The 576,716-nt window shown below is 44.1% G+C and overlaps 1 protein-coding gene, 1 long non-coding RNA gene, 1 other non-coding gene and 1 pseudogene across 4 annotated transcripts; 2 read left to right on the forward strand and 2 right to left on the reverse strand.

Moving 5' to 3' along the window:
* Positions 1–42,667: 42,667 nt before the first annotated feature.
* LOC122473912 lies at positions 42,668–47,917 on the reverse strand. The gene is made up of 2 exons (XR_006294739.1): positions 47,546–47,917; positions 42,668–45,308 (listed from the first exon to the last, which is right to left on the reverse strand). It is a non-coding gene; the product is annotated as an uncharacterized LOC122473912 (long non-coding RNA).
* On the forward strand, positions 46,686–481,737 carry CAMK1D (calcium/calmodulin dependent protein kinase ID). Of its 2 annotated transcripts, none has more exons than XM_043564752.1 (11): positions 46,686–47,176; positions 208,178–208,309; positions 315,181–315,255; positions 417,368–417,506; positions 424,666–424,792; positions 441,341–441,416; positions 463,828–463,940; positions 465,222–465,300; positions 472,614–472,701; positions 473,850–473,967; positions 475,470–481,737. In XM_043564752.1, the coding sequence occupies exons 1-11, from the start codon at positions 47,085–47,087 to the stop codon at positions 475,586–475,588; spliced, it is 1,158 nt and encodes a 385-aa protein (XP_043420687.1). In that variant the 5' UTR covers positions 46,686–47,084; the 3' UTR covers positions 475,589–481,737. The 2 variants fall into 2 exon arrangements, with proteins under 2 accessions (XP_043420687.1, XP_043420688.1); XM_043564753.1 differs by having other exon boundaries at positions 46,700–47,176; positions 473,850–473,971.
* LOC122473911 lies at positions 79,798–91,582 on the reverse strand (annotated as a pseudogene).
* LOC122474180 lies at positions 127,280–127,409 on the forward strand. The gene has a single exon (XR_006294861.1). It is a non-coding gene; the product is annotated as a U6atac minor spliceosomal RNA (small nuclear RNA).
* Positions 481,738–576,716: the final 94,979 nt, after the last annotated feature.

The following is a 576,716-nucleotide window of genomic DNA, read 5'->3' on the forward strand; positions in this document are numbered from 1 at the left end:
CAGCTTTGCTTGTCTGTGAGGGTTGAAGAAGGCATTCCAGAGCATGGCCTGTCTCCTGCGGTTCCTACTTGTGCAGTGTGATTAGGGACAGAATCTGTAAGGGTGGGGACAACAGAGACACAGTTGATGTTGTCCGTTCATTCAGTTAGAAAGCTTGAAAAGATGGAGCCTTTCAGCTAGGATCCAGAGAAGCCACCCAAAAGGAGTACAACGAAGTCAACACGGAGAAGCGTCTATGCCCTTATGGCCCGGCTGACAGGAAACAAGCGAGGACAGAAACTGGTGGCCCGGACAGACTGCTCTCACCTCGCTTCATTTCTGAATCAAAAATCAGAACTTGTGGTCTGAGAGAGGGCGTTTCCTGCTTTTTGAATTTATTTTTATGTATGAAAATAATATTACAAGTATATAGGAAGATGCAAAAATCCATTCCAGGCTCCCTGCGGCCATATATAGTTTATTACACATAGATGAGTTATTACAAATATAATGCCAATATAATGTTTATAATTGGAACATTTTCCAATTTTTTCTCTACCTAATATATGCATTTTGCTAAATACTTTCAACTTTTGTTTTACATGTTTAGCTTCTTATGGCTAAGTGGTATTTTGTCAAGTAGAAAGTATAAGAATATCTAACGTGCACAATGTTTATTATAGTCAGCTTTCCATGTTTATCTCATTTACTTCTCACAGCTTTAGGATAGCAGCTTTTTTATTTATTTATTTATTTATTTATTTATTTATTTATTTATTTATTTTATTTCCGGATGAAGGACTGATAACACAGCCAAGGAGTGGCAGGACTGGGTCTGCCCAGGTCTGATTCCAGGCCCTGAGTTTTTAACCAGGGTGCTGATCATTTCCTTTCTATTTGGACATTTAAACTACTTCCTTTCTTTCTTTTGTGATTGCAATGAACCCTAAAAGGAACATCTTTATCCATAGGCCATCTGCAATGTAACGCTGTTTCTCTAAATAACAGAGTCAGAGTGTGAAAAATTTAATGACAGTTGATGCATTGTGCCAAAATGACTTTGAAAATTATGTCCATTTATGATATATAAATGATATCTAAATAAATATCACCTTCTTTGTACATCTATCATGAATTACATCCTGCCAGCATTAGTTATGCTAGTTTAAAATTTTGTTTTGCTAATTTAGTAGCAAAATGAAAATGTAGTATTTTAATATTTGTAATTAGAGCAGTTAAATATTATTTCCTATATTTGTCCACTGGCTATAGTTCTTTGGATTGTAGCTTTATGTCCTTTTCCCATCTATCCATTAGAGACATTTTACTTATTAAAAAAATTTTTTTTATATCTTTATTTATTTTTGAGAGAGAGAGAGCAAGAGGCAGAGTGTGAACAGGAGAGGAACAGAGAGAGAGGGAGACACAGAATCCGAAGCAGGCTCCAGGCTCCGAGCCCGATGCGGGGCTCAAACTCACGAATCGTGAGGTCATGACCTGAGCCAAAGTCAGACACTTAACCGCTTAACCCACTGAGCCATCCAGGTCCCCATCCATTGGAGACATTTTAAAAAGTCAATTGTGGGGTGCCTGGGTGGCGCAGTCGGTTAAGCATCCGACTTCAGCCAGGTCACGATCTCGCGGTCCGTGAGTTTGAGCCCCGCGTCGGGCTCTGGGCTGATGGCTCAGAGCCTGGAGCCTGTTTCCGATTCTGTGTCTCCCTCTCTCTCTGCCCCTCCCCCGTTCATGCTCTGTCTCTCTCTGTCCCAAAAATAAATAAACGTTGAAAAAAAAAATAAAAAAATAAAAAGTCAATTGTAAGGACTTTCTCTTAGTAATGACATTATTAACACTTTGTTAGAGTTGGTGCAAATATCTCTCCTGGTCTGTTTGCATTTCAGTTGTTTTTCTCATTTTGACATATTTTCAAAAGTTCATGTAGTCAGATACAGCCATTTTAAACTTTTGTTTAATTTACTGCTTGTAGACAAAATTATCTCTTCCAACTTCTCCAAATATTTCAAAAAGATCTTATTTTCCTATAGTCTATTTGGTTAAGCAAGACTATTTGGAATTTATATTGATTTTTGGTGTGATGGATATGACAGTTCAAGGCTGTTTCACAACAAACAAAAAAATCCTTAACCCCAACCTGCACGCACCCGGGTCCCTGCCCAGCTACCATTCTTTCCTCACTTCCTCCCCTCCCACTTACACCTCCACCCACTCCAGTTTGGATTCCATCTCAATCACACCAACAGCATCTCTCTCCTTCTCTCACCCAGCTCACCAGTTGACCTATGCTTTCATTTCTGTTGGGCCAATTGCTAGGAACTGAGCTGGCAGATCCTATGGTAGTTATATGTACAACCTGGTTAAAAAAACTGCTAAGCTCTTATCCAAAATAGTTGTGCCATTTTATTTTTATTACAAAAAAATTTTTAACGTTTTTTTATTTTTGAGACAGAGAGAGACAGAGCATGAACGGGGAGGGGCAGAGAGAGAGGGAGACACAGAATCGGAAGCAGGCTCCAGGCTCTGAGCCATCAGCCCAGAGCCTGACGCGGGGCTTGAACTCACGGACTGTGAGATCGTGACCTGAGCTGAAGTCGGACGCTTAACCGACTGAGCCACCCAGGCGCCCCTAAAAAAAATTTTTTTTAATGTTTACTTATTTGAGAGAGAGAGGAGAGAGTGCACATACAAATGGGGGAGGGGCAGAGAGAGAGAGAGTGGGAATCCCAAGCAGCCTCTGCAATGTTGGTGCAGAGCCGCATGCAGGGCTCAAACCCACAAACCTTGAGATCGAGACCTGAGCCGAAATCAGGAGTCAGGTGCTCAACCAACTAAGCCACCCAGGCACCCTAGTGGTTGTACTATTTTAAAGTCCTACTAACACTGTAAGAAAATTCCAGGTGCTTCGTCTCCTTGGCAGCACTTAACACTGTCAGTCTTTTAAATTTTAGCTGATAATGGGTGTAAAGTGGCCTGTCTCTCTGTAATTTGCCTTTTCATAACGACTAACGATTTTGAGCTCACTGGTGATTTGTGTATTGTCTTTTGTGAAATGTCTTTTGAAGTCTTTTGTCCATTTGAAAGTTGGGTTTGTCTTTTTATTTTTGACTAGTAGAAATCATTTACATATTCTGGGTGTAAGACCTCTGTCATATATGTATATATATCTAGATATCTATATCTATGTCTATGTCTATGTCTATATCTATATCTATATATGTATGGCATATTTCTCTCAGCTTGGGACTTGCCTTTTCAATTTTCTTAATGGTGTTCTTTGAACAGAATTGTTTTAAATTTGATTATTTCCAGTTTATCAATCTTTTATTTTATGGTTAATACTTTTTGTGTTCTAAGAAATTGTTGCCTATCCCAAGGTCATGAAGATATTCCCCTATGTTTTCTTGTAGGAGCCTTATAGTTTTAGCTTTTACTTTTAAGTCCAAGATCGAGCTTAAATAAATTTTTGTGTGTGGTGTGAGGCAGGGGTCAAAGTACATTGTTATTTCAATATGGATATTCAATAGTTCCAGCGTGATTTGTTGAAATGAATATCCCCTCTAAATCACCTGTGTATCTCTGTTGAAAATCAATTGATCACATTTTACACACACTCATACACACACACTTTCTGGACTCCCTATTCTATTCCATTGACCTTTTTATCTGTCTTTGCCCCAATATCAAACCATTTTGTAGTTTTATATTAAGTGTTAAAATCAGGTAGTGTACATCTTCCAATCTGGTACTCCTTTTTTCCAAGATTAATTTGTTTATTCTAAGTATCTATATCTTAGAATCACTCTGAAAATTTCTACAAAATATCTGTTGGGATTTTGATTGGGATCATGTTGAATCTATAGATCACTTTGAAGAGAACTAACATCTTAACAAATTAAGTCTTTCAACTCATGAATGAGTTGAATATGACATGAATATGACATGAATATGACATGTCTCTCTGTTTGTTTAGGCATTTAAAAAGTTCTTCTCAATACCTCTTTGCACTTTTTAATATAGAGCTCTTACACATATGTTATGTATTCCTAAGTATGTTATAATTTGATGCTATTATAATAGTATAATTTTAACATTTTATTTATTTATTTATTTATTTTTAAATTTTTTTTCAATGTTTATTTATTTTTGGGACAGATAGAGACAGAGCATGAACGGGGGAGGGGTAGAGAGAGAGGGAGACACAGAATCGGAAACACATTTTATTTATTTATTGACTTTTATTTTAATTCCAGTATAGTTAACATATAAGGTTATATTAGTTTCAGGTATACAATATAGTGATTTAAATTTTATTTATTGCTAATATATAGAAATATAATTGACTTCTGTTTATTTACCTTAAATTCTGTAATCTTACTAAACTCATTTATTAGTTCTTTTAGTGGTTTTTGTTGCAGTTTGTTTTTCCAGATTCCTTGGCTTTAATATTTTGACAGTAATGCCATCCGCAAATAATGACAGTTTTACCTCTCTGTTTTCATTCTCTATACCACTAATTAACTGATTGATGAATTAATTTTTGCCTTATGGCACAGACAGTGTTGAAATAGTAAAAGCAGACATCCTTGCCTCATTCTCAACCTTAAAATACATTCAATATTTCAACTTTAAGTATGGATGTTTTTTATCATGAATGGGTGATGAAATCTGTCAAATGCTTTTTCTGCATCCCCAGAGATAACCGTGAGTTTTCTTATTTATTCTGCTAATGTGGTGAAATATATTCATTGATTTTCAAGTGGTAAACCAACTTTGCATTCTTGTAATAAACTCCGCTAGGCTATGATATATTATTGCATATATTTCTTGCTTTGCTAGTATCTTGTCAATATTTGCATCTTGTTCCTGAGGGACATTGGCCTGTGTTTTTCTTTTACTTTGTAATGCTTGTCAGGCTACTTAAGGAGATTTGCTTTGGACTATTTGTTGCAGTCTACAGCTCAATGAGTCTTGGCTCCCCTGCTCCCAGTCTCCTCTTTCTTTATTGTTTAGTTTAGAATATTTCTGTTCATCTGTCTGGGTTCACTGTTTCTTTCTTCTGCAGTGAACAGTCTCCTATTAATCCCATGTGTTGAATTTTATTTCAGATATTTTTTCTCTTCTGGGATTTTCATTTAGCTCTTTTTTTTTTTTTTTTTTTTTTTTTTTTTTTTTTTAGTTTATTGCTTTTAAATTCATCATTTATTTCCCCCTTTTATCTATCTTTTCCTTCACAATTTTACCATATTTGCTTGCAACAACAAACAGATCACCTCTGAGTCTGCTTTTTTTTAGCTGTTTTTCATCCTTTTGCCTTTGGGTATACTTTTTCCCTGCATTGTTTCCTGTCTGGTAACTTTTCTAAGTTTCTTTTCTTTTCTTTTCTTTTCTTTTCTTTTCTTTTCTTTTCTTTTCTTTTCTTTTTTTTTAATGTTTATTTATTTTTTTAGAGAGAAAGACACAGAGTGCAAGTGGGTTAGGGGCTGAGAGAGAGGGAGACACAGAATCTGAAGCAGGCTCCAGGCTCTGAGCTGTCAGCAGAGAGCCCGATGTGGGGCTGGAACTCACGAACTGCGAGATCATGACCTGAGCTGAAGTCAGATGCTCAACTGACTGAGCCACCCAGGTGCCCCAACTTTCCTGAGTTTCTAATTGTTATTGGCACAAAGGTTAATTAACAGTAAGTTACTGGTAGCAGAACTCTTCCTTTCCTTTCGTTTTTATATTGAGTCAAAATGATTTTCAAAAGTTATAAAACTTAGGTTCTAATCCCATTCCTGCTACTTGTTATCTCTCAGATCTTGGGCAAGTTACCTAATTTTTCTGAACATCAAATTTCCTCATATTTAAAATGAGGGATGAAGCACCCGGTTGAGCATCCGACTCTTGGTTTTGGTTCAGGTCATGATCTCACAGTTTCATTACTTCGAGCCCTGCGTCAGGCTCTGCACTGACAGCTCAGAGTCTGCTTGGGATCGTCTCTCTCTCTCTCTGCCCCTCCCCTGTTCACACTTTCTCTGTCTCTCTCAAAATAAAGATAAATAAACTTAAACAAATATAAACAATAAAATGAGAAAATTAGAAGAGATGTCACCTAGCTCTAAGATTCTGCGATTTTATAGTGGGTGCTCCGACTCAAGCATAAGTGTGGGGACCAGATTTTTAACTCATTCACCTCAGAAGGTTCTGCTGATTGAATACCCCCTTTACCTCTGAGCAGTTCTGCCTGGGTGATTTCCTTTGCTAATACAGCCACCCAACTGCAACTACCCCACCCACAAGGTCGTCATTGTCGATGTCCCTTTTCCCCCCACATCGCTCTTCACGAGAAAGCTACCTTTGAACTGGAAGGAGCATCTGTGTGGATAAGTATGGATGGAGAGCATCATGCAACAGAGAAATTTGTTGTCACGAGAAAGTCATCACCAATGCCAAGTGTGGCTCCAGCCTGAATATACTGAATCAGAAGCTCTGGGGGTAGGCCCAGCACTGGGTGTTTAACACGCTCTCCAGGTCCAGGTGACTTAGAGTGCACACTCAAGGTTGAGAACCACTGGTACTGGGGACTATGGCAAAACAGAGCCGGAATCTGGAAGAGGGTCTTGGGGTGGGAGGGAGGGGTGGATACAACAGTAAATCACATAGATTTCTTTTCACTTCTACTCTTTAAAATAGAAACCACAGGCTGTTTTGGCCTTTGGAAAGTGATCACTCAAAAGAATGGGTGGCATTTCTTTGGGTGATATTTAGGCTGTTTTGAGAAGTCGACAATTGAGGCAGAAACCAGGTCACCTAGGAGCCTGGGTAGGATTTTCTCCAGGTTGTTTCACTGCAAACCAGCTTCTTTGGTCTTCTGAGGTCAGAAGCATCTGAGAGAGCCGGCCCTGCAACCACTCTGATTCTGGTGTAGACGGAGGTGTGGTGTTGCTTTTTCTTGTGGGGGATCTTGGGCTGTCCCTTAGCCTCTCACGGGGCCCACTGCCTTGGCTCCTTTGGTGGCTCGGACACGGTCACCCAGCCTTCAGGTGGGTCCAGCTTAGTAGTCCTAGGAGCAGGGTGGAGGGTTTGGCTGACCTGGCGAGCACACAGCATGTGTTATCCTGGGAACACACCAGAGCCTCTGGTTTTGTTTCCAAACAGGGAAAGATGGAGGGATTTCTCTAGCTGGAGGGATAAGGGAGCCAACTTCCGTGGAGAAACTGCAACTATATAAGTGGATTAAAAAAAGAGAACAAAGAGGGGTGCCTGGGTGGCACAGGCAATTAAGTGTCTGGACTTCGGCTCAGGTCATGATCTCACATTTCGTGAGTTCAAGCTCCGCATCGGGCTCACTACTCTCAGTGCAGAGCCCGCTTCAGATCCTCTGCCTCCCTCTCTCTGTCCCTCCCCCGCTCACTCGAGTGCTCGCTCACTCTCTCAAAAATAAATAAGCATTGGGGTGCCTGGGTGGCTCAGTCGGTTAAGCATCTGACTTGGTTTTGGTTCAGGTCCTGATCTCACAGTTTGTGAGTTCGAGCCTCACATTGGGCTCCCTGCTGACGTTGCAGAGCCTGCTTGGGATTCTCTCTACTCTCTCTCTGCCCCTCCCCCCCTCACTCTCTCTGTCTCTCTCTCAAAAATAAATAAATAAATAAACATTAAAAAAATAAAAATAAAATAAAAAACAAAGGGCTCCTGGCTGGTTCAGTCAGTGGAGTGTGCGGCTCTTGATGTCAGGGTTGTGGGTTCAAGCTCCGTGTTGGGTATAGAGATTACTTAAAAATAAAATCTTAAAAAAAAAAAAAAAAGAACAAGAAGGAAACTTGGTTAATGATTGGGGTAAGAAAGAGTCTTTGTTTTAGATGGTTTAAACTTACAATAGGTTTGCAAAAACAAGGAATGTAGGCTTATCCAAAAGAGGGAGAACATACTCTCATATGTTTGCTGGTTTTGTAGGGATTACCATACTTAAAATCTTGTTAAGAAATTTCTGCTGTCTGGTAGAGGATTGCTTCCTACACATTACCCTCTTGCTCAAGATCTCAACCCCTGCCTACCATGCAAAGGCAGCCTAATGCTACAGCCTCTGCCTTGGACTCTTTCCCAGACTTTCAGCCTCCACTAATTTGGCCCAATCTCACCTTTCTAACTTGGTCTCTGAATTCCTACCACTACCAACCGCTGCCTCCTTCCAGCAGTTTCTGGATGAATGTCTCCCTCTTGTTCACAGTACCTATTTTCATGCCGTCATGCCTTTCCTCAGTCTGTTTGCTTTCCCCAAGCCAACTCAGCATCTTTCATGACACAGCACCCCCTCCCTGATCATGAGAGCCCACATTAGACTCTGTTGCCCTAACTCTGACATTCGTAGGCTCAACCATCAATTTAATGCCTAAGTATACACTGTCTTGCCTTTTGAAACTGATTGGCCCTTTAGCCGGTCATTTATGGAAGAAAGAAGCTTGAAGTCAATCTCCTTTGGATTTTCCATAAGAGCTGACATAGAGTTGGGGACAGGGAAAATGAAAATACCTGATCATTGTTTGGTAGAGCAGAGATTTGGTATACTGGGTATTAATGAATGGAATCAAGGCATTCCCAGCTGTGTTCTAAGGACTGTGAGCTGGGTACAGTGATAATGGTTCTGTCCACATATAGAATGCCTCTTAACATCTTAGACTGGGAGCACCTCTCCCCAGTGGCAGCAGTGTCTTCATGTTACCCGTGTTATTCTAAGTTAAAGACAACGGGCTCAAGTTCAAAGAGGACGGATTAAAAACAAGGGCCAATTTCTTTCACTTGACCATTTCTGGTCCATTCGTTTGGCCCATAGCTGCTGCCCATAATTGTTCTGTGTATTTTGCTGATAGTCTGTGGGGGAGGTTTTCACTTTTATGAGAAGTGGCCCCAGGCATTTCCCCCTAAAAACACAGTGGCTGTAAAATTTTAGGAAAAAGTTCTTCCGATAACATTGCCTTAGATATTAATGAAATTGGAATGACTAGATCTCACCAATATAGAGGGCGTATGGGCAGATGGATGAGACACAAATAGAAACCAGACTCGGCCCAGCATTAAAAATCAGTGTATCCCCAGCAATCACTGCTCTTTCTCTACCAACTTTGCTGTCTGCACATCCACACACACACACATTTAAATTTCCTTTGTTCACTGCAGACAAAGCTGACAAACACAATCAGTCGTAAATGGAGACTAGGCCTGTCCCTCCTCTCTGTTGCACTGATGAAGTTCCTTTTCAAAACTGCATTACTTTTGGGGCGCATGTCTGGCTCAGTTGGGAGAGCATGTGACTCTTCACTTCGGGGTTGTGAGTTCAAGCCCCACATTGGCTGTGGAGATTACTTAAATTAAGAAAAAAAAACTTTTGGGGCGCCTGGGTGGCGCAGTCGGTTAAGCGTCCGACTTCAGCCAGGTCACGATCTCGCGGTCTGTGAGTTCGAGCCCCGCATCGGGCTCTGGGCTGATGGCTCAGAGCCTGGAGCCTGTTTCTGATTCTGTGACTCCCTCTCTCTCTGCCCCTCCCCCGTTCATGCTCTGTCTCTCTCTGTCCCAAAAATAAATAAACGTTGAAAAATAAAAAATAAAAAAAAAAATTACTTTAAAAAAAAAAAGAAAAAAAAGCTTTTAAAAAACTGTATTACTTTTGCTATGCAAATAATATGTGATAAATTCATGAATTTAGAAACATAGATAACAAAAAGAAAGCATTCACTTGAAATCACATTATCCAGACATAACCACTCCTACCATTTTCCCCAATGCATTCTGGTCTTTTTTCCCCATGAGTGTATATAAGAAGCATGTAAACTTTTTAAGAGTGGTGTCACAATAAACATATCGTTATAAGGTTTTTCACTCGTCAGTATATTTTAATCATATTTTCACATCATTAGTCACCCACATCATTTTTAATGTCTAGTAATTCCTCTGTACCATAATGTTTTAACTATTTTCCATTGGTCGATGTTTAGGACTTAAAAAATTTTTTTCTATAAATAAGACGTCAATGAACATGCTTCACATACATCTTTGGAGACTAGTCTGATGATATTAAGAGAAATCCTTACAAGTGGACTTACTAGGTCAGAGTATGCATTTCTTTTAAGACTCAGGCTCCAAATAGCCAAAATGTTCTCCGTAAGTGTCCATTCCTAAGATTCTTGCCAACAAGACACACTATTTTTTGTCTTTAATCAGATACATTCTACTGGTTTTGAAGTGAACTAGCGTTTTTGTAGTAGTAACGACGCTAGTACAACATGTACAGAGTAGCCCAGATCTGGTCTGCAGTCCCGAGAGAAGTGCTGTGGGCAGGCCCTGCCCTGGAGATGTTTGTGTAAAACTCTGCAGAGCTTTGTGCAAATCAGTGTCCAATTCCTGCTTTTGTGCCCTAAAGATAAGCTTCTCGATAGGACCTTCTCTGGACTTAATGAAGCCGTCAGCTACATTTTGTGCATATCCCAGCCACCCTGCTTGGCGGCTCTTTCACGCCCCGCTGTCTATTATTCTCACTTTCTTCAGGTTCAAAATGTTGCTGCTTTTCTATCCTTTCCCCTAACCTGTACTCAGGAAAGATCTGGTGTCAGTCATTCCCACCTGGGTATGAATTTAAATCAACGAGCTCATTTGTCTAGTTGTTTACACTTAGAATTTACCCCCAGTGGTACAAAAGAGCATAGTTCTTTTTTTTTAAGTTTTTAAATGTTTATTTTTGAGAGAGAGAGAGGAGGATAGAGAAAGAAAGTGAGTGGAGGAGGAGCAGAGAGCGAGAGGGAGACACAGAATCTGAAGCAGATGCCAGGCTCCTAGCTGTCAGCCCTGAGCCCAACGTGGGGCTCAAACCCACGAACCACGAGATCATGACCTGAGCTGAAGTCAGACGCTCAACCGACTGAGCCACCAGGAGCTCCTCAAAAGAGCATAGTTCTTAATGAAAAAAATGTATTAGCTAAAGGGTTTTTATTGTTGTTTGTTGTAGCAACCCTTCTATGTCAACTACCTGGAGCCTATCTAAATAGAATTAAGTGTAGCTGACTAGCTGGGGAATCACGATCTCCCACACAGATCATCACCCAAGTTAACACTGGGCACAGGATGAGAGAGAGTGTTCGTGTGGGAAGAAGAGGGAGTCTCTCTGTCATGGGATGCAGGAAGGTGACTGTTCCCCGCCTGTCAGATTTAGTCCTCAGTCCACACTAGTGGTGCCCTGCTGAACCAGCTCTCTGAGGGGAGAAATTGAGCCCTGATTTGTAGCATTTGCTGATTTCTGTGGTATAAATGCTCACATGTGGCAGATTTCAAGCTACTGATAGTTTACCAGCTGGCTCACTATATCCTTGACTATTAAACAGTACTCTCCTTTGTCAAGCGTACAATAGAATCTTCTTTTAAATCTGATGTTTAGGGACCACAGCTGTCTCACCTGATGGGTGCAGTGAAGGGATTGTTTGTCAATATTACATATATGTTAGGAACCACAAGATACCATTTGGTGATCACGGGAGTTGACTGCTAACACCTGTCTGAAATTTGAGGTGAACTTACCAGTTCTGTACTTGTGGTGCATGACATTGGGCTACATCTAGATGTTCACGAGAGGCTTTAGGTGGGGTTCTAGTCCTTGGTTGAGAAAAACTTGGGTCCTGGTGCTTTGGGAACAGTGGTCTTCCTTTCAGAAAGGGAATACATGTCAGACCTCTCAATCGTCACAACAGTCTATCAATTCCTGTAGATGGCATCGGGTAACTAAGGGACAGTGAGTGCTTTCTCTCCAGCAATGCAGACAATATGCATTAGGAAGAGAATGCTTAGGAGACCCTTGGGCTTTTATCAAAGGTCAACACAAGAACCAGCCACATGAAGTAAATGTACAATTTCATACTGGTTTAGATTTAATAATAAATTCCTTTTAATGTTTAATTCAGTGGGGAAAATGCCTTTTTCTTGTCTGAATAGGGAGCCATCACATTTTTTTTTAGCCCCCAAGATGCTCAGAATGAACTAAATTTAGTGTTCAATAACAATACCTGCCCACCCCTGGTTCCTGGTGTAATGACGGTACCTTCTTCTCCCTAGTTCCTGATGTCTCAGCTTTTATTTTAAGATGACTTAAATCCTCTTTGGAAGCATACAGTGTGTTTGGCTCTACTTTCCATAAAGCCATCAACAGTGCTATGGACTGAAAGTTCATTTGCCCCCAGATTCATATGTTGAAGCCCTAACTCCCAATGTGATGTTACTTGGAGATGAGGCCTTTGGGAGGTAAGTAGATTAGGTCATAAGAGTGGGTTAGATTAGGTCATGTAGGTGGGATCCTCATGAGAGGGAGAGGGAAGGTGCTCTGAGTACACACACTGAGGAAAGGTCATTGAAGTCATAGCAAGAAAGGGGCTGTCTGCCAACCAGCAACCTATTTGGCCCACACCTTGACCTTGGAGTCCCAGCCTCCAGAACTGTGAGAAATAAACCGAGCCACCCAGCCTGTGGTATTTCATCATGGCCACCTGAGCTGGCTAAGGCAAACAGCATTCATGGGTGCCTGCTTTGTACCTAGTACTCTGTTTTGGCTGATCCCTTTTGGAAAAGAGGAGAGACAGGGCAGATTTCTAAAATTGGACAAGTCTAACCTTTACATTCCCTTCCCTCAGACAGACTGTTCTCTGTGACTTTTTCTGATAAACACAACTTCCTGGTTATGCAACTGTCCCAGGAGGAAGTGTGACCCTTGAGCTCTGCCGGCCACCTCTGGGCTCTCTCATGGTGCTGGGAGAGCGCCTCTGGAGACCGCTAGCAGATTGACGGTGCTCAGCCAGGTGCTCTGCAGAGCGCTGCGTGCCTCAGTGGCCTGGCCACGGCTTGGCGCCATCACACAGGAAAGAGTTCTTTTCAACCTGGAGTCATCCAAGCTTCCTCCAATGATTGACCTTAAGACCCCTCCCTTTTCGTTTTCAGTAATGTCTATTAGATACCAGCAGATAGAGGGTTGTGCTCAAGACCTGGCTCCAATGAGTACCAACGGTTGCCCTCTCCTCTCTGAGGAGATGCCCGCACCAACGTTGGCTGCCCCCCAGGCTGCCCTGAGACAGGCTTCACCACTGAAGAAATGCTTGTTGTTGCTTTTTTTTTTTTTTAATTTTTTTTTCAACGTTTATTTATTTTTGGGACAGAGAGAGACAGAGCATGAACGGGGGAGGGGCAGAGAGAGAGGGAGACACAGAATCGGAAACAGGCTCCAGGCTCTGAGCGGTCAGCACAGAGCCTGACGTGGGGCTCGAACTCACAGACCGCGAGATCGTGACCTGGCTGAAGTCGGACGCTTAACCGACTGCGCCACCCAGGCGCCCTGTTGTTGCTTCTTTAAAGTCAAACAGAGATGATTCTAGAACTTATAAGGCAGTGGCAACAACACCAACTACAATATCTAAAAAAAGGCCGGGGCAGTCTACTAGTGGGAGATATTGTGAAGAACAAAATGGTAAAGATTTAAAAGTCTGTGAAAGAGGGGAGGGGAGAGAGGTAGTTGTTTAGTAGGTATAGAGTCTCAGTCTTGCAAGATGAAAAAGTTCTGGAGCTATGCTGCTCAATAATGCGAACACTACTGAAGACTACATTTAAAATGGTTAAGATGGTAAATTTCATGTTAGGTGTGTCTTCCCCCACCCCCATTACAAAAAACGAAGTCTGAGCTAAGGCAGGAAGGGTAGGGGAGGGGGAAACCTATCTGGAAAGTGAATGCTTAAAATAAACCTTGTAATAGAGACACCTAGACCTAGCATATAACTGGTAGCAAGAACATAGCTCTCTCTCTCTCATTTGATTTTTTTTTTTTTTTTGGTAGAACCTGCTGGAAGACTAGGCAAAACTAAGGTGGCCTGAGAGCAGGGAGGTCACAGGTCATTTTGGCCACTCCTTTCTCAGGAGACTGAGGACTGCTTCCTTTTTTTCCCCCTAATCCTCAAGATATTTAAAAGAGCTCAAGAATTCCTGATTTCTCCAATGCTAAGTCATTGCTTAGCAAGGTTAATGGATGGGGGAAAGAATTAATTCATTGATTAATATGTTGGGTCCAAGCCAGGCCTTTGTTTATGCTGAGTTGTGCTTTGGACTCAGAAGTTCTGCCAATAAATAAATAAATAAATAAATAAGTAAACAACCCTGTGACAATGCCATCCGATGTGAGATTGGGACCATTAACTGGAAATGAGAAACTTCTCTATAATGTTTCTGGACTCCAGCCATGAGCATGAGAATGTGTCTCTTCCTTCATAGGAGACTGAAAACACTGAGTACTAATGAGATTAACCATAGGCAATAATGGTTAATGGTCATAACTAACATTTTATATTAGGTTGACATTTTACAAGCCCCTTCTATCTGAATCCTTTCATGGGGTCCTGGCAAAAGACATTGGAGGTGAGTCCTAGCTCCCCACTACCCAGAAAGGATAGTTCAGATAGGATAGGAAAGTTCAGAAAGGAGAAGTACTTTCCCAGAAGCCTGTAGTTTGTAGACTGTCTAGAGCTACAGAAACAGGGATGGAGCTAGGATTTGAACAGGGTGCCTTCCACAGCCCAGCACAGGAGGTGGCTTCGTGGTCACAGAGGCTGGCAGCACATATTAGTAAAACCAAGGAACATTTTGCTTATGGAAGGGACCTGCATGGGAAACCCCCTTGAGTTCTGATTTCTTGTCTGACCCCACTGATCCATTATGCTCGACTGTTCTCAAGGCTCTAGGAGGCCTCCTGGGCTACTATCAACTCAGAGGTGAAGGTGGTTGAACTCCTAAGGACTTAAGGGTAATTTCTGTAATTCTGATAAGCATTTGGTCTTTTTCCCAGAATGAGGGCGAGCACAGGGGGAGTGGTTCTTTCAGGTCCCAGGCTGAAAATCTTGCAGCACATGCTGCCAGCTCTCCCCTGGGAGGGCCTTCTGGGTCCCAAGGCAGAAGTGGGTGATGTAGACAATGAGGGTGGGCTTTAACCTGTGAACTAGCTCAGCTGCGTAGGGTTCATGGTTGGGTTTCCAGGCCGTCCCGTGAGGTAGCCAGGATGTGTGTGAATAAGAACTTCCCAGAGGCAGTTATGCTCTCAGTCTGCTGAGCAAGGGGCAGGCTGAGGGGACAAGAGGCAATAATGTAGCTGATCACCAAAGACTTCGATCTTCTCCACCTCTGGGTCCTTACTCTTTCCTCCTTCCTGCCCTAGCAGGAAGGAGCAAGGTAGTTTTCTTCCCCAAATCATGTTCTTGTGAGCGTGACCTTAGGTGACAAATGTAGTGACTACAAACCTCAGTTTCCCTATTTGTAATAGACATGTAATCTTTCCTTAGCATGACACACGCAGAGTCTTTGACTGTGTCACCATCTCTGTTACCCTCATCTCTTACCACATCCCCTGATGCACATGACACATGGTCATAGTAAGCTACAGACTGAATGCGTTCCCCCCAAATTTATGTGCTGCAGCCTAACCCCCAGTGTGATGGTATTAGGAGGTAGGTCCTTTGGGAGAGGATTAGGTAGGCCGTGAGGGTGGAGGCCTCATGAATGGGACTAGTGCCCTTGTAAAAGAGACGCCAGAGAGCTCCCTCGCCCCACCCATCAGGTAATGACACAGGGAGAAGATAGCCACCTATGAACCAGGAAGTGGACCCCCACTAGACACTGAACCTGCTGGTTCTGTGATCTTGGACTTCTAGCCTCCAAAACCGTGTGAAGTTTCTCTGGTATTCTGTAACAACAGAATGAACTAAGACATGATAGATGTTTCAGGTTCCTCCTCTCCAGTATCATGCTTTTTCCCATTTTTGTTCTTTGCTCGTGATGTGCCCTCTGCCAGAAGTGTTGCAACCCCAACCCCCACCTACAGATTGTCACTTACCCTTTAAGACCCATTCAGAAGGTAACCACTCACTTCTTTGCCCTCCCATGGAACTCGGCATACACTCATATCACAGAACCTGTCAAAACGTCACCTGGTTGTTTCCCCTTTTGTTTCTCCCACTCCTAATTGGGGGCTCTGTATCTGTCAACCCCCTAATACACTTCCTGCATTCAGTGGGTGCTCACTACTATCAGCTTGCGAGGAATTGGTGATATGTAGCTTAGATCTTCGGATGAAAGCTCCAGTGGGAGAATGGTAACAGAGAGGCCTCTCAAGGGAGGTTCCGTAGTTTATCTGCACAGACTCCAAGCAGGAGCCATCTGTCACTGCTCTTGAAGGATAGCAAGGAACCAATTCACTTTTAGAAGAGAGGTCTCATAAATTCAATGTGCTCTAGAATGTTCCTGTGCTAACAGATTTTAATGACTAAGAGGGCCACAGCAGTGGACACCAGGAAGTAGAAACACCATCCTGAACCAAGGCAGACTACCATGTCGGTGGACTGCTCCTTCAGGATATTTCCACCCTCCCAAAGGATCTACATGAGTCTCCTCTGTGGAAGGCTCCAAACTTTAAAATCCTAAACTTGGTCTGCATCAGACTTCATTGACTGGCATTTGGCCTTCAAAGAGGGATTGTTGAGCAGAAACATCAGGAAGGAACTTGTAGCTTTTAAAAGTAAAAAGTAGGACCAGATCTTTTCAGTACAAAGAGGTTCAGTCAAAGTAACCCTGGGCAAAGCTGATAAGAAAGAAAAGAGGCTCATTTCTGTCTCATCTCAGACATTTGAGGTTCGCAGTTGACTCTAAGATGGGGAGAAGAGAGACTGTCCTAGCATTGTTCTGTTCACTCCCGTTACAAAGAAGGCTGGTAAACCCAGCCAGCAGAAGAAGCCATAAGATTATCTGTTCACTGCTAAATCTTCCACACTTGGTGTGGTGCCTGGCCCATCATAAACACTGAATGAATGTTGAGTAGATAAATGGATGAATTATCTACTCAACAATTCAATCAAACAAAATGCCTAGCTTGGGCAGTTGCTTGAAAGATCAAATCAAATATAATTTTAAGCCAAGTAAGCCTCCCATTTGTTTTATCAATAAGACTAATCCTAAAATGTATTTTTTTTAAGGTACGTATTATTTTACGGTATTCATTAGAATAGTTTGGGTTACAAATACAGAATCTAGATCCTTGAGTGCAAGGATTACACCTTATTTTTGACCCATCTTCACCAAAATGTTAGCCGATGCTGCTTTGTGGTGATTTGATAAAGCAACCTTGAGATGTCAAATATTTAAATACAATTTTCTTCAATAAAAGATTTTCTCAATTGGAGCATCTGGCTGGCTCAGTCAGTGGACCATGTGAGTCTTGATCTCGGGAATCGTGAGTTCGATTCCCATGTTGGGCATGGAGATTAGTTAAAAAAAAGAGGCAAGCATCAGAAAATATTTTCTCCATTAATTATATTACAATCAGAATAGAATATTTTGCCAATAGAAATGATCTGAAATGAACTGGGTACATATTTGAAATACTCTTTTTACTAGGGAAAAACAAAACAAAAACCATAACTTTTGTTAGTATCATACATGGGACTTTAGGTGCACTTATGCCTGCAAACCAGCTGTAGTTTTATAAAGTGCATCCAAGAACGAGAATTTCCTATTAAAGAAAAGAAACAGCCTACAAGACCTAGAGATTCATTGCCCAACATATGGTAATCTGTCTCAAGAAAATTCTCCAGTTTATAAGGGGGAGTTCTGACTGAGTGCCAGGGCACTTTCCTGACAAATGTTCTTATAATATTAAGAGGAAAAAGTTTCCTGACTTGACTTTAATTTGATTCACACGGATTTGAAATGTTTTCTTTGCAACCATGACAATGTACAAAACTGGAAACTATTAAAAGGCAAATGAAACCATGAGAAGAGTAATAATATATCTATTAGAAGCAAAATACTATATCCAATTATCAACATTTGAATCCCTTCACAGTCTGTAGTTTTGAGACTTCAACCCCCACAGCAGAGTCTTTGACTTTGGAGAAGCTTTGACTAGAGAGGACACCTCTCTGTCTCCAAGCAGAATTTGACTTTAAGTGAGATGAGTTGTTCTGTCCAGTGAAGAAGATTCTGTGTCTCCAGGATGAAGAATTTTGATGAATCACGATGTTTATGGACAATAAAAACACTCCAAGTGCTGGGTCAGTGGTAGATGTTCAACAAATATTTGCTAACTCAGGTAAACCAGATGTCCTGTGTGACACCAAAAGGCTAGGATTTTTTGCTTTCTTGAATTTTTAGGTTCCAACCAGCTATCGATGCATTTTAGTCCTCAGTGGATCTGCTACTTCTCTGTCTTTACCCTCTTTCTCATCTTTGATCAGTGAGGTTTTTGCTAACATTAAACTGTCAAGGGGAGGGCCATCTACTTTCCCTGTAGATGATGAGGTTTTCCTTCACATTCAGGTGATCTTCCCCATCTCAACACCCCAATTCTATTAAGCTTCTCTTGGCTGAACTTTCGAGTTTATGATTGCTAAAAAAATCATGATGAACACCCATAGGAGCCCCCTTGCTCCCATCTTCCCCCCAGCATTTAGCTGGTTTATTCCTTGTCTCTTAAAAAATTTTTTTTAACGTTTATTTATTATTGAGAGAGAGACACAGAGTGTGAGCAGGGGAGGGGGCAGAGAGAGGGGGAGACACAGAATCTGAAGCAGGCTCCAGGCTCTGAGCTGACAGCACAGAGCCCGACATGGAGCTCGAACTCACAAACTGTGAGATCATGACCTAAGCCGAAGTTGGACGCTTAACCAACTCAGCCGCCCAGGCACCCCTATTCCTTGTCTCTTAGTACAGGAATGATTGATGACCATTCCTCTGAAAATTCTTGAGCAATGAAAGTTTCTTCCTTTCTGAATTGTCATTGTAAGTTGAAGCAGACCCAATTTTCACAAACAACAGACATTTCAGTGCCAGTTTCCCATCCAACACCACAGAGGCTGCCCCACCTGTGCCCTTGGCGTAGTTCCCGCTGCTTTTGGTACTGGAAATGGATCCAGGAACTAACAAGATAGAGAGGCAGTATGCAAAGAATGTTCTAGTGAGGAAGAGGGCAAAATAGGCCCCTTCCCAGTGCATGTTGCCTGAATGCTTTAGGGAATAAACATTTCTTAGAAAGCAAGAGGGAATTATCACTGGGGGCTCATATTTTCAACCTTTTGCTTTTGTGGCGCATGAAGGTTTGCTGGTATTTTTCTTAACATGGAAGTTACTGAGCAACATTCTGTTTACAAAGGCAGCTCTTCATTTCTGGCCATAGACCTGAAGACAGGCAGCTGAAACTATTTCATGGAAGGGAAGACTGGAACTCAGTGGTAGATGAGTCTCTCTGCCTGTTAGGGCCCTAGTGTCCCCGTGAACAAATGAGGTGATAGCGATCGCTGTAAAAATTCCCTTAAAGCTTTGTTTGGAGGAGTAAGGGATGGTGCATGGGACACTGTCAACACTCTGCCCGGGATGCACCAAGTGCTTGATAGATAGATGCCTTGGGGGGCTGGATCCCCCAAGTCCTTCTCCTTGGCCACAGGGTTCTTGTGTAATTCCTCACTCTCCTTGGAGGCTGAAATTCCCTGCTGTGGTCCTCCTGAAGGTCCTACTGTGTGACCTCATTGACTTCACAAGAAATGTAATGACAACCAATATTTATCCAGTACCTACTGTGTGCTGGGCACTATCGAAATGCTTTCTATACGTTAACTCAATCCTTGCAAAAATGCAATGAGTTAGAAGTATTATTATTTCTAATTTATATATAAGGAAACTGAGGCACAGGGATGCTTTAATTTGCTGCCTAGCTGTTGCAATTAAGAAAGTCACTGGCCCCAGGGTTCAGGCTCAGGGCTACCCCTTCAGTGACACCTTTAACTGTGGAGTCTTTTGTGGACCTAACCATAAAAAAAAAAAAAAAAAAAAATCTAACAACTATTTGTAACACCTTTTGGAGGAAAGTGTGTTTTGAGTTCCAAAAGCCAGTGTATCTGGAACGGTGTTCCTTTGTCAAATCAAGGCTGATGGTAATGGGTGGGGAGTGGGGCTCCTAAGTGTATCTTTGGGCTGAAGCTGTGTTATAAACTGGTCACCCTCACACAGGGCTGGGACTCAGATGTTCATCTTCCACACATCTGGGGTGTCATTGTTGGGAGTCAGTGGGCCTGGCAGGCTTTCAGCAACTACTTTATGCTTTTGGACCCTCCACTTGGAGTGGCCTAGTTTTCAGTGGCTTCCTACACATAACCCTCCAGAGACAGCCGCACTGTTTCAAGTGCTGCCTGCCACGTGGGAGGTCTAATTTACAGAATGGGTCTTGGGGTTATCAAATATTTTAACTATTACTTGTCACTTTTATGAAAGCATTTTCCATGCTCTTTTCACATATTAGCAGCAGGGAGATGGAATAGCACTGTCATCTTTTCTTTCTTTTTTTTAAATGTTAATGTATTTTTGAGAGAGAGGGAGACAGCGTGAGTAGGGGAGGGGCAGAGAGAGAGGGAGACACAGAATCCGAAGCAGGCTCCAGGCTCTGAGCTATCAGCACAGAGCCTGACGCAGGGCTCGAACCCAAGAACTGCGAGATCATGACCTGAGCTGAAGTGGACGCATAACCGACTGAGCCACCCAGGCTCCCACAGTGTCATCTTTTCTGTCCCTTGTTAATGTAAGGGAGGTATTTAGTGACTGCTTGTAAGGAATTCTTTATTAATGATGATTAAATAGCTATTATTTCATGAGTCTTCTTTATATGCATTGTCACCAATTTCACAGATGAGGAAACTGAGGCTCAGAGGAGTTAAAACTATAGGTAGAGCTGAGGTTGAAACCCAGTTTAGGCAACAACCTCTTTGACCTCAGCCACAGCAACGTCTTACTCAACACATCTCTGAAGGCAAGGGAAACAAAAGCAAAAATGAACTACTGGGGCCTCATCAAGATAAGAAGCTTCTGCACAGCAGAGGAAACTAAACAAAACTAAAAGGCAACTGATGGAATGGGAGAAGATATTTGCAAATGACATATCAGATAAAGGGTTAGTATCCAAAATCTATGAAGAACTTACCAAACTCAACACCCAAAAAAACAAATAATCCAGTGAAGAAATGGGTAGAAGACATGAAAAGACATTTTTCCAAAGAAGACACCTAGATGGCCAACAGACACATGAAAAGATGCTCAACATCACTCCTCATCAGAGAAATACAAATCAAAGCCACACTGAGATACCACCTCACGCCGGTCAGAGTGGATAAAATTAACAACTCAGGAAACAACAGATGTTGGCAAGGATGTGGAGAAACAGGAACCCTCTTGCTCTGTTGGTAGGAATGCAAACTGGTGCAGCCGCTCTGGAAAACAGTGTGGAGGTTCTTCAAAAAATTAAAAATAGAGCTACCCTTATGACGCAGCAATTGTACTACTATTTATCCAAAGGATACAGGAGTGCTGATTCATAGGGGCACATGTACCCCAATGTTTATAGCAGTGCTATCAACAATAGCCAAATTATGGAAAGAGCCCAAATGTCCATCAACTGACAAATGCATAAAGAAGATGTGGTTTATATATGCAATGGAATACTTCTTGGCAATGAGAAAAAATGAAATCTTGCCATTTGCAACAATGTGGATGAAACTGGAAGGTATTATGTTACGTGAAATAAATCAGAGAAGACAGGTATCTATGTTTTCACTCATATGTGGAATTTGAGAAACTTAACAGAGGACCATGGGGAAGGGAAGGGGAAAAAATAGTTATAAACAGAGAGAGAGGCAAACCGTAAGAGATTCTTAAATACAGAGAACAAACTGAGGGTTGATGGCGGGGGGAGGGGGATGGGAAAATGGGCAATGGGCACTGAGGAGAGCACTTGTTGGGAGGAGTACTGGGTGTTGATGAATCATAGGAATCTACTCCTGAAGCCAAGAGCACACTGTATACACTGTATGTTAGCTAACTTGACAATAAATTATATTTAAAAAAAATGGGGCAGCTGGGTGGCTCAGTTGGTTAAGCATCTGACTTCGGCTCAGGTCACGATCTCACGGTTTGTGGGTTTGGGCCCCGCATCGGGCTCTGTGCTGACAGCGCGAAGCCTGGAGCCTGCTTTGGATTCTGTGTCTCCCTCTGTCTCTCTGCCCCTACCCTGCTCACGCCCTCTCTCTCCTACAAAAAAAAAAAAAAGAAACCCAGTTTGGTCTAGTTCCAAAGCCTGTTTTCCTAACCACCAGGCTGTCCTGCCTCTAGCTGCCTTGTAGTCCCCTATGAGGATAAAGGGGGTGCCTGTGAGGCTAATCCAAACAACAGGAAACTTGAAAATATTCCTGTTTGCTTCTGGAATCCATTATTTATGGGATTTACTTGTTTTATTTAGGCTAATATTGAAATTAATGTGCGTTTTGTGAGTTTACAGCAGCTCAGGGTTTGGGAAGATAAGACTGCAGCTGGAGAGCCTGGGAATCAAGGGTCAAAATCACGCTGAGGTTAGAAATTAGCCTCATAGAATCAACAATTGGTGGCTGTAGAAGTGGGTAACCAAGGGTGGGTTTTGTGCCCAGGTTTTACGGTATGTTATAAGATGACGAAATTCAATCTGTAATGCAGTTTCAGTAAATTCAGACACTTCTAATTTGGAATTCACAGCCGCTGAACAGCAGCTGAGTTGAAGCTTTCCTGTGTGTACTTAGCAAAACAATTCCTTTAAAGATCGAGGAAATGAATAAGGTAAACAAGAACTGGGGCTGTTAAAGGTAAACGGTTTGGGGTGAGTTTCAGCGCCTTAGGCACATTTCTTCCCAGATGACAGTAAATATTAGGTATGTGTCCTATTCCCAGATTATTAAAGTGGCCCCATCGATTCCCTCCACTAAAGAATGTGACCCTCTCCTTAGGCAGCCTCGTTAGCCAAGGGTGTCACACTTTTCTATACAATTCTGGGATCAAGATTGTTTCAGACTGCGAGCAGTCCTCCTTCTCATTTAATGAGGTGGCTTCTCCCTGAAAATTTGCATTTATGTCCCCACAATACTTTGGCGATGGTCAGTGTCTGGTAGGCAGTGCTGTCATATACACACTTATCACGCACAGAGCCGTGAGGAAACCGATGTGCACGAAGGAAAACCGAACTAATCCCAGGAGAAGGGCGTTGCTTCCACATTTTTTCTCGTGGCCATTTCTGCAAAAGACAAGCTGTCCCAGATTCATAGCATTTTAGGGCTAGACAGGAGCTTCGAGGTAGCCAACTCCATCATTTTCAGACATCCCTCAGGAACATCCATTTCCTTGAAAACACAACCCACAGACAATTCGAGGAAAATCAGACGCCTCATGGGTCTCCCTTCCTGGAGCAGGGTTTGTTTGTAATGGAGGCATCAGCATATCTGCTCCCATGCACAGGTCTCTCTCTCTCTCATCTGGTTCTTAATTACCTACCTACAGAAAAAAATGCAAGGCTGGCTCTCAAGCTCCAGGAAGATTACATTTGATGCTGTTCATCATACGTGCCTTTTTTGACATTCTTTTTGGGTTGCTCAAAATATGTGGATAAAAGAAATCACATACATATTCAGACCATGTAAAAACGTCCAGTTTGCTAAGATCATGAGTTTAACTCATAGTGACTACTGTTTAGCTCAAGTCCCTGGTAACAGACTATCTTTTGAATGTTGAATGTTTATTCACTCATTCATTCATCCGAGAAACATGCCATGGTTGTCAGATGCCTTCTAGCTATAGAAGAGTAATAAACAAAGCAGGGACCTCATCCTGTGGGAGCTCACAATCAGTAGGTAAGACAGGCTGACTTACCTACCTGAGGGGGTGGGCACCTTCATTCTTTTCTAGGGATGGCAGTGGGTTGTACTGACTCATAGCTTACCGAGAATTCGCTTGTGAACCAGGGCACTCGTTTCCCAAGGCTAGCTGAGCCGGGGGTGCAGGGAAGACTCCGAGTGTAGGGAGGCTTGGTGACCACAGCCCCACTCGCACCGTGTTCTGGTCAAGTAAGCTGGCAAGACTCAGCTGTGACGTGTCTCGTGATGATGGCAAAGGCTGCAAGTCAACTGATTTGCAAAGTTTTATGCCCAGATGAACCAGCTATCCCTAAATGCTCAGCCGTTGATCCTATACTGAGGGTGCTGTGTAGGGTGGAGACACCATCACTGTAGATCATTTTTAGAGAAGAATTTGAACTCTCCTAGAGAAAGTTCAATGTAAAGCCAGTGATTCATGCATCACTTCTAAAGAGCAGGACAAATTCATTCATTTCTACTTCTGTGGATTTCTCTGCTCCTCCCTGAAGGTTTCTGTGTAGGAAAGTAAAGATCAGAGGATTATAACTTTCCATCTTCAAGGCTTGGCTTTCTTTGTACAAGTTCAGGTTTCCCATTCTCCAAAACAAAACAAAACAAAACAAAACAAAAAAACAAAGCAAGCACAGGTTTAGATTTCATTCCTGTTTTGCTTTGATTTTTCCAATTCAGTAAATGTTCCATTTGAATAACAAGACAGTGCTTTTTATTTTATGGTTTTTTTTTTTTTTCACCAAAGAAGAGGCATAGAACTGCAAGACCCTTTCTTAGGTTAAGTCCAGACATCTGTATCTCAGAACGTTTGTCTTTTATGTGACTATTTGTCTTTTACATGAGTAATAATAAAGAATGAGAGGAGGGGTGCCTGGGTAGCTCAGTCAGGTAAGCATCCGACCTCGGCTCAGGTCACGATCTCACAGTTCATGGGTTCGAACCCTGTGTCGGGCTTTGTGCCGACAGCGCAGAGCCTGGAGCCTGCTTCCGATTCTGTGTCTTCCTCTCTCTCTGCCCCTCTCCGCTTCATGCTCTTTCTCTGTCTCTCAAAATAAATAAATGTTAAAAGAAACTAAAAAAAAAAAAGAAATGAGAGGAAAAGATTGTCTTTATTTTCAAACAGAATTATTTATGAAAGCACATGCATAAAAGATCTATGAAACTATGGAAAGTTCTATATGTGCATTGAAGATCACAGTAATTAAAGCAGTATGTTATTGGTGTAAAGAATAAAACACAGATAAACAGACAGCCGTGAAACCAATCCCAGAACACATAATAGAGAGTATATGACAAAAAAGCTTTACAAATCATGTGCTAAAGGGATGAATTTATTTAATGAATTATTCAATGAAAAATGTTGATGGGAAGACAGACTATCTGGGGATTGTCAGGTTATACTTACTTTTACCATTGGAGGTGAAGGCATATGCAAACGAATTCCAGATGGTTAAGAGTGAGATGTGAAGATGAAGCCATACAAAAAATGAGAAGAAAATATAAGTGGTCTCAGAGTAGAGAAGGACATTATAATAAAAAAAAAATCAGCAAAAGAAATTAAAAAGGGAAAGATCCACAGATTGATATAAAATATAAGCCAGTTTTCGGTCAAAATATCAAGCAAAATTAAAACACACATGACAACAAATGGCAATCAGATATGGGCAATCAGATATATGGAGGCTTTTTAAATGAATGATAAATGCTGGGGCGCCTCGGTGGCTCAGTTAGTTAAACGTCCTACTTTGGCTCAGGTCATGATCTCGCGGTTTGTGAGTATGAGTCCCGAGTCAGGCTCTGTGCTGACAGCTCAGAGCCTGGAGCCTGCTTCAGATTCTGTGTCTCTCTCTCCCTCTCTGCCCCTTCCCTGCTTGTGCACTGTCTCTCTCTGTCTCAAAAATAAGTAAACATTAAAAAAAAGTAAAATAAAATGATAAATGCTTTGTACCAGTAGAAAAATGAGTGAAAGTACAGATAATTTGCATAATACACGTGAATGAAAAATGGATGAAAAATACATGTAAAAAATGCAAATTCATGAGTGACAAAAATGATCATTCAGATGCAATTATGTGATTCCATTTTTAATTTATCAAATTAGCGAAGATTAGAAAAATATTACATAATTCTAGGGTACATCTGCAGGAAACAAGCCCTTTCATGTACTCTAGATGAATGTGTAAATTGGTAAAAACTTTTTTTGAAAACAATTTGAAAATCTATCTTAAGAGTCCTAAAAATACTTATGCCCTTTGCTCTAATAATTACATATCACAAAGCAATTGAAGAGGTGTGGATCAATATTTATGTACAGGAATGTTCAATGCAGTATGATTTATAATAAAATAAATGAAATTTTGGAAGCAATTTAAATGTTCAACAGTGAGTGATTAATAGCATTATGGTACATCAAAAAAAATGGAATTATTATGCAGCTAGTAAACATCTCGTTTTCAAAGAATATTCAGTGACATGGGGAAAGTCTTATAGTGTTTAGTGAAAACAGATCCGTTTACCCCATTTTTGAAAAAAAATTATCTTTGGAAATAAAACAGGAAGAAAATATGCCAAAATGTTAACAGTGGTGATTGCTAGTTGATAGAATTACAGTTTTGAAGTTTTGCCATTTTTCACATTTTCTACAAAAACATGTATAATGCAGAGCATAAGTAAAAATCAAATGGGAATAAGTCACAATGCTTATTTTCAGTAAACTGAAAATCACCACCCACATGCAGTTTTATTATACTTCTTGTACTTTGTCACTGAGTCACACGATCCAGAGACCTTTATCTTCAATTCAGATCTCTTCCTGATAGGTTCCCTATCTACTTTTCTTTTATTTCTTTGTTCCCAGCCCACCCTCTGGCTCTCCAGACCCAGACCTCCTGGTCCCCCGAACCCTTCTCACCATCTGGAATGTTCTCAGTGCCACTACCTGCATTTCCAAGGTTCCCGGCGTTCACCTCTGCTCTGGGATCATCTTCCCAGTCTGGGCTTTGGATTCCTACAAACTCTTATTGCATTTCCGTGTTATCCTAGTCTTTCTATGGGTGTCCTTTTCCTCAACTAGACTGCAGGTTCCCACTGGGAGCCACCATGTGCCTCCTGGTACACTTCTGCAGGTACAAGAGGTAGAGTTAGTACACAGTAGGCACTCGATAAATGCTGCTGATGGTCTCATGCCTGATGTGTCTGTGGCAGTGCAGTCCACCAACCATTTGGAAAACATTTTTTTGGCGCATTTCCCCTCCACCCGACTCCGAAACAAAGTCATTTAGAGGCGACAGACAATCTCAGTGAGCATCCCCCAGGGAATGGAAATCAGGCTATAGACCCATCAGACATTTAGGACCCTCCTTGCCTTTGTTGCAGTTCTTAGATCTCCATGCTGGAAGGAGTCCCTTTCTATGTTAATTCCGGGCAGACACTTGGTGGGTCCTCTCCTCCTAACCTCGCAAAGGAGAGGGAGGTATAAAGCATGAAAACTTCTTTTTATTGCCTTTTAAAATAAATGAAGTCATGCGTCCTTTAGTTACTGGAATTTTAGGGAAAGTGGGGCCTACTTTACAGGGCTGTGTTTATACTGGACATTGGGGCTGGAACGGAGTGGTGGCAGGGGCTGGTGAGCAGGATGTGGAGGATAAGCAAGGGGTCACCGTGGACTCTGACACCTACATGGGCAGCACGCAGGCCCTGGCTGGGGGTGAAAGGAGAGGCTGGGGGCTCATGGTGGTTAAGCTTTATGGCCCACCGCTTGCTCAGGCCCTTGGAGGGGCCCTAGCAATTTTCTAGTTAGAATTTTATTTTTCTTTTCTCTCTCTCTCTTTTTTTTTTTTTTTAAGTTTATTCATTTATTTTGAGACAGACACAGAGAGGGCACAAGCAGGGAAGAAACAGAGACAAAAGGAGAGAGAGAGAGAATCCCAAGCAGGCTCCACACTGTCCGTGCAAAGCCCAGCATGGAGCTCAAACCTACAAACCACAAGGTCACGACCTGACCTGAAACCAAGAGTTGGTCGTTTAACCAACTGAGCCACCCAGGCGCCCGTAGAATTTTATTTTTCTTAGAGAGGTCACCCCACCTTACATAAGCTTCAGGCCCCACAAAACCTGGCTCCAGTGTAGCTCTGGTGACTGGGGTACCCTGTCTAAACAAGTAGGATTATTCATCTCCCAAGTGCTGACAGCTGATCAGAAGCATTCTTAGAGCTTCTGATTTTTCTAGAGCAGCAAGGAGTCCAGATTTTTGTATGAAATCTCCTAGATTTTAAGTGTTGGCAACTTATACAAACAAAACCCCCCCAAAACCCAACCCTCTCTGGCCAAAGCAAGTCATATCTAGAGACTTGATTGGGCCCAGGGACTGCCAGACAGTGACTTCTGGTTATTTGAGCCCATAACAGTTACAGAATTGCCAAATACTAGGACGGCTGTGTCAGGGCCCGCTGCTCTCCTTGTCCTCTGCTCATTAAGAAGGTCTGGCCACACCTAAACCAGGGAGCTTTGCTCTTTACCAGGGCTTCAGCCAGCGGCCAGACATTTTCTAAGTGTAGAACGCTGGTCACAGGGCAGGGAGCTGACCGAGGGTGTGGATGGAAGAGTTGGCATAAATGTCCTCAAAACTGGCAAAGCCATCCAACAGAAGCACGTGTCCCCTGGAGAGTGATGTGGCAGCAAAGCCACCTTGTGAACATCTGAAGACCAACAAGGGTGACGATTATTCTTCCCCGGCACGAATTAGTCTTGGAGGTGGGCGAGGGTATGTGTTTTGTGTTCCTCGGTAGGGCTGCAACCAAGGATTTCAGGAAAGATTTATACGTGGAAAGCAAGCCACTTCTCTGTAACCCCCAGATCCTCCTGAAGCGAAGCCACCCAACATTTCATAACTACAGCCTTTCCACAGTATGGACACTCTTTAAAAGCCATAAAGGGCCCCCTAATGAATGACTTCTGGGTACCATTTCCTGTGCAGAATATGAGGTTTCTTACAAAGCTTCTGGGGTGACAGGGGACATTCACAGGCTGGAATTTGAGGCAGAACATGGCAGTAAGGGCTGTAGGAGAGACAGAGAGAGAGAGGGAGGGAGATAGAGAGGACAGTTGGGGACAAGGATGGCCAGTGACAACCCCGGGGGGGGGGTGTCCCTCCGCTGTCAGCTCAGATTGGCGATAAAGTTGCCTCCAGTGGTTGCATTTTGATTGCTGATTAGCTGGTTGGGGGATCTGCTTTGCCACAGAATGGCTTTGGGTGCTGCAATGTGGCTTCAGCTCATGTGTTGCGGTAACTTAGAGTGTCAGGCATGGGGCCAGAGCCAGAGGGGTCTGCTGTAGAAACCACCACTCCTGATTCTAACAGAGGTGGAAGCAGAAGGGGGGCCCAGGCAGAATGAGGAGGGCACACGGGACAAGTGCAGAGCATTCACTCCTACTCGGACATGAAGGAACCATCCTCTCGAACAGCGAGCAGTGGCCACTTCTGGGAGAGTGCCTGTTGGAGCTGCCTGGGGCCGTGGGGGACCTACACACTCACACTACCTAGGGATTTGGGCAGAACACACCCATCCCACCCCTCTTGCGCTCCCCCTACAGCCGTTCTGCCATAAGCTCTTGCCACTGAGACCCTGGGTCCCGGGTGTGCAAGTGATTTGCCCACAGTGCACAGGTGGCCTCATATCCCGACTTCTGGCCTAGTACCCTTTCAACTGTGTCCTACCCCACCCTGTGCAGGATGGTAGGACTTCTAGAGTTAGCTGGGGACAAGCGCCAGAGAGCCCCGTAAGGCGGTTTGGGGACAGTGTAGGATCAGCCAAAGCACTAGCACTACTTCAGGACCATGGCCCGACAGTGATGGTGCTTAGTACTTTTAAAAGGACTCAGTACACTGCAAAAGCATAGAAGTCCATTTTCACCCTAAATGTTAAAAATCTTTATATTTTTTGAGGGGCGCCTGGGTGGCTCAGTCGGTTAAGCGTCCGACTCTTGATTTCGGCTCAGGCCCTGATCTCACAGTTCATGAGATCGAGACCCATGTCAGGCTCTGCTTGGGATTCTCTCTCTCTCTCCCTCTACCTCTGCCCCTCGCCTGCATTTTCTCTTTCTTTCAAAATAAATAAAGTTTAAAAAAAATCTTTATATTTATTTATTTATTTATTTATTTAAATGTTTATTTTTGAGAGACAGAGACAGAGTGCGAGCAGGGGAGGAACAGAGAGAGAGGGAGACACAAAATCTGAGGCAGCCTCTGGTTACTGTCAGCTCAGAGCCCAATGTGAGGCTCGAACCCACAAACCGTGAGAACATGACCTGAGCCAAAGTCGGATGCTTAACCAACTGAGCCACCCAGGCACCCCCGAAAATTTCTTTATATTTTTAGAAAGTACAGCAGATAATGTATGATAGGAGAAGTTGACAGAAACCAGATGGAGAGCATTCATTTCTCTAGGGAGTTACAGTCTGTGTGTCTGAAACCTTCCTGAGATCCCCCCACCCCACCCCCACTGCCTTGAGCTCTACTTTATATTAGTGGCTATGGGGTCATTGGATCACATGGGTAACTGGGCACTGAGAAAGAGTGAAATGGTTTTATTGTGCTCATCCCATTTCCACCTGGCACCTGCTGATTCTTGTGCTTTTATGAGATATTAGAAATCCTTCTGGTGTGAGAGGGGACATCAGATGGGGCCATAGGCTGGAGTTTGAGGCAGAACATGGCAGTAAGGGCTGTAGGACAGATAGAGAAAGAGAAAAAGGGAGAGAGAGAGGACTGTTGGGAACAAGGATGGCCAGTCACAGCCCTGCGCGCGTCCCTCTGCTGCGAGCTCAGATTGGTGAGAAAGCTGCCCCCAGTAGTTGCATTCTGATCCCCTTCCGGGCCTGCTGGCTTACAAGCACGTTCCATTCTTCTGATTACTGCTCACTAGGTGCAGCAGTTAGAAATGTTCTAGAGACCAGTAGCGTTTCTGCTCATGTGAAAAGAGGGCCACTTAGAAACTGAAGTGGATTGCCACTTGCTCAGGGGGAGTGGGGCCAGTGGAAGAAAAGCAAGACCTCTGTGGGAAAGGGCCTTGATGGGATGGGAAGAAAGCTGAACTCGGCCTCAGGTGATCAGGTTCAAGACTGCTCCGGTTTGGGTTGTTTACGGTTTCTTTCGTTGCATCTAGGTGTGGATTAAAAAAAAAATCAGGTTGCTTGGGATTAGTTGGAATCTTGAAACTGTAAGTTGATGTCTGCCATCAGTTCTGGAAATGCTGCTTTTGTTCCAACATTTCCTTCCTTTCCACCTGCCAGTTCAATGTATGTTCCATGTTTTCAATGTCTCCTGCTTTTTTTTTTCCCATATTTTCCCTTTTGTTCCCCGCTCCCCCCCCCCCCCCTTTAGCTGAATTCTGGAAGTTATCTCTGACCTATATTCTGGCTCACTAATCCTCACTTTAGCTGTGATAATCTGCTGTTAACTCAGCCACTGGGGTTTTTGACTTTGGTGGTCGTTTGGGAGTTTCTCTGTTTAAGAGTGTCTGGTTCTTTTAAAAAAATCTTTTACATAATTTTCTAGTTTCCAGTTGCCTGTAAAAATGTTCAAGTGTGGCATTTATATTTCTGACTATAGTAGGTGGAGTTGTTTAGTGGTCCTTATCAAAGAATACCCATTTCTGAAGTCTTTGTGGGCCTGTTGGCATTCTGGGCGGTTTCTGCTGTTTTTACTCACAATGTCCTGACATTGAAACAAATACGTTAGGCATTGAAAAAAAATATGAATAATTGTGGAATCTTCTTCTGGAGAGGCTTTCCCTGTGTCTGCCAGGCACCGAGAGCACTTCCTGTCTGAAGCTACCTGAATCAAAGTGCAAAGCTGGAGATTCCCTTGACCCAATGATGCTGGGAACTTGTCTATGAGACTGAGGGCTGTAGCCTTCCCTTGCTCCCTCACCCTGGCAACCCAGCTTAAAATGGCAAGTGGTTGATGTGAACCCTCAGCTTTGGTAGTCTCTGGGCTTCAGCCTTGTGAGGCTATCAGAATAAGACCTCATTCTCAAAGTTGTTTGTTTGTTTGTTTGTTTTTTCCAGATTGACAAATGCCTTAGGATAAAAGCTTTGTGGGCCTGGCAAAGCTCTCTGGGTTTTGTCCTCTCTAGTTTTTGGCAGGTGTATCTTCACTACCTTATTATTGCGTTGTTGCTTTTAAGAAAATTAAGCAAATATTTCATCCAACTTTTTAAGTTGCCTTTGGTAGGAGGGTTGCTCTTAATTACTTAGTCCACCATTGCCAGAAGCGCAAGTACCAGATGATGTAGCTTTAAATCCCAGGTCTGACACTTACCAGCTAGCTGATGTTGGCCAGGTTTGCTCCCACGTTTAGCACATGTGTTCATGAAACCCTAGCTACTTGACGGTATGGCTGTAGAATTAAAATGTGACAGTTTTTTGTTAAGTGGTACAATAACGTGTTTGTTTATTACCTGTGTCCCACACTAGAATGGAAGAGCTGTAAGGATGGCAAATTTATTTTTCACTGTTGTTTCCCTAAAAATTCCTGATGCATAGTAGATACTCAGTAAACACTGACTAGGAGAAAGGGTTGCTGTGTGTATTTTAAAATGAAAACCTATTGGAAAAGTGTACTCTTGTGTGTGTGGGGGTTGGGGGGGTCAAGCTCAAATCTTCATAACAGCTTCTACTATTTAGAAGATCACATTCCTCTTGGGGCACCTGGGTGGGTCAGTGGGTTAAGTGTCCAACTTCGGCTCAGGTCATGATCTCACGGTTCATGGGTTCAAGCCCTGCATCAGGCTCTCTGTTGTCACACAAAGCCTGCTTCGGATTCTCTGTCCCCCCTCTCCCTACCTCTCCCCAGCTCTCAAGCTCTCTCTCAAAAATAAACATTAAAAAAAAAAAAGAAGGTCGTATTCCTCTTTGTGATTTTATAAACCTGGTTATTAAATCAATATAACCACTGTTACTTTGTTTTAGCTTCTTCACTTGATATTATTTTGACTAGACTCTCCACCTTCAGTGAAAGTATTCTATTCCATTGCTTTGTGAAAACAGGATCTCCACCTGTTGGTCACTTGGGCAGTTTCCAGTTTGGGCTATGATACATAATGCTGGCTTCTTTGCCGATGAAAGTGAAATGGATAAGGGGTGCCTGGATGGCTCAGTCAGTTAAGCATCTGACTTCATGTCAGGTCATGATCTTGTGGTCTGCGGCTTCAGGCCCCACATAGGGCTCTGTGCTGACAGCTCAGAGCCTGGAGCCTGCTTCAGATTCCAGGTCTCCCTCTCTCTTTGCCCCTCCCCTGCTGGTGCTCTGTCTCTGTCTCTCTTTCAAAAATGAATAAATGTTTAAAAAAATTTAAAAATAAAAAAATAAGAAAGTGAAATGGATAAAATGTGTCCATTGTCAAGACTTGTTCAGACTCATTTCAGAAGGAGAATGCTTTTTAGTGCTTGAGGTCTGGCATCTTCTATAGTATAAACAAAATCAACAAAAATTGATCTGTGACTCTCCCCAGAGGAAAGTTCAAGCTGCTTCCAAGACAGATCAAGGAAGGAGGCCGTGAAATATGGGATTCAGGGTCTCTGTTGAATCCTAATGACTAACTTGTGTGTTTCCTTGGACAAAAATTATTTTAATAAATGCTCTATCAATCATTGTTGCCACAGATACCTTTTTTTTTTTTTAAACCAAGGAGTGATTTAAAAACAATAATGCCATTTACTTGAAGCCAGAGAAGCTGGGGCACTTGACTCCCTCAATCATACTCTTCTGCAGCTTTTTAGATAAACGGTTAAAATAATTTTGCAACCAGAACAACTAAGTAACCCAAGTATGCTTTTACTTAATGATCAAATGATTGGGGGACAAGTTATGACAACAATAAGAACTTCCCTTTATTGACTACCTTTGTGGTAGAAGCTTTACAGTTACTCATCATTTAATTTGCTTGCAACCATCCAGCAAATTAGATATTACTGTTATTTCCATTTTCCAGGCAAGGAAATGCAGGCCGAGATTATGCAACGTGCCCAAGGCCACACAGCTACAGTCGTGGCTGAGGTGAACCCGTGGTACCAGTTAAGAGCCACACACTCTTTTCACTGCCCTCTGACTTCTCATTTCTTTGGAAAGGAAACAGGACATTTCCTGTTGGGGACAGCTCTTCATGTTGCCCTGTTTGAGCATCCTCAGCCCCATGAAATTTGGGTGTGCATTGAATTCATTAAGTGTTTCTTTAGGACTAGCCACATTTGCCCCCATGGGGAAGCTGACTTAAAAGGTGACGGGGGGCGGGGCACCTGGATGGCTCAGTCAGTTAAGCATCTGACTTCGGCTCAGGTCATGATCTCACAATTCATGAGTTCAAGCCCCACATCGGGTTCTGTGCTGACAGCTCAAAGCCTGGAGCCTGCTTTGGATTCTGTCTCCCTCTCTCTCTGCCCATCCTCCACTCACGCTCGCTCTCTCTCTCTCAAGAAAAAAAAAAGCATTAAAAAAAAAGTGGTAAGGGGGTATAAGGCATGGCATCTGCCTTTGGAGGCTCAATGGAGAGGGTAGGCATCTTTGCCCACAGAAAGAAGCAACAACCGGGGCCAGCGGGGTGGTACCATCAGTAATTATGATGGGTTTCCAGAGGCAGGAAGGGTGGGTGTGCTGCTGAGGAGGGGGAAGCCCTGACCAGCCATCTCTCAGAAGATCAGGAGACTAGGGTTTAAAGGCTCTAGTTCATAGATGCAAAAGCTGAGATAAAGCTTCCCCTGGTGCATGAGGATATTGATTTGAATTATCATCCAAAGCCAAATGTGAAGTATTTAGTCTTTTCCTGAGTACACAGGAATAGTATGAACCTGGGATTTGGGGTTAGAAAGGAACAGATGTGAAGCTCTTGGCTAGCACCTACTGGCCCCCTTCTCCCTTCCATTGGCCATTTGGCATTTTGGGGGAAGGCTGAGGTGGGATAGGACAAGGTAGCAGATGGAGGAAGAGGGGTCCGACACCCTCCTTCCTCCTGGTTCCCTTCTGAATGGAACTGGAGCTCAGGCCCTTTGTGAGCCTGTGAATATTCTGATTTCTGGTGAACAGGCAGCATGCAGAAGGTCAAATTAAAACTCTGGGCTCTGTGTAGGCACAGCAACAAAAAGTTCAAGTGTCTTGTCCAAGGATACATATCAACCCAGAAATAGAAGTCGGATCTCTGGCCTGCCAGTCTGGGGCTGCCTCTAATTTAACGTTCTGCGTGAGTCACAGATTCATCCAGTACCGGGAGGCAACCGAGGGACTCAGCATCTTTTCATAACTCTCAGTAGCTGCGTTGAGGGAAAGAGAGAAGTTTTTGTTCATGAGCTCATTCCAATCAGAATGTGTCCAGACGCCCAAATATTTGATTTGAGCCTGGTTGCTAAGAGACCTCCCACTGGGACCCAGCTGCCTGCGGGCAGGAGGGCGGTATTGGCATGGCTTCAGATTTCTGCCAATTTATTTTGAAACCAGAAAACCTGGAACCTCGGCCTCCTCAGGCAGCAACACGGAGAGGAGAGATCTGAGTCAGCCAAGCAACAGAGGAAAAACCCCCACTGACCTTCTGCCAGGGATCTGGAGGAGGGTTTAGGATGATAGAATTCTTACATTATGATTGTTTACTTGATGGGAAAGATGCTGGTATGGGAATGAAGAAGAAATCAAAGCTTGGTGCTTGGTCATGCAGGGGGCATCTCGGAGCAAAATTCACGGATTCCAGAGCAAGTGCCGGCTTTCTGAGTTGTAACTGGACATTGTGAAGGCTACCTTGATTCAAAATCAGAGCCACACGCCCAGCTTCTTGGGCTTTAATTACCCAGTGACTGGGGCAACTGGGTGGCTCAGTCGGTTAAGCGTTGGACACGATCTCGCGGTCCGTGAGTTCGAGTCCCGCGTCGGGCTCTGGGTTGATGGCTCAGAGCCTGGAGCCTGCTTCCGATTCTGTGTTTCCCTCTCTCTCTGCCCCTCCCCCGTTCATGCTCTGTCTCAAAAATAAATAAACGTTAAAATAAATAAATAAATTAATTAAAAAAAAATTACCCAGTGACTTACCCTCCCCACACCCCCCCCCCCTCCTGGAAATGCTTAGAGCAAAAGTGTCCTAGAGAGACCTGAGGGGTCAGTGCTCAAAGGAGTGCTGGGGAAACCCCGCTTTCTCAACACAAGGCGGACGGCTGAGCTAGCAGTGCCATTCTCATGACCAGGGAGTGATCTATATAGGCCTTAAACTTTTACCAGGGGTACAGGTATCCTCTGCTGTTTGAAAATTTGAGAAAAAGGTGGGAAACAAAAATGGGGCTCAGCATTTGTTTGCAGTCGGCCATCACAGAGCCAGCGTGCACCTCAGCGGGGGGGGGGGGGGGGCCCTGCCAAGCCCCTTCCTGGGGAACTACACTCTGTATTTCATCATCTATTGCCTCAGAGTTAGACCACGTTTAGGGGTGCCTGGGTGGCTCAGTTGGTTAAGCCTCGGACTTGACTCAGGTCATGATCTCACCATTTGTGGGGTCGGGCCCCCTCATTGGGCTCTGTGCTGACAGCTCAGAGCCTGGAGCCTGTTTTGGATTCTGTGTCTCCCTCTGTCTCGGCCCCTCCCCCACTCACATTCTGTATCTCTTACTCTCTCTCTCTCTCAAAAATAAACATTAAAAAAATTATTGAAAAAAATATACCATATCTGTGAGCACCTATACTTTATCTTGATTTATTTTGTGCATCTGTTCATTAAGATATGTCCTAGGGTATCAGAAAAGCCTAACAGAGGTTATTTTTTGGGTCTGGGAATGCTCAAAAATTTTCCACATAAATTAATGGTAATTGTTTCTTTGCTTTACATCATTTTGGCTTATGAAAGTTTTCATAGGAACGCTCTGCTTTTGCATAGCGTGGGGAAACCTGTCTTTTGTTTCTGAACTTGGCTTTAGTTCTTATTTATAAATAAATGTATTTATTTGAGAAACGTAGGTTTTGCCATAAGGATTTTTGCTTGAGAATTGGAATTCGAGATGTAAAGTTCACGCGTGGATGGTTACACTTGGCTTTCACCCAAAGCTGTCTTCTCCATTTATTTTCCTCTTGGAGGTGATATATCCTAGTGGGTTTTCTTTCAGTTAGAACTTCGCTGTAGGCCCCATTCCTTTCTGTGTAGATGTGTGACTTTGGGCAAGTTGATGGCTCAGTTTCCTCATCTGTCAAAAGAAGTCTTTGTTGAGTTTGAGAAGAGTGGGTCGTAGTGTGGTGTGTGGGGAAAATCAACTGGAAATAGGAAGGAGCTTGGAATTAGATATGGAAACGAGAGAGAGCAAAGGACTCCGTCTGGGCTCAGCATAGTGTTGGGCATGCGGTCACCAATTCCTAAGTCATTCTGGATTTGCTCTGAGAGGCTCCCATCAAATTTGCTGGATTGGAAAGGAAGGTGAGAAAGGAGATATATGCCTAGCGCCATGAACAGAGGACTCTGGAACCAAAAACGAATAGTTTGAATATAATGTAGGAGATAAGAAGTGCCTCGCACAACTGGGTCTCGTGGTTTGAGAAGGCATCAAATCAGTAGGTAATATAGTTTCCATCTTGCAGACCTCCTGAAGTGAAATATACCTGAATCCAGAGAGAAAAGCCAGTTATGTATGTGTGCTGAAGAAATCTGCAAGAGATTTCTAAACTTGCCTCCCCACTCCCCTTCAGTTAAATATACCACATCATCCCAGGTGCCAATAATTTGTTTCCAGGAAAGAAGCTATGACCTCACAAGGGCTGCATCTTGATATCATGGCAGGATCCCTTAGGTGCCTGACCAGGGAGACCGCCTCTTGAATACAAATATCCTTGCTAATGAGGCGCATTGGCAGGGAGAAGAAGGCCATTCCAAATAAGATAAATGCGGCAGAGGGAGGGCCAAATCCTGCCTGGAGATCTTGAATATTCTGTAGGATACTCAGCCAAAACCTGTCTCTTAGTTTTTCCGTAATGATAGATGACAAAGCCCGGGGTAAAAATAAACCCACTTCCAGTGTTGTTTCTGGCTGGTTCAGCGGGAAACAGCATTGTTAACCTTGAGGGGACTAAGATTTGGGAGGCCTGGCCTCTCCAGGGAGGAGAATGAGAGAAGAAGATGAGTTGCTTCTCAGACTCCCCTGGCCTAGGCTTCAGCAGCCCTCCCTGAGCTCCCATGTACATTTTATCCGCAGAAAGACTCTTCTCGAGGCCGGCCGTGTAAACCTCCTTCCTAAGTGCATCTGTTTAAGGCAGGTGGTTGCTCTCGGTAGAGTGCCTACATTTTGTTACGGGTGTAGTTAACACCCCAGCAATCCCACGGGCTGGTTTATGTCCACTGAAGGTGTAAATTCCATGGATGCCTCCTTCTGTGAGCCCTGGGAAAAAAGCATCTGGACCAGGAATGCTGAGAAGCCTTTAGCTGATTTTTTTTGACCTGTCACTTTTGGCTGGATATTTATTTCCCCTTCCCCTTTTCCTGTTTTCAGAAACACTTGGGGAAATAGCTCCATGGTGGCCGACAGGGACACTTTGTCAGCTTGAAGGAGCATATCTTTTTTTTTTTCTTTAAGCAGCAAGACATTTGCTTTTATACAAATATTTGTCTCCACTTGTAAGTTTAAATATAAAAACTGATATGTTTCCGGTTATAGATTCTTAAAGTCTTGGTTCCGAAGAGTTAATGCCACAGTGCCAAGACACTCTCAGGCAATAATGTATTGGCAGGATGTAGTTAATTGATAGATTTCCTTCAGCTAGAAACCCCCTGGGGGAAACAATAATCTTGTGACATTCCAAGATTATTTACATCTAATATAAAATGCAACAATAGTAGAAGTCTTGTGGGTAGATATATTTTTGGTGGGGATACGTTTTCTTTTTGGCCTTTCTTTCATTTATAACTGAGGCAAACAACAACAACAACAACAACAGCAGCAACAATAACAAAGAGCCAGATGTGACAGCTATTAAGAGAAAAAGATGCATACTATGAATACCTTATGTTTATCTAGTGCCTTTCTTCTGAGAAGTTCAAAGTGCTTTCCAGATGTTATCTCCTCCATCCCCATATGTTATCCTCATTTGAAGAAAGGACTGGAAAATGCCTGAAGTCAGGGAGTGTGTTAGACATCAGATGAGACTGGGTTCTTGCATCTTGCACCACACCTTGTTCTGGTTTGCACTCTGTATTCAGTGCACCAGGGTTGAAACACAAGCTAGCTGTCTTTAACCAGAGTCTTGTTTTAGACAGCCCCTCATTGCACCCCCTCGGCTCTCTCCCTATGGCCCCACGGCAAAAACACTGAACATGCAAAGGACTCTTGCCAGACCCATGGACACACCCAGTTGCTTCTTGGCTTGTTTCCTGCATCAGCTGTTTGCAAAGTCACTAGCATGGTGTATCAGTAACGTAATTCCAGGGCCACAGCTCTATTGGAGTTAAGATTCAGTGAATTGCTTCTGACTACCTGAGACTAACACCTGCAGAGATACCCGAATGGGAGATTGCATTTTAGAATCCTGGCTAATCAGTCCATCTTTGGCACATCCTAGCACTTCACCCAGACTTCAAGATTCCTTAATGACTAGAAATTGAAATTTATTATTAACATCAAAAGTAGGAATGCAGGAAGCAATATTGCAATTTTCTCTGGAGCTGTTGGCCCGAATTCCTTCAGAGGTGTACAGGGTTCTATTGTGGTTAAGGCTGTGGCTGGCCAGGATTAGAAAAGGCACCACAAGCCCGTGTTCTTTGTGTGGGTGACAGAGCCATTACTGAAATGCCGGGTGGGGTGTTGCTAGGTTTTCAACCCTGGTTGTCATACTCGTTGAAGCACTTAAAAAATTTATTTGGTGGCTCAAAGGAAGAGCAAGTTAGGGCTTTCACAAACAGGTCCTTAGATTTCCTCCAGCTTTGTCTGTGTTCCCCTCTCAGCTTGCTGCACTGTGTCCCCATATGCACAGAACCAGTTCCAGAATGCACAGCCTTTGTGGCAACCATGAGTGCTTTTGCCAAATCTCCTTTGGGCTTCTGGGTCCCTGACAAGATGGCACTTCCTGGCCCATTTTTGGTTGGGAGAGACTGTGTCAATAGTTCTGGCCAATACTTGGAGTGGAAGTGATGTGTATCAGTTCCAGGACAGGACAGTTAACTGCCAGTTCAAGACCTGGCTGGATTTCCTTCCATCATAGCAACTGGCAAAGCTTAAGATGGCGGATGCTCTGTCAGCCCCCAACCAATTTATGATGGATGTGAGAAACCAACTTGGTCATTATGAGTCACTACGATTCTGGGATGGACACCAGGCTTTTCAGATGGATACAACTTTCTTTGATTTTCATACCTTAAAATGTGCTGCTTCTTCTGCTTGAAATCTGCACTGTTCCTTCTCTGCTTGGCAGATTCTTCCAGATCCTTCCAGACCCAGTTCAAAAGTTCCTTTCTGTGAAGCTTCTTTTGACATCTTCAGGAAGGTGGATCCTCTCTATTCTGTGCTTCCGCACTAGTCACTGTGCAAACTTCCATGATGGCCTTAATCACATTTTATTCTTGCTATCTGTTTACATGTCTTAATAGATGCTGAACATCTTGTGGGTAGGAACTGTGCTTAATTTTTCTATCCAAAGTGTCTTATTTCAAAGTACAAGCTCAACAAACATCTCACCGAGAAAATAACACACTCCAAATAATTTATAGATGTAATTAAGGTCAACCCGCTATAAGGTGTTATAATTCATTGTCCCAATGCTCCCAGATATACGAGAACTGATAATTTACCAAGTATTAGAAGACATTTTTAAAGGTTGATTCCTTTCTTTTTTCAACACTATTTAAGTAACTGTTATATTTCAAACATGTTTGTCGTTCAAATAGCTAAAAGGAAGAAAATATTGTACAATCAGGCTCCCATCTTTTGACAATGATCTTTAGAGGAAACGATTTTTTAAAAGATAGGAGGTTTTGGAGAAAATCAACCCTTATGGGCAGTTTTTTGAAGCTGTTGTAGTTGGGTGTTTAGGTCTAGCTCTGCTTATATGAAACAGCGTATTTATTGACTCAATGCCCTCAGTTTTTGTAAACGCATTTATGTAAATGCATTTATGTACATCATCAAATGTACCTCCCTTAGTTGTGCGGAATTAGTTCCAATATAAACTGAGGAAGTTTTAATGTCTGCGGTAGATTCCATTCTGGGTAGAAAATCAGGGGAGGTGCCATTTTGTTTAGACGAGGAAGCATATTTACTGCTTGTAGTTTACTTAATTTTATAAATGCACCTGTGCATATTGCCAAATGCACTTCAGTGAGTTAAGAATAGACTCTTAATTCTAACATGAACTGACAAGATTGTGACTCAATGTCACTTGTAGAAGAGGCAAAATCCAGGTCCAGGAGAATGTCAGGCAAGGTCTCACCCTTGTCTCGGGTCTAAGGTAGAAAGATAAAGGTTATGTCCATACTAGGTAGTATCCAAGGTGTGTGTTTGTTTAAAAGTCCCTTAAAAGTTTGAAAAAAGTGAAAAAACAAAAATACTTTTGTGGATTCAGCAGCCATTTGATTCTGCTAGTTTGGTTTCAAACAACTATCAATTCTCTCTCTCTCTTTTTTACATTGTAGTGGACATCTCTCCTGTTTGCTTGCTCAACATCCATTCCTCCTTCTAGTTCGTCTGAGTCCATTATGTGATAATGCCATAGTTACAAGCAGGGTTCTGGAGCCAGGCTGCTTGGGTTTTATTCACTCGTGTGGTGTGATCTGGGGTGTGTTATTTAACCTTTCTAATCTTGGTCTGGTGCACTATGAAATGGGGAGAAGGATATTACCTGCGTCATAGAATTGATGTGAAGATTAATAAATAAATATGGTAAAGCATTTAGAACGGGGCTGATGCATAATATGAATGCAGTAAATGTTAGCTCATGAAATTCTTATGTGACAATTACTTTCCTTAGGAACTTTACTGTAAACATGTCTTCTATCACTGGCTGTGGCTATAGAAGTCTGTAACAGACTGATATGGTTTTTTTCTTCAATGTATGTCACTTGATTATTTTTTCTTTGAAAATTGTTAACTTGACAATAAACAAACAAATAAATAAATAAAATATTATTACTAAAAAAAATTTTTTTTAACGTTTATTTTTGAGACAGAGAGAGACAGAGCATGAATGGGGGAGGGTCAGAGAGAGAGGGAGACACCAAATCTGAAAGAGGCTCCAGGCTCTGAGCTGTCAGCACAGAGCCCGACGTGGGGCTCGAACTCATGGACCGTGAGATCAAGACCTGAGCCGAAGTCAGACGCTCAACCGACTAAGCCACCAAGGCGCCCCTATTTATTATTATTTTTAATGTTTATTTATTTTTGAGAGAGAGACAGACCAAGTGTGAGCAGGGGAGGGGCAGAGAGGGAGGAGACACAGAATCTGAAGCAGGCTCCAGGCTGAGCTGTCAGCACAGAGCCTGATGCGGGGCTCAAACTCACAAACTGTGAGATCATGGCCTGAGCTGAAGTCTGACGCTTAACCTGCTGAGCCACCCAGGTGCCCCAACAATAAATTATTTTCAAAAATCAAAACATTATTTCTTTAGAGGTAAATTTTACTAGGATACATCTTCATATCGATCATCCATACATTTTCTGGTACATGATGTGCTCCTTCAGTCTGTCAATTAAAGTCTTTCCTCATTTCTGAAAAGTTTTCTTGAATAACATCTTTAAATATTTTTTGTTTCATTATTTCAGTTTCTTCAGAAGGGATACCATTTATGGATATGTTGCTCTTCCTTTGTGTTTCATATAATTTTCTAGCTAATCTTTGTTCTATTTTATTTTCCCCACTAGTCTTGATTTGTCCTCTAGCTCCCTAAAAAGGGTTTTTAGCAATTTCCCTCGTGCTGTTTCTAAGATAGTCCTGCGTATCTATGGTGGTTTTACTGTTTCCTACTTCCTTCCTGAGCTCTCCAGCTCATGTTTTAATTTCTCCTGTTGACTTGCCCTATCTTTCCTGAGCAAATGCATCTTTCCTTGTTTTATAGTATTTTTTTTGTAAATTATGATATGTTTGATCACAGACTTTATCTTTTCTATAGCAATTTTTTTTCTGCTGTTGAGTCTTCACTGCCACTTGTTTTTCCTATTCTGCCCCCCCCCCCCAAATTTTTTTGTTTTAGGTTTTAGTTGGAGGAATTTTGTAATGATTTTGTGCTGGTTCCACCTTGACTTTTCATCATGTGAACAAGATGAGTTCCTCCATGAGCAGCTATTTGTAAGAGGTTCATGTTAAGGAGTGGGCCTTAGACATTTTGCAGGCTAGCTGGAATTTTCCTTGGATCACACTCAGTTTATGACCCAGGTCATAATATTGAGTCCTTCTTGACTATGCCTCTCTTCTTTTCGCAAAGGAAGCCCTTCTTTGTGATTCCTCAGTTATGCTTTTCCTAGATGTCATTGTCCTGTAAACTGTCCATGACTTAGGTTAATCATCAGTATATAAAACATACTCTAGTAACTCTTTTACCGATTTCTAAGAACTAAGTACACAATTTCAGACACTAAAACTTTTGCAGCATTTATGAGAAGAGGCTCTAACATCAAAGTGTTGTCAAATAATCCATTTGATGGAGAGGATAGCACCCACCTTTTAAGAAAGAAATGTTTTTCCCTGCAATATTTCTTGTTGAGATTTAAGTTTTTCCACGTAGAATGTATCTATAGGAGTTAATCTAATAAAATATTTTTGATCAATACATTTTTGGACCAAAGGTTCTTAAATTTTCAAAGATTAATGATATTCTTGATGAGCTTTTCATAAAATGAAGAAAAATCATTGATTTACAAGTCCTAAAAATTACCGAGTTTACATACTATTAAACCTGCTACAACATGTATTTTATATGTCCAGAGAGGCCAAGTGTTTTTACAGATTTTGTGACCTGGGACTTAAGTCTAGCTTTCTAGATTTCTAGTTCTTTATTTCCCTTACACCATCTGCCCAGGTCTGAACTTGGGCCACACAAATCTGAACTATTGGCAGGAGGGTTGGTGGGAGAAAAGTTTGATGGGAACAGTATTAGTAACTCTTTAATGATGTGATGTGTTATTAAAAGCACCTCTTCTTTGGGTCCTTTAATGAAAATTATAAGAGCTTTAAGAAAATATAAAGACTTAGGACCTAACTTTAGTAATCCAGAATATGTGGCAGGGCTTTCTAGAGTGGAATTGTTGGGGGGAACAGAGAGATTTTGAAGGATAGATAATAACTGATTAACCGTGGAAGTGGGATAGAATGATGAGCCTGGCAGCCATCACCTTTTCCTCTAGAAAAACACGGCAGGCTGAAGGAAATGGTCAGTTACTGGTAACAGTCCACGTGAGGGCCCTCGGGTGAACAGAATTAGGCCGTGTATAGTCTAAGGCATAACCATTCTTAGGAAATGATGGGTTTTGTTTTCTATGGCAATTTCCAGATCAAGATCTTTTATTTCACATGGAGTCCAGTAAGGGAGAAGTGACCATACTAAAGCCACGCAAGTTGTCTTTGGCATTTCTACCTCCTTTGGGATCCATTCCTCTGGGTCTGGCCTCCTCAGTTCCGCATTAAATGTCTGCATCTTTTCTCTGGGATCTGGTCCAGCTGACTATGACTTGATAATGCTGAATGAACATCATTACGAAGTTTGGAAGAGAAAGAAAATTCTCAATAGCCTTTCGACCAGTACAACAAATGTCAAATAGCTGTCCTAATTCGTTTTCTTTATCCACCCCAACACCCATTCATCCATCAGTTACTAGGTGTAAGTTACCATGCTAGGTGCTGGGCATACAGTGGTGCAAAAGGCAGCGTGTTCCTTGACCTCATAGACCTAACAGGCTGGTAGAGAAAGTCACGGCCACAGAGCCATGTGCCATACTCCCTGCTTTCTTTCCCTTCACTTTTGCTCCTTCTGGACAGCAGCCTCTTTTCCATAGGGAGAAAGAGAGAGAACATCAGCATTTCTTTAGTTTTGGGGACAAGAGCAGAGACTGAGAATGGTTTTCAAGAGCTCTGGAGGCTGATCCTTAGGCAAGGAGCAAGGGTGAAACAGAGAATAAAGAACTGAGTAAGAAGAAGGAGAGTGGAAGGGAAGGAGGGAAAGAAGAGAAAATGCTCACAGTAGAGCATGGGAAGGTAATGCCCGGGTCCAACTCTTCATATTACTGAACATTTGACGGAAATAAAAGATATTCTAGTTGCTCAAATCCAGTTCTTGTTGAAAGAGGTGCTGTTTGCCTTGCGTTTTGGTTATATGCCCCATCTTCTTGTTTCCTTGGAAGTCTGTCCCGGAAGTTGTGTTTGTCCCTTTAATCTGTGTTTCTAACAGTCAAGCGAGACCAAATTTGCTGTCCCCAGCCTGGAGAGCCTGGAGCTAACAGCCCCAGAAAGACAGGAAACCAGCATGGAGGTGTGGAGGGATGGGGAAAGCCAGGGTATCTTCTGACCTCCTCCGGGTCAGAGTAGGAGTGAAGGGCTGGCGGGGTCCTGATGGCTTCTGGGAGAGTCCTGGGCCTGCATCCACCCTGTCAGACCCAGGAAGAAGGTGCTGGATTAAGTTTCCTTTTCAGGGAGTACATCCCCCCCCTTAAAGTGAAATTGGAACAGTCCTGGGGAAATGGGGCAGGTGTCAACAATCAAGAGACAAGGCTGTTTACACAACTCAGCTGAGGGGCCCTACGGGAGCGATAACCTGGATTTTCTGGAAGAAGAGGTAGTCCCTTCAGGTCGGGGACGGGGATACGCACGTGGCTCCCCCGCTGACAGGTGGACATGGGAGAAGGGTGGGCAGTTAGAGAATCTCGGAGATGGGAGGCCAGAGGGAATTCTTGAGTTCATTTCTCAGCCAGTAGGAAAAGATGTTTCGAGGCACAAGCCCCACCTCAGGGTACCCTACTAAGCCCGCCGCAGGTAGGGCTAGGAGGGCAGCCCTCCGCTCCAGGAGGGTGTGGGGCAGACGTTCACTTTACACTAAGTCTCCGGGTTTCGGCGGGAGGAGAAAGGGAGAAGCCAGGAGGGGCCAAAGAGGAGCGCAGGCCAGCCAGGCCGGCCCAGACCCGCTGGCAGTTCCAGCCCGGGGGCCGGGGCAGCCCGCGGGGAGCACAGAGCCCGCGCCGGGCGGTCCCCGAATCCACCCGCAGCCCGGGCGCTGGGTAACTCCTGGAGTCTGGCTCTCTAAGGGAACACGAGGCGGCGCCTGGCGCGTCCTGCGCATCCCCGGCCCCGAGGCTCCCAGGCTTTCTCTTCGCCACGAGGCCCCCTCCCCCGGCCAGAATTTGACGCGAGCGCCGATTTTGGTGCAATGCGAATTAGCTCCAGTCGCCTAGTCGGGAGGGACCGGCAGGCTCCGGGAGCGCCAGAAGCGGGCCGGCGCTGCGGGCCGCGAGTCAACGCCCACCGCCACACGCATCCCCACCGCCGCCTCCCGTCGCCATAACAACCGGCCCCCGCCCGCCAGCCCCGCGCGGCCCGGGGACGCACCCGCCGCGGCCCCCGGCGCGCGGGGAAAGCGCCCCCGCCCTCGGCGCCGGGGATCCGGGCGGCCACGCACTCCCGCCCCCACCGCGCCGCTGCGGAGCGCTACGCAGAGGCGCCCCCTCCCGCCGCCAGGGAGGAAAGCCCTCGTGCCCCTGGGACTTGACTGCAGAATTAATAAAGCTCCCCAAGGGGCTGGAGTCCTCTCGCGCGCTCCCCGGCACCCTGCACCTGCCCGGGTCCCCTGCACCTGCCCTCTCCGGGGCTCCAGGGCGCGCGAGGCCGCCAGCCCACGGCGGTGCCCCGCGCCCGGGGCACGGCGCTCCCGGGGAGCAGGACATCCCCGAAGGCGGCAGCGCGCCGGAGGCGGGAGGCGGCCGGGGCGCGCGGGGAGGGCGGGGAGCCCGCGGGAGGAGGAGGAGGGGGAGGAGGAGGAGGGAGCAGGGCGGGCGGCGGGGAGGGAGGAGAAGGGAGGCAAGAAAGTAGCAGAAAGTGAGGCTGGCAGCCGGCTGCAAAGGAGCCCGGCGAGCGGCGGCGGCGGCAGGAAGTCTGTGCCCGAGACCAGCAGAAATAAGAGCCAGGGAGGGACCGCGGCGGCGGCGAGAGTGAAAGAGGAAACTGCAGAAGAGGAAGCTCTTGCCGCAGCACAAAGTCTCCGGCTCCCGCGCCGAGCATCCCCACGCGCGCGCCCCAGCCCTCCCGGACAGGCTCGCCGCCGCCCCCTGCGCCCCGGTCGCCGGGCGCCCCCTCCTCAGCGCGCCCACCCCGGCCCCACGCGCCCGGCCGAGCCGCCTCGCCGCCCTCCGCACACGCCGTCCTCGTCTGCCATGGCCCGGGAGAACGGCGAGAGCAGCTCCTCCTGGAAAAAGCAAGCTGAAGACATTAAGAAAATTTTCGAGTTCAAGGAGACCCTCGGGACGTAAGTGGGGCTCGGGGAGAAAAGGGTGGAGGTGCCAGCGGCCACGGGTGCACAGGCGGCTCCTGCCGCCACCGCCACTGCCACCGCGGCAGGAACAGGCTGGTGGCCGCGTCCTCATTGTCCGGTTCTCGGCTCCGCGGAGCCCCCCGCGTGTCCAACGCGTGGGTCTGCGTCCCCAGGGCGCGGGTGGGCACCGCTCCCGGGCGGGGGCGGGAGGAGCTCCGAGCTTTGGGGAGGACAGTCACCGGCAGGCGACTTTCCACTTCCCCTGACACCGCCGCCCTCTCGACTTCTTTCTCCCCACGCGTGACTGTGGGCTGAGCATGGTGGATATTAACGTTTACCTACCGGTCGTGTGCGTTTACTCACCGTGTGTGTGGGCGCACCGTGGAGAGGAGAGATGTGGTCACGAGAAAATGGGGCTTTGGCCATTCCCATTTCTGTCCTTCCATCATGTGTTCTTACGGAATCGACATCTGCACGTACTAGGTGTAGGCAAGACTTTGGATGCCACGCGATTATGGAAGGGAAGAATTTTGCAGTGTTCTGGGTCACGTGTGGGCAGAGCCTTACCTGAGCGTCTGTCCATTTCACAGAGACTCAACTGCACACGCTGGGGTGCGTGGCTCCAGGGAGGGTCTGTGAGTGTCTCCCTACAGGCGATTTCTCTCCAGGGCTGTTCTGTAGTCCAGTGCTGGTGGCTGTGGCTCAAGAAAGCAGAAATACTCTGAAGTCCATGGCGGGAATGCTCCAAGCATGTGCTGCTCAGTTCAGCTGCTGTTCCCTTTCTGCCCAGGAGTTGGTTTTTGTTTGTTTTGTTTTTGAAGCGCCTCAGAATAGGTAAGGAGGCTGATAGTGAAAGAGAATCAGGCACTGCTGGGGTGAGTCTGAAGTTCAAGTTATGTTCTCCCCTCATGTGATCAGTATCTGTTGATGATCAGTATCTGTCAGTATATATATTCTCTCACACACACATGTGCTATATGAACGGAACATTTTGCAGGGGTTCATGGAGGTGTTGATTAGGCTGGGAAGAGAAAGAGGAGGTGTTAGGTGAGATAAACCACTGTGTTCTTCCTTCTTTCCTTCCTCCCACCCCCCCTTTACTTGCTTTTGTGGTTGGTTTGCTTTCCAGAACCACATTTTTCAAACCCAGGTGGTCTCCTGCCCCCTCCTTAGGGTGCCCCACCGTTGCTCAGTCATTTGCCCTCGCCCTCACCTTTGCAGTGGGCCCCCCAGGTCGAAGTTGTGAAGGCAGCATTCCCAGCCTTGCTTCTGATTCCCAGGAAAGCACTCTGGCGAGGCCGAGAATAGGGTCTCCCAGCTGCTGTGCTGCACGTTAGGGAGGGCACCTGTGGGTACAGACGGTCTGTCTTTGTTGGGATGAAAACAGAAAGGACTTAGACTTTTTCGTAAGGAGGGGCTTGGGACTGCTTCTCTCAGCCTGGCCAGTTAAGGGGTGAATTTTGGTCAGAACTTTTGAAAATTGCTACTGAGGCTTATTGGGATTTGGAGTTTGGACACGGAGATGCTCAGGTTATGGAGAAACCAGAAGCATGCCCTTGCTTGTCATCCTGAGACCGGTTATGTGGCTGCGGATGAGGGGACGCCAGAGCGCGGAGTCTCATCATGTGGGAATGCCTTCCTTTGCATGGCGTATCCCCACCTGAACCCCTTGCTCTGGCCCCCCCTGCCCGCAGCCTCCACGGGGACAGAGGCATTTCCCCCTAACTGACTCCTGCTTTTCAGGAGAGCCCTGCAGCCGCACCTTTGCAGCAGCCTGGTGTTGGGGGGGGGGGGGGGGGCGCTGAAGCTCAGTGAGCTGTGGCTTTATTGAGTGGCTCCTGCTGTAGTAGGCGCTGTTTGGGGGGGTGACTGTGGGTGGTTTTTCCTCCGTGAAGGATGGGGGTTTGCCTTCTGGTGCCAGAGAGACCAGTGGAGCTGCTGTGGAACAGTCTCTTGGACTGTGGTCAGGTGCCCGGTGAACTTGGGCATGGGTTTCTATTGGGGTCCCAAAGCTTTGCCTCCTGCCTTGGAAATAATTCTTTGGAAAGAAGCTTCCCAGTGAGGCCTGTGGTGCAGGTGTGGGTTCTAGAAGAGTCTAACACAAATAAGAAAATGGTCAAGATGTTTTTGTTCAATGACATAATAGTAGTCATCGTAAGTGACTTTCTTAAATGAATACTGTGTATTAGGTATTATTCTAAGTGTCTTACATGTATTTTACCCTCATAATAACCTTATAAGGTAGGTATTTGGTATTATCCCCAATTGGCAGATGGGAAAACTGAGGCAACAGAACGATTAAGTGACTTGCCAAGCATGAGCTAGGTATTAAGTGTGGAACCTAGGCAGAATAACTCATTACAATCACTATGGCATTGAGTCACTTTGTGGGTTATGTAACAGCAAGTGTTTACTAATAATTTGATTTAACTTCAGTATTTGGAAAGCCAGCTTTAGTATTAATGCAAGGAAAACATAATTATGGGGTAACCTGTTATCTAAATACAGTAACATTTCAAAGCTCTTGGATAATCAGCATTATTTTGTCTCTTTGGACTTTCTAGCAGTCATGTGAAGTTTTAGGATGCCTGTTTCATGCTGGGCCAGCTCCAGTGACCTTGGCCTGAGTCTAAATAGGGAGGTTGCTTCCAGTCCTGTCTGTGTAGATGTTGAGTCTGGACCCCTCTCCTGTTTGTAATGAAACCTACTGTCAGTCGGAGGCATCACTGATCACGGTTGGGATTCATTTCCAAGGTATTCTACAGCTCCAGTCATTTTGTTTGTCGCACCTTCCCCATATGTCTTCAAGATCCTAAGGCAGGAAAGCCCTGGCAGGAGCCAGACTGTCATCTTAGAGTGTTAAAATGCTTTTAAAATAAAGCGATGTAAAGGCCAGAGGAACACACTTGGCCAAACTTTGTAATCCGATACCTGGCTGCCTGATTCAGGTAATTTTCTGTGCGGAGTAGAACACTTACTGTTGAAGCCAAAGGGTCAAGCCATTTAGTTCATGTGGTCAGAGGGGCCTTGATGGGGACTGGGGGCCAAATGGGAGTGAAGACTGTCTCAGGAGGGTGGGAAAGAGATTAGGGAAGCCAGGGACGGCCTGGGTGAAGGGCCCTGCCTTTGGGATTTGGGCCTGGGTTAGCTGATGTGCCTCTGAGTCAGGCCTCAGGAAAAACCTGCAACTCGTGGGCTGCCTGTAGCTTCCTTTGAAAGGAACTCCAGAACCTGAGATGGAAGACCTAAGCACTATTTATGAATCAGAGATGTGTTTTCAGGTCCTTGGCACACTGGGAGCAAATAAATGTTGTGTAACAGCAAATCAGGGATAGTGAGCATTTCTGTCAGTGCATTTGCTGAGACCCTCCAGACCATCTCTAGCGGAGATGTCCTTCAACGACTTCTGAAGTGAAAAAAATGATGCTGTGCCATTCGGAGAAGTATATGGATGGCAAGAAATCTTTGGTGTGGTGTCCAGGAAGTACCCCAGACTCATGGAAATCACTTCTGTAATTTTGATGCCATGGAAGCCATCTGGACAGAGAAGGTCTGAGTCCTTGGCATGACACAGAATGATTGTCCCAATTTCCTCCTTTCCTCTGGAGTATAGGAAATGGCCTGTCCTAGAAAATAGATCTTCATCTCTGCAGGGTGTGAATACATGCTTTTCTTATAGACTGAACATTTTACGGTGAAGTGATTGCTGTCTGTAGGGGGCTGGAACTGGCCATCATGGAGGATTGGAGCCTGGCTTTCAGGTATGGCTCAGCCACTAATAGGTTGTGTGGCTTGTGGGCTGCTTGGTCATTTGTCCACACCACTCTCTCCCTGTCTCAGCTTCCTTGTCTCTAAAGTCACAGGGGCAGGGAAGACAAGATGGTTTTCAAGTGCCCTTCCAACCCTGAGATTATATGGCTCACCTGAACCAGGAAGGTACTTGCGTGGTTCTTTACGAGCCTTCCTGCATGGCTAGTGCAACTCATTTCTGTTTGGAGCGACATTTTTATGCCCAGGCTCATAGCAAAGTGAAAACAGCTCAGGACAGGAAGCCTTATCCCACTTCATGTCAATAGCATAGCGTGTTCCCTTTTCCATCAAACGAGTGACTGCTGGGTGCTGCTTTAGGAAGAGTATAAATAGAAATTTCCGTGGGGCAACCACTGTCTTTTCCCACTAGTATCATACTTACATTCCTTATTCTGAAATTGCTCAGTAAATACACCTGTTGAGGACACAGGTGATTGACTTATCTGAAAGCCCCAGTGGGAACCACATTCAATGGTTCTTTTTTGGGATGTGTGTGTTGCGGGGGAGGGGTAGAAAGGCAAAGCGGCTTCAGGTGGTTTGTGTATTTGGCTGATTTTGTAGTATTTATTCTGGGATTACTCAGAATTTTAGAGTCTGGGAGAAGCATTTGGAAGAATATTAGCAAGAGGGAAACAGAGTTGGAAGTCCCTAGATTTCTCCCTGAGGGTGTCCCAGCTGCTGTGTTCACTAGGAGTTTGTATTTCTCAGCTCTGTTTTGTTGTGAGGAAGGATATACATTCAGCCGCTCATTTGCTTAAAGATCTCTGTTGAGCATCTGATCTAGTCTGGGCTCTGTGTGTGGGGGGTGGTGGCACATCGCTGCAAACAACAATAACGAAAAATGCCTGCCCTCTCAGAACTTACCTTCTGGTGAGGGGGCCTGGGAGTGAAAAAGATAAGTAAGTAAAATGTAGAGTGTGATGCGTAGTACACATGTGAGGGAAAAAAGCCAACCAAGGAAGGGTTTTATTTATTTATGTAGAACTTTAAATGCTTATTCATTTTTGATAGAGCACAAGTGGGGGAGGGGCAGAGAGAGAGGGAGACACAGAATCCGAAGCAGGTTCCAGGCTCTGAGCCATCAGCACAGAGCCCGATGCGGGCTGAACTCCCGGACCGTGAGATCATGACCTGAGCCGAAGTCGGACGCTTAACGTTTAACGGACTGAGCCACCCAGGTGCCTCAGGTGCCCCAGCAAGGAGCCATAATGATGGCTGAGTGAGGCTGAGTAGCCAGGGATGGCCTCACTAAGAAGCTAACGTGGGACGGCTGAAGGCAGAATGTTCCCATCAGAGGGAACAGCGAGGGCTGAGGGCTTGCCGGGGAGCTTGTCCAGTGTTCAGAGAGGTCCGTGTGGCTGGAAGTTGGTGGTTGGGGGAAGGAAGCGGGAGCTGAGGTAAGAGAGGCATGGAGGTGAGGAGATTGGATTCCTCAAAGGGCCTTTGCAGGCCATAGTAGAAACTTTGCTTTTGCTCTGAGAGAAATGGGGGACATTGGAGGGTTTTGAGCAGAGGAGCACCTTGAAGTGACTTAGATGTTTCCATCACAGAGTGATCTGTGTGCCGTGTTGAGGACCGTCTGGTGGTCTCGAGGGCAGAGATGGGGGGGACCAGCTTGGAGGCCATTGCAACGATCCAGGTGAGAGACAGAGGTGGTTTAGAAGGGGGAACCTTAGCTACACAGGCTCCACTTCTCGTCAGAAGTGGTTGGGTCCTCGATATTTTTGGAAGGGACAAGCAGAAAGGAATTGCTGTGGTTGGATATGAGATTCTCCAAGGATATGGGGTTGGAAAAATGGTGCCATTGGGTGGTTTGGGTCAGTTCATCCAAGGGTTTTCTGAGTGCCTGCTCTGGGAAGCTCACGTCCTTCGGGCTTCTGGGCCCTCCCCGTGAGGGACTCCTGCATCCCCAGATGAGTTTCCTTCCCTCTGAGTTTGTGTGGAAAGGGCTTTTGAAGGGCTTCCTCCTCAGTCACAGAGGGAAAATTGTGGCAAGCTGGACATTTTAGCAGCTGGGAGAACTGCTTAACTTTCTGGGAAAATGCTGAGTGTTGGCTGTAGAATTATCAGTAGGAAGAGCTAGCTCACCTGCACAGGTGGGCCTATGCACTATAACTCTCCCACTCGATTTGGCCATTTAAAGCCCAAACATTCCATGAAAAATAATAAACACAAGACTCTTTTCTACTCCTTTTTTTGGCAGGATGTTTTATATTTGGAGGGGAAAAGCCAGACATTTTTCTTGATTGGAAAAAAGGTAACAACGCTAGTGTCCTTATTGATTAGTGTAGTGGGATTTGGGAAATTGCTCCTTTGGGCAGAGAGCTCATTCCAGAGGGGCTCGTAAGGACTGTGTCTCAAGTAGAACTTTCTGGTTTGAACTTGGCCACTGAATGGACAATAATTAGGCTTGGTAGGTGGACATTTGTGTCCCCTCAGGGGAGGATTTTAGGGGTTAATTTGTTGAATTTTTCTTTGGCTGGGTCTCCATAAATCCCTTTAATCTTTCCTTTCCCCAAATAAATCTCCTTAATCCCTTTCAATCTCTTTCCTTCTCCTCCTCTCTCCTCTGGGATGGCTTAGGCATTGATCCAGTGGGGGATTGTCACATTTCTGATCAGCTTGCACTCACAGTGGCAGACCTCCACCCTCATGCCTCCCATTTCACAGGAATCGTCAGGGAGCCAGACCCCCCTGAGGACCCATATTTTTAATTGAAGAAGGAACTGCTTCTGGGTGACCAGCAGGAAGACTGGTATCCTGGTCAGTTGCCTTAAGTTTCTTTTCTGGCCCAAGATGGTCAGCGCAATGCATATGTAGCTAAAAGGGGAGGATCTGTGGGCTCTGGGAAAGATGCTGTCCTGATCTTTCTCAGTTCATGTTGCTTGTGTCCCTTTGACTTTCTCTGGTGCAGGAAACCACTTTTTCCCTGGGCTAGCTTTCATTAGATCCTGCTTGATTAAAAAGATGTTTATTATGCAGTATATGTATTATTCGGGCTCCATTCAGACCAAAGGTAACCTTCAAATGGATGGCACAGGCCAAGTTTGTGTGATGGCACACCAAGTTCCTTCCACATCTCCAGTGATCAGTTATGTGTCTTGTGCTATTTTTCCTAGTTATTTCAGAAGGATTCAGAAACCGAGGGATTCTGTCTTTTGGATAACACCAAATCTTGAGGATCAGCTTTTATTACTTACTTACTTACTTACTTACTTATTTATTTATTTATTTATTTTTAACGTTTATTTATTTTTGGGACAGAGAGAGACAGAGCATGAACGGGGGAGGGGCAGAGAGAGAGGGAGACACAGAATCGGAAACAGGCTCCAGGCTCCGAGCCATCAGCCCAGAGCCCGACGCGGGGCTCGAACTCGCGGACCGTGAGATCGTGACCTGGCTGAAGTCGGACGCTTAACCGACTGTGCCACCCAGGTGCCCCAATTTATTTATTTTTAAAAGTATTTATTTTTGAGATAGAGAAAGAGCATGAACGGGGGAGGGTCAGAGAGAGGGAGACACAGAATCTGAAGCAGGCTCCAGGCTCCGAGCTGTCAGTACAGAGCCCGACGCGGGGCCGAACTCATGGACTGTGAGATCATGATCTGAGCCACCCAGGCACCCCGAGGATCAGCTTTTAAAACAGCATCCTTGGTGAGGCCAGGTAGGGGAGGCAGGGGGAGGCCATGAGCCATAATGGAAGGGTGACTCCAGCCCAGCTGTTCCTAGCTGTACGCCTCTGGAGAGGTTCCTTAATCTTCCCGAGTTAACATGGAGTTGGACGTTGTTGCCTTGTGGGATACTTGTAAGGATTCAGTGATGTACATGAGGTGCCTGGCACATAATTGGGATTAAGTAAACGGTAGCTGTCATCAGCTCTGGTCGCCATCAGCAGCTGTGGTTGAGGGGGACTGCCAGTGGCAATTCTGGGTACCTTGGGGAGGGAACATGTCCGTTATCTGTTGGAAATTGATTTTTGGAAGCTCTTGTTGCGAATATGCACAATGGTGCATACTTGACCTACTCCTCTCCCCCGTCCCAAGTTGATTTAAGAAACTACCAACAAGTCTTCCATCAGTCAGGAAGAACAATTGCTGGTTGTTTTGCACAGCACAGTAGTGAGTAGCTAAGTAGGTAGGCTCTGAGGTCACTGGGCCACGAGTGCAGATCTTGGTCCTCTGCTTCCTAGCCATCTGGTTTTGGGCAAATTGTTTGGCCATTCTCAGACTCCTGTCCTCTCCCGTAAAATGGGATAAGACCAGCACATAGTCCCAGGGCTGTCGTGAGGATTACATGAAGGTGCATGAAAACCGCTTAGTGCAGGGCATGGCCTATGGATCTGTCTTGGTAAGTGCTCATTCCCTCTCATTAGCCCCTGGGGTGCCGGAACAGTGCTCCTCAGAGGCTGTGTGCACGAAGTTGGAGGGTCCATGCAGCCATTCAACATTTGCTTCCCAAAGGAGGGTGATGAGTTCATAGAGTGCTGGCATTAACCAAGAGACCCAGCCAGGAACGTCCTCCGGGCCAGCTCGGGTACTGGAGTGACCTAGTTTGCTGGATATCACAGGCTCTTTCCTTCCTCTGGTTATCTTATCAGCCTGGTCTCTGCACCTCTCCCTGCACCCTGAGCTGGGTCTCGTCTTGTGTTGTGTTTTAGCCTGTCCCTATCTGCATCAGCTTGTGCAACAGCTTTCCAGCGGCAGCTTCTGTCTTCTTCCCAAACAACACATAGGCTTCGGCGCGGCTGTGGCCCCGCTTTGGCTTAAATGTGTTTTTCCTTTCTGAGAACTGCTTCAGTGTGTGGGCTTTGTTTCTTACTGAAAACACGTTTTGATTTGAGGACTTAAGTAATTTATTTGCAGTATGACAACACATCACGGAGTTGAGTAGTTTAAAATCGATATGTAATAGGGTGCCTGGGTGGCTCAGTCGGTTAAGCATCTGACTCTTGGTTTGGGCTCAGGTCATGATATCACAGTTCGTGAGTTCAAGCCCCACGTTGGGCTCTGTGCTGGCAGTGTGGAGCCTGCTTGGGGTTCTCTCTCTTTCCCTCTCTCTGTGCCCCTCCTGCTCTCTCTCTCTCTCTCTCAAAACATTAAACTTAATAAAATCAATATGCACTGAGTTAATTTTGGTGGCAGAATATTTAAGAAATGGCAGCATATATGTGTATATACCACATGGACATGTGTAACAGCTTATTTAAAAATCTCTTTGGGGGGATTGTTGGATGGGGTGTGGGAGAAGGTCTCAAATGTTTAATTTCCCAGGTCTTAGGATGTCAGTGACAGTTGGGAAGCAGATGTCCAGATTGGGGGATATCCTCTGTCTTGACCTCTCCATTTGAGCCTTTTTGATGGCCAAAGTCTGGGGTGACAGCATACTGGGACCTCTGTAATGGGGTGAGCAGGGGGGTAAATGCCCTGACATGTCTACTTTTTGGGAGGACCTCTCTGTCTTTCATGACCACAGCACACATCACTGTAATTGCCTTCACACTGAATTGGATTTGGTGCTGTAACTGGAACCTTAAAGGTTTTTCCTCCCTTGCTTTTTAAGGCAGAATAATATTCCATTGTGTGTCTGTACCCCATTGTGTGTATTCATTCATCTGGCGGTAGACAGTTGGAGTTATTTCCACCTTTTGGCTCCCATCAGTAGTGCTGCATGCACGTGGGGGTACACATATCTCTTCAAGTCCCTGCTTTCAATTCTTTTGGGTGTGTACCCAGAAGTAACATTGCTGGATCGTGTGGTAACTCTGTGTTGAAGTTTTGGAAGTACCGCCATATTGTTTTTCACAGCTGTGTGGTGTTTTACAGTTGGCAAAATGTTTTTACCTGCGTGGTCCGTGGGCAGCAGTTACTGCCTTCATTTTACAGATAAGAAAATGGAGGTGCAGAGAGGTTTAATGACTCATGGGAAAAGGCTGCTGAATGGCAGGTGGTTATTTAAGTGTCTTCTGACTCCCAAGTTCAGTGCGCTTTCTCCTGTGTCACATGATTTACAGGTTGGTGGGGTTGATGGGAATAGAGAATATTAACAAACTAATAAATACCTCCCTTTCTGTGGATGCAGTATAGAATGGCAAGGAGATAGGCTCTGATTTGTGACAATTGCTGATTTCCATGGTGTAAATACTCCCACATGGAACAGTTTCAAGCTACCCATGGCTTAACAACCTACTGCAGAATTCTCCAATCAGGCTCTTACGAGTGGGTATGAGGTGACTCCAGCAAGCCACTGAAGGAACTAGGGGTCAGGAGATCAGAGTGAGTCCTAGCTCTGTCACTAGAGAACCGTGGAATCATGATATTATCCTCTCTACGTCTTGATTACCTTGTTTGTTAAATGGATAATTAAACCTGAATTACACCTGCTTACATTACAGATCTGTTGTTAAGTCCCAAATGAGATAAGGCATGTGTGGTAAGGCCTTATACAAATACAATGTATTATTATGTTATGAGGATTATAGCTTTAAAAATAGTCCTTTCTCATAAATGTTAGTATCACATACACTCTTTGAAACCTAGGTATCATCTTTTGGGCAGTGTTCCCGTAGAAGTTGGGCTGTATGTCAACCTTGACTCAGGAAACGTCAACAAAAACTGAAGTTTCATAGTATAGTTTAACTGGCTCTACTCAGGTGCATGTTGTTTTTATTCTTAGTGTTTGATTGGTACCTTAAAAACTTCAAAAAAAAGTATAAAAGCAACATGTCTTCCTAGTAGAGAATTTGAAGGGTCTGGAAGAGTGTCGTAAGGAAGGCCATAAGAATTGTCTGGATGGGCCTTGGGTAGTGGGTCCCTGGAGGGGGTGAGGAAATCTCAAGAGACGCCCCGGAGGTCAGCTGCGGGGGCTAGGGTCAGGCTGTGGTTATTTACTGATTGGTTGAAGATATTTCATTATTTTACCAGCTGGGCTGGTGGACCCACTGTGCACAGTTTGGGTATCTGCTCTGGATATAGGGGGTGGTGGTCTTTGTTGAGTGCTGTGGGTGTCTGATTATTTGCATTAGGTTGTCGTTGGTGCGGGGCGGGGTGGGGCGGGTGAAGGGCGTTCCTGGGGTTATGGTCCCGATCTCATCTCTGCCCTCATCCACACCTCTGAACGTGTACGCTGGCTGCAGGGGGTCAGGTGCTGGTGCTCACAGGAGACCTTGTTCAACAGACATCTGGTGGGCTGCTTATACACGTGGGAAGAAAGAGCTAAAACTATATCCAAGTGTGGCTGACGCTCCCTGGTTGGGGTAGGACACAAGAACCTTGGCTTCTCAGGTACTTCACGATATAAAATAAAAACTGTTTGCTATAGACTGGATGTTTTTGTCTCCTCCCCACCCAGTTTTATGTTGAAACCTAACCTTCCATGTGGTGGTACTAGGAGGTGGGGCCGTTGGGAAGGGATTAGGTCATGGGAGGAAGGCCCTCGTAGGGGATTAGGTCTCTTGTAAAAGAGACCTACCCTGGGGGGCTCTGTGGCCCTTCCAGCTCTCGAGGGCACAGCAGGAAGGCGGCCATCTGTGAAGCAGGAAGTGGACTCTCACCAGACCCCGAGAGTCTGCCCACGACCTTGTCATGGACTTCCAGTCTCCAGGACTGCGAGAAGTAAGTTTCTATTGTTTATAAGCCACCCAGCCTATGGCATTCTGTTACGATAGCTGAAAGGGACTAAGACCTTACACACACAGTCCTGCCTTCTGCCAAATGGCTCACACCAAAACCAAGCCAAGCCTCTCTTTAGAACATGTTCACAGTGTGCTCACAATGAACTCATTTTTTTTTTTTTTTAATAGAGAACAGGGGAGGGACAGGCGGAGGGCAGGAGGGAGAGAGAGAGAGAGAATGAGAGAATGAGAATCTTAAGCAGGCTCCACGCTCAGTGTAGAGCCTGACGCTGGGCTTGATTCCATGACCCTGGGATCATGACATGAATCGAAACCAAGAGTCAGCCAACTGAGCCATCCAGGCACCCCCACAGTCCACTCATTCTTGCAGTCAGAAGGTGAGGTCTTTCTAACTTGAAGGGATACCGGCCAGGCGGCTCTCATTGGTGGGCTCCTGAGGTCCCACAGTTGGTCTGGACCACATCTAGAGTGTGGATGTCATGTTATCCCTGCTGATGGTGACAGTGAACATGAGAGGCACCGTACCATCCCCATCAACGTGATGAAAGTAACCAGAGAAGAAACCGTCCGCGTTAGAGGTTTCTCACTTCAGCTGTTGTTTATGTTCCTGGAGCCTCAGCGATGCACTTTGTAGGTGTGCAAGGTGAGCTCCGGAGAGAATTCAGAGCTGGGAACACCGCTGCTGCCTCTGCCGGTTTTCCTCTGGCCATGCTGTGGCTCCCTGGCCGTGGGGGTCCCCAGGTGGGGGAGAGGGAGCCGCCTCTAGAGACCTGAGAGCAGAGCGGGGGCTCCTGTGTCCCTACAGGGGCTCGCTGGCAAAGCCCCACATCAGGAGCCTGTGTGGGGGCCACTGGCTCAGATGAGATGCCCCCCATTTCATCAGTGTTTGTTGAGTAAATGAATGGATACGTGGAGTAAATGGAGCCCTGGCTTTGATTCGATTAAGGAAGTGCAAATCCTAACTGCCATTTAGGAGTTATGAGACTTCAGCAAATTGTATAATCTTTCTGAGCTTCTGTTTTCTCATATTTAAGTGGGGATAACAGTACCTACCTTTCCAGATTGCTGTGGGGTCGTGTTGTAAAAAAAAACAGGAGCTACAAGGCATGTTGCATATTACAGGTGATAAGAAAAGGGGCACTGACTTGGTTTTTAAGTAAATACATGTGATTTTTTTCTTTTTTTTTAAAATTTAAATTAAATTTAAATTTATTTTAATGTTTATTTTTGAGACCGAGCACGCGTGGGGGAGGGGCAGAGAGAGAGGGAGACACAGAATCTGAAGCTTGCTCCAGGCTCTGAGCTGTCAGCATGGAGCCCGACGTGGGGCTCAAACTCACGGACTGTGAGATCATGACCTGAGCCAAAGTTGGAGGCTTAACCAACTGAGCCACCCAGGCACCACTGTCACGTACTGATTTAATAGACGGCTGTTAAGCTCTTACATGTGGCTGCTGCTGTACCAGCTGGGGCTTTGGCGGCAGATGTGAGATGCTGTCCCCCGTGTCCTAAATGTATGCAGCCGTATTCTAGTCTCTGTGCCCTGCTCCTGTGGTGTCTCCTGCTTCCCGTTGGTTCCGCAGGGTTCTGCTTCAGTCCAATCTCTTCCGTCGAGAGGCCCTGGACATAAGCAGCCCACTGGGGGCTTCTCTGTCCCTGTTCTTCAGTCTTGGGCTTAGACTGCGAAGGGTCCGTTGTTCCAAGGTTTTTCTTTGGCGAGAGTTTTCTCTGCTGGAACTGCCAGCTCTTTGAGAGCAGGGGACATCTCCCACATGTGACGTCCCTGAATCGCCCACAGTAACCTTGCACACTGAGCAATAGATGGAGGGTGTGTTTGGTTCAGTTTTAAAAATCCCGAGTCGTGAAGTTGTCTCAGTACTTGCTCAGGAAGCTGGCTTTCCTAAATGTTTTCATTACTGATAAGCTCTTCGGGATGTTCTGTCCCAATTTTGTCCCCCCTCTGGATTTCGTCTCTCTAGATGGTCACCACTTTTCTGCATGTGGATTACTCACTGGTGGATTAGCTGGGGTGAACTTTTAATCTGTGGGGCTTTTCCTGGCTTCCTCCCTTAGCCTGTTGGCAGGTTCTTTCTGTTGGCCGCCATCGGGACTGTGCTCCGGGAAAGGAAACGAGTTGTCAGGCTCCGAAACCAGAGTCTTCCTCAGTAGGATGGCCCCACGCTACATATCAGTAATGTTTGCATCATTATCCGCTCTGTTGGTTGGGCACCACAATTAGCTGTGTCCTGTGCTGTCCTTTTAAATACTATTTTCTGTTCCTTCTTGAGATATCTCACCTCAGACATGGCTTGTTGGTAGTCTTGAGATTACTCATGGAAGCAAGGCGTAGTTGGCTTTTTTCATCTTTCCCTTGCAAATCGGGCCTTTAAGGGCTTTATGACTTTTTTTCCTGCAGGCCAGTGTGTCTAAAATCCAAAGACGAACCCGTGGCTGTAGTAATCAACTGCATCATTTTTCTTCAGAAGCTGTGATGTCTGCAGAACTGAGGATAGGATGAGAACTTTCTGGGCATGCGCAGTAGTATTCCCCTGACGTTTCCCCCCTCAGAATCTATCAAACCCTTTGTCTCAATGTCGCAGATTTATTGACTCTTGAGGTAAAAGTTTTCTTTGTTCTCGGTACCTGGGCCAGACCTCCTGAGTGAAAAAAATGTGCGTTTTTTTTTTTTTCTTTTGCCAACACCTACTTTCTGAAAGTACTAGATTTTCTGAGGAGGTTGCCAAGGCTGGCATTCGTGCAAAGGTGTGGAGGTGGTTTGAAAAAGAATAATAATGGCTACAGTATTTCAGTATCTGCTAGGCAAGGGATACTTGGCTGGACACTTGACCATTTAATTTGTCACTAACCCTGTGTGTTACGTACTGTTTGACAGTTGAGGAGAGCTGACTGGCCCCAGGTCACGTGATTCATGAGTCACAGGACAGAGATTGAACTTCTTCTGGCTGAAGAAGCTTCTGGAAGCTTCACAAGTGCTCAGACTGAGGTGGAGCAGGCTTCTCCGGGGTGTGTCCTAGGAATCTGCACCACTTGGCATTGTCCCGGGGGCGCTGGCAGGGAGACTTGTGTGCCTTGTGTATCATGACCGTTGCCGTTGAGTCTCCAGAACTTCACCTCACTTCAGGGATGTGTTGGAGGCCGTGCCTTCGTGCTGGAGCTGGGAAGTCGTATTGTGTTCAGTGTGTGGGTGAGGAGCCAGGGACTTGGGGATCTGTGACCTGGCTCGTGCTCCTCAGGAACATCTGTACCGAGAGGATGGGGCCTAATAACTGATTTACAGGTTAAGGATCCGTTTTGTCATTGGGCTGCTATTTCTGTACTGGTTAAATGAAGAAAATAATTTTTTAAATGTTTTATTTATTTTTAATAATTATTAAAAAAAATTTTTTTTAACGTTTATTCATTTTTGAGACAGAGAGAGACAGAGCATGAATGGGGGAAGGTCAGAGAGAGAGGGAGACAGAATCTGAAACAGGCTCCAGGCTCTGAGCTGTCAGCACAGAGCCTGACGTGGGGCTCGAACTCACGGACTGTGAGATCATGACCTGAGCCAAAGTTGGATGTCCAACTGACTGAGCCACCCAGGCGCCCCAATGTTTTATTTATTTTTGAGAGAGAGAGAGAGAGGGAGGGGCAGAGAGAGAAGGGGACAGAGGATCTGAAGCGGGCCCCACACTGACAGCAGTAGGCCCAGGTGGGGCTCGAACTCACAAACTGCAAAGTCATGACCCAAGCCAAAGTCAGAAGCTCAGCTGAATGAGCCACCCAGGCACCCCGAAAATAACTTTTAACACACCCAGGAAACCCTGAGATTTCAAATTAGACTGTTTGCAAAAGAAAAAAATAGAGTGCTCACCCCAGGGCTCTGGCAAACAAAATGTAGTGTTCTCTGGAACTTACAAAATACACGTCATGTATAGCTTAGGTATCCATTAGCAAAAGGTCATGCAAAATTCAGGCAGATATCCCAAAATTCAGATCAAATCTGGTTTATTAATTGAAATGGCTAAGATGCGCACAGTATGATCTCTTTCCTTGTCCCTCCTACATGAGCTGGTGTTGAGCTGGTTACCTAGTGGCTGTCCAGCTAGTAGGGGACAGATATTGTTACATTGTTTACTCCCAACTCAGTGTCCTTTCCTCACTGAAATTTTTTAAAAATTGTTTTTGCTCAGATCCCACTAATGTTAACTATTTCCCCTTTCTTGTTACAAAGTATTCTAAGTGCTTTTCAAAAGTTTATTAGATGAGACTTAACTTTTTCTCAGGGCTTGGTAATTTTAAAGTCATTTCTCACTGTGCACTCAAGGCCTCATCATATATGACGTAACTCAGATGATTTCTTTATATTTTCACTACTTGGAAAATATCGGGAGGGAGCCAATATTTAATGGAAATATTAAAAGTTTTGAACACCTGCTGTATTAAGGAAGACATGCCAGTGTGCTATGCGATGTTACTCATTGTTTCTCTTCAGGATATGTTTTGAAATCTGTTTCTCTAATGATTTATATGCAGGATGACCTTTTCCCGCTGTTACAGGCAGCATCTCAGCCTAAAGAAGCAGCGAGGCTTTATCTTGTATTGAGTTCACATCCAGAGATAGCAGGAGCCAAGCTGTTTAACATTCCAGTCTGAGGTTCTGAGTTTGCATGCGTTTCCTTCTGGAGAAGGCATCTGACACATGCAGCTGAGCTCACAGGCCATTTCGCAGCCGAAGAGGCCTCATTCCTTTGGACTCCAGAGTGACCTCTGTGGTCCTGCGCACCGATGCCTTCTGGGGCCAGCTTCCGGGTGTGCGAGCTTCACAGTCACACAGTTACGTGGGCTTCTCCCTCTCTCTTGAAATTCTCAATATTCTTTGAACAAGGACTCCCCTCCCCCTTCCTCCTCATTTTCATTTTGCACTGGGTTCTGCGAGTTACATGGCTAGTCTGACCCCTTTTAATTATAAAATTTTCCCCTCCACCCTTTCAGCCTGATGTCAAAGGGGTTTTACTGATTGATTCAACTTTTCTTAGGGTTACTGGTTAAAAAAATTTACTGAATACCAAAGGTATCGGATACTTGGGGAAATGCTGTATTGTGATATCCTGAGTGGTAAACACTACTCAGGTACGGGCGTATATTTTTGGGTATATAAACAAATCTCAGGGCGCCTGGGTGGCTCAGTCAGGTTAAGCATCTGGCTCTTGATTTTGACTCAGGTCATGATCTCACAGTTCGAAGGATCGAACTCTGTGCAGAGAGTGTGAAACCTGCTTGGGGTTCTCTCGCTCCCTCTTCTTTGCCCCTCCCCTGCTCATGTTCTTTCTCTCTCTCTCTCTCTCTCAAAATAAATGAATAAACTTACAAAAAAATCTCTGAGGCACTACTTTGCAAAAATTTGAGGTGTTCCTAAAATGCTGTGGCCTGCAGGCTTTCTCAGCATTATAATGGATTTTTTTTTAACAGCTTAATTTACAGTGGAAAACTTAAACAGAAAATCTTGGGTTCTGAATCTGTGACACTTCCAAGGTCTCTTGCTCAAATGGGGCGGCAGCAGACAGGGAAGCAAACAGGGGGACAGTGCAGATTATCTTACTCAAGAGCGTCACCGAGAGCAAGGGAAGGCCTGAGCAGTTTCGTTCTGCACCTCATTTCCCTGCACTGTGAGGTCACCACGGGCAGCTTGGGCTTACTGTTAGGGCCTGTGGGAACATTCTCAATCTTTCGGACCACTAGCCTGCCAATGATGTTTCCAAACACCACCTGCTTCCCATCCAGCCAATCACAATTAGAGCAGGTGATGAAGACCTGGCAGCCATTTGTACTGGGACCGCTGTCTGCCGTGAAGGCAGGCCTGGAGCTGTGTCTAAGTTGAAAATTTCACCTGCAAATGGCCCCTGGTGAATACTGGCCACTCCAGGGTGCTCCGTTGGTTAAACATTGGACCCTTGATTGTGGCTCAGGTCATGATCTCACGGTCGTGAGCCTCTGCGCTGGATGTGGAGCCTGCTTAAGATCCTCTCCCTCTGCCCCGCCCTCACTTGTGTGTGCGCGTGCACACACGTGTGCTGTCTCCAAACAAACAACTGGTGACTCCAGTACCATCTCCATTAACAAAATCCCCACCCTGAATCATGAAATCCTTTATGATCCTGGGGAAGGTGCTCCCCTTGGTATCCCATCAGAACCCCATCTTTTCTATAACCCAAAAGAAAGAGATTTGGAATGAGGATAGGTAATCATAAGCCTCTCCAATTTACCGCATACTTGAGCCAAGGGACTCTCCCGAAGTTTCCAGTGCAGAGCTGCCTAAAATTCTTGGCCGTCTTAGGCACAACGTCTGCAAAGCGCTCAATCTTCATGTGGCCAGCTTCCTGGCCGCCAGTGCTGACATCACAACATAATGGATCTTATAAGTAGGTCATGGTCTGTGGATGGGGATCAGCCCTCCCTAGGCCTGATTCCTGGCTCTCCTACCCACCAGCCTTATGTGTGTGGAATGTGGAGTCTCTGTAATTCAGAGAATGGAGATAACAATGGCACACATTGTCTGAGATTGCTAAGAGGTTTTGGTGAGCTGAGGTATGTAAGTTGTTTTTCTTTTGTTTTTTGTTTTTTTGCATAATTCCTAGGGTATAGTAAGTGCTCAATAAATGTTAGCTGAAATCACTTCATTTTGGGCCCATTTTTGCCACTCAGATTCATGGCCAAGTATGACACCTTTCACTCCCAGTTTGATAGCTTTCAAAAATGTGTCCTAAAGTGAATGGGTCAGCATAAATCCTTTAGGAGAACTTTGAAAAAAGGCAAAAAGAAAAAAAAAAAGGGTGTTTTGAGATGTTGTCCTTGCCTATGAAGGGCAGGGATTGCTAGGTTTCCTGTTAATTGATGAATCAAAGTGTAGCCAGAAATAATATTTGGAGTGTCAAGCTGAAAAGAAGTAAGAATGTAGTTAAGTGTGCAACATGCACATGTACACACACACGTACACCCTAGGATATTATAGGCCATATGGATACAAAAATGAAAAGGTCACAACCGCTCCTTTCCTCAAGGAGGTCTTAGAAGGTACTCTTTCATGATATTTGCTACACAGCCCCGCAGAGCTAGAGAAAAACGGAGGCATGGGCTCATGTGGTTTCTTCTCTGATGTTACAGTTCACGGGCCATGCACCCGCAGTGTCTGTGGGCTGGCATTGCAAGGAATGCTGGGAGAGGGGTCCAAATGGGAACAAGTGAGTGTTTGGCCTGGGCAACTGTAAGTGGGGGTGGGTTGGGAGCAGGGTGGTGAGGAGGCAGGTCTCATTTCAGATCAGGTGAAACCCTTTTCTCCTCACCCCCGAAACCAGCAGAGCACGTATTGTAATGCTGTTCCAGCTGCCAATTAAGCCGATACCTGGTTTCAAGTGTGAGATCCGCGTTGTAATGCTGCGAAGCTTCAGTCACACTTGTGGCCCATTTTATGTCATAATTATTCAGTTTGACAACAGAAAGCCTGAAGAATCCTTCCTTTTATGAAGCACATAACATAATGGCACTTTGGCTTTTCATGCGATTATTGCTTTCATAAAATGGATTGATTTTTATCATGGTGCATCGAAATCAGCGCATTTTTAAAGAGCATTTCTTAGCTAAGGTAAGGCTCATGTATTTGGTAATGATATAATCAACCAGCTGGTCATTTGCCCATTTCTTTTGGTTTAAAATGAGCGGTTTGAGGTTCAGGTGAAAACAATTAAAGGTAAGTGCCTTGTGAAGTCACAGGTGCATTTTATATATTTCTTCCATTTTGATTTAATTGAAGGCCTTCTTCTTTTCTTTAGACTTTAGGGTAATAAAAAGGAGGGGGAAGTGAAAAGAACTAGCTGTACCTTCAAAACAGTTGTGCAAAGGAGGTCACTTTTGTACATACACGGAACACCAACAATGGGCCCAGCACCTCATGAAGCCACAGAATTAATGCTGCCCTCTCCCTGGTGTGCTTGGAGCCAGACTTGGACAAATGTGAGAAAATCCTGCATCTCTCTTTCTTTAAATTTTTAATGTTTATTTATTTATTTTGAGAGAGAGACAGAGCATGTGAGCGGTGGAGGGACAGAGAGACACAGAATCCGAAGCAGGCTCCAGGCTCTGAGCTGCCAGCACAGAGCCTGATGCGGGGCTTGAACCCACAAACTGTGAGATCATGACCTGAACCGCAGTTGGGTGCTAACTGACTGACTGAGTCACCCAGGTGCCCCAATCCTGCATCTTTCTAGGAGAAATCCTGGGTAGCATTTCTTAAATGGGTAGTAGGAAGAAGTGAAAAACATGCCGTGGTTGTGGTGTGGTTTTTTTTTTTTTTTTTGGTTTTGTTTTTGATGAAACATGTCATTTGTCAGGTTCCTCAGGTAACCAGGCTCAGCCTGAGTCTGTATCACACAGTCTTCACGTGGCCTTTGAGCAGATGTAGGGACGTTTTGGATTTTCAAGGTTCAGAATGTTGACTCTGGAGAGGGCCTTGTGAAGTACATCTTGTTCTTTGATCGGGTTGAGAAAACAGAGGCCCTGGATGGTTGGGGGCCTTCCCCAGGGCCACACGGCAAAAGGTGGCCGGATTCAGTGTAAACAGAGCTTTTGTGTGCAGAGGCCTCTTTTCATGATGGCTCTGGGATCACAGATGCTCAACCTTGGGGCACCTGGGTGGCTTAGTCAGTTAAGTGTCGGCTCAGGTCATGACGTCACAGCTCATGAGTTGGAGCCCCATGTGGGGCTCTGTGCTGGCAGCTCAGAGCCTGGAGCCTATTTCAGATTCGTGTCCTTCACCCCCCCCCCCCCCCCCCCCCCCGCTCGTGCTCTGTCTTTCTGAAAGATAAACATTGAAAAAAATTTAAAAAACCCCACAAAGGCTCAACGTCTTCAGGGACAGAAATGCATGTAGGCTCTCTTTCCAAATGAGTAAACATAACTGAGACCTTCCTTCTTCTTGTCCTACTTTTGATTGCTTATCAGGCTCTCAGGGAGGCCTAGGAGTGTGGTAGTCTGGAGACCCTGTCTCAGCTGTTGTGAGAACTGAGTGAACTGACAAGAGGTAAAGTTCTTAGTACAGCCCTCCCTCAGAGTAAGCGCTCAGTCACCGTGCGTGAGCCATTACTGTCCAGAGCTACAGGACACAGGGGAGCAGGCCTTATTACCACGTGGCCTGCGTCCCTCGGTGCCAGCAGCCTGGCTCTCCTGCCTCAGGGGGCTGCTTTCGTTTCAGGAGACCAAGTGTAGAAGCCCGTCTGCTAAATTTTTGTTGGATTGATTTCTGTCATCGCTCGATGAGCTTTCCAGACAGCCCTGTGAGCGTGTGCACGTTTTATGCATATAATAGATACTTGATACTGCTTAATTAAGTTTTGTGTTGCCTTCTGGAAAGCCAGTGGCTCAGCCAAGCCCAGCGCCTGGGCATGGGAGGCGTCCAGCCTCAGCTATGGGGGGAGCGCCTGCCGGTATCTGGGAGGAGCTCCCCTCCTCTGCTATGTAGCAGCTAGACCTCCTCTCCCTTGGGTTTCCCCTGCTTGCCAATGCGCTAACCTTTCCGAGACAGGAACTTGTGTCAGGTGGATCCAGTTTTCACAGTGAGGAAAATCTATTGTCTTGAGGCTCATTGTCCAGCTTTCAAAGAGGACGGAGCCGACCTCTCAGCGTTGATTAGAATCACAGTCCGATCGGAAGGCTGTGGTGTGGCGCACACGCAGAACCGGCCCGAGTTCACCTTCACGGTGTTGGGCAGTTTTCATCATCATGTGCATCGGACGATTTCAGATGTGCCAATTAGCCTGTGTCAGGAGCATGCTGAAATGGGAGGAGCGAGGAGTTTGGCCGTGCCATTGCTGACGAGTTTTTCAGAGCGCAGACGTGGCCTTTCCGGGGACTTGGGGATACCAGGTAAAGCTTGCCGTACATTGGCTTTTTTTCTTCCGCTACCCTTTAAAGGAAAACAGGCAAACAGCAGTTGCCTTAGCTCTTACTTGGAATTTATTAGCGAAAAGCATGTTTTAGAACATGCGCTGAGTCCCTCTTTGTGTGGTCAGCCCAAACTCCTGCACCGTCTGTCCCTGCGATACTGTGTCATCGTAACGCACATGAATCCTTATGGTGCGTGGCACACTTACTTATTCCAGATTATAAACTACTTGTGGATGAGCCTGACATGCCTTTCGGTACCTTACATGGGATCTCACCTATGAAATACCCAGAAGTGAAATGGAAGATGGAACTGTCTTATCATCATATAGATGCAAAAAATACAAATAGTGTTTTGAAGGATTTTCAGCCACCAAAGTTTGAAAACCAGAAATTGTAATGGATCGGACATCCCCATTTCCTGAACACTTGAGTTAAGAAATATTTCTGTTCTTAGTGGTAACAGCACCTACTGTGTTCTAGGTACTTTATGAATAGTGTGTTGTATAATCTTCACAACATCCTTGGAGCGTAGAAGTTTTCATCCTCTAAAAATTTTTAGCAGTTGGGCACCTGGGTGGCTCAGTCGGTTTAGCATCCCATTTTGGCTCAGGTCATGATCTCATGGTTTGTGGGTTCAGGCCCCGCATCAGGCTCTGTGCTGACAGCTCGGAGCCTGGAACCTGCTTCAAATTATGTGTCTCCTTCTCTCTCTGCCCCTCACCTTCTCGTGCTCTGTCTCTTTGTCTTTCTCTCTCTCTCTCTCAAAAATAAATACTAAAAAAACAATAAAAAAATAAAAATTTTTAGGAGTTGGCACAGAGAGGATAAGTAACTTGCCCAAAGATGCACAGCTAGGAATAGAAAGATCTGGAATTTGAAGTCATGTCTTTTCAAGTCCAGATTTCCCCCCCTATACTTCTGAATATGTATCCCAGCTATCCAAGATGTTGCTCTAATATAATTTGTTTAGGGGTCAAACTGGATAATCCAGGTTTCAGGGTGTAGTTTTTGATCTGAAGTATTTGGTGTGACTAAATAATCAAATTAAGTAACTGTCAAATCCCTTTTGTTCTAGGATTTACAGATTTAAATACAATTAGAATAGATTTTCCCAAATGTGTTTTTTTTTTAGGCGCTGTGAAGAGTGTTTGTGGCAGAACTAATTTTGGTGGGTAGGGCAATGAGAATTCAGGGAACATTCTAACAGGTAAACTGACACAGAATTTCAGGACGGGCTCAGAATGAAGTCTTCCTTTCTGCAGTGAATTGACTGACAACCCAGGGAAATGTCAAATTGCCTTTAACTTAACGCCCCCTGCTTGGGCTTTACATTAGCAGGTGTTTATTTCACCAGTCACAGGCTTTGGATTTCATTTAACCTGTCCCTTTCAAGTCTTCTTGAACTGCGGTCACCTGAGGTGTTCTTTAACACATCCCTGTCCCTTTACGACTTAGTATAAGTACAAAGAGTGTGGAAATTCACTTAGGGAAGTAAATATTGAGGAAACCGTGCATTGGGAAACAGGCATACTTAGGACTTTTATGAATGGTCAGAATGCTAAAGTAGCCTTTTTTACCTTCCCACAAAAATTACAGTTAGGAATTCTACTTCCAGAGCTAACATCCTACTGAATGTTGAAAGAATGCATGCTTTCTCCTCAGATCCCGACTAGGGCAAGATGTCTGCTCTCACTACTTCTGTTGAACATTGCACTGGAGGTGCTGGCCTGGACAGTTGGGCACAAAAAAAAAAAGGCCCCCAGATTTTAAGCAGTAAGAAGTAATATGTCTCTATTTGCAGATGATCTGATCTTATAGAGAGAAAATCCTAAACTCCACTAAAATCTCCAGTAAATATCTATTGGTCCTAATATGAGTTCGTCAAAGCTATAGGATACAGAATTAAATAAATGTTATGCAAAATCAATTGGGTATGTATTCATATATTCTGGCAATGAACCATCCGATAACAAAATTAACAAAACAATTCCACTTATAATAGCATCAAAAATAATAAAGGTGGAATAAATTTACCAGAGAAGTATGAGACTTCTTCAGTGTAAGTTACAAAATATCACTGGAAGAAATTAATGAAGTCCTAGATAGATGGAAAGACATCTTGGGGCGTCTGACCTGGGTGGCTCAGGTGGGTTAAGCGTCTGACTCTTGGTTTTGGCTCAGGTCATGATCTCACGATTGGTGAGTTCAAGCCCCACATTGGGCTTGGAGCTGTTGGGATTCTCTCTTCCCCTCTCTCTGCCCTTCCCTCCCCATCCCTCTCTCCCAAAATAAATAAACCTTAAAAAAAAAGTGTTAAAAAAAAAAAAGGCATCCTGTATTAATGGATTGGGAGACTTAATAGGGTCAAGATAGCAAAGCCCCTAAGTACATCTACAGAGTCAACATAGTAGCTGTCACAATCCCAGCTGCCCTTTTTGCAAACATTGACAAGCTGGTCTTAAAGTTCATATGGAAATGCAGAGGACCCCAAAATAGTCCTAAAAAAAGAACAGAGATGGAGAAATCACACTTCTTTTTATTTATTTTTTATATATTTTTTAATGTTTATTCATTCTTTGGGGAGAGAGAGACAGAGCATGAGTGGGGGAGGGGCAGAGAGAGAGGGAGACACAGAATCCGAAGCAGGCTCCAGGCTCCAGGCTCTGAGCTATCAGCACAGAGCCCGATGCGGGGCTCGAACCCACGAATTGTGAGATCATGACCTGAGCCAAAGACGGATGCTCACCTGACTGAGTCACCCAGGTGCCCCAGAGAAATCACACTTCTTGATTTCAAAACTTATTACAAGTCTACAGTAATCCAGACAGTGTGGTGCTGGCATAAAAGCAGACATATATAGATCAGTGAACTAGAATTGAGAGTCTAGAAAGAAACCCTTACATTTATGGTCTACTGACTTTTGACACGGATACTAAGACAGTGTAATGGGGGAAAGAATCGTCTTTTTGGTAAATGATGCTGGGACAACTGGATATCCAACATAATGAATTTGGGCTGTTAGCTCATATATGTCATATACAAAAATTAACTGAAGGTGGATCCATGACCTCTATACCAGAACTAAAAGTATAAAACACTTAAAAGAGAGGTGTAAATATTCATTATTTGGAGTAAGAAGTGTTTCCTAGATAGGACACCAAAAGCAGAAGCAACAACAACAAAAATAGGTAAATTAATACTTCATCAAAACCAAAAAGTTTCATGCTTCAAAGGATATCCATCAAGACAATGAAAAGACCATCCATAGAAGAGGAAATTTTTTTTTTTGTAGAGCTGATCAGGAACTAATCTCAAATATGTTTTAAAACACCACTCAGCAATTAAAATATAATCCAACTGAACATAGACAAGGACTCCGAATACACATTTCTCCAAAGAAGATAAACACGTGCCAGATAAGCACTCGAAAAGATGCTCATTTGTTGGCCAACGTGGAAATGCATATCAGAGCCACAGTGAGCTGTCACTTCGTGCCTGCTGGGACGGCTGTAATGCAAAGATGGGTAATCAGTGCTGGTGAAAGTGTGGAGAATTGGAGCCCTCACACACTACTGGTGGCAATGTAAAATGGTGCAGCTGCTTTGGGAAATAGGCTGGCAGTTCCTTAAAAGGTTAAAATGCAGTTACCATATGAGCGGGCAATTCTCCTCCTAGGTGTATACCCAGGAGAACTGCCAGTGTGTGTCCACACCTTGTACGTGGCTATTCAGGGCAGCCTTATTCATATTAGCCAAAAAGAGGAAAAGACCTAAACGTTCACCAACTGATGAGTGTATAAACAGAACGCAGGGTATCCAAACAGTGGTGTAATATGTAGCCATAAGAAGGAATGGAGTACTGATATGTGCCACAGTATGGTTGAACCTTGAAAACATTAGGATAAATTACCAAAAGCCAGGTAGTGTGTTATTGCCTTCCTGTCAAATTTCTACAACAGACACATCTGTGGAGACGGAAAGCAGATTAGTGGTTGCCTCTGGCAAGGGGGGAAGGGCTTGAGGGGAAGTGGAAAGTGGCTGCTAAAAGGGTACTGGGTTGTTTTGAGGGGTGGGGATGATGAAAATGTCCTAAAATTGATTATGGCGATTGTTGCATAGTTCTATGAATATACTAAAACCACCAAATGTACTTTATTATTTTTTATAGTTTATTTGGAGGGGGAGAGAGAGAGAGAGAGAGAGAGAGAGAGAGAGAGAGAGAGAGAGAAAGAGAAAGAAAAAAAGAAAGAGAAAATTCTAAGCAGGCTCCATGCAGGGCTCGATCTCATGAACTGTGAGATCATGACCTGAGCCAAAATCAAGAGTTAGATGCTTAACCGACTGAGCCATCCAGGCACCCCGAGTTGTACACTTTAAACCAGTGAATTGTGAATTATATCTCCATGAAGCTTTTATGAAGAAAATGAAATCTGTTTATCTCTCTATCCATCTACTAGTATTTACTGTAGTAATTGGCAGTTGGAAACAACTCAGTTAATAATATTTATAAAATATAGCACATCAGTAGAATGTGACACTCCGTAGTCTTTGACTCATGATGCAGGATATTATCTTAGGGCATGGATAAATGATAAACCATTTATTGTGAAAAATAAGTTATCAAATGACATGATCCCAATTTGGCGGAGGAACATTTGTAATTATATGCATAGGCAGAGGGCTGGAAGTATGTACATCAATTATAGTGAGAGTCGTCACCTCTTGGGTGTTGAAATGACAGATAACTTTAATTTTCTCCTTTTTGCCTTGCTGTATTTCCTAGACTTTTGTAATGCTGGTCATTTCTGATTAGTGATCAGAAAAAGAAGTTTTATGTACAGTTTACAATGGACTGGTTTAATACTTTAATAAAATAATAAGGAACTAAGAGGATAACCTGACCTTCACCTACTTTATTTCACAATTGTGACTATTCTCAGAATGATGACGTTCTTCTTTGCTTTGACACACACACGTATACGTAATATAAAATAGCGAACTTTCACTGAGAGCTTAAAAATATGTATGTTAAGACATTGTAAGCTGTTACTAAAAGTTATATGTATGTATCTTACCATGTCATAGTAATTGCTCAATTAATAGTAGCTGCATGCTTTAGAATGTTCTGAAAGATTTTATTCATTTCTAAAAATTGGGCCATAATACTTCTGTTTCCCTTGCCTCGCCCTCCCCCCACCCCTGCCTCCTGTAGCAAGTTGCTCTCATGAGTAAACAGCGAGGAAATGGAGCCTCTCGGGGCAGGGAAGAAACCTCAGATGTTTCTCTCCTGATACAGGCACCTGCCACTTAGCATCTCTTGTACAGCTAGTGTTCTGTGCGTGGCTTCAGGCGATACCTAGAGCGGTGATTCTCAGGAGATGTCCACTCTCCGGTGATGTCTGTATCCAGTGGCTCCTTCAGGGATATTTTGGGAGACTGTTTTGGGGCACTGGGTGGTTTTTCCCTCTGCTTTGGGAGGAAGAGACTTCTAAGCCTTTGTATCTGTAGAATTTTACCTGAGTTTAGCCTCGAACTCATGGTTTTCTTGCCTTCAGCTTTTCCCCTCAGACTCCAGCTTCTAAATCCTATGCGTGCAAGTAAATGGCGTCAAGTAAAACTGGTTAAAAGCAGGGAAGAAGCAAGCCCTGGAATGTGCTGGTGTGCCTGCTGTCCCCAGGACATGCTTTGGCGCTCTCAGTATTGGTGTCTCTGTTGTGTGCTGTTAAGAGACAGGTACAAGGAGAGCTTCCGATTGGCTAGGAGCACCTCTCCTCTAATGTGCCTCTTAAATTAACAAATTGTGAAAGATGCACAGTTGTGAGCCCCCCGAGGTATTCATAAACAGCTCTGTGATCGCCTGGGGCTAGAGGCTCCAACAGTTTTCCAGATAAACTGTGCCAACGTGGAGGTTTGTCTGCTCTGAAAAGAAAAGCATCACCACCCGAGGAAGTCGCGAGATATAGCATGAGTGTGAGTGTGGTACTAAGCTCCCCGAATCACATCACGTTGTTCTACAAGCTCTGTGTTTGGAGGAAAATGCTTTCTGAGCCTTGGAGAAAGGTAAGGCTTGCGATTCCAGATGTGAAGGATATTTTCCTTAAAGCTACATGATTTACATCCCAGGGAGCTGCCGGAGATGCACCTGTACCGCCCTGGAGAGGGTTTCACTCCACAGGACCTGGAAGACGCAGGCACGTCGGGTTAGACAAGGGGCTTGTTGTCCAGGTTCTGGGTGACTCCCTGCACCAGCTCCTGAGATAAGGACTGTGTGTGGTCTCGAGTGAGTTGAAGGGTTTGGGTGGACGGGAGGCTGTTGCAGTGCGTTGTGGGTGTGTATTTCATGCCGTTGCAAGCCCAGGATGTGTGCTAGACCACTGCTCTTGGGGCAGGCTCCTTCGGATGTCACGCGCTATGGAAACATCCCGGCCCTGCTCCCCATGGGGGGTGTGGCCAGAGGTGCCTCCCTCAGGCCTCTTGAGAGATGCTGGGCATGGGAGGGGGTGTGGGACCGGCCACCACCGAGATGCCCGCCTGCAGCAGGCAGGCCCGAGTGGGAACGTGACCTAGTTATGTGCCTCCCGGCACGTTGGCACAATATAACCAGCCCTTCCTTCCTCCTCTCCTCACAGCAAGAATAATTCTGCTGAGCCTCTTGGAGGCCGGAGGGCCAGTTTTAGTAACGTGCCCTTTCCTGGCTGGCTCTTGTCCAGTTATTTCGGGTGAGTGTTAATGTCCGTGAGTTTGAAAATTTTATTTATAAAGAAACGGTCTCTCTTGACCCTCGTGTCCTTGTCGCCTGTTATCGGTCTGAAGCCCCTTCCTTCTTGGGGAAGAGGCTGAGAACAAAGTGGTCACAAAATCTGTGGCTTTGGACTGTACCTATGGTCTTCTGATTTGTTTTTTGTTTTTTGGTTTTTTTTGGTGACTTCCATATGGATTTCAACCAAGGGAGTGGGGGTGAATTCAGTGTAAGTACCTTTAGTAGATCTCCCAGAGCCCCAGTGAAAAGGTCACTTTCCCTAGAGGTCATTTTTGTGCTGGCCATGGGATGCCCTCCCCCCACCCCCCTTCCTGGCCCCCACTGTGCAGGGTGACTAACTTTGGGAGGTGGCTGGTGGTCCTGGATGGAATTTCCTTTTGAGTCATGAGTGTGACCAATCCACTGCTCTGGCTGCTCTGAAGGAATGAATTTGTAATGTTTATCCTATACTTGACCTTTTGTAAAGCACTTGTTCTGTGTGGTCTGTTCATTTTCAAAGCTGATGCAGAATTTTTGTCGTCCTTTTGCCGGCGATTTGCACCAAGGGGCTGACACACTATAAAGTGGTTCAGTCTCTGATTTATTTACTCCCTAGGGGAAGAAATTCCTCTGATAGGTGGAATGCTAGAACTAGAAGGACTTGGATATATACAGATTATCCTCATGTTTTACAGAGACAAAAAAACCAACCAACCAAACAAAAAAACCTAGCAGAGAAGGGTTAAGCATGTTGCTCAGCCCCATATAACTAGTTAGGGACACATTGGGACCCAAGAGGCAAGAGCAAAATCCATATAAGAGAGCAAAGCCAGGTCACGGAATGGCCTCTGGGGGCGTTTCTGAAACTGTTTTCCTTCTCTCAGTTCTTTTATGCTGGTGTTACGGGAGCCGAGAGCTGGAGCATCGAGTCTGATGTGAAAATGACACATTGGGACCCAGAAGCCCAGAGGGTTGGAGGGACTTGCCCAAGGCCACACACTTAATGAGTTGCTGATCTTGGTCTAAGATACAGGTCCATTTATCCCCACAAGGGTATCCTTCTGGCCCACCACATTCAGATCCTTCTCCATTCCGATCTTTCTGGCCCACTATGTCAGGTCCATTGTGCATGAAGTACGGAATGCTGTCTGTACTTTATCTTGACTTTGTGAGTCACATTGATGGCCTTCAGTTTGGGGTCACTAATGTACTCAAAGTGTGCCACTGAATGGGGGTGTGTGGGGTTCAAGTTCAGTTTTGGCCAGCTCTAGAGCTGATGTGTCGAGCTCCCACTCTCTTCTGCTAAGAGAGAGGAGACCCTTTTCTCTGGTCGTGGTATATGTAGGAATAAGGGGGAATATTTACCTTCCGTTTTAAGTCAGATTTCTACCTGGATTCGTGTTGTTCTCCATACAAAGTTGAATACTTTAAATCCTGTTGGGGTGCCGGGGACAAGTTGCAGTGTGCTTTCTTTGGATTAAGTGGGAATCACTCTGTAAAGGAGCTTTCCAGAGTACTGTCTTTGGAAATTCCCAAAGCTGTCTTATGGTTGGTATTCCATATAATATGAAGGCAACTTCACCCCAGCTGGGATCGCCGGTTGCTTTTTACATTCTTAAAGCTTTTGCCAATTTTCCAGATGCTTTTGGAAATTCATGCTGACCGTTTTTTTTTTTTTTTCTTTTCATTCCATTTTGAGTACTGAATATTTTCCTGTCACTACTTAAACTGGCATGAATAAAATATTCCTTTTCAGGATGTTGATTTTCAAATTTTTTTTTTTTTGAAGAAAAACAAAACAACCCAGTTGGTTAAATTTATAAGGCCTGTTAAAATGTCCTTACAATGCCAGTGGGGAAATTTGGGAAGCGGACTTGTCTTTCTATAGGTCACATAGTGTTGAGTACAGTGTTTCCTGGTAGTAAGGTACATGAAGGGACCAGTAGAAAATAGATAAACTTGAGTGAGTGGAATTGAATCATTGAGGACTCAGAATACAGTTTTCCCCTCAGAACCATCAGGATACCTGTATGAAATTTGTGGGATAGTTACTGTCATTAACAATATAAGTGAAAATGAGGAATGATTAAAAATAATATAAAAAGTAAGTATAAAACATCCTGTCCTTCTCTTTCTTCATTTGATAAATTGTCAATTTAGCTCTTACTAAGTGTAAGGCCTTGTGCTAGGTTCTTTGAGAAACACAAAAACATGCACTTAAGGAATTTACAGTGTCATGAAGAAGAAAACTTACCAGCCTAATAACTCTAATAAAATTTAGAGAAGTAATAAATTCCATGAGAGAGGGCAGATAAAGAGAACTTGATCCAAGCCTTTTGCATATATTATCCCCATTTATCTGTATAACCACAGTGAGATAGGTTCAGAGATCTTAATTTTCTGACCCAGAGACATTCAGCCAGTGCATGGCAGAGCTGAGACTCCCTTTCCTGACCAGACAGTCCTCTGCCTTCCCTGGGCAGAGATGAATGTTCTTTGAGTTCAGAAGTAGAGATAGTAATTCTGCCTGGTTGGGGAGACATGGTGGAAATGTTAGAACATGAGCTCAACCTTGAAGCATGGGGGGATGTCCAACTTGGGAAGTGGTAACCACAGGCCAGATGAACACGCCAGGCCGAAGGCATCGCGGAGGGAGATGGCAGGGTGGATGTCAAGGGTGGGGTTCAGTTTGCTGGTCATGAAGGATACAAGAAGGAGCCAATAGGAAATAAGGTTACAGAGGTGGGTAAAGGAGGGGTGCCTGGGTGGCTCAGTTGGTTGGGCATCCGACTTTACCTCAGGTCATGACCTCACTGTGGGTTCGAGCCCTGCATGGGGCTCTCTGCTGTCAGCACAGAGCCCACTTTGGATCCTCTGTCTTTCTCTCTTTCTGCCCCTTCCCTGCTCACTCGCTCTCCCTCTCTCAAGAATAAATAAACATTAAAAAAAAAAAAACAACAAACCCTTAAAGGTAGGTAGAGGGTCAGATCATGATTAGTTTTTTTTTTTTTTTAAGGTTTATTTATTTTATTTTGAGAGAGAGAACAAGCACATGTAGGGGAGGAGCAGAGAGAGAGAATCCCAAGCAGGCTCTGCACCGTTAGTATGGAGCTGATGAGGGGCTCATTCCCATTAACTGTGAGATCATGACCTGAGCCGAAATCAAGAGTCAGTGGCTTAACCAACTGAACCACCCAGGTGCCCCAGATCATGATGAGTTTTGAAGGCCAGGAAAAATTGTTTTTAATTTTAGCTGATGATATAAGCTACTGGAGTGTAATCTAAAGTTAGAATATTAGAAGCCAACCTCAGTGTCTTGGGTGGGGGGATTGGGGAGAAGAGCTCTTGGGATGAGAGCTGGGAGGTTGGTGTGGTGGTCCTCATGGGAGGGCTGAGCTAGTGTGGTGGTGGGAGCAGAGCAGGGGGTGGGGTGGGGGAGCCTCGATGGCGCCTAGTGGCGGTCTCACCTGGGAGGTGGGAGAAGCGAGGCTTGTGTTGGCATTGCCTCGGGCAAGCTTCCCATTGGCTATAGCACAGTGCCCCTCCAGTCTGACTTGGGTGTAACTGGAGGTTACTTGTTGATGGTACATACAATGGTTATAGAGTTTTATTTAAACACAATGCTTTGTGTCACATTTGTGTTCTAACTGCTTTATAGCTCACATGTGTACTCTTCATGGCTACCCCATAAGGCAGGCTATGATGATTATTCCCATTTTACACATGAGACCATCAAGGCTGGCTCTAGGATCTGTTCTCTTAATCACTACTTTGGTGTTACTGGTACATTTGACAATTCAGATTTTAGTGTCTCTCCCTGAATCCTGACTCTCTTCCCTTCCTAAAATGGTTACGTTTCCATTGGATACGTAATCCACACATTAGAAGCATCTAGAATGAGATTTGTCATGAGGGCTTTTACACAAAATTGGATGGGAATTGCTGACCCAGGAGAAGGAGAACTTGTTCGAGAGAGGATGACGGAAGAGACTATCTGCTCATGAAATTTTGGCCCCGCCTCCTCAGCGCACACGTGGGGAGAAAGATTTGGGGAGGGCCAGTGGCTGGCACGGGCTGTCAGGACTGGGCTGGAGTCCAGGGCTCCGTGTCAGGTGCAGTCGGGAATGTTCTGTTGCATTTGGGGAGGGCTCACTAAAGAGCCCGCCTTCCAGGCTTCTTAGATGGAGGCCCCAGTGGACTTTGATCTACAGCCCCAGAGGATGCAGGAGGCCAGTACCACAGCCCCAGGGGATCTGCCTCTACAGGCGCTCCTCCTCCACTGCTGCTGTCCCCTCATTCTGACTCTGTCTTCATCGTCTTCCTCTGTTCCTCCTGTGGGTTTAAGAACTTTGGGAACTATTGCCCAAGTTATTATTTTTCTGGTGAGGGCTATGGAGGATTTTCCTTTTCCTTCCTTCCTTCCTTCCTTCCTTCCTTCCTTCCTTCCTTCCTTCCTTCAGCGAACCAATATTTCTTTCTAAAACTCTGCCGTATATTTCTAGCGGGTGCTGATGGTCACCTACCATCAGCTAGCACCAGGTTGTGCATGTAGCCAGCAAACAGCGTCGGGCCATCAGCAGACCAGGCCAGAGAGGTACACTGGGGTGGCTGTGCCTTGCTGCTGGTACTGATAACTTCCTGCTTCAGTTCATCTATAGTGATCTTGCCTTCCAAGTCCCAGATCTGGAGGCTGGGGCGTGTGGCAGCACAGAGCCAGTATCAGTTAGGGCACTGATGATGACCCCACCATCTAGTATACAAAGGTGCCTGCCTTTGTTGAGGTCCACAGCATGGCCTGGCCATCGTCCCCTCCAGAAGCACAGAAGGATCCATCTGGAGAGACAGTCACCGTGTTCAGGTAGCCCGTGTGGCTTGGTCTTCAGCTTGTAGTTTGCCAGGTTCCATACCTTGACCAACTTGTCCCAGCCATAGGAGACAGTGATGGGATTGCTGCTATCGGGTGACAAGAAGACACAATGGCTCTCATCCTGGACAGTGTAGGTGCATACACTCAGGGTCTTCCGCAGCTTGATGGTTTTATCTCAGGAGCCAGAGACAATGTGGTGGTTGTGGGAGGAGAAAGCCACACTCAGCACATCCTTGGTATGTCCTGTGGATCTGCGTGTGGTGGTACCCATTGTGAGATCCCAAAGACAGAGCGCTCTGTCCCAGGAGCCTGAGAGGGCAAACTGGCCACCTGAGGAGATGACCACATCACTGACAGAGCAGGAGTGACCCCGAAGAGCATGCTGTGGGGTGCCATCGTTGGACTTATCCCTGCCCACTTGATGATGGTCTTTTCTCAAGAGGTGGACAGTATCATGTCCAGGAACTGGGGAGTGGTGGCCATCTGAGTCACCCAGTCATGGTGGCCCTTGAGGGTGCCACAAAGTGTCATCTGCTCAGTCATGGTGGCAGCGAGCGCAGGTGCTGCCGTGGTGACGAGGATGGGGCTGGATAGCACAGAGAGCCCTGCAGAGGAAAAGACAGAGAAGGCCCCCGCCGGAACTGAGGAGTTTTCAGTGTCAAAGCTCACATCCAATGACAGGGTTTTCAAATCCTGGGTCCCCAAACCAGGATTTCTATAAGCATCTCCTGCTTTGTCTCCTTCTCTGCTGCCAGTGGGGGAAAAATAAGAGCAGCTCTCCATCGGAGAAAACCCCTTTTCTGAGAGGCTCCCTGTGGGGGAAGGCTATGTGGACGGCGTCTTCTCACGGTTTTGGTGGTTTCTAATCACCTCTGCTTCTCATCAAGGCCTGACTTGAGCAGATCCTTGACATTGTGTCAAACGAGCACTTGAAAACTTGCTCGAGTTCTGAGCAGCAGTTGTGTTCATGTTCCTTGCTCCCTTGGCTGGTCCCTCTGGGCTGGGCCTGGTCTTCTGCAGCTGTTGCTGACTTGACTCAGAAGTTCAAGGCCTCCTTAGGCTCCCCACAGGCCGGGCTGCTTGCTTGGCACATTGGAGTCCCGCTGCCTGCTGTTCCTGGGATTCGGGCTTTTAACTCTAGCGTCATCCCCAGGAATGGAATTACAGGGCCCGGGAAGAAGCAGGTTTTCCGTCACATCTCCGCGTTTGGCCTGCAGCTGTGTTTGTGTGATCTTAAGACAATTTCTCTCTCCTCTTAACCGTGCCCCATCGGCTGACCCAGCTCATCTGCCGCCATCGGTAATCTCAGTTTTAATTAATCTTTCAAAGAAACAGATTAAGTTGATTGCTGCGCAAGCCGAGTTTGGGTGTACGCACCTTTCAGCTGCCTTCCAGAAGTGATTAAGAGAAGAATTTTTATATGAGCTTTTATGCCCAGTTAAGATTATTTTTGGATCTTGTCTCAATGGTTTATTTCCATCATGTGCCTGTTTTTAAGAGAGGAACTGAAAATGAGGAGTGGGGCTGGTTTTTGTCTCCCTGTGGGTGTTCTTTGCAGTCAGACATCCTGCTCTGATGTGTGCTCCTATCTGCCTTGTTGGCCATCTTCCAAGGAGCCTTCCCCAGGTAGCCTTGCTTCAGTCACCGGCATGGTTATTCAGGATGCTGGTTATTCTTCAGGATGCATCTGGTCCTGCCTTGTCCTCCCCCACAAAGCTTTCCCAAACAAACCACACATTCCTGACCCACCAAAGCCAAGGTTCCATGGCCACAGCACCTCGGATTTAACTAGCACAGAATGTAACAGATGGGATTGCAAAATGTTATCTATCTATCATTCATCTTCCTTGAGGGCACTGTTGTGTTTCAGCCATCTCTGTGTCCCCAGGACCCAGGATAGTGTCTGGAACACCAGGAGGTGTTCAGTGAGTGTGTTTTTGAATGAGTGGCTCTCCTATCACCGTGTGGAAAAGTTGACAGAAGATGCTAGCGCTCAGAGTCAAGGTAGGAAAAAATGCGGCCTGTAGCTGTGTTTTGTTTGACCTGCACGCTGTTTAAAAAATTTCTGAACCAACATGTTTTAAAAAAGGTAAACTGTACATAGAAAAATCCAGATTTCCAGCTTCTCTTGCAAAATGTTAAGCCCCACCATATTGGGCTGGGACTCAAAGGTCAGCTTGCCTTGGAGGGGCCTGGCCTGTCTTCTGCCTTTGGCTCACCTCATCCCTAAAATAGTTTTGTAAAGCCATCTATCCCCTCACACACTCGGCGTTGATAGCTAACATTTTTCATCGTAATTTAAGAGCTGCAAAGGATGTTATTTCTAGCTTATTGTAAATATCGACATCTTTAAATAAAACTTTACATCATTCTTTTAAATATAACCAGTGGAATCTAAATCCCACAGATACTGGATACCCATCATCACCCATTTCAAAAGTACTTGAATTGACTCTTCTTTAACCATTGGAATTTCTACTTCATTCTCTTTTCTTTTTTCTGAATTTATATTCTGTCCTCATGGAACGTTATTCTTGGGTGTTATCTTTGTCCTTGCAAAAATACGTATATACATTTAAATTAAATTTCCTAGGCTGTAAGGGTCTAACCATGAAAAAGTTCTTGCATTTACTTACTGTGGGTGATTACTATTACACGTTTGAACAAATCATAAATCTGCTACAAATTTAGGTAAATACATTAATGGGAGAATACAAAATTTGCTTGGAAACACGCCTCCTAATGAAATGCATACAGCCCTTCATGTTTTTGTCATTGTTTTCTGTATCCATGGATGAATATTGCTTATTGCTGAGTAAGAAGTTCGACATTAGTTCATTCCTGTTTTTGTGGTTTAACAGATGTAAGCACAAAGAAACGATATAAAGCCAAGTAAGTATATGGGACCAGGACGTGTTAGAAGAGTTCTGCACTTTTGGGAACTGTTTCCGAGTTATATGTCACATTGGCATCCCGCTTGCATCCACGGGATGGCAAGTGGCTAGTATTATTTCCTTCCTTTTCGGAAGGCAGGGAGCATGCCTTTCTGCATGGTGTATTGGAATCGGCGTAGGGGTCAAGTGGGATGCTCTCCAACCATACATGTGTCTCTTCTAGGCTCACTGGCATGAAAGAGAGGGAGTTGTCTTCCAGTACATTCTGGAGGATAAGAGATGAAGGTCATTTCTAGCCTGTCTCTCCATAAGAAGAAGAACACACCATGGCTTAGTTCTGTGGGGTCCTCCCACAACACCCAACCTAGTCTGGGTCATGTTTTCAAAGTACATAAACTACAACCAGTTCTTGTGATTCCCAGATTTCTGTATTGTATTTTTTAAAAATTTTTTAAAAACATTTTTACTGTTTTTTTTTTTTTTTTTTTTTTTAAGAGACAGAGACAGAATGTGAGCACGGGAGGGGCAGAGAGTGAGAGGGAGACACAGAATCTGAAGCAGGTTCCAGGCAGGCTCTGAGCTGTCAGCACAGAACCCGACACGGGGCTTGGACCCACAAACCGTGAGATCCTAACCTGATCTGAAGTCGGACACTTAACCGACTGAGCCACCCAGGCGCTCCCCAGCTTCTGTATTTTCAAATTCACCTACTTAGTAAAATGTATTTGTTACCTCCCCAAAACAAGAGTTGAGATGCTCTTTGCGGTCATTCGGGGCCATGAGCAGAGCGGTGAAAAATTTGTGTCGCTGAATGCACATGTTCCCTGCTGAGGTTGAACAAGGCCACGTGCTGCCTTCTTGTTTCAGCTAATCCCACTGTAAACAAGTGTCCTTTTCATGGTCTCTTTAGTGCCGTATTTTTCACATTTTTGTGCTTTTTGTTAGTGATTTCACTGTTGGGAACGGCCCCCGAGCACACTGCTGAGGTGTCCTGCTGTCTTCCTGAACGACAGGAGCCTGGGATGTGCCTTCAGGAGCAAAGGCATGTGCTAGACAAGCTTGTTCAGACATGAGTTATGGTGCTGTTGATCATGTTTCGTGTTAATGAACCAGAAATATATATTAAATAGGGCATCTTTAAACAGAAACACACATAAAACAAGGTTGTGTATGGATTGGTTGACAAAAATGATGTGGCCAGAGGCCCAAAGGAGCCCAGTGCTGTTATTTCCCCTGGGAGCAATAGTTCAGTATTTGCAAACCCAGTGTGCGCTGTGATTTTATAGGACACGATTCCTGTGGATAATGAGAATCACCTGAAGGTACAGACTGTCCCTGACCCACAGTTTTTCAACTTGACAATGGTGCAAATGTGGTATGCATTCAGTAGAAACCGTAGTTGGAATTTTGAACTTGGATCTGGCCCTGGGCTAGTGACATGCGGTGGGTCCCCTCTCGGATGCGGGGCGGTGAGCCGCAGCTCACAGGCAGCTGGCGACATCCATTCTGCACCCCATCACCCACGTTGTTCTTCACTGTCAGGACAGTCCTCGATGCATTACACGTTGTGTTGACCTTGACAATAGTCAACACCTTATTATCAGATAGGCTTTGTGTGAGAGGATTTTGCCCACCTGGAGGCTGGTGTGAGTGTTGTGGGCATGTTGAAGGCTGGCCCAGGCTAAGCCATGATGATCAGTAGGTTAAGTGTATTAAATGCATTTTCAACTTAACCACATTTCCATCTGGGAATGGGTTTTTTGGGATGTAACCCCATCATCAGTCAGGAAAGATCTGTCATTTGCACATGGATATTATGGCTTTAGAAATTTAAGTACAGATTTCAGGGTAATGGATAGGTTGGCAGGTTTTTCATTCAGAATATGAAGTATTTTATTTTATTTTATTTTATTTTTACAAAGTAGTCTTTTAAAGTCTTTCCCTAACAGGATGGCATTCATTCGTGAGTCTTTAGGGTTCATCGAAAGGGGTAATGTTCCAATGCTGGTAGATGCCTTTGCTACTTAGACTTGACTGTGAACTTGTTTGCACAGTGAACTCGAAGTCTGAGAATCAGACAGAGGGCCAAGTGAGGAGAACAGCATCTGAGTTACTCTTTTATTATTCCACTGAAGCTTCTGTGACTGGAAGATAAAAGAGCTCAGAGAAGAAGCCTGGAGTTTGGAAGCCCCACCGACCTTCTAGTTTATATTCAGAGCCATCATTTATTCGCTGATTTCACATAAGCTTACACTATTTTTTTTTTAATAGCCGCTTGTCCCACAAGCACTAATCCCAACTAAATAGTACATAAGATGTAATTGTTGTGGTTTTGAGAAACTTATATTCTGAGGAACAGAGTGTATTTTAAGATGTGACTTCATCTTTCCGGAATCCCCACTTGAGGGCTTTGCGTTTTAGTGGACAGGGACTCACAGCCTTCACCCAGGGTATGACATAGGCATTCGGGAGGTATGTGTTCCTTATGTAATCTCTTGTGCTCCATCTGGGACAGATCTCCGGTCCAAGAATACCTTTCCTCTCCTCACCTCTCCCCTTAAGGGAATGTTTTATAAGCTCAAATCAGATTCCAAGACTGGTTCTCACCTCAAGAAATTATGAAGCCAGTGGTTTTCTTTCCTTCCCGCATAGGTTGTTTTATTCATGTTTAATTAATCAGTAGATATTGCAGAGCTCTTACTTTATGCCTGGGCCTGTGCTGCTCGGTCCTGGGGGTATAAAGACAGCCAGTCCTCAACCCAGGGAAAAGGAGCCCACTTTCTGCTGGTGAGAAGAATCCGTGTTGCAGTGTGGAAAGGCTGGCAGGGAACGTCCCTGAGATGAGCCTCAGAAGGGCATGGTTGAGGTGTCTCTGAGTTTGCCTGGGAGAGTCAGGGAAGGCTTCATGGAAGAGGCGGTGCATGGTCTGAGGCTTGAGGGATGGTGAGGAGTTTACCAGCTAAGCAAGGGTGGGAGGGCTTCCTAGTAGATGGCCCCACTCTGGTCCTACTATCCAGAGGATTAAAGAGCACAGGGTGTATGGGGGTTCAGGCAAGAATAGGGCAGTGGTGGGAGAAGATGCTGGAAAGAGAGTTGTGGTTTCCAGGACTTTTTATGCCACACTTCGTAGCTTGGAATTTATCTTCAAGGTGAGGGAATTGGAGAGGAAACATGATGAGCCTTTTTGTACATTTGAAAGCCCACCTTGGTGCTGTAGTTGGGAAGTTTAGGGCAGGTGTCAAGGAGGCCAGCTAGATTGCTCTTGGATTCATGGAGGGGATCTGGGGGAGAGGTGAGGGTATGGGAACTGGCAGGGGTATGGGAAGACGGGACAGACAGAAGGCGCGCTGAGGTAGGTCAGATCTGGTTCTTTGGGGTCATTCTAGATTTGGGACCATCCAAGAAAGAAGGGCTAAGAGGGCTCATGTTTGGACAGCTGGGTCAAAGATGGTGCCCTCTACTGGGAAAACCAACAGGAGCAGGTCTGTGGGAGAAAGGGAAGGGGTTCTGAACACACAGAATTGCCTTGTGACCTTAGAGTGGAGATAGCCAGTATACGGGTGAATGGGTTCATCATCATGGCATAAATACAGCTCCGGGGTTATATCCTTGAAACGGGTTTTTGTTTTATGTTATTTTATTTTTGTCTTATTTGCTTGTTTTTGCCTGCATTATCTACTTAAATAATTTATGTTTATCTGCGTTTTGGCGGAAAAAGAGTGTGGAACAAAATGTGTCAATGTACCCTGGACAGAAAGAAAAAATCTCTGATGATATGGTCCACACATACCAATGTGCGCACACGAAACCAGATACAGTGATAGGCGGTGGGCTGTTTTTCAAGTGACTTGGGACAGGCTGTCGTCTGCTTGCCCTCCTGTGTTCACACCTGCCCTGTGGAATCGCACAGCGGCTAAGCACACCAATTCCGGTTGCAGGTGGACCTCATTTATCCCATTACTGGCGAGTCTAGGCCTTGGGGAAGTATCTGCTCTGTGTCTAAACCTCTTTCTTGCACGGTGATAACAGAACCCACCTCATTTGTGAGGATTAAATGAGATAATTGATGCTCTTTCTTAGCCCAGTTCCTGGCATAGTGAGCCCTTGAAAAGATTGTATCTCAAAATAATTACATGAACAGATCTTATATAACGACTCCAAATTCACAACCAACCATAACACTGGAATTCAGGTTTGGTTTTCTAAGAGATTTCATTTCTCAGTTACGAAAGGATGCACAGTATAATTCCTATAGAAAACCTTACTATTAGTGCATTTTAAAATATTTGACCTGTGGGGCACTTGGGTGGCTCAGTTGGTTGAGCATCTGATTTCAGCCCAGGTCATGATCTTACGGTTTGTGAGTTCGAGCCCCGCATCGGGCTCTGTGGTGACAGCACAGAGCCCGCTTGAGATCCTCTTTTCCCCCCTCTCTCTGCCCCTCCCCCGTGCACTCTCTCTCAAAAATAAATAAACTTAAAAACAAATTTGACCTGCAAAAAAGCTCCGTATACTTTAAAGTCTTAGTCTGTTGTTAATAATAACAAAATTATTTATTTAGGAGTATTCATAAATGAATAATTGAAATGAGAATAAGCTATATTATGTAATGCATTGAACTTTGAAGTGTTGCCCATACATCATCTCAACTACTCGTCTGGCATAGGCCTCACAGTAGAGCTGGGTGTTACTGGTGATGATGCCAAGGCCAAGGGCATCACTCAGGAGATGGCATTGGAGCCACCTGAAAAACCTTTCTTGTGCTTTGGAAAGAAAAGGATCAAAAGAAAGAAGTGAATATTTAGTTCTTACACTTTTTGAAGAGGTAGAAGTTGAGGAAGAAGCTGCTAATTGAGCAAATCCAGACCATTTCTTATTACCTTTAGAGAATATACAGTGGCATCTAATTCTTTCTGGAAGTATGGCACCCCTTATAAATAAATATGCCTTTAATTAGTTGAAAAGCTATAAATAAGTCTAGGGAAGCCAAGAGAGAAAGCTATTTGTTACTGTTAATTATGTATTAAAGCTACACCAAGAATGGGTTATTCTTGGTATGAATAACTTCCTGTGAAACAATCATAGAACTTTAGAACAAACGGGACCTTGAGGATCACCTTTTAATCACTAGGAACAAGGAAACTGTGTTTTTGAAGCGCTAATTCATTTCCTTTATATTTTTATTAGTAAAGGACAGGCCTAGCTCCTCCATGAGCTGTCACCATGGCCACTGCCTGCTGAGTTGACATAATTCTAGTCCAAAGTGAACACGTTTTAGCCTGTGCCATCACACTGTGGGTACATGTGTGCTTTCTGTCAGACCTTTCCAAATACTGAGGTTAGCCCTGGTGCTCCCATTTTTCCCTTTGGGGACATCTGCAGCTGCCCACAGTCAAGCCTGCTTGTTTTGTAGACCTCGAGTTTAAATCCCTTGCCCAGGTTAGAAACACAGGGACTTTGTAAGGTAATACATTGTATCCAGTGCGGATAGAGCTCGAGGGAACTGTGGAGGCCACCCCTAATGTCTCTGTAAAAACCACGGCCAGAGAGCTGTAGGACACGCCACGTTCACGTTCAGGAGGAAGGCCGGCAATGAACGGGGATGCAGCAGCTCCCCTTTGCTTAGAGTGTCTGTGTATGGACTCTAAAGCGGGCTGTCCTGAGCAGCTATCTGAAACAAATTAGTCACAGTCTGTCACACAGAAACAGAACAATGAGCACCTGCAGTTGTCTTGCCCCAGAACCCCTGGCAGGTCAGAACCCCCAGTAAAACCTCATTCATCGACACCTCCATCCATTTGGAGTACCAAGTCACAACCAACAGCGGTAGGTAGGAGTTTGTTCAAGCCAGTATCTACGAAAAAGGAGTTTGCTAAGCAAATGGATTGTATCAACACAGACGCGATCATGTTGTTTAACCACTTAGCTTTAATATTTGCATGTGTAGTTAAGTGTTCATTATAAGTAATTCTTATCGGGACCAGCAAGACTCCTGCCATAGCCATACTTGGCTGCTTTTTAAAAGTTGTTGATGAATTGCAAAGCATTTAAATTGCATTTCTCTACAGATTAAAAAAATTTTTTTTAAGCTTTATTTTTGAGAGAGAGAGAGCGTGCACATGCGATCAGGGGGAGGGACAGGGAGAGAGGGAGACACAGAATCAGAAGCAGGCTCCAGACTCTGAGCTGTCAGCGCAGAGCCTGATGCGACTCGAACCCATGAACTACAAGATCATGACCTGAGCGGAAGTTGGACGCTTAACCGACTGAGCCACCCAGGTGCCCCATGGATGTTTTAAAAAAAATGTTTATTTATTCTGGGAAGAGTGCAGGTGGGGTAGGGGCAGAGTGAGGGGGACAGAGGATCGGAAGTAGGCTCTGTGCTGACAGGCCATCAGCAGTAGTGTCTGACTTGTTTTCAAAGTGCCACCAAGAGGACGTGGCACAGAGGGTCACTCAGTGCTTACTTGTCAGATGTATCACTGAATGTGTGACTCAGTACAGTGACCCTGGGATTGTGGGCTCACTGGGAAAAAGTAACACGCTGTGTTTCTCAGTGTGGGGCGTGCGCTGTTGGTACCGTGGCCGAGATGATTCTTCTTGCTGAGTGCAGCCTGGTGCATCTCCGGACATTGAGCATCCCTGACATCCATCCACCAAAGGCAGTAGCGCCCACCCCACTGAGACAGACCACCAAGCCCCACTTGCTTCCAGATACCCCCTGGGGGAGCAGGTGCCATCCCTAGTCACGGACCACCGCCTCCCCCCAGACATCAGAATATGTTCCAGATATCCGAAAGTTCAAGGTAAAAAAAGAAACGACAATGTAAGTAGAAGAAAATGTGTTGATACCTGACAAAAATATTTCAAACATTTAAACTGTTGGGTTCTCTGCAAAATCATGCTTTCTAATTCTAACCTGGGCCTCCCCCCGCTGTGTCATGTTTTTACCTCTAATTATCTGTTAGATTTTCTCAAGAGTTATTCCAGTCCTTTTTCATACTGCTTGTTCTCAAGTTTTCCTGCCTCTTTGCAGGGGACCAAGGCCACCCAGAGTGACTTGTTGCGACCTCACGTCTCCAAACCTGATAATCCCTCCTCCTTTGTTAGCAAGACTCCATCTGCTGGGGCCTCGCTGGCCTGGCTTGCTGCCCTTTGGCCATGCCGCGTCTCTAGCATTTTCTGTTTGTCTTCTCCACTCTTTCCATGCTGCCTGTCAACCTTCTCAGATGTCCCTAGTTCTAAAGTAAGTCTTTAACATCTATATTCATGCACCACCATCTACTAGCCTATCTCGGTCCTTAGGCTCATGTCTAAACCCCTCAATAAATTCTCCTTAGCGTGGTGGAAAAGGCATGGGTGCTGCAGGGAGGCAGCCCAGGGTGGGGGCCAGCCTGTTTGGCTTTCTCTGAGTCTGAGTTCCATGGGGATAGTAATGCCTACCATGGAAGGAAAGGTCACCTTGAGTGCTGGATCTAAAATGGACGCAGGGTCAGGTCAGTGCCCCAGCCTAGCACCCTTCAGGAGCGTGCCATTGCCAGTGGGCGAGAATCTCAGCAAATCATACAAGGCCTTGCTGCTTTTTGCACATTTTCTTTTCTCAGCATCCTTTCCCTCCAGCTTCCAATTTCAGTCCCACTGAATTGTTGATGGTACCATCTGCACCCCTGGGGGAAGAGCCCCCAGCCCTGTGTGCTTTGCTAGTGCTTGTCTGGGTCTTTTCTGACTGACTGGCTGCCTCCAGCCCTCCCCTTGCCCCCACAGTTGACTCCCGTTTATTATTTTGTAGTAAGCCCTTCTTCTGGAAGTTTGCTGGAGACCCCTCCCCCCTTATCACTGCACCTGTACATTGTATCACAGTGCGCCGGCGGTTAGGGGGTGGGGATCAGGCTCCTCCCAGTAGACTGTGAGTGGCCTCCTGAGCCAGGAGAAGGCTGCCTCAGGAGGTGACAAGGGGTTGGTGAAGAAATCGTTGGTTGAATGAATGTCCAGGCTGGGAGGAGATGTGACCCGTTGCTTCCAGCTGTGGTAGAAGTTGACAAAATCGTCCAAATAGGCGGTTTTCTTGAGCATTTTACAGCAGTCATGGTCTAAGTGCTTTTCCCCAAACAAATCTTCTGGGGAAAATAAAAACAGACTTCTTTCCCAGGGACATGGTTTGCTGACCCTCTAATTTTCTCATGCCCTGTCTGAAACCCCGTCACCACTGTTCCAGGTTTGCACGTGGCATAGTCGGCTTCCTTTACTTGTGAACACGTTTGAACCAAAGACAGGTGCCCTGTCAGGTCTTCTCCTGAGAATTGTTCATATCCAGGGCAGACTGGGGGCTCTGGGTCAGGTGGGTGTGGCATGTGGTGATGTGGGAAGACTTGGGTGACTCAGGAGCTTAGATGTGTGAAGAGCTTTTTCACACGTGTGAAAGCACATGTGTGCTTTTTTCACATTTATTTATTAAATTCAAGTTTGTTAACATACAGCGTAGTATTGGTTTCCGGACTAGGACCCAGTGATTCATCTCCTACATCTGGCACCCAGTGCTCATCCCAGCAAGTGCCTCCTTAATGCCTGTCACCCATTTAGCCCATCCCCCCCCCACCTCCCCTCCAGGAACCCTCGGTTTGTTATCTGGATTTAAGAGTCTCTTATGGTTTGCCTTCCTGTTTTTATCTTATTTTTCTTTCTTTCCCCTATGTTCATCTGTTTTGTTTCTTAAATTCCACACGTGAGTGAAGTCATACGATATTTGTCTTCCTCTGACTTATTTCACTTAGTATAATGCACTCCAGTTCCATCCACGTTGTTGCAAATGGCACGATTTCATTCTTTCTCATCGCCAAGGTGTATTCCATTGTGTGTGTGTATGTGTGTGTGTATACTTAATGGCCATTTGGGCTCTTTCCATACTTTGGCTATTGTCGATAGCGCTGCTATAAGCATGGGGATGCATGTGCCCCTTTGAAACAGCACACCCGTATCCCATGGATAAATGCCTAGTAGTGCAATTGCTGCGTCGTAGGGTAGTTCTATTTTTAATTTTTTGAGGAACCTCCAAACTGTTTTCCAGAGTGGCTGCACCAGTCTGTGTTCCCACCAACAGTGCAAAAGGGTTCCTCTTTCTCCGCATCCTCGCTAACGTCTGTTGTTTCCCGAGTTGTTCTTTTTAGCCATTCTGACAGGTGTGAGGTGGTATCTCATTGTGTTTTTGATTTGCATTTCCCCGATGATGAGTGATGTTGAGCATCTTTTCGTGTGTCTGTTAGCCATCTGTATGTCTTCTTTGTAAAAGTGTCTATTCGTGTCTTCTGAAGGGCTCTTTCTTGACTCACCTGTCACATACCGTACATGTTCCAATGATATACTCTACCACTGGTGTTCTGTGCTCATTCTTTTCAAGTAATAGAGGCCGTTTTTCTCTTTTATGATTTTTGTCCCTTTCTTGCCGTTTTCACTCCTGATTTACTTTGTTTACTCATTTATACATGAGTATTCAGCACCTTTCCTGGTCAGGCACAGGGTAGTCAAATGAATCAGACACCCATGGCCCTGCGTCTCTGTATTTGGTCTTTACATCCATGGGCAGGAGGGAAAATGGACTGTAGACTAGGAATGTGTACTCAAATAAAACAGTTTTGCTCCTGATGATGCCGTGATAGAGAATAAAGGGAAAGAAGAGGGAATGTTCAGGAAGTTTTCTTGTGACATTTGAGATCTTTTTTTTTTTTAAACAATCTTATTGAGGTACAAATACAATTCAGAGGCCATACAGTTCACCCATTTAAAGTCTACTATTCAGTGGTTTTTAGTATATTATTCTTCTTATGTTGTGGATGTGGATATAGACACAGATCTCACAGTTGGCCATTTTAACCATTTTTAAGTGTACAATTCAGTGGCATTAATTACATTCACAATGTCATGCAATCGTCACCATCCAGTTGCAAAACTTCTTCGTCATCCCAAGCAGAAACTCTGTAACCATTAAGCCATAATTCTCCAGAACCCCCTCCCCCAGCTCTTGGTAACCTCTAATCTACTTAATGTCTCTGTGAATTTGCCTATTCTATGTACCGCGTGTTAGTGGAATCATACAGTATTTGCCCTTCTGTGACTGACTTATTTCACTCAGCATAATGTCTTCACATTTCATCTGTGTAGTAACAGGTGTCAGAACTTTCCCTTTCTATGGCTGCATAATAGTCTGTTGTAAGTATATACCACATTTCTTTCGTCTATCCATGTCACTTGAAATTGTGACACATGCTTCGTATTTTCTTAGGGCTTCCCCATAATTCTCATCAGATTAACTCGCCCACCATATTGCTAGTAAATATTTCTCGATTGCGTTGACTAACATTTTCCAGCAAGGTAATGGTAGCAACAAGTCAGGAATGCCGTTTCCTGGTGTGGATGCGTGTAACTATGTGTCTTTCCTTGGGTGTGTATATTTCTGTGTCTCTCATAAGGGAGGTCATCCAGTTAATAAACATGTCTGGAGAAGATAACGTGTGGGGTCAGGGTAGAATCGCAAAAACTTGGAGCAAGTCTCCCTACTCTGTGCTCCAGAGGTATTTAAGAGAAAACCTAGTTCCTCTGAAGTTTAATATCATCCCAATTTACTCTTTCAGTCTGCTCAAAACAGATTTATATCTGTCTCCTTATAATAAATGTGTCTCGCGGGGCTGGAGAAACACATAGAAAAAAAATGTACTTCTCTGGCAGGCTGCTCCCCAGGGAAAATGAATTGATAAATCTTTTTTGTTGTTGGTTTCACAAATCAAAGGAGGACACATCGAGTACTATGAGGCAGTGGGGCAAATATATAATGTGTTTGATGACAGATAGTTCTCTCCAGCTGTAGTGACACATGTTTTAATAGGTGGCCTGAGGGAAAGCAATTTCAGATTAGGAATGGCCTTTGCTGAGTCTCAGTTTCTCCTTGGAAGATATTCTTTCCTCTGCCCTTTTGTATTGATTATTTTTAACCCATCTTTGCAGATATTCTCAGTGCCTTTGCTCTTCTTGGCTTTGTGATCATGACCAAAAGTGGCAGATCATAATGATTTGTTGTAGTGGCCAGCATGTGTGTGACATTTCTAGAATGCTCGTGGTGAACTTTGCTCGTTCCTTCCTCGTCTGTGAGGTATGTGCTAAAAAATCCAGTGTGTTCATTCATTACTAAGCTTTGAGCCTCTCTCATGGGCTCCTCTGACACCATCTCATTGAATGTTGACTCATCGAGTGTTTATTTGGGCCAGTCTGGGTGTGAGTAACCGCCTCTGGGACAAGATGACCTCGGCCAGCCCTCTGTGTCTTGTTTTCTTATTCCGTGGGTCCTCTAAGCCTTGACTTGTACACTGTGGGTCCATGAGTAGAAAAATATTGTAAATGCTTCCTAAATTGTAGGGATCATCCAACCTGGGTTCTTAGGCTTACTGTTGATGATAGCTATAATGCCAGGAACCAAAATCGTGCCTCCAAAATAAAGGCTAGAATGTCTGTTGATGTCTTTTGATTGGTCTTGTTTGAGGTGTGAGTCCATCAGAGCGGTTGGTATCTCTGGAGGCAGTGATGTTTGGTGAGAGAAACAAAGTACAAGACCGGAGTCCGCAGGGCTAATAGTGCAGATATATGTTCCTTCCCACCTGTTTACAACAAAAGGGGCATTTCTGGCATGATCCTCATCCCCTGGTATTTCCCGGGGCTCCGCCTGTGGGGTGAGTTTGTGGCATGGATGGCTCTGGATGGGAGGACCAAGAAGCTGTTCCCCCCAGCCAGCTCTGACGTGTTTCGCTGTTCCTCTTCCCAGCCACAAAAGAAAGAAAAGTCAAACTGGTGTCTATTAAGAATGAAACCACTTATAAGTTGTAGCAGACGCCTGGGTTGAGTGTCACAGAAACGGTCCAGGGTAAAGTGGGGGTGTTCAGTACTGAATTTTCCAGCCTCTTTTTTTTTTTTTTTTTTTTTTGTCTTTGCCTTAGATAAATCATTTGCTCATCTGTGTTTGCCCCTCCTGGGTTCTTTCTGTCCCTGGAAAGAGTTCCTGAACATCTTCTCACCATTCTTTTCTACTTGACTCATGATGGGTCCTTGCTCACTCTGGATTGTGTCACAGGGGTGGGTTCAGCCCGCACCGAGGTGGGGCGCAGTCCTTTTCACCGAATGTAGCAGTTTATATGGGGGTCAGGCCCCTCCTCCTCTCTGAGGGGCCTTGTGGTCTTTATGGTCCAGAGTAATGCCTGCATCTCTTGGCAGGTGGAAGGTTTATTGAAGTGCTGAGGAGAAATGGCCCGCCTGCTTTGGCAGAGGTGAGGGCTGGCCTTGCTGAGATACAGGGGGCGACCCAGAAAAATCGCAAGAAGCACGTGATGGTCCCTGGGGTTCCTCTGGGCAGGCTCACAGGGGACAGATGGCAGGTCCCTGGGGTGTGTCCAGGACCTGCTCTGGAGACCTTCTGGAGAATTACCAAGAACCTCTGTAACATTCTGTGTGTGCGGCATGTCATGACCACACTCTCAGCCCACTGGGGAAATAACAAATTGGGGGGATTATATCCTGGTAAGCAGTCTTCCTGGGCTGCATTCCAAGGGAAGGAATGGAGGTTCCCTCCCTTAAAAACAACAAAAAAACTGTCAATGCTCAAGGTGGCTAACTTACCTTGCAAAGCCTCGGGATCCACATCTGCCAAGTGGGATGATAGTATCTGTCCCTGTGCCAGCTTCACAGGGCTGCTGGGTTTGATCAAAATAAAAATGAAACCAAATTTGAATGTTACTTTATCGACATGTTACGTGGTGTAAGTGTTGTATGATGATGGTGATGGTGATGATGAGTCCGTCCAGAAGGTCCTGGCACTGTGTGTTTGAGGAAGTTGCTGGTCATTTGCTGGTGTTTACGGATCTTGAATCCCTGCATGTGGGTAGTTCTGATTTCGAATGTTCTGTTCCATTGTCATACCACGCGTTTCAGATCAAAATTGTGCCATTGTTTGGGAAAAATATACTGTTTTCACAGAGTTTGGAGATGAGAAACCTGGTTCCACCAGCTTTGAATCAGGCTTCTTGGTCTTCCTTCCCAGTCCTGAGATGCATATGATTTGGGTTCTACTCTGGTCTTTAAACTTTAGCTGATACCAGCATCCCATGGAGGGCTTGCTAAATTCTAGGCATTAGCCCCAGAGTTGCTTGGGGCTAGAGAGTTTGCATTTCTGACAAGTTCGCAGATGATGCCAGTGCTGCTGGTCTGAGGCCCCACGCTTTGCGAACCACTGCTCTGTACCGCGTGGACCACTCAGTCTTGATGCTGGTTCATGACAGAGTTTTCCCTGGTGTGCAGGATCAGGAGGGAGAAAAGATATGGGGTTTTTAGATATTTTAGGTTTTTAGAAATCCAAAGGTATCACATGGAAAAGATAACCCTCTTTTTCTTTGAAATCTTGTCTTTCCTATTTTCTGATGTTCCCTATCCTCCCTTTCATGAAACAATGGGTACTGTTTGGATGTATTGACCTTAGTGGAAAAGGTCACAGTTGGTGACTCTAAATCCCATTCCTTGAGTTTTGGGAAAATCCTACAGCTCTCTGAAAGCCGAAAGTCTGAGGATCATCCTCTAATAAATGTGTAGTTTAGTTCCTTAATTGAAAAATTGCTTTTCAACAGGAGGTGGGGGGAATGGAGTAAGAGACACTGTTTTTCAGTTCGGCTAAGTCTTAAGCTGTTTTATTGTCTGATGATAATGATTGTGATAAACTTTGTCTGTTTTGCAAGAACCCTGTGCCTAGAAGCAAACGCACTGTGCAAAGAAGACAGCAGCCTGTGCACAGTGATCTATATTAGTCGTGACGTGTTTTATCTGAAACCCTCTTTTTCCCTCTGTGATTTCAGAAATAACTGGGGAGAGTGACCAGCCACAAGGACCCTGGCTAGAGCTCTTTTATCCGGCATTTTTTATCTATTGTGCCTCAACGTCTCGTAGTTGGTGGGAGATATTAAATTTTGTACAAGCAGCTTGCGTTTTTTTAACGTTTTCTAGCTTTCTCAACCCTCACTATTGGAAAAAAAATCTAACACAGAGGCCCACTTGTAGGCTTCTTTCCGGACATGTTCTGATAAGCTCTCACCATTATTTTGGAGTATTTTAGGCAAAGTGTTGAAGACAATTTAGCAACTTTTCCCCATTAACTTGAATTTGGATAATTTCCTTGAAAAAAATCCTCTTTCTTGGTCACAGTTTCCCAGCGTTTTGTGTCAATTCGTTGGATGCTTGATTACCTTAATTCTGTACTTGGCTTTGCCTGTGTAGATGTGCTCTTAGTTGATGCTTTTCAGATCTTGCTTGATGGCCAAATTCATTTCATATTCGGGAAGTAAATTAGGGAGAATCAGTTTCTCCCTCTTTTTTGTGCTCAGAAGATTCCCTTTAATATTAATTTTTAATTTCTACTGGAAAAAGAAATCTAGTTGACCCTCTTTGATTTTCTCTTGTGAATGTCTTATTTCTCTGATCACGTTATCACCCCAATTTTTAAAAAAGTGTTTATTTGTTTTGAGAGAGAGAGCACCGAGCATGGGCATGAGTGGGGGAAGAGCAGAAGGAGAGGGGGAGAGAGAATCCCAAGCAGGCTTCAAGCTCAGTGCAGAGCCCCAACTTGGGGCTCAGTCTCATGACCGTGAGATCATGACCTGATCCGGAATCAAGAGTCATATGCTTAACCGACTGAGCCACCCAGGCCGCCCCCATTACCTCCCTGATTTTTGGATTTTCCCCTGCCATCCTCATCTGTCTCATTATAAGCTGAAGACCACCACCCTTAGCTTATTACCTTCCCCTTTGTTTTTTAAAACATTTTTTTAATGTTTATTTATTCTTGAGGGATAGAGCATGAGCAGGGGAAGGGCAGAGAGAGAGGGAGACACAGAATCCGAAGCAGGCTCCAGACTCTGAGCTGTCAGCACAGAGCCTGATGCGGGGCTCGAACCCACGAACCACAAGATCAGGACCTGAGCCGAAGTTGGACACCTAACTGACTGAGCCACCCAGGTGCCCCAACCTTCCCCTTTCTTAAAGAATGGTGCTGCATGCTTCCCAGGCTTTTCTAGTCTGTTCATATAATTTGACATATGTGTGATTTTTCCTTTCAAAAATAAAGTTACTTAGTAAGTCAGCTAACCATTTATTTTGGTATCTGGAGTGTATGTTGGTGAAACACATTTATCCTGTAACTATTTATATTTTCTAAAAACTATTTCTCCTAAGCGTTATATGTCCATGACTGTTTATCAAGGTCTGGTTGACTTTGCACGTTTTGCTTCATGATTCCAAACTCAGTGCTAAGAAATAACCTCCGTGTTTGAGCAGATTGAAATCCCGGTCTTCTTTGAAAGATCAGCATTTGCGGGGCAAGAGCATTTATTAATATACGATTGTGGCTGTTCTTGTGCCAAGACTCGTGCAGTAGAGCAGACAGCTTGACAATTCACGTTTAAAAATATTTCTTGGCTTTTTGTGTCTTCATGGTTTTCTCCTTAGGAAATACAGGATAGTAAAAAATCAGTATCAAACATATTAATGGAGAGGTCTCTGCAAATGTCATTTGAAAATGGAAACATTTAGTTTGGATTTAACTTTTTATGGAATTATTCATGTAATACCATTTGCATTTGCTGAGATTTTGTATTATTAATAGAATAGACAAATCAGCATTTTGCGGTGTATGTAAGACTTTGCTTGTTTTTCCTGTCTTGATTGCTGGTTGCACATAAAATTCAGAGAAGGAAAAATTATGTAGCACAGAGAGGAAGGGTGTTGGTGGAATGACTCAAGGCTGCCAAGTCCTGTTTCTCCTTGTGTTAACAGCCCTCTGGCTGGAGGGCTTCATTTTTAAACTGTCTGGATGGCCTGATAATCCCAGCCCAGGACACGGAGCCGCCGTGTGAGGAATCCCACAGACTGTGTGTTGGGGAGATAGTAAAGGTGCAAAGGCTTTGTGTGCAGGTGGGAGTGGCTCTGAGGCAGGGATTTCTCTGGGCACCAGAGGGAAGGTTTTGACTAGTACTTGGTAGTAGAAAGAGCTGGAAACCGTTGCCCCACTCAGTGTTGCGTTTTTTTCCAGGGTGAGCGGGGTTCTCTCTGCCTGTGCACTCTGCTGCCCTTGTGGCCCTGATCCTTACCTCTTTCCCCTCCTTATTCCTTCATCCACCCCTGCTCCAGCCTCCCAACCACGTTCTGCCAGGAATGAGCCCCATCATGTGTGTGTCCATGTGGTGTGTTGGTGGGTCCCCTAAAAGTCTTCCAGTGTGGGAGATGCTGAGCCCGTGGACTTCTGTGTTACTGCAACGTTGTTGGGGCTCCATAGCCACACTACTCGGGCGTGGGTCCTAGTTCAGTTGTGTGACATTGGACACGTACTTGAGCTCTTGAAGCCTCTGTTTTCTCATCTGTGAAGTGAGGATAGTACCAGCACTGCTCTCATAGAACAGTCCATGGAGAGAGCTTACTAGCACAGTGCAGGCATAGAGTAAGTTTTCAAAAAATAGTAGCTATTATTATTGCCCAAACAGGATGATGGATCGTAATCTTCTGAATTTTCTTCCATTCTGTGTGTGTGTGTGTGTGTGTGTTTGTGTGTGTGTGTGTGTGTGAGAGAGAGAGAGAGAGAGAGAGAGAGAGCGAGAGAGCGAGCGCACAACCGCTTTATGGACTGTGGGGGGCGTTTCAGTGTCACCTCTTTGAAGAGAGCCCGGAATATTTTGGGAATGCCATCGTGCCAGAGAAAATGGGTTCCAGAGAAAGCAAACCGAGGCGGGATCTCTTGCAGATCAGGAGGTAGCATTCAGCTAGGGGGGTTTCTCAGAAGGCAGTCCCGGGGCCCTGGCTGGGTGGAGGGAACATTCACCCTGGGGGTGGGGGCTGGCGAAGGGGGCTGGGGGGAGTTAGCCTGGGAGCCAGGGTTAAGCCACAGTGAACTGCAGACCTCTCCTGATGTTTTCTCTGCCTCATGGCTCCTGCAGAAACCAGACCTGGGCAGGCCCGCCCTGAGGAGTGTGAGAGGGAGTTGCCCAGAGATCTCTGACGTGGGGGCCCCACGCCAGCACTGCAATCACTGGGCAGTGAACTGCTATCACTGTTTTCTTTCAAAGAAGCGTCTTCCAGCCAACTGGGCACTGCATGCTCACTGACCCATAGCAAGTTGAGCAGGAATGAATAAGCATCCCCAGGATGTCAGAGTATATTGCTTGGTGTCCAAAGCAGTGTGTAGACCACAGCTCTCAGTTTAGTGGGTCAGGTGAGGCACAGATATGTCATCAGAAGAAACCTGTGGTTCCAATACCAGGACGCTCTATGGAGGAGGAAACATTGGCCAACTGTTGACAGGTTAGAGAAGCAAATGAACGCACTTTAGCACTAGACAGGGAATTGCTTTCTTATGGACTCCTTCTAAATGATTATTCTCACTGGCTAAATTGCATTTATCTAAGTGGGTATCACACTTATTATATAACTTTAAACCTAATTTTTTTTCTTCCAATATTATATATGGAGCAGTCTACCATGAATTATATAGTTGTTTGCAAATATACTTTTCAATGGCTTTTTATTATCTCCTTGTCTGGACATGTCTTATTTTATTTTTCCACTTTCCTGTTCACTATTTGGCTTATTTCCTTTTTTTTTTTTTTTTTTTTTACTATTATACAAAATATAACATGCAGGGACACCCTTATGTATACTTTTCACAATCCTGATTATTTTCTTTTTTTTATCTCCTGGTTTTGCTATAATGCTTTTTAGTGTTTGCTTTGCCAGCACATATAGTAGTATTGAGATATATTTTTTAGTTTTATTGATGACAGATAAAGTGGGTAGATATTTAAGGTGTATATGGTGGTGATAGGATGTTTGTACACATTGTGGAAAGCTTCCTTCTTCCAGTGAATTATCACATCTTTCACAGATTTATATATATTTTTTGGTGAGAACATTTAAGTTTTATTCTCTTGGAAAATGTCAATGATATAATACAGTGTTATCACCTATTATCATCATGTTATACATTAGATCCTCAGACTTTATAGCTGAAAGTTTGGACCCTTTTCTGAATCTCTCCCTCTTTCACTTATCCCCCAGGCCCTGGTAACCACCATTCTGTTTTCTGTTTCTATGAGTTCATTTTTTTTTTTTTTGAAAAAAGATTCCTCATAGAAGTAATACCATGCAGTATTTGTCTTTCTCTGTCTGACTTATTTCACATAGCATAACGTCCTGAAGTTCCATCCATGTTGTTGAAAACGGCAGGATGTCCCTCTTTTTCAGAGCTGAATAATATTCCATTTTACGTTTAAACCACATTTTCTTTATCCATTCTTCCATTGACAGACATTTAGGCTGTTTCCATGTCTTGGCTATTGCAAATAGTGCTGCAATGAACATCGGTCTTGTGATAGATTCTGAGAAGGGAAATGAAGTTAAAAGATGTATATTTGTCTTAAGGGGTTACATGATCCCATCATGGTTCTTAGAAAGATTTTTACTAATTACCACTCCTGCTACTACTAATGCACATGTCCATCGTATCACATCCTTGTGAGTAATTATCATTAATTTTTATTTTAATTTCTGCTAACTTGAAAGTCCAAAATGAAGCCTTCTAAGAAACTAACCGAGGTATTATAAGAAAACACTTGATGTTCAGTTGAGCAAAGACCCTAATTGTTGCATTTGCTGGGAGTTTCAGACCGCCAGTTGGGTAGAAGATGGGGAGTGTCAGTCCGTACCGAGAGGTGTCCACAGGTTTACTGTGGATGGAGGACTTGAACTGACGTTGGGTTGTGGTTAAGGCATTGCTCACGTGAAACTTTAGAATAATTGCCCGATTCCGTTTTGCTCAACTTTTGTGAGTGAATGAACTTCTCTGTCTCCTTATTTTTTATGTTTTAATTTTTTTGATGTTTATTTTTTTGAGGGACAGAGGGAAAGCATGAGTGGGGGAGGGACAGAGAGAGAGAGAAAGAGAGAGAGAAAGAGAGAGAGGGAGACACAGAATCCGAAGCAGGCTCCAGACTCCACGCTGTCAGCACTGAGCCTGACATGGGGTTCGAGCTCACAAACTGTGAGATCATGACATGAGCCGAAGTTGAATGCTGAACCACCTGAGCCATCCAGACGCCCCTCTCTGTCTCTTTTTGACATAACATTTAGAAAGGTCCCTGAGAATCATGCATGTCCATTTCACACCTCATCATCTCAAATAAATGGAAATCCATCCTGCTTTTTAAAACCCTGGGGACAGATTTCATAAGCATTATCAGTTTTCATATAAAGTATTTTCTTAAAATCTTGGCAGACATGATCTCATCAATATCTACCCTTCACACTCCTTCCACTTAAAACAAAAAAGGCAAAATTGAGAAAATTAAGCCCAGTGAGGTGAGGTTTGCTAGCCTGAAGCTTCTTACTGGAGGTTCTAAGAATAGAATTGGGTTATTCCAATACCCACTGGCTTTGGGCAGGAACATTTTCCAAGTTACTGTGAAAAATGGGAAAATCCGCTAGATACCCAGAGCCAAGTCCTGTTTCTTGACTTTTCCACAGGCTTTATGAACAACACACAGGGTACACATTAGAAATGAGTCAGACCCATGGTTTTCCGAGGGCATAAAGCACTGTGCACAAAGAGCTAGCTCCCCATTGGGCCTCAGTGGGTTCTGAATGAAGCCAGAAAGTGATTCAGCCTTAGATCAAAAGAGAAAACACACACACACACACACACACATACACACCAAAAAACAAAAAGAGTTACCATTATTTTGAGGTTGCAGAAAATATGAATATTGGGAACACCGATTTTTCAGCCACTTAGAATTTCATTTTATACATTGGGGTTTTATGTAAGATTTTCATCATAGCTATTCATCTGGAGCATGACTCCAGATGGAACCTACTTTCAAAATGACTTCAGTAAATTGAATTTTAAAAAGTTTTAATAAATGATGAAGAACTGGATATAATAGTTTTTTTTCAGGCTTTGTGAAACATCACAACTATGCAACTTTTCAAAACATGGTGATTTTGTGATAGTGGATTCGTGACATAATAGCCCTTTTAATATTTTACCTTGATGGACCACATCAAATGAACAGATGTGTATAATTATTTTTATTTATGAATTATATTTGTTTTTGTAACTCCAACGAGGCCTTATTGGCAATGGATTTTCTTGATTAGGTAAGATTTTGAGGTTCAAACTGAGGTTTGCTAATCTAATTAACCCTTTGTTTGGAACATTTTGGTGGAAATCTTAGTCAAATATATTTTTTTGAGTTTGGAAAAATGCAACATCCCAGACTGTTTGCATTTCTGGTTATTCAAAGAGCCTCTCCCTCGCAAAGCATCATCGTGTTATCTAGGAAGGCTGAAGATTTCAGGAGAAAACCGTGTGCGTTACAGTAGCACTGTTACAGCCAATGCCTGCCAGAGGTAATTCTACTTTAATAAAATAAAGAGGTGACATTTTTTCCATTCCTGTCATCTTTCCTCTGGGCTCATTCACCTTGGTATCTGGGACAACCGAGGAGTCCAGCACTCCGGTCATCAGACCAGAAAGAGGGTAGAGGGGTGCAGACGGGCTCCTTACTGCCTCACTGTGGTGTCTGCCCGTCTAAAAGAAATAAGCATATTGCTTTCCTTTATGCCTACAGAGGTCCCACTTGCCGGTTCGATCTGCCCACTCAGGGTCCTGGCAGACTTTATATTACAGTCTCCAGTCTTCTGCCTTGTAGGAGGCAGGAGGCCCTGAAAAGCGTCATGATTTCCAGTGAACCCAAGCCCACCCCAGCCCAGCCACCTGTCTCTGGCACTCCAAGGCTGGGCAGGTATAGGCTCCAGGTTGTGTGGGCCTGGTGTCCTTCCCACTTGCACATCCAAGTGTAGGAAGAACTTTCTCTCAAATGTGAATTGACCTGGGCTTTGCTCTCTCAGCTTAGCAAGACCGGTAAAATTCTATTTAATAAAACCCTTTGCTTGTATGACTGACACTGAGAGTCAGAGCTTGAAACCCAGGTGTCCCCCAGCCAAGAGTATAACCAAGTATAACCACTTCCTTTCACGTAACCAAGTATAACAGCCAAACCTTGCCACCATTTGCAGTTGATCTGTGCCTCATTTCACTGTCCGTTGTTAAGGCAGAGCCGTGTTGTCTGTGTTCTTTTTGATAGTCCCAATCATGCCTTTGTGTGCGTGTGTGTTTTTTTAATCCCTTTGAGGCCAGGCATTCAGGAAGCACTTTTACTCTTCCTATTTGGTATTTCCACCATAGGAACATTCTCTCTTTGGTCCAACCACTGATAGATATTGAGAGGCCAATAAATCTGTTGGTGAGGAATCTCTCAGGAAGGATTTTAGTTGTGTATAACAAGAGGGACAGAGAATGGAGTGTTTCCTTCCTCTGGTTACTCTTGATTTTCAGCGTCTGTTGGTAATGAGATAATTACACAACGATCAAAAAATAACTCAGCAGCTCTGACTAGCAAGTGCCCGTGTCCGTGAGAATTACCGCATAATGACAGGTATTAGGAGGGGACGCAGTTCCCTGGATGTGAACAGCTGCTGTATTTCAAGCTCCAGCATGCCATTGGAATGTCCAACCAAAATGGAAGGGAAGCTAGGAGATTAAAGAAAAAAGGACTTAACAGATAAATGGAAGCTAGTATTCTGGCTTCTGTTTTCCCAGTCTGAGCTTTCTTTAGGAAAGCATATATACGTACATGTATGTAATGATTTTGTTTGTAAAAACTTACACAGTCTTATCTGTTTCTTTCGAGGGGGATGTTGCTTATGTACATGGAGCTCTATGTATCTAGAAAGGAAGGGTGAGTTTATGGTTCAGAACAATGGAGGAAAGGGGGATTTATGTGCTTTCCTTGTACTTCTAGGCACTTGAGAATTTCCTCTTGTACTACCCATGCACCTCATCTAATATTATGTGCGACCACTTAATTGTATAAAAAAAAAAGCCCCCTGAAATTCTACCTGTGACAAACTCTGTTACATCTGGCCACTGAGCGAGATGTTCTGGCATGAATACCCAGGTGCACAGCACCCTGTTTGTCTGGAAGTGTCCGTGGCAGAATCTTAGTCTTCCTCTTGCCAATTAGATTGAAGCCAGCTCGAAATGGTAGCTTGCATGTCCCAGATTTGGATAGGAGACCTTTCCCTGCAGATTTGTTCAGACAGGCATGAATGTTTTATCCTGACTAATTCGGTTATTTTAGGGGTAGGTTTCGGTGGAGCCAAAATCAAGAAAAAGACCCTGAATGGTGCATATTTGAATTTAGAAAGGGCTTTGCTGTGACTTTATATGTCTGTTATGACATTTGTGTCTATTCACATATGTCTAGTACCTTCCTGTGCAAAGTCTTGATCTGTCTTGTTCAGTGTCCCCAGCCCCAGTTGGATGCCACCCTCCAAGGCCACATGTCTTGCCCGGTTTGCTTCTTCATCCCCTCACTTCTGTACTTGCTGCAGCCCGTATCCCTGTCCTCCATGGGGACTTCTCCAGGTCACTGCCACCTGCTCCAGGGCCATTTTCATTATCGCACGAATGCTGCTAACTAAGTCCCATGTCCTGGTTTCCAGCCCCGGTCTCCTTCCTGAGCCGTTTCCCCTATATCCAGCGGCTCCCTGGATGTTCCTAAATGATGGTATCTCAAGCACACTCTCCCTCCATCCCTCTGCCGTCCCACAGGGTTCCTTCATCTCTCATCTCCCCGGGGACAACATCCTCCTCTACCTGCCCCTGCCTGGCATCCAGTTAAAATTTGCACTCCTTCTTCTACCTCTCATCTCCCCTCCCAGCCCCAATTTCCAGTCACTTGTCCCTCATCATCAAGTTCAATTTCAGCCTCTTGAATTTATCTGTTAACAGTGACTCACCGCCACTTCCCATATGCAGGGAATCCTCAGCATCTCTTTCCTGAATTTCTCCAATAACATCTTCCCTACTCGCTGTCTCCTCTTTGGTTTTGGCTTCTCTCCGGCTTATCATCCACGAGGGGCTCGGAGTGATTTTCCCGAAGCACGGATCTGATGGTTACTCCTCTACTCCAGCCCCAACAGGGACATCCCACTGCCCACAAAGTGATGTGCGTGAACTGACTGTCTGCTCTGTCTTCTTTCCCAGTGCAGACATGTCTTTCTTCATGTCCCCCGTTTGGATGATAAACTGTATGGTCTCCCAACTTTATAAGGTCTTTTGAGAGGTGCCACCCACCCCCAGCCTCCTCGCCTCTGTCCTGGTCACATTCTCCCGTTAGCTGTGCTGAACTCCTAGAGCTATGCTGGGTGCTGTCTTCCACCTCTAGCCTTTACATATGTCGTTCCGTCTGCCTGGAGTCTGATCCCCTTCCCCCATCTCCCGGCTGGCCCCCGCACTTCCCCTTGGCCTCTGCTCAGATTTCATTTCTTCCAGGAACCCCCACCCCCTGTCCTGTCCTGCCCCCTACACAGGATGTCCCTTCCTTTGTGCTCCCCCAGCACCTGCACTCAGTCCTGTGCACAGCCTATCGCTTTGCCTTTAACTGTGCGTGCTTCCTCCTCCCCGCGGCTGGATTTTCATCTCCTTGAGGGCCAAGGGCTATATGTTGGTCCTTGCTCTCTCTTCAGGTTTGCCCAGCACCTGCCAGTATCAACAAACCTTGATAAATACTGTTTCACCACTGAAGAAAAAGGCAGGATTAAAGTAGGATTCCACCCAATTAAGAAACTGTGATGTCTCAGCCATCCGGACTCCTATGTGGTGAAAGGAAGCCTTTAAAACCCTGAACTGGGAACAGTTTTGATTGTGTCCCTGGAAACACTGGGGATACAGATCAGAAAATTCTCATCCTGCTGTTGAATAATTCAGGCTCACGGTGATGGTGCGGGAGAACAGGCCAGGCCAGGTATGTGTCGCCTCTTCAGCTAACTTTAGCTGGTCCTGGTATTATTTTACAATTTCCCTTGCAGCACACCGTTTGTGATAAGCTGTTATTTTGAGCACAACGATTCCTCTTTAATGAGACATTTGTGAGCTCAGGAATAGTTGCACCGGATATAGAGTCAGCCCCCTGTCACCAGAAAGGCATCCCCCATTGCTTGCTGTGCTTCTGTATTTTTGCCCTAGAGGGTTTTCAAGACAGCTGGACAGCCCCGGTGTTTTAGACGGGGTCCTGGCAGGACAGGGAACTCACTCCAGACGGTTCCAGTGATGAGAATTTACTAGAGGGGCTAATGACAGAAGTGCAGGCAGGGTGAAAGATATCAGCAATAGCCGTTTGGGCACCCAGGACTAGTGCCATCCCTGGGCACAAGAGAGAGGGGTCCAATGAGCCACGGGAAATGGTGCCAGAGTGAACTGTGGCTTGGGGACACAGCCATTGCTGGAACCCGAGACTGAAACATGGAGGGAACAGGGAGGAAATACCCTGATCTGTCTCTTGGCCTCTCTGCTCTTCTGATGGGGCCCCCACTGGCCAGCCCAAAGCCAGAGGGCCTGGGTGATTCCGTCAGCAGCTCGGCCTCTGGGACACAGAGCAGGACATAGGAGGGTGCAAGATGGATCTGAGAGGGCAGGGAATAACCAGCCCTGATGAGTCCTCCCCCTGGCCATCCTGGGGGCCAAAACTGTTCTCTTTCATTTGATTTCAGCCCTTTTACTCTGCGGGAAATGTCGTAGGACTGTAAATAATTTTCTAGCTTCGTGGAACTTACCTTTCCTTGACAAGAAAGTGCTGGATCGGGCCTGACCTGCTGCAGATACATACCTGTTGAAGATGCTTGCCTCACAGTCTCTTCTCACCAGGGTTTCTTTCCTTATCCCACCTTCAAAATCCTGCCTTGTGTCATCCCCCAAGGTGTCCACACCCCTGCATCTCCACACCGCCCTAGACCGAGGCACTGTCTCCCTCTCCTGCCAGATGCAGTGGCTTTCTAGTGGCTTCTTCCTTCTCATTTTGCTCCCTCTCAGTTCGACCTCTCCACAGGAGCCAGTGCAGTCCTGGGAAAGGGCAGGTGGATTTGGGCATCCTGTGCCCACATCACCTTCCTGCCATAGGCGGGGTATGCCTCAGCTCCCTTGCCTGGGCCGAGAGGCCAGATGTGGGGGCCTCTGTGTGCTTCTCACTTCCCTGCAGTCACACTGAGCTCCCCAGGACCACCTTGCCTTCTGCCCCTGCTTCCTCCTTTCTGCCTCTGCCTCCACGTCCCCACCTTCTTTCTTTGCTGGGCTGGCTTCTTCTCATCATTCAGCTAGCAGTTAACCTGTCACTGGTCAGGGACTTCTTTCCTGACTACCGAAGGTCAGGATGGCCCCTCGGCCCCTCCCCCGCCCCATTGTCTCTCCTGTAACCTCTGTGACCCTACACAGCTATGCCCACCCTTGGCACAGGGGCTGCGGAAGGTGCCTTTGTGCGGCCAGGGCAGAGAGAACGCCTGAAGCCATGCTCCTCCTGGGGCTCCGCTTCTGGGGAATCTCTGGGCTGTGCTTGTGTGCCGGTTCCTATTAATGTAATTTAATGTACTGGTTTAGTAGCCTGTGGGCCACAGGGCTGAGCAAATGTGGCTCTTAGAAGAACAGCCCCCCCACCCCCCATTGTGGGCATCCCTTACATAACTGCCGGTCAGCCGCTTCTTTTGTTTTGTCTCCCACATTCTATCCTCCTTGTTCTCTCCTCTTGTTTTTCCCAACCTCTGACTTTCTGGCCTCATTTTCGCTGCCATGCATAATGATGAAGACACACACTCTCTCTTGGGTAGAAGGCAGCAGCCAGGATAATCATCGAAAACCCTGATCACTTGGGATCCTGCTCTTGGGGAATTTGTGAGTGCGTGGATGGGATAAGCTGATGTTGACCTCTGTATTCCCGTGAAAGAGGCATGGCTCAGCAAAGCCCCGTGATAGATAAACACCAGAGGGGAGCCGTCCAGGGCTGTTGGAGAGAAGAAACCGCCTTAGGGCACTCACCCCTGCTGGCAGGTGGCTAATGCCAAGGACAGTGCCCTGCAGCGCGAACTTTTGCTTCTGACAAGGGTGAAAGAGATCAGTGCCCTCCAGCTTTCACTAAATCAAATGAGCTTTACCCTAGGCCATTGGAGTTAATTACACAACCTTCCCCTCATCCTGCATACGGGCCATGTGCTGTCGTCTGAGAATGAGGCCTTACGTCGTGGATTTTGCCAATGAAGAGACTCAGACCTGAGGCTTTTCCAGCCTGTGAGGACCCCGTGCTTCCTTAGGGACCAAGCTGGAGCTAGAATCTGTATGTCTTTTATGCAGAGGTGTGATTAGTATGTTTCAGTGTTTTTATTGTGTTTTGAATAACAAATTGGGAGATTTGCCTCATTTCCTTATGTTTTCCCCACCTTGCTCTTATTGCCTTATTGTTGGAGTAGAGAAAGGAAGAAGAAAATTAAAACAATAAACCAAAATGTTAAAGGCGGTTTGTGGCCAAGTTGATCAAACCCATGTGTCACCTGCGTATGGAGGCGGGAACTGTTTTCCACAGGAGTACTGTCATCTCTGCTTAGTGAGAGCGGGAGGGGAAACTGAGCCCCACTCTGAGCTCATCCACACCGATTACGAGGTGGTTCAGTTGCTAGAGGGACCTAGGGAGGCAGTTGGGTCTGGATGAATCCGAGGTTCTGATCACTCAGTAACTGGGGGAGAGCAGATAAATGGACACCAAGAGACTGAGTGGGTGCAGCACTGGTTCTCAGACACCTGCAAGAGAACCGAGTAACCACATACACTACCAAGTTGTAATAAATGACCCTCTCACTTCCCCAAGGAATGATTTGTTTAAAAGATTCTCTGATACTCCAGAAAGACTAGTGTGGTTGTTCAGAGCGCCAGCCTGACTAGTGTGAAGCGGCCAAGTGACCGCTGGTAGAATGAGTGTGCTCTCTCTTACTCCAGGGGAGGTTGGGGGGTGGGGGTGGGGACATGTCCATGCTTTACAGGACTCTCATCTTGCCTGTGTGGCCACGTCTGACTTTTCTCCTCCCCACCCCCCCCAAGTCCCTGAAGGATTACCTGGGAAAGTTACAAGTCATAGCTATTATCCATTTTTCTATATTACATTTTAAGACTTATAACCTCCTTGCTTCTGTTGAGGATTTGAAGACCTTTGCAATTTCTTACAGCCCGACTGTTTTTTTTTTTTTTCCTGAGAGTCTTGTACAAGGTCCACAGAATTAAAGTAAATACACATGTTCCACAGTGATTTAACAATCTCTGAACTATGTCACTAGTTAACTGAAAAGAACCACAGACCGTGCCCAGATGCATTCTGAGCCTGGGGACCGGTGTGGCATGAATTACATCATCTTACCAGGGAAAAACTGACAAACCACACACCAGGTGCTGGGTCAGATTTCATGTCTGCCAACCTCAGAATGACCCTGTTTATACTGTTTTTTTAGAGACTGAGGGAGGAAGGGCATGGAGATCCCCTAGTCTCTCAGCTGAAAACCTTCTCTTGTCTCAGCTACATTTATGCCTAAAACACTTTGCTGGAGATTCGCTGATTGTTCTCATCTCATTATTACCAAGTGCCCTTCTGCAGACCACAGGATTTAATTACTATATTTTTCTTTCTGCCCTCATTTCCCTCTCCAGGTGCATAGCATTTTTTATTTGCAGATCGAAAGGTTTGATTATTCATTATTTTATTTATGTATTTATGTTTTTTTCACTTTTTCTTTTATTTAGAAATTTTTAATTCCAGTGTAATAAACACAGTGTTATTATGTTGGTTTCAGGTGTACAATATGGTGATTCAACAATTCTATACATGACTCAGTGCTCGCCATGATAAGTGTACTCTTAATAATCCCCATCACCCACTTCTCCTCTAGTAACCATCAGTCTGTTCTCTGTGGTTAGAGTGTTTTTGGTTTGCCTCTCTCTCTTTTTTCCCTTTGCCCATTTTTTTTGTTTCTTAAATTCTGCATGTAAGTGATATTATATGGTATTTGTTTTTCTCTGACTTGTTTCACTTAGCATTGTACTCTGTAGTTCCATTCATGATGTTGCAGATGGCAAGATTTCACTCTTTTTTATGGCTGAGTAATATTTCATTGTGTGTGTGTGTGTGTGTGTGTGTGTGTGTGTGTGTGTATAAATCACATCTTTAAAAAAATTTTTTTTTAACGTTTATTTATTTTTGAGACAGAGAGAGACAGAGCATGAATGGGGGAGGGTCAGAGAGAGAGGGAGACACAGAAACCGAAACAGGCTCCAGGCTCTGAGCGGTCAGCACAGAACCCGACGTGGGGCTCGAACTCACGGACGATGAGATCATGACCTGAGCCGAAGTCGGACGCTTAACCGACTGAGCCACCCAGGCGCCCCAAATCACATCTTCTTTATCTATTTATCAGTCACTTAGGCTGCCTCCATGGATTGGCTATTGTAAATAGTGCTGCTGGAAACATAGGAGTACATATATTCTTTTGAATTAGTGCCTTTGGGTTCTTAGGAGTTTGATAATATTTGCTTTTTCAAACAAAATAGCCTAAGCTTTCTTATGGTCTTCTCCCCCAATTTTGCTTAGTGATTTAGTCATCAGAAGGATGAAATTGGGCCAAGAGAATGAGAATCTGATCATTCTAATGCATGGAATTTTAGAATGCTTTTCCAAGTTTCACCTGGGACATTCGGTATCGTCCCCAAATGCTGTGCATGTGGCTATCCAGAAAGTCAGAACTTAGTGCGTGTTAGCTGAATGGAAACCACGGAAAAGAAAGGAAAACAAGATCTCTCTTCAGAGAGTCTTAGCGGCAGTCATCTATTATGATAGGTGATTTTATGTGTCAGGTAGGTTGGGCTAAGGGATGCCCAGATAGCTGGTAAAACATTATTTCTGGGTGTGTCTGTGAGGGTGTCTCTGGAAGAAATTGGCACTTGAACTAGTAGACAGTAAACACAGACTGTCCTCCCCAGTGTGGATGGGCCTCTTTTAATCCTGCGAGCCCAAATGGAACAAGGCAGCAAAAGGTGAATTTGGCCTCTCTCTTCTTGAGCTGGGATGTCTGTCGTCTCCTGCCCTTGGACGTTGGAGCTCCTGGTTCTTGAGCTTTCGGACTCAGATTGAATCACACTATCGGCTTTCCTGGTCCCGCAGCTTGCAGACAGCAGACTCTGGGACTCCTCAGCCTCCGTACCTACAGCAGTGGGTTGTGACAATATGTGTGAAGTGGTGTCCACAGAGGAGCTTGTTAGAGACTCAGTGGCCAGAGTTTTTACTGGGGGCTGATCATGTGGGCACCCTCTGCCTGGCATTTATCAACATTCCAGAATCCCATAAGGGAAGTTGATGTTCAGCAAAACCCTTTTTTTTCCATTGTGAAAGCCTTTGTAGGCATAGTATAGTTTTTTTTTCCCCCTTCAACTTGAACAGAATGAGACACTTAGGTTGTCTGTCATGGGGTCAGTGGGGCCATGAATTTCAGTAACTTTACCTTAGGTCCTTGAGGGTCTGACCTGGCCCGGGGCCATTCTTCTTGGGGCCATTCTTCTTAGTATTTCCAACGGTCTAGAGTAATACTGGATATTTTTGTATCTGCCAACAGAGGAAAACTCTCTTTTCTCTTTTGGTTTCTTACCTTGAATAACTAGCCCTAAATTTTGTTCTCTTCCAAAGACTAAATGAAACCCCAAGTCTGTTGGGGTATTTCTCAAATCATAGCTGGATACAGGAAGATGGTATAGGTTGTGTGGGCTTTGGAATCAGACACACCACCGTGATTGGTGACTTCTGACTGGTTGCTTGGCTTTTCTGAGTCTGATCTGCAAAAATGGGAGAGTTTTAGGATTTGAGGTTTTGCAGTGATATGTGAGAAGGGTCTGGCACTGAGCCCAGATCATGGGTGCCCAGTAGATGGCCACTGTTGTCATTATCAGGGGCCAGGAGTAGGCCTGGATCCAGTCAAAGTTATGAAGTAGGCTGGGTGCTGGCTTACATTTTCCAGTCTGTTCTTCTCATCCATTGTGAGCCTTCAGTACTGGCCCGGAATTAGCTGGTGGCTTTAGGGATAATAGTCTCCAACAGGTGATTGCCTGAGGACTACAAAACAGATCCTAAATTAACAAATCTCCACCCATAATTGAAAAGTTGAACAATTCCTTGTGATATTCTCAAACCTATTAAGTAATAGTCTTGTGTCAGGATTTTCCAGAGAAACAGAACCAATAGGAGATGGGTGGGTGGGTGGATGGATGGATGGATGGTTGGATAGGGATTGGGGATAAAGAATTGGCTCATGTCATTATGGAGACCGAGAAGCCCCATAATCTGCCATTGGGAGGCCAGCGTAATTCCAATCTGAAGACCTGTGAGCCAGGAGAGCCGAAGCTGTGTGTCTCAGTCTGAGGAGAAGGCCAGTGTCCCAGCTTGCTCTCCCAGCAGAGTGAGTAAATTCTCCCTTTCTCTGCCTTTTTGTTCTACTTGGCCATGAACCATACTGATTGCATAAATAGGCACAGCGAGCCAGTCTTATCAGTTAAGCAGTGGGAATGCTTTCCGAATCCAAATTCTCAGATTCCCGCCAAGGGTAGGAGTCTGGTCCTTGCTGTGTGACCTCTTTCCCACACACCCCTCTCTGTGCCTGGCTTTTCGCAGAGCCATTCCAGGGGCCGTGGGTGTTGGCCCTTCGCTCTGAGCAATGCCCCTCATCCTCTTCTCTCTTGGACCACTGCTCTCGGATCTGCATGGGGAAAGAATCCTCGCTTTGAGCCACTCCTGGTGTCTTCTGTCTCCCTCTGGTGCCTCCTTCACGTTGGGTAAATGACCTGTTCGTCCTCTGCCCCGATGAAACTTTGTGTATGGCTGTTGTCCTGTCTGACCTGGAAGGACGAAAAGGTATAATTCCTGAACTGTTAATTCAGTTCCTTTCTTAAATGGCATGCTTTTCTAAGAAAAACCTGTGTTTTTTCCTCTAAGTTTATTTTTGAGAGAGAGAGAGCGCACGTGCACAAGCTGGGGAAGGACAGAGAGAGAGAGAGAGAGAGAGAGAGAGAGAGAATCCCAAGTAGGCTCTGTGCTGTCAGCGCAGAGCCCAGCATGGGGCTTGAACTCACAAACTGTGAGATCATGACCTGAGCTGTAGTTGGACACTCAACCCCCCTGAGCCACCAGACACCCCTGGAAAAGTTTGTTTTCTAAGCCAAAGTTATTCCCTGATGAGGGCATGTCTTTTCCTTATGGTCACATTCCTGTCTGCTGTGACCCCTTTTCTATTCACTTTACTTATCTGAGAGTTAAACATTTAAAAAAAATATTTATATATTTATTTTGAGAGAGAGAGAGAAGAGAGAGAGAGGGAGTGAGCATGAGTGGGGGAGGGGCGGAGAGAGAGGGAGACAGAGAATCCCCAAGCAGGCTCTGCACTGTCAGCACAAACTGTGAGATCGTGACCTGAGCCGAAATCAAGAGTTGGACACTCAACCGACTGAGCCACCTAGGCGCCCCTCAGAGTTAAACATTTTAATGAAATTGGCCTACAATTGCGGACCTCTCACCCAGGGTAGTGGGTCTACATTTTTGGCGTTATGCTAGGGATTATTAACCTTCAGATTTAAAATTCTCAACATTCCTTCTGAAGGTTGAGGCATTGTGGCAGAGATGTGATCGATTTGGTCTCCATAACATAGATGAAGCAGACCTCTTTCCTTCCTGCCTTGTCCCATTCTACCAGGTAGTGAATAGTTAACAGTTTTGACTTTAACAATGAGTAAAGAAAACTTGCCTTTGGACACCAAATACAAACCACACCCTTGGATAGCACTATATCGTTTGTGGGGTTTTTTTAGGCATAATACTTCTGTTTGATTTTGGCTTTCCACGGAATTTTCCCAAGATCTCAGCCTTCTGCTGCAGGATTCTTTCTTGTCTTTCCCTCCCAGTTACTATAACTGATCCATGCACTCTCCATGTGTGGGAGGCGGTAGTCTGGGCAGGACAGATGTCAGGCACTCTTGTCTGTGTCTACCAGGAGCTATTATCCCCGTCCCAGTGCCTGGCTGTCTGAGGACTATTGTTCTGTGTACCACAAGCTAAAGTGATTTTTCTTCTCCACAATTCATTTTTGAAGTTATTATGACAGGTGCTTTCTGCAGCTAAAAACGCTGTATGCATCGCAGAGATCAGAATGGTTGCTTGTTGTGGTTTAATATTTATTGAACATGTTTGTCTATGGTGCATGTGTTGACTGGAGCCCAGACAGTGAGAGCCACATGTTTGCAAAATTATTCTGTGAAATGTACATCCCTTTATGTTTGCAGGAAGCTTTCTCACCATTCAGTTGAGCTATGGAGATTGGATTGATAGGACAGAAACATTGTGCATTTTATTTGCCTGCATTTTAGGGCTTGGTTGTGATAACGGCTGTAGATGCTTGCTCTTCCGGTGCTTTCTCTCCACCCCCCCACCCCCCCATTCTATTAGCCTGGTCAGTGTGAGCATCTCAGAGCTGGACTTCTGAGCAGTTTGCACTGGAACCTGACGGTCCCAAAGCCCTGAGAGGGGCGAGGACTTACTTTGTTTATTCTGCTGTGTCTTTGTCACCAGAGAGGCTGATGAAATTTTATTAAAAAAAAAAAAAAGGACAGAATTTGGTGGCCTGATCTGTGTTGCTTTCTAGCACGTCTCTTTAAATCTGGTGGTAGGTTGCGGTGCCTGGGTGGCTCAGTCGATTAAACTCAGGTGAGGCCTGAGCCTGACTTCGGCTCAGGTCATGATCTCACGGTTTGTGAGTTTGAGCCCATGTCAGGCTCTGTGCTGACATCTCGGAGCCTGGAGCCTGCTTCGGATTCTGTGTCTCCCTCTCTCTCTGCCCCTCCCCCGCTCATGCTCTGTCTCTGTCTGAAAAATAAATAAACATTAAAAAGAAATTTAAATCTGGTGACACGTGGAGCTGGGGCTGCCCTGGCCTGGGATTCAATCTCTTGCTGCTCCTCAGAAGAGCTGCTCTTTGGTCATGTGGTACTTACAAACTAGTATATTGGTTGCTTGACGTTTTTCTCCCCACTCTTGTCATTCTTGTTATATTTCAACCCCCCCCCTTTCTTTCCGAGGGCACTTTTACTCTTTGCAGCTGAACATTTCCATATATTTGTAGCTTAGTGTAATAGCCCTTAGCACCAGGACTACCTACTTTGTATTGAATTTATTTTTTTCTATTTAAAAAAAATCTTACTTAAATCCAAGTTAGTTAACATATAGTAATAGTTTCAAGAGTAGATTTTAGTGATTCATCACTTACATACAATATCAGTGCTTATCCCAACAAGTGCCTTCCTAATGCCCATCCCCACCCCCCATCCAGCACCCCTCAGTTTGTTCTCTAGATTTAGGAGTCTCTCATGGTTTGCCTCCCTCTCTGTTTTTATCTTATTTTTCCTTCCCTTTCTTATGTGCATCTGTTGTGTTTCTTAATTTCCACATATGAGTGGAAATCATATGATATTTATCTTCTCTGACTTATTTCACTTAGCCTAATATACTCTACTTCCATCCACGTTGTTGCCAATGGCAAGATTTCATTCTTTTTGATTGCCAGGTAGTAATCCATTGTATATATAAACCACATCTTCTTTATTCATCAGTCGATGGGCATATGAGCTCTTTCCATAATTCGGCTATTGTTGATAGTTCTTTTTTAAAAATTTTTTAATATTTGTATTTATTTTTGAGACAGAGACAGAGCATGAACAGGGGAGAGGCAGAGAAAGAGAGGGAGACACAGAATCCGAAGCAGGCTCCAGGCTCCGAGCTGTCAGCACAGAGCCTGACGTGGGGCTCGAACTCATGGAGTGTGAGATCATGACCTGAGCCGAAGTTGGACGCTCAGCCGACTGAGCCACCCAGGCGCCCCCGTTGATAGTTCTTTTAGCCCTTTTGGATACATGTATGTATATGTTTTTTTAGTTGGTTTGTTTAATTTGTGTGACAAGAGCCAAAATCCTCCCCCAGCCCCAGTCTAAACTTTATATATCCTACTCAAAGACAGTAACTAAAACCCTCCCATCACCTGAGAAGCACTTGATAAAACTCTGTCTCAGTAAAGTCTCCAGAGCACAGAATGGATTGGAAATTGTATAAAATGAATTTTATTGCACACAAAGATAAAAAAAAATGGAAATCCCAAATTTATTTTTAAATTTATGAACAAGAATCTCTTTGAGGGGCTCCTGGGTGGCTTAGTTAAGCATCCGACTTTGGCTCCGGTCATGATCTCACACTCCATGAGTTTGAGCCCTGCATCAGGCTCTGTGCCGACAGCTTGGAGCCTGGAGCCTGCTTCAGATTCTGTGTCTCTCTTTCTCTCTGTCTCTGGCCCTTCCCCATTTGTGCTCTGTCTCTCTCAAAAATATAATAAAACATAAAAAAATTTAAAAAAGAATCTCTTTGATGAAATAAAATTGCAGCAGTAATAATTCTTCCGATCTTATAAATGAATTAGAATGGACCAAAACTCAATACCATTTAAACCATAGGCTCAAAGGGTTATTCTAGGAGTTCGCTTTCTTAAAACTTTGGTTCCCCTTAAACATTATACAAAAATGGAACTTCATTTTCCTAATGGCTTAATTCATTTGGACCTGCAAAGCCCTTCCGGTCATAGTCACCTTGTGTTTGCCCCACCAGAACTTGAATATTGACCATCAGGGTTTTCATTTGTGTAAAGTCTAATCATTCTGCTCTTTCATTTATTTATTTTTAAAGATTTTATTTTTAAGTAATCTATACATCCAATGTGGGGTTCAAACTCAGAACCTGGAGATCAAGAGTTGCTTGCTGCACTGACTGAGCCAGCCAGGCCCCACCGCACCGCGCACCCCGCGCCCCACCCCCCCCCATTCTGTTCTTTTAGATTGTGGAAGTTTATACGTGGAGTGTTTTTCTCTTCTTTTGTTTTCTTTTCTAACAAGGAAAAGAAAAAAAGGGGGCACCTGGGTGGCTCAGTTGGTTAAACATCTGACTTTGGCTTAGGTCATGAAGTCACATTCTGTGGGTTCAAGCTCTGCATCAGGCTATGTGCTGTCAGCACAGAGCCTGCTTCGGATCTTCTGTCCCCTCTGTCTCCGCCCTTCCCCGACTTGAGCTCACTTGTCTCTCTCAAAAATAAACATTAAAAAAAAAAAAAGCAAAAAAAAAAAAAAAAGATCAAAAAGGAACATTGAGCCATTGTTGAGCATTTTGGGAAAAGTGAAAATCTGTTCCCTGTATTTCATTTACAACGAGAAGCAAGTTAGAAGCAAGCACCCGTGATTCTGCTGGGAGAGGAGGTGGTGATGGCAGATTCTAGGCTGAGTTCTGAGGAAGGAGAGGTATTTCTTTGCCTCCTTTCCACCTTCCCTTTTTCTCTCAGTTCCTTTCTTAGTCTCCTCTTTCAGTATTTCTCTCCTTTCTCATCCTTCCCTTCAATTGTTAGCCATTTTCTTTTACTCCCTTTATATATTAGCTCACAGCAGTTGAGAAAAAGTGACACCCCTTTCAGAGAGATCTATTTTGTTAAGGACTCTGGACAACAGATCCAAAGAAATTAACCCTCAATAGTGAAACTTTGGCTTCGGTTGGAGGGGCACTTATGAACTGAAAGTCTTCTCAGGAATTGTCTGTTTATAAGATCTGTTCACTATTTATGGGACAGAGATGACGGATGCCCACTGTGGGCCAGGTGCTGCCGTTAAACACACAGATGGATAAATGTTGTTGCTCACGGTTTTGAGGGCTCTGCAATGGCAGGGGAGGGGGCAGACAAGCATGGAAATTAGTAGTCACCGTATAGTCTTGTAATTGCCTTCATGGAGGCAGGAACCACGCGTTGCGCCTGCGTGATTGGGTGTGAGAACAACCATGGAAGCATCCATTCCCTGGTCTCAGAGACTTTAAGGAGGGGAATTTTCGAAATAAGGTAATGTGAGTTCTGTAATGAAACCATCCTGGGGGTTTGAACTCTTTACGACTCCCGTTTGGTTAGGCCTAGTTTCGATTCTGCCATTTTTGTTTCAACTTCCTTTCTTCACCTTACTTTCGTCTGTTATCCCGCTGGCTCCTACGTCCGCTTTGCTGTCCCCAGTGTGAGACGCGGAGCTCAGAAACCTGGGCCAGAAAGGGGAAGATGGGCTTGGGCTGCAGGGTTGACAGCTTTTTCCTTTGGGTATTTAAAGTATCATCATCTTATAATGTCACACACATTTTTAGACAGGAGACTGTCCCAAGATCTTTTCTTTTCCTGGCTTGCTGTTTACAGTTGTCACATCTGCCCTGTCTGCAGTAATAACAAGAAGAAGAAAGACTCCCAGTCTTTTTAATGTAAAAGCCGTGAACTGTGCCTTTGACAACTGCAGAAAGTGTTCGCACCACTTTATTTTATTGTTGGTATAACTTTTAATTGCCTTCTTTGTCTTCGTGCCTTTCCTGTTGTTTTCTGGAACGAAGTGAACAACGTTTTCAAAGTCAGTTCAGAGGTGAACTAATGGTATAGCCATAAGAGCAGATATAGGCATGTTGGCAGTTGGCGAATGTCAAATCCTGATTTTAACGATAATAAATTTGGGGGAGGAACGAGAAGCTCTCAACTAGTCAAAGGAAGATCCTGTGTGGGAGAGGCTCCTGTCCTTCATACAGAGCAGTGTTCATTTCTGTTGCAGTAGGAAATATGGCTTCTTTGCCTCCATTGTTACCTTTATCATTCCGCCTGCTTGTCCCTGAGGAACCTCAGCTTTTACAAGTAGGGATAGGAGCCACGTTATAAATCCTTTCTCTTCTTGTAATCAAAGCCCTGTGTGGCAACCTCCATGCCAGGAATCACCGAACCCTTTGGATTTAGACCACTCAGTCCACACTGATCTGGTTTTTAGGCTTCCTTTCCTCCATGCCTTCAGGTGCTATGTATGCTGTATCTTCGTTTGACTTTGGCGTCTGTTGAGAATTCTGGCTTCTGCAATGAATGTATTCCTGTTGGGATAATTGGATGAATGGATGGGTTGGGGGGGCGGTTTAGAACAGAGCTGAGCACCACCCCAACAGGACGTTTCCCCACTTCATCCTAAGACACCTCCCTTTTTCTGGGATCAGTTGTTTGAATCTGAGTTGTTTTGGTCTTGTGCCTTATTTTAGCTTTGATGGCACAATATTAAAGAAGTTATCGTCTTATTCAACGTCGTTGTCAGTACCGACAGTAGTGAAGATACTGGAAGGTTGACTGCATTCTCCTTTATTTCCTGTGTGTGTGTGTGTGTGTGTGTGTGTGTGGACATTTCTGCAGAAGGTCACCCAGAGCCCTTAAAGGGAATGACTGGCAGCTTTCTGTCCTGTCATGAGGAGAGGCTGAGTGGGCAGCCTCAGGCCTCTGATGCCCCCTGGGCAGCCTCCAGATAGTTTTCTAGATGAGAAATTGCAGAACTACCTGGATTTCTTGCCCAGGTGTGTTTGGGGGAGAGAGTTAGACAGCATGTAGATGATTTGAATTTTGCACGAGGAGAACACAGTCAAAGATTTTTTTGACATCAGACTTTTTTTTTTTTTTTTTTTTGCCTCTGGGGCAGATGTTATTTTCTCTTTTACTTTTGGTTTTTATTCTTCTGTAGTATTTTTAAAGACAACCGTGAGAAGGAATTACCCCTGGACCTTTTCTCTCACTGAAAAACATTAGTTGTGACTCTGAGGAAATGGCATGTGGCCATAAGGACAGGGTATGGCAGAATCATCCAAAATGCTGACTGCCTCCCTCAGGGCTCTGTGGGCTTGGCAGTTTTCTTAAACTCTGTGCCCCACTCACTTCATCTACATGATGGAGACAATAATCTCTTTGGATGTTGTGATTAACTGAGGTCACTCTTGTCAAATGCTTAGAATAGTCCCTGGTGTGTGGTCTTTTTTTTTTTTTTTTTTTTTTTTTTTGAGAGAGTGTGTGTGCATGTAGGGGAGGGGCAGAGAGAGAGAATGAATCTTAAGCACTTAAGAATCTCCATACCTGACTTGGAGCTTGATCTCATGACAGTGAGATCATGACCTGAGTGAAATCAAGAGTCGGATGCTTAACCGACTGAGCCACCCAGGCGCTCCACAGTCCCTGGAACTTAGTAAGCAGTTCATGGTTATTATGTATGATTATACACTAATTCTGTTAGGTCATATTATTACATTATGAAAGAATCGAGTTTCTTGGTACAGTGATGTGGTCTTAGAAACTAGGAACAAATGTCCGCCCAGGCCAATGTTTAATGACTGTTTGGCCATGACTTGGTCATTTGGATCAGAGAAGGCCAGCGTAGCAACTTTTTTCATGAAAGTTCAGTTTGCCACACTCATCGGGAGTCTACGGAGCCCCTCGAAAGCTGAGTGGGCAGAGCCCGAGAGCCCTTGAGTAGCTCCTCTGGTGTAGAGGATATAAAACATGGCAAATGGTCTTTTGTGGAGCATTAGGGGACGGACACCTGACTATTAACCAGCCCCACCATTAACTAGCTGTGTGTGCTCAGGGTCAGACCAGCTGTTCATTCGTTCGTTTGTTCATTCATTTATTCATTCATTCAGTTCACTCCATTTGTAAATAGTGCTAAGATATTTTGAAGTAAATTAAAGACCTCTTATTGCAGAATTTCACAGTAACCAAGACATGGAAGTAATGTAAATGTCTGTCAACATGTGATTGGATATATAAGATGCGGTGTATATGCTCAGTGGAGTATTTATTATTCAGCCACGAGAAAGAAGGAAATCCTGCCGTTTGTAACAATGTGGACGGACCTCGAGGGCATTATGCTAAGTGAGATAAGTCAGACAGAGAAAGACAAGTAACGTAGGATATGACTTACACATGGAGTCTAAAAAAGCCGAACTTGTAGAAGCAGAGCGTAGTGTGGTGGTTCCCAGGGCCATGGGGTGAGAGGATTAGGGAGATGTTGGTCAAAGGACTCAAACTTTCACTTAGAAGATGAATAAGTTCTGGGGAATCTAACGCACAGCATGGTGATGAGAGTGAGTGCTCTATATTATGTACTTGAAAGTTGCTGAGAGACTAGGTCATAAATGTTCTCAGCACATAAAGCAGGGGTAATTATGTGACACAGTGAGGGTGTCAGCTGACAGGACGGTGGTGATCATATTGCAGCAACTAAGTGTACCAAATCAACACATTGTACACCGTAAACTTAGCGTCATAGGTCAGTTATATCTCAATTTAAAAAAAAAAGATATCTTGACATTCCACCCCTCCTAGAATAAGGCTTTCCATCCCTCCCAGACCCCCAGGAAAGAAAGGAAGGAAAAAAGGAAGAAAAGAAATTTCTCCATGTAACCAAAATAACATTGCCATTACTAATGTAATTAATAATACGTCTTTAATATTTGCTAACATCAGTTCACATTCAGGTTTCCCCAGGTATGGTCAGGTCATACACTGAATTTATGTTATCACAGTCGCTTCATATGGGGGGCGGGGGGTGAGGGGTGGTACTGACTAAATGGTCTCCAGGCTCAGTGTTCGTGTTTTAATACCTTTAACCAAGTGCTGCTCTGATTCGGTTCATTTCTCTCTTGTTCCTGGAGAAGGAGGATTCGCAATGTATAGACACCAGCTATGGCTCTCAGCATGACCAGGTGGAAATGTGGAAAGTATTTGGCCCATGGAATCAGTGGAGACGGTCAGGGGTGTGTCACACTGGGTTGGGCAGACCCAGCCCTCATGCTGGTTACATAGGGGAGACAGTTTTCGGCCCCAGACTGGCTTGCATTTGATGTGCTCCCTAAATGTTCATAATGCCGTTTACTGGTAAGAGGAAGACTTGTGCCGTCCTTCTGATTCCCTTTTGTTTTGTTACCTGAGACTCTCGTGTTTTATTCAGGGAGACTAAATGCTGATCTCTCAGATTACCTGTCTAGGGAAAGTCCCATTGTTCCAGAACAAAAGAGTGAAAAAGTCATGTAGTGAGAGCCTAGCTCCCATCTCAGATCTCAGGTGCTGCAGCGTCAGGGGTCACTGGCCTGTTGGCACATTCTCTGCATTGTGTGGGTGTCCCGGTGAAGCCACTTCTCAGCTTCTTAGTGCCCCCCCCCAAACTTCCCTGGGGCCACTGTGTTATGTGTGTGAGCTCTGAGAGCCGATGGTCTGAACCAGTTGAGAAGTAGGGTTGAGGGGTCAGGCAAGTAGAGGCCAGAATGAGAACTCTTGTGGATAAAAGAGGAATTGGCTGCAGTGTGTGCCGATAAAGAGCTTAATTCTGAACCTGCAAATCAGGCGGCAGTGCCCACTGCGGGCCTCCTCCCCAGGCCTAAGGGAGAGAAGCTGTAGGTGTGCTTCCAGAAGGCTCCCAGGGATGGAGGGAGAAGGGGCTGAGCATCCAACCCTTCTTCCTGCCCTGGGGAGGAGGGTGCGAGAGGGGACACAGGGAGCTACAGCCACAGACAAAGGGACACCCCTTACAGTTAGCTTCCTCTTGGGACCGACTGTCATGGGTGCCTTGTAGGCTCCTTCCCTCTGCCTTGGCTCTACAGACTAATTAATAGAGGAGAGAGAGAAATGAGACAAGTTCTGATAATAGTATTGTTCAATAAATACTTCCATTCATATGATATGCACTCCCTGAATAGATAAATCTTAAAAAAAATTCAACTTCAAAATTTCCCCCAAACTCTGGATATTTGTGGCATGAATGAATGCACCAATCACTTGTTCGCATTTGGGAGACTCAGGATGGCTGTGTGTGTGTGTGTGTGTGTGTGTGTGTGTGTGTGTGTGTGTGTGTGTGTTGGGAAGGAAGTAGAGAGGAAGTGGGTTGGAGAGCCAAGGCTTTCTGAAATATTTATTACCTACAGGAATTCCAAGCTTCTCTGAAGGGTGTCCTGAGTGTCCCAGAAGTCAGCTCCTCTGACTGACAGCCTTCTGCCCCTGTGTCCCAGGGCTGAGACGTTGGGGACTTGACCTAGCACTTGTTTTAGGAGCCCCCTCTTTCCCAAGTGACCAGCAGTCCCCTCATGGAGGGAGATGAGCCATCCAGGTCCCAAGAAGTTGGTATGATAGGCAAGGAGGAACCAGCGGCCGGTAGACCAGGTGGATTGGGTAGGCAGATGGATTGGGTAGGTACCTTATAAGGTACCTCTTACAAGGTATGGAAACCGTACTTTGTGGTCGGGTATGTTCCGAGAGCCAAGTATGGAGCAGGACAACAACCTTCGTTCAAATTAATGGAGCAGAAGAATGCATTACATTTTACGGACTTTAAAAATTTGTAATAAAACATATGTAACAAAACATTACTATTTTAGCCACTTAGGTGTGCAGTTCAGTGACATTAAATACATTCGCAGTGGGCCACCGCCGTCTATCTCCAGGACAATTTCATCTTTCCCAATTGGAACTGCATCCACTAACCACCCCGGGAAACCACCACTGTACTTTCTGTCTATGAATTAGACTACTCTAGGCACCTCACATAAGTGGAATCATGCAGTTCTTGTCTTTCTGTGACTGGCTTATTTCGCTCAGCATAATGTCTGCAAGGTTGATCCATGATGTGCCAGGCATCAGAATTTCTTTCCTTTTTTTTTAATTTTTTTTATTTTTTAATGTTTATTTTTGAGAGAGACAGAGACAGAGACAGAGTATGAGCAGGGGAGGGGCAGAGAGAGGAGACACAGAATCCGAAGCAGAGTCCAGGCTCCGAGCTGTCAGCACGGAGCCCCATGTGGGGCTTGAACCCACGAACTGTGAGATCATGACCTGAGCCGAAGTTGGACGCTTAACCTACTGAGCCACCCAGGCACCCCAGAATTTCTTTCCTTTTTAAGACTGAATAATATCCCATTGTGTGGATATGTCCCATTTTGTTTATCCATTCATTTGTTAATGGACGCTTGTGTTGTTTCCACCTTTTGGGTTTTGGGATTAATGCTGATATGAACATTGATGTACAGATATCTATTGGCATTACATCTTTTCAAAATAAACTTTTTTTTTTTAGAAATACAATATATACATTACGTTTTTGGTGACTACAAAATATATCTAACTCATTTGGAACCTGAATTTGTTATTCAATACCCCTAAAGTTTTAAATGTATGACTGTAGTGCATTTTATTATTGAGCCGTGCCTCTTTTGTCCTGAGTTGTTAGTTTTTGTGCACCCAGTTATGTATTTAATCTTGTTAGATCTAGTTCACCAACTTAGCCTGTCATGACCTTTTAGAATTCTGAGTCTTTCATCTAGTTTAATTTTGGGTCATTCACAAATCTGATCATATGTCCTCTATCTCTGTACAAGTCTTGGGTGCTGCTGGAAACCTCTCGCTGCCTCCCTTCTGGTTGGCTTTTCTCTGGGCATTGCTGTGCTGTCATATACCCATTTATCCAGCTTTCCTCACCGCTGGTTTGTAAGGAAACACGTCCCCCTCTGCCACGTATGTCTGCACATTTTCATGCCGTAACAGTCTCCAGACTTACTGAGAATGGGACTACACCAGACTGGTCAGTCATACTCTGGTGTTGTTTGGGAATGGTAGCCACCAGCATGTTGTAGGTGAGGGGGAATGAGCTGTTCTCTTACAACCTCACGAGCAGGTTATAATGAAAGCAAGTTTCAGAACCAATTCGACATTGGACCCTGAAACAAATGGGTATTAGCAATCAGGCAGAGTCTAGTCCGTATGTCCTGTTCTGTCACCTGAAGTCTCAGCTCTGTGTCCTGTTAGGTGCTCTGAACACCACTTGGGATGAAGGGTGGTGGGATGAAACCAGTGGCTGGACCATTTGGGATCAAGTCTAAGGATACAGGCTAAGGGCCTTGTCGGATGGAGCCTTATACCCTATCTATTCAAGGATAGAGACTGTCTAAACTATTTTACCCCGTTCTTGATGTGCATCACGCTAATTAACAAATCACCGATTTCATCAAGGAAAAAAAATCGTTCCTCACATTCATTCTTCTAGTTAGTAGAGGATTTGATCTTACTCAAATGTACGTAACAGAAGGGGTTCTAGTGGGGCACTTTTGGAGTGAGGACTGTTTGGTCTGGATGCTAGCTGATCCGCTCAGGATGCTGAGATATAATTTACCTATAGTAAAAATAACAAATCTCAGAATTTTTAAGCCCCTGTAAGGACCACCTAGATCAAGATGTAGAATGTTTCCAGAACCCTCCAAGGCTCCCTGGTATCCTTTTTCCCCAGTGAGAAGAATGCCCCTCCTTCTCCAAGGTAATCACTCTTCTGACTACTGTCACCATAAATTAGTTTTTCCTGATTTGAATTCCATATGCATGGAATCCTACTTAAGTTTTGTGAGATTCCTTCATGCTGTGTAAATTGTTCATTTTCTTTCACTGCTGTGTACTATTCCATTGTATGAAATGTAGATAGCCGTTCTACACCTGGTAGATGTTTGATCACTTCCAGCTTGGGGCTGTAGTGAATAAGGCAGCTAAAAACATTCTTGTGCATATCTTTGGTGGACGGAGTAGGAGTTATTGATTAAGGTAACTAACTGTCCCTAGAATTGGTTTATATTCACGCACACAGAGAGGATATCATATTTTCCATGACACATGGTTTTAGAGTATATTAAAGGGATCATACAAAACTACATATACAAACAAAGGAGCATAGTCTCGTAAAGTATGTGCTGGAACAAAAGCACATCATTGCTTTTTGTGTTCCTTGACTATAATAAATATTCTAAGCCACAGAGTCAATTTCCTGGGAGCCGAGATTCTCATGTGAAAGTATGCTGTTTCCTTGTGGCTTCTCTAGAAGGAGTGGGAAAAGGACCTTTTCATTAATTCTGCAAGTACGCATCATTCTCTAATTTTAGATTGTCATTGTGAAAAAAGCCATGGATTACTAAAAACTCTTGAGAATATCAACTACTTTTGGGGGGTCCCCTGCATTGGAATGAATAAGATTCTTAAATATTCATTTATGTTTTTCTTTCCATGTCATTTTGGGTATTGTGATGAAAATAAACTATTTGCTGCTGATTTAGAATCCCTGAATACTCTTATAAAAATTTAATTCCACCCATATTAACTAAGCTTTCAAGGCTTTTTCAGAGGGCCTGTTTTCCTCTAATAGATTACTAGAGGGAAAATCTTTTAGCCTAGAAAATTGATGGATGGAAGTAGAACATGGAAACTGAACTCCAGCCACCAATGGGGATGCTGCATTGATTTAAAATTGAAAAGGGTCTGTGTTTTATGAAAGTGAAGAATTAGGTTAGCAGTCCCCTTGACAAGAATGCAAAAAACTCTAATGGTCTGTAGCACATGCATACATTTAAGGTATCACCACCTCTTCATAGCACCTAAAAACATTTTTTTCAACAACCCTACGGTGTGTTAAACATTACAGATGTCCTGTTCCGGGAGTCTTTCCTACACACACACCGCTGCACGTGTACTGAGATGACACTTGTACAAGGTTAGCGTTGAAGCTTTGTGTGTAACACCAGAACACCAGAAGCCACCAGATGTACGTCCGTCTATAAGGGAGGGGCCGAAGGGTGGTGTATGTGTGCAGCGGATGCTGTGTGGTTGTTAGAAGAGAGCGATGACGTATGTCCTGATGTGGACTGATGTCCAGGTACATTGCCATGTGAAAGAAACAAGGTGGAGGCCAGCGTAAAGACTGTGCTACCTTTATGTAAGAAAGGTAGAGATATAGGGGAATTTACTTATATTTGCATAGAGAAAGACTGGAAAGATAAACAAGACATAAATAGAAATGGGATCTGTAGCAGTCAACGGGATACGTAAGGGTTGGGAGTAGGCATAGAAATGGCTCCTTCTGCATAGATCTGTTTATCTTGTGTTGACTTTTGGAATCATGCAGAAGACAACCAACTCACAAAAATGAATCTGATCAGGCACGCTCTTGACATTGAACTAGACCAAGAGCACGTGGCAGAAAGTGAAGCTGGTTGAATGCATCACGAAAGGGTGAGATCATACACTCCATTTCCTTTCTCAGATGCTCTCAAGTTCAGCCACTCAGTCACGGGTGCTTATTGAACCGGTCTGCCAGTCTGATGTGCCAGCCACTATCTTAGGTGGTGTCGGTGGGAGCCTTAAGGTCCAAGCTTTCCTGGAGCTGCCTGAAGGGGCAGACAACAAGGAGATGACCAGTGAGGGAGAGAAGACTCCCACTGGTAGGCCCGGGGAAGGAGGTGAGGGCAGCCTCTGTTGGGGTCACAAGGGAGGATAATTGCTGATCTATATTCCTGCATGTTCAAGGCTTGTTGGTGGGCAGTATTTTTGTACATAAGATAAGAAAGTGGGGTAAATTCTCATTTTTATTCTTGCACTACAGCAGTCAGGATGTCATTTTACCATAGTCTCATTACCTCTTTAGTTAAATTTCAAATAAAGAAATAAACACATTATAGCAGTCATGGGTCCCCCAGTGTACTACTGTGTGGGCAGGAGGCCAGAATTTAGGTGAATAAAGAAAAAGTTGATTTGACCATTATAGTTTTGTTTTCACAATGGTGGGGTTATGTTGGGGATCATGTTATCTCCATGATTTGTGACTATAACCATAGGTTATTGAACAGACAAGATATTACTCTGACTAGCCTGCTATTTATTTATTTTTCCATTCAGAAAGCAGTTAAGGGGCGCCTGGGTGGCTCAGTCGGTTAAGCGGCCGACTTTGGCTCAGGTCATGATCTTGTGGTCTGTGAGTTCGAGCCCCGTGTCGGGCTCTGTGCTGACAGCTCAGAGCCTGGAGCCTGTTTCAGATTCTGTGTCTCCCTCTCTCTGACCCTCCCCTGTTCATGCTCTGTCTCTCCCTGTCTCAAAAATAAATAAAACGTTAAAAAAATTTGAAAAGAAAGCAGTTAAATGTAAATTTTCCCTATACAGGGACATATGAGCTATAGAAAATTGAACCCTCCCCCACCACGGTCTTCATGTTCTAGTATCTTCATGACAATTATTTTCTGAAAATACTATGATGTTTCCACAGTAGATGAGGTAGATATTTGAAACATTTCTCTGCTGTTTATTATTTTTTTCTCATTCTGGTCTTTTACTGGCATATTTCTCTTTCAGAGTTTCTAAAGCAGATGAAATATTAATACGGTTATTTTTTAAAGTTTTTACAACGACGTGATTTTTTAAAGGGAGAGATTTTTTTTCTCTCTGTTTCTTTCTGTTCCATTACATTTTGGTGAAGCTTGAGAAACAGAGATCAAAGGCCATAGGAAAATGTCATGGTCAAAGTGCTTCTCACCTCGCAGTTCCCCAGTGACTTAAACCTTGCTCAGATTTGACAGAATAACAACACAGACTGGCAGCCAGAGTTGGGAGTGTGGAATTTTCCTGGCAGCCAAATTCGAAAATGCAGATCTATCTGAAGCCAGCATATTCACAAACAGTCGTAGGTTCGTGAGTTAGTTAGGAAAGCACCAGAAATCAGATTTAAGAGGTGAAAAAAAAAAAAAGGAGAGTAATGCAGATCCTTATTTTATGAGCACAGCCAAGTGCTATCTACAGAACCGTAAGGAGAAGCTCAGGGGTCCCTGGGGTCCACTGTCATCCTAGGGGATGCACAAAAAGCTGAAGTTGATGATGGGGGCTTGCCTGCGTGTTTCCCTGTTGCCTATTGCTTGAGAGACGTGGGCCATCTTGGAGGGCTGGCCGTTTTGAGACTTGGCCAGTTCTCCTCTCTCTGGGAATCTCAGGGCGAACTAGCTAGGATGTGGTCTCTGCTTCTCTGTAGGTAAAGAGGAGAAGGAGTGACCACGTGAGCTCTTCTGCTCTGTCACCTGTCCTGGCCTTACAGGGATGTGTGACGTCACCGGGCTTGGCTGTGGGAGTCCCCGGAGCTGCTCCCTGATGGTGTGACTATTCTCATAGTCCATCACCAGCATAGCAAGGCCGGGAGGTGCATTAGGCAGCTTTGCTCCAGGGTAATGCAAGGAATCTGGGAACAGTAGGGGTATGTATCCGGTGCTCACACTAGGTTGTGTTTTCTTTCTGAAATTCATTTCCGGAGAGGAAATAAACACGGCAGGGATGCAAAGGTGAGAAAGGATGACAGAGCCAATGCTCTGATGCCTTTTGCTGTTTGGGGAGATGTTTGTAGAGTAAGCATATCCAAATGCTGTGCAGCAGCCTGTGAAATTTCTCATAATCTTTGGGCGTTCTCCCTCCATGACTCTGGCCTCCCCAACCTTCTCTTTTATTTATTTATTTATTTATTTATTTATTTATTTATTTCAAAAAATTTTTTAACGTTTATTTATTTTGAGACAGAGAGAGACAGAGCATGAACGGGGAGGGTCAGAGAGAGGGAGACACAGAATCCGAAACAGGTTCCAGGCTCTGAGCTGTCTGCACAGAGCCCGACGCTGGGCTTGAACTCACAAACCACGAGATCATGACCTGAGCCGAAGTCGGCCGCTCAACCGACTGAGCCACCCAGGCGCCCCCCCAACCTTCTCTTAAAAAAAAAAAAATTTTTTTTCACGTTGTATTTATTTTTGAGAGACAGACACAGAGCAGGAGCAGAGGAGGAGCAGAGAGAGGGGAGACACAGAATCCAAAGCAGGCTCCGGTCTCTGAGCTGTCAGCACAGAGCCCAATGCTGGGCTCAAACTCACAAACCACGAGATCATGACCTGAGCTGAAGTCGGATGCTTAACCGACCGAGCCACCCAGGCGCCCCTCCCTGCAAGCTTCTAATAGAAGCCCAGCCACATTGAGTGGAGATTGTGTTGCTTTGTCACAGCAACTGCGGAGGACGAAGTTTGTTGCTCATCACAGAAACCAAAGAACAGCTTTTCTTGGAAGCAACTCCTTGTTTTCTAAGCACACAGTAAACTATTCTCTGGTGTCCACTCTGCCTGAATATTCTCAGCCAACACTGCTTACATCTTCTGCTCACAGCACGATCCTTGGCTCTTTGGTGAGTCAGCGAAAGAAGACGAGTGTATGTTACAACAGTTTTAGCATTCTGCCAAAGCCCACATTCTGTTGATTTCATGAAAAATAAATGGATTCTTTTTTATGGGCATATTTTACTGAATTGACAGTTTGTACATCTAGCCTGTCAAGAGTTTTTTTAACCGTATTTGTGGGAGTGTCAAGGCAGTCCGACAGAATGGGTGTAAAATAGGATAGTCACGAGGACCACAAACACGGAGAGCTCATGTCTGTATATTGCGTTGGAGCTCATGACATGCACTTTCTGTGTCACTTGTGTTAGTCAACAGGAGATGGATTGGAGGACAGACCTAACAGGCTCTACCAGCCAGCTGGAGTCAAAGAGCTTTTATGTCTAACCAGCGAAGGTAATGGGGTCCTTTCATGTTGGTGAAAATAACCCAGAGGCCAGCACTTAACACCAGTGTGGACAAGGCACATTCGGAATGGGGTGGGAAGAAGTGGTGAGCATTACACCGGAGAAGGTACATCTCTTGGCAAAATTCTATTGAGCAAATGGCGGCTGAAATTCAGGTCAGCAGCAAACTTATTTCCTGCCTGATTGGGTTAGGGAAAGAAAATAAACTCTAACAAAGTATTATTTTGTTAATACTTGTATGTGTTTATCATATATAAATATTAATATAAATACTATTTATTTATGAATATATTTATATATGAATTATTTATATATGTTATATATGTGAATTATTTGTATATATATATAAATGTATCGTGTTGGTGCTTATTAGTATTTATTAGTAAATTTGGTCATATGTTTATATTCAGAAGTTGCCCTTTTTAAGTAAATAAAATTCATGATCTGCCATCACTTTTGTATCTCTGTCAACCAATTTTCTCATGTCTGAGGTTGCTACTGGCATTTTTGCTACCAAGTTCCTGGTGTACTCTTTTTTTCTTTTTTTTCTCACCCATGACTTGAAGTATGTGATTCAGATGCCAAGCTGGGCTCTGAAAACCTAGTTAAAACATATCTCAAAACAATAATAAAAGTCACTGGCTGTTTCCTATCTTCTTCCCATGATTACTGAATGACTAAGTGAGGAATTAACCTGATTGCTGTGTAGATACCCATAGCACAGGCCTGGGCAGATGGTGTTCAGTAAATTGGTATTTTCCCTCACCCTCAATAGTGCTTGTCTTTTCTTTCTTTCTTTCTTTTTTTTTAAGTAGGCTCTGCACTCAACATGGGGCTTGAACTCATGACCCTGAGATCAAAAGTCACATGCTGTACCAACTGAGCCAGCCATGCCCTTCAGTAGTGCTTTTCAGCCTTTCCCTGAGTATCCTCAACTGCAGAGAGCAGTAGACACATGAGCTCAGGCCCCTCTGGATGTTTCCCAGACTCCCATTGAGGAACACCAATGTTCTAGGAAGATGTGCCCTTGTAACCTTGTGGCTTCACTACTCCCTGGCACACATACTATAACTTGAGAAGGTTAGTGTTCATGGCTAATGTTCAACCTGGCAGAAGGGAGTGGTCAATATATTCGCCCCAAATATATTTTGTCGTGTTTGATATGCTTTGCAATTTGGCCACTTACATATGGTTTATAAGATAATTCCCTTAAGCATGTTGGATTCGACAGCACACCTGTTCTCCAGCCGTCCTGGACAGTGGGCAGGGAATCATTGTTCCTAAATTCTGCATTTGCACGTTCAGTGAAAATGTAGAAATCTGATGAGGACACACTCTTGAAGTACGTAGCATTCTGTGGATTTTAGTTACATGCAGAGATTTAATGGTGGATTTCCAACTGAAAAATAAGATAATGGGGCAGCATTTCTTTACTAACTCAGATAAATGAAAATAAAAGAAACCCTCCTTATCGGGCATTTCTGTAGCAGAATTATAGAATCTACTAATTATAGATGATTCTCAATTGCCCATGAGTTCGGGGGTTCATTTCATTTCTTGTAGATCATTTCAATTCTTTGATAATTGAAAATTTTTACTTTGGTGGTTAGTTCTTGTTTCTATGGAACCAATCTTATTTTAAAGCCAAATTTTGACAGAAGAGGTAACATTTTGAGCAATGTGGGTGTTACCCCATTGTTACAGGTGAAGAGACAGAGGTTCAGGAAGGCTAATGCAAGACCACTGAGTCATGGAGCTGGGCTGTAACTTCACCTCTCTGACTCAAGACTCATTCTCCGTCTCTCAAACTACTGCCTATCCACTGGTAGAAATATGGTAAAATGTCCTGAAAGATAGGAGGAGGCCTAAGAAAGGCTGACATAATCGTGAATCATCAATTCCTGAGTAACCAAGAATTGACAAATATTTGAGAGAGTTAGCTTTGGTTTCTTCATGCAAAAGTATTAATAAGTCTTATAAGGAACAAAGGAGGTAATGGATTAAAAATACTTTGGTAAGGGGTGCCTGGGTGGCTCACTCGGTTCAGCGGTCCGACTTCAGCTCAGGTCACGATCTCGTGGTTCGTAGGTTTGAGTCCCGTGTCAGGCTCTGTGTTGACAGCTCAGAGCCTGGATCCTGCTTCAAAGTCTCTGTCTCCCCCTCTCTGCCCCTCCCCCACTTGCACTCTGTCTCAAAAATAAACATTAAAAGACATTTATAAATACTTTGGTAAGTACAACTAGCTCTAAATATACAAAGGAAGACTATCCATTAAACCTCTGCCCTTTGAGAAGAATCTGTACCTGGGACTATACCCTTGGCCCTCCTGAGTCACAGGACGGACGCCATGGTAGCTCTGAAGGGCTGTGTACTCTAGCTGAGACTTCTCTGTGGTCCGGACAAATAATTGCCAAACAAAGCAACGAATTGAACGAGGATTGTCATGACCAGGAGCACATTTTATGGTTGACAATCTCTGCAACTTTCCTACTAAAGGCACACAAAGTTTTGATAACTCATTTTAAGGCAAACCAAGTCCTGTGTTCTCTCTTCGCCCCTTGAGAAACTTGCACATAAATATGCGCAGAGTAGGAGTGGAAAGATGGCCACCATATTTAACCATGTAGTAGATAGTAAGAGTTGGTGGTTGGGGGTCCACCCTCATGTTTTCTTGACAGTTGGAACTCTGGTTGTTGATGAATTGTTCCTTGAGCAATGTCTTAACCTAAATAGTGCAGTTACTTAATGTGGTGCCTAAACATTTTTACCTGTGTTAAAACTAATGAATTTGTCAGTTACACAAGGGCTACCAGTGACTTTTCTCTCATCACTGTTCATTTTCTGAGAACATTGGTTGAGACCGACTTTGTAATGCCCAGTATAGTAACTGGCACACCGAGGGATGATATATATATATGTGTGTGTGTGTGTGTGTGTGTGTGTGCGCGTGTGTATTTGTTGAATATACGAACTACAGAAGCATCTACCAGAAGCCAGGCTCAGTTTGTAGGAGCATCTGTGAGTAGGATGACCTCTTAATTGGTCTTTATTCACTCAAAGTTTATAAAATATGTTCTTCGGGTTTTTTAATGGAAATTTGATAGAGGTAATTGTAGAGGTAAATGTAAATGAAGTTTTTTTTAAAGTTTATTTTGAAAGAGAGAAAGAGCGTGCAGGGGAGGGGCAGAGAGAGGGAGAGAGAATCCCAAGCAGGCTCTGCATTGCCTGCTCAGAGCTTGATGTGGGGCTCAAATGTATGAACTGTGAGATCATGACCTGAGCCGAGATCACAACTAGAGCCGAAATCAAGAGTTGGATGCTTAACTGATTGAGCCATCCAGGTACCCCACTTTACATGAATAATAAATATATATATTATAAGGAATAATACAGAGATCCTGTATCCTTTTTAGTCAGTTTCCCCTAAAGGCAACATTTTATAAAAATATAACACCATATCACAGCCAGGATGTTGATGTTGACACAGTCCACCCATATCATTCATATGATCTACTGATTTTGTTCAGATATCTTTCTGAAGTGATTTTAAATGATGGAGTATGATTGGGGAGCCAAAATAGCCAGGTTGTAGGCTCTTGTGGCAAAGGTGCAACCAGGACTTTGTGAACATCTGTTGGGGTGAGGCCGGTTTCCAGCCTCAGAGGAGAGCACTGTGGGATGCCTAGGGGGTACCCCAGGGAGGAGAGGTTTTCCAGGCTCCAGCCTTGGGGCCCAGCACAGTAAGAGTCTATTTGGCAGCCCAGAGGAAGGAGGGAGCCTTGTCCTGCATTTTCCAGGGCTGAGGTGGCCACTGGTGGGTGCCCTTCCCGCCTGTGGCTTCCCTGCTCCAGCCACGAGGCGGGAACACGTGCTGTGGTTTAGGCTTACAGGGGCCCTAAGTCTGGTCTACACCCAAATCCCAGACCACACCCGCCCCCTTCTGAACCAGAATTTCCAGAAGGTTTGAGAATTAGCCTCAGTCTTTGTCATTCTTTCCTTTCGAGTGGTTGTTTTTCTTACTGGATTCAGGCAAGCAAATAATGAGATATTGGAGGGCTGATGGTCCCTCTTTTGATTCATTATTTTGCAGTCTCTTAACCAAATCTCATCTGCCCTTGAAGCCCGCACAGCATCGCCCTGGAAAGGTGGATCGTTAATGCTGATGGGAATGAAGTCAGTTTCTCCCTAGGGAGACATTTCCAGGGAATGAAGACCTGTGACTCCCATGCTGGGGGGTGGGGGGCGGGGGAGGCAGGGGTGAAAAGAAGGTGGTGGTGCCCATTATATTTCTGGGACTGTGGCCTTGTTTCTATTTAGGGGGAGAAAAACTGCCTAGCGTTTTTACACTCCGGAAATGAATCCAGCCTTCTAGGTTCGAAGAGGTTTCTCCCACCTCCCCTTTTCAGGCTTAAAAGTAGCTGGGTTCAGCCTGTATAAGTAGCTAACTCACAGTTAACTCTTCCCTCTGAGCCAGGCCTTCCCTTGGTGGTGGGCAGGCTGCTAGCAATATCATTACTGCTTTTGCGGGGCCAGAGCCAAGAAAGGCAACATTTGCATAATATTCCTTTATTTGGTTTGCCACCTTCTGCCATAGATCTGGAAAATAAAAGACACACCTTTTGCAGGAATTGCTAGCTCTTAAACAAATAACTGCATAACAACTGCTTACCATGTGGGAACCCTGAGCACTTTTCCAGGAAAAGCCAATATAATAAAATGCTTTGGCAAACGTGCCTGTACTATAATATTATTTAATAAGGTTTTAAGAATCCGGTTTTTAAATTTGCAGCTTCTGGAGAAAATAATGTTATATTTTACTTGGAGAACAATTTCGTTGAAATGACCCTTTCAAGGGATTTGGAAAATGCACATGTTCAATGATTCTTTTAAGCCTTTTTATATAATGGGTTCTCATAGAACCTTGTTATTCCTGGTGGATTTTTTTTTTCTCTGCTCTCACTTTTTTTTGTTGTTGTTGTTTACCAAGTTATTCTTCTTTTTAAGTATTGAACATTTTCTTCAGGGCATATTCTGATATTTAAGTAAATGCATGAATACCAGGAAGAAAGGATGGTGAATTTCTGCTTGATTGCTTTGGATTTTTCTTTGGATCCAAATGTTCACATATTAGGAAACAGCCAGATAATGAGGTTTTTCAGATAATCGTTGAATGTCCATTATTATATAAACACAGCTAGCCTTGAAGGCTACATTTGCCGCCCAGATTTCGTGGTGACTTTCTCGAATGCTTTTGAAAACTTTGACTTTCTGTATAGTATATGTAGGCTTGCTTTTGTAAATTAAAGAAAGTGTGTTCCCTCGTCCCCAACCCTTATATTATAAAGATTTGAAGAAGGATATAAAAATTGGCTCTCATCTCCAGACATAACCACTGTTAAACTCTGAAAATGTATTTTCCAGGTTTTTTCTAGGCATGGAGTTAACGCAGTTACTTTCCTATCATATATTGTTCCTTCCATTTGTCATTAAAGGACCTATCCTGGGCATTTTCTCATATTTGTAAGTCTTTCCCTCGGATCCTGTGTATGCCGTTCGAATCCCACGTGTGTGCCACGGCCCAGTACAGCCACCACCTCCATACTGACCAGGGCCCCGGGGTATGTGTGAGGGAGGGGGTCCCACTTGCCTTCCGGAAGTCACGGAAGTGCCATAATAATCCTCTCCTCTCTCTCTGCTCCCTCTCCTCTTTTTCCCCATGTGTGTTTTCCTGTGTTTATTTTTAGTTCTTTCTCACTTGCCGGTATCGATCGGAGGCTGGGGGCTAAGTGGCTGCTCTGTGACCATGGGTCCTCTGCCCACGAGGATGTCCACTGCAGGCTGCGGGGAGCCCGCTGGCTCGTCCTGGGAGGGGGGAGACCCTGCATCAGTGTGTGGGGTACACACGGGGGCGGCTGCCTTTAGGATTCTCAGTCACGTTTCCTTCTGGGCCTGAGATCATGTGTCCTCCTTGTTGACTGCTTACTGGAAACTGCACCTCCTAGAAGGTGGAGAACCCATATTTCAGTGGCTGGTGTGGGGCTGGCTTGGCCTAGGTGGTGACCGTGGGAAACGTGCCCTGGCTCTTTGACCAGAGCTTAGCAACCCAAAACCCGAGGCTCCTCGGGTCAAGAGCTAACCTGGCTGCCAGGTGCTGGCCAAGGGCCCTTTAGCTTGTAGGTTCCTGAGAATCGGGCAAGGCGGGGCCTGGAGCACCGCTCCCAAGGGCCTGGGTGCTCCAGCCATCTCCCCACCTGCCACGCGGGTCTCTGACTTCTTCCTTTATTGCTAGTGTAAAATAAGGACAGACATGTTGAAAAGGTGCGATTCTGAGCTTGACTGCAAGTCCCCATTTAACGTGAGCCCTTCTTATCCCCTCCTTTGTCAGGACAGATATTTTGGGTATGTAACTCAATTCACTGAGGGGTGAGGGCATGTTGAGACACAGACGGCATGCGATCCATGCCGTTTCCCATCACTGGTCTCTCTGTGTCTAAATTTGTCACATGCATTGATGGCGTAGGCCCCGGTGAGACCCGTGAGCCCCAGTGGTCTGTACACAACATCCCTGATGGCTTGCTCTCCTGGGTTCTTTGATTCTTTCCTTCCTGTGATTAAAAATCTTGCTTCTCCTCTTCTCACCTGAGCACACTTGTCTTCCTCCACGGAGGCCTCATGCAACTCTGTTCCACCTGCCTCCTGTCTCCTTCCTGCCTCCCTTCATTCCTGGGCTCAGTCTTACACTTAAAAAAAATTTTTTTTAAATGTTTATTTACTTTTGAGAGAGAGAGTGAGACAGAGTGTGAGTGAGGGAGGGGCAGAGCGAGAGGGAGACACAGAATCGGAAGCAGGCTCCAGGCTCTGAGCTGTCAGCACAGAGCCCGACGCGGGGCGCGAACCCACTGACTGTAAGATCATGACCTGAGCCGAAGTCAGATACTTAGCCGACTGAGCCACCCAGGTGCCTCTCAGTCTTACACTTTTTATGTGCAGCGTCCGTTTGCTCGTTCATTCACTCATTCACTCATTCATTCATTCATTCATTCAGTTTCTGTTGTGCCAGGCCCATTGCTTGAAGCTCAGTGCACAGTGATGTGCAGCACATTCCTGCCTCCCAGGAGCCTGCTGCTCATCACCTGGGAAGTCAGGTAAGCTGCTGCGTATCCAAGGTGGGGATCACGAGGGTCGACAGAAACACAGGGAAGCGGACATAAGTCTGTGCGGGAGTCAGGAAAGCCATGAGTGGGAGGTGACACCCCTTAAAGCGTCTGCAAGGCCAGAGTGTGGGGCAGAGGGAGGAGGTCGTGCGAGTAGAAGGAACAGGACGTGCAGAGGCTGGAGGCGTTAACAGTTGGCCTGTGTGTGAAATCCCTCCATGCGGAAATCAAGGTCAGAAGGTGTACTGGGAGACAGTAGGCTGTGGCCCCACCCGGAACGCCCTTGCTTATCAGAATGAAACAACAGTTAACACGTACGTGGCCCATGTTATGTGCCAGCCACTGAGCATTTTATAATCATCAATTCATTTAATCCTCATACCGACTCGAAGAGGTAGGGACCATTATTCTCTCCATTTTACAGATGAAAATCTGAGGCCAGAGAGTTTGAGATTTAGAGAAGGTCTTCCAGACAGCAGGGTGGAGCTGGGCTTTGAGCTGGGGAATCTGCTGTGTGTGGCCAGATGGCCCAGAGCCAGCTCTCCTAATGGCCCAGTGGCCACCTCTCACACTCCAGAGCAGGACTTCATCATGCTGGCCTTAAGGAATGACAGAAAGGGGTTAACTGGTGGGGAAAAGGATCTGAAATTTGTACAGAGAGTTCTTTATCTTTAGAGACAGATGGAGATTCGATCCAGGAAGGCTGCGTAGAAGTCCCTGCAGTTTTTGTGTGGGAATTTGGTGCAACAGTCTCTTAGAATTGCTTTCTCAGAATTATATATACTGAAAAGGCAGTTCTGGGACCTATTTTTAACCGAATGTTAGTTTATAAGGAAACATGCCCTGTATGCTGATAGAATTTGATGTTCAAAGTAAGTAATCAATATGTTCATGTGATTTCAAGTATTTTGCTATAAGTAAAAGTAAGTTTTTTAAATTGGACACTTTTTGTAAGTCCCTTTGGACCTTCCTTCCACTTCTGGGTCTGATGGGAGGTAGGCACTTTCACTAACGGTACCTCTGGGGAAGTAGTTGGCTCCTCTATGATATGGTGTCCCTACTGGTACCTCTTCCATGAGTTTTTTTTTTTTTTAACCATTATTTAAACTGTAATAAAATACACATAACATAAACTTTACCATTTTAACTACTTTTAAGTGAACAGTTCAGTGGCATTAAGTGTATTCACAGTGTTGTGCAATTATTACCACCATCCATCTCCAGAACTCTCTTTATCTTCCGAAGCTAAAACTCTGGACCCAGTAAACAAAACTCCCCAGAGCCCCTCACCCTCCAGCCCCTAGAACCCACATTCCACTTTCTGTCTCTGTGAATTTGACTACTGTTCATATCTCATGTAAGTGGGATCCTATAGTAACTGACCTTTTGTGTCTGGCTCATTGCCCTTACAAAAATGTTCTCAGGGGCTCCTGTGGCTCAGTCAGTTAACTCTGACTCTTCATATCCGCTCAGCTCATGAGCTCATGAGCTCATGGTTTGTGAGATCGAGCCCTGTGTCAAGCTCTATGCTGACAGCATGGAGCCTGCTTGGGATTCTCGCTCTCCCTCTCTTCTCTGCTCCTCCCCACTTTAAAAATAAATAAACTTAAAGAAAAAAGATGATGTCCTCAAGGTTTATCCATGTTGTAGCAGGTGTCAGAATTTACTTGCTTTTTAAGACTGGATACTATTCCACTGTATGGATAGAGCACATTTTGTTTACCCGTTCAGCCCTCAGTGGGCACCTGAATTGTCCCCATCTTTTGGCTCTTGTGCGTAATGCTGCTATGAAAATGTATCAGTATCTGTTCAAGTCTCTGCTTTCGTGGTATTGCATGAAGTTTTACTCTCTCCTCGGTCAGACCTTGGGAACTATATATAACACAGTTGCATTCATGGGCATAGAAGCTGCCTTCTTTTCTCTCCCTTTTCTGTCATGTCAAATGAATCATATTAATATAGTAGTAGAGGTAGGTTTCAGGAGGGGGTTGTATTTTAGAATGGGTCCTCCTTCCCACTTTTATGGAACAGGAAGTATTTACTGACAAACTCCATGCAGGAGGTGACCACTCCCTGAGCTGTGGAAGCACCAGGAGAGATTCAGGGTGAGGGAGGGATGGGGCTGGGAGGGTAGTGCTACCTGGGGCCCAGTCTAGGGAGAAGAATTTAGGGCATTCGTTGCACTTCACGGGAGGGCATGAGGAAGAGAAGAATCTAGGGTGAATCCCAAATTTCTAGCTCAGTTGGCTAAATGGTCCCCAGAACTAGGATGACCGGCATGGGTGATGCTGGGGGATCACAGAGCCTGCACCTGTGTCAGACCCCTTGAAAATAGGGGGAGAACCTCCACGGGCCTGCCACGATCTGCAGGGTGAGGGTCATTACAGTGCAGCCGAATAGTGGGGCTGGAAAATGAAGTGACAGTACCCTATAATTAATGCGAATTTGTTTCTTCTTTCCGGCTTTATTGAAAACAATTGTCATATATCACTGTATAAGTTTGAGGCGTGCAGCATGATGGTTTGATTTTGATGTACAAGTATCATGAACAGATTACCACAGTAGGTTTAGCTAACATCTTTCTTCTCATGCAGTCACAGCAAAAACTTAAAAAAAAAAAAAAGAATAGAAAAAAGGCAACAGTTGTTTCCTTGTCATGAGAACTCTTAGAATTTGCTCTCTGAACAATTTCCCTGTATACCATCCTCCGTGTGATCCGTGTGAGTTACAGTCACCATGCTGTTCATTCCATCCCTAGTACTTACGTATTTTATAACTGGAGGTGTATACCTTTGATCACTGTCCTCTAACTCCCCCTTCCCACCTTCTGCTTCTGGTAGCCACCAGCCTAATTATTTTTTTTTCTGAGGTTTTTCTTTTTTTTAAATGTTTTTATTTAACTTTGAGAGAGACAGAGTGTGAGCAGGGGAGGGGTAGAGAGAGAGGGAGACTCAGAATCTGAAGCAGGCTCCAGGCTCTGAGCTGTCAGAACGGAGCCAGATGCGGGGCTCGAGCTCACAAACTGCGAGATCATGACCTGAGCCAAAGTTGGATACTTACCCGACTGAGCCACCCTGAGTTTTGAGTTTTTGTTTTTTTTTAAAGATTCCATATATAAGTGAGATGATACAGTATTTGTCTTTCTGTGTCTGACTTGCTTTGCTTAGCATAATGTCCTCAAGGTCCACTCATGTTGTTGGAGATGATAAGACTTCCTTGTGTTTTTATGGCTGAGTATTGTATACACATACACCACAACATCTTATTGAAAGATGGTTACATTTCTTTACAGAAACTTCTGTTGTCATGTCAGGATTTTTTGTTGGGGTATCTGTGGTGAAGGCCAATGTTTTCTTGGTTTGGTTCAAAGGTGACAGATGGAAGTAGGTAAGTAATTTGTTATTAAATGCTATTAGTATTTCCACCTGAATTTTTGTACTCTATTTTGAGCTTGAACTTGGGGTATGTCGCTACAACTTTTCCTTTACTAGCACCCTGTTGTCTGACCTTGTCAGCCCCTCCTCATTGACTTGCCAGCCCTGGTTCCTAGTGCACCCAGCCCTTCACTTCCTCTGTGATGTATCCTGTGCCTGTAGAATTGGAAGGAACCACACAGTAGAAGGAATGGATGGATGTAGGGTAAGGATAATGGGTTCACTTTCAGATGTCTTGATCTCAAGACCATCATGTAGGCATGTAGGCGGGTAGATGTCCAGTGCTCAGGATTGAGCTAAATGGGACACAGCTATGGAAGCCATCCCAGTGCCCAGGGGGAGGAGATTGCCTGAGGGAAAGAAGGCACAGAGGGAAAGACCATCCTCTTCTTCATCTACTCCTGTATCCATTTTGGGTGACAGAATGAACAGTAGGCCATGATTCAGAGGTGGCATCCAAACTGGTGCCGTGTGCCTTTCCTCTGTCTTCATGTGGGCAGACTCCAGAGAGGAAGAGGGGGGTTTCAGGAGACATGGTGGGCAGATGGGCTGAGGCGTGACAGCCACATGGGCTGGGGGAGAGGAGCCCCCAGAGGAAGCTGGGAAGAGGGTCAGGGGAATAATTGGTGAACCAGGGCAGGTGGTGTGCTGGAAGCCAAAGGAAGGAGGTTGAGGGAGGCAGGAGAGGCCAAGTATTCAATGCTGAGAGAGACCAGATATTTGACAAGTGTCCCCTGAATTTGGCTGTTGGGAGGCCCTCCTAATCCCTTCCCGAGTTGTTTCAGGTAATGATGGTTTCTAATCCAAGATGGTACCCTTGCAGTGTGCTCTCTCCTTAGCTCTTGAATTCCAGATGCTCTGTCAGTCAGCACATGATGCTTCTTATCACCCATTCCTTACCAAAAATACTCTTCAGCAGTCCAGAATGCATCCTAAACACTTCTGCTACACATTCTAAATACCAGCATTTGAACTCAGATGCATCTAATTCTCTCTGGAGGCATCTCCTCAAATTCATATCATCCTTATTTTAACAGTAGAATAGGGGACATTTTTATTCTCCGGATTCCCAACCCACAAGATGCTTGAGGAGCCAGAGATTGTAAGAATCTCCATGGATCACAGGTAAAATTGGTTGGTGACCCCGAGCCCCTGGGGGACCTTGGGTGAATGCGTCATAATATCTGCTGGCTTCCTTCAGCTTCTCTCTTCTGTCCTTTAAACCACGTGCCTGAGAATCAGGGCCGTCGTGGATTCCAAGCTTACTCTAGCCGTTTCCAAGTTCCTGCTGTTTGTGGAGCTGTTCCACTGACCAGTGAGAATAATAGTAATAATAGGTACAATGTATTGAGTGCTGACCATGTTTGGGGCAGTGTACCAAGTGCTTGACACGTATTATTTAATTGTTTAAAAAAATTCTTTTAAACGTTTATTTATTTTTGAAAGAGAGAGAGAGAGAGAGAGAGAGAGAGAGAGAGAGAGAGAGAGAGATGGTGTGAGTGGGGGAGGGGCAGAGAAAGAGAGAGACACAGAATCCAAAGCAGGCTCCAGGCTCTGAGATGTCAGCACAGAGCCTAATGCGGGGCTTGAACCCATGAACCATGAGATCATAACCTGAGAGGAAGTCAGATGCTTAACTGGCTGAGCCCCCCACGTGCCCCTATCTCGTTTAATTCTTAAACCATAGCCTGATGAGGTGAGTGTTGTTAACCCCCTTGACTGAATGAGAGAATTGGGACACAGGAAAATTGAAGACATCTTGCAGCCAGTGGTGGTTCTCAAACTTGAGTGGACATCAGAATCCCCTGGAAGGTTTGTGAAAGCACGGGCTGCTGGGCCCCACCCCTCAAGGTTCTGATCCAGGAGCTCTTGGGGTCAGGAACACACTGGGAACCACTGCTGTTAGCCACTCAGCTAAATGCAGGACAGGGGTTCCCAGCGGGGCCTGACTGCCCATGTGCTCTCTGCTTTGCGGGATGTGCACCCCAGGAACCTGAAGGAAGGAAGCCTGCTTGCCTCCTAGGTAGACTGCGGGCTTCCTAGTGGAGGGTTCAGGTGAGGGGTTCTCTTTCAGGTGAGCTCTGGGCAGGCATGGCAGGTGTACTGAGGCCCAGGGAACCGTTGGGGGCTGGAGCCGGTGGAGGGCGTCGCCCATATAGAACTTAGAACAGTAACATCGACTCCAAGTCTGTCTGCTTTGGTATCACTCTGAACCGGGACTTCTAAGCAGTGTCTGCGCTGCCCCCTCCCTTTGTATGCCACTGCCTGGCAGCCAAGGAGAAGAACACCCAAGCACCCTTCATTGCTGGGGCTCTGGGACGCTCAGGGACCCCATCTCCACCTCTGTTCTCCACGCGAGGAAGGGCTCAGCCCACATCCGATTGGTCAGTCCTTCCTCCTCCACCTCCGTGTTCATGCTCGTAATAACCTCCTTTAACATGCCTGAGGGAGAAATGAAAGACTGCAGAGCCTGCGTTGGACGGGTGGGTTTCACAGCAATGCCTCGTGTGGCCCTTGCCAGCGTTATCAGACAGGGACTCACCCCTGGGCCAAGACGGACCCTTTGAATTCTCACAGTGACCTTGTGAGGGGGGTTCTTTGGTCACCCCCCTGTGGCACAGGTGAGGACACGGAGGCGCACAGAGGTTAGTTAAGCCACTCGCCAAGGTCAGACAGCCAGTGAGCGGGCAGCCTAGCTCCAGAGCTGTGTGCTTCACCACGTGCCCCGTGCCCCTCAGGCAGACAGTCGGTGCTTCCTGAGTGCACGCGGGAGTAAGGCATATGCGATGCCAGTTGGGGTGGGATGCTGTGTGGCTCACCCCTTCTGCAAGGTGGCTACTCTGGGTCCACTCGGGGTGGTGGGAAATCCCCCCATGATGCCGCACATCTTTGTCACAGACACCACAGCGTTCACATCCGCTGCAATGAAATGTGCTTTCCCGGGAGGGGGTGGCTGTGGGTATTTATAGAGCGTCTTATAGCTGAAGAGCTCCAGCAGCAACAATTACCTCTTTAATCCTCTTAGCATCTCCGAAAAGAAGGAATGAACTGGTATGGCCTGCTCCTGTTCCCTCACCTTTGCCCTACCTCCAGAATGCTCAGCCTCAAGGTGGGAAGAAGAAGGGGGGTCGTTCGGAAGGAGGAAGTCCTTTCTCGGAGTCACATCAGAGCTGGGGGAGGAGGGGGCTCCCCGTGGAGGGCTCAGATCAGCTCCCCTGCATCCGACTTCCTTTGCACCACCCGGTAGCTTAATGGAGAAATAACCTTTTTTCCTGCTACAGAGAGCTCGCCAGCCCTTTTCACTTTTCTCCTTCCCCTCAGGGAAAGAAAGTTTGAATAATAGAATTCCCCCCCCCCCCCCTTCTCAAGCAGTGAATTCTTCTGTCTTGGCAGCTACAGTGTTCAAGACAAGCTATTCGGAGGAGTAGCAGAGAAAATGAAAGGGGATGAGGTCTGGGAAAGTTCTTTTCAGTGTGAGTGGGTTTTTTTCCATATGCGCATATATATTACACACATATTTGCATCCATGCCTGCTTGGTGCTGTAGCCTACTGGGAATGCATGCTGGTGACTGTCTTTTGTTACGTGGTTGTAATTGAATTCAGTGGCAGCACCTGAGGATATACTGAGGCGATAAGGGTTATTTTGATGATCTGACCTCACCAATGGGATGCCGTGGTGGTGATGGAGGAGTCCCTATTTATACCAGTATTTCCTGTTCCTAAGGGTAGAATCAAGCCTGATGAATAAGATCTGCTGTGGCTTGGCTTTGGGACATTTCCAGACATTACAGTCTCCTATTTTGGGGTTGTCAATAGTCATTCCCCTGGCCGGATCATGGGGCTAGCTAAGTGTGCAAAAGAGGCAATGCAGTTAGAGAAATACTCACCCTGAGCTTCCTGTTCCTTATCTCATGATCCTTCATTATAATGTCTGGCTGGATCAGCTTCTCCTACCTGCCATTAACCATCTCTTTCTGGTCACTTCCTGTGTGTGTGGGAGCCGGGTGAAGACCCCAGACTCCAGACTTGGGGAGACTCTGCTCTATCTGTCCTTCAGTCTTGTGCTTTGTTTTATAATTTTTTGTGTGGTGTTTTAATGAGGTGATTTCATACCTGGGAAATCGCGGTGGCTCCAAGTTCACTCGGGTGCACCCCGTCAATGTCCTGAGACCGGAAAAGGGCAGGGTGGAGTTGGCATTCTGAACGCTTCCCTCGGTGCTCAGCCATGCGTCTGTCACCCAGGAGCTTGGCCGTTGGAAAGAAATATTGCACCAGCTGCGTTCTGAGCTCTGGCTTGCCCCCCAAGACTCCCACCTCCTCCCCGGTCCGGCCCCAGCACCGCCGTCCCTCTCTCCTCCCCTGGCATGCCTGCTCTGCCAGCCGACAGTACCCAGTCACTGTTTCCCTCTGTGGTTCATCTCCAGTTAGAGGAAAATGTATTCAGTGTGTGTTAGGAGAAAGGAAGGCCAGTAAAGGAGACCCCGGGATAAAACAGGAAGAAGGATGCCTGAATGAAGGCCTTTGGAAATTGCTCGTACAATACTTCCACCTCCTTGCCTCCGGGAAGGCAAAGATCAGAGACCGAGAGCTGTCATTATCCCCCACGTAATTATAGGAGAGAGCCAAAGTTCTTGGAAACGCCAGGAAAGTCAGGGAGCTTTTCCAAGACAGCTGAGGGAAGCCAGCAGGAACATTGGCTCGGGGGAGGCTGAGCTCATACAAGGGGACCACTGTGCAGTGGAAAGAATGACTTCCCCGGGCCTCAGACGTGGAAAACAGCTTCCAGGGGCTGGCTTACTAACTCAAGCCGGGTTTGTGGCTTTCTTTCGATGTTCTCCAGGCTTCTGACTTGTGCTGTGTGGCTTCACTGGAGAAGCCACCCGCAGCTGCTTCTGGGGCAACAGGGACTCTGGGGGTCGAGGCTGCATGTGTGCCTGTGGAGGGCAGGTGTGCCAGGAAGGAGCTGCAGAGCTCCATTTGTGCCCAGCTGAGTCTCTTACTGGCTCCTTCCTTCCTCCCTCCTCCGAGGCAGCCTTTTTCCTTTCTATCACTAATTCCCGTCCTGTGACGAAAGTTTTCATACCCAGCTCCCATCCAGCTGGGGAAAGGTTTGCTTTTGGGGTTCCTGTGCCGAGCACGGCAGGGCAGAGGGGAACCTTCCTGAAGGAAAAGCTATAACATTCTGCATGTTATTGCTGCTACTGTGTGGGTATTTCTAAGAATGCAAACGGCCCCAAAATAGCATGTATTAGTAACTGTAACGGGGAAGCGAAGTGTATTTTTGGCAAATATGGCTAAAGCTGATGATTATGGTGAGTGAGAGATAGAGCTGGGGTGGGGGATGGTGGCTGCTTCTGGATGTCCTCCGGAACTAAGGACTGAGGACACCTGGGGTCCCGGGCGGTGGGGCTTCCTGGGGATGCTTTGCTGGCTCTAGACTCCCCTGTGCTCCTGCTTTTGCCTGTTGTGGGGACAGTAAGTAGAGACAGCAGTGTGACTGTGCTGGACCCCAGGGATGGAATCCAGAAGGGCCAGGGCCAGTAACCCACTAGGCTGGGGGGAGGCTCGCCCACCCACACATGGCTGCACCACCCACCTCTCTTGGTGGAGGACAGGGAAGGCCTGGTCACACAAAGCCGGGTAAGCTGGAGGATGTCAAGGCATTGGTTGGTGGGCTGTGGGCACTGCCTGAATCCTGGGAGGGAAGGTGGGGACTCAGATTATGAGGCCCACACTTCCCCAAACTCTCTGTAATTCACTGTTTCTATCTGCGAACAGAGAATGTTAATACTTTCTCAGGGAGTCGCGAGTCCAAACAAGGTCACAGAGAAGGGAAGGCTGGAACTTTAAGAAAATTGCTCGAAATGCCAACATGTAATATTATTTGTTTCCCTGCGGATTAGCTAGGGTTTAACACTGGAGAGCAGTATGCATCTGTGCCTCTTGCAAGGTCACTGCTCACAATAGGGCAAAGTTCAACCCCAAGCAGGTCCTCCTGGTATCTGCCTGATGCTAAAGCAGCTTCCTCCCCGACCCCAGGGAGTCCCGTGGCTGGGCTCCATCCCTTGCAGTCTGGTCTCTCTGTGTTGGCCAAGTTCACTCGGGGATCCTACACCTAACCCTGTATTCTCCCTTGCAGAAATTGGCCATCACCACCATAACGGTTAAGTTTATGTGTCAGCTTGACTGGGCCACAGGGTGCTCAGATATCTGGTCAAACATTATTCTGGGTGTTTCTCAGAGTGTGTTTGGGATCAGATTAACCTTTAAATCATCAGAATGAGTAAAGCAGATTGCCCTCCCTAATGTGGGTGGGCCTTTCCAATCAGTTGAAGGTCTGAATAGAACAAAAGGCCGACCCTTCCCCAAGTAGGAGGAGGGAATGCCTCCTGCCTGACAACCTTTTTACTGGGACATTGGCCTTTTCCTGCCTTTGGTTTTGAGTTGAAACATTGGCTCTTCCTGGGGCTCGAGCCTGCCAGCCTTCACAGTGAACTACACCATCGGCTGTCCAGGGTCTCTGGCTTGCTGACTCACCCTGTAGATCTTGGGACTTGTCTGCCTCCATAATCATGTACACCCATTATATGTATAATAAATCTCTTTATTTATTGGCTCTGTTTCTGGTTCTGTTGCTTCAGTTTCTCTGTAGAATCCTAACAAATACAACCATCTGCCAAATAAAGTCATTCTCTGTGGCCCTCCCAAAATGCCCTCTTTATGGCAAGATTTCACAAGAAGGCAGTGAGTGAGCAGAGCATTCGAACTCGAGGCCTGTCATTGTTTAGTCTGTATAGCAACCAGTGGATCAGAGACTCAGAGCCACAGGGGCCCTGCTTTTAGGAAACTCAATGCATAACAATTTAACTCTGTGCAAAAGGAGAAATTAGCTGATTTTCCACATTGAAACAGGATTCTTCCAAGGTCCCTTTAATGAACAAGTTGTATGTTTTACTTGGAAAATTCTGATTTGTGCACAGATTACCTCAAATGAACTACCCCTCTACTACCAGCATCTACTGCATAACATTGAGCAAACTTACTAATCAGTTCACAAGGTTTGTTTGGTGACTTATGTTGCGGCCTGTTCTCTAATGACTGACGTGGCCCTGGGAGTGGCTGTGTGGCAGGGACTGCACTGGTTGATTTGTACTTCTGTTGTTTATTTGGGTTTCATTTCACTGGGTTGACGCTAAGTCAATCCTTGAGTCCTTCTGTAAACATTCACCGGCCTGCCGTGGCCTCAGCTCAGCCTCATAATGACACGTATCCCACAAGAAAGGCACCAGGTAACTGCAGTCATTTCTGATGGGTTTTATAAGGGACTCCTGTCACCAGAAAGATGGTATCAGGCTCAAGAGTTCTGAAGAGTCACTGGGACTGAGATTTTTCTCTGTTCTGACAGCAGGACACTACGTTCTGCATAGACCCTTGGCAGTATTCGGCAAACATCGCGATCTGAGATGCAGAGTGTGAATTTGGGTCAGTGCATTGCCTGTGCCGTAAGAATATTTATTAATGTCTGCTCGTTAAATGCTAATCCGAGCGTGTTGGGTTCCTGGCGGCTCCATTCTTGTTTTAACAATCTGGGCATTTGGGGACCCCAGCAGGCTGACTTCTGATGAACGCAGGCATGGGACACACCCCTTCTCGTACCCATGTCCCCTCCCTTCACAGATATCCTCTGCTCTCATTCTTCCCTCATCATTTACTCTTAAAGTAGAAGTGACTGATAACAGCCTCGTATTAAGCTTCCTAGAGTGGCAAGTCTGAGGTAGGATGATTTTCAAGGTTAACTCTTGAAAGGGTGCAGAATTTTTTTTTTTCCCTGAGGATAGAAAGCTTCCAAAGCCCCCTGAAACCACAGAGGTGGGTGCCCGCATGATGTATGTGATCGTAGGGAAACACACTTGGTGATGCTTCCTGTGCCCTGGATACGCATCCTATGGGAAAATGAGTTTATCTTCAGAGAGTCCCCTGCTGAGCACCTAAGGGAGGGCCTGACTTGTCAGACCATCAGTAAACAGTAGTGACTGTGCGATGCGGGTCCCAGAGTCCATATTTCGATATAGACCATCCGCACGACCTGAATGAAAAGATGCTTTCCTACCGCCCTCTTCCAGAGTATCTGCCTCTGCCCTTGGTACCCGTCCGTGTGACCACCACCACTCTCCCTTCTGAGCTTCTGCCTTGGGTTGTCTTTGGTCGACCATCTGTACCAGTGGCTTTTTTACAAGACCAGCTCGGCCCAGAGCCGTGAGCGGCCAGGAGCTCGGCGCCCTTAGCTCGAGGGGAACGGGTTGTTGGACACCGTGTTCCCGTGCTCCAGACAGCGCCAGGGGCAGCCGTGGAGGGGGCAGCCACCCTTGCAGGAGGCTCCTGGCACTGATGGTGTCGGCGACACCTGGCCAGGGCACGGGAGGGCGCAGGCCAGTGCCGCGCTGGCGTGTCTCCAAGTTTCTCTGGGTGCCATCTCTAGTCGGCCCTGCGTGACAGCAGCACTCTCTGCACCACAGCCATTGCTGGGAAGCTGTAATTGGCCCGGGAAAGCGCTTGAGGGCTGTCCCCTCCCCGCCTGGTGTGCGGAGGCACAGGACTCGAGAGATGTTGTTTTGAAATTAATTACAGTTGTGATAAGTGTTGTGAAACAGCAATACTGCCCTTGGAACTGTCATCAAAGCCAGCTGCTCGCAGGGCGCCGGGACACTCTGACTTGCTACATTCTTCTACCTCCCGCGGCTGTTAGGCTCCTGCGGTGTGGAAAGGGCACTTGGGGACCCAGAAGATAGGGAAGTGGTGCCGGGAGAAGGGTTTATAGACCGAGGGAGGTGACAGGATGGTGTTGCAGAAAAATGTGCCCCCACCACCACCGCCCCTCCGTTGTGAGCGTTCTCAGCATACTGGAGTCGGGCCATGCGGACGTGCATCGCCCGCTATGTAATGACAAGGAAAATAATGCCATGTGCACCCTGGGGATTGATAAATGCATGCTGAGTTGGACACATCACATTTCCACGGCCCATTTCCTTGCTCTTCCAGGAATCCTCCTTCTCCATGCACGTTCGGTCATAACTCCGGGTCACTGGAGGGCATGAGCGTGCGTGTGCTATCTGCTATCCCCCGCCCCCTGCCCCCAAAAGTTGAATGTTGAATGCTAACCCCCCAGTGTGATGGTGTCTGCAGGTGGAGGTGAGTAGGTGAGTAGGTCACCCTCGTGATGGGGTCAGTGCCCTTAGGCACGAGACCCCCAAGAGCTTTCTCCCTGCTTCTGGCACGTGAGGACACGGTCTGTGAACCAGAAAGGGGGTGCTCAGCAGACCTTGCTCTTGGGCTTCCCACCCTTGAGGCCTGTGAGAAATGAATGCCTGTGGTTTAGAAGCCAGCCAGTCCATGGTATTTTGTTATAGCAGCCTGAACGGACTAAGTCTCAAGCTTTGAAAGAAGGTATCTGGGAATGTCTGGGCTGTGCTGTTCTGGTATGTGACCGACGGTGGTTAATTGAGCTCATCGGGCTGGACAGAGCAGTCGCCAAACTTGGGGGAGAGGCTAAATCAAGTGATACTGCTTTCGTCAGGAATGCTTATATTTGTCTTATTAACTTGTTTTTGTTATAAAATTCATCCAGCCTCATGGGGAAAGGCCACTTTAAATTAGTTTTTAATGTTTATTCTTGAGAGAGAGCGACAGAGCACAAGTGGGGGAGGGGCAGAGAGAGAGGGAGACACAGAATCCAAAGCAGGCTCCGGGCTCTGAGCTGCCAGCCCAGAGGCCGACATGGGGCCCTAACCCACGAACCGTGAGATCCTGACCTGAGCCAAAGTTGGAGGCCCAACTGATTGAGCCACCAGGTGCCCCAGGAAAGGTCAGTTTAAATTTACTTTTTGAGCTGATGCAAGGATAAGGAGGTGTATTTCCCCTCCTGTGTTTGCGGGGGTGGGGGGAGAGGGGGGTAGGAAATTCCTGTGTCTAAAAGAAAATTCCACCAGAATAAAAGATCCTCACATCCGCCACGGGAGACTGAGTAGTGGATAAAGTCCGACTGCAAAGTGAGGTGGTCCTGGCTGGATCCTTTCTTTGTCACTTACCAGTTCTGAGAACCAGGCAGGCCCTGCTTCATCCTCACCTGTGCAGTATGTCACAGGATTAAATGAGATAAGATACTGTGGATTTTGTGGCCACAGCCCCCAGGGCCCGTGCCCCCTGCTCCAAGGGGGGAGGTTCATGGCAGAGAGCCTAGGACTCCTTTACGGTGGAACCCATTCACTAGGAAGCTGGAGCAACACAAAAGCACACACAGCTGCCGTCATTGGCAGCTGTAAATGTTCGTGCAAGGGCCCTGTGGTGAGAGGCGAGACCTTCTGATCCAGGGAGCTGGCTGCCCTCCTCCTACAGTCGCCTGTGGGCCCCCAGCCTGCCCACCTGGTACGTGTGAGTGGCCCAGCAAGGTGGGGCTTGGGGCTCCCTGGGCTGGACATAAGGGCCCAGCTGCTCGTGGTTGACCCTAGGTTGTTCCTCTTCTGCAGCTGATTTTGTAGCCCCATTCCTGTCTCTGGCTGGGCACGGATTCTTAGCTCCCTTGGCTCCACCTCTGCACTTCATGGATATCCAGCTTTGGCAGGGTCAATGGGTCTAATCAATGTGTGAAGAAACCCTTGAACCCTTGCTCTATATATTCTTATTAATAACAGGGCACTGTAACACGGATTTGGTTTTTGTTTTGCCACGCCGGCAAATCTTTTTATGACACGATCTCTATGAACAATTTTTGCAGTCTCCAGGCTGTCCCTTGGGTTGTCCAGAAAACAGGATTTGCCTGTGTCTCCTGGAAGCAAGTGGCAGTGGGGCCAGCAGATTGATTCCGTGAGAATCGAGGAGCTCAGGCTGAAGCCTTGAGATGGGTGGATGCCTTTGGGGGTGCATGGTGGCCCTGGCAAAGGTGTGGCAAGCAACCATAGCCACCCCCCCCCCCCACACCTGCAAAGTGTTAGAGTGAGAAGGAACCTTCCAAGAACCCCTTGAGCAAATTCTTAACCTTTCTACACCGTTTCAGTATCTGCTGTGAGCTGTGTACCATCCCCTGGGAGAAATGCACATAGGCATACACCCCAGCAGTTTTCCAGACAATTGTAGGAGTTCACGGACTGCTGGAAATGTGTTCATGGAGCATAGAAAAGGGACAGCTGAGCCAGATACCTGGATCCCCCCCCATTCCTTTGTTCCCTGGTAAGATGATGTCTGGACTCATTTCCCACCACCTAGCTGGTTAGCAGCATAGTCAGGGCCCACAGCTCACAGACCCTGTCTAGACTCTCTGTGCAGTGCTCCTTCTATAACCCTATGATGCTTTCACCTTAACTTCCCTCCTTTGCCGACCTCAGTGACATTCGCATGAAAATGACTTGTCTTTTTGCATCTCTGTGCAGACTGTTGATTCCAGTTGTTTTCCCAGGGGGTAAGTGGAGAGCAGCCTCGATTGCCTCCTTACTCCCCCCTCACCCTCCCACCTGAGAATTTAGAGCTAGTTCTGGGAAGGAGAGTTTGTAACATCCTTGCTGGCCGCAGGGCCTTCCCTATCCCACTTTACCTGATGTTCTTCTTGGAACAAGCAGTATTTTGGGTACAGAGAACAAGGTCATTTTAGAAGACAAGGTGTACTGCCTTAAACAGGGTACCACCAGCCAGGTGCTTAAACAATAGAAATGTGTTATGTCAAAGTCCTGGAGGCTGCAAGTCCCAAATCAAGGTGCTGGCATCCTTCTTTCTGAGGGCTGTGAGGGAGGGATCTATTCCAGGCCTCTCTCTCTCTCTGACTTCAGGTGATTCTCTTCTCCCTGTGTCTTTGTTGTTGTTGTGTTTTTTTTTTTTCTAAAAATTCTTTTTCAATGTTTTTTATTTATTTTTGAGAGAGAGAAAGAGCCAGAATGTGAGCAGGGGAGGGCCAGAGAGAGAGGGAGATGCAGAATCTGAAGCAGGCTCCAGGCTCTGAGCTGTCAGCAGGACGCGGGGCTCGAACTCTTGAGCCGGGAGATCATGACCTGAGCCAAAGTCAGATGCTTAACCGACTGAGCCACCCAGGCGCCCCCTCCCTGTGTCTCTTGACATCATCTCCCCTCTATGTGTGTCTCTCCAAATTTCCCTATTTTTTGAAGGGATGCCAGTTATGCAGGATTAGGGCCCACCCTAGTGACCTCACTTTAACTTGATTAGCTCTGTAAAGACTTTGTCTCCAAATAAGGTTACGTTACAAAATCCTGGGGGTCGGGACTTCAGCGTATGAATTTTGAGGGGACACAGTTCAACTCATAACAGAAGGCATTTCCTTATTGGCCGGTCTTGGTAAGGCAGCTTGACCTGGTCCAATATGCTTTCCATAACACTGTGCTATCTGCTTTATTGGGACTCACTTAGACATGTTTCCTGTAAAGAGTGACCAGACAAATTTTTGAAATGTTGGGGAAAAATCTTGATCTTACTGAACCACTTGGCAAGTATGCTGAACATCCGCCCTGCGTCAGTAAAATTTGCTTGGGGGTGAGGGTGGAGGACAGTGAACACCTTCATAAGGCGATTATGATTTTCATGCTTGAGCCAATGGGATTGGGTTTGGAAGAATCTCCTATCTTGTTGTTTTATTGTTTAATTATTTTTATTTCTTTAATGTTTGTTTTTGAGAGACAATGCGAGCAAGGGAGGGGCAGAGAGAGAGGGAGACACAGAATGTGAAGCAGGCTCCAGGCTCCCAGCTGTCAGCCAGAGGCCGACACACGAGGCTCGAACTCATGAACTGTGAGATCATGACCCGAGCCGAAGTCAGACACGAAACCCAACTGAGCCACCCAGGTGCCCCTTATACCTTGTTGTTAAATGTCTAACTGCTCAGACCCAATCCCAGTTGTACTATGGTCATTGAGAGTGAACTGTCCTTTGGAATGGTATTTTTATAAATGGTGTCAATTAATTTTAGAAGGAATTTAGAAGGATAAATTCTCATGGAAGAAAGATTAATTATGTTTTGTAGTCTAGAACAGTGCCTATGACACCAACCTGTTTTTTTTTTTAATTTTTTTAGCGAGCGAGCGAGAGAGACAGAGAGAGAGAGGGAGAGAGGGGAGGGAAGGAGAAGGAGGGAGGGCAAGTGTGAGTGAGGGAGGGAGCACAGGGAGAGAGTCAGAGAATCTTAAGCAGGTTCCATGCTCAGCACGGAACCTGTCTGGGGGCTCGATCCCACAACACTGATCATGACCTGGGTCAAATTCAAGAGTTGGATGCTCAACCAACTGAGCCACTCAGGCGCCCCAACACCAAACTGTTTGTATACCTGTTTTAAATTACTTATTTTATGTGCGGTAAATTCAAGTGGATTAAAACTTAAGCTGCCACAGTGAGATTATATTTGTGTTTTTTTGTTTCTGTTTTTTTTTTTTCTGTTTTGTTTTGTTTTTGGTAGAAGCGCCCCTCCTCCCCTGAGCTTTTGAAGGAAAATACATGTTGTTTTAAAATATGGGGGTTGCAATTTGGGTATAGTGAGGAGAAATGCAGTGGTGAGAATAATTGAAGGGACGTTACAGGAGATTTATCCTTAGACTTGAGACCTGGGTTAGGGTAATAAACATTGGAGGGGGCAATACAAGCCTACTGGTGGGTTTCCAGGGGGAGCTATGAAGTGCCCAGGACGATGGGGGTATTTCAGGACTGTCAGGTGTCAAGTCAGTCCTGACAAGACAAATCTCAGCCATTTATAGTACAGTACATCCGATGAAGGTAAATACTAGAAGCAGCTTGCAGCTTAAATTCAGTTATAGAACCAGATGATCTAGGGTGGATTATCTATGGGGAATGTTGCATCCCAGGCCAGCTTCGCTCTGTATATTTTTGGCGTGCAGCTTATTTTTGAGCCATTTTTTCTTTCTTAGCTGGTTTGTGTTAGGGAATACATGCTAATTTTTCACATTAGAGTCTCTCTGTCACACGCACATACATCATATTGGAAAGTCACAGATAGTAAGGAAAATCTGCTGCCTCCTTTTCCCCACCCCCCCAACCCCCCACCCTGCTGCCCAGTCTGTGACAAAGCCGGAGATTTTTGTGGTCACTTTCGTATTCACTGTTGCCTTGGCTTTTCTTGTCCCTCTTCACTTTCATTGGTCTGCTTGGTTAAGACCTGACATTCTCATTGTTTTGAATTTGAGATCCGGCAATAAAATGGATTATAAACAAAAACTAGAAATCCATCAGGTAAGAGTAGCTTTGAGGTAGGTGGAATTTCTATTTCAGGTGAAAAATCTTATTTAGAACCAAAAACACCACTGTCAAAATCCTTCACTTAAAGCAAACTGTGAACTTCTGGGTTGGGAGTTTCAGATTCTGGTTACATTCAAGCACATTTTTTCACTCTCATGAATTTCATACCACAAAATTTGCTGGCCCAGCTACAGCCCGTGCTGTTTATGAGAGAGGAAAATGCCTTTGACTTATTTACTGCTGCAGAGTTCCCAGATGCGGACCAGTAGTCGTTTCTTTTGTGATGTGTGCATAAACTTTCCAATAATGCAGGACATAACAATAACATCAATTTTAGTGACTGTGTAGAATGAGCCAAATGTTATCAAGGAATATTTCTGGTTAGTTCAAACAATAATATACCTTTTGCAATTTCGAAGGTACTCTTTTCTTTTTTTAAAGTGTTATTTTTGGGGGTGTCTGGGTGGCTCAGTCAGTTGAGCATCCGACTTCAGCTCAGGTCATGACCTCACAGTCCGTGACTTGGAGCCCCACATCGTGCTCTGTGCTGCCAGCTCAGAGCCTGGAACCTGCTTCACATTCTGTGTCTCCTTCTCTCTCTCTCTCTCTCCCCCTCCCCCACTTGTGCTCTCTGTGTCTCAAAAATGAATAAACATTAAAAAAAATTTTTAGAGTGTTATTTTTTAATTTAATTAATTAATTAATTTTCTTTTTTTGAGAGAGAGCGTGCATGAGGGAGGAAGGGGCAGAGAGCAAGGATGAGAGAGAATCCCATGCAGGCTCTGTACTGTCAGCTCAGAGCCTGATGAGGGGCTCCATCCCGTGAACTGTGAGATTATGACCTGAGCTGAAATCCAGAGTCAGACACTTGACCGACTAAACCACCCAGGCACCCCCTACCCAAGGTACTTTTCTTATAATGAGTCCATTCTTTCCAAGTTTTAAAAGATTATTTGTCTTAATTTTAAAACTCAAAGACTTTTTTTTCCCATTAAGACAGCAAAATGTTTACCTCTCTAAGAAATGCAGAATACCAGAATGGTTCATTTGGGTATGTTGCTCATTCAAGTCTCGTTTTGTTTTTTGTTTCATTTGGAGAGAGAGAGAGAGAGAGAGAGAGAGAGAGAGAGAGAGAGAGAGAGAGAGGCAGAGGGGCAGAGGGAGAGAAAGAGACCATCTTGAACAGGCTCCACGCTCAACTCAGAGTCCGATGTGGGGCTTGATCTCAAGACTCAGAGATCATGACCTGAGCCAAAATCAAGAGCTGGACTCTTTAAAAAAAAAATTTTTTTTGGGGCGCCTGGGTGGCTCAGTCGGTTGGGCGGCCGACTTCGGCTCAGGTCACGATCTCACGGTCCGTGAGTTCGAGCCCCGCGTCGGGCTCTGGGCTGATGGCTCAGAGCCTGGAGCCTGCTTCCGATTCTGTGTCTCCCTCTCTCTCTGCCCCTCCCCCGTTCATGTTCTGTCTCTCTCTGTCTCAAAAATAAATAAAACATTAAAAAAAATTAAAAAAAAATTTTTTTTTTACATTTATTTATTTATTTTTTTATTAAAAAAAATTTTTTTTTTCAACGTTTATTTATTTTTGGGACAGAGAGAGACAGAGTATGAACGGGGGAGGGGCAGAGAGAGAGGGAGACACAGAATCGGAAACAGGCTCCAGGCTCTGAGCCATCAGCCCAGAACCCGACGCGGGGCTCGAACTCCCGGACCACGAGATTGTGACCTGGCTGAAGTCGGACGCTTAACCGACTGCACCACGCAGGCGCCCCACATTTATTTATTTTTGAGAGGCAGAGAGAGACAGAGCACAAGCAGGGGAGGGGCAGAGAGCAAGGGAGACACAGAATCCCAAGCAGGCGAGCCCGACCTGGGGCTCAAACCCACGAACCATGAGATCATGACCTGAGCCGAAGTCAGACACCCAACCCACTGAGCCACCCAGGCGCCCTGAGAGCTGGACTCTTAACTGACTTAGCCACCCAGGAGCCTTGAGCATTCAAGATTTTATGTCCTTGGGAAAGTTGAGGAATAAACATTTAAACAATTTTGAAAGGATGAAAACACTCCAATATGTTACAGTAGCAGAATACAGAAAGAATGCACAGGAGTGTTTATTGTATTATCTGTCAAGGTGTCATGGACCCAGGCTCCATCTAGCTTGTTGCTCTGCCTTGTGTGGCCTTAATCTCAGGGGACAGCCTTACTCTAGGCAGCAGAATGGAAGAAGGGACCAAAGAGGGGAAAAGGGCACATATGACCTGTCTGGAGCTTAGACAGCTGGGCATGCCTAACTGTAACGGAAGATGGGAGGTAAAGTTGCCATTGTGGGGTGTGTGGTCGAGCTGGAAATCGGGGGCGTTCTCCCCATAGAAGAATAGCATAGCCAGCGGTCTCTGCTGCGGTCACAGACTTCACCTACAGTGCGGTAAAAACAATCCATTAATGACACTTAAAAACAAGTTGAATTTCTTTTTATAGTTGTTCTGGCTTACATTCGATTAGCTTTAAGATTTGGTTTGCCCCCATATATCAAGACCTGAGGTAAACATTCTTTGTTTACGATGACAGAATGCACTTATTCACACTTCAATACATTTTATTTAAAACTTAAATTACCCGTACCCCAAATGACTGGGGCTGAGAAGTGCCTAATAGTTTACCAAAGCCTGGTTTATGAAAATGAACTAAAGCCTACATATTGGTAAGAAAGTACGCATTAGGTGATGAGAGTAGAAAGTACCAAGGCCAGGAGCAAGAGACGGAGGACGTGGCAGGAACCTAGTTGTTTGAGTGGGGGTGGGGAAGGGCCAGAAGCAGGAGAGAAAATGGCGTAAGAGGAGGCTGTGATGGGGGGGCGGAGGGGGGAGCCAGACAGAGCAAGGAGACTGGGTCATGACTGGGAACCCAGGCCTGAGCGCCAAGAAGGTCTGAAGGAACTGATTTGCCCTGTGGCCCAGATGTTAGAGTGTTGGCATCTGGTACCAACAGGACAGAAGAAGAAACAAAGAGTTATCCAGATAGGGAAGGCCTTCCGTAGTCCAAGATAGGTAGGTTTGGCTAACAGAGCTCTCCAGGAGCTTGTTGGCCGAGATATGGCTAAACTCCGTATCCACCGATGCACCCAATTTCCAACTGGTAGTCTGAGGCAAGGGACCACTTCCAAAGCATTGAGTTAATTCTCATCTCTGGCTGTCTCCAAGGGAGGCCGGGTGACGGAAAAGACATTCCAGCTTCCAGATTGGAGATGGGTGGTGAGGAACGAGGGGGAAAGATGACCTTTGAGATGGACAGGGGGTGAGAAACTGGCTGATCTTGACACTCCAAGCTGGTCTTGGGATTCTAAGAAAACATCAAAGTTGCTGAATGTATTTTTTCTTTTTTTTTAACGTTTATTTTTGAGAGAGCGAGAGTGAATGGGGGAGGGGCAGACACAGAATCCGAAGCAGGCTCCAGGCTTTAAGCTGTCAGCACAGAGCCCCACTCAGGGCTAGAACTCACAAACAGCAAGATCATGACCTGATCTGAAGTCAGACGCTCAATGTACTGAGCCACCCAGGCGCCCCCTGAACATACTTTTTCACACTACGGCTTATTAGGCCTTCAGTCCTCAGTAGTCCAGTGTTCAAGAAGTCATGAAGAGAAGCGATAATGGGGTTGCAGAGCTGTGCATGCAGAAGTCTTTTCTTCCGTGGAATGTCATCAAAGTTCAGAGTTTCTGCCGGCTCTCTGCATAGAATTTAGGTGGCAGGTATTGCCCCACACTTTGAGCAGTGGGTACATGATGCTGCTGATCGTGAATTATCTGCCTTGGGTCATACCTGTAGTCTACTTTCTCGGCCTCTGGACTAGTGCTGTTTTATTTTTTGGATCCATATCAAACTTAGGGCTTTAACACCATTTATATTATTGATTAATGGGCTAGATGCATGAGGGATGGAAAGGGGATCGGGTAATGAAAGTCTCCTGGGTGGGTTTTCCTTACATTGTCTTTTTACCAGTCTCAGTCCTTAGAGCTGCCCTGGTGAGGTCACGTAGGGCGATCAGCAGCCTTAGCTAAGGTGGGGGTGGATGATTCTGGGTCTTGTTTCACTGCCAGGAGACTACCTTTTTTCTCGTTTCTGATAAGAACGGCTCTGCTCTATCTTTGCTGCCCACAATCCATATCTGCATGCATATTTCATGATTTTCTTACCTTCCAGTGGCTTCTGAAAAAAATAAAAATGAAAAAAGAAAGACAAGGGAGGGCAAAAGCAGAAGTAAACACTTTCATGTAGCTGGCCCTGGGGCATTAGGATTGATTCCCCCCCCCCCCCCAAACCCCGAATCTGAATTTCTCACCAGGAGGCTGTCAGGGGGTTGGCATACATAGGGTTTTAAGATAGGGTTTGGCTGGATGGGCTTTAAATGGCAGGGGGGGTGGGGGTGGCGTGGGGATTTTCACTTTCAAGCAGACCAGGAAGAGCAGAGCACAGAATCAGTGGCAGGCTGTCTGCCCCTTAGCTGTGAGGTTTTGAGGAAGCTCTTTTATGGGATGTTGATGGGAGTTAGCGGCCTCATTACGTAGCAGGGTGTCTCCGCCAAGGCCTTGTGTACAGTTCCAGAACCCCTGACAGAGGCACCAGGTCAGACTGACACTGTCCACTGCCTATTTAGGGAGAAGGAGTCACAGGAAGAGGAACCCTCTGTGGGTCATTTAATGAGGCCGTGGCAGAGCCGCGATGCCCAGAGAGGGTGTGGTTTTCAGTAGCGTTCCATGATCCAGAAGGGGAAGAAAACTATGCACCTTCTTCCTTGCTCTCCTGGGGCAGAATCGTTCACCACATGCACCTGTCCCAGGCTGGACTCACCTGCTTTTAGACCTCACTGGGGACAGAGGTGGACGAGGCCCAGCGTCACCCCGTGTGAATCTACTCTGGAGGGGACAGGTGACCAGCAGCGGGAGCCTTTTTCTTGTAGGATTGGGGGAACTCTTGGTGTCACCACCACCGCTGGGGTGACCTGCCTTTCTACTGTTTGAGAATAAACTTAGTATGTAGCAGAGCTTTGAGGCCTGGCATCACCCTTTGCCTCATGACTTTGGGGAAATTATTTTACTTGTCTGGATCTCCATTTGGAGAAGATTATCTATCAAAAGTGGCTTTGATGTTCTGCCACTTTGTCATCTAATCGATGGTTCTTTTCTTTTTTTTTTTTAATGTTTATTTATTTTGAGAGAGCACGAGCAAGGGAGGGTCAGAGAGAGAGGGAGACAGAGAATCCCAAGCAGGCTCCACACTGTCTGCGCAGAGCCCTGTGTGGGGCTTGATCTCATGAACCATGAGGTCATGACCCGAGCTGAAATCAAGAGTGGGACGCTTAACAGACTGAGCCACCCAGGCGCCCCTAGATGTTTCTTTTCGAAGTCACCACAGTATGGATTCTTTGTGAGGGGGTCATCAGGGAAGCACAGCGCTATGTTCTGTACCAAACATCTGGTTGAGTAGAAATCGCGTTGTTGAAGTCTCTGGTTAGTACAAAGAAGACGAAGTTGTACTGTTGTTAAATGCCTCCTAGGTAAATATTTTCACATAGTTGCCTCAGTTAAACCTCACAGTGACCTTCTGTGGTTGGCATTACACCTTTTCTCTTACAGATGAGAAAGTGGAGCTCGCAGAGGCAGCTCACCAGCCGTGTCTGGGCTCATAATTGATGTGATCCAGGTCTGTGCCCACCTGCGTGCCAAGCCCTTTTCTGTATGTCACCATGGGTCCTCAGCTCAAAGCCATTCTGCTTATACAGCAATGAAGGGGAATGCAGGGAAAACGGAAAGAGGGTCGTCTCACCCTACCTGGGTAGTAGTAATTTCCTGTTTATTTTAGTTCATTTTTTTTCCCCTATAAATAGTGCTCTGGAGGAAAAAATTACTCATTCTTCCAACGTGAGCCCTGCTATATTCAAAGCACTATGTCCTGGCTGAAATTCTTCGAGGGATGCAGTGATTCAGAAAATCTGGTTCTTGGTCACAAGAGAGGAAAGGACATGAAAGGCCTCATGTATGTTCAGGCATTGGTCTCCTTGGGGACATAGGTTCCCCTGGACTGAATCCTTTTCTGTGCCGTGGTCTTGCTGTGTGCCTACTCATGTACTTATTTATTCCAGCAGGAATTTACAGCCCTATGCCTGGTGCTGGGGCGGAAGTAAAAATGAATAAATGACATGGACCCTGTTCTCCAGCAGGTCATGGTTTATTTGAAGAGCTAAGTGTATCCAGTCACTCTCAACTGAGGAAGGTTTTGCCCACCCCCACCCCCACCCCAGGGGACATTCAGCAACGCCTGGAGACATTTGGGGGTTGTGTGTGCTGCTCACGGTGTTCAGTGGGTAGAGACCAGGGATACCGCTAAGCATCCTATAATGCACAGGCCGGCCCCCACAACGAGGAATGATCCAACCACAATGTCAGTGGTGCTGAGAGCGAGAAACCCTGGGGTCCCCCAGGGGGCGTTCCCAAAAGCCATGCGGTGCTGCGGGGGGCAGCGTGTGATGGTTGCAGAGGTGAGCAATACCAATATGGTGGTCGTGGCCAAGAGCCCCCTGAGCTGAAGGCCCTGGGGAGGGCTCTGAGGAGGCTTCACTCGCTGGGAAGGGGGGCAGAATTTAGGCTGCTGGAAGAAGGAAGGGCAGCAGGGGCGGCCAGGGTTCAGGGGGAGGGGTGAGGGAGGAGCGGGAGACCAGCCTGCATGGGCAGCGGCTCAGTGTTGGGAGGAGTGGGGAGAAGGACTATAAAGTAAGGAGGTGCAGGTGGAGGGTGGGCCAGAGCACCGCCCTGGCAGACGAGGGAGGTTTCTCCGACGGTGGGTGAGCCTCGTGGGAGAAAGGCTGGTCTGCAGGACGGAGACTCCAAAAGGGAGAGAGGGGTCCGTTGCAGCAGATGGACACACAGATGGTAATCTGTTGTGAAAGCGGGAGGAGCACTGGCGGTCACGTGCCTGGTCCTCAGTTTACCCTAAGAGAACCGGGTGCAGGCAGATTAACGTCTGGTTAATCAACGGCTTAGCGGAGATGAGGCAGGGCGTGTGGCACCCAAGCCAACCTTTTCCCCGGGCAGGCCCTATCCTGGGCATTACTCGGGGTCCTCCGTGTACCCTCACGAGGCGGGGCGGTCCTGCAGCTGCATTGTACGGAGGGGAAGGGGACACTGAGAGGGTCCGCAGTGGCCCAACGCCTTCTCAGGGGAGTGGCAGAGCAGGCTTTAATCGGAGCGGGCTGACACCAGGACGCCTGAGCTGACGCAGCAGCTTTGGCCTCGCTCCCACGCGGTGGCAGCCTGTGCTCTGAGAGGCCACTCGGCCTGACCCCGGCGCTGGCGGTGGGAACGGAGCAGGGTGACTGAGAGGGCATCGTGCCGCAGGCGTGATGCAGGCCTGGCTGACGCTGGAGATGTGCGTGTGCCTGGGTCCCATGAGGGCTGTGCATTGCCTCCTCTTCTCCTTGGAGCCCATCTTTACTGCAGGAGGGAAGTGGCTTGGCTGGCCCTTTATTTGTTTCATAATGCGAGCATCTCCGCCTGCCTGCCCTTGGCGCTGGCTTCATTAGTCCTACACCGTCGCCCGTCTGGTGTGTTAATGCGTGCGTGTGTGCACGTGTGCACGCCTGTGCGTATGTGTTTGTGTATGAATGTGATGAATGTGTGTGGGTAAGCGTGCATGTGTGTGCGCATACATGTGTGCAGTGGTACATGTGGACGTGTGTGCACAGGTGTGTCGGTATGCATGCGTGTGCATGTGCATATGTGTGCACGTGTGCCCACATGTCTGCATGTGTGTATGTGCGCGCCTGTGCCCTGCTGGGATCACTGGAGAAGCTCCTCTCCCTGCCTGTGTAGCCAGGTGGCTGCATATAATATATTTAAATACATTCAATGAGATGCGTGAACCAAAAACAACTCCTGGGAGCCGGTTTACAGCAGAGTAGCAGGTCCCTCTCCGCGTGTGTCACAGCCGTCTGGCAGCCTGGGCTACTTTTAACAGTGGAGGAGAGGGCAGGCGAGGGAAGGCGGCTGGGCAGCAGGGAGAGGAGAGGAAGGGGCACGTGGGGGAGAGAAGGGATGTTGGCAACTGTGGGCTGATGGGGAGACGGGTGTGTGTGTGTGTGTGCACATATGAACACGTGTGTGCATGCACGTATGAACACGTATATGCATGTGTGTGGACACGTTTGCAAATGGATCTCTTGCTGTGGGACAGAAAATTCAAGGGGGCGCTTGGGTGGCCCAGTTGGTGAAGCGTCTGATGCTTGGTTTTGGCTCAGGTCATGATTTCACGGTTCATGAGTTTGAACCCCGTGTTGGGCTCTGCACTGACAGCACGGAGGCTGCTTGGGATTCTCTCTCTCTCTGCCCCTCCCCTGCTCACATGCACATGCTCTCTCTGTCTCTCTCAAAATAAATAAGTAAACTTAAAAAAGAAAGAAAGAAAAACTCAAGCAAAACCACCCTTCGCCAGGCTGGCTCTACCCTTTGTGAGCAGGTGCATTTATTTGATGGAGGCGTTAACCTAGAGAGATGTCTTACTCTGATTTTTTTGTTTTGTGCTTCCTAACCAGTCTCATCTCCTTTCCTCTCTTGTTGTGCCTGTCTTTCAGAGTTGGGTCTGGGGACCCCTGCGGGGTCGTCTGTAGGATGGAACCTCATATTGGAATATTTTCTCTTGGGGCCCTGCTCTGTAGTGATGGTAAAGTCACCATGTGTAAAAGCTGTGGTTCCTGAGGAGACTCAGTGTTTCTCCAGAAGACTTGGACTTGCTGTCTTAGGGCATCTGGCCGGCTCTGATAGGGAAAGATATCCCACAAGTGTCCCTGGCTTCCTGTGTTAGCTGAGCCATGGCTCTCTGGCAGAGACCTGGATTTTATCACCAGGAGTCAGAAAGGCTGGGTTTGCGCGGTCCTCTGGGAACATGTCTTGTCAAAGACCCTGATGGACACTCTGTCCCCTTCTCTTAGTCCCTCCTGGGAGGTGGCTGCTCTCCTGGATTTTTCTCCAACTCTGCTGTGCAAGCCTTGGGCTACCTCTGCCCCTGTCCTGAGGGGTGGGCCCTGTTTCTCGGAGGCAGGGTAGCGGCTCCACAGGGCAGGGCATTTCTGCCGAGAGCGGCAAAGCGGCCCGTGTAAGCCCAGGTTTTCACCTCCTCCTGCTTCTGATGGCCACCAGGGCAGCCATGGACCCTTGGTCTCTGGACAGATGTTTATTTTCGAGGGGTTTTAGAATCATGATTACTTCCATCATGTCCCGATTGGCACAAAAGCAGTGAGAATGTAGCAGGGGTGTCTTGGTGACAGCGGAGCTCTGGGGAAACCTCTTCTGAACCTCTTTTCTGTCAGGGGTGCTGGGGGAGACAGACATTCTTCTGCAAAACCCAGTGCGGATTGGGCCTGCAGAGATCATTAGGGCTGTTCTGTAATTTTAAAGGCAATAAAAGCGGGGTGTAGAAAGCTTCTCAAAGGTGGATCAAACGCTTCCAAATGTTGCAATGCCAGTGAAGACTAGTCTCTACCTCCTGGGGGGTGGCGACGGTGGGGGGGTGGGGGGGTACTTTCCTAACTGAGCGGTCCATCCTGCTGCCTCTTGTCCACAGAAGGAGCTGAAGTTGTGTTCTTTACAAGCCCTGTCCTTCCTTTATTGCTTATTCAGCACGATTGCACAACCCAGAATAAATAATAGTGAAAGCAAATGGGCCAGCACTAGTGTCTGTTTTACGAGAATTTAATTATGCTTCTCATGGCAAAGTTGGATCTTTGCTTTGCTTTGTAGCTTTATCGCTGTTTGGTCTTCATTAAGGCAAGCATTGCGTGCTCTGGCGTGTACCAAATACTGACAAAATGGGGCAGAGGAGGGCTGCTTGGACCAAACAAGCGGTTTCAGATGGGTGCCTTCCTCTTCCTTCTCCTCTGCCCCAGCCCCTGTCACATCCCATGTATATGAAAAAATCTGTCATTTCCCCCCCAAGCAGCGTCCTCCACCCAGAATTCATTCTTTAAAAAACATTTTTTTTAATGTTTATTTATTTTTGAGAGAGAGAGAGAAAGAGAGAAAGACAGAGTGTGAATGGGAGAGGGGCAGAGAGAGAGGGAGACACAGAATCCGAAGCAGGCTTCAGGCTCTGAGCCGTCAGCACAGAGCCCGACGTGGGGCTCGAACTCACGGACGATGAGATCATGACCTGAGCCAAAGTCAGACACTTAACCGACTGAGGCACCCAGGCGCCCCCAGAATTGATTCTTTTGTACGAGAATCATAGATTAGAAGAAACAGAGAATCCAGGTGGGTTCCAGGCTCTAGGCCACGCTAAATGTGTGAGGACTGATGAGTCACTTAACTCCCCGAGCCCTTATTTTCTCATCTCCTAATGGGTATAGTATGCCTGTCTGGCTTGCTTCTGGGGGCTTCTTTGAGCATCAGAAGAGATAATGTGTGAGTGAGTGTTGGGAAGCTTACAATTCTCTATATACTGTGAAGGAAGAATTGGAAGGACTCAGGTCCTTTCTCTCATGCTCATTCAGTGCTTGGTACCCCTGAGCACTAGGGTGGGGACCCGGTCTACCTCAGGTCACAATGCATCCTGAGTTCCTACCACAGTGCTCAAGAAATGTTTTTTTGAGCAAATGTTTGGCAAGGAAGTGGTCTTTTTAATATTCCTTATATAAACACAGAGCTGGGAACATTTTTCAAATGAACTACACTAATTAGTTGAGGAATTGATTTATTGGGTTGTTTGTTACAGTGCTGAGCGCCTCATTAAAAATTTTAAGGCTAACAAAAGAATTGAAACTGGGATCTCAAAGACCCAGCTACACCCCATGGTCACTGCAGTGGTGTTCACAATAGCCAAGATGTGGAAACAATCCAGATGTCCGTCAACAGATGAACGGATGGAGAAAATGTGGTCTATACATACTACGGACTATGATTCAGCCTTAATAAAGAAGGAAATCCTGCCATTTGTAACACCACGGATGAGCCTAAGGGACATTATGCTAAGCCAGTCACAGATGGACAAATCCTGCATGATTCCACTTACAAGAGATGTTCTAAATAGACTCACAGAATCACGGAATAGGATGGTCGCGGCCAGGAGCTGGGGGGAGGGGGAAGTCAGAATTGTTATTTTCAGTGGGTGTAGAGTTTTAGTTATGCAGACACAAAAGGACACACACTGTATGATTCCACTTCCATGAGGTGTCTAGAGTCATCAGATTCACAGACAGAGGTAGAAAGGCCGTGGCCAGGAACTTCAGGGAGGAGGGAAACAGGGAGCTGGTGTTCATGGGGACAGAGTTTCAGTTTGGGAGGATGACCGAGTTCTGGAGGGGGATGGTGGCGATGGCTGCCCAGCCCCGTGGATGTTCTCGGTGCCATGCAGCATACACTTAAAAATGGGCATGATGGTAACTTTTACGATATATATGTTTTGCCACAATGGGGAAAAAGCAAACACATCAAGTCCCCTTCTCTTCCCTCTTCCCTACTAAACTCGCATTTTGAGGTTCATATTTAGTTGCTACAACTCTACCAATTGACTTAATTTCCCCATTTGAGCCAAAGCAGGAAAACAGGAGCTTCCTCTGTTCTTAGACTCTCTTTAAGATTGTAAAGGAAAACGAGTTCATAAGCGACATCAACTCTTCTGGAAAACTGCCTCCCCCGACCTAGAGGATGGGGCCGGCAAGTCCTGATGATGTACGAAGTTATCTGTGAGAGGGGGGTATGGGGACACAGGCTGTGACCATCGCATCTTATTAAATTTTCTGAGAGGCAGGAAGGCATCTCAGAAGAGGAAGCAGCAGTGCCAGAATTCAGAGGCTGGAGAGAGAGCCTTCATTTGGATAATTGCAAGTCTTTCCTTTCAGCAGCTGCTAATGGGAAGGGCCCCAGGCCAGAGGCATCACCCGCCTTTAATGCGTGTGCCCTCACTACCCTGAGCAGGGCACACGACAGCCATTTCCCGACCTGGAACCCAGCTCTGGGAGGAATAATGATTTAGACACCAGTATTTGACCAAACCAGTGTTGTGTTATCATCGTGTGACCGAGCATGGATCCTCATCTTCCTTTAGACGTGAATTTGCACGTTTTGACCTGGGTGGGGTGATGGTTCTTTCAGAACTTTGAGGTTTTAGAATGTGACTTCTCAGTGATCTTTGTTTGAAAACAGGCTCCAGCAAAGCCCCGCCACTGTGCTCAGTACTCTTTAGTGTTTCCTGGGGTCCCATAGGGCTTTGTCAGTGACTGTGGTTCACAAATAGCCACACAGTAGCAGGTGAATTCCACCAAGGCCTGCGTTACACGGCCAATTTCTAGGATGCAGATTTCCATTTTGGGGGCTGGGATCGCTGAAAATAACATTCTGTGTTGGTGCCTGCTTTCATTACAGTAGGGAGGAAATGCTCTTAGACTTTCAAATAGATACCTCTTTGTGGGCAAATAAAAACTTGAATGTAAATTCAGACTCTAGCCACCCTGGGTCAGTGTGCCCTGGGGGCCTTAGCTCAAAGGTCTGAGCTACTCAGTTCTAGATGGTTTGGGAAGCTCTCTGCTTTTTGAAACCTTTTCCAAAGCTGTCTTAAGACCTTGTGTAGTGGTTTCCCATTTTCCACCCCAAAGTGCTCCTTCATAGTCAAGCATGTCTGAGAATCGAATGTTCTATCACTAAGGTGGCCACGGGGCTCCTGGATGGCTCAGTGTCTGACTTCAGCCTCAGGCCCTGGTCTCACAGTTTGTGAGTTCGAGCCCCATGTTGGGCTCTGTGCTGACAGCTCAGAGCCCAGAGCCTGCTTCGGATTCTGTGTCTCCCTCTCTCTCTGCCCCTCCCCCGCTTGCTCTCTCTCTCTCTTTCTCAAAAACAAACATTAAAAAACCCCAACAAACCAAGGTGGCCACACACACAAGTGACGCAGAATTACATCGTTTGCCAAGAGGACTGTGGTCCTGTTTCTGCCAGCTGCTGGTGCAGCCCCGGGAACACGCAGTAATTCAGTCCTTCCCTCAGAGTCACCAGTGACATGAAATTTCATTCTGGCCACCCCTGAATGAATCAGAGTGCCTTCTGCAGGATGCATTAGGGACACAAATCTACAAGCGTGGCATTTTCTAGATTTCTGTGCCTCCATTCTGCAGGGAAGACAGTGGAAATGAATGCAAATGAATGCAGGCCGGCGGCCCTGACGAGCCGCGAGAAGCCTTAATTCAGCAGCGTGTACACCATTGCTTTCTCATTCTTGAAGGCGGTCCCTGCGCTCTGATAAGAAATGGGGTGCAAAGGAAGGAAAGGATTTGGCGGTTAGGCTTTGCAAAGGAGCTGGCTTGGGAAGCAGGATGGTTTGACCTTCCCGATTCATTTCTCCGGCACTTACGCTGTGCCTGGTTTTACTGTGCAGTTGGTGATCTGCTTCGTCATAAATAGGCTCAAGTTCCTCTTCACTGGTATCTGCCCTGTCTCCCAACTTCAGTGTGTAGGTGGCAGTGAATCTCGGTTTTGGTATTGAATGTCTCCTTTGCTTGGCTCTTATGGATTATTGCTGCAATGCTATAGGTAGTTCAGATACTTATTACCCAGCAGGACCTAGTGGTTTTCATGTGTGGGTGCAAATTAGAATCTCCTGGGGGAACTTTTGCAAAATATGGATACCCGGGCCCTATTCCAATCCAGCTGGATCAGAATCTCTGGGTGGTGCTGAGACACCAGTATTTAAAAAAGTAATAATAATGTTTATTTATTTTTTGAGAGCTAGAGCGTGAGTTGGGAAGGGGCAGACAGACAGGGAGACACAGAATCCGAAGCAGCTCCAGGCCCTGAGCTGTCAGCACAGAGCCCAATTGGGGGCTCCCACTCACAAACCATGAGATCATGACCTGAGCCGAAGTCGGATGCTTAACTGGCTGAGCCACCTACGTGTCCCTGCATCGGTATTTTTAAAAAGCAACTTTTTTTTTTTTTGGCTGATTTCAAATGTGCAATGGAATCCAGAACCCCTACAGCCACACAGAAGGATCCTCACTCCTGGGTGGGCACAGAGACTTGATCTCACCACACAGATAATAGGAATGGACCGTCCGTAATTTCTCAGCAAGCCAGCAGCATCTCTGAGCAGTGGGGACAGCAAATACAACCTACCAGTGTGAAGATCCCTGAGTCTGTGCTATTAACAAGCTGCATGAGTTCACTGGAGGTGTGTGTGTTTTTCAGTTGCCTCATCTGTGAAATGGGGATAATGATTGCTACCCTGTGTTCCTCACTGGGCTGGTGGGAAAGGAGCTGATGAAATAATTCATGTCTGGGAAAGTACACTGAGAAATATAATAAAGCACTATACTAAAGGAAGCTATCATTATTCCCTGGCATATTTCAGTGTAATAAAAAGCCCAGTGCACTGTAACTCTGTCTAAAGCTTTAGCATATGGCTTGAGTGCAAGTATCAGTATGTGTCCACATACTGATCATCAAATGTTTATAACACCCTTTGTACAAGAGAGGCACACGGATGGAAAGAGCTAGACACTTTTGTGATACCGTTGGGATCTGTGAAGGCTCAAGAAGCTGGTGCTTTAACCTGCCTCTGATTTGAGACTGTTTTCACATTTCCACTGCCTGCTCCACCAAAAGCCCACTGATTTTTTTTTTTTCCACCTGCCCGTAGGGAGATCTGGGGCTCATTACTGGAGCTGTAATTAACCATGGCATGTCTTTATTTTGATAGCTCTGGCTTCATATTGTCTTCCAGGATTTAGACTCCTTGGTTGCCGCTGTGGTGGTTTCTTGTTTCCAGTTGCCCCTTTGAATATCTTTGAGTCTAGAAGTGGGTGTGATGCAGCAGACAGACCATGTCTGTGGTTTGTGAAACTCGGGAGAAAGGTTGTGTTTATAAAAGCTCACCAGAGCTCATATGGGCGTTTGCTTATTTCCGAGGGAAAAAATTTTCCTGGTTCAGGTGATTTTGGTGTGCTTGAAGAGCATGAGGGGAAAAACAAACAAGCCACATATGGCGAATGTTGACAATTCCCATAATAAAAGGACCAAGGCGGACACACTTTGTTTAACTGCTTTGACTCTTTTCTTTTCCTGAATAGAATCAATAGCACTGACCTCAAAGAATACAGTCAGGATTGTGTTATCCCACCATGAGTAGCAAAGGTTTGGATTTACTGCCCAGTCCAGCTCCAGACCAGAAGAGGAAATTCTGATGGGGACGCGTGATCATCTGTTCCCCAGTTGAGTGTTTCTGGCTGCAGCTGGGGGTTTTGCTGGCTTTATTGACTGGCCTTTATTTATTTATTTATTTATCTATCTATCTATCTATCTATCTGTCCGTCCGTCCATCCATCCATCCATCCATCCATCCATCCATCCCTCTCCAGGGTCTTTTTCCTGGCCTTTCTGAAGGCTGTCCACAAGAGGTGTTAGGACAGCGGGGTAGAATCACTGGACTCGGGGCGCCTTGGGGAGTCATTATGTCAGGCTCTTGAGTTCTTGGGATGGGGCACAAATCACGTGAGCCTCTGCAGAAGGAAGCAGCATTATTGTAAATGCGTGGGCCTTCTGGCTTTCAGCACCAAGCTGCTAGTTAATAAAGTCATAAAATGCACAGCAGGCCCACAAAGAAAGGCCTGTTGGGACTCTGTGAGCTTCTTGAAGGCAGGGCCCGTGACTTCTTCATAAACGATCATGCCTTATTCTCTATTTAAAGTGAAAACTTAAAGCAGTGAAAGCCCAAGTGATCGATGGGGTCGTATCTCCACGTTTGTCTCTGTTTAAATCAAACATGTGTTCATCTCTTGGTGTGCCCTGTTGTAGTGCTGGGCTGTGCTTGATTCTAATAGCATTATAAATTATGCTTTCTCCACGCAGGCATTTGTGCGTGTCCTGGAGAGAGCGGAGTTTCCCCGGGTGGTTACAGTGGGTAAGGACATAATGGATCCCAAGTGCTTTTTAGCTGGAGAGTGGTACAGAAATATTGAGGTTTCATTAATGCAAATACTCGCAGCAGTTATTTGATCACACTGTTCTCATCAGGAGGCAAGAGGGGGATTATGGGTTATTAGGGCAGGGGGGGTGGGTAAACCTATACACATGTATATTGCTTATATCAGCACACTATTCATGATTATGCAAATTTTGCACCAGTTTAGGTCCACCTTGACCACACCTGGAGCGTTTGCATCAATAAGTAGAGTTATGATAAAAATAATGACAGCTCTTCAGTTCTCGTCCGCCCATATGCTAGACACTGCGATGCAGAGTCCCGCTGTCTCATTTAATTCCTACACAGACACAGTGAGGTAGGGGTGTCGTTTGCTTTTTATAGATAAGAAAACTGACGTTACTTAGGTCATATAGGAAGTATGTGGGGCAACACACAGGTCCGCCTTGCTTCCAAGTCTGTACTATTTGTAATTATGATTTTTTGTTTTTTAAAAATGTTTATTTATTTTTGAGAGAAAGAGACCACAAACAGGAGAGGGACAGAGAGAAGGGACAGAAGATCGACGAATCCGAAGAGGGCTCTTTGCTAACAGCAGAGAGCCCGATGCGGGGCTTGAGCGTGAGATCACGACCTGCGCCACCCAGGCGTCCCTGTAGTTATGTTTTAGTAATTAGTTTGGTTGGTGCCCTAGCATGGGATTAACAAAGAGTACTAGCCCAAGCTGGGCTTCAGTCAAAGCAGAGTTGCAGGTTGGGGGGAAGAAGCTTCTTTAATTCATTTTCCCCCACTCAACAGGAGGTGCCTAATGCAGGACCTGGGACACAGCGGTGCTATGCATTCATCGGTGTGCATTTATACACTCTTTAAAAAAGGCTTTTTAATTTTTGTATAGTAAAAATCGCTGTTTTCGTGTGTAGTTCTGTGAGTTCTGACACACACATAGAATCATATACCTAGCACTACAGTCAAGATACAGACCATTTCCATAACCTCCAGATCCCCTTGTGTGCTGCCCCTTTGTAATCAGATACCCACCTCTGGCCCTCATCTTTGGCCTCCTGGTCCTCTTTCTCTCTAGATTTTCTTTGCGGGAGTGTAACAGACATGGGATCGCCGGGTAGGTAGCCTTTCTGAGTCTGGCTTCTTTAGCGCGGTGCGTTAGAATCATCCATGTTGTTCATGTGTCAGGAGTGTGCTCCTTTTTGTGTCTGAGTATCCTACTGCTTGCTGTGTGAGGTCCAACCAGCAGTTTGTGTGAACCATACAGCAGCTGACGGGCTTTTGGGTTGTTTCCAAGCTGGGCAATTATGAATATAGCTGTTATATGCATTTGCCTATAGGTTTTTGTGTAGATCCATGTTTTCGTTTATCTTGGTTAAATACCAGAGAGTGGATTGCTGGGTGATAAGGGTTTTTTTTTTTTAATTTTTTAAATGTTTATTTATTTTGAGAGAGAGACAGCATGCTAGCAGGAGAAGCGCAGAGGAAGAGGGAGATAGAGAATCCCAAGCAGACTGTGCACTGTCAGCACAGAGCCCGATATCGGGCTTGATCTCACAAACCTTGAGATCATGACCTGAGGTGAAATGCTCAATGACTGAGCCATCCAGGCTCCCCCTAGGTGATAAGGTTAAGAATGTTTTTAACTTTATCATAAACTGCAAAGCTGTTTTCCAAAGTGTCTGTACCATTTCATAGCCCTGTTAGCAGTGTATAATGGTTCTAATTGCTCTGTCTTCTTGGTATTTGCAGGTTAAAAAAAAAATTGTAGCCATAAGAATAGTCATGTAGAGTTAGCTCACTGTAGTTTTAATATACAGTTCCCTAATAACTAACGATTTTGAGCATCTTTTCATGTGCTCATCTGTTATCTGTGTGTCTCTGAGGGAGTGTGTGTAAATGTTTTACTCATGTAAAATTTTTTTTTAATTTAAAAATTAAAAATTTTATCATTGAGCGTAAGAATTCTTTATACCTTTTGAATACAATTCTTTTGTCAGACATTTTATTCTCTAATATTTTCTCTTGGTCTGTGGGTTTTCTTTTCACCCTCTTAAGAGTGTTTTTTGAAGAGCAGAAGTTTTTAATTTTGATGAAGTCTAATATTTCAATTTTTTCGTTCCTGGGATTGTGCTTCTCATGTCATAGTTCACAACTCTTGGATTAAACCAGGTCACAAAGATTTTCTTCTACAAGTTGTACAGCTGCGTGGCTTACCTCAATGCAGACGACCCATTTTGAATTAATTTTTATTAAGGTAGGAGTTGCACGTTGCCATTCTTCTTTGTGCGGAAAGATTGTCCTGGCAACATGGGTTTCGAAGATTATTCTTTCTGCTTTGCACCTTTGTCAAAAGTTGATTGACCATATTCATGTGGGTCTATTGATGGACTAAATATCCTGTGTCGCTAATTTACATGTTAATCCTTTTGCCAGTACCACACTGTCTTGATTATTGTAGTTTTATACTAAATCTTGAAGTCAGGTAGTGTGAGTCCCCCAGCTGTGTGCTTAGTTTTCAAAATGTTTTTAGCTGTTACATTTCCTTTACTTTTCTTTCTTGTTTTAATTTTTTAATGTTTATTTTTATATTTGAGAGAGAGAGAGAGAGAGAGAGAATGAGTCGGGGAGGGGCAGAGAAAGATGGAGATCGAATCCAAAGCAGGCTCCAGGCTCCGAGTTGTCAGCACAGAGCCTGATGTGGGGCTCAAACCCACAAGCTGCAAAATCATGACCTGAGTTGAAATCGGGCACTCAACTGACTGAGATATCCAGGTGCCCCGTCCTTTACTTTTCTATATGCATTTTAGAATTATTTTGTCAATTTCCACAAAAAAATCCTACTGGTATTTGGATTAAGATTGCATTGAATCTGTAGATTAATTTGGGAAAAACAAACTTCTAAGCAATGTTAATCTTCCAGTCCATGAACATGGTCTATCTCTGCATTTATTTAGATTCTCTTGATGTCTTTCATCAGTGTTTTATATTTTTCGGTATACAGATCCTGTATGTATTTTATTGTCTTTGCGCCTAAGTATTTCATTTTTTGGCAGTTTGTAAATGGTACTGTTTTTAAAGTTTTTATTGTCAAGTTTTCATTGTTGATATGCAGAAATATAGTTGCTTTGTTACATATTGAACTTGTGTCATGTAATCTTGCTAAATTCGCTTAGTATCCTGATACTTTTTTGTAATAGATTCTCTGGGATTTTCTACATAAACAATCATGTCATCTATAAATGGAGATATATATATTTCTTTCTTTTCCATCTGTGCCCCTTTCTTTTTTTTTGTCTTGCCTTATTGCACTTGGTTGGGTGTTCAGTATGATGTTTAATGGGAGATAGGAGTGGTGATATCTGACATCCTTGACTTGTTCCTGACCTTATGGGAAAAACATTTAGGCTTCCACCTTAAGTATGATATTAGCTGTAGGGTTTTAATAGATCTTCTTTATCAGATTAAGGGAGTTCTGTTTTAAGAACTGAAGTTGTTGTTTTTGATCATGAATGGATATTGAATTTTGCCAAATATTTTTTCTGCATCTGTTGGGATGATCGTGTAGTTTTCCTGCTTTAGTCTGTTAAAACGTGGATTACATTGGTTTTCAAATGTTGAAGCAGCTTTGCATTCTTGGAATATATACCACTTGGTCGTGGTATATTGTACTTATTATATATTGCTAGATTCAAATTGCTGATAGTTTGTTGAGGGTTTTTGTGTGTATGCTTATGAAGATTATTGTTATCATTTTATATTCCCACCAACAGTGTATAACTGGCTTTGGTACCAGAGAAATACTTGACTCAAAAAATGAGTTGGGAAGTATTTCCTTTTCTTCATCTTTCTGGAAAGGATTTTGTAGAATTGGTATTATTTCTTCCTTAGATATTTGGTAGAATTCATCAATGAAACTGTCTGGACCCTTAGTTTTAGTTTTTGGAAGCATATTAACTATGAATTCCAATTTTTTAATAGATTTAGGAGTGTGTTTAGGTTATCTGTTTGTTCTTGAGTGATAGCTTTTATTTAAAGGAACTGGTCAATTCCATCCAAGCCAGTCATCAGTAAAATAAGGCCCACAGACCAGCCATTTATTCTTTTTTTTTCATGTTTATTTATTTATTTTGAGAGATAGAGAAAGCAAGAGGGGAAGGGGCTGAGAGGGATGGAGAGGAAAAATCCCAAGCAGGCTCCATGCTGCCAGAGCAGAGCCCAATGTGCGGCTCAACCTCGCTATGAGATCATGACCTGAGCCAATATCAAGAGTTGGATGCTTAACCAAATGAGCCACCCAGGTGCCCCAGCCATTTATTCTTGTAAATAAAGTTCTATTAGAATAGAGCCCATTTACTTACCTAATGTTGTGCACTGTAATAGCAGAGTAGAGTAATTATGACAGAGACCATATGGCCAACAAGCTTTAAATATTTACTGTCTGTCCATTAACAAAAAAGTTTGCTCACACCTTGTCTGAGTTGTCAAATACACAGGGCTAGGTTGTTTATAGTATTCTTTTATTAGCCCTTTAATGTCTATAAAGTCTGTAGTGTTATCTCTTCAATTCACTCTTGATATTAGTAATTTGTATTCTCTCTTTTTTCCCCCTGGCCAGCCTGGCTAGAGATGTATCATTTTATAGATCTTTTTAAAGAACCAGCTTTTGGTTTGATTGATTTTTCTCTGTTGTTTTCTCTTTTCAATTTCATCAATTCCTGCTCTTATCCTTATATGTTCTTTCTTACACTAAATTTGGGCTTAATTTGTTTTTCTTTTTCTAGTTTCTTGACGTCAAGTATTAGATTATTGACTTGAAAATTTTCTTATTTCTCCTACAATCATTTAACACTATACATTAGTCTCTAATCTGTATGCCACAAATTTTTGATATGTTGTATATTTTTTTCAGTCAATTCAAGACATTTTCTAATTTGTCTCTTTTTGACTCCTGGTTATTTAGAAACATGTTGTTTACTTTCCAAATATTTGGAAATTTTCTAGAGAATCTGATATTGATTTCTGATTGAATTCTGTTATAGTCAGATAATATACTTTGTATGATTTCAGTTCTTTAAAAACTTTAAGGTTTGCTTCACGATCTACAATGTAGTGTATTTTGGTGAATATTCCATGTGCTTGAAAAGACTGTGTGTTCTGCTGTGGTGGGTACAGTGCTCTATAAATATCAGGTCAAAATATTTGATAGTATTATTCAGCACTTCTGTATCCTTGCTGTCTACTTGTTCTGTTGCTTGCTTAGAGAGGGTTGTTTGTGTACCTATCCTAGTATAATACTGAATTTGTTCTATTTTTTCTTTGTCTTTTTTTTTTCTTTATATGTTTTGAAGCTCTGTTTTAAGATATACACACAGTTAGGGTCGCCTGGATGGCTCAGTCGGTTTAAGCATCGACTTCAGCTCAGGTCATGATCTTGTGGCTTGTGACTTCGAGCCCTGCATTGGGCTCTGTGCTAACAGCTCAGAGCCTGGAGCCTGCTTCAGATTCTGTGTCTCCTCCTCTCTCTGCCCCTCCCATGCTCATGCTCTGTCTCTCAATAATAAATAAATGTTAAAATTTTAAAAAAAGATATACACACATTTATCTTTATGTAACAATCCTCTTTATTCCTTATTGTCCTTGTTCTGAAGTTTATTTTGTCTGATATTAATAAATAGCTTCCTTCATTTCATGTTTCTAGAGTATATCTTTTTCTGTCCCTTTAATTTCACCCTATGTATATCTGTATCTTTACCTTTACATTTTTAGGTGGTTCTTGTAGGCAGCATATACTTAGGCCCTGTTTTTTTGGTACAGTCTTACCATCTCTGTTTTTTAATTTGTTTGTTTGGATCATTTACATTTAATGTAGTCATTCATATAGTTGGATTTAGGTCTACCATTTTATTATTTGCTTTCTGTTTGTCTTTTCTTCTTTTTTTTTTTTTAATTTTTTTTTTCAACGTTTATTTATTTTTGGGACAGAGAGAGACAGAGCATGAACGGGGGAGGGGCAGAGAGAGAGGGAGACACAGAATCGGAAACAGGCTCCAGGCTCTGAGCCATCAGCCCAGAGCCCGACGCGGGGCTCGAACTCATGGACCGTGAGATCGTGACCTGGCTGAAGTCGGACGCTTAACCGACTGCGCCACCCAGGCGCCCCAGTCTTTTCTTCTTTTGATACCTCTCATTCTTTTGGATTACTTGATCTTTTGAAGAGTCCATTAAAATCTCTCATTTGGAATTTTGGTCATCTATCTTTTGTATGTGTGTATGAGTGTGTGTATTTGCTCTGGAGGTTACTTTATATATATATATATATATATACACACACACACACACACACACACACACACACACACACACACACATATATCCACACACATACCTTTTCATAATCTACTTTGACATAAAATTTTGTTAATTGAATAAAATTTAAAACCTCTTCAACCAAATAGACTTTTTTTTTTTACTGTGTCCTCTTTATAGTACAGTTGTCTCCATACATTAAAAACTCAATTTTTGCTGTCAATAGTCATCCTAATTATAAAGACCTTAAGCAGAGACAAATGATCTATCATATTTACCCAGATCTTTACCATTTCTTTAACTTTCCCTTTATTCTTAAAGTTCTAAGTGTCATTTTAATATTACTTCCCTTCAGCTTGAAGAGCTTAGTTTAGCATTTATTTTAGGCCACATCTTCGGGTGATGATTTTTCCCTTTTAAACTTTACTGATAATGTCTTTATCTCACCTTTATTCCTAAATGGTATTTTCTTGGAAATTGACTTTTGCTGTATATGGAATTTTAAAATCTTTAAAAAATTTTCCATTGTCTTCCAACTTCTATCATTTATTTCTTTAAAAAAATTTTTTTAACGTTTTATTTATTTTTGAGACAGAGACAGAGCTTGAACAGGGGACGGTCAGCGAGAGGGAGACACAGAATCTGAAACAGGCTCCAGGCTCTGAGCTGTCAGCACAGAGCCCGACGCAGGGCTCGAACTCACGGACCACGAGATCATGACCTGAGCCGAAGTAGGCCGCTTAACCGACTGAGCCACCCAGGCGCCCCCATTTATTTATTTTTAAATGCTAATTCTATTTATTTTTTTATATTTTAGTTAATATATAGTACAATGTTGGTTTAAGAAGTAGAATTCAGTGATTCATCACTCACATACAACACCCAGTGCTCATCATAAATGCCCTCCTTAATACTCATCACTTATGTAGCCCATCCCTCATCCACCTCTCTCCATCAACCCTCAGTTTGTTCTCTGTCATTTTAGAGTTTCTTGTGGTTTTTTTGTTTGTTTGCTTGTTTTGTCTCTCCCCTCCTTCCCATATTTTTATCTATTGTGTTTCTTAAATTCCACATATGAGTGAAATTGAATGATATGTGTCTTTCTCTGACTAACTGATTTCACTTAGCATAATACATTTTAGTTCTATCCATGTCATTGCAAATAACAAGATTTCATTTTTTGATGGCCGAGTAATATTTCATTGTATATATACCACATCTTTATCCATTTATCAGTTGGACATTTGTAGTTTGGCTTTTGTTGATAATGCTGCTATACACATTGGAGTGATTTACCCCTTTGAATCTGTGGTTTTGTTTCCTTTGGGTAAATACATACTCATGCAATTGCTGGGTGATAGGGTAGTTCTATTTTTAGTTTTTTGAGAACCTCCATACTGTTCTCCAGGGTGGCTGCACTAGTTTGCATTCCCACCAGCAGCGCAAGAGGGTTCCTCTTTCTCTGCATCCTCTCTGACACCTGTTGTTTCTTGTGTTGTTAACTGTAGCCATTCTGACAGGTGTGAAGTGATATCTCATTGTGGTTTTGGTTTGCATTTCCCTGATGATGAGTGACATTGAGCATCTTTTCATGTGTCTCTTAGCCATCTGCATGTCTTCTTTGGGAAAAGTGTCTATTCATGTCTTCTGCCCATTTCTTAACTGGGTTTGTTTTTTGGGTGTTGAGTTTGGTAAGTTCTTTATAGATTTTGGATACTAACCCTTTATCAGATGTGTCATTTGCAGATATCTTCTGCCATTCTGTAGGCTGCCTTTTAGTTTTGTTGATTGTTTCACTGTGCAGAAGCTTTTCATCTTGATGAAGTCCCAATAATTCATGTTTGCTTTTCTTTCCCTTGCCTTCGGTGACGTGTCTAGTAAGAAGTTGCTCCTGCTGAAGTCAAAGAGGTTGCTGCCTGTGTTCTGCCCTAGGAGTTTAATGGTTTCCTGTCTCACATTTATGTCTTTCATCCGTTTTGAGTTTATTCAAACTCAAATGTGTATGGTATGAGAATGTGGTCCAGTTTCATTCTTCTGCATGTTGCTGTCCAATTTTCCCAACACCATTTGTTGAAGATACTCTTCCAAAAGATAGAAATGGAAGGAATACTTCCAGACTCCTTCTATGAAGCCCATTACCTTGATCCTATAACCAGACAAAGATCCCACTAAAAAGGAGAATTAGCTTCCAGCATTTCTGAAGAGGTTGCTGATTTCTCTATATGTGATGTGCTGATTTTCTTTGGCTGCTTTCAAGATTTTTTCTTTACCTTTGGTTTTCACCAATTTGATCATTGAGTGTGTATTCTTTTCTTTGAATTTATTTTATTTAGGGTTTGATAAACTTTCTGAATCTGTAAATTTATGCCTTTTTACGATATTTAATACATTTTTAGCATTCTTTCTTCAAACATTTTTTTTCCTGCACCAATTGCTTTTTTCTCTCATTCTGGGACTGTAGTGACAAGAATATTCAACCTTTTGGTATTGTTTCACAAGTCCCTATGACTCTGATCATTTTTTTTTTTCAATTTGTTTTTCTCTACCCTTATGATTCAATAATTTTGATTGCTGTATTTTCAAGTTTCTGGACCCTTCCCTGAACCTGTTATTTCATGCATCTAGTGAATTGTCAAAAGAATTCAATTATTGTATTGTTCAAGTCTAAAATTTCCATCCATTTTTTTCTGTATTTTTAATTTTCCTCTGAAAACTTTTGTCTGTCCATTAATTTCAGCAGTATTCATACTTACTCCTAGAGCGTGGGTATAGTACATGCTTTAAAGCTTTTGTCTAATAATTCTAATATCTGGATCATCTTGGGGTTGGCATCTATTGATTGTATTTGTCCATTTTTGGGGGGGCATGTTGAATAATTTTAGATTGTATCCTAGGTATTTTGAATATTATGTTGTGAGACTCTGGCTTCTATTAAAATCTGCTGGAGAATGATGGTTTTGTTGTTGTTGTTTGTTTCCTAACTTCTCATCCCCTCCCCTTTCCTTTCCTCTCCTCTCCTCTCATTTCTCCTTCTCTTCCTTTCCTTTTGAGACTCAACCAGGTTAGGCTCAGATGACAAGTCTGTCTCATTTCTCATGGGTGGTGGTAACAAGGTCCACTCAGTTTTCATAGCCTTTGCTATGTTGTTTATATGTGCTGACCTGGAGTTAGTTTGGGATTTATGTGGTTCTTTATATTGTAATTTACTTCTTGCTTCTTGGGGTCTATTTCACATATGCATATCTCATGAGTAGTCTGGAACTTGTTTGATGCATACACAGTTTTTCAAGATTTCCTTCCCCAACTCTCCCCTCTCTGGAATTTTCTTCACAGTCTCTCTCAGGGGCCCATTTCCCCTGTTCTTGTCAAACAGGTGGACATATTTCAGAGTTTTATCCTCACACCACAAATACTTTTGTTCAGCTCTGTGGACTGGGAACACCCAGAAGGCAAAGCAGCGAGAGGAGAAAGAGAACAAAAATAATCAGCATCTCTTTTCACTCTTCAGACCACAGGATCCCCTTTTTCGAGTCCTTTTGGCCAGAGAGATGGGTTATCTCTTGGGGTCCTAGGTTCTCACATTGCCCAGCCTCAGTGCTGCCCCCTGACTGGGGCTGGCCTTACATTGGGGCAGAGAAAAAAGGAAAAAAAATACCAGGGGTGTCCTATCACACGCTTTGGTTTCTCAGGGCTCATTTTCCCTGTTTTCTGGGCAGAAAGGGGAGATTTTTCTCAGAGGTTTTGTTATCTTCTCCCACTGTACAGTTTTTGATTTGACTCCTCTTTGGATCAAAGCCAAGAATTCAAAGAGGAAAACTTAATCCAGGAAATTTAGCCATGTGTATTTCTTCAAGTTTCAACTTCCTCTGTCAATCTGTCTGGCATTGTTTGCTTTTCAGAGTCGTCAGGAAGCTGGGTTTTGTATTCTGTACAGACGCTTCACTTATAATCAGTGGGAGAGAGAGGCTTTGTGGATTTACTCCATGTTGACCAGTCCCACAAGCCTTACATCCTCCTCTTTAGAAATAAGCAGTAGCGTACTATTTGGTATATACCATTTAGCATACTGTTTAGCACTTGTTTCTTTTTCTTTTGCTTAAGACTGTATCTTGGAGATTACAATAATGCTATTAATAGTGACAATAAAACAGCAGTTCTTGAATGCTTTAAGTTCTAGGCACCGTTCTGAGCACTATACGTATATTAACTCATTAAATCCTTGCAGCAACCCTTTAGATAGCTAGATAGTATTATTACCATTTTACAGATGATGATACCTCATGAGAGAAATTAAGAAACTTGCCCAGTGTCACATAGGTAGTCAGTAGAGGAACTACCTAGGTTGTCTGGTTCAAATGTCCATATATATAATGAAAAATTATATGATAATAATGACAATGCTAATAATATCCAACACTTAACTATCCCATGCTAGCTAGAAAACTGGTGTAGAGATAGATGTACAAATCATCTTCAGAATGAAGTGTTTTTGTGAGCACATCACATTTATTCTCAGGTAGCAAGTATATCCGTTCTGCCTGTAGGAAATTTGAGAAAAGTCAGGTGACTGGCCGGAGAAGTGGTTGTAGGATTCTCTAGTATAGACAAGAGGTCTCTGCAGTGACTCTTGCTGTCCCCTGTGGATGGTACAGGACATTTCTAGCCAGTGTACTTTGGAATAATAGGATCATAGGTGGTTAGAGCTGGAAGAGACTCACAAGGTCTAGGTCCACCTCCAAGTTTGATAAATTGCATATCACGATGTGTCAGAACGCATCTCATACAAGGTAAAGAGGTATGTGACCGTTAGTTGCTGTAGATAAGGAAACAGTTCTCGAGAGCTAGAGTGATGAGGTCCTCATCTTCATCACCATCATCGGAGCTACATCTGTAGAACATGAAGGTCCCAGGCACTCTGTAGGAGACCTATCTGATGTTTAAAATAACCTTGCAAAATAGCTGTTATAATCCCCATGTATTTTGCATAAGGAAACGGATGCTCAGAGATGATTGGTAACTTGCCCAACCACAGTGACCCATTCACAGCTTCTTTACTGAGTACCCTGTACATATGCTAATTATGCATGTAATTACCATGTAACATTTTGTCCCAATCGAGATACTTTTCTGAGTGAAGGGCGGTGGGTACTGGTAGTTACTGTACTGGGACTGTCCTTGGCAAACGGAGATGATGGGTCACCTTGGCTATGTGCCTTGACTTCCAGATTGCACACTTTATATTTGCCTTAGTGTATCTGATTTAGATGATAGAGCATGTTTTAAAGGCCCAGTGTTCATGAGTATTTATTTTAATGGATCTGTTGGTCTGGTAGAGATGCACCACACAGCACTAGGTATACCTTAATGGGGTGGACAAAGGTCAGTTACAAATTTTGCTCATTGTTGCTGAGCGAGAAAGGACATCCTTTTAGCAAATACAATTTTAAAATATGAGTGTTGTGCAAAGTCATGAAGAAAGCCCTTAAACCAATATCTATTTTATAGATTTTCCTCTAGGGCTGAGTACTCGTGAACCTTTTGGGATGAGCATGGTTAAATATGGACAAGAATAGATGTGTTTTCCCCTCTGTTGCACTGAGATGACAGAAGATCTGTTGTCATGTACTTCACGGAGGTAAGGCTTTAGAAAGGGGAACAAGTTCAATGTGGATTTTCTCTTACATACTCATGAAAAAGATATCTAGCCAACTGGTCATGATTTGTCAAGCTGGGTGATGTATCTTAATATACATAAGCACATAACGCTGATCGCAATTCCAAGAAAGGGAATGGTATCCCTAGTTTATAAATGGCATTGGCTGTAGTTGTCACGTGCATTCTGCCACGAACTGTTTTTGCGTATTACTTTTGTGGACCCCTTCTGTCCTTTCTGCATTACCATTCCAAGCTTCCTTACTTCTCTTCCAGTGTTAGTCTGGAGGCCAATGGGATCAGAAGTCTAATTGTCCGGGATAAGACAATTAGAGCACAGGCTTTAAAGGACCCTAACTGTGAGGCTTCCCCCGTGGCAAATAAAATGTGTGGAAGCGACATGAAGTTTACATTAACATCAGCATTCTTGTTTGGACATTAGTGGGGAGACCATCACAATCTGATGATGAACTCCTGGTACCTGTATGTACCATCATGTAGTATGTGTTAGGGACCCGTTAAGGCAAAAAGCAGGGCTCCCCCCAGCAACCTGTCCAGGGTGCCTTCATTCTCTTTTCTGTCTTGTGCTGAAATGAGATAATGGCTACGGGGGACGTATGGAAATTACCAACATCAGAAGGATCCTGTGCCCTGGCCCTTCCTCATCTGTATGCATCACATTTGCTTAAACATATTGTCTGCAGGCAAAGTCCAATTATTTGGAACCAAGTTCCTAATGATAAACATAATGACTACAGTGTCTGTCATTGTGCACTCCATGGAGCAGGGGAGACTACAGGGACTCATCAGAATTGAAAAAAACAAAACAAAACGCATTTTGCACAGAATAGCATGGTTGGGGGGGGGGCACGCGTTCAAGATTCATCTTCCATGGTGAAATGATAAATTAGAGAATGCAGAGTAATTATAAATGAGAATCAAGCCTTGAAATTGCTGTCACCTGACACTGTGTTCCCTTTCTTTGTTTCCTAGCAATAATATTCTCATAATGTCCAAGCTAGCTCTGTCATAAACTAAAAAATGACTTTTGCTGTTTTCCCCATGGGGAGGTTGATGTGGCAAATAACTGTTAAACGATGAGTATGGGTATCATTACAGAGGCCAGAGGATTGCTAATAAAGGCAAGAGAGATTTTCTGTCTCTGGTTACAGAGATTTATAATCCAGGAATCTGCGAACTCTCTCTCAGTTCAATTCCAACAGGGACCTAATCCAGCTCTTCCCAATAAAGGATATTCCAGACACTACTCAGTGGAGACCTTTGGCCACGCTAGCTGACCACTTGACAGTGCTCCCCCTAGGAAGATTATTGAGCAATTAAATCATTCCTAGAATGGAAAAAAAATCTTCATGTTTCCCATTCCTAATCGGGTTTCCTTTTCTTAATTCGATAGAGCACCTTGCCTGTTTTCTTTTTTGTTTTTAAAAAATACGTGTTGTCTTCATCCATCCATCCATCCATCCATCCACTCAACAACTGAAGATTGATCACTCGGCCCAAAGCGTCATGTTTAATTCTCCTCATTTTATTTTCATGAGTGACCTGTCTGAATGCATCGCTGCTCGGAACCGTCTCCCTGTTGCGTTGTTTGTCTGGTTGTGAGATCATCTGAATGGAAGGAAGTGTCTCATGCACCACACCACATGCCATCTCCTGGTCATCATCTCATACTGGCATGCAATACTCCTTCATGACTGATTAGTCACGAATTTATCTTTTTAAAGCCTGATTTTCATGCCATAAATTTCCAATTATGTTTACTATATGGCCACTGTGTACTTTTTTTATGCTCTGCTTTCTGGATATAGTTTTCCATTGCTTATTCAGTCTGCATTGTCATTATTTTAATGGCTCTGTATCATCACCATGATCTGCCTTTCCTGCCCCTAACTCTTCAGTGTGACACAGAACCTCCACTCTAACTGGGTAGTTCCTACGGCCATTTTATTAGTAAGGAAGTGAATTTGGAGTTCCTATTAACATGGTGTGAACAGGTTATGCATTTATTATTTTCAGGTAAAAGAATTTTTAAAATAGGGAATCCAGGGCTAATACGGTGGCTCTATGAAGACACAGGGAGCCTAGGTTCTTTCTGTTTTTCTATTCCATTGCCACAAGCAAGGAACTTCTGTCCTCAAGGTCACAGGCTGACCACTCGAGATTTAGCCATCATCTCCTTATTCTAGAAGGAAAGAAACAGTAAGGGACCAAGGAATATGCGTCACAGCCAAATGAGTTCTCCTTTAAAAGAGTTGCTACATAAGCCTCACATGATGACTTTGGCTTCAATCTCACTGGCCACCTCTAGCTGACAGGGAAGTTCAGAAATGTAACTTTGCAGTTTGGTGTATGAGAATAATGTTAGCTGTTGTAACAAATAAGCCCCCAAATGTACTGGCTTCACACAATAGGCCTTTATTTTTTTCTCATAAAAATACAGTACAGATGTCCCTCCTTGCCAGTAGGCCTCTCCCATGGGGTCTGAGAGCGCCAGGCTCCGTGTATCTATGGCAATACCCTCTTCTAGGACCTGCGTCCTTGAACTGAGTGGACATATGGTGAGCAAGAATGGAGAGTCTCGTGTGGGAGGTGTTTCTGGGCCAACCGGGAAGGGCCCACATCATCCACTTAGGCTCCATTGGCCAGAGCTCAGTCACACGGCCACATGTACCTGAAAGGTGATAGCTAGCAGTTAGCTCTGTGCCTGCAATGAGGGGGTAATGGGTTTGGGAGTAGCCAACCACTGGCTGTTGGGATTCTGTTATAGGGAAAGACGTTCGAATGTACTGAGACGTGGAATGAGTCTTAGCTGCAGCTTCCGCTCATTTTTTCCCACGGACACTCTTCCTGTTCTGGTTCTCCCGGGTTGGGCCTCCTCCTTCCTGGGTCTGTGTGGTGATGCTAGTCTTTACCATGTTCCCCACTCTCCAGCTTCTTGTCCATGCTGCCACATTTCGCTCTAGATTCCACAGTGACTTGTTTCTATTTGTCCAATGTTTCTTGGGTCTTGGTTTTTGTTCTCTAACCGTGTGAAAGCGGGGACTTTATTCTCTTCTTCTGTCATCATTAGTGGGTCACTGTGCCCTACTAATATGATGTGTACATCTCATGAGAATGGCCAAGAAGTCCTCGATTAAATCAGCTCAAAGAAATAACGAGGCCAGGAGTTAAATAGTTAAAGTTGACACTATTTGGCCAACATGTGGAGGCCATTGGAAGGAGCACCAGGCTTCTGTGGTTGCATGCTAACCCTGTTGGTCATGTGCTCTGAACCTAGACGGGACCTTCTCTTTACTAGATCAAAGTTTACTCTAGAAAATTTCTGCTCCTAAAAGGGTACTCATATGCCCTTGCTTTGCAAAAGTCCAGTGCTCAGTTTTGGCCAGGCACGTTTGGTTCTTTTCTCTGTATTCTTATGATGTTCTGTGAACATTTTCATTGTAGGCCCTATCGCCTCATCAAAATAATTAGTATTTCCTGATCACCCTAAGGAGTGAGTGTACAATTTCCATCTTTCCATTTAACCCTTACAACAGCCCCATGAGGTATGTGGTCTCACTTCGCCCCATTGTACTGAGGAGGAGACAGGCTCATTGAGGTTCAGCGAATGTGCCTCACGAATGAACATCAGGTCTGTGAGTTACTGTGCTGTGTTGCCATGTGTAAACTGGGCCTGTCCCAAGGAAACTGGGCCCCAGGGCCTCCCTCCTTGCATGCCCCCAGCTCTGCAGTTTTGTGAAGGCACCGATGGCTATTCTGCCTCAGGTTAAAGTTTTTAAAAAATCATGAAATACTCATATTTCCCACAAAGTACAGAAAAATAAATGAACAGATTACTGGGTAACCCCCACCCAGATTAAGCAAATGTTGATAAACATTTTGCCTTATTTGCTTCTGATTTCTCCCTCAAAAATGTCTTGGGCACAGGATCCAGTTATGGAGACACACCCCATTCCCTTTCTTCCCAGGGTCAACCTGTTCCTGAAGCTGCTATCCATTTTCATTATGTGTCTTCAGACTTTTTAAAAACATTTTTAAGGTTTATTTATTTCTGAGAGAGAGTGCGCGAGGGAGGGGCAAAGAGAGAGGGAGACACAGAATCTGAAGCAGGCTCTAGGCTCTGAGCTGTCAGCCCAGAGCCCAATGCGTGGCTTGAACTCACAAACTGCGAGATCATGACCTGAACCAAAGTTGGATGCTTAACCAACTGAGCCAACTGAGCCATCCAGGCTCCCTGAGACTTTTTCTCCATATGTCCGTACTTTATGTTCCAGCAGTTGTAGGGCCTTATGATTATCGGTGTATATGTGTGTGCGTCTTGTAGAGGACCTAAATGGAATCTATACTGTCAGTATCTCTTAGTAACCTGTTTCTTCTCACCTGTTGTTATGTTAATACACGTAGATTTCATCATTTAATTTAACTGCTAGAGTATTCCACTGGATGACTGTAGCATAGTTTACTTTAGTCATTTGGGATATTTACATCCCTGTAGATTAATTGGGATATTGCACCCCTTTAGGTAAATACACGTAGCTCTAATTCTTCATTAGACGTATAATATTCCATGGCATGGATGCACTATTCCCCCATTACTGAGCATTCACAGTACTTTCGTTATTTTCCACTACTTACAGTGCTGCAGTAAACATTTTTACACATACATCCTTATGTAATGTTTTTATTTCTATAGGGTGGGTTTCTTAAGACGAAAGTTAACAGGTACAGCCGGGTTAGTTTCCAAGAATGTTTTGGCAATTGACAGGCAGCCCGTAAAGTGACCTTTTTCCAGCCTGATGGGAAGGAAGCTGTCCTGTTGAGGTTTTATTTCTCATTTCCAGGACTACTAGTAAGGTCGGGCAGCAGTTAATATGTTCATTGGCCATTCTGTGAACTGCGTGATTGTATCCTTGCCCACACTGAATTGCAGGACCAGAGCATCTCAACTGGGCATGGTTTCTGTGATCAGTGCTCCCTAGAGGTGGGGGGGGGGGCAGCCTCTGTGACAGCCCTTGGTGTCACTGGGATGTTAAGTTTTTGTCCTACAGGTCGCAATTATTCCTTCACCCCGGCCCTAGCCTGTTACTCTTTTTACTTTGCTTGTGCTAACTTTTACTATGCCTTGATTTCTTAATTGTAAGACTTGACCATTTTCTCTTTTCCAACATGATTTTTGGGTTTTGTGTCTTGCTCATGGACATTAACTGATGCATACCTTTTAATTCTTTTCTCCTAACATGTTTCCAACATTTTTACTGTAGCTTTTACTTAGAAATTTAAGCAGCGTCTTTAGAGAACCCAGATTTTCTAGGTATGTTATTACAGCATGGCGAAGGATTTACCATTTACTAAATATCATTGACTACATATTATTTGCCTGAGTATCCAATGCTCTGCTGAGGAACAAGGATGTGACATATATTCTCATCTTTTTCATTTAACGTTTATTTTTTGAGACAGAGACAGAGCATGAGTGGGGGAGGGGCAGAGAGACAGGAGACACAGAATTCAAAGCAGGCTCCAGGCTCCAAACTCCAAACTGTCAGCACAGAGCTGATATGGGGCTTAAACTCATAAACTGTGAGATCATGACCTGAGCTGAAGTCAGATGCTTAACCAACTGAGCCACGCAGGCACCCCTTATCTTTTCCATTTAAAAATTTATACTTTGATCTTTTCTGTTCAAGTACCGTGAAGCTCACAGAGTGAGAGAGAGGGATGGCCAGCTGGTAACCGTGCACACTTGGGAGACCTGGGCTGGTACATTTGTTTAAAAACCAAGTAAAGAAACAAAGTCATTGTAATTGTCCCTGGTGTTTACCCTAAGGAAAGATGCCAGGACTGGAGCACCCTGGAGACTGACAGAGGATCTCTTTAGCTCCTGCCATTTATGAGGGTTGAGATATAGTGATTTTTTTTTTTTTCCTTAGAGAAGAAAGGCAGGCAGCAGTGAGTAGAGAAAGGGGTTCATTTTGCTGCTGCTGGTGAGGTAGATCTGATCTAATGGTGAAAACAATTGGTGTTCCAGTTTCTATTTTTAAGCATACTTTTCAGAAGCATCAAAGTATTTGGCAAAAGAAAAAAAAAGTTAAATCGTTTTAGTGTTCTATTTGTGTGCGTGTGTGGTTTGGATATATTTCCATAGCCTCCTTTGTGGACGGGCATGTGAAATGGCTTTAGCCGTTATGAGGATGAAGTGCCCGTTCCAGAAAGGTACAGACCAGTTGTTAGGCGTCCAGCAGATTAGCGATTCCATGCGGAGTAGCATTGTTATTCTCCACGCGGCCAGCACAGTCCAGAAGACACACACCAGGAGCATGGGCGGCCAAGCCCCTGGGGTGTGAGCCTGTGCCCACAGGGGGTCAGAGGGCGGGCCCGGCGTGTACCTTAGCGGCCCTTACCTGAAGCAGAAGGTGGGGCACCATCTCCACCTTGCACGTGGCCAAACTGAGGCAAAACCAGGGTGAGTTTAAGCAGCTGTGTGACATCACTCAGGCTAGAACGAAGGGCCTTCTCGCCGTCTCGAGGAACTTTGACTAAATCATGATCAATTCTGCTTTTTTATTAGGGAGCATGAGAATATTGTTAAGTTAGCTAGAATGATAGCATCTGTGAAGCCAGTGCCCGCCTTGAGCCTTTGTGCTTTTTTTTTTTAAAGCTCTCACATGGAAGTAAGATGTGTCGCACCATCAGTGGAATGGAGATCTTTCAGGAACAGTACCCCAGACCCCACCCAACCCTTGGCGTGAACCACCGGTGCTAACGCTCTTTGTGGATCTCATGATCCTGCCTCGTCCCTCCTTCACACAGCTGTGGTCCCTTCATGCATGGTTCCCTGGCCTGGAAAAGTCTTCTAGATCTGCCCGTGATCTCTTCCCTGTGCCACTCAGTCCTCAGCAAAGTGCCTACCCCGGCCACCCCCTCCATCAATGCACACTCTGTCTCCCCTGCCCCCCACCCCCACCACTTTATCTTTGTTTCTGGCTCTTACCAACACCTGGCACATGTGTTTGTTTACGGTCTGGCCCCCTCTGGCTGGCGTGGGAGCTTCGTGGGGCAGAATGTGCCTTCCATTGGCCTCCATATCCCCAGGGCCTGGCGTATCACAGGGCTCACTAGTCCTTTGCAGACTGGGCAGCCCGTGCTGTTTACTCCCCTGCCAGCTCGCAGATGTGCGACCTGTTCGCCGAGGCAGCAGCAGCGGGGCCAGGGGACATTGCCACCGTGCCTCACCACCTGCGGGAAGCAGTGCAAGGTGACCGTGCCGCGTATAGCGGTCAGCTCCAGCTTGTAGTTCAGGTTTCTGTGATGGTGGGGTCCACCTTCCCAGGGCCAGAGCTAACTAATGACTGAAGTATGGGTCCTTAATCACTGTCGTCAGCACTTAACGCCGAGCAGGTACACATGTGGCTCCCAGGAAACACATTGGGCTTTAGCAGAGATGTCTGTAGATATGTCCCTGACCCAAAGAAGGGTCTCCAGCTCTTCAATGGGCCAATTTGGGGAGATGTTTCTGGGCAAGCAAGCCTTTTGGAACCCCTCAAATCACCTGCCCTGGGGAATCTCACACACCTCAGAGCAGCGCCCCCCTCAGTAGCGCACTTTCCAGGAAGCAGAGCCGTGGAGTTTGTAATGGGTGCCTTCTGCCTTGCACGGGGAAAGACATGGATGTGATGTGCCAACAGCATGTTTCTCTGCCTCGACGGAAGCAGCCAAGCAGCCTGGGGCCAGGGCTGATGGTGTCTGCAGGGATCAGAGCATTCAGGGCACCCTTCCTATCATCTGAGAATGGCCAGGGCTGGCAGAGGTAGAGCAGACCTTCCATTCATGTCCATCATCTCTGCGATGGGTCATCACTTCCATGGCTGAATCATTGAGAAAAGCTCAAAGGACAGTATCCTCGTGCTTCTGGCCTCCGTTTTGTGTGCAGTGGTATCTCAGGGGATGACCTTTGGGTTTTGTGGGTAGCCACTAGGCAGACTTATTCTCATTTTCATCCAGAAGTAACGTCGTCATCAGCACCTCCCCACAAATTGCTTGGTAGTTTGTGTTGTGTGTGATTGGTGAATAAAGCTGGGTACCAAGGCACAAATGCCTAGGGATGTATGAACTTTTCTTTCAGCTGGGACAGTGATAATGTGATCATGTTTTAGGAAATGGCAGAAATTGTCACTTGTGCTTGAAGATGAAGTTCACTCTATTAATCAGGAAATGGATAATGAGATGTGTGGGCAGTTTAGAAAGAGGAATTAGCAGGTGAGGAAATACAAGGGTCAATCTTGAGTCTATTGTGTTTTTGTACTTTTGAAAAGAATACAAATTATCATGTAGAATTTTGACATAGAAAGGCAATAAAGAGGGGGCCCAGTTTTAAAACACTGAAGAGTAGACTCAGAACACGAACAGAAAGTTCAAACTGAAAATTATTCCAGTGGCCTTTAACAGAGAGTGTGGGCACCTGGAAGTCGGAGGCAAGGGAACCTTCTGTCTTCAGTCCTTGGGATTGAAATGGGCAAACATTGTCAGAAACTTAGAAAGAAGCCAAAGTTATTAGCCAGAGGGTTGTCTGGCTAAGAAAATTTCAGTGAATTTTCCCATCAGAGCCCAGATTGCTGTTGATTTAGTGTGGGTGGGAATTTGGACATTCTTTTTTGGGGGCAAAATATAGCAAAAAAAATCTCTGCACCCTTTGCAATCTTGTTACCTTTTCTCAATTATGAATTAACTATACCTGAAGAGATGGCATTGGCTAAAAATGAAAAAGCATGATTCTGGCAACAGGCCAGGGTTAGAACATCACTTGTTACCTCATTCGTAAAATTTTTAACCTCTTTGAACTGAAGTTTTCTCAGCTATCAAGTAGGCATAATGTTATCATGCAGGATTATTGATAGAATTGGAAAATTATCGGCATATGCTTTTAGAAATAATCTAATAAGGCTTTAGTCTTGCATCTTGACCAAGTTCTCTTTACCACTTTGTTTATGGAACCATCTGTAAACAGTACAGCTCAGTTATGAAAAGATGTGCAAGGCATTTCATTGGTTAGTGTAGGGAGATTCAGCCAATTATGGACTTAATCACTAAGGTAAAAAGAAAGGGAAGGTAATTTTCAAGTTGCAAATGTAGAAAGCATCTGTAGCATAAGCATGAGTATGTTTGCCATAAATGGATTTCTTACATGGCCAAGCCATATCCCTTTGTCAGGGAGGACACTTCTCTGTTTCTGTTCAAACTGATGTAAAAGAACACAGTTGCCTATGACATGTTTGATCAGACCAAGAATACCATATTTTAGTCAGCTCTGTTCCTTTCCCTCTTTTGTTCAAAACCTCATGCCTTGTTACTGCCTGTGGCACTGACACTCTTCCCTCTGATCTCTGCAATGTCCATAGTGTGTCTCCAGCTACCGGTCCGGTGACAGCACTCCATCCAGCTTTCACACCTGGGCTTGAGTCCTCGTCTTTGAGATTTGGACAAGTTGTTGAACCTTGATGAGGTCAGTTTCCTCATCTGTAAAATAGAGATGAATACTATTAATATTGACTTGTATTTGTATTGGATTCTTACTGCTGCTGTAACAAATGGCCACAGATTTTGGTGGACTAAGACTTCATAGTTTTATCTTCCCGTTCCAGTCTGAAGTCCTCCAGTGGGCCTTAGAGGCAAAATAAAGATGTTGGCAGGACTCTGTCCCTTCTAGGACATCTAAGGAGAACCCATTCTTAGCTTTTTTGAAGCTTCTAGAAGTTGCTGGCATGCCTTAGCTCCCGTCCCCTTCTGCGACAACATCTCTCTGACCACTGTTTCCAGCACACCATCTCGTCCGATTCTGTCCTCCTGCCCGCCTCTTGTAAGGACCCTTGCCATTACACTGAGCCACCAGGGTTATCCAGCACAACAGCCCCATTTTGAGACCCTTAATCTAATCACAGCTGCCAAGTCCCTTTTGCCACATAAGCTAACATTCACAGACCCCAGGGATCAGGGTGTGGATAGCCCTAGGGGGCCGTTATTCTAGGTGCTGTGAGCATCAATGGTGCGTTTTGTAGTTTTACACACACATACATAAAGTTTGTTTTTTCACGATGTGCTCTGCACACATACACAAAATATTTCTCTCTCCCCACAATGCCCCCGTGTGTTTAGCATCTGCCCTGTTGAGGGCCTGGCTCTGGGCTATGTTCTGCTTCTGTTCTGTCAACCTGCCTTTCTTGCCTTCCTTTCTTCTCCCCTCATGTTTTTACCTGTTGAAACATACTCGTCCTTCAGAGCCCGTGTCAGCTTCCCCATTCCCTACAAGTGAGTTCCCTGATGTTATGTATCAGTGATCTCTATGAAGAAAAGTCCCTTGACCCCCCCCCCCCCTTTTTCTTGTGAAAAAGCTGTTGAATATCTTCATCGGTGAAGGTATCTGGGCTAATTGGGAACCAGGTACATGAGGCCGATTCGTACCAGGTGTTTTTCCCTATTTAGATATCCAGACATCACAAAGGGTTAAAACTTCACTGTCTAATGGGGTTGTTACTGACATTTCATAGTAGGTGTAGCTAGATGGATCTAGTTAGAGGCTTTCATTAGCTGGACAGTCATTTTGCATAGACGATTATCGATTGTTCTCACCGTCGCTTTTGAAAATTTTCTCTAGTTCATTAAATAACTCTTTACATTTTTTTTCTTTTTTCTTTTTTTTTCATTTTTTTTTCAACGTTTTTATTTATTTCTTTTGGGACAGAGAGAGACAGAGCATGAACGGGGGAGGGGCAGAGAGAGAGGGAGACACAGAATCGGAAACAGGCTCCAGGCTCTGAGCCATCAGCCCAGAGCCCGACGCGGGGCTCGAACTCACGGACCGCGAGATCGTGACCTGGCTGAAGTCTGACGCTTAACCGACTGCGCCACCCAGGCGCCCCTTTACATGTTTTTTTAATGTTTCATTTATTTTTGAGAGAGAGAGAGAGAGAGAGAGAGTACAAGCAGGGGAAGGGCAGAGAGAGAGGGAGACACAGAATCTGAAGCAGGCTCCAGGCTCTGAGCTGTTCAGCACAGAGCCCGACGTGGGGCTCAAATTCACCAACCTCGAGTTCATGACCTGAGCCAAAGTCAGATGCTTAACCAACTGAGCCACCCAGGCGCCCCCATTAAGTAACTTTTAATGGAAAAACAGTGCATGTACATAGTAAAATAGATAATAACTAACTCTCCTCATTCTTAGGCGTCTTGCTGGAGGCAACGGTGTAACTTGTTTCTTGCCTCTTTCCAGAGATTGTGTGTGTGTGTGTCTGTCTTTGTGTGTGTGTTATGCAAATGGGAACACAGTGGGCACTTTGTACCTTCTTTTTTTTTCACCTAACAGTATATCTTGGGGATAATTCTTTATCAGCACACATAAATTTACTTAATTATTTTAAATGGCTGTGTAGTACTCCAGTGTATTTTTAGATTCTAATTTACTTAACCAGTCCCCTATTATAGATAGATATTTTGAATATTTCCAATGTTTTGGTATTTCAAGCTTTTTTTTTTTTTTATAAGATTTTATTTTTAAGTAATCTCTACCAAACGTGGGGCTTGAACTCATGACCCTGAGATCAAATGTCACATGCTCCACTGACTGAACCAGTCAGGTACTCCTCAAGCTTTTGATTTTTTTTTAAATCAGGTTATTGATAGACTTTTTAATTAAAAAAATTATTTTTAATTTATTTTTGACAGAGAGACAGAGCGTGAGCAGGGATGGGGCAGAGAGAGATGGAAACAGAATCTGAAGCAGGCTCCAGGCTCTGAGGTGTCAGCACAGAGCCCGATGCAAGGCTTGAACTCATGAACCTCGAGATCAGGACCTGAGCCGAAGTCAGCCGCTTAACCGACTAAGCCACCCAGAGGCCCTGATAGACTTTTTTTTTTTTTCTTACATAGATATAGCCAAAAGTCCTTTTAATGTAGTAATTACTATACCAATAAGGACTCTTTTTTAATGCGGGATCTTGAAAAACTAATTAGAAAGGATATTGATATGTGAGTTTGGCTGGCATGGAACTTAAAAGACTGTTCCTTTGGGGCACTTGGGTGACTCAGTCGGTTGAGTATCTGATTCGGCTCAAGTCATGAGCTCATGGTTTGTGAGTTCGAGACCCAGGTCGGGCTCTGTGCTGACAGCTCAGAGCCTGGAGCCTGCTTCAGATTCTGTGTCTCCCTCTCTCTCTGCCCTTCCCCCCCCCCCCCCCCCCCCACTCATGCTCACGCGCTCTCTTTGTCTCTCTCTCAAAAATGAACATTTAAAAAAATTTAAAAAAAGGCTTTCCCTTAAGTTACCTGTGGATCCATCTGCCCTTAACCAGAATTAAAATAAGCATAAAATAGTACTTAAAATCAGAGCTTTCCAGAGGGCCCCAGGGAGTAGGAGTGGCCACGTGATGGTGGGCCAGCTGGGGTTATCATAAGCAGCCACCCCAGCTTCACTGTTAAGGTTTTGCCCACCTTTTGATGATGTTGTCCACTGGCCCCTATAAAAGCTATGTGTCTGCTGTTAGGAGGACATGGGATCTTTGTAGCAGTCACAGGAGAAGGAGGACTTGAGTGTCCTCTAGTTTTGGTTTCCTTACTGTAAGGGATGGGAGTGAGGACGAGGACCACCCTGAAGAGCCACTTCGGCATGGAGATGCTTTGTCCCACAGGAGACCTCTGCAGACCACGACGAGATGCACCGCCTGTGAGCACTGCACAGTTAACAGAGAGAGGTGGACAATACGCTGGGAGCGCCACTTTCCTCCAAATCATTACCTTATCGAGGAGCAAGAATTCCTGTCCCCTCAAAGGTCCTTCTCTCTGGACTAAGAATCAAATTTACCTGAGACAAAAGAACAAGGGAAAATAAAAATTCTTTGCACCAAGAAAATGCAATGTAATAGGCAAACATACAGGAAATCCACATACACCTGGGAAAATGAGGGAAAACACCTGGGAAAATGAGGTGTCTGTGTCTCTCTGAGCTAAGGACAAGGGGACAGGGGTCTGGACCTCAGAGGAAAAGAATGCACTTCTCTGGGCGACAAGAGGAGATGTTTGCTAATCCGTTGTTTGCCCTGCCATACAGATGGGTCACTCAGATAAAATTTGTCTCTGTTAGTAATCTTTATTCTGAGAAATGCCTCCAGTTTAGATTTTACCGTGTGGTTAAGGGAGGGACAGAAGTTTCTCTTGAGCCTGCAAGGTGTCAAGTGCCTGTAGCTCACAATAATCCACATGCCAAAGGAGCACATTTTGGGAGGGGTGGGGGCTGTCCAAAACCCCTTCAACCTTTATCATCCAAGTGAAATATACCCTTGCACCAAGTGCATATGCGGCCCGCACGGACACTTTCTGTGCCTTTCAGTGTTAGTAGTTTTTTGGCTGTGGCTATAGGCTTTGTGATTCCAGAAGAACTGAATCTTTTGTCCTGTCCCCGCCTCCCCAAAGCAGGCTTCCTTTAATGCTCCCTGTTGGTGAGCTAAGAAAAAATGACTGGCGTCGTCAGGCTCCACATCCACCTTTCACAAGCGTCTGGAAAAGGGCAGAGATAAAATGTGAGACCCTGTCAGAGAGGTAAAGGCGAAAAAGTTGTGTTCTTGAAGGAAGCAGGCAGCATGCATTCATTTGGAATGTATTTGTCTTCTGCATTGGGATCCGTGAAGCAATTAGCATGAAGATTTAGCTCCGCAGAAAGACCTCAAGGAACCAGAGCTGTGACACGCAGTGACTGTGCTGGCATTTTGATGCCTTCCCCTGTGACGAGCATTGTCACAACGCGAACTGCGCCCGTGGTTTTAGATGCAGGGATGTAGTCAGAATGAGAATTGATCTGGGCAAAAATCACGCCAGTGTTATGAATATTTAAGAACGTTTCGTCACGGTTCTCAAAGCTATTAGGGGAATTTGCTAGTCATTGTGGGATTTACCAAGTGGAAGAGGAAAATGGGATTTTTTTTTTGAGTGAAAAAGAAGGGCTATTTTTAGCAGGAGCCTCCCTATTTGTATGCATAATTTACTAAGGTTAAGGATATGCCTCTAATTTGAACTGGTTGGTGAGACACAGGTACCAATTCATAAGGGCCTAGTTTTTTAAGAAGTAGAATTTTGATACTTTTAGTTTAAGCATTCACATAAACATATGGTTTTCTTTTTTTTTTTTAATGTTTATTTTTGAGAGAGACAGAGCGCAAGTGGGGGAGGGGCAGAGAGAGAGGGAGGCACAGAATCCGAAGCAGGCTGACAGCACAGAGCCCCACGCGGGGCTTGAACTCATGCACCGTGAGATCATGACCCAGGCGGAAGTTGGACACTCAGGGGACTGAACCCCCCAGGTGCCCCAAACATCTGGCTTTCTATGTAATTGCTAAGTAGAGGTTTTAGAAGACACACTTTATTATTATTATTTAATTTTTTTATCTTAGAGAGAGAGAGAGAGAGCGTGAGTGGTGAGGGGGCCACAGGGGGAAAGAGAGAATCTTAAGCAGGCTCCACACTCAGTGTGAAGGCTGACTCGGGGCTCAATCCCTAGGATCATGACCTGAGCAGATACCAAGAATCAGGTGCTCAACTGACTGAGCCACCCAGGAGCTTAGAAGGCACACTTTAATGAGCAGATGTCCTATCTAAGTGGGATACCAATTTTCATACGCATATGTGTTCTTGAAGCCTGTGTGTGAAAACAAAATGTGTTTTTGCTTTGTTTGCTTGTCAGTGGACTGAATCAGCACTACAAAATGTCATCAGTGGTGTGTGAATTAGTGGAGATTGTAGATCAGAGATCAAACTGGAAAGAGTTTCTGCCACTTCTGAAATTGTCTCATTTCTGCCTGGAGAGTTGCTCACACCATCTGACTCCCACTACTGTTTTTATCTGTTTGGGTTCTCTGGGGTCAGTAAGATTATCGTGAGAGTTAGCAGACAGGTTTTCTTACTTTAAGAGTTGATTCTGGTCTGGACCAATAGGTCTAAAAGACATCTGTCTATTTCTTAGATGCTCTGAAGCCAAGGGTCACCACCTTCATTTTTCACTGTGTGGTTTCTTTTCCATTTTTTCCTCCCTTCAGCCTTTAATATTGTCCTGGCCTAACACTGGGGGAAATAGTATGCTTAGTGGAAAAGAACATTTTAATTTATGGCCCAAGGCCTGGGGGTAACGTCTGTCTGCCCAGTCACAGGGCACAGGAATGGTAATGGGCTAGCGGCAACGGTGTTAATACAGTTAATAACACAGTCAATCTGATTTGTATGTCGAATGACTAAAAAGAACAAGAAGGCAATGATCCAATAATAGCTGACTCTAAGCGAATAGGGCAGATCGTTTCAGTGCCATCTGATTATTTCTTGGTCTAATTTGGGATGGATATAATTTTACTGAGCGATTGGTTTAGTGAGCTATCGTGAACCAGAATGACAGCTCTGGAATTCCTGATTCTTATGGAAAATCAGAGGCATCTGTCATTTAATATTTAAAAATTCTTCAACATTTTTATTTATTATTTTTGAGAGACAGAGATAGACAGAGCTCGGGTGGGGGAGGGGCAGAGAGAGAGGGAGACACAGAATCCGAAGCAGGCTCCAGGCTCCGAGCTGTCAGCACAGAGCCCGATGTGGGGCTCGAACTCACGGACCGTGAGACCGTGACCTGAGTCGAAGTCGGATACTTAACCAACTGAGCCAGCCAGGTGCCCCAGGGGCATCTGTCTTTTTAAGGTATCACCAGTTCAGTTGGATGGACGTTGGTAGAACATCTACAGTGTGCAAGTTGCTGTAGGTTGTTGGAGGCTAAATATCTGTTTTGTGATTAAATTGCTGTTGTATGAGAAAATAATTTGTTTTTAAAATATATGCACTTAAAGCAGTCAGCACATGCACTACCCTTTCTAAATACTCTCTGATATTTGTTCTTAACAACTTCATGGTAAAGATCACAAGAAATTGGGAAAGCGGGTGGTGCCTGGGTGGCTCAGTTGGTTTAGTGTCCAGCTTGGGCTCAGGTCACGATCCTGCAGTTCATGAGTTCAAACCCCGGGTCGGGCTTTGTGCTCATGGCTCAGAGCCTGGAGCCTGCTTGGGATTCTGTGTGTGTCTCTCTCTCTGCCCCTCCCCCACTTGTGCTCTGTCTCTCTCTCTCTCTCTTTCAAAAATAAATAAACATTTTTTAACAATTTGGAAAGCAGAATTCATCGAATCTTATTTTTGCTTTTATGGTTAATAACTGGTAGTGAGTAGGTGGGTTAGCCAGCGTAGCTCTGGGCATGGCTGAGCTCTGAGTTCTGGTCCCCCTCATCTGTGCCCTGCCCCTGCCCCCCCCCTCAGTGGATGCCTGAAATTGCAGATAACACTGAACACTACATATAGTATGTTTTTTCTTATACATGCATGCTTACAATGAAGTGTAATTAATAACTCAGGCATGGTAAGAGATTGGTCAACAGTAACAATCAAATAGAGCAGTTTTAACAATATGCCGTAATAAGAGTTGCATGGGTATAGTTTCTCTCAAAATGTCCTCTTGTGCTGTACTCATCCTTCTTGTGAGGACGTGAGATGATTAAACGCCTATCTGATGAGACGAAGCGAGGTGAACACTGTGACAGAGCATGAGGCTACATATTGGCAGGAGGGGACTCATGTGCTTCCAGTACTTGACTGACTGTGGGTAAATGAAACTGCGGAGCTGAAACCAGGGCTAAGACGGTATATAGTAGCAGATCTGGAGGTAAGGTATGGCTTCCTGAGTGGCTCTAGGAATTTCTTTTTAACAACAGGCAGGTAGTTCACAAAACCATTAAATGCTGCATTTTCAGGCCACTCGGGAATGTAAGGAATTCCCAGAGCCCAGGGGAGGGGCGGGGAGGGCTTTATAGCAGACACAGTCTAAGTCCTGGATGGCCCACCCTTACCGCGCGGTGGAGTTCCTTCTCACAGCTGACTAGGTAAAGCAAAAAGAAACGGCCCTCTTCAAAGCCATCATTTATGAAGTTAAAAGCAAAAGTAGTTGTTTAGAATTCTTTAGTCAATATAGAAAATGTGACATTTCCTCAAGTCTTGGAAATTCAGCTAGCAAAACATTGTTTACTTCCTCCTGGGCGCCTGGCTTGCAATCAGAGCGAGCTGCCTCCAGGTGATGAGATTTGATTTTCTTTGAAATGTAGAAGAAAAAGGGGAAGGTTTCAACTTTTGTAATTTGTACAGCTTATCTTCAGGAGCTGAAAATATTTAGCGTTTCAAGAATAATTTTTTGTTTGACCTTTTCAGTAATTGGTCACAGAGATTTAATTTAGATGGAGACTTGGTATGTTTTTCAGAAATGGAATGTTAGCGTTCTTTAAAAATCAAATAAGTATGTTGGGACATCTTGAAAAATGCAGTTTTTAAAACACTGGGATTTTTATTTCTCCCATGAACATGCATTTTCTAAAGTCCTTTCAAACATCTAAAAAATCTGCCCTCTACTCTTTCCTCCCAAATTTGACTTATTTAACCAGGATGAAGGTTTATGGGGAGAAATATCATCTCACAATGTCACTGATTTTATATTTTTAACAGGACAGAGAGTGATCTTGGGATTCTGCAACCGTAGAATATTACTGAAGCACTCTGGCACACAAGTGTGCACTTTTTTTTAATATTAATTTATTCTCAAGTTATTTAGCCTACAGTAGTCTTGGCTTCAGGAGTAGAACCCAGTGGTTCATCCCTTACACATGACACCCAGGGCTCATCCCAACAAGTGCCCTCCTCAATGCCCCTCGCCCACTTAGCCCATCCCCCCACCTGCCTCCCCTCCAGCAACCCTCAGTTTGTTCTCTGGATTTAAGAGTCTCTCATGGTTTGCCTGCCTCTCTGTTTTTATCTTACTTTTCCTTCCCTTCCCTTGTGTTCATCTGTTGTGTTTTTTAAACTCCACATATGAGAGTGAAATCATATGGTATCTTGTCTGTCTCTGACTGACTTATGTCACTTAGCATAATACCCTCCAGTTCCATCCACATTGTTGCATATGATGAGATTTCATTCTTTTTCATCACCGAGTAATACTCCATTGTGTGTGTGTGTGTGTGTGTGTGTGTGTGTGTGTGTGTGTGTGTGTACCACATCTTCTTAATCCATTCATCAGTTGTTGGGCATTTGCACCCTTTCCATAATTTGGCTTATTGTTGATAGTGCTGCTTTATATAAACATTGGGGCTTTAAAATGTATCGGGAAAGTCTCAAAGAATTTTTATGCTTTGAGAGAAAGCTTTGAGGTTCTTTCTGCATAGACTTGCATACAAATGTGGAGGAATGCGTTATGAAGGAGGAAAGGGACTGTATTACTTCCCTCAACACGGAGAGGAAGGTCAGTAGAGTGTATCATTTATCTTGGGTGTCTATGGCACAGGGGAAATGTAGAAAGCTAGATGGGGACACAGACTAGAGCCTCAGATCGTCCAAACTGATGATCCAGTTTGGTGCTGGTATTGCTAGGGATGGAGACACAGGAAAGTGTGGCTTGGGACACCTGCTGTCACGTGGGAAAGTACATGAAGGCCCCAGTGGCATGTGTAAGTGGGATAATGCAGGTGTAAGCCAAATGTACAAGTCTCAGAATGAGGGCCTTCGGGTGGGGAGGCAACTGAGAAAGCCTCCAAAGAGAGGGAAATATACGAGCTGGGTCCTTTAAAACGTATGTGGAATTTCGCCAAGCAGAAAGAAAAAGGAATGATGTCCGAGGAAGTGGAGAAGTGGGCAGGACTTGAAGCAAGGTCAGTGGTCTGAAAGGGCATGGGAGTGTTTGGGAAGCTGCCAGTTGACTGATGTGGTGTGGGAGTAGGGGTGATGTGTGTATAGCGGGGCGTGTTTGTGTTGGCGAAGGTGGCTCTAGAGTAGATGAGCCCGCAAAGCTAGGGTCAAGTTGAGAAGAGCTTTGAGCGCCGTCGATAACTTGCAGAGGAGGTGAAACTTTACCTTCTAGACACAAAACCTCAGAGTTTTAGGTAGGGCAGCAACATAATCTTTGCTTTAGAAAAGTAATGCCAGTAGCAGGTTGGAGAAAGCAGCTGGGGGCAGAGGGGCCAGGAGAGGGTCCTGGAAGTAGTCCAGAGTGAAATAACCCGAACTTGAACCCGGGCAGTGGTGCAGGGATAGAAGAACAGACAGGGATCTTGAACGAGAGATGGACGAGTGAAACAGGTTTCTTGGCTGCATTGTTGAAATGCAGACATTCATTCATATCTCATTGGTAGAAATGAGAGACAGCACCCAGGAAGAAGTTTTGGGACGAAGATACTGTTCTGTAATTTTGGTGATGCTGCTCTCGAGAGGCTGGTTGGGAGATTGAGCTAGAAAGCTCTCGTAGACAGCTGGAAAGATGAGATTTGCACATGAGTGAGATTAAAATTTAGATAAAGGTTAGGGGGCCATGTGGAAACAGGTGGTGGAAACTGGAAATAACAGATTTTCCAAGGGGAAGGGATGGAGTAGGATGAAGGGAGATTGGAGATGCAGCCTGGGGGTGCACTAACCTTTGATAGGAGGAGGAGGAGGAAGAGGAGGAGGAGGGAAGAACTGTGTTGTAGAACCCAGAAGAAGTGAGTTTTAGGAAGGAGGCCACACAGGAAACTGCTAGGATGAACAGCAAGAGGAAGCATTGGACTGAGCTTTTGGGAGACCCCCTCCCTCCTCAGGGGGCCCAGACCACCTGATCCCAGGCAGGCGGTGGGGGTTGGGGGTTGGGGAGGCAGACTGCAGAGAGCATGGGGTCCTGGGTGCCAGGCAGGAGCAGGCCACCGCACAGACTGCCATTTCAAGACGCAGGTGCGCTCAGTCTGGCTGGAAGTCTCTACTGTTCAGTTAAAAAAAATTTTTTTTGAATGTTTATTTTTGAGAGAGAGAGGGAGACAGAGTATGAGTGGGGGGGAGGGGCAGAGAGAGAAGGAGACACAGAATCCGAAGCAGGCTCCAGGCTCCCAGCCATCAGCACAGAGTTGGATGCTGGGCTTGAACTCGTCGACCGCGAGATCATGACCTGAGCCGAAGTCGGAAGCTCAACCGACTGAGCCACCCAGGCACCCCAACCACCGTTCAGTTTTAAATGTGTTGTGCTTGTATTTCACAGCTGATGGAGTACAGCCTCCTCTGACCTCTCTGTATTTTTAAAACTCCGTAACTCTCTGTCCCTGCTTGTGTTCCTAGGAATTTATTTCATTGGGTTGCCTGAAGCCTTTATGGACTCAGATCATTTTTCTTGCTGACTTCCTTCCTGCCACGGGCCCCCTCCCAGCCTGCCTCCCTTTTCTCTCCTCGCCCCCCCCCCCCAACCCCCACCCCAGCCCAGACACACGCATTACTTTGTTATGTAATTACATTGCAAGTGCCCAGACTCTTCATTCATGTGTTTCTGCTTCTGGTGTTTTTAATTAGCTTTCCTGCAATGGGGTAAGTGTCTTCAAGTGATTTCTGTTTATTGCAGGAACAGTAACAATGTATGCTAATCATATATCCCCTAGGAAGACCAGAGAGCTTTGTCTGTGGAAGGAGGTAAACGCGCATTGTTGGGCTAAATGAGGAAGTGAGGTGGGGATTTGCACTCTCAGGGAAGGATGGCAGCTCATGCTGAGGCAGGGTGACCCTCCGTGGTGTCATCCTCCCTGCCTGAGAGGCAGGCTCCTTCTGCCAGCAGCACACAGTGGCCCAGCAGAGTGTATGGAAAAGCACCTCAGAGGGTTACAGGTAACTAACTCCCTGTACGCTTTTTGGGATGCTGTAAGAATTGGATTAGTTGACAGGCGCCAAAGCGCTTTGTGTCACATGGTACCCAACACCCGTAGTTACTCATTTCTTTTTCCTTGAGGAGGTAACGAGAGAAAAGATTTATCATGTTTTTTTCAGTGCATCCATCCCCAGGTAATGCCATTGAGTAGAACTGGGCAGACTTTTTATTTTTTTCTTGCGGTGAAACAGAACATGAAATGTATCACATTAGCCATTTTTAAGTGTGAGGTTCAGTGGCATTAAGACAATTCACATTGTTATGTAACCATCACCACCATCCATCTCCAGACATCTTTTGTCTTCCCAAATAGAAACTTTGTCCCCATTGAACACTGACTCCCCGTTCTCTGCTTCCCCAAATCTGGCAACCTCCGTTCCACTTTCTGGGTATGAATTTGACTAGCCTAGGTACTTTGTGTAAGTGGAATCATATGATGCTTGTCCTTTAGATTCTGGCCTATTTCGTTTAGTATAATGTCTTCAGGGTTCATCCATGTTGTAGCAGGTGTCAGAATTCCATTCTTTTTTTGTGGCTGAATAATAGTCCACTGCACGGACAGATCACATTTTGTTTATCCATTCATCCACTGATGCATATCTGGGTCATTTCCACCCTTCGGCTGTTGTGAATAATGTGGCAATGAACATGGGTGTACAAATATCTGAGTCCCTGCTATTGATTCTTTTGGTAGCATGCCCAGAAATGGGATTGCAGACTGCGTTTCAGCCTGAGAGAGTAGGACCGTAACCTTGCCTTTTGTGATTCTACTTGTTAACTGTTGATGGAGATGTCTGGAGTCTTGGGGGCATCCTTGGCCATCAGGGGCCTGCCTTGTCCCCTTTCACAGGTGACTTGTGGTCAAGCCCCAGCTGCTTAGCCTGTGAAGCCCCTTACATATCTATGTCCCACTGTCCTGCCCTCACTCAGGGTCACAGATAGTCCATCCCTCCTGAAGTCAGGGACGAAGGCAGAGAGCCCTCGATCCAGGAGTGCCAGTGCCTCACCTTGACCTCAGTGTCTTGCAGCAGCCCACCAGTACTGGCTCTGATGGAGGACCTAGTTCCCTCCCTCTTCTGTCATGGCCCCAGGGGTCAATTCACACAGAAACCTCACTTCTCACTCTGTTTTCCAGGCAGAGAACTGTCCATGGAATAAGGAGGTGCTTACTCTTCTGAGCGCTTGATAGCTACCCAAGCCGAATCCCTCCTCTGTGTTGGGCATAGTCTGTTACTCTTGGTGCAGATTCTGAAGAGGAGGGAGTGTGGTGGGTGCAGAGTGGGGCAGGGGGCAGCGGGGAAGTCTAACAGGTCTGGCAGTGGTCACTGCTGCTAAAGGGCTTCTCCCCCTTGTGGAAAATGGACCTGGTAAGTTCAACAAACTCAGGAGAGGAACCACTGTGGTGTCATCAGCATCAGGGACCTAAGTGGCAAATAGGGAAACTGAAAACAAATGCATGGACTCCCCAGTAGAAAGTCACCCATCGTGCCAGACTCCTCATCTTCCCTCACTGATTCTTCTTATCTGTAACATCGTCCTTGTTCCACCTCCTGGAGGATAGCAGAAGGGACCATATACGTGATTGTGCATGGTTCCTTCCACCTGAGAACACTTGTTGTGCGGTGAATCCGTGTCAGTCTGTCCCCGGGACAGAGGTGAGAAGAAGAGACAGCCGGGTTCGGGGGATCCCCTAAAGTTGCCAAGAATTGGTTTCCGTAGGCGGAATCCGTTGGCAGTGACCAAGCGCCGCTGGGAACGTCTGATTCCATTAATCACTCTGTGATCAATCTGTTGTGGGTTTTTTTGTGTTTCTATTTCATAATCGTAGTTCTAGTTGATTCTGGAAGGTTTCTGTCGATGCGAGGCATGTGGTGCTGTGAGGGAAAATCCTACTCGATGTGTGGATTTGGGCAGAAGATCTTGGTTCTGACATTTTTCCTTTGGTTCTTTGGTAGAACCCCCAGCCTCTCCCCCTTGGGTTTATAGAATTCTATAGATATATATTTATCTCAAGTTTATGTTCCAGAAGGAACACTGTCTGAAGACTCACAATTTACTGTGCTAAGTAGAGTGAATTCTTCTCCCCGGAAGGGACTTTAAAACTATATATTTGTATTTCCTTTGGTCTGTGGATGGATGTGTGTCCCTGTCAGATGGGTAAGCAGAGGGAGAGGAAAGTCTGAAATTCTTGCTTAAGCATCTTTTGATGTTGACTGAAGAACAGACCCTCAGGCTCTGGTATTGGGTTGATATTGGTCCTTCTAGTGGTTTCTTTTCATGTAGGAGCGTTTGTCTCTAATTATAACTGTGTAGAAGCCATGTGTAGTGTCCCTCTGAAGGAAAAAGAGTTGGTCCTTGACAAGTCTAGAGAGAGAGAGTGACTCAGTGGACAGTGGTTTCTCCATGGCCCGTGTGCACAGGGCCCAAGTTACTGAGTCCTCGAGTGGGTAATGGCCGAACCTATTCCTGTTTGAGCCCTTAGGGAAGTTCTGCCCCCCAGCCCGAGTATGGTACCTAGGGTGGGTGACATGGTGGCCACTGAGGTGCTGGCTCTGGGGCTCGATGACCACAGAGCCTCCTCGGAGAAATGAGCTCTCCAACCCCGAATGTCCTTTGCTGCTCTGCCTTTGCAGAGTTCAGTTTACATTTTCAGGCAGAAAAGTCTCCCCCACTCAGGGCATCGTGTGTGCTTTTGTTTGTTTGTTTAAAAAAAAAATAAGCCGCTTATTGAAAACTTGTGTGTTTTTGCCAATTAATTAACCCCATGTCAATACCACGCGTTGTACCAGCTCATACTTCAATGATATCCTTACCTGTCTCTAAGAATTAATTAATGTTTGCAGTGTGCTCTGAAATTTTCTTGGGATGGAAGGACCTGTGAGGAAGCTAGAAATTTTGGCACTACTTTGTCATTTACTTGGGTGTGGGGGCTGGCAAGGGGATGGGCATGCTCTTTCTCCACAGGAGCCATTCCGGGAGCGTCCCTGTTCACTCAAAGGCCACTGCTGCAGTGTTCTGTGGGGTGGCAGGTGGCACTGGGCGGTGGCCAAACCCACGTGGACATCCACATGTCCCATTGCACGAAGGTACTTGTTTGCATCAAGAAGTCCAGTAGGGAGCTATGTGCGCTAAAAAAAGTAACAGTAATGCGGACGATTGTTGTTATTATTCCTTAGACCTTGGTAGTGGGATCGGAGGAGCCACAACTTCCTGCGTCTAAGCCGCTTCCTTTTCTCCCTCTTTGTTCACAGCGGGGCGTTTTCTGAAGTGGTCTTAGCCGAAGAGAAGGCGAGTGGCAGGCTCTTTGCGGTGAAGTGCATCCCGAAGAAGGCGCTGAAAGGCAAGGAGAGCAGCATAGAGAACGAGATAGCAGTTCTGAGAAAGTAAGTGACCCGGGTGGGGGCACTGCCTCCTTCTCCAGACACCTTTGGGTTGTTGGGTCCCAATCCAGGGGAAGGAGCTGCAGCCAGGAGCTAGTTGCTCAGCCGCGGTCAAAGAGGGTGATCCGAGCGCTGGAGGGGGTGGGCTGTGTTAACGATGACTGATGTTCTTACGTTGCATTCAGAGCATTTTGCATATGCAGTAAAATCCTGATTTGCGAGTATAATTTGTTCCAGAAATATGCTTGCAACCCAAAGCCCTTGTATACCAAAGTGAATTTCAAGAACCATTGGCTCAGTCGTGATCATGTGACGTTCAGCGTCACATACGACTCATGTTGCAAGACATTGCTTGTTTATCAAGTTAAAATTTATTAGAAATGTTTGCTCGTCTTGCGGAACACTCACAGAACAAGCTACTCACAATCCAAGGCATTTCATATATATATATATAATATATATAATCTCACAGCTTTTGTGGCAGTCATTGGAGCTACTCTTTCCAAAGAACAGCAGTCAGGTGGACTTGGTTTTGAACACACCCTAGCTGGGCGACTGTGGGCTGGTCCCTGAACTCTGAGCCCTTCTCCATGAACTGGAATTAATGATCTCTCCCTCACAGGGGTCCTCGGGAGTAGGTGAGATGGTGCCTAACAAGTGTTTATAAAGTGCTTTCAACGGCACCTGCTACGTTGTGAGTGCTTAGCACAGGGTAGCCACCTGCTGCTCGTATTGTTATCATTTCTTTTCTTTTACAAGAAGGAGATGGAGCTCAGAGTAGAGTCACTTGTCCCACACCTTGTGGCTCCTCTGTGGCAGAGCCTGGAGAGCTAACTCCATTCACCAGGGTTATTCCACGCTCTTTAATGGGTCTTCTGCTTCCTGCCACACACACATGGTGCATGGCCCCCAGCCCATCCCACAGAGTGCACTGCTCAAGTGCTTCACCTCTTCATTGGGTTTTATTTTTGCTCCCATGTGTAATAGAACCAAAATCTTGCCTCTAGCATAGTAGCATACACAAAGCCAAAACACTGTGGCTGGATCCACCCAGATGCCTGTGTCTTTTGCTGCCCAGTCAGCTGCTCACATCACTGTGATCATGCTGCTGCCCTGAGTCTCACAGGTTTGGGGGAACAAACCCCTATATGGTACCTGCTTTTGCATGTTTGGAGTGTATCTGAGCATTACGCTATGAAGTTTTTAAGAGCTTCTATTAATGAAGGATGTTGGAAATATCCTTGAAATTTTTGGGGTTTGGAATCCACACACAGCAAGAATTCACGTACAGATAAGCAAAGGGGAATGGGAACACGCCTTATAGGGCATCAAAACAATATCTTACATACTCACATTCTTCCAGTGTAACCCACCTCTCCCACTTGTCTCCCTGGGACCAGTAGTGTCTGTTGAATGATGCTGTGTTGCCATCAGTGTGAACCCAGGGCCACCAAAGTGGTCAGGATGGTCTGTCCTGTTCCGCAGCATGTGTGATATGTGTTCCAGAACAAATAGGTCTCGACGGCTTTTCAGTGTAAGGGTTTTTGCTTATTTGTTTGGTTGTTTGGTTGGTTTCTAGGTTCTCTGGATTGTCTGTTAGGGACCCAAAGAGTTTCAGATTGTCCTGTGGAGGATTGCATGAAACGAGTCTATGGAAGAGAATTTGGGAAAACAAATTACTTTAAGTACATTAGCATCGAGCAGGAAAGCACTATGTTAATGAAACATTTATTTAAATTGCTTATCTTCCAATATGAAATCAGCACTTGGGGGAGAGGGTATTTGCAGCCACGTCGCGAATATATGACATGTTAGGTAGAATTCTGGGTGGGCCCAGAGCCTTCCAGAGCCTCCACCGGGGCCCAGGGGCTGCCACTGCTGAATTGAGAATGGCACCTTTATTTTCAGGTAACTCCCTCATAGGCTTAGAAGCCACACAACCAGGGAAGTCAGTTTTTATTCTCAGGGTTATTCTGCATCTACACGGGCAAGGGACCCACAGATACAGACATCACGAACCAGTCTTGGTTTACACCACGATCATTCTACTTTAATTAATGTCTCAACCCTGAGCCTGAGTCAGTAATCACTTCTAGAGAGAGGGCATTGAGAAGCAGGGAGGGCAGGGACTTGGAGGGATTCGTTTCGATCGTTTCTCACTCCCAGCTGTTGGGGGGCCTTGAAGTGTGATTCTTCTTTGAAGAACAAAGAACAGAGAAATGATTCCTCAGGGGATAAGAAGGTTCTGTATCTCCTGTACTGATGTAGTTTTGGTCTTCTGCAGATGATTTGCAAGTGAAATAAGAGGCAGTTCCATATCAGAAGCAGCCAGACTGCAAGTACGCGAGTGGTCAGGAAAATAGTTCTGGAGCCGTTAGAATGTGATCGTTGAAACATGCACACATTTAACCAATATTTATTAAAGTCCTACGCACCAGGTGGCACTGCTAGGCACCGAGGTTGAAGAGATAAGAGATAGTTTCTGCCTTCTTTGTGTTCCTGAGTAAGTGTGATCATGTTGTAGATACCGTGAGAGAAGACTGGCCAGAGGCTTAAGGCTAGGGCTGTCTGGTGCTTCCTTCGGGGTGGGGTGTGAGCAGACGTTTCCTGGAGGAGGTGGGTTCACACAATGAGTATATTCTGGGGTGTTGCAGAGAGGCAGGGGGATATTCTGACCAGGAGGAGCCACCCCATCAGACGGGAGGCAGGCTAGTGTGCTGGGAACGGCACGTAGCTCATCTGACCAGGGCAGAGGGTTCAAGGTGAGGCATGGGGACATGGGGTTGGAGAGGTTGGACTGTAGGGGATCACATTCCCTGCTTTGGACTTGGAACATCATTCCATAGTCGATGGAATAGCCACTGAAGGGTTTTAATGCAAGAACAACGTGATCAGGATTGTTTCATTAAGATTATTGTGGTGGAACATTGGATAGATTGGACGCGGGGGGGCCTCAATGCACCGGGGCAGTGTCATCAGAGGAGTCTGGGAAGCAACACATTGAAACAGGAGCTGTGAGCCAGGATGGAAGAGACAGAGATGCGGGTGTGCACAGAATGGAATCTCCAGGACATAGGGATTTGGAAGACGTGGAGAGAGGGTTGAGAGGAGATAGGGTTGTAGGATAACTACCACGTTTCTGATTGGATAGCTGGGGTGGATAGGAGCTCCTTAACTGAGATCAGAAATGCAAGCAGGTTGCCTGGGTAGCTTATTGAGTTAAGCATCGGACTTCAGCTCGGATCATGATCTCACGGCTGGTGGGTTTGAGTCCCATGTCAGGCTCTGTGCTGACAGCTGGGAACCTGGAGCCTGCTTCGGATTCTGTGTCTCCCTCTCTCTCTGCCCCTCCCCTGCTTGCACTCTGTCTCTCTTTCAAAAACAAAATAAACATTAAAAAAAAAATTTTTTTTTAAAAGAAAGAAATGCAAGCCCTGGAGGGCAGGTGGTGAGTTCTGATTTAGACTCACTGAGTTTGAGGGTCTTGGGATGGCCAGTTGACCAGCCAGTCTGGAACATGGTTGTGATCTGGGCTTGGTGGATGTTAAAGTTTTCTGAAATGACGTAGAACAAAAAATCTTTTGGTACTTTCTACAGCTATATCACTGTAGATGGGGTCCCAAGGAGACCTACTTTATGCCCACTTCTGCTCTGTACACTAGTCATTTGTGTGTTTCTGTGCCATTTTTGATCTAAGCAGGCCCATCTGAGAGATGGCTTGTGCTCTTATGGGCTGTGAGCTTATGCAGGGTGAGAGATTTATGTATTTCATTGAATCAAAGTAATGTAGCTAATTTATCCTTAAGGATGTCTTTATACTTGCTCTGAAAGTGGTTCTAAAATGAATTTTCTACTTGATAAATAGATATTAAAACAGGCTCAAAAGGAATAAAAAATGACTAACATCACAGTAGACAGTTGCCGTGTAGCAGAGAACTCCTGGTCGCATCTGGCATTTAAGAGGCAGAGTCTATATGATCCTGCATGAGTTTCTCCAGCAGAATGGTTGGTTTTATAGTCTCAGGAATGGAGTGTTTTATGCCTTATGGAATATCACGTTCTTAATGTTCCATCCCCTGATTGGATTATAGAGCTTATAGTTTTTATGGTGTTATTTACTTCGAGGGCAGGCATTACCCAAATCGAATTTCAAGAACCCCCTGTGCATTTTTGGAGAGGCAGAAAGGCATATATAGGAGTGTGCATTTAAATGCAAGATGAGGAGAGAAGGAGAAACATGAAGCTGGAAAATGGAGACAAGAGAAGCAAAACAAATGTATCTAGAAGATCCCTTTCCTAATAGGTGGGGGAACCGAGGCTCAGCCTGGTTTAGAGGCACCGTGTGAATGAGGCGTGGCACCAGAGTTCACCGTGCTGTTCCCAAGGATACTCTGCAGCTGCAGAGATCGTCTTGCTGAGGGGAGGGATCTGGGGAGGACCTGCTTTGAAATTGGATATTCTCCATCTGGGTGCATTGGAGAGTCCTAGCTGAGCGTCTCCATTGTTTTCTCCCTAAATCAGTGATCTTCTACCCTGGGTGCAGGTTAAAATCACCTGGGATGCTTTTCTGAACATCCTGATGCCCAGGCCCCATCCTAGACCGAGTGTGTTGGAGGTTATGGTGGGGTACCTCCCCTGCTCCCACCTCATGATTCAAACACACCAACTTCTCTGTGTTGAGAAGAGCTGTTTAGGGTCCTTGCCTCCTAGTCTCCCCGCCCAGGGGATGGGAACGCCCTTCTGTGTTCAGGAGTGTGGAAAGATGTGCACGCACAAACCTGCCAGGCAGTTTCCTTGAGGCGAGAGGTTTCACTTTAGGACGGCGCTCAACTGTGGTCCCTTTCAAAGAGCCGGGTTTCATTGTAAGCCAGGGGAATTGACATGAGCCTGCCATCCCATTAGTGGGGAGGCCAGCTATTGGCCACTGGCTGGGTGCAAGAGGTGAGCCTAGCTCTTTCAGGGTGGCAGAAGGAAGAGGGACAGTTACTGGCCATTCCTGCCCTGAAGAGGCTGGCGTAGGAGTTGGTCAGGTGGGCACAACTCAGCAACAGGTGTGTATGGGAAGGGGATGGGGGCTGCTAAAGGTGGCAGATGCCAAAACCTAGGAGCCCCTGTGGCCAAGGTCAGGGTGGATTGCCGGAAGCATGGCGGGGCTGGGCCTTCTGGAGAGAGAGTGAGTCAACACTTAACCGGCCACAGCAGGGCTCCAGAGGCTTGGATGCTCCTTGCCGTAGCTTGATTCTCTGGTTTTCTTAGACCAGACCCACTTCTCTTGGTGCAGACTAACTTGAAGGGAGGCGGCTTGAACACCAAAAGGTGAGGACAGCTGGTTTTGTATTAAGTAATAGCCTTCAGAGAAAGGCTTCCCCGTAGATTAACTCATTTAAATCTGGCTGGCTTCTGTTCCTGTGGCTTTGTTCTCATGGCCGGCTGGCCCTGTTCACTGTTTAAATCACTGCCAAGCGCCAGTTTATTGTGTGTGTTAGGGAAACATACGCTTCAATAGAAATTCATTGATTCAGGGTGAACAAAACCACTTTTGCAATGACTGAAAGTGGCTAAGCTGGTAAAGCTTGAGTTTCTTGGGCACCAGCACAGCTTTTTAAGGGTCTATCTGACCTGTCTAGAAGGTGGTATTCTAACACAGGGAGACCTTTCTTTGGGAAGGTAGTTTTGGAATTAAGGACACTGGCAGGAAGTATGAAAAGTCATGGCGAAAGGCTATGTGATAACAAATAGGGGGGTTTATCGTTTTTGATTCTAGAACCCTGACTACCCTAGAAAACCCTTACTGAAAGTTCCTGAATTTTGGACAAAAAAAAAAAAAAAAAAGTCATTCACTTAAAACAGAGGTTGAGGGATGCGGGTCCCTTATTTGGTCATTGTGTGATTAAGGTCTCAATCTTGCCGAGCTTGGAGCACGCGTGTGTGGGTGTGTCTGTCCAGTGACCCCAGGCCTCCTGGAATGTGGACACAGCCCATCCCGGACCTGTTGAAACCCGACTCTGGGGAAGCATCGAATGACAAGGAAGAGCTGACACTCTTCCCTATGGCCCTACCGGAGACCTGACCTCGATCTTGCCTGATTTGGTGTGCTTCCTCCCTTTTTTTCTCTATACCTACGCTTCTCTAGTTCTGGGGGCCCTGTGGGTCTGACTCCTGAGTGAGGACTCTTTTCCTGCCGGGTAGACAGTCAGCTCAGCTTTGTGTGGACCACCGTTTGTACCCACAGTTGATACCCACTGTTTATTTCATCTTCACGTTTTGTGTATATGTGAGAAATAAAAAATGGTCTGAAGCCAACACAGTTTTATAGCCAGAGAGGCTACGTTCGATGCTTTCTAGTGGCTTCACGTGGTACCCTGTCCACATAATCCAAGAACATTTTTTATTTGATTTGTGATCCAGAATCAGCAGATTTTTTAATTATTGTCAATTATATTTATTATCATCAGTGTATTTTATTTTATTATCAATTCCTTGGGCATTGCTTGCAGACCTCCAAGAATGCAAGGAAAATAGAATTGGTGGTATCCCTTAGTGCAAAACAGGGATGCTCAGACTGGCCTGAGCAGGCATGTTGGTTCATCCATGCAGTGACCGTGAACCTCTGGGACCTCTCCAGCCTACGGTTTCTGCTTCCCAAATACTGCCTTAAGTGTGGCTTTCCTGGATTGGCCAGTCTCCCTTCCATCAGTCCCTGCTCCCACAGCACTAGAAATAAGAGAAATAAGAGTTTATTTTATTTTATTTTTTAATTTTTAAAATTGTTTATTTATTTTTGAAAGAAAGAGAGAGAGGGAGACACAGAATCCGAAGCAGGCTCCAGGCTCTGAGCTGTCAGCACAGAGCTCGATGCGGAACTCGAACTCATAAACCGGGAGATCATGATCTGAGCTGAATTCGGACGCCCAACCGACTCAGCCACCCAGGCTCTCTGTGAAATAAGAGTTTAAATGCATGTCTGATGTTGATTCCACAAAGCCACCTGCATGATGGACTCCAAACTCACTTGTGAACAGGCGTCCCACTTTGTGATCTTTCCGTCTAGTGTGCACCTCCCTGCCCCCCCACACCCCGTGTTGTAGTTTAGATCTCCCCAAAAGGAACAGATGATTCCTGAACAGACGATTCAAGCCTCTGCCTCTCCCCACCTCTCCTACCTGCGTCAGCGGGCCATGCCTCAGATGAGATTCCCTTCCTTGAAGATCCTCCCATGATTGTCCTTGCCTGGGTAGCCCTGCCCTCTGAGACCCCATGGCACAGCATTTACCTCTGTCCCTCCTGCTTCTGCCTGTGATGTCTGCTTTCTGAACCCAGCCCTGAACTGAAGAGGTGATGGTGAGGGTGGAGGCCAGGGTTAGGTGGGGGACTCCAGGGATAAGAAGGAGGTTAGAAACATGAACTTGGGTACTGAGTAAGGGAAGAGGGACCAGGGTAAGGAAGGAATCTGTTCTGATTTACAGCCCTCTCTGGCCTTGGGACCTAGAGGATGGCAGGTATATCAGCCCATGCGGGCATTCTAGAAGAGAAGGGGAATGTGATTCTCCTATGGCCACGGAGCACACTTAAATCCAGTCTGGCTGTTCTATCCACCTTTTCTACTGTGTATGTGACAATGCAGGTATTTAGAGCCGTTGAAGAAACAACATGTTTCCTCACACGTTTAGAGGCAGTGTCCCTTATTTGCAGGCTTGTTTCCATCCTATCTAGAGTGCTACCTCCCTGCTCCCTGCCACCTAACCCCGTGGCTGGGGAGTGAGCCTCGTGTGGGCTGGTTGCTGGTCGAAGTTCCTCTAACAATATATCGTGGCAAATGCTTTCCTCCTTCTTCTGTGAACTTACTTAGCTCACGATTGATACAGATTTCACTTAAATGATTCTGATAGAAGTGTGCATATATTTTGTAACCTAATGCTTTAAAAAAGCCAGAATAGCTTGTATTAGAGGATCACACAGTAGGAAAAATGAAGTTCAGAAGTCCCGAGATAGACTAAGATGGCAAATCCAGACAAATAAATAAATGTACACCAAAGGTCTATTGTTGTTGTTGTTTTTTTTCTGTTAAACTTTGATGTTGTGACAGTTCTGTTCTCTGCATGGTTTGGACATTATTTATATGGTCAGAAAAATTATTTTAGTGAGGTTTTATTTATGATTGATCATTTAGTTTAAACTATGTGTCATTTGGAGAATCAATTTTACATATTTGAAGTCCAAGGTTATCATTGAGGTGGTTTAAACAGTCACTATTTTATTTCATTTTAGTTTTTTTAATGTTTATTTATTTTTGAGAGAGAGAGAGAGAGAGAGAGAGAGAGAGAGAGAGAGAGAGGGAAAGAAAGGTGGAGACAGAGAATCCTAAGCAGGCTCTGTGCTGTCAGCACAGAGCCCCCACACAGGGCTTGAACCCACAGACTGTGAGATGACCTGAGCCAAAATCAAGAGTTGGATCCTCAACAGACTGAGCCACCCACGTGCCCCTAAACAGGCACTATTTTAAAGCTGTATGATGGACCATCTTTTCTCAAAGTCAGTTTAAAATTGAGGCCAGAGTCTTAGGTGACTGTCTGAAGTTTTCAAGAAGTATGTAACAAAAGAAATCATTTCTAAAATAGTAGTTGCATGGAATTTGATAAATGGGGTTCAGTATCCAATTTTTAGCCATTTGCGTTTTTTTAATAAATATTTTTAAAATAGTGTTGACTGTATGATTCAGACATGTAGTAGGTATCACTGGGGACTCCAAACACACACAAGCGTATTTGTGAACAAGTACTGTGTTGTGATAGATCTGGTGTCAGAGCTGATGTGTTGGATACACGCATGTATACATGTGCCTGTGTGCATATATTCATGTACGTCTGTGTGGATATGTATATACACATATGCACATGTTCACACATGTACATATACACATATACACACATTAAAAAAATGTTTTTATAATGTTTATTTATTTTTTGAGATAGAGACAGAGTATGAGCAGGAGAGGGGTAGAGAAGGAGGGAAACACAGAATAGGAAGCAGGCTCCAGGCTCTGAGCTCTCAGCACAGAGCCTGACGTGGGGCTCAAACTCGTAAACTTTGAGATCATGACCCGAACCAAAGTTGGGAGCTTAACCGGCTGAGCCACCCAGGTGCCCCGATACACACACATTTTAAATACATTTCGGTATTTTTATATGTTTCTACTGCAGAGCAGAACATTCTTCTTGCTGAATTTGGTAAATATACCCTCAAGACTGTTAAAACTCTGCGTCTAGGTACCTAAGTAAGATAATAAAACATAAAAGCCTTCTGGAGCTTTGAAATGTTCACGTGTTAGGGATGATGCAATGTTAGGCATGACTACCCCCATTCTACTTTAGTAAGAGCTCGGAATATCTCTGTGGGAGAGGTGAGAGCAGAAACTGTTGTATCATTTCATGGAAGGAGAACCTGAGGTATAGAGTATAATTTGAGTGCATGATGGAGCTGGGGGGACAGCAGAGAGCTTTTCATTAGTGGGGCTGCCTTCCATGTTTTAGGGTGCCCAGCCCTCCCTTCTGCTAGGAAACCACCATGGGAACTTTGGATGCTCTAGAAACAACAGGTAGGAGTCTGAGTGCTTGTAGTAAGAAATAAATATCTATAGATTTCAATAGATGATTGACGTCAACACGTGTCAGTAGATTAATTGAAATAGATGTGAATTAATTCAAGTAAGATATTGACGGGGCCCCTGGGTGGCTCAGTCGGTTAAGGATCCGACTCTTGCTTTTGGCTCAGGTTGTGATCTTGTGGTTTGTGAGATCGAGGCCAGTGTCAGGCTCTGCACTGATAGCGTGGAGCCTGCTTGGGATCCTCTCTCTCTCTCTCTCTCAATCTCTCTCTCTCTCTCTCTCTCTCTCAACATAAATGAACATTAAAAAAAATTGATAACTCAAAAATCAGAATCTAGCTCTTGTCTCAACCTAGGTCACTGAAGTCTAGAGCAATTTATACCTATCCTTTGAGATTTTAAATATAGTTATTCTCAGTTTGCCATAATTTAGAAACTAGCTGGGACTTCTATGAGCACTGTTTTATGTAATCCTATGAAGTAGATATTATCCACATCGTACAGATGAGGAACTGGGACTTCCTATGAAATTTCCAGAGGCCATGTAAGTAATACCAGGCAGAGCTTTCCCATTATGATTTGATCCATCTGGTGTCAGCGTGTTGTCTCTTTAAATCAGTGCTATGTGTGTTTCAGATTCTGTGTCTCCCTCTCTTTCTGACCCTCCCCCGTTCATGCTCTGTCTCTCTCTGTCTCCAAAATAAATAAACGTTAAAAAAAATTTAAAAAAAAATTTTTTTTTTTTCAACGTTTTTATTTATTTTTGGGACAGAGAGAGACAGAGCATGAACGGGGGAGGGGCAGAGAGAGAGGGAGACACAGAATCGGAAACAGGCTCCAGGCTCCGAGCCATCAGCCCAGAGCCTGACGCGGGGCTTGAACTCACGAACTGTGAGATCGTGACCTGGCTGAAGTCGGACGCTTAACCGACTGCGCCACCCAGGCGCCCCCCCCCCTCAAAAATTTTTAAATCAGGGCTATGTGTTCTTTTTTTTTTTTTAAATGTTTATTCATTTTTTTGAGAGAGAGACAGAGTGCGAGGGAGGGAGGGGCAGAGAGAGGGAGACACAGAATCAGAAGCAGGCTCCAGGCTCTGAGCTGTCAGCACAGAGCCCGACGTGGGGCTTGAACTCATGAACCACAACATCATGACCTAAGCTGATGTCAGATGCTTAGCCACATATTCTTGATGTAGGCAACAACCCGCTGCATGTAGGGGGTGCTCATTAATGGTGAAAGAATGAGCCTCTAATTGTCTACTTTCTGCTGTCATTAGAGAGGCAGTATAAAATATTGGTGAAGACCTAGGAATGAGCCTACCTAAGTTTTCACCCAGTGACATCACTTAGAAGCTCTGTGACCTTGGGCAGATGATTTCAACTCTGTGCCTCCATTGTCAGGAAAATGGGGATGACATTAGTACTTGGCTCAGATAGTTGTTGGAGAGATTGAAGAATCAATGCGCATAAGGCACTTAGAAGAACACCTGGCATGTAGCATGGGCTCTCCAGATACTTGCTGTTGATATGATTATTACGTGTGCAGAGGACATCCTCCTAGATGATGGGAATAGTGGGAATAGGATGGTGGGAGAAGATGCCTTTCCAGAAGTTACATCACACAAGTTTGCATGCCCTGTAAGGTTGCCCTGTGGGAGCCCAAGGAAACCCTGCTGGCAGAAGGAACAGGGCCAGCAGCACGAGGTGGCCGGATCCCCAGTGTAGTTGCAGAATCACCGAGAATCTGTCAGCTTTGCTGGTTTTCTTGCTGAAAATAACTATGAAAGCCCATGCTCTCCTTGTCTGTCTTCCACTCTGCTTCCGCTAACATTAGTCACCGAGCCTTAGAACCGGAAAAGGAGCTTAGGGATCTTGGTCCAGCTCTCTGACGTTCAGGTGAAAGAGACAGGTCCAGCGAGGTTCGGTGACTGGCCCACGATCACAGAGCTAACATGAGCAGGTGTGGATCCAGAGTGGTGGTTTCTGACCTCCTAATTCAGAGCCCTTTCCACATACCCACCCTGGCTCCCTTGGAGGGCTTCCCTTAGGAGAATGAAAGACATAACTCTTCCTTGTCTTTAAAAGTCCCTTGGTATGTTCGGTGCCCACTGAGGACTCTGTCCCACTAGCTTGGCCAGGTTCCAGTACAGGATATTGAATCAGGTTTGGAAAATTCCCCCGTGGTTTCAATGAGATGTGCTGTTCTTTCTGCTCCCCCCTCTGTGGTGATGCGGGGCTGTTGTGGTTCTTGTGTTCTGACCCACACTGCCTCTGGTACTCTGGAATTCACTAGAAAGAGGCCCAGGGACCAGCCTCAGAGCCTGTGTTTCGGATGAAACACATAAGGCTTCGCTCCCATTTCAGGTGTGTTTGATGATGTTGGTCCTTTGTGCCCGTTTCTTGTCAAGAAAATGAAGATAGTGGGGCGCCTGGGTGGCGCAGTCGGTTAAGCGTCTGACTTCAGCCAGGTCACGATCTCGCGGTCCGTGAGTTCGAGCCCCTCGTCGGGCTCTGGGCTGATGGCTCGGAGCCTGCGGCCTGTTTCCGATTCTGTGTCTCCCTCTCTCTCTGCCCCTCCCCCGTTCATGCTCTGTCTCTCTCTGTCCCAAAAATAAATAAAAACGTGGAAAAAAAAATTAAAAAAAAAAAAAAAAAGAAAATGAAGATAGTACCTCCAGAAGTGCAGTGGGAGGAAGCCAGCTGCAGACAGGGGAATAATTTGGGAAATATGGGATGCTTCTCGGGGGTGCGGTTGTAATCCGGGAAACCTGCTCCGCTCTCCCCATCTAGCCTCAGGACAGGGAGGTGTGCTAAACACCTGTGCCCAGCTCCTAATCCTTCTTTGGCCTGCCCAATCCTTTGCCGTCTCTGTACCTTTCCAGGATGTTCTAGAAACAAGGGGAGAGCAGCCTTCTTACATGCTGCCCTGGACATCAGACTGGGTTTGAGGGACGTTGGGTCATCTCACAGAGGCCCAGGGTAGGTGAGGCAGAACAGGGGGAGCCGCTGAGCAGGGTCTCGATTCACAGGTGCTGTTTGTAGGATAAGTCCATCTGTTTAGGAAGCCACAGAACTTTCATTAATGGAACATTTTTATACATCCGTACGTAACTTTTTTTAGATCTAAAGGTCTTGCAGACCTTCTTTTAGGTCTTGCAGAAAGAAGTTTTCATTCAAGCATTGGCTATTCTTCAACGTTTATTTATTTTTGGGACAGAGAGAGACAGAGCATGAACGGGGGAGGGGCAGAGAGAGAGGGAGACACAGAATCGGAAACAGGCTCCAGGCTCTGAGCCATCAGCCCAGAGCCCGACGCGGGGCTCGAACTCACGGACCACGAGATCGTGACCTGGCTGAAGTCGGACGCTTAACCGACTGCGCCACCCAGGCGCCCCTGGCTATTCTTTTAATGAGTGTCCAGTCTGGAGAGAAAGGGATAATGCAGTTCTTCCTTCCTAACTTCCTTCCTTCCTTCCTTCCTTCCTTCCTTCCTTCCTTCCTTCCTTCCTTCCTTCCTCTTCCTTTCTTTCTTCCTCTCTTTTAAAACCTCAAGATTGTAGAAATAGGTGAGCAAGGGGACGCACCTTAACCTGACCCTCCAAGAGTATCCATGAATTAGTTGCTCATTGTTACTTATACCACAGTAACGCTGAAAAAAGAATAAGTTGCTTATTGGTGTAATTTCCTGGGGCATTATGGCCAGCAGTTTTTACTTTGCAGAACATAGTCACTTAGTGAAGTGACACAATATTTTTTTCTGCAGGCATGGATGCTTTAGCTCATTTAGGTAGTTTGGGGACAATTGTTAGTAAGTTATTGTAAGTAAGTTAGTAAGTCCATTGTTCTTAACATGCTGTCGGTGTGATTTTTCCAAAAAGATAGTATTCCTGCTTAAAAAATAATTTTGAATGAGTGGTTTTTCTTCTTTTACAAATACAATAATGTCAAGCAGTATAGTACAAAGTTCTGAATGGAAATTTTGTTCTGAAGAAACTACTTATGCAAGAAATATGCCTGATATTTCCACAATATTGTTGCCAAGTCAGACGAACAGACGGCAGTGAGGCTTTTCGGAACACGTACTCCACATCCTATAGTCTCTGAGCTCAGGAGTTCAGTTCGTGTGTGCAGTTTTGTCTGCTTTTACACTACTTACCTGCATCTACTTTTTGAACGAACTAACCCATAATGTCAATATGTCATTTAGATTTTTCTTTTCATTGTGTCTCTTTTCGAATAGTGTCCTGTGCTACATTTATTATACAGAGTCTTGTTCTTTTAGAATTTGGTTTCCCAGGATACAGATCTAGTTGAAATTTGTCCTTTCTCCTCAAAAGAAACCTACCTGGAAAAATGAAAGGTGGTACGGTCTTGAAGCCAGTGTGCTAGATGCCTGAGATTGCCTTTTCACTTAAAGAGATGTGGCAGTGACCCTGGGTGGCTGTAGGTTCAAGAGCCATCAAGTAAGTATTTGAAATAACGCAGGTCCCTTTAACAATTTTTTTTTAGTAGTTCAGACTTTTAGCTAATGTAGATGTGTCTTCTAATTACTCTGAATTGGATAGCTCTCACATCTACTTAAGAAGGCTGCATCCCACTTCCAAGACTGCAGAAATGTTCCTAGCCTTCAATTATTTCCTGCCTGCCTTCATTTACCTCTTTAAGATAGAGTCAAAAGGAATGGCTCCCTCTGTGGTCTCCCCTCCGGCAGAGCTGTTTTCACATCAACTCTTCTGCTTAAATGTATTTTCTCCTCAGCACCGGGCTGGGCTGGCCTTGGGTGGGGTCTGGTCTTCTGGTGCTTTGCTGGCCAGAGTGTGGTCTGGTGGAAAGCATCAGCACTTCCAGAGAGCTTGTTAGAAATGCAGACTCCCAGGCCCCGCCCCGGCGCCTCTGAATTAGAAGATGCCAGGTAGCCAGACCCTCAAGACATTTGTTGGCTCCTTTACCCTTGAGACGCTCTGATCTAGGAAACTTCCCTGCAGGAAGCCAGATGATTTAGCTGCCCCTTCTGTGACATCCAGCAGCATCTGGTACTTTTCTCCCTTGAACCACTCACCACAATAACGTAATTAACCATTTCCTTTGTCTTTCTTTTCCGCTGCACTGAAAGGTCCATGAGGACGGGGTGATAACTGAGATCCAAATGTATTTGTAGTACCTGGCAAGGTCCCTGGGACACAGCAGGCCCTTTGCATTGGAGTAAACCAATTTCCCACCAGGAAAGATTGAGAAAGGTGATATGTATTCCCTTCCCTCTAAAAAATTTCTATAAGCTTTATTTCTTTCAGTGAATAGAATCTTCAGGTACTTTGAAAACGTAACTAGTTGTATCTTAACAAAATGTTTGAGAGTGACAAATCTACATTCATTTCAAAGAGAGAAATTGACACTAAAAAGTAACAAAAAATAGTTTCAACATGATACATTAAACCCCCATCAGAACAAGCAGAGAATTCCCCCTTTGGTTGTCAGTTCTTCTCTGATGGGACACTTAATACTCTCTTTTAAAACGTAGACTGAGGGAAATGTGTGAATGGTGCCCCAAAGGCAGACCCCTATAGTTTTAAAACAAATCTGGTTCAGATTTGCCTCTCCTGTTTACAGCTTGCCCAGCATTTTAAATATGAAAAGGCCTCAATTAATGGCTCTAAAGTTCCAGTGAGAAAACTACCTTCTGGAAAGATATTGGCATTAATTCGAGCCGAATTCCTAGATCGATCTTTCTTTCTCTCTCTCTCTCTCTCTCTCTCTCTCTCTTCCTTCCTTCCTTCCTTCCTTCCTTCCTTCCTTCCTTCCTTTTTTAGTTTTATTTTTTGAGAGAGAGATAGAAAGCAAACGGGGCGGTGGGGAGGGGGCGGCAAAGAGAGAGGGAAACAGAAACCCAAGCAGGTTCCATGCCATCAGTGCAGAGCCTGATGTGGGGCTTGAACCCACAAACTGAGACCATGACTTGAGCCCAAGTCAAGAGTTGGAGGCTCAACCGACAGAGCCACCCAGGCGTCCCTGAATTCCTAGATTTCATTTCAGTTTTTAAATGTTTATTTTATTTTTGAGAGAGAGAGAGGCAGAGAGAGAGACACACACAAAGGATCCCTGGGCTCAAACTCAACGAACTGTGAAATCATGAGCTGAAGTTGGACGCTCAACCAACTGAGCCACCCAGGTACCCCCCCGCCCCCAGATTTCATTTCTTGAGCCTTAGTGATCCCAGTACACACGCTTTCAAAAGCAAGTCAAATGCAGTAGTCTTTGAGGAACTGAGATGGTGAGAGAGGAAGCTTTCCTGGAACATCCATCAAGTGTGTGTAAGGTGGCTGGGACACACTGCAGGAGGGGCACAGACGCCTGGCAGACGGGGTTGAGGAGAGGCACCGATCATAGCCACCTGGTGAGTCAGAAGAAAGCGGCATCGGAGAGACCTTGAAGGAAGGCAGACTTTTCTGGAAAGGCGGCAGGGGAGGGAGGTCTCAGGGGATGGAACAGCTGGAACACCTCTAGACAGAGAGAGACATCATGTGCGGTCTGAGTCTGGAAGAGGGGCTGGAATGATGGAGAAGGTTAATGTGAGCAGGCGTAGGGAGGCTAAAGGGTTTGTTACCTCCTCCAGGGGCAGGGTGGGTAGCCTCTGCAGCATTTTGCATAGGGGGGATGGTACTGGGGGGGATGTTGGGGAGATGAAGACGGCTCCCCGAGATGGTGTGCGAGATGAAGGTCCCCCAGAGCCGTGCAGGGGAGGTAGAGGCTGTGACCTCTATGTGTATGTGTATGATCAGGGGGAGACCTGGCCAGGACTGCGGCCCCACGGACTTCCCCTGGGACATAAGGAGGAAGGATCGGTATAGCTCTGGGTACATAGGGAGGTAAGCCTTGAGGGAAGCGGGCTTTGAAATCTGAGTATTTGGGGATGTGCTGGAGCAGGGCCAGAAGGAGAGAAGCCAAGCCAATGGCCAGACACAGGGCTGCATCTTTGGACGTTTTTCTCTCCTTCCAAGGGGAGGTCTGACAGAATTAATTCGCAAGACCCCGTAGGCCTGAGAGAAATGAGACAGGCTGAGAGAGCCATCAGCCCCAAACCCGTAGCCCTCCATGACATCACCGTGTTTGTTTCGGCTGTAGGGGGGTGATGTGGCCGGCGCGCGCTGTGCGGGGGAGGGGAGAGGGGGCGTGCTGGGGATGGATCGTTTTTCCCCATGTGCGGGACTGGCATGCCAGACACAGGTGGAGAGGTTGCACGTCGTGGTGTATTAAGGTTCGCACTGTCGAGATGCATTGTACTCGGGAGGGTGGACGTTCAGACCTGTGGAGCCGCGACTATAGCCTGGATTTGTAGGATGGGCCAAATGGAACCAACACTTACTGTTATTGGTGGTACATAGTGGGAGGATTCATCTTCTGAAGTTTTGACTTCAGGTCTGTGTTTGTCACCACTGATGACTTTAGGATGCCCCTTCTTTTCTCCTTCCTGCTTTTCTCTTTCCTTCCTTCCTTCCAACCTCCTTCCCTCCCTCCCTTCCTCCCTCCCTCCCTCCCTCTCTCCCTCCCTCCCTCTCTCCCCTCCCCTTCCCTCCCCTTCCTTCCTTCCAACCTCCCTCCTTTCCTCCCTCCCTCCCTTCTTTCCTTCCTTCCTTCCTTCCTTCCTTCCTTCCTTCCTTCCTTCCTTCCTTCCAACCTCCCTCCTTTCCTCCCTCCCTTCCTTCCTCCCTCCCTCCCTCCCTTCCTCCCTCCCTCCCTCCCTCCCTCCCTTCCTCCCTTCCTCCCTCCCTCCCTTCCTTCCAACCTCCCTTCCTTCCTTCCCTCCCTCCCTCCCTCCCTCCCTCCCTCCCTCCCTCCCTTCCTTCCTTCCTCCCTCCCTCCCTCCCTCCCTCCTTCCCTTCCTCCCTCCCTCCCTCCCTCCCTTCCTAACTTCCCTGGAAGATTGGAGACTGCTTGGGCTGGGTGATACGACTCTCTGTCCAAAGCCAGTGACTCTGAGTGTCGAACTGGCTAGAGCTTACCTCCTCTGAGACTCGGCTTCAGATGACAGTGAGAAATATATTTTGTATGCACAACCTTACTATTCAAACAGGGCTTGTTAACCAGCTCAAGTTCCACTTTGTACTTGAAAATTAGAACATAAATCATAACTAAATGACATATTATCGAAGCCACATTAGAAAGAGAGAGGAAAAAAAAAGCAAGAGTCATGGAATATTGTCTCCCAGTGTTCTGAAACCAGCCTAAGAATAGGCGAGCACTTCTGGAGGTTTCATAAGGAGCCACAAGAAGGGCCAAAGATGGGAAATCAGGTTCTGGGAGGAGAGCCAGAAGCAACTGGTCATGTTTAACCTGGAGAAGTGTGACAACTGGCATCAGTTAACATATATTTAGGATTGTATTTGAGTGGCCAGCATTTTGTGGGGGCACTATGCTTTTTTTTAAAAGTCCTTGGAGATTTAGAACCATGTAGACATGATAATTCATCTCTTCTTTTAGAGCGAGGAGAGCGCTACACCAATTAAATCAGTGCAGTTCACCATTTGTCGTGGGCAGGGTGAGGGTCAGAATGTGGGACCTGAGGACACAGAAATGTAGGGGCACACTTTTCCTTTACCCTCCTAAGGAGTCTTTTAGGCTGGCTGTGAGAATTGAATTGGCAGAAAACAGATCAGTAGGAGAAAAGCCTATAAAGGCAGTGAACATCAGTTTTACGGGGTACAGAAGCCTTCGTGAGGAATGAAGACACAGGGAAATAGGGAAGCCAACTTCTGTGTTAGATGAAGCAAAGAGAGGCTTGTGGATGGTGACTAAAGTCTGTGGGGGAGTTTAAAGGTAGATGGGAATTACTTTAATAAGGTCTGTGCAGAATTCTCTTGTTCTCAACTTCTCGACCTTGATGACAGGAGTGTTACTTTCCTTCTGGTAGAGAAAGGCCATCTTTCACGTGGGAATCTCATCTCCTGCTTTTGAGAAAAGGAAGGAAGGTCAGGAGTGTTTTTTGTATGTTTGCTGTTCTTAAAACATTCAGTATGTCGGCACGACAGATTTGGGGGTGGCATGTTTTGAACTCCTTCAGAAGACACAGCTGAAATTTAGGGTAGATGGAAACAATCCCCTGTGAGGGAAGATGATGTAACATTGGAATAAGGGAGACTAGAGGATTTTATCTGGAGAATTTAAAGAACGCAGTGTCTACAGGGACAGTTAGAGTTCTACGAGAGGAGGAAAGGGTGAGCTGATTTCCCAGTGTCTCTTGAGTGTGATGGCTCCAGTTATATGAGTTGGTTTTTCCTTGGTGTGTGTGTAAGAGAAATTATCTTGGCAAACATATAGTTTGGTATTTGCCACTGTTAAAATAGTATTTAAAAAAATTTAATGCCAATAGAGTTAACATACAGGTTATGTTTTAGGTGCACAGTATAGAGATTCAACAATTGTATACATTACTCAGTGCTCATCAAGGTAGTGTGCTCTAAATCCCCTTCACCTGTTTCATCCATCACCCCCCCAACCACTTCCACTCTGATAACCACCAGTTTGTTCTCTGTAGTTAAGAGTCTGCTTAAGAGTCTGTTTTTTGGTTTGTCTCTTGTTTTCTTTGTTCGTTTGCTAAGATAGCATTTTTTAAAGTTTATTTATTTATTTTGAGAGACAGAGCACACGAATGAGCAGGAGAGGGGCAGAGAGAGAGAGGCGGGGGGGGAGACCGCGAATCCCAAGCCGGCTCCACACCGTCGGCACACGCAGAGTCCGACGCGGGGCTTGAACTCACGAACTTTGAGATCATGGCCTGAGCCGAAATAAAGAGTCATATGCTTAACCAACTGAGCCACTCAGGGGCCTCAAGATAGCATTTTTAACATCCTATTTTCAGCCAGATATGTTTTAAGACAAACAGCAAGGGTGATGCTGTTTTCTAATAGGACCCTTAGTTTTTATCTGACGTTGCCCCCTGAGTCGGTTTGCACGTCTCCATATTCAAAATAATTCCGTGTTTGGGGCTTTCTCATTCAGGTGGCGTTTCCATTTTGAGTTCTTATCTTTTCAAGGGCTGCATGAGTGTGATTTTGTACTAAGCAGAGCTGGAGTAATCAGAACATTATGATGGCAAAGTGGCTGTCGGCGTGAGGGCACAGTATTCAGCGGAAACAATTTCCGCCCTCCTGGGAACACCTGTTTTTCTTTTTGCCTTTGCATGCTTGGAGAGCAGCTTCTGGGGAATGTGAGTAGAGATCCTTGAAATGATGTCTGAACCCTAAGACTTGTGGCAGTAAGTAAATAAAAAGCTGACAAGGTGCAGGGGCTTATACGGGTATATTGCTCTTACTTGGAAGAGTGGCAATACGTTTTAAGTGATAAGTAAGGAAAGTAGCATGTGATTTGCCAGGAAAAAACAAAAAAGTGGACTTCCTTCCCCAAAACCATACAGGCCACTAAGAAGGAGGCTGTACATATGATTAGGTGGAGAAGAGACGAGGAGGAGGAGGAGGCTGGTGGTGCTGCCGGTCACACCTCTGTTGTCCAACACATATATCCTGGTACTGTGTTATTTGTCTCCAGATTGTGTAACACCACCATAAGGCAGGTGTTGAGTCTCCATGTTACCCATGAGGGAGCTTGGGGAGGTCAGTAGCTTGTCCAAACAGAGGTTAAAACCTAGGTGTCTCTTGGGGTGCCTGGGGGGCTAGTTGGTTAATAGTCCGACTCTTGATTTCGGCTCAGGTCATGATCTCACAGTTTGTGAGTTTGAGCCCCACATTGGGCTCCATGCTGAAGGTACAGAGCCTGCTTGGGGTTCTCTCTCCCTGTCTTTGTGCCTGTCTCTCAACCATAAATAAATTAAAACAATCAAGGCGCCTCTCGGATCTAAGCCCTTGTATCTGTGTGTGTGTGTGTGTGTGTGTGTGTGTGTGTGTGTGTGTGTGTGTGTGAGAGAGAGAGAGAGAGAGAGAGAGAGAGAGAGAGAGAGAGATACTGCCTCCTAAAACAGACATATATTATAATTTGGGGATTTAAAAAAGCTAACCAGAAATAAGGGAAATCACACACAGCCTGGAAAGGCTACCGATCAGTTTTAGGGACAGCCCAATAGTAAGTAGGCTAGGAGCTCTATTCGGACCACATGGTCTGCCTTCCCTACAGAGAGGTAAAGTGTAGTAAAGAGGTAAAGTCCTTGCTGAGCTGTCTTTCACAGGTCAGCCAGTCTTTCTTTCTTTTTTTTTTTTAATGTTTATTTATTTTTGAGACAGAGTCAGAGCATGAACGGGGGAGGGTCAGAGAGAAGGAGACACAGAATCCAAAATAGGCTCCAGGCTCTGAGCTGTCGGCACAGAGCCCGACGCGGGGCTCGAACTTACGGATGATGAGATCACGACCTGAGCTGAAGTCAGACGCCCAACCGACTGAGCCACCCAGGCGCCCCTCAGCCAGTCTTTCTTGGAACTCACTGACGTTTAAGCTGGTGGTTCCCCCAATTTACGAGGTTATCAGAATCACCTGGAGGGACGGTGACACTACCGATTGCTGGGCCCAGCCCCAGATTCCAGCTCCAGGTGCTGCATTTTCGCGGGTCCAGAGACCACACTTTGCAAATCACAGACTCAGCCGTCACAGCCCAAGGTCTCCTGTCTGCTTCTACAGCTGTTTCTCCAACGCGGTGACCAAGTGCAAGAGCGTGTGAGGGCCTCGAGGGTCAGCCTGGACCGTTAGGGCTGGTCTTCAGTGACTTGCCATCTGGCTCCCTGAGGCCTCCTGGAGGCTTCCAGACAGCAACATCTGCCCTGCTCTAGAGAGCACTTCCCCTCAGTCAGTGGAGCACTCTGAAGCATGCCTGGCGTTAAGTTTTCACCGAGGGTCCTCTGTGGCGGGTAAGCCACTGACGCCACCAGCTTCTTTCAGCCTTGTGAAACTAGAGGTTTGCTAGGGACACTGCTCTGGGCCTATTGGATCCAGCACTTTGGAACTTGAGTGTTCTTGAGTATTCGTAGACCCCGACGCTGCGGAAGGCCCAGTGTGGATGAATAACACAGTGGCTTTCTCCCAGCAAACCTATATAAAGTCTTTCACAACACTTTGGAGAGCATCTTCAGTATATTTAAATTGTTTCTACTGTGTTTTTTAAGTATTATCAGCCTAACATAGACCTACAGGATTTTTGTATTAAAGAAAAAAACCAATGCCAGTTACCTTAAGTAAAAGATGTTTATTAGGAGAATGCTGGTTTATCTTAGCTAATCAAGGAGAAAAACAAGTAAGCAAGACCCTCAGGAGGGGCACTCAGGTCTGTTGCTGGAATATCATTTTGGGAATTCACAATCCTCTTTGTAGGGTGTAATCGGGGGTAAAACTCAACCTAATTCTCTCCCCTCCCTTCCTCCCCTCCCAGCCCCCACCCCCTCTCTACCTCTCTCCTTTTCCAAACTTAAGAATCCTGGGACAGCATAGACTTGTCTTGGCTTAAGAGTTATCCTTGGATTGGGGTACTTGGGTGGCTTAGTCGGTTCAGCTTCCGACTTCGGCTCAGGTCATGATCTCATGTTCATGGGTTTGAGCCCCGTGTCGGGCTCTGTGCGGACAGCTCGGAGCCTGGAGTCTGATTCAGATTCTGTGTCTCCCTCTCTCTCTGCCCCTCCCCTGCTTGCACTCTGTCTCTTAAAAATAAATAAAACATTAAAAAAAAAAAAAAGAGTTATCCTTGGATCAAGCAGATAGGGCCAGGTTCACACGGCATCACTGTGGCCCACGGTGGCTCCTCTCGGTGTTTTAAAGAGCTGTGCCCAGAAAAATAGGGGCCGTGGTGTGAACCCAGCACCCCACCAAGAGTTGTCCACGGTGTGCTCACACTTAAACGGGAATCAGGCAGTTAAAAACGCATAGATGTGGGGCGCCTGGGTGGCGCAGTCGGTTAAGCGTCCGACTTCAGCCAGGTCACGATCCCGCGGTCCGTGAGTTCGAGCCCCGCGTCGGGCTCTGGGCTGATGGCTGGGAGCCTGGAGCCTGTTTCCGATTCTGTGTCTCCCTCTCTCTCTGCCCCTCCCCCGTTCATGCTCTGTCTCTCTCTGTCCCAAAAATAAATAAATGTTGAAAAAAAAAAATTAAAAAAAAAAAAAAAAAAAACGCATAGATGTGTTCCTCTTCAGAGGAACGTCTCTGTTACCATCGCAGAGGTATGTCCCGCTTGCAGTCAAATTCCCTACCCACCACCACCCTTACAGGATGCCTTGTAAGGAGAGACGCAGAACATCCTGATGGTCGACTTTTAGCAAGAAAGATTTGCTTTCATTTCTGTTTTGAATCCTCCAAAAGCTCAGGTAGTTTCGGATCCAGCAGAGTTCAATACGCATGTAAACACGTGAGTCTCACGTCCTGGATGCTGGGGCACTGACATTTCCTCCTGAAGCCTGGTCCCACCGGAGTTACTTGGAGCCGTACATGGCAGCGGCTGAGAACATGGACTCAGGGCTCCAGGGGGTTCCCTTTCTGCCCTCACACAGAGCCCTCACTTCCCACCTGGCTCCTGACTCCCTAAGAGCCGTTCTCTGAGCCAGGGACCTCCTTGAGGCCAGAGGCTGACCTCGAGTTGAGGAAGCCATTGTGTAGGTCCTTCCTTTGCAAGGGAGGGAAACAGTGGGTCAGGGTAAGTGCCCCTGATCAGTGTCATCTTCTAGGACACCAACTGGTAGAGGAAAGAGCCCAAGATGATTAAAATAAGACCAACTATATGTCTGAAAAGTCAGCATGTTTATGTATGCTAGCAAATGGACCGAGTAACAAGGGAGGCAGCAGAGGCTCACTTCAGCGGTTGGGAAGGCTGACTTCCTTTTTTAAAAACAACACCTGCGCTTCACAGCAGGTTCTGAGGGAAGACCCCACCAGAGAGAGAGAGAGAGAGAGAGAGAGAGAGAGAGAGAGAGAACCTGACCCAGGCCCCACAAGTAACCTTCTGCTTGGTGTTTCATACCGGGGAACATGGTCACCCATTGTTTGCACACAGGCCCAGACACAGGCAAACAAGCTGTGTTCAGTCTCTCTTCCTTTGGGTCCCTCTGGCTTTTCTGAGGACACCCAGTGCTGGGGTATGATGACAAAGGCAAAATTAAACGTGGAGGCTCCCATAACTCAAGACCTTTCTTCAAGGGATGTATTTTGCTATCTGTAGCCCAAGGGTTCTGTCCGGTCCATGTATGTCTGTCTGGGAACCTGCCTTCCTAGTTCCCAGGTTGCTTCTACTCTCTCTCACCTGCCATCTGGAAGCAAAATGCTGAATTTATGGACCCCTTCACACCTTGGCCAAGAGAGAAGATCTGGTTTCCCCTCTGCCTTCTCTTGTTCCCTCCTATCACCTCCCTTTCCTGTCTCTCGAAGGCCCCATCCCATGCCCCAGGTGATAGACACCAAAAATCACCTCACTGTTTGGGCAAGATCTGACTGTTACCTCTGCCCTTTTCCTCCTGGCCTTCAACAGATGTGCCTGTATCAGAACATTAAAGAGATCGACACACAGAGTGGGAAAGGTGCCCTTCCCCTCACTCACCTTCACAATGGCCTTAGTTTGACTCATTGATCCGATACAACCGCTGAAATATATTGTGGATGAAGCCAAGGTATCTATCTTCTGTGAAGTACTAATCAATTTCTGGTTGCCAAAGGGCATTGTCTATGTTCTTGATGGTTAAAAAATGGACCCCGTGCCTCACACAGGACGCACATACTTCCCTGTACAAGAGCTTTCCATTCGGTTGTTCAGGAAATGTTTATTGAGCAACTGTTTTGTATCCACACATCCAAACCAACTGAATTACCATGAAAGTCATGTTACAGAAGAAATACACTTAACATGATGAAAAAATATAGGAAAGAGGGGATCTTGGCATAAAGAGCAACCTCTAAATGAAAAAATGAAAAGAAAAAAAAAACCCCACCTCCAAACCCTCCTTTTCCTGGACTGGTTTTCCCGATGCCGTGACTGACAGATCAGAACCTGTCTGGCACGGGTACTGAGAGCAGCTTTTGGGAACTGCTGTCTTAAGTCAGTGCTCTTGTTTTACTGCTGAGCAACGAGCCACAGGGAGGCCGCTAGCTAGCTACCTAGTGGCGGAGACTAGTCTTCAGCGTCATCTCCTACAAGAAGATTTGCACTGCCGTCGACTATTCTTGGTTTCCTCCCACCTGGGGCAACTTTCCTGTCGTAGTTCTCATTTGATTTTTTTTTTCTTGGCTTCAGTTTCCTGCTCTGTAAATTGTCTAGTCAGACACGATCCCTGAGTACCATGCTCTGATTTGATAGTCTCCTTTCCTTTTAAAGGAAAACAGGCTTTCCTGCAGCGTTGAGAGAGGGTGTGATGGTAAATAACCTGAAATTAACGAGCTACTCAAGAGTAGTTGTCCCCCGACCCCTGTCCTGAAACACTCAGACCTCCAACGTGAGTAGGCGCGAACAACGGTGTGTAGCCCCTCTAATCACATCCTGTGTACAAAATCCTGGGAGATCTGGAGCTAGCAGCATATTGGCTTTCTAGCTGTCTACATTTATTCAGGGTCAGGCAATGGATTGCAGTGATTTATCGGCTTTGATTACAGCCTGTGGTTCTGGACTCTGGCTGCATGTTAAAACCATCCATTCCACATCAATTAAATCAGAAGCTCCGGGACTGGGGTCAGGACATGTGTATTTTTTAAAAGACTCCCAGGGGGCTCCCACGTGGTGCCAGGGTTGAGAATCCACAGCAGGAAGGATGAAAGCAGGGAGGGTCTCACAGGAATGTGCAGGTGTAACCACTCTTGCAGGTTGCCACGGAATTCCTTTTCTTCTTGTAAGAAAACAATTCATCTTTCCATAGTTTAGAAAACTATTCTCACCCTCCTTTTCTTATTCAGTGCTCAAGAGAGAGTATTTGGTTTGCTTTTGCGTGTATGTACATTGCTTTGTAGATGTAGGAACCTGCCACCAGTAAGCCCAAGAGATAAGTGAGGAATGACTGGCTGGCTGTAAAAGGAGTTACTGAGTTATCAAAGATCTTGCCTTCAAGCTTTTTACAACAGTGATTTTCTTTGTTGTTGTTGTTGTTTTTAAGGATGTGTTTACATACAGCTTTGCAGGAAAGCCTCAATATTAAGTAGAGGAATTCATATCTATGTACCGTTGAAATGAGTTAGTTATAGCAAATCAGTATAAAATGAGTGAATATTCCAAAGGGGGCAAAAAAAAAAAATCTGGGTGGTGCAGTACTTAATGTAATTGGCAGGGCATTTGGGGACCTCAGCTGCTCTTGGTCCCTTGGTATCTCACATGGGTGACAGCTTGTAAGGCACAGAGCTCAGCCAGATGTGAATGCTAGTGACTGGGTGGGGGGAATCCCATAGCTGGTTTGGCCACAGAAAGAAGGCGAACTTGTTAAGAACAGTGATTATGCACCCTGACTGTGTAGTTAGCATCATCCCCAAGGGCTTTTAGTCACAGAATTTAAATAGACACACCCATGAGAGTTTGCAGGAAAACAAAGAGAAACCCTGCTCTCAAAAAGCACCTGCTAATTGTTTGGAGATTTGTGAAAATACGCAAATGTCAGGTGGGACCTCCAAATCCCTTGCGGGGTTTAGTAAATATTGAGTCAGTATTTGGGTGCTTGTTTTTTAGTAATTGAAAAACCAGGAGCCCTTGGTCTCAGAGAACTTCCTGTTTCCTGCATGCAGGTCTTTTCTACCCGCCACAGTGCACCTGCTGAACCTCATTCACCTTGGAAAGGAAGTAATAGAGAAAGAAAGCCTTTCCTTGGACTGGACATCCCCTCCCCCTTCCCAAACAGGACAATCAATTTGCCCTTCGCAAGGGCTGCTCAAGCAGTAACTTCTGCTCTGTGTTAAACAAGAGACAGTGGTATCAGTTTAAGATACCTCTTATGTATCCTTTTTGTCACGGGAGAGGGACTGTGTAAAATGTGACCCAGAATTGTTTGTTTTTTTAAGACGCTGTTAACTGTAGCTGGAGGCAGTCTGAAAAGCGTGCCTGCAGGTAGCGTCTGTGCTGCCTGAGCCGAGAGCACACTACCTACGTTTTGTGATTTGCATGTGTTTCTCTTAAATTGGAGAAAATGGAAGCATTTTGGGGTAGTTGCGGGAGAGCTGCAGACGTTAAAGATCAGGCTTCCGCAGGCAGGTGGGGGCAAGTGAAAAATCTCCCCTAACTCCTTTTGCCGGTGGAAATGGAAGGCATTCTAGTGTTATGAAGCTACATTAAAAAAAATCCACCCCTCCAGTACTTCAGAGAGGGGTGGAGGGCAGCAGGAAATGGCAATTTGCAACATTTACCACTTCTTAGGAACAGAGACTAAGGAAAATCAGCCGCATGGGAACATTTGTGCCCCTTCATTCCAGTTATTTAGTAATTTCTGAGACTTTTTTTTTTTTTTTTCTGGCCACAACGTCCTGTAAAATGTAGAGTGGCCAATATTCTGGCATAAACCGTCTTTTTAAATGCCCTTTACGGTAGAGATCTGCCAGTGTGACTCTGATATGCCAAACCCCAAGGCCAGGGGTGAGGGGAGGGTGGAGGGCTTGAGGGGGAGGATGGGAGCAAATAAAAATTCACTGCAAATTACAATAGGCTGCAAAACACAGTTACTAGCTGATTCTTCTTACCACCTTTAGGGAAGCCTCTCAGCTTGTACAGAGTATTTGTCATTTTCTGCAGCACTTTCTGTATCATTTTGGGGGCACTGAATACTTTGTTTCTTGTTTAGAGTTAATTACGTGCATATTTAACTTCTCAACTATAGTCCCTTTGGTGCTGGGTCTTTTCTCTTTGTTTCTCCCAAGGCACCAAGGAGAGTGCTTTATTCAGAGTTACTGTTCCATAATTATTGTTGAATGAATGCACTTTTACAAAACATGGGTGTGATTTGTTTTGTTTTTTTCACCTTCAGCTGCTAATGAATTAATATATCTAGCCAGGCAGACACAAAGCTGCCATTTGTAAAATAAAAGAACTCTCCAAGTGACGGGAATCATAGAACCATAAAATGTTGCAACCTTAAAGGACCTGAGCGATTTTCATTCAGCCTATTTATTTTACAGTTGAGCAACTGTGGCTGATAGAGACCCAGTGACTTGCCCAGGGTCATAGAACAAGCAGTCGGCGAATCAGCCACCTGCTTTACTCAGACACTGATATATAAACCGACATTACAGGGGATTGTTTTAGCTACTCTTGTAGTGCATTTAAATGTCATCAATCTTTACGCAACCCTGGTTTTCCTTAGGGAAGATATTTAATTGATTTTCAATTTTATCTCTTCTAAATTTGGGGCTAATGAATTGCTTGTTTTCTTTGCTGAGTAAACTGTCTTCATGCTACTCTCCAGGAAACCAGCCCCAGCAGTGTGTTCTCCCCACGTTAGATACAGGGCAGTGCTGGATTGCAGGTAGACAGTGGCCAGACCATAGGTAACACTAGGACTCTGACTTCTGATCGGCAGCAAACAGTCCAGGGAGTGAAACAGTAACTCCTCTGACAATTGGCCCTAAATGGCCAAGACTTGATTAGTTACTGGCACGTCCCTAACTTTTGTCTTTGTTTCCAGGGTAGGACCAGCCTGACACAGCCCAGTATACTCCCCTGACCAACCACTGAAGATGCCGTGTTTCTATTTAGCCTGACAATCAGGGCCTCCCTTTTGTCACTATAAAGCTCTCCCACTCCTCTGTCTGCCTTTGTGTCTCTGCCAGACACAAATGCTGGTGGCTGAGTCCCTTGCTCTGACAAGCTCTGAAGAAGTAACCTTTGCTTTTCTCATTTGGGGGGCTTCATGCACATGGAGAAAGACCAAGAAAAAGACCAGCCTACTTCATCGTTCTCTCTGGTTATGATTATGCGGCCAGTACATCTGCATAATAGGGTTTCTTTAAAGTCTGTTTGTCTCTTCCTTTATCAAAAGGATATATGGAAAAGTTAGCATGTGCTCTACCTGTGGTATTCTTCTGACCTGTCAACCTGGGGACTGTGCCAAGATAGGAAAGGAGGTTGGTGTGGCTTAGAGTTCGCACTGCAGTGTCTTCTGGATGCTCAGAAAATTTGCATTTAGTAATCTTTCTGGAATACTCAAGGAAGGTGATGTCAGACATCATTGATCCTTTTTTTTTTTCCTGGAATCTATCCTTTTTCTCTTATTTTGAAAATCAGGACTTTCTTATTCTCCTGTATTTCTCAGTATAGATTTAAGGTCTCTAATCACATTTCAGCTCAAGTCATGATCCCAGGATCATTAGCTCAAGCCCCATGTTGGGCTCTGTGCTGAACATGGAACCTGCTTTAGATTCTCTCTCTCCAAAAATAGATAGATAGGTAGGTAGGTAGATAGATAGATAGATAGATAGATGATAGATAGATAAAGTCTGAAGTTACAGGTAAGGTTCATAATTGTTTTGAAAGAAAGCATGTGCATGGGGGAGGGGCAGAGGGAGTGGGGGGGAAAGACTTCTAAGCAGGCTGCACACTCAACAAGGAGCCCAACACGGGTCTCGATCTCATGACCTTGAGATCATGACCTGAGCCGAAATCAAGAGTCGGACACCTAACTGACCGAGCCACCCAGGTGCCTCAATAAGGTTCATAATTTACCAGCTGGTGGCATCTTTGTTTTGAGTGTCAGTAATTGGGGCACCTGGGTGGCTCAGTCGGTTAAGCATTTGACTTCGGCTCAGGTCACGATCGCTCAGTTTGTGAGTTCAAGCCCCAAGTGGGAACCTGTGCTGACAGCTTGGAGCCTGGAGCCTGCTTTGGATTCTGTGTGTGTGTCTCTCTCTCTGCCCCTCCCCTCAAAATAAATAAACATTAAAAAAAATTGAATGTCAATGATAAAAGAGATAAAGTTATCTTGTTTTAAAGACCATCTTGTGGGTCATTTCCCTCTAAATAGTGACATTGGGAAGGTGGTACTTGACCAGGGTTGGGGGATAGGAATTGCTCCCCCCAGGTGTCTGTCAGCCCAGCCCTGCCCTCCAGTCGTCTGCTGTGACCAGGTGGCATTTTCTGCACATGGAGCAAAGTGCTGGGCACATGCAGTGGCCAGCCTCTCAGTTTTAAACATGTTGATGCCATGAGCCCCTATGACAGGGATAAAGAGTTCACGTGTGTAAGGTGCCTGGCACACGGGCTGGACTGTGGCAGTCACTCAGTGTCCTCTGGCTGCTGCTGTCACTTCTGCAGCCACTGCTGCTGGTCCTGCTGTCACATAGAAGTCCTGGGCTGCCACCATCTCTCAGTCCTGTTTGCTTTGCCCTTCACACTTCTTTAACGTGCTAAGCTCTTTTCTGCCCCTCGCCTTCACCCACACAGTTCCTCTGCTTGAGGCCTCACTCACTTTCTGGCTGGCTCATTCTTCCTCATCCCTTAGATGTCTCTGAAATGCCACTTCCTGGATCAGATGTCTCAGAAATGCCACTTCCTCCAGGAAGTCTTCCTAAACTCCAGTCTAAATTAGGGCCCTTTTTTTATTCTCTTAGACCAGGAGTCAGTAGATGTTTTCCGAAAAGGACCCAATAGTAAATGTTGAACTGTGCGGGCCATACAGGCAACCGCTCGACTCTGCTGTAGCACAGGGGCTATGTAGGCAATATGCAAATGAGTAGGTGGGCTGCGTTCCAATAAAACTTTATTTATAGAGACAAGTAGTAGGTGGCTGGCTGGAGTTTACCAGAACTTGTTTAAGGGCACGATATAATTTTTCTGCACAGTAGGATCACGTGATTATCTGCTTATTATCCCCCTCTCTGTGGACTGGAGCTGGTTAAATACAAGGACTGACTGATGTCCATTTCTGCATCTGTAGGACCAGCATAGTGCTGGGCACATGGCAGGCACTTCATAACATGTATTGAATGAATAAATGAATGAATGAATGAATGAATGAATGAATGAGGTAGGAGTGCATTAGGCATCGAGGTCTGCCTTCTGTTTCCTATCTGTCGACAATATAGCACTGTCTTCCATCTGTTTGCCAAACCATTTCTATATCTTCTAGCTCTGAATATTTCTTGAAACTAAAATCCTTCGTGGTCTTTGGGCTTTATTCCTCTCCCCCAAGCCTAGATCCTTCTGGACTTCTCTGTCTTCCCAAGCTGGCACCACTCCATTGGTAATTACCTCTGGTCAGGCAGTTGTAGGGCCAGATGGGAATCTCTGATCCCTTCTTCTCTAATTAAAACCTGAGAGTGAAGTTATGTGTGTGTCATTATGAGAGATGAGTTCATCTTAAGAGCCTGATGGCACCCACACTACGGGGAGGAACGCTTGGCTGAGTCAAATTGTCATTAATATGATTTGGGGGAAGGAAAAAAAAATAGCCACCACCTATCATACTCGATGCCAAGCATTTCAAGATGTCATGATTTCTTTTATACCAGACGAGTTTGTTTTGCTCAACTGTGCTTGAGTCTATAGGTGTGATCTTTATTTTTATAGGCAACTAATTTCAAAGTGACATTTTGGGATGTGCTGATCTTAGTCGTAATTTTCTTGCCTTATAAATGCCTTGTAGCTGAGGCCATCAACACTCCTCAGTGTCCACAGAGCCAAGAGTTGGGGGAGCATGGAATCACCCACCACCAGGGCCAATGATGATGGACTCTGCACTTTCTGCCCGTTTCTTTGCCTGCCCTTTGCAGGGAGTCCATGAGCTGGGGCATTTCTCCATGTCTCAGATGTAGAAATGTTCCCTATCTATGATCAGGAGATTAAAGGCTACTCTAGCTTACAAGCAGTTTGTCTACTTGGGAAATGCGTAGTTTTTCAGACCCTCGCCATCCTGGTCAAAAACAGTTTCCAGGAGGTTGATCCTGCGGTCCGCATCTGCACCAGCCTGCTCCGTGTTGGGGTCCCAGAGAGTGGTTGACCTGAACAGGCAGCCAGTCGTAGCCATACCCTGGGGCCCAGGGGCCCGGGAGGAGATGCTACCTGCCAGGGTTCCGCTGCAGAGAGCGCAAGCCCCTGGCTAAGCCCAGAGTGAGTAATACAGGGTGTCTGAGTCAGCTAGTGCTGCTGTGAGGAGATGCCACAGTCTGGGGGCGCTTACACAACACACATTTATTTCTCACAGTTGTGGGGGCTGGAAGTCCAAGATCAAAGTCAGCAGGGGCACCTGAGTGGCTCAATCAGTTGAGCATCCAACTTCAACTCAGGTCATGATCTTGAGGTTTGTGAGTGTGAGCCCCACATCGGGCTCTCTGCTGTCAGCACAGAGCCTGCTTTGGATCCTCTGTCCCCCACCCCTGCCCCTCCCCCGCTCGCACTATCTCCGCCCCCCCCCCCCCCCCGAAAATAAACGTTTAAGAGCAATTAAAAAAAAGATCAAGGTCAGCAGATTCAGTGTCTAGGAGAGCTTTCTGGCTTGTGGACCTTCTTGTGTCCTCACATGGTGGAGAGAGAGAGAGAGAGAGAGAGAGAGAGAGAGAGAGAGAGAGCGAGCAAGCGATATGGAGCGTGCATGAGTGGGAGAGCATCAGAGAGAGCTCTGGTCTCTTCCTCTTGTTGTAAGGGCCCGAATCCCATCACGAGGGCGCTACCCTGATGGCCTTCTCTCTACCTGCTCACCTCTCAAAGGCCCCGCCTCCAACACCATCACATCAGGTGTCAGGCTTCAGCAAGTGTATTTGGGGGGCCTGGTGAGCCCGTAACGGAGAGGCGCAGGTCTTGGCCTTGCTGGAAGTGTTCGGGAAGCAGAGCCGGCCAGGAGTGATCCTCGGGATGATTCCAGGGAGAGTCCCTGTTTGCCATGGCCAGGAGGCGGGGAGGGATCAACAGTACAGAGAGTGATCCATATCTGGGGAATTGCTAAGGTGCTGAGGCTGTGGGATCAGCCCCCCCCAACCCCACCCCCGCTTACAAACTAGGCTCTGCTTCCCAGGACTCTGCAACCACGGTGAGCAGTACATTCAGGACTGTCTTCAAATTCTGAAATCACTTCATCTTTGCAGTTGTGTTTTGCACGTTGAGTCGGATCAGCATGCTCTGGGGGCTTGGTTCCCCGGGCTCATGTGGGTCTCTGCCCTCTACCACCTGGTGGGTTCTGCCCCCTCCCGTCACCCTCTGGTGCTCCCCCTGCCCCCAGTGCTGGCACGGGCATGGGTGTGGGGAGGGTCAGGGCCTGCAGGAAGGGGAGGAGAAGGGGTCACTGGCCTTGCATCTTTGTGACATTAAGAAGCAAAGGACAGCTACTGTGGCAGATTGAGAAAGAGACTGGGGAGGAAGGAAAACATTCCCCCCTGCTGTTGGAACAAGAGGCCCTGCATGTTTATTTTGCAGCTGGCCCTGGATAAATCTGATACCTGCGTGACTGTGAGTAGCAGCCTCTGCCTCACGTCTACCTTCCTTGCTCTGTAGGACTCAGTACCTGTGGGGTAGAACCAGCTGTGGGGGAGTCTGGGAAATGTAGTCTGAGTAGGGCTCCTCCTTAGCCACCTGTGCAGGGCTGAGACGAGGGAGCAGGCAGTCTTAAAAAGGGAGATGACCCAGTCAGACCCCCGGCTTGGGGTGAGGGAAGGGGGTGGAGAGGGAGTGAGGAGGGTGTAGGGAAATTTGGGGGAGGGGTTGAAGCGATCCCCAAAGCTTCCTTCTGTGGTCTGAAGATTAGTGTTGCTCAAACTGACAAAGCAGTAGGGGAGTGTGTTTAAAAATGAAGGTGTACGGGGCACCTGGGTGGCTCAGTCGGTTGGGCATCCGTCTTTAGCCCTGGTCATGATCCCATGCTTCGTGGGTTTGAGCCCCATGTCGGGCTCTGCGCTGACAGCTCAGAGCCCGGAGCCTGCTTCGGATTCTGTGTCTCCTTCTCTCTCTGCCTCTCCCCCACTGTCTCTCTGTCTCCCAAAAATAAATAAACATTATAAAAAAGTTTAAAAAATGAAGGTGTATGAATCCTTAACCCCAAAGATTGTGATACTGAAATCCTGTGGTGCAGCTCAGAATTGAATCGGGGGGGGGGGAGGGGTTCTCTGGAGACCCTGAGATGTGGTTCAGACGGATCACCAGTACCCCATCTTCCAGGCCTCCAGGCCACCTGTCCCGTCCACATTGTTTCCAGACTCATATTTTCCTCATGGCTGTTTTATTTGTCTTTGTGAACTTCCTCATCGGTAAAGGAAAGCAGAGCGTATTGTTTCCTGTGAGTGCTCTAGCAAACTTAGTGTGTTAAAGATAAATGGAGATGAAGCATTGAAGCGGTCTGTGGAGTTGGGGGTTGAATTCATTCCACATTTATTAAGCCCCTACAAGGTCCCAATTAGTGGGGATGTTGAGTCATAAATATGCAGCTCTTAACTTTCTAGGAATTTGCAGCCTTGAAGGGAAGCTTAGCACTTATCCCCTTGCTTGGTTCAAGCAGCTGGGGTGGGGTGGGGGGACAGTATCTGTTTGGAGAAAAACAAAACCCTTTTGCAGCTCACACTTGGGTTCTGTGGTGACTGCCCTTAATTTCCTGAATGCAAGGGGTTGGGCTGAATCTGTAATAACGTCCCTCGATGGTTGATGGAACATCTGTCAATCCCTCCCCGCCGAGAACTGAACTCAGCTGTGACCGTCCAGCTGTTCCAGCTCAGGAGATTTCACTTTGAACTTCCAGGAATTGAGGCCAGGGGCATTCTCCCAGTTCACGGCCCCACTGACTCAAGGTCGTTGGCCTTCTGGGTTGAAAGTCTCCTCCCACAGATGCATTTACCATCTGGACTGAACAGGATTTCCCTTTCTGGGAGGTACTTCAGTAAATGAGGGGGTGGTTCTGAAGTAACGGCCACAGAAAAGGGTGGCTGTGACCTACACTCTGAATAGAGGCAGGTGTCCTTCTGGTGATGGAGAGGCATGTCGTGGCCCAGGTGTTCCCTAATTGATGGCGTGTGGAGAGAGCCAGCTCCTTGTAAATGGTGGCCATTCCAGCTTTAAATCCTGGCTTCAGTCACATCCTTGGCCAGTTCTGTATCCACTTTCCAGTTCTCCTGGACGGCCATCAGAGTGTGTCCACATCTATGGTCAGCTCTTGACTCTCTTTTCAAAGATGCAGGAAGCTAGATGTTTGCTGGTGCTAGCTGGGGTAGCTTTATTTGTGCGTAACCAGATCTCCAGGATCTGTACAGGCAGACCTTAAAGATATTGTGGGTTTGGTCCCAGAGCATGACAGTAAAGCAAATTTTGCAGTACAGTGAGTCAAAAGAATGTTTTGGTTTCCCAGAGCATAGAGCGGTGAAGCTTACATCGTACTGTAGTCTGTTAATTGTGCAACAGCATTATGTCTAAAATAACAATATTCATGCCTTAATTAAAAAACACTTTATTGCCAAAAAAGGTTAACCAGCATATCTGAGCTTTCAGCGAGTCGTATTGTCTGATCACGGATCCCCGTAACAAATATAATAACAATGAAAAGTGAAGCATTGTGAGAATTATTAAAATGTAACACAGAGACATGAAGTGAGTCAATGCTGTTGGAAAAATGATGCCGACAGACTTGCTCGATGCAAAGTTGCCACAAACCTTCAATATGCAAAAAAATAAAATGAAATGAAATGAAATGAAATGAAATGAAATAAAAAAAGCAACATCTGCAAAGCATTATAAAGAGAAGTGCAATAAAATGAGGTGTGCTGTATTCTGTCAAAACACCTGAGACGGTGACCTGGACAATAAAGTCGGTGCTGGGATCATTATCGAGCAACAGCAATAAACATTTGCCAGCCCCCGGTGCGTTTGTTACCACGCTGGATGCCATAAGGGAGAAACATACGCCCAGTCCAGTCGTTGAAGAGCTCACATCAAGGAAGACAGCACCATAGAGCACGTGGGTTTGTAAGTTACGCAAGGTCTTTCTGTGCAAGCCCTGCGGTCACATTTCCTGGGCAAAGGATGATCGCTTCTGAGCTCCAGAAAGACCTCTTTCCTGCCTTGATTTGCAGTGTTGCCACATGAAAGCAATAGCTGAACCGGGGTCCCTGCTGTGAAAATGAAAATACTCGAGGATATTTGATTGCTTTTCCATTATTCATGCGCATCCGTGGTGGACCATCATGGTAGCACATCTGGTCGGAGCACGTGATTATGTGTGGCTTCCTGCTTCAGCTGAGTTGGTTTCATTTCCTCCAGCTGTTCTCCAGCATGATAAAATGTGAATGATGCAGACATTCTGCCCCTAAAGTGCTCCCAAGATGCATCAATTTGGGCTCCATGCAAAGAGAGGACCCAAGAGAGGACGTAGAGAAACTGAGGAGTTTTAACTCATATTTGTTGAGTACCTACTATGTGCCAGGGAACATTTTACATGTCTGAGGGAGCAAACTTACTTTCAAAAGAAAATGGATTGGGGCCTCTGGGTCGCTCAGTCAGTTGAGCCTCCAGCTCTTGGTTTCAGCTCAGGTCACCGGTTCATGGTTCTTGAGATCAAGCTCTGCTTCAGGCACTGTGCTGACAGTGCAGAGCCTACTTGGGATTCTCTCCCTCTCTCTCTGCTCCTCCCCTGCTCGGCTCTCTCTGTCTCTCTCAAAATAAATAAACATTAACAAAAAAAGAAAATGGAGTATGTTTTGGGCTAGTCTACCTAGCCCAGATTTAGAACAGCCCACTGAGAAGTCAAATTCCTGAGCTTCTTTTTGAGGTTGCCAAAGTCCGAGAATTGCTTGTGTCATAGAGCAACACTGAGAGCAAATGATCTTTGGAACACTGGCTGTGTTGTAGGGATGAAGGAAAGATGGAAGGACTGAAGGGAGGAGAGAGGATCTATACTGACAGGTTCCTGAAACTTTCCTCGCTTTTGGTTGTCCGTTGAACCTCTGCAATCCAGGGACTGCCCCTGGACAGAAACAAAATTAAACCAAGGCAGATTAATGTTTGAATGAGGGGCCTGTAAATGACATACTATCTGCTGTATGTGCAGTGACTAGATACAGCAAATCTATTTTTATTAGGTCTACAAAGACCAAAATATCTCAATATGTGTGATGTGATGTAATCCCTGTATTTGGGGTGGGAGTTGAATAAGGAGAGTATAGACAAAACAACTACTTTGTTTTGTTTTTTTAAATTTTTTTAATGTTTATTTATTTTTGAGAGAGAGAGAGGGAGGGAGGGAAGGATGGGGCATGAGTTGGGGAGAGGCAGAGAGAGAGGGAGACACAGAATCCAAAACAGGCTCCAGGCTCTGAGCTGTCTGCACAGAGCCTGATGCAGGGCTTGAACCCACAAACCACAAGATCATGACCTGAGCTGAAGTCGGACACTTAACCAATTGAGCCACCCAGGCACCCCAAGACAACTACTTTGGAATCAGCAGAGGAATGTACAAATATTCATAGAATTGAGAAGGGGGATGCCAACTCCCCATAAATTAGAGAAGCAATAGATGTGTCTGGGGATTCTCTGGGTCCACATGGTCTTATGGCTGATAATAAATGTTTATCGTCATTATTTATTGAGCAATAGCGGTGACTTAGTATCTTTCTTGGATTAGTTGGACCAAACATTCCATTTTCTTGAGCTGCAAGATTATGGGTCAAATTTTGGGTTAGAGTGTTAGAAATAGAAGGGCTTTCCTGTCCTTGCCCTGTTTTTAAAATTCGAGTAGGGAAGATTTAGTCAATTCAGGCAAGGCTCTGCTGCCCTAGTTTCTTGTTCAATAACTGGTCTCCTAGAGCCCAGAGGGTGTGGTGTGGGGACAGAGAAGACACGAGCGTCTGGCTTACTGGATCCTAGGGGGATTTCATGACTTCATTGTACCCAACTGGCATCACAGGAGTAGGAGAAATCCTCTGACCAAAGCACATACAAAATGAGAAGGAAGCATATGCTCTGCAATGCTTCAGTGTTTCTTCCCTGCTGAGTCCCTTTCCTAACAAGCCCATTCCCTGGTAAAGACGGGGCCATTCCATGGTAGACGGGAACAAGAATAGAAGAGGTGAGGCAATCCTCCTGCTCTGGCTTTGTGTCTCCAATTAGAGATGTTCCTATTTAGTGAGCCCGTGTGAGCTCTTGCATTTGAGATATGGCGCCCTGCCCATAAGTATTAATAAAGCTTCCACATGGGCTCCAGGAGGAAGGCAGCAGAGTCCCTCCAGGGAGATCCCCAGTGTCAGTCTCTGGAGATGAGAAGAATGTCAACATTGTATAAATGCCTCATTATCAACCAGAAGAGGCTTGAACACACACATTAAGGTTAACAAGCCTGTTATCAACAAGTGGCCTTATTTTCTAAGAAAACAGAGAACAATAGAAGGTTGTAAAAACACTGACTCTGGAAAATAAAAAGAGAGAAATACTAAAGTAGATTTAATTCTAGTTTCCAGCTGCCTAATAAGTGGGAAGCTAGGAAGGTGCCCCCAAGTTTGGTTAAATGTTCCCTTTGGGACGAATTCAACTCCAGAGTGACATTACAAACCATGGATCCTACGCTTTAACTCAGCTGCTTTATGTCACTCAAGGCAAAACCTAGAAAGAGTGTCTACTCTGTAATCCATTCACATTTTGTTTTCAGTTTTTTTAAACAAAATATAGAGGGGTCAATGAACCTATGTTTTGATTCCAAGGAAATTATGACCGATCCTTATATGAAAACACATGGGAATGCACAGGCTTTAACACTCTCTGAGTCTCACACGGTCCCTGACCTGGCAGGTATGTGGAGGGCTTCTTACATGGGAGTCTCAATTCAGTCCTTGAAGATGCAGGATGTGAACACGACTTCATGTCTGTTGTTTTTGTTTTTGTTTAACATTTTAGTGAGAGTGTGAGTGTGGGAGGGACAGAGAGAGAGGGAGACAGAATCTGAAGCAAGCTCCAGGCTCTGAGCTGTCAGCACAGAGCCCGTCGCGGGGCTCAATCTCAGGAACCATGAGATCATGATCGGAGCTGAAGTTGGACACTCAACCGACAGTCACCCTGACGCCCCATGACTTCATGCGTTAGAAGGGCTTTCTTCTCACAACCTTTTGGCTCATTTCAGCTTACCTGGTGTGCATCAGGCATCTGTGGACTAGGAGCTCAGCTGTCAGGAGAGAACAGAAGTCCCTTCCTACCCATGAGCCCTGCCGGAAGAATGGGACCTCCCTTAGGAGGTTAGGACTTCGGAATCTTCCAGAAGTAGGGGAATGCCTACTCATGATTTGAAAAACATCCCCTGTGATTCCGTCTGCCTTCCCATACTTGCGTGAAACTCTTGTTTCATGTGACCGGTTCTTGATCCAAAACAAAGTCTGATTACAGTGAAATAATTGGAAAGCTCATTATGAGCTCACTTGTCATCTTTATTCACAGCCTCTTGTTTACTTCACTTTCAGAAGCAGTCCAAGGTAACAGGAATCTCTTCAGCCAATTACTTTTCCAAGCCAGAGAATGTGTGAAAACAGCCTCAGTGACAAGAAGATCCCCGGGTGACAGAAACTCTTTATATTAGGCAAGAGAGAGTGGCCTTTCGAACAGAGTGAGTTCATGGGTCCATGGGGACCCTCTGACTTAGATTAGATTAGAGCTTCACCCTCCTGGGTAGCAGGCCCATCTTACATGATGAATTCCCAGAACACCAGAAACACCTCTATTTAAATGTAAGTCAAGATAGAGGCACCTGGGAGGCTCAGTCGTTTAAGCGTCCGATTTTGGCCCAGGTCACGATCTCACAGTTAATGAGTTCGAGTCCCATGTTGGGCTCTGTGCTGATGGCTCGGAGCCTGGAGCCTGCTTCGGATTCTGTGTCTCCCTCTCTCTCTGCCCCTCCCCCATTCACACTCGGTCTCTATCAAAAAGAAATAAACATTAAAGAAATTAAAAAAAAATAAATGTAAGTGAAGATAAAGAGCGATACATAGTTTTTGAACACTTAGTAGGCACTTATTTGTGGGGCCCCTGTGTCGCCTGTCTCAGGCTCTGTGACCGATGGGCGGGCTCTGGGCCCGCAGAGGGGACTGTCCAATGTGCACACTCCGCTGGGTGGAAATTTCTAAGTTGAGGACATCTGAGTACAGGCTCGCGCTGCAGCTCCAGCCCGGATTTCGCCTGGAAACTGCACCTGTGCGTTTCTAACTGCTTGCTTGATATTCCCCTATAAATTTCCTGCAGTTGCCTGAAGCTTAACCTGTCCAGATTCCTTATCCCCCACCCAGACTGGCTTTTCCTGCCATGTCCGTGTCTCCTGCTGGTTACGGAGCTGTCAAAGCCAGAAAAACCCAGGAATCACATTTGATATTTCCAAGGGAAAAAGACACAGCACTGCCTCCCACCCAGCAGTGCCCCCATTTACTTGATCCTTTGGGCACCTCGCTTCAGCCTCTGAAATGTCTTAGGTTTGTCATGGGACTTTCCCCATTCAGTGCCCTCGTCCTCTCTTACTTGAACGATTGGGAGAGGTCCCCTAGCTGGCCTTGTGTCTCCCTTCCAATTCATCCTTCACGTCCTCACCCAAGTGGAACTTTCCCTGGGAGCCCAGCTGATGAGTGGGCTACACCTGTCTGAGCTCATTCTCATGTCTTTTCAACTTGATTCTTCTCAAACTCAGACCTGATCACACCAGTCCCTTCTATACCAGTCTTGGTGGGCTTCCCCTCCATCTCCAGGATAAAGATCAGGCTCCTTACTTTTGCATGCCAGACTGGTCATAACGTGGCCCAAACTACCTTTCCAGCCCTACTGTATACCCCTCCAGCCCACAAACACATTCTTGCCGTGACTTACCTGCACTTCCATTCCCGAAACGCTGTGCACCTGGGGGCCTCTGGGACTTTGCATTACTTTCTGGTGCCTAGAATGCTCTCACCTGCCTGCAGGGTCCCTTCCTGCCCCACAACCATCCTCGCCTTCTCAGGTTGGAGGGGCACCTCCCAGAGCCTGGGATTATTTCTCATATATTTTCAAATTCTTAGCACCCAACCAGGCCAGTGTCTGGTGCAGAAGCATTTCTCAGGGCGAACGAATGTAGCAGCGGAGGCAACGCGATGAGATGAATGTGTGCGAACAAGTCGGGCAAAAATCCCGAGGCTGGTGGAAATTGGGCACAGGAAGTAGTACAAGTGCCAGCATCTTTGATGGTGATGGACATTAATCAGTAATGAGATGAAACATACACAGTAAGTCTTTGACACGTTAGCAAAAGTGCTTATACAGCATTGGCAGACAGGATACTGGATTTCTGCCTCATCCAAGATGTAATCAGTGCGCTTGGCTTCTCTGGAGAACTTTCTGGAAGCTATTATTTGATGCGATTCAAAGGGTTTCTGGAATTTGAGGGTCAGTCTTAATGATCTCAGGTTGACTCATTCCTGAGATTAGTAATAATTTGTCACCTGTTACTTGCAAGTGATACGTGGAGCATTTCTAGGGATTGCTTCCAATGTTTCAGCTTCCACTGAAGTGTCAGAATGTGTACTGTTGGTCTCTTAGGTATCTAGAGGTACCGAAAAGGTGAAGCGTGTGAGCCCTAGGTGCAGTGTGAAGCCCCAAGAATGGGAGAGAAGTGTGCCTGTGGTGGTAGTGCCCAGTGTGTCCAGACTTATTGATGACAGAATCCCTCTTCCCGGACACTAGCGTACCGTAGAACCATGCTTTGGGAAGTCCTGACCTGGTGCGATGTTTTCGTTTTACAGAGAGAACAAGTGAGGCCTGGATAGATGAAGGCCATGAGACTAGGAAGTGAGAAAGCTGGGACCAGACCCACGACTCACAGCACCTAGTTCCGGGCACCTCCCTGTGAATCACATGGCTTCTAACATAGGGTTGGAGGATGGAAAGAGGTGTGTGTGTGTGTGTGTGTGTGTGTGTGTGTGTGTGTGTGTGGTCTTTGTGCTGGTGTCTGCTCACCGTGCCCACCTATCAGTGGCATTTTGCCCCCAGCTACCCACACTTCCAGCACCTTGGGACCACTTTGGGCCACTCAGGGGTCCACGGTGACCCCTGGTGGCTCTTCTCCATCCTCTTTTCTGTGGCCCAGCAGGACTTGTACAGTATAATTCCCGTTTGCTGCTTTCGGAGGAATGGTCCAGAGGAGGGGTGTTGTCAGGAGTCAGCTGGTGAAGGAGGCCACGAGGGAGTGGATGCCCTTGGGGCAGGTGTACTGTGGGCAGTTGGTCAGAGCCCACGGCCTGTGTGGCCTGCACTCCTGCCTCAGCCCTGGGCTGTGCCCTTGAACATGGCTGTTTGTGGCCAACTCCCTCCCTCTCTCGTTGGCAGGGAGCTCTTGGAAATGGGAGTTATTGGGAAACAAAAGTCAGCAGCCTAGCCTCCCCCCGAGGCCCCGGGACTGGGGGCGGGGGCTGTGCCAGCAGCCATGCCCAGACAGTCTGCAGGGCTCTGGGTCGATGCAGGGGCCGGGAGCCACAGGGCAGAGTCGGGCATTGCCAGGGTCACCCGTGTCCTGACTGCTGGGGACCAGTTGAGGTCAGAGAAAAAGGCGAACTCAGGTGCTCTTGCTCTGCTTGTTTCTCAGCCACGTGCCTTGGAGCCCAGAGCAACCAGAATAGCTCTTTGAGTGAAAACAGGAGCTCCGCCCCCATATCTACCTGAGCAGGGGGCTGGGACTGGCCAGCATCCTGTGGGTCCCTCTCCTGAGGGTCCGCTAAACCTCGGCCCCGGGACCCTCTGCCCCGCGTGCTGCCTCCTTTCTCCTCCACGCGCCTGCACAGACGTAGCCACATCCAGAGACAGAGTATCTAGGTCTCAGAGAGATGAGGACTCCGGCTAATTATGAGCGGGCCAGGATCTTCTCCACACTTCACATGCTCGGCTGAGCTTGCCCTGAGGTTCTAGAGGCCACAAACATCAGTAGATCAGGGCTTCACTCCGAGATCTACTGGGTAGTTGTGGGAACCGTGGGTGGTCCTCGCAGGGTGGGGCTCCTGATGGAAGGCAGGGGTTTTAACTCATGGCTTGCTGATGATTTCATTGTTGTTGCTGCTTTTTAAGTTTTTTAATTTATTTTGAGAGAGAAAGGGAGAGTTGAGTGAGCAGGGGAGGGGCAGAGAGAGAGGGAGAGAGAGAGAATCCCAAGTAGGCTCTGCACTGTCAGCAGACACTTGACTGACTGAGCCACACAGGCGCCCCTTTCCTGACGAGTTTGCTGGAAACACCCTCCCCTAGCAGATCTCTGCTCTACTCCTAGTCCTGAGCCAGTCCAGAGGACACACAGGTTGTGTTTCACGGCTGCAGTTTGTGTGGTAGCAGCTTCTGTTTACTGATTCCCTACAGCATGTCAAACACCGTGCCAAGCACTTTGTCTATATGAGCTTTTTGAACCACCATAAGGATGCTGGCAGTTACATATTATCATACTCAATTCATAGAAGAGGGACCCAAGGCTCATCTTGCCAGTGGTCCCCCAGCAAGGAAGTGGTGTCCCTGTAGCCCAGACTCAAACCTACCTCTCTGTAGAGCAAACGCCCTTCTACTCTTAGAATGGGCTAATTCTTTTTTTTAGCTTTCTGGAGGTGTAAGTGACATATAACATTGTAGAAGTTGAAGGTGTATCCTTGATGATTATATATATATATATATATATATATATATATATATACACATATATATATGTATATACACACATACATGCATACATACATAAAATGAGATGATGACCACAGTAAGACTTGTGAATACCTCTGTCACCTCCTGGAATTACCATAATGTGGTGGTGATGGTGGTGAGAACACTCAAGAACTACTCTTTCAAATATATAGTACTTGCTAACTATATTGTCACCATGCCTTACTCACCTTATAACTAGAAGCCGGTGTGCCCTGACCGACTCCTTTCCGTTTTTCCCTCTAGCCCCTGCCAACCCCCATGCTACTCTCTGTTTCTGTGAATTTGGCTCTTGGAGATTCCACATGTACGATCATCCAGTATTATTTTTCTCTGACTTAGGTCACTTAGCGTCATGGCCTTGAGTTCCATCTATGTTGTTGCAAATGGCAGCATTTCTATACCTTTTTCGTGGCCGAATAATATTCTACTATACACATACATCATAATTTCTTTTATCCATTCACCCACCGATGGACCCTTAGGTTGTCTCCATGTCTCGGCTACTGTGAACAAGGCCACAGTGAACTTGGGGGTGCAGATATTTCTTTAGGCTCCCAATCTCATTTTCTTTGGGTATATCTTCAGAAATAGGACTGCTGGATTACATGGGAATCTAGTTTTAATTCTTTGAGGAACCTCCATACTGTTCCTCCACAGGGCTGTCCCACCAACAGCGCATGAGGGCTCCCTTTTATCCACATTCTTGCCCACACTTGTCGTTTCTTGTGTTTTTGATTATAGCCCAGGCGAGAGGCAATATCTCATTGTGGTTTTGACTTGCATTTCCCTGATGATCAGTGATAGGAAGCACCATTTCGTGCACCTGTTGGCCAGGCCATTCTTGATTGTCCAGCTGACCACTGATGAAGAGGAGAAATGTCTGAGACTCAGCAATAAGCTGGAGCCTTGCTGTCCACTCCTCGACGAGGAGAAGTTAATTTATATTTGACTTGTTTTCCTTTCCTTGAAACAAAGCAGGGGAATTGGTTGAGGGAGGAAGTCGTCTTCCCGTTAAAGGCTAGTGTGGTGCCCATGTTTGGTGGTCAGGCGATGTAACTTGGGGGTCGCAGGGAGGGTCTGAGGTCTCACTGGGTGTACAAATTGAGTCATGAGGTTCGTTCTCATCTCTGTGCCTCAGTTTCTCCATCTGTACAAAGAGGCTGATGGCGGTGCTTATCTTGAAGGTTAGCGTGAAATTAAATGAATTAAATCCCATAAAATAGGAACAGTGCTTGACTTATATGTGCTCAATAAATGTTACCTACTTGTATTAGTTGGCATTTTTGGTGTATTATTCTTTTTTGTTTCTTTTCCATGTTTCTGTGCTCCAATACTTCTTTTGTTAAAAATATTTATTTATTTATTTATTTATTTATTTATTTATTTATTTATTTTGGGGGGCACAGGGGCTAAGATAGAGAGAGAGAGAGAGAGAGAGAGAGAGAGAGAGAGAATCTCACTCTGCACTGACAGAGTGCAGAGCTTGACATGGGGCTTGAACTCATGAACTGTTAAGGAGTGCGGAGATCATGACCCAAGCCGAAATCAAGAGTCGGATACCTAACTGACTGATCCACCCAGCAGTCCCCCTAGTACTCCTTTAAATAGTTCTAGAAAATCACTAGTTCTTCTGTTAACATCCTGTACCAGTGGAGCCAGCAGTGTGAAATATCATGAACAGATGTTCTTCGGGGAGAATGAGTTTAAAATGAGGAATCCGAAAGTTCTGTGCTGTGGTTGGACCTGTAGGAGTTCTTTCACTATTTTGTGGCCTAGACCACTCTAATCTCTGACCTCTGGGGCAGAAGATGTGCCTGGAGGTCATAGACAGCTATTTGCAATGGGTTCTAAGGTCAGAAGAATCATTTTGCAAATGAAATCTTCAATGGTATAATCAAGGTTCTTTTTCTCCCTTGGAGGATAGTGGATTACAGACATGAAGCTATTATCCTAGTGATGAGGTCTATGTGATTGATCACAAAATAGCGCTCTGTTTAGTCTCTCCCAACCACTGCCACGTGTGGCACTTGGGCCAAATCACTCACCTTCCAGGGCTCCCACTGTGCCTCTAGGGCAGGGCTGACAGCACAGGCTGGAGTGCCTGGCACATTTGGTATCAATCCCGCTGTCCTTCCTGCTTGGGTTGACCTTGGTCCATTGTCCCCACCTTGCTGAGCCTCACTTTCCTGTGCTCAGTACAGTGGAGATCTGGGCATCCTGCCTCAGAGATGCTGTGAAACTGACATGAGAACATGTGCTCAGAGTAAAACCTGCATTTCCTGGGCTTCAGACTTCCGGCAGCTCAGTCAGTAGAGGCTCCTCATTGGCCTCATTGGCCTCCTTCACACCCCTGCACAGTTCAAGGAGCAGCCACGCAGCAATGGAGAGCCTGGGAAACTGGTCTGAGTGCACAGCTTGGCCCCAGAGGGGCCTCTTGCTTCCTTGGCAAGTACATTCTGATCCTTCTGCAGCAGAGACCTGCAGCTGTCCTTTGGGGCCAAGGGTTGCAGATTGGGCTACGGAATCTGGGGATCAACCAGAAAAACTACTAGAACTGATAAATGACTTCATTAAGGTCACAGGATATAAAATCAAATTTGTTGCATTTCTATAGGCTAGTAATGAAGCAGCAGAGACGGAAATTACAAAAACGGTCTCATTTACAATTGTACCCAAGATAATATAATATCTAGGAGGAAACTTAACCAGGAGGGTAAAAGACTTGTAAAAATGCCTGTGCTATCCAAAGCAATCTACACATTTAATGCAATTGCATCAAAATACCACCAGCATTTTTTCACAGAACAAACAATCCTAAAATTTGTATGGCACCACAAAAGGCCCTTGAAAAAGAAAAGGAAAACTGGAGGTATCTAATTCTAGATTTCAAGTTGATACTATAAAAATATAGTAATCAAAACGGTATGGTACTGACACAAAAACAGACACAAAGATCAGTGGAACAGAATAGAAAACCCAGAAATAAACCCACATTTATATGGTCAGTTAATCTTTGACAAAGCGGGCAAGGATATGCAATGGAAAAAAAACCAGTCTCTTTAACAAATGGTGTCGGAAAAATGAGACAGCTACATGCAAAAGAATGAATGTGGACCACTTTCTTACACCATACGCAAAAAGAAACTCAAAATGGATTAAAGACATAAACGTGAGACTTGAAACCATAAAAATCCTAGAGGAGAACACAGGTAGTAATTTCTCCAACATTGGCCTTTGATACATTTTTCTAGATATGTCTCCAGAGGCAAGGGGAACAAAAGCAAAAATAAACTATTGGGACTATGTCAAAATAAAAAGCTTCTGCACAGCAAGGGAAACAATCACCAAAACTAACAGAAAATGGGATTACGTTGAAATAAAAAGCTTCTGCACAACAAAGCTGTGCAAAACAATCACCAAAACCAACAGAAAACCTACCAAATAGGAGAAGATATTTGCAAACAACATACCTGGTAAAGGGTTAGTACCCAAAATATATAAAGAACTTAGAAAACTCAACACCCCCAAACCCAATAATTCAATGAAAAAGTGGGCAGAAGACACAGAAAGACATTTCTCCAAAGAAGACACACAAATGGCCAACAGACACATGAAAAGGTGCTCATCATCACTCATCATCAGGGAAATGAAAATCAAAATCACAATGAGATACCACCTCACACCTGTCAGAAGGCTAAAGTCAACATTTTAGCATTTAGGTATTGATGAGGATGTGGAGAAAAAGGAACCCTTGTATACTGTTGGTGGGAATGCAAACTGGAATAGCCATTGTGGAAAACAGTATGGAGGTCCCCCCCCCAAATTAAAAATAGAAATGTCCTACAATCCAGTAATTACAGTAGTGGGTATTTACCCAAAGAATACAGCAACACTAATTCTGGAAGATACATGCACCCCAATGTTTATAGCAGCGTTATTTACAATAGTCGAATTATGGAAGCAGCCCAGGTGTTCATCAACAGATGAATGGATAAAAAGGATGTGGTATAATTATCAATGGAATATTATTCGTTCATGAAAAAGATTTAAATCTTGCCATTTACAACAACATAGATGGAGCTAGAGTATAATGCTAAGTGAAATAAGTCAGCCAGAGAAAGACACATACCATATGATTTTTACTCATGTGGAATTTAACAAATAAGATGAATGGACAAAGGAAAACAAAAAAGAGACAAACTAAGAAACAGACTCTTAACTATAGAGAACAAACTGCTGGTTTCCAGAGGGGAGGGGGTTGGGGGCTGGTGAAATAGGTAATGGGGATTAAGGAGTGCACTTGTGATGAGCGCTGGGTGATGTACGGAAGTGTTGAATCACGATATTGTACACCTGAAACTAACATAACATAGCAAACTAACATTAGTATGTCAGCTATATTGGAATTAAAAACAAAACAAAACAAATAAAAACAAAAAGTTCAGGGGTCAGTGAACACCAGCTCTCAGGAACAAAACTCACATTTTCACCTCCATCCTTGACGTATGTCTTCTCTGACTCAATTTTCTGTTGTTCTCTAAAACCCAGGAGTGCTCAGGGAGCGCCTGGCACACAGTGGTTAACACTCAGATAGCAGTGTTGATGGACACCTGAACTTGGAATCAGAGAATCTGGTTCTTAGAGGCGCCTTCCGTACAAAGCACATCCTCCATCATGTCACAGACATGGCCCCTGAGGCCCAGTATTTTCCATTTTGTCATTTATTTTGTCATTATCCCCGTGAGCTGGGTCTTCCTATTTAGATGGGGGAATAGACAAACTCCACCTCTCAGTGAACACTCAGCGAAGGAATTGACTTCAGCCCGTGAGTAGTATTGAGTGAGAAAATGTGTATGCACTCTCCTCTTAAGGAAATGGAGTCAAATCTCTTGTGAATTGCACTCTGGGGGTCATATCAGGGATTCCATTCTTGGGCTCCCAGCACCAGATTGGTGTGGGAACATCTTCAGACTGGACAGAACAGGTTTCCAACAAATGCCATTTCTTTCATTTCCCTCCCTCTCTCCCTCCCCTCCCCTCCCCTCCCCTCCCCTCCCCTCCCCTCCCCTCCCCCTCCTTCCTTCCTTCCTTCCTTCCTTCCTTCCTTCCTTCCTTCCTTCCTTCCTTCCTTCCTTTATTCCTTCTTCTCCTCCCCTCCTTTCCTTTCCCCCTCTTGTCTTTCTCTCTTCCCTCCCTCCCTCTCTCTTTTTCTTTCCTATGGGGCTTTGAAGCCAAATACAAATTTACCACCTGCGTGTCCCATTCCCTCATTAGTGAGGATACTCCAGTGCTGACTGTTCAAGAACCTTCTAATAAACTATCCCACAACATCACTGTGAATGGTAAACTGTTGTTGAGAATTGTGGATTTTGTAATGAGAGGAATTCAGAAAACCTCCTAGGCCACTTAGTGGCGTGTTAATTTCCCAGGAATGTCTCCCCTGCACTGTTCACGTTGACTGAGCATCCCTGAGCATGCACCGCCTCCACCACAGACACAAAAGCATAAACCTTCCAGCAGATTCCTGGCAGGCTCTAATTACCCTGAGGATCCGGAGCCAGACACAGCTTTGCAGACTTGCTCAGATGTATCACGGCACTTTCCTACCCAAACGCAAAGATACCTTTGCTTTTACAACCAGCAGGAGTTCAAACCCAGAGGACACTTTTTATTTTATTTGGGATGGGTGGGGGGAACCTGAGATTTCGTAACAGAATAAAACAGATCCCCCAGAGACAATATATAGATACCAATGAATCCATGGAACTAAGAGCAGATTTATGTCAAGTGTTTTGCTGTTTATGTGGAGAGACTGAAGATCGTCAGGCTTTAGGTAGCATTTTTTCGTGCTGCATTAATATTTTCATGAAACCGGTGATAAGAAGGAACCATAAGTTGTGTTTTACAACAAAAATCCAGCCCCACGAGCCTGAAAATTGGTACTTGTAAAGAACCAAGTAGATCACAGTTAAGAACCATTCCATTTTTTTCAACAATGTCATCAACAAGAGCTTGCATTGAGATTGCAGAACATTCACTTGGACAGGATGCCCCTGCCTCTCCATCCATCCCTCTGGTTTTTTCCCCTCAAACATAGGTGCAATCACGTTTTTGGGCTCCACCAACTGAAAAAGACATGGTGGGGCCATGACGGTTACATGTGTTGGCTTGGGGTGCCTGCCCTTTGGAGTTGCTACCAGTGTGTAATCTTGGGCAAGTTATTTCAGCTCTGAATGTGTCAAGTGACTCATGGGAGAACTCATGGGGTTGGTGTAAACAGCAAAATGGAATCATCCGTGCGAGACACTTGGGACAATGCCTGGTAGAGCGTAAGTGCCAGTAGCGGCTGTTGATCATTATTGTTTTTTTTCTTGTTTCTGTCATTCCATGTCCTGGTCTTCCAAGTCCTTGCCCTCTAGCAGAGGGGACACATGAGGAGACAGGCATTCATCTGTGGTGGAGGTGAGGTCAGGCGGTCTTCCTGGAGGAAGCAACCCAGCTGTGTCTTAAAGGCCGTATTGCGAGGATCAGGGCGAGAGCTGTGGGAAACACCCAACATTTCAGGGCCTTGTAGGAGAAGTGAATCTTGTAGCACCTGAGTAAACGTGCTTAGAAACAAAAGAAGAGTCAGCAGAGGGCCCCAGCAGCTAGGCAGGAAAGGAGGTTCAAGAGGGAGGAAATGATCACCCATCAGACGCTCTGGAGAGCTCGAGAAAAATACAAACCAAACAGTGCCAGTTGGATTGAGTGACAGTGAAGTCATTTGGCTCCATAAGGGCCATTTCAGTGAAGTGGTGAGGAAGCAGCCCTGTGGTGTGCTGGTAAATGTTTAACAATGGGCTCTCTTGTAGCTTTGGCCCACTTCCACGGGACAAAGACTCCCAACCTGGCTGATCTAAAGCTGAAGTTCACTGGATCAGGCCTGGAAAGAGATGCTCAAGATCTTGACCTCTGCATCACAGCAGGTGATACGGCAGAAATGGGCAGCAGATGGCTTTAAGTGTCACGTTCATAAGCTTTCTGTAGATGGATATGAACAGGGTGATAATCCATATGCTGCCTCGGTGCAGCTGCCTTCAGTGAATCGTACTGCTGACATGTGGCCTGACCCCTTCTCTTGGGGCACACCCCCCGATTCTAGGGTACATTCTCCCTGCGTTCTCAGACCCCATTCTGTCATCTGCCTCTCAGAAAAACCTCTTTGCCAATATGAAACATATCATTGAAAATGGAAGAGTTTGAGCATGAGTTGGTCCATTTGTCTCTAACACTTTTTGGGGCAGAGTATGTCCTGACCCACCGACACAAGTCTTCAGGTCCACTTGGCAGGGACGATCAGGAGTGGAAAGAGGACACTGTCCTTCTCTGTGTGGCAACCCAGAGGGATGATGATCTGACTCTGGGCTCAGAAAGCAATCTTTTGATCTTTATCTAGTTTCTCAAGTAGACTTCTCTTACTTGAGTGGAAAGAGACTGTCCAACTAACTGACCAGACTTTTTTCTATCTGCTCGGTGGTTGCAAGCCTCGATTTAGACTTTCCGTCTGGTGCATCGTTTCCTTTGAGTTTGGTTAATAGCATTCAAGACCTGAAAACAACAGGGGGGAAAGATAATAATAGCAAATGCTTATATAGAACTTAGTACATACAAGGCACTCTTATGAGTCCTTTTAAAAAAATTTTTTTTTTGGCATTTATTTTCAAGAGACAGAGACAGAGTGTGAGCAGGGGAGGGGCAGAGAGAGAGAGGGAGACACAGTATCTGAAGCAGGCTCCAGGCTCTGAGCTGTCAGCACAGAACCCAATGCAGGGCTCAAACCCACGAACCATGAGATCAGTTGAAGTTGGACGTTTAACAACTGAGCCACCAAGGTGCCCCATAAGTCCTTTTGTTTAAATCCAAACAAGAACCCTATGAGGACTCCATTTTACTGATGAGGAACCTAAGGCACAGAGATATTTAGTAATCTGTCCAGGGTCACACGAGTACTAGAACCAAGATTTGAATGTAAGTATTTGGTTCCCAGTGTTCTAACCACTACCATATGCTGGCTCCTAATGGTGAGTTCCAGAACAGAGGGAGACCCTGAACTGTGGGGCGCCATTCAGATGCAGAGAACCTGGAAGAAAGATTCCATTTACACTACAGAATGCAAGATCTCTGCTGTCCTTGGAAGGGGTGGAGCAGAGGCCATCCTAGGGCCCCTAGGAGCCTCTTTGCTTCATGGGAGCTCTACTGTTCCCACTCCTGCAGCTGCACTGCCCTCCCCTGGTTCCTTTGGTTTCTGGAGACTAATCTGCGATTATTCTGGCCCCAGATAATCTGCTTCCTGGTGAGGAGGCTCAACCTCGGCCCTGAGATCACATCTCTAGGTGCCTGCCCAACTAATGGGCCCTACCCTTCCTGTGCCCCTAATCCCCTGGATACTCCAAGAGAATGTCACTGGAGTTTCTCTTTGCCCCACGTTCTCCTGAGAATGCCTTGTTTCCGCACTTCCCTGGGCACTTTGTGTCTGAGGCTAGACCACTAAGAGGCTAATAGAAAGGGACCTGGGGTGCAGAAGCTAAAAAGTTACTCCTCTTAAGACTTTCTTGGGCTCTTCAGTACCTTAGGAGAAGGTGACAGGCTTGTGTCTTCCATCGTCCCTCCTCCTCGGGCCTCACACAGATGCCCCTGGGAGCTGTGCTTAGTGAGCTTCAAAACTCTGAGCTGGAAAAAAGATGACAAGGCCCCTTCAGGGGTTATGGAGAGGCCTCACTGAAGAACAGGGTGACTCTCGAGGCAGAGGGAAGGAATGCTGTCCCTTGGCATTTTCCTACGTCTGTGGACTCACGTCTAGTTTTAGTCCTGTGCGTTTGATGGTGTCCTGGCTGTAGCAGGAGGCTCTGGAGCAGGGACAAGGGACAGCCGGATTTCCCCCCAGTTGTTCTGGTGGGGGAAGACCTTGGCAGAGAGAGAAAGGGGGTGGTTCTCCTCATGGAGGTCACGTATTCCCTGGTGCAGTCTGGGTGAGTCACTGTCCTTTGTGCATTTAGTGTTGTCACCTATACAACGAAAGGCTGGAGCTCTTTGCTTCCGAAACACCGCTACACTTAGAATTTTCATGATTTTGTTGACAGGGGAAAATTCTTATAGAGACTTTTATTGTTAGCATTGTTGTACTTATAAAATTCAGATCAGTCTACTCAGGGCGCATGCCTGAATCCTATAAGGTAAATACATGACGATAATTCATTTTGGAGGTAATATCTTTAGGGGCTAAGATTACCAGATAGAATGAATGACCCCACTTCTGTCCCAAGACTTGACTAGATGGTGTGGTGTGGGTGCCTGTGTCCTTGATGGCAGGAATAAGGGTAGATAAAGCCGGAGGCTGAACACCCACTTTCCCCTATAGGTTCTACATAATTCATCCGAGCCTTCTCCAAGGGCTCAGATTTCAGCCTCCTTAATAAGCCCTTCCTCTAGCAACTTCAGGGCTTTGAGGAACTTTTAAAAAGCTCTTTCTGCAGACAGGGGTTTGGGAATCCATATGCAGTAAAGTCTCCCTTCCAAACTGGTCTCTAGGTGTGACAGGTGGCTCCTGAAACTGGGTGGCTGGTGCTCCTGACAGCACCCTACTTAGCGGGAACGTCACAGCCATAGCCGCAGAGAACACAGGGCAGTGTTGATCAGAATCCTCATGCCCATTTCCATCATCTAAAATGTGTGAAGTGTGGCCTTGGAAACTGTGAACTTTGTTTTGAAACTTTAGAATCTCCTTTAGCGCTTCTAACCATACGGTTGTGGAGGGTCAGAGGGATTTTTTTCTTGTTGGCAGTGACCACTTAGCTTTGTTAACTCCCTTTCTTCCAAATCGACTGGCTATGTCTTTTTTTTTTTTTAAAGAATAAAAAATAAAGTGAAAAACTGTTAGAAGAATGGTAAGATTTGAGGGTATTTACCTAAACCAAACTGAAGCTAAAGGCATAAATTTTACATATTTATGCCTCTGTTGATTCTATTTTTGGTTGGGATATGTAACCGTACTTGGGATGCTGTGGAATCATTGGTGCATAAAAATGTCAGGTGAGGCGTTCCTAGACCACCATCTGAGTAACACCCCCCAGTGTCAGGGTGTTAACTTGCCAAGTCGTGGACAGGACGGCCAGTGATGGAGAAGTTACTACCTTCTAAGGCAGCACCCTTTATTTTGGGACAGTTTAACTATCAGGAAATTCATTCTTAGGCTCGAATCCCTGGCTTCACAGACTTTTCCCATTGTTACCACGTCATAACGCTGACAGCGATGGGTGATTTTTTTGAGTCCTTACTGTGGGTCAAGTGCTCTGCGTGGGACTTAGTGTATCACCTCATTCCATCTTGGTAAGAATTTTTCTTTTTTTTTTTTTTTTTTATGAAATTTATTGACAAATTGGTTTCCATACAACACCCAGTGCTCATCCCAAAAGGTGCCCTCCTCAATACCCATCACCCACCCTCTCCTCCCTCCCACCCCCCATCAACCCTCAGTTTGTTCTCAGTTTTTAACAGTCTCTTATGCTTTGGCTCTCTCCCATTCTAACCTCTTTTTTTTTTTTTTTTCCTTCCCCTCCCCAAGGGGTTCCTGTTAAGTTTCTCAGGATCCACATAAGAGTGAAACCATGTGGTATCTGTCTTTCTCTGTATGGCTTATTTCACTTAGCATCACACTCTCCAGTTCCATCCACGTTGCTACAAAAGGCCATATTTCATTTTTTCTCATTGCCACGTAATATTCCATTGTGTATATAAACCACAATTTCTTTATCCATTCATCAGTTGATGGACATTTAGGCTCTTTCCATAATTTGGCTATTGTTGAGAGTGCTGCTATGAACATTGGGGTACAAGTGGCCCTATGCATCAGTGCTCCTGTATCCCTTGGGTAAATTCCTAGCAGTGCTATTGCTGGGTCATAGGGTAGGTCTATTTTTAATTTTCTGAGGAACCTCCACACTGCTTTCCAGAGCGGCTGCACCAATTTGCATTCCCACCAACAGTGCAAGAGGGTTCCCGTTTCTCCACATCCTCTCCAGCATCTATAGTCTCCTGATTTGTTCATTTTGGCCACTCTGACTGGCGTGAGGTGATACCTGAGTGTGGTTTTGATTTGTATTTCCCTGATAAGGAGCGACGCTGAACATCTTTTCATGTGCCTGTTGGCCATCCGGATGTCTTCTTTAGAGAAGTGTCTATTCATGTTTTCTGCCCATTTCTTCACTGGGTTATTTGTTTTTCGGGTGTGGAGTTTGGTGAGCTCTTTATAGATTTTGGATACTAGCCCTTTGTCCGATATGTCATTTGCGAATATCTTTTCCCATTCCGTTGGTTGCCTTTTAGTTTTGTTGGTTGTTTCCTTTGCTGTGCAGAAGCTTTTTATCTTCATAAGGTCCCAGTAATTCACTTTTGCTTTTAATCCCCTTGCCTTTGGGGATGTGTCGAGTAAGAGATTGCTACGGCTGAGGTCAGAGAGGTCTTTTCCTGCTTTCTCCTCTAAGGTTTTGATGGTTTCCTGTCTCACATTTAGGTCCTTTATCCATTTTGAGTTTATTTTTGTGAATGGTGTGAGAAAGTGGTCTAGTTTCAACCTTCTGCATGTTGCTGTCCAGTTCTCCCAGCACCATTTGTTAAAGAGGCTGTCTTTTTTCCATTGGATGTTCTTTCCTGCTTTGTCAAAGATGAGTTGGCCATACGTTTGTGGGTCTAGTTCTGGGGTTTCTATTCTATTCCATTGGTCTATGTGTCTGTTTTTGTGCCAAAGAATTTTTCAAAGTAAGCAATAATACCCCCATTTTACAGGGGAGAAAACCGAGTGGTGAAAAGGAAAATGTGTCCTGCCCAATGAGTGCGGGAGGCTGATTCCAGAATGTATGCTGGAACTCTGAGTTCTTCTGCTTCTTGGGGTTTCTCTCCCACATTTCATACCCCCTCCCCTTCGTCCCTTCCTTCCCCCATCAAGTATTATTTCCACACCCCCGCTCGTCTCCTCAGTATTTGGTTTAGAGATATCACTGGAGTTGACTCCCAGCACTTCAGATGTGAGCCGATCTTTCCAGTGAACGTACAATAGGACCTCTCCTTGCCATTTCTGGAGCAAGTGTTGAAGTGGTCCAAGAATCACGCTTTTTTGGCAGGCACGTCACATTTTTGCTCTACTTGCGTTTGTTTTCAACTGAAATCCCCAGGATCTCCATCACCACCACACGGTCTCCGTCAACGTACAGCCACTAAGGGAGGCAGTCAGCGTAGGGCGTGGCCAGGGAGCCAGACTGCCGGGTTCTCAGACCACATAGCAGCCGTGGCCCCTTGACCAGTTGTCTGACCCTCTCTATGTCTCAGTTTGCTCGTCTATAAAATGGCATCATAATAGTGCTTGTGACCTCACTGGGTGGTGACACTGGCATTCGTTAATACTTACAGGCACTTAGCACAGAACTTGGCATGGAGCAGGCGCTCAACGAATGTCATTTTTGTTTCGCCCAAACTTAGTTGCTCTTGCTCTGAGATCACTGATGAAAATACTAAACTGTGGATTTACATTATGTACACGTTCAACTAAAGCAAATTCAACCATATGCATCTCTCTTTCATGTGATTAAAAGTACTGTGAAGTTATTTTTTGCACGTAGCGTGTGCTCTCTATTATGCAATATCTGTAGTTTTCTATATTACTGAGTTCTAAATATGTATTAGTTTAATGGGCTGAATATAGAAAAATGTGTGCATCCTACTTTATGGGCAATGGAAAGAATTTTCGAGGGAAATTTTGACTATCATATACATAATTTTTGCCTTTCTGGCTGACTTGAGAGCCTGGCTGCTTTGTAAGTTGTAACTGAGCCTACGGAGAGGGGTCTGTGAGAGACCCCCGGGACACTCCATCCTGCCTTCCTGAAGGTGACTGATTCCGCATTTGTGTGCTCCTGCCCCACACAGCCCCTTGGCCGTGCAGAAACCCACGTGGAAGTGGTCTAAGGCTCCAGGCTGTCAAAAATACAAGAAGACAGCGGTATCTCTTGTCCTCTGCTTCTTGGAGTAGCAGCCAGACCACTATTGTGTTAAACACTGCTGACCGGGAAGAGTCAGCTGAAAGTCTCCAATCTTAAAAGAAAGCCTGTGCCCTAATAATTACGACACAATGTGGTGAGGGAAACTCATTTGGTGACTAATCATCAAGGCAACGGGTGTTCTCCGGGGACGTAGCGTTTGAGGTCAGTTTTAAGGGTTGGTAGAAGCAGCTGAGAGGGAGGATTGAGGAGTGGCACGTAGGAAGCCCGAGAGCCTAGAAGGGTATTTGGGATGAGCCAGGAGCCTGTGACTGGAGGGTGGGAAGGAAGAAGCAGAATGGGACCAGGCAAGATGCCCTCAGGTGACTCAGTGTCACTGATAGTTAAACTCAGAAGAAGCTCAAGTCACTGCTTTTGACTCTTGATAAGGTTTTTTGGGTTTTGTATTCCTTTTCAATCTAAATATAGAAATACATTTGAGTAATTAATCCATCAAGTGTAATTTCCAGGAGAGAATTATTCAAGTTCTTTCCCCCTCTTCGGAAATGGAACTGAGGGAAGGATTGTCTTTCTGCATGTGTGTTTGATATAGAATTAAAAATTGGGAAGGGAATGCAAAGAAATGAAATTAGTTCTCATGTTTGGGAAGTAGGATTATGGGCAAACAAATATTCCTTTGTTTTTAAATGTTTATTTGATTTTTTTAAATGTTTGTTTATTTTTGAGAGAGAGGGAGACAGAGCATGAGCAAGGGAGGGGCAGAGAGAGAGGGAGACACAGAATCTGACGCAGGCTCCAGCCTCTGAGCTGTCAGTACAGAGTCCTGCGTGGGGCTCGAACTCACGAACCGTGAGAAGATGGCTTGAGCCGAAGTCGGACACTTAACCCACTGAGCCACCCAGGCGCCCCTATGTTTCTTACATAATGTTTCGAAATTGAGTGAATAATGAAACTTAAATTATCTTGATAAGTTGTTATGGAAATTAACATTTAGTGATTTTCCCGTTCTCCAGACTGTTCTAAATCCTTTCTATGCATTAGCTCATTTAATTTTCAAATCAGCCTCTCAGGTAGGTACTGTTTTTTACCTACCCATCACAGTAAAACCCAAAGGACAGACCGGGCCAATATCTTGACTAAAGCTTTACAATGAGAGAGTGGAGACCCAGAGTGGGGACCCGGGAAAATGTGCCTCCCGAGTCCACACACTTCACCAGTAAGTCACATGACACCCACTTGGTGGTTTTTAAATCAATCACCTGTGTGTTTTGGGGGCAGGGCAGGGAGACTTGGTGGCCAGAGATTTACCTTGGGATTGCTTCTGGCTGTGTCCCGTCACAGGAGCTCAAGGCATCTTCTAATCATCCAAGCCCTTTACACCATGGGCATCTCATAAGCAGGGTGAGTAGTGGACTTTTTTCCCTCAGGACACACGTGGCCTAAGTAACTATTTAGAATAGTTATTGGTTGAAAATGCATTTATGTTTTGCAATATAGTTCTAGGGTGCCAAAGGAAACATGACTCTTTTAAGCCTTCTGACTGATAAACTGATGCTATTATTTCTTTTTGAAAAAAAATTTTCCCACAATGACCAAAGCAAGGCCATGTTTTGTAGGCGTGTTTCCAGTTAGGATAAGGGTATAGGGAGAAAGAGGAAAAACATTCAGAATCCCACATTCCAGAAATTCCCACTGTTCACATTGGCATCATTTATGGTAGGTATTACCAATCATCACGTTTTCCTCCTGGAATGTATTAATTAGCCTCAGCCTTTCCTTGGAGTGAGAGAATGAGCCACTGTGTTGATAGACAAATGTAAGTGTGCTGATGGCCAGCACTTGAGGAAACCATGGCCGGGCAACTTGTACCTCTTGCTTCTTGGAGAGCTGTATATTAACTTCGAGGAAAAAAGTAATTTTCTGTCCCACCTGCATCTGGGTTCTGACCCTGAAACCAAATGCAAAGGACCCTGAGTGGTGCACACACCCTTCCTTCAGCTTTTCCAGATGCTGAGACCCCTGGACATCATTTTCGCTCCTCCAGATTTCAGGTCTCTGATTCACCAGTGATGAAAATATTGGATGGTTGAGAAGAAAATACCAGTGTCCCTGAAATGCTGTATCCACAGGCAAAATTCTTGAAATCCTCATAGTGACTTTTCAAAGTTGGAAGAGGGAGCGATGTGCTTTTCAAACCACTGGTTTTGTTGCATAACATCAATAATTGGAACAGAGCAGTTTATATTTATTTGTTTCATATGGATTCATATTGTTTTGGACCCAAATATTGAGAGGTGGCTTAAGTATTTCATCCAGTCTCTAGCTTGTCGTTAGCAGCAGATTCTAGGCTCTTCTCTGTGTTAATGATTTTTAAAAATCTTCATCGTCTTTGATCTCTCTTCTTCCTACCCCCTGATAGCCACCATGATGGATTTAATGTATCTCTTTAAAACATGAGCATCCTCCTAAAATTTGTCATTTTGTGGTGTGTGTGTGAATGAATTTGTGTTTTCATTGTTTATTTTTTTTTTAAAGTTTATTCATTTTTTTAGTAGTCTCTGCATCTAACGTGGGGCTCAAACTCACGACCCCGAGATCAAGAGTCACACGCTTTTCCGATGGAACCAGCCCAGTGTGCCCCGAGTTTGTGTTTTTATTTTCATGAGTGGTATTCTCAAAGAAACTCCATTCTGTCTCTTACTATTTTTAATTCACACTGTTTCTAACATCTGGCCATGTGACTATATTTCCCTCTAGCTCATTGATTTTCAGCTGCTTTTGCTCCATTTTACTCTCCATCTTCCTAGTGGTGGATGTCTGGGTTGCCCTGGTGTCCTGCGTCCTTGAGGAATATCACAATGCTCAACCTTGTATAAGCCCCTTCGTGGGCTTGTGGGGGAACTTCCTTGGGTCTTATATTCGGGAGAAGGCATACGTATACTTAATTTCATTAAGGATTGCCAGTTTTGGGGCGCCTGGGTGGCGCAGTCGGCTAAGCGTCCGACTTCAGCCAGGTCACGATCTCGCGGTCTGTGAGTTCGAGCCCCGCGTCAGGCTCTGGGCTGATGGCTCGGAGCCTGGAGCCTGTTTCTGATTCTGTGTCTCCCTCTCTCTCTGCCCCTCCCCCGTTCATGCTCTGTCTCTCTCTGTCCCAAAAATAAATAAACGTTGAAAAAAAAATTTAAAAAAAAAAAAAAAGGATTGCCAGTTTTTAATTTCTAATAATGTATCATTTTATATTATTAATTAATAATAGTTATATATGAAATATATAATATAAAATATATTGTATTACATATTAAAATAATATATATTATTTTTAATAAGTTATGTTATTAATTGATAATTATATTACTACCACATATATTATTTTAACAATAATTTTCAATGTTTATTCTATTTTTTTAAATAAGTACTTATTGAGCACTTTATGTGTGTATCACATTATCCTAGGTGTCAGGAGGGATGCATGACAAAAAAACAGGGATATATTCTCAATCTTAAAGTGCATGCGAGAAGAAAGTAACAGTAAAGAGACTCTATGAGTCATCATGCAAATAGTTACCATTTATTGATGATTTGCAGTGTGGCAGGCATTTACATGCATCACGTCAGTCCTCATAACCTTATGAGTGTGTGTTATTCACTCCATTTTACTGTTAAGGAAAAAGCAGTTCAGCGTGGTTAAGTAAATTGCCCAAGGATGCACAAGAGTGATGATAGTGCTGGGGTTCTAAATCCAGGTCGCTTGCTTATGCCAAAGCCTATGCTTTCACTACTATGTAGCACTGCCTGTCAAGATGAGATGCCCATTTTTATTATTTTTAATTATTTTTTTAATGTTATTTATTTTTGAGAGAGAGAGAGAGAGAGAAAGAGACAGAGTGCAAGCAGGAGAGGGGCAGAAAGAGAGGGAGACACAGACTCCAAAGCAGGCTCCAGTTCCCGAGCTGTTAGCACAGAGCCCAGCACGGTTCTGGAACTCACAAACCATGAGATCATGAGCTGAGCCGAAGTTGGACACTTAACTGAGGTGCCCGAAGATCCCCATTTTTAAAGAAATTATTGAGTCTTGGCATATAGCAGGTAGTCAATAAATACTTGTGAATTATTGATTAAATGATAGTGTTTCGTATTTTTTGAGTAGTATCTGCTAAGCTCTGTTTAAATATTTAATGTCTAGGGAACTTTTACAAATCACAATAATTTCATGAGGCTGGTGTTATTTCTATTACCTCGGTTTTACTCCCGAGGAAAAAAAGCATAGAAAGGCCTAGAATAACTTGACCAAATGCACACAGCTAGATTTGTAAAAAAAATAAACCTCAAACATTTTATTTTGAGACGATTATAGATTCATATGCAATTGCAAAAAAATAACACGGAGCGATCCTATGAACTTTTTGTCCAGTTTCTGCCAGTGGTAACGTCTTGCAAAACTGTACTACAGTGTCACAACCAGGATATTGACATGGCTACAGACAAGATACAGAAGGTTCCAGCATCCCTTATGGTACCCTTTTGCAACATACCCACTTCTCTCTGTTTCCTCCACCTCCTTAACTCCTGGCAACCTGTAATCTGTTCTCCATTTTTATAGTTTTATTTTTTCAAGAATGTTATGAAATTATATGTGTAATTAACATGTATAGATGTACATAAATTAGCATCATAATGTTATGCACGCATATATAAACTTTTGGGATTTTCTTTGTCATTTAATCTTCTCTGGAGGTTCTTCCGGGTTGTCACACGTATCAGTAGTTTATTCCATGTTATTGCTGAAAAGTACTACACGGAGTAGGTGGGCCATAGTCTTTTATGCCACCCACCCACCTGAAGGACATCTGGGTTGTTTCCATTTTTTAGACTATTAAAAATAAAACTGCTTATAAACTTCAGTGTACAGGTTTTTGAGTGAACATAATTTTTTATTTCTCTGGGATAAATGCCCAGAAGTTCAACTGCTGGGTTATATAGTGGTTACATGTTTGGTTTTTAAGAAATTGCCAAACTGTTTTCCCAGTGTAGCTGTGCCATTTTGCATTCCCACTAGCAGTGAGCGAGGGATCCACCTCCTTTGGGTTACCAGCATCCGGTGATGGTACTATTTTTTATTTTAACCATCCTGATAGGTGTGCAGTAGTCTCTTATAGTAGTTTCAATTTGTATTTCTCTCATGACCACTACCGTTGAACATCTTGTCATGTGTATTTTTGCCATCTATTTATCTTCTTTGATGAGATGTTTCTTCGTGCCCATGTTCTATTTGGATTGGTTGCTTTTTTAGTGTCGAGTTTGAAAGGTCTTTATACACTCTGCATATATGACAGTATATAGCCTGAGTATATATACTGTATACATATAGTATATACTGTGTGTGTGTATATATATATACACACTGTATACAGTATATAGGACTGAGGGGGTGGACAGTCCTTTGTTGGATATGTGGTTCACAAATAGTCTTTCCGCTCTGTAGCTTGTCATTCTTCCTCCTAACAAGGTTTTTTTTACAAAGCAAAAGTTTTTAATTTTAATAAAGTCTAATATATATATATATAGTATATATATAATATATATATAGTAAATCTGTCATGCTTTTGGTGTCAAGTCTAAAAACTCCTTGCCTACACTTAAATCCTAAAAATTTTATTTTACCTTTTTTTTTTTCTACTAAAAGTTTTATAATTTTAACTTTTACATGTAACCTCATGATCCATTTTGGGTTCATTTTTGTATAAGACCTGAGACTTCGGTCACGGTTTTTGCTGTTCTTGCCTATTGCTTCCATTTTTTCTTCTTTTGCCTTTTCTCCAATTGCCCCAGCACTATGTGTTAAAAAGGCTTTCTTCATTGAATTGCTTTTGCACCTTTACCAAAAATCAACTGGGTATATATAGGTGGGTTTATTTCAGCGTTCTCTGTTCTGTTTCATTGGGCTGTGTGTCTACTGCCCTGTTAGTACCACACTGTTTTGATAGTGTAGCTAGATAGTAAGTTGTATTATTCCTCCCACTTCTCTTGAGAAATCCTCCTTTTTCAAAATTACTATTTAACTGTATCCTAGGTTGTTTTTTTTGGCTGTTTTACATGTAAATATTAGAATAATCTTGTTTACATTGACAGAAATCATGCTGTGATTTTGATAGGCGCTGTGTTAATTTGGTATATTGATCTGGGGAGAATTGACATCTTCGCCATGTTGAATTTGCCATTCCATGAACATGGTATGTCTCTCCATTTCTTTAGTCAGAACTGTGTCCTTTTCATTATACCAGTCCTCCACATGTTTAGTTGGATTTTTACCTCAGTATTTTTTTTTCTGAGGGGTTGTAGATGATACTGTATTTTCAACTGGTGTCCATGTGTTCACTGCTAGTACAATTGACTTTTGCAAGTTTTTCTTGCATCCTGAGATCTTGCTGAACTCACTTTTTAGTTCTAAAAGTTGTTTTTTTGGTGATTCCTGGACAGTTTTGTATTGTCTTATGAGGCTTTAGATATTATTAAAACCTTCTATTTTATTTTATTTTTTTTATTTAAAAAAAAATTTTTTTAACGTTTATTTATTTTTGAGACAGAGCATGAACGGGGGAGGGTCAGAGAGAGGGAGACACAGAATCTGAAACAGGCTCCAGGCTCTGAGCTGGCAGCATAGAGCCCGACGCGGGGCTCGAATTCACGGACCGCGAGATCATGACCTGAGCCGAAGTCGGCCGCTTAACCGACTGAGCCACCCAGGCACCCTTAAAACCTTCTATTTTAGATGGCTTTGCTGGCACTACTTTAGAAGGTGCAGGTGGTGGGTGCTACCTGATTACTGCCAGGTAGAGGTAGATAGAGGTCCCAGTTCACCACTAGGTTCCTTACTGGGAGGGTGGCTACCATTACTGCTGGGTAAGGGGGAAAGTTTAGCCTATCTGTGTGGTTTCCACTGACACTGCATGGAAGATGGGGGCAGGGGATGGGAGCAGCCCTTATTACTAGCCAGTGGGTGAGGCACCTTGGTATAGCCTCACAAGGTTAGAAGTCTAGGTTCCCTACTTGGTCTTTGCTGGTATGGGCGATGATGGGCCACATGTTTTTTCTGTGCTATTTAGCTGTTGTCAAGTGGTTATTGTCTAAAAGTTTTGTCTTGCTAGCTTACCGCCAGCCTAGTCCTTTGGCTAGAGAGAAAGCGGGCTTTGTTGGGCTTTTTCAGTCTGCACCCATTGATGTTTCTGGGTTGCCACTTTTCCCAGCTCTGAATCTGGGATATATGAAGCACAGAGAAAACCCGGGGAGGTCACCACCATGTTGTGCCTCAGATCCTGAGGTGACTAGCCAGTCTGCCTTTTTCCCTCCACCCAGCAGCATCTTTTTATGTTTGTTTCGTATCTAATGCCCAGGGTTTTCACTTGTACTTAGCAGAAGAATAGGAAAAATAGGTCTACTCCCTCCTCCTGCAAGGGTTGGGTGGGGGGGTGGACAGCTGGATTTCAAAACCTACCAGTTTGGCACCTGGGCCCTTGTGCCTCACCAGTTTGCTCTAGGGAAAGGGGAGAAGCATGGCTGCACTGGTCAGGGAGGTATTTGAGTTGGTTGGAAAACGGGTTTTGAGAAGTAAGGTCAAAGTCCATTTTTCTTCCTGAAATAGCCTGAGTAGTAGGGAGGAAGGAGTGAGTTGTGTTTGGAGAGTAGGAAAGAACCTGGCCCACAGCAGTGAGGGCTGTGTGGGGACATCAGGGTGCTCCCACTAGGCTGGAATGTTCCTTGCTTTAGAGATGACAAACTCAAGATGAGTAGTAGCCGGGGTGCCTGGGTGGCTCAGTGGGTTAAGCGTCTGACTTTGGCTCAGGTCATGATCTCGAGGTTCCTGAGTTTGAGCCCAACACTGGGCTCACTGCTGTCATTGCAGAGCCTGGAGCCTGCTTCGGATCATCTGTCCCCCTGTCTCTCTGCCCCTCCCTCCCTCACGCTCTCTCGCTCTCTCAAAAATAGATAAACATTAAAAAAAAAAAAAAAGATGGCAGTAACCAAAATGTGCTTCCCCCTTCTTCCCTTCCTTTTATACAGGAGGTCCTGTCTCACTTAGAGAAACAAATCTCTGGGTGCCTGGGTGGCTCAGTTGGTTAAGCATCTGACTTCGGCTCAGGTCATGATCTTGCAGTTCACGAGTTCGAGCCCCGCATTGGGCTCTGTGCTCATAGCTCAGAGCCTGGAGCCTGCTTCACATTCTGTCTCCCTCTCTTTCTGCCCCTCCCCTACGTGTTCTCTCCCTCTCTCTCTTTCTGTCTCTCAAAAGTAAGTAAAACATTAAAAAAAAAAAAAAAAAGAAAAGGGAAAACAAATCTCCTGGTCCAGGTAAGGCTAGTTCAGCTGGTCGTGAATTCTGCTGAGAGGTGAGAGTGACACGTGGTTTCTTCCCGTTTATCTGGAACCCCCTAAGCCTTAATTTCTTCATCATACTCCTTTGATGGTTGTTGCGAGAATTAAATGGCATATCAGGTAAAGTATCCAGGACTATGCCTCCATGGACGCATGACCTTGGTTGCCAGAACCTTCCTTCCCCTCACCCAGAACTCCCTGTGTGCCGACACACACGCTCTGCTTCAACTGTCTGACGCCTCCTGGAAATCTGTGACGGGCTAGCTTTCCAATTGCTCGGATTTGGTATGTCAGAGTATAGTAGAAGCCATCTGTGGATTCACTGGAGGCTTTAAACGATTTGCTAAGATTACACGTGGGCCTGTCTGGGATAAAAGTCCCATTACAGTAAGTCTGGACTTTTAGTAGAGATTAGGCTGGGGTCCCATATTTTTATCATATTACACCTGTATGACTCTTAGAGATCAGCCAGTTCAATCCTTTTTATTCAAGCTTTGCTGCTGCTGTTGAGTTTTTGATAGGAAAACTAACATACATTTATTATAACACATCGGGTAATGCAGAAGTGTATATGGAAAAAGTTAATAATCTACCACACTGCCTCTGTAATCTTTAATTTCTTCCCTCTGAGGTAGCTAATGTTAACATTTTGTTGTTCACCATTCTTTTCTTTATACGCCTAAATTCATCTACCTCTGTTGTTAGTTTTTGTTTTTAAGTGAAAGCTGTGTCATTCTCCTATTTACACCAAAATCCGCTTTCTGCATTTCACAGTATGTCACGAACATTCTTGTGGGCCTCTACGTTATTAAACATTTTTAAAAAATATTTATTTTATTTTTGAGAGAAAAAGAGTGTGAGTGAGCGAGGGGCAGAGAGAGAGAGAGAGAGAGAGGGAGACACGGGATCTGAAGCAGGCTCCAGGCTCTGAGGTGTCAGCACAGAGCCCAACGTGGGGCTCGAACTCGTGAACCTCGAGATCATGACCTGAGCCAAAGTCAGATGCTTAACTGACTGAAACACCCAGGCGCCCCTGCATTATTTTAAAATTTAACTTTACTTCTGTCAAAGCAAGACACTTGTACATAGTTTTGAAAATCGATAGTAACAATAGACTAAAAATGAGTAATAGCAACCCTTTGTCCCAGTGTCCCCTTCTCTTGGATTCTCTGTCCCCAGAGAAACACACTTTGAACTCTTTAAACTGTTTCTTCTGGTATTTATCCCCAAATTTCTAAGCAACATGTTTCTACTATTTTTCCTTGACTCATCCGTTTTAGAACAGGATTTAGCTTTTTTATCTAACCACACAAATACAGATATGCGCTCTCTCTGTCTCTCTCTCTCTCTCTCTCACACACACACACACACACACACACACACACGTCTTAAATGATTAAATCTAAGATTAGTGTTTACATTATGTGACTACATAAATAGTACAGCAAAATCATAGAGGTACATTAGGATTACATTTTCTTTCTTGTGGTTTGTTTTTTGTTTGTTTCCTGTGGACTTAATAATTACCTTGTTTATCTTTCTCATTTTAATGAACTCTATTGGAGTTTAATTTATGTACAATAAAATGCATCCATATAAAGCATATGGTTCTGTGAGCTTTTGACTATTGTATACATCAAGATAATCACCAGCCCCATCAAAATATAGAATATTTCCATAGCCTCAAAAAAAAAAAAGTGCTGTGTCCCTTCCCAGTTAATCCTTCTGTCTCAGGCACCCATTGATCTCAGGGGGTTTTTTGTCTTGATTTTGTTTTCACTATAAAGTATTATTATTTTTTTTAAGTAGGCTCTGTGCCCAGTACGGGGCTCGAACTCATGACCCCAAGATCACATGCTCTACCAGCTGAGTTAGCCAGGCACCCCCACTATAAATTATTTTTGCCTATTCTAGAACAGCGTGTGCTTTTTTTTGTTTGGTGTCTTTTCTTCAGTATAATGTTAATGATACTGAATTACATGCTACTGTATTTGTTCTTTTCTGCTGGCTAGTGTTCCACTGTATAAACATACCACAGGGTGTTTATCTGTTCACTTGTCAATGAACGTTTGGTTCTTTCCAGTTTGGGGCTTTTATGTTAAAGCTGTTATAGAACATTTGTATTCAAGTCTCTGTGTAGATGTGTTTTCACATCTCTGGGGCAAATCGTTCGGAGGGGCAAGACTGGGTAACTTGGTAGGTTGTGTGTTTGTTTTCCAAAGTGGTTGAACCATTTTCATTGCCTCCAGTAGCTAAGGGAAGTCTAGTTGTTCATCAATATTTGGTGCTGTCTGTATTTTTAATTTTAGCCCTTTTAGTGCATATGTAGTCATGACTCATTGTGAGTTAAAAAAAAATCCATAGACTATTTGTTTCAGCAGTTACTGGTTTTCAGAAAAAATGATGCAAAGTACAGAGTTTCGTAAACCCTCACCCTCGGTTTACTCTGTTTTTCTAAATGTTTATTTTGGAGACCGGGGACAGAGAGAGAGAGGGACAGAGGATCTGAAGTGGGCTCTACTGACAGCAGAGAGCCCAAAGCGGGGCTCCAACCGATGAACCCGTGAGATCATGACCTGAGCTAAAGTCAGACGCTTCACTGACTGAACCACCCAGCACCCCCCCATTCTTTTAAAATAAATTTTTATTTGAGTATAGTTGACACACAATGTTATATTAATTTCAGGTGACAGTATCTCTTATTTTTAACGTCGACACACAATGTTACATTAATTTCAGGTGACAGTATCTCTTATTTTTAACGTCTTGCATTAGTGTGATACGTTTGTTACAATTGATAAGTCAATATTGATACATTATTATTAGCTGAAGTCTATAGTTTACACTAGGGGTAATGCTTCCTGTTGTATTTTATGGATTTTTAATAAATGTGTAATGACTTGTATCCGCTATTACAATATCACAGAGAATAGTTTCACAGCCTTAAAAGTCCCCTGTCCTCCATCTAGTTCTCTCTTCCTCCCCCTTCCTCTCTTTCCCTACCCATCCCCTATCACTGATCTTTTTGTTGCCAGAATAGTTTTGCCTTTTCCCGAACATCATATAGTTGGAATCACACAGCATGCAGGCCTGCAGATTGCCTTCCTTCACTTAGCAATATGCAGTTAAGCCTTCTCCATGACTTTTCTGTGGTTTGATGGCTCATTTCTTGTTAGTGCTGAATGACGTTCTACTGTCTGGATGTACCACAGTTGGCTTATCCATTCATCTGCTCAAGGACACCTTCGTTGCTCTCTGGTTTGGGCAGTTATGAACGAAGCTGCTATACACATCCCGTGTCTTTCTTTGGCTGAGATGGAGGTTGGCTCCCAGCGTCTGGGGGCTGAGTGAGGCCGGGACTTTTATTCAGTCTCTTGTCTTCTCGGTATCCCCTCAGCCACATCTGAGTCTGCCTCGTCAGCCTCTCTGGAGAGCGAACCTTCGGCTTTACCTCCTGGGCTTGCTTGCTCAAGGGAGACAGTCCGAGGGTCTATATGGTCCTTCTGAAGACGGATCCATCCCCTTGGTTTTAAACCAACCTTTCGAGGCACCTGGCGCCTTCAATTCCTGAGCCTTCTGGGGTTCAGGGTTGCAAACCAGCCCCGATTGTGTTAATTTTCCACACCTCCCTCCCCGTCCCAGCCTTGGGCTTAGGTTTGGGTCTGCTGGTCCGTCAAATCAGTTGCAACTTGACCATCTGCTTCTGCTGCCTAGTTTTGTTGACCTGTCTCAATAGGTAATGTCTTCCTCTCCTCTGTCTTTTTGCTGCACCTAATGAAAGCCCCCAACTCATCCTCCTTAATAAGATCCGCATCGTGTACTGCAAATGAACATACCATCAGTTATTCAACCATTTCCTTGTGGATGGACTTTCAGGTTGGCTTCTGTATTTTTATTTTTGTTTTAGCCTCTCCACGTAACACTTGGATAAACATCCTCCTGCATTCTTACTCCTGTCCTTTCTTACTGGACTCTTTTATTTCCAGAAAGATTTTCCTGCATGGGATTATAGGATCCAAGGTGTGTATGTCTTGCATGTGAATAGACGTCGTCAGATTCATTTTCTAAAAGTTGGTTGCACTTTATACTCCCACCAGCACTGGAGACCCTTTCACTTTCCAAGTGAGAAAATTAGGGTCCCGGGAGGGTGGAGCATGCTGTATGATTTTAAGCAGTGTATTTGTGATTAGATGATTACTTTTTATTTTTTCAATAGTAAGTTTTGGTACATACTGCTGGATGATGATGACGATTATGATGATGATTAATTTTAGAGAGCAGGGGACAGGGGCAGAGAGAGAGGGTGGGAGAGAGAATCCCAAGTAGGCCTTAGCCTGTGGCGGGCGGAGGTGCAGGAGGGCTGAGCATCAGAACTGGGTTCTAGGTGCAGCACAGAGCTCTCTGGCATCCTGGCCACGGGGGGCCCAGCTTCCCCAGCGGTGAACAGGTCCTCCCCAGAGCAGTGAGGACAGCCTGTCTTCTGCAGCAGGTGGGAGGGAGGGTGCCAGGTGATGTCTGTGACAGTAAAGCCATGCGCTAGCTTGGGGCCCTGGACCATCCTCCCCACGACTCCTCCCCAGCTCAGTGATGCCCTTCCTGCTGTGCTCAGTGGGGAGACACAAGTGGTGAAGCCAGGCTGCCCTTGACTCACCACAGGGTCACTAGCACCTACAGCATTTCCTGATTGAGGGAGTTAGTAAATAACACAGGTAGCTAGCTCCGTCTCACCCTCTGTGACTTTTTTTTTAAGTTTATTTATTTTGAGAGAGAGAGAAAGCACAAATCGGTGAGGGGAAGAGAGAGAGGGAGAGAGGGAGAGAGAATCCTAAGCAGGCTTGGAGCTGTCAGCACAGAGCCCGACATGGGGCTCGACCCCATGAACTGTGAGATCATGACCTGAGCTGAAGTCAGACACTTAACCGACTGAGCCACTCAGGCGTCCCTCTCCTTCTGTGACTTTTTACTTTTTTTTTTCTTTAAGTGTATGTATTTATTTTGAGAGAGAGACAGAGAGAGTGCAAACTGGGAAGGGGCAGAGAGGGAGAGAAGAGGTCCCAAGCAGGCTCTGCGCTAACAGCCAAGTGCGACATGGGGCTGGAACTCACGAACTGGGAGATCATGACATGAGCAGAGATTGAGTAGGACGCTGAACTGACCGAACCACACCGGGCGCCTCTGTGACTTTTTAAAAACCACGGGAACACCTGGCTTCCATTATCAGTGTAACAAGGACCTCAGTTGACTGTTCACTCCTGGCCAGAAACCCCTCTGAGCACTTGACATTGCTGTGATATGGACAACAATATGTATTGTGTTATTATTATATAATTTTATTGTGTTACATAATCTTATATTGTATGGCTCATGCATTTGATCCTCCTGGCAGCATGGCGTGTCCTGAGAGTGCCCCCGTTTTGACGGTGGAGGGAAGCAGAACAGAGAGTGGTTAAGTAAAGCCCAGCGCCACCCCCCCCCCCCGCCCCCAGCTGGGATTCAAACCCAGGCCTCTGCAGCTGAGCTCTTCCCCTTCATACGCGACAGGTCCTTGTTCTCTCGGCCAGTGCCGCCATCACATCCTTTCCCTCCGTGTCACATCACAAGATCATCACCGCTCCCTGAGAGGCTTCTCCTGGATAGTGTAATCTGGATAACATGAGTTGATGTATCAATCGGTGGAACAAGCTGAATGCCATTAAACAGACTCAGCTTCCCCTGTGTTACTTTGTTCCAGATTCTTCACATATACAAGCTCAGTTGGTCATCAGAGCAGCCCGAGGGGGTAGGTGCTCCTATTATCCCCATGTTGTAGGTGGGAAGGCCAGGCACAGAGAGGGTGAGCCACTTGCCCGAGAGCCCACAGCTGGCATTTGTAGAGCTGGGATTCACTTCCGGGCAGCCTGGCTCCAGAGTCCGTGCCCCTCAGGACTGCTCTGCTGCTTGACATCAGCCTCTGTGCAGGCAAAACCCCTTGGTAGCTGCATGCTTGTTAATTGGGAGGTGTTCAGACCCTTTGCTCTGCCCTTCAGAGCCCTTCGGAATTAGTCTCCAGTGTACTTCATCCTGCCTCATGTCCAGGAAACAGCCTTAATCGCAGCCCTTGCTTGCCCCTCGTCTGTCCTGCAACATTTATCACCAGGGTTTGGGCTCCAATAGCTTGAGGCTCCTCTTGCGTTTTTGATTCAGGGCATGTGCAGCGGATTATTCAGGGCGTACTGAGGACTGGCCTCACCACCTGCTGTTACAGAATTAGTGGAGGCACAGCCCTGAGCCACTTGCGTTGGAAGAAATGAGCACAGTTTAACTAGTGTAGACTCTTCTAGACCCTTGTGGAAAGCCCCTTACTGTCCCAGTCCTCTGCCTTCTCTCCGAGAGTCTGGGCCCTTTCTTCTCCTTTGGAGTGAACCGATGGAGGCTTTCTGTTAAGATATGAGAGCTTCACATCCAAAAACCTATGCTGGTTTCTTTCCAGGAATACTAGGATGTTTCCATATTTTGCATTTTCTTCATAGAGCGCATTAAAGGCTAAAATTCACAGTTAGAAAATAACTTCTTTGTCTTGAGCAATACTTCTGAACTGTAGGTGTCACTGAGGAAAACCCGTGGGCCCCCCTTCAGAGATCCTGCCTCATTAAGCCTGGGGTGGGGTCCTGGAATTTGCATTAATAAAAGCTTTCTCTACTTGGTTCTGATGTATTCCCCCCATTTGAGCACCCTGGGGTTAGGATGTTGCTCTGAAATGTGCAGAACCTTGGAAGAGGTAAAATGTTCCACAACATATTCAAGGGTCCAGTAGACTTTCTTGGCCTCACAATAATTCATTTGTTCTGGATCTATAGAACAAAAATAAAACAACAGAGCGTTAGTGGTCTGCACTCAAAAGGGGATATTTTTATTAGATGCTGAGTTCTCATTTGTTAGTTAAAACAAAGAAAGCACACAACAAATACTGCCTTTCCACTTAATTTACCAGGGGATTTATTTTATTGCGATTTCAAAAACCGTAACTTTATGCAATAAACTTTGCACTCCACTTGATGTCGTGGAAACATCTTGTTCCAAGGCATTGAAAGCCCAAGATGACAATAAACATATTTATATATGAAGTAAAACCAGTAAAGAAACAGAGCTAAAGGCTTGTCCCTTCTTCTAGAACTCTTGTGTGCTGTTCCCACGTTGAGGCTGTCAGAACATCACACGGAGAGAAGTTAGAGGCCTTCTGTGTGGCTGTTAAGTAAAGAGCTCATTGTGTGGGAAGATCTTGATTATAGTCATTACAGATGGGGACATATTCTCTACCTCTGGTTTTGTTTCAACCTCCACAGTATCTTGCAGAAAAGTGCCAAACTGTGACTCTTAACGATATCTGAGGTGTTGTTTGGGGAAATATTCGGGTTCCTGATTTTGTTGTGATGTTCCGTTTCTCTGGGGCTCGTACCAGTGTTGGTTGGGAGTGTCATCTAAAGTGAGGGACCCCAGGTACAGGAGGTGGGTGCCCACGACCCTGTTAGGGGCTCCCTAGCTTGGATGGTTGGGGACACATCCCATCCCAGAGCAAGGGGACACAGAGGCAGGACTGTTTCACTGTGTACTGATTACCTGCTCCTTAGTGAGCTCGCAGGGACCCCAGGACAGCTCCCAAAAGTGGGCTTTTATCTTGCTTTTGGGTATCTTTCGGACAAATGATCTCTGAAGTCCTTTCCAACCCTAAGGATACAGGATTTGAACAACAAAGCCCAGATTCCTCACCTTGATATTTGGAGCCATTTATCCCCTGGCTTTCCGTTCCATCACTGTCACACCCCTTTTTCTTCCCCACATCTTTTCCTCACTGGCAAGCGTACCTCTGGACCTTCTGTCTTGCTTTTCCTCATGAACACCCCCCACCGTGACCATGGCTAGGACCCTGCTTCTCTTCTTTCCTTGTGTACGTTCTGCCCGGCGAGATCAACTTTCTTCGTCTTGCCGGTGAGCTTTCCCTCATGACCTAAGCTTCCTCCAAATCTCCCTTCTTTGAGACCCCGTTGCACCAACTTCCCGCATAGCACAGTCTATGGCACTTTGTAACTGCTGTCTTTAGGGTGAGAGTTGGTAGAGCCTTCCGAGTTTACACGTGAGGACGGGTGGATGAAGAAGCGAGGGGACCAAGAAGATGCACCACTGGGGATAAAGCAGCCCCCGCGGCATGTCTCGCCTTCAAGTGAACGTTCCTTAAGAGCTGAAACTATGCCTTGTACTCTTAGGATCCTTCTTGGTACTCGATGGTTCATTATCTTGTGACGCAAGAGGAACTGTTCTGAGGTTGCATTCAGGACTTTATTTTCAGGGGCGCCTGGGTGGCTCAGTCGGCCAAGCATCCGACTCTTGATTTCAGCTCAGGTCATGACCTTCTGGATCATGGGATTGAGCCCTGTGTCGGGGTCTGCTCTGGCAGTGCAGAGCTTACTTGGGATTCTCTGTCCCTCCTCTCTCTCTGCCCGTCCCCTGCTCATATTCTCTCAGTCTCTCTCTGTCTCTCTCTCTCTCAAAATAATAAACTTTAAAAAAGACTTTATTTTGAAAGCGTGTCATGATTTAAATCCAGAGGTCAGCACAGACCCCTTGAAGCTGTCTCTTGCTGATCTCACAGCAATTTTTACACGTGCAAAATATTTGTCAGTAAAGGAGTTTTGAGAGTCAGTATTTGAAGGGCGGTGGTGCATCTTAGTAAAAGGGGTTTTGTTCTATTGAATGTGGTAAAAAAAAAAATCAAGACATTGTCCATCATTGTTCACAACGGGGAACAGTTCAGATCATGGGGTAGGAAGGAGACAAACGGATATGATGGCATAGAGCTGCTTGAGGTTATGCATTTGCCACTCTCTGAGAGTTTTATCCAGTAGGATACAAGCGCCTTGAGAGCAGAAACTCTCCATCTCTATCCCCACATGCAGGAGGTTCTCAGGAAATATTTGTTGAACGAATGAGTAAATGAAAGAACCCTCAGAAGCACAACGCCAAGGTTGGTGGTCACCAGTGTGGTGCAACTGATCCGTCTCTGGCCTGAATGATGCCCCTGCCCCCTGGTTGATGGTTGAGGTCTCTGTTTGATTAAGGCCACACCAAACTCTGTTTCAGGCTTCTCTGAGATTTGCAGATGTTGTAGCTTAAGATTCACCTCCCTCCAGAAAGTACCTGGCCCCAGTCCCTTCCCCATTTCCCATGTGACTGTTTTGGGTAGGGGATCAGAGAACGTCATGTTTTTGAGCAGAATCGCTAAGTGTGAGAAGCCAGCTAAGCATGTGGGGATGCGGATTCAGGGGGAAATAGGAGTGTGAAAGCCTCACGTGGTGGGGGGGGGGGGCTGTATCCTTGGAGGTTAGTGGACAACAGGAAGAGCCCTGTCCATGGCTGATGCACAGTGAGGTTGAGTGGTCTGAAAGGCTCTTGGGACCGGGCTGGTTGGGCTTTGTGGGCCATCCCAGGGAGAATGGATCGTATCCTAATTGCGTGGGACACTACTGTAGGCTAGCACCCGATGTAAGGGTCTCCACGTGTATTTGAACCTCACAGCAACCTGAAATAAGTCCGTCAGAGGTAGTTATTCCCATTGTAGAGATGAAGGAAATTGGGGTCTGAGAAGTTCAGAGGCTGGAACCCAGACCTTCCGATGGCCCGTGAGACTTGTCGCTGTTTGCTGTCTCAAGCCTGGCCTAGAAGGGGGAGCATCGGTTTGTAGGCCCCATCGTGAGGCCCCACGAGGCTGACCTGCAGTGCGTGGGTCGTGAGCCGCACGTGTGTGCTAGGATCTGAGAAGCCACTTCTTTTTTCTTCTTTTGGTTCTCTCCCTAGAGTGGCATGTTCAATTCTGGGAGAGAAAGCGGGGGGTTGGGAGAGATGCCAGGGGGCAACAGGAAAGTAGACAACAGAGTGTATTGTTGGTCTTACGGGAAGAGGTGAATGGAATGGAAGAGTTTGTCATTTTTGCCCTGAGAAGCAAGAGTGGCAACAGTGATCTTCAAATAACTGAGGTTTCTGGCCAGTGACTTCCATCTCCACACAAGATTATATTGGAGAAGGTCAACTTCAAGTGTAACACTGTGGAGCAATCAGGCATAATGAGCTTCGTAGCAATGAGCATCGTTAAGCGGCCCACTCAAGGGCTGTTGTAGAAACTTGGTTCCACGGAAATCACCGAGCCATTCTTCTGGAAAGGGGAGGCCCAGTGACGCTCTGACCTTTTGCAATTGCTGGACTCTCTGAGGCTGTGATCCCGGTAAGTTTGATGTTCACACGGAAAGAAGAATTTTCAGGCTTGGCACCACCTGCCCTGGGACAGAGGATCCCGGACCTCCGGCCTCACAGGGGTGCCAGGACTATGGGCTGAGCCAGCCTCCTGCCGAGGGCCTTCGCTTGCGCTGTATCCGCTCAGAGGAGCTTTTTGTTTTGTTTCTTCGGGAATGACTTTCAACCTCATCATGGTTAAAAACCATTGTTTTCCGTGGGGCTCGACCAGTTCTTTGGCAGGTTCTCGTGGGTAAGCACCCACTCCTTTCTCCCAGGCACCTTGTTCTCATGCCGCACAGCGTAGAATGTGCAGTGATTCATTTGGAAAAGAAAAAAATAAGTAAAACATAACCGCAGAACCCACCATCTGCTTTGTCCGGAGACACCTCCAAACAGAGGCCTCCAAGGGTCCCTCTGGCAGCTGTGTTCAGCCATCAGATAGCCCCTACATGGCCAGCCTGTCGTCCCACCCATTGTCCTTCAGGCATGGTTCTACAGGGATAGACACGGGATGGAAGGTTTTGAGGCTCATCACGTAACTGAGTGGCATGAGGGACCAAGGAACTCTTGTCCCCTGTCCAGCTGGTACGGCACATCCTTTTCCTTCTGTGTTTCCTTCTGTGTACATTGTGATCAGGAGACACTCTGCCCGGGCCTCTGGGACTGCTTGAGCTGCCTTCCCCACTGAGTGTCAGCACAATTCTAGACTTTTCTGTGATGCCGATGTCCCACATGCTTGCACCTAGAGTCTGGTGCAGCTGTTCTCCCTACCAGTCCGTTCCCTGTCACCTTCCCTGCCACTGAGAGGCAATGTGTCAGGGTTCCCAGGGGAGGAAGGGGGCCTCATAGCATGAGCCAGGCATTTGGAGGTCATTTTGGTGGCCATGTTCAGTGGGGCGTGGGTGACAGCGTAAAGAGGAGATTAGGATTTGGTCTGGTCAGTCCTCCGTTCGTTCATTCATTCATTCATTCATTCATTCCACATGTGCCAGTACAGAGCTAAGGAGATAAGATACAACAGTAACTAAGACAGTCTTCATTTTGATGGGGGTCACATGGTGGGGGGAGTTAACAATATACCATATAATTTCAGAAGTTGATGTGTGCTGTGAAGGCTATGAGAGGATGCTGTGGGGGTCAGTGGCGGAGGATGAGGGCTTGGGGGCTGGGAGGCCCCTCTGTGGACCGTGCACCGAGAGCCCGATGTCCCAGCACCATCTGCTCGTGGGGACAGCCGCACGGACAAGTGCCATCTCCTGTGATGTCCAGCCCACAGATGCTTCCCCCCTTTCCCCCCTCTGTTGGTTTAATAAATATAATCACTGAAACATCTGAGTGCAAAACTGTTCAGACTTCACCATTTAGAGTAAATGTGACGTCTTCACTCACCAGTCGTTTCCCGAGCGCCCTCCGAGCCCATGGTGTCCCGCGGAGGGATGGGGAGGAGGTCCTGCCCTCAGGAGCTCCAGTCTGGGGGTGGGTGCAGGGGTAGACACCTCTCAAAGGCAGGAGGGCCCAGGGGACCTTCCTGGGGCCGGAAGAGGCCCATCTGCATTTCAGGTCAGTTGGTACCCGGCGCTGCAAATGTCCACAGTCCGTAGAAATGAGGCGGCAGCAACTGGTTTTATTTTTAAATGTTAAACTGAAGTTCAGAGCCAGAGCAAGGATCTGTTGAACTAAGGCTTTTATCTGATCACGATTAATTATTTTCTTCCTTCTTTCTTACAATGGGTGATTCCTGATAAAACCCAGCATTTTCATCTTATAGTTATGTGACGCTCCGTTGAGCACTTTATGAGTGCGGACACACTATTTAATTTTTTATTTTTATTTATTTATTTTTAGAACAGAAATTTATTTCTCACAGTTCTGGAGGCTGGAAGTCCATGATCAAGTTGCCAGCCGGTTCGGTTTCTGGCGAGGGCTCTCTTCTCAGCTTGCTGATGGCCTCCTTCTAGGGTCCACATGTGGCCAAGGCAGAGGGCTGTCTTGTGTGTCCTCTCATGATGGCAGTAATCCTACTGCATCCCAATTCACTATTTAAAATGCATATTTCACTAGTGATAAGTAGCCTACTAGGCTGGAAAGAAAACCAAGCTATTTAAAGTGGAAGAAATCTCTCCCTTGATCACTGTGAGTTTCTCCATCCAGACATTGTATTTCTTTGTTTATTTTATTATTTTTCAAATGTTTATTTTTGAGAGAGAGACACAGATAGAGTAGGGGAGGGGCAGGGAGAGGGAGACACACAATCCAAAGCAGGCTCCAGGCTCTGAGCTGTCAACGCAGAGCCTGATGTGGGGCTCGAGCCTACGAACTGTGATATCATGACCTGAGCTGAAGTTGGATGCTTAACCGACTGAGCCCCCCAGACACCCCTCCATCCAGACATTTTAAATACTTTCTGAATTGTCCTTGGAGGGTGTGTGTGTGTGTGTGTGTGTGTGTGTGTGTGTGTGGTAAAGTACACATAAAATTTACCATCTTAGCCATTTTTAAGTGTACAGCCCAGTGGCATGAAATACATCACATTGCTTCTCACTCATCACCTGCAAAGTCTTTCCATCTTGCTCAAGACCTTGGAGTATGTTTGTACAGCTTCCTTTGCTAGTAGGCATGTTTTGTTTAGCCTAGGTACCAGGTATTTTATATGTTGTCTACTTGTCACCATAATCCTTTAAGGGGACTTTTTTTTAATTAACATTTTTATTTATTTTTGAGAGACAGAGACAGAGCGCCGGCAGGGGAGGGGCAGAAAGAGAGGGAGACACAGAATTGGAAGCAGACTCCAGGCTTTGAGCTGTCAGCACAGAGCCCGATGCGGGGCTCGAACCCACGAACCGCGAGATCATGACCTGAGCCGAAGTCGGACGCTCAACCGACTGAGCCACCCAGGCACCCCTATAAGGGGACATTATACACACTATTTTTATGATGAGAAAAGAGGCTGAGAGGGGTTGCCCTGCTGAAGGGTACCCAGCCAGTAGAGGTTGGGATGGGAATTTGTACTCAGCTCCTCCAAAGACATGGCCTTCCCCGTCCCCGCCCCCCCCACTTGTTCCGTGGTGATTTTCAGCTTGCAGTTCTGATTCTGGCATCTTGCCTCCCCGCAGTCACTGTCTTCAGCACAGACAAGAGCACTGTTCACATTTTTCTCAGAATGCTCGGCATGTTTCCCTTGTGCTCAGATTTTCCTAATCGATAAACGTGAGCGCCAACACAACAGGCATCTGCAAAGACGGCTAAAAATTAAAACCATGCTTTCTTTTGGAAGACGATGTGGAACCGTATCCCTAAAATGTGACGACCATGTAGCTCTGCTGAGAATAATTCCCCCTCTAAAAAGTCACGCGGTGGTTTTTTTAAGTAACGCGAGGCAGCAAATATCTTCCCCGTTACATGTATCTTTCTGCCCGTTGACGATGGCATCTGTGTCTTTCTTTTGTGACAACACGTGGACGTATGACATAGGATTTCCTTCTTAGCCTCATCCTTGGCTGGGATGCGTGCGGTGGTAGGTGGTAGAAATGTTGATACTATGGAAGGTCCAGGGAAGATCCCCATGGTGCTGGTACCAGACTTGCTAATGTACAGGTGCCCTTGTTTTTTGGGGGTGGGGGGTCCAAGTCAGTTGCATAAAATCGTGCAAATGTTAGCCATCTTTTTTATTCTTGGAAGAAACAGTCTGTTAGAGAACATGGTTAGGAATTAGCAGTAAAGCATCCTCAGCTCCTTCCCCGTTATGAGGCTGTGGTGCTATATTAAGGCATATCACTCAGATGGTAACATCAAACATATGGTAGAAGAGGGAAAGAAACATGTGCTTTCTCTAGTTTGACATGCAAATAAGAGGGAAAACACTGCAAAGGCAGAAGCTGGCTTCTAATATTAGAGAGCAGGGGAAGGCCACCCAGCACCCCGACCGGGAGCCCCGTGACATCCCCTCCTCACCTCCCCACTACCACCCCTCCTGCTGGCCGGTGCCTCCAGTGACCACAGGCAGCAGAATGATGGGGGGAGGTGGGTGGGGTTCCCGAGATCCTTGTGGTGAGAAACCCTCAGGGAATGGAAGGGTCTGTCTCCAGCCCCCATCTCTGCCTCGCCTCCCCTTCTCCCTTCTCTGACACACACGGTAGGGCTTTCCTCATCCACTGACCCGAAGGTCAATGTGAAGGGCTGGGGATTGACAGAGGTCAAGGTCCCAGCTGATTTTTCAGTTTTTCCCATTTGCAGATCTGTAGTTTTCGTTCTATGACCCTCCTCAAGTTGACTTTTAATGGCTCTGCGTTGCCATCTGGATAAAGTCCAGCCTCCTGGCCTGGCTGTTCTCCATGCTCTAGCCCTCGTTCTTGGCTTCACCCCTGCGCCTCCACCATCCTTCCCCATCCCCACCCCCAGTGCTTTATAATCCAAGTCCTCCGTGCTGTTCATGACGTGCAGTGCTCTCTGCTCCCCCCACCCCGGCCCCCATTTTGCAAAGCCTCTTCTCGGCCTGGAGGACAGTGTCTGCCTTGTTCCCAGCCCAGCCCAGCCCAGCCCAGCTCACTTTGCCTGAGTAAAGCCTACTGGTCCTTCATCTGTCTCATTCATTTCCTTCAGGAAGTCTTTTCCAAGCCCCTGCAGCTGCTCAGGCTCCCCCCCCCCCCCCACCCCCGCTTGATCCCACAACCCCAAGTTGACATGCCACTCACAGCATAGCCTGTCCACTCCAGTCTCCGTGTCCTCTGAGACAACCTAGGGGGTTTGCTCATAGTTCTGTCCTCAGATTCAGTGAGTGTCTGCTGAAGGAATAGGCTTACCCCCTCTGGCACTGCCTGTGCAGACTTCCCTGCCCGTGCCTCATTTTCTATCATCAGATCCTCTTTTTTTTTTTTTTTAATGTTTATTTGCTTTTGAGAGACAGAGCACAGGTGGGAGAGGGGCAGAGAGAGAGGGAGACACAGAATCTGAAGCAGGCTCCAGGCTCCGAACTGTCAGCACAGAGCCCGACGCGGGGCTCAAACCCACAGACCATGAGATCATGACCCGAGCCGAAGTCGGACGCTCACCCGACTGAGCCCCCCAGGTGCCCCTGTATCATCAGATCCTTAAATGTGGTGGAAGTGTGGGAGGGGGAAGGTGAGACTGTACCTTCTCTCCACTGTGGTGGGGAAAGCCTCTCAGAGACACCTTCTCTGGCCACTGTTGTCTCCATCACTGTGTCTGTCTCCGCCAGTTGCCTCCCAGTGTTTAGTACAACAGGCGGTCTCACCTGTCTCGTTCACTTCTGGGGTGGGGGCCTCATCCCTCAGTTTTTTCCTGCGACACACAGGTGTTCAGTATCTCATGCCGAATGTGCACATTAATTCATCTGGTGGCAGTAAAGTACAGGACTCTCAGCGTCAGAAGGAAAAAAAACAGCTCTCCCTTTATTTGCCTTACAAATAGGGAGAAAAAGTTTTTCAAGAAGTAGGATCAAAATCAGAAAGGGCTTTGGGGGTTGGTCTATTCTGCTCACCCCGACTCCCAGGAAACCCCAGGAGAATGTGCTTCTCCATTTTTTCTAGGACACTCTCATGTGAAAACTTGCTTTAAAGAGATCTAATGTTTATTTACTTTTTAATTAACGTTTTGTTTTTCACTGTCCATCTGTTTATTATGTGTTTAGCTACATTGATTTGCATATTATTGCACTCATTACCAGATCCTTTAAGCCCTTAGGTGGTTCTCATTACAGTGCTCTGTGGGAAAGGATTATTATGTAACAATCCAATGACTCGTGGATATATATTCCCTAATTGGAGATTCTGTCTGCATCCCTGGTGTTCACCTGGAGACTTCCCTGCACCTGAAATTTTACATGAAAACTCCCTCGGTGGATGTGCCGGAATCATTGATGATTTCTGATAGCACTAGTCCCTCAAACTCTGTGACTTTAATGAGGGAAAAAAAACTGTATTGGATGATAGAAACCGACAGATGTCCTTATTATTATTCCACAGCCCAGCTCCTTCCTCTCACCAAGGAGAATCTGTGTTCCTAGACCCAGTAATTTCTGCTCCTAGAAAACTCTTCCCGTTCACTCTGCTTGGGAGTATGTTTTTCCTGATTTGGGATTTTGGTTGCTGTCAGCTTGCCTCCATCCGATTCAATTAGGCGAGGCTCTGTGTCAGTTACAGGTTTTGCCAGCAGGGGGCGGTAGAAAGTAAAAGGATTTTTTTTTTTTTTTAATTTTTTTTTTTCAACGTTTATTTATTTTTGGGACAGAGAGAGACAGAGCATGAACGGGGGAGGGGCAGAGAGAGGGACGGAGACACAGAATCGGAAACAGGCTCCAGGCTCTGAGCCATCAGCCCAGAGCCCGACGAGGGGCTCGAACTCCTGGACCGCGAGATCATGACCTGGCTGAAGTCGGACGCTTAACCGACTGCGCCACCCAGGCGCCCCGGTAAAAGGATTTTAGATCGGGCACACCTGGGAGCCTCTCCGTTCCCAGGCCCCCTCCCTGTAGAGATGGGCGTTGTGCTTTCTGTGTCACACGTGGCAACCCCACGTGCTAGCACAGAGCTTTCCACGTGTGAGTGCTTCGTGAAGATGTGTTGTATCAACGGCATCGAACCTGGCTTGGGGAGCTTATTCTTTGCAAACCTATTGGACAGACCAGCTACAACAGCTCAGGGCAGTTGGTACTTTATTTTCTCTGTGGAAAGCACGAGGATGTTAGTAATGGACGAACCTAAAGCATTTTTTTGTTGTTGTTGTTTCGTGAGATAAAATCGGGCTATTTGCATCTGTCTGCAATTCGGTAAAAAGAAGATTGAGCACACTTTTTACACATTCTCAGAGAATATTCCTGACCGAAGCTCTCCTGTGTTGCTCTGTATTGCTCCTGAGTTTGCTGGGCGTGGCCTAGCCCTGTTTTTACTGCAGTGCTCCACAAATGGGATCGTTTTCGGTGTGGTGACATGAAAAAGATTGGAATCTCTCTCTTAACTGTGTATTCTGGGTAAATTCTTTCTTTCAAGTTGATTAAAAAAAATTGTTTTTAATGTTCATTCGTTTTTTGAGGGACAGAGCGTGAGTGGGGGAGGGGCAGAGAGAGAGGTTGACACAATGCGAAGCAGGCTCCAGGCTCTGAACTGACAGCACAGAGCCTGACGAGTGGCTGGAACTCACAAACCATGAGATCATGACCCGAACTCACAAACCATGAGATCATGACCCCAGCCAAAGTCGAACTCTTAACTGACTGAGCCACCCAGACACCCCTCTTTCAAGTTGATTTTAAAGAATGCGTGCTGGGGCGCCTGGGTGGCGCAGTCGGTTAAGCGTCCGACTTCAGCCAGGTCACGATCTTGCGGTCCGTGGGTTCGAGCCCCGCGTCAGGCTCTGGGCTGATGGCTCGGAGCCTGGAGCCAGTTTCCGATTCTGTGTCTCCCGCTCTCTCTCTGCCCCTCCCCCGTTCATGCTCTGTCTCTCTCTGTCCCAAAAATAAATAAAAAACGTTGAAAAAAAAATTAAAAAAAAAAAAGAATGCGTGCTTTATCAGGGTTGCCTGGCTGGCTCAGTCAGTAGATCATGTGACTCTTGACCTCTGGGTCATGAGTTCAAGCCCCACATTGTGGGTGGAGCTTACTTAAAAATAAAATAAATAAACAGAAGATTAAAAAAATAAAGACTATGCTATCAGTTATCATTGATATCCTTTGGCTTAAAATACAGTTTTCGTAAATTATTTTGACTTAAAAATGAGTGAATATTTAAACGATAGAAACAGCTAAATCTATAGCTATAAAGTTGATTCTTTATAGACTGTGAAACTCGTCATGGAAGAGAGCTGTGTTGCGAGCACCTGAAAAAAAAGAAGCAGGAAAAACTTTGAGGCAGCAGTGAGTTTTCAGCAAAATTTTGACCTGGATGAAATTTCATGTGCCGGCAATGCCGTACCTGCCACCGCGTGTTGTAATTATTTATTGGCCTATCGATGGACCAGACTGTGATTTCCTTGAGGCATGGGCCAAGAGTCATTGAGTGCAGCCCTGACATGAGCTGGTGTGTAGTAAGTTTCAGTAGATGATTGTTGAATGAATTAGTGAATATCCTTGGAGGTGAGATAGGAATCTCTCTCTCTCTCTCTCTCTCTCTCTCTCTCTCTCTCTCTCACACACACACACACACACACACACACACACACACAATGTCACACTTAAATGGATGGATGTTTGGTTGAGCAGTCATGCCCAAACGCTGTTGATCAGTGGACAGCAGGAACCTGAAAGGAAATTTCTAGGGATTTTCCCCAGGGCTGCCTCAGAACATATTTTTTCCAATAGCATACTTATTAAATTTACATATGGCCAGAGGCTAGATTCAAAAATAATTCTACCAGTAATAGATGACACAATAAATTAAATTTACCCTAATACTGGTCTCTTTTCTTTTCATTTTTTTTTGCATGTTTTGTATGCTTTTAATTTGATTTTCCACCCACTCTCTTTATTTTAGGGTTTCTAGTTATGATTGGGTCTTGACAATACAGAAGGATATAGAATGCTCTGTAGTCGTTTCCAGTGAGTATAGGGGAGTGTTCTATGAAGAAAATTTCAGAGTTTTTCCTAGTATATTTGAGGTTAAAAAAAAATGAGTCAAAAGTAGTCTTGGAAGAGTGAGTTACGTAACTTTTCTTTCTTTCTCTTTTTCCCCCCAAATGACTGTAGAAACTAGGGTAACTTATTTATTCTCCTTGGCAAGCAACGCATTCTTTTCATGTGGTCTGTGCAAGCCAGCCTTCTTTGGGTGTAAAAGTCCCCTGTCCCCCAGGCCTCTCACCCATTGCCCCTTCCCCCAGAGCTGCCTGAGTAAAACAAACAGGACAGAGTTACCTCTTTGAATGTCTCAACAAAAATAAATGTCTCTTTTTTCCACTCGTGTGAGTCCAAAACATAAATGCAAGCCAGGCCCAAGGATTATGCCAAGGGACTAAACCTTTAACACCAAAATTCAATTCCTTTCATGTCTGTGACAGATCAGATAACCCAACATCTCACAACGCCATCAAATTCAATATTTCCTTACCTAAAGCTTTTGCCTCATCACTGGAAACCTCCATGACCTTTCTCCTCAGAAGCTGGCTCATCTTCATTCCTCTCCCGGGTTGTCGCTCCTGCCTCAGCATTTGGCTTGCCTTCACCTTTTCCTCAGAGCTCCTGGCGCTTCCCAGCCATCTGGGCTTTGGAACTTTCCCCGTAGAATCTCAGTAACCTCAGACGTGGAAGCTCTCCGCCGATTCTGAAGGAGCACCAGGCCTTTGTACTAAATTATTTATTTTCCCTACTGGTTGTGCAAGCTCTGATTCCTATCTTCTGTAACTCTGCAGAGAAATCACTTTCTACATTATTTTTTCATAAGCCATTACAAGTTCCTATGAATTTCACGTTAATATTCCAAAAGGCTGTGTTCAGTGGATCCTTTCTTTATCTGTGATGAAAGTGGAAATAGGTGTCAGGTTGCTCACATAGAAGTTTCATATGTTAGGATTTGACTTCTTTTTTTTTATGTTTAGTTTTGAGAGAGAGGGAGAGAGAGAGAGCGAGTCAGGGAGGGGCAGAGAGAGAGGAGACACAGAATGTGAAGCCGGCGCCAGGCTCCGAGCCCGATGTGTGGCTTAAACTCATGAACTGTGAGATCATGACCTGGGCCGAAGTCAGAGGCCCAACAGACTCAGCCACCCAGGCACCCAGGATTTGGTTTCTGATATGCAGAAATCTAAGTGGGATTGTTTGAAGGTTAGATAATTTCACAAATGGTTTAAATCCACTTCCTTCTTCTATAGAGCAGACTTTTAGCATCTCACCTTTATCATGTCTCTCAGATCTCATCTTCTGTCTTGTTATTTTCACAAGTCTCGGTGGCTGAACACTTCCTTGAAGGGTATGGGGAGCAGTTAACACTTTCCCCACACTTTCTATTGGACAGGAGCAACCATTTACCCCCTACTGTTTTTAGCCAGGATCCATAATAATGACATATTTGTCATTACACTAACCCTATGGTTTTCAACTGGATTTCTAAAGCTAGATATGAACTATACTTCTATTTTTGTTCAAACTTAGGGAACAACTCAGAATAATGCAAACTTCTTCAGTTATTGGACCGTCTGTGTCAATTGGGATGCCTTTGATTGTAACCAACAGAAAACAAAGCTGAAATTGACTCAAGCAACCAAGGAGGGAGATTGGTTGGTGTGTTTGACCCTCCAAAGACAGGATGGGTTACATTTGGTTTGATTCAGTAAAACAATACTTGAGATCAAGACCTTGGCTTCTGCCCTTTTTTTTTTTTTTTTTTTGCTCTGCGGTCCACAGCTTCATTCTAGAGTTTCTTCTTTGCTCACAAGATGGCTGCCAGCAGCTCCTAGAACAGTTGTGTCCTTGCTCCAGGCCTGAGCCAGATGCCTCACACAGTCTTACTGCCAGAGGTAGAGGTGATTTTCCCCAAAGCACAAGCTGTGAGTCAGCAATGTGGACCCAGTGAAAATCAAGAACTTCATGAAGGAAGAGCTTCATGGCCAATGAGAGGCAACCTAGTGCCTGCCACAACCATGTGAAAATAGCCTATGGACAGTTCATCTAAAATACTCCCTAAGGATATGTTACAGTTAATGTGTCCATTTTCATTATTTGGCTACCTGGCTTTATTTATATTATTTTCATACTGTTTGAAGAATTTCTGTAATTCATCACACATGCTTAGTTTTTTGTTTTTTGTTTTTTTTAAGTAATTGAAACGTCATAAATAGCTTCTGTTGAGGATCTTCCTCTAAAATAGAAAATAAATGTAAGAAGAATGACTTACTATTCCTTTCTCTTCTGTTAAGTATTTTTATCCAGAAACTAGGTAAAACCTTGAATCTTTGTATGAGAGGTGATTTCTGAAGTAAAACAGTCTTTCTTTAGATTTTTGTATTTAAAAATAATTTTTTTAATGTTTATTTTTGAGAGACAGAGAGAGCAGAGAGAGAGGGAGACACAGAATCTGAAGCAGGCTCCAGGCTCCGAGCTGTCAGCACAGAGCCCAATGTGGGGCTCGAACTCACAAACGGTGAGATCATGCCCTAAGCCAGAGTCAGACACTTAACTGACTGAGCCACCCAGGCACCCCTGAAGTAAAGCATTCTTGTAATTGATTTTAAAATAGTTTTTTCAAGGATGTTAAGATAGTAATTTCCTGAACTGTCAGTGAGACTTTTTAATATTCTTTCATTTTAATAGTTCATAGTTTCTCCCAGCTGACTTGTGTAGCTTTCAAGAACCCTCTCTGACCACAATTATAGATAGAGTAGAAAAGTGAAAAAAATCTGGTTATATAACCAATACTGTCATGCTATTACAGAAATAGTCAAAGTTCTCTTTCTCTGGAAAAATTAACTTTTCTCAAAGAAATACGGAGAGATACATCCATGCTTTTGTTTCAAAGGCAATTCCTGTGGTAGAAAGAAGTCCGTTTAGGAATGAGTCATGGGTTGGAATCCAGAATGTGCCACATAAGTAACCCGCGCTGATTGCTAAATCCCTTGAAATGTGTTTCTTTTCTTGTAGCGTAAGGATAATAGGCCCCTCCCCAAGCATTTCAGTTATTTTTTTTTTAATTTTTAACGTTTATTATTCATTTTTGAGAGACAGAGACAGAGTGTGAAGGGGAGAGGGGGACACGGAATCAGAAGCAGCCTCCAGACTCCGAGTTGTCAGCAACAGGGCCTGTTGTGGGGCTCGAACCCATGAACCATGAGATCATGACCTGAGCCAAAGTTGGATGCTTAACTGACTGAGCCACCCAGGCACCCTTCAGTTGTTCTAATAAGACATTGAAATGAGGGGTGATTAACCCACTGTCCTGCACATAGAAAGCTCTACGTACATGGTAGTGATTAAAAAAAATATGAGACTACCAACATCTAACTGAATTGCAGAAATTATTCTACTGCTTTAAAGCTTTACAAATTCTCTATCCTTTGTCATGTTGGATTCTTTTTCTTTAGAAACATAATAATTGCCTTCAAAATGTTCTGTATGCCAGGACTTAGTAGAGAAGCTGTCATTGTGAAGTTTATATACACAGTTCCATGTGTGAATGTATACGGAGAGGGGAAGAGGCTGGCTTTCATCTGGGGAAGGTTCTGTCCCGATCCCCGGCAAGAAGAACCCTGGCTCACGGGTCCCTTCCAGCCCCTGTGCCAGCCATGCCCTTCTCCTGGGTGAGGTGTCTGCAGGGAATGCAGGCCCAGGGAGATAATTCCCACCCAGTACATGTGCCCTCTGCTCTGCCCCCAGAGACCCTCCCCATTCCATCACCTTGAGAGGAATCGGAGAACCCCAAATTCAGACTGGGTAGGAGGTAGAATGTGTTTTACTTACTACCTTGTTGTCTTCATTTATCACTTCATTTCTACAACAACTGTTTATTCATAGAATATAAAGAAATGATATACCGGGACATATTGTCATAAGTAGCTGAGAGTTTATTGGACAGTCATCTCATTTTTCCATCTGTAAATGGAGGGCTGGCTACAACAAACTGGTTCCCAAATTTGACTAATCATCTGAATTGCCAGATACTTTATTTATTTATTTATTTATTTTTAAAAATTTTTAGCATTTATTTATTTTTGAGGGAGAGAGGGTGAGCTGGGGAGGGGCAGAGAGAGAGGGAGACACAGAGTCCGAAGCAGGTTCCAGGTTCTGAGCTGTCAGCACAGAGCCTGACACGGGGCTCAAACTCACAAACCATGAGATCATGACCTGAGCTGAAGTCAGATGCTTACCCAACTGAGCCACCCAGGCATCCCAGAATTGTCAGAGACTTTAAAAAATATACATGATTCCCAGGTCCCACCCAGGTCCCTGGCAATGGTGTTTTAGTAGAATCTGGTATGAGGTACAAATGTATGTTGTTGTTTTTTTCTCTGTTACTTGGGGGAGCTTGATGATCAGTTGATCTCTGCCACTGCACTAGACAGACTTTAGGGTTATTCTGTTTATTTATTCTCCACTTCAAAGATTATTTTCCAATATATGTGGAGATCAGGGGCCATGTGCTCATTGGGAGACACTTTATTTATTTGGTATCTCTTAAGATCTGTGCTGTGCCAAGTTTGAACACACAGTAATACAGAGAGGCAGCCGTGAGGTTCACTGCCTTGACTTTCAGTCTGTGTTTTTATTAGATACCAAGTTTGAAAGACAGTTAAGAAGAAAAAGAACAGATAGTCTCTGAAAGGAAAGAGGCCAAACTGGTAAATGGCCTGAGGCTGTTTGCTGGGAGCCCATGGAAGGTTAGGCGGGTTTCTGAATTACCAGAAATTCCATTAAGTAACTCAAATGTTCTCTATTCAAGGTGTTTGTGGTTGTCAAAGATAAAAAAGTCTTTCCAGGGGTGCCTGGGTGGCGCAGTCGGTTAAGCGTCTGACTTCAGCCAGGTCACGATCTCGCGGTCCGTGAGTTCGAGCCCCGCGTCGGGCTCTGGGCTGATGGCTCAGAGCCTGGAGCCTGTTTCCGATTCTGTGTCTCCCTCTCTCTCTGCCCCTCCCCCGTTCATGCTCTGTCTCTCTCTGTCCCAAAAATAAATAAAAAACGTTGAAAAAAAAAAAAGTCTTTCCAATATGTACAGTGTGTTTTCTGGAGACAACGGTCAATGACATTCCAATTCTGGAGATATAGGAAAACTGAAGAACAAAACCCCAGATAATGACAGATACGTTTTCTTTCTCACAACCTCCCTTTCCTTTAGAGAAAAAAAAAAAAACCAAACAAACCAAACAGCGGAAAGAATCATGAACTTGACATTTCACAAGACTCTAGTCTTCCCATCACTGCCTATTAAGAGTTCCTAGTTAGCCTCGATCCCCAAAGAAGTCTAGACATTTACACTGTCGTCAGATTGACGTTTTATACTTGCTCATGATGAAAGAGAAATGTACATATGAACTTTCCACTTGGGAAATTAAACATGGACTGGAGTAAAGTGAATTTCATGTTCAAAGTTACCCCGTCTGCAGGAGAGATAGGGTAGGTCTTCAAGCATGGTTTTTAAAGAGCTTTTTTACCCTGCTCAATTTAAAAATTTCTGCAACACAAAACACTCCATTTCCTTTCTTCAGAGCTGGGTCTTTTGCAAATTGCTTCTTCATTCCTTTAGCATAAAACCCCCACTGTTGAACTTGGCACCAAAGCCCCTCATGAGGTTCCCCAGTGTACCTTCATCGACTGGTCTCCCCTGACCCCTACCCACCCGAGCACTCTTCTGTCCCAATACAGCACACTACTCTTCTGTGTCTTTGCAAATGCTGTTCCCTGCCTCTGGTGGGCTCTTTTCCTTGTCTTCCTCTACGTGATAAACTTGCTGGCACCCAGAGCTCATGGAAGACATGGAACCTGGCTGTGTTTCACCGCCTCCCCCACCCCCCACCCTTGGCTGGCTTCCTGGCAGGACATGGGCCGTGATGTATCATGATGGTTATAAGCACATCTGTCTTCCCACGCTGTATTGGGCATTGCTTGGCTTTAGGGACTGTCTCATTAGTCTTTATTCCCCACTGCTTACTTAGCCCCATGTCTGGTTCTTGTAGGTACTCTCTCACTGTTTTATGAAGTCTAGGTCTGTGAGTTTTATGCATGCTATCTGCAAATAAGGGATGCAGTGAGCTTGGGACAGGACCGTGGTGACAGCAGAAGTCGCACTTCTGCCCTCCCTTCCCCTTCTCCCCGCACACACTTCACCCTGCAGCACAGTGGTGGCTGTCATACACAGTGCTCTGTCATGACATCGCATGGGTGTCTTGTCAAGCAGAACTTCTCTGCATTTATTCATCATCAAACCATATTAGATCTCCAAATGCTACCTCTACCGCCAGCCCCATTCCTCACCCCCCAAGAAAAAATGAGGGAGAGAAAAAAGGGAAAAGAGGAAAAGCTGCCAGATGGTTCTTCTAACTCCACCTCCTTACTGCAAGAGCCTAGAACTGTCTGTCTTCATTCCCGGAAGTAGAGCTCGCTTCCCCCTAAAGCTCCTGAAATCTACCAGCGCACGGCCACACGGGGCCTTCGGCTGCCTTCTGCTTTTGCATAGTGAGACTGGGAAATAATCCTGAGTCAGGATTGTGTGTGCTTTTCAGGAGGCACACGCTTTGCTCCTTCCTCCACACACGCCCTTTTTCTCTCTGTTTCTTTGCTCCTCAAATGTTCTTGGCACCCTTTCCCTAAGATAAATCATTCTGCTAGGTTCTCTGTGTACAGAGTGTATTACACGGTGCGGGCTGTTCCTGGCCTCTGGTGAAATAGCAGCTCCAAGGCTGTGGACCCAGCAGTGTGACTTGAGACTGGGCTTAAGGACAGTGGCCTCCAGACTGTATATATGTATGTATGTATGTGTATGTGTGTGCACGTGTCTGTGTGTGCATGCATGCACACGTGTGTGTATATGTGTCTGTGTTTTTATCTCCTCACCACCCTGCCTGTCCCTATTGTTACGTTGTTAGTTTCTTCCTGATTTTAACATAACTTAAAAAGACTCCAAAGAGGTCAAGGATTGAGGAAGAAGAAGTACATTAGCATCTTCGGGAATAACTTTCTGAGGGACAGCACTTCTTGTATCTGAAAATATACTAATAGTCCTCTTCTAGGGAAGAAACTTTATTCTTTACTTCTGAATTCTTGATTGTACTGGTTTCCTGTCTCCTTCCCTTTTCCCCCCACTCTGCTCTTTTGTTTTCCTTCCTTCTTCATTTTTTAGTAGCAGAACCCTTGTAAAAAATAAATTCTTATACAGAACCCCGAAACATAAGCAGGTAAGAAGTGTGGTATTTTACCAGAGTGAATGTGCAAGTTCAGTTTTATGACTTTATTACAGATCCTGGCAAGGAGGCTGCCGGTGAACATGTTGGGGGTCTCCACTGTGTGTTCACATCTGGTATCTCTTGCAGTTGGGTCTGTGCAGTTGTATTTCATTACAATTCCTAAAATATTTATTGAGAACCTGAGGGCTCTGGGGGAAACCGGATTGAGAAGCACTGGCCAAAAGTGACCTCAGTGGAGTCTAGCCAGTGGACAATATGCTCTGATGCTCAGAGAATAAACATCTCTAAACCTTGTTCTGCAAAAAGCAGAATCACCGAAGATGTACCCAGTGACCTGTGTCCGACCTCAGCCTGGGCCAGTCCCCTCTGTTCTTTGGCTTGGAGACCTTAGACACCACTGGGACACAGGAATTCGGCAACTGCCATCCTCCCCTTTCTGGCTACCTTTGTGTCATCGTCAGGGCTCCGACGGCTGGATCCACGTGGCTGGATTTCTCCTACCCCGTCGTCCCTCATGGCACAATTGCCTTCCTAATTCCCTTGCAAACTCAGGACTCGAGGGCTGGGTGATTAGCAACTGGTTTATTCACCGTAGTTAATTAGTATTATCATTCCTGAGAATTGCACATAGCCCTGGAGCTCACCCTGGCAAGTTTCTTGAGAACTGATTTCCCCATGGGTTATCATGATCTTTTATTAGCAGGACATAATAAAACTACAAACTCAGAACTGCCTCGGCGTTTAACATCCATCTCCCCTGAAACTGTAATTTGGAAAGATGATGTGTATATCACACACCTTTTAAAAAATCGTCAACAAAGAGAAACACACTGTTCTTTCTAATCATGACCCCAGTCAGTCGCAGTTATGAAGAGGTCGCTCTTTTCGAGAAAGAGTATAGAGTTGCCCTTATGATACACACTAACAGAGATGATCTCTGTGTTTTTGAAATGTATATATTATACACAACCAACCACAAGCACCCTTATGAATTCCCAACATGTGAGTGCTTGAAAAAAGTGATGTTTTCCATTTGAATGCCCCTGATGATATGAAGGCCTGGGTCTGACCTGAACAGACCGTGTGGCAGCATTAATTACTGATGTGCAAAAACTATCTCTGAACGTGGGTGCTTTCCTAGAACAGCAAGGAATGCTTTAGGGTGCACGTTCAACCCTCTGAAGTCTGAAATGGACTGATGCTAGATGGTTTTCCAAAGAAGACTTTGCTCCTTTTCTATTCTTCTTCTTACTCTTTTCCACTCCATCTTTTTTTTTTTTTTTTTTTAACATTTTGCTTCTCACTGTATAAATAAGTGGCACAGTATTCTAGCAGACTTAGGGAGATGCTCACCTGGCCCCAGATGCTTCATTATCTGGAGGGAGCATAGGCCACAGTCCCATGCCTCTTTGCCGGCACCCCTGGGTCTCTCTGTCAGTGTGAAGGCTGTGCCTGTGTCAGGATCGGGTGGCTGAACCTGTCAGTCGGAGCACCTATTGGCTCAGCATGGTCTTGGGTTCAAGTCGTGAAACCCAGGGTGCTCACTGTGGGGATCAGCGCAGGGAAAAGCATGGGGATTTTATGGTCAGAAAGAAGAAGGAAATGATGTCTTTCCCCAGGATTCCAATGCACTGTTTTGGTCCCCTTTCCTTTTTGCTCACATAAATCCAAGTGTTCAGAGCTAGAAGCATCTAAGATGCTTCTTGAATTCCAGCCCAGGATCTTCAGTCTGGGGTGCACATTGTGTCTAATGAAGCCACAGGATGCGGTGCAGGCAGGCGGAGCCTGCTTATATGTCAGCAGTATTTCATACGGGCATGGCCTCTAAGTTCGCACTGTAATTATCTGCAGTGAACCCGGAACACCTTTGGATGCTGTATTTTCATATCAGTGGAGCTAGTAAATCAAAGTTACAAGGCCTCATCTCTGTTCCGAGACAGGCGAGCCTCTCGATGTTCTCCAGGATTCCAGGCATCTCTTCTCATATTGAAACATCCAAAAAATATATATTACTTTGACCAAAGGTTACCAAAAAATCAGAAGAAAGAAAGGACAACATTCCCCTAAATGTCTTAGAGTTTCAAGGTCTGACTGAGAAATATTAGAAGCTGGTGTCGTAGTTGACCAGTTGACATCGGCTAATTTTTCATACTCTCTTCCTGAGGGGACTGAGTTGGCTACAGGTAGACTTGATCCTTTATCCTCAGGACACCTTACCTCTAAATCAGACCTGTTGTGAAGTAAGTGTATTCGGCCAAGACAGCTGCAAGTGGACACCTCAGCTGCGGCACTACCAACCTCCCAAGTATCTCGTGGGGAATTCTTGTGCCGTGTTCCAGGGTTTTTGTAGTGAACTCAGTAATTTACCACTGGATCTCAACCTTTGCATCTGAATCGATTGAGAGGCTTAAAAAATCCTCATGCCCAGGCCACATCCCATGCCGATTAAATCCTAATCTCCAGGGATGGACCTGGGAATCAGTATGCTTTCAAACTCCTCAGGTAATTCAAACATACAGCCGATTTTGAGACCCACTGTAATTTCTCCTGGGTGGTCATAGGAGTAGGAAAGAAGCATAAAGTTAAACCTTTTAGTGATTTTTTTGTTTTTGTGTGTGTGTGTGTGTGGTTTGTTTTGTTTTCCATTCAGGTATCCAGATTTTGATTATCTTTGGTCTGTAAGACTTTAGGAAGGCCAGAATTCGTTGTGCGTTCATTTATTCATTGTTTAGAACATTCAGTGAATGTTGGTATGTGTTGGTTTTTTCACACTGATTTGGACCCAGTTTCTTTCTCTTTCATACTAAAGACCACCAGGCATCAGCTGGGTCTCCTGGAGCTCTTCTAGACATGAGCAAATTAATTAGCCATTTCTCACTTGGTCTACTGCATTGCAGAGGCTGACTGTGGGAGGAGGGAAAAGGAGGTCTTTTCCATGTAAATGGCTTCCTACCTTAAGAAATTCTATTCCATGGCTAACTGATGAACTTACCCACACAGAAAAGCCTGTTGAAACAAGAGTTGTCATCCAGGCTTCTGTGCAGCAAGCACTATCCTAGAGAACCCTAAATATCAGTTTAGTCAAGCTTTGGGGGCTCCTATATACTTTGCTTCACTCTGCCTCATTATCATTTTAAACTCATTGATTACTAGAGAGGCCCTCAGAGAGGATCCTGTTTGACAAGTTAATTTCTAGATGAGAAAACTGAGACCCTGGGAAGTGACATCACCAGAATACAGTCCCATAGAGACAGAGCCAGTCAAGGTAGTGCCCCCGACCCCCACCCCAGGGTACCGTTACAGGCGCTAGCCTTGCCTCCCAAGGCGGTCAGGGAATGCTGGCCAGGCCCCCACCCTGTGTATTCTACATGGTGCGAAGGATGCCGGAGATGCCTTTTTTGAAAACGTGGTCAGCTGCACACAAGGATTTTAATTGTTGTTTGTTTGTTTTTAAGAATTCAAAGCAAAACTTATTTCACAATGAGAGAGTATCACATGTGGTACTTACTCCTTAAAAACAACAACAATAAAACTGCCTTGCATTCTTAAGATGTAGTTGATATACTTACCCATCTTTGCTCTTTAGTCTCCCATTGATTACAGCTCCATCTGCTGGTGGCAAAGAGATGATTTGAAGCTTTGGATTTTGAATTCTGGTCTTTCCTGTGGCCGCCCATATTCTCAACAGACAAGATCTCACCGTATATGTAATATGATACATACATGTGTATACATAGCATATTTTACCTCTACACATAGATATGTATGTGTAAACAGATAAAAAATGAGACCATATGTTTTAAATTTTTTTTAATGTTTATTTTTGAGAGAGAGGGAGACAGTGTGAGCAGGGCAGGGGCAGAGAGAGAGGGAGACACAGAATCTGAAGCAGCCTTCAGCCTCTGAGCTGTCAGCACAGAGCCCGACACAGGGCTCGAACTCACGAGCCATGAGATCGTGACCTGAGCTGAAGTCAGACACTGAACCGACTGGGCCACCCAGGCGCCCCGAGACCATATACTTTAATGTTCATTTAACAAATGAGGAAATCAAGACAGAAAGTATTTAATGGCTTGTCTGAAATCTTGCAGTTAGATGGGTCAGAGCTGAGATACAACCTAATCTCTTGGTTTCTTGAGCAGTTAGACTAATTAGTATGTATTTCTTTGTGTCCGGCATTTTGGATATATTTTGGTGAACCAGGTGTTAATGATTTTGATCAAGAACTTTTGAAAAAGCACCTCTTTGTGAAAGTCTGGCAGCGTAGCGGTCTGGGAGCGTTTTTCTACTTGTGTTCAGTGAGAGAATCAAGCTCAAATGCCCCAAGGCGTTCATGGTATGTTCTGAATTAACTTTCTCTCCTATGCAGCTAGAATGGTACCTTCCTCCGGAGAAGTGAGAAAATGGTCCCTCGAATCCTTTTTCTCTGTTCTTTGGTTCAGATGAAGAATCCTGGCACAGAAAAACTACAAGGTGAAAATGCCCTACCACCTTAGCACACTTTCTGAGGTTATTAGTAGCTGGTTGATGTCTATCCTTTTAGACATTTTTTCTGCACATAAAACCATTTAAATGTGGACACACATATACATACAGACAGATGGATGCAATGCAGTACAGCAACAAAGTGATCAAAGAACTGGGCTGGTCCAGAAGAGAGAGGATCCATCCTGCATGAGGTGAGGAATAGCAAAGGGTCCTCATTGGATGATGCAGAACGAATCCCATCTAGGAGGATGCATTGGTTGGTGAGAAGACACGAAAGGGAATGAGCCCACCTATGTGGCCAGAGAAGGTGTGCGTAGGTATGTGAGAGCTGCCCGAGGCCAGTAAAGTTTTGGTGCAATGGTGGAGATGGGAGGGCAGGTAACGACCAAGCAACATGGGACGTCGTAAGTTGTGTCTAGTCATTTGGACTTCATCCTGCGCTATGAGGAGCTATGGAAGGATTTCAAGCTGAGAGGTTTAATCACTTTTATTTTGTGGGCTGATGGTTCAGGAGACAGCCTGGAGGATGGTTAGCAAGAGCAAGGGAGGGAGAGAGAACAATTAAGTGGTTATAAACTGGGAGCGATCATCTGCAAAATAAGAAAAATAATGCCTACTTTGTGGAATTGTGAGAATGAGATGAAGTACCATCTGTGAATGTGCCTGGTAAGTTATAAAAAGGGAAGGTATTCTTTTTTAATGCCATCTGGCAAATATTTCAACTCTACCACTTTCCCTTGTGACTGACAGTATCCTGATTTTCTCAGCATTATTTCCTGTGCTGCTTATAACTGGAGGGGGTGGGGGTGAGGGTGGAGATAATCTGACCTAGGAAAGGAGGAAATGATTTTCTTTATTTCCTGAAAGCATTGTGTTTACTTAGACAAACCAGAGTGTTTTCCAAGACATCACAATATTCTCCAAATGTTTTTGAGGCAATTTGCCATGCCTGAGAACTATAGGATCTTTTTTGTGACTGGCATTTAAATTTTCCAGGTGGTTTAGAAAAAAGGGGGTGGTGGATAGTGAAAGACCTAGTCTTTTATGGTCTTTATCTGAAAAGAGGCGCTTGCTTTTCCCCCGGAGAAGGGACTTTTCCTGACTGGACAATTAACGCGTAAGTGTTTGAGACACGAGGACAGGAAGCCTGTCTCCACTCATTGACGTAACTTCCTCATCTTGAGTTCCCATGTGGAGATCTGTTCCTCACCATCCTCTGCTCTGTCTCAGTTAATAATCACCTCGTCTCCTGTCTCTTCTGTTCCAGTGACCCCTTTAACCAGAGTAGATGATTGACCATTTCCAGTGATCACACAATGGAAAGGTGTTTTTTTGCCTTTTCCTTCTTCTGATAATTATAGCAATACTCATAATTGCTGCCACCATTCCTCCCGCTCCAGATCAACGATCCATGATAGGATAAGGAAAGGAAAATATACGGAACTTTCCTTTCTCTCCTCTTCTCTGTTTTCCTAACATTCCTTGTTTTAACATGGAGTTCAAAATTTGTGAATCTTTGACCTGTGGAGAATTAACAGGAGGGAGAAATGGTGCGGCTGTTTTTTTTTTTTTTTTTTTTTTTTTTTTCAACGTTTATTTATTTTTGGGACAGAGAGAGACAGAGCATGAATGGGGGAGGGGCAGAGAGAGAGGGAGACACAGAATCGGAAACAGGCTCCAGGCTCTGAGCCATCAGCCCAGAGCCCGACGCGGGGCTCGAACTCACGGACTGCGAGATCGTGACCTGGCTGAAGTCGGACGCTTAACCGGCTGCGCCACCCAGGCGCCCCGGTGCGGCTGTTTCAAAGACGCATGCGCGTTCCATAGAGTGCCTGTTCTCTGGGTCCCGATGCTCCCTCCAGCTTGGGGGCTTTGGAACAGGGCCTACTTGTGCATTTGGTACAATTTTTTGCATGAATTAACTTTCAAATGTTTTCCTGGCTCTTTTTAGGGATTTCTTGCTTGGCTGTCGGTTACCACGTGTGCAGGCCTCTGCATCAATGCCCATGTATGCTGTGCTCCCAGTCAGTTTCTCTCTTTTTCACTCTCTCTCTCTCTCGCTCTCTCTCTGTGCCTGAGTCCACTTCCCTCTGTCCACCTCATCTGTCTTTCATTGGCAATTATGGAAACTTTAGCATAGATTGCCATGTAAAGCATTTACTTTCTGACCATGGATGTACCAGCTGATGTTTGCTTTGGGCCTGGTAGATGCCAAGTGATTAAAACTAAGTCAGGTTATCTTCACCTAAAGCTGCTTTTAGTGACACTGTTCCTTTGAAACATGAGCATTTTAGAAAGGTATGTTTTTTGGGGATGAATGTTCCTTATGTATGAAGGTCTGTTTGGCCTTTAGAAAGACAATGATGAACTATAGGATTTAGCTATATAAGCTATGCAAGGTTAGTGGCAACCTTGGTTTGCCATTTGCTTGTAGCTGACATCCCCAACTCTTTGTCCACTTTATTCTTTTTTTAAAAATTTATTTTCCATATACACACACACACACAGAGAATCCCAAGCAGGCTCTGCAGGGCTTGAACTCATGAACCATGAGATCATGACCCTAGCCAAGATCAAGAGTTGGACACTTAACCAACTGAGCCACCCAGGTGCCCCTGTTGTTCCTTTTGATGACACTAGCAGATGTGGACTGATGCAAGGCCCTTTCTAGTTTCAATTTCTAGACTCCTAACTATTCCTTCTGCTTCTGAATATCTCTTCTTTTGGTTCATTTTGACCCACTGGGATTTCATGTGTCAGGATGTTTCTAAGGATCTTGAGAGCTTCCATTAGATTTCAGGATAGTTCAAATCTCTGTACCCCCAGAAGTGGGTATTGTATCATTAGTTAGGAAATGTAATGTCCTGACTTTAGGTGTTATGATTTCATACAAATAACTGAGTTTATATGAGTTCTTCCATATTCTCATTATAACTTAGTTTACAGATAGTTATAGTATAAGTGCTTTAACATGGACTTGGGAATTAGACTCTTGGCATTTCCAGTTACCAGTTGTATGACCTTGGAATACTTACTTAATGTCTTGGTGTCTTAGTTTTCCTCTTTTAAAAATGGGGGGAATGATATATTGAACCAATTTTTCCCATTTTACTATCTCATATGTGGGAAAAAAAAACCCAGTTCTTCCCTATTGTGTGTTTCTTTCCTATGTATCTCCTTTACTACTTAACACAGAACACTGCAAAAGTTCACTTCTGATCACTAAATGTGTGGGTGTCCCCCACATCCAAGCAATTCTCTGGATACCAGCAGGGTGTCCTATAACTTAATTCTAACCCAGAGATAGTGTCACATCCCACAGGTTAAGGGCTCAGCCCAAGACTGCTCCCAGCCCCAGCACATCAGATGCCAGTCTCAAGCCCAAGTTGTCACCTGTGTTTCTGACCAACTGGCTCAAGAGTAGAGGTTCCAATGACCCCCTCTTTGGGTTCAATTAATTTGCTAGAGCAGCTCACAGAACTCCGGGAAACACTATGTTTACCAATTTATTAGAGGGTATGATGAAAAATACAGATGAATAGCCAGATGAAGAGATACGCAGGGCGAGGTCTGGGAGATTCCCGAGCATAGAGCCTTTTATCTTTGTGGATTGGGGGCATGTCACCCTCCTGGTATGGATGTGTTTGCCCACCTGGAAACTCTGAACCCTGTACTTTTGAGATATCGTGGAAGCTTCATCATGTAGGTAGGATGGATCATTAACTCTGTTTTAAGCCCCTCTTCCCTCCCCAGGGAAGTGGGGGACAGGGATGAAAATTCCAATGATGACTTGGTTTTTTTCAGTGACCAGCCCTCACCAAGGAGTCATCCAGGAACCCACTCAGATAGTTTCACTAGAACAAAAGACACTCCAGGGGTGCCTGGGTGGCTCAGTCGGTTAAGCATCCAACTCTTGATTTGGGCTCAGGTCGTGATCTCACAGTTCGCGACATTGAATCCCACCTTGGGCTCTGTGCTGACAGCATGGAACCTGCTTGAAGTTCTCTCTCTTCCTGTCTGCTCCCCCCCCGACTCATGTGCGCGCGCTCTCTCTCTCTCTCTCAAAAAATAAATAAACTTAACAAAAAGACACTCCTATCACCCAGAAATTTGTAAGTTTTAGAAGCCCTGTGTCAGGGATAGCATCAGAGGCCAAATATTAACATAAGAGATGCTCCTAGTTTTCTTACCACTCTGTGCCAGGAACCAGGGGCAGAGGCCAATATATATTTTCATTATCTCACAGTAGCGGCTTCGTAGGATTGGTGTATTAAATAAACTAATGAAAAATACTTAGTATGGTCTTGATACATATAGGCATACCTCATTTTATTTGCACTTTGCATTTATTGTGGGGTGTGTGTGTATGTGTGTTTTGGAGGGATTTTGTTTGGTTTTAACACATTGAAGGCTGTGGCAACCCTGTGTTGAGAAAGTCTGTTGGTGCCATTTTTTTCCAACAGCATTTACCTACTTCGTGCCTCTGTGTCACAGTTTGGTAATTCCTGCAACATTTCAAACTTTTTCATTATTATTATATTTGTTACGGTGACCTGTGACTAGTGATCTTTGATGTTACTATTGTAATTGTTTTGGGGCCCCACAAATCATGCCATGCAAGATGGCAGACTTCATTGATAACTGTTGTGTGTGTTCTGACTGGTCTGTTCTTGATTTGCCTTTCCTGCACCTCTCTCCTTTTCCACGGGCCTCCCTATTCCATGAGACACAACAGTATTGAAATTAGGTCACTTAATAACCACAGAATGGCTTCTAAGTGTTCAAAGTGAAAAGAAGAATCACACATCTCTCACTGTAAATCGAAAGCTAGACATGATTAAACTGAGTCAGGAAAGCATGCTGAAAGCCGAGATAGTCTGAAAGCTAGGTCTCTTGTGCCAAACAATTAGCCAAGTTGTAAATGAAAAGTAAAAGTTCTTGAAGGAAATTAAAAGTGCTACTCCAGTGAACACACAAATGCTAAGAAAGCAAAACAGCCTTATTGCTGATGTGGAGAAAGTTTGTGTGGTTTGGACAGAAGATCAAATCAGCCGCAACAGTCCCTTAAGCCAAGCCTCACCCAGAGCAAGATCCTTACTCTTTTCAATTCTGTGAAGGATGAGAGAGGTGAGGAACCCGCAGAAGAAAAGTGTGAAGCTAGTAGAGATAGCTTCATGATGTTTAAGGTAAGAAACCTCGCTTCTCGGCCTTTTGCCTAAGATCAAGTGTAAGGTAAGAAGCTGTCTCTATAACATCAGAGCATAAGGTGAAGCAGCAGGTGCTGACGTAGAAGCTGCAGCAAGTGATCCAGAAAGTCTAGCTGAGATAATTAAAGAAGGTGGCTACACTAAACAACTGATTTTCAATGTAGATGAAACAGCCTTCTATTGGAAGAAGGTGCATCTAGGACTGTCATAGCTACAGAGGAGAAATCAGTGCCTGGCTTCAAAGGACAGCCTGACTCTTTTGTTAGGGGCTCATGCTTTTGGTAACTTTAACATGAAGCTCCCTTACAATTCCGAAAATCTAGGGCCTTTAAGAATTACCCTAAGTCTACTCTGTGTTCTTTCGATGGAACAACAAAGCCTGGATGACAGCACATTTGTTTACAACATGGTTTATTGAATATTTTGATCCCACTGTTGAGACCTAAAAAATGGGTTTCCTTCAAACTATGACTGCTCATTGACAATGCATCTGATCACCCAAGAGCTTTAATAGAAATGTACGGTGAGGTTAATGGTGTTTTCATGCCTGTTAATACAACATCCATTCTGCAGCCCATGGATCAAGGAGCATTTTGACTTTCAAGTTTTATTACTTAAGAAAAACATTTTGTAAGACTAGAGCTTCCATAAAGAGTGATTCACCTGATGGATCTGGGCAAAGTAAATTGAAAAACCTGGAAAGGATTCACCATTGTAAATGCCATGAAGAACATTTGTGATTCTGGGAAGAGGTCAAAACATCAACATTCACAAGAGTTTGGCAAAAGTGATTTTAAGTGTCTCAAAGGGCTTTGAGGGGCTCAAGACTTCTGTGAAGGAAGTATCCGCAGATGTGGTGGAAAGAGCACGAGAACTAGAATTTGATGTGAAGCCCGAAGATGGGATTGAATCACCTCAATTTTGTGACAAAATGTTCATGGACGAGGAATTGCTTCTCCTGGACGAGCGAAGAAAATAGTTCCTTGAGATGGAATCTAGTCCCAGTGAAGATGCTGTGAAGACTGTTGAAACCACAACAGAGGATTTAGAAGACTGTACGAATGAACCCAGTTGAGAGAACAGCAGTGGCGTTTGAGCGAACTCCCGGTTGTGAAAGAAGTTCTACCGTGGGTACGATGCTATCCAACAGCATCACCTTCTACCAAGAGATCCTTCATGAAGGGAAAAGTCATTTGCAGCAAACTTCATTGTTTTATTTGAAGAAATTTCCATGGCCACCCCAACCTTCAGCAACCACCACCCTGATCAGTCAGCAGCCATTAACATTGAGGGGAGACCCTCCACCAGCAAAGAGATGATGACTCACTGAAAGCTGAGATGATGGTTGGTCAGCACTTTTTGGCAAGAAAGTACTTTTTGAAGTAAGCCCTATGCCCAATGTGGGGCTTGAACTCATGACCCCACTGTCAAAAGTTGCATGCAGTAGTGACTGAGCCAGCACCAGTGCGTGCCCCAGCAATAAGTTATTTTTTTCTACTAATGTATGCACATTGTTTTTTGGTGGGGTTTTTTTTTTTTTTTGGACATAATGCTATGACACATTTACTGGACTGCAGTATAGTGTAAACTTAACTTTTATATGTACTGGGAAACCAAAAAATTTATTTGATGCTCTCTGTTGTGAAATGCCCTTTATTGTGGTGGTCTGGAACCAATCCAGCAACCTGCCAAGGTGTGCCTGTAGTAAACACTCAGTAAATGGTCTATATCAAACAGCTGTGTAAGCAGGGCCTAATGAAAGTGATAATATTCATTCGTCCCCAGATTTAGATGTCTCACATCCCAGGAGACTGAGCAGATTCCACTATCACAAAAGAGTCACGGTTGAAATGCTCAAGAAAAGAATGTAAGAGGTGTTGGCAAGTTTTCCAAACATAAACCAGGTAGGCTATGAGATGTGTAGATTGGGAAGTCTGGCTTCAAGGCACAGCACAATTCGGGAACAGTAAATTAAGCAGATGGTTTGTGATCGTTTAGTAAAGACTGTAGTGGTTGCTAGGAGCCACCATGGGTTTACTAAGAACAAATCTTCCCAAACGTTCCATTTCCCTTTTAAATAGTATTACGTGGTGTGTAAAACTGAGGAATGTCATTTCAGCAAGGAATCTAATTGTTTCCTTATGGACAGGATGGTAAAACATAGGCTAGATGATAGCCCTGCTGGGCTTTTACAGCATGACAGCAGTCAAAGCCAGCTGATTCATGTCATGGGTTATCTTGATGAGGGTCTCTGGCGTGATATCAGAGCCCAGCTCTGACTTGTAACCTTCCCACTTAAGACTTTAGGAGTTTGGATCCAGACATATCGGGATGGATGTGTACCAAGCAAATATGTAGATCGCCCAAAGTTGAGAAGGGTAGTAAACATAATAGATGAGAGGATACAAATTCAGAATATTCTTGATCATTTGAAGCACTCCATTGAACCTCAAAAGATTGGATTTAATGAAGCTGAAGGTGAAAACTTTAAGCTCAAAAGCTCAAGATTGAGTAAGAAAGGAGATTTTGTTTGGTAGAAGTTCAGATAAAACTGATCTGGTCATTTAATTGACCCAACACTTAATATTTATTCATTCATTCATTGATTCATTCAACAAATACATATTGAAAATACTACCTGCTGTTTACTTTTCTTGGCATTAGGGAGATGGTAGTGAACAAAGCAGTTAAAAATCCCTACCCCTGTGGAGCGTATATTCTTTATATGCCAACAGTTGTGCAGCTGCTTTAAAAAAAAAAAAAAAACAGAACCCGGAGAGCCTGGGTGGCTCAGTGGGTGAAGCATCCCATTTTGGCTCAGGTCATAATCTCGCGGTCCGTGAGTTTGAACCCTGCATTGGGCTCTGTGCTGACAGCTTAGAGCCTGGAGCCTGCTTGGGATTCTATGTCTCCTTCTCTCTCTCTCTGTCTCTCCCTTGCTTGTGCTCTCTCTTTCTCTCTCAAAAGTAAGTAAATAAACATTAAAAAATTGTAATGAACCTAATATTAGGCTTTATTTGCAAAAGTATAACATCCACTCTCAATGGTTACTAGTTCACATCTCTTACTTAATACTGTGTTCTTGGTGCTAGAATTTACACTGGGATGACTGCTCTCAGGTCTGGAAAAGTGAGAGTGGCCATAGCATGATGATTGGAAAATAAACCATGTTGGAGGATGATTGGTCGGCCATAGGAAGAGAACAGTAGGCAGATGTTCTATCCCTCAGATATTTGTAGGAGTAGGAGACGAGGGTCTAAGCTTGTTCTCTGTTGCTCCCAGGAGTCCCTACTAATTACAAGGAGGCTGGTTTCTGGTAAATATAAGGAAGGTTGCCTGTGAAGTGTCCTTGCTGCAGCTGGAAGCCCGCCGGTGTGAGCTCCATGCAGGCTGACCTGGCATTCTTGGGACTCCTCATGCTGCACCTGGTCCCTGGTGGGTGCCCAGACATGTGTGCATGGATGTTCCTATGGCATTTGTGAAGGCCACCTAGTCCTAAAACAATGTTAAAATCTATTTATTTTATTTATTTATTTTGAGAGAGAGAGAGACAGAGAATGCACAAGTAGGGGAGGGGCAGAGAGAGAAAGAGAGAGAATCTCAAGGAGGCTCCATGCTGTCAGTGCAGAGCCCGACGTGGTACTCGAACCCACGAACTGTGAGATCATGACCTGAGCCAAAACCAAGAGTCAGATACTTAACTGACTGAGCCACCCAGGTGCCCCGGCCTTAAAATCTTGAGCTCAATTTTTGTAGATTTTAAGAGTCTGAGGGTGGCATAAAATACCTAAGCACAACTGTTGGGAGCCAGAATGTTTTCTTCTATCATGTCTTCATATCTACAAGTTAGTTAAACCACTTTCTTAAGAGACATTTAAGAGGCCATTCGAGGATTTCTTTGAAATTTCTGAAGTATGTTTATTCAAACATCATCCATCCAGCCCAGTGCCCGTCCATTCTGAGGCCTTCTCTGTAATTCTGGCCCCTCCAGGGCCTCGCTTTTTCTGAACCTAATGGTGATACTATACAGTTTGCCTCTTAATTTTTTTCTCACTGCTTTCGTGGGTGTCTCCAGCTAGGTGATAGGTTTTTGAGAGCAAAATCTCATTTTGTATTTTTCTTGCGTTCTTCCAGGAACATAGAAGCAACTCAGTAAATGACATTTGCTTGACTACTTGATTCATTAGTTGAGGGGGGATAGCCAGGACCCGTATCGTTCCAGCCACTGCAAGAGCTCATGTAAGACATGGCAGGTTAAGTACACTTTAATTTCTCCATCCCTTGCCTCCAAAGAAGGGATTATATTCTTAATTTATGAGAGTCTTCTATTCTGGCGGGGCAAGCACTTTGTGCATAGTTGATTCTTTGTATATAGTTGAATTTGTATCAATGGCTGTACTCCAGGACTCAAACAGCCTCCTTGGCTCAACCTCTGAGAGAGGGTAGAACGGCAGGTACAAATCTCTAAGCTCAGTTTAGAGGCTCATTGACTGTGATTCATGTAACTAGGGTGGCCAGACTTAGCACATGAAAATGGAGGGTGCCCGATCACATTTGAGTTTCAGATAAACAACAATGCGATATTCGGGACAGACTTTCACTAAAAAGGTGGTTGTTGTTTATCTAGAATTAGACATACAGGATACCCTGAATTTTGTCTGGCACCCTTTCACATGAACCCTATTATTTCATTTTCTCGTTGGTCTGAGCTCTTACTTAACCACCCCCCCCCCCAGTTAACTTCACTGAAAGACAATGTTTGTGCCCCTGTGAATGATTCTAACTGTGAATTTTTAAAAATTTAAAAATTGGGAAAAACTCATATGCTGTATACTTTTTTTGTGGTCATAATTCTTTCAGAAGACCCATTAATGATAATTCCACAAACATCTGGGATCTCAGCAGTCCTAACTTAATGTGTTGTGGTTTCCTTGGTAGCATAGTTTACTTGGTTCCTGTAATATACTGTGATCTTATTGTGCTCAGGTATCAAAGTAGCCACTGCTAAGAAATAAATAGCAGGCTGGAGCTCTATGCGCTGTATGCGGATGAAATGTGAATTTCGTGCATTGCCGTCTCGGCTTCTGCAAACGAGCAACTGCGTTGACTAAGCAGAGCTGTAGAAATCAAAGCAAAACATTGCCACCCTCAGTTAACTTTTTTGTTCTCTTTGTTCATCTGCTCAGAGGGAAGATCATATTCTGGTTTGTTCCACCTAATAAGCTTCTTTTTGAGGGAAAGGCATCTCACACTTAGGAAAATGGCCTCCATTTCCCCTAAGTTAATAATGATTCTGGCTGGTTAGTAGGGACAACCTTCACATCTTGGTCATTCATCCAGAAGACGTTTATTAAGCAGACGATGCTAGGTATGAGGGGGGAACAAAATAAGTGAGACGTGGTCCCTGCTTTCAGGGGCTCAGGGGAATCTGCACATGAAATACATGCTTTTAAATGGCTCGGCAGTCATTTAAGTGAAAGGCTTGTGGTAAGAGTTCATTAGCTCATAGAATAATGAAATGATTCTTCTCTCAAATGCTTTAAGTAAATAGCAAGCCTTATAGTCTGAGCAACAGCTACTCTTAATGGATATTTCCAGGGACTGGCCTTAGGCTGTTTCCTTCTCTCTTGGTTCTGTGGTTAGGACTTTGCTACCCGGACCAGGGACTTGTCAGAAATGCAGACCCACAGGCCCGCCCCGCACCCACCGAATCAGAATGTGCAGTGTAGCCAGAATCCCAGGTGATTCGCTGAAGCTCGAGAAGCACTGGTTGACTGCAGAATTTCTGCTTTGGGTATACAGATCATCTAAGGATCTTACTAAAAACACTTCCTGGCCTCTGCCCTCAGGGATTCTGAATCTGTTGGGACCAGGGTGAAGCCTGAGAATTTGCATTTCTAACAGACTTCCAGGAGATGCTGGTTGCCGTGCTTGGGAACAATATTTTGATTAGCACCAGTCTAGTTAGCTTGGGGTGCTGGGTTGACCTTTGGTGATGGCGGTGACTAGAACCCACCCCAAGGAGGGTTCAGTCTGGTGTTCCTTTGCCTGCACTGGAGTCATGAACTTGACAGTGGATCTGTTCCCCGGCACATCTAGCCTGTGAGGGGGATGGGTTTGGTTTGCACACAGTGACCTGTTGAGGCCGGTGTGTGAGGGCCACTGTGGGACTGTGGAAAAGGGAGCGGTTACACGACCCATGGGGGCTCAGCCGGATGAGGTGGGCCCTGAAAGGTAAGGGGATGTTTGCAGGTTTGGCCCATGGCTGGGATTCACATGAATGAATGCAGGGAGACTGGGATGTACATGCCGGAACAACCGTAAATCCGCAGTCACCAGCTTGTAAATAGCACCTCGGGGATGAAGGGGAGCAGAGAGCAGGAGAGCCATATCGGGAAATAGGTCTGGAAGGAAGCTTGGGGACAAGATTGTGAAGAGTCTCAAAAGTCACTTTGTGGAATTTGGATTCGGTCTTAGAAGTTTTTGCTCTAATGATGTCTGTTTTTTAAAGTTTTCATGTCTAATTATACTCACTCTTCTGTGTGTGTGTGTGTATGTGTGTGTGCTTTTTTCTCTTTCAGGATCAAGCATGAAAACATCGTTGCCCTGGAAGACATTTACGAAAGCCCAAATCACTTGTACTTGGTCATGCAGCTGTAAGTACCGTATCCGCCTGAGGAGCGCAGAAGGGGCTGGGAGTGGGGATCGCCAACTCAGATGTCCGAGGGGCCACGGGGTGGTGAAAGAAACGGAGGTGGCGGGCCAGCTGAGCCGTGGGAGTGGGAACAGGCACACGGGGGAGGTGTGTGACCCATCTAGACAGGGGTCTGCGGGCCTCACTGGGTCTTATCTGCGCCAGACCGACGACCTCTCGTCCTCACAGGGGAAGCCATACTCAGGATGTCTCTTTTGCTTTTTAACGTGCGGGGTCCAAATGTTGCTTCCTGGAAACACTCCAGTGGGCGCACCACGAAGTACACTCTGCTCCCGTCTCTAAGAGAAACTCCCACCTTGTCTTCATTTCGAGGGATGCTGGGGGAGGGCAGCAGATGGTAGCTGTGGGCTCCGTCCCTCCATCTACACTGCTGGCAGATAAATGCACATGTGACTGAACTGGCCTCCTGCCAGGCGTTAAGACAAGTACAGTGGGGTCAGACTGCAACGTTGTCACCCCCAGCAGATTATTTCTGCATTCCGGTAACGCTTGAGATTACCAGAAGAGGGAAGAAATCAGAAAGCCGAATATTCGGGCCGAAACTTGACTCGTGCATGTAAGCCCTGTGTAAAAGTTAACATGTAAACTGTTAAATGAAATTAGCCTCCCCACCAGTAGGCTTTTTTTTTTTTTTTTTGTATGAACATTTTTATAGGACATTGGAGGACATTTTTTGAAGTATCTGGACTGGAAGCATATGGATGATTTTTCTCTGTCCAGTGACCGTCCTGCATGGTTACCAGAAGTTTTACAGTCAGCCACGAGGCTGGCGGTTTAAGCAGCTCTGACTGCTGGTTCCTCATTAATTCCCAATTACCTAAATGCACTCTTTCCTGGTTCCTTGCTGTTCCGTTGGCTTTATAATTTGCCACATTCTGGTTCTTCCTTGAGAGCAATGGCTCTCCCCAGATTCGGGGTACTCCCTAGAAGCTCATGTGACTGTGTTTGGTAGAGTGTTCAAAAACAAAATTCACCTGAGCAAATTTGAAGATCTGGTTGGCTTTATCAAATGATTCGTGAGTTGGGCAGCGTCCCATCAAGCAAGTAAAGGGAAGCTCCGCTGAGCTAAACAGAAGGAAGGTTTTTGAAGGCAGAGGGAGGGCACTAAAAGAGAGCAAGAAAGAAATTTTTTAACAAGGAATGCATTGTATAGGCAAGGTTGCCCTCTTAAGGGGAGTAAAAGGGATCCATCAGTAAATTTCCTAGAATTGACCAGGAAATCCTATATTGACTAATTAAAAGTTACGCTTCTAGGAGGCTGAAACTGTGGTGAGTTTAGGTCTTAAGTCTTAGTTTGTTGACTTGGGGCTTTAACCTAAGTGGGCCCATTTTGGGGCTGTGGTTTTCTTTTTTTTTTTTTTAATTTTTTTTCAACGTTTATTTATTTTTGGGACAGAGAGAGACAGAGCATGAATGGGGGAGGGGCAGAGAGAGAGGGAGACACAGAATCGGAAACAGGCTCCAGGCTCTGAGCCATCAGCCCAGAGCCCGACGAGGGGCTTGAACTCATGGACTGCGAGATCGTGACCTGGCTGAAGTCGGACGCCTAACCGACTGCGCCACCCAGCCGCCCCTGTGGTTTTCTTTTTTTACCAATACAGGCTGTTTTTACAAAAGCAGGTGAACCACTTTTCCACCAAATATTGACTTCCTGGTAGAAAGAATATGACATTTTAGTGACAAGATTAAGGCCCACAAAATGTCAGTAGTATATTTCAATGTGTGCTTTTTTTATCAGTGATGCAAAAGAAGAAAAAGAAAAGGCATTAATACTTGAAACCAAAGCTGTATGTGTTCACTTGCTTTAAGTTCTCTATGGATCTGTCACTAAATAAATCGGTTGAAAGTGTCCCCCTTATGTAAATCTCAGTTCTGCCTCTTCCTAGCTGGGTGCATTTGGGCAAATACCTGGGCCTCTCTGAGTATCCATTTCCTTAGTGGGGAGAAATAGTAATATTTACATAATAACAACAATATTTACATTGGAAGGTTATAGCGAGTCCTGAATGAGAAAAATGTGTGGGAAATAAATAGTGCCATAAATAGCAGGGCCTCCATACAGACTCTTTCTTTGTGGACATCTGTATCATTTCATCTGTAGCTCTACAGATGGTCTTTCATTTTACGAGATGAAGTTCAAGTAGATTTAAGTTCTAACTTTCGAAGCAACTTGACTGTATGCTTACCAGCAGAAGTTTATGTAAAGATAGGTTGGCATGAGAGCATGAAAGTGTCTGCAAGGGGAATGAACCTTAGAACAAAGTTTGGAAGTCTTCCTGGGGACACAGCTGTCCCACCCCTTCACTGAGCTTTGCCATCAGGGATTTATCCTCTCTTTTGCAGTCGTCCTAAAACATCTTCGATATGGATCCCATTTGTTCAGAATTTGTAATTAGACAGAGAAGGTGGCCTAGACTTAACTGTTGGGGGTACCATATGAGGTTTGTCAGGCAAATTTGTTACAGAATCAGTGGGAAGGGATGTTTGAAGTGCCTAAGGAGAACACTGTTTGTGTGCACATGCACCACTGAGAGGTTTAGAGGCGCTATTTATACAAACATTGGATTTGCTGGTTGTGAGCTGTTTACTTGTCTATAAATTCTGTTCCCATTGGTTCTCATTACTTTTTGAAGGTCAACTTTGTTGAGACAGAACTTACACCTAATCAACTGCACCCATTTAAACTGAACAGTTCAGTGATGAGTGGTGAGAGTGAATCGTACTCCTGAAACCACCACCACCATCAAGAACGGAAAATTTCTGTTACCCCAGATATCCCTTTGATGGGCTCCCTTCCTTAGCCCCAACCCTAGAGGCAACCACTAACACTCATTAGAGATTATTTTGCATTTTCTAAAATATTATGTCAACGAAATTATACAGCAGTGCATCTTGTGTCTGGCTGATTTCACTCATCGTACCTCTTGACATTCATTCATATGGTAGCGTGGTCAGTACTTTGTTCCTTTTCACTGCTGAGTAGCATTCTGTCATCACAGATGTTCCACATTTTATCCATTTGTTATTGCTAGACACTTGGATTATTATGGACACAGCCTCGGTGTGGATACATGTTTGGGTGAGGACCTAGGAGCAGAATGAGTGGGCCATATAGTAGGTGTTAGATTGAACTTTTTTGAGAAACTGCCAGTTTTCTAAAGTGGGTTTACCTTTTTACATTTTTATCAACAGTGTATGTAAGTTCTTGTTACTCTACATTCTTATCAATATTTGCTACTTTGTTTTTTCAGTTTTATCCATTCTTATGGGTAGACACCCATGGGTGTGTGCATTTCCCTGCTGATGAATTATGATGATCATCTTTTTGTATCCTGATTGGCCGTTTGCTTATCTTCTTGAGTAAACTGCCTCTTCAAATCTTTTGCTCACTTTTTATTGGATTGTTTATCATGATATTATTGGGTTCTAAGTGTTCTTTATATATTCTGTCTTTTATCAGATATATGTCATACAAATTTTTCTCCCATTCTCTAGCTTGCTTTTTTTTTTTGTCGTTTTCTTAATGGTGCCTTTTTAAAAACTAGCTTTACTGAGATATAATTCACATACCGAACAATTCATGCATTTAAAGTATACAGTGGTTTTGTTTTAGTCACAAGGTTGTACAACCATCACACAATCTAATTTTAGAACATCTTATGTTCTAAAGGAGAACATGTAAGGGGTGCCTGGGTGGCTCAGTCAGTTAAACATCAGACTCTTGATTTCAGCTCACATCATGATCTCATGGTTCGTGTCGAGCCCTGCATCGGGCTCCATGCTGACAGTGAGGAACCTGCTTCGGATTCTCTCTCTCTCTCTTTCTCTGTCCCTGCCCTGCTCGTGCGCTCTCTCTCTCAAACTAAAGAAATAAATATTAAGGAGAACACCTAAAAGAGATCCATATCCATTAGTGGTTACTGTCAGGTCTTCCCTCCCCAACCTCTCACTTTCTGTTTCTTTAGAATTGCCTATTCTCGATATTTCATATCAATGGGATCGTACAATGTGTGGTCTTTTGTGACTAGCTTCTTTCATGTGGCTTAATGTTTTCAGGATTTATCCATGTTGTAGCATGTGTCGATAGTTCAATTCCTTTTTATGGCCAAATAATATTCCATTATATGGATATATCCCATTTTATTTATTCATCGGTTGATGGACATTTAGGTTGTTTATACTTTCAGCTATTATAAATAAAGACGCTAGACATTTCCACATACAAATTTTTGTGTGACCATATGTTTTCATTTCCCCTGGGTATATACCTAGGAGTGGGATGGCTGGGTCAAATGGTGACTCTGTGTTTACCATTTTGAGGAACTTCTGAACTGTGATCCAAAGTGACTGCCCCATTTTGCAATCCCATGAGTACTATGTCAGGATTCCAGCGTCTCCACATCCTCTCCTGTACTTGTTTATTATTTGTCTTTTTGTTGATAGCCGTCCTCGTGGGTGTGGAGTGATATCTCAGTGCAGTTTTGATCTACATTTCTCTGATGACTAGTGGTGTTGATCATCTTTTCGTGTACTTCTCGGACACTTGTATATCTCATTTAGAGAAACATCTGTTTAAATACCTCACACAGTTTAAAATTGGGTCATTTGGTTTTTGTTTTTGAGCTATACAACTTCCTTATATATTCTAATGTAAGTCCTTTATTAGACATATTATTTACAAATGTTTTCTCCTGTCCTAAGCGCTGTCCTTTTACTTTCTCGGTGCCATCACTCGTAGCACCAAAGTTTTTGATGTTGACACAGTTCAGCTTATTTTTTTCTTTTGTCATTTATGCGTTCTGTGTCATACCCAAACAAACCAACACCTAATTCTTCATGACACCTTTTGAACAGGAAACGTTTTAATGGTGATAAAGTTCAACTCATCAATTTATTTTCTCTTATGGTTTGTGCTTTTGGTGTCGTGTATGAGAAGTCTTTGCCTACCCTAAGTCTGCAAATGTTGCTTTCTTCTCTAAGTTGTATAGTTTTGGGTTTTCCACTTAGGTCTAATATAAGGTCACCTGCAGGTTAATTTTAATGTATGGTGCAAGGTAAGGATGATATTCTTTTATTTTTCCATTGGGATATACCATTTTCAGCATCATTTGCTAAAAAGACTTTCTTTTCTCGATTAATTGCCTGCGTATCTTTGTCAAAAATCAATTGACCTTTATACAGCTGACTTAATTTCTGGACTCATTCTATTCCATTACTTTATATGTCTGTCTTTTGCCCATACCACACCATCTTGCTTACTGTAGCTTTCTAGTAAGTCTTGAAATCAGGTATTAGAGTCCTCTAACTTTATTATTCTTTTCTCCAAATTGCTTTGGGTATTATAGATTGTTTGCATTTTCGTACGAATTTTAGAATCAGCATGTGTATTTATTTTGCAGAAAGTCTTGTGGGAATTGGTTTGGGATGGCATAGAATCTGTACATTAGTTTGGAAACAACTGATAACTTAAAAAACTCAAGTGTTTCAATCCATAAACATGACCAATTTCTCATTTATTTAGATCTTTCATTTCTCTTAGTGTTATATAGTTTTCCGTGTATAAATCTTCTATATCTTGAATTTATTCTGAAATATTTTCTTTTTTTTAACTGGTTTGATTTGATTTTGTTTCTAAACACTTGGGGAGTATCTAGAACACAACATTTGGGGGGACTTGTTTCATAATATTTGTGCTTGGGAGGTTTCTGGTGTCCTAGGAAACATCATCTTGGGCACTTATGCTCATATATAACGGGATGCTCAGCCCCCTTGTTTTTTTTTTAATATATGAAATTTATTGTCAAATTGGTTTCCATACAAAACCCAGTGCTCATCCCAAAAGATGCCCTCTTCAATACCCATCACCTACCCTCCCCTCTCTCCCACCGCCCCCCCCCCCCCCATCAACCCTCAGTTTGTTCTCAGTTTTTAAGAGTCTCTTATGCTTTGGCTCTCTTCCACTCTAACCTCTTTTTTTTTTTTTTTCCTTCCCCTCCCCCATGGGTTTCTGTTAAGTTTCTCAGGATCCACATAAGAGTGAAAACATATGGTATCTGTCTTCTTCTGTAGGACTTATTTCACTTAGCATCACACTCTCCAGTTCCATCCACGTTGCTACAAAGGGCCAGATTTCATTCTTTCTCATTGCCACGTAGTACTCCATTGTGTATATAAACCACAATTTCTTTATCCATTCGTCAGTTGATGGACATTTAGGCTCTTTCCACGATTTGGCTATTGTTGAGAGTGCTGCTGTAGACATTGGGGTACAAGTGCCCCTATGCATCAGTACTCCTGTATCCCTTGGGTAAATTCCTAGCAGTCAGCACCCTAGTTTTATTACTTAGCTAACTGCTAATATCTGAAATATCAGGTCTGAGTTCTGTAGCATATTTGCTCCTTTGCTGCTACAGCAGAAGAGACTTGATTTTTTATATTGGTCTATATGTAAAATTTTATTTGGGGTTTTTGAAGAATTATCTTTTTTTCAGAATGCTATTCTTTTAGACCATTCTTCTATAGATAGTATAAGGACAGGGACACTGAGATAAGTTACAGGTGAGAAGTCAGTTTGTTTAGAGTTAATTCCTCATCTGACTTTGGTTGTGGAATATCCGTCCATACGTTTGGAGATGATAAAGGACGCCCCCTCAACTCCTCCCCTTTGGTGCCTGTACCAGCGTGGGATGTAAACTGTATTTCAGGCTGATACAATTTAAAGGACATATCAGAATGACTTCTTTTCCCTAAAAAGATATTATATTCCCTAATGAATTATATTTTCAGTAGGACTTAAATTTCTATATATGGGTCACTCCTGAATTTATATGATCAGCCTGGACTCCTCCCCTGAAACCATGGATGTGTATCCAATTTTCTGCTTGAGAGTTCCACTTGGCTGTGTAATAAGCATCACTCACTTACCAGATCCAAAATAAACTCCTGAATTTTACACAAAATCTGCTTCTCCTGCTGTCTACCTCGTCTTAGCAAATGGCAACTCTGTTCTTCTAGTTATTCAGGCCAAAAGCCACAGTCATGCTTGACTCGTCTTTTGCTCTGACGCCCCACAGTCCTATCCATTGGCAAATCCTCTGGTCCCGACTTGGGACAGTTGACCATCCCACCACTTGCCCACCATCTCCACGGCCACCACCCTGATCGAAGTCTCCATCATATATAAAACTTGTCTTTCTTCCCCCAGCCTTCTCTACTTCACTGTTCTTTCTTAGCAGATCGGCCAGACTTCGGTTATACCTCTTTTGAAAACTCCCATTGGCTTTTCATCTCAGGATAAAAGACCAAGTCCTCAGAACCACCTTCGGGGCACTGTGTGTCCCCAGCCCCTGGTTACCTCCCTGATCTCATCTTTCACTTCTCCCTCATGATTTCATTCACCCGCAACCATACTGGCCTCCTTGCTGTTCCTCAAAGATGCCAAGCCTGCACCACTGGGGGCCTTTGTTCCTGTTGTTCTCTCTGCTTGGAACACTTTCCCGTAGATATCTTAATGCTATTGTAAAATGAAGTAAAAATTAGAAATGTTGCCAGGTAGCATCTTCTCACTGAGCCATTCCCCCAGATCTCCCGTATCAGATATCCTCTCCCCCAACCACCTCCTGCCACACTCACGTTTATCCCCTGCTCCCTTCCCCAACTTCGCTTTCCTCTATAGCACCTGTTGCCATCAGAAAATGTCTCCCTGCTTAGTTCTCTGCTAGAACAGTGCTTGCACAGTATGATAGGCATTTAATACATATTTGTCCAATTAATATAATTACATATAAAAAGACTAATGGCTAACATGTATTTATTCACTTATTTAACCCTTACAAAAACCAAAAAACTTAGGAACCACTTTAATCCCAATTTTACAGGAAGAAGCTGAGCAGAAACGTTGAATCATTTACCCAAGCCAGCGAGTGACCCAGTGAATGCCCTTAACCAGTGTGATGCAATACACTGATGATATTTTCTAGGAAAAAATCGTATAGGTAATACTAATGGTAAACAGTTTGGTTTACTTGGAAGAGATTACTGCTTATGATTCAATCAGTATTTTAAAAGCAGAGCTGACTAGGAAATGCCCTGTATTTTGTCATGGTTTGTGAGGAGAAAAAGTTTACAGATGCGTATCACGGGAAATCACTAAAGTAATCCCAACATACACAGCAAAGATCATGTTTCTTTCTTAAATAATTCTGTCAATTAATGAAGGAGTAGATGAGTGTGCTTTACTGATATGATGATATGTTGCACTACATGTATTTCATGTAAGATAACAAACATTTCTAGTATCTCTTTCATTTCATGGTAGCATTAAGATACGTACAAGTTATTTGCTGAACTTGAAACACTAATGATTACATGCACTTTCTTTAAAGAATAGTAGATTCCTGAGTGGCCTAAGACATGAAAATACATACAGCTTCCAGGAGAAAATATGGTTTATCTACTCCCTTGGCTTGTGCGTGAAGCTGTTTGAACTGTTCCGTTTTGGGGGGTTTGCCAGTGTTAGCTTCATGTGGATATTGTCCTCATAATTCATACAGTGTGTTCCCAGAAACAGTTTTAATTAGAACACAAATTACTACTCCCAACAGAAAGTCTTTTTAAGTAGCCAAGCATAATAATGAAGACGAAAGTGTTTCTGCCTATGACACCGTAATATATTTACATATAAATTTCCAAAATCTCACCTTTGTTCACAACAGACACTCATTGAGAACCTAGGGGTGGGTGACTTTTGTTGAGTGCTGGGTGGGTGGGAAGGGGTTGGGCACGTGGTTGGTCCCTCCAGTGGTTCTCTTTGTGGAAGAGCCATCATGACGCAAAACCACTGCATCTCTTAGCGATCATGCAGGGACTCTGGGTCACAGGGAAGGCTATATGGAGGAGATACCCTTGGGTGGAAGTGATTAGGACAAGCCAGATGGATGTGTTGGGTGTGGGTGGGGTGGGACCTGTGTTCCAAGCTGAAGGGCTGATATAAGAAGTTTTAAGGAGCCTGGGTGAGACATGAGGGGTTCAGTCTATGAGGGGGTCCATTCTATGAGGGGTTTCAGTCTGTGAGGGGGGTCAGTTTATAAGGGGTCTAGTCTATATGTAGGGGGCCCAGTCTATGAGGGTTTAGTCTGTGCGGTGAGAGTCCAGACTGTAAGAGGTTCAGTCTGGGAGGGGGGGATGGGTTCCAGTCTATGAGGGTTTAGTCTGTGGGCTGGGGATCCAGTCTGGGAGGGGGTTCAGTCTGTCGGGTCTCATCTGGGGTGAGTCTAATCTATAAAGATTCAATCTGTGGGTAGTCCAGTCTATGGGGGTCCAAACTGTAAGGGGTCCAGTCTGTTGGTGTCTGGTTCCGGTCTATGAGGGCTTAGTCCGTGTGTGTGGGGTCAGTCCAGTCTTTGGGAGCAGTCCAGCCTGTGGGGGGGGGGGCAGCGGGTTCAGTACTCTGGGCTCTGCTGCTGCTGCTGCGACTGCTAGTTTTTCATCCTCCAGGCTAGTAATTTAATATATGTTGTTATTTTTTTCCCTCCTGCCCCTGGAAAACCCACTGAGATGTACAGGGTTTAGATTGCTTAGAAGGTAAAGAAAACCAAGGTCCAATGTAATCATGAACCACCCAGGTTCAAGTCTATGAAATTTCGAATATACAATCATGTTTTCTGGGAACTTTCTTCTCTTTTAATGTAAGCATGTGTGACTATTAATTTTCCTCTTAGCACTGCTTTTGCTGCAGCCTCTAAGTTTTGCTATGCTATGTTTTCATTTTCATTTGTCCAAGATATTTTCTCATTTCCCTGTGATTTCTTCTTTGTCCCCATGGCTGTTTAAGAATGTGTTGCTTAGGGGCGCCTGGGTGGCGCAGTCGGTTAAGCGTCCGACTTCAGCCAGGTCACGATCTCGCGGTGTGTGAGTTCGAGCCCCGCGTCAGGCTCTGGGCTGATGGCTCAGAGCCTGGAGCCTATTTCCGATTCTGTGTCTCCCTCTCTCTCTGCCCCTCCCCCATTCATGCTCTGTCTCTCTCTGTCCCAAAAATAAATAAATGTTGAAAAAAAAATTAAAAAAAAAAAGTGTCTTGCTTAATTTCTACATTTTTATGAATATTATGGTGTTCTTTCTGCTGTTGATTTTCTAGTTTCCTTCCACTGTGGTTGGAAAAGATACTTTGTATGATTTCAGTCTTTTAAAATGTATTAAGCCTTGGTTTTTTTTGTTTTTTTTTGTTTTGTTTCCTAACATATGGTGGAGAATGTTCTGTGTGAACTTGAGAAAAATGTGTACTTTGCTGTTGTTGGTTGGCATTCTGTGTATGTCTGTCTGGTCTTTGGTGTTGTTCAAGTCCTCGGTTTCCTAACTGATGTTCCTCCTGGTTGTTCTGTTATGGAGAGTAGGGTGTGGAAGTCTTCTACTATTTTTATAGAGCTGTCCTTTTCTCCCTGCACTCCTGTCAATGTTTGCTTCGTGTATTTGGGAAATCTCATGTTCCGTGCATATTTGGTGCTTTTATCTTCTTGGTGAATTGACCCTCCCATCATTTTATGATGTCCTCCTTTGTCTCTGGTAACAGCTTTTACTTTTTATAACCATGCTTTTAATATAATCATTGACTTAAATATTTTTGCAGTACTTTTCTAAATATTGTCTTATCTGTTCTATCCAATTTGAATGAAATTTAACACTTTTCATTAAATTTCTTTTTTTTAAAATTTTTAGCGTTTATTATTTATTTTTGAGAGAGAGAGAGCGAGCGAGCACAAGTGGGGTAGTGTTAGAGAGAGAGAGGGAGACACAGAATCTGAAGCAGGCTCTAGGCTCTGAGCTGTCAGTACAGAGCCCAACATGGGGCTCGAACTCATGAACCATGAGATCATGACCTGAGCTGAAGTCAGACACTTAACTGACTGAGCCACCGAGGTGCCCCTCATTAAGTTTCCAATGAGTTCTTTAAAGTATGCACACTTTAAGTATCCCATACATTATAGAACTATCAAAAAATGTCGTTTTTAAAGTTTTATATTTTAATTCCAGTATAGTTACCATACAGTGATATATTAGTTCCAGGTGTACTATAAATATAGTGATTTAACAATTCTGTGCATTACTCATTGCTCATCATAAGTGTGCTCTTAATCCCCTTCACCTGTTTTACCCACCCCCCACTCTCCTACAGTTATAAAAATTTTGGTAAGTAACAACTGGTTATTAATACTCAAATTTGAGAACCGTAAAAGCGCATGGAAGAGTAGAGTCATGTTTAGAACATAAAACATCAATTTCAGAAATTATCCATTTATTAAGTTGTATGTTGTACACATATTTATTTGACTTAAGGAAACATCTCTAAAGTCAGCAATCTCAGGCTTGTAAAGTTAAAAATCTAGAAGGTATCGCCATGGACTTCATTGTTTCTGATATCCTTAGTTGATAAAAAACAGGGCTTGTGGGGCACCAGGGTGGCTTAGTTGGTTAAGTATCTGACTTTGGCTTGGGTCATGATCTCACAGTTTGTGAGTTCGAGCCCTGCTTTGGGCTCTATGCTGACAGCTTGGAGCCTGGAGCCTGCTTTGGATTCTGTGTCTGCCTCTCTCTCTGCACCCTCCCCCACTCATGCTTTCTCTCTCTCTCTCTAAAAAATAAATATTTTTTTAAAAAACAGGGCTTATAAAAAACATGCCTACGCAGTAATACATTTCTGACTATATCAGAATACACATTTTGGCCTGAGATGCTCCTGAATTACAGTTCTGATGACTTATGAAAACAAACAGGCTCCCTACTCCAGCAAAACCAATTTCCTCATGCCCTGCAAATAGGATGTGTACCTTCCAACCTCAGGTTTGCTCTCGTGTTTTTCCAAGTTCAATAATGCTCTTTTGACTCTTGTCAGGCCTCTAGATCCTTCCTTTCCTTTCACAGCATCAGAGTAAATCCCTCACCATCCCACCCAGGCTCCTCATAATGCCTGTCTTTGTACCAGCCCTTCATCCCAGAGTGCTGTCCGCACCCCACGCATGCCCAGCACACCCATCATTTAAGTCCTCTTCACTGTCCCCCTGAGGGTGTCTCCTCCACTGAGACCTTCCCTGTGACCCAGGGCAACCTGCATAAACCTCAAAGGATGCATTTGTGGGCTTTAATTGCTCCCCTCTAAAATGTATGCTGTGCTCTCTGTGATCCCAGGGGTACTTTCACTCTTTCCTGAAATTTTTTGTCTCTACTGATCATTATGCATCATGATAACCATTCATTCATTTACTCAACAAGTACTTATGGGGGAGCCCCTTCCATGTGTCTGTCATTGTTAGCCAGTGGGGATCCAGCCATGAAAAAAATGGACTCCCTTCCCCTCTAGGGGACTACTGGGTAAATACCCAGTAGTGCGATTGCTGGATCATAAGGTAGTTCTATTTTTAACTTTTTGAAGAACTTCCACACTGTTTTCCACAATGGCTATACCAGTTTGTATTCCTACCAATAATATATGACACCTGTTGTTTCTTGTGTTTTTGATTTTAGCCATTCTGACAGGTGTGAGGTGATATCTCATTGTAGTTTTGATTTGCATTTCCCTGATGATGAACGGTGATGAGCATCTTTTCCTGTGTGTTGGCCATCTGGCTGTCTTTGGAGAAGTGTCTGTTTGTGTCTTCTGTCCATTTCTAATTGGATTATTTGTTTTTTGGGTTTTGAGTTGTATAAGTTCTTGATATATTTTGGATAATGACCCTTTATCAGATATGTCATTTGCATATATTGTCTGCTATTCCATAGGCTGCCTTTTAGTTTTATTGATTGTTTTCTGTGCAGAAGCTTTTTGTTTTGATGTAATCAAGTAGTTTATTTTTGCTTTTGCTTCCCTTGTCTCAGGAGACATCTAGAAAGCAGTTGCGACAGCTGATATCAAAGAGGTTGCTGCCTGGGTTCTCTTCTAAGATTTTTATGGTTTTAGGTCTCACATTAAGTCTTTAATCCATTCTGAATTTATTTTTGTGTATGGTGTAAGAAAGTGGTCCTGTTTAATTCTTTTGCATGTGGCTGTCCAGTTTTCCCAATACCATTTGTTGTAGAGACTTTCTCTCATTGGATATTCTTTCCTACCTTGTCAAGATGAATTGACCATATAACTGTGGGCTTATTTCTGGGTTTTCTATTCTGATCTGTTGATCTATGTGTCTGTTTTTGTGCCAGTACCATCCTGTTTTGATTACTACAGCTTTGTACATAACTTGAAATCCAGAATTCTTTTTTTTTTAATGTTTATTTATTTATTGAGAGAGAGAGAGAGAGAGAGAATATGAGTGGGAGAGGGGCAGAGAGAGAGAGGGAGAGAGAGAATCCCAAGCAGGTTCCATGCTGTCAGCGCAGAGGCCGATGTGGGGCTCGATCCCAGTAGTGCGGGATCACGACCCGAGCCAAAAGCAAGAGCTGGACACTCAACCAAGCCACGCAGGTGCCCCAGAAATCCAGAATTCTGATGCCTCCAGTTTGCTTTTCTTTTTCAGGATTGCTTTGGCTATTCAGGGTCTTTCATGGTTCCATACAAACTTCAGGCTTATTTGTTCTAGTTCTCTGAAAAATGCTGTTGGCATTTTGATAGTGATTGTATTAAATGCGTACATTGTTTTGGGTAGTACAGACATTTAACAATATTTATTCTTCCAATCCATGAGCATGGAAATGATCTAATCCCACCCTAACTTCTGTCTTTTTTTTTTTAATTTTTTTTTTTCAACGTTTATTTATTTTTGGGACAGAGAGAGACAGAGCATGAACGGGGGAGGGGCAGAGAGAGAGGGAGACACAGAATCGGAAACAGGCTCCAGGCTCTGAGCCATCAGCCCAGAGCCTGATGCGGGGCCCGAACTCCCGGACCGCGAGATCGTGACCTGGCTGAAGTCGGACGCTTAACCGACTGCGCCACCCAGGCGCCCCTGTCCTTTTGAGGGAATCACTGCTCCTTGATTAGAATCATGGAAATTCAAATGGTTTTCAGATTGTTTCATGAGAAAATATGGGATTATTAGGGGTAAATCTCTCATGTTTCCATTTGGGAGATGTTGTCAGGCATCTGGAAGAGATCTGGGTGTGTGTGGGGGGGGGAGATGTCACAGGGATTATTTAAGAAATTTACTTAGGAACGCTGTGAAATGGGAAGAACATGGATTGGACTCAGAAGCTGTGGGTTCAGGCTCCCTTCTGCCCCTGACAGCTCAGCGTCTGGTCTTCTTGGTCTGTCTGTAACGTGGAGGAGTTCTTAGTGTTGTTTGTTCATTTGTTCAAGATGAGCCTAAGGCCTCTGGTCTAAAGTCCTGTGGTCTCGTGTGTCTTTTGCTGTCTCCATTTCCTCAGGGTAAATCCTCGTGGAATAATCACAGATGTTAGAAAGCCATTGGATTTTCTGCGTTTGCTAGCCAAGGTTCTCCATTTCCCATGATGATGTTTCTAAAAGCACGTCTTAGCTCTTTGAATCCATGGCTTTATACATAAGGCATGTTGGTGCTGAAGCTGGCTTCACAGCCCTGGTGAACGTATGCAATTTGATATTTCACATGATGGGAGGAGGGCCTCTCTGTAACGGCTGGGTTAAGCAGAGGGTCTCTGGTTCCTGTTCTGAAGCAGGCCTTCAGAATTCTGCTGGATCCCCCGTTGCCACATCTAGATGGTTAATTTTACATCTGGAAGTAAAACACCCTGCTTCCTTTGTAGCTCAGGCTCTCAAGCTGTGCTCCCACCAGCCTTCCTTGCTCTTCTCCTACCCTTGGCCGCCCTCTACAAAGGTGCTCCCAGAGCCGCCAAAGCTCTGTAGACATAACCTCCACCACTCTGTACCTGCCTTCAGCCCAGCTGACAACAGTCGCTCAATGTTTTCTTTCTTGCCGGTTCTTTGACGTTGCTGAGAACCCCCCAGTGCCTCCCTCCCTGGGCTCCCCTACCCAGCCTCACCCCTGGCATGGGCCAGGGCACTGGTCCTGCCAGGCCAGAATCCTTCCCTCTGCGCCTGCCACATCCACCCTGCAGGTGCAGAGCTGGACATGAGCGTAGCAGCGTGCATCTTCAGCTCCTACGCGGGGCTGCTGGGGACCGCTGGAGGACAGCACGTGGCCCGGTGGCTCAGAGCTGCTGCAAATTAAATGGTGCTCATCTCAGAAATGATGGCCCGTTTTATTACCTCTGCCATGACCACGTATTCTCAGTCCCCGGCACCGCTCAGCTCTCCTTTCCCGTGATTCTGGTTAGATTCCTTTCCCGTTCTCTTGTATTCTGTTTACTCCACACATTTATCGTTTGTCCTAAACTGCCAGCTCCATCGGTTGCCTATTAGAACCCGATGAGCCTTTGAGGGAGGAACTTTGTAAATCACTTTACGTGTACTAAAACAGCATCACACTTCTTTGTAAATAAATCCCCCGTAGTTTGGTGCATTGGTTAAAAGACAGTCGGAAATCTGTAGTCGAAGTATTCGATGAGTGAAGTGCAAACAACAGCCACTTTGAAGCTTTTCGCAAATTACAGTTATTGAAAACAAAACTTGCAACGTCTCCCTATGAGAGGAAGAAAGAAACGGAACCAATTTGGTGAGGAGAGCTTGATGGTGTATAAGAGTGTGTTTGGAAATTCTAGAATTGTGCTTTGGCATAACTCAATCTGTGGGAAGTGTCTTGGTGGAACCCCTATTTTGAATTGGGTAATTTTATGTCTATACTGCAGTGGAATGAGATTGGGAAGGCTGACTATTTCGCAGCCCCCAAATTTGGAGAAGCATTTAAAAATCCATTAATAGAGACATGTTCTTTGACAAGGTTTATCTTTTGAGATTTACTGACGAAAGGTATTATTTGTTGAAGGAAGGTAGCAAAATGACAGTGTTTTCCAAGTTTAAAACATCATGGCCACTCGAGAAGAATCCATTGAAGATGCTGACAGGTGCAAACGCAGTGATCATAAAATACAACTTTGAAGATGATTGTAAACAATCTGGTGAAAAAATACAAAATAATAAATCCACATTGGAAAAAAGTAAATTCTTCAGATACGCTAGAAATAAAAATTGATTATAATATGTGAATATGTGCCGAGAGTAATTAATGATGCTGAAATTATTTTCTGATATTCAGACAATGAACAGAAAGAAGTTAAATTTTTTCTTGTTTTCACATACATTGATAGAAAGTATTTTAATTTTTTGGAAATAATTTTATTTAAAAAAATAGTTGTTGTTTTTTTTAATTTTTTTTTTCAACATTTATTTATTTTTGGGACAGAGAGAGACAGAGCATGAACGGGGGAGGGGCAGAGAGAGACGGAGACACAGAATCGGAAACAGGCTCCAGGCTCCGAGCCATCAGCCCAGAGCCTGACGCGGGGCTCGAACTCGCGGACCGCGAGATCATGACCTGGCTGAAGTCGGACGCTTAACCGACTGCGCCACCCAGGCGCCCCCCAAAAAAATAGTTTTTAAACAGAATTCCTTTTGTGGGCCTACCAATGTGTTAAACCAGTTTGTCAGTCCATAAATGAAAATTTCAGACATTATGTGGTTCTGTTGACTCTCAAAATGGACTTGTTGGATACGAAATCATACAGCACTTCTCTTTGTGATGCTGTTTCTGACCTGCCTTCTCTCTTGGAATGAAGCCCATCCTTCCTGGCTGTTCCACCTGTTACCGTATATGATTTTATCGTGCTTTTTCTGCTTTATTTGCTCATACGTGTTCCTCTACCTAAGCTCTTTGAGAAGAAGATCATTGTCTTTTTTTCTTTTTCTTTTTTTGTTTTTGCATTTGCCAATGCCCAGAACATAATAAGTCTGTCATAAGATTATTAAGTAAATGAATTTACGGATCTAGGGTTGTTGTTGTTGTTTGTTTTTTTGTTTTTCGTTTTTGTTTTGTTTTATTTTTTGTATAGCTCCCTAATAAATTAAACTATCAGCAAGTATTTGTTTTCAGCACTATACCTCTGTTTTCATTATCCCTGCGATAACCATTTATTCAGACTCTTAGTGACTGAGCAAATGAGACTGAAATATTTCAAAGCAACTAAACCTGGTGTTTTCCCTCATAATGGATGCATAGGGCGTGCTGTCCTATGCATTGCATACAGATGGGGCATCTGATGCCTTTAAAACAAACAAAGCAAGCCATAGGGAAGACAGGACCTGAAGGGAGAGCAATTTCTTGTTCTGTGAAGGGAGTGATGTGCACAGACACCCTTAGTACACGTACCTCGGAGCCCAGGGGCCCGTTTGTGTGGCTCCCAGTACGGCAGAGAGCTCCTGTGTAGGGAGTCAGCTGCAGCAGGAAGTTTGCTACCATCTTGGTATTTTAAGAAGCCATCATGCCCCCTGGGAGAGTGGAGTACTTTGAGTTACTGGGCGTTTTCAAAGGATCAGTGACCTCCCACTGCGTCTCTGGAGGGTGTCAGATGGGATCGGGGTAGCAGAGAAAGTGTGTTGGGTCAGACATGAGGTGAGTGCATTAGAGAAGTGAGGATCTCAGAAACAGTCCTAGCCAGGGTATTTCCCACGGATTTATGCCAAGTTCTTTGGAAGAAAGGACTCCAGCCATGTTATGAGCCCTTGTTGTAAGAGTCCTTGAGGGAGATAACTGAATTTTTAAAAGACATCTCTGAGTATCCTAGATTATTGATGTATGTGTCTAAATACTAAAAAAAAAAAAAAAAAAAAAACAAATAATGGAGTTATTTTAAAATATTTTAAAATGACTGCTTATTTAAAAAATTGCATCACTGTATGGATTGAACAACTTCCTATAGCCACAGCATTTAAAGATAATGTGGTCTGTCGCCTTCTTGTGTAAATATATATTATATATCTCATTGGTAATCCGTATAATGAAAAATAACCTTAAGAGATTATATCCAGAAGATGTTGGGAGTTGGGCAAAATCCTTTTCTGTCACTGGGCTTTTTATTTATATTTTTGGTGTCGAGATCTCTAAACTCAGGAAATACAGCAAACCTGGAATAGGTTAGCTTTCACTGTGGGAAACAGAGAAACCTTTATGTAGAGTAGTTCATAGGAAATACTCCAGATGGAAATGGAAACAGAGTGACTACCTCCTGATATCCCAGCAGGGTCTGTAACTGAGGGATGTTTTCCAAGGGTTCCTGAAGGCTAAGCCTTGTCTTCTGAAGGTTACCTAAAAATAGTCATGTTTAACTCCACTGTACCGGAACTGTGATCTTGACTATAGACGTGTTAGAACTAAGAAACATGCCTGAGTTTTAGCATCTTTTACAGGGACTCAGTGCTGAGGGACTGTCCCTCCCATGTTGGAAGAGCCACCACAAGTCAGTAATAAGTACAGTATTCACTTTGCTCAAGCACCTGCCTTCTCACGAAGTGCAGCTTGTTTAACTGACGGCAACTTGACCGGGGCCCCTTATGAAAAGACTGAGTTGTTCATCATCTCCAGGAATAGTTCTTCAGCCACTGAATTATACATATTTTTATTCAGAAAAGTCACTCCAGGCCCCTCTGGACAGTGATTCACTCTCTCCCTGTTCTCAATTATCCTGGGCTTGATAGGGAAAGAGGGGATGGCAGTTTTGAGTGGCAGAAAGTCATGGGCGATTGAGCACAGGTGAGTGCCCGGGGATGGGTAGACTCGCACCTTGAGAACAGGTGAGTGGGCCGTAATGGGAATTTTAGACTCTTAAAGTTTTGCAGGAGACGATGAGGCTTAGGTAGGACCCTGCCTTGCCTGCCTCTGCCCGTCAAGTGTACCTTAAGCTGTTCCATCATTCCCCCAACTACACGTCTGGCCGGAGAGCTGAGAAAGAGACAGTGTTTCCCGGATTGGAGTAACGGTGTCAGCAGTGAGTCCCATCAAATGGCAGACGCGAGTTGGAACAGCAGGAGCTCCTGGGGACGGTTCGTTCCTAAGATTCATTGATTCTCCATTTAGCCTATTTACGTTAGGCTATTATTTACCCTTTGAAAGTTCCATATGCATGTGTGGAAATATTATGTCCCGAATGAGGTTACTTTATATGTACTGATATGGGATGGTGGCAAAGATGTGATATTAATGAAGAAGCACTAAACACTAGCATTGTGTAGTGTACTCTCTTATTTCTGTTTTCAAATACGGTTATGTAGACACATGTAGGCTTAGCTGTGCAGGAAGTGTCCGGAAGCATGTTTCGAAAATTGATAGGGGTTGATTCTTGGAGGAAAGATTGGGTGTTGAGAATACCAAGAAAACCTGTTTTGTACACTTTTGTACAAATAAAATTTCTTATTTTGCCGTACTACTTTTCCTTTAAAGAGCCCCCATCTGTCTTTATTCCCAGGGCTTTAAGACTGTATTGTGAAAATTGCTTACCAGATCTTTAAGAACCATGGGTTACTTAAGCAGACTGGAGCTCTCACTACCAATTTTGAATAGTAGTAATTTCACGGCTGCCAATAATTCTGACATGAGAATCAGTTGTCCACATGACAAACAATTTCATTTCGCTGGCACAATCAGAGCCCAAGTCTTCCTGTGTGGGGATGGGATTGAAAGAGGGAGGGAAGAGATTGATGGGTAATAACAGACTCTAAATGGGAAAAAGTCTGATGTGATGCATTTTCAGAACAGATTCATTTTTAATGTCAGCCTTTGTACTGAGCCCTTAATGATTTGGGTCTTTAATTATCTCACTGAGCAACTCCTGTTGATTTGAGACCAGACTTTCTTTCTGATTTATTGATTCTGTGCTCAGGGAAAAAAAAAATTTTTTTTCACAGTGTGTTTTGACAAAGAGCCTTTTAACACGTTGCCTCCTATGTTGTGCCCCAGCGACTGTGTGTCAGAAATCTTTATATCTGTTCTCTCCCTACTGGGTTTTACATTTGTAGTAGATTAAAGATGCTGTTTAATTTTTATTATGACTTTAATATATGATTGTGGAATCTTTGTGAGTTTATGAGCTTCGCATTTTGTGGTGATGTGCAGTGGTTGATGGATGATCGTGAATGGTGGCTATATGCTAACAAAACTACATTTTCTCACGATCAAATCACTCAACTAAACCAAAGGCCTCTGTGTGTACAGCGTAGGAGTGTCTGAACCAAAGGGCATAGGCACCAGGCTAGGACAGGAGGCAACATTTGCCACAGTGCAAGCAAGAGAGCCATTGACTGAAATAAAGGCCACTTCTTCCAACTCTGGGGATAAATAAAAAAGGGGAACGCCAAAGGGGACAGCTGCCAAGTGCTGCAGTAGCAGGGAAGCTTGGCTTCCCCGCCAAAGAGCTGTATGGCTGTAATAAGTTGTGTTTCCTTGCCAATTATCCCATGTTCTTCCCTCACGATTTCTCAGGAACATCGTGGCACGTAAGCTCAAAAACAATTGTGTTGCAGTGTTTGTGACCAACTGGCTTTGAGAATGGCCCTAAATTCGGCTGATGAATGACCTTCATACATGTGGGCCCTTCATCTGACTGTAAAAATTAGTTGAAAACAAAGAGTCCCTGCCCACCAGAAATGGACATGACGAAAAGCAGAAGGGGAATAAGGCACAGCTCATTTTCATCCAGGCTCTGCTTGGAAAGTATCCCCAAGTTCTCATTTAGTTTTCCAAGGTGAGAAAATACCATGGTGATCTGAGCCCTCTCATCTTCCACAATATCTCTTCAGGGCTGTTTGGTTCTTTCCAGGGCTGACATCTCTCTCGGCCACCAGGGGAACAAGTGGCTTATGGCGATGCCAAGCTCTGTTTGGCCATGGATGACTGAACCATAGTGTCATGGTGTCTGCTTTCATCTTAGAAAAATAAATAATTTATTTGTTTATTTATTTATTTTTTTAATGAAATTTATTGACAAATTGGTTTCCATACAACACCCAGTGCTCATCCCAAAAGGTGCCCTCCTCAATACCCATCACCCACCCTCTCCTCCCTCCCACCCCCCATCAACCCTCAGTTTGTTCTCAGTTTTTAACAGTCTCTTATGCTTTGGCTCTCTCCCATTCTAACCTCTTTTTTTTTTTTTTCCTTCCCCTCCCCCATGGGTTCCTGTTAAGTTTCTCAGGATCCACATAAGAGTGAAACCATATGGTATCTGTCTTTCTCTGTATGGCTTATTTCACTTAACATCACACTCTCCAGTTCCATCCACGTTGCTACAAAAGGCCATATTTCATTTTTTCTCATTGCCACGTAATATTCCATTGTGTATATAAACCACAATTTCTTTATCCATTCATCAGTTGATGGACATTTAGGCTCTTTCCATAATTTGGCTATTGTTGAGAGTGCTGCTATGAACATTGGGGTACAAGTGGCCCTATGCATCAGTACTCCCGTATCCCTTGGGTAAATTCCTAGCAGTGCTATTGCTGGGTCATAGGGTAGGTCTATTTTTAATTTTCTGAGGAACCTCCACACTGCTTTCCAGAGCGGCTGCACCAATTTGCATTCCCACCAACAGTGCAAGAGGGTTCCCGTTTCTCCACATCCTCTCCAGCATCTATAGTCTCCTGATTTGTTCATTTTGGCCACTCTGACTGGCGTGAGGTGATACCTGAGTGTGGTTTTGATTTGTATTTCCCTGATAAGGAGCGACGCTGAACATCTTTTCATGTGCCTGTTGGCCATCCGGATGTCTTCTTTAGAGAAGTGTCTATTCATGTTTTCTGCCCATTTCTTCACTAGGTTATTTGTTTTTCGGGTGTGGAGTTTGGTGAGCTCTTTATAGATTTTGGATACTAGCCCTTTGTCCGATATGTCATTTGCGAATATCTTTTCCCATTCCGTTGGTTGCCTTTTAGTTTTGTTGGTTGTTTCCTTTGCTGTGCAGAAGCTTTTTATCTTCATAAGATCCCAGTAATTCACTTTTGCTTTTAATTCCCTTGCCTTTGGGGACGTGTCGAGTAAGAGATTGCTACGGCTGAGGTCAGAGAGGTCTTTTCCTGCTTTCTCCTCTAAGGTTTTGATGGTTTCCTGTCTCACATTTAGGTCCTTTATCCATTTTGAGTTTATTTTTGTGAATGGTGTGAGAAAGTGGTCTAGTTTCAACCTTCTGCATGTTGCTGTCCAGTTCTCCCAGCACCATTTGTTAAAGAGGCTGTCTTTTTTCCATTGGATGTTCTTTCCTGCTTTGTCAAAGATGAGTTGGCCATACGTTTGTGGGTCTAGTTCTGGGGTTTCTATTCTATTCCATTGGTCTATGTGTCTGTTTTTGTGCCATAAATAATTTATTGAAATAAGAATGGTTGCAACCCTATCCCTAATGACTAACCTCTGTTCTCAAGGAGGAATAATGAGGAGAAGGATTTAAAGAAATACAAACCACTCAACAGAATTTGGTGCCTTAATGTTACAATTTTAGTATAATCTTGGCAGTTTTTCCCTGCCACGTGTGGGTAGAAAACTCATCCAGAAGCCGTTAGATCCAGAGGTCATTGAAATGGCGAGGATCCTTCACCACTTTCAGATTTCCAGAACGCTCACAGCTTCGGTTTGTCCTTTAAGGTGTTTTGGAAGGCTGTTTACACTTCTGAGAAACGGAGCAGGGAGTCCATTTCTCAGTGGTCCCATATGCACTCTGGAAGGGGGAGAGGGTCCTCCCCCTTGGACTTCCTCTTCCGTGCAACCTGGATTAAGCAACTGGAAGGGGGATATGACCACCCCAAGCTGTGACTGCATTTTTGCACTTAGAAGGGTTCCTTAGCAACTAGTTGAATAACTTATTCGTTTCTCTCCTCCCACCCTCTCCGCTTCCAAACACCTCGTAATCTCTATTAACTGGTTAAGTATACTCATTAGCTAAACAAAGTATACTCTCTAATACCCTACTTTTCCTTATGGCAGCTTGACGGCGGCTTCATGAAGAGATTTTGCTTCTCTTTCACTGCCCCTCATCTAAAATTTAAAATCCTTCTGAACAGAAAACCCACTTAAAGGCAGTGGGTAAAGAGGTTTTCTCACAAAAGCGTAGATACTAGGAATCGGTTTGAACTGAGCTGAGTCTGCAATTTATTACTTGAAAAGTTATATTTAAGTTTCTATTTATATGCAGTTTATCATTAAGTGGAAAACAAAATAAGGTTGACATTTGGTCATTTCATTTTTATGGTTCATTGTGATTCACAGTTTCATTGTAAAGTGTACAGAGTGAACAAGGCATTAACATACAGAGATCTCTTCAAAGTGCAGAGATCATGGATGTATTTTATGATTTGACAGGAGCCCCGCCCTCTAATCTGAGCACCACGCCATGTGTTGAGGACTGGTTGGTCCTCTGATCTCCATGTGGACCTGTGAGCTTCACTCAGGCTTTGACCATTTATGCCACGTGACCATAGATTTGCAGAGAGTCAGAGAGAACTGGCAAAAATATAGAAGAGTTACCATTTATTGAGCCCTTGCCGTGCCGGCCACTGTCCATGCACTGTTTGTGCCTTGACTCTTTTAATATTTCAGTGCCTACTGAAGTTAACTCAAGTCATATTTTCTACTGACAGTAGGCTGACCCCTTGCTTCGTAATGCACATGATCACACATGTCTGGCTGAACCAGGGTTCCCTGGGATAACAAAGAGGGTCTCTAGAGACTTCCTCTTCCTTGTCTGCAAATTCTTGAAGACTGTCTCTGAAGTGATGCTTGAAATAGAAGAAGAGCCAAGGTAGGCAGGGCCTTCTAGAGATTGGACTGATACATGGTTGTCAGAGTGTGAGAAGCAGAGAAGCTGAACAGATAGGACAGCAGTCTAGTGGCGGTGTGGGCTGGCACTTGAGCGTGGGGTTCGAGGATCTTGGGCAAAAGAGGGAGAACTGACATGTGCTCCGTTCCTCAGTATTGTAATATGCAACATATGTAGTGCGTCTGTTCTGTGAATAAAATGAAGAGGAGAGGGAGGCCTTGCATAACCAATCCAACATTTACACGGTGCCGCTGTAGATGTTGAAATTGCCAGCGACAAGGAGGGAGAGTGGCGCCAGTTACATTGTAGCTGCGGGACCACCTCTGGCAGGGAGCCTAGTTCACTTTGGCTCCTACAACTGACGGTTAGCGTCCCCTTTGATTCCAAAGGGAGATGATACAGACCTGGCACTTCTATCTTGCTATAAAAGGCAGAGTTAGCTAAACCACGTGAACTTTTTGCCTCTGTCACAAAGGGCTGTATTAACAAAGCACCTACTTTATTGCACACATTGTTAATTTTATTTCTCCTTCACAGGTATTTCTGGATTTTGATACAGCTTTTCAATTTAGCTGCAAGACTAGCCCCTTCAGTAATCTGATAATAGACTGTGGCCTGTTTCTTACTGATAGAGTAGAGCTCATTGGTACTGAGTGATTTCCCTAATATGTGATATTGGTGCAAGACAGATAAAGGGACAGAGGAGAGAGTTCAGAAAATAGACCCCCACAATTATACTCTCTCTCTCTCTCTCACTCTCTCTCTCTCTCTCTCTCTCTCTCTCTCACACACACACACACACACACACACACACACACACACGATTTATATGGTAAAGAAAATATTTCAGGCCAATGGGGAAGATAGATTATTTAATAAATCCTGCTAGTAATTTGGATCTCTACCTTAGTAACTCATACAAAATAAACTCTGGTTGTACCAAAGATAAAACTGTAAAATACTGAAATAATAAAATACTAAATGTCATACTGCTTTTTACTTATTTATTCATTTTTTTATTTTTAGGGAGAGAGTGTGCGGGTGGGGGAGAGTGGCAGAGGAAGACAGAGAGAGAATCATAAGCAGGTTCTACACTCAGTGCCGAGCATGATCTCATGACCCTGGGATCATGACCTGAGCCAAAATCAAGAGTTGCACGGTCAACCAACTGAGCCACCTTGGTGCCCCATACTGCTTTTTATCATGCTGAGTTGCAAAAAATTTCTGAGCTCGATATAAAACTAAGAAACCTTAATAAATAATGATATCTTTGACTACAGGAAAATAAAAATAAGGACTTCTTTACAGCTAAAAGCAATTTAAAAAGTGAAGGGAAAAGGAAAAATATTTGCAAAACATGTAACTGACCAAACCAAACTTAAATTTTTGTGTTAGTCAAAGTGCAAATCAACAGGAAAAGTCCAAGCCATTTAAATTTTAAAAATGGGCAAATAATATACATAAGTAATTCTGGGAAGAGATGGCCATTCATTCATTCAACACACATGGATGAGTGTTTTCTACTGCTGTAGGTTTTAGTAGGGCTGGGAATTAGCAGTTGACATGCAATGATCCTGCCCAAAGAGCTTATTTTCTTTTGTGTTTTTTTTTTAATTTTTAATGGTTATTTATTTTTGAGAGGGAGAGGGAGAGAGAGAGAGTGTTGGCAGGTGAGGGGTAGAGAGAAGGAGACACAGACTCTAAAGCAGGCTCCAGGCTCTGAGCTGTCAGCACAGAGACGGATGTGAGGCTCCAACTCACAAACCGTGAGCCAAAGTCGGATGCTTAATCAACTGAGCCACCCAAGCACCCCAAAAGGAGCTTACATTCTGGTGGAGCTAACAGCAAACAGTACATGAATACATTAGCAAAGAAGTAGCAAGTTGATAAAGTGTTGTGGGATAATATGACCGTGTATTAACCATGTGTTTCTGATGTTTTGACATCTTGGGGACTTGACAGCCTTCGAGAGACTGCCCCTTCCAGGTTAGCCACTTTCTAGAGAGAGTAAATGACTCACCTGTGATCACACATGCACACCAACCAGTCTAGAGGCCACAACCTAACTATCTCCTCCATTGGGCTCTTACACTCAGGAACGCTGTTCCTCCCATGCTTAACCCCCCAGGGCCAGGTACCAGACAATTTAGGGCAACCCTTGTATCCTAGAAATTATTCAGACTGAAATGATTAAAACTAGCTAATCGTAGGGCACCTGGGTGGCTCAGTCAGTTGTATCCAAATTCAGCTCACTCAGGTCGTGCTCTTGCGGTTCTTGAGTTCAAGACCCGCATCAGGCTCTGTGCTGACAGTGAGGAGTCTGCTGGAGATATTCTCTCTCTCTCTCTCTCTCTCTCTCCCTCTGTCCCCACCCCTGCCCTGCTTGTGCATGCACTCTCTCTCAAAATAAATACACTTAAAAAATGTACTTGAACACAGACTAGCCAATCATAAACCCCCTTGCCCTGCCTTGCCAGTTTCTTCCTGGAAACTACAATAAAGGCTCTTGTCCATATTTCCCCACTCTTTCTGCCTCCCAACTGTTCCGGGTGCTTTCCTCATGTGGCCCCCGAATGGTACCATGTGCCTCCTTCTCTCGGAAACCCTCAGTAGCAATCTGCCTTTTCAGTGCCAACCATCCCCTGGTCTGTTGGCCTCACTTTGCTAAATAAAATTAAAACCTACATTAAAAAAAATTTTTTTTTTTAATTTTTGAGAGACAGAGTGAGACAAAGTGAGAGTGGGGGAGGGGCAGAGAGAGAGGGAGACACAGGATTGGAAGCAGGCTCCAGGCTCTGAGCTGTCTGTACAGACTGTGAGATCATGACCTGAGCGGAAGTCGGACGCTCAACCGACTGAGCCACCCAGACACCCCTAAAACCTACATTTTAAAACACAAGAGTGGCTTGGAGTTTCCTTAGGCTTGTTGATCGGAGAAGGCTTCCCGGGAGAGATGACATTCACATAAAGATCTTGAAGACAAGGAGGGGCCTGCTGGGCCAAGAACTGGGGAAAGTGCATTCCAGGCAGAGGAAGGAACTTCTGCAAAGGTCCTGTGGGGGGTATGCTTGATGCAGATTCGGAGCTGGAAAGAATGTTAAGATATGAAGTTGGAGAGGCAGGCAGGGACCTGCAGATGAAATCAACAAAATGGCCTTAAAAAAAAAACAAACAATCACATGGTAAAGATGTTAAAGGTTGATAATACCCACGGAGCACAGAGTGTAGGGTAGGAAACATTCTTGTGCACTGGCAGTGAGATCAGACGTTTGTACAGTCTTTATGGAGGACAGTTTGGCCGTATCGCTCAGGGTTTTAAATACACATGCTCTATAATTTTTTTTTTTTTTTTTTTACTTGGTATAGCTAGCACACAATGGCTCATTAGTTTCAGGTGTACAATAAGGTTTCACCATCTCTTATGCTGTGCTCAGCGCAAGTATAGTTCCCATCTTTTACCTTACAGTGCTGTTCCAATACCATTGACTCTATTCCCTGCACTGTACCTTTTATTCCTGTGGCTTATTCATCCCATCACTGGAAGCCTGTGCCTCGCAGTCCCCTGCACGCCTTTTACCACCCCCCTCCCCTCCCTCCCTTCCCTATGGCAACCGTCAGTTTGTTTTCTGGGTTTATAGGTCTGATTCTGCATTTTGTTGGTTCACTTGTTTGCTTTTTAGATTCCACCCAGGAGTGAAACCATATGATATTTATCTTTCTTGGTCTTATTTTACTTATCATAATACCTACTAGGTCAATCCATGTTGTTGCAAATGGCAAGATCTTATCCTTTTATGACTGCTTTTATATAGATATAAAATATATAGTATATATAAATATATATATTAGTATACTATATATAATAGTATACTAAATATAGTATACTAAATATATTATATATATGTCATATAGCTGACACACTATTAGTTTCATATATATATGTGTTTCATATATATGTTTCATATATATGTTTCATATGTATACATATGTTTCATATATATATATGAATATATATGTTTCATATATATATACATATATATATATGTATATATATATATGAAATAAGAAGATGTGGCATATAGGGGCTCCTGGGTGGCTCTGTCGGTTAAGCATTTGACTCTTGGTTTCGGCTCAGGTCATGATCTCACAGTTTTTGAGTTCAAGCCGACAGCACAGCCTGCTTGGGATTTTCTCCCTCTCTCTCTGCCCCTCCCCTGCTCGCACTGCTCGCACTGTGTCTCTCCTAGAATAAATAAACTTTAAAAAGATGTGGCATATATAGATATATATAATATATATGTCAGTTACATCTTCTTTATCCATTCATTTATCGATGGACATTTAGGTCACTTCCATATCTTGGCTATTACAAATAATGTTGCAATAAACTTGGGGTGCATAAATCTTTTCAAATTAGTATTTTTGGGCTTGGGGGGGATAAATTATTGGGTCATTTGGTATTTCTATTTTTAATTTTTTGAGGAGCCTCCATACTCTTTTCCACAGTGGCTGCACCAGTCTGCATTCCCACCAACAGTGCACGACCGTTCTCTTTTCTGCACACCCTCCCCAACACTAGTTATTTCTTGTCTTTTTGATGCCACTTATTCTGACAGGTGTGAGGTGGCATCTCATTGTGGTTTTGATTTGCATTTCCCTGATGATGAGTGATGTTGAACATACTTTCATGTGCCTGCTGGCCATCTGTACATCCTCTTTGGAGAAATGTCTGTTCAGGTCCTCTGCCCATTTTTTAATTGGATTGTTTGGGGTTTTTGGTGTTGAGTTGTATCAGTTCTTTATATATAAATGCACATACTTCTCTTAACCCTAAAATTTCAAGTCTAGAAATTTGTCCAGCAAATCAATTTATTGCCTCATTTGTGATAAAAAAAAAAAAAACAGAACAAACAGAAGTGGAAATAAGCTATTAGAGATTAGTTGAATAAATTATGGAACTTGAATACGACACAGTAGTACGTGGATGGATATGTACCGATATGAAAAATTATAGGGGCGCCTGGGTGGCGCAGTCGGTTAAGTGTCCGACTTCAGCCGGGTCACGATCTCACGGTCCGTGAGTTCGAGCCCCGCGTCAGGCTCTGGGCTGAGCCTGGAGCCTGTTTCCGATTCTGTGTCTCCCTCTCTCTCTGCCCCTCCCCCGTTCATGCTCTGTCTCTCTCTGTTCCAAAAATAAATAAAAAACGTTAAAAATTATCTATTATTCTTATGTTATATTTGTTTACGTATGTATTTATTGATCATATGATATACATAGACTCACACATACATATACCCTTTTTAGGGAGAAGAGGGCAAATCTGTTGTTTAGGACGGACGTGCAGTAACTTTTAACTCCCATAAGAAACATCTTTGGCTGATGATAAGGAGTGGGATGGTGATGAGGGAAACCTCTGGACTAGTTGCAGCGAATAATATTAGGGGGAAATTGTGAGATACACAGGAGTGTGCTGTACCATCTTTGCAATTTTTCTGGAAATCTAAAACTTCTGAAATAAAAAGTTTATCTAAAAAGTGGATTTTTCCTGGGGTGCCAGGGTGGCTCAGTCAGCTGAACATCTGACTCTTGATTTTGGCTCAGGTCACGATCCCAGCGTCGTGGGATCAAGTCCCACATTGAGCTCTGCACTGAGCATGGAGCCTGCTTAAGACTCTCCCTTTCTCTCCCTCGGCCCCTCTCTCATACTCAAGCTCTTTCGCTCTAAAATAAATAAATAAACAAGCAAACAAATAAATAAATAGAAATAGATCTCCCCCCAGATTTTGGAAGTGTATATATTAAAGCATCAACAGAGGTTGTCTTATGTTAGTGGGATAATAAGTGATGTATTTTCTTCTATGTTTATAGTTTTATACAACTACCATGTATTATTTGTTTAACTTTTAAAGACTATTTGAGGAGATTTTTTAAACTGTTGGGCTGGCAGAACATGGCTAGTGTATTCTGGACTTTATTGTTCTCTCCTAACCTCCCTACTCCCCAAATTTATTTGCCTGCTTTAAAATGTCAGCAAGCGGGTGTTTTTATTTGAAGAAGAAAGAGAAGTTTCACAATGATGGTGTATGATTCAGGGCTCATTCAGTTACAGTGTTAGCAACCCAATTCACCTGGGCTTAAGCAAAAAGTATTGCTTCAAAATTGAAAGTCAGCGGGGGGAAAGCAAGCATTTGACACAGTTGGATTCCAGTCCAGATCTGTTTTCATCTTTTAGTTCCGCATCCTCTTCGGTTCTTTATTTTTAGGTAGTTTTTCCGGCTGACAGCCCCTCCACCCTGCACAAAGAACTCTCCTTTTGTTCCCAAAAGTTCCAGCAGAAACCAGGGCAGGTGAAGTCGCTGCCCATGGCCCCTCGGCCATGGTCTTGAATGTCCAGGCACTGGGACAGAGCACCTGCCATGGTTTCCATTTGTGCCTCCAGTAGAGGCACTGAGTTTGCTCCCGACTCTAAAATCAAACAGTTTTACAAGGTAATCCGTGTAACAGTGTAGTCAATTAAAAAAAATAAAGGAATATTTTATCTCTTTGGAAATCCTGCCATAGCTTTGCCTTATAAAAGAGACATGTGGAGCTGGAATGTTTTCCAGACTTTTTCAATAATTGTCCTGGGGTGAGAAAGCTTGAAAACTGCAGCTTTAAAATTATCCCAGGAATCTGAATGCCTGCAGAAATATCCATCTACTTAAGTTATACATTCATATTCATGTTCAACAGTAATTGTCTTAATAGACGAAAATGTCATTCTCTAAAAGCTGTCATTTACTGACTAAATTCTACTTATAATTCTTGATGATGTTCTTCATTATATTTGGGAATGTAAGAATTTTCTACTCAGTTGAACAAGTAGTTCTGGTAATAGATTTCAAATTCTTGCTTTCATAGGAAAATGAGACTTTCGAAGAAAACAGCTTATGAAGCTGTGTCAGTTTTCTATAAATACACAGTTTGGGGTTCGAAATGGCTCCATTTTGGCAGCCTCGTTTGATATTCTAGAATATTTATCTGCCTGGATCCTTTGAAAGTAGATCAGAGTTCCCAGCTAAGCAGTTTGCTGTCACAATGATGGTACTTTTCACTGAATTTAGGAAAAAAAGAAATAATACCGAATTCAATATAATTTGCAGTGAAAAAAAGTAGGCTACCTTAGAGGCAAGGGAAGATAAGCCCAAAGCAGGCTATAGGAATAATACTTGAATTCACCCAGAATTTAGAGGAAACAATGGATTCGGATTTGGGTTATGTTGTGCTAAAAACTCTCAAAATGGTTCTTAACTTTTCGTATGTCAGAGAACTAGAATTTGGGATTCTCTAGGCACCAGAAATTGTTTCTCTACTCTGACCTCCTGGCTTGCTGTTCTGTTGTTCAATGTAAAGCAGAGAAGATTAAGAATCTGGGCTCAACTTCTTCAGTGTTGCCAAATTTTTGGCGAATGCAATGTTGGTTTTCAAAATCACAAGGGAAAGACCCTTGACCTGGACATACTTCCTGTGTTTCTACTGATGTTACCGGGCCTCTGGCTCTGGTCTGGGTTTCGGCCAGGCATCGCTCAGGGTTTGGGATAGAGGCAGTGGGCTGTGTTCATTTTAGCAGCCATGTGGCATGAAGGGTCAGAGGGCTTTGTAGACAGTCCACAGGAAATGGCTCTGGTAGTTTCCAAAACTACTAAATCTCACAAAGTCTGTTCGGTTGACTTGGCAAGAATTGTTTGACAGGAAAGCTTGTATTGGCCTTGGAATGGCTGCTGTTTATTGAAATTGTGATACTCGTTTTCTCCAGATATTGACTCTGTAAGAACTACTCTATTGTCAGGCCTGGTACAGTTTTTTAAGTATGCCTAAATTGCGAACACGTTTGTGAAATGTTTAGCGTGATGTGTCATGCAAAATAGATGCTTCTGCCATTTACTCGCTGGAATTCTCAGGCATATAAAGTCACCTTGAACACCAAATTAGCAAATTCTGGCCATTGCTCCTAGGGGAAAACAGGGTTAGGTGCCTGCGAGCCTCTGGTCACACCTTTTTCATCAACCCATCAGGACATAACCTTATTTATTTGTGTTTCTGTTTAATATGTATTACTGATGCATTGCCATTGGACTCATGGCCAGTACAGCACTACAGTTCATGCCTCAACAAAGCTTCTCTAGCACATGTATTTTTGCCAGAAGACACATTCCATCTTTTTTGTAGTCAAGAACACTAGCCAGCATTTCAGTACGGAGCTTGGGAGCCATTTGAACAACACAGTCACCAGCAGAAAACACTGGCACTAAATTGATTTCAAAAAGAAACTCATTTGTAGTATGAGGGCCGAAACAATAAGGCAACATGTCACCTCGGTTGACCCACCCTGGCGTCCTGTGAGTCGGGACTCAAATTTTCTCCCCTCTGCCCATGTCCACCGATGACCACAAAAGGGCCACGAGGATTGATTTTGGTGTTACAAAGAAATTTCAGCAAGTGGTGGAATTTACAAATATGGAATCCACAAAGAATGAGGACGGACTGTACTCGCATTTTAATTTAGTTCACTACACATCTTTCTACAAATTTATAAAAATTAGGCATTTCCTGGGGCGCCTGGGTGGCGCAGTCGGTTAAGCGTCCGACTTCAGCCAGGTCACGATCTCACAGTCCGTGAGTTCGAGCCCCGCGTCAGGCTCTGGGCTGATGGCTCAGAGCCTGGAGCCTGTTTCCGATTCTGTGTCTCCCTCTCTCTCTGCCCCTCCCCGTTCATGCTCTGTCTCTCTCTGTCCCAAAAATAAATAAACGTTGAAAAAAAAAATTAAAAAATTAGGCATTTCCCCTTTCTGATACTGGCCAAAATCCAGACCAGAGCTGGAGGCCCTGTAACATCAGTGGAAATACAGGAAGTACATCCAGGTCAAGGGTCTTTCCCTTGTTCTTGATTTTGAAAACCACCATTGCATTCTCAGAAAACTTGGCAACACTGTGGAAGTTGAGCCCAGATTTCTACTCTCAATCTCCCCTGCTTTACATTTAGCAATAGAGTAGCAAGCAAGCTAGCAGATAAAAGTAGAGAAGCATTTTACAGTGCCTGGAGACTCCTAAAATCTAGTTCTGGTTCTCGAACACATGAAAGGAAGAATCGTTTTGAGAGTTTTTAGGACAGTTTAGCCCAAGTCTGATTTCACTGTTTTTCTAAAACTGGGTGAATCCGTGTATTATGGATTTCACCTTACACTGCTCCTAGGTTAGCTTTTTGCTTTTTTTAAACTATAAATTATATTAGGTTCAGTATGATTACCTCCTTGGGTAAATACACTGTCATTTAAAAGCTGACATTTCCACGTTGTAGTGACAATAGCTTTGTCTTTAGTGTCCAAAGGATTTTTACTTCCGATTTGCAAAAAGAAAAAGAAAACAAATTAAAACCCCACCAAAATAAAAATCCTGTGCAGGGATTTTAACTAATAAATGAATTGCAATTAATTATCATCATGTCCCTGTTTTTAAGTACGCCCTGAACCGGCTTTAGACTTCTTCCAGTAAGAGCTGAGCTGGGGATCAGGAGAGGAATGGAAGGCTATGCCAGATCTTTCTGGCTGGCTGCATGGCCTCTTCTGTGTCAGCTTAATTTTGTTTAGGATCGTGTGGCTTCTTAGGTGACATCTCTGTGATAAACCACCATGTGCTTTGCATTGTAAGATGTTTCTTAAGTGTCCATCTTCCCGCGAACCTTAGGTCATTCCCCAGTATTTACTGGGGAGCCCTGTATAAATGAAGGAAGCCCTGTATTTATTTACTGCAGGAGCCCTGTATAAATGAAGGAAGTTTTCTTTTTCTCCAAACACATGGTGCCTGTTCACCTGCTCCTAGAAAGGAAAACTAGGGTTCTTTTCTGCTCGAGTGGATAAATCCCGGATCTTAGAGGCCAAATAGGATAGAAGTGTATTTCTCATTCATGTAATACCCAATTGGGAGCCCAGCCAGGGGCCAGGGGTTCCCCTCCAGCTGTCATTCAGACCCCTGGGCAGGCAGAGACTAGTAGATATATATATCCAGCCAGTAGCAGGGAAAAGAAAATGAATAGGAAAGCAGGAAAGAGGTTTTTATGAGGCCCTACATAACACTAGAAAAATGTGTACCGTGCTTTACCGTGGGCCAGACCCTGTGCTGAGCACTTAACATCTGTTATCTCATTTAATCTCCAGATCACCATTACGAGGCAGCTTCTGTTAGTATGACCCCAATTTTACAGCAGAGGAAATCGTGTGGCACCAAGACATGTAACCTGCGCACAGCACATAGCCTGGGAATAGCAGAGCTAGGATTTGAACCCAGACCACTCATGGAGGGTGAGGGAGGCTGGATGAAGAAAATGAGCAGCGCTGGGAATGAACAAGAGTGAGGTATCACCCCTCTTTGGTACTTCCCGAGGGTTTCACACAGTGTGCACCCTAGTGACTGAAGGTCGTCGAACTGGGTGTTATTTTAGATTCCCTACCAGTGAGGTACCGTTGTTTCTTTCAGATCACAATGCCAGAGACTAGGCCCAATGGGGATGTTACAGTTACATAATCCCCACTTGACAGACAGAGAAACTGAGGTTCAGTAAGTAAATGCCTCGCCCACAGTTACATGATAGGTCAGAGCTGTCTCGTAAAAAGTTCATCTGATTTTTGGGGGTTCCTTCTAAGCAATAGCTTATCACCATCAAAAAAGATAACCAGTTGTAAAATAAACCTGAGATTTTCCTGAAGTTTAGCCATATTCACTTAAAAAATTTTTTTTGAGTAGTGTAATATTAGTTTCAGGTGTGCAGTATAGTGATTTAACAATTCCATACATCACCCAGTGCTCATCACAAGAAGTGCGATCCCCAAGGTTAGCCATTAAAAAAAATAATAAATCTATCATTTGGTAAATAGCTGTCCATATCACAAGCAATTTTAGTCAGTACCAATGCCTCAGTCTTTCCAGAGTTGGAATGGACACAAACACTAACCCTCTCGGACCTACGTGCTCAGCCCCAGAATCAGGCCAGGTAAGGGATGTGGTGCTGGGAGTTGGCGGGTCACATGCTGCAGGTGGCAGTGGCTCAAAGGGTCCCGCTGGTGGCGCTCGGGACAGCCTGTGTGGAAGACATCGGACCCGCGGGTGGTGGACGTGGGGTCCCCAGGTTGTCTTGTCTCCTGGTGACTTAAGTCAACTGCTAACACTGTAAGAAAGGTCCTTCCACAGCACCAACCTGGAAATGATCCATATTTAGCTGCTTTGTCAAACAGCAGCCTTTTTATACATTGCCCAGATCCCTTTTGAGCCGAGTTTGAGTTCAGTTAAGTGAAAAGCTGTCACAAAGTAAGTTCTTATATTTATTCAAAGGTATAAATTCCATAGATGAATCATCTAACGTTTGGCACTTGATTAACTCTTCTTGGTGAACCAGAAATTAAACCAGTACTGTTTTCTGAATGATTTTCTAGCTTTTTTGAAGTGTGCGTAAGCGTGTGTAGATGTGTGCAAAATAAGTAGTTTAACTGACCCTCCAATTCGTTGTATTAATGAGCTCCTCCTGCAGCTGTGTCCACTGCCGTACTCTATTCCTCCATTTTTAGTCTTTTAAATATAATTTTAAGAAGTAGCCTCATTAGGCAAAGTTAAAAAATAGACCCATTATTTATGTAAAACCCCTTGCTGGTATCATTATTTCATATAAATGTAGCTGATTACAGTCAGCAGCCTCCCACTATTGCTGGATTATAAACACGAGCTCATTATAACAAGTACACTATTATCTTAGTTTTGTATGAAACGCTGAGTAATAATGGCTCGGGACAAATGGAAATGTGGGCAGGGTGCAAGTCCGTAGACCCTGCATCTGGCCATTGGAGTTTTGAGTTAAGACCTCTGTCTGCCAGAGACAGTCCTCCCAGAAGATGTCACATTTTCAAGAATCTCTTATTTTGCTAACACTCAAAAAGAAGAGAGACTTCCCCGCGAATGAGTCACCAAGTATCGAAACTCAGGTGAAGGGAATATTCTGGATGATTGACAATTTCCAAGATGACAGTTGGGAATAAAATGGCTTCCGTCCAACTTTGTGAGTCGGTGGTGGGGCAGGACATGGTGATCATTAGATGTAAAGCACTGTTTGTGTAATTCCTTTACGTTGGATGGCGTTCATTCCATGCATCTCCCATCGTGTGTATTTATAACATGAGTTAAGTAGCACTTCTTTCTCTTCTTGGTCTAGTAAATTCCTGCCTTGCAGTGGTGGTGTCGGTAGTGATTTTGGTTTCAGAGGCATGGAATGAGACCTGGTAAAAGCTGTTGGACAGAACTGAAGTACAGAGGTAGTGGGTGTGCTGTTGCTCACAGCCATTTTTCCTGAGCAGTGTTGAGGGGAGGGGATCAGGCAGCTGACTGGTGCACAGCTCAATTGGTGGGTTTTGGATACAGTTTAGATTTCTTTATACTCTGGTCTTGATGCACCATTGGATACTAAAACCATCTTGATGGATTTCAACTGGCTTTGAAAAAAGAAAACAGAACAGAATAGACAATAACTGTATACTATATATAGTAAGGACAAGAAAAGATTCTTTTTTGCAACTTTTATTTCACTAACCTGCCCATGGGGGTGTGTAAAATGGATGCTGGTTTAGGAAGACTAGCCTGGTCTTTGCTTGTGAGTATGGCGGTCCGTGTCCATTTGGACCACTACGTCTCTTCGGCTCTGGTGCCCAGGATGGAGACATAGTATCCGTAAGGGTCACTGACGTATGGTGTGTGCTGCTCTAAGAACAGCCATCTCTCCCTTCCCTGGACTAACTGGAGGACAGGAATGCTTCCGTGAATTGAACAGTGGGATTAACTAAAGTGACATTAACTAGAAACTCGTGTTTTCATGATTCCAGCAGTGGTTGAGCATCTTTATGAGATGCATTATCATACTTCAGCCTCCTTATTTAGCATTTAATTGTACTAAAGTCATTTCGTCTTTACCGATTTGGTAAATTACACCATCGTCATTCTGAAATGAGGAACCTTGCTGTAGCAATGTAGCTGCGGAGATCAAAGGCAGAAAAGATTGCTTTTTCCTTCATTCCCTCATTTGTTCTTTTTTTAAAATTAATTAATTTATGTATTTATTTATTTTTCAATATATGAAGTTTATTGTCAAATTGGTTTCCATACAACACCCAGTGCTCATCCCAACAGGTGCCCTCCTCAATACCCATCACCCACCCTCCCCTCCCTCCCACCCCCCATCAACCCTCAGTTAGTTCTCAGTTTCATTTGTTCTTTAATACAAGCATTTTGGTAGAACAAAGATGATCACCTTGGCCCTTGGTCCAGAGGCAGAAGCATAGGTGTAGATCCACAGGGGCAATTCAGGATAGTAAGTGCTTGAGTAGAGACAGAAAGATGTGTAAAGTTACCTGGGATTTTATTAAAATATTTTTAATGCTTATTTATTTTTGAGGGAGAGACAGCACGAGTGGGGGAGGGGCAGAGAGAGAGGGAGACATAGAATCTGAAGCAGGCTCCAGGCTCTGAGCTGTCAGCTCAGAGCCCAACTCAAGGTTCGAACTCAATAACCACGAGATCATGACCTGAGCCGAAGTCGGACACTTAACCTACTGAGCCACCCAGGCACCCCAAGTTATCTGGGATTTTAAAGAAAGAAGGAGTAAGTGTGGGGTGTGGGAAGACATTACTTGTCACAAAATCATAGAAAGAAAACCCAACAGGCAAATAAGGGTTTTCTAGCTACAGAAAGATAGGTGTCAGAAAGGGGTGGGGCATGCCCTGACTCCAGAACACAGCCCAGAATTTGTTTTGCTTAGTTAGCACATGATGAACTTTGAGCATTGATTATCTTTCTCTTAAAAATTGAATTCAGAGGAAAGTAATTCTAGTTATTCAGAGTAGACGTTAGTGGAGGGCTGGCTACTTAAGGGTTCACTGTGAACGCAGGATTATAATAATGTGTTTCACTTTCATTGTTTCTAGAGGTATTTTTTATTGTTTTTGCTTGTTTGGGATGGGATAGAAATTGGTCTGTGCCATTTTGATTTTGAGTTCTCCCTTACAAATCCAATGTGTCATCCATATCCTGTCCCCAACGAGACTTTGTAGTGTTTATTGAAAAGGGAAGAGAGAGAGAGAAGGTGGACTGAAGTGTGGACAGCAGGGAAGGTGGCCAAATCCAGTGACGAAGCAGGGTATGTCTGCTGGGCATGATCAGAAAACAGACGACAGAGGTGAAGACCAGCAGGGGAATCCAGAACATAGAGGGCAAAGGTCAGTTCCATTGATTCAACATAGTTTCCTCCCTCTGGCCTCTCAGGGATGGATTCCCTTGTTCTTTGAGTGTGATGAGGGCTAGTAGAAAGAGCCTGGGTTCTAGAAGACCTGCTTTCAAAGCCCAGGACTAGAACCTCTCTGAGCCTACTTCCTTAGTTTAAAATCAGCCCTAAACCGACTCCCTTCAAGCCATTGCTCGGTGGAGATTCCTAAAGATTTGTATGTGTTTAGCACAAAGCCTGGGGCACTGGAGGTGCTCCTTAAATGGTTTTCCTCCTCCACCCCTCACCTCAACGTGTAATCCTGTTAGCCTCTCTAGGAATTATTAAGGTGACATTGTCACTGCAATGACCAGGGCACACGTTGTATTTAGTTTAGCTTTTTCTGTCTAAAATGCAGAATGTGTTTCTACAACAGAGTAAATTTCAGAGGTGCACACATAGTACCATGGTTTTAGCTTCAACCTTAATGGCCTACCCCATAGTTTTATGTGTACACAGTCAGCCTTCTGCCTCTTGTGACTCAGGCTCCAGTCAAGCTGGCGGTGCGCCCCCTGGGGGAAGCCTGGAGCTTCAGTTCCAGGGGTGTTTGGATGTGCTTACACACTGGTTGAAAGATAATGGACTTGGGGGTGTGTAGGGAGATATTTATTTAACTCCATATAGAGATTGAAAAACCATAGGAAGTATGGCCAATATGGCCTATATATTTACTTCCCTGCTTTTCTGTCTGATTCCTGATCCCAGTCAGATCTAAATATAGAATAACGGTGGTCAAGGCAGCATCGTTGCAAACTGGGTTTTTGTTAAACTCTGCGATATACTTTCGTTACTTGTTTCTACAAAATCTTTGGATGACCTCAGCAAAAGAATTGGGGCTCTTTTCCTTTGCCCGTAATTTGAAAACATTTTGCGTGTCTCTGTGCTCTTTAATAGCATGGATTTCCTCGAATCATTTTATATATATCCACTCCCAAGCCAGTGTAATCATAACAGCCTTGCATGATTATGGAGGCTGTTTACTTCTTTTCATTTTTGTTATATAGTGAGTCTACATGTAATTTTACTGATCTAGGATATTGTCGGGTATTAACTACGGGCCACTTGTTTGATGTGCTGGGGCGTGTTTTAAATGACCCCACTTAGATGTCAGGGTCCTGAAGCTGTCAGGTGCACAGTGAGAAGCTGAGCTGGAATCTACCTTCCCCTTCAGTGTTCGTTTTCTCAGGCCCTTCCCCGTTCCCATGGGTCTTTCTTAGGCGGCGTTAACCCCCAGATGTTTGATATTTGGAAATACACAACACAGACCGCTGTATTCTGTATACAACTACATACAGAGGCACATTCTTTTGCTTTGTAAAATTAAAGTGAATGGGGCCTTGATGTCGGGTTAAGATGCTGATTTGGAGGAAGGCTTAGTAATTGCAGGGGGAGAAGTGTAATAGATGTTCATGGCTCTAGGCTTCTGCGAGATACTTAAACCGAATTCCTCTCCTCATGAAGCGAACTGAACACTTACAGGCAGAAGGTGAGTAACAACTTGTATCACATAATTAGTTCAAAATACCATGGTCAAAAAAATCTCCAAAGGCTAGAGCTGCTCAGGCCTCCCCCCATGGCCTCACTGGGGCCACCTTGTGGCTGCACAAATTGCAGGCTTTGAGGGACTTGGGCTAATGGATGGCATTTCTTTTGTTGCCATTCAGGAGCCTGGTGAGCTAAGGAAGGGGGGGGGGTGATTAGTTTTGAAACTTAATTGCAATTTTGAAGCTGTTGTCAGAAACCCTAGATAGTATGAAAGTATATGGAGCTTGAGTGTTCCTGTGGGGGTGATGCTTAAGACATGGGAGATTTAAACTGATCCAGGATTTAAATACCAGGTCTTCTGTCATTAAGAGATTTGAAAGCCAGAAGCCACACAAGGGCCTTTAAGAGATGGTGGGGGAGGGTGGTGGGGGGAGTGAGGGGGCGCTGACCTTTGGGAAGAACCCGTGAGCTGGGGGTGGGGGTGTCGGGGAGGTGTCCCCTCTCAGCATCAGCCCACACATTGCCAAGGTTGCAGCCCTGACTCTCTGGGGGCTTGGATAGTGGTGGGGGAGGGAAGGGCTATATTGGGACGTGGTGGCAGCCCAGCACATTGTTAGACCTCCCTCCTGGGTGAGTCACCCTGTCTGGGGGCCGGGTGAGAACCTGATTGTGGAGGCTCGGGGGAAAGCCCACGTGAAGCCTGGAGCCTCCACAATGATATAAATGGAAAGTAAAAAGAGAGAGAAAAAAAAAAAAGACACTGAGGGTTTGTAACGATGGAATACATGTAGCTAAGAAAATTCTTGGCTGAGAAAATGTGGGGTGAGCGCTAGGGCCTTTGTTGGAGGGTTTTTGTTGTTGCTGGCCCAGAAAGGGGCCAGCTGGCCCCACCCCTTTGCCATTGTGGAAACAAACAGACAAACGGAAAAGAAGACTTTGCAATGCAATTAGGAGTCTGGGGAGGCAAAGTGAAAGAATGGGGAATATAAAGAATTGAATGCATTCCTACATTTTAGGGGGATAAAAATATCTAGAACGGAGGCTAAGAGTCTGCTAACTCCGAAACAGCAAGAAGCATGTTATTGTTCAGTTGCTGCAGGATTGGGTCATTCCCTGTCCTCTCTACACAGCATCCAAGAGAATGTTTCACCCACTGCCTTGGGAGGACATTAGAAGAATGTACGATTCAGTGGGTTTTAAAATATTTCTGTAGAGGGGTGCCTGGGTGGCTCAGTCGGTTAAGCGGCCGACTTCAGCCAGGTCACGATCTCACGGTCCGTGAGTTCAAGCCCCACGTCGGGCTCTGGGCTGATGGCTCAGAGCCTGGAGCCTGCTTCCGGTTCTGTGTCTCCCTCTCTCTCTGCCCCTCCCCCGTTCATGCTCTGTCTCTCTCTGTCTCAAAAATAAATAAATGTTAAAAAAAATAAAATAAAATAAAATATTTCTGTAGAGTTTTCTCACTTTAATTTTGAATTTTTTAGTAGCTGGTGGACTTTAGGCATATTTAACAGGTGGGACATTTCGAAGGAAAGGTTATTTTGATAGGAAGCCAATAGGAAATGAATTAAACACAGTGGATTAGCTGCCCAGAATTTCTTGCTTTAAGTACTGTTGACCATAATTAAAAAAAAATTTTTTTTTGAATTTGTTTTTGTTCGTAAGCTTGTCATACCTGGAGACCACTTAGGGCACTTCCAAAAAATAAAACAAAAGCACTGATAGTCTGTTGAGTAGAATTAAGGGGAGCACCTCCAAATGACTCGGGCGTAAGGTAAGATCTGGTTGGGACCGTGTGGTCTCTATTTAGAGTCCACTCATTGATTAATCATTTTGGATACACAGATGATTTTGCATTACCTGATGGAAAAAAAAATGCTATATGATGGGTACTGCTTGCGTGGCGGTTGAGATTTTCATTATTTTCTAGAGCTGTTTACTTGATCCTGTGTGATGCCGGCCAAACTGTGTTATAAACCTGTTTTGCTCCCCCCGCCCCTGCCCCCGCCATGAAACCATCTGCCCCTATTACAGGGTCCTCAGTGGTTCTGATGCAGGCAGGCCAGGTCCGAGGACCCAGAGGAGGTCCCGCAGGACCAGCGAAGAGAGTGGGGTAGAAATCAAACATGAGCCAGCAGGAGGTGAAAGCAGAGTTCACTGAAGGCATAGGGAGAGTGCAGGCGTGGACAGGGTGTCTGGGAGACACGGGAAAGGAGGGAGTTTCCTCTTTGCTCAGGGCCTGGAGTTTTTACTGAGGCTGCTGGTCTGGTGCATGTGTCCCCTAAGGCGTCCAGGAACCGGTTAGAACAAAGACCAGGGTCCAGGCGTTCTTCCTTGGTCCAGGCGTTCTTCCTTGGAGCCAGGGGGGTCTTGGCGTTGAGACATCTGTTGTGGGTGGTCCGGGATACGCGTGTGATGGCTTCATCAGGGCATTCTCACCTGGTCCTACCTTCGATGTTACCTCTTCTAGAGAAATCATTTACTCCTTGTCCCTTACAAGGAAGACAGACACTGTTTGCATTCTGAGGCATGTGTAGAGTGGGGGTGCAGGTCCTAGCAAGAACAGAAACAGAAAAAGGGGCAAAAAGCAGATTTTTGTGCAGTCCTTCAGTTTCCTGATCTTGGTTTTCGTTATTTGCGAGGTCTCATCCCCAGTGCAAAAGCACACTCCTTTGTTACTTGGTTTAATAAAACCTGGAACGTGCAGGTGATAATTCACTTTGAAACTTGAAAATGAAAATGTAATGGATGTGGTCTTCAAAAATCTGAATTTGCATCAGCCACACTTTGCATCTACGGAGACCTTGTATCTTCTCCCAGCAGCTGACCCTTCTGTTGTCCCACAGCCTGCTCACGGCCCCTCCCCTGCCTGCCTGCCCTCCCCCCGCCCCCCACCACCATCTGCGAGAAAGACCAGGAAGTATCATTTTCATTTCAAAATGCTGACAGTGAGGCCCAGAAGAGATGTGCATTATTCCATCCAAATTGTAACTCATCAGCTATTTAGCAAAGAAGATAAATTCCCATTCCAGATCTCCTGATTCCTAACCAGGGATTTAGGCCATTAAACCAGGCCTAGGGAACCGACTGTCTGCAGGGCTTGGACTCACTTTCATTTTATCTGTGGGTCAAGGGCAAAGGGATGTCTCCTCATCTGATTACAGTATCTTCTTTTGAAAATCTAACACGGCTTTAAGAGTATTTCAGATGTGAGGGGCCCGGGTGGCTCAGTCGGTTAAGCATCTAACTCTCAATTTCGGCTCAAGTCACGATCTCATGGTTCATGGGATCAAGCTCCATGGCAGGTTCTGTGCTCACATTGTGGAGCCTGCTTGGGATTCTCTCTCTCTGTTCTCTCTCTGTCTCTCTGCCCCGCCCCCACTTGCATACACACGTATGTGCTCGGGCTCTCTCTTTCGAAATAAATTAAACTTAAAAAAAAGAGAGTATTTTAGATTGTATCACAGTGGTCTCCTCTCTCCCTCCCTTGTTTGTAAATTCATTCATTAGTTCCTTCCTTCCACAGCTATTTGTTAAATCTGTGAAATTATATATATATATATAATGTATATATATACACACAAATGTATGTTTGTTAAATGTGTGAAATTATATATATATAATATATAATTATGTATACATATATATATAATTTCACGGTGGTTGGCAGAGGTATTTCACAAATAGCTGTGGGAGGACGGAACTAATGAATGAATTTATAATCATGATATAAATATGAATGAAATATAATCATGATAGCATCATTGTCCTTCTTATAATATGAAAGAGGGGAGAAAACCAAATCAGTGCAATGTTGTTCTATCTTCTGGAATTAGAATTATGTGTATTGTCTGAAAGGTAAATCCGTAAGGTAGCTAACTCATCAGAAAGGCTTATGAGGGATTGAAATGCCCTGGTTGAATATCTTTGCTGCCTTATATTACCAGTCACTCTGTGTTCAGTTTTAGACAGGAACTAATTTGGGGTCCTACTTGCTTAGTTGATTTGGTCAGTTAGAAAGCAGTGGGGGCAGGGGCCAAAATAGAATCCTCATCTCAGGACTGCTGCTGGAGGTGGTGTGATACCCTCCGTTGTCTGCAGTGGCACATCGGTTAGCACCGGGTGGTCTCCAGGCTGGTGGAGGCTTGTGAGCTCTCTGAGCCTAAGCCCCTGAAAGACTCCAGCATTGCAATAGAAAGATGATCTGATGACAGGAACAGACAGGGATCCATCCATCATTTTTCATTCAAGAGCATTTATCCTTAGAAAACGGGCACCTGAGCATCACATAGTGTCTATTAATTAGAAAAGCACAGCTGTAGAAGGTAGTTGTGGAAATACTGACTCCCGAGACAATAGCCCAGAATTATTTTTCAGTCTGTCTGTAGCTCCAGACTGTAGCTGATGGGGCTTCTGAGCAGAAGTTTTCAGACTTGACACCCCAGAGTCCTAAGGTATGCAGGGAGTGGGGTCCAGAGAGGAACCATGGGAGGAGCCCAGTGCGTCGCTCCCATCCCCCAATCTCCCATCCCCCAGAACGGGTTCACCTTTTTTGTGATTTCTGACACCATCAGCACTTTTGCGTCTGCCATCTGTCACTTGTGGGGGCACTTGCGTCAGGGGATGGAATGAAATACTGGCTGTGGTTGTGTTCCCTGCGGTGACTGCTGAGGGCAGCCTCCTGGAGCTGGAGCAGCCATGACCGAGAGGTAGTGGAAGGAGATCAGCCCTGGTCCCCTTGTGCGGAAGAAGACACATTAGCAACCGAGAAGCTCCAGGTTCTCCCTTTGTTTTATTTTGTATAACCTCTCACAGACTACACACAACCTGTTTGGAGAGCGTGGCGAAAACCAACCTTGAAGTCCTAATGTAAAATAAAGAACCTGGAAGTTCCAATGTCATGGTTCTCTCCCTGAAAAAAAAAAAAAAAGTGATGTACTGTAATAATGCAGGGGTTTGAAATTCTCTTATTGATTGCATCTTCTGTTAATTCTAAGATTAGCCTGTGTGGCAGAAGCTGGCTAGCTATTTATCAAACCCATTTCCTTTCCTTCCTGGGCACAGCATTGCATTTTTCCAGTTAATCCTGCAGCTAGATTCAGCCCCAGGAGTGTGTTCTGCCCAGTGGTATGTGAGTGGAAGTGATGTGCGCCACCTCTTGGCCCCGCCCATCGAGCCCACCGTTTCAGAATTCCTTGTGTCCTTTCTCCTTCTGCTGGGTTGATGGAGAGGCGCACCCTTTGTGCTGAATATGGATCAATCTGAAGGAGGGATCTTGGGTCCTAGAGTCACTCTTGGGATGAGAGCAATAATCAAGGACATATGAGCTGCGTGCACGAGAAGTAAATTTCTACTGCATTGGAGCCATTGTACATTTTGGGGTTTGTTTCTCCCAACAGAGCTTGCCATCAGAATTTCGTTAATTTCATTCATCCTGATGAGCAAACAGGATCTCCAAGAAGCACTTGAAAGTTCCAAGAACAACAGAAATCCTGAACCCAAGTGCTAGAAACCTCCCTTAGTGGATGGTGATGAATGTGTCAGAGAACATGGTTGACCATCTACTGATAGGGTTGAGTAAGGTCAGATTTGCAAAGAACTTCCTCCCCCAGGCCCCCACCTCGCTGCGAGAAGCTACTGGTATTAGTGTGGGTGCTGCTTAAGACTTTCCATTAATGGAACTGGAGATACCCACACAGTACGGGGAGGCAGGACACATAGTGATTCAGAGAAACAGCTCTCAAGTCAGACTGCACGGGTTTGCACCCTGACTCAGCAATTTACTGTGTGATTTAAGCAAATCACTCAATTTCTCCATTCCTTAGTTTCCTCTCTTTAATATTTTTCTTTTTTTATGTTTATTTATATTTGAGAGAGATAGACAGTGCAAGCAGGGGAGGGGCAGAGAGAGAGGGAGACACAGAATCTGAAGCAGGCTCCAGGCTCTGAGATATCAGCACAGAGCCCGACACGGGGCTCGAACCCATGAACCATGAGATCATGACCTGAACCGAAGTTGGACGCTTAACCAACTGAGCCACCCAGGTGCCCCTCCCCTCTTTAAAATATGATAATAATACCTTATTTCACAGATTGTCGTGCGCACTAAACAAGATAGTATGTAAGTGCTTAAACAGTGTCACATAATTTTTCAAAGAAATACCAACTAGTATCACTTGTAGCTAACTGATTCAAAGACACTCAGATTGTTCCTTAGTTTTCTCACTTAGAACTCGAGGTATATTTCTGCCAACTGGTGCAGTAGCTGGGTCCAGATGGAATGTCACTGGTTTATAAATAAGTGCTATGCCACCTTCACCAGAACACTTGAGCCATTCCACACATGTTTCCTGAGCACCTATTCTGTACTAGGAACAACAGCAGCTATGGAAGATACCCAGAAGGAAAATAAAGAGCTTGCAGACTAGTGGGAGAGACAGAGAAGCAACCAAATCCTTCTTGATACCCAGCTTTTGATTTTGTATATAACAGTTGTTAGCACTCTGGACAATGATTGGGAAGACCAGGGCAGTAGGCTTCTTTAGGGCTCAGATCCTGCAGATTGTGGGGTGACGTGTGGCCAGCAGTGCTTGGATTAATCTACCTGCTGCAGCCCAGAACACTCTCCAACCTCAGCCAGTGAAAATGCAGTACTTTAAGAGACAGGCCCCAGGCAGAGGGAGATTTTGTAAAGAACAGACTACATCCCATTAAGAGCAAATAACAATCACACATCATACTTCCAGGACAACAGAGAAAACCGGGATGATCCGAACCCTATCACAGACAATGTCCCCCCAAGCGTACATTGAGGCATCCCTGAGCACACTCAGCAGGCAAAAAGTTACACCAATCCCTGTCGTGTTTTGGTCAATCGTAGTTGGGATTTTCATCAGCTTGTTCAGACTGTAACACAGATTTCTGTTTGGCAGAATATGCTTTTGTATGTTTAGCTTCTCTGATTCATCAGGAAGTCAAAATCCATCCCCCACATACACCTGTCATATAGAATTCCCAGTCATGGATGCCTGTTCTTTTTCTTCTTCGCGGCCCCTTTGTATTAATTTCCGCTTAATAAGGTCTAATGGCCCTGTGATTCCCAGAACAGTTGGTTTCTGGCTAAAAGCAAAACAGAAAACCGCCTGTTTTAGTTACATAAGGTGATGTGGCCAAGTACTTGCTTCTGAGGAATCAAGATCTATTTATAGCTGGGCGGTTTGAACGCACTGGAGCAGGGGCGCCACCTGCAGGGCTAGGGGAGAAAAACACCATGTGGGAAAAAAAACCCAAACAAAAAAAAAACGAATCCAAACCTTGCTTTACAGGAAAGGCAGGAAACATAAAAAGAATGGCAAAGAAGCCAAAGAAAGCAAAGAACTCAGCAGGATCACTTGCCGATAAATATGTGTGACGACACATCCTTGCAAGAGTTCTGCCAAATCCCCTTCGCTCCTGTATTTTCTTTCCTTTTGTTTTTCTTTTTCAGCGTGGGGAGAAACTAAAATTTTCCTTCATAGAACTTGCTGCTTCATGCTGCTGCTGGCTGATGTTTTAACAAAAAGCAAAGCATTCTTTGTTTTGATAAGATAAAGTGAATGTTATCGCAAACTCTGTTAGTATGCGTTAGGGAAGGACACTGGCCCTCAACCCACTGCCCCCACACTGTTTTGGTATCTCTCCTTTCCAGAGCCCTAACTATCTTGTCCCCCTGCACCCACCCACCTATTCCACAGAAACAACAGCACTAGTTGAGAATGAAGGGAACATTGGTAATGAAGATTGTCAAACATTAGTTTTTCTGTATGCCATGGAAAACAACCTGGTCCAAGACAAGTTTCCACCAGAATTCTTCTGTTTAAATGCATGCTTCCATAAAGGTAGCGCATTTTTCTTGGACAGACCTAATTTCAAATATCTATGTGCCATGCGATCTGATCATGTTCCCGGTACGCTCAGCCACGAATCAGCTGTTTAGTTTTGTTTATTTCGAGGGGCCAAGTGGGGTTGATTCGCAGATTTAGACATTTTGTCAGTATCTGTGAAGCCTCTGCTGTTGTGCCCGGGACAGGGGACACAGCAGGTGCAGAAGGTACTTTTAAGAGTTTCACCACGAAGCTCAGGAGTCAGAGTTTAGGTGCCTCCGATGGAAAACCCACTCTTCTCCACGTGAAGCTCTTCGAACCGTAGATGGCAACAACAGTCGCTAAGGGGCGACACTTAATGAAGCGTCACATTGTAGCGGTCATTGTGGAGAATTCAGAGGTGTTAAGATGCAGCCCTTACTTCCAGAGTGCTTAGAATCCAGTGCAGGAGAGGGGCTGGGATAGTCATGCATCTAACCGTCACTGACAGCCAGGCTCACCAAGGGCCATGGATTGAGGTACGCAAGGCAAAGGAGGGGAAGATTCAGCCGTGGGGTTATTCGAATCTAAGATCCCTTTGTCCCTGCCCAGCGCACAAACACACCTTTAGTGACAAGAGGACTAAAGTGCAGAGGGCACAGAGCTTAACGGCAGCCGGCCACCTTGTCAGTCTGACACTTTGAGGAGCTTCAAAGACCACTCTCTGTGAAAGGAACAAAGCCTCATCACGTGGAAAAATACATTTCTGTGCAGAAAAGGTCCTTTTAAGATTCCTGGAGGCATCAGACCTATTTCAGATCTTTTTAGGGCTTCTGCTAAGTGGGTGCCAAGTGGGTGCCTCCTGCAAGAAATCAAACCACAGGGGACTTGTGGGAGCCACCTCAGGTATACTGTGGGTCTCATTTGGGCGTTGGGGTTTCCATGAATTGCCCTTTATCCAGAGGTTGGTTGAAGGGTGGCTCTCAAGAATTCCCAGGGTGCTAAGTGCTAATGAGTTTTTTTGCAGCGGTGACATTAACACCTGGATGTGCTGTGTTGGCACAGCAGATACTCACTTATCTGCTGCTTCTTGGTGAAAAAATAAAACCAAGGAGAGACTTAGTTTTATAAAACCCAAATGCAGACTGTGATCGCGTTTGTAGAATCCAGAATAGAAAGAGAGGAAGAGAGGATGGTCCGGCCATCCCCAAGCCTGAAATTCATTCAGCTGCAGGGGGATTATTAGGATTGTGGAAGACCTGGGAAGGTCAACTGCACACATAGGCAGCCCCCAAGGTGTGGCCTTTACTTGGATCAGTTAATTCCCCACAGTCCAAGGTCTTGGCCTCAGCTGATATGTTGACATACCAAGATCGGGTTTTTTGGTCAGAGCAGGATCCCATTAGTCAACAGTGAGCAGCAAGTCAAAACTGATTAGAGGACAGGTCACCATTGTCACTCACCCTCACCCCAGCTTTGGGACTCTCTTATTGGAGTAAGGAGAGCAGAGGACAGGGAGAGTGGAGTAGCAGCGATCTCCACCCCCTTTCAGACACCAGATGCCATAAACAGTGCTTCTGACCACAGAAGTTACCAGGGTATATATCCACTGGGACTACACTGATAATTTCTCACGTTAAGTGTATTGGTTAACATTTTTTAAAAAATGCCAATCACAAAAATAGACAGATTGGTCACTGGAACAGAATAGAGAGCCCCAAAATAACCCATGATTATGTGGTCAATTAATCTATGACAAAGGAGGCAAGAATATACAATGGGGAAAATACCATCTCTTCAACAAATGATGCCAGGAAAACTGGACAGTCACACGCAAAAGAATGAAACTGGGCCACTTTCTTACACAATACACAAAAATAAACTCAAAACAGATTAAAGACCTAAATGTGAGACCTGAAACCATAAAAGTCCTAGAGAAAAAAAAAAGCAGTAATTTCTTTGACATTGGCTGTAGAAACATTTCTCTAGATATGTCTCCTAAGGCAAGGGAAACCAAAGCAAAATTAAACTATTGGGATGACACCAACATAAAAAGCTTTTGCGCAGGAAAGGGAGTCATCAACAAAACAACAAGGCAACCTACTGAATGGGAGAAGATATCTACAAATGATATATTCAGTAAGGGGTTAATAGCCAAAATATATAAAGAATTCATACAACTCAACATCATAAAAACAAATAATCCAATGGGTAGGGGACCTGAATAGACATTTTCCCCAAGAAGACATACAGATGCCCAACGGACACATGAAAAGTGCTCAACATCATTCATCATCAGGGAAATGAAAATCATAACCACGAGATGTTACCTCACACCTGTCAGAAAGTCCAGAATAAAAAACACAAGGAATAACAGGTGTGGGTGAGGATGTGGAGAAAAAGGAACCCTCATGCACTGTTGGTGGGGATTTGAATTGGTTCAGCCACTATGGAAAACAGTATAGAATTTCCTCAAAAAAATTAAAAATAGAATTACCATATGATCCAGTCATTTCACTAATGGGTATTTACCCAAATAAAATTAAAACACTAATTTGAAAGGCTACAAGCACACTTATGTTTATTGCAGCATTTTTTATAATAGAAAAGGTATAGAAGCACCCAAGTGTCCATCCATAGATGAATGGATAAAGAAGACATCCACTCCATCCAAAGAAGATATGTGTGTATATATATATATATATATATATATATATATATACACACACACACATATATATACACACATAAATATACAGACACACACACATATACATATATATATACATATATATATATATACATATATATATATATATATACACACAAACACACACAATTGAATATTTCTCAGCCATGAAAAAAAAATAAAATCTTGACATCTGCAATGACATGGAGACACCTAGAGGGTATTATGCTAAATGAAATAAGTCAGAGAAAGACAAACGCCATGCGATTTCACTCCTATGCGGAATTTAAGAAATAAAACAAATAGAAACAAACCAAAAAAACCCCAGACTCTTAAATACAAAGAACAAGCTCATGGTTGCCAGAGGGGAGTTGGAGGGTGGGGGATGGGTGAAACAGATAAAGGAGATAAGGAGTATGCTTATTGTGAACACTGAATAATGTATATAGAATTATTGGATCATTAGGTTGTGCCCCCACACTAACACAACACTGTATGTTAACTAACTATACTTCAATTAAAAAAAAATACACATTATAAAAACCCATTGGGGGTTAGGCAGTTGGACTTGGCTTGAGGGTCTGGGCAGTGGATGGCAGGGAAGACACAGCAGAGCCACCAAGGATGCCCAGTGTTGCTGGGACAGGGCCAGGAGAGACCTCAAAGGGCAGCAGAGGAGCTGACTCCAAAGAAGAGAGAGAGAGAGAGGCAGACACACGAAGGGAGAACCCATATGACAGCACAGGAGTTACACAGCTGCAAGTCAGGAAGCTTCAAGGATTGACAGCCACCACCAGCAGCTGAAAGAAAGGCATGGAACAGATCCTGCCCTCCAGCCTTCAGACCGACCGTGGCCTTGCTGACATCTTGATTTCAGACTTCTGGCCACCAAGACTGGCAGAGAATACCCTGGGTGTTTTAAGCCACCCAGTTTGGGGCAGTTTGTTAAGCAGCCCTAGGAATCTAATACACAAACCTTCAAAAGTGGTGTTGGGACAATTGACTTTTCTGTTTGGAAAAAAACCAAACAAACATGAAGGTAGATCACTAGTGTCTACTATCAAAAAACCACATTCATGCTATATTAAATTCCCAAACACGAAAAGCAAACCTTCAGCGTTTTGGAAGAAAATGTAGAAAATTTTTGTAGCCTCAAGGTAGAAAAGAATTTCTTAAAATGCAAAAAGCAAAATGACCCAAGAAGAGGTCAGTACATTTGCATCAAAATTGAAAACTCCCGTAAGACACCATAGATTAAAAGATAAACCACAGACTAGGAGAGAGTATTCGTAACCTAATGTAGTCCACCAATAATCAATACACAGGTTATATGAGGAAATGAAACTGTCCTAGAAATGAAAGGACAGGTGGCCTAATAAAAATGTAGGCAACAAAAAAAAGCAGGCACATCACAGAAGTGAAAACAAATGGCCAGTGGAGAAAATGGGTTAAACATATCCATTCAGAGAAGGAAACTCTATACAAAATAAAAATAAATCCGTTCTGTATATATCAAAATATGCAGATTTGAAGATGTCGAATGAAAAATGCAAGCTGCCGTATAAGAGAGCACTTGTCCATAAAAGACAAAGCAGTACCACATATTTATGTGTGGATACATATGTGTAGTAGAAAATTAAAAACAGGAACTGAAAAGCTAACCGCATCCATCATAATGTTTGTTTCTAGGGAAGAGGGAGAACAAGACTGAGCCTGCGAACAGGATTGAAGAGGGGGACAAGGGAACTTGAGTTTCCTCTGTTGTGTTCTATCTATTTCATTGGAAGGAAATCTGAAGGAGAATGTTAAATTTGTTCAGTCAGTGGTGGATCCTAGAATGCCTGTTACAGTGCTCTCTGTACATTTTTTAGATCTTTTGAACTTCTGAAAATTCAAGTAACAGTGAAGCTTTTTGAGCATGTTTTGGAAAACATTTTCAAAGTAAGGAATTTAATCAGAGAAGAGAAGGAGTGTGTTTAACACGGAAACAAAACCATGCCTTCCGTTCTATAATACATCAAGTGTATTTCTGAGACAGCATGATGCGAAAGCATGCAAACAAACAGCTTATGGGGGAAAATGGTATTAGACACACAACACTCAGTAAATTCATCAGTGACGTTAAAATGGGAAGGTAGGAACCTAATGAAAGCAGCACAATTTTATGCATGTTAAATGATGAAAAAATGAACCATTCCCCTAAAACCTACCGGAGATCTGTGGGAGTGGGCGTAAAGAGGGGTGGGGCTTGCCAGTTACCCTGAAGGGGTGGAAGTCAGGTTACCTGAAATGAAATAAGTTGTGATCGAGGACGTGGCTGGGCGGGGCTCACGGCACAGGGTAATGCGGGGAGGCTGGTAGACGCTGGAAAGGTTGGTGTGCGTGTACGTGGGTATGTGCGTGTATGTGTGCGTGTGAGTGCTTGCGTGCGTGCGCGCGCGCTCATGTGTGTTGTAGATTCCCGCTCAGCTCGGTCGTCTGTGTCCACCTAGGGCAACGTCTCGCACCCTTTTCACTGCTGAGATTTTGTACCACATAATTTCATGTTGTGGGGTCTGTCTTGGACATTGTATGTTTATTATCATCCTTGGCCTCTGCCCACTAGATGCTGGTAGCAAACCCCTCAGTCATAGCACGGATGCCTCTCGACATTGCCAGATGACCTCTGAAGGGGCAAAAACACCCAGATTTGGAGTTGATCTAGCATTTCTGACAAACAAAATGGCATATAGGCAAATGTGAAATTTTGTGGTATATTATTCCCTATAATATATCAATCACATTGGAACAAGTTCACAATTTCTTTCTTAAAATTTTTGTTAATGTTTATTTTTGAGAGAGAGAGAGAAAGAGCAAGCAGGAGATGGGCAGAGAGAGGGGGACAGAGGATTCGAAGCAGTCTCCCTCCTGACAGTAGCTTCAGCACGGCAACTCCATGTAGGGCTCTTAGTCACAAACTGCAAGATCATGACCTGAGCGGAAGTCAGTCTCTCAACCTACTGAGCCACCCAGGTGCTCCCAAGTTCACATTTTCAAAACAGGTGCTATAGCAAAAATGGCTGGATTTCATTAAACTTAAAATAATGAACTTGTGATTTAAATATGAAGGAATCATTTGAGTTTTAAAAACTGAATTATACGTTTCCTATTGAATACAACACAAAGATGAATATAAACTAAAAATAAAAGTTGAAACAAGTTATACTTTAATACCCATAGGAAATAAACATATATGGCAATAACAGAGTTAAAACTGATTTAAAGAAAACAATGCAATAAAAGGTAGAACATACAGGGGCGCCTGGGTGGCTCAGTCAGTTAAGCATCCAACTTCAGCTCAGGTCATGATCTCATGGTCTGTAAGTTCGAGCCCCACGTCGGGCTCTGTGTTGACAGTTCAGAGCCTGGAGCCTGCTTTGGATTCTGTGTCTCCCTCTCTGTCTGCCCTTCCCCTACTCATACTCTGTCTCTCGCTCTCTCTCAAAAATAAATACTAAAAAAAATTTTTTTAAGGTGGAACATACAATTAAAGTAATTAGAGTGTGTGAAACTAACAGATACATGATTTACATACTTCTAGTCATGAACTTCATGTTTAGTTTATCCAAGACAACCACAAAAATAAATAAACAAAAATGTTAAGCAACTGGAAAAGAACCCAGAATGCCATCAATTTTGGAATAGTCCAGTGACAATGTACATTTCATAGTACATTTCACGGTTTTAATATTATATGTGGTTTAAAATATAGTTTAGGAGACATATCTCTTTTTTAAAGTGATCTTTGTATTGGTTTTGTAGGTCATTTTGAAAATTACATTTTGATTTTTAACATTTACACTGATTTTCAAGCACATTTTTATAGCCAATTTATACTTTAACAATGAGGTATAAAGGCAATAATAGGAACCCTTAACTGCTTGTTCTTCATGGTTGCCAGTAAAATTGATATAATTAGGCTTTCATGTTAGGAACTGGGTTTTGCTCATGCAAAAAAAAAAAAAAATCACTTCCAGTAACTTACTTGGGACTGGGCAGGTTGGAGTGATGGAAGCTTTAGAAGAAAAGTTTATCAAGTATATTGTTATAGAAGAACCATCTCTTATTCAAGGCAATTATCTGAAATTTGAAGTGATCTTGCCTCCATAATAAAAATGATACATAGACATTTTTCAACATGAAAAAAATATAGAGCAAGAGTATTTGATGAAACAGATACTGACTTGAAACCACTAACAATTTCAGTGTGATATTATAGACCTGAAAGAAAGTATGCATTAAATAATAAGGTATTTTTAATTACAGTGCTCAGAATCTGAATTAAAAAAATGTTTCTGAGTAGGAACTACATCTCCTCCCGCCCCCACTCAACTGCTTCTCTTACAAAGTAGGAGCAAGATATAAAGATACAAAGCTAAGTAAACCTATGCATCATTTCACTGAGCCATTGATTGATGTTTTTTGGTTTGATTTCTACTTTTGTCTCTGTATTCGATGTGAAAAATGCTATCTTGAAATAGAGTTAAAACACAATTTTTGTTATTCATAACCATTATTTGGTTTCTTTTTCAGAGCAGGTAGGGACAATAATATCAGAATTACTCTTAATCATATTCAGCTTTAATTTTGGTTTGATTGTTTCTTTTTTTTATTAACTTTTTTTTATGTTTTATGTTAGAGAGAGAGAGAGAGAGAGAGAACGAGCGGGGGAGGGGCAGAGAGACAGAGACAGAATCCAAAACAGGCTCCAGGCTTCGAGCTGTCAGCACAGCCCGATGATGATGTGGGGCTGGAACTCCAGAGCAGTGAGATCATGACCTGAGCCAAAGTCAGACACTTAACCGACCTAGCCACCCAGGTGCCCCATGGTTTGATTGTTTCTAAATTGGTTTTCATTGACCATCAAAATGCTTTTTGTCAACTCTCTTTTGTCTTGTGCCATTTGCTTATGCCAATGACAGTGCTCCCAGGACAGCAATCTTGTGCCCAAGAGAAGAGTGTTAGTTAGTAGGCACACAAGCCACCAGATGGCTCCCTCAGGTTTTTGAATCTCCATTTGGATAAATAAGTTGGCTTTCTCTGAAAAAATTACTTGGATAAATTTTGAATAATGCCCTAAAGTGGTAATGTGAGCAGATCTTCAAAACTGAAGATAAATCAAACTGCTCTTCAAACTGAATTTATGGGTTTAGAGCTGGCAGGGGGTTACTATACAAGGTCACCAAGATGTTTCTACTTCCTGCATCATTCAGTAGATCTAGTTGGGAAAGGGGGTATACATTGGCATTTCAAATGGGCTCCCAGGTGATGCTGAGGGTCCAGGGACTAGCCTCCAGGCAGAAAGACCTGTGAACATAGGCTTTTCATTCTCAGTTTTTGTCACCTGCAGGGAGGAGTGCCTTTGTAGGTAAACAACAGGTGCAGCCACATCAAACCATTTGCAGTCTGAACCACACATGATTTTATGTGACTTGGGACTCATGATTTCATTAGGGTGTAAAGAAGCCTAATTTGGTCCATCTCCAGAATTTCTAGCAAAGAGCACTTTTGGGATAGAGAAAGGACATCGGAACCTCCTAGAGAATGTTCCTTCTTGGTTTTATGTCTTCAGTTACATCTAGAAGGAGATGACTGAGATACATCTCAAGGCATCATCCCACGAATAACACAGAAGACTTGATGCCTGTTGCTGAACGTGAGGAGACATGACGAGTGATGAGAAACGTGCCAAGTCTGTGACCAGCCTCCTCCAACAAGTCACTGCAGGGCATTCTTACCGATCTTTCAACCCAAACACTGCTTCCGGGCAATGAAACCCAAAGGTGACATCTTAGATAAGATGACTGCTGACAGATTCTCTAATCTCAAGTCAAGTAAACAGAGATCCATTGTCCCAAGCCAGTGGCTGGTACAAAGCCCTGATTCTCTTAACAGAATTTTGATATGAAATAGCCTTTCAAACCTTTTTTGAGAATGAAACCGCATCCCTGGAGAAAAAAAGTTTTTCTCTTCAATGACCCTGCAGAATCAATAAGGATTCATATCTAAGGCTTTTCAAATCCATGGAAAGGAGGCTGCTCTTGGCAGGTTATGCTGAGGAACCTATTGTGTGTGCTATCATCCCTGAGCCCTTTCAGCCTTAGAATTAATTGCAGCCCAAAGACATACATCGAACCAAGCATGTGAGTAGTTCTCAGAAGCCAACAATAGGGTGCCTAGCTTCTGGAGTTTACCGATTCACTCAACAGACACCTTTGGCAAAGACTCTGTGTGAGATGATATAAACACAGGCCCTGGCCCGTGGACTTGTTGCCTTTGGGTGAGGTATAGATGTATATACGTGAATAACTATAGATGGGTTAATTTACACCACATGAGTAGCAGACATTGAGCTATCCCCAGGATGCTTGGGAAGCATCAGGGATGGAAGGACTGGTATGGAGAGGTGCAGGCGGGTATAGCCTTGAGGAAGGAGGCTTTCCCAGGCAGAACCAGGATCTTGAAGGCCAAGGGATTGGGAGTCTGGAAAAGCATGGACACATGAACATATGAAATGGGGACAGGGACCATGTTGCAACTCATGTAGTCTCATTGGCCACCCCCAGCTTCTGGGATATTTCAGTCCCTCAATAAGTATTTTGAGACTGATTGCAATACATGTTCTTACAGAGTAGACAGCCTTAATGAGAGTTAGCAGCGTCTCTGCTTCTGGCTCCCTCCACGTTCAGCTTATGAAAACACCTTGTAGAACTCCATATAAAAACAAGGAAATTTCTCTAGAAGAGATGTGTTAGGGAGATCATTTATCACTCCATTTTGCACTGTTCGTGGCACATCCAAATCTGGGATTCTGGTGTTACATAGCTCAGGGCTTCAAAATTCAATGTTGCTTTCTCTGGACAAATTCATGTATTTGTTCATTCATTCAAAAAATATTGGGGGGGCGCCTGGGTGGCGCAGTCGGTTAAGCGTCCGAATTCAGCCAGGTCACGATCTCGCGGTCCGTGAGTTCGAGCCCCGCGTCAGGCTCTGGGCTGATGGCTCAGAGCCTGGAGCCTGTTTCCGATTCTGTGTCTCCCTCTCTCTCTGCCCCTCCCCCGTTCATGCTCTGTCTCTCTCTGTCCCAAAAATAAATAAACGTTGAAAAACAAATTTAAAAAAAAATATTTATTCAACATCTGCTAAGTGATAGGCCCTTTCTAGGCAAGAGGGATATAGCAGTGAACAAAACAGTCAAGGACCCTGCGCTCACAGAGCCCATTGCCTAGTAGAGGGAAACTCATAGTAGTAGGTAAACACATAAATGATCAAGGTACTTCCAGGTGAGGTAACGCCTTGAAGATCTGATGGAAGATCACTGGTGGGAAATAGTAGGTTTGGGTTGAGTGGGAAATAAGTGGTGGGAGAAAGTTTTGGTTGGTTTCTGTCCTGCAGACCACTACCAGCTATGGACACAGTGCTACTCTCTAGAGGCCAAAACTGCCGGCAATATTCGGTAACAGAAGTTTGGGAGGAGCTATTTAAACCCCTTGCTGGTTTGGTTCCTAAGAGCAGTGGGCTCTGTAACCCGGGCAGCCCCTATTTTACTGATCACAGAGGCGCATGAGGGAGCGTGAGTAGAGAAGGGGTCTCAGGGCAGAGTGAGTTGCTCTGTACGTGGAAGGAGTGAGAAATGGAAGCGATTCGGGGGAGAGAACCCTGAATCTGGGCAGGCCAAGGGCAGGCAGAGCTGGGGGAAAACTAAAGCCTCTGCTGAGAGCTTGGGCGAGGAAGGGCTCTGGAGCCAGAACGGAGCTATCTTGTGAGACCGTGTGTCTCCATTGTTGTCTGTGCAGAGCGAGAGGTGACCTCCATCCTCCAGGTACCCTCAGACGTCAGCAGGGTATGCGTTGCTTGTTAATGCTATTCAGTGGCTGGATCATTTTTGGTGAATTCAAAGCAGGGCTGAGTTGTGGGTCTGGGCTGGCGTCAGGGATGACAAATTCCAATCGGGGGGACACGGGCACTGGAAGATCGGCAGGCTACACTTTAAAACCATTCCAGAGAGGTCCGGAATGAGTACAAATCATACGTCATCCCCTGGAGGTACTAGAAACATGTCCTTCAGTATCCTCCTATAGACGGTGGAGAAAATTATTCTCTGTGGAGGTGTTGTGAAGAATATGTCCCCAAGTGCTTGGCACACTGTAGCTGTTATGGACTAAATGTGTGCACCCTAAATTCATATTGGAATCCTAGCCTCTAATGTGATGGTATTAGAAGGTGTGTCTTGGGGCGCCTGGGTGGCACAGTCGGTTAAGCGTCCGACTTCAGCCAGGTCACGATCTCGCGGTCTGTGAGTTCGAGCCCCGAGTCAGGCTCTGGGCTGATGGCTCAGAGCCTGGAGCCTGCTTCCGATTCTGTGTCTCCTTCTCTCTCTGCCCCTCCCCCATTCATGCTCTGTCTCTCTCTGTCTCAAAAATAAATAAATGTTAAAAAAAAAAAAAGGTGTGTCTTTTGGGGGATAGTTAGGTCACGGGAGTGGAGCCTCATGATGGAATCCGTGCCCTTGTAAGAACAGGCATCTGAGGACTTCCTTCATCTCTGTCTGCTCTCACCACGTGAGGGCACAACCATGAAAACCGGGAAACTGTCTCTTACCAGACCCAGAACTGCCAGCACTGTGAACTTGGACTTCAGGAACTGTGGGAAATAAGTTTGTTGTTAAAGCCACCCAGTCTGTGGTAATTTGTTATGGCAGCCTGAGCTAAGATGGTACCATCCCATTCAACAAATGTTACCTCCTCTCCCACAGCCTACTGGGGCATTTGGATCAGGTCCCTCTAAGGGCCTTACCATTTAAATTTGAAGAAACCATACAGTACCTCTCCTATAAAAATCTCTGTCCTCGCTGAGTTTCCAGTCTTACGGCAGGAGCAAAAGAAACATAATCACTGAAACGAATGCCGTCTAATTAGGACCACTTGAAACAAGAGTGAAAAATGAGGAAACAAAGTAAACCCTTCACAGACACTATCTAATAAATAAGTGACAGGATGCTGAAAGTGTTAATTAGCCCACCTCGCACGGCAGTAAGTAGCATGGGAAGATGTGTGGACTGGAGCTACGGTAGAGTGGAGATTGGGGCAAAAGGTAGAAGGGTGATCTAGAGTCCATAGCGGGAGGAAAACAACGTAGGCACAGGTATGAAGGCAAGAATAAGTGAGCATATGCAGAGACCAAAGCCTCCATGACACTGCATTGTTGTGGGTGCCCATGTGTGAGCCCACACGTCAATCAGGCAAAATCCCATTGAGTCATACTTAACTTAGAGTTACCATTTACCATTTTAACCTACGATTATTTGGAAGGAGACAGTCCACCGTTTGGGAGGATGGAGATCTCTTCACTTTTTGAACACCCTCAGCAGGAGAATTGGAGAATTTCAGCTCCAAAAGGAAAAGGTGAGGTGTCCGCACCTCAGAGAGGTTAAGTAGCTTTCCTAACCTAACACAGCTGGTCAACGAAAGACCCAGAATTAAAGCAAGCCTATCCTTCCTGGCATCATGTTCAGGGCATCTCATCTTAGCTCAGAAAGAAGGGGAGGGTTCTCTACTTAAGGAAACAAATTATTAAAAATACCCTGGGCGTATCAGTTACACAAAAGCATGCCGAATTGCAGCCTGACACAGGTGGACGTGCATCTTCTGTCGCTTTGAGCTCCTCGCTCAAATGGTAGCAGGACCTCCAGGAGGCAGCACATTTTTTTCTGTAAACCCAGCGTAATTTTTCTTTTTCGATTCAGATACACAAATTATCATGGTCGTGTTCTTGCAGTAGTTTTAATATGCATGAGCAGGTTTTTAAGATGTATTTCTGGATCTGGATCTTTTTATCTTTGGTTGTCTGTTATCTTAAAAGTGTAAGGAAAATGGCATCGGTACAAAGAGAGAAGGTCTGATGTTTGTACTCAGGGACTTTTATTCCCCTGAGAGTGTCCCGTAGTAACTAAGGGTAGGAGTCCTCTCACTGCCGGTGCTTGTCACTGCCTCAGATTTCTTATGGTTGTAACTCTGTATCTTCTGGTGGTTGTTAGACAAAACCAAAATTTTGTAAATTGGCTTTGAAGAACACAGTTGTGGGGTGCCTGGGTGGCTCAGTCAGTTTAGGGTCCGACTTCGGCTCAAGTCATGATCTCACAGTTCGTGGTTTTGAGCCCCACGTCGGGCTCTGTGCTGACAGCTCGGAGCTTGGCTCCTGCTTTGGATTCTGTGTCTCTGTCTGTCTCTGCCCCTCCCCTGCTTGCTCTCTCTCTCTCTCTCTCTCTCTCTCTCAAAAATAAATAAACATTAAAAAATTTTTAATAAAAAATAAATAAATAAAAGGCTCTTTGTGGAAGTGTTCATATTTTAGAGCTTGATCCCAGGCAGGGATCTAATTGGAAGGAGATGTTCCTTCTGTGTTGGAATAAAGCCCTGCCCAGTCATACTTCTCTGGACCTTCCCTCGGGTCTAACCAGGTGACATAATATGCTTTCTTGTCCAGATTTCTGCCACCAGAGATGTTTGATGTAACTGTGGAAGTATTAAAGGCGCATTTCCTTCCACCCAACTGGTTCAAAAACTTAAATGTCTCAGATAATAACTAAGCATGTCTGTCTAGTAGTCTGCAACAGAAGAGAGTCCCGGCTGCGTTCCTCTTTAGCTACATGGTTTTGGGGGAACCTGGGGAGCACCCCCAGAGCCATGATCCACTGTCTCTGAAATCAGCTTGCAGACCCCTGTCCTGGGTCCCCAGCAGATCAGCTGAAGAAAATGCACGTGAAAGCACTGGGTGGTCACAACTTTGGAAATTGTCACCAACGTGAGCCGTTAGTATATTTCTATGTGTGAATGGATTGCAAAGCTCCTTGACATCTAAACTTGAAAATAGGGTGTTTTTTTCCTCAACAAAAAGAACGTGAAAATAGTCCTTTTAAAGAGAAAGTAAAATGTAACCTCCTCTCAGAAATATTAATCCAAACAGGATTTTTAAAAATTCTTTCAGAGAGTGCATATTCAGCCGGAATTGTGACTAAGCATATAGCTGCTAACAGCTCCCTTAAAAAGTGCTAAGTAGCCACAGGAAATGTCAAGTGATGCTTTATTTTCTCAACGTCCATCTCTCATCTTGGAATCTGGCAGGTGAGATTAATAGCATAAGGCACGTCTACACCTGTTCCTGAAAAGGAAAGAATGTCAAGGATTCCAAAATGGGTCACGTTTTCCTGGGAGATTAGACACTACTGAATGGTATGGTGTGCATTTATTTGTATAGATGATTTCTCTTTTTAGCGAATATTTCTAATTCATACATGCTGCAGGTCAAAACAAGTCTTTTCTTTTTCTTTATTTACTTGAGGTGAAAGCCATTTTAACGTGCTCCTGAGTTCTTTAAGTGTCAGACGTATACCCAAAATAACATTTGCTGTGGAAGATTTCCAGTTTTGTTCTACCATCAATGACCATCACAGAATGAAATTTTGATATTCGATACTGCATATATTTTAAATCGATGTTGGGGCGCCTGGGTGGCTCAGTTATTAAATGTCTGACTCTTGATTTCAGCTCAGGTCATGATCTCACGGTTTGTGGGGTTGAGCTCCACGTCAGGCTCTGTGCTGAATGTGGAACCTGCCTGGGATTCTCTGTCTCCTCCTCTCTTTGCTCCTCCCCCACTCGCACATGTGCTTTCTCTCTTCTCTCAAAAATAAATAAATAAACATTAAAAAAATTAAAATGGATGTGCTCACCCCCCCCCAGAATGGTTTATCATTTGTTTTTCTTTAAGTCCCATTGTTTACATAATGGATTTACAGGCAGCACTTAAATTTCTCAAAATAAAATGAATACTAATTACTCTCCCCACACATAACAAACACATTGGAAAAGAATTCTGTGGCTGAACTTCCCAGTATTTCACCACTATGCACACGCCAAATTCTTTTTCTAGCTATTGCATACTTCATCAGGATTCGTACCTAGCTTATAAAATAGAATTGGTGACATTTAATATTATGAAGAGAATACTGAAGTCAAATAAAAAACAGACTCATCAACAGCATCTCATCAACTTTAATTAGATCCTTCTCTGCCACAGCATGAAGAGAGCCATGTTCCAGAAAATGTTCTATGGCAGCTACAATCAGAACATGTTGCTGTTGGGGAACCTGGGTGGCTCAGTCGGTTAAGCGTCCGACTTCGGCTCAGGTCATGATGTCATGGTTCCTGGGTTTGAACCTCGCATTGAACTCTGTGCTGACAGCTTGGAGCCTGGAGCCTGCTTCAAGGATTCTGTGGCTCCCTCTCTCTCTGCCCCTTCCCCATTCATGCTCTGTCTGTCTCTCTCTCTCTCAAAAATAAACATTAAAAAAAAATTTAAAGAACATGTTACTGTTGGTATTAGTAATTTTAGACCTCCAGTCCATAGAGTAAACCATGCTGAACACTCGGTATTGTTTACTAAGTACTCACACCCTCTCTGTGCTGGTTGAGGTGCAGAGAGTTGGAGAAAGAAGGGACTTGCCTAAGTGACACAGCTTGGATTTGTTGTCCCGTCTCCCAGTTCCCAAGCTGTACCTGTGACGACTGTGGTTTCCAAACAGATGGCAGGATGTTGAGTCCCTACCTTTGTTTCCACCAGAATATCCCTCCGTTGCTCTTGGGCTTTTTCTCTCAAACTCTTTGCGTTTCTTTGTGCATCTGGCTAAGCGGTCATTGGTTCCAAGTTTCCTCTGAGCTGCACACCCAGGCCCGGTAGTAAAGGCCTGTGCGGCTGGTGGCTGAGCCTGTGACCACATGCAGACCCACCTGCATAGTCCCCAGCTGTTCGGCCCAGGCGCCTGGCAGGTGCATGGGGCTTGTGGGCGGCGGGACCAAAGAGCCGGTGGCCAAGGCTTTGCCGCTGTGTGAAAACTCATTACCCAGGTGAGGGAAGCAAAAATAAGGCTCGTTTTGATTAGAGTAGGCTACAACATAAAGCCCTCTGCAGACTTTAAACAATCCCTTTCAAGTCCAGAAATATGAGAGAGGTTGTGACTCAAAACCATCAAGCCAGGGTGATTTGTGAGCCGAGGTTAAATAATCAGGGGGCTGTGCTTATTCGCAATGTTTCTTGATGTCTTGCTTCAGGCAGCATTTTTACTGACAGAGTGTGTGAATGCCTAAGCAATTTGTGTCCTGGGATTATGTATACTGTATTGGGATGATACATCATTCAGAGGTGTAGGGTACATACACTGCGATGAGGGTGTCTTTGGGCACTCTTCCATACCAGGCAGTGACCCCTGGCATACGGTCTTAAATGCAACTCCCAACATCAAAGAAATTTTTAAAAAATGGTTATTCTCAAGGTCAGATTCTGGTGCATCTCGGTATATCATAGTGTACATCTAAAAGCCACAGACTTTGTCAAACATAGTGCATTTCCGAGTAGATCATAACCATTTAACCCCAAAAATGTGCTCCAATGCCTCCCTGTGAACCAAGCAGAGAGGCCACCTCCATAGGGCTGAGTTACGTTTCCAGACTTGCGCGGTGCATCGGAGGGCTGACAGAGTCGTGGTGTTGCATTTCTTAATAGATGCGGCAGGTTGACAATTTTTAAAATTAAAGATCTAAGGAAATACTGCCTGCTTTTCTAGCAACCATTTTGTGCCAGCATCTCGCAGGGACAGCCCTGTCTGCTTCATGATCCCAGTTGGCTGCTGGTATGGATCCTTGGGCTGGATGGCTTTGCAGCTTGGGCTGCAAGCATTTGAGAGGTGTGACAATCTTAGTCCATTAGCTGGGCTCCTGTCTGAGGCTAATAGCCATTGCAGGGCTGAGATAGTGTGTGACAGTGAACTGGCATCAGAGCAGCGATAAGTGGCTTAACACAACCCGCTTTCTAAGAACTGTAGGCTAGGAGTTACGGTCTTTTGGAAGAAGTGCTCCAGTGTCGCCTTGCTGGTGTGGTAACAAGACCAAGCAGAATACTTTGCTTGTACAATCACTATAAAAGAGATGCTATCTCTGTGCTCTTGATGGTTGCAGGAGATGGGGCACCCTGGGTTTTCCACCTGCCCTCTAACTCTCCCTTCTTCCCCTCACTGACCTGTGCTACAGAGGTGCAGACCTTGGCTGCCAAAGTCAATGATTCCATAGAGGTCCCTACTGTTGTTTGGCTTTTGGTATATGTGTTTGTGTTTCTGCCTTCGCTCACTCTTTGGTCAGGTGCCTGCTTATAGAAAAGTCTAGAAGAGATGACAGTCCTGGAGATGATCATTTGCAGCAGCTTTTCTGAAAAGAAGTCATTGTAACTACTACAAATTCTGTGACAAGGGAAAAAAAAGTAAAAGGTACTCCAACACATAAAAAAACTAAAAAGTAACTGAAATCATTCTTTCTTCCTAAGGTTCGGTATTTTGACTGATGCCGTCCTTCATGCTGTCATGTCACTGCAGTTGGGTATAAAAGAATTCCCAGCATAATGGAGCTTTGGAACCTGGGACAGGGCAGTTCTGGGTGTATTTTTCATTCAACAAATTGTGTATATTGTGTATGCAGTGAGGGCCAGGGATGGTTATAGGTTTCAAAACAGACAAAATCTCTGCCTCTTTAGAGAAGGGGAGATGGGCAGTACCAATAAAAATAATCAGCAAATACAGTCTGTAGTATGGTGGAAGGTGGTAAGTACTCTAGAGAAAATTAAGTTGTGTGGATTGATGAGGGTTCCAGGAGGAGATGGGTGGTCAGGTATGAACCTCATTGAACAGGTGACATCTGAGCAGAGACTTCAGGAGCTGAGGAAGAAAATAGAGTGGATATTGAAGACAAGAGCATTGAAGGCAGAAGGGAAAGTAAAAAAAGGTCTGAGGCAGGAATATGCCTAGTGTGGCCAAGGGACAGTGGAGAGGCTAATGTGGCTGGGGCAGGGCAAGGGAAGGGAAAGATGGACAAACATAAGGCTCCAGCTGCAACAGTAGGACCACTTCTATAGGACCTTGTAGCCCTATGTGGACTATAGGACTTTGGGTTGAGGCTGAGGAGAATGCAGGGCTATTGGAAGATTTTTAGCTGAGGCGAATTGTGATGTTTCTTTATAAAAGAATCTCTGGCTGCCCTGCTATGTTGAGAATAGACTGTAGGGGGCAGTGGTGGACACCAGGAGACCATTACAAGGCTACTGTAGTGATCCGCTTAGGATGTGTTTTGGACCAAGGTGGTTGCAAGGGAGATAGGCAGATGTGATAGGAATCTGGATATATTTGGAGGGTCAGTAATATTCTCTGGCAGGTTGGCTGTGGACCAGTAAGGGAAAGAGAGGACTCAAGAGTGATGCCAGGATTTCTGACCTGAGCAACGGGAAAGGATGGATTTGCCATCAACTGATATCGGGCAGAGGGGGGTTAGAGTAGATGTGAGGGAAAGATCAGAAATTCACTCTTAGAGATGCTGAGTCTGAAATGCCTGAGACCTATCCAAGTGGAGAGTTTGAGTAAGCAGTTCTGTGCATTCAGGCTAGAGGTCTGGGCTGTAGATAGAACTGGCATTGCCAGCTAAATTTTTATCTATAACCCAGGATGAGCTCACCGAAGTAGTGAAGATAGATACAGAGGAGGATGGAGGACTGAGCCCTGGGACTCCCCAACATGGAGGGGCTGGGAGAAGAGGAAGAGTCATAAATGAGATTGAGAAGGAGTGACTGGTGAGGGAGTCAGGAAATGAGATCCATATCTTGGAGGGTAAGTCAAGAAAAATTTTTCCGGAGGGAAGGTATGGCCATTGATACATGATGCTGCTGGTGGGCCAGGTAGGTTGAGGGCCAAGTCTTGGCTGCTATATTGGTGACTATATTCCACCCTGGTGGAATCCTTCCAGTGAAGTGTTAGGGCAAAAGACTGACAGGAGGCGAAGGTTTTAGAGAGAATTGTGGGGAAAAGATTTCAATGTAATCATAGAATGTGTGTTTGAGCTGCTTTGCTGCCAAGGAGAATAGAGAAATAGGGGAGTAGCTGGAGGGGAAGTGAGGTCAAGTTGGGGGGTTTGTGTGTTTGTCTTAATGGAAAAAGGACTGTATATTCATGTTCCAATGACAATGATTCAGCAGAGACAGGGGAAGGCTGGTACTATGAGGGAAAATAAGGAGAATCATTCAAATGGGTCTCTTGCATGGTGGAGAGGGCATGAGGTGTGGTGCAAAGGCAAAAGGGCTGGTATTAGAAAGATAGATGTAGTTGTCCATGAAAGGGGAAGAAGACAGAATAACTTGGTGCAGATGCTTTATTTAGGTGGTGAGAGTCTATGGACATTCTTCTCTGATTTTCTTAGGGAAGAAGGAAACCAGGTCCTTGTCTGAGAGTCATGGAAACTAGAGATTGGGAGAGGAGAAAAGTTGTGAAATGACTGTCTGCAGAAGGACTCAGAAAGTAAATGGACTAGGGGCATAGAATATGACTGCCAGGCATCGTCAAAGGTCAGCATGGTCAGGAATTTGAAGTGGACCCATCAATGGACTTGGGTGTCTTTCTGCCTCTGTGTTCAGCTGCACAGGTGCAGACACAGAGTACGTAGAGGGTTGGCTCTAACCAGGGTCATGACTCTTCTGGGTAAATGAGACAAGGAGAGGAGCAAGGGCATATAGAAGGGGTGATTTTAATGAGTGGCTGTGGAATTTAAGCTACTTAAAGAAGCAAGAGAGAGCATGGAATTGGTTAAGGACAGTGAAAAGATGGCAGATTGAAAAGATGGCTAGGAAGCCCAATGGGTTGAAGGATTACTGGAGTCTGGGTACTGGAAAGAATGGGCTGGAAAGATTGAAGGTGGAGATGAAAAAGGAGGCTGGACGCCTGGTGTTGAGATTATGGAAGGGGTTAGTGTTATTGGTGATGCCAGGCAAGGTCTCAGTTACAACCGGGAGCATGAATGGATGATGAGGCGGGTGGAGACCTAAATCCTTGGATGCTCTGAGAGGACCTCCATTCAAGACCCAAGAGTCCCATGTATGGGCAGTGTAATTTCCATGCGTATTGAAATGACTAAGTACTAATGATTTTGAAGTGCGTGAGCATGAACGAGGAGCTCAAATCATTGACAAATGAGAGAAAGTGATCTGGAGTCAAGAGTCAACGACAGCAATGAGGGGCAGTGGTGCTAGCTCATGGGGGTGGGATCATCTATGTCATATGATTGACAGGCATTGGCATTGGCGCCACAGTGGACCTCATCTCAGGTCTTTGTTCCACCACTACTGCCAGGCGAGTACTAACCCCTCTCATTCCTGATTTCTTCATCTGCTCAGTGGACACAATAATAGTACATACCCCAACGACTGGGCAATTCATGACAGTTAAATAAGACAATGTATATAAAATGTTAATACGTACAGTGCCTGGTATATAGTAATTACTGAAGATATCACTGTGATGTCCCTCTCCTGCTTTGAATCTTCATGTGAGACCCTGTGCCTCCGGTTTCGAGCATAGTGACAGTTTATCTTTCTATTTTTATGTAGCAGCAGCTGTTTGCTAAATATGGTTCCTTTGCCTTTGTTTCATAGTTTCTGTTCCATAATGGTGTATGGAGGGCAGATTTGAGAAGGATCTGCCAGCAAGAAAAGGAATGCACTAGAATGCTATCTAATAGCTGAGAGAGGTGAAGAAGCCATCTTCCTTAGCAGGAGAGACAATGAAGACGAGAGGAGAGATTAGAAATATATTAAGACCAAAAGTAGGCACAATTTGAAACCTGAATTAATAATGGATGGAGAGTCAGAGATGGTCTCCCAGGTTTCTGGCTCTGGTGACCATGCAGATGAGAAGAAAAGCTTGGAAGGGAGCTTCTAACACTTCCTGGCACATAGCTGCTTCATTGACTGAGCGAGTTTCCATCAGCTTTGGTGATAATCAGGGCATGGACCCATTTCTGCAATCCTCAGCACATTGGGAATTAACTTCCTCACTGTAGACAGCCACAGAAGAATTATACACAGGGTAGTGTTTTAGAAGCATCACAATTAAAATGCTAACCAGTGTCTCTTTACTCAGTACATTTCCTTATGTTCTGCCCCAGACCCAGTCCGATTGGTTTGTAATGATCATATATGCTAGTATTCTTTGAGCCATATGGCCCAAATGGTTTCATGGTTCTGGAATTGAACTTGTTTCTTTAGCCAATGAGTTCAAAACAGACGTTCATTTTATTGTGACTTGTAAAACCATACGTATCTATTATAAATGTACTCATTGTACGTATGCTCACTTTCTAAATTATTTTAAAGGGGCTCCTGGGTGGCTCAGTCAGTTAAGCGTCTGACTCTTGGGCTCTGCACTGACAGTGTGAAGCCTGCTTGCGATTCTGTCTCCCTCTCTCTCTGCCCTCCTCCCTCTTGGATTCTCTCTCTCTCTCTCAAAAATAAATAAATGAACATTTAAAAAATAAATTATTTTAAAGTTTTTGAAAAGCCAGAGGTTCAAAAGTGAGAAAATCAAACCTTGAGCCTTGCCAAGACTGCGTGTGATTAAGTCTCCTGCAGTGGCTTCCATTCAGATCCTCATGTCTCGTGATTCCCATGAGCAATTGATTTGTGGTCAATTATAGGCACACACCTCTTGGACTTGGCTGTAGGAAAATGTTACAGCCACATTGTGACCTGCTTCCACCAGGTATGGAGAACATCACGGGTCTGTGCGCTCACCTCTCCCTCACCCCGTCTTAGCTGTATTCTGTTCCTTAACTTTGTTTGTCTTATATTACATATGCTTTTGTTTTTTGAATTGCTGGCATTCTTCCCAGCCTGCTCTTTGGGACAGGGTTGGGCATAAAAAGTAGTTCCTTTTGATGGATTTGGGCCTTTGGACTGGTCCCTCCCCACTCCTAGCAGAGTGCTGTCACAAAACATGTACTCAGTGAACATTTGCTAGATCAGTGAAGGTTTACTGGATCCCATCTGTGTGATGGAGATGTGATCTCAAGTGTTTGCCTAGCATGAAGTGCCTTAGAAGGAGAAGGAGAAGGAGGAGGGGGAGGAGGGGGAGGAGGAAGAGGAGGAGGAGGAGGAGGAGGAGGAGGAGGAGGAGGAGAAGGACAATGGCTGGTATTTACAGAGTGCTCTCTCTGTGTCTAATTGTTTTTCAGAGTACCTTCATCCTAATGGTCCTGTGAGACCAGCACAATTATTATGCCCATTTTATAGATGTGAGTTCCAGAGTGGAAAGTATCTTATCCAAATTCAGGGAGCTAGAAGTAGGGGAGCAAGGATTGAGCCTCCGGCACCCAGAATCCTACCACCACCCTGCAATACACCATCCACACAATAAACTGGCTGAAGCATGTTTCCCTAGGTGGAACTTTGTAACACTATGGTTTATAATAGAAGGCAGGAAATAGATATTTGCCTTCTGTCCCATGGCACAGAGCTGCTAAAACCATTGGAATTTTCTAAGTGACAAGAGCAGCCACAAATGTGTTTTTGTTACGGTAATGAGGCAACTTTTGGAAAGCTGGGGGGAGGGGGAGCCAACCAGGCAGTGAGAGCTTTGCAGCCTTCAGTTAGTTCTACCTGCCAGACTTTCCGGGAAGGGAAGAGGGTCCGAGACTTTCAGTCATTTTCAGTCACCAGCGGCCAATGATTTTATCACTCATGCCTGTGTGATGATGCCTCCAAAAACCCCAAAAGGATGAGGCTCAGTAGCTTCCAGATTGGTGAACACGGGGAGATTTGGGGTGAGTGGCGCGAGAAAGCTCCACGCCCTTGTCCCTGTACCTTGCCCTATGCGTCTCTTCCATCTGGCCATTTCTGAGTCATATCCATTTATAATAAACCAGTGATCTAGTGACGAACATCAAACCCAAGGAGGGGGTCGTGGGACTCTCTGATTTTGAGTCATTTGGTCAGAAGGACGAGTGACAATCTGAACTTGGAATTGGCATCTCGAGTGGGGGAGGACACGGTCTTGTAGGACAGGGCCGTTAACCTGGGAGATATGACACGGTCTGCAGGTAGACAGTGTCAAAATTAAGTTAAATTGTAGGATATCCGGTCTGAGGATTGCTCGGTGGTGTGGGAGAAGCACGTCATAGAGCTGGACGCTCACCGGTCTGTGGGACCAGCCCTCAATGTGGTCTTTGGTTCAGGTCACCAAACCCCACGTGGATCACCCTGCCTGAGCCAAGAACAGCAGTCTGACACGTGGGGCTGCTGGCCCAGCAAGTGCTAATCCCAGCAGAGTCACGGGATGGCAGAGTCAATCAGTGGTTTTTTAGTTTCATTTTTTCAAAGAAACAAAGAAATGATGGGGCCCTGGGTGGATTAGTTGGTTAAGTGTCTGACTTCGGTTCCGGTCATGATCTTGCCGTTCATGAGTTCACGCCTCCCATCAGGCTCTGTGCTGACAGCTCAGAGCCCGGAGCTGCTTCAGTTTCTGTGTCTCCCTCTCTCTCTCTCTCTGCCCCTCCCCTGCTCACGCTCGGTCTGTCTGTCTCTGAAAGTAAAGAAACGTTAAAAAAAAATTTGTTTAAAGAATCAAAGAAATGAGAAAGCTGCATTTACCATGAAAAGACATGGCGAAACTTAAATACGTATTAGTAAGTGAAGGAAGTCAATCTGAAAACGCGACATACCATATCTTTCCAGCTCTATGACCTTCCGGAAAAGGCAAAACTCTGAAGACAATGAAAGGAATGGTGGTTGGCAGGGGTTACTGAGGAGGGAGGGGTGAATAGGTGGAGCCCAGAGAGGATTTTTAGGGCGGTGAAGGTACTCTGCATGATGCCAACATGGTGGTTGCCCATGTCATTGTACATTTTTCCAAACCCATGGAACATACACCACCAAGACTGACCCCAGTGTAAACTGTGGGCTTTGAAAGAGAAGGCTGTGTCCGTGAAGGCTCACCAAGTGTAACAAATGTCCCGCCGTGGTGGGGGGGTGTTGATGAGGAGAGTGCTCTACATGTGCGGGGGCAGGCTAGGGGTGTATGGGAAATCTCTGTCCCTTCCTCTCAATGTTGCTGTGAACCTAAAACTGCTCTTTAAAAAAGTGTGTTTGGAAAAAAGCTGTACTCCTGTACCTCTGACCCCCATCCTCCGCTGCTGTAGGTGGCTGGCAGGTGCTGAGATCACAAGGGAAAAAGAAGGATAAGCTGATTTTGATTGAAATTCCACTGAAGGCACCTTGAGGCATTTTCAAGAATCTCTGAGCCAGTGAATGCTGTGGGATCCTTTTGTTTAGCTCTGGCACTGGTTAGAAGGCAGTGCTGGCAGAGGGGCCTAATGTGGAGGACAGCCGGACCTGCAGCAAGTCCCAAAATGTGCCATTTTTCATCTAGAGATCATGGTGCCAGAAGCCAAAACTTCCGCAGAGCCTCTATTGCTTCAAGCAGCCTCCAAGTTTCTTCCTTGATGGAGAGAAGAGAGGCCATGCTGTCTCCTTCCTCCTCTCCTCCTTCCCTCTCACCTTCGCTTCTCCTCCCTTAAAGCCCCAGCCCCGCCCCGCCCCTGAGCCCTTTCTCCTGCCACTACCCTCCCCTCTGTGTCCCCATGGAGGGTACAAGATGAGCACGTGTGCGAGTGGCCTCGACCCAAGAGACCCGGGTCTCTAACGTTTGAGTAGAGAACCACGTGTTAGACCGGGTAGTTTTGTTCATGTAACTTCCAAAACTCAACGACTATATGACAGTGAATAATGAGAAAGCCAAGTCCATACGCTTATGTATAAGAGCGGCTGTATGTGGCTACTTGGATCTATCCATATGCTCTAATTTCAGACTTCCTTTTCCCTTCTAGTCCTTTTTTTCCACCTCGCAAATTGCTTCTCTAGATGCATGGCCCCATCGTCTGCCTGGTTGCTCATGCCAGAAGCCGGCATGACATTTGTGTTTAGTTAGACTCCTTTGCTCGCCATTGACAGGAACCTCAAGCAGAACTGAGCTCCAGAATGGCGCCTCTTTAGCCACCGTTGATTCTCTCGGGTTCATTCATTCTCTCTCCTGGCCGCTCTCGTTATCTCTGCTCTCCCAGTCTCTCGGGATGTCGGTTCACTGTCGCTGCCATGGAGGAGCTTTGCCCCCGCAGTGGGGCCCGTGGCTGCAGGTTGGACTCCTTCTGGGTTACCAACCCAAGACAGCAGCGAGCATCCTTGAACAACTTCAGGAGATGCAGCTTCCAGCAAGACATGCCCTGGCTTAGTCTAAGTCACAGGACACTCACAAAGCCTAAAGCTGCGTTTTGTAAATTTTGAGTTTGAACATTTTAAATGCTTATTAGCTGTTTCTAAGTGACCTATGTGATTCTTTGTATTTCTTGCTCACGAATTACATGAGGTTACAGTGTTATCTTATTGGTGGAAAGGCTGCTAGACACACACCCCACTCTCTCAAACCTTCTCCCCGGCTCCCATCCTTCCGTCCCCCCAACATCCAATTGAGCACCGACAGTCCTCTTTCCCAGCGAGCTCTCAGACTCCTTTCTTCCCTCCGCTCCCTGTTGCCCCTTTAGACATCTTCCCTCATCCTTCTGACTTGTTGCAGTAGCCTTTTGATGGTTTCTGGCAAGTCTCAGCACTAGAATGCTCATCCCAGAACATAGGCCTAGACATGAGATCTCTGTGCTTAGCACACTGTCTCTAACACCAGTAGAATAAAGTCCCAAGGCCTTCTCTCTGTGATTTAGTTGGCCACGCCACTAAGATCTATGATGATGGATAACATTTCTATCATCAGCGCTTTATATTGTGAATGTTTATTTATATAGTCCTGAGTATGGAGTACAATTTATTGAAAATTATCAATAATTGTCACTTATTACCACATCCTAGATTCTATAGCTTTCTGCTCACTTGTAGGGTATATGAGCTATGAGATCAGCACAAATAATTAAGACATAAAGAATGGGTGTTATAGTACCTAAAATAAACAAAAATACTCCTCCTTTAGATTTATTGACCTCATGTGCCAGTTATATAACACAAGACTGAGATACCACACCAAAACAAACTCTAGATGGAATAAATCGTATAGAACATCAAATCAAATCACAAAAATCTCTGGGAAGAATTATTTGTGACCTCTCTGAAAGAGGGAAGATCTTTCGTCCGTGAAAGAAATAGAGAATATGTGGACAGATTGAACAACCTAATCAAATTGAAAGCACCTGTAGGAGACAAGGCATGAGGACAAAATTAAAAGTCAAAGGGTAAACTGTAAAGAATACTTCAAAAGTTGACAGACCCTAGGGTTAAGATCCTTGCCATACTAAGAGTTCACACTAATTTCTACCACAAGATGCTCAACCTTATGAAATGACTAAACAAAAATATAGTCACATAGATGCGTGAGGCATGGCTAATAAACATGTAAAATGTTCCAACTCACTAGCAATTAAAGACATACAAATTACAGCAGCATGTGTGAGTATGTGTGTGACCTATAAAATGAAAAAAAATTAATTTTGACAAGGACTCAGGCATTCAATAGGAGACTGTTGGTATGAGTGAAAATGAACACTTTCTTTCCTCCTAGCGTCTTGTCCAAGAGCTTTGGTTCTTTCTAGGAATGGAACCCAAAGGCATCATCAAAAATGTAAACAAAGATATTTATACCAAGATATTCTCATTTTTATAACCAAAATATCCCCAAGGAGTATATTGTTAAAATATTTTTAATCACACTTGGTTTTGTGAAAACCTCCAAAATATTTTATGAAATATCTTTATTGAACATTTGTTATATATTATTTGAAAAGGTCAATAAAACGTGTGTGTGTGTGTGTGTGTGAGAGAGAGAGATCTCAGTATAACTTAAATAACAGATTGAGAGGTTAAAGGCAAAGTGTTTATTGTGGCTGCCCCACGGTGTTGTTTTGGGTGATATTTTAAAGTATTGTATGTTTTCTGTGCATTCCATATTGTCTCTAATGAGCATGTATTATTTGCAATCAGAAAATTTGAAAGGCCTCTAACTGTATGATACTCTCTGACTTTGTGTTCATTTCAGCTTACCTACTAACCCACCGAATCATTTATCCCTTCTGTAACCTAGGGACTTCATCCTTAAAACAACACCGGTAATAGCTGGCCTGGTGAGAAGCAAATGAAATTTATGTTTGCACAAATTCTTTTTTCCCCAGCTTTTGAAATATAATGGACACATGATATTGTATAAATCCAAGGTGTACAATGTGACTTGATACATGAAAATGTATTGTGAAATGATTAGAATGAGGTTAGTTAACACATTCTTCACCTCACATAATTATCATTTATTTTTGTGTGGTAAGAACACTTAAGATCTACTCTCTTAGAAGCTTTCAAGTATATAATACAATATTGTTAACTGTAATCACCACACTGTACATTAAATCCCCAGAACTTATTTATCTTACCAGTGGAAATTTGTACCCTTTGACCAACATTTGCCCATTTCCCTCACACCTCAGCACCTGAAAACCACGATTCCACTCTCTTATTTCTGTGATTTTGGCTTTTGTAGATTACATGAGTGGGAACATACAGTATTCTCTTTCTCTGTCTCACTTATTTCACTTAGCCTAATGCCTTCAAGGGTGATCCATATTGTCACAAATGGGAGAATTTCCTTCTTCTTCATGGTTCAATAATATCCCATTTTATGTATAGATACCACATTTTCTTCATCCACTCATCTCTCCATGGACACGTAGGTTGTTTCTATCTCTTGGCTGTTGTGAATAATGCTGCAGTGAATATGGGGGTGCCAATATCACTTTGAGAAAGTGATTTCTTTTCTTCCAGATAGATATATCCAGAAGTGGGATTCCTGGATCATAGGGTATTTCTATTTTTAATTTTTCGAGGCACCCTCCATATTATTTTCCATAGTGGCCACACCAATTTAATTTCTAACAGCAGTGTTCTAGGGTCCCCTTCTCTCACATCCTCACCAATACTTATTATCGCTTATCTTTTTGTTGACAGCCATTCTAAAAGATGTGAGGTAATATCTTCTTAGTGTTTTGATTTCCATTTTCCTGATGATTAGTGATGTTGAACATCTTTTAATGTACCTGTTGGCCATTTGTATGTCTACTTTGGAAAAGAGGGTTTATTCAGGTCCTCTACCCATCTGTTAATCGAATCATTTAGGGTTTTGTGCTATTGCGTTGCATATGTTCCTTATACATTTTGGATATTGACCCCTTCTCATATATACGATTTGCAGATATTTCCCCCCATTTTGTGGGTTGCATTTTCATTTCACTATTTCTGTTGCTGGCCAGAAGCTTTTTAGTTTGAAGTCCCACTTGTTTATTATTGCTTTTGTTGCCTGTGCTTTTGGTGTTACATCCAGAAATTGATTGCTAAAGCCAGTGTCTCATAGTTTTTCCCCAGCATTTTCTTCTAGAGTTTTGTAGCTTCAGGTCTTTGATTTAAGTCTTTAATCCATATTCAGTTAAGTTTTGTGAGCAATGTAAGACAAAGGTCCCGTTTCATTCTTTAGCATTGCACGTTCAGTTTTCCAAGCACCATATATTGAAGAGACTGTCATTTTCCCATTGAGAATTCCTGGTTCTCTTGTCAAACTTTAGTTGGCCATACATTCATAGGTTTACTTCTGGGCCCTCGATGCTGTTCTATTGGTCTATGTATCTGTTTTTATGCTGGTGCCATTCTGTTTGGATTACTGTAGCTTTGCAGTATGGTTCAAAGTGCGGAGTGTGATGCCTTCAGCTTTGTTTTTCCTTCCCAGCATTACTTTTGTTGTATGGGATCTTTTGTGGTTTCATATAAGTTTTAAGATTGCTTTTTCTATTCCTATGAAAATATCAGTGGGAATTTTGAAGGGAATTGTACTTAAAATTTTTTTAAATGTTTATTTATTTTTGAGAGAGAGAGACAGACAGAGCATGAGTAGTGGAGGGGAAGAGAGAATGACACAGAATCTGAAGCAGGCTCCAGGCTCTGAGCTGTCAGCACAGACCCCAACTTGGGGCTCAAACCTACGAACTGCAAGATGATGACCTGAGCTAAAGTCAGATGCTTAACCTATTGAGCCACCCAGGTACTCCTTGGTTGGAATTGTATTGAATCTATTCAATTGCTTTAGGTAGTATAGATATTTTAATGACATTAATTCTTCTGCTTCATGAACATGGGATATCTTTCCATTTATTTGTGTCATCTCCAATTCCTTTTATCAATTTCTTATAGTTTTAGTGTACAGATCTTTTGCCTTCTAGGTTAAATATGTTTCTAAATATTTTATTTCATTTTTTTGGATATTTTAAATGGGAATATTTTAATTTCCTTTTGGATAGCTCATTGTTAGTGTATTGAACTACAACAGACTTTTGTATTTGTATTTGCAACTTTACTGCATTCTTTTATTAGTTGTAACAGTTTTCTGGTGAAGTCTTTAGGGTTTTATTTACATAAGATCATATTATCTGTAAACAGAGAAAAATTTACTTCTTCCTTACCTATTTGAATGCCTTTTATTTCTTTTTCTTGCCTAACAGCTCTTGCTAGGGCTCCCAGGACTAGGATGAAGGCAAGTGTTAGGAGTGAGCACCTTTATCTTGATCCTTATCTTAAAGGGAAAGCTTTTTGAATATGTGATTTCTGTAGGCTTGTCAAATATGACTTTTATAATGTTCAGGTATATTCCTTCTATTGCCAGTTTATTGAAAGTTTTTATCATGAAAACATGCTGAAATTGTCAAATGATTTTTTTCCCCATCTATTGAGAAGATCATATGATTTTTATCTACCATTTTGTTAATGTAGCGTGTCACATTGGTGTATATTGAACCATCCTTGCATGCCATGGATAAATTCTATTTGATCATGGTGTATGATCATTTTAATGTGCTTTTGAATTCAGTTTGCTAGTATTTTGTTGAGGATTTTTGCATCTATGTTGATCAGGTTGGCTTGTAGTTATCTTATTGTGTTCTTTTTTGGCTTTGGTATCAGGGTAAGACTGACCACATAAAATGAACTTGGTAGTGTTCTCTCCTCTTCAGTTATTTTGGAAGAGTTTGAGAAGGTGAGAAGGCTTGACATTAATCCTTCTTTAAATGTTTTTTAAAATATTTTTTTAATGCTTATTTATTTTTGAGAGAGAGAGAGCGAGGGAGGAACAGAGAAAGAGGGAGACATAGAATCTGAAGCAGGCTCCAGGCTCTGAGCTGTCAGCACAAAGCCCGACTCAGGGCTCAAGCCCACAGTCCGTGAGATCATGACCTGAGCTGAAGTCAGACACTTAACCGACCGAACCACCCAGGCGGCCCCTTCTTTAAATGTTTGATAGAAATCACCAGGGAAACTATCTGCTATGAGCTTCTCTTTGTTAGGATGTTTTTAGCCACTAATTTAATACTTGTTATTTGTTCCACTTGTTATTTGTTCAGATTTTCCATTTCCTCTTGAATTAGTCTTGGTAGGTTGTGTGTGTCAAGGAATTTATCTATTTCTTTTAGATTATCCAATCAGTTGGTGTATATTGGTTCATAGTAGTCTCTTATGATCCTTTTCATTTCTGTGGTAACAGTTGTAATGTCTGCTCTTTTTATTTCTGATTTTGTTTGATTTTTTTCCTTTATTATAGTTAGCGTAACTAAAGGTTTATCAATTTCATTTATCTTTTCAAATAACAGCTTAGGTTTTCATTGAATTTTTCTATTGTTTTCCTGAGCTCTATTTCAGTTATTTCTGCTATCATCTTTATTTCCTTCCTTCTGTTAAATTTTGTAGTTTTTCTCTTGTTCCTTGAAGTGTGAAGTTAGCTTGTTTATTTAAGATATGTCTTTTTTATTTCTTTTATTTTAAGTTTTATTTAAATTCCAGTTAATTTGCATATAGTGTAATATTAGTTTCAGTAGTAGAATTTTGTGATTCATCACTTATATACAACACCCACTGCTCATCACGAGTGCTCTCCTCAATGCCCGTCACCCATCCCCTGCCCACCATCCTCCATCAACCCTCAAAACTCAATTTGTTCTCTGTAGTTAGAAGGTTGTTTTATGGTTTGCCTGTCCCGTTGTTTCCCTATGTTCATCTGTTTTGTTTCTTAAATTCCACATATGAGTAAAATCATATGGTATCTGTCTTTCTCTGACTGACTTATTTCCCTTAGCAGTATGCTGTCTAGGTCCATCCACATTGTTGCAAATAGCAAGATTTCATTCTGTTTTATGGCTGAGTAATATTCCATTGTATGTATGTATGCATGTATATGTATATATATACACACATACCACAACTTCTTTATCCATTCATCAGTTCATGGATATTTGAACTCTTTCCATAATTTGGCTATTGTTGATAATTCCATGATAAATATTGGGGTGTGTGTGCCCCTTCAAATCAGTATTTTTGTATCATTTGGGTAAATACCTAGTAGTCCAATTGCAAGGGCATAGGTAGTTATATTTTTAACTTTTTCCTAAAAAATGTGTTTATGTATTTTGAGAGACAGAGACAGAGAGAAAGAAAGAGAGAGAGAGAGAGAAAATGCTAATGGAGGAGGGGCAGAGAAAGGAGAGAGAATCCCAAGCTCAGTGTGGAGCCCAATGTGGGCTCAATCTCATGACCATGAGATCATGACCTGAGCTGAAATCAAAGGTTGGTCGCTTAACCAACTGAGCCACTCAGGTGCCCCTATTTTTAATTTTCTGAGGAAATTCCATACTGTTTTCCAGAATGGCTGCACCAGTTTGCATCCTCACCAACAGTACCAGAAGGTTCCCCTTTCTCCACATCCTTGCCAACATCTTTTGTTTCCTGTATTGTCCTTTCTTTTTTTCTTAATTATGCATTTATTTCTATATTTCTAAAACTTCCCTTCAGAACTGTTTTTACTGTGTTCCAGAACTTTTGGTATATTGTATTTCCACTTTTCATTTGTTTCAAAAATTTTTTTAAATTTCTGTTTTGGCTTTACTTTGACCCATTGGTTGTTCAGGAATGTTTTGTTTAATGTCCAGTAATTTGTGAATATTCCAGTTTTCCTTCTGTTTTTCTAATTTCACACCACTGTAATTGGAAAAGGTATTTGGTATGATGATATGATTTCAGTCTTCTTAAATCTGCTAAGACTTGCTTTGTGACCTAATATATGATCTATCCTGGAGAATATTTTATATGCTCTTGAGAAAAATGTGTATTCTGCTGTAGGATGGAATGTCTGTGTATGTCTGTTAGGTCCATTTGGTCTAAAGTATAGTTTAAGTCTAATGTTTCTGTATTGATTTTCTTTCTAGAAGAATGTATTGAATCTATCACTCTCTCCTGGCCTGTAAAGTCTCTGAAGAGAAACCTCCTGATAGCCATATGGAAGTTTGCTTCTATGAGAGGATTTTGTTTTGTTTTTGCTACTTTAAAATTCTCTTTGTCTTTGATTTTAAATAGTTTTATTAGAACATATCTTGGAGGGGCGCCTGGGTGGCGTAGTCGGTTAAGCGTCCGACTTCAGCCAGGTCACGATCTCGCGGTCCGGGAGTTCGAGCCCCGCGGCAGGCTCTGGGCTGATGGCTCGGAGCCTGGAGCCTGTTTCCGATTCTGTGTCTCCCTCTCTCTCTGCCCCTCCCCCGTTCATGCTCTGTCTCTCTCTGTCCCAAAAATAAATAAACGTTGAAAAAAAATTAAAAAAAAAAAAAGAACATATCTTGGAGAATATCACTTTGGGTTGAAATTTTGGGAAGACTTAAAAGCATCATGAACTTGGATATCTAAATGTCTCTCCAGATTTAGGAAGTTCTCCATCACTGTTCCTTCAAATAAGCTTTCTGCCCCTTTCTCCCTCACTTCTTTTTGTGGCTCTCTGATAATACATATATATTATGTCTCTTAATGCCATTCAATAGTTCACAAAGACTTTCTTCACTGTTTTTCTTTTTTTTTCCTTTGTTGTCCTCTGACTGGATCATTTAAAATGGCCTGTCTTCTACTTCACAGATTCTTTCTTCTACTTGATCTAGTCTGATGTTGATACTTTCTATTGCATTTTTTAATTTCATTCACTGTATTCCTTGGCTCTAGAATTTGTTTCTTTTTTATGATGATTTCTGGCTGTTAAACTTCTCATTGTGTTTGCATATTGTCTTCCTAATTTTGTTGAATTGTCCTTCTATGTTTCCTTGTAGCTCACTGAGCTTCCTTAAAACAACTATTTTGAGTTCTTCATCAGGCAAATCATAGATCTTCATTTCTTAGGGGTTAGTTGCTGGAGAATTATTGTTTTTCTTATGAGGGTATGATGTTTCCTTTATTTTTCATATTTCTTAAAGTCTTGCTTTGCTGTCTTCACATTTGAAGTGAAGTTACCTCATCCAGTGTTTAGTGGCTGGCTTCAGAGAGAAAAACATTCCACTGGTCCTGCTAGAGCTTCTGAGGCTTTTCCAGACCTTTTCTCTGGATCCTTTTGCTCCCCATTTCTGTTCCTTTTTGTGAAGGAATTCTTAAGATTGTATGCCTTCTCTCAATTCTGCAAAGTCATGCCAGGTGCTGACAGCCTCCCGTTTGTTTGTTTCCCCCTCAGGCAGTGGTGAAAATGCTCAAGTTTATGGTCTCTATCTCAGTTTCATAGAGTTGGCCCAGCTTTTCACATGTGCCCACTAGCCATCTGCAAAGGCTTACTCTTGTTACCGTTCGGGATGTGCATAGGGAACTGGCCACAAGTTGGAGGGCTCAGGTACATGGAGCATTAGGGGTGCCCCTTGACCACTTGGCAGGATCTGCAGGAAAGGCATCCCCAAAGGCTCATGGTGGACTTCTGATAGAGTTGGTGAAGCAGTTAATAGGATCTGTGTCCCTTGGAGGGCATCAAAGAACCCTGACTACTTGTCTGCTAGCATCTTCTTGCCTTCCAGCCATACAGCATACCACAGTTTTCTGGTAGGGTAAAAAAGAAATTGGTCTCTTTGGTGGTATCGTGCACATCTAGGGAAGCCAGATGCTTGCTCATATGTTCTCATTTCCCCGAATGGGAGAAATCATGGGCCAAAAGGTCTCCCTTGGCCCTGAGATGTGCCACCTTGGGAGAGGGCTGACACTGGTAAAGCTAAACTATTCCTCTTCAATGGGTCCAATACCCTATTCAATGGGTCCCATCTCAGATTTTTTTTAAGCTCCAGTTGTATGCTGGAACATCTTCTCTGTACTTGTAGACTTCCACAAAGGCATTCTCACTGTGGGTGATTATCAAAATATGTGTTCATTGGAGGAAGATAATAGAAAACTCCTATTTTGCCATTTTTATCTCACAGATATTTTCAAAAAGTAAAAGACAACAGTTATGAGTTGAAACATGGTACTATTTGTGCCAAATGTTTCCTAACTTGTAAGAATATTATATAATAGGTAACATGGTCAGAGAAAGACAGATACCATATGATCTCTCTTATATGTAAAATCTAAAAATAACTAATTAAAAAAAAAAGCTCATAAGTGTGGGGAATAGATCGGTGGTTGCCAGAGGCAGGAGCAGGGGGTTGGGAGGTGGAAAAAATGAGTGAAGGGGGTCAAAACGTAAAAGTAAAATAAAATAAGACAAACATAAACAATTTTAAAAATAGCATATGGTAAAGGAGTAGTGATGTTTGCTATTTCTTCTCATTATCTGGGGTTTAATTTTCCTGATTTCTCACTGTGTACTTCCCTGCCTGTGCCCAAGAAATCCTCTGTTCTCCACTTGGGCAGTGTTCCCTGAAGCTGGTTTGGGGTTTTGGCAAGACATACACAGATAGCAGCCTATGGGGGAAATTTACAAGTAGGAGAGGACTTTGTGATATGAGTAAGTGATTCATTGATGGAGATGCCACATCAAGGGAGAAAGACAAGGTGGGAAGGAGGAGATGGATTCAGAAAGGTAAGCAGGACAGATGGATAAACATAGGTGGGCTTACAACTGGAGAAACTAGGAGACTGAGCAAGGCAGAAAAAGGTAGACTGTGGCAGTTCTGCGGCAATTTGTAAGAACTTGGAAGGCAATGCCTCCGCTGGGGAGATCTGTTTTCACATAGGACAACACATTCCATAGTGCTGGGTACTGAGTTGGACCTAACATAACAAAATCAATAATTTATATCTGTTTGGTTGAAGACACTTGGTAGAGTACCAGCATTCATGAAATGGGGCAGTAGGAGTTAGTGACAATAAGATAACCAGAGGCTTCTAATAAGATTTGCAATTTTTTTTTTCTTTTAAGCAAGGCAATTTCAGATAATTGGTTCCTGGGCTCCCTAAGGAAAGGGGATTTTCCAGATGATCCTTTTGATGTAACAGACAGAATATGTGGAGTGTTCTGTAAAATGTTAGACTATCGGTGACTTTAAATAATTTAACCACTGAAATCTTATTATCCTCCTGCCTGTGGGCTCTCTAGCAGAGAATGCAATTATATTAAATGTAGGAAATAAATGTAGGACTCTAAATTCAAGTGTGGGTACAGACTTACTTGGCATCTCATTGCCTTTCCGAGAGTCTTATTACTCTCAGATTCCTTGTTTTCCTTTCTTCATGCTTGGCAGAGATTGCATAGTCTTAAAAACGATTGCAGACAGTTAGGGCAAGACCTTCTGAATTCAACAACCCTGTCTACCCAGATGGGTAAATGCAATTCAGTCCTTAAGAAAGAGCAAGGAAAGTGCTGGTAAAGATGAGCCAGCGTTCTGATGTAGGATGCATCGAACGATAAATTTAGTATTGGCTACACAGTCTTTGAAACATCAAATCTAGTGTTCCTGGAGTTTGTGGTATTTTCGTTTGGGGAATATCAGGGTTTATTTTACTCCTTATTATAAAATTTTTTGAATGTTTGCATACATAGAAAGAATATATAATGAGCCTCAGTCTTATATCGGGTTCCCTGGAAACAGACTCTGAAGCACCCGTTTGGGTGTGGGTGGTTTTCTGGGGAAAGCTGCTGTGATTAGCATCTGCAGGGAGTAAGGGAAGCAGGACAGGGTGGAGGGAGATGCTGAACCGCAAGGCGGTCTCAGCAAAAGCCTCAGCCAACTCTGGGGCCTCTGGATGGGCATGGCCCTTAAAGGATCTCTCCTTCCTTGAAGCAAGGGTCTGGTCTTTGCATGTGGTCTCGGCTCAGAGAGGGAGCACAGCCTTGGACAAGCAACACTCTTCTGCTAAGGGAAATGCCTTTACAGCAACCCAGCCAAGAGCCACCAGTCCCTCATCTAGGGTGGCCTGAAGGGGAGCACAGAGCATCACATGACAGTATCCACTCCATTCACCCATCACTCAGCTTCCATGATTGTCAGCTGCCATGATTGTTAGCCTGGAGCCCATCTTGGTTTTTGTCTTCACCCACTTGTGCCCCTTTCAGCCCCATGGTTTCTTTATTTTTTGTGTTTTTTTTTTGACAATTTATTAATGTGTAACTTATATACCATAAAATTCACTCATCTTAAGTGTACAACTCAATGATTTTCAGTAAATTCACCAAGTTATGTAACCCTACCCGCAATCCAGTTTTAGAATCTCTTTATCACTGTACCAGCACACTCCCTTTTTAAAATTATTCCTGGTATAGTTTGAAGCAAATCATTTTAGTGAGGTTTTAATGCAATTAAGTTCTTAACTGAAGGCATCTGTTGATAGGAAAAAGAAAAGACTCACATTTATATGAGTGAGGTGCCATTTAACAGTTATTTGAGGTCACAGCATGTAAGACCTTGGGAGATGTCACGAAGGCTTTTTCCAGAGAGAATGACTCTCACTCCCTTTAAGTGAGTTATTCCCAGAGGTCATCTGAGAATATCACATCTGACAGATGGCTCTGTGCATATAGTTCTACTGCGTTCCTGGAGAGAACTTGTGTCAGAGACCGGGAGCTGTTCAAGTTAAGTGTGTACGAGACAGCAGGCAGTGAGAGAGGGCTTTCTAAAAAAAGGAAATAGTGGTTCCAATGAGAGACCACCTTTGTATAGCATCAGAAAGAAGGGATGGATATGGAGAAGACAGAAATGATAAACCACGACAAAGGGGGAAAATTCCATTTGTTGAGTGGCCAAGGTAGAAAACAAGGCATTTTCTAGAGTTTGTATAAAATCCTTTGCACATTTGTCATCCTGTTGATAAAATAAGGGGTCTAGAAAAACAAAAGAGAAGATTTTTTAAAGATAAAATATAATTCGCTACCATAAAGCCACCTTTTGAAGGTATAACATCCAGTGGTTTTAGTTTATTCACTAGATTGTGGAAACATCACCACTATATAATTCCAGAAACTTTTCATCACTCCCCAAATAAACTCTGTCCTCATCAGTATTTACCCACTCTTCCATCGCCACCCCACCCCCCAGCCTTTGGCAACCACAAATCTCTATAGATTTGCCTATTCTGCATATTTCGTATAAATGGAATCATGCAACATGTACCCTATGTCTCATTTCTTTCCCTTAGTATAATGTTTTCAATATGTTGCAGTGTTGTAGTATGTACCAATACTGAATTCCTTTTTATGGCTGAATAATATTCCTTGTATGAATTATATGGATATACCACATATTGTTAATCCATCCATCAATTGGCGGCCATTTAGGTTGTTTCCACTTTTTGGCTAATATGAGTAATTTTGGTATGTACTTCACATACTAGTTTTTATAGACAATTTTGTTTACTGCACCTAGCAATGCAATTGCAGGGTCTAGTGTAACCCTATGTTTAAATTTTCAGGAACTGCCATACTGTTTTCCCCAGAGGGGCTGCGCCATTTTACATTCCGCCACCCACCCCCCCTCCCCGCCAGCAATGTGTGGATTCCAGTATGACCACATTCCCACCAACACTTGTCATTCTGGTTGTTTTGTTTTGCTTTGTTTTTAAGTTTTAGCCATCCTCTGTTTCTCTCTCTCTTTCAAAAATAAATGAACACTAAAAAAAAAGTTAAGTGACCAACTTTGCCTCAGGTCATGATCTCCTGGTTCGTGGGTTCAGCCCCTCGTCAGGTTCCGTGTTGACAGCTCAGAGCCTGGAGCCTGGTTCAGAGTCTGTGTCTCCCTCTCTCTCTGCCCCTCCCCCTCTTGCGGCCTGTCTCTCTCTCAAAAATAAGTAAACATTAAAAACTATTTAAATTATAGTCATCCTAGCTTGCATGAAGTGGAAAGGCACATTTCAAAAGACTCTGGCAGAAAAAAAAATGGTGAATGCTAGAAACATAAGCTCTATGCTTGGGGCTCTCAATTCTGTGACCATAAAGCTTCATTCTTTGTACTCAGTGAGTAGGTTTGGTGGCCATTTGTGCTGAGAGCCCTGTCACTTGCAGGACTGTGAGGATGTCCCTTCCAGCCTCACTCGTTAAACAGAGGCTGCTCTCTTATAACACCCAGAATGATCAGAGCTCACGGTTATTTTCAAATAAATGTCTTTGTCAACACTCACCCGTAACTAAAACACTAGAAACAGAATGTGCTGAAGAGAATAGGAAAGGTAAATACTTTCGGTCCCACTAAAGAAAGTGTATCGCTGCCTACGATGATTTTTGTGGGTTTTTAAGGTATTTCTATATATGGATTTTTTTTTAATTTTTTTTTCAACGTTTATTCATTTTTGGGACAGAGAGAGACAGAGCATGAACGGGGGAGGGGCAGAGAGAGAGGGAGACACAGAATCGGAAACAGGCTCCAGGCTCTGAGCCATCAGCCCAGAGCCCAACGCGGGGCTCGAACTCACGGACCGCGAGATCGTGACCTGGCTGAAGTCGGACGCTTAACGACTGCGCCACCCAGGCGCCCCTATATATGGATTTTTTATTTGTCTTTTTGCTTTTCCAAATACAAGGGAGGACAGTCTGAGAACCTCCTTCTAGAAAACTGTGAGTCAAGGACAGTGGCTTTGCTGAAAGTGTGTCCTGAGCCCCTTTTGCATTTGGACGGCCTGTTAGACTGTAGTTGTCCTTGAAGGGTTTTTGTCATCAAAGGTACATTTAATATTTGGCTTGATGTCTACAATTAACCTGTAGAACACAAGTTATGGAGTCTTAGAGACATCTGCTTGGGGCTCCAGTACCTTAGAAGAGCTTACCAGAAATTGTGGGGATATTATTTATAAATGTGAATTTTCCAGGGTGTATACTCCCGTTCTGTTCTGGAGAACATTTCGGGGGTCTCTGAGCAGAGAGACAGCTCCTGAAAACACTTCCTCTTTTTGTGTTCCTTGCTGCCTCTTCTGTTCCACTCTTACTGCTTTCCTCTTCCTTTGCCACATTGTTTTTTTTTTTTTTTCTGCTGTCTGGTTTCTCTTCTAGAATCATGACTAGAGTTGCAGAGAAAAGCATCTCCCAGAAGGCAACATGAGGCAATGCCCTGCCATGGAGAACTGTGTGACCATAGATAAGTCACACTGTAGCCCAGGGCACCACTTTCCTCGTCAACAGAACGAGGAGCTCAACCAGAGGGCCTTGAAGGTGCCTATGTTTTGGAGGCCAGACATTTATTTTTCTAAATACCACAGATGATGCCATTAATTGGGGTTGAGCCAAGGAGTTCTAGAAGCTTCAGAAACCGGGAAGCTGAAAGTCCCTGTCTGAGTCATGCATTCGTCAGGGTTCTCCAGAGAAACAGAGCCAACAGGATATGTGTACACATGATATTTTATATGTTTTATATAAATATATACATCTATAAAATATATATAAAGAGATTTATTGTAAGGAATTGGCTCACACTTTTGGGGAGCCTCACAAGTCCTAAGATCTGCTGGGTGAGTCAGCAAGCTGGAGACACAGGACTGCTGATGGCATAGTCCTCATTGAAAGACCAGTCGGCTCAAGACCCAGAAAGAGCTGATGTTTTGGTTCAAGTTCAAAAGGCAAGAAAAAACAGATGTCTCAGCTTTGAGGCACTCAGGCAGGAAGAGTTCCCTCTTTCTCAGATTTTTTGTTCTGTCCAGGCCTTCACCTGATTGGATGGGGCCCACCCGCATTAGGGAAGACATCTGCTTTACTCTTTGTATCTGGTCATATGTTAATCTTGCCAAAACAGATACCACCCTCACAGACACACCCAGAATAATGTTTGACCAAGTATCTGAGTATCATGTGTTCCAGTCAAGTTGAAACACAAAATGAACTGTCACAGCGCCAGTTGGAGATGCAGCAAAGAGAAGCTAAGGAACTATCCCAGTGTCTAGTTTGCTGGGACTCCCCTACTCTTCACCCTCAGCCCCCAGCAGCTCATGGTATTTAAACTTTTCCAGTTGTTATTTGTTAAAATCTATGTATTTAAAAAATGGTTCAAAAGCAAGCATGCTTTATGTATGTTTCAGAAAAATCTTGAGTAAGAAATATTTCCTTCAAAGTCCTCGTGTGAAACTGGAGTAGTGAAGAACCATACAGTGCTTAGAACATGGGGAGGAGGGGCGCCTGGGTGGCTCAGTTGCTTGAGCCTCTGACTATTGATTTCCACTCGGGTCATGATCAAGGATCGTAGGATCAAGCCCCGAGTTGGGCTGTTTGCTGAGTGTGGAGCCTGCTTAAGATTCTCTCTTCTCTCTCTCTCTCTCTCCTCCTCCTCCTCCTCCTCCTCCTCCTCCTCCTCTCCCCTGCTCACATGCTCTCTCTCTCTCTAAAAATAAATTAAAAATTAAAAAAGAAATAGAACATTGGGAAGAAGGAATGGAGTAAGGATGCATGGAACCCATGTGAGCCCCGGACCTTGGGTGCTGGAGGGAATGCTCGGTGTTGGAAGAGGGACCAGGTGGGCAGGGCTCAGAGTTCTCCGTTAGGACAATTTTAGAACTTGAGGAAAAGAAAAGCACTTCTGGCAAGAGCTTTCTTTTTGGAATCTGAAAAGCCACTGAAAGTTGCTCTGAGCTTCTGGTCTGGGGCTCATCTGCAGACCAGAGTGACTCTTCTGTCTTTAAGGACAGCAGCTACTTACACGGTCTGTCAGAAGGGGCTCTTTACTGTGCTGTGTCCCAAAACTCCTGCTGGCAGTGGGCGTGGCCAGGTGAGGCCCACAATGTTCCTCAGCAGTGATTGATAATGAGCTAAGTGTGGGCTACAGAGGTTCAGATTCTTTCCAGGTCTTCTGTTTCTCTATTAAATTTGATGGTCACTAAGGAGGTTTTACACTCTTATTTTAACAATTTGGGGTTTTTTATGTTTATTTACTTTTGAAAGAGACAGAGACAGAACGTTTTTACAGAGAGACAGTTTCAGTTGTGAAAGTGTGAACTTGAGGTCTTACCAGCGATTCATGCCTTGACCAACAGTCTTTGCCCAAAGGCTGCTTCTAAGTTTCGGGCATGCCTCTTGGAATATAGTAATTCTAAATTATCACCCCAATCTCAAGATGGTAATTTTCACAAGGTTGCTGTCCACTCTTTGGGGTTAGTGATGTCCATTCTTAATGGATCTTCTCAACTTTGAAGAAACCTTTCTATGTCACTTTTTTTATGCTGAATGCAAACATAATATGGCTTTCTAGGTTGTTAAATGTTGTCCTTGAACATGTCGCAGTGAATACCTTCAATGTCCTACTGCTTCTTATTTCCCTCTGTGCTAAGTGTGGAAGGTCAGTGTGCAGATGCTAGAAAGAAAAAAAAAAGAAGAAATCCACCAGCAAGCATTATTTTTGCCCACTATGGGGGAGTAGGACTCATAGGAAATACTATGTTCTAGAAGCCGCTGGCATCGTAGCCAAGAGTGAAGGTTTTGTTATATCCTTGAGCTTAGAGCACTTTGAGCGGAATGAAAGAGCAAGTGCAGTGGCTGGCTTACCTGGGATGTCTGGCACCTGCCTCATTTTATTACCTTCCTCCTAAAAGAGCACATTAATCGAAGAAGACATTTCGGTGCATATATAATGCGTGTTTGTGCAATTACAAGGGAATGCTTTCAGATATTTATCCATCAAAATATATAAATGACAGCAAGCTCCCATGGCTTAACTGCTTTTGTCTGCAGCCTGTTTTGGTCTATTTTGATCTGCCCTGTCCAGTCCACGTGCACAGATGGGGCTGTGTCATTGCCAGCCAGTCACTCACACCCTGGGGATCACACTGTCCCCATGCACTGCTTTATATCACTCACTAACTTACCCTTTAGCAGATCATCTGAAATAGGTTTGGGACATAATTTTATGTTTGTTTTTGCATTTTTAAAAATTTTAATTCCAGTTAGCATACAGTGTTGTATTAGTTTCTGGTGTACAATACAGCGATTCAACACTTCCCTACTCCACCCGGTACTCATCATGGCAAGTGCACTCCTTAATCCCCATCACCTATTTCACCCGTTCCCCCTCTACCCCACCTCCCCTCTGGTAACCATCAGTATACTCTCTGTAACTAAGGGTCTTTTTTTGGCTTATCTCTTTCCCCCCACACACAACACACACTCTGTTTGTTTTGTTTCTTAAATTCCGCATAGGAGTGAAATCGTATGGTATTTGTCTTTCTCTGACTGACTTATTTCACTTAGCATCATACCCTCTAGATCCACCCATGCTGCTGCAAATGACAAGATTTCATTCTTTTTTTATGGTTGAGCACTATTCCATTATATAAATTTATATACATACACCATTTTCTTTATCCATTCATCTATTGATGGCCACTTGGGCTGATTCCATAATTTGGCTATGGTAAATAATGATGCAATAAACATAGGGGTGCATGTATCCTTTCGAATTAGTGTTTTTTATTCTTTGGGGAAACATCTGGTACTGAACACTAGATCATAGGACAGTTCTATTTTAATTGTTCAAGGAATCTCCATACTGTCTTCCACAGTGGCTCCACCAGTTTGCATTCAGCCCAACTGTGCATGAGGCTTCGTTTTTCTCCACATCCTCGCCAATGCTTGTTGTTTCTTGTGTTTTTCATTTTAGCCATTCTGATAGGTCTGAGGTGATATCTCACTGTGGTTTTGATTTGCATTTCCCTGAGGATTAGTGATGTTGAACATCTTTTCACGTGTCTGTTGTTGGCATAATTTTTTAAATGAGTGATTATACAACTATGATGAAGGGTTCTCTTATTTAGACACTTGTAGGTATGACCTTCTATTGAGGGGAAGTCACAAGGTCTTGTCTGCTCAGGGTCCCTGGGCAAAGCTAGGACATTCTTCAGAGTGTGGGTGCCTACTCCAAGCAAAAAGTCAAGACCCGGAGCAGAGGACGCCCCAGTAAGATAAGATGGGTGAGGCAAAGCTCTAAGCATGCAAACCAGCAGCAAGTTTAGGTGGCTGAGAGAGCCAGGAAGAAGTGAATGAATAAGGGAAGGGAATGGGTGAGATGGAGAGAAAATCGGTTCAGCCGCCGGCCTGCTGAATGGAGGAGGCTCCAGAGCCCTTCCGTGGGGCACTCTGCGGCACACGCTTTGAGGATTTGCATGATTGCTTAAGGATGCCATGCGCAGCAAGATCCAGACCCCACTTGCTGTGCATTTCTTGTACAGAATCTTTTCTTTATTCAGCAAATATTTAGTTAGCTTTTCATCTGTGGGGGGTACCATTCAAGGGCCTGGATAGAGGCAGCAAAGAGGCTAATGCTGCCTCTGCCCACATGGAGTTCACCGTCTGGGGTAGGTGGGGGCAGGGTAGGAGGACAAAGCGTTACACAGAAGAATATACCAATAATTAACTCTACCAGGTGAGTGTCGTGTCAAAATACAGGGTCTAAGAGACAATGTAATGGGAGGGGGCCTAATCTGGTCTGGGGGTCAGGAAAGGCTTTTCTGAAGTAATGACATTCAAGCTAGGACCCAAACAATGAGTAGGAATTAGATTTAAAAAATATGCGCGGGTTCAACAGATACAGAGGTGGCCTGGAGCCAAGCACACTGCAGTGGGCAGCTGTGACCATGACCTTTGTCAGTGCTCTTGATAGAAAGGAAACTTGGGAACTCCACAGAGCTCCTCAACAAAGGCATGGAAGATATTGCTGGTCTGAACAATGGGCAATTTTTAATTTGTTTTTGCTTTTTGAAGGCATTGTTAGACCTTTCTCACATTCCCTGAACCCATGTGCTCTTCCGCACATCTGCTATAAGCTTTTCAGTAGAGATCCTCATTGGCTGAGAAACACTAGAGCTAATATAAATATATATAATGAACTTCATGAGAAGTGGAAAAACAAAAAAAAGAATTTAAGATACCATCTTTAGGGGCACCTGGATGGCCCAGTCAGTTAAGCATCGGACTCTTGACTTCAGTTCAGGTCATGATCTCATGGTTGGTGGATTCAAGCCCTGCATGGAGCTCTGCACTGGCAGTGCAGAGGCCTGCTTGGGATTCTCTCTCTCCCTCTTTCTGTCCCTCCCTGCCTCTCTCTCTCTCTCTCTAAATGAATGAATGAAATGCACTTAGGCTTGTCATAAAATCAGGGTCTTACCCAGTTGCCTTCAGATTCTGAATCTCTGAGCATGTATGAAAGTACATAGTTGCTCTCCATCGGCTTTGAACATAGTCCCTTATCCAAGATAGACAAAGATGTGCCTACAGCCCAGTGGCCACTCCCTACACGGGACTTAGCAATTTATGGACTATCTGTAACCAAGCTGTGTTCCTAGACCTATTCCAGAGCCATCATCTGCCTCTTTCAGACTTTACTGCTCCAGGAACGCAAAGCTATTTTAATACTAGAAAAATTATAACAGAAAAATGCATTGCCAAGTAAAATCTTCCTAATTGGAGCTAATTCTGGAAAGCCAGTGTGTAATAGTCAAACAATTCATGGCAGAATTTTTCTAAAAAACTGTAATTAAAACATTCAAGAATATCTGTTAATACAAAGCTCGTGCTGCGTGTGCGTGTTCTACCAGAAGGTCACTATGTGGGGCTACCGTGTGTCAGTTACTGCTCGACTAACCTTGAACGTCTCAGGAATTGTGCCGTGCTAGGTTGGTAGCATTCTGACCGTCCCCTTGAGGATCCTCTTTATATAAGGTTAGAGGAAGATAACTAATGCAGAAGGAGCCACAATACTAAACTGTGAGATTATGTAATCAGGCTTAAATTTTCACAGGTTTCCGTCCTAATCAAGGTCATGGGTATTTCCCCAAATCCCCCACGCATCTGTGGGGAGCAAGTGTTCTTCTGTCCAGAGAACCAAGGGCCCTGTGCCACCTTCCTCTGGTGGCAGCTCTGCTCCTGGCAGCTGCCACATGTGGATGGCATTGGCAGCCACTGGCTTGCACCTGCCCGAGGTCCTCAGTGGGAGGGGAGAAGGCAGTGACATTTACAAGACAGTGAAGCATGCCAAGAGTCTCCCTTGGGATTTCCTTGCATTGTCTCACTTCTCAAAGCAAACTTAATTCCCCCTTTTATGAAGGAGAAAAATGAGGCTCATAGAGCTCAATCCTGGGTACCTTCTCTTCTCCGTGTCCTCCGACATCTCCAGTCCCATAGTCTGGAGGCTGCCTCATATGCCCATGACCCTCGGCTCTCTGCCTCCTTCCCTGGACTTCATCTTGCGTAGTGCAACGAGTATTTCTATGTCTTCATGGTGCTTGATCTCTCAGACCCTCCTCTTTGATTTCCATGGTACCACACTGTCCTCCTTTGCTTCCTACCTCTCTGTCTGGTCCTTTGCTGACTCTGCTTTATCTGGATGTCTGTATTCCCAGTGCTCAGACATCCTTCTCTTATCCAACTGCAGTCTCTCCGGGGTTGGTCACATCTAGCCTCTTGGCTTTGGGGACCATCTCCGTGCTGATGACTTGTTAATCTTAAACTCTAGCCTTGATCTTTTCCCCCGAACTTCAGATGTGTATCCACGGCTACCTGCTTGACATCTTCCTCCAAAAGGCACCTCAGATTTGTACTCAAGGCGTCACATGTTGTACTCAAGGCTCTAGGTCCGAGCTATCCAATGTGGTAGGGCCATGTGGCTATTTACATTAACTAAAGTTAAATGTAAAAGGCAGTTCTTCAAGTGTGCTAGCAATATTTCAAATGCACAATAGCCTCCTGAAACTAGTGGCTACCATATTGGATATTGCAGGGAAAGAGCCTTCCATCATTGTGGGAAGATCTAGTGGTCATTGCTGCCCTAGTTGTTCTTACCCTTCCAAACCTTTTCTTTCACCAGGGTCCCCCATTTCAAATAATGGCAGTACCATCTAGATGTTCCTCAAGTCAAAAATCTAGGAGGCATTCTTTTTTTTTTAAATTTTTTAAACATTTATTTGTTTTTGAGAGAGACAGACGAGTGCGAGCTAGGGAGGGGCAGAGAGAGGGGGAGATACAGATCCGAAGTAGGCTCCAGGCTCTGAGCTGTCAGCAAAGGGCCTGATGTTGGGACTTGAACTCACAAACTGTGAGATCAAGACCTGAGCCAAAGTCGGCTGCTTAACCAGTTGAGCCACCCAGGCACCCCTAGGAGGCATTCTTGATCCATCTCCTTCCTGCATGCCCCACGTCAACCTCATCAGTGAGTCTTGTCTACTGTGTTTCCAGAACATACCCCACGTGTGTCCACTTCTGTCCATTTCCAATGTTCCCCAGGCTGAGCCACCGTCCTCTCTCATCTGGACGCTTGCAGCAGCTCCTCAGTGATCTGCCAGCTCTACTCTTACCTCTACAACCCATTGTCCACATAGCAGCTGGAGTGATCATTAAAAAATATAGGTTCACCTCTCCCTCAACGGAAAAGCTTCTAATGATTTCTTACTAAACCTAGAATAAACACACCCCATTTGAACATTAGTTTGAATGGTGCCTTAGTCCATTTGGGCTGCCATTACAAAGTACCATAGACAGGTGGCTTATAAATAACAGAAACTTATGTCTCACCATTTGTGAGCCTGGAAGACCCAGATCGGAGAGCCAGCATGGTCCGGTGCTAGTGAGAACCCTATTCCAGATTGTAGACTGCCAGCTTCTTGTTGGATCCTCACATGGCAGAGATAGGGCAAGCTACCTCTCTGGGGCTCCCTTATAAGGGCACCAATCCCATTTGTGTGGGCTCCACCCTCATAGCCTAATTATCTCCCACAGGCCCCACCCCCCAAATACCATCACATTGGGTATTGGATTTCAACATGTGAATTGAGGAGAGGAGGGGCACCAGCATTCAATCCATAACACATGGCCCCACATGATCTGGGCCTTCCTCTATCTCAATCATTCTACCCATTGCCCACCAGATTCTGGTCTCTGCTGCACTGCTGACCTCCATTTTGGTCCCCAAATATTGTAAGACCTTTCCTGTCCTAGGATCTTAGGACTGGCTCAGAAGCTCTTTGCTCTTTGCCCAGAAGCTCTTCCCCTACATGGTCACTTGGCCGGCTGTTTCCTGCTGTCCATGCTGGAGCCCACTCACAAGTGTCTACACCGCTCATCTCAGGCTGCTTTCAGTTCTCTGCACACCATTATGGACTCTGTGAATGGTTAATATTTGTTTAGTTGTTGATTTATTTATTTTTCTTTCTCTTCTTCCCCCGCTGGAATATAACAGTCCAAGATACTGGGGACTCAAGTGGAATGAGACATGCTTTGCCCTCTCAGAATACAAAAAACTAAAAATGATTTGTAATTATCTTTTATCTTTTTTGAAATGTGAGCAGGTGCTTTGAGTTAAAACAGATGAATTATTTTCTCTTGAAAACTTGAACATGCTAATAATTTCTTAAGAAATCCTTTTGTCCTTTTCTCATGAGTAATGCAAAAGTAGAATTTCTTTATCAGGGTCTCAGCAAATGAGTTTCCCATACAAAATTAAAATGCCTCCAATTGTTTCTTATCTATGGTTTTGGCTATTACTACACTTTCCCTGGCCTGCCTTGAGGGGGAGCCAGCTGGGAACCAAAGGGGCTAGTTGGAAACAGAGGAAGATGATTCCAAGGAATCCCTGAGGCCCCTTGGAAAACAATGGAAGTTGTTGCCTGGGTGGGTGGGAAATCAGTGCACACTGCAGAACCGGGCCAACATGGACTTCGAGGATGGGTTTGCTCTTGTGAGCACAGCACAACATGGATTTGGAGGATGGTGGCAGGAAGCCTGCTGGACTGAGAATCTAGAAGCAGATCTTCGTTGGAAGACAGTATGCACGCCTTAGGAAGGACCCTTGTCCCAAGATGCCCCTCACCCCACACCCACATCCACAGATGGTAACTCCCTCAGTAGCATCCCTTTCAGAAGTGGGTTACCTTAGATCCCAGGCAGCTAAGAATTTGCTGTCTTCCCGTGCAGCCCTTCCAGGTCCACTGCTTGGTTTTCAGAATCCTTTATGGTTTGACTTCATCCTCACCAGTTGCATTTTCTAGATAAGTGAGGCTTCTTCACGGACATGGTTCCTTCCTGCCTCTACCCTTTTCTTCCGCCTGCCAGGCCCTTGCTCTTGACTCCGGGTCTCTCCTGTCTGCCCTGCCTCCAGGAATCCTTTTTTCTGCAGTGCAGACAACATTGTGCTGGCCTCAGGAGGCAGAAGGGAAGTTAGGACCTGTTCTGCAGGCCACCTCCTGTGATCACGGATCTCTCCCCTCCGCAATGTCCTGTGGTCATCCAGCCAGGGTCGGGGCTTGGCAAGTCCTTGCTCGCTAGTGGTCTGACTTGTCAACCTGGGCTTCTGTAGCTGCCCAGATACAGACTAACACTGCTGCCAAGTGCTGGGCTTATCGGAGGTGCTCAGTCAACACTTCTTTCACTGACTGTATTCCCTGGAAGATACTTAGTTCACCAAAGACTCCTTTCATGATAATTCAAGTTACTGGGCTCTTCCTGCCCCCTGGGCTTTTCTCCACTGGACTAAATATCACCCCTTCTTTAAGACAGCTCAGATTCTCCTCTTTCTGCCCTGCCCCTGGGCCCTTCTACATGTCTTTCTGTGGTTTTCCAAAGCACCTTCATTGCCCCCTACCCCACAACGTCGGAAATGTCTACACTGTGCTTTACTTGTCTGTGTACCTTAGTCCCCACCCCACCCCGGGCCACACTGCCCTCTGTGCCCCTTGGAAACAGGGGCAACATATCATCTGGTTTGATGCAAGATTATGTGATGATTTGGTGAATAAACAAAGCATAGAATGCAAATACAGTAGAAGAAACTGTCCCCCCACCCCCGCCCATTAATTTTGAAAACAATTTGAAGGGAATCTAATTCAGAGATCCCCCACATGGTTATGGGATACCCTTTATATTCCCCAGTCTTTAGTTTGCTAGGGATGCTATAACAAAAATGCCACAGACTAGGGGGCTTAAACAGCAAAAACCAATTTTCTTACACTTTTGGAGGCTGGGAGCCTGAGATCAGGGTCTTGGCAGCTTCGGTTTTTCCAGAGGCCTCTCTCCTTGGCTTACAGCCACCTTCTTACCATGTGTCCTCATGGTCTTGTCACTGTGTGCTCATATTCTGTGCTCTCTCTCTCTCATAAGGACACCAGTCATATTGGAACCATATGACCTTATTTAACTTTTATCTCTTTAAAGACCCCATCTCCAAGTACAGTCACCTCTGAGATATATACTGGGGATTAGGACTTGCACATCTGAAGTTGGGCTGTGGAATACAAGCCAGTCCATAACACCCTGACATTGAGAAGGCAAAACGGCCAGAATCAAAGGCTAATGGCACCTAAGGAGTTACACTGATCCGGTCCGTGAAGGTGGAGAGGCATGTGTTTGTGTTTTGGAATTTTCTGAACAGACTGAGCCAGGAAGATATTGGGAAACTGAATTCTATGAAAAAAAAGATGTTTTTATTATTAGAGTAGGATTTGTCGAAAGAGGAAATACAGAGAAAAGAGGTTGCATGAAATAAACCCTTAATCTTCCCAGAGTGGCTGGGAGACTGCCCCCAGGAGCAGGATGTGTGGGTACCAAAGCCAAGGGAAGCGGTGAGGATTAAGAGCGCAGGCCCAGGAGCCGGACGGCTGCCCTGTGTGGGAGGAGGGAAATCCCAGGCACCGCCAAGCCGGGACTTAATTGAGGAAAGGGCCGGGAAGATAGGCCTTTCTTTCTCCAGGCTGGGTGAAAAAACACACACATCTGCCATCTGGACCTTGGGGTCTCACAGTCGAAAAATGCTTCACTTCTGGCCTCACCCAATTACAGCCTGCTTGTTTCAAGACTGTCTTCTCCTTAGGACTAAATGTGAATGGGGGAGATGGTTCTGGAGAAACACATTTATAACCAGCCTTGCTCTGGGGCACACAAAGGCCATCTTGCTTTGTAACCATGGCCCTGGCTCTTTTCCACGGTCACTGCCTAGTTATGTGACAGTCTTTGGGAATTTCAAGGCATATTAGCTATAACACTGCTTTTTAATGATCCTAGCATTACTGTGAAGATTTCTCGGACCCCTCGTTAAAATTAACAGCACAGCCCTATACTGTTTGGCTTTTGAGAGGGAGAAAAGTTTTCCTTGACCCTGGTAGGGTCCCTGGCCAGCTCTGTAGATGAACCTGACAAAGACAGATGAGCGGGAGGAAAGCCAACACCCATTAATGAACTTTTGCAGGTACTTGACATCCTTCACCCGGGGGAGTGATCAGAGCCTGAAGCCTTTGTAACCTTTTACACAAACAGTATTTGTGAAGATTTGACAAGAACAAAGGAGTTTGGGCCGGGGGCAGTAAATGGTAGAGAGACTTGGGAGAAGTTGAATGAGGATTGTTGCCATATTCCTCTGGTGCAGTCTGTGGGCTGATAGAGTATGTCTCCAGTAAAAGGAGAACTTATTTCTTGCCTTTAGACCAAAAAGGGGGAACTTTTTCCTACATCTCCTGCTTAATTGCTCTCAGCTCAGAATATATTTTATGGCAAGGAGGCATGTTTTGGGGTGACATATTCTGGTTTCCTTCAGCCTTCTTCATATTTTATTATACCTAACTTGTAGAGGAATAGGTTTTTGGAGCCCATGTGTCAGCATTAGCACAAGTGCCGTCTTTTAACAAACGTGTAGATATTGTTATAAGATAAGAAAACATTTTAAATTATAATTAGCAGTGAATTTTAAAACAACGGGATAACATCTGTGGAAACGACATGGAGAAGTTCAAGTGCATGGAAAGAACAGCGCAGTCTACCCGGTACTAACAATAGAGCATGATACGCTGACCAGGTCCCGTTGCTGTATGGGTGTGTGCACCACAGTGGAATCAGAACTTGCAGTGTACTTGATCCAGCGACTTTGAAATTGTTTCTTGACAATGAATTTTTAATGTGAGGAGATTCGCATTACTTAAAATTTTGCAAATAACCTGAATTTTGTTGAGGCTGTGACATCAAAATATTTCGTATTTGCGTATTTAAAATTCACATGCAGTGATAGCCATACAATGTGATAAGCGAGGAAGATCAGAGACTGAGCAAACCCAAGTTCCACGCAAAGGCAGGTTGCTGTAAATTAATGTCAAAATTTATGGGGTGCCTGGGTGGCTCAGTCGGTTCAGTGTAAGACTCTTGATTTCAGCTCAGGTTGTGATCTCACGGTTCATGAAATCAAGAAATCGAGACCCACGTCAGGCTCCATGCTGACAGCATGGAACCTGCTTGGGGTTCTCTGTCTCTCTGTGTCTCCTCTCTGCCTCTCTCTCTCTCTCTCAAAATAAATAAATAAACCTTAAAATACTAAAAATTAATTAATGTCAAAGTTTAAATTGAGAAGAGTAGAGATTTTTTAATGATCTCTGTCCTCTCCCTTAATCTTGAATAGCCAGTCTCTTTCTACATGGACATCCCCCAGTGAACCTCTCTCCCAGAGCCACCATTAATTAATTTTACTTGTGGATCTGTCATGATGGTTCTCCTCCCTTTCCCCAGTCACCTGACTGCTCCCCTTCTAACTCCATTCTGATGCCTGGCAGGCTGTCATTGGCGAACTCCATTTCTAACATGGAGCTTTAACCCTTGCACTTGGGAAACTTGCCGGAGAAGGGTTTTGATTCAAGAAAGCAGCCTGTCAGCTCAGCAGCCCGTCAACCCACCTCCTCATGATCCGGGGGCCTGAAAATGAGACACCCCCCCTTGCCACTCTTCCAAACTTATTTCCCCATCAGCAAGTCTGGGATTCTGGTTGTTCACAAATGGCTTTCGAAATAAGCAGGTGTCTTAGCTCAGGCTGCCATAACAAAATACTGGAAACAGGGCAGCGTAAATGACAGACATGTATTTCTCACAGTTCTGGAGTCTGACATATCCAAGCTCAAGGTGCCAACTGATGTGGTTCCTTTTAAGGACTCTCTTCCTGACTTGCAGATGGCCTTCTCCTTGCTGTGTCCTCACATGGCAGAGAGAGGGGGGGTGGGAGAACAGAGGAGGGAGAGAGGGAGAGAGGGATAAGAGGGGAGAGAACTGGACTGGGCTTTCTGATTTCTCTTCTCATAACAACGCTGATCCCTTCATGGGGACCCCACTCTCGTGACCTCATCTAAACTAAATACCTGCCGGGGTGCCTGGGTGGCTCAGTCAGTTAAGCGTCCGACTTTGGCTCAGGTCATGATCTCGTGGTTCGTGAGTTTGAGCCCTGCATCAGGCTCTGTGCTGACAGCTCAGAGCCTGGAGCCTGCTTCGGATTCTGTGTCTCCCTCTCTGTCTGCCCCTCCCATACTCATTCTCTGTCTCTCTCTGTCTCAAAAATAAATAAACATTAAAAAACATTTAAACTAAATACCTGCCAAAGGCCCCCGTCTTCAAATACCATCACACTGGGGGGTAGGGCTTTGACATATGAATATGGGGGGTGGGGTGGGCATAAACATTCAGTCTGTAACAGTAGCCATTCGAAGTGTATGCTTAAGGAGATTTTTGAAGAGTATAAAGCGATTTGCAAGTTTTAAGGCATTTTTATGAGTATTGTTATGTTTTGGCAAGTGTTTAGACTTCTCTCCTGTGCCTTGGTTTCTAAGGAAACCAAATACTTTCTGAGCAGTGTTCAGAGCGATGAAACCCTGGTGCCGTTTGAACTTTCAGAAGTGAAATAGCAAATGTGCGGAGCATTGAGGCTGTGACAGTACATGCTATAGCTAGACCTTACCCTTCAACTCTGATGCTTCCATTCTTACTGCATGGCTGCCCTATCAGGGTACAAGTATTTGATTCAATAGCCTCTGTTAATACCTTACTTATCACATTGGAGAAAAGAGGACTTTGAGAGAATGGGAAGCAGGAAAGATCAGTTTTGAAGGAGGGAATCTGGTAAAGGTGGGTCATAGGGTAACAAGGGCGGGAGGCAGGGGTAGAGGAAGGGGTGTGCATTCTTGCCTGAGGTCTTCTGGTAGCCTGCAGAGCAGAGGGTGTGAGCAGAACCAGTGGTAAGAAAGCACTGGAACACTCAGAAGGGGAGCCATTATTGGAAGGTGGGCCAATGGTGGAGAATGAGGAGGGGCACGATCAAAACAGACCTTTCCTTCTTCACAGCTGCTGCTGCCTTGATTGGCACCTGTGGTTCATGGTAGGTGGCACATAGTGGGCACCCAGTAAATCTTAAATGAATGCTCGAACAGATCATCACCTGAAGTGAATGCCTCCAGGTGAATGTGCACAGGTTCCCCCTTGCCCTGGCAGCTGGGCGTCTTCCAGAGTACATCCTCAAGGTCTCCAGAGTTCTTCCACTGAAACTCATTGCATGAAGGGTCTAGAAACACGAAGACTGGGGAGAGCTTGATGTATAGCTGCTAAGATGGGATGTCTTGGGATTTTGGTTTCCTTAAGGATGGACCATTTGGACAACCCGGTCATCAAAAGGTAGTTTCTCCCCTGATGTTTCCATTTCTTTTCACTCTTTGAATTGCTTCTTATTTCTCCTGAGCATCTTTCCTTTTCTTATTTCAATTGCTGTTTGCTTTGGAAACGAGACATTATCCAAGCACAACATCGCTTAGAATGACTCTAGGTAATGGGAGAGACTCGAACACCTAGGCCTTTTATAGCCACAATTGGTTTTCTTTGTTGGCTTTTTAAAAGGAAGGTTTTGATGGATCAGATATTGCACATTAATTGTCATGAATTGCAGAAAATGAGTCCTAGCTTCATGTGTTTGTGTATGTGTGGGTGTGTTACTGCTAGGGCATGGCTTATACTACATCTCTTAAAGCTGAAAGAGTGGTTTGTGAAACTGTTTTATGAGTTTAATATTTCAAATAAGTCTTCATTTTGTTTTTGGAAATTCTGTTTCTTTTTATAAAAGAGAATAGTATTAATATATCTCTTGAAGCTAATATTCAAGATGGCTTAATTATCTGAAAGAAGCACTGTTTTTCTTAGAGAAGTATATGTTCTAAGAATTTGAAGGCTGAAGTGTTCAATTGTTCCTATTCAGAATTGTACGATTCTGTCACTTTGTTAAACCCAGAGCAGCATTAACTATCAGAGCTGAAGGGGGCTATAAGGGTCGCCCTCCAGGGCATTTTGACTTTTGACAACCTAGGCAATAAATAATAAACACGAAGAAAACGTTAAGTGCAATGTGAAACTCAAAGCAAATTAGAATTAAATATTGTCACCAAAAAAACCAGTGCAGATGATGTAATGGGGTGTCATTCTTCTTTCTTTTTTTTTTGTAAATGACAATTAGCTTTCAGGTTCTGAAAGCCAGTGTTGGATATGGTTGACTAAGTTAACCCCCTTATTTTACAGATAAAAAGACTGAGGTCCAAAGATTCAAGGAATGCCCATGCCTTCAGCATATTAGGGGCGGAACTTGGTCATCCTGTTGGCTGTTTACTGCTTTGCCCACAACACTGCCCCCCATACCCCCATCCTTCCAGACCTTTAAGGATATTCTCTTATGCAAAGGAGGCATCCTATCCATCATCCCCCTACATCTGATGATGCCAATATTCTGGAAGGTTATTCTGACTTTACATTGTCATAGCAGGATGGATGCAAAGACCAGAAGACTTCTCAGGCCGGGCTAGTCCATGGGTCCTGGTTTATTTTTATTCTCTTTATTTCATTCTGGATGCTTATACCATCATGAAATAGAAACACTCCCCTGGTATAGCTTCTGGGGCATAGATGGGGCAAAACCTAAATCTGAAAATGAATATTTTTGGAAGCCAATTTGGTTCTTCTGTCATATTGACATCTCTTAATGATGGCTTTCCCTGAACAATTCAACAGGTCCTCTCAAACTTCTTATTTCTTTTCTTTTTTTTTTTTTTTAAAACAACAACAGCGTATCCGGTGGAGAGCTGTTTGATCGGATAGTGGAGAAAGGATTTTACACAGAGAAAGATGCCAGCACCCTCATCCGCCAGGTCTTGGATGCCGTCTACTATCTCCATAGAATGGGCATTGTCCACAGGGACCTCAAGGTAAGGCGGTCGCCTAGCAACATCCTCCAGCAGCTCTTCTACCCACAGTACACCTGTCCAAGGGGATTGGCTCCAGAAGATGGCTGAGGTTGCCTTGATGGAGATATGGGTGGAATGAATGGGAGGCATTTGTGTTGTTAGTTGTCAGGGCCATTGGGAGCCAGAGGTAGCTTGAAAGATGATGAGGGGCTGGCCACCATTTGGGAGATTTTATAACTGCTATGCAGCCAAAGGGCCACAGGGAGTTAGGTTGTGTATTGCTTCAAGCCCACCTGAAAGGTAATTTTGTTCAAGACACAGAGGCCATGATAACCCTTCTCCCAATACAGTTTTTCACAGTGTTCTCCCAGTTCTGGCCCCATTTCAGCACAGTACACTGTGTGAAAGAAAGGGAGCAAGTAAGTGGAGGGCATAACACGAGAAAGGAAATGGAAGGTTATTGGGAAAGATGGGTTAAACGACCTACAATCACAGCCATCCCCCAGCGTCCTGTAGGTCACAGGCTTACCTGTTCTTTTTTTTTTTTTTTTTGTATAAAAGATTATTTTAACGTTTATTTATTTTAGAGAGAGATAGAACAGAGGAGGGGCAGAGAGTGGGGAGGGAACAGAGGATCTGAAGTGGCCTCTATGCTGATAGCAGAGAGCCCGATGCAGGCCTCAAACTCACAAACTGGGAGATCATGACCTTAGCCAAAGTTGGATGCTTAACCCACCGAGCCACCCAGGCGCCCCAGTCTTACTTGTCCTTGAGGTGTTGGCATACTGACCCTTCACCCAATAGCACTGAAGGACCTGGGCCTTACTTGGGCATCTTGGCATCACATCCCTCCCTGGATCAGTATAGATACCAAAGGGCAGATATCCAACATATGCTATCAAGAGTAGATATCGAACACATTGATTTGAGGAACAGCAAAAGGCAACATTGTTCACCAAGGCTGTAATGTGGCTTCATTTGACAGCAGACACAGGTCCAGGCCCCAGGGCTCCCTGCACCTGTCAAGATAGAAACTCCACCCCAGCCCACATACCTGCTGCTCATATCAAAAACACAGGGATTATAATGTACTGAAACCATGCTATGCGTGACTATGTGAAATCTAAATCAATTCAAAGAACAAACCATAAACATTTGTTAAAACAGAATTTCGGCATCTGCCCGTTATCTAGAACTGGGTGTGAAGGTATAACATGGTGTAGCTTTTCTCTTCATAAGGTCTCACTGTAAAGTTTTCTCTTCTCTATATTATTTTCCAGCAACCAGAATAGTGGCTCCCAAATGTTAGCCTGCATCAGAATTGCCTGGAGGGCCATTGCTTGCCCCACCCCAGAGGTTCCGATTCTATAGGTCTGCAGTGGGCCTGGGAATGTGCATTTCTAAGGGATTTCTAGGTGATCCTGATGTTGCCCTGGGATTACTCGTGGAGAACTTCTGGACAAGGGTGTTTGTGAATGTCAATGGGGTCCTTATAGACTTTGCCCTTTGCAGGCTTCTTGATGGCTGAAATGGCTGTGGGCACAAATTAGCTAATCTTCAGGACCCAGAGGTCCTTTCCCGGGCTAAGTAAGGGCTCACTAAGCCCACTTGACGCCTCTGTGCCTGCTCTGCTCTCTTGTGCCCTCACCAAATGCCGATTCTCTGCTTCCAGAACACAGGAGGCAGGTCTCTGAACAAGTTAGTGCGATGACCACAGAGGTGTGATGCGATGCGCTGGCTGTGTGTACTTGATAGAAATAATTCTCACGCAGATGACATTCCTAGAGGGGCCATGTTATGCATGACTGTGTTTATTCCCCTTCGAAAGGCAGATGGGCTGTGCAGGAGTTATAGCTGTCTACGCCCACATGGCGCTTTCAGAGAAGTGCTTGTAGCTCCCAGCTGGTGCAGCTGTGAGAACGCCAGGCTTGTCCCCGCAGAGAGAACATTGCCATGTTAGGACTGTTCGTCATTGCTTTTCAGAGGCACAAGGGAGTTTGACCTACGTGGCAGGAGTTGGGGTTGAGATAGTAAATTTTCACAAATATCTTAGAAAATGAAAACAAACTGAATGATCCAGGTCAGAGCAATAGAGAACATGATCAGATTAATATAAGATTAGGTCGAGTCTGAGATACCGCCATGCTCCTGCGAATACACCTCCACCTCCCTCCAGCAAGGCACTCTTGTGTCATCTTGCCCCAGGAAGCTACTAGAGATAATGAGAGACAGACAGGAAGTGCCCACTAACTGACCCCTCAGATTAGGACAGGGCTTCTCAGCTCCTGCAGTGTGTCCTTTGCCGCGGAGGGCTGTTCTATGCATTGTTGGATGTGTAGCCACATCCCTGACTGCTACCCACTAGATGCCCATAGACTCCTGCAGGTGTGACAACCAAAGACATTGCCAAATGTCCCCCTGGGATGCCAAATTGCCCCCAGTTGAGAATCACTGGATTAGGAGGGTGACTATGTATAATATAAACTTTATAGGAAGTGTTGATTCAGATCTTTTAAAAGCCTGTTGGGGCACCTGGGTGGCTCAGTTGGTTAAGCGTCCAACTTCAGCTTAGGTCATGATCTCACAGTTCTGGAGATTGAGCCCCACCCATGTCAGGCTCTGTGCTGACAGCTCAGAAGCTGGAGCCTGGTTCAGATTCTGTGTTCCTCTCTCTCTCTGCTCCTTCCCCGCTTGCACTCTGTCTCTCTGTCTCTCTCAAAAATGAATAAACATTAAAAAAAATTTTTTTAATTAAAGATAGTTATGTGAACTTTTTTAAAAGTTTATTTATTTTGAGAGAGAGAGAGCACAGCAAGGGAGGGTCAGAGAGAGGGGAAGGGAGAGAGAGAATCCCAAGCAGGCTCTGCACCGTCAGCATGGAGTCTGATGTGGAGCTTGAATTTATGAACCTTGAGATCATGACCTGAGCCAAAACCAAGAGTCAGATACTTAACCAACTGAGTCGCCCAGGTGCCCCTCTTATTATGCGAACTGTTAATGGGTTGGTGTTGACCTTCCAATTCCAGTATTGTCCATCAGTTGTCTTGCAACGATGTCACAAAATAAAGAATAATATTTTTTCAGGTGAGTCCTGGGCCTCTTGGGACCTCAGGCAGAATTGTGAGATGCCCTCTGTGCCTCCCTCCTGACCAAGCATTCCTACTGCCAGCTGGGGGCCTCCATCTGGATTGCCCTTGAGCCTGTCTTCTCTCCCACTTTCCTGTTGCCTGACTCCCCTCAAGAAAAGCCCTGCTGCCTTGACTGAGCCTTGAGATGGTTGTAGACAAGTATCTATCTAAGTTGTGAATGACCAGCCGATTTAACCCTCCTTGGTAATTGACCCAAAGGAGGGGTATTTGATTCCATGCAGTCTCTTGCCTAGATGCAACCTCGTTTAAGAGCATGAGATCATTGGGACAGGAAGATTAAAAGTCAGAAACTTAAGGAGCGTCTGGGTGGCCCAGTTAGCTAAGCATCCGATTCTTGATTTGGGTTCGGGTCATGATCTCATGGTTCATGAGAGGAGTCCCATGCTGACATTGTGGAGGCTGCTTGGGTTCTCTCTCTCCCTTTCTCTCTACCCCACCTCCCACTCACATGCACATGCACACACGTGTGTGTGCTCTTCCTCTCTCAAAATAAATAAACTTGAAAAAAAAAATCAGAAACTTAAGAAAAGTCCTCTCTGCCCGCATGATCAGATCCTTACTGTTCATCAAAGGATGATCTCAACATTCAGACAAATCATGAACCACAGGCACCTTTTGATTAGATTATTTTGGCCTGCTTTTTAAGCATTATTCTTATTTTGATTATTGATTGGGCCATTTTATTCTCTTTTCAAACTCATTGAAAGCACCTTCAGGTGTGCATTTGATTTTCTTCTAATCTCATGTTTCATCCACAGGATCGACGTCACTGTGAATGTAAAGTGTCATTCCTTTTTGTGTTATGATTTTAGGAGAAGGGTAGTATTTTTTTTTTCTTTTGGGTTCTGTTAAAGTTATTTTGACACTTGTTAAGGCAAGACTTTATTTAAGACTACTGCAAGAAGGGTATCACAATAGGGGAGAGAATTGGGTTCAACTCCAAAATCATCAAGGGCATGTGAGGACTTCTAGCCATTGACCAGAATGAGGGTTGTGGATAGAAACCTACTAAGAGGGGATATCAAGGATGGAGGGATCCTTCCTAAAGCCTGGCCAAGAACTTAGACATTGGCACTCTCTCTCCATTGACCAGGTTCTCTTCCTTCTGACCTGGTTCCATCCCTGGGCTCTGTCCTTAGTGCACTGGCTCTGCCCATGTAGTCCAGGCTGACCAAGAATCCTACTGAGCCAGGGCACCTGGGTGGCTCAGTGGGTTGAGCATCTGACTTCAGCTCAGGTCATGATCTCTCAGTTAGTGAGTTCAAGCCCCATATTGGGCTAACTGCTGTCAGCACAGAGCCCACTTCACATCTTCTGTCTCTGCTCTCTGCCTGTCCCCGCTTGCACTTTCTCAAAAATAAATATTAAAAAAAAAAAAAGAATCCCACTGAGCCACTTTGGTGAACATCCCCCACCCTTGATATCTGATCAAATTCTTTATCTTCCACCTTTCATATCTGCCCACCCTGGCCTGCCTTCAGCAAGGATCCTCTGAAATTGGCATAGCCAGGATCCCCCCACCCTTGACATTCCCTCTTAGTAATTTTCTTTTTTTTTTTTAATTTTTGTAAAATGTTTATTTTATTTTTAAGAGAGACCGAGTATGAGTGGGAGAGGGGCAGAGAGAGAGACAGAGACACAGGATCTGAAGCAGGCTCCAGACTCTGAGCTGTCAGCACAGGGCTTGAACTCCCAAACCGTGAGATCATGACCTGAGCTGAAGTTGGCGCTTAACCCACTGAGCCACCCAGGCGCCCCACCTCTTAGTAATTTTCTGTTCACTGACCCTCACCCTGATCCTGGGCTATAAATCTCCACGTTTCCTTGTTGTATTAGGTCTTGAGTCCACTCTTCCTCTCCTACTGCAGAATCCCATTCAGTGGTCCCCCCCACCGAATAAAGTCTTCCTTACTATCTTTACCAAGTGTGTGAATACATTTTCTTTAACAACATCCAAGGTGGAAGGTAAAGAGCTTGGCCAGATATCAAGAGTGAGGGGTTCTCTCTATTCTGACTTACAGGTTTCTTGCTAAGACTGGACTTTGCAGCCCCAGCAAGACAGGAGGGACACAGAAGGCCAAAATCGAGGCCTAGAAGAGGGCTCAGGGGAGCCCGACTATAGTTAGGTCAAGGTGGGGCAGGGGGATGGGTCTTGAACACTTCTCAGAATGTCCTCACAGAAATGGCTACAGCTCAGAATTGCCCCGTGAATTCTAAAATCCAGAAGTTCCAGGCCCATCTCAAATCTAAATAGCCCTCGCCACCAGATGAGAGAATGAGAGAAGAGTTGGTAAAATTCAATAACTCAGAAACCAAAGATCCACCGCAAACCACTGACAAGAGACACTCTTGCTTCAGTCACTCTTGGGGATGGGAGGAGGGCCAGACAGGAAACTGTGGGGAAGTGGCTTGCCCAGTTCAGATTCCTCCTGGTGTGGTATGTGTGTGTATGTGTGTATTTATTTATTTATTTTGGGGGACAGAGAGAGAGAGAGAGAGAGAGAGTGGGGAAGGGGCAGAGAGAGACAGAGATAGAATCCCAAACAGACCCCACTGTCAGCACAGAGCCCCATGCAGGACTCCATCCCACTGACCCTGAGATCATGACCTGAGCCGAAGTCAAGAGTTAGATGCTTAACCAACTGAGCCACCCCCCAGGTGCCCCCTGTTGTGTTTCTTTTAAGGTTGAACGTAAATCAGAGAAGTGATTGCTTCTTCACTGGGCAAATCTTTGGAATTTCCTGAGTCGAGGGAAAGGAGTGGTGTCCGTGCTCAACATTGTGTCTCTCAGGGACAGCATCATTAATTGAGGCAGTCTTTCTGTGGTCAGGCTCTGCCTGGGCAGGACAGGTGCAGCCCTGAGGCTGGGACATCTCCCTTGGTCTCCACGAGCTCCACCCCCCCTTTTTTTTTCTAAGAATGATACCTTGACTTTTCATAAAATACTATGCAAATAAAGCTTCATTGTCTCCCCGCTCCACCCGTCTGCCTCCCCTTACCCCTCCTGTATAGCTGCCATGGAGGTGCCCCTGCTGTGCAGAACTGTAGCAGAGACAGGAGCTGTGGTCAGGCCTCAGCCATGTGTCCTGAGTTACTACCATCTGGGCTCCAGCATTCCCCATTCCATCCAGCTCCAGCTTCCCCATTCAGGGAAGCAAACGAGGAACCACCATGACCCATGTTTTCCCGAAAAGGCAACCAGAAGCTCAGGGCACTTAAGGACACGTGGCTACAAAGTGCTGGATCTCTGGACACGATTCATCCATGATGACATCCCTCTGTTTCCCAGGGAGCCCAGCGAGCAGGGGTCAGCTGGCTCAGTAAAGGGGAAGACGCAATGCATCTGCCAGAGCCGCAGGACATGGGCCGTTACGGAGGGCAGGGAGAGAGACCCTGGGTTTGAGAAAGGCTGCTAAAGGGGTCAGGAAAAAGGAACGGGGCAGGGGTGGGGGACGCCTGGGTGGCTCAGTCGGTGAAGCGTCCAACTTCTGCTCAGGTCATGATCTCAGGGTTCGTGAGTTCAAGCCCCGCATTGGACTCTGTGCTGACAGCTTGGAGCCTGGAGCCTACTTCAGATTCTGTGTCTCCCTCTCTCTCTGTCCCTCCCCCACTGGCGCTCTGTCTCTGTCTCTGTCTCTCTCAGAAATAAACATTAAAAAAAGAAAGAAAGAACAAGGAAATGGAAGAGCACCTACAGAAGTGACTTCATTTCTGGGAACTCCCTTTCCCCTGACCCAGGAAATAAATTGACAAGTCTTAGGGGCTCTCTAGGCGGCCCCAATTTATGGTTCACTTTTTGAAAGTAGACAAAGGGACTCACTTTTCTTGAAAACCTCTAAGCGCCCCAAACTGTGCAGTGTCCCCTTCATCACTCCTATTAACACGGCTTTTCTTACTGCATTCGCTGTGTCCCGAGTCAAGCGTATCCTTAAATTGTGGTTAGGCTTTGTGGCTTCGTGAGTCTCCCACAATTAACCCATATTTAAACACACTTTGTCAGTGGTTTTTTTTTTTTCTGTTTTTCTTTCTAGCCTGAAAACCTCTTGTACTACAGTCAAGACGAGGAATCGAAAATAATGATCAGTGACTTTGGACTGTCAAAAATGGAGGGCAAAGGAGATGTGATGTCCACAGCCTGTGGCACCCCGGGCTATGTTGGTAAGCACAGCGTGGGTGTCGTATCAGCTTCTTTGGTCTTAAGCACTTCAGCCCTGGCACATGATCGCAGCTGCCTTCATTCCCCTTAAGGGGAGAATAAAAAGGCAAGAGACATTGGAATGAGTTAGAAGAGAGGCGATTTCCCCTGAAACTTTTTAATAGTCGGGCAGAAATCCTGTCTCATTGGGGTGTGGGCCTGGGTGGAAGCCAGGAGTTGATTGGATGAATTCCCACGTTCTGATGCCAGAAATAGTGCCTCCATATCTGTGTTTTCAAATGATTTACAGTGAGACACTGAGATAACCATGAAGTGCAGACACAAACAGAACATGTAAAATGTTGAGATAGAAGTGGCCAGAAAGAGAATATCGATAGGAGGAATCTGGTTCATGCCTTGTCGAAGTCACTCTCTTGAAGTAGCCAGTCCTGATCTGTACTGGAGAAGCCAAGAATTAAAGTCTTTCCTAAAATCAGAACCCCAGGGCCCTCGTACCAAACATACAGAGAGCAGAAAGGGCTACAAGAACTGAACACTCGCATACTGAGAATCATCTTGTGTATTCTGGGGACCTGGAGAAAGGCCATCGGTGCCGTTTGTGTTTTCGAGACGTTGACTTACATGAATGTATTCATTCACTCAGCAAATGTGTACTGAAGCGCATGCTAGGGACCAGCTGCTGTTGTGGGCACTGGGGTGAAGGCTGTGCATGAGTCAGACAGCAGGCCTGCCCTCATGAAGCTTATGTTGTAGTCGGGAGTCACAGCAACAGACAAAGAACAGGGTTGTTTCAGGCCGCGGTAAGTGCTATGGAGAAACTCAAATGAGGACATGCCACAGAGCAGCAAGGTGATGGCGGTGGGGGGGGGGGGGGCGGGGGGACTAGGACGGTTAAGGGCACAGGAATGAGACCTGGGTATTGGCTTGAATGTGGAGAAGCAGACAGCCTTGGGAATGTTAGGGGACAGAGTGTTCCAGGCAGAAGCATCCATTTGTGCTAAAGCTCTCAAGTGGGAAAATCCTGGGAAAAGGGTATAAACCGGGAATGTCTGAGGACAGGAAAAAAATGGGGTTGGAAAAGACTTCTGGAAAACAGAGACCGAGGCTGAATTCTCAATGTACAAACCATGATGGCTTTTCCTAATGAGAACAGGAAGCTCGCCCTGAAAGAGGAGAGGGAATGTTCTGTGACTGGCATCATTCCTGTTTGATATTAGGTGCAACCGCGTGATCCCCCAGGCAGGCTGAGGAAAGCAGTCCTCCCACCTGATGAGCCTGGGCCCCAGAGCATTGTGGGAAACTCCAAACGCCCTTTGGGGCCCTTCCTGGCCCTTCAGGTGCTGGCATAACACGGGTGTTATGTCGCAGCCGGTTCATTTGCAAAGGTGCTCAAAGGAGAGGGGAGAAGAGCAGGCTGAGGGGAACGGAGAATAATAGGAAGGGAAGCCATGGACTCGGGGGCGGGGGCCGGGGGAGGAGGTGGCCATGGTGTGACCGGCACAGGCGGGGATCATGTCCCTGGCGGGTGTGTGTGCTGGGCAGAGCCGGGGAGGTTCTTCTGATGGCAGAGGAGCTGGTGTGGCACAGGCCTTGATGAGATTAGCGGTACCCTGAGTGCTCTCGGCTCTGGGCCAGCGGAGTGGACCCCGTCGGGGGGACTCGGAATCACGGCCGTGGTGGGAGATGCACGCGAGAGCTCACGTGTGTGCCCCAGGGGCGTGGGGGTGTGACGGGAGCAGGAGCATGTGCGGCAGGTATGTGGACTCTCTCCGGGTCAGTCCCGGCCTCCAGGCGGGCGGCAGATAAAAGTGAAGATGTGCTTCTTCTCGTTTGTCCTCAAAGATGGGGAGGGAGAAGGCCCGTTCCAACAGTGGCAATTCCCAGACCCCAGAAAATGAAAAGGCCTGTGAGGACGCGCTGTCCACGCTCCTTGCCGGGATGGCTTTGCCACCTTCTGTGCGGTCCGCCGCCCTGGCCACCGCGGCCGAGAAGCTGAGGGCTCTGTGGCCGCCCCGCTTCCCCCCTGCAGGAGGCCGACTCTCGGGCCGCGGTTCAAATGTTCCGGCAGAAGTGTCCGTATTTACAGACGCATCGCACTGTTCTCATATTTGTCTCTGATGTTGGAAAGCTCCAGCACTTTCTAAATGGATTTTTGCTTCTTTGCGTCTTGGCAGAACCCAGGAATGGCACTTTCTCTGGGTTTCTAAGTGGCTGTCATTCGAGTGGTCTGGTTCTTCTTAGATGTCAGACACTGACGAGTCTGGGAACTGGGAAGCATTTAGATGTGGCCCTTGCTCTTTCTACCCTACATGGTGGCCAGTGGGGCCATCAGGTAACGCTGTTGTCAGATACGGAGTTTTCTCTGAGTGAGGAGGGGTGCGAATGTAGTGGTTCTGCTCATTCATGTGTGTTGAGCACTGAGCTGCCTAGGAAGGCCTCTTAGAGCAAGGAAGGGGCGACACTGGGGGAGCTTATAACCTGTAGGCGTACCTCGGGCAGTGAGCAACAGAGATCGGGCTGTTTCCTCCCCTGCCCCCTCAGTCTGCATGGCCAACTCCTGACACTCAGCCATCAAAGCCCAACTTACACGTTGCCCCCTTTTGGTTGCTTTCCCAGCACCCATTCTCTCTTTTGTCATCCTTTTCCTGACCCTTTTTACATCATTGCATCGGGGTCCATATGCACCGGTGTCCCTTTCCCACCGCACCACACGTTTTTTCTCGGGCAGGGACTATCTTGCTCATCTTTGCACAAATGCTCGTTAAACTGGTAAAAACCCAAGGTTCGCAGAAATTAGCATTTCTCTCTGTCTCCTCTTTTCCCATTCATTCAGCATGGATTTATTAAGTTTATGTGCTGTGCTCAGTGGTTTGGTGTTAAGAATATGAATGTGTAGGGCCAGAGTTTCAGACTTTAAAATGCTCACAGTGTTGTGAGAAAAAGAGGGAAAACCAGTAAATTGAATAATGTCTGGTAAGTGCTACGTTATTCATCATTCAAGGATTATGTATTTAGTGCCTACCTGCTGTTCTAGAGACTGGGGATGCATCAGTAGAAAGGAAAAGAAAAACAGGGGGCACCTGGGTGGCCTGGTCAGTTGAGCTTCTGACTTCAGGTCGGGTCGTGATCTTGTGGTCCATGAGTTCGAGCCCCACATTGGGCACAGAGCCCACTTCGGATCCTCTGTCTCCCTCTCTCTGCCACTCCCCTGCTCATGCTCTTTCTCCCTCAAAAATAAATAAAACATTAAAAAAACAAAAGAAAAACAGATAAAAGTCCCTGCCCTCAATCAAGGTACTTATATTTGAGCGAGAAGGAGACAGACTGTATGCAAACAGCTAAGTCTGTTAATATCTTAGGTTGACAAGTGCTATGAAGAAAAATAAAGCAGGAAAGAGAATAGTTGTGTGTGTTTGTGTGTGTGTGTGTGTGTGTGTGTGTGTGTGTGTGTGTGTAGGGGGTGGCAATTTTAAATGTAGTAATCAAGGCAGCCCTCACTGAGAGGGTGACAGTGGGGTCAAGGTTTGATAGAAGTGAAGGAGCTGGCCGTGTTATTATTTGGAGGAAGAGCGTTCCAAGGATGGTGCAAAGGCCCTGAGGCAGGGGTATGTGGGAGAACAACAGGAGTGGGGTGAACAAAGAGAAGAGCAATAGAAGATGAAGTCGGAGAACTAATAGGCAGAGCATGTGCAGACCAGGACTTAGAAGTCATTGTCAAGACCCTGACTTTTACTCAGGGTGGTGGGGAGCCATTGGAGGGTTCTGAGACAAGGCATGGCATGATCTGACCTGTACCAGGATCCCTCTAGGAGACAGGTGGGGATTAGGAGAGATGCCAGGGTGCAGGGCCAGGGTGGAAGAAGGGAGACCAGTTAGAAGGCTCTGGAATTATTCAAGTGAGAAATGGTGGGAGCTGGGCTACGTTGGCAGAGTGGAAGTGGTAAAAAAGTATCAGATTCCAGAAAAAAATTTGAAGGTAATTTCATGAAGATTTTCTGAAAAATTAAAAGTAGGGCTTGAGAGGAGAAGCCAATGATAGTTCTAAGTTATTTTTTGGCCTGAGCCTCTGAAAGGAGGCTGTTACCTTTACTTTAGATGTCCAAGTCTGTGGAAAGAGCAGGCTACAGAAGTATCACCAGGGGTTCGGATTTTAATTTGTTAAAGTTTGCAAGGTCCAGAAGGCGGTTGGACTGTAAGTCTGGAGTTCTCTCAAGAGGTCCTGTCTGCAACAAGATATAGTTGATTCTCATCACACGTAGTAGTTATGCTCTGTAACGTCACCACCAGCGCTGAACTAGTAAATACTGACCTACTGTTACCCGGGAAATAGAGGTTTAGGGTCCTTGTGAGTCTCTGGTCACAGCATTGTCATCTACTGATGGATACATGACCTTGTTTTATACGTATTTCTACTTAACGACATCTTATTTAACATATATTATTTTTTTAATGTTGATTTTATTTTTGAGAGAGAGACCGAGCATGAGCAGGGGAGGGGCAGAGAGAGAGGGAGACACAGCATCCAAAGCAGGCTCCAGGCTCCGAGCCATCAGCACAGAGCCCGATGCAGGGCTTAAACTCACGAACTGCGAGATCATGACCTGAGCTGGAGTCAGATGCTTAAGTGACTGAGCCACCCAGGCGCCCCTAATATATATTCTTGATTCGTGAACGATGAACTCATGGCTAACAGCACCATAACTTATACCTAAGTGAAGCTGGTCTAGCCACACATGTTCTCTGTAGGCACATTTCCACTTTCTTGTGCCAGGAACACTAGACGGCACTTCATCGCTGCACTTGGGGGCTGTTTTAAACCATGAATCTACAAAATGCACAAAAATGTAAAAAACATGACAGCAGCTAGACCATGAAAATGATACTTGTTTGTAGTGTGAGAGGCGAAACAGGAGGGCAGAGTGTCACCTTGTCTGACCTCTAAGCAGGGAACGTGAACTTTGGAAACTCAGTTTGAGCCTCTCTGCTCATGTCCACATGTGACCACAAAAGCACAGCAAGGATTGATTTGGGGGCTACAAATAAATTTTAGTGAGTAGGCGAATTAAAAGTGCAGAATCCGTGAATAATGAGGATGGACCATATTTGGAGGCTGATGTATTTTTTTTAATGTTTATTTATTTATTTTTAGGGAGAGAGAGAGAGAGCAAGGGAGGGGCAGAGAGAGAGGGAGAGAGAGAATCCAAGCAGGCTACACATTGTTAGCACAGAGCCTGACACGGGGCTCAACCTCACAAACCATGAGATCATGATCTGAGCTAAAATCGGAAGTCCGACACTCAACTGATTGAGCCACCCAGGCGCCCCAAGAGGCTGAGGTATTTCGAAGCTGTGAACCTGGATGAAGTGGCTAAGGGGGAGGCAGGGAAAGATGGAGGAGAAGAAAGGTCCCAGGGCTGAGTCCTGGAGCCCCAGGGACTCTGAAGAGGCAGCATGTGAAACAGGAAGGGAGCCAGAGTGGTGTGGTATCCTGGGAAGCGCTTTGAGTTGGAGAAAGTACCTTGTGTCAGTTGCTATTAAGTCAAGTAAGATGATGACTGGGTGTTGATCGTTGGCTTTGGGGGCCTTGAATTATGGATTAATTGAACCATTAATTAATTAAGCCAGTGGGAGCCCGACAGCCAGCGTAATGCTGTGAAGTGGCTTTTTGTAAGAGGACCCCAGCGTGCTGTCAACCCTGGGGTTGGACACCCCCCCCACACCCGTCCCCCAACACTGGCTTATCTCTGCAAGATCAGGACGCTGTTGGGATCTTGGACAAAGAAACCACGGCCTCATCCCTACTGGCCAGTCTCAACCTAAACAGGGCAGAGCCCAGTCCCAGTCAGCACTCCTCTGATTCTGGGGGCCATGCTGTCCAGGAGCCCCAGCCAGGTGCAGAGTGTTGCTGTCTGCTTTTAGCCATAGTTCAGACTTCAGACCCCTTCTCGGTAGAAGTATTGATTTCAATTTACGGGCACTGTTGTTTTGTTTTTGTTGTTCTTACAGCTGTTGCCTAAATGACTGTTCAGCTAAATAGTGAACTTTGGCAATGTCAAAATGACTTCAGTTTTTTTTTTTTAGTTTATTTATTTATCTATTTATTTTGAGAGAGAGAGAATATATGCAAGCGGGGAGGGTCAGAGAAAGGGAGACAGAGAATCCCAAGCAGGCCTTGGGCTGTCAGCACAGAGTCCAACGTGGAGCTTGATTCCACTAACTGTGAGATCATGACCTACGTCGGATGCTTAACCGACTGAGCCACCCAGGCACCCCAAGATTACTTCAATTTAACTGAGCTCTCTAGCTATGAATAAATAGTGAAAAAAGGGCTGTTTATCCCACGTATCCCAGCACACACACAGGTGCCTGAAAAGGCAAAGGGATCTGATCACCCTTGAATTCATCCTTTACCCTGAACAGCTGCCCTGATGTTACACGTCCTTTAAAAGAACAAGGGCCCTTGCAGAACATCACATCACTGGTGGCAGGAGAATGTGGGCCTCGCTCCATCCCTGTGTATGGGGGTACCACTGCAGGCATCTCTTAGAGCCGCTCCAACACCGAGGGCCCCTCCAATGGTGTATGACCACTGGTGATACAGACCCATATTTGGTAGCATGTGTGCAGTATGAAGTAACCGACGTATTTCAGAAGCAATATTACAAATACAGGTGAGAGAGGAATCAGCAAGGCCTGGAACGACCAGGGAAAAACTCTTGGAGGAGGCGTGATTTGCAGGAAGAGTAGAATTCCAGGCCAAGACAAGGAGAGTAATGGATGTGGGCAAGCAGGAGAACAAAGGCTCAGAGTCCCCAGCTGCTTCTTATCGAGTGTGGAAGAAATATGCAGACTCGTTTGGCTTGGAGAGGGGGCTTGCCCAAACAAGGACTCGGACCAAGAGTCAGATGCTCAACTGATTGAGCCACCCAGGGGCCTCCACCCTTCTGCAATTTCTGAACGGCTCCTCTCTAAATACTGGATACTGTGATGGAGTATCATGGTTTCTAAACTTCACTGTGGTGTCGAGGAGGGAAAGAAACCTTGCAGCATTTTGGAACTTACTCTTTTTTTTTTTTTTTTTTTTGCTTTTAATGACTAAAACCCAAAACACCGGAATGCCTGTAAAGGTCCTCTTAATCTTGAAGTGAAGCTTGTCAGCCTTCAGGAGGAGCGAAGTAGCCATCCCACTGTGGTCACAAACCCATGAGGGCAGAGGCTGGATCTCAGGACGACCTTTGAGGGCGACATCACAGGGTTATTTCTTGCCACGTTGCCCTGAATTGCCTTAACTCCGAACATTTCCTTTCCTCCCTCCCACTGAATTCCAGGTCTCTCCCACATTTTAGAACACCAGCTGCCCTCCCATTTTCCACTCCCTTCCCATTCCTTAGCCTCACCCCTCCACCCACTGGCCACATTCTGGCTTTGGTAGCATTTGAATAGTACTCCAGCTCAGATCGGAACGGTAATTATAAACCAGGACGGCGCTTTCGTGGGGACTTTTCATGCCTGTGGTAAAATTCAAGAGGCTACTAGGAAAATCAGAGCAAGCCACTGTTTTGCGATGCATTTTTAGTAAATTACAACTCTGAGGGAAGGATGAGAAAGCTTTCCAAGGGAACTTGTCCGGCCGAGGACAGAGCTAGCCAAAGAGAGCCCTACTCCTCTTAACTTCCGTGACTTTGGGTTGAAGGCAAACCACAGGCAAAGAATGAGTCTGTGTTTCAGCTGAATTTTTAATTGCCGGCAATCCAGGCTATAGTTCTCCAAACCTTGGTGAAGCCACACGGTTTATGGAGAGGCTTGTAGTAAAGCCCCTCATTAACTGTTTTTTTCTTGTCTAACCCCACCTGCTGCAGAGTCCGCTTACAGAAAGAGTTGTGACTAAGCATGGTTGCTCATACTGCCTGTTGTAATCAGTTCTTCCTGAAGCCAAACTCCACCCTGAAATGGATGCCCGAATTTTCTTTTCCTTGATGTGTAGAATTTTATTTATCATCTCCGAACAGGCAGCCGCTGGGCAGAAATGTCGTTTTTCTCTCCCAGTGTTTCAAAGAAAGCCTTCTCGGGGTGCGTGGGTGACTCAGTCAGTTAAGCTTTTGACTTCGGCTCAGGTCATAATCTTGCGGTTCGTGAGTTTGAGCCCTGCGTCGGGCTCTGTGCTGACAGTTCAGAGCCTGGAGCCTGCTTTGGATTCCGTCTCCCTCTCTCTCTACCCCTCCCCTGCTCATCCTCTGTCTCTCTCCCCAAGATAAATAAACATTAAGAAAAATATTAAAAGAAAGCCTTCTCACCCCTTCTCCAACATGCAACTTCTCCAACTCGTTGCAACTGGATTACAGTTCAATTTAAGGCCTTCTGTACTAATCCACCACATGAATTGGTGCTGCACGGATTCCTTCTCCCCACCTGTGGAAATTCCCGAAAATGCAGAGTCCCATGCAGCTCTTCACTTGAGCTCATATTCTTTTCCACGAAGGCGTAACTTCAGGACAAAATAGCAGGTGACCTTCAGGACAAGAGACTGAGGCATAGAAAGATAACACATCTGGAGCACCTGAGTGGCTCCGTTGGTTGAGCGTTTGACTCTTGATTTCGGCTTGGGTCATGAGCTCATGGTTGGTGAGTTCAAGCCCCAAGTTGGGCTCTACACTGGCAGCGTGGAGCCTGCTTGGGATTCTCTCTCTCCCTCTCTCTGCCCCTCCTCTCTCTCTCTCTCTCTCTCTCTCTCTCTCTCTCTCTCTCTCTCTCAAAATAACAATAAACTTTAAAAGAAAAAAAGAAAGATAACAAATTCTCCGAGATACATTGGCTCAGGGCTCAGCCTGTAATTCTGTCCTCTAACTCACTGCTGGATATGAGATGGCAGAGATGTGGCACCACTCTGTGTGTGCAATCTAATGATTTTAAAAGCCCTCTGCTAGAAGATCACTCTTCTCACTACTTCTCTGTTAAGCTCCTCCCTGTAAAGACCCTATCACATTGCCTAACCTGACTAGCACAGCCGAACTTGAATCCAGGCCCTCCCCTCTCCTTCCATGAGCCACTTGGGGGAAAGCCATGATAGTAAAAGAAGTCTCCACTACCTCTGACCACGACTGACTCCCATCTCTTAGGGCCTTTTCGTCGTGACACACACGAAGTTCAAGTCGAGGGCCTTTCTCCTTGACCTCCACAGACAGGTGAGGTCAGCCAGCAAGAGGCACAAAGGAACCTTGGACTAGGTCACAGGATGGCAAGCAGCCTGTCTGCCAGCCTCTTCTTGCTGATGTCACAGGCAGGTTGGACATTTCCGACACATTTCCAAAGACAGAAGCACATTCGAGGAAAGGTAGAGTGCCGCTAATCTTAGTGTCCCATCGGCTCTGTCTCTGCAGGTAGGGGGAAGGCAGGAGTTTCATACACTGCAAACAATTAGGGAAAAAATTAGGATATGCCCATTTTTATAAGTAGTCTTCTGGAACACATTTTTCTAACTTCCCTTTAAAAAAGAATTATAATTGGGGCCAATGGAAAGAATTGGTTGGATCTGGGCAGTGCCCCCTTGCTGCTGGTTAAAAGATTGGAAAGAGCTTAGGGTGATGGGGAAGGTAATCTTGATACACCTGGCCTGGAGGTAGGAGAGGGTGGGATGCTGTGGGGGAAGGCAGAGGGCCAGGGAGAGAGAATGTAGGAGTACAGTCACTCTCTTCTCTCCGTAAATGCAGAACCATGAAGGTACCACGGCCAGCCAGTGTTCCTCAGCCATCGTGGGAATCTTTGATATTATGGTGGACTGTTCCCATGCCTGGGCACCGTCAGTAATGATCAACAGGCAGTTCCTGGGTTGTGGTGTCTAGAACGGTGCCTGGACCTAGAGGGGATGTATGAGTGTGTTGGTGAATAAGCGAATAAAAGGATCCACAACTCGGTGAACAAAGGGACCCAAGTGCGCAGGAGGTTGGTATGGGGGTTGTAAGTCTCTTTCCAGCTCCAAGATTCAAGTACTCAGACATGCCCTCCCATCACTTGTGGGCCCAGTTCAATTCTGATTTCCGAAGGCTCTGATCAAAAGGGTGGAAATCTCCATTTACGAATCATTTCCATTATGTAAAGCAAGAATGAAGGGAAAGTACCAAGTGATGTCAAGGAACTGTCCATCCTTCACTCTAACAAATAATAAAACCTCCATTCTGTTTTTATCCTATGGTTCTCTCAACCCTTCATCCTTACATAATAACAACTACTGCTAGCTCTGACTATACCTTATTATATGTTTATTGTTTCCATTAAGCCTCATTACAGTCCTGAAGGTTGGGCTCTGTTAATGTTCCCATTTTACAGATGAACAAAATGGAGGCTTAACAAGATTAAATGACTGGCCCAAGTCCACAGGTGTAGTAAGCGGGAGATCCTAGATTTCTTTCACTGCAAAGCCAGTGTGCATGGCTATTTAAAACTTCTTAAATCCGGGGCACCTGGGTGGCTCAGTGAAGTGTCCGACTTTGGCTCAGGTCACGATCTCACAGTTCATGAGTTCAAGCCCTGCGTTGGGCTCTGTGCTGACAACTCAGAGCCTGGAGCCTGCTTCAGATTCTCTCTCTCAAAAATAAAATAAAATAGCATTAAAAGAAAAAAAACCCTAAAAAATAAATAAAACTTCTTAAATCCAGGGGCACCTGGGTGGCTCAGTCAGTTGAGTGTCTGACTCTTGCTGCCGGCTCAGGTTGTGATCATCATGATCTCATGGTTCGTGCGATTGAGCCCTGCATAGGGCTCTGTACTGACAACAAGGAGCCTGCTTCAGATCCTCTCTCTCTGCCCCTCCCCTAAGCACATGCACTCTCTCCAGCTCTCTCAAAATAAATAAATACACTTAAAAAAAATTCTTAACTCGAGACAACTAAAGTTGTTTCAAGTTACAACCACCTAAATCCATTTCACATTTAAAGGAAACCATTTCACATCTTTACCTCCCATTTAATGACAAAACAGTCCTTCTTACCTTTCCCACTCTTTCGTCTTTAAACCTGTTAATTTCTTCTTAGAACACAACACAAGGGCATATGCTCAAAACTTACTAACCACAGCCTTTTTTCCCCACCCCGTGTCTTTCCTGTTCTCTAGTCTTTTTATTTGCACCTTCTTCACTGTTTGACTGTTGGAGGTAATATATCCTTTCCTGGATACTTGGGGTTTTATTTAGAGTAGGTTCAGTATTTTCAGGGCTGTATTCAGGGTTAAAGATCAACACCTGTGCCATCTTGCCACACTCTTGTCTGGCTTAGTCTGATCGTCTCCTTAAGAAGGCAGCCGTGGCTGGCGTTACTTCTGCAGCTGTGTCCACACGTGGCACCCAGGAGAACAGGTGCTCCGTGGCATAGGGCCCGCGTCTGCTTCCCTCACACCACGAAGCCAGTGCCTGAAATGGAACCCAAGCTGTTAAATAACTGAGGAACGCAAGAAACACTGCCTGGGTCCCATGGTTCTGGGTCCCGGGCCTCCACTTTCTGGCATGGAGGGCTGCTCCCCACCCCAGGCCACCCCTCCTGCGTGTCCTCTGCTTCACCCACTGGAGGTGGTCAGTACCGTGGTACTTAGACTTCCATAGAGGAGAACAGACGGCCTTGACCGTGAACCTGGTAACAGGGGGAGATATTCTCAATCTCCTCCTCTCCCTCTGTAGAAACTGCTCTTCAGCACTCCCTTGAGAGCACAGGGAAAGGGAAAATTCTTTTTCTGTTTTCTGTGAGCCTGGGGGTTGAGTGCCGCCCCTGCTTCAACAGAGCCCCTCTTCCTGCTTCCAGTTAGACTTGGTTAAGCCTTTTGCTCCTCTCTCTTTCAGGAAGGAAAATGGGCAGTTTAATTGTTTCAAAAACAAGATGAAAGGTTTCTGAATTTTTTTTTTTTTCCTCTTGGAATCTCTGAATTCCTTTACCAGGAACCGTTGCTTTCAACCAATATAAAACAGCTTGGCCTGGAGGATGCTTCCCACCAAGTGGAATTTTCCACAGTGGGTTGGTCGTGAGTCTCACAGCAGTAAATTCAATTATTTCAAATTTTGAACCAACTGTTTCGCTGAACAGCATGAGACGAGCGTGGGGCTCAGAAGGAGGGCCCCGTCTGTCCACACAGATCTCCAGCAGCTCGGGCTGCCCTGCTGAGACCGCGTGGTTCACGTGATTGACTTCTATTCGCTGGAGTAAACGGACCCGGCCAATGGAACGCTCTTTCTACCAGGGAGAGCTAAGAAAACGGAATCGTTAGCCCCCAAGGTCTGGCCGAGAAGGAGGTTCTGAGAGATCACTTCCCCGAAGGTCTTTCCTGCCCATTAGCCCTAGAAGTAGTGATTCCGAAATCCCTTTGAGAAAAGGTTTTAAAAGGAGAGTGGCATGAACTACACAGTCAGCCACAGACAGAGGCATAGGGCTAATTCTGCCCATTTCCTCCCCTCACTTCGTGTCAGGAGTAACCATTGGTTAACCAAACAGAATGTGCTAAGCCCTGAAGATCCAGACCAGAGATACGTCCCCGCTGTCCAGCGGTACCAAGTGAGGTGGTCGGCAGTGTGATTCACACGGTAGGGAGGAGATACAGAGGGGAGGGGAGGAGGCCCAGGAGGCTGGCGTGTCACGGGAGTTTGGTGATGAAACCTGGGAAACCAACACGTGTCACCCAGGTAGAGCTGTTCCCACTCGGCTGCTACCTATCTTGTGTGTGTCCCTTTTGGCGCCTCCGGGTCAGTCTGTTGCCGCTCACGGCCCCCCAGGACTGTGCCTTGAGATGCACTAGAGGAACGTCTGTGTCCCCCGGCCTGGAGTCTTGTCCTTCTCTCTCCGCTGTACCAGGAGACTGAGCCCTTTCCCGCTCTGCCTGGGCGCTGATGGCATCTCGAACGAGCCACAGTGCCCGTTAATGACGGCTCTCTTTGTCAAGTGTCAGTAGCACCAATTAAGTTATTTCCGTGCAAAGCCTCCCTCTGTGAGGAGGTGTGGGGGTGGCGAGAGTCACTGTCACCCTCCCACTGCACGTGAGTTGTGCTGGGTACAGTCAGGAGAGAAAATTGTTTCTCCTTCATTAGGAAGTTCTTCAGCATCTGACTGGTGTTGGGGGAGAGATGGATTTGTGGTGGGTGTGACTGAGAGCCCTTCCCACTCTCTCTCCGAGGCCCCGTGGGGACTGTGTGCATTTGTTGTCTGAGAGTTTGTACCTTGGAGGCTGTGACATTTTAGAATTACAGCCGAGGGGCGCCTGGGTGGCTCAGTCGGTTAAGCATCCAACTTTGGCTCAGGTCATGATCTCACAGTTCGTGAGTTCAAGCCCCACGTCGGGCTCTGTGCCGACAGCTCGGGGCCTGGAGCCTGCTTCGGATTCTGTGTCTCCCCCTCTCTCTGCCCCTCCCCCACTTGTGCTTGCTCTCTCTCTCTCTCTCTCAAATAAATAAACATTAACAAAAAAGAAATACAACCAAATTCTTGCCAGTGGTATAAGATTAATAACGTAATACAAGGGAGTGTGGCCAGTTCTCAAAGTGAAACCTGGCCTCTCCCAAGATCAGAGCGAGAGTGGACTCTTGCAGAACTACAGGCTGCAGGCCCCAGGCTGAAAGGATCGGGGAAAGGGTAGGAGGTGAGGAGAATTCAACAGGTTGGCCAAACAAGGGGAGCCCACTGTAGGACCCAGAGGAGAGCAGGAGAGAAAATATCCCAGCAGATCCCAGAGGTTCGTCACGATGTGGGTGGCCGTTTCAAATTGTCAGGAGGGTTTTGAATATTGCCTGAGAATCGGTGTTTTCCAAGAATCACTACGAGATGAAAAGTAGCTATTTATAGGGATGTAGGCAGGCTTGTTCAAACAATGTCCTGAGAACATTTGGTTTCACGAATCAAATCAAAAGAGCAGTTGGAATCAACACACATTAGTGTGGTTTGCCATTGCATAGTTCTTTAATTATTTTAGGTTGGTGAGAATATCATTTCCAAATCAATCTACTTTCTCTTGTTTATTGTTACATTACACATCCAAGGACTTTCACTCTCTGTGTGTTTCAAGTGCAGTTCAGAACTTCACCCCAAGGCAAGTGATTTACCTGCCAACAATTGGTTAAACAATGTTTATTGTGTTGTTGATAGGACCTAGGGAAGACACAGCACCAGAAAGAACAAGAAATGTTTGGCACAGGTATACAGACCTCCACCCCCAGTATCGCTACCTTGATATTTGCTTATTAATCATTGAGAACTTTCCCCCCCACACCCATGCTACCGATCCTGGCCTCTCTCCGTCAGTGGCTTCCTTTTGTCCGTTGCGAGAATAGAAGCATCTGAGAAAGATCCAGACACCGTTTCTTTATCTTTTTTTTAAACCCTATGTTTGATGGTATAAACTTTACCATTTAAACAAAATCTCTGGTTTGGAAAATTGTGTATATGTCATCTGTGGCTTCAAGAATCTAAACATCGGAAGGAACATCCCAGTTCCAAGCTGCCTAAAAATCAGCCACTTGCTTTTCAAGTGCGTGCCGTGTCTCGCACGGTTCTCCAAAACGTAGGTCTGTTTGCCGGGCTGAAGGTAGATCTGCTGAATGTGCAGGTGCCTTCGGATGTACAGATTCCTGGAGGGCCATCGTGTTCTTTATTCTTTTGTTTTCTGAGTAATGGATGGTGACCAGAATTTCTTTCTTTCTAACAGTCAGGGAAGGAGCGGGGGGGTGGGGGAGGGTGGTGGGAAGAGAGGAAGGAGGAGGAAGGAGGAGAAGGAGGGAGGAGGGGGTGCTCTAAGGAGTCCTCCCTCCCACACCCACAGCGCTAGAGAACTGAGGATGGGGTGTGCAAAAGAACACAGACAGTATCAGCTCTTCCCAGGAGTGAAGCCTGCTTTGCAGGTGCTGTGACGCTTACCCTCCACACACCGTGGCTCAGGGGATCATCTCAATCTTTGCTTATAAACTGTGGAATCAGCTGTTGGAGGTGCCTTCGCACCTTCTCAGGGCTCCTTCCGCAGGTCTGTCGCCATGTCATACCTGGTGTGACACGAGAGCTTGTGCCCCCAATCCTGCCCTGAGCTCTAGCTGCCCCTGCATCACTGTTTGACATCTGGTGCCATGGAGTGGCTGGGCCGGGCTGGCTTGCCGTCTTCCTAAAGAGCCCTGCGGACCCTGTGACGTGGAAGCCAGGGCTCCTGCCTGCCAGCCTGGCTGTGGGCTCAGGATATTCTGCCGTCTGTTCTGCTGGGGGGATGACACTGGGTCAGGCGTCACCAGTGAGCCTTCTCTGCCTCCTTTGAACTTTCCACCAGCCCATGTGGATGGCCCTGGAGGCTTAGAAATAAGCTCCTTGCAGATGTTTCCATCTGTTGCCTTGTAGCCACTCATACCAGAACATCAGCTCATGGAGCACATGCCTCCTAAATCAGCGAGACACTTACTGTGGTAAACGGCTCCCTTTCGTCAGTTGCCGTAATAGAAGCATCTGAGAAATCTGCTCTTAGTAGGCACGGGGACAAGGAAGTGGGGACAAGTGGGGACAAGGAAGATGCAGCCAGCTCCCAAGTATCCAGGGACCGCTTCTCCAGTTTGTGAGCTGCCCAGCGTTACAGTTCTGGGTCTCCTTCTGCTACCATGTTGAGGCTGAATGTAGCCAATAAAGGACATACCGACCTATTTATTTTGCTCTTGGGGGAAAAAGGAAAAAAATAAAGTCTCATCAGAAGTTTGGAGGAATTGGGGCCGAAACCTACAAGCAGATTTGGGGATTGTCTGTGGTTGCTATGTCTTACCGTCGTAACCAGAAATATCCAACAATAGTTTGTATGCGTTCCTAGTCCTGCTTAGGAAAGCACGCAAGGCCTGGAATAGCAAGTGTGAGGATAGGGACAGAATAAGCTGAGACCCCTGGGCTGGAGGACCCTCGGGTTAGAAGCGAGGAGTTGAGATTAAGGAGCGTTTTTGCTGTTTGACAGGGGAGAGGCTGAACTGTCTGTATTGACAGGAGACCCACCCCAAACCTTAGAGAATGAGCTGAGAGCGGGCCTGGGCCAGGCCCCCCAGGGGCCAGATTTCAGGTCTTCACTGCCCTGGATTGTGAGCTCTGTGAAGGCATTAGGAAGAGGCTTCCTGTTCATGCCCCACGGCACCCAGGGAGGCCCTGTGCTGGGCCCAGAGAGGCTTCCCTGAGTTAATTTTAGGTGGAGTCACACCCCAGACTCCCGTGAAGTGTACCAGTCCCCGACTCAGTCTCAGCTGAGCTGTAGTACTTAACACAGCACTGACATGAGAGAGCTACCTATTCCTATTTGTTGATTGACTGATTGAATTTGACTGATAATCTCCAGTTACACACACACACACACACACACACACACACACACGCACGCACGCACAAATGCTCTCACTTTTTTCTGGTTAAGAAAGCCAACACCCAAAATAGGTCCTCTATCTCTACTCAGTTTTTAGAATGACAGAAAGTTCATCCTGAGGCGCAAAGAGAAAAAGAAAAGAAAAATCTAAGAAATGTTTTATGTCTTCAGCTTTTGAGTTGTCAGGCTTGTGTCTCTCCTTTGTCATTTCACAGCTCCTGAGGTCCTGGCCCAGAAACCGTACAGCAAAGCTGTGGACTGCTGGTCCATCGGGGTGATTGCCTATATCTTGTGAGTATTGCTTGCTACCTTGGCTTCTTTTTTCTTTCTTTCTTTTTTATTGTCGCGAAATACACATAACACAGGATTTACCATTTTAACCCTTTTTAAACGCACAGGTCAGTGGCGTCCAGTTCATTCACCCTGTCATGCAGTCACCGCCACCCATCTCCAGAATGTTTTCATCTTCCCCAAACTGAAACTCTGTCCCCATTAAACTCTGACTCCTGTTGTCCCCTCCCTGTAGTCCCAGATACACTCCATTCTTCCTTCTATCTCTGTGAAGTCGGCCATTCTAGGTTCCTCACGTAAGTGGAATCATATGGCATTTGTGCTTTCGTGACTGGCTTTCTTGTTTATAATGTCCCAGTGTTCATCCATGTGGGAGCAGGTGCCGAATTTCATTCTTTTTAAGGCTGACGAACAGTCCGTTATATGCATATGACACATTTTGTTTATCCATTCATCCCTCGGTGGACACCTGGCGGTTTCTACCTTGTGGCCATTATGCATAATGTTGCTATGAACATGGGTGTTCAGATGTCCGCCTTTGGGTGTCTACCCGGATGTGGGATGGCTGGATCATACGGTAATTCTACGTTTTAACGTTTGGAGGAAGCTCCACGCTGTTTTCCATAGCAGCGCCCCCACTTTACGTTCCCAACAGCAATGCACAAACGTTCCAGTCTCACCACATCCTTCCTGACTTTTCATAACAGCCGTCCTAATCGGTATGAAGTGCTTTCGTCGTGCGTGTGATTTGCGTTTCTCTTTCTTAAAATGTATTTCTAATGTTTTTGAGTGCAGTTGACACATAATGTTACATTTGATTCAGGCATACAACATAGTGATTTCATAACTCTATACGTTAGGTTCTGCTCACAACAAGTGTAGCTCACCCTCTGTTACCATACGACGCTATTCCAATACTGTCGGCTCTTTTCCCCATGCTATACCTTTTACTCCTGTGACATATTCATTCCATCACTGGAGGCCTGTACCTCCCACTCCTCTTCACCCATTTTACCCCTCCACCCTCCCTTCTGGCAAACCATCAATCTGTTCTCTGTATTTATAGGTCCAGTTCTGCTTTTTGTTTATTTATTCATTTGTTTTTTTAGATTCCACATACGAGTGAGATCATATAGTATTTGTCTTTCTAGGTCTGATTTATTTCACATTGCATAATACCCTCTAAGTCCATCCCTGTTGTTGCAAATGACAACATCCCATCCTTTGTATAGCTGAGTAATATTCCAGTGTGTGTGTATGTGTGTGCATGCGTGTGTGCATGTGTGTATCACCTCTTCTTTATCAATGGACACTTGGATTGTTTTCATATCTTGGCTGTTATGAATAATGCCTCAGTGCATTTATCTTATGGCTAATGATGTTGAGCATCTCTTCATGTGCCACCTTGGCTTTCCTGGGGATACAGATGACCATGAAAATATTAGGACATCTTCAAAAGAAATCAAAATGAGAAAAATATGATGAAAACCAAAATTTAGCCTTTAGATACCTCATTTCTTCTCAGGTGCCTCATCTCCACAACCCAGGAAGGGCTGTCATAGGCATAGGGTTGTTGCAGTTGTTTTCACAGTGATCAGTTTTGGTTATTATTATTATTTTTTGTTTTGCTTCAGTCCACTGTAAAGTTGTTTTTTAATTACAATTTCTTTTGGCAGTGATACTTTCAAACACCTACAATGGAGCACACTGCTAGGCTGGGCTTAGGCCAACTGGTGTCTGTAATTGATAGGAAATGAATTTCTTCCCAAGGAAGGGAAGGCTTTCTAGCAGACAGAGTCTGCTACACACAATGAAAGACCGTGGGGGATTGTGATCAGAGAAAGGTCTGACAGTATGTGGCATCCTCAGGGACTGCTGGAAACATCCCCCCTGTATTGGCGTTGTCTCATTATCTGGAAAACAAGCGGTCTTTCTACAGCATACATTCAACCGAGCAGCTTTTGTAATTTAATGTGGATTTAGTTGACAGCTCCTGTAGATTCCTGCCATTATCACAGGATTTATCCATTCTGATATCCTTGGCCCGTAGGACTCCCACTTATGAAAATAGGTAAAGGGCAGATTCATCTGAGCTATAAAGCTAACATCGCATTTACATAGTGCTTTTACTTTTAAAGCATCTTGACCATCTTCTATAGTAGTTTCATCCTTTTTAGTGTGTGTGTCGGGGGGAGTTACAGACCCTTTTGAGAATCTGGTGAAATCTCTGGACCCTGTCCCCTAATAAATTCACACACACACACACATCCCACACTTTAGCATACCTCATTAGGGGGCTTCCTGCGTAGGTAGATATCAGACACAGGCCGTGTGTTATTTACTCTGGCCCCCTAAACTCTCAGCTGAAATTCATATCAGTGGTCGTGCCTTGACAAACTTGACATGAAAGATGAGAAGAAATGAATGATGGGCCACTGTTCTTCCTGCAGAGGACCAAAGCTGGCGTCATCTCGAGAAATCTGGGGCTAGGCACAAGTGTCCCTTCATCTGGGCTTCTGCTTGTTTGTGCCTTCACACTTCTTCTGAATCTTGACCCAACAGTGTGGTCTACACTAATGTCTATAGGATCCCTTTGTATGTATAATGGTTTCCCTCAAGTCTTGGCATTGGGGTAGGATATCTGCACAGCTAGAAGGAGATACATACAGCTTTACTGGGATGGGCATTGGTGTCTTAGACAGCTCTGGCTGCTATAACAAAACACTATGGACTGGGTGACTTAATAGGCAGACATTCATTTCTCACAGTTTAGAAGGCTGGGAAGTCTAAGATCTAGGTGCCTGCTGATTCAGTTCCTGGTGAGGACCTTCTTTCTGCCTAGGTTGCCACCTTCCTATTGTGTCCTCACAAGGCAGAAGGGGAATGTTCAAGCTCTCTCGTGTCTCCTGTCTCTTCTCATAAAGGCACTAATCCCATTATGGAGGCCCCATCCTCATGACCTCATCCCAACCTAATTGCCTCTCAAAGGCCCCATTTTCAAACACCATCACAGTGGGGGTTAGGGCTTCAACATACGAATTTGAGGGGGATGCTATTCAGTCCATAGTAAATGATTTGGTTGTGTTGTGCTTGATAAAATTCTTATAGCAGAATCTCCTCAAAACATGGACATTTCAGGATGGACATAGTACCTACTTTATAATATCAATGATGTATATATTATAAATACATATATATCTATATTATGTATACACATATATATTACATATGTATTATATATAATATAATACATATATATAATATCAAACATCTGTGTAACAGTGCAAGGATATAAATATTCTCACAGGTTTTATCTCCCTTCACCTCCCTGCAGTCCTACAAGATAGGTGTAGTTATTATTAAACCCACTGAAAGAAGATGAAACTTCAGTTCAAGGACACTAAATAGTATAACTTGGTGTCAGAATTGACATTTGAACCCAAGCCCAGCTCTGACTTGCAGTCCAGCTCTTTCTGCTACGCCACATGCCCTCCACATGCAGACGTGGCCATGTCAGTGAGAGAAGACAGGATGTTTCTTTCCCTGTGACATCCAGCTTGTGTTTATTTCTTTCTTTCTGCAAATGTTTACTGAGTACGTACCATGCACCTGTCACTATGCTAGATCCTGGGAATGAGCGTTAAACAAAACATACACAGTCCCTGGGTTTGTGAAGCTGGCTCTCAGTCTCATGGAAGAGACAGGCATTCAGAGAAACCTCATAAATGAACATTTAAACATGAGCAACATGTGCAACACATTTAAAAACGTGCAGGGTGCCTTAAAGGAAGAGCATGAGGTGCCCTAGTAAAGTGGAACAGAGGTTGCCTCGTTTCCACTGGGGTAAATGGCTGAGGAGGACTTCTTTGAAAAAGGGGCCTTAAAACAAAAGCTAAATGATGTGTGAGTGTTCAGCAGATAGAGTGAGGAAAAAGTGTTCCAGGCAGAGTGAATAGCATGCACAGAGGAGGCTTTCAGCTGCAAGTAACAGAAAATTCTGGCTTAAGCATTTAAAACAAGAAAACAAGTCATACCTCACATAATAACAAGTGTGGATCTAGGGGAGCCACAAGACTGCCTAGGTCAGAATGTCACTCCCAGATGGTATCCATCTGGGATGGTACTGCTCTTCACCATCCTCAGTACGTTAATCTTTCCTTGCGACCGCCCCCCCCCCCCGCCCCCCACAACCAAACAAGATGGCCACCGCAGCGTCGGGCATCTTGGACAGACACAGCATTGACTGGTGGAAGAAGAGGTGATGTTTATCCCCACGTTCTCTGGGGAAGAGCTAGAATATCTTCCCCAGAGGCCCCTCAGGCAACTTTCCCTCATGTCTGATTGGCCAGAAATGCCTCCCATGCTCGTTTCTAAAGGAGTCCCTGGCAGAGAAGATGGGATTATTGCTGGTTGGCCAAATGAAGCAGGTGACCTCTGCTGGTGAAGAGGAAAGCAGGAAATGGATTTGCAGTAGGTAAAGAACACGTCTGCCATGGCCCAATAGGTAGGAGAACACCAGGAAGGACAGCAAGGGGGCACCCAGGTGGCTCAGTTGGTTAAATGTATGACTTGGGTTAGGTCATGATCTCACGGTTCATGGGATCGAACCCTGCACCGGGCGCGGTGCTGACAGCCCAAAGCCTGGAGCCTGCTTCGGATTCTGTGTCTCCCTCTCTCTCTGCCTCTTCCCCGCTCACCCTTTGTCTGTCTGTCTGTCTCTCTCTCTCTCAAAAATAAATAAATGCTAAAAAAAAATCTTTTTAAGTGCAACATGGTTAGAGTATGATATTAAGACAGGATATCAGAAAGTTATATGCAAGAGCCTGGGGAAGGAGAGACGTGGCAGAAAGTTTAGGTTTAACAAATGTAGTGGGAAGCCAAAGAAGGATTTTGGCCAAAGATATGAACTGATCTGATTTTCACTCAAGTATTATTCCAGCTACTCTGTGAACGGGGGTTAGACAAAGCAGGAGTGGAGGGTGGTGACTGTTGGGAGGCTTTGTCAGATGAGCAGTGACAGTTGCTTCCACCAGGGAGGCAGTGATGGTGATCAAGTGGCAGGTGTATTTTGGATATGGGGTTAAAGGAGAGAGAAGTTTCAGGTGTAAACCCAAGTTTTTGGCATAAGCATTCATGTAGATGGCTAAGAAAAAAGAATAGAGGGTGACGAATGAGCAAGTCTAGGGGGATCAGTGAGATCAAGAATTTCATTTGGGGCATGTTAAACTTGAGATAAACTTTGAGATATCTATGCAATTGTGTATGCACATGTGGAGGTCAGAAGTCTGGGATAGAGATGCTTGGCATATATATCTGGGTATGGTTTGAATGTAGTATATCCAAAGCCTTATAATTACAGTATACAATACAATACTTGTCTGGGTTAAAATATAGTATTAAGTAAAGCAGTACTATATTTCTTTATTTCTTCTTTAAGTATAAATTGATAAGCTCAAACTTGGTGGTCACCTGGTCACCACTAGTTTTGCTGCAGGGATTAGTCTCCGGTTGATTTATCAGCTGTGTCATATTTCAAAATGGCAGCTAGGGTGCCTGTTTTCCTTGGTGCCTTCCAGAGCTCTGAGGGTCTCAAGCAGAGAAAAAATGGAGACTGTGAGACTCTCTCTTATACCTTCCAAGATGTTCAGATCTTTATGGCTGATAGGCCACATTCTAGATAAAATTTTTCTACATAATATGGCTATGCTTGGAGAACCACTCACTTCAAATTTATCATTATTAGTGCCAACAACTAGCATTTCTTGAGTACCTTTTCTATTCCAGGCACTGTTAGGTGCTAAAGATGCCAAGATGACAAAAGCATGTTGCCTCCCATGAGAATATTAACAGTGTATATGGTGGGACAAGAAGATTCATAAAGTAGATTAGGTGACATGCAGAGGGGCTTGTGTGCAGCTGTAGGAATTCCTGGGCTGAAGCCACCAATGGGGACAGGGGTGTTCGGGAAGGAGGAGGCACCATGCCAGGTATGTCTAGGAGGCTGGATAAGACTAGCATTTCAGAGAGGGGAGAGGGATGCTTGCAGGCACAGGATCAAGGTTGCCTGAGGCACATTCGAGCGCTGATGAAAATACTCAGTAAAAGGCCCCTGGCCTTGGTTGGGGTTCCTGGTGCAAGGCTGGCTCCAGGTTGAACGAGGGTTAGAAGTTAGAACTCCTGGATCTCAGTCTCAGACTCTTGCTACTTCCTGCTGACCGGCTGGAGGGTTAGGGTGGGTCTGCCGTAGGTGGGGAGGGCCCCTACCCATGTTGGGACTTTTGACCTTCCTACTGCACCCCGACTCCCTGCTTTCATCTTTCGTCTGGAGACCAGTGAGCAAGGCTGTTGAGCGGGTCGTGACGCACAGGCAGCACACAGGGGAAGGCAGCTGTCCCGCGGGGGTCTGTGCTGAACCCCTGTTCTTCATATCACCTGTAATGGAAAAAAGGTTAGCCTCTGCAGTTTTTTGAAGTGCAGCGTTATTTTCATTTGCTAAACCTGTCACACTGAGAAATCAGATCACAGCAAAAGCGGCTGTGACCGGCCATGTACCAAACGTCTGCTCTGCATGCAGACATTCTGTATTTTGTCAGTGCAGATACTTGATGTATTCCTTCTCTTTTGATCTCTGCACTCATTTCTATGTTATCCATCATGTTGGAAGGAGAAATATTTTTTTCTATGAGGGATACTCATTTTTAAAAACACATTAGTGGGTCCTTATCAGGAGTCCCTCTAGGGATCTGGACTTAGGAAAAACATCTTTGCCTGCATCACTTAAGCTACTGAGAAGAATGAGGAGAATGTGAGGCACACGCTGCTGGGCATGTCCAGGCTCCAGCCTGGAGGTGTGGTCAGCCAAGATCCCGCAAGTTCCAAGGAAATAAATGTGCCCACTGGAGATGAGAATCCGCATTTCATTGACAAGACTGAATTTTGCCATCATGTGCACACTGCCTTTCTTTCTCGAAATTTCAAGGAGATGAGTTAATGATGGCTTGCCTCACTTATGCTCAGGGATACAGCATGCTCTGTGCTATGGAGAAACACAGTGGATGTGTGTCAGTCTAAGAATCGAGCAAGGCCTTACGGAGTTTGGGCATGAGAGCGTTTGGGAAGGCCAGAAGGTTAGGGTGGGTCTGCTATGGGTGGGGAGGGCCCCTACCCTTGTTGTGGCCTTTGACCTCTCTGCCTAGCAGAAACTCCAGGCAAAATACTTACAGTAATCCCCTTACTTTTTGACTGGCCTCCTACATGGTTCAGTCATTAAAACGAGGTCACATAAATATCTATCGGCCAGCTGGTACCCAGTGTAATTGGCTTTGTAAAGAGTGGTGATAAGAGTGCCTAATCTGTATGGTAGGTCCATTTTTGGAGACAAAGAATGTTCCTTGTCAAGGTAGTCATCATCATTTTAAACCATTGACAGATGCGGCTTTGTGGATACACATGTCCCAGGGAGAGAGCCGGAACCCAAGCTCCAGTAGGAGAGAATGTGGTGTAATTACTCAGCCCCAGGGAAAGAGCCAAGCATGGGGCATTATGGTGGTGGTTACTACCATTAGTATGAAAAGTGTTAGCACTAATAAGAATAATTAACTGGCATTGCCAGCAGGCAGCAATCATCTTGTTATATTCATAAACTTTGTGGGAGGGGACTCATTGCCTTGTTTAGGCTGCCTTGGGCCCATGGGCTGCACTTTGGCTTTCGAAGTTCAGGAACTAAATTAATCTATTTATTCATCTTGCTCAGACAGTCCCAGTGAATTGGTTCACACTAGCCAGACTCAAAAGAGATTAAAAAAAAAAAAAACAACCTGGAGTGTCAGTTTACTAAATCATGAGATCCGTGCCCTGCAGGGTAATTGGATACACATGTCATCAAACTAGCATGTTCTCCCCACAAGAGGAAATGCTCCATGAGAAAGCAGATTAAAAGCAGAAGTTGCCTTTACAAACAAGGAATCAGAGCCTAAAGCTGGATGGCCTTACGTGTTTTCACAAAGCCTAGAGTCCTCTCCAGGGTTCTTCTCTATCCGAGGGTATTTCTGTCCCTCTGTGACACAGCTGTCCCTGGTGGCTGGTCAGAGTGGCCACAGACTGGCCAGGGCTTATGCCTCCCTCTCCTTCCTCCTGCCCTAAAGATCAGCCTCCAGCCTTCTCTATCTTCTAGCATTCAGGCATTATCAGTGTTTGAGCAGGCTTTGGTTGTCATAATTCTCAGGCTTACTGACTTTATTTCACTGACTGCATTTCAGTATGGTGCTTTCCAAGGATTTCCAGAAAGGTGCTTCATCTCCCCTCCATAGTCTACACTGAGTGGATCCTGTATGTGCCTAAATGCCTTTTGGTTACCTTTAGTCTCAGACACAAGTACTGCTTGACCATATTCCTGCTTTGTTGTGGGCCTGTGACCCTCTCCCTGCTGCTTCTGGGGAAAGACTTTATTGGTTGTCTGTTGATGGTTGGTTCACTTCTCAACCCTTAGGAAATAGTCAAACAAATATTGTCTGGTTTCAGAAAGTGGGTGGAGGGGTATGCACGGAGGTGATGGAGGAAATTTTACAAGCAGCGCAATCGAGGTCAAGAAATTCTGCACTTTAGTTGGGGGAGGGGGAGCAACTTCCTGCCAGTCATTTCAGGGAAGGTGGAATCCACTAATGTCTTTGTCTCGCAAAGGCCCTGGGGTAGAAAGGACACCTCAGGGAGAAGCTCGTAGGGAATGTCTCACCTATATCACCTTTACACTCAATGGCAGGGCTTCAGGCCAGATGGAAAAACATTTCACTTCCTCTGCTCTCTTCTGTTCACGTCAGCATCATCAGTATCCTCTCCTGGAAACTGTCATTTAACGCTTCAGGATATTTCTCCTGGAGAACAGAAGGCAGAGGATTGACATGCATTCACTTAACTAACATTTATTGAGCCGAATATGTGTCAGGCAATACGACGGGGTTGCAGACATGGATTCGTTACCAACTCGGACTTGGGGGTGCTCACTGTCTGCTGGAGGGGACAGACAGTAAACAGATCAGTTAAAATCCAGTCTTGGTGGCTGTCACTGAAATGAGAGGCAAGAGCTCCCAGGGCAGAGCTGTAAACCCTGTCCTGGCCTTGAGGAAGTCTCCACAAGGGGATGGTGATCTGGCTTTGGACAGACTGTCTTCAAATATTGGCAGGGCCGTCACGCAGGGAGATTGATGGTTTATCCTTCACGACCAATTATCTGAAGGTAACGATGTGCTTACTGTGTTGGAGAGAAGATGTACTATTCAGTCTGAAACATAATTTTTGAAATAGAACTTGAAAGATGTGATCCAGCTTTGACCTTCCGATGTCTCAAACTTGATGATGGGGAAAATATAATCTTTGAATTATCAGGATTTTTTCCAAGTTTATTTATTTTGAGAGAGAGAAAGAGAGTGAGTGTACAAGTGGGGGAGGGGCACAGAGAGAGAGAGGGAGAGAGAGAATCCCAAGCAGGCTCTACACTGTCAGCACAGAGCCCGGTGGGGGGCTCAAACTCAGGAACCATGAGATCATGACCTGAGCCAAAACCACGAGTTGGATGTTTAACCGAGTGAGCCACCCAGGCGCCCCTGAATCAGGATTTTTAACTCACCTATCACCATACTGAGCAAACGGAAGACTCAAAAGAGGCCCTTATTATGTTTTACCATGTTTACCATCTGGAACGTAGCACAGGAGCCCAGAGGCAGGAAGGAGGCGGCACACAGCTAGCGTAAAGCTACAGAAAGTGCATGGGGGGTGTAGGAGCAAGTCATGAGTTTGGACCACTTACTCTGAGCTGGGTTTGTGACCAGGAGGTGCAGATGATGGAAGTGAGAAGGGGAGAGTCCCTGATTTCCACGAGCAAGTGAGGAAACGCTCGTGGAGGTGGTAAGGGGACCCACGGAAGGACACGCCAAAGCCCGTGACTCTGCACCGAACACTGCACACTATGCGTTGGCGAGACAGCACCCGGGGACCGTCTTCAGCCCTCTAATCCCCTTGCTGTGCTCCGAGGGCTTGCCGGCTAGGCATTCTCAGCAGCGCTTCGTACGCGAGTAAGCAGAAGCCAGGGGACAAGTGGACAGCCCATGGCGTGGCTGTACCGACACACTTCCCAGGGGCAGCAGCTGGTCTGCTTTTCACCTGCAGAATCGTAACTGCGTGCCCATCAGAACGGGAGAGAGAAAAGGAAGGAAACAAGCCGAGAGGGAGGAAGCAAGAGCCCTGCAACCAAAAAAAAAAAAAAAAAAGTCAAGATGCTAAAGTCGAATTGGAAATCCCCCCGGGTTCAGAATCATCAGTTAGCGCTGGTGTTAATCACCTCCAGACTGGATGTCTGCACCCCTCAGAGCTTCGGGATGAAATCCATTACTCGTGAGAACTAATTTTAGCTGCTGGAAGTTTCGCTGGGTTTTTCCTAACACAACAGTCCTGGCTGTTTGAAGCTCTCCCTGCTCATCTTCCTCCCCGCCTGCCCTCCCTTCCGTGGTCAGCGTGAGCGGAGTGCAAAGTGGCTTTGTCTGGGCTTCCTTTGGTTGTGTTTCCCCTGCAGCAGGGGGCTCAGTGCCTCTGTGTCCGTCCCCCAGACAGCCTCAAGGTGCTGTCCATGTGGCTAACGCAAGAATCAAAAAGTGATACACTTGGAAGCGGCACTGTGGATCACGATCCAACAGCTGTGGATGCTGCATTGTCTGGTCCGCTCCTTTACAAACTCTTTTACTCCAAATGGAGTATGCTACTCTCTTCTCACGCTTGGAGAAGTGCTGAATCTCCTTCCCCCCGACCCTTCCCGGCGGTTCCCAGTCTTCAGCCCCAGTTGCATATAAACTGTCCAAGAAATGTGTTTCCTTTCTCCCCTAGATCTTTCCCTGATCTGCTTACACATTCTCAGCTTTCAAGGCCTTATCCAAATCTCCGGGGATGACATGGGACACTTGTCTGTTACATTTTCATCAACAGTGTTTTGCTGAAGTCAGCCTGCACATGGTTTTAATACGTGAAACCATTCCTGCTTTCTCCAGCCTGATCTCTTCCAAGTTTGTGAGGAGAAAGTTCTGGAGTGTGCATGGTCAAACATATGGTCGCTGAAATCATTGGATTACATCTCTGTAATGATTCAGGCCTCATTGGTCATTCTGTTTTGTAAATCCGCATGATACGCTGAAACCTGTTTTGTTCACTAAGTGGGCCTTGCAGCTAAGTACAAGAGGTTTATCAGCTTAAAAAGCTTTGCTTTATTTTATGAAAGTTATATTACCCAGAGTAAGATGAATAAAACTCAGATTCCTTAGCACCGGACCCAGACATTCATAAATACACACCAAGTGCCGAGACAAAAAGGCAAACGGGGGCTTACCAGAGTTATTGCACATCAGACAGACCCTGGTTTCCAATGGAGGATACCCAGATTTGATTGGTTTTGTGAATGTTTTCCAGAGACTCTTTGGGCCTGGGTTGACCTTATGTGGCTTACCTAGTTTGCAATAATATACATAGGGGTTTGTTGTTTTCGCCATTTCCATGGCGCCTTGGCCTAACTCCATCAAAATATTCTTCTTCACAAATAATGCCTTTGCGTAAATGTTCTCTGGAAATCTTGAGCTCTTCCTGGAATTGAGGGCTCCCGGGCTAAATGCTTGGAAATAGTGGGATACAAAGAGCAGAGTGAAAACCTGATCTCTGGTACACTCTACCCTTATCTTCACCACACAGGGCACAAAGTTATGACCAGAATTCGATCATGGCTCTTCCTCCTTTTCTGTAGCAAGCTCTATAGTTTAGGTCAGGAGGGATGGGCCTTCGTGGATGAATCTGAGACTTTGCACAAAGTTTAAAGGTATGTCGCTTCATTTTCACGTTGAGGCCACTGGACTGAGTCCCTCGGGGCGCGTCTGCTCCTCTGCCCCCAGCCCTCCTCCCCCCGCCCCATTGTTCTTCCTGGTGGTGAGCAGCGATCCACGTCAGTGCTTCAGCTGAGGGAGCCTGAAAGGGATTACAGAGCATTGGTGGGATGGAAAAGACAAGACAGGATAAAGGAGAGGGAGCCTACATTTAGTGATCACTGTGTGACAGCACTTTCCGGTGGTATACCTGTTACCTTCATGTCTCTGCATCCATCTGTCTCTCCATCTTTGTGTGTGTTTGTATATAATGCATATTATTATATAGTATGTGCTATACATGTCATATCTCTCTGTAAGGTGGGTGTTATTATTCTCATTTCACAGAAGAAACTGAGCCTCAGAGAGGATATGTCATTTTCCCAAGGTCACTCGACCAGTACTTGTTGGAGCCAAGGTTGGATTTTGTGTCCTTTTTTTTTTTTTAATGTTTTTTTTTTAATTTATTTTTGAGAGAGAGAGACAGACCGAGTGCAAAGAAGGGGAGGGATGGAGAGAGAGGGAGACACAGAATCAGAAGCAGGCTCCAGGCTCTGAGCTGTCAGCACAGAGCCCGACACAGGGCCGGAACCCACAAACCACGAGATCATGACCTGAGCTGAAGTCGGACGCTTAACCGACTGAGGCACCCAGGTGCCCCTGAAATCTGTGTCTTTGTTTCTCTAAATCCCAGGCTGAGGAAACTACACCATGAGACCTCTCTGAAAACAAAGCGAATGGTGGTTGGCTCTCAGAGGACAATACCAACCTTTCCTTGAAAAGTCACTTCTCCATTCTCCTTCAGAGCCCTTTTATCCAGTTAAACTAAACAGCAAATTCTGGGTTGCTATTTTCTGGTGACAATTCGATTGTCAGTATGGGCTGTTGCACCCCAAATGCTTTTTGCATAAAATATTGAAAATAAGTTTTGGCACTTAAGCCCATTTCAAGTGCTTAGAAAATTCACTTATGTATGTTATTTGATTTCCCACCTGCTCTGGGTCAGTGAGGGATGCCTGAACTCTTTCCCAGTCCTGCCGGGCTCCATGATGTCTTGACAGAAGGGTTTCTAAACTTTACTTCCTTTCTAGGCTCCATGTGGGAGCAAAGCACTCAACGAGGCTACTGGACATGATCATATTGGAATCCGGTTCAATATAGACTCAGGTTCATTTTTCTCCAATCCCTGTCTCCCATGGACAGGCCATAATAGTCCCAGCTGTTCCCCTCCTTCTGTCTTTCCAGAAAGCAGGCTGGGTAGAAGGGTAGGTGTTGATTTTCTGAGTGCAAGGACTCGGAGCTGTTCTTTATCTCTTCGGCAGGTCATATAGCCTTGTTTCTGGCTCTGTTTCATCATGTACAAAAACACAGCACCCTGACTTCAGAGACAGGTTTAGGAAGAGGACGTGTGTGGCATTTCCTCGTCTTTGCCTTGACCTATCCAGCTGCAGGGCTCCTATTAAAGGTTAAGATGACTTGGCTCTGGAATTGGATGAGTAAAGTTAAAATTCTGTTCTGCCCCTTAGGTGTGAGAAAGTTGCCTAATCTCACATGCATTTCCTCACCTGGAAATGGAAGATGAACACGCTTACGTCCTAAGTACACATGGCTCATAAATGAGACAGAACGTGTAAATTGCATAGCCTAGTGTCTGATACACAGTAAATACTCAACACATAGTGGCCATTGATTTTAAGTTTACAGGACACACACAACGAAGTCCCTCTTCTATAGAAGAGTCAGGGCCCTACTTGTCTCACTCACATATGGCCGGACTCTGAACTCTGAGGAACAGGAACAGGGCTGGTCTTCACGACCATGTGATCAGCTTTTGGCTCAAACATTGGTGCTCCATAAATCTCTGTAGAATTGGACTGAAGTTGCTTTTGTTTCTCTAAACAAGAGCCCTGGGCAGATAGATGCCCGGGCCTGCCACTTGCTGTGGTTGAGACCACCTCTCCCTCTGGGGCCCACTTTCCCAGGCTCCTAACTGAGGCGCTAGGCCAGGCGATGACTGCTGGGCCCCAGAATAAAATTTGATTCTGTGCCAATCCCCCTACTATGTAAAGTCCTTCTCCAGGCATACATTTCAGCTTCTGGTTTGAGGATTCATACTGGGAATAAGCAGGGGGTATAGTCTATGGGTTATGTCCTCTTATGGGCATTTCCTGGTTGGAGGGCAGACAGACCTGGGAGACATTACATGGAGGAAACCTTCAGGGCACAGGATAAATGTGAGCTAAATGGTTGTTGATGATTAGTTGTGCTTATTCCAGTCTGCTTTGAAGATGCTACTGGGCATTAGGAGGTTTCACTGCAAAAATGACTGAAAAATTGTAACACATGAGAAAGTTTAGTTGAATTATTTTCTCCGGAAACTATTCATCCATTTCAGGATGATCAACACTACTTTGTAAGTCAACTGGAGTGTGTGCCACTGTGCACACAAACATGCACAAGCATTTTTCATGTAAATATTTCCCACTTATCAAAGAATAATCAGCCAACAAATATGTATTGATTGTTACTGAATGCTAATGAAACATACAAAGGAAATACAATATATGACAAAGTCTTCTCTCCTCTAAGAACTCACAATCAAGGTGGTAAGACACATGCAATAGCCACGAAGAGATCCTTTCGAAATTCTTTGAGAGGACCCAAGAAAGAGACGGGATTGGAGTAGAGTAGGAAGAATGGCGAGTGTTCAGAGAGGGGTTGAGTGCATGGGGTGGTAGTCCCAGAAACATCGGGAGGTGTTGACGGGCTCATTCATCTGGCAGATTTTTGTGGAACACATACTGAGCTGGGTACTGGGATCACAAAAGTGAATGAGGCACTGTCACCTCCCTCAGGGAGCTCAGAGTCTAACGGAGGAGATGGTGGGACACAGATATCAACCCGTACGTGCACCATGATGACTGTATCTTAGAGGCTGGGGAGCTCAGAGGAAGGGTTCTGCCTGGCCAGGGTGGGGGTCAGGAGAGATATCATGGAATAAGGCCATACACACAGAGCTCTGGGAGAAAGGAGGAGCCACAACAGTGCACACAGGAAGAAGGGCATTCCTGGCGCAGGGAACAGTGTATGACAAGGAATACTTGCAAACCTTCCCATTATCTTTCCTGTCTATTTTTATACATCCTGTTTCTTTTTAAAATTTCCTGTTTATTTGGAAGCTTAGGGTTGAGTGTCTCTTTCCCCCATCCCCCAAATAGAATGTAAACATCATGAGAGTAGGACTCACCGTCTCCTTGTACACTATATCCCCAGGCCTAGGACACGGCCGATGCCCAGTCAGTATTTGGGGACAGTCAGAGGAGGACCTGATGGGTGGTTTTTTATCCGCTGTCCTAGGTGGGGGACCTGAGTGGGGTACTCAGGGAAGGCAGCCCCACCTACTGAGCTGGTCCTTCCCTCCAGCATCTCTGCTTCTCTCTCCACATCTACACCGTCAGCCTCCCTCTTGCTAGCCTCTTAGTCTTCATCCCAAACGGAGGTGAGACCCGGGGTGCACTGGTGTCGGGCTGCCTCCCGGGCCTGGTCCCCTCCCTTGCACTCTTTGCCACCGTCACGGTCCACACAGCAGCTCCAGGCATCCTGTTGCAGGGCTGGGCATCATGCTGGCCTGCACGGGCCACGGTCCCAGACTCCAGATCCCCCAATCCTCTCTCTCAACTCGTTTTGGAATCTACCTGCCCCACTGATCGAACTCCACTGCCCGCGCCCTCCTGCTTTTCCTTTGCCTAAATACCAACTTGTCTTCCTGCCTCAAATCCACCCCACTCCAGCTGCAAAGCCACTTGCCCTTGTGGCTCCTGTGGCTGGGCCTTTTGGGGGGACTTCCCATAGCCTACCTGCCTTAGTGGGGGAGCCCAGCAGCATGGGGTCTGGCCACTGTGCATTCTGCCAGCTTCATCTCCCACTGCCCGTGGGCTTCCATTTCACACTGCAGCAGCAGCAAACTGCTCCGAGGCTTTGGAACACACGATTGTTTTCTGTCCCCACGTCTTTATTCCCAGTTAGCCACCCCCACCAGTAGCCCCTGTGTCTCCTGTAAAACTCCTGCTCATCCTCTGAGATAAAGCGTAGACATCTGCTGCTTCTGCCTCCCCAGAAGAGTTTGGAGACGATGTCCGTGTTCTTATGTATCATCCTGTCTCCAGTATCAAACCCAGGACCTGGTATGCAGTAGGTCCAAAATCAGTATTTGATGAATGCATGAGTGCTCGGTATACGTAAGACGCTAAGTGAGTGTGTGTATGTTGGCTGATTAAAACTGACAGTGAATTACGATAACGTCCACATGGAAATACTTTGTGGAAGTCGCTGCCTGATGATAGCCACCCTGACAGGTGTGAGGTGATATCTCATTGTGGTTTTGATTTGCATTTCCCTGATGATTAGAAACGGTGAGTACCTGTCAGCCATGTGTGTCTCTTCTTTGGAGGAAAAAACAAAAGAAAAAAACAAAAAACAAGAGAAAGTGTTGGTGGGACTGTGGAGAAAAGGGAACCCTCATGTACTGTTGGTGGGAATGCAAAATGGCGCAGCCACCGTGGAAAACAGTGGAAAAAAATGGAGGTTCCTCAGAAAGTTAGCAATCCCACTTCTGGGTGTATATCCAAAAGAATTGAAATTAGGATCTCAAAGAGTTATTAGCTCTCTCATGTTCACTGCAGCATAATTCACAGGAGTCAAGACATGGCGACAGTGTAAATGTCCATCAATAGATGACTGGATAAAGAAAATGTAGGGGCGCCTGGGTGGCTCAGTTGGTGAAGCGTCTGACTTCGGCCCAGGTCATGATCTCACCGTTAATGAGTTCAAGCCCCGCATTGGGCTCTATGATGACAGCTTGGAGCCTGGAGGCTGCTTCGGATTCTGTGGCTCCCTCGCTCTCTGCCCCTCCCCCACTTGCACTCTGTCTCTCTCTCAAAAATAAATAAACATTAAAAAAAATTTTAAAGCAATGTAGAATATGTAGAAATGGAATATTATTCAGCCTTTTGAAAGATGGGAATTCTGCAATATGCGACAACACAGATAAACCTTTAGGACATCACACGAAGTGAAATTAAGTCAGTCACAGCAAGAGAAATACTGCGTGATTCTACTCACATGAAGTGTCTAAAATAGTCAAATTCATAGAATCAAAGAGTGGAATGGTGACTGACAGGGGCTGGAAGGAGGGAGAAATGGGGAAGCAATGGATGTAACGTTTCGGTTACATAAAACGAGTAAACTCGGGAGATCTGTGCGACATCGGGCCTGTCGTCAACAGTACTTGACTCTACACTTACAGCTTGTTAAAAGAGTACATCTCATGTTAAGTTTTCTTTTAAGCTTCAAGAAGTGACCTTTTTCAAAGTCACTGCCTTATGTTAAACGTGGCTGATCCTTTCTCTTTTTTCAGTAGAAATTGTATATATTTAAGGTATGAAACACGATGATTTACTATACGTAATGAAATGATTGCTAGTCAAGCTAGTTAACATATATTCTGACATGTTACCATGTTTTCTTGTGATGAGAGTACCTGAGATCTACTCTCTTAACCAATGTCCAGTATTCAGTGCTGTGTTAACTATTGCTTTCACACTGTACCTTAATCTCTAACTTACTTGCCCTACAGATCTGTGATTTTGACCTTTGACCACCATCTCCCCATTTCCCTCACCACTCCCCCCTGACCCGTGGCAGCCACCATTCTGTGCTTCTGCGTATTTGACTTTTTTAGATTCCCTGTATAAGTGGGGTCATGCAGGTTTTTAAAATTTCTGTGCCTGGCTTATTTCACCTAGCATCATGTCCTCCAATTTCATTCATGTTGTTGCAAATGACAGGATCACCTTATTTTTTGGCTTGAAAATATATCATTTTATACATGTGCCACAATGTCTTTATCCATTATCTGTCAGTGGGCACTGGGGTCATTTCCATGTCTTGACTCTTGTGAGTAATGCTGCAGTGAACATGAGAACGTATATCACTCTTCAAGGTACTGACTTCATTTCCTTTGGGAATATATCCAGGAGACATGTTGCTAGATAATATGGTTGTCCCATTTTTAATTTTTTGAGGAACCTCCATACTGTTTCCCCCCAATATGTTGAGGTGAATTTTGGAAATAAAATTACACAAAAGGGTAAAGAGGTAGCAACTGATTATTGCATGGGAATCCTTTTAAGCAAGCACCCATTTGCAGAAGGACACAGATACATGGCCAAGGGCAGACAATCAAGAGGACCATATATGTAACATGATTACCCCATTAAACCCACAGGGCCTCTTAGCAGGAGCTCTCAAGCTATTACAGGATTTCGGTTTCCAAGAAAAATTGTGCACTGCCGAATCAGCCATGGTTGGGCATCGCCGATTTTCACATTCGTTTATGCTAAAAGCCTTCTCCTTCATGGAAAATCTTCTCCCCGATGAGCTGTGTCCATGCCCAACAGGGGCATTTTAGGTCAACCAACACACATTGCATTCTCTCTACAAAGACAGTCCAGGTTGCTCCCAACACCGGGCCTTGTACACTGAGTTCTTCTGGAATGATGCAGAGCATACTGCCTCCTGCAGGGGAAGGTAAAGGAGACAGGAGTCAGGGTAGGTGGGATCTTCGAGGACTCTCTGGGCTGGGGGCGTGGGGGGCTGTACTACATCTTAGATCCTTATCTCTGTTTCAAAGCCCAACCAGGGGGCTCAACAGCCAACGGTGCAGCCTCTTCTTCCAGAGCACATTTGTTCATCCAAGCATTTACTCGGCATCTGCTATGAGTGGACTCGGGGCTGGCCACTGGGAATCCAAAGACAAGAGTGAGACCTAAGACATGGTCCTACCTTCAGGACAGGTCAGGGCAGTGTGCAGTGTAGGAAGTGTCACTGGGGGTGTTGCCCACTGTCACTGGGGCACAGAGCAGAGCACCTACCCCACCTGGCAGAAAGGGGCTAGGTCTTCCTAGTAATAGCTCCACTGGTCTTCAAGGGTGTACGAGAGGCAAGTGAAGGGGGAGGGTAGCCCAGGTAAAGTAAATGCCTTTACCTTGGTCCAGAAATAAAAAATTCCCAGTGGGGAACCAACTCTGAACACCTTAGCACACAAGACCCAGAGCATAGGAAAGGGGGTTGGAAAGGTAGGGTCCAATCACTGGGTTCTACTTGCAGATAAAGGGGCAGGTGGGCAAACTAAATGACCTACAGAGAGGATTCAAAGTCAAGGCTGCAGCATAAGGTTCAATTCTCAGTTCTCTTCCCTTGAGTGAAAAAGCAAAATATTTAAGAACACAAAGCTGGAATCAGATGGATAGGCCTCGAGTCCTGACTTTGCTGCATATTAGCTTCTTTGCCTTTAAAATGACAATTGTGCAAGGGACTGTGACCCCAGGCTTCTTAGTGACTGAGACGTAAACACCCCTAGATCCAAGGTGGCGAAGGGAGATGGGGAACAGTTTCCAGAATCCGAGGCAGAGTGCCTGGTAGAGTCTGCTCCCTGAGAGGGAGCAGTGGCCCTCAGTCAGCAGGTGTAGCCAGCCTGAGTGTTGGATGAGAGCAGCCAGGCCAACACATATCCCATCCCTGACCCCCCCCCCTTGCTTCACCATTTCCCCTGGAGGCCCCATTGGCCACCTCCTATCAGATGTCAGAGTTCACCCCTCGTTCAAGTATCCATACAGGTCAGCCTCCCAGGGCACAAAGCAGAGTGGAAAGTGGCTCTAAAGGGTGAACAGAGGTGTTGGGGACCCACACCTCCTGGGGGAGTTGAAGTTTGAATGAGATCATACAGCAAAGCTCTTAGAGGCATTTTTTACCTAAAACAAGTGCTCAGTCAAGACTAAAGTAGAATCTAGCAGTACATTTGCATGAATGTGCCACAGGTAGACAAGACGGCATAGTAAGAAAGACTGAAGATACAAGGGTTCCCCTTGGATGACCGTCCTGAGGCTGGGATGGAGGAAATCGATAAGCCCCGGAAATGTGTGTTGCCTATAATTGGGCATGACCATCAATCGTTGGGTTGGTAAGTTTAGATGTCATTCCCATTTTTTTTCTTTTTTCAGTTTATTTATTTTTTTTTATTTTGAGAGAGAGAGAGGGAGAGAGAGAGGGCATGAGTGAGCAGGAAAGGGCCAGAAAGAGAGGGAGGGAGAGAGAAAATCCCAAGCAGTCTCTGTGCTGTCTGTGTAGAACCCAATGTGGGGCTCGATCCCAGGAGCCATGAGATCATGACCTGAGCTGAAACCAAGAGTTGGACTCTTAATGGACTGAACCACCCAGGCGTCCCAGATGTTCATTCTGAACGACAGACTTTTAGGTCTAGAACATTGGGAATGGCTTTATCGTCTTTGACTATGCATGGTGAGATAACTTGTACATTATTTCAATGGTATGATATATAAAATAAGAACACAAAGATTCCACTTGCCAGTAGGTCTAGACTGCAGAAGTCAGTGTTCTTGTATATGGAGATAAACCACTCAGAGTTGTTTGTTCTCCTATTTGGACCCTCCACACAAACCTACTAATGAAATAGCCTGGCCAGGGAGCTCTGTGAAATTTCTAGATCTGAGGAAGATTCGACAACTTCTATTTGTCCTTCTCTTCCTTTACAATCCTTATTTTAAAACCCTCTTTCTTAATGTTAACTTCATCTCCAAGCTAGATCTGCGTCCTTTCCTTACATCCTCAGTATACCCACATAAGCGGTATTCTATCCCCCGCCCAAAAAGAGCTTAAAAACCAGAAGAAATACAAGAAATTGGGATATACATTAACAAAATTGGCATAAGAAGAATAAATCTTTCCTGGAATTTTCTTAAAGGTTTTTTTTTTTCCCCCTTGGAAAGAAAGCCAAACTGTAAAGTAAAACACACTCAGCTGTTAATAAACAAAAACCTATCATATCTAAAATTCAGTTATTTTCCAAGACGAACTAACATTTTGCTCTGTTTTTCCTACTATGCACATTTCATTTAGCCCAAATCCTCATTATGGGAAACATTTACATATCCATCTCGCGGCTCCAGCATTTCCTGGGCAGTGAAATATGTGCTCCGTGGTTTCAGAACCCTGGTTCTTACTCATTTTGCCAAAAGCAGCAAATCTTTAAAAATGAAATTTTCCAGGCACTTAGCCCCTAAATCAACCTTGTGGGGATAGATGAGTTTGAAACTTACCGGCCCACAAAACATCTCACAGCCTTTAAAAATGTCATCAGCCTTCCCCCTGGGTAGCGTGACCGGTGACACCCCGTGTCACAGCCCGAGCAGCTGAAAATGAATGTACCAACCCAGCATTTTGACCCTTTATTAAGTTTCTTCTTTGCCGACAGCCTAATCCCTCACAGGCCTGTTGATTCCTGTTCATTTGTTCTCATTAAATGGATCTCTATGCTGGAGCCGTGTTTTGAACAAAGTTCAGCTATGTGGGGAGGTTCAGGGCTCGTCTGGGGGCAGAACTCCCATTGCAGCTGTCACCCGCCAGGCTGACGTGGGCCCAGAACCAGCCATGCGGCTCTGTGTCCGGGACTTCTAGAATCCAGCCCTGCCTCCTGCTCTGCCCATCCCTTGCCGCTCCAGACTCTGTCTTACCCCTTCCTGGATGTCCAGTCCTGACCAGAGCCTACCCCTGCCCCATGTGGGTCTCAAGCATGTACTGGATCCTTCCCTAGGTGTCCTAGCCATGCAAACAAGTTGAAATGGGGGGATCATAGAGCCACAGCATCTTAAAGCCAGGAAGAACATTAGGAATTTCTAGTCTGGCCTCCTCATGTTCAAATGAGGAAATCTTGGTCCACAAAATGCATCATGGCCTGGTAATGCACATCAGAGCAGAAAGCAGGACTGCCTGAGAACCCATGGTCTTATGGGATGAATTGTATTTGGGGCATCTAAGAAACATTTTCACTCCTGTTAGGTTGGTCAGCTGACTGTTGGTACCTCCAGAACTGTATGTGGCTTGCACCAACACCCTAATATAATCTTGTAAAGATCAATTTTGAAAGGGTTCGGAGGAAGAGGGGTGATAGCATTATGATTTGTGCCCACTTCTGCTTTTATATTTGTTGTATATTAATGGCCCAAACTGTGACCTTCCAAATACCCAGTTTGGGCATGGTAGGTTGGTAATGTGCATTTTAGGGGAACTTGTGGCAAATTGGTTACCAACCCATCATCTGCTGGGGATAGTATTACAGACAATAAGATGAGAAGCACTTGCACACAGAAGGTTTGGGGGTTGGTTTGGGAGTATACGGGGCTCTGGTTAATAACATGGAAAGGTGGTCTTACGTGCGTGTTTACTTTAGATCATCACCTCTTTGCCACTTATCAAATCAGTTTTAGCTCTGTGCCGCCTCTGCCCATAGAATGTGTGATTTCTTTGCTCACATGTACTTGTGAGCATACACACAGCAGGTTTTCTCAGTTTGGGTGGAAATGGCTCTTCCTTCCGTGCAGAATGTCCAGCCGCCGCCGTGGACGTGCAGCCACTACAGACCCTTACACTGTCTTGTCTTCCAGGCTCTGCGGCTACCCTCCCTTTTACGATGAAAATGACTCCAAGCTCTTTGAGCAGATCCTCAAGGCGGAATATGAGTTTGACTCGCCCTATTGGGATGACATCTCTGACTCTGGTAGGTATCTCTGCTCCCCATGGGTGGCCCCTGGGACCCTACGTCCAGACCACCTGACTGTGACAGGCCTGGGGGGTTCGGAGCGGTCCTGAGGCTCCCAAGGACGTTTCCTTAGCTTCGTACTTGGACTTGACTTGCCACGTGGAAGATAGGCTGGGGACATCTGACCTGAGCCAGATTGAGGGACGGGACTGACTCCTCCACCACTCTTAGCCATGCCCTGATCGGGGCGCTCCAGGACTGAACCAGTATCAGCTAACATTTATTGAGTGCTTATTGTGCCCATGTGCTAGCTTACTTGGTCCTCAGGACAACCTATCCCATAGGTGTTACTATTATCCCCACTTGACAGGTGAATTAACTGAGGCCCCAGAAGGTGAAATGCCTTGACTGAAACCACACAGCTAGTAAGTGGCAGATCTGGGATTTGAACCCAAGCCCTCATGCCAGAGCCCACATCTCAGCTCCTGTGCCACACTGAAACGTTCCCAGAGCCGTTCACCATTTCCTCCTCAGGGATAAAGATCAAAACCAAGGCTCACGTAAACTGACGAATCTCTCGAGCCTCAGTGTCTTCCTGAGGAGGTCAGGATGATAATAATACTCCTCCCTACCAAAGTGGGTGGTGCAAGGATTAAATGAAATAATAAATAGGGCAGAGCCCTGCACTTACCGGTGAGCTGTTCAGATATCGCATTTTATTATTTGAGTTATTTCCTCCTAACTGGAAACACCTGCTTTATTCCTCAGCAAAATTGCATGTTCATCGTGATCGGCTAAGTGGGCCGCGAGGGGGCTCCTTGAGGGCTGTGTATCCGCAGGGCCTGCCCAGGAGCTGGTGGCCTTGGTAGAGGCCTTGGGGATTTTGTTGAATCAGTGATGTCTGAAACACAGAGAGGACGTCAACAAAGCAGCTCTCTTGGCAGCAATGAGCTCAGGGAGGGCATATGATAACAAAGACGTTTGATCTCTGAACCAAAGATGTCACCAGCTGCCAAAGAGAAGGGCTTTGACTTGGGAAGGCTGGGTCCGACGCCTGGCTTGGCTGCCTCCTCGTTCACAGTGTCACCCCTTAAGAGTGCCAAGTCTTGGCTTCCCTTTCCCCCAAACACTGATTCCCGCCTGCCTCCCATGTCCAGGTACCCAAGAGGGTTGGGGGGCATGGGAGGGGCTGGTCTGTTTTTCATGTGCCACACAATGTTCCTGAAGGCCTGGTGGCATCAGATCGTCACATCACAAGCCACAGACTGATTCCACCCCTTGTGCTTTCTTTTTGAACAGCAAAAGATTTCATTCGGAATCTGATGGAGAAAGATCCAAATAAAAGATACACTTGTGAGCAAGCCGCTCGGCACCCATGGTAAGAAAAATGACCCAGTAGAAGGACCTAATGCCATCTGATGCCTTCCCAGAGTAAAGTCCCTCTTAGCCGCTCTTAATTGCGGAATGATTTCATCTCCAACCAGTGGCTTTCACCCCGTCCCCCAGGCGACACTCGAGCTACTCTGTTCCCTCAGGACACAGTCTTCTGAATGCATGGAGGACAAGCGAAGCATACAAAAAGTAGCTGTAGGGTTTTCATTTTACATCAGGTATTTTAGGATCATTTTTATTGAAGGTCATTCTTCAAGGAGTCATTCAGATTGGGGTTTGATTCCTTGAGCTTACCGTTCAATAGGGAAGTGAATTGATGTTATTCTTCTCCTCGTAAGATGCTTTTCATCTTCGTGTGCCTTCTACCCCAGAGGCATTTATCCATAGTGCGTGGTGTTGTGTATGACTACATTTCTCCGCAGTGCCCTTGAAGCCACTTACCAGGTTTGAACCCAGCTTCACGATCCCCTAGGTGTTACTCTGCATTTATACTTTACTTCTCTGAGCCTCCATTTTCTTTACCTTACAGTGAGAACAGCGATACCCAGTTTACGGGGCTGATGTAAGAAATAATTGAGATTGTGCCTGTGAAGGGTTTAACACAATGTCTCGCACATAGTAAATGTTTCATTAAGGTATTTTCATTAAACTGCCAGGAGCAGCCATCTGAAAACAAAGACCAGGAATGGCAGAATATATGGTCTGATGAAAACAAACAGACAGACTTCGACTTCAGGAGAAATTCCCCTAAAAAGCGTTCGAGAAAACTGCCCCCTTGTCTATTCTACCCTGTAGCATTTCCTCCAGAGTCTCACACGCTGGTTAGTCTTCCAAAGGGGACCTGCTCAGGGGAGCTTCATGACCTGGTTTCACAGACGGTCCCCAACCCGATGATTTTTTTGACTTTACGACGGTGTGAAAGAGATACACATTCAGTAGAAGCTGTACTATAAGCTAAAGTGAGTGGTCTGAGTACGGTTAGGGTAGGCTGGGCTGAGCTCTGATGTTTGGTAGGTGAGGTGTCTTAAAATGCACATTCAATACATGGTATTTTCAACATCTGATGGATTTATTGGGACTTGGCCCCACTGTAAGTCAAGGAAGATCTGTAACTTAATGTATAACAACAGTTGTCATTTATGGAGCATGAGTTCTGGTTCAGGTACTGTTCTCATTGCGTTAACGTATCATCTCATGTTTTTCTTTATAATGGCTCCGTAAGGTAGGTTTTATCTCCATTTCGGAGATAAGAGAATCAATTTAGAGAGACAAGGTAACTAACTTATCCTTAGCCAAGACTGCGCAAACACTACCTAGTGGTGAAGCCAGAATGGTTTCCAGCCAGAACTGACTTCAAAATAAGTGCTCTTCACCACCACCCTGTAAAGACCAGTAAAAGGAAGACAGGAAGGGCCGCAGGGAAGGAGAAGATGTTTCTGAATAAGGAGGTAGATTTGATTGTACATATTTTAATCAGCTTATATAAATGATAGTTTTTAATAAGTTACATTGGACAGCAGGTTGAAGTATGAGGCAATAAAGTTAGTAAAGCTTTTTCTTACTTTATCAACAGTTGGAGGAAATGCTTGGGATGAGAGTAGGGGGCAGGGCAGTTTTCTTGCGTGCTGTTAAGGGGAATTTCTCCTGAAGTCATACGGCCTTTAAAGCTGTATGAAACTCCGTTTTCTCCCAGTTTTGTTGAGATATAGTTGACGGACACTGTATAAGTTTAAGGAAGGTGTCTATCATATAGCGTAAGGATTTGGCATTTCTATGTATTGTCAAGTGATTACCACAATAAGTTTAATTAACATCCATCCGCTTACATAGGTACCCTCCCCCCCCCCCCCCCCCAGTTTCTTTTCCCTGTGATGAGACCTTTTAGGAGTTACTCTCTTAGAACCATAGCCATCGTGTTGTACATGACACCCCAGCGCGTGCTTATTTTGTACGTACAAGACGTTGGAGATGATCTGACAGAAGAGGAAAGAGAACCTCTAAAGACGGGAAGCAATTTCCTTCCTAGGACTTGTCCACTAATCCGGCCTCGCTGTGTGGAAGACAGGAAGGATCCCCGCTGAGACCTGGTCTCTCCTTCACCAGATGTGTTTGAGGTCTGGCAGAGGCCTTCCAGAGGGGCCGAGTCTCCCTGATAGAAGGCCTTCCCAGACTGTCCAGGGAGGGGAGGTGTTCCAGGCGGGGCAAGCGGCCTGGGCCTCGCTCAGGAGCCTAAACCCACCTCTGTCCTGGAGCCCCCACTCTCAGGTTCCTGGAGGGGGCGTGGGCACAGGAGCGAGGCGGGAGGGCACGAGAAGGAAGACATGGCCGGCAGAGTTCTCTGGGGTAGCCTGCTCGAGGGCAGGTCCCAGCTACCCCCCCTCCCAAAGACCAGGAGTGGTAGAATATGTGTTACTGCATCTGCGGGCTCCTGAGCTCTGTGGGCCCCTGCGTCGGACTGAAATCATAAATGACGGCAGTGTATATCCTGCAGGGCTTTTCAAGGGATTCGTGGCATACAAATAATACAAATAAGAAGAGGACCTAGCACCTAACAGATCTCTGATCTATAGGAGTTGCCCTTAATTTACGACCGACCGTAGGAAGTAATTTGTATTTTCCCTTTGGGCGGTGGGGGTCCCTGACAGGTTTTAAGCCAGGTGATGAGATTTGTGTCTCAGAAAGCTCAACCGGTTGCAGAAGAGAGGCCGAATTGCTGGCCACGGGGCAAGGGAGGCTGGCGGGGAGGTGCAGACTGGAGGCGGAGTGGGGGATGGCCCAGAGAAGGGTGGAGAGGGCCTGTCCGGAGCCACAGGGAGGAAGCAGGATGGAGAACACACTGAGGGGTGGGGAGCCGCAGCTTGGGGCAGAGCGCTGCTGGGACAGAGGGGTCTGAAGTCCTTCCCGAGGTGCCAGGGGGAGGGCCTGGGCGGGTGAGATGCCTCCACTGTGAGGAGCAGGAGGGAGGGCCCAGGAGCCCTCTGTCCCGGTGCTGAAGGTGGGGGCCCTTTGCCAAGTGAGTCTGGAGCCCAGGAAGGGGGTCAGGCTAGAGACAGAGACTTCACAGTTATCTGCCTGGGTCACGGTACGATGTATCCGTGTATCCACGTGTGAGCTGCACAAATTAATGCCTTTGTACTATAGAGCTGGGTTTTTGCCAACGCTTTACAATTTTTTTTACATGCATTTCAAAAATCCCAGGAAGTCAAACATTAGAAAATGGTACCAATGAGTGCACTTGACTCAGACATCATTGAAATGCCCCACTGCCTGCATTTATGATATGCCTGTTTCTTTTATGTAAAATTGCTCGGGCTGAGAGCACCTGATTCAACAGAGAGCTGGCAGAAAGTGGGGTAATTATTCCAGGGAGCACAGCTTTATCAACGCTACCATTCTAGAAGCTGTGCTCTTGGCACATCAATTATATCCAGAGAACATGATTTCTTATTCTGCACTCGCTCTTCTGGCTGAACCAAGGCTACCAAGAGCCAGGAGGGGCTCTGGAAGTCCCAGACCCCTTTCCTCAGACTCAAAACACACCGTGCCAGACAGGACAGGGTTCCTTTCAGAGCTGTCTGTGTGTAGGGTGGTTGGCCCACCTTGCAGGTCTTTCCTGTGCCCCCCTGATCTTTTAAAAATTTTAAATGTTTGTTCGTTTTTGAGAGAGGGAGACATCAGCTTTTGTGAGTGGGGGAGGGGCAGAGAGAGAGAGGGAGACACAGAATCCGAAGCAGACTCCAGGCTCTGAGCTGTCAGCACAGAGCCTGACATGTGGCTGGAACTCATGAGCCAGGAGATTATGACCTGAGCTGAAATTGGACGCTTAACCGACTGAGCCACCCAGGTGCCCCTCCCAAGCCCCTGCCATGAGAGGCTACAGCTTTCTCGTGGCGGCACATGGTGAGGAACCAGCAGCCTGCAGCTGCTGGCCGAAGGTAGGAAGTGGCAAGTGGCAGGATGGGAGCCATTCCTTCTTACAGGGAGGCATCTTGATGGGGTTTGTTCATCTGGTTCGGAGAGTTCTGAACCTCTGTGTCTAGTTGCGTTGACAAGGAAACCAAAGTGGTGACTCTTGGGCATCCATGCCCCAGGCAACACTTGGCAATGTGTCCACCTGGGAGGGGACATCCTGTGTTGGCCAGGCCAGGGTGGCATCTGCAGCCCTCTCCTCAGTGTTCCTGGGTCCCCTCCCCTCTTCTGGGCTCCAGCCAGCCGAGCTCTGGTTGACCGTAGGAATTGGGAAGCAGCCCAGGAGTCTGGGAAACTGGTCTCTGGGGGTACACAGCAGCATCACCAAGCCTGTCCTGAGAAAGTGGCTAGAAAAATGCAAAATCAGACCTATGGAGGTACAGCAGACCACGTACAGAACACAGAAACACCAGAAGGCAAGGAGAGAGGAGTTTGATGAGTTGGGTGTGGAGAAAGAGAGCAAGAGAGACCTCACAAAGTGCGATTTATACGAATGCCATCTGCATTGTTAGCATGAGGTTAAAACTGGAAAGCAAGATGGGGTGCCTGGCCGGCTCAGTCGGTAGAGCACGCAACTCTCGATCTTGGGTGTGTGAGTTCAAGCCCCACGCTGTGTGTAGAGATTACTTAAAAATCAAATATTTAAAAAAGTAGAAACAAGGGAGATAGGAATGGAATGTGGGCGCCATAGCTTTGTGTGTGTGTGTGTGTGTGTGTGTGTGTGTGTGTGTGCGCGCGTGCGCGCGCACAGGTTCAGAAGGAGATTCCTCTGTGTCGGAGGCATCATTCAATTCCTAGGACCATCAAAGTACTAGAGTCCCTTCCAATTCTAAATTCTAGGATTCTGTGCCTCTGGTGTTGCTGATGAATCATGCTAAAGCCAGGAGCACTGAGCCTTGTGAGTGTCATATGTTGTCATTGTAATGTCGCTGGCTTGTGAGCAGCAGTAACCATTTCCATGGCGGTGCCCATCTGAGGAAGATCGTGTGCGGTCATGGGCCAAGGTGGCCTCGCTTCCCCAAGGAGAGTGCCCCAACGGGGGCCTCTGGGCCACGTCTGCCCTGCCTGGTCTTACTCAACTACAGCACACCCCGGGACTGTGGGAAGCGAGCATGGAACATTCCTAAAATAACTGGAAGTTTGCATTTTCCTTACATCTCAGCCCATGCTAGCCCACAGAGAAGGGAGTTTCCCTGACCCCCTCACAGGTCTGTTTGGTTTGGAGCGTTGCTCTGCCCTGCGGTGGTGCTCAGCCCAAGGAACCCCGTATTCCTACCACTTCTGACTGCTCGTTTCCAAGAAAACACTGGCCACCAATGAGTTGGAATTGGCCTTCTTTTCTGAGGATGTAGCATTTAAAAACGGTGCAGGAGGAAACACTCACATGAATTGTCTAGCAGGAAGAGCTTAATAAAGACGTCTGCAGTCCGCTAACCTTGTTCCTTGGATTTGCCCGCTAGTCTGTTTCTGTGTCATTGATGTGTGTCTGGGGACAGGGGGCGATTGGCAATCGTTGGAATTGGAAACCTGCTTCTCTTGAGTTAGTTTCTGAGTGTCCCCTTGACTAAGGATTTGCAGCCCCGCTGGGAAAAAGACAGAGTCTATGGTTGGAGGAGCGGGAATATCAGACCGCACTCCAAAGTTGGGCCCTGCCTGGCACAGACTAAACATCACATCCATCAACCATGTTTTCGATTTTAAAGTGAAAGACTGGGTGGGTGGGGACAGATTTTTCCTCGGGGGTAATCTGTCTGAAGAAGTCCTAAGCTTATTATTTTCATGTCCCCAAAACAGTTGGACATAATACTGTGGCATCTAGGCTGTTTGGGGTTCAGGGCCATCTGGGTCTGGGAGATGACAGGTTTCCTCACTTCCTCACTAACCAGTCACCTTCCAGCCAGAAAGGATGGTCAGTGTTCCTGGCATCTCTCTCTCTGCCCCTTAACTTTTCAGATGCAAAAAATGATTTCATAGGTAACAGATACCAGCCTAGAATTTAAGAGTTTGGTGTTAAATGAAAGGGAAGATGGGGCGCCTGGGTGGCTCAGTGGGTTAAGCGTCCGACTTCGGCTCAGGTCATGATCTCACGCTTCGTGAGTTCAAGCCTTGCGTCGGGCTCTGTGCTGACAGCTCAGAGCCTGGAGCCTATTTTGGATTCTGTGTCTCCCTCTCTCTTTCTTCCCCTTCCCCACTCATGCTCTGTCTCTCTCTCCTCCAAAAATAAACATTAAAAACTTTTTAAAAAATGAAAGGGAAGATACGGAAGGTTCTAAGTGCAAAAAAGAATGAGAACAAAACACAGCTTCCTCTGAAACTAGGGGAGAAGGCCAGGTGATTAAATGTAGAGCAGGGGTGGTGTCAAGGTTGAGGGGAGTGTGTGGGAGAAGAATGAGTTGCAAGTGACCTCCAGGTGACCAAATGAGCCTGGAGATTGTAAGCCGAGAGAGAGAGGAGGGAGGAGGAAGGGAGGGAAGGAGAGGTGGTAAAGCAGGAGGAGGAAGTCACAGAACAGGAGCATGATTCCTAGGTAGTTTCTAAGGACAGAGGTGAAGAGCAGACCCACCCTCTTCCCTGCTGGTGGAAGGCTATGGAACAAGCAAGAACTAATGCCCAGTAACATCAGGGACCCAGCTGAATGCAGAGTGGATCCAGTCCTGGCAGTTCAGAGAATTCTTATGGGAAATGCAAGGGAAGATTTGGCAAGCAGGGCTGAGCTGAGGCTGGGCACCCTCTCCCTGAGCATGGAGGAAGCATAGGCGAGAACATGGCAGAGCTTAACTCTGCTGGAAAGGACCAGAAGGATGCTCTGGGCCCGGGACGTGAGCAGGTCCGTGATGCAGAGGGCCTGGAAAGGGCAGAAGGAAGGGGCCTCTAGCAGGAGAAAGCTGGGAAGACGGCCCTGGGCAGGGATCTGGTGGTCAGATCAGGCAGGAAACACATGTGGGACCTCAGAACTGCAGGTGGAGAGCTGGTGGAGACGGAGACGGAGGGAAAGGAGGGAAAACTGGGTTCAAGTTGCCTTGTGACTTCTGATGTCGCAGGAATTGGGGCCGAAAGGGAAGAAGTGGGAACCAGGCAGAGAGGTCAACGAATCTCTGGGAGGGTGCTGAGTATAGACGGGGGACAGGACTTGGCGGTGGTGGCAGATGGTGTGCATGTAAGACAAGAGCCACACAGCCTGGAAGGGCAGCGGGAAGCCACCCTCTCAGTGAACCTCAGGACAGGGACGGGGTTGGGGCTTCCCTGGGAAAGCAGCGTGCGACCCGGTGTCAGAGCACCCCGCCCCCCTCAAGAAACCCTTTTGAAGAAGCATCTTTGCCTCTGTTTCAGGATCGCTGGTGACACAGCCCTCAACAAAAACATCCACGAGTCTGTCAGTGCCCAGATCCGGAAGAACTTCGCAAAAAGCAAATGGAGAGTAAGTCTTGGGCTCATTACATTTACAATGAAGGGCACCTGGGTGGCTCAGTCAGTTAAGCGTCCAACTCTTGAGTTCAGCTTAGGTCATGATCCCAAGGTCATAGGATCGAACCCTGCGTCGGGCTCTGAGCTGACAGCACTGGAGACTGCTTAGGATTCTCTCTCTCGCTCTCTCACTCTGTGTGTGTCTCTCTCTCTTCCCCCTCTGCCCTTCCCCCACCTCAAAAAAAATTTTTTTGCGATGAATTGAACCACCCCCATGAAACTTGCCCTACAGTTGGAGCATTTATTATTTCTCAAGGTTACTATCACCCGAGTTTGATGAAAGTCCCCAGAGCCTCACCCAAATAATCTTGCTAATTTTAACTGATAACCATTAAGACTCAAAGGGGATGTCATGGTGTGGGAGGGATGAAGTATGGCTTTAATATTTCCCCTCTGTGACTCAAAAATAGCAATAGTGTCAGCCCTTACTCATTTGCTGTTTCTTAAGAACATAATTCCTGTTGTCTTCCTTTCTGCTGCTGGAACTTTGACTAGCTGACTTTTATGAAAGTGATAGGAAAGCGGGGTGGGGAAAGACAGGGAATCTGAGTTGAACTCATCGATATTTTCGGCTAAAAATGTGATGGAGTTATACCACTGAGCTTTCCTGGTCATCGACTGGTTACCTAAACCCTATGTTCTAATCAGTGCGGGGAAACAAAATTAATTCCACTGACCCGCTTTATTCGGAGGAAATGCTATTAGTTAGGACACAAGCACTCATAATAGGAAAATTAAAACTACCTTAAAGCATCACCTTTTAAGAGACCGTCTTACTAGAATACACGTTTTATTCTAAAAGTCACTTCCCTTAAATGACGGAGAGTATTGGTTTACATTTATCCTCTACGTTTACTATGTCTAAAGAGGAGTATTTGTTTAAATCTCCAAAAAACATTTCGGCGGGGGCGAGGGGTGCAAAACATTAGCATCGTTTTGGAAGAAGGGGCAAGACAAGCTTCCTTTCTAAAGTATCATGAGAACGTTTTAAGAAGCTGGAAATGGTTGGGGTAAGTAAGAAGAAACAACCAGACACAGTCTGAGTCTTTTCTAATTAGCTGGACTATTGTGTCTGCCTTTTTCCCCTTTCTTAAATTTCAGCAAGCATTTAATGCCACGGCCGTTGTGAGACATATGAGGAAACTCCATCTCGGCAGCAGCCTGGACAGTTCAAATGCAAGCGTTTCAAGCAGCCTCAGTTTGGCCAGCCAAAAAGATTGTGCGTATGTAGCAAAGACAGAACCTTCCAACTGGCGTGTCAGACAGATCTGGGGTGGGGAGGCGAGCACGGTCCTTTGTGAGCTCCTGCTGTCAGGCACTTCTGATTTAATTCCTCTCGTTGCATGTCCCCCAGCAACCCTGGGAAGTTATTTAATTTTAAAGACTGTTTTCGAAACGTTTAATTATTCGATACACACACAACCGTAGGTATGATGAGTTCCATTTTTAGATGGGAAATCTGTGGCTCACGCGCTGCACAGCCATACCTGTCTGGACAAGAGCCCAGACACTTTCGGATCCGTCTCCTTCCCCCGAGGCTCGCTTGTCGCTGCGTGTCATTCTCAGGGGTTGAGGAAAGGGTGGCAGAGACTCGTGACAGCCTGATCTCATTGGCTTTTAATACCTACTTTTTGATGAGGAGGATGATGCTTGGAGCTGAATTATATGATGTGCACTGGCTTTGCAGTCAGAGTAATAGTAAGAATATTTCACTTTTATCTTTGTGTTAGGCTGTTACATCACTGAGGGCATGTAACATACTCTATTTCTCTCCCCTACTCCCCACTGCTCCCTGGTCTATTTATCTTAATCCCATAGTAGGCCATCTCAGGGGCTTCTGTCCCCCTCAGGGCAGTTGCCTTGATGGTCCCTGTTGGCCCTCATCTCCCTGATCACCGAAACCCTTCAGCTTGGTCCCCCTCTGGGCATCACATTCCATCCCATGACCCTCAGAAAAGGGTTCCTTCCCTCTCTAAATAGTCATCCCATCTCATTTGGGAATGTGAGCCCGTCCGTTTTGCCTGGAAATCTCCATGCGCGTCCCCTGACCAAACCGCACGCTGTGGTAGACCCACATTTAATGGATCTCCCCGCGTCGGAGCCTGTAAAGGTCACCGGGAACTATGCTACCGGAGCTGAGCTCCAGGACACTCGTCCCACATCAGGGTTTTCTGATGCCACCGCATACTCTCAGGGAGCATAGTAGGGCGGTGTGTGAGCAATTTTTCTAGGCCGGGGCTGCTGGAATTGGAGGAAGAGGCAAACGGCCCCATTTCGATGTGCTCTGTGTCACAGCTGGTCCTTAGCCAGGAGTACAGACCACACACGAAATGGGTCGGCAGGGGGATCACATTCTGTCTTCACTCCTCAAACCTCTACTCATGGGGCTGTTATAAACAACAGCATGTAGTCAACACCCAGCCTGCAGCCTAGTACATAGTGAGTGCTCGGTGCGTGGTACCTACCCTGTTACGGATGCCAAACCATGTCATGTTCAAATACAAAGCAGTCAGCAGCGTCCGAGCCAGAACAGGAGGGAAGAGTTGTGTCTAGGAAGAAAGCATTTCAAGGACACATTGCAAAGGTTTTCCTACAGGTAGGTGAACATTTAGAGACAGGAGTGTAAGAGTTCGCCGTCCCCCCAAACCCTGGAGTGGGAAAGCGGAGCGAATACTTTATTCTGAAGCTTCGACCCCCTTGTGTCCACTGTCCCCCTTGCAGGTCTGGCACCCTCCACGCTCTGTAGTTTCATTTCTTCTTCATCCGGGGTCTCAGGAGTGGGGGCGGAGCGGAGACCGAGGCCCGCCACTGTGACCACAGTGCACTCCGGGAGCAAGTGACTGGCTCTGGAGGTGGGGCCCAAGGGCGGGGCCGGGGAAGGGGGCCCCCACCGCCCCCGCGGGGCCGCCAGCGCCACCAGCCGCTCCAGAGTGATCCCACCTTGCATGGTGCGCCTTCCTGCACAGGACTGGAAGACAGAAGTTTTTTATGGCCATATTTTATACTGCAATTCTGAAGTGTTCGTTTCTCACAAACTGTACTGACTCAAGGGAGCTGACGTGATAGGATCTGGTGCTGTACATACGAATCTTGCAAAGCTCTGATAGAACGGACCTCCCTCGTCCTCTTTCCCAACCGTCGTCACTTCTGCTCTTCTAGGTGTGGGGAACCGTCTATGTTGTATTTTTTCATTAATGACAAAAAAGGTTTCAACTGGATTATTTAAGTCTTGGTAAATATTGCGCATTAGGGTTTTTATTTTTTACCCTTTAAGAAATATGCCCTTCTGATCTTTACTTCTTAGTCACATGACCTGTATCTTTTGCTTATCAGTAGTTGAGTTTTATGTTAACCTTTAAGAGAGGTGTTTTGTTTTCTTTTTTTTCCCTCCAAGGGGAATGTAAAGGTATTTTTAAAAATTCTAATAAGAGGATCGAGAATCTGTCTCCAAGGCGAAGAGTGCACTTTACTTCTATTTTTTCCTCCTTCTCTCCCCTTCCCTGGAGAGGCAGCTCTTTAAGAAAACAACTCAGCAGTCCAGTGAGGCTGCCTTGTCTCCAGGGCCACCTGGGGAGGGAACCTGCAGAAGACCTTTTCCGACACCCCCTCCAGCATGCCCCTGGCCAACCAGAGACCCTAGGGGCCTTCACCGCCAGTGGTCAGAAATAAAGAAGCCTGCTCCCCCAAGACTAAGGCTAAACTTCAGAGGCTTCACTTGCTGTGAAGGAGATGCCCACCCAGCAAAGATATAAGAGCCTCCCTTCCAGAAGGAACCAGACGCCATTTTGGTTAAAGGGAATGTCTCACACAGCTTATATTTCTCACGAGGGTAACACAGAAAAGTCTGCTCTCAGCTATGCAGTTTTAAAGTTAATCTCTCTCGCGCTGTCTCTCTCTCTGTTTTTTAAAAATGCATTTCTAATCTTACACTTAAAATGGCCTCCAACTCACACAAGTTGTTTCTGCAGATTTTTACCCTGTTCTTCTATGAATGTTACCCAGGCGAGGAGAGGGAAGTGGCCTTGGAAAAGAGTCCATTTATCTGGGGTGGTAAGGAGAGGTGACCTGCCAGGCAAGCAGGACACTGGCCAGCGCGGTGATGGCCATCCAGCACTCGCAGCCCTCCCTCTGACCGGGGCAGTCTGAAAACCAAAGACCCGTAGTGGTGGTGTCACCAAAGGTGCCAGTTGCCTGGGATTTAAGAATTTCTTGGGAAGTAGAACTTTCATTGCTAAAACTGGCAATGTCCCAGGCAAAGCGGGCAGCGTTGTTTACCCATGTGATGCATAGGTGTTGCAGGGTAGAGCACGGAGCGAAACCCAGGGCAAACCACTTCCCAAGGGGGCTTTGAGGAGGCTCTCTTGCAGAGGCTTGCAGGTGGCTCCAAATTCTAGGTTTGCAAAAGCCCTCCCTTGACCCCCTGCCCACCATAATACCATGAGTCTGCATTTCACACCGTCAGCCTCAAGCCTGCCATGAGTCCCTGTAGGTCTGCCTGATGGCCCAACAACTCTACTGGCTGTGGTCCTCCTGCCCTTCTCCTATAACTAGCCACATTCAGCAGGTCCTGTTGGTCAAGCCGTCTTGTGGTCAAGCCACACCTATGCCTGTGTCCAGGCCAAATGTTTAGTGATAGCCACGCCCCCCCCCCATACACACCATGTTTCTAGGCTCAGCAGCTCCATTCTGCCTCCATTAGTATGGCAGTGCAGGTACATATAAGAGCAGACAGGAAGACAGACAGCTGGTCTACCCTGTTCCCAACATGCATCATATGCACCCAGCCCCTTGGCAGGAATCCCACTTGGCATCTGCCACACATGCATCCAGAGCGAAAATCAGGCTGTCGCTCTCCACGATTAATAAAAAAACCTAAGAAAGTCTATAAAATGACCACAGACCGAGTTGAGAAGCAGGTATTGTGTGAGTTGGATAAGTGTCAATGCCATGCCCGCAGAAGGAAAATGGCATGAATATTACAGAGTATCAGAAAACTGTGGTCTCTCTCCAGGGGCTTTATTAGGGTGTTGCTTACGAACAAGTGTAATGGAACATTCTTGTTTCTACAGTACAAGAAAACAAGGAATTAGATGTTAACGGGGTGATAATGTGCCCAAATCTGGTACCTGTGATGTGTGCCTGACTGGCTATCAGTTCTTTGCACCTTGTACTAGGTGCAGTCAGTTGCATTTGGAGGGCAACTTCTGAAGCCAAATTCTCTCATGGGTGATTAGATTATTTCCTAGAGCTGATATTTGGGGTGTACCTCCTATTCAATTAGTTTGAAGGTATGTCTCACCAAGAAGTGCAGAACAGGCAGGAGATGAGGCCCTGTGGCCAGCGTCCTCTTTGTGGTTCAGATGAGCCTGTGGCTGCACTTGGCCTGGAATGTGTCAACAACGCAGTGTGATGTGTAGGGACTGGTTTCAGCTCAAAAGCCAACTCTGTTGAACTTGACATCAGGCAAATCCATTCTGTCTCAGTGCCACTGGACTTAGGTTATTTCCTATCGTTTTAGGAAGAGAGGAAAATAAACCCAGAATGTGCCTTTTGTTAAGACCTGCCGAGCGGGGTGGCTAAATCCCAGGACCCTCGCTGATGTCAGATCCCACCAGTCGTAGCTGAGCCTTTCATACGTGCCCACAGCTTCCACTCGCTGTGGAAGCCAGCATGTGGCCAAGGCTAACAGATGGCCACCAGCTCCATCACAGGCTTCCTTTCAACCCCAGACCCTCCCCCAACCATTGGTCTCCTCAGCTTCTCAGAGCTAGTGGATTATTTTTTTTCATTTGAGTATGACATTTTGAACTATCCTTGAGTGGTCTTTCTCTCAGCTGCCCTGTCTGTCCCTCCTCCTCTTCCCCGCTTTTCATCTCATCAGTGAGGCAATAGGCAAAGCCATCACTGGTCTGAAATGAGCAGTGAGTGGTCGCCCACACGGTGCCCCCACATGACCAGCTGCTTTTTGCTCTTAAGCAGGGTACCCTGGGGTCTGGACTGCTCACTGCTTTCCCTCGGCGAGTACACTGCGGCCTGGGGTATTGGGTTGGGATGGGGTAAAGGCAGCTGGATCTGAGAGGGCAGGGAATGCCTACGGGGAGCACACAGGGCCACAGAAAGCCCTTGGGAAAAGAAGAAGGTGCCCATATAGATTGACAACTAGTCCAGGACAGCGCATGGCCATTGTGGCAGCAGGGCTTACCATCTCCTACTGCCTCTGACCCCATAAGAGAACAGCAGGATAATGTTCCCCTTCATGTCTCCTTTTTAAAGAAAAGAGCCATGTAGAAAGCATACCAAAAAACGAATGAACAAACAAACAAACAAACAAAAAACCAAAAAGCATGTGTGGCTTAGTGTTGTTGACTATGGCAGTGATTCTGGTCACTTCTAAAATCCCACCTCACAAGCAGGGAGCAGTTTCATATCCCCACACAAGAGCTTATCTCCTTTGAGAGGGTCCCACTCTCCAACTAGCTGTCAGCACAATGTCCAAGGAACTCAGTAGTCCATCGTGGGGCAAAGCAAGATGGCTTTGGCTCAATGGGCAAGACTCTGGCACTTAGGAAGCATTGGCCGTCTGATGGCAGGGACTTGGCATATGACCCTCAGACTCATTTACCTGCCCGGCACTGACCTCATCCTGTTCATTTACCTACCTTGGTGTCCAGCCTATCCTGGATGGGTTGTGGGTGGGAGAGGGGAACTCCCCTTTAGAACAAAGGTCAAGAACACCAGGGACAAAGGGGAGGGAGCCCAAATGACCCCTCCTGAAAGGGGGTTGACCCTCTCTCTCTCGAGGAGTGACAGCTTCATCTGATTTACCCATTGGGATTTGACATTCTATGAGTAATTTTCAACAGAAAGAAAAGGCCATATCCAGTGGGGATGACTCAGCATGTTAAGGCTCTGGCCCCCAGGGCTCTGCGGCCCACCCAGAGCTTTAGGTAGGGTTGCTTCCTTGCACTGGAGAAGCCAGGCAGGAACCATGGCCCCAGGGCTGGAGACAGGAGAGCTAGGGTGACTGCCTCTGTGTTACAGCCAGTAACACCCCCTCCTCTGTGTGACTCCCAGGGTTTCCTTTGGCTGTGCAAAAGGAAAGAAGGGCCAGCAAAGGGCAGGTCCTCCCATTTCATAAGCAGAACTAAGATGTACTCTTTCCCAGGGTCACACGCTCACTTCTGGCAAATGAAACGAAGGCCCTCTGATTCAACCGATGCACGAAACCTTTGCATGTTCTTCTGAACCAGTACTATTCCGCGTTCTGTCCCCTCTCCCTCGGCAGAGTTTGCCTTTTCCTTAAACACATTCCAGACCAAACACTGTTCAGTTTGTTTCAAAAAAAAAAAAGAAAAAGTGTATATCTGTATGGAACCCACCATTTTTTGTGGGGAGGGGGCACCCGGCTGCAAACGTACCTGACATTTGCACACAAGGGTTCCAACCCTTTGGTTTTCAGAGTTGAAAATGTTGAGATAGCAAAGGTGAATTGGACAAAGTCCGAAAAGGGGGAGGGGGCTTATTTCCTGAAGACCCCAAGAAAGGCAGCCTGCAGATGAGCTAGCCTGAAGAGCTTTCCTGTGGGCGGCGGGCAGGGAGGAGAAGGAGGAAGACAGAAGCCCAGGCCCCCTTCCGCCCCTACCGTCCTTGTGGCCCCAAGTGCATCACGGTCCGCAGCCTGGGCCAGGGCGCAAGAGCCCGGCCCCACTGTGAAGTCGGCCCTGCATGCCGGCCAAGGCCCGGCCCGCCGCCTGCTCCGTGCTGACCCCGACCCGAAGGAGCAGCAGCCCTTCCAGGCCGGCCTTCCCCACCACCTGCGGCTGCGGCTGCAGCGACTCGGCTTTTGGCTCCGGGGTGGGGGGGTGGGGGGCTCCGCTTCTGCAAACCCAAAGGCTGTGCATTCAGCAGCCAAGCCCGCTGCATGTGGCTTCCAGGTCTGGTTTCGTGGACAAAGTGTGGAATGGCTTCTCGGTGTCTGTATCTTTCTACACCAAAGGGACAAACTGTTCCGTTCACCCTTTGTACTAATGCTGCTTCTGCATTTGCCAGATCTACTTTTAACCTTTTGGTCCCCAGGGAACTTCTCATACAGTGATTATGTCTTCTGATTATTTACTGAATTATTTTACTTAGAGGTGATTTTATTTTCTTATGGACAGGAAAAAAAAGAGGAGTGTGTGAGGCTTCGGTCATAGAGATGAGTCACCACCAGGGACCCCAAAGCCCCAAACACTATAAATTACTCCTCAAAGGGAAACCTTCATCTGGACAGACTGAGATTGTCAGGCCGTCCTGCCAGCCTTGCACTTGACAGGCAGGGGACGGGGCAGGGCGGGCAGCCGGGCTTTGCAGAGAGAGAAGGAAGGAACTGGAGCGCATCGCTTGTTTGGACATTGGTCATACACACAGAGGCCTGTCCCCCTCCTTCCGGGGCCCTGGCATCAGAGTCATGACATGCCATCCAATGACAGCAGAGAGACTACAGCATCTTTGTTTCAAAAGACGGGTGGCTTGTTTCAGAGAACATTTAGCTGAGTGCCACATTCAAGTTGGACAACATAAAAGACACGTTCCGTCCAGAATAAAATTTGGAACAATTTCTAAATTGGCTGTAGTCAACTACACATAATGTCACTGCCCTTCTCGGAGCCCTCCCACCAGCGAGCGAGCATGTTTTCCAAAAGCTTACAGCGACGAATCCAGGAATGTCCCTGCGTCTATTATTATGAGGCTTGTGATTGGTTCAATTTTTCCATAAAAAACACGTTCGTCCCAAAGAAGGGAAACTGTGCATTTATTCCATGCATGTAACACTCTGCAAGAAGTTTAACCCACCTAGGTTTGCGGCACTGCAAAATTGTTCATGGGCCTATGTAGCAAATGATTCTCTGCCTTGACAATCATGTACACATATCAAGATTTCTATCATAATGATAACGAGATTGATGACTTCTTGTTTTCCTCCAATAAAGACAATTAATCACCTTCAGATGTATGTGGTTTGTTTCCTTCATAAAGAGCAGGAGGGGGTTGTGCTAACAGCTCTCTTCTCCTCTTTGCAGAGTTTGGATTGGAGGGAAGGGAGTTTGAACCCCTGGAAACACATAGGGTTCCCTAAATATTTTATGTCACCTGCCCAATGAGCCCGAAGTGCCAGGGACAGGAAGGGGCGGGCAGATCTTGGCTTCAGGACCCAGGGAGGGTGCCCCACTTTACAAAGCTCTCCTTTTCATTGCTGCTGCAGAAAATGGCTGGTGTGCGCCCATTAACTCAAATTGCACTAGCTGGATATTGAGTTGCTTAGAGGAAAAGCCGATTTCTGGGAACCCCTCTCTGAGTAAGGGGGTAAGCAGGCACATGCCTATACCTGTATTTTTGCTCAGCACAGCTTTGGAGTTCTCCATGCCCCCAAAAAGATTCATTCTGAGAAGAAGGCTGCCTGCTATCTTTCTTGGGGGTGTGGGGGGTGAGGCTGCATTTCATAGGTCACCAAACATATGGTGGGGACTAGCTCTGATGACCAGACAATTCCTCCTATCTAAATGGTAAGTGGCTATTTGCAGGGGGAAATGAACCGGATGTGTGTTAGAGAAATGTAGAATTAACGCTGTCCCAGCAGCCATATCAGATGAGACGGCATGGGCCATTGTGGATCTAAGTGAGCCCCAAAGAAATATGGTGCGCACCATCGGACATCTAGTCTTTTCTGATTTGATTATGGCGTCTCTTAGCCCAGACCCTAACTATAAAGCATATGAAAGCAAAGGGATCATTCAGGGGGTTCATAGGTGACATTGTTGATGCAAACTTTTGGACTCAAAAGAACTTTGGTAACCTAACCACCTTTGAAAACTCTTTGTAAGGATTTATTAAAGAGAGGACTTGCCAAATGTGACTGAAAATTTAGCCAAAGCAAATGCGCTGAAGTATAAAATGAATCCTGATAGAAAGCTGGTGTTTATAAATGCCTTAGAGTTGAAATGTTTCAGGTCAATTTTTTTTTGTACTTGGCTCCAGGCACATTGACCAAGCAAGTTTCTCTGTCCTTCCTAGATTTACCTAGCCTCCAGGCACTGAAGTTCACCCCAAATTTCCTATATTTTCCAGCTAACATTTGGTCTTACACATTCTCTTGTAGATCATTGATCATAATGCACTTAGGAGCCGACAGTACAAGAAAAAGGAAAGACTTCTTACATAGTTACAGGATTGTGCCTTCGGAAAAGAGCTACTCCTGATCACAGCAGGCACAGAGCTTAATGGCAAAAGGGGGTACAGATTGTGTACACCCCAATCCTGATTCTCCACGCCCCCAAGAACAGCGGCTGAAACGAAAGTACTTCATAGAGAAAGCTTCTGAAAACAGGATGTCTTCAGTTCACACGCGTGCTGAGCAGTCTGGCTGGGCTAGTTGTGGTCTTGGGGGCATGTATGTACTTGGCTATGCCAGCACTCTCTAGTTGAGAAAGACCAAGAAAGAGAAGTTGTGATTAGTTCCTTTTTTTTTTTTTTTTTACATATTTGGTTGCAAAGTCTATGCTGAGCCCCTAGAGTGTATAATTTCCCCTGTTATGTTAGCTGTTCATGAAGAGTGTCTGTGTGGGCACACACACACGCTCTTGAACCCACCATACAGGGTCTTCCAGTTGAGGGAGTAAGTAGTGGGGGCCGATTGCTGGTGCACACCCTCCACACCAGGCCCTGCACCCTGGCGCAGGGAAAAGGGTGCTTGTTTTTCTGCCCAGTCCACACAAGGGTGCCATCCGGTGCCTGCTGGCTTGCATGTTCCCAGCAGACCGTGGGGCATCGGGCTGAGTGGTGGGACAACCAGAACTTTTATCAGGTTTCCAAGGCTGAGGAGAGCTGCCAGCTGAGAGCTCAGGACCTGGCACGGGCTCTTGGGGGATGGGGGGAGGGTTCATCCAGAGATGTGAGAGGAGGAGAGGAGTATGAGCCTTCAAGAGGCTATTGCAGAGAGTTGGTACATATAAAAACACTTTACAGACATGAGGTGGCTTCATAGCTGTAGGAAAACGTGTTAGCCTCCTTTGTCACATGCAAGGGTCTCAAGGAGAGTTTACCTCCTTGAGCAGAGAAATTAGACTGCAGCGCCTAAAGAACCCTCAAACTCTCCCTCACCCATTCCCTGCAAGGCCTTTTAGGTGGACCCTGTGATAAGCTTTCATTCATTCATTCATTCATTCATTCATTCATTCAGCATGTTTTGAGCACCTGCTATCTTCAAGGATTTTTATGTATACTGAAAAAAACAAGGTAAATCTGACATGGACCCTACCCTCAAAGGTTGCATGAAAAACGGAGTTCTGGAATGAGCCTGGAAGGAAGGGTAGTGTTTGATGGGAAGAAGTTAATAGGAATGGCATGAGCAAGAGCATGGAAGCTGGACACACAGTGTGTGGCTGGAATCGTACATATCTCCCTGGGCAGGAGCCTTAGGTGTGGGCAAGCCACAGGGAGAGAAAGGCAGGTTGGAGGAGGCTTGTTGTTAGTATCATGAACAATAACGAATAGTAATGATGATGTCATGTATCCATCATTTACTGAGCTGTAGAATAGTGCTAAGCACACTCCATTTGACATCTCGTTTAACCATGATCCTGACAAAGAAGGTGTCCTTAGTACACAGATGGGTTCAGAAATTTTCAGTGATTTTCCCAAGGTCAGCTGATTCAACTCAGCTGGGACTAAGATCAAAGGCTATCCTGCCACATCGCCTCTCATGATTTTGTCCAGGCCACTGAATTCCAAACCATGAAATCTGGACTTTATTTAGTAGGTAACTGGGGATCACTGACAGTTATTGAGTTGGGGATTGACACAACCAAATCAGTTAACATTACATCACCATTACTAGGGTCCACTCCACATCTCCAAGAGAAATTCATCTTTAATAGCTCAGCTTGGTGCTACATGTCATCCAACAAATGAGGAACCAGAGAAGAGACATAGGCGTCACTGTGTAAGCAGCCCATATGTTTTCTGCTGTTCTGTTGTTCCATGTCTCAAGGACAAATGTCACAGAAGCTGGATTTGATCTAGAATGAGAGATGCAAACAATAATCATAACAGTGCTGGATTTTTTTTAAATTAGTCTATCCTCCTGCTCTGATTATTATCTCTGGAAAGTTCTGTTCATACACATAGAGTTTCATCCCTGACATGCAGACTTCCCTGTCATCTGCTGTTTTCCTGCAGACCATCTTCAAAGCTCCTGATTTATTTTCAAGAAAGTGTCTCAGATCTCTTGTTTTCTTCCAGCCTCCCTTGAGAGGAACTGTATTTAGCATGAGCTCATCCACCTAATATGTTTCCATCAGCAAGGGGACTCTTTCCAGAAAGACAGTGGGCCAGGAAAATGCAGCTCGTGGCCAATTTATTAACCCTTTTCCTCTTGCCTACCTCTTTGTCCCTCTTCTCCTCTCTCTATAACATGGCCTTAGCTTCAACACTCCATCTTCTTTCTTGAGTGCATCAAGATCTATTTATGTGGGCCATACTGTTTCTGTCAGCTCATGGAGAAATTCACTCAGGATGCTGAGCCACCAGCATTCACATAGAAGAGCGTACCTACAGACCCCTCTAATGAGGGCCAGCTGTTCCCCAGCATGGACCTGGAGAACAGCTGACTTCTGTACTCACCTGGCCCAAGGTTCTTGTCACATGGCATCCTTGAGGGAGAAAAGAAGCTTACTCAGAGAGTAAGTCTTTAAAATTAATTGTCTTGTATCTGGACAGTAATCCCCACCAGGAAAGAATGTCTCAAGGGCACAGCAAGTGGGGGGAAACTTGGCATCACTTCTGGCTCAGGTGAGTCAGACTGTCCTAGAGGAGAGCCTCTCCTCCTCAGCTATCCTTCTGGCTAGAGACCTCCAGCCTGCCACTGCTCAAAAGCCACATCCGAGCACTTCTCACTCGTTTTCTTGGGGAATCTTGCTAAGACGCAGACTCCTATCCAGCAGGCCTAGGCTGGGGCTGGAGCATCTGCATTTCTAATAAGTTCCTACTGCCGCTGATCCCTGGACCCCACTTTAAGGAGTGAGGGATCTGAAGGAGCCTCTTCAAGGTTCTCATGCCTACCTGTGTATTCGAATCACCTTGGGGACCATTTGAAAATAATGATGCCCAGGTCAACTGAACCAGGATATCTAGGGGAAAGGTGCACTTAGTGATGGTCAAGTGCAAAACCATGACAGCCTAGTCATCCTGCCACCTTGAGCTGAGACACTTCATAGCTTGCAACGAAACACATCTGGACCATAAGTGATAACCCACCTTCCTCTGAGGGCCCAGGGTCAACTCTAGCCCTGGCCTTCAGGTATAGCTTCAACAAGCACATGGTGCCTCCTCTTATCTGAACCAACCTCTGTTCTTCCCATCACTCTGAGGCATTCCCACTGTGCTTTCCAGAACTCACTGTCTCTCATCAGCAAAATCCCTTATATTCTACATGTAGGTGGAGAGGGACAAGGAACCATTTCTACACACAGCAGAAAGACACCCACAGACCTGGCCATTGAAGGAACTGCTGTAAACTAGATAGCCCCCCATTTCTCGTGCCTACTATCACATGATATAAGAGATGGAGTAACTCATGCAACAAACACTTATAGTACTGCGTGCCAGCCACTGTTTCAAACACTTGTCAAATATTAACTTGTTCCATCCTTATAACAACTTTATTGTATGGGTACTATAATTATCTAAATGTTATAGAAGAGGAGACTGAGGTAGCTTAGGTGACTTCTCCCAGACATAGCTCTAGCAAATGGCTGTTATGGCTGAATTGTGTCCTCCCTGCCCCCAAATTCATATACTGAAGTACTAACCCTCAGTACCTCAAAGCATGACCTGATTTAAAAATAGGATTTTAGGATGGGCCCTAATCCAGTATGACTGACGTTTTTATCTTTTTAAAAGGGAAATTTGAACAGTGACAGACAAACACACAGGAAGAATGCAATGTAAAGATGAAAATAGAGGTCTACAAGGCAAGGATTCCAAGGATTTCCAAAAATCCCCAGAAGTTAGGGAAGAGGCACGAGCAGATGTTTGACCTCACAACCCTCAGAAGGAACCAACCATACCAACACCTTCATCTCAGACTTCTTGCCTCTGGAACTGTGAGACAATCGATTTCTGTGGTTGAAGTCACCTAGCGTGTGGGACTTTGTTACGTCAGCTCAAGGAGACTCATACAGTGACAGAACCAGGATTTAAACGCAGGCCATCTGGTGCCAGAACCCAGGCTCTTACCACTCTGCATGGTGGTGGTTGGGGGTGTTCTGTCCTGCAGAGACATAGCCACTCTTCGTCTTTCTTCCTTCGTTCTCTTATCTCTCCCTCTTCTCTTTACTTTCTCCAGCTCTACCATTTCTGCTTTTAATTCTTTCCACAGGTGTTAGTTATCTATTGGCTATGCAACAAAATAGTGCAAAGGGAGACCTACAGTAGCAAACACTGGCTATCTCACAGTGTTTGTGCTTCAGGAGTTGGGGTATGGGCTAGCTGGTTGCTGTGGCTCCAGGTTGCTAATGAGATGTTGTCCAGCTGCTGTCAGCTGGCGCTGGGACATCTCAGGTCCTGGCTGGGACTGAGGGATATTCTTTGAAGCTCACTAATGTGGTTGTGACAGGTTTGATGCTGCATAGACTGTTGGGTTGGGGGCCTCCCTCCTCGTCATACCATGTGGGTCTCTTCATTGGACCACCTATAACATGAGTGATCCAAGGAGGACAGAGAGAGGGCAAGTACCCAGGATGGAAACCAGTCTTGTTATAACCTAATCTTGGACGTGATACCCCACTGCTTCTGCCATATTCTATTCATTAGAAGAAGGATTACCCAAGGGTGTGAGTGACAGGATGTGGGGATCACTGGGGCCTCTAGAAGGCTGCCTGCCATACCATACTCCCTCTGGGGGTCCACTCAACAACCACTCAGTCACCCTTGCTGACTGGGAGAGGGGGTGGGATCTGGACTCAGATTTGGGGTACAAGTATGAGCAGTAAGAGACAGTCAGTATGGGGACAGACTCACTTGGTGTTGGAAAGAACCACGGTGTTCTCAAACTATATACCTACAATTAATGTCTTTAAAGTCTTTTATTTGTTGTAAAAATATATATATATAGGACAACATACCAAAGTATTAGCAAACTGCCCTGAGGAGAAGCTTCAACCTATAAGACACAGCATTTCCTACTTGTGCTAACAAGGAGCTTTTAATTCCTTGGAAGGAAAATAAGCTTTGGCCAAACACCTCAAATCCACAGGCAAACGCTATCTACCAAATGATGTCAACAAGTTCCTTTTTAAAGAACTCATGAGTTCTGATGCTCCACAGGGAGACAGGAAATGAAGTCGTGCCCTGAAGCAGCTGGTCCTCCTAGCTAGCTAAGATTAAACCCATGCGCTGAGACTGGCTGGAAGGAGGTTTTCTCCCAGGCCAGTTAAACATGGATCCCTGTACCTGTAGAGGAACAGCAACAAGTTCCCAGGCAAAAATCCACCACTGGCTCCAGCAGATGTGGCCCCTTCCTCTAGAACCAACACACATATGCAGAGGAGTTTCCAGTGTCTGAAGATAATTTTCATTCACTCTTCACACAGCCATGAGGTGAGTGGAAATGGTGTACATCATTATTTCTGCTTTGTATATGGGAAAACTGAGTGTCGGAGAGAGGAAGTGACTTACTTGCACAAGGGCCAGAGGCGGGCCTGGGGCGCAGACCTGCTCTCCACAGATCCCAGCCCAGTTTCTCTCTCCCTCATCTGAGCAAATTAGGAAAGGCAATAGCTAAGCAGAGGGTAATGGCTTTAGAATAAAAATAAGAATAGTTTTCACTAAGCCCTCCTGGGCCAACAGTTGATATAACACAGCCCCCGAGTGGGTCACTACCGGACTGTTGCTTGGGTCCTTCCTGGCCTACTCTCTTGGTTGGACTTACATTCTTGCTTCTATGGCCACCCACAAGCCCAGCACGATGAGGGCTGAAAACGTGGTCCTCTGCACTTGTCCCACCTTCTTGGGTGAGGCCTTTTTCACTCAACAAAAATTTCCTGAGCACCTCCTGTGTGCTAGGCACCATTCTAGGCACTAGGGTGTGGCAGTGAGCAACATACCCACAGACCTCAGTCCTCCCTGAGCGTCGTGCTCCCCCACCCCCTTTCATTGCTGTCTTGTCAGCCCTTCAGTGTGTACTGGAGCTGCAGGTGTGATCAGAGAGCTGGAGTGTGTGTCTGTCACCCAGGGTTGAAGAAGTAGCAAGTAACTTTCCTACTCTCCAGAGGCCAGGCTATGCCAAGCAACCTTTCCCAGACAGGTGGGCTCCATGACTCCCTTGTAATGGATCCCACATAGAGGCACTGAGCTAGTGTGTGTGGAAGATTGCTATCAAATCACCAGCTGGGATCAGGGAACACCAGACATTATCTGGCATCATAAGCCAAAAATTCCCCATGTTTCTCATGGTGCCACTACCCAGCATTAACGCTGAGCTCTCAAACCCTCTGATGTCCCCTCAAGTGGAGCCCAAAGACTTGGTCATGGTCTCAGACATGCCACTAACAAGCTGTATAATCTTGGGTGAATCTTTGGCCTTCTGTGTCCTCAATTATACAGTGATGGATCCCAAAGGCAGCTTCAAGCTCTGGAACTCTCTGACACTCAGACACCTCTGAATCTTCATGTCATGATTGCACTGGATTCTGGTGCCTCTCTTTGGGTTTTGCTCTTTGCCTGGAAAAGGTTGTTGCCATGTCAAGTGTATCCCATTTGCTTCCCGAGAAACGTGGAGAAGGATCTCAGATGAACCTGTGAATTTCAGGCTTTTCCAAACTTGGATCCCAGCCCAGAGGCAAGGAAGAGCGTGAAGTAGAATTGTTTCTAGGACTTATGAAACCCACATTTACTGTAATTTCTTTCCAAGTCTGGTGTTAAATTAACAAGCTCAAATATGAATGTTAACAAGGATGACTCAGACCTGGAGAATGTGGTAGCATGACACTGGCTTTAACTAATTGCAGCAAAAGAACTTTTCTGATCCATTTGTTGACAAAAGACAGCAAGGTATCATTAATCTAGTTCTGTGATCTCTAAACAGGTTTGATAGTGCACCCTTCTGATAAATTTGTTTGAGCATGCAAGCACTCCAAACATATGAATATTTATATATTTGGAAATTATAGGCATGTAGTATCATATGTACCTATGAACCTATAAAACCTACACAAAGGGAAAAATCAAAAAGGCAAGATCAAAACAAAAGAAACACTTTCGACAGAAGAAAGTTTTATCTTTGTTAGATCAATGTGATTTAGCAGGCTACTATTTTTGTAACACAATATGAAAATCTGATTTCATGGTGGTTGTCTTGAAAACTCAAACCTATTACGTTGAGTCAAACCTTCTAACCAAAGGACCTTAGAGTAAAGCAGGCATTGTGCTGATTGATACTTGTGACCTCGTGGAGCCAAAAGGAAAATGAAAAAAGAAAAGAGAGAGGGACACAGATAAAACATTTGCACGGAATAAGAACCATCTGTGCTAGAATTGAGATTTAAAGATGTCCCCTTGTGTAGTAGTCCTCAAACTGAACTGATCACAGGGAACACCCAGGTGCCTTGTTGAGCTGCAGACTATGATTCAACAGGACCAGGATGGGCTGAGCATCTGCATTGCTAACAAGCTCCCAAGAGACACAGGTGCTGCTGGTTGAAAACTATACCATGAATGACCAGGCCCTAGAATATGTGTCTTTGACAGTCTTTCTTGAGTCTCTCTCAATTTGCTGGCAGCAGCCAACAGGTGGGAATCCTATAGCGGCTGGCCCGGGGCAGCTGCCTATGAAGTATAGAAGCTCGTGATCAGGAGGGTGGCTGCCCACACAAGTCACAGCTCCTCAGCATTGCTCCAGCCAAATCAGATGGCATCTTTGGGCTAAACCTCTTTAACTTCCAATTCCATCGCCTCCAAAGAGCAGATGTAGCAGTAAAGCCAAGAAGGAGCCCTGCTTCTTGGAAGGAACCCCAACGGGAGCCCAGCCACGCTTTAGAGAAGAGTCAGCGGCTGAGTGGCTGAAGTTGAAGGCTACAGGCGAATGAAGCCCTTGAGTGTCAGCCCACAACCCTTCCACTGCTGCTCTTCATAGAAAGTCCTCTGTCACCTGAGCCACCCATGTCACAGCCCCAGGAGGAATAAGTTGGCTCTGGACTGCAGGGCAGGGCTGATTCCAGCACCCTGAACTTGAAGACTCAGGGGCCACAGGAATCAGCCATTTCTATCTCTCTCAATACTACATGGCTCTCCCCATCGTCTCATTTCCTAAAAGAAACTACCTTCTGTGATTCCACCGTGATACCCAGGCCCCCACATTACTATGAAATAACTGGAAACTTCTATTGTCTTTAAAAGCAGAGAAGATGAAAGATTAATCTGTGCTCCGGTGGGGGTGGGGGGTGTCCCCTCTACAGTGAGAAAAACTGTTAGACCTGGCTAAAGGGAACCAAAGCACCCTGACCATCCCAGCCCCTAGGGAAATGTGAATGTGTGCAATCCTCTTTTTATCACAGGAAGTGAGATGGTTTTGAACAGTTTTAAAGTGACAGTGAATTTTTGTAATGCTCTTAAAAACATCCTCCCACAGATTCACACTTTGAGCAGACTTACTGATGAATCACTTGAGGAAGCCGCCAGGTTAATTTCCCTGTTGAGGGTGAGCTCTGGGAGCCCCTTGTCTCTCCCTCCCTACCCCCTATTTGGTTACAAATGGCAATAGCAGAGGGTGGATATGAATGAATGAGGGCAAGGGCTGTGACTTTTCCACTCCCCTTTTATCCCCAGCACACACCGGGCAGCACCATACAGCTGTTTGTTGGATGAGTTAATCACCAAATTACCGGGCCAGCCAATGGGACGCCTTCTGTGTCTCCTAGCGGGTCAGCCTCTCTGCCAATTGCGTGTGCTGGATGAATGCCCGCAATCCCATAATGCCGCTCACCTCGGGGCACTCCCTGGAGCACACATGTTTGGGCATTGCTAGTCTCTGCTGTCCTGGTTCTGTTTCCCTTTGTCACACTCCGTTCTCCCTCTGGCTGGTCATTGGCCTGCCAGATTTAGGTCCCTCTTAGGAACTGCGTGGACACTTGGTCTGCTTCCCTGCTTACAGAGGACAGGCAGGAGGAGACTTGTCACAGATCTCTCACTAAGCATGTGTCACCAGCCCTGTGTCTGCATGAACCTGCTCATGAAGGCTGTGAGAGGCGGGGTTCCTGGAAGGTAGGGCTTTTCCACATTTACCTTGAGGCCCAGCTGCGGTAGGGTTCAGAACCCTCCTTGTACTGCTTTATCCTGTTTGTCTTTCCTCTTGTGTCCAGGAAGAACGGCTTTAAAACTTGAAAAGTAGGGGCAACTGGGTGGCTCAGTCGGTTAAGCGTCTGACTTTGGCTCAGGTCATGATTTCACGGTTCATGGGTTTGAGCCCCCTGTTGTACTCTGTTGACAGCTCGGAGCCTGGATCCTGCTTCGGATTCTGTGTCTCCCTCTCTCTCTGTCCCTCCCCTGCTCTCATTCTGTCTCTCTCTCTCAAAAAAATAAACAAACATTAAAAACTTGAAAGGTATTGGTTAAGAACTGAGCATCCCAGCTTGGCATAGAAGGGCAGAAATGACTTCTGGGAAATGGCCAGAACCTGCTTGGAGCCACTAGGGACATGAGTCCACTAGCCTGCCCTGGACTTTGCCCAGTGTCAGCAAAGTGTCATCTTAGGGTCAACATAATGTCATCCCACCACTAGGATGGATGTTGACCCAGTATTCAGTTTTAACCATGCCTGGCCCCCTGGTGATATTCATAACAGCCAGAAGAGGCTGTGTTCCAAGTCAATTTAATCAGAGACAGTTCCAGATGTTTCCTTTCAGTTGGCCAATTGGGTGTATCTGATGCATTCAGGATGGCTAGAAAGATGCCAGGGGCTTTGAGGACCCAATTAAGAATATACATGGCCAGGCAGTGATTGCCAAGGATTAGCTGGGAGGGAGGAATGAACAGGTGGACAGAGAGGACTTTTTCAGAGCAGTGAAAATACTCTGTGATACTATAATGATGGATACATGTCATATATTTGTCCAAACCCCCAGGGTGTGCAATGCCAAGACTGAACCTAGTGTCTGCTTTGGACTTTGGGTGATGATGATGTGTCCATGTGGGATCGTCAGTTGTATCAAATGTTCCTCTCTGACAGGGGATGTTGGTTAAGGAGGGAGACTGTGCACGTGAGGGGGCAAGAGATGTGTGGGAAATCTCTGTATTTTGCTCTCAATTTTGCTGCAGACCTAAAACTGCTCTAGCAAATAAGGTCTTAGAGAATACACCTGATTTCCTCCCTTAAGGGTGTAAGGGTATGATAGGGTTGACCATGTTGGCAGGTGAAAAACTGGGTGAGGCAGACTTGGGGGTAGTTGAGGAGCCCTCTCCCCAGGTGTCTTCTGTGATTCTGAGGAAGTTCTCCTATGAGAATGAGGTACAGGAATAGAGAGCCATAAACTAGAACCCAGAGCTGGCAGGGCTGTGCTCAGGCAAACCTTTACCTGAAGGGTGGGTTGAGAGTGGGAAAGGGGCAGGAAAGAAATGCTGTTGTTATCACAGAAGCTCATCTCGGGCACCTTGCCCCCAACCTGCTGCGCCCGTCCCCTCCCTCCCTCAGCTTGAGAATGTGGTTTATCTTTGCTCTGGGCACATGCACTGAACTGCGTGTAGGCAGGAAACTTGTCCTCTCCGATGCTTTATTCGTTCCGGAGCAGACCACAGTCAAGGCTGGGACGCCCTGTCTGCTTCCCTGGGGCCCAAACTCCTGCTGGCCACATCACCACGTGTGGGCAAGCCTGAAATAAGGACCCAGTGCTCTGTGGCTGCCACGGTGTCCAAGCAGTCGGGCTGCATTTCAGCTAATTCCCATCTGGCGGTGATTTGCTCACTCCCAGTAGCTCCTTGGAGTGTGGGTGGGTGGCTTGAAGATGACTTTTCTCACTTTTGAATTTTTGCAATTTGCCCGAATCTTCTTATGGGCCTCACCCAGTGGTTCTCAGCCTGGCTGCGCATTGAAATTACTCGTTTGAGTCTTTGCTGGTTCTGATGTAATTGGTCTGGGCTGTGACCTGTGCCTTGGGAATTTTTAAAGCTTTCTCAGATGATTCTAGTGTAAGGGAAAGTGAGACTCGCTGGCACAGCTGAAGCATTTCTGGATCTGATGAGGATTAAATAGCCTGACCCTGAAACTCCTTACTGCCCTTGTCTGGTGAATACAAAGCAGGAATAACCTGGAGAACAAAGAATTAGGATGCTTCTGTCTGTGGCTTCTGTAGGAATGTTTCTTGTCTACTCTCTGTGTTCTTTAAGGGCAAATCCATGAGGTGACTGATCCCTTCCCTTTTGAGCAAAGGATTTAAAATGCTTTTGACACAGATTCTATATCCCAGATAATGGTGATAGACAAAATATGGAACACTCAGTTAAATTTGAGTTTCAGAAAAAAAAGACTTTTTTTTTTTTTTTTTTTTAGTAGAAGGGTATCTTATGCAACGTCCAGGATATACCTACACTAAGAAATTAATCAAATTCCACTGGGCATCCTGTATTTTTAACTTGATAAATCTGGTGACTGTAATAGATACATTAATCAGAACTTTTTGTTATAGATGACAATACCTAACTCTAAGTAATTCAAGGAAAAAAAAAAACAAAAACCACCACATGGACCACCAGTCCATGTATTTGGGCTGTGTTCAGATGTATCTAGGGACCTCTCTCCATATTTCTTTACTCTTCTCTTCTCCATCCAGTTCTTTCTAAAGAGAAGGAAAGAAGCCCCCCTAATGGCCTATGATCCCACTGGAAGAAAGTCTCTCTGAGAGCTTCAGAAACTGGGAAGGCAGATTATTCTGGTTTGAGCCACAGGTCTCTCACTGAATCATTGTAGCCAAGGAAGGTGAATACTCACTTTGCTCTGGTGTTTATCACATGCCCACCCTTAGGACCAGAGCGGTGGTCACTTCCTCTCCAAATCACAGGGGCTGCTCAGCTTTACTATAGACCAGATATGGGTGGTTTTCCAAGGGAAAGGATTTTGAGCAAACATATGTGTACTCCATTCAAAGAGGAAATGTATTTCTTGCTCATCCCAAAAATGTGAGCATTACTGCCTAAGGAAGGGAGAATCTAAATTAGGATGGCTGTGAGGTCAGAGAGGGGGCAATTCCCCCCTACTAATGGTCTCTAAAATGAATTGCACAGTTGCTCAGTAGGTCTACAGGGAGAGCACACAACACCTTGCCTCCCGCTCTGCCATCCAGCAAGGACTTCTGCATGGAGAAGAGATGATGAAGTTCCCCAGTATATCATTTAAGGAGTGAGAGAGACAGTGCTGTGCTCAAAGGAAGCCTCCTTTGAGGCTCTGTGCACCTCTCCAACTACAAAAGTGGGAGAAACCTCTAGATCTGCTGTGAAGAGACGGGCTTCTGATGCCTGAATGACTCATCCATATGCTCTTGACCCACTGTACCCCCAGTAACCTCACCAAGGTGACACCTGAAAATTCACTGGCTCCGTGGGCAGGTGGATGACTATGCTCCTGAGAGAGTGGGAGATCTACAGGAGTGGCTGCATTCTGCTTTGTGCTGTGAAGTTCCTGTTCATGTGTCTCATGTTTGAGTTCTTGACCAAAGCATAAGCTTCTTGCAGGTAGGGATTCTTGATTCTTTCATAGAAGCCACAATGGGGCTTTGTGGAATGTTTTAAGTTACTAGAAGGATGGGGAGGAGGCTCCTTTATCCTCTTGTCCCCAGCTCTTGTAAATCAGCATTTCTATTTAACATACCTCACCATCAAGAGATGTATCTCAGAATCAACTTTTTAAAATGAAATTGCCTATTACGTATTTCAAGAAATTCTGATTGAGAAGATTGAGATGTAGGGTTGGATTGGAATGTGTATTTTGGTTTTTGAAGAGCTCCACCAGTAATTCCGAAAAACACTCTTCTTGCCACAAACCACCTTCAATTGAAAATGGTTTGAGCTTGATTCTCTTCAATTGCATGGAATATCAGAACTAAGTCTAGAACAACAATGCCTGTGGTTGATTTCAACACATCTTCACACTATGGTCTACCACAGTTGTGATGGAAATAATTTAAAAGAAATGTGAGCCAACCTAAATTTGCATGCTGCTAACCAACACTAGTTTTATATTTAGAACTACTTTCATGAAAACACAAAAAAACATTTCTAGAAAAAAAAACATTGCTTAATTAGGGGAGGTCATTCCTCTTCTTAGGTTGGCTTAGGTATGTTCTGACAGAGCATTCCCCTCTCTTTCTCTCCTAACTCTTGGAAAACATGTTGTGACAGTAATCCCCATGATTATCCTGGGGTAGAACTGCCATTGGCAACATGGATATTAAATACGGTGATGAATGAATGCACTCAATGTTTTATCTTGTGTTACAATAAGTAAGAATCTGATTCTTCCCAATAAAGCCAAAAGGAATGGGGAGCTGAGAAGCATAAAGCCAAGTAATAGCAGTATGGGATTGTTAGGCTGGTAAAATAGGAAAGGGCAAGTGAGAGCTTGGAGAGAATCCCACAACCAGAGTCTCTGACTGTGATGCAGATGCCACTGTTGAACTCTAGGGTCCCAATGACCAGAAACTATAGAAGATTTCCTATATATGGGTCACTTGCATGCCCATCCCACTAAACTCCAGGCAAATTCCTCTTCTCAAGAGCCAGTGGAAAAATAACAAAGCCCTACAGTTATATTGTGTAGATCTTTTGATGATCCAGTCCTTGGGTCTTAAATGAAAACAAATCAAAACCATTCACAGGGGCACCTGGGTGGCTTAGTTGGTTAACCATCCGACTTCAGCTCAGGTCATGATCTCATGGTTTGGTTTGTGAGTTCAAGCCACACGTCGGGCTCTGTGCTGATAACTCAGAGCCTGGAGCCTGCTTCAGATTCTATGTCTTCCTCTCTCTCTCTGCCCCTCCTGTGTTAATGTTCTGTCTGTCTGTCTGTGTCTCTCTCTAAAATAAATAAACATTAAAAAATTTAAAAAAAAACATTCACAAAAGGATCTCTCCTACCCCACCTCTTCACAACCCCCCACCCCCAACGAAAGCAATAATTTCCAGTCAAAGTTTCCACATTTCAGGTTTACATATAAGGATATTAACATCCAACTAAATCTATTTTCAGATTCATATTTTAACTGAAATGATAATACTTTATAATTAAAAAAATTCCCATTGAGTTCCTTCTCTAGTACTGGAAGATTTTCCACTAAATATGGCTATATACCTCTCTACTGCCTTTGATGGGATCTCAACTCACTGTCTAAAGAAGACATTCACAGGCCTAAAACTTGTCTGAAATGTAAGATAAACCTTGAACACCACTGAAATTCTTCTTCTTCTACATCATAAGAGATCTGGGATTATTTTAATGTAAAATAAAATTTTAAACTATTTGTTGGGAAAACTGAAATAAACATAAGGGATACCGTATAGCCCTATGTTAGGGCTACAAAAATTTAAGAACATAGAGTCATACAAATATATAATAGTTTTTTCACTGCCTTATAAGTTATGAAAAATAATTACTAAGAAAGCTGCTCAGAATATTGCTAAAGAATTGGTATGGTATAATGTTTGAGGTAATTTTTAGTATAAATTTCCTAAGACCATTAAGTGAAGGCAGATTGAAAAAGTTCCTGATCTAATATATCTTTAACCATCTTGCAAAGTCTTGATCAAGAACATTTTCTGCTGACCTAAATGTGAGACAGGAAACCATCAAAATCCTAGAGAACACAGGCAGCAACCTCTTTGACCTCAGCCAGAGCAATTTCTTACTAGACATGTCACCCAGGGCAAGGGAAACAAAAGCAAATATGACCTATTGGGACTTCACCAAGATAAAAAGCTACTGCACAGTGAAGAAAACAAACAAAACTAAAATGCAGCCTATGGAATGGGAGAAGATATCCACAAATGACATATCTGATAAAGGGTTAGTATCCAAAATCTATAAAGGGCTTATCAAACTCAACACCCCAAAAACAAATCAGCCAGTTAAGAAATGGGATGAATAGACAGTTTTCCAAAGAAGACATCCAGATAGCTAACAGACACATGAACAGATGCTCAACATCACTCATCATCAGAATTACAAATCAAAAGCACGATGAGATACCATCTCACACCTGTCAAAAGGGCTAAAATTAACAACACAAGAAATAATGTGTGTTGGCAAAGATGTGGAGAAAGGGGCACCCTCTTGTACTATTGGTGAGAATGCAAACTGGTGCAGTCACTCTGGAGAAAAGTATGGAGGTTCTTCAAGAAACTAAAAACAGAACTACCCTATGATCCATCAATTGCACTATTAGATATTTACTCAAAGGATGGGGCGCCTGGGTGGCGCAGTCGGTTAAGCGTCCGACTTCAGCCAGGTCACGATCTCGCGGTCCATGGGTTCGAGCCCTGCGTCAGGCTCTGGGCTGATGGCTCAGAGCCTGGAGCCTGTTTCTGATTCTGTGTCTCCCTCTCTGCCCCTCCCCCGTTCATGCTCTGTCTCTCTCTGTCCCAAAAATAAATAAACGTTGAAAAAAAATTTTTAAAAAAATATCTACTCAAAGGATACAAAAATACAGATTCAAAGGGGTACATTGCACCCCAATGTTTGTAGCAGTATAATCAATAACCAGATTGTGGAGAGAGCCCAAATGTCCTATTACTCAGCCATCAAAAAGAGTGATCTCTTGCCATTTGCAACAATGTAGATGAAACTAGCATATATGGATGGAACTAAGTGAAATAAGTCAGAAAGACAAATACCATATTATTTCACTCATATGTGGAATTTAAGAAAGAAAACAGATGAACATATGGGAAGGGGGTAGGAGAAGAGAGGGAAACAAACCACAAGAGACTCTTAATGATAGAGAACAATCTATGGGTTGGTGGAGGGAGGATAGTGGGAGATGGGAGTGGGTAATGGGTACTAAGGAGGACACTTGTGATGAGAGCTGGGGTTGCATGTAAGTGATGAATCACTGAATTCTCCTGAAACCAATATTGTGCCGTATGTTAACTAACTAAAATTTAAATTAAAAAACCATTTTGTGTCACTTGGGGACTTGAGTCCCCTCATACACCTCCCCAGGTGTCCCCCATTCCTAAGGCCCAAGCCACTAAATAATTCAATCTCCCCCCCACCCCGAAAATTAAGAAAAAATGATGGGCCCTTAGATAGGGTCATTAATTTTACCATCGATGTAATGATTTTTGTTATGCATCAAGTAATTAAGAGTCCTGAACACTTTATAGTTCTTTCAACCCATTATTTTCTTTTAACTCCCAAGCCTTTTCTTTCATTGCAGGAATCTGGTCATGTTTAATTGTTATTAAATGCAGAGTGCCTTGAAATCACTGACAGCATTTAATCTTGAAAACATCTCTGCCTAAATAAGCCAATTTTGAGATCATATTTTTTAAAAATGTGTTACCACTTTTAAGCAGTGGTGTGCCATTAAACCAACTCTTCAGGAAAAGAAAAAGTCCTGATTTGTTGTATTGGGTGGTTACAGTGGTGTAAAGAGTCCCTCCAAGCTGATTTCAAGCTACCAACGTGCAGCACCGAATGTGGAGGTAGGGAGAGACCACACAGCAGGCTCTCACAAGTTGGCTCCAGTACACCACTGATGCTAACCTGTGCACGTAAAGATGTTTACCACCTGTACACATAATTTAACAAATACCTGTAAGAAGAATACCCGCATCACCAAGGTCAGGAAATAGAACATGGCCGGCACCCTAAGTGTCCACCACGTGATCTTGCCCATCCAGAATCCCCTTGTTCCCCGTTAGAGTTCACAACATCGTCATTCTCAAGGTGATCCCTGCCCTGCTATTCTTGATACTTTACCACTTACATGTCTACCCCTCAGCATCCTGATTTAATTTGGCCTATTTTGAACTTTGTATAAATGGAATCGTGCTTTATGTATTTGTGAGATTTATCCATGTCAGTGCGTGTAGCTATAGTTCATTGATTTTTATTACTGAATAGTATTCCAAAGTATGTATCTATTCAATGATGTACTAGAACCAGCAGGTACCTCTGATGGGGATATGATAAGGAATTTTGCAAGCTAGCTGGTACCATGTTGGTATCCTGAAATTGGCCGTAGTAAGAATATTTGTATCCTGGAAATTGGCAAGTGCTATAAATCAGAGCTTTCTCCTCCTGTTGTTAAACATCTGCCAGTATGCTACTGCACATACTATAATGTACTTATCCATTCTACAGTAAATGGGCATTTGGTGTGTTTCTAGTTTTTGCCTGTGAACATTCTCTTACATATGTACTGGTAGATACATTTCTAAAGGATAGGATATCCCCACTCCCCAGAGGAAGTTAAGTCACAGGTTATGCACATGTTCAATTTTAGTTAATAATGTCAAATAACTTTCCAAAATGTTTGTACCAATCTACATAGCACCTCGGCGGTTCTATTGTGCTATTATTCAATATCCTTGCCGTCCCCTGGTATTGCTAGACTCTTAAACTTTTGCCAAAATAGTGGTTGTATACTTATACATCATTATGGTTTTAAGTTGCATTTGCCTGATGTCTGATTAGGTTGAATACCTTTCCTTGAGTTAGTTGAATGTTTCCTTTTGTAAAGTACTTGTTAAACTCTTGCCAATTTTTTTTTACTCTTTCTGCTACTGATTTTCACACTTCTTTATATATTCTGGGTATTCTAGTATAAGTAATTCTATAAATTTTCCTCCTTTTTTGATCTCTTCTTGAAGTTTGTTAGCATAGTTGCTATGCCATTAATGAAAAATACCTTGTTTATGGTTAATGTGGACAGATTAATACAGACTTTCCATTTACTATGATGTGTGCCTGAATTTTGCCCGATAGACTTCAACCCTTGAGGATCACTTCATTTCTCTTGATCATGAGCTATAATTCAAAGATGGAGTATAAAAAATCTGTTTCTCTGAGTCTCAAAGAGGCAGGAAGAAGGGAGAGAAAATTCTGCTTGGGTTGTGCTTTGGATCCTGTCCTCTACTCTCCTGCCTCAAATATTTTTTAATATCTTGGGTCCAGTCTGTCTAGCCTGTGTATTTCATTTTCTTGGAGTCTAGAAACAGCTGTAACTCAGCACAGTACACTGGGAGATTGCCTATCCCAAACACCCTTTCTACATTTGCTAAGGTTCCATTAATACCTAACAAAGAAGAGAAAAAAGGAAGCAAAGATTACCATGTAATCAAAAGACAAATAGCTTAGCCTTCTCAGGCTGCTATAACAAGGTGCCATAGACTGAGTGGCTTTAAGAAAACCAAACTTTTATTTCTCACAATTCTGTAGGCTGGGAAGTCCAAGATCAAGGCACCAGCAGAGGGTGTTTAGTGACAGTCCACTCCATAGACAGCTGTCTTCTCGCTGTGTCTTTATATTGTAGAAGGGGCAAGAGAACTCTTTGGTGTTCATAAAGGCACTGATCCCATTCTTTGACTCTACCATCCCACTAATGTTCTCCCCATCTGAATGATCAGGAGAAGCTCCATATATCCACCTGCCCCAGCCAGTGAGAAGGGAGAAGTGATGGGCAAGCGGCTCCCATTTCAGTGTCCAACGAGAATTCCATATATCACTCTCACTCCATCGGGCAGAACTTAGACAAAGAGTCACACCTAGTTGCAGGGAAGGCTGGGAATTATAGTCTTTAGCTGAGGAGCCAAAACTTGATGTGTCCTAGTAATAAAAAGGGGAGAAGGTCTGTGGAGAGTCAAGTGTCTTTTCCATAGGTCTTCAATCAGGCTGCCTGGTGACAACATCCTGAGATCCAGGGAAGTGACTTACTCCTGCCTCTATCTCTGGTCTCTTTACCCTATAAGTATTTTTCCTCCACTTCCTGTTTGTGCCCTTATTCCCTTCTTGGGTTCGTCTGCCCCTTTTAGATATCAGGCCTTCATAAGTAGTTCAGATAAATTGTTTCAGAGCCCACAAATCTCTATAAAGTAGGAACTATGGAAAATCTAAGGATTATCTTGAGACAGATTGTACCCATAGTCCTTTGGTTGCTTGGTAAGTGATAAAGACTCTAATTTTCTTTTTCCCAGTATTTGGGGTTTGGCCTAGGAAAATGAAACTGCTTGGGGAAAAGGAAGAGAGACTAGAGAAGGAGGCTGGATTACTTTGAACAATAGGTGTTGATCACTGGTTCTTAAGGTTATGGTCACTCAGGGAGCTTCAAGTTACCACCAAGGCTAAGAACCACCGACTTAAGTTTATATAGAGAGAATACATCTCCATTTTGCAAACTCAGCTGCAAAGCTGGTAGATAGAGATGGCAAGGGTCCCTGTAACACATCAGTGACTATGTCTCAACTCTGGCAGCTAGAACAATATCCCCATGGCCTAGAAGCCTTCTGTAAGTGTTTGTGAACCATAAAAGACCATTCAGGTTATAAGACAGAAACAATGGTCCTGTGATAAGCCAGTTACCTGGAAATGAAAAGCACAGCAGTGAACCTCACTTACTACATCTGTCAGCTTTCCCTCTGCTCTCTCTTCTGAGCAGCTTCTCTTGTCCCCAGGGCCATAGCTATTGTCCTGATATTGTTGCCAACAGTAGGGGACAAGAGGGCAGCTGGAGAATTGGGGGCTGATTTATAGAGAGACTTGAATGTCCTGGAGTTGTTCCCATTTCTAAATTCTCTCTTTTATATGCCTCCTTTTAGAAAGTGAATAATCATGTGTGAGGGCAGTCATCTTTGGACGGTGATGGGCACATTGAAAAGAGAGGGACCTCCACAGACCCTACCTCCACTGAACATGCATACTCCCAACACCTACCTTTTTTCTCCTTGACATTTTAGATTTTTCCCTTTGTTCTTTCCATGCCAACTCCATATTTCCTTTGACTGGTGTAGCCACTAAAAATCATCTCAATGTTTGGCTTCTGAGACTTTGTTCTTATTTATCCTTCTACCATTCTGAAAGCAACGTATCTGCCTCCTTACAGTCACTTCATGCCCAAGAGACCAGGGCTCAGCTCTCCTCTTATTATAATCTCTACTAAGAAGAGATTTCACTTCTCCTTTGCATAACAGGGACCCTCAAATACTACATGCAGGGCTCGAAGTGTGGTCCATGACAAGAGAAAAATACAGAAAGTAAGTGTAAGCATCTAGAAAAGGTTTAGTAGGTTGACATTGGTGCAACATCCAAGTGGGTTATTTTGAGCTTTGCATGCTATTTCCCATTACCAGCCCCTTTCCAGTTGCTAAAGTGGACCCTGGAGTTGATAAAGCAGTATGGGTAGAATGATTACCCACATGGCATGCAAGTTATTACTGCATTATAATTGAAACATATAGGATATAGGATGACCTACGTCTTGGTTTTTCTGGGACAGTCCCAGTTTAAAACTCTTGTGTCAGCATAAGTATGTTAGAGTTCTTCTTTCTCAGTAGCTCCCAGTTTGGACAATAAATTATATGGTCACCTACTTGATCCCCGTCCACAATGCATGACCACTCCTCACTCCATATCTCGTAATAAGCAGTCACAGTGCTTTCAGGAGAGGCCAGAGAAACTTTTCATCCAATTCAAATACATTTTTACTTCATGGATCTAATCCAGTGATTTTTTTCATAAGCTCTTTGTGTCTTGTGAGTTACTTATGAATCATCACAGAGAAATTTCCTCAATGAGTTTAAAGAGCCTTTAATAAGTAACTTGCTGCCATGAGATTTCACAGGATGCAAGCAGATGGAAAAGGGTGATGTTTTCTCTGCAATATAAGTTCTCTGTAAATGACAGATAGGTTTGTCTCGACCTCTCATTATTACCCATGTGGTCTCATTGGGAAGGCACTGGAAGTCCATCTTACTTGCAAACATATCTGACCCTTAATCTGTTACTGTGCCTAAAATTCTTACGTTCTGGGCTGTTCTGTTACATTTGGGAGAAGATCTCTGTTAAAATGCAAATATCATAGCTTAGAGAGCTAACCCCCAAGAACACCTTAGTGCCAGGGCTCAGAGCCCTGGGAGAATGGAATATGGATATTTTTTATTTTTGTTTTTTAAATTTAATTTATTTTTTAAATTTACATCCAAGTTATTTAGCATATAGTGCAACAGTGATTTCAGGAGTAGATTGCTTAATGCCCCTTACCCATTTAGCCCATCCCCCCTCCCACAACCCCTCTAGCAACCCTCTATTTTGTTCTCCATATTTAAGTGTCTTATGTTTTTGTCCACCTCCCTGTTTCTATATTATTTTTGCTTCCCTTCCCTTATGTTTATCTGTTTTGTATCTTAAAGTCCTCATATGAGTGAAGTCATGGAATATGGATATTTTAAGAAGGATGTGAGTCAAAGAACAGAGCAATAGAATACTTGTTGAGGAAGGCAGGACAAGGGCATCCAGTAACGTGGCAGAGGGTATGGTAGGAGGCCATTGGGCACCAAGAAAGAGAGAGGAGGCATCATCTCTATTCCATAACTTGGCCCATCATTGGCCTGAGGTCACTGTGTATAACAGAATGCTAAGTACAACTTTGTAACCTCTGAGAAGTTCAACCAAGGCCCAAAGTTAAAACAAAAGGTTCTAAATTAGTATCCCTACCTTCAACAGAGAGTTGGCCAAGGGAAGCCTCCAATGCTTGAGTCTTAGATACAAAATACCACTCCATCCCCTTTACCTACGTCTTATCACCACCAAAAGAGAAATGAAAGGGGGAAAAATGGAAGTTGTAGTTATCTTGGTTGGCAATGCCATATTCATAGTGGTAAATTGTAGGGGTGAAGAGGTGTGCCTTCCCTTCACAGAGGCCAAGTGGCAGAGATTAGGGTACAAGCAAGAAAGAGACTAGCATTTCTGTTTCCAGTTGAGCTTCGGTTTGGGCACCTGCTGGTTGGCTCCCCTTCTCAGGGAAGGACACATTTTAGTTAACCATGCCGAAGAATGGCTGATCCCCAGTTCATGATTCCTAACCATGAATAGATCTCTTTAGTATGAGGGGTACCTAGCATAGCTTTTTGGTTTTTTCATCTCCAAGATGTGGCCTTTAACTGAAATTCTGGGACAGGAAAGGTCTCCATCAACACGTATCCTTGATCTTTCCCATCCCCCTCAATTGCCATTATTTCTAGGAATTGAACTGAGGAGTGAAGGCTCTCCATACTTTAGCAATATGTGGGAAGCAGGGTCTGAAGTGACCCATGAGGATAGTCAGACGGCTGACACAAATGACGCCCTGGCTTGAACCAGGGCAGGCAGGTGCAAGGTGGGCACAGGGCCTATAGCAGGGAAGATGGTGGATCAATAAACCCAGGAGCATGGCAGGAATGGCTGTGTGCCTGGTGGATTTGGGGGAGTAGAGAGATTTTATGGCCAGTTTGGAGCTGAAAACATGGAGAAGAGCCCTTAATGTCTGCCAAACTTGGCCAGCACTCAGTACTGCTGGCAGCCCCAGCTAGAAATCTGTTTACCTAAATCAATGAAACATCAGATAAGGTTTGTGGTGGAAAAGAGCCATGATTCTTCATCTAAATTTTGCCATTAGAAGGAGACAAAAAGCTCATTTAATGGAATGTGAGGCTGTGGTGAAGCTCTGGTGAATCTGAGGCAGAAACTTCAGTCTGGGGTGAAACCTTGTTTAGTTGATGGAGAAGTGATCCCAGAGGAAAGGACTTTGCAGCCAGAGTATTAGAGAGATCAGGGTTGACCCAGAATTAGGAATTTGGTATTCTTTACTTTTTTTTCTCTGATTTTTTTTCTTTTGGGTTTTATTTAAATTATGTTTCATAGAAAAAGATTTATAAATTGGCAAATTCTTAACTTTTCTTGGCAATGAGGGTTCCACTAGGGTATGAGGATGACTAAGAAGTGGGCATTGGAGTTTTTATGACTGTGTTACTCAGAGTTCTTTAGAGAAACAGAACCAATAGAATACATGGATGGATGGATAGATAGATAGGTCTACAAGGAGTTTTGCCACAAGATAATGGCTATATCTATCTATATCTATGTCTATATTTCTATATTTGTATATCTACTTAGTTATTATAAGGTATTGGCTCACATGGTTAAGGAAGTAGAAAAGTCCATGCCTTGTCACCTGTAAGTTGGGGACTCAGGAAAGCCAGTCATGTAGCTGTAAGGCTAGAGAGCCAATAGTGTAGATTCCAGTTCACACCTGAAGGCCTGGGAACCAGGAATACCAAAGACAAGAGAAGATCAATGTCTGAGCTCATTCAGTTAGGCAGAGAGTGAATTCAACCTTCTTCTGCCTTTTTTCTACTCAGGCCCTCAATGGATTGAGTGATGTCCACTCGCATTGGGAAGGGCCATCTGCTTTACTCAGTCCACCGACCCAAGTGCTAATCCCTTTCAGAAACACCCTCACTGACACACCTAGAAATAATGTTTAACCAGCTGTCCACTTACTTCCCAGTCAAATTGACAAAGTTAACCATCACAATGAATAGTGTATTGGGAGCCATCATGAGCTGTAAACCAACTCTCCATGGGAAGACAGATCCCTAATTTGTATCATTTACTGATTTCTGTGGTGCAAATATTCTGACCATTATCAGTGTCCAGCTACCAATATGAAGTCACTGAGCACTGAGTTGGGAAGAAATGCACACCGTTGGCTCTCACAAGTGTCTGTATGATCTGGCTCCAACACAGCATGGGTTGAGAGCAAACGTTTGAGACCAAATAGAAGTCTTTTAGACTATTCTACTAGAGAGGGGTGGAAGGGCTAATTTTGGACATCCATATTTTTGTGGTAGGTGTTTTGGAACATTTTTGAAAACTAAGCCACCTTCCCTGGTTCTAATACTAGTATCTTTCCTGATTGTGGGATTTAGGGAATTTGATCCTACCTCTCATATGAAAATTTACATCAAGTCAAACATTCCTCAAGGTGGAGAAAATTTTGAGGGTCTTCTGTCCCAACCCATTTATTTCAATATAAGGAACCTAAGGCTCAAGATGATAAAGTGACTTATCCATGATCCCAGGGAATGTTCTTGAAGAAGCTAAAGCCAGACTCTAGATCTGCTGACTCTCTAGTCAAACACTGTGTGTGTAGGTGTGTGTGTGTGTGTGTGTGTGTGTGTTTCTAACTACAGTTGGCTGCTCCTCAAAGATGGAGATATTAGAGATGAAAACAGAGGCTCTGAGTGACACAGGAGGGAGGAGCTCAGAGTGAATGGTTCTAGATGGGTTAGGAGTGGACATCAGCTCAACCAATGTAGAATACATAATTATACTTCATTATTTTTGCTGTGGTAGAATGGCAAGAGGTAGCATTGTGGGAAGGAGAAAAATTAGGTTCTGACCACAAAACAGCATTTACCTCAAAATCAGATTGAACAAAACTGACAGAATTCAATGCCAGATCTCCAAGTGTAAGTTCCACGAATCAAAGAAAAACCATGCCTGACACTAAGCTCTGTAAGAGGCAAAATTGCACAATACTTGATAAAGCTGTAGGGTTTTCTTGTGTGTGTGTTTGTTGGGAGGTGGAGGTGGTGGCAGAATCATCTGAAATAGTGATGATGAAAAAGAGCAAGAAAGTGGAAAGAAGAGAGGAGGTTGCACATTTCCTCCTCAAATACGGAAAACACAGTAGCCATAAAGTCACCAGGGAGAGAGAACCCCCAGAAGCGGCCCATCCTTGGTAGTTGGTTTTGAGCTAAATTACAAAAGAACTTTAGGATGAGAGATAAATGGCTATTGTTTAAAATTTTGGCCATTCAAATAAAGCTTTTTCTCCTCTGCCTTGTCCTATAATGGTAAGAAAAGTCTTGGAGGATTTTGAATGGCTAGGGTCATCATTTCCATGTTTGATGGAAATCGAGTTATCATAACCAAAATAACCTCCCCTACTGTCCTCCCACTCACAATTTTCCTTCCACTTTTTAAAACACCAACAGCATTCTTGCCCCTTAGGGATTTCCCCCTGAGAAGCAACAGTTTCCTGTCTCCAGTCCCTGAACTCAGCACAGCTCTGACCATCTCCTGGGAAAGGAATTCATATTTGTAGACCTTCCTGAGAACTGTGTTGGAAGAGGGCCTCCATGGGCCGTCTGGGGCTCTTACATTAACTTATACAATTTTCTGTAGTGGAGAGATGCTGGCGTTCTCACAAGGAAATGCCTTTGTTTGACATTCTCAAATGAAGAATAGAGGTAGGGTAAAAGTAAATTTTAGTTACATGTCAAACTCGAGCATCAGCTTCCCTCTCTTTCAAGGCTACCTTCCTCCTGGAACATATGGTGAAGGTGTAGGTGTTAGCTTTAGAAAGAACTTCTGGCCATACTTCTGGAGTCTGAAAGCTCTCCCACCCCCTCAGGATCCCACTGTTGTGCTGCCCATAATAGGATGCCCTTTCCTGCTCCTGAGTACCAGTGGGAGGAGGGATGTGGGATCTACCACAGTGTCCCTCCCTGTCTCGCACATGAGGGTCCATACCAGCACCATACAAAGCAAAGTCTGCACACAACACCTCTTTAGGTTTGACATGACAACATGGGAGAGAACCACCGAACAAGACTTTGCTCATAGTTTACAGAAAAAGTGCCCCAGAATCTAACCCTCCATGGATAGTATATTACTTGCTCTAAGAATGAGGTATTTCTTCATGTACTGATACAGAGGAATCTCCAATACATATTTTTAAGTAAAAAGGTAAAGCACAGAATAGTATATTGTGTGACTGTGTGTGTGTGTGTGTGTGTGTGTGTGTGTGTGTGTGTGTGTGAAAGAAGACACAAGAAACCAATAATTTGGGCTGTTCTGAAGAGGAAACCCAGAATGGCTGGGTGATTCAGGTAGGACATTCCGTGTGTATTCTTTGCTACCTTTTGAATGTGGAATCATGCGAATGTATTACCAATTCAAACATTAAAAGTGAAGTTCTCAGTGTTAACATAGTTTGAAGGGTTTTCTATCCTTTGCAATAGAGGCATTCTGACTGAGATATCTTTACTGTTTTATGTATATTTGGTTTGATTCCAGCTCTGAGGCAAATGTCTATTTCTCACATATGAAATTCTCAATGTTAACTTACTTCTTTTTCTTCCTTAATGAGTTCTGTGTGGATTTCTCAGTGTTTCCACCTGCTCCTTTGTGCCCTGTACTAAAGAGTTTGGGTAGTTAAATGGAATTTCATCATGGGGGTAGAGAGACCTTATAGTTGTGTGCTAAATATAACTTTCCTCCAAGTCCAAAAGCAAAGTAGTTAAAATTGAAGTCTTCCCAGGGGATCCCCTTAATAGCATATTCCAGTTCCTGCCCACTCCCCAAGGTACTTCATCTCCATAATCATCCACCTTGTGGGAATCTTCGCTTACCTAGAGTATGCATTGCAATACCTTAACATCGAGCAAGGGCTCCCAACATAGAAGCTCTCACTAGTATTGCTTCTCTGCAAATAGTTTGGCTAAGAGAGTCCTTGGAAATGAGATAGCTCAAAGTTCCCAAGCCTAGTTCCATCCCCTACTAGCTATGTGAGTGGGAAGAAGTTAGCCTTTCTGGGTTTTCTTTTTTTCATCTGTAAAATGAAGCTCCATTTTATATTTGTAAAATACTTGCTCCAGGATGGTTGTGTGGATTCAGTGAGATAACACAGTTTGAAAAGTGTTTAACCCAGAACCAGGTGCAGAGTCAATAACAGCCCAGCCCTCACATGGTGAGGCCTCTTCGTGTGGACCACAAGCCATTAGCTATAGTTGCCTATTCAACAACAGTTGTCTGCCAACCAGAGTGCAGCTCTTCAATGGTGCTGAACATCTTTTTAATAATATCCTACCCTTACTGTAGCCTTCTCTTTCTCCATCTTGTAATACTGCTTTAAGGAAAGAACTACTTGGCAATATCAAACGAGGCCACTTTCCCTAAATTAAGTTTTCAAGCATTTAATTTGGTTCTACTTTGAAGAGGACTAAATGTCTCCCAGGAGATCTGAGAAGTGTATTTCTTTGGGAAATATACCATTTTGTTCTCGCAGTTCCTTGAGGTTGGCTCTTCAGGGAGCATTGCATTTTTTGATTCAATAATTAAAACTTAGGCTCTATCTCAATGGTAAAACATCCTCCTACACCTTCTCTCTCTCTCTCTCTCTCTCTCTCTCCCCCCCCATCCTTCACTCTGTCCCTCTCTCTATCTCTCTGTCTCTCTCTGTCTCTCTCTGTCTCTCTCTGTCTCTCTCTCTCTCTCTCTCTCTGTCTCTCTCTCTCTCTCTGTCTTTGCTGAGATATAGTTGACATTATAACAGTGTTTTAGTGTTAGGTGTAAAACATAATGATTCGATATATGTACATACTGCAAAATATTTGCCACAACAAGTTTAGTTAATGTCCAAGCAACACAAGTATAATTTTTCATCCTAAGATAAGACTTTTAGGATCTATTCTATTAGTAACTTTCAAATGTACAATACAGTATTGTTAATGATAGTCATCATGCTGTATGTTATATTCCCATGCTTATTTATCCTATAACTGAAAGATTGTACCTTTTTGGCCATCTTCACCCATTTTGCCCACCTTCTATACCCAGCCTCTGGCTACCACCAATCTGTTCTGTGTATATGTACATTTGGGATTTCTTAATAGAAATATAGTTGATATACAACATTACATTTAGGAGTAAAGTATAGTGAGTCAACTGGTATATACATTATGCTATACTCACCAAAAGTGTAGCCACCATCTGTCACCATACAGTACAGTTACAACTACCATTGACTGTATTCCCTAAGCTGTACTTTTTATCCCTGTGACTTATTTATTCCATGACTGGAATCCGACTTATTTTAGCATAATATCCTCTAGGTCCATCCATGTTGTTGCAAATGGCAGGATCTCATCCTTTTAGGTTGGTAGTATTCCATTGTATACATAGCACGTCTTCTTTATCCATTCATCTCTCGATAGACACTTAGTTTGCTCCCATATCTTGGCTCATAAATAATGCTGCAATCAACATAGGAGTGCATATATTTGTTTTAAAATTAGTGTTTTTATTCTCTTTGAGATAATACCCAGTAGTGGAATTACTTGCTGATATGGTATTTCTATTTTTCATTTCTTGAGGAACTTCCATACTGTTTTCCATAGAGGCTGCACTAAGTTACATTCACACCACAGCGCACAGGTTTTCCCTTTTCTTTACATCTTCACCAAAACTTGTTCTTTTTTTGATAATAGCATTCCAACAGGTGTAAGGTAGTATTTCCTGGTGGTTTTCATTTGCATTTCCTTGGTGGCTAGGAATGTTGAGCATCTTTTCATTTGTCTATTGACCATGTATATGTCTTCTTTGGAGAAGTCTTTATTGGAGCATCTAGGTGGCTTAATTGGTTAAGAATCCGACCTTGGCTCAGGTCATGATCTCATGGTTTGTGGGTTCAAGCCCTATGTCAGACTCTGTGCTGACAGCTTGGAGCCTAGAGCCGGCTTTGGATTTTGTGTCTCCCTCTCTCTCTCTCTGCCCCTCCCCTGCTCGTGCACTCTCACGCACTCTTGCTCTCTCAAAAAATAAACACTAAAAATTTTTTTAATTAAAAAAAAAGAAAGAAATATTTATATGTTTTGGATATTAACTGCTTGTGGAATATATCATTTGCCAATATCTTTTCCCATTCACTTGGTTGTCTTTTCATTTTGCTGAGCGTTTTCATCCCTGTGAAAAATCTTTTTATTTTGATGTAGTCCCAATAGGTTATTTTTGCTTTTGTTTCCCTTGTCTGAAGAGTCATATCCAGAAAATGTTGCTATGGCTGGTATCAAAGAAATTGCTGCCTATGTTTTCTCTTTGAGAAGTTTTAAATTTTCAGGTCTCCCATTTAGGTCTTTAATCCATTTTGAGTTTATTTTTGTGCATGGTGTTAGAAAGTGTCCCAATTTCATTCTTTTGCATGTAGCTGTCCAGTTTTCTCGGCACCATTTATTGAAGAGACTGTCTTTTCCCCATTGTATATTCTTATCTCCTATGTCATAAATGAATTGACCATGTAAGTATGGATTGTGATACCTCCAGCTTTGTTCTTCTTTTTCAAGACAATTTGTCTAGTCCAGGTCTTGTGTGATTCCATACAGATTTTAGGATTATTTGTTAAGGTTTTGTGAAAAATGCTGTTGGTATTTTGATAGGGATGGCATTGAATCTAATTTGCTTTGGGTAATATGAACATTTTAACAATATTAATTTTTCCAATTCATGAATGTGGAATATTTTCCATTTGTGTCCTCTTTAATTTATTTCATAGTTTTCAAAGTATATGTTTTTCACCTCCTTGGTTAGGTTTATTCCAAGGTATTTCATTCTTCTTGGTTCTGTTGCAAATGGAATTGTTTACTCAGTTTCTTATTCTACTTTATCATTCGTGTTTAGAAATGCAACCAATTTCTGTGAATTAATTTTGTATCCTACAATTCTACTAAATTCATTTATTACTTCTGATGGCTTTTGGTGGAATCATTAGGATTTTCTATGTATAGTACCATGTCATCTGCAAATAGTGACCAATTTGAATGCCTTTTATTTCTTTTTCTTGACTGATTGCAAGGCTAAGACTTCCTGTACTGTGGTAAATAAAAATGATGAGAGTGAACATCCTTGTCTTTTTCTTGATCTTAGAGGAAAAGCTGTCAGGTTTTCACCATTGAGTAGGATGTTATCTGTGGGGTTTTCATATATGGCCTTAAGTATGTTGAGTTATGTTTCCTCTACACCCCCTTTGTTGTAAGTTTTTTAAAATCATAAACAGATGTCGAATCTTGTCTAATTTTTTATGCCATCCATTGAAATAATCATATGATTTATATCCTTCGTTTTGTTGATGTGGTATATCACAATGATTTGCAAATATTGAATCATCCTTGTGTCCCTGGAAGAACTCCCACTGGGTCGTGATGAATGATCCTCTTAATGTATTGTTTAATACAGTTTGCTAATATTTTTTTGAAAATTTTTGCATTTATGTTCATCCAGGATATTGTCTTGTTATTTTTGTTTTTGTAGTGTCTTTGTCTGGTTTTTGCATCAGAGTAATGCTGGCTTCATACAATGCATTTGGAAGCTTTCCTTCCTCTTCTATTTTTTGGAATAGTTTGAGGAGAATAAGCATTCTTTAAATGCTTGGTAGAATGTACTTGTGAATCCATCCAGTCCTAGACTTTTGTATTTTGAGAGTTTTTTGAATAGCTGTTCTATTTCATTACTAGTAATTGGTCTGTTGAGATTTTCTATTTATTCCTGATTTAGTTTGGAAGATTGTATGTTTCTAGGAATTCACTTATTTCTTTCAGGTTGTCCAATTTGTTAGCATATAATTTTTCATAGTAGTCTCTCATAATCCCTTGTATTTATGTTAATTGGTTGTTACTTCTCTTTCATTTCTGATATTATTTATTAGTTTTTTTTCTTTTATGAGTAAGTCTTACTAAAGGTTTATTAATTTTGTTTTTCTTTTCAAAGAACCAGATCTTGGTTTCATTGATCTTTTACCTTTTTTTTTCTTTTTTTAGTCTCTATTTATTTCTACTCTGTCTTTATTTCCTTCTACAAATCTTGGGCTTAGTTTTTTCTTCTTTTTATAGTTTGTTTAGGTGTAAGATTAGATTGAGATTTTTCTTGTTTCTTGAGGTAGTTCTGTACCTTCTGTGTCCCAAAGATAATGGACCATTGTGTTTTAATTTTCATTTGTCTCCATGCATTTTTTAATTTCTTTTTTGATCATTGACCTATAGGTTGTTTGGTAGCATGCTGCTTAGCTACCACATATTTGTGATTTTTGTCGTTTGCTTGTGATTTATAGTTTCATGCCATTGTGGTCACAAAAGAGAGATGGTATGATTTCAGTCTTATATTTATTGGGAACTTGTTTTGTGGCCTAACATGTGATCTATCTTGGAGAATGTTCCATGTGCACTTAAAAAGAATGTTCCTTCTGCCTTTGGATGGAATGTTCTATGTATATCTGTTAAGTCCATCTGGGCTAATGTGTTATTCAAAAACACTACTTATTGATTTTCTGCCTGAATGGTCTATCTAACAATTTTAGTCCACTACTGTTAGGGTGTTACTGTCAATTTTTCCCTTTATATCTGTTAATATTTGCCTTACATGTTTAGGTGCACCAGAATTGAGTGCCTATATATTTATAATTGTTATATCTTCTTGTTGGATTGACTCCTTTATCATTATATAATGTCCTTTATCTCTTATTACAGTCTTTGGTTTAAAGTCAGTATTGTCTGATGTAAATATTGGTATCTCAGCTCTTTTTTCACTTGCATTTGCATGGAATATCTTTTTCAATCCTTTTACTTTCAGTCTATACATGTGTTTGGGTCTGAGGCAGCATATAGATGGGGCTTAATTTTTATCCATTTATCCATTCACCACCCTATACGTTTGAGACTTTTTTTAAGATTCCACATAAAAGTTGGATCTTAAAGTACTTGTCTTTCTCTGACTTATTTCACTTAGCATAATGCCCTCAAGGTCCATCTATGTTGTGACAAATGGCAGGATTTCCTTTTTATGGCTGAATAATAGTCCATGTGTACATATAGCACATTTCTGTTATTCATCTGACTACCAAGGGACGCATATCCTGGCTATTATAAATAATGCTGCAATGATTGTGGAAGTACAGATACCTCTTTGAGATTGTGATTTCGCTTCCTTTGGATAAATACCTCAAGGAAGAATGCTGAATCATATGATAGCTTTATTTGTAATTTTTGAGGAAACTCCATATTGTTTGTCATAGTGGCTGCACCAGTTTACATTCTGACAGCTCACAATTTGTAAATATTTTCTCCCATTCAGTAGGTTGTTTTTTTTGTTTTATTATGATTGTTTTGCTGTACAGAGGTTTTTCAGTTTGAAGTAATGATGTATTTACTTTTGCTGTGTTTGTTTTTGGTATCAAATCCAAAAGTCTTTGCTAAGACTGATTTCAGGGTGTTTACTCCCTATATTTTCCTCTAGAAGTTTAAGGATTTCAAGTCTTATGTTGAAGTCTTTAATTTTATTTTGAGTTGATTTTTATCTTTGGTGTAAAATAGTGATCCATCTGGCTACCCAGGTTTCCCAGAACCATTTATTGATAAGGCTATCTTTTACCCATTGTATATTCTTGCCTCCTTTGTTGTAAATTCATTGACTGTGTGTGTGGTTATTTCTGAGCACTTTATTCTGTTCCATTATTCTGTTCCATTGATCCATTGTCAGTACCAAACTTTTTCGATTACTGTAGCTTTGTAATATGGTTTGAAATCAGAAAGTTTGATGCCTCCAGTTTTGTTCTTCTTAAGATTGTTTTTATTTGTTTTTTTTTTTTTTTTGTAGATCCATACAAATTTTATAACTTTTTTTATTACTGTGAAAATGCCGTTGAAATTTTGGTAAGGATTGCATTGAAGCTAGAGGGTAGAAGGCACATTTTCACAATATTAATTTTTCCAATCCATAAGCATAGATTATTCCCTTTGAGTCTTTAAATTCTTTCATCAGTGTTTTATAGTTGTCAGTATAGGTCTTTCACCTCCTTGATTAAATTTATCCCTAAATATTTTTTTAATTTTAGAGAGAGAAAGCATCAGTAGGGGAGAGGGGCAGAGAGAGAGACAGAGAGACAGAAGGAGGGAGGGAGAATCTTAAGCAAGCTCCATGCTCAGCCTGGAGCCCAATGCCAAGCTTGATCCCATGAGCCTGGGATCATGACCTGAGCCAAGATCAAGAGCCAGACACTCAACTGACTGAGCCAGCCAGGCATCCCTGTTCCTAAATATTTGATTTTGATGGTATTGTAAATTAGGTTGTTTTTAAATTTTCCCTTTTAGACAATTTGTTTTTAGTGTATAGAAACGCAACTGATTTTTAATGTTGACTGTGTATCTTGCAACTTCGTTGAATTTATTTAACGGTTTTTTTTGTGGAGTCTCTAGGATTTTGTGTGTAAGATCTTGTCATCTATAAATGGAGACTATTTTATTTCATCTTTTCCTGTTTGAATGCCTTTTATCTTTTCCTGCCTAATTGTTCTGGTTAGGACTTCAAGTACCATTTTGAATAATGGTGGCAAGAATGGGCATCCTTTACTTGTTCCTGACTGCATAGGAAACTTTCAGCTTTTTACCTTTGACTTTTTGCCATTGACTTGATGCTAGCTGTGGGTTTGGCACATACAGTTTTTGTTATGTGATGTACATTCTCTCTATACCCACTTCGTTGAGAGTTTCTATCATGACTGGATGTTGAATTTTGTCAAATGCTATTTCTGCATCTATTGAGATGATCTTATGATTTTTTTTGTACTTTATTTGTTAGTGTAGTATATCACACTGATTTGCAGATGTTAAACCATACTTATACCTCTGGAATAAATCCCACCTGATCATAGTGTATGGTTCTTTAAATATATTATTGAATAAATTAAAACCATGGGCAGAGCACCTACTTAAAGTCAGGCATATGGAAGTTTATTTACCTACATAATCTCATGAGTACTTGATTCAATTCTGTGGGTGGCTGTCATTATCTATATTTCACAGATTCCATTCCAGAACTGTCTGGCCCAATAGCCTTGCCCTTTCTACTACTGTGGTCTTTCTCCCCTCTGGAATTGAGATGAGACAACTGTCATAAAAGGGTACTAGGAAAGTCACCAATTCTATAAGGAAATATCATACATCTTCCCATTATCATTATTAATATCATTCCAATGGCTTTGGTAAGGAGGGAGGAAGACTAGAACAATGGAATGAACATGTCCCCAAGGGCCCTGGGAGGAAGTCTCAACTCTGATGTTTACTAGTTGAATAACTTTATGATAATGACAACTACCATGGACTGAATTGTGGCTCTGCTGAATTCATATGTTGAAGGCCTAATTGCTAATATGATGGTTTCTAGAGATGGGACCTTTGGGAAGTAAGTAAAGTCAAATGAAGTCACAAGGGCAAGATCCTAATCTCATGAGATTGGTGTGCTTAAAAGAGGAAATTAAGACACCAAAGAGCTTGCTCATTTGCTTTGTGTCTACACATGCAAAGAGGAAAGCCTATGTGAGAACATAGCAACAAGTTAGCCATCCACCAGCCAGGGAGAGAGCTCTCATCAGGAACTGAATGTCATCTAGGAACTCTGCTGGCACCTTGATCTGGGACTTCCAGATCTGTGATAAAATAAATTATTGTTTAAGCCTCCAGTCTGTGGTCTTTGTTATTATAGCCCAAGCAGACTAAAATGGATTTTGGTACTGAAAAGTGGGATGCTGCTGTAACATACCTAAAAATGTGGAAGTGGTTTTGGAACTGGATAATGGGTAGAGATTGGATTGCTTTGAAGAGACCATGGATAGAAAAATGAATATTAAGGTGATTCTGGTGAGCTCTCAGATGGAAATGAGGAGTATCGTTTGGAAACTGGAGGAAAGGCTATTCTTGTTATAAGGTAGCGAAGAATTTGGCTGAATTGTGTTCTAGTGTTTAGTGGAAGGGGGAGCTTGTGAGGAATGAAATTGGATATTTGAGGAGATTTTAAAATTTCAGTTTTATTGAGGTATAATGGACATAGCTGAGGAAGTTTTTAAGCTAAGTGTTAAAAGAGTGGCTTAGCCTCTCCTTACCACTTACAGGAAAACGTGAGAGCATGGAGATAAGCTGAAGGAATTATTAAGCAAAAAGGAACCAGAAATTTAAGATATGGAAAATTCTCAAGCCTATTATTATTGCAAAAAAAATGAGAAAATTATGCTCGGAAAAGAACATCCAGGATGTGGGTGGGAAATCATTTGATAAAGAGGTCATGAATGTGAACCACGGATGTAATCAGCCATCTCCGTAGAAGCAGGGATAGAGATGGGAATACACAGCAGACACTGCCAGTTTGGACCAAAGGGAACAGGATGGTAGAGCTATTTGGCTAGGAACATTTTGTATCCTTCGCAGAAAGAGAAATGACCCCAAATGTGATCCAGAGACCATAGTGGATGCCACTCTGACCACAGGATGCAAAGTTTCCTCCTTAGTCTCAAAGACTTCAGAAGATGGGCTCCGCTCCTCAGTTTCAGCATGTCAGGCTGCCCCACCAAAGACCCAGGAAGGTGCAGGGGTGGAGCCATCACAGAGGGATGCAGGGATAGGACCACCACTGAGATCTGGGGTCAGGGCTGCTACCTAAACTCATGGGGCTGTTGCTGCTACCCCAGTGGTCCCAGTATCAAGAAAAAGAAGATTATTCCCTATCCTTAAGATTCAGTGGAATTTGTCTTGCAAGATTTTGGACTATGCTTAGGGCCTATCTCCCCTTCCTTCTTTCCAATTCCTCCATTTTGGAATAGGAATGTCCCTATGCCTGTCCCACCATTGTATTTGGGAAGCACATAACTTGTCTGGTTTTAAAGATTTATAACTGGAGAGGAGTTTTGCTCCAGGATGAATCCTACCTCAGGTCTTCCCCATAATTGATTTAGATGATACTTAGGTGAAACTTGGGACTTGGAATCAATGCTGGAATGAGTCAATACTTTGGAGGCTGTTAGGATGGAATGAATGTATTTTGCATGTGATAAAAATATGAATTGGAGGGGCCAGGGGGGCAGAATGTTATGAACTGAATTATGTTATATTTTGAAGCTCTAATTCCCAAAATGATTATATTTATAGATATCTGTGGGGGTAATTAGGATCAAATGAGGTAATAAGGATGGGTCTTAATCTAATGGGATTGGTGTCCTTAGAGGAGAAGACACTAGAGAGTTCTCTTTTCTCCATGCATGCCCAGAGGAAAGGCCACATGAGGACACAGTGAGAAGTGGCCTTCTATAAACCAAGAAGATAGACCTTGCCATAAAATGAATCTTTTGGTGCCTTGAGACCTGTAGCATCCAGAACTGTACAAAAATAAATTTCTGTGGTTTAAGCACCCAGTCTGTGGTATTTTGTTATGTCAGCCCAAGCAGATTAATACAGTGGCTAACACCATTATAAGCACTTGATGTGCATCAACAGTTCCGATGTACTGCCTAACCCTTGAGTGATGTAGTAGTTAGGGGTGCCAATACCCTGCACAGTCAAAAGTACATGTATAACTTTGGACTCCCCAGCAACTTAACTACCAATAACCTACTGTTGACTAGAAGCCTTACCAGGAACATAAACTCATACATTTTATGTGTTATATGTATTATACACTATATTCTTATAATAAAATAAGCTAGAGAAGAGAACATTTTACTAAGAAAATCATAAGAGAGACACCTGTGTGGCTCAGTCAGTTAAGTGTCTGACTCTTGATTTTGGCCCAGGTCATGATCTCACAGTTTGTGAGATTGACCCCATGTTGGAATTCTCTCTCCCTGTCTCTCTGCCCTTCCCCTGCTTGATCTATCAAAATAAATAAATAAAATTTTGTTAAAAGGAAAAAAAATCACAAAGGAAAATAAATTTATCGTTCTTTATGTTTAGTTATTGGGGAAAAAAATCTATGTATGGGGAGCTGGGCCAATGGGTTAGGGGTGGCAACAGTGGTAGGGGGTCAGGCTCTGAGATGGTGATTTCCCACAGCCTGGTGGCCTCAACTAGGCTATGGCAGCTACGGGGTGGGCCTACAAACTGTGGCAGCAGCCTAGAGGCACATAACAGCTGCTCCATCTGCCTGAAGTTGTACTACTGGGCGTGGCCATTGGCAGCTGTGGCTACATGAGAGTGTGCTGACCTCTGGGAGGCCACAAAGCTGGGTGTCCGTGGTGGGGAGGGTGTGCATCTGGCCCAGCAGAGTCATGAGACAGTTGACTGGCCTTGTGCATTCCTAGAGCTCAGTACACAGAAATCTGGGTGCCAGGGAGCAAAATTTCTCTGTAGCACTGTCCCTGCCTTCTAGGCATATTCCTCCACTCTGACTAGCCACCTGCCTGTCAACCCAATCACCCTGTCAGCACATGGGGCAACCTGTAGCCCTGCCAGTCCCAGGACCCCAAGGGGCTTCTGACTGCCTCTCTGGCCTTCTTAAGTCACTCAGTAGGGAACAGGTGCATCCTCTGTGACAATCATCTTCAATTTGGTCCTGTGGAGACTGGAGTTAGCAGTTGTAAATAAATGCCAAGTAGCTTTTGTCTTCAACCCTTAAAAAAAAGTCCCCGTATAATCAAACCTGAGTTACTCAAGGATCAGCTGTATACCTATGAGGAAGATAATACATCATCATTATCTACATAATACAAATGAGAAGCCTGAAGCTTAGAAAGGTCCTATACCTTAGTGCTAAAAAGTAGTTCAGGCACGCACACACATACACACACAAAACAAACAAACAATCAAACAAAAAAAAAAACCCCAAAACAAAAACCCAGTAAAATACAAGCACCAGTGAAAAAATAGTTTCCTGATGACAGATCAGTGGGGATTGGCTGCAAAGGGGCACAGGGAAATTTGTGGTTTCAGGGGTGTATGTATTTGTCAAAATGCCTCTAACTCTATGCTTCAAATGGGTATACTTTATTATAGGTAATTCATGACTCAAAAATGACTAAAGTTTTTTATTATTTATTTTTTAAATATTTATTTATTTAATTTGAGGGAGAAAGTGAGCACGAGCTGGGGTGGGGCAGACAGAGAGGGAGAGAGAGAATCTCAAGCAGACTCTGTACTGTCAGCATAGAGCTTGATCAGGACTCAAACCCACAAAACATGAGATCATGACGTGACCTGAAATCAAGAGTCAGTTGCTCAACTGACTGAGCCACCAAGATGCTCCACAAAAATGATTAAAAATTTTAAAAGAAAGATTCTTGCTATTAAAAAGAAAAAAGATAACCAGAATGACCATTTGGGTCTGAATCCCAGCATCATTACAAATTGTGTGATTTTGATCAAGTTATTTCATCTCTCTGGTTCTCTCAGTCTCCAGTTCCTCATCTGTAAAATAGGAATAAGAACATTCATTTACTTAATATAGATTTCAAGACTATCATAAAGGTATTTTATGCTGTATTTTATTCATTTATGCATTTATCCAACAAATATATAATAAATATGTATTGTGTGTCAGGTTCCATTCTAGGTGGGAAGAAGAAACCCACCATTCTGGGCAGTGTATCAGTAAACAAAACAGACAATACTTCTGTGCCCATGGAGCTAAATTTCTAATTTACTAGGGGGAGACCATGGACTAGTAAAAAAAAATTGCCAGCAGAATAAATACTATGAGTATGATTAACCAGAGTAATGCTATTATCTAGGGAATGTTTTAGAGAGTGTGTTCAAGGAAAGGGATCCTGTTGGAGTGACAATCTTATAGGAAGAGGGGGAGACCTTGCAAAGTTCTGAAGGATAAGAGCTCCAAGCAGAAGGAATGGTATGTGCAAAGGCCCTAAGCTGGAATGAGCTTGAGCAGTCAAGAAATGAAAAGCCCAATATGCCTGGAGTGGAGTGAACAAACTGTAAATCAAGAACAAGGGGAATAGTCTTAAGTGAATCTGAAGGGGGCACAGATTAGTAGCTTTTAAGGAATTGTGAAGCCTTGAGAAGCCCTTGGAAGGTTTATAAAGGGGATTAAGAATATCTAATATAACACTGAAGGAAAATAGTTGTAGTGGAGACAATTACAGAGCCAGGAAGCTTGTAGGAAGCTGTTGCAGCAATACAGGCACTAGGCCCTGGACCTTGGTGGTGCCTTGGGGAAGGAAAGAAGTAGGTGGATTCTGGTTTTATTTTGGTGATAGAGTCAGCAAGTCTCACCTATATCTTGCATGAAGGGGATAAGAAAAACAAAAGAATCAAGAAGGCCTCTTGGGTATTTTTAGCTTGGGCAACTGGGTAGATGTTGGTGCCATTTGCTGGGGTAACAGAGTCTCAGGCAGAAAATCAAGAGTTCTGTTTTAGACCTACTAGCTTATAAAAGAAATTGAAGACAAAAAGAAATGGAAAAACATTCCATGCTCATGGATTGGAAGAACACATATTGTTAAAATGTCTATACTAGCCAAAGCAATCTACACATTGAATGCAATCCCTATCAAAAACACCAGCATTCTTCATGGAGCTAGAAACAAACAATTCTAAAATTTGTATGGAACCAGAGAAGACCCCGAATAGTCAAAGTAATATTGAAAAAGAAAACCAAAGCTGGAGGCATCATACTCCCAGATGTCAAGCTGTGTTACAAAACTATCATCATCAAGACAGTATGGTACTGGCACAAAAACAGACAATGAGATCAATGGAACAGAATAGAGAACCCAGAAATTGGCCCACAAATGTATGGCCAACTAATCTTTGACAAAGCAGGAAATATTCAATGGAAAAAAGACCATCTCTTCAGCAAATGGTGTTTGGAAAACTGGATAACGACATGCAGAAGAATGAAACTGGGACATTTTCTTACACCATACACAAAAATAAATTTACAATGGATGAAAGACCTAACTGTGAGACAAGAAACCATCAAAATCCCAGAGGAGAAAACACGCAAAAACCTCTTTGACCTCAGCTGCAGCAATTTCTTACTAAACATGTCTCCAGAGGCAAGGGAAACAAAAACAAACATGAACTACTGGGACCTCATCAAGATAAAAAGCTTCTGCACAGTGAAGGAAACAATCAACAAAACTAAAAGGCAACCAACAGAATGAGAGAAGATATTTGCAAATGACATATCGGATAAAGGGTTAGTATCCAAAATCTATAAAGAACTTATCAAACTCAACAACCAAAAAACAAATAATCCATTGAAGAAATGGGCAGAAGACACAGATAGACACTTTTCCAAAGAAGACATCTAGATGGCTCACAGACACATGGAAAGATGCTCAACATCACTCGTCTTCAGGGAAATACAATCAAAACCATGATGAGAAAATACCTCACACCTGTCAGAATGGCTAAAATGAACAACTCAGGAAACAACAGATGTTGGTGAGGATACAGGGAAAGGGGAATCCTTCTGTACTGTTGGTGGGAGTGCAAACTGGTGCAGCCTCTCTGGAAAATTGTAGGGAGGTTCCTCAAAAAAATTAAAAATAGAACTACCCTGTGACCCAGCCCTTGCACTACTAGGTATTTATGTAAAAGATACAAAAATGCTGATTCAAAGGGGCACATGCACCCCAATGTTTATAGCAGTACTATCAACAATAGCCAAATTATGGAAAGAGCCCAAATGTTCATCAGCTAGTGAATGGATAAAGATGTGGTATATACTTAAAATGGAATATTACTGAGTGATCAAAAAGAATGAAATCTTTCCATTTGCAGCAACGTGGATGAACTTGAGTGTATTATGCTAAGTGAAATAAGTCAGTCAGAGAAAGATAAATATCATGATTTCACTCATATGTGGAATTTAAGAAACAAAATAGATGAACATAGGGGAAGGGAAAAATAAGATAAAAACAGAGAGGGAGGCAAGCCATAGGAGACTCTTAAATACAGAGGACAAACAGACGGTTGTTGGAGGGGAGGTGGGTGCAAGGATGGGCTAAATGAATGATGGGCATGAAGGAGAGCACTTGTTGGGATGAGCACTGGGTGTAACATGTAAGCGATGAATCACTGGGTTCTACTCCTGAAACCAATACTACACTATATGTTAACTAACTTGAATTTAAATTAAAAAATGAAAGAAAGAAATTTGAAATGTGTATCAGACAACTCTGTGGAGGTACTGAGCACACAAATAAATATGAGAGTCTGGAGCTCAGGGGCAAGATGGAGGCTAAATATACAAAGAAATGTCCCTGGCAGTACTGGCAGGACTGGCACTACCAGTCCCTGGTAGTGTATTGTTATCACTTCTTGGAATTACAGTGGCCACCATCTCCCCTGTCTCCCTATAAAGTACAATTCACTCTCCCTCTAAGCCTACAGGGAGCAGAAGTGTGAAGGCAGGAAGGGGAGGCAAACACAGAAGTGATTTTCAACAGACAGTGATAACCAATGACCACATTCCCATGAATATTTTCCATTCCTGAGGAATCACATATATTGGCAGACTCCTAATTCCTTCAAGTCTCATGTTCAATGTCACCTTCTCAGAAAGACCTTTTATAACCATCCTATGTAACATATGTCTCCTCTCTTGGTTTCTACCCCCCACAGCAGCATTTCCTCACTTAACATATAATTTCATTCATTTTATCAGTTTATGGTTTTCTTTTTTCTCATGTCCATTGGAGAGAGAATTAAACTGCATGATAGAAGGGAACCTGCCAGTCTTGGTCACCACTGTCAGCCAGAACTAGCACAGTGCCTAGCACATAGTAGGTCTCAATAAATATCTGTTGATAAAGTAAATGAGCTTCTCCTGACTGAGATATCATGAATGAATTCATAAGTCCTCACAGCATATTCTGGAATACCCTTATTCCAGATTACCAAGCCCTCGGGCCGAGACAGTGAATGGGTTTTGTTTTGTTTATTTTAGTAACATTTAACATGTAATTTACCCTCTTAACAAAATAGTCAAATTCAAAGAAGCTGTGAGTACAATGGTAGTTGCCAGGGGTAAGTGGGAAGTGGAGAGAAGGTATTCAATGGGTACAAACTTTGAGTTATGTAAGATGAATATGGTCTAAGACACTGGTTTTTAATGATAGCACAGGGAATAATAATGAGTGAATGTAGGGGCAAACAACATGGCGGATTTCCAAGGCCCTTGGGTGCTGGGCACCATTTACATCAATTACTGAGCACCATGGCATATGCATCGTTTTTAGCAGGATCATGGTCCAGCAATGGATGGATCTACTCCAACTCCCTGCTAAGCTTCTCAAACAAAAGATTTTTAAATGTACTTTGAGTTGTTCTCCTGGGATGTCAGGGCCAGCAAGCTGAAAAACCATGTGGCTATTTGCCAGCTGCCTGGTTTAAAATCTAGTCCCTTCTATGGAAAATGAAATTGGGAAAATATTTCAAGATTTCTAATCAGGATCTATCCCCTGCAGGGAAGGCTATTTTTATGTTCCAAGCCAACACACTGGAGAGTTCTGGGAATGCAGCATGGATCCAACTTCTTTGAGAGAGACTGAAAGGAGAAGCTAAGTGCTAGCTCTCAAGCTGAAAATACCACAGAGATCTCTGCTTCTCAGCAAGGTCTGTTTTCCAGGTATTTTGTGAGATAATAAGAAGGGACACAATCCAATTAAGAAAATAGACCACCAAGTGGCAGAAAAATTGTAAAGGGATGTTGAAATGGTGAAGACTTTTGTTAATCTGAATGGAGGGCCTCATACCATTCTGAAGAGTATTAATTTATGTATGTCCGTTAGCCAATAGAGAGGCATGAAGGCAAAGGGCAAACCTGGCAAAACTTGCATCATTCTGAAGAATATCAGAGTTCATGGGTTGAGAGAAATCTGGATGCATGCAGGAAGTTGTTAGCGTTTGTGTTTCTTTTGAAACATTGTTGATGCCTTTCCTTGATGAAAAGCTGCCTGTTTCTCACTAAACAGGGCGATAAAGTGCTGAACATCCATGTGCATCAATCACAGTATTCTGTAAGGGGAAAAAGAAAAGGGAGGGCTTAAATCTTTGTAGCCTGAATTTCCAGTAAGGAGCAACTGATCACTCTACTAGCCAAAACCTTGCCGATAATGGATTGAGAGGCAGAAAATGGAAAGTATTTGATTTGTACAACCTTTGGCTTGTTGGTACTTGGTGTCTGATACCAAAATGATGAAACCAAGTTGAGAGTAGAGGCTCTTCTTCAGAGATGTAAGAATTGTTCCTTGTGAAATGCTGCTTATTCATTGTTTTGTGTGTACTCTGCTTTTAATGTTCCTTTTTGTTTTACCACTACCACTCTCAAAAATATAAAGGACAATAATCCAATCTTTGAAATGAAAGTCCCAGTGCAATAGTAAAATGAAAAAAATAACCAATAGCCTTAGTTGAAAATATGTATAACCATGACCAACATGTGATTTTTAGGCGGAAATAGATTCTTTGTGATAGGAGTTAGGACTGTGGGAGGATTTCTCACATTCTCTTCTGCCATTCCTGAGAATCCCACCCCCAATGACTCCTACCACCATCAGTGACCTCACTGCATGCCACTGGTGGGCCATTGGTCATGATGTGCAGACTAGGCAGGGCTGCTGGAGGCCCACCCTCATTCTTCTTGCTGGGATGGAAGGTAGCTGGGATAAAAATCCTGTAGTGATGGCAGGATGGATGCTCTACCATCATCACTGGTGGTCATGATCTAAACAAAAAAATTAGGGAAATGTTTAAAAAACCACGTCTCTCAAACTGATGTGTCGAATTGCTCTCAGAATTCTCCATGGTGTGTAATTCTTGGCAATCTGGCAGACTGGGTGGATGTGAAAGGCTTATGCCTCTAAGACATTGACAGGGGTTACCTGGAGGAGAGCCATGGAAGGGCTCAGTTAGCATTTCCTTCTAGTTGATACTTAGAAAAACTTTCCATTTGGCCTTGGATTGGGTAATCCAGAGATTGGCTACAGACTTCGCCTTCCAAACTAAGCATTTGGATCTGAGTTATTAACTCCAAGTAAAAAACTGCTTTGGGGAACCCAAAGTAAAATCAAACCTAACAAAGAAAGCCAACTTTAAACACTGCCTGCAAACAAGGTGTAGGCAGAGGTGCTCTTTGGAAGATATCCAAGTATTTGGACAAGCGTAAAAAAATCCAATCCTCTTGAAGCACCTGGCTCAGTTAGTTGAGCGTCTAACTCTTGATTTTGGCTCAGGTCATGATCCCAGGGTCGTGGGATCAAGCCCCGTGTTGGGCACTGCATTGGATTTTGAACCTGCTTAAGATTCTTTCTCTCTCTCCCTCTGCCCCTCTCCCCAGCTCACGTGCACATGCTCTCTTTCTCTCTCTCTAAAATAATAAAAAAAATTCATTCCTCTTCATCTACTTTTAGGGGCTATCTTGGAAAGCAAATATATAAAGATGATAGATAAATTCATTTTTAAAAGTTATTTATGGGGAAACTAGTAGAGAGAAGCTAAATCACCTCTACAATATCATAGAGAAAACATTTACAAGGAACAAGAATAAATATCAGCATTGTGGGTTTACTTTTGCAAAAATGGCTTTCTGCTTGGGAAGTATTTTGTTTATCATTGGAAGTTTCCCATGGACCCTGAACAGCCAGGAGAGAGGGGGAGAGAGAGAGAGAGAGGGAGAGAGAGACAGGCAATATACCGAATGTTTGTGACCCACCCCCAAACTCATATGTTAAAACTCTAACCCCCAATGCGATGGTATTTGAAGATGGGGCCTTAGGGAAGTTATTAGGTCATGAGGGTAGAACCCTCATGATGCAATTAGTGCCCTAATAAGAAGTTGCACAGATAGCTCGCTTCTTCTTGTGTTCTACACCATGTGTGGATAGAAGACAACCAGCTGAAAATGAGGAAAAGGGCCCTCACCAGACACCAAATCTGCAGGCAACTTGATCTTGGACTTTAATTTACAATACTGTTAAAAAAAAAAAAAAAGGAAGGATGCTGTTTAAGCCACCCAATCTATGGTATTCTGCTCTAATAGCCCAAACTAAGTTGGAAGGTTAAAGAAGAGATTGGAATATAAAGCTGGCTACAGAGTCTTTAGTTTCTTTTCACTCTGGATTTCTATGTGCTTTTAATTGAATCTTAATCTCTCTCTCTCTCTCTCTCTCTCTCTCTCTCTCTCTCTCTCTCGGATATTGGAGTGAATGAAGGAGGTAGTAAGTGACTTATCAGTGCTTCTGTGATTTTCAGCTACCTCCAAGGCTGCCAATGATCCTTCGTAAAAATATCTAGCTGTGGAAATGGTGGAGACAGTGATAAAAAATTGTGTTTATAGGAACCCTCAACTAACATTATACTCAGTGATGAAAAGCTGAGAATTTTTCCTCTAAGATCAGAAATAAGACAAGGATGCCCCCTCTCGCTACTTCTTTCCAACATTGTGTTAGAAGTCGTAGTCATAGCAATTAGGCAGGAAGAATAAATAAAAGATATACAAATAGGAAAAGATGAAGATAATCTCTTTTGCACATAACATCATCTTATATAGAGAAAATCCTAATGACTCCACAAAAAATACTGTTAGAACTAACAAATGAATTCAGTAAAGTTGCTGAACACAAAATCAACATACAAAAATAAGTTGTTTCTATATACTAACAAACTATCCAAAAAAGAAACTAAAATAAACCCCTTTACAATAGCATCAAAAACAGTAACAGAGTTAAGAATAAATTTAACCAGAGTTAATATGGAGGAGTAGCAGGGGGACCCTGGGCTTATCTTGTCCCTTGAACACAGCCAGATCAACATCAAATCATTTTGAACACCTGTGTTCACTGATAGGGAATCAGAGGATTAAGGGAACAATCTGTATAATTTTAGGGAGAGAACATGGCAGGTAAGCCATGCAGGGAGGGAAACTGGGACGGAGAAAAAGCCCTGGTCCTGCAGAGGGGTGTGAGCCAATTTTACAGAGAGGAGAAAGAGGAGGAGAGAGAGAGCAGGACATCAGGTTTGTGCAAGAAAAGCACTTCCCCAAAATCATCAATGGGGGTGGGTATCATGAAGAACCGACTATTGCAGGTTTTTGCAAACAGTGGAGCTGAAATTCTGAGTTTTTTGAAATCTGTGCCATTTGCTAGAGTATATCTGAGCAGGCAACAGTGCCTCTGGGGAGAAGAAGGAGAGGCCTGGGAATGGATAGTAGACAGTGTGGCATGGGGATCCTCTGGTCACAATGGGAGAAAACATTCCTTTTCTGGACTGCATTTGGAAGAGGGTATATTGTCTCTACAAGGACAAAAGACCCTGCAGGCACCTTTGAGTGGCCATTCAACAACAGGGACAGAGGCACATGCAGAAGGTGGATAAAGTGGTCACAGGTTTTTGCTGTGCATCACCATAAGCTCCAGGCACCTGCATAGCTGTGTAACTGCTTTTCTGGGACAGAATGGCATTAGGCACAGCACTGTGAGGCTCTCCAGAGGAAGAGCCTTGCTCCATGCCTTGCTGGGTCCTTTAAGATTTGGAGTTGTGAAACCCTATCAGGTGCCAAAGATAAAACACAAGAGAGCTGTGGCACTGGGCATGTCAAAGACCCAGGCTCAGAAGGGTTGAGGGCAGGGATCTGATGGAAGCCTGGGGCACAGGAGGGGAGATTGTTTGCTTGTTTGTGAGGGTACCTGAACAGCAGCTGGTTGCCAGCCCCCCACCCAGGGATGAGAGAGTGGGGTGATGCCATCTTCCCCTGCCCACCACACAGCCAGATTTCAGTGAACAACACAGCACCCCCAGTCAAGGCTGAAGCTGCTTACACCAAACCCTGCCCCCCTGCACCCTACAAGGACATCTTTACAAGGGCATTGCGAGCCAGTGCACCAGGATACTCTCCAAGAGGACCAACACAGTGCCCCGCTCCCCAACATGCACAAGTCTACTACTTATCATAGAGTACTCCAAAGCATCAGCTTCTGTTATGGTGGAAATAGGACCAGGGTTTTTTTCTTTTTCTTTTCCTTTTTTAAATCAGGATTTTAATAGTTTTTTTGTTCATTTGCTTTTTCATTTCCTTTTCTCATTTTTTTCAATAAGGCTTCATATTTTTTTCTTCTTTTTTGATTACTTTTTCTTTGGAATCAGATTTATAAGTTATTGTTTATGTTTTTTGTTCCTTTTCCTTCTCTTTTTTTTTTTTGGATCAAGACTTTAAAAATAAATCAAACTTGGGGCGCCTGGGTGGCGCAGTCGGTTAAGCGTCCGACTTCAGCCAGGTCACGATCTCGCGGTCTGTGAGTTCGAGCCCCGTGTCAGGCTCTGGGCTGATGGCTCAGAGCCTGGAGCCTGTTTCCAATTCTGTGTCTCCCTCTCTCTCTGCCCCTCCCCCGTTCATGCTCTGTCTCTCTCTGTCCCCAAAATAAATAAACATTGAAAAAAAATTTTTTAAATAAATCAAACTTATTTTAACAGACAAATCAAAGCACACCTAGTTAAAGGTCCAGACACTACCCACTGCAAGCAAGGAGGAGCTCTGCAGAGGACCAACCTGGGGGGGAAAGCAGCCAAACCACAACAGCAGAGTATACACAGCATACATCAGAAAGACTTCCTGAAGCATGAGGCCCTGGACAGTGTATAAACTTTTCTTAATATAGCATTACTCTCAGGGGCAGGAAACATAACAAGCTTTCATAACACACAAAAGACAGAAACCTATACAAAATGACAAGACAGAAGAATTGTCCTCAAAAGAATTATCAAGAAGAAACCACAACTAGGGACTGTCTTAAAATAGATATAAGCAATATATCTGAACAAGACTTTAGAAAAACAGTAATAAGAATACTAGCTGGGCTTGAAAAAAAGCACAGAAAATACCATAGAAACCCTTGCTGCAGAAATAAAAGATAAGACATTAAAAAGTAGTCAGACTGAAATAAAAAAAGTTATAACTGAGATGCAAGACCAACTGAATGTAATCACAACAAGAATGGAAGGAGCAAAAGATCCAATAGGTGATATGGAAGGTAAAATTATGGAAAATAATGAAGCTGAAAAGGGGAGGGAAAGAAAACTATTACATCATGAATATAGACTGAGGGAATTCAGCAAATGTATAAAACACAAAAATATCCTGATCACAAGAGTCCCAGAAGAAGAGCAGGAAGGGACAGAAAGCTTATTTGAACAAATTATAGCTGAGAACTTCTATAATCTGGGGAAGGAAACAGGCATTCAAGTCCAAGAGGCACAAAGAACTTCTCTCAAAATCAACAAAAACAGGTTAACACCAAGACATGTCATAGTGAAACTAGCAAAATACAAAGATAAAGAGAGAATTCTGAAAGCAGCTAGGGACAAAATATCCTTAATCTAAGAGTAGACACATAAGGTTAGCAGAAGACCTATCTGCAGAAACTTGGCAGGTCAGAAGGGGGTGGCGTGATATACTCAACGTGCTAAAGAGTAAAAATACGCAACCAAGAACACTTTATCTAGTAAGGCTGTCGTTCTGAACAGAAGGAGAGATAGTTTCCAAGACAAAGAAAAACTAAAGGAATTCGTGAACACTAAACCAGCTGTGCAAAAATTATTAAAGGGGGGCTCTGAGTAGGAAAGAGCCCAAAAGCAACAAAGATGAGAGTGGAACAGAGATAATCTACAGAAACAGCAACTTTATGAGTAATACAATGGCACAAAATTCATATCAATAATTACTCTGAATGCGAATGGAGTAAATGCTCCAATCAAAAGACATAGGGTATCAGAATGGATAAAAACCAAGACCCATCGATATGCTGCCTACAAAAGGCTCATCTTAGACCCAAAGACACCTCCAGATTGAAAAAGAGGGGATGGAGAACAATGTATCATGCTAATAGACATAAAAAGAAAACTGGAGTAGTCATATCAGACAAATGAGATTTTAAACCAAAGGCTGTAATAAGGATGAAGAGGGGCACTATATCATAATAAAGGGTCCATCCAACAAGAAGATCTAACAATTGTAAATATTTATGCCCCCAACTTGGAAAAGCCAAATATATACATTAATTAATAATAAACTTCAACTCATTGATAATACAATAGAGAACTTTAACACCCCACTTACAACAATGGACAGATCATTTAAGCAGAAGATCAACAAGGAAACAATTGCTTTGAAGGATATACTGGACTAGATGGTCTTAACAGATAAATTCAGAGCATTTTGCCATTAAGCAGCAGAACACACATTCTTTTCAAGTGTGCATAGAATATTCTCCAGAGTAGATTACATAGTGGGTCAAAAAATCAGGCCTCAACTAGTATAAAAAGATTGAGGTCAATACTATGCATATTTTCAAACCTAATGCTATGAAACTTGAAGTCAACCAAAGAAAAAATTTGGAAATACCACAAATACATGGGGGTTAAAGAATATCATAGTAAAGAATGAATGGGTTAATCAGGAAATGAAAGAAGAAATAAAAAGTACATGGAAGCCAATGAAAATGAAAACACAACAGTTCCAAACCTTTGGGATGCAGCAGAGGCAGTCATAAGAGGGAAGTATTAGCATAGCAATACAGGCCTCCCTCAAGAAGGAAGAAAAACCTCAAATATACAAATTAACCTTAAAACTAAAGGAGCTAGAAAAAGAACAGCAAATAAAGCCCAAAACCAGTAGAAGAAGAGAAATAATAAAGATTAGAGCAGAAATAAATGATATAGAAACCAAATAAAAAACAAAAACCCCAATAGAACAGATCAACAAAAATAGGAGCTGGTTCTTTGAAAGAATTAATAAAATTGATAAATCCCTAGCCAGACTTGTCAAAAAGAAAAGAGAAAGGACCCAAATATATAAAATCATGAATGGAAGAGGAAATGTCACAATCAAGACTGCAGAAATATAAACAATCAGAATATTATGAAAAATTATATGCCAACAAATTGGGAAGTTTGGAAGAAATGGATACATTCCTACAAGCACACAAACTACCAAAATGGAAACAGGAAGAAATAGAAAATTTGAACAGATCCATAACTTGTAAAGAAATTGAATCAGTAATCAAAAATGTCCCAACCAACAAGACTCCAGAGCTGTTTGGCTTCCCAGGGGAAGTCTACCAAACATGTAAACAATTAATAACTTTTCTTTTGAAACTTTTTCAAAAAATAGAAATGGGAGGAAAACTTCCAAACTCATTTTATGAGGCCAGTATTACCTTGATTCCAAAACCAAAGACCCCATTATAAAGGAGAAATACAGAACAATATTCCTGATGAACATGCATGCAAAAATTCTCAACAACATGCTAGCAAATTAAATCCCACGGTACATTAAAATAATTATTCACCACGATCAAGTGGAATTTATTCCTGGACTGCAGGGAGTGGTACAATATCCACAAATCAATCAATGTGATACACAACATTAATAAAAGAAAGATAAGAAACATGATTCTCTCAATAGATGTAGAAAAATGATTTGACAGAATACAGCATGCTTTCTTGATTAAAAACCCTCAAGAAAGTAGGGATAGAAGGAATATACCTCAACATGCTAAAGGCCATATATGAAAGGCCCACAGCTCATATTATCTCAATGGGGAAAAACTGAGAGCTTTTCTCCTAAGGTCAGGAACACGACAGGGATGTCCGCTCTCATCACTGTTACTCAACATACTACTGGAAGTCCTAGCCTCAGAAATCAGACACCAAAAAGAAATAAAAATGCAAACAAATTGGCATGGAAGAAGTCAGAATTTACCTCTTCACAGATGACATGATACATGGAAAATTTGAAAGATTCCACACACAAAAAATTGCTAGAACTGATACATGAATTCAGCAAAGTCACAGGATATAAAATCAATGTAAAGAAATATGTTCATTTCTATACACCAATAATGAAGCAGCAGAAAGAGAAATCAAGGAATCAATCCCATTTACAATTGCACCAAAAACATAAAGTATGTAGGAAAAAAACCTAATTAGAGAGGTAAGTGATCTTTACTCTGAAAACTATAGAACACTTAGGAAAGAAATTGAAGAGAACACAAATAGATGGAAAAGAAGTCTATGCTCATGGATTGGAGTAATAAATATTGTTAAAATGTCTATACTATCCAAAGCAATCTACATATTCAATCAAAATAACACTGGCATTTTTCACGGAGCTGGAACAAACAATTCTAAAATTTATATGAAACAAGAAAAGACCCCGAATAGCCAAAGTAATGTTAAAAAAGAAAACCAAATGGGAGGCATCACAATTCCAGACTTGAAGCTGTATTACAAAGCTGTAATCATCAGGACAGCATGGTACTAGCAGAAAAACAGACACATGGATCAATGGAACAGAATAGAGGACCCAGAAATGGACCCACAACTATATGGTCAACTAATCTTTAACAAAGCAGAAAAGAATAACCAGTGGAAAAAAAGACAGTCTCTTCAACAAATGGTGTTGGGAAAACTGAATAGCAAGATGCAGAAGAATGAACCTGGACCACTTTCTTACACCATACACAAAAATAAACTCAAAACGAATGAAATACCTTAATGTGAAACAGGAAACCATCAAAGTCCTAGAGGAGAACACAGGCAGCAACTTCTTTGACCTCAGTCATAGCAATAAGTCTCCACTGGCAAGGGAAACAAAAACAAACATGGACTATTGGGACCTTATCAAGATAATAAGCTTCTGCACAGTGAAAGAAACAATCAACAAAACTAAAAGGTAACTGATGGAATAGGAGAATATATTTGCAAATGACGTATTGAATAAAGGGTTAGTATCCAAAATATATAAAGAACTTATAAAGCTCAACACCCTCAAAATAAATAATCTAGTTAAGAAATGGGCAGAAAATGTAAACAGACATTTTTCCAAAGACATACAAATGACTATCAGACATATGAAAAAAATGGTCAATATCACTCATCAGGGAAATACAAATCAAAACCATGATGAGATGCCACTTCACACCTATCAAAATGGCTAAAATGAACAACCCAGGAAATGACAGATGTTGATGAGGATATGGAGAAAGGGGAACCCTCTTAAACTGTTTGTGGGAATGCAAACTGGTGCAGCCACTCTGGAAAACAGTGTCGAGGTTCCTCAGAAAGTTAGAGGTAGAGCTATCCTGTGATCCAAGAATTGCACTACTAGGTATTTATCCAAAGGATACACAAATGCTGATTTGAAGGGGCACACGCACCCCACTGTGTATAGCAGCATTATCAACACGAGCCAAATTATAGAAAGAACCCAAATGTCCATCGACTGATGAATACATAGAGAAGGTGTGGTATATATGTATGTATATACATACATACAATGAAATACTACTCAGCCATCAAAAAGAATGAAATCTTGCCATTTGCAACAATGTGGATGGAACTAGAATATAGTATGCTAGACGAAATGAGTCAGAGAAAGACAAATACCATATGATTTCACACATATGTGGAATTTAAGAAACAAAACAGATGAACATAGAGTAATGGAAGGAGAAACAAAATAAGATAAAAACTAGAGAGGGAGGCAAACCATAAGAGACTCTCAAATATTGAGAACAAACTGACGGTTGCTTGAGAGGAGATGGGGGTGGGCTAAATGCATGATGGACATTAAGAAGGGCACTTGTTGAGATGAGCACTGGGTGTTATATGTAAGTGATGCATCACTAAATTCTCCTAAAACTAATATTACATTGTAACTTAACTAACTTTATTTTTTTCATTTTCTCTTTTGCTTTCTTTTCCTTTTTTTTAAATTTATTTTTTAATTTACATCCAAGTTAGTTAGCATATAGTGCAACAATGATTTCAGAAACAGATTCCTTAATGCCCCTTTCCCATTTAGCCCATCCCCCCTCCCACAACCCCTTCAGTAACCCTCTGTTTGTTCTCCATATTTAAGAGTCTGTTATGTTTTGTCCCCCTCCCTGTTTCTGTATTATTTTTGCTTCTCTTCCCTTATGTTCATCTGTTTTCTATCTTAAAGTCTTCACATGAGTGAAGCCATATGATATTTGTCTTTCTCTGACTAATTTCGCTTAGGATAATACCCTCTAGTTCCATCCATGTAGTTGCACATGGCAAGATTTCATTCTTTTTGATTGCCGAGTAATACTCCATTGTATGTATATACCACATCTTCTTTATCCATTCATCAATTGGTGGACATTTGATCTCTTTCCATACTTTGGCTATTGTTGTTAGTGCTGTTATAAACATTGGGGTGCATGTGCCCCTTTGAAAGAGGATACCTGTATCCCTTGGATAGATACCTAGTAGTGCAATTGCTGAGTCATAGGGTAGTTCTATTTTTAATTTTTTGAGGAACCTCCCTACACTTTTCCTGAGTGGCTGCACCAGTTTGCTTTCCCACCAGCAGTGCAAAAGAAATCCTCTTTCGGGGCTCCTGGGTGGCTCAGTCAGTTAAACATCCAACTTCAGCTCAGGTTATGATCTCACAGTTCATGAGTTCAAGCCCCGCGTTGGGTTCTGTGCTGACAGCTCAGAGCCTGGAGCCTGCTTCAGATTCTGTGTCTCCCTCCCTCTGCCCCTCCCCTGCTCATTCTCCCTCCCTCCCTCCCTTTCTCTCTCTCTCTCTCTCTCAAAAATAAAAAAATGTTTAAAAAAGATCCTCATTCCCTGCATCCTCACCAACATCTGTTGTTGCCTGAGTTGTTAACGTTAGCCATTCTGACAGGTGTGAGGTGGTATCTCATTGTGGTTTTGATTTGTATTTCCCTGATGATGAGTAATGTTGAGCATTTTTTCATGTGTCGGTTGGCCATCTGGATATCTTCTTTGGAGAAATGTCTATTCATGTCTTTTGCCCATTTCTTTACTGGATTATTTGTTTTTTGGGTGTTGAGTTTGATAAGTTATTTATAGATTTTGGACACTAACCCTTTATCTGATATGTCATTTGCAAATATTGTCTCCCATTCTGTTGGTTGCCTTTTAGTTTTGCTGATTGTTTCCTTCGCTGTGCAGAAGTTTTTTATTTTGATGAGGTCCCAATAGTTCATTTTTCCTTTTGTTTCCTTTGCCTCCGGAGACGTGTTGAGTAAGAAGTTGCTGTGGCTGAGATCAAAGAGGTTTTTGCCTGCTTTCTCCTCTAGGATTGTTATGGTTTCCTGTCTCATGTTTAGGTCTTTCATCTATTTTGAGTTTATTTTTGTGCATGCTGTGAGAAAGTGGTCCAGGTTCATTTTTCTGCATGTCGCTCTCCAGTTTTCCCAACACCATTTGCTGAAGAGACTGTGTTTATTCCATTGGGTATTCTTTCCTGCTTTGTCAAAGATTAGTTGGCCATACATTTGTGGGTCCATTTCTGGGTTCTCTATTCTGTTCCATTGATCTGAGTTGAGTGTCTGTTTCTGTGCGAGTACCATACTGTCTTGATGATTACAGCTTTGCAATACAGCTTCAAGTCTGGGATTGTGATGCCTCCTGCATTGGTTTTCTTTTTCAAGATTGCTTTGGCTATTCGGGGTCTTTTCTGGTTCCATACAAATTTTAGGATTTTTTGTTCTAGTCCTGTGAAGAATGCTGGTGTTATTTTGATAGGTATTGCATCGAACATGTAGATTGCTTGGGGTAGTATTGACATTTTAACAATATTTGTTCTTGTAATCCAGGAGCATGGAACATTTTTCCATTTTTTTGTGTCTTCTTCAATCTCTTTCATCAGCTTTCTATAGTTTTCAGTGTATAGATTTTTCACCTCTTTGGTTAGATTTATTCCTAGGTATTTTATGGTTTTGGGTGCAATTATAAATGGGATTGATTCCCTGATTTCTCTTTCTGTTGCTTCGTTGTTGGTGTATAGGAATACAAACGATTTCTGTGCATTGATTTTATATCCTGCCACTTTGCTAAATTCATGGATCAGTTCTAGCAGTTTTTTGGTGGAATCTTTTGGGTTTTCCATATAGAGTATCATGTCATCTGCAAAGAGTGAAAGTTTGACCTCCTCCTGGCTGATTTGGATGCCTTTTATTCCTTTGTGTTGTCTGAGTGCCAAAGCTAAGACTTCCAATACTATGTTGAATAACAGGGGCGAGAGTGGACATCCCTCTTGTGTTCCTGACCTTAGGGGGAAAGGTCTCAGTTTTTCCCCATTGAGGATGTATAAGCAGTGGGCCTTTCATATACGGCTTTTATGATCTTGAGGTATGATCCTTCTATCCCTACTTTCTTGAGGGTTTCTGTCAAGAAAGATGCTGTATTTTGTCCAATGCTTTCTCTGCATCTATTGAGAGGATCATGTGGTTCTTGTCCTTTCTTTTATTGATGTGATGAATCATATTGATTGTTTTGCGGATATTGAACTAGCCCTGCATCCCAGGTATAAATCCCACTTGGTTGTGGTGAATACTTTTTTTAATGTATTGTTGCATCCGACTGGCTAATATCTTGTTGAGGATTTTTGCATCCATGTTCATCATGGAAATTATCTATAGTTCTCCTTTTTAGTGAGGTCTTTTCTGGTTTTGGAATCAAGGTAACGTTGGCTTCATAGAAAGAGTTTGGAAGTTTTCCTTCCATTTCTATTTTTTGGATCAGCTTCAAGAGAATAGATGTTAACTCTTCCTTAAGTGTTTGGGAGAATTCCCCTGAAAAGCCATCTGGTCCTGGACTCTTGTTTTTAGGGAGATTTTTGATTATTAATTCAATTTATTTACTGGTTATGGGTGTGTTCAAATTTTCTATTTCTTCCTGTTTCAGTTTTGGTAGTGTATATGTTTCTAGGAATTTGTCCATTTCTTCCAGATTGCCCATTTTATTGGCATATAATTGCTCATAAACTAACTTTAATTTAAATAAAATCTTGGAAGAGACAAAATGAATTTAACCAAGGAAGTAAAAGATTAGTATACTGAGAAGTATAAAACATTGAAGAAAAAAATTTAGGAAGGCATATATAAATGGAAAGATACCTCATGTTCATGGATTGGAAGAAATAAGATTGTTAAAATTTTCATACTACCCAAAGCCATTTACAGAATCTTTGCAATCCCTATCAAAATTCCAATGACATTTTTCATAGAAATAGAAAAAAATCTAAAATTTTTGTGGACCCACAAAGAATCCCCAATAGCCAATATAATCTTGAACAAGAACAAAGCTGGAAACATCACATTGCTTGATTTCAAAATAAAGTACAAAGGCTACAGTAATCCAAACAGTATGGGTCTGGCATAAAAACAGACATCCAATAGAATAGACTTAAGAGCCCAGAAGTATATCCACACATTTATGGTTAACTGATCTTTGACAAAGATGCCAAGAACACACAATGGGTAAAGGATAGTCTCTTTAATAAATGGTGTTACATAAACTGAGTTTACATGCAGAAGAATGATAATGGACCCTTATCTCATACTATATACAGAACTTAACTCAAAATAGATTAAAGATTTAAATCATAGACCTGAAATTGTAAAAATACTAGAAAACAATGAAAAGTCCTTTTGACATTGGTCTGGGCAATAATTTTTTGGTTATAACCCCAAAAGCACAGACAACAGAAGCAAAATGGGCAAGGGAGTTTTATCAAAATAAAAGGCTTCTGCCTTTTATTGTATGTAAAAGAAACAATTAGTAGAGTGAAGAAGCAACCTATAGAATGGGAGAAAAATATTTGAAAGTCATATGTCTATAAGGCGTTAATATAGAAATCAATAAGGAGCTCAAATAATTGAAAAGCAAGAAAACAACCCAATTAAAAAATAGGCAAAAGATCTGAATTAGATATTTCTCAAAAAGAAGACTGACAAATGACCAACAGGTATATGAAAAGGCATTCAACATCACTAATCATCAGGAATGCAAGTGAAAAACATAATGACTTATCAGCTCACACCTGTTAGGATGGCTATTACCAAAAAGAGAGAAGATAACAGGTGTGGGCAAGGATATGGACAAAAAGGGAACCCTTAACAATGCTGGTGGGAATATAAATTCATACAACTATTAAGGAAAAACTGTATGGAAGATCCTCAAAAAATTAAAAATAGGATTTAGGATAAAAATGGTGGCATAGCACAATCCTGAACTCAACTCCTCCTATGGACACAACAAATCTATGACTGCAACAAATCTATGACTGCATATGTAATGTTGCCTCTGAAATGGACCTCAAAATTGAATAAACAGGGCTTCCACCACAAAGAATAAAAAAACAGCATCAAGAAGGCAAAGAAGAGCAGATACACAGCACCACCCACAAATGCATTGCAGCAGTAACAGCCACATCCCACGGCTGGACCAAGGACCAGCCCCACCCAACAATGTGTCACAGTTGTGGCCCTGCCACAACAGGAAGGCTACACAACCCACACAAGCATATGCCTTGGGTCCCTGGCTCTAGTGACCAGGGGAGATTGTGCTTCTGGGCTCCATAGGCCATCTCCTACATAAGGCTACTCCTTTGACTAGAATGGGTAACTGACCTACCTAATACATAGAAACAAACAGAGAAAACCAAAATAAGGAGACAGAGGAATATATTCCAAACAAAAGAATGAGACAAAACCTCAGAAAAAAAAGAACTAAATGGAATGATGATAAGCAATCAACATAATACATAGTTCACAGTAATGATCATAAAGATGCTTACCGAACTGCAGAGAAGAATGGATGAACATAGTAAAAACAAAGTTGTAGAAAATATAATACCAAAGAAAAGTCATAACTGAACTGAAACATACTTGAGTGTTGAATAGCAGACTGGATAAAGTAGGAGCACAGATTAGTGAACTAGAAGATGAAACAATGGATCTCATCCAGAGAGCAGCAAAATGAAAAAATTACGTGAAGATAAGAGGCCTTTGGAACAACGTCAAGCAGAATAACATTTGAATTATAGAAGTCCCAGAAGAAAAAGAAAGAGACAGAAATTTTATTTCAAGAAATAATTGATGAAAACTTTCCTAATATGGGAAGGAATCAAACATCCAGGCCCAAGAAGCCCAGAGAGATCCAAACCAAGATACATTATATTAAAATGGTAAGAGTTAAGGATAAAGAGAGAATCCTAAAAGCAGCAAGAGAAAAATAACTTGCTACATACAAGAAAAACCCCATAAGGCTCTCAGATTTTTCAGCAGAAACGTTATGGGCCAGAAAGGAGTGGCTTGTCATATTCAAAATGCTGGAAGGAAGAAACTTCCAACCAAGAATTCTCTGCTCAACAAGGTTAATACTCAGAATTGAAGGAGAGATCGAGAGCTTTCCAGATAAGCCAAAAGTAAAGTTAGGAGTTTGTCATCACTAAAACTGTTGTACAAGAAATGTTAAAAGGAGTTCTTTAAGCCAAAAAGAAATGGCACTTATAAGAAAATATGCAAAAGTAAAAATTTACTGGAAAACAAATATGTAACAAAGGTAACTGATAAATCACATATAAACCAAGCATAAAGGCTAAAAGACAAAAGTATTAAAATTAACAAAAGTTACAATAATTAGATAAAGGAACATAAATTAAAAGCATGTAAAATGTGTCATCAAAAATATAAAACAACGTTGGGTGGAAGTAAAAAGGTAAAACTCTGAAATGTGTTTAAATTGTTATCAACTTAAGACAAACTGCTATTTACACAAGTATGTTTATATGATGTGAGCCTTATGGTAACTACAAGGAAAAAATTTATAGTGAAATCACGAAATAAATGAGAAAGAAATGTAAACATAACACTAAAGAAACTCATGAAACCACAAGGGATGAGAGAAAGAGGAGAAGAAAGGAACAGAGAGGAACTAGAAAAACAGCCAGAAAAAAATTAACAACATGGCAGTAAATATGTACTTATCAATAATTACTTAAATGTAAATAGACTGAATTTACCAATGTAAAGATATCAAGTAGCCAGATGGATAAAAAACAAGACCCCATCTATATGCTGCCTATAAGAGACTCCCTTTGGAAGTAAGGACACATACAGACTGAAAGTGAAGGAAAGGACGAACATATTCCACACAAATGGAGATGAAAAGAAAGCTGGAGTTGCTATATTCCTGTCAGATAAAATAGACTTTAAAACAAAGAATGTAATGAAAGACAAAGAAGGGAATTACATAATGATAAAAGGATCAATCCAGCAAGAAGATACAACATTTATAAATATGTATGCACCCAACATTGGACACAAAAATATATACAGCAAATATTAACAGATCAAAAGGGAGAAACTGACAGCAATACGATAATAGAACACTTTTAATGCCCTCCTTTCATCAATGGATAGATCATCCAGACAAAAAAAAATCAATAAGGAAACATTGGCTTTACATAAGACATTAAACCAGATGGACTTAACAGACATATACAGAACATTCCATCCAAAGGCAGCAGAATACACATTCTTTTCAAGTATACATGGAACGTTTTCTGGGATCACATGTTGAGCCATAAAATGAGTCTCAGTAAATTTAAGAAAATTGTAGTCCTATCAAGCATCTTTTCTGACCACCATGTCTGAAACCAGAAATTAGTTACAAGAAGAAAATGGGAGAAACAGCAAAAATATGAAGTTTAAACAGCATGCTACTGAACAACATATGGGTTGTCAAAGAAATCAAAGAGGAAATAAAGACCTAGAGGGAAAAGAAAATGGAAATATGATCTACCAAAATGTATGGGATGCAGCAAAACTGGGTTTAAGCAGGAAGTTCTTGGCAATACAGGACTACCTTGAGAAAAAGCCTACCTCAAGGAAGCCATCATCAAAATGAAAAGGCAACCTACTGAATGGGAGAAGATTGCAAACCATATATCCAATAAGATATTAATATCCAAAATATATGAAGAACTCCTATAATTCAATAACAATAAAAGTAAACAATCTAACTTAAAAATGTACAGGGAATCTGAATAGACATTTCTCCAAAGAAGACATACAGATGTACAGCAAACATGTGAAAAGATGCTACATGTCATGATTATTAGGGAAATGCAAATCAACCACAATAAGATATCACCTAATATCCGTGATATTAGAATGGCTATTATCAAAAAGACAAGAAATTAGTGTTGAAAAGGATATGGTGAAAAGGGAACATTCAAACACTATTAGTGGGATTGCAAACTGGTGCAGCCCCCATGGAAAGCAGCATGCAATTTCCTCAAAAAAGTACACTGCTATTCCATTTCTGGGTACTTATCTGATGAATACAAAACACTAATTCAGAAAGATATATGCACCTCTATGTTGATTGAAGCATTATTTTTAAGAGCAAAGACATGGAAACAACCTAAAGGTCCATCAATAGATGAATGAATGAAGATGTGGTATATTTATACAATGCAACACTACTCAGCCATAAATAAATGAAATTATACCATTTGCAACAACATGGATGCACCTTGAGGATATTATGTTAAGCAAAATAAGTCAGACTGTGAAAGACAGATACCCTATGATTTCACTTGTATGAGAAATCTTTAAAAAAAAATCATAGATACAGAGAGCAGACTAGTAGCTACCAGAGGGGAAAGGGGCTGGGGAGTATGGGAAATAGGTGAATGGGATCAAAAGTACAGTGATGGATGATAACTAGTCTTGTTGTGGTTATCACTTTGTAGCGTATGCAGATGTTAAGTTATAAAGCCATATGCCTGAAACTCACAAAATAAAAAAAGATTACAAACAGAACTACTGTATGATCCATCAATCCCACTCCTGGGTATGTATCCAAAGGAAATGAAATCAGTGTCTCAAAAAGATTCCATTCATTGCAGCATTTACAATAGCCAAGATATGGAAACAACCTAAGTGTCCACTGATGGATGAATAAATAAAGAAGATGTGATATGGAAGTACACTGGACTATTATTCAGCCTTAAGAAACTCCGTTTCTTTAAAGAAAAGGAAATCTCGCCATTTGTGACAACATGGTTCAGCCTGAAGGATATTATGTATGCTAAGTAAAATGAGCCAGACACAGAAAGTCAAATACTGCATGATAACACTAATGCATAGACTCTAAAAGAGTCAAACTCTGAGAAGCAGAGAGTGGAATGGTGGTTACCAGGGGCTAGAGGGTAGGGGAAATGGGGAAATATTGATCAATGTATACAACGTTTAGTATATGCAGGATGAGGGGTTCTGGGTAGCTCAGTAAGTTGAGTGTCTCTTGATTTCAACTCAGGTCATGACCCCAGGGTTTGTGGGATTGAGCCCCTCCACGCTGAACATGGAGCCTCCTTAAGATTATCTCTCTTCCTCCCTCTGCCCCTCTCTAAAAAAATGAAATGAAATGAAATGAAGTGAAATGAAATGAAATGAAATGAAAGAAAGAAAGAAAGAAGAAAGACAAAGAAAGAAAGAAAGAAAGAAAGAAAGAAAGAAAGAAAGAAAAAGAAAGAAAGACAGACAAGAAAAACAGAAAGAAAAATATATATGCAGGATGATTAAGTTCTGAATATTTAACATAGAGGAGGCTGACTATAGCTAACAATACTATATTGTATAGTTGAGATTTGCCAAGATAGTAGACATCAATCATTCTTCCTAAACAAAAAAAGAAAAAAAAAAGAAAAATGTGAGGTGATGAATACGTTAACTAGCTTGACTGTGGTAAACATTTCTCAGTGTATATAAACCTATAAAAATACGTTGTACACTTTAAATATATATAATTTTTGTCGACTATACCTCCATAAAACTTAGAAAAAACATCAGGATATATCCTCTTCATGAAAGGACATGTTTGTATCCCATTAAATTAAATGGGATTTCAATTTAATTCAGCACACAAGCTCTGAGTTGGCTCTCACAGATCCCCAAATCCTGGTATTCATGTCCTTGTGTATTTTCCTCACTTTGGGTGATATGAAGCCAGTGACTTGCTTCTAACCAATAGAATATTACCAAGATGATTGGATGTTATTCTTCATGAAGACTGTAACTTACGTCTTGCTTTCAGACTTTCTCTGTTGCTCTCTTGGCTTGTACACTTTGATGAAGCAAACAGCCTTGCTGGAGAAGCCCATGTGGGTCTGAGAGCAGCCTCTAGCCAGCAAGCTGCTAGGAACTAAGGACATCACTTGAGCAGCACGAGGAACCAATCTTGCCAACAATCATGTGAGCTTGGAAATCAAGTCAAGCCTTCAGCAAAGACCTTGGCCATGGCCAACTCCTCAGCTGCTGCCTAGTGACAAGCCCTGAAGCAGAGAATCCAGCTAAGCTGGGAAACTGTGAGATGATGAATGTGAGTGGCTTTAGGCCAATAAAAGATGCATATTATTATCTCATAGCTTCATGAAATAATCACTAATGACACAGTTACTAATAACCTTGTGGTAATTGTTACACAGGAATGTATACCAGGCTAAAAGTATTTGCATTTGGACCAGCTTATCAATATTTAGAGGTGCTCCAACTACTTGAACTGTTATCGTCTTAACCAAGGGGGCTCCCCAAAATAATTTTTCCTAGAATAAAGTGCTTCTTCTGAAGATAATAACCTATTTTACCCTCAGAGTGACTTCTCAGTCCCTGCTGCGTATTATCATCATATGGAAGGTATTTTGTTTTGCTTTTTTATTTGATTGGTTTTGTTTTTAAATGACATGATGCTAGAGCCCCATTCAGGTGACACAGGGAGTGGCTTGGCAGGCAGCCCTTTATGTACATTTCCGCCATTGTTCCTAAGGGCTGTCCGGGTTGAAAGCCACAGGTTTAGGGTCACACTATGTAATTGTCTGGCACTTTTAGAATGGCACGATCCAGTTTTATCTCCATTTCCAGCATTCAAAGATTTAGAAATGTTGAGGCTCACTCTCAGAGTACCCAACTACACAATTAAGAGATGTTTTTAATAAAAGAAAAGGGCATTTCAGTGCCTGGTTTGAATTTTCTCATTTTACTGGACAGGAAGAAATGAAATGCCAGGCCACCCAGTTCATGCTCAGCCATCTGGCAAATGAAGATTCATCTCAAAGGGACAGAGTGATACAGCCAACTCATGATCTTTTAATGAGGTACAGGATTAATTGGAAAAACCCAGATCATCAAAGATTCATTTTAGTTCCTTTGTTCAGCCTCCTCTCTGAGTCTTCAGCAAAAGCTGAAAAACAGCAAACTTACAGTTTTACCCTCAACTCTGTTCAGCCTTTAGTGTCAAAGACAATAAGCTCTGTAGACAGGAAGGGGATGGCAGGCAGGGCTGAAGAGGGAAGAGAAAAGCAAGGGGCTTTTTAATTCTCTCCCTGGAGAGATGGTGTCTGACTAACCAAAAAGTGATTTTGCCACATAATTATTTTCTTGTGTTGGTTGTATAAGGTAGCAAGCAGATGGAACGGCTCAAGGGTGTTTGCTATGGTCCTATACTCCGCGAGAATTGGAAACGAGGAGGATAAATATTTATACACAAAACAGACAGCTTTGGATAATGGCAGTTCAGCTGCTCTAGGACATTAGCCATGGAAGAAGCTGTTCTGGAGGTAGGATGTTCCTTGAGGATAGCCGCTGAGGACTCAGGAACCCATGGAGTAATCCCCATGACCCCTGTGGTTGACCAAGGCTGAGGCAAGATATCAGATCAAGACAGAGGAAGAGGAGAAAGCCTGGGTGGATAAAGTCATTTTTGCTTCTCCCTCTTCAAATCTTTGGCTGTCACACTTCTGGGAAGCTCAGTTTGTAATGAAAGGCATTCTTCCCCCATTTATTTTTGGCTTGATGAGCATTCAGTCAGTGTTGCTCGGCTGTGCTCGCCACTGAGAATTCAGGGCAGAATTAGCTACAAGCCCTGCACTGAGGGAGCCCAAAAATTAGTAAGGGAGACAGAAACAAAACTAACCAGAAAGAAATGTAGTTAACACTAAAATGGCAGTGTGCCCAAAATGCTATGGGATCACAGAGGAGGGAGTAATTGATTCGTTAGAGGGTTAGGGAAGGCTTCACAAATCAGGGTTTAAATGAGTCTTAGTGCTTGTGCAGGGTAATATAACTAACACTTCTGAACTGTATGCTTAAAAATGGCTAAGATGGGAATTTTGGGTGTTTTTTGTCAAATTAAAAAAATGATTCTTAGAGAAACTCTTAGGCAATCGCCCAAGGCTTCTCAAAAGTTACCCTCTTGTAAACTATAAAATGTTAAAGAATGACAAGTGTTGCTGTGGGGGAGTGAGAGTCATGGTAGACTTGGAATAGATTTGGAAACTTAGATAAGCTTTCCTGAGGTGGAGGGGACGAAGAACAAGACAAAAGGCAGGGGAGTAGTATAAACAAAGACATTAGGGGCTGAGCAAATTTCATTCAGTGTGGCTTAGGATGATGGGGCATAATAAAGGAGGGAAGACAAGGACCTGAATGGTGATTTCTTTTTGTTGAGATAAAGTTTGTGTAACAAAAAATTGTGAGGTGTATAATTAAGCAGTGTATTCATAATGTTGTTAACCATCATCACAATCTAACTCCAGATCATTTTTATCACTCTAGAAGAAACTCTGTACCTACTCCCCATTCACCCTAGTGCCTGGCAACCACTAATCTATTTTCTGTTTCCTTTTATCCCCCTCTTTTCTTGCTGGGATTCCCATTATTCTGTGTTGGCAAGCTTAGTGCTGTCCCACAGGCCCCTTGGTCTCTGTTCATTTTTCTTTATTCTTTTTTACTTCTGTTTACCAGACCAGATAGTCTCAATTAAGCTATGTTTAAATTCACTGATGATTTATTCTGTCTGCTCATATCTGCTGTTGAGTCCCTCTGGCGAAATTTTTATTTCGGTTATTGTGCCTTTCCAACTCCAGAATCTCTATTTTGTTCCTTTTTATCATTTTTCTTATTGATACTCCCGATTTGGTAAGATAATGTTCTCACTGATTCTATTTGGTTTATTATTTATATACATCAGCATTACTTAAGAGGAGAAGCATCAGGGTTTCCCCTTGACCTTCCCTGACATATGGCCTTAATGCCATGGTTCAGGGATCCGATATGGGCATCTACTATATGCTAGAAATGTCTATTCCAATCACATATTCAGAAGCTGGGGTAAATACCACAATGTGGGTTCACAAACCCATGAAACTTACTGTAAGATGGACTTGGGCCCAAACACCATTTACTAACCCTTAAGCATCCCCTCTGACTGTTGGCTCAGGAAGGCATAGCTCAGCACCATTATCCAATCCTATAAAGGTTTTAGGATTTCCCTTTCTCTGGTGCACGTTTATTCTGGTGAGCACCTAAAGGTTCTTGATGGACAACTAGGAAGATTTATAGCATCCTGTAATGTTACCACAGGGTCTTTCTTCAAGGGTTTCTGATCTTCCATTTTATCAAAAGGCTCTATGAACTATCTCAGGTCTTGGAATTATTTGAAAAACTGTGAGTAATCCATAAATAGAGACTCAAGGCAGGTCCCTGTTTGATAGATATAAATATCAATATATATTAGGATAATATAAATATATATTAGGAGATATATCAATATATATTAGGAGATATATATATATATATATATATAGAGAGAGAGAGAGAGAGAGAGAGAGAGAGAGATGTATATAGATGTATATATATCAATATCCTATATAGGATATCTCTATCTCTATCTCTATATCTCTATCTATATAGTAGGATAGCCAATAGCCTATATATCCTACTATATATATAGTAGGAGGTTTATCAATTTTTCAATCCTGGGAACTCCATGATCAATCATTTGGATGGCCTCCTTGGTCATGCTTTCTGTTAATTAAACACCTACTCTGTCCCTGGAAGGTGAACACCGCTACATGGTTTCCATGTGTAGGATCCCATTCCACATTGAAATCAGGGACCCTTTCCATGGCAGCATCTTCCACACTTATCTCTGACCTTCAGAAGATAGACACCTCCACTTTCAAGGGTAGTAACACTCAATACTTTTATTTTTCATCTTTTTCAGTTTTATTGAGATATAATTGGCATATAACATTAAGTTGAAGATATAAATTTTATTGACTTGATACATTTATATATTGCAAAAATGATTACCACCATCATTACCAATGACCAGCATCATCTCACATACATACCATTGTGTTTTTGTGGTGAAAACATTTAAGATCTACTCTCTGAAGGTATGATGCTGAGTAAAATAAGTCAGACAGAAAATGACAAATAGCATATGATTTCACTTAGTGTGCAATCTAGCAATCTAAAAACAAACAAACAAAAAATCAGACCTATACAGAGAACAAACTGATGGTTGCCAGAGAAAAGGGGGATAAAGGGATGGACTAAATGGGCTGAAGGGGGGTGGGAGATACAGACTTCCGGTTATGGAATGAGTAAGTCACAAGGATGAAAGGTACAGCACATGTAATACAGTCATTGGTATTGTAATAGTGAATAGTGTCATATGGTGACAGATGGTAGCTACACTCGTGAAGAGCATAGGATAACATATAGAGTTGTCAAATCACTATGCAACACACCTGAAATGAATGTAACATTGTGTGTCAACTATATTTCAATTAAAAAAAGAAACTAGGTAAATGTTAAATTGACAAATCTAGATAAAGGATATATGGTAGTTCATTGAGAAAAAATGTACTCTTAGCAGCTCTAATGTATATAATACAATAGTGTTATTTATAACCACCATGCTGAACATCAGAGCCCCAAGTTATTCATTTTATAACTAAGTTTGTAATCTTTGGCCAACACTTCTCCATTTCTTCTCCTTCATTTTTATAATTGAATCAACAGTCCATTGTATATACATTACAACAGTCCATTGTATATATACATACACCACATCTTCCTTATCCATTCATTAATTGACAGACACTTCAGTTGTTTCCATATCTTGACTGTTGTGAATATTGCTACAGTAAACATGGGAGTGCAGATGGCTCTCTGAATTCTATTTTCATTTCCTTTGAATATATACCCAGAAGTGGGATTGCTGGATCATATGGTATCTCCATTTTTAATTTTTTGAGGAATCTTCATACTGTTTTTCATAGTGCCTGCACCAACTTTAATTTAAATTTTAGTGATTTGATTTGTATTTCCTGATAATTAGTGATGTTCAGCATCTTTTCATATTCCTGTTGGCCATTTGTATGTCTTTTTTGGAGAGATGTCTATTCAGATCCTTTGCCCATTTTTAAATCAGATTTTTAAACTATTGACTTGTGTGAGTTACTTATATGTTTTGAATATTAGCTCCGTATCAGAGGTATCATTTGCAAATATTTTCTCCTATCTAATAGATTGTCTCCTCACTCTGTTGATTGTAATATACTTTATTTTTTTATTTTTTTAAAATTTTTTATATAATTTATTGTCAAGTTAGCTAACATGCAATGTATACAGTGGGTTCTTGGCTTCAGGAGTAGATTCCCATGATTCATCACTTACATAAAATACCCAGGGCTCATCCCATTTATAGCAGCCCTATCAACAATAGCCAAATTATGAAAAGTGCCTAAATGCCCATGAACTGATGAATGGATAAAGAAGATGTAATATACTTTAAAATCAGGCAGTGTGATGCCTCTAGCTTTGTGTTCTTGCTCTAGATTGCTTTGGCTGTTTGGATTTTTTGTGATTCCATACAAATTTTAGGATTATGCTATTTTTTAGGAAAAAAAGACTATTGGAATTTTGATGGAAATGGGCTTGAATCTGTACATAGCTTTGGGTATTGTGGACATTTAAATAATATTAATTCTTCCAATCTAAGAGCATGGAATATCTTTCCATTTCTTTGTTTTTTCTTCACTTCCTTTCATAAATATCTTAGAGTTTTCATTGTACAGATCTTTTACCTCCTTGGTTAAACTCATTCCAGGTATTTCATTGCTTTCGATGCAAATGTCAATGTGATTGGGTTTTTTAAATTTTTTTTAATATTTATTTATTTGAGAGAGAGAGAGAGAGAGAGAGAGAGAGAGAGCATGAGTGGAGGAGGGGCAGAGAGAGAGAGAGGGAGACACAGAATCCTAAGCAGGCTCCAGCCTCTGAGCTGTCAGCACAGAGCCCAACATGGGGCTCGAACTCATGAACTCTGAGATAACGATCTGAGCCAGTCAGATACTTAACCAACTGAGCTACCCAGGCACCCCTCAATGTGATTGTTTTCTTCATCTTTATTCTGAGAATTCATTGTTAGTGCATAGAAAGACAACTGATTTTTTGGTGATAATATTGGACATATAGCACTGTAGTAGGTTTAGGTTACAACATAATAATTTGATATGTGTATATGTATTGCAAAATGATTACCACAATAAGTTAACATCCATCACAAAACCAACCAACCAACCAACAAACAAAAAACATAGTTAAAAGTTTTGTGTGTATGATAAGGGCTTAGCAACTTTCAAAAATACAGTACAGTATTGTTAACTACAGTCACCATGCTTTACATTACATCCCCAGGATTTATTTATCTTATTAACTGAAAGCTTGAGTATTTTTACCACCTACACCCCTACACCCATTACACCAACCCCCCTGCCTCTGGTAGCCACCACCCACTTCTCTGTATCAGTTTGTTTGTTGTTAGATTCCACATATAATGTATAATTCCACAAGTGATATCATACATATGGTATTTGTCTTTCTCTGTCTGACTTATTTCACTTAGCATTATGCCTACAAGGTACATCTATGTTGTCCCAGATAGCAAGATTTACTCCTTTTTTATGGCTGAATAATAGTGTATGTGTGTGTGTGTGTGTGTGTGTGTGTGTGTGTGTGTACCCAACACATGTCCTTTGTCTATCTCTCTGTGGACTCTGGTTGTTTCAATATCTTTGCAATTGTCAATAATGCTAAAATGAACATGGAGATGTAGATACCTTTTTAAGGTGGTGATTGCATTTCCTTTGGATAAATAGCCAGAAGAGAAATGGTTGAATCATATGGTAGTTCTAGTTTTCATTTTTTCAAGAACTTCCATACTATTTTCCACAGTGGCTGCACCAATTTACATTCCCACCAACAGTGTATAAGAGTTCCTTTTTCTCCACATCCTTGCAACACTTATTTCTTGTCCTTTTGATTCTAGTGATTCTGACATGTCTAAAGTGATATCTCATAGTGGTTTTGATTTGCATTTCCCTGGTGATTAGTGATGTTGAACATCTTTTCATGTGTCTATTGGCCATCTGTAGGTCTTCTTTGGGAAAAATATACATGCATGTTCTCTGTACATTTTTTAATTATATTGTTAGGGAGTTTGGGGGACTTTTTTGTGTTGAGTCATATAAGTTCTTTATATATTTTAGATTAAATATCTCTAAATATATAGATATAAATATATCTAAACATCTAAATACATCTGTTGGATATATCATTTGACAATATCTTCTCCCATCCATTAAGTTGCCTTTCCTTTTTTTATTGTTTCCTTGGCTGTGCAAAACTGTTTATTTTGGTATCATCCCAATAGTTTATTTTTGATTTTAAAAAAATGAAATGTGTTGCTACAGTTAATGTCAAATAAATTGCTGCCTATGTTTTCTTTTAGGTGTTTTATGATTTCAAGTCTCACATTTAGGTCTTTAATCTATTTTGAGTGTGTGTGTGTGTGTGTGTGTGTGTGTGTGTGTGAGAAAGTGGTACAGTTTCATTCTTTTGCATATAGCAGTCTAGTTTTCCCAGCACCATTTATTGAAGGGACTGTCTTTTCCCCTTTGTATATTCTTGCTTCCTATGTCATAGACTGACCATATAAGTGTGGGTTTCTTTCTGGGCTCTCTATTCTGTTCCACTGATAAGTGTCTATTTTCGTGCCAGAACCATACTGTTTAGATTACTAGAGCTTTGTAATATATCTTGCAATCTGGAATTGTGGTAACTCCAGCTTTGTTCTTCTTTCTCAAGATTGCTTTGGCTATTCAGGGTCTTTAGTGATTCCATACAAATTTTAGAATTTTTTGTTCTAGTTCTGTGAAAAATATTATAGGTATTTTGATAGAAATTGCATTGAATCTGTAGTTTCCTTTGGGTGCTATATTATAATATTGATTCTCCCAATCCATGAGCATGGAATATCTTTCCATTTGTTTGTATTGCCTTCAGTTTCTTTCATCAACATTTTGTACTTTCAGAGCACAGGCATTTCCTTGGTTAAGTTTATTCCTAGATATTCTATTCTTTTTGGTGAATGCATAAATGAGATTGTTTCTTAATTTCTCTTTCTGCTTCATTATTAGTGTATAGAAATGCAACTGATTCTGTGTATTAATTTTGTATCCTCCAGCCTACTGAATTCATTTATTACTTCTAATAGTTTTCAGTGGAGTCTTTAGGGTTTTCTGTGTATAGTATCATGTCATCAGCAACTAGTGACAGTTTAACTTCTTCATTACCAGTATGGATGCCTTTTATTTCTTTTTCTTGTCTGATTTCTGTGGCTAGGTCTTCCAGTACTGTGTTACATAAAAGTAGTGAGAGTAGATATCCTTGTCTTGTTCCTGATCATGGAGGACAAGCTCTCCATTTTACACCATTAAGGATCATGTTACTTGTGGGTTTGTCATATATGGCCTTTATTATGTTGAGGTATGTTCCCTCTAAACCCTCTTTGTTCATAGTTTTTATCATGAACAGATGTTGATTTTGTTAAGTGCTCTTTCTGCATCTATTGAGATGATCATATGGTTTGTATCCCTTGTTTTGTGAATGTAGTGTATCAAGTTGATTTTGTGGGTATTGAACCATCCTTGCATGTCTGGAATAATTCCTGCTTGATAGATCCTTGTAATGTACTTTTGAGTGTGGTTTGCTAGTACTTTGTTGAGGATTTTGCATCTGTATTCATTACAAATATTGGCCTATAGTTTTCTTTTTTGTGGTGTCTGGTTTTCATATAGGGTAATGCTGGCCTCATAGAATGTTTTTGGAAGCTTTCCTCTTCTAATTTCTGGAATAGTATGAGGAGGGTAAGTGTAAACTCTTCTTTAAATGTTTGCTAGAACTCACCTGAGAATCCATCTAATTCTGGATTTTGTTTGTTCATAGTTTTTTGATCACCTATTGAGTTTTGTTACCAGTAATTGGTCTGTTTATATTTTGTTTCTTCCTGGTTGGGTTTTGGAAGATGATGTTTCTAGAAATTTATTCATTTCTTCTAGGTTGTTCAATTTCTTAGCGTATGATTTTTCACAGTAGTCTCTTTTAATCCTTTGTATTTCTTTGGTATCACTTGTTACTTCTTTTTTGTTTCTGATTTTATTTGGGTCATGTCTCATTTTTTCTTGATGAGTCTTGCTAAAGGTTTATTAATTTTGTTTATCTTTTCAAAGAACCATCTCTTTTTTTATTAATCTTTTCTATTGTCTTATTCTCTGTCATTTATTTTTGTTCTGATCTTTATTATTTACTTCATTCTACTTGCTTTGGGCTTTGCTCTCTTTTTCTAGTCCCTTTAGGCATAAAGTTTGATTGTTTATTTGAGTGTTCTTTGTGTCTTCAGGTACACCTCTATCACCATAAATTTTCTTTTAGAACTGCTTTTGCTGTGTTCCAAAGATATGTTGTGTTTTCATTTTCATTTGTATCCATTTTTTAAAATTTATATTATTTGATTTCTTCAAGAAGAAATGGTTTCTTGCTTTACAAGTTGTTTAGTAGCATATTGGTTAGCTACCACATAATTGTGTATTTTTTTGTTGTTTTCTTATGATCAATTTGTGATTTCATACCACTGTGGTCACAAAAGGTGTGTGTGTGTGTGTGTGTGTGTGTGTGTGTGTGTGTGTGTTGCAGGTTTTTTCTCTTATGATTGATTTGTAGTTTAATACTGTTGTCTGTTGTCATTGGAAAAAGATGTATACTATGATTTCAATCTTCTGAAAATATACTGAGTCTTGTTTTGTGGCGTAACATGTGATCTACCAGAGAATGTTCCATATTCCTTTGAAAAAAACATGCATTTTGGGGCACCTGGGTGGCTTAGTTGGTTGAGCATCCGACTTCCGGCTCAGGTCATGATTTCATGGTTCATGGGTTCAAGCCCATGACAGCTCAGAGGTACTGACAGCTCAGAGCCTGGAGCCTGGAGCCTGCTTTGGATTCTGTATCTCCCTCTCTCTGCCTCTCTCTGCCTCTCTCTCTCTCTCAAATATAAAACATTAAAACAATTTTTTTTAAGAAAAAATATTCATTCTGCTGTTTGGGGTTGGAATGTTCTGTATATATTTGTTAAATCCACACTGTTTCCATATTTTCTGCTTGGATAATCTATCTAATAATATAATTGGGGTATTAAAGCTCTCTACTATTATTGTATTACTGTCAATTTCTCCCTATATGTCTGCTGATACTTGCTTTCTGTATTTAGGTGCTCCAATTTTGGGTGCAGATTTATAAGTTTTATATCCTCTTGTTGAAGTTACCCCTTTATCATTATGTAATGCACTTCTCTGTCTCTTGACACACTGTTTTATAGTCTATTTTGTCAGATACAAGTATTGGTAACTCACCTTTTTTATTCATTTCTATTTGCATAGAATATCTTTTTCCATCCCTTCACTTTCAATCTGTTCATATCTTTAGGTCTGAAGTGAGTCTTTTCTTGGCAGTATATAGATGGGTTTTGTTTTTGTTTTTTGTTTGTTTGTTTGTATTTTGAGTATAGTTGACACATAATGTTACATTAGCCTCAGGTGTACAACTTAATGGTTTGACGAGTTTATACATTATGGTATGTTCAACACAAGTATAGCTACCATCTGTCACATTACATCACTATTACAATATCATTGACTATATTTCTTATTCTCTGCTTTTTATTCCATGAATTACTCATTCAACAATGGAAGGCCTGTATCTCCAACTCCCCTTCACCTATTTTGTCCAATTACCCACCCCCTACCCTCTGGTAACCATCAATTCTCTGTACTTAAAATTTTGATTCTGCTTTTTATTTATTCATTTTTTCAGGTTCCGTTTATGAACAGAATCATATGGTATCTGTGTTTCTCAATCTGGCTTATTTTCCTTAGCATATTACCTTCTAGGTCCATCCATGTTATCTCAAATAGCACAATATCATCCTTTTATATGAGTATGTAATATTCTAGAGAGTGTGTGTGTGTGTGTGTGTGTGCGCGCGCACGAATTTGTGCGCAGATTGATGGAAACTCAGGTTGCTTCCTTGCCCTGGCTACTATAAATAATGCTACGATAAACATAGGAGTACATATATCTTTTCAAATTAGTGTTTTCATTTCCCTGGATAAATACCCAATAGTGGAATTATTTAATCATATCGTATTTCTATTAGTAATTTTTTGAGGAACTCCATAGTGTTTTTATGGTGGTTGTACAATTTACATTACAACCAACAGTGCATAAGTTTCCTTTCCCTCCAAATCCTCACCAACACTTATTTGTCTTCTTGATTTTAGCCATTCTAAAATGGTGTGAGCTGATATCTCATTGTGGTTTTGATTTGCATTTCCCTGATTATTAGTGATGTTGAGCATGTTTTCTTGTATCTCCTGGCCATCTGCATGTCTTCTTTGGAAAAATATATATTCAGATTCTCTGCACATTTTAAAATTAGATCGTGGGGTCTTTTTTGTATAAGTTCTTTATATACTTTTGATACTAACCCCTTATCAGCTATATCACTTGTCAATATCTTCTCCATTTAGGAGATTGTTGTTTTGTTTTCCTTCACTGTGTAAAAGCTTTTTATTTTAGTGTGGTCTCAATAGTTTGTTTTTGTTTTTTTTTCCCTTGCCTTAGGAGACATCTAGAAGAATGTTATTATGGCTAATGTCAGAGATACTACTGCTTGTGTTCCCTTCTAGGATTTTTATTGTTTCAGATCTCATGTTTAGTGCTTTAATCCATTTTGAGTTTATTTTTGTGTATAGTTTTAGAAAGCAATCCAGTTTCATTCCTTTGCATATAGCCGTCCAGTTTTCCCAGCACCATTTATTGAAGAGACTGTATCCCCACATTGTATGTTCTTGCCTCCTTTGTCATAGGTTAACTGACGTTTGAGTGTGAGGTTGTCTGTAGGTATGTCATATAGGGCCTTTATTATTTTGAGGTAAGCTCCCTCTAACCCCATATTTTTGAGGGTTTTTATCATGAATGGATGTTGAATCTTGTCAAATTCTTTTTCTGCATCTATTGAAATAATTTGACTTTTTATCCATAATTCTGTTGATGTGGTATATGAAATTGATTGATTTGTGATTATTGACCATTCTTGCATCTCAGGAACAAATAAATATATAGCCATATAATTTTTTATATTATTCTCTTATAATCCTTTCTATTTCTGTGGTGTCAGTTGTTACTTCTCTCTTGTTTCAGATTTTATTTATTTGTAGACTTTCTCTTTTTTTTCTTGATGAGTCTGGCTAAGGATTTCTCAATTTTGCTTATCTTTTCAAAGAACCAGCTCTTGTTTTCACTGATTTTTTTCCCCTATTCTTTCTTTAGTATTTATGTCATTTATTTATGCTCTGGTTTTTATTATTTCCTTTCTTCTACTCACCTTGGGCTTTATTTGTTCTTATTCTAGTTCCTTTCAGTATAAAGTTAAATTGTTTGAGTTTTTTCTTGTTTCTTGAGGTAAGCCTGCATTGCCATATATTTCCCTCTTAGAACTGCTTTCACTGTGTCCCAGACATTTTGGACCACTGTGTTTTCATTTCAATTTGTCTCTATGTACTTGGGTCACAAACTAGCCCTCAATAGGTACAAAAATATTGAGGTTGGAAGAAGAAAAAGATGGCAGCATAGGAGGACACTGGGCTCACCTCATCCTTCTGATCACTTAGATTCCACCCACATCAACTCAAATAGCCCAGACAACTGCCAGAAGACTAGCAGAACAGACTCTACAGAGCCAAGCATAGACAAGAGGCCCACAGAAGAGGGTAGGGAGGATGGAGAGGTGGTGCATGCTACACGGACTGGTGGGAGGGAGCCGGGACAGTGGAAAGGCAGCCCGCTGGGCAAGGCAGAGCCCCTGAAGTCTGGCTTGCAGAAGTGGAGGGGTGGGACTGCATGAGTTCTGACAACCACCAGGACTTAACATCTGGAATGTTAAAAGTCAATAGCTCTGCTGGGAGAGCAGGGAGGGTGAGAGGATGCTGGGAGGGAGAGTTGTTGGGGCCCAGAAGGACAGAGCTCTCAGGGGAACAAAGGTGCTGGCAGGTGCCATTTCCCTCTCCCATCCCCCAGCCAAAATTCCAAAGAGAACTAGTTCCCGTCACCGAACTTGTTTGCACTGCGCAAACACCCAACACTGTGCTTCTGTGGATCCATCCCTCTGACGGGGCTGCCTCCCTCCTGGTGCTGCAGGGCCCCTCCCCCATGGGACCACCCATGGCAAAGCTAGCTAAGCCTGTCCCTCCTGCCCCTATGCACCTTCAGATCCACCCCATCTAATACGCCCTTGGCCAAATCCCATCGAAGCAGCACCACAAGCCTGGCAGTGTGCAAGCAGCCCAGACAGGGGCCACACCACTCCACAGTGAGTTCTACCCCTGGGAGAGGGGAAGATAAAGTACACAGCAGTCTGACTGTGGCCCCAGTGGTGGGCTGCGGGCAGACATCCAATCTGACTACAGCCCCTCCCACCAACACAAATATCTCCAGACAGCACAGGGGAAGTGCTCTGAAATTTGGAGCTACTGCAGGGACTAACCAAAATGGTGAAACGGAAGAATTCTCCTCAAAAGAAATTCCAGGAAGTAGCAAATGCTAGCGAATTGATCAAAACCAATTTAAGCTATATAACACAACAAGAATTTAGAATAATAGTCATAAAGTTAATCACTGGGCTTGAAAAAAGCAGAGAGAACAGCAGAGAATCAAGGGATAAAAAAAGTCATGAGGAATTTAAAAATGCTATAAATGAGGTGCAAAATAAAATGGAGGTGGCCATAGCACAGATTGAAGAGGTAGAGGAGAGAATAGGTAGTTAGAAGATAAAATTATGGAAAAAGAGGAAGCTGAGAAAAAGAGAGATAAAAAAAAATCCAGGAGTATGAGGGGAGAATTAGAGAACTAAGTGAAGCAATCAAACAGAACAATATCCCTATCATAGGAATTCCAGAAGAAGAAGAGAGAAAGGGGCTGAAGGTGTACTTGAACAAATCATACCTGTGAACTTCCCTGATCTGGAGAAGGAAACAGGCATTGAAATCCAAGAGGCACAGAGAACTCCCTTCAGATGTAACTTGAATCGATCTTCTGCATGACATATCATAGTGAAACTGGCAAAATACAAGGATAAAGAGAGAATTCTGAAAGCAGCTAGGGATAAACAGGCCCTGACATACAAAGGTAGACACATAAGGGTAGTAGCAGACCTATCCACTGAAACTTGGCAGGCCAGAAAGGAATAGCAGGAAATCTTCAATGTGATCAACAGAAAAAATATGCAGCCAAGAATCCTTTATCCAGCAAGTCTGTCGTTCAGAATAGAAGGAGAGATAAAGGTCTTCACAAACAAACAAAAACTGAAGGAATTCATCACCACTAAACCAGCCCTACAAGAGATCCTAAGGGGGACTCTGTGAGTAAAATGTTGCAAGGACCACAAAGTACCAGAGACATCACTACAAGCATGAACCCTACAGACATCACAATGACTCTAAACCCATATCTTTCAATAATAACACTGAATGTAAATGGATTAAATGCTCCAATCAAAAGACATAGGGTATCAGAATGGATAAAAAAAAGACCCATCTATTTGCTGTCTACAAGAGACTCATTTTAGACCTGAGGACACCTTCAGATTGAAAGTGAGGGGATGGAGAACTATCTATCATGCTACTGGAAGTCAAAAGAAAGCTGGAGTAGCCATACTTATATCAGACAAACTAGACTTTAAATTAAAGGCTGTAACAAGAGATTAAGAAGGGTATTATATAATAATTACAGGGTCTATCCATCAGGAAGAGCTAACAATTATAAATGTCTATGCACCAAATACAGAAGCCCCCAAATATATAAAACAATCACACACATAAGCAACCTTATTGATAAGAATGTGGTAATTGCAGGGGACTTTAATACCCCACTTACAACAATGGATAGATCATCTAGACACAGACTTAATACAGAAACAGGGCCCTGAATGATACATTGGATCAGATGAACTTGACAGATACATTTAGAACTCTACATCCCAAAGCAACAAAATATACTTTATTCTTGAGTGCACATGGAACATTCTCCAAGATAGGTCACATACTGGGTCACAAAACAGTCCTTCATAAGTATAAAGGAATTGAGATCATACCATGCACACTTTCAGACCACAATGCTATGAAACTTGAAATCAACCACAGGAAAAATTCTGGAAGACCTCCAAAAGCATGGAGGTTAAAGAACACCCTACTAAAGAATGAATGGGTCAACCAGGCAATTAGAGAAGAAAATTAAAAAATATATGGAAACAAATGAAAATGAAAATACAACAATCCAAACCCTTTGGGATGCAGCAAAGGCAGTCCTGAGAGGAAAATATATTGTAATCCAGGCCTATCTCAAGAAATAAGAAAAATCCCAAATACAAAATCTAACAGCACACCTAAAGGAAATAGAAGCAGAACAGCAAAGTCACCCCAAACCCAGCAGGAGAAGAGAAATAATAAAGATCAGAGCAGAAATAAACAATATAGAATCTAAAAAAACTATACAGCAGATCAATGAAACCAAGAGTTGGTTTTTTGAAAAAATAAACAAAGTTGATAAACCTCTAGCCAGGCTTCTCAAAAAGAAAAGGGAGAAGACCCAAATAGATAAAATCATCAATTAAAATGGAATTATTACAACCAATCCCTCAGAAATACAAGCAATTACCAGGGAATACTATGAAAAATTATATGCCAAAAAAACTGGACAACCTGGAAGAAATGGAAAAATTCCTAAGTACCCACACACCTCCAAAACTCAAACAGGAAGAGATAGAAAACTTGAACAGACCCATAACCAGTGAAGAAATTCAATCAGTTATCAAAAACCTCCCAACAAATAAGAGTCCTGGACCAGATGGCTTCCCTAGGGAATTCTACCAGACAGTTAAAGCAGAGATAATACCGATCCTTCTCAAGCTATTCCAAAAAATAGAAAGGGAAGGAAAACTTCCAGACTCATATGAAGCCAGCATGACTTTGATTCCTAAACCAGACAGAGACCCAGCAAAAAAAAAAAGAACTACAGGTCAATATCCCTGATGAATTTGGATGCAAAAATTCTCAATAAGATACTAGCAAATCAAATTCAACAGCATATAAAAAGAATTATTCACCATGATCAAGTGGGATTCATTCCTGGGCTACAGGGCTCGTTCAATAGTCACAAATCAATCAACGTGATACATCACATTAATAAAAGGAAAGATAAGAACCATATGATCCTGTCAATCGATGCAGAAAAGGCATTTGACAAAATTCAGCAACCTTTCTTAATAAAAACCCTCAAGAAAGTCGGGATAGAAGGAACATACTTAAATATCATAAAAGCCATTTATGAAAAGCTCACAGCTAATATCATCCTCAATGGGGAAAAACTGAGAGCTTTCCCCCTGAGATCAGGAACATGACATGGATGTCCACTCTCACCGCTGTTGTTTAACATAGTATTGGAAATTCTAGCATAAGCAATCAGACAACAAAAGGAAACCAAAGCCATCAAAATTGGCAAAGATGAAGTCAAACTTTAACTTTTTGCAGATGACATGATACTCTACATGGAAAACCCAACAGACTCCACCAAAAGTCTGCTAGAACTGATACATGAATTCAGCAAAGTCGCAGGATACAAAATCAATGTAGCGAAATCAGTTGCATTCTTATACACCAATAATGAAGCAACAGAAAGACAAATAAAGAAACTGATCCCATTCACACACAATTGCACCAAGAATCATAAAATACCCAAGAATAAACCTAACCAAAGATGTAAAAGATCTGGGAAAAAAAAAAAAAAGATCTGCATGCTGAAAACTATAGAAACCTTCTGAAGGAAATTGAAGATACAAAGAAATGGAAAAACATCCCGTGCTCATGGATTGGAAGAATAAATATTGTCAAAATGTCAACACTACCCAAAGCAATCTATGCATTCAATGCAATCCCAACCAAAATTGCACCAGCATTCTTCTCGAAGTTAAAATCCTGATTCTCAGGCAATAGCTTTTTTTTTTTCAATTGAAGAATAATTGACATAGAATGTAGTATGTTTTAGGTATACAACATAGTGATTTGATATTTATATACTTTAGTAGTAGTCACCATAATATATATAGTTACCATCTTGTCACCATACAAACTTGTTACAATATTGACTATATTCCCTATACTATATCACACTGTCTTGTTTATTTTATAATTGGAATGTTATACCTGTTAATCACACTGTCTTGTTTATTTTATAATTGGAATATTATACCTGTTAATCCCCTTCACCTATTTCATCCATCCTTTCTTACCTCTCCTTTTTGGCAAACATAAATTTTTTCTCTGTATCTACGAGTCTGTTTTTGTTTTCTTTTGTTTGTTCACATGTTTGGTTTTGTAGATTCCACATATAAGTGAAATCATAAAGCATTTGAATTTCTCTGTCTGACTTATTTTTCCTTAGTACAATACCTTCTAGGTCAATTCAAGTTGTTGCAAATGGCAAGATTTCATTCTTTTTTATGGCTGAGTGACGTTTATATATATATATATATATATATATATATATATATATATATGAGAGAGAGGAGATAGAGATATATATTTCCATTATATATAATATATAATGTATATATATAATATAATACACACACACACACCACATCTTCTTTATCCATTCATCTATTGATGGACATTAGTTTCCTTCAATATTTGGCTATTATAAATAATGCTGCAATGAACATAGGAGTGCATGTAATTTTTTGAATTAGTGTTACCGTTTTCTTCAGATAAATTCCCAGAAGTAGAAGTGGTGGATTATACAGTATTTCTATTTTTAATTTTTCGAGGAAAGCTCATACTTTCCATTGAAGCTGCCCCAATTTATGTTACTATCAATGCAGGAGTGTTTCCTTCAATAGGCATATACTTTTCAGATTACTGGTCTTTCCTCTTTTGGTTAACTTTATTTCTAAGTATTTTATTCTTTTAGATGCAGTTGTAAGTGGGATTGTTTTCTTCATTTCTCTTTCTGATAGTTTGCTATTAGTGTGTATAAATGCCACAGAATTTACTTTATTGATTTTCTATCTGGCACATTTATTTAATTCATTTATTAATTGTAATAGTGTTTTGGTGGAGGATTTAAAGTTTTTATATAGTGTCATGTCATTTGCAAATAGTGACAGTTTTACATTCTCCTTTCCAATTTGGATGACTTTTGGTTAAAAAAAAAATTGAAGCGTAATTGACATACAACATTGTATTATTTTCATGTGTATGTCATAGCAGTTGATACTTTTATATATTACAAAATAATCCCCACAGTAAGTCTAATTATCATCTTTCACCATGATACATGTATTACAGTATTATTGACTATATACCATATAGGCTGTATATTACATCCTATATACATGTATATTTACATGAATAAATGACTTATTCATTTTATAACTGGATGTGAATATGTATTAATCCACTTCACTTCTTTCACCCAACCCTCTCCCTTTGATAACCAACAATTTGTCTCCTGTATCTTTGGGTCCATTTCTGTTTTGTTTGTTCATGTGTTTTGTTTTTTAGAATCTACATATAAGTGAAATCATATGTTATTTGTCTTTTCTGCTCTATTTCTCAGCATAATACACTCATTTTCAATTTATTTCACCAGGATGTTACAGTGTCAGTATACAGATCTTTTACCTCTTTGGTTAAATATATTTCTAGGTATTTTGTTCTTTTTCTTGCAAATACAAGAGGCATTGCTTTCTTAATTTTTATTTCTCATAGTTCCGTATTAGTATATAAAAATAAAACAGATTTTTATATATTGATTCTATATCCTGCTATTTGATTTGTTTATTAGATCTAATATTTGTGGTGGTCTTTAGGGTTTTCTCTATATAAGAGGATGTCATCTGCAAATATTGACAGTTTTACATCTTCCAATTTGATTTAGATGTCTTTCCTTTCATTTTCTTATCTAATGGTCAGAGCTAGGACTTCCAGTACTACTTTGAATGAAAGTGGTGAGAGTGGATGTCCCTGTCTTGTTCCTGATCTTAGAGAAAAACTCTGCATTTTCACCAATGAGCATGCTGTTAGCCTAGCGTTTTTATATATGGCCTTCATTGTGTTGAGGTACGTTTCTTCCAGACCCACTTTGTTGTAGTTTTTATCATAAACGGGTGTTTTATTTTGTCAAATGCTTTTTCAGCATCTATTGAGATGATCAAATAGTTTTTATGTTTCTTCTTGTTAATGTGATGTATTAGATTGATGGACTTTCAAATATTAAATCATCCTTGCATCCCTGGAATGAATCCCAATTGATTGTAGTGAATGATCCTTGTAATGTCTTGTTGAATTTTATTTGCTAATATTTTGTTGAGAATTTGTGCATCTATGTCATTCAAAGATACTGGCCTGTGGTTTTCTTTTTTTGTGGTGTCTTTTTCGTCTGATTTTGCTATCAGGGTAATGCTGTCTTCATAGAATGAATTTGAAAATTTTCCTTCCTCTTCTATTTTTGGAATAGTTTGAGGAGAATAAGTCTTAACTCTTTTCCAAATATTTGGTAGAAATCACCTGTGAATCCATCTGGTCCTGGACTTTTTTTGTTGTTGCAAGACTTTTTTTTTTTTAATTCCTGATTCAATTTTGTTACTAGTAATTGGTCTGTTTAAATAGTCTGTCTTCCCGATTCAGCACTGAAAGATTGTATGTTTCTGGAAGTTTATGCATTTCTTCAATCTAGGTTGTCCAATTTGTTGGCATATAATTTTTTGTAGTAGTCTCTTTTCTTTTTTTTTTTTTTTCATTATGGAATTATCTTTTTTTTTTTAATGTTTATTTTTATTTATTTATTTATTTTTTCTGAAATTTATTGACAAATTGGTTTCCATACAACACCCAGTGCTCATCCCAAAAGGTGCCCTCCTCAATACCCATCACCCACCCTCTCCTCCCTCCCACCCCCCATCAACCCTCAGTTTGTTCTCAGTTTTTAACAGTCTCTTATGCTTTGGCTCTCTCCCATTCTAACCTCTTTTTTTTTTTTTTTCCTTCCCCTCCCCCATGGGTTCCTGTTAAGTTTCTCAGGATCCACATAAGAGTGAGACCATATGGTATCTGTCTTTCTCTGTATGGCTTATTTCACTTAGCATCACACTCTCCAGTTCCATCCACGTTGCTACAAAAGGCCATATTTCATTTTTTCTCATTGCCATGTAATATTCCATTGTGTATATAAACCACAATTTCTTTATCCATTCATCAGTTGATGGACATTTAGGCTCTTTCCATAATTTGGCTATTGTTGAGAGTGCTGCTATGAACATTGGTGTACAAGTGGCCCTATGCATCAGTGCTCCTGTATCCCTTGGGTAAATTCCTAGCAGTGCTATTGCTGGGTCATAGGGTAGGTCTATTTTTAATTTTCTGAGGAACCTCCACACTGCTTTCCAGAGCGGCTGCACCAATTTGCATTCCCACCAACAGTGCAAGAGGGTTCCCGTTTCTCCACATCCTCTCCAGCATCTATAGTCTCCTGATTTGTTCATTTTGGCCACTCTGACTGGCGTGAGGTGATACCTGAGTGTGGTTTTGATTTGTATTTCCCTGATAAGGAGCGACGCTGAACATCTTTTCATGTGCCTGTTGGCCATCCGGATGTCTTCTTTAGAGAAGTGTCTATTCATGTTTTCTGCCCATTTCTTCACTGGGTTATTTGTTTTTCGGGTGTGGAGTTTGGTGAGCTCTTTATAGATTTTGGATACTAGCCCTTTGTCCGATATGTCATTTGCGAATATCTTTTCCCATTCCGTTGGTTGCCTTTTAGTTTTGTTGGTTGTTTCCTTTGCTGTGCAGAAGCTTTTTATCTTCATAAGGTCCCAGTAATTCACTTTTGCTTTTAATTCCCTTGCCTTTGGGGATGTGTCGAGTAAGAGATTGCTACGGCTGAGGTCAGAGAGGTCTTTTCCTGCTTTCTCCTCTAAGGTTTTGATGGTTTCCTGTCTCACATTTAGGTCCTTTATCCATTTTGAGTTTATTTTTGTGAATGGTGTGAGAAAGTGGTCTAGTTTCAACCTTCTGCATGTTGCTGTCCAGTTCTCCCAGCACCATTTGTTAAAGAGGCTGTCTTTTTTCCATTGGATGTTCTTTCCTGCTTTGTCAAAGATGAGTTGGCCATACGTTTGTGGGTCTAGTTCTGGGGTTTCTATTCTATTCCATTGGTCTATGTGTCTGTCTTGGTGCCAATACCATGCTGTCTTGATGATGACAGCTTTGTAGTAGAGGCTAAAGTCTGGGATTGTGATGCCTCCTGCTTTGGTCTTCTTCTTCAAAATTCCTTTGGCTATTCGGGGCCTTTTGTGGTTCCATATGAATTTTAGGATTGCTTGTTCTAGTTTCGAGAAGAATGCTGGTGCAATTTTGATTGGGATTGCATTGAATGTGTAGATAGCTTTGGGTAGTATTGACATTTTGACAATATTTATTTTTCCAATCCATGAGCAGGGAATGTCTTTCCATTTCTTTAAATCTTCTTCAATTTCCTTCAGAAGCTTTCTATAGTTTTCAGCATACAGATCCTTTACATCTTTGGTTAGATTTATTCCTAGGTATTTTATGCTTCTTGGTGCAATTGTGAATGGGATCCGTTTCTTTATTTGTCTTTCTGTTGCTTCATTGTTAGTGTATAAGAATGCAACTGATTTCTGTACATTGATTTTGTATCCTGCAACTTTGCTGAATTCCTGTATCAGTTCTAGCAGACTTTTGGTGGAGTCTATCGGATTTTCCATGTATAATATCATGTCATCTGCAAAAAGTTAAAGCTTGACTTCATCTTTGCCAATTTGGATGCCTTTGATTTCCTTTTGTTGTCTGATTGCTGATGCTAGAACTTCCAGCACTATGTTAAACAGCAGCGGTGAGAGTGGGCATCCTTGTCGTGTTCCTGATCTCAGGGAAAAAGCTTTCAGTTTTTCCCCGTTGAGGATGATGTTAGCTGTGGGCTTTTCATAAATGGCTTTTATGATCTTTAAGTATGTTCCTTCTATCCCGACTTTCTCAAGGGTTTTTATTAAGAAAGGGTGCTGGATTTTGTCGAAGGCCTTTTCTGCATCGATTGACAGGATCATATGGTTCTTCTCTTTTCTTTTATTAATGTGATGTATCACGTTGATTGATTTGCGAATGTTGAACCAGCCCTACATCCCAGGAATGAATCCCACTTGATCATGGTGAATAATTCTTTTTATATGCCGTTGAATTCGATTTGCTAGTATCTTATTGAGAATTTTTGCATCCATATTCATCAGGGATATTGGCCTGTAGTTCTCTTTTTTTACTGGGTCTCTGTCTGGTTTAGGAATCAAAGTATTACTGGCTTCATAGAATGAGTCTGGAAGTTTTCCTTCCCTTTCTATTTCTTGGAATAGCTTGAGAAGGATAGGTATTATCTCTGCTTTAAACGTCTGGTAGAACTCCCCTGGGAAGCCATCTGGTCCTGGACTCTTATTTGTTGGGAGATTTTTGATAACCGATTCAATTTCTTCGCTGGTTATGGGTCTGTTCAAGCTTTCTATTTCCTCCTGATTGAGTTTTGGAAGCGTGTGGGTGTTCAGGAATTCGTCCATTTCTTCCAGGTTGTCCAATTTGTTGGCATATAAGTTTTCATAGTATTCCCTGATAATTGTTTGTATCTCTGAGGGATTGGTTGTAATCATTCCATTTTCATTCATGATTTTATCTATTTGGGTCATCTCCCTTTTCTTTTTGAGAAGCCTGGCTAGAGGTTTGTCAATTTTGTTTATTTTTTCAAAAAACCAACTCTTGGTTTCGTTGATCTGCTCTACAGTTTTTTTAGTTTCTATATTGTTTATTTCTGCTCTGATCTTTATTATTTCTCTTCTTCTGCTGGGCTTAGGCTGCCTTTGCTGTTCTGCTTCTAGTTCCTTTAGGTGTGCTGTTAGATTTTGTATTTGGGATTTTTCTTGTTTCTTGAGATAGGCCTGGATTGCAATGTATTTTCCTCTCAGGACTGCCTTTGCTGCGTCCCAAAGCGTTTGGATTGTTGTATTTTCATTTTCGTTTGTTTCCATATATTTTTTAATTTCTTCTCTAATTGCCTGGTTGACCCACTCATTCGTTAGTAGGGTGTTCTTTAACCTCCATGCTTTTGGAGGTTTTCCAGACTTTTTCCTGTGATTGATTTCAAGCTTCATGGCATTGTGGTCTGAAAGTAAGCATGGTATAATTTCAATTCTTGTAAACTTACGAAGGGCTGTTTTGTGACCCAGTATATGATCTATCTTGGAGAATGTTCCATGTGCACTCGAGAAGAAAGTATATTCTGTTGCTTTGGGATGCAGAGTTCTAAATATATCTGTCAAGTCCATCTCATCCAATGTCTCATTCAGGGCCCTTGTTTCTTTATTGACCGTGTGTCTAGATGATCTATCCATTTCTGTAAGTGGTGTATTAAAGTCCCCTGCAATTACCACATTCTTATCAATAAGGTTGCTTATGTTTATGAGTAATTGTTTTATATATTTGGGGGCTCCGGTATTCGGTGCATAGACATTTATAATTGTTAGCTCTTCCTGATGGATAGACCCTGTAACTATTATATAATGTCCTTCTTCATCTCTTGTTACAGCCTTTAATTTAAAGTCTAGTTTGTCTGATATAAGTATGGCTACTCCAGCTTTCTTTTGGCTTCCAGTCGCATGATAAATAGTTCTCCATCCCCTCACTCTCAATCGAAAGGTGTCCTCAGGTCTAAAATGAGTCTCTTGTAGACAGCAAATAGATGGGTCTTGTTTTTTTATCCATTCTGATACCCTATGTCTTTTGGTTGGCGCATTTAATCCATTTACATTCAGTGTTATTATAGAAAGATACGGGTTTAGAGTCATTGTGATGTCTGTATGTTTTATGCTTATAGTGATGTCTCTGGGACTTTGTCTCACAGGGTCCCCCTTAGGATCTCTTGTAGGGCTGGTTTAGTGGTGACAAATTCCTTCAGTTTTTGTTTGTTTGGGAAGACCTTTATCTCTCCTTCTATTCTAAATGACAGACTTGCTGGATAAAGGATTCTTGGCTGCATATTTTTTCTGTCTAGCACCCTGAAAATCTCGTGCCAATTCTTTCTGGCCTGCCAAGTTTCAAAAGAGAGATCAGTCACGAGTCTTATAGGTCTCCCTTTATATGTGAGGGCACGTTTACCCCTTGCTGCTTTCAGAATTTTCTCTTTATCCTTGTATTTTGCCAGTTTCACTATGATATGTCGTGCAGAAGATCGATTCAAGTGACGTCTGAAGGGAGTTCTCTGTGCCTCTTGGATTTCAATGCCTTTTTCCTTCCCCAGTTCAGGGAAGTTCTCAGCTATGATTTCTTCAAGTACCCCTTCAGCACCTTTCCCTCTCTCTTCCTCCTCTGGGATACCAATTATGCGTATATTATTTCTTTTTAGTGTATCACTTAATTCTCTAATTTTCCCCTCATACTCCTGGATTTTTTTATCTCTCTTTTTCTCAGCTTCCTCTTTTTCCATAACTTTATCTTCTAGTTCACCTATTCTCTCCTCTGCCTCTTCAAGCCGAGCTGTGGTGGTTTCCATTTTGTTATGCATTTCGTTTAAAGCGTTTTTCAGCTCCTCGTGACTGTTCCTTAGTCCCTTGATCTCTGTAGCAAGAGATTCTCTGCTGTCCTGTATACTGTTTTCAAGCCCAGCGATTAATTTTATGACTATTATTCTAAATTCACTTTCTGTTATATTATTTAAATCCTTTTTGATCAGCTCATTAGCTGTTGTTATTTCCTGGAGATTCTTCTGAGGGGAGTTCTTCCGCTTGGTCATTTTGGATAGTCCCTGGCGTGGTGAGGACCTGCAGGGCACTTCCCCTGTGCTGTGGTGTATACCTGGAGTTGGTGGGCGGGGCCGCAGTCAGACCTGATGTCTGCCCCCAGCCCACCGCTGGGGCCACAGTCAGACTGGTGTGTGCCTTCTCTTCCCCTCTCCTAGGGGCGGGATTCACTGTGGGGTGTTGTGGCTCGTCTGGGCTACTTGCACCCTGCCAGGCTTGTGATGCTGGGGATCTGGCGTATTAGCTGGGGTGGGTAGGCAAGGTGCTCGGGGGCAGGAGGGGCAGGCTTAGATCGCTTCTCCTTAGGTGATCCACTTCAGGAGGGGCCCTGTGGCAGCGGGAGGGAGTCAGATCCGCTGCCGGAGGTTTGGCTCCGCAGAAGCGCAGAGTTGGGTGTTTGCGCGGAAGGAGCAAGTTCCCTGGCAGGAACCGGTTCCCTTTGGGATTTCGGCTGGGGATGGGCGGGGGAGATGGCGCTGGCGAGTGCCTTTGTTCCCCACCAAACTGAGCTCTGTTGTCAGGGGGCTCAGCAGCTCTCCCTCCCTTTGTCCTCCAGCCTTCCCGCTTTCCGAGCAGAGCTGTTAATTTCTGACCTCCCAGACGCTAAGTCGCGCTTGCTGTCGGAACACAGTCCGCCCGGCCCCTCCGCTTTTGCAAGCCCGACTCGGGGGCTCTGCTTGGCCGGCGAGCCGCCCCTCCGCCCCGGCTCCCTCCCGCCAGTCCGTGGAGCGCGCACCGCCTCGCCGCCCTTCCTACCCTCTTCCGTGGGCCTCTCGTCTGTGTTTGGCTCCGGCGACTCTGTTCTGCTAATCCTCTGGCGGTTTTCTGGGTTATTTAGGCAGGTGTAGATGGAATCTAAGTGATCAGCAGGACGTGCGGTGAGCCCAGCGTCCTCCTAAGCCGCCATCTTGCCGCCTTCCTGTAGTAGTCTCATAATCTTTTGTATTTTTGTGGTGTCAGGTTTTAATTCTCCTCTTTCATTTCTGATTTTATGTATTTGGGTCCTTTTCTTCTTGATGACCCTGGCTAATCAATTCTGTTTATATTTTCAAAGAACCAGCTCTTGGTTTCATTGATCTTCTCTATACTTAGTCTCTCTGTCATTTATTTTTGTCTCAAACTTTATTATTTTCTTTCTCCTACTAATTTGGGGATTTATTTATTCTTGTCTTTTTGGCTCCTTTAGATCAAAGGCTAGATTGCTTATTTGAGATTTTTCTTGTTTCTTGATATAGGCCTCTATCACTAAATTTCCCTCTTAGGACCACTTTCAGAGTCCCAAAGGTTTTGGATTGTTGTGCTTTCATTTTCATTAATCTCCATGTATTTTTATATTTCCTTTCTGATTTCTTTATTGACCACCACTTGTTTAATTGAATGTTATTCAGCCTCCATGTGTTGGTGCTTTTTCCAGTTTTTTTTCATATACTTGATTTCTAGTTTCATACCATTGTGATTGGAAAAGGTGCTCAATCTGATTTCAGTCTCCTTCAGTTTATACAGATTTGTTTTGTGGCCTAACGTGATCTATCCTGGAGAATGGTCCATGTATACTTGGAAAAATGTGCATTTTGCTGTTTTGGGATGTATGTTCTGTATATATCTTTTAGGTCCATCTGACCTAAATTGTAATTCAAAGTCATTGATTCCTTATTTATTTTTTGTCTGGATGATATACCCATTGTTATAAGTTGGTGCTAAAATCCCCTACTAGTATTATAGAACTTTCATTACCTCCCTTTAGGTCTGATAATATTTGCTTTATGTATTTAGGTGCTTCTTTAGTGGGTACAAAAATATTTACAATCATTAAATGCTCTTGTTGGATTGATTCCTTTATCATTACATAATGCCCTTCTTTGTCTCTTGCCACACTCTTTCTTTTAAAGTCTATTTTATCTGATACAAGTATTACTACCTCAGTTTTTTTTTTGGCATCCATTTGCATGGAATTTCTTTTTCCATCCCTTCACTTTCAGTCTGTGTGTGTCTTAAGGTCTGAAGTGAATCTCTTGTAGGCAGCAGATAGATGAATTTTTTAATGTATTCAGTTACCATTTTTTTATTGGAGAACTTAGGCATTTCCATTTAAAGTAATAATGGCTATGTACCTATTTCCATTTTTACATTGTTTTCTGGTTGTTTTTGTAGTTGTTCTCTATTCCTTCTTCAGCTCTCTTCCCATGTGGTTTGATGGCTTTCTTCAGCGTCATGACTGTATTTTTTTCCATGTATTTTTTATCTATCATAGGTTTTTGATCTGAGATTACCATTGGGTTCACATATAACATCTTATGTGTTTGGCCATCTATATTAAGTTGATGGTCACTTAAGTTCAAACACATTCTTTTCTTTTCAAAAAAAAAATTTTTTTAATGTTTATTTATTTCCAAAGGAGAGAGAGAGACAGAGCGTGAGTGGAGAAGGGGCAGAGAGACAGAGAGAGAGAGAATCCAAAGCAGGCTCCAGGTTCTGAGCCATCAGCACAGAGCCCAATACAGGGCTCGAACACACAAACCGTGAGATCGTGACCTGAGCCGAAGTCAGACGCTCAACTGACTGAGCCACCCAGGCGCCCCAAGTTCAAACACATTCTAAAAGCACACAATTTTTACTTTCCTCACCACTTTTATGAACATGATGTCATATTTTACATTGTTTTATTTTATGTATACCTTGACTAATTTTTGTAGATATAATTGATTTTACTATTTTTGTGTTGAATAAAAGTGACAAGATTGGGTATTCTTGTCCTGTTTCTGATCTTGGAGGAAAAGCCTTCAGCTTTTAATGTTGAGTATGATGTTAGCTGTGGGTTTGTCATATATGACCTTTATTCTGTTGACGTACATTCCCTCTATACCCACTCTGTTGAAAGTTTTATCATAAATAGATGCTGAAATTGGTCAAATGCTTTTACTGCATCTATTGAAATGATCATAGGATTTTTATCCTCCATTGTGTTAGTATAATGTATCACATTGATTTGTGAATACTGAACCATCCTTGCACTCCTGAAATAAATCCCAGTTGATTGTCATATATGATCCATTTAAAGTATTGTTGAATTAAGTTTGGTAATATTTTGTAGAGCATTTTGCATCCAGGGATTTCATCAGGGATATTATCCTGTTGTTTTCTTGTTTGTCATGTCTTTGTCAGGTTTTGGTGTCAGGGTAGTGCTGGCCTCAAAGAATGAGTTGGAAGGATTCCTTCCTCTTCCATTATTTTGTTATAGTTTGAGTAGGATAGTTATTAAGTCTTCTTTAAGTGTTCGGTAGAATTTACCTGTGAAGCCATCTGGTGTGGAGTTTGTTGAGAGTTTATTATTACCACCAATTCAATTTCATTACTAGTAATCATTCTGTTCAGATTTTCTGTTTCTTCCCTATTCAATCTTGGAAGATTTTCTGTTTCTAGGAATTTATCCATTTCTTCTAGGGTTTCCAATATGTTTGCATATAATTGTTCATAATAATCTCTTATGATCATTTGTATTTCTGTGGTATCAGTTGTAACGTGTCTCTCATTTCTGATTTTTTTTAATGTTTATATTTGAGATAGAGTGGGGGAGGGGCAGAGAGAGAGGGAGACAGGATCTGAAGCAGGCTCTGCAGTGAGAGCAGAGAGCCTGAACCATGAGATAGAGATTCATGACCTGAGCTGAAGTCAGATGCTTAACCAACTGACCCACACAGGCACCCCTCTGATTTTATGTTTTTAGGCACTCTCCCCCTTTTTTTTTCTTGATGAGTCTGCCCAAAGATTCATCAGTTTTGTTTATCTTTTCAAAGAACTCCCTCTTAGTTTTACTGATCTTTTCTGTTTTTCTTTATTTCTATTTTATTTATTTCCACCTGTCTAGTTATTTCATTTCTTCTATTAACTGTGGGCTTTGTTTGTTCTTCTTTTTCTAACTTCTTTAGGTGTGGGTTAGAAATTTATTTGGGATTTTTTTTTTTGTTTCTTGAGGTGGATCTGTATCACTAAAAATGACTCTTTTAACTGCTTTTGCCATGCCCCATAGATTTGGAACATTGGGTTTTCATTTTCATATTTCCTATAGTATTTTTAAAATTTCCTTTTTCTTTGCCCATTGGATGTTTGGTCGCATGTTGTTTAGCCTTCACACATCTGTGTGTTTTCTACGTTTATTCCTGTAATTGATTTCTACTTTCATACCATTGAGGTTGGAAAAAATATTTAATATGATTTCAACCATCTTAATTTTGTTGAGAATTGTTTTGTAACCTAACATGGGAGAATGTCCCATGTGAGCTTGAGAAGAATGTGTATTCTGCTCATTTAGATGGAGTGTTCTTTATATGTCTATCAAGGGCATGTGGTCTAATGTGTCACTTAAGGTCACTGCTTCTTTAATAATTTTCTGTCTAAATATATCTATCTATGTCTAAGTGGGTGTTGAATTTCCCTACTATTATTGTATTTCTGTCAATTTCTCTTTGTGTATATGTTAATATTTGTGTTATGTATTTATATGCTCCTCTGTTAGATTCATAAGTATTTACAGATGTTTTATCTTGTTGGATTGATCCCATTTTCATTCCATGATGCCCTCAATTTCTTTCTTTTAGTTTCCATTTGTATGGAGTATCTTTTCAATCCTTTATGTGTGTCCTCAGATCTGGAATAAGTCTCCTGTAGGCACCATATAGATGACTCTTGTTTTTAATCCATTCAGCCACACTTTTTTCTTTTGATTGGAGCATTTAGTCCATTTACATTTAAAGTAATTATTGGTATGTATTTGTTGCCTTGAAAATTTTTTTTGTCTGATTGTTTTTGTAATTCTTCTCTGTTTCTTTCATGTCTCTTTCTCTTTTCCCTTGTGCCTTGATGACTTTCTTTAGTGTTATGTTTGGATTATGATCTTTATTTCTTGTGTATCCCTTACAGGCTGTAGATTTGTAGTTATCAGGAGTTTAATATATATTACCCTATGTATATAGAAGTTTATTCTAAGTTGGTGGTCGCTTAAGTTCCAATACTTCCTAACACATTCAATTTTATGTATTTGTCATACATTACATCTTTTTATTTTGTGTATTCCTTAATGAATTATTGTAGATATAGTTATATAGATAGATATATAGTAGATATATATACTGCTCTTGTCTTTCAACTTTTGTATTAACTTTTTAAGTGTTTATCCACTATCTTTACTATATGTTTGCCTTTACCAGTGAGATTTTTTCCCTTTATGCCTAAAAAGTCCCTTTAACCAATTTAGTGGTAATGAAAACTCCTATAGCTTTTGCTTGTCTGGTAAACTAGCTCCCTTTAATTCCAAATGATAACTTTTCCAGGTAGAGTATTCTTAGTTGTAAGTTTTTCCTTTCAGCACCTTCAATATGTCTTGCCACTCCTTTGTAGCCTATAGAATTTCTGATGAAAAATCAGCTTATAGTTCTGTGGGAGTTTCCTTATACATAACTAATTGCTTTCCTTTTGCTGCTTTTAAGATTATCTCTTTAATTTTTGACATTAGTTATAATGTGTCTGTGCAATTCTCTTTGGGTTTATCTTGATGGATCTCTCTGTGCTTCCTGGATCTGGATATCTCCTTCCTTCCCAAGGTTAGGGAAATTTTCAGCTATTATTTCTGTAAATACATATTATGCTTCTCTTTCTTGCACCCATATAAAGCTAACATGATATGCTTTATGTTGTCTCAGAGGTCCTTTAAATTATCTTCATTAAAAAAAAATTCTTTTCATTTTGCTGTTCACTTTGGGTTATTTCTATGACTCTATCTTCCAGATTACTGATCTATTTTTATCATCTAGTCTACTGTTGATTCCTTCTAGTTATTTTCATTTCTTTAATGTATTCTTCAGTGCTGATTATTTTTTTCTTTCCAAATTGTCATTTAAATTCCAGTTGGTTAACATACAATGTAATAATAGTTTCCGGTGTAGAATTTAATGATTCAACACTTCCATACATCATCCTGTGCTTATCAAAACAAGTGTGCTCCTTAATTCCCATCATCTATTTAACCGATCCCCCCCACGGGCCCACTCTCCCTCTGGTAACCATCAATTTATTCTCTGTAATCAAGAGTCTGTTTCGTGGTTTTCCTCTCCCCACCCCCATGTTACTTTTTTTTTTAATATATACTAAATATAATTTATTGTCAAATTGGTTTCCATATAACACCCAGTGTTCATCCCAACAGGTGCCCTCTTCGATGCCCATCACCCACTTTCCCCTCTCCCCCATCAACTCTCAGTTTGTTCTCAGTATTTAAGAGTCTCTTATGGTTTGCCTCCCTCCCTCTCTGTAACTTTTTTTCCCCATTCCCCTCCCCCATGATCTTCTGTTAAGCTTCTCAGGATCCACATATGAGTGAGAACATATGGTATCTGTCTTTCTCTGCCTGACTTATTTCACCTAGCATAATACCCTCTAGCTCCATCCGTGTACGTTACAAATGGCCAGATTTCATTCTTTCTCATTGCCAAGTAGTATTCCATTGTACATATGAACCACATTTTTTTTATCCATTCATCAGTTGATAGACATTTAGGCTCTTCCCATAATTTGGCTATTGTTGAAAGTGCTACTATAAACATTGGGGTACAATTGCCCCTATGCATCAGCATTCCTGTATCTTTGGGTAAATTCCTAGCAGTGCTATTGCTAGGTCATAAGGTAGTTCTATTTTCAATTTTTTAAGGAACCTCCACTCTGTTTTCCAGAGTGGTTGCACCAGTGTGCATTCCCACCAAAAGTGCAAGAGGGTTCCCATTTCTCCACATCCTCACCAGCATCTATGGTCTCCTGATTTGTTCATTTTAGTCACTCTGACTGGCGTGAGGTGATATCTCAGTGTGGTTTTGATTTGTATTCCCCTGATGAGGAGTAACGTTGATCATCTTTTCATGTGTCTGTTGGCCACCTGGGTGTCTTCTTTAGACAAGTGTCTATTCTTGTCTTCTGCCCAAATTTACTGGATTGTTTTTCAGGTGTATTTTGGTGAGTTCTTTATAGATTTTGGATACTAGCCCTTTGTGCGATATGTCATTTGCAAATATCTTTTTTCCATTCCATCGGTTGCCTTTTAGTTTTGTTGATTGTTTCCTTTGCAGTGCAGAAACTTCTTATCTTGATGAGGTCCCAATAGTTCATTTTTGCTTTTAATTCTCTTGCCTTTGGAGATGTGTCAAGTAATAAATTGCTGCAGCTGAGGTCAAAGACATTTTTTCCTGCTTTCTCCTCTAGGGCTTTGATGGTTTCCTGTCTTACATTCAGGTCCTTCATCCATTTTGAGTTTATCTTTGTGAATGGTGTAAGAAACTGGTCTAGTTTCATTCTTCTGCATGTTGCTGTCCAGTTCTCCCA

Source organism: Prionailurus bengalensis, chromosome B4 (assembly GCF_016509475.1).
Source record: "Prionailurus bengalensis isolate Pbe53 chromosome B4, Fcat_Pben_1.1_paternal_pri, whole genome shotgun sequence".
Taxonomy (NCBI): Eukaryota; Metazoa; Chordata; class Mammalia; order Carnivora; family Felidae; genus Prionailurus; species Prionailurus bengalensis.

Coding starts and splice junctions, on each gene's coding strand:
- CAMK1D (XM_043564752.1), top strand. CDS start 47,085: ATGGCCCGGGAGAACGGCGAGAGCAGCTCCTCCTGGAAAAAGCAAGCT. Junction 441,417..463,827: donor GGGGTGATTGCCTATATCTT/GTGAGTATTGCT, acceptor CTTGTCTTCCAG/GCTCTGCGGCTACCCTCCCT. Junction 473,968..475,469: donor TTTGGCCAGCCAAAAAGATT/GTGCGTATGTAG, acceptor TCCCCCTTGCAG/GTCTGGCACCCTCCACGCTC.